General features: G+C 40.7%; 35 protein-coding genes and 2 non-coding genes across 69 annotated transcripts; 25 read left to right on the top strand and 12 right to left on the bottom strand.

Moving 5' to 3' along the window:
* The first annotated feature begins 31,216 nt into the window (after positions 1 to 31,216).
* LOC113146235 (protein SSUH2 homolog) lies at positions 31,217 to 36,711 on the top strand. Its single transcript, XM_026333602.1, has 13 exons — positions 31,217 to 31,310; positions 31,412 to 31,440; positions 31,943 to 32,007; positions 32,190 to 32,265; positions 32,614 to 32,743; positions 33,039 to 33,099; positions 33,188 to 33,309; positions 34,276 to 34,338; positions 34,414 to 34,505; positions 34,598 to 34,690; positions 35,768 to 35,873; positions 35,961 to 36,068; positions 36,145 to 36,711. The coding sequence occupies exons 2-13, from the start codon at positions 31,418 to 31,420 to the stop codon at positions 36,289 to 36,291; spliced, it is 1,086 nt and encodes a 361-aa protein (XP_026189387.1). The 5' UTR covers positions 31,217 to 31,310; positions 31,412 to 31,417; the 3' UTR covers positions 36,292 to 36,711.
* Positions 36,712 to 38,458: 1,747 nt separating this feature from the next.
* On the top strand, positions 38,459 to 45,466 carry gata5 (GATA binding protein 5). Its single transcript, XM_026332690.1, has 7 exons — positions 38,459 to 38,729; positions 39,333 to 39,870; positions 41,793 to 41,962; positions 43,894 to 44,022; positions 44,313 to 44,397; positions 44,602 to 44,732; positions 45,006 to 45,466. The coding sequence occupies exons 2-7, from the start codon at positions 39,351 to 39,353 to the stop codon at positions 45,123 to 45,125; spliced, it is 1,155 nt and encodes a 384-aa protein (XP_026188475.1). The 5' UTR covers positions 38,459 to 38,729; positions 39,333 to 39,350; the 3' UTR covers positions 45,126 to 45,466.
* A 25,205-nt stretch (positions 45,467 to 70,671) lies between these two features.
* On the top strand, positions 70,672 to 81,894 carry rbbp8l (retinoblastoma binding protein 8-like). 7 transcript variants are annotated; one of them, XM_026333332.2, is made up of 14 exons: positions 70,672 to 70,784; positions 72,610 to 72,699; positions 72,851 to 72,893; positions 74,018 to 74,113; positions 74,665 to 74,777; positions 75,025 to 75,100; positions 75,397 to 75,578; positions 75,662 to 75,705; positions 76,185 to 76,261; positions 76,482 to 77,208; positions 77,293 to 77,392; positions 77,472 to 77,536; positions 77,632 to 77,771; positions 81,494 to 81,894. In XM_026333332.2, the coding sequence occupies exons 2-14, from the start codon at positions 72,639 to 72,641 to the stop codon at positions 81,531 to 81,533; spliced, it is 1,764 nt and encodes a 587-aa protein (XP_026189117.1). In that variant the 5' UTR covers positions 70,672 to 70,784; positions 72,610 to 72,638; the 3' UTR covers positions 81,534 to 81,894. The 7 variants fall into 7 exon arrangements, with proteins under 7 accessions (XP_026189117.1, XP_026189118.1, XP_026189115.1 ...); XM_026333333.2 differs by having other exon boundaries at positions 75,394 to 75,578; positions 77,296 to 77,392; positions 77,475 to 77,536; XM_026333330.2 differs by having other exon boundaries at positions 75,394 to 75,578; positions 77,296 to 77,392.
* Positions 81,895 to 82,154: 260 nt separating this feature from the next.
* Positions 82,155 to 97,057, top strand: hck (HCK proto-oncogene, Src family tyrosine kinase). The gene is made up of 13 exons (XM_026333336.2): positions 82,155 to 82,381; positions 87,912 to 88,048; positions 89,470 to 89,503; positions 90,210 to 90,303; positions 90,450 to 90,545; positions 90,848 to 90,951; positions 91,742 to 91,891; positions 92,280 to 92,432; positions 92,536 to 92,718; positions 93,082 to 93,158; positions 93,730 to 93,883; positions 94,160 to 94,291; positions 94,860 to 97,057. Exons 2-13 carry the CDS (start codon positions 87,920 to 87,922, stop codon positions 95,060 to 95,062), a joined length of 1,509 nt encoding a protein of 502 aa, XP_026189121.1. The 5' UTR covers positions 82,155 to 82,381; positions 87,912 to 87,919; the 3' UTR covers positions 95,063 to 97,057.
* Positions 97,058 to 97,308: 251 nt separating this feature from the next.
* Positions 97,309 to 109,281, top strand: tm9sf4 (transmembrane 9 superfamily protein member 4). Its single transcript, XM_026332907.1, has 18 exons — positions 97,309 to 97,349; positions 99,125 to 99,235; positions 99,833 to 99,932; positions 100,043 to 100,199; positions 100,389 to 100,533; positions 101,332 to 101,455; positions 101,579 to 101,700; positions 101,881 to 101,992; positions 102,136 to 102,206; positions 102,381 to 102,513; positions 103,113 to 103,194; positions 103,327 to 103,402; positions 103,563 to 103,646; positions 104,467 to 104,642; positions 104,764 to 104,827; positions 105,024 to 105,143; positions 105,793 to 105,882; positions 106,319 to 109,281. Exons 1-18 carry the CDS (start codon positions 97,332 to 97,334, stop codon positions 106,466 to 106,468), a joined length of 1,935 nt encoding a protein of 644 aa, XP_026188692.1. The 5' UTR covers positions 97,309 to 97,331; the 3' UTR covers positions 106,469 to 109,281.
* A 612-nt stretch (positions 109,282 to 109,893) lies between these two features.
* Positions 109,894 to 152,778, bottom strand: plagl2 (pleiomorphic adenoma gene-like 2). 8 transcript variants are annotated; one of them, XM_033325290.1, is made up of 6 exons: positions 146,323 to 146,562; positions 144,443 to 144,587; positions 131,967 to 132,077; positions 117,844 to 117,979; positions 117,264 to 117,757; positions 109,894 to 116,858 (listed from the first exon to the last, which is right to left on the bottom strand). In XM_033325290.1, the coding sequence occupies exons 5-6, from the start codon at positions 117,596 to 117,598 to the stop codon at positions 115,373 to 115,375; spliced, it is 1,821 nt and encodes a 606-aa protein (XP_033181181.1). In that variant the 5' UTR covers positions 117,599 to 117,757; positions 117,844 to 117,979; positions 131,967 to 132,077; positions 144,443 to 144,587; positions 146,323 to 146,562; the 3' UTR covers positions 109,894 to 115,372. The 8 variants fall into 8 exon arrangements, with proteins under 8 accessions (XP_033181181.1, XP_026187353.1, XP_026187351.1 ...); XM_026331568.1 differs by lacking the exons at positions 131,967 to 132,077; positions 144,443 to 144,587; positions 146,323 to 146,562 and adding exons at positions 150,418 to 150,524; positions 152,628 to 152,778; XM_026331566.2 differs by lacking the exon at positions 131,967 to 132,077.
* Positions 152,779 to 154,766: 1,988 nt separating this feature from the next.
* On the top strand, positions 154,767 to 159,874 carry pofut1 (protein O-fucosyltransferase 1). The gene is made up of 7 exons (XM_026331407.2): positions 154,767 to 154,941; positions 155,346 to 155,467; positions 156,839 to 157,021; positions 157,364 to 157,476; positions 157,674 to 157,866; positions 158,391 to 158,633; positions 158,809 to 159,874. The coding sequence occupies exons 1-7, from the start codon at positions 154,803 to 154,805 to the stop codon at positions 159,001 to 159,003; spliced, it is 1,188 nt and encodes a 395-aa protein (XP_026187192.1). The 5' UTR covers positions 154,767 to 154,802; the 3' UTR covers positions 159,004 to 159,874.
* Positions 159,875 to 160,169: 295 nt separating this feature from the next.
* On the top strand, positions 160,170 to 168,287 carry kif3b (kinesin family member 3B). Of its 2 annotated transcripts, none has more exons than XM_026332803.1 (9): positions 160,170 to 160,253; positions 161,046 to 162,511; positions 162,797 to 162,898; positions 164,111 to 164,233; positions 164,480 to 164,598; positions 164,803 to 164,919; positions 165,251 to 165,353; positions 165,664 to 165,875; positions 165,967 to 168,287. In XM_026332803.1, exons 2-9 carry the CDS (start codon positions 161,114 to 161,116, stop codon positions 166,070 to 166,072), a joined length of 2,280 nt encoding a protein of 759 aa, XP_026188588.1. In that variant the 5' UTR covers positions 160,170 to 160,253; positions 161,046 to 161,113; the 3' UTR covers positions 166,073 to 168,287. The 2 variants fall into 2 exon arrangements, with proteins under 2 accessions (XP_026188588.1, XP_026188589.1); XM_026332804.1 differs by having other exon boundaries at positions 160,172 to 160,253; positions 161,049 to 162,511.
* Positions 168,288 to 171,571: 3,284 nt separating this feature from the next.
* pcmtd2b (protein-L-isoaspartate (D-aspartate) O-methyltransferase domain containing 2b) lies at positions 171,572 to 177,988 on the bottom strand. 2 transcript variants are annotated; one of them, XM_026333409.1, is made up of 7 exons: positions 177,879 to 177,988; positions 176,493 to 176,708; positions 176,154 to 176,304; positions 174,875 to 174,977; positions 174,613 to 174,784; positions 174,276 to 174,399; positions 171,572 to 174,113 (listed from the first exon to the last, which is right to left on the bottom strand). In XM_026333409.1, the coding sequence occupies exons 2-7, from the start codon at positions 176,646 to 176,648 to the stop codon at positions 173,557 to 173,559; spliced, it is 1,263 nt and encodes a 420-aa protein (XP_026189194.1). In that variant the 5' UTR covers positions 176,649 to 176,708; positions 177,879 to 177,988; the 3' UTR covers positions 171,572 to 173,556. The 2 variants fall into 2 exon arrangements, with proteins under 2 accessions (XP_026189194.1, XP_026189195.1); XM_026333410.1 differs by having other exon boundaries at positions 177,839 to 177,959.
* Positions 177,989 to 187,069: 9,081 nt separating this feature from the next.
* Positions 187,070 to 267,354, bottom strand: myt1b (myelin transcription factor 1b). Its single transcript, XM_026333367.1, has 22 exons — positions 267,260 to 267,354; positions 211,803 to 211,909; positions 207,280 to 207,334; positions 206,015 to 206,045; positions 204,817 to 204,879; positions 202,591 to 202,928; positions 200,490 to 201,629; positions 198,306 to 198,440; positions 197,263 to 197,353; positions 196,922 to 197,038; positions 195,136 to 195,350; positions 194,580 to 194,767; positions 192,088 to 192,345; positions 191,281 to 191,435; positions 191,120 to 191,182; positions 190,136 to 190,198; positions 189,740 to 189,820; positions 188,890 to 189,111; positions 188,375 to 188,466; positions 188,002 to 188,105; positions 187,371 to 187,514; positions 187,070 to 187,239 (listed from the first exon to the last, which is right to left on the bottom strand). The coding sequence occupies exons 1-22, from the start codon at positions 267,285 to 267,287 to the stop codon at positions 187,096 to 187,098; spliced, it is 3,834 nt and encodes a 1,277-aa protein (XP_026189152.1). The 5' UTR covers positions 267,288 to 267,354; the 3' UTR covers positions 187,070 to 187,095.
* A 2,322-nt stretch (positions 267,355 to 269,676) lies between these two features.
* tbc1d22b (TBC1 domain family, member 22B) lies at positions 269,677 to 279,951 on the top strand. 2 transcript variants are annotated; one of them, XM_026333054.2, is made up of 14 exons: positions 269,677 to 269,968; positions 272,974 to 273,030; positions 273,430 to 273,619; positions 273,716 to 273,884; positions 274,482 to 274,649; positions 274,841 to 274,911; positions 275,237 to 275,365; positions 275,512 to 275,577; positions 276,454 to 276,568; positions 276,805 to 276,911; positions 276,989 to 277,064; positions 277,233 to 277,360; positions 277,539 to 277,634; positions 277,761 to 279,951. In XM_026333054.2, exons 1-14 carry the CDS (start codon positions 269,913 to 269,915, stop codon positions 277,887 to 277,889), a joined length of 1,557 nt encoding a protein of 518 aa, XP_026188839.1. In that variant the 5' UTR covers positions 269,677 to 269,912; the 3' UTR covers positions 277,890 to 279,951. The 2 variants fall into 2 exon arrangements, with proteins under 2 accessions (XP_026188839.1, XP_026188840.1); XM_026333055.2 differs by lacking the exon at positions 272,974 to 273,030 and having other exon boundaries at positions 269,678 to 269,968.
* A 650-nt stretch (positions 279,952 to 280,601) lies between these two features.
* Positions 280,602 to 284,276, top strand: LOC113146014 (zinc finger protein 226). 2 transcript variants are annotated; one of them, XM_026333205.1, is made up of 2 exons: positions 280,602 to 280,897; positions 281,228 to 284,276. In XM_026333205.1, the coding sequence occupies exons 1-2, from the start codon at positions 280,826 to 280,828 to the stop codon at positions 282,836 to 282,838; spliced, it is 1,683 nt and encodes a 560-aa protein (XP_026188990.1). In that variant the 5' UTR covers positions 280,602 to 280,825; the 3' UTR covers positions 282,839 to 284,276. The 2 variants fall into 2 exon arrangements, with proteins under 2 accessions (XP_026188990.1, XP_026188991.1); XM_026333206.1 differs by having other exon boundaries at positions 280,602 to 281,119.
* An 822-nt stretch (positions 284,277 to 285,098) lies between these two features.
* Positions 285,099 to 286,792, top strand: snrpg (small nuclear ribonucleoprotein polypeptide G). Its single transcript, XM_026333204.1, has 4 exons — positions 285,099 to 285,236; positions 285,417 to 285,439; positions 286,024 to 286,148; positions 286,564 to 286,792. Exons 1-4 carry the CDS (start codon positions 285,205 to 285,207, stop codon positions 286,612 to 286,614), a joined length of 231 nt encoding a protein of 76 aa, XP_026188989.1. The 5' UTR covers positions 285,099 to 285,204; the 3' UTR covers positions 286,615 to 286,792.
* Positions 286,793 to 287,596: 804 nt separating this feature from the next.
* plpbp (pyridoxal phosphate binding protein) lies at positions 287,597 to 291,622 on the top strand. 3 transcript variants are annotated; one of them, XM_026333046.2, is made up of 8 exons: positions 287,597 to 287,753; positions 288,393 to 288,500; positions 288,622 to 288,657; positions 288,744 to 288,819; positions 288,902 to 289,042; positions 289,121 to 289,263; positions 289,826 to 289,924; positions 290,530 to 291,622. In XM_026333046.2, the coding sequence occupies exons 1-8, from the start codon at positions 287,643 to 287,645 to the stop codon at positions 290,731 to 290,733; spliced, it is 918 nt and encodes a 305-aa protein (XP_026188831.1). In that variant the 5' UTR covers positions 287,597 to 287,642; the 3' UTR covers positions 290,734 to 291,622. The 3 variants fall into 3 exon arrangements, with proteins under 3 accessions (XP_026188831.1, XP_026188832.1, XP_026188833.1); XM_026333047.2 differs by having other exon boundaries at positions 287,628 to 287,843; XM_026333048.2 differs by lacking the exon at positions 287,597 to 287,753 and adding an exon at positions 287,855 to 288,035.
* Positions 291,623 to 291,733: 111 nt separating this feature from the next.
* On the bottom strand, positions 291,734 to 295,660 carry tmed4 (transmembrane p24 trafficking protein 4). The gene is made up of 5 exons (XM_026333050.1): positions 295,479 to 295,660; positions 293,919 to 294,019; positions 293,717 to 293,842; positions 293,201 to 293,347; positions 291,734 to 293,113 (listed from the first exon to the last, which is right to left on the bottom strand). The coding sequence occupies exons 1-5, from the start codon at positions 295,627 to 295,629 to the stop codon at positions 292,964 to 292,966; spliced, it is 675 nt and encodes a 224-aa protein (XP_026188835.1). The 5' UTR covers positions 295,630 to 295,660; the 3' UTR covers positions 291,734 to 292,963.
* An 884-nt stretch (positions 295,661 to 296,544) lies between these two features.
* ikbkg (inhibitor of nuclear factor kappa B kinase regulatory subunit gamma) lies at positions 296,545 to 304,801 on the top strand. 2 transcript variants are annotated; one of them, XM_026332220.1, is made up of 15 exons: positions 296,545 to 296,877; positions 297,371 to 297,511; positions 297,697 to 297,986; positions 298,139 to 298,213; positions 298,296 to 298,394; positions 299,742 to 299,927; positions 300,647 to 300,708; positions 301,374 to 301,476; positions 301,594 to 301,709; positions 301,800 to 301,952; positions 302,213 to 302,285; positions 302,385 to 302,519; positions 302,775 to 302,911; positions 303,329 to 303,405; positions 303,680 to 304,801. In XM_026332220.1, exons 2-15 carry the CDS (start codon positions 297,373 to 297,375, stop codon positions 303,868 to 303,870), a joined length of 1,836 nt encoding a protein of 611 aa, XP_026188005.1. In that variant the 5' UTR covers positions 296,545 to 296,877; positions 297,371 to 297,372; the 3' UTR covers positions 303,871 to 304,801. The 2 variants fall into 2 exon arrangements, with proteins under 2 accessions (XP_026188005.1, XP_026188006.1); XM_026332221.1 differs by lacking the exon at positions 298,296 to 298,394.
* A 426-nt stretch (positions 304,802 to 305,227) lies between these two features.
* sephs3 (selenophosphate synthetase 3) lies at positions 305,228 to 310,595 on the top strand. Its single transcript, XM_026332222.2, has 8 exons — positions 305,228 to 305,629; positions 306,505 to 306,608; positions 307,186 to 307,293; positions 307,628 to 307,782; positions 307,910 to 308,000; positions 308,098 to 308,197; positions 308,424 to 308,636; positions 309,613 to 310,595. The coding sequence occupies exons 1-8, from the start codon at positions 305,353 to 305,355 to the stop codon at positions 309,861 to 309,863; spliced, it is 1,299 nt and encodes a 432-aa protein (XP_026188007.1). The 5' UTR covers positions 305,228 to 305,352; the 3' UTR covers positions 309,864 to 310,595.
* Positions 310,596 to 311,568: 973 nt separating this feature from the next.
* On the top strand, positions 311,569 to 324,036 carry ap4b1 (adaptor related protein complex 4 subunit beta 1). Of its 2 annotated transcripts, none has more exons than XM_026333425.1 (14): positions 311,569 to 311,612; positions 311,799 to 311,986; positions 313,175 to 313,399; positions 313,487 to 313,617; positions 314,009 to 314,156; positions 314,869 to 315,154; positions 315,557 to 315,655; positions 316,189 to 316,300; positions 318,422 to 318,505; positions 318,626 to 318,729; positions 319,707 to 319,914; positions 319,996 to 320,310; positions 321,954 to 322,073; positions 322,252 to 324,036. In XM_026333425.1, exons 2-14 carry the CDS (start codon positions 311,874 to 311,876, stop codon positions 322,746 to 322,748), a joined length of 2,442 nt encoding a protein of 813 aa, XP_026189210.1. In that variant the 5' UTR covers positions 311,569 to 311,612; positions 311,799 to 311,873; the 3' UTR covers positions 322,749 to 324,036. The 2 variants fall into 2 exon arrangements, with proteins under 2 accessions (XP_026189210.1, XP_026189211.1); XM_026333426.1 differs by having other exon boundaries at positions 311,577 to 311,653.
* A 408-nt stretch (positions 324,037 to 324,444) lies between these two features.
* LOC113146071 (alpha-1,3-mannosyl-glycoprotein 4-beta-N-acetylglucosaminyltransferase C-like) lies at positions 324,445 to 330,516 on the top strand. 2 transcript variants are annotated; one of them, XM_026333309.2, is made up of 6 exons: positions 324,445 to 324,595; positions 326,680 to 326,778; positions 327,053 to 327,206; positions 327,827 to 328,081; positions 328,190 to 329,837; positions 330,086 to 330,516. In XM_026333309.2, the coding sequence occupies exons 2-5, from the start codon at positions 326,683 to 326,685 to the stop codon at positions 329,092 to 329,094; spliced, it is 1,410 nt and encodes a 469-aa protein (XP_026189094.1). In that variant the 5' UTR covers positions 324,445 to 324,595; positions 326,680 to 326,682; the 3' UTR covers positions 329,095 to 329,837; positions 330,086 to 330,516. The 2 variants fall into 2 exon arrangements, with proteins under 2 accessions (XP_026189094.1, XP_033181206.1); XM_033325315.1 differs by lacking the exons at positions 324,445 to 324,595; positions 330,086 to 330,516 and having other exon boundaries at positions 326,722 to 326,778; positions 327,053 to 327,115; positions 328,190 to 329,346.
* cfap126 (cilia and flagella associated protein 126) lies at positions 329,706 to 333,528 on the bottom strand. Of its 4 annotated transcripts, none has more exons than XM_026333311.1 (6): positions 333,502 to 333,528; positions 333,026 to 333,171; positions 332,861 to 332,923; positions 332,587 to 332,664; positions 332,307 to 332,504; positions 329,706 to 330,416 (listed from the first exon to the last, which is right to left on the bottom strand). In XM_026333311.1, exons 2-6 carry the CDS (start codon positions 333,050 to 333,052, stop codon positions 330,090 to 330,092), a joined length of 693 nt encoding a protein of 230 aa, XP_026189096.1. In that variant the 5' UTR covers positions 333,053 to 333,171; positions 333,502 to 333,528; the 3' UTR covers positions 329,706 to 330,089. The 4 variants fall into 4 exon arrangements, with proteins under 4 accessions (XP_026189096.1, XP_026189095.1, XP_026189098.1 ...); XM_026333310.1 differs by having other exon boundaries at positions 333,026 to 333,143; positions 333,502 to 333,523; XM_026333313.1 differs by having other exon boundaries at positions 332,587 to 332,661; positions 333,026 to 333,143; positions 333,502 to 333,523.
* A 48-nt stretch (positions 333,529 to 333,576) lies between these two features.
* ccnq (cyclin Q) lies at positions 333,577 to 338,721 on the top strand. Its single transcript, XM_026333625.1, has 6 exons — positions 333,577 to 333,644; positions 333,849 to 334,026; positions 335,486 to 335,669; positions 336,461 to 336,593; positions 336,992 to 337,210; positions 337,928 to 338,721. Exons 2-6 carry the CDS (start codon positions 333,888 to 333,890, stop codon positions 338,015 to 338,017), a joined length of 765 nt encoding a protein of 254 aa, XP_026189410.1. The 5' UTR covers positions 333,577 to 333,644; positions 333,849 to 333,887; the 3' UTR covers positions 338,018 to 338,721.
* A 3,876-nt stretch (positions 338,722 to 342,597) lies between these two features.
* atp2b3b (ATPase plasma membrane Ca2+ transporting 3b) lies at positions 342,598 to 385,488 on the top strand. Its single transcript, XM_033325300.1, has 26 exons — positions 342,598 to 342,725; positions 348,877 to 349,723; positions 353,286 to 353,483; positions 355,385 to 355,642; positions 355,902 to 356,027; positions 356,315 to 356,440; positions 359,550 to 359,591; positions 359,673 to 359,837; positions 360,237 to 360,308; positions 360,473 to 360,615; positions 362,266 to 362,398; positions 362,798 to 362,907; positions 362,991 to 363,125; positions 364,541 to 364,647; positions 364,755 to 364,830; positions 367,512 to 367,670; positions 367,776 to 367,955; positions 368,755 to 368,842; positions 369,018 to 369,124; positions 369,579 to 369,770; positions 371,544 to 371,757; positions 371,913 to 372,124; positions 374,948 to 375,055; positions 375,306 to 375,488; positions 376,808 to 376,921; positions 384,238 to 385,488. Exons 2-26 carry the CDS (start codon positions 349,474 to 349,476, stop codon positions 384,739 to 384,741), a joined length of 4,002 nt encoding a protein of 1,333 aa, XP_033181191.1. The 5' UTR covers positions 342,598 to 342,725; positions 348,877 to 349,473; the 3' UTR covers positions 384,742 to 385,488.
* Positions 385,489 to 393,542: 8,054 nt separating this feature from the next.
* On the bottom strand, positions 393,543 to 396,567 carry crebzf (CREB/ATF bZIP transcription factor). The gene is made up of 4 exons (XM_026331977.1): positions 396,411 to 396,567; positions 394,620 to 395,447; positions 394,357 to 394,432; positions 393,543 to 393,963 (listed from the first exon to the last, which is right to left on the bottom strand). Exons 2-3 carry the CDS (start codon positions 395,393 to 395,395, stop codon positions 394,423 to 394,425), a joined length of 786 nt encoding a protein of 261 aa, XP_026187762.1. The 5' UTR covers positions 395,396 to 395,447; positions 396,411 to 396,567; the 3' UTR covers positions 393,543 to 393,963; positions 394,357 to 394,422.
* An 853-nt stretch (positions 396,568 to 397,420) lies between these two features.
* On the bottom strand, positions 397,421 to 399,712 carry las1l (LAS1 like ribosome biogenesis factor). Its single transcript, XM_026333695.1, has one exon. The coding sequence runs from the start codon at positions 399,545 to 399,547 to the stop codon at positions 397,817 to 397,819; it is 1,731 nt and encodes a 576-aa protein (XP_026189480.1). The 5' UTR covers positions 399,548 to 399,712; the 3' UTR covers positions 397,421 to 397,816.
* Positions 399,713 to 400,963: 1,251 nt separating this feature from the next.
* Positions 400,964 to 404,491, top strand: haus7 (HAUS augmin-like complex, subunit 7). Its single transcript, XM_026332899.1, has 9 exons — positions 400,964 to 401,050; positions 402,210 to 402,325; positions 402,428 to 402,498; positions 402,652 to 402,713; positions 402,834 to 403,024; positions 403,213 to 403,324; positions 403,513 to 403,725; positions 403,876 to 403,987; positions 404,065 to 404,491. The coding sequence occupies exons 1-9, from the start codon at positions 400,994 to 400,996 to the stop codon at positions 404,124 to 404,126; spliced, it is 996 nt and encodes a 331-aa protein (XP_026188684.1). The 5' UTR covers positions 400,964 to 400,993; the 3' UTR covers positions 404,127 to 404,491.
* Positions 404,492 to 404,777: 286 nt separating this feature from the next.
* mrpl49 (mitochondrial ribosomal protein L49) lies at positions 404,778 to 406,054 on the bottom strand. Its single transcript, XM_026332904.1, has 2 exons — positions 406,013 to 406,054; positions 404,778 to 405,489 (listed from the first exon to the last, which is right to left on the bottom strand). The coding sequence occupies exon 2, from the start codon at positions 405,469 to 405,471 to the stop codon at positions 404,971 to 404,973; it is 501 nt and encodes a 166-aa protein (XP_026188689.1). The 5' UTR covers positions 405,472 to 405,489; positions 406,013 to 406,054; the 3' UTR covers positions 404,778 to 404,970.
* LOC113145812 (ninjurin-2) lies at positions 406,054 to 409,618 on the top strand. Of its 4 annotated transcripts, none has more exons than XM_026332903.2 (5): positions 406,054 to 406,173; positions 406,967 to 407,259; positions 408,111 to 408,351; positions 408,675 to 408,813; positions 408,884 to 409,618. In XM_026332903.2, exons 2-5 carry the CDS (start codon positions 407,191 to 407,193, stop codon positions 408,972 to 408,974), a joined length of 540 nt encoding a protein of 179 aa, XP_026188688.1. In that variant the 5' UTR covers positions 406,054 to 406,173; positions 406,967 to 407,190; the 3' UTR covers positions 408,975 to 409,618. The 4 variants fall into 4 exon arrangements, with proteins under 4 accessions (XP_026188688.1, XP_026188687.1, XP_026188686.1 ...); XM_026332902.2 differs by having other exon boundaries at positions 408,069 to 408,351; XM_026332901.2 differs by having other exon boundaries at positions 406,967 to 407,803; positions 408,069 to 408,351; positions 408,678 to 408,813.
* A 140-nt stretch (positions 409,619 to 409,758) lies between these two features.
* On the bottom strand, positions 409,759 to 413,224 carry emd (emerin). The gene is made up of 7 exons (XM_026332906.1): positions 413,109 to 413,224; positions 412,608 to 412,686; positions 412,034 to 412,129; positions 411,426 to 411,460; positions 411,304 to 411,329; positions 410,798 to 410,857; positions 409,759 to 410,712 (listed from the first exon to the last, which is right to left on the bottom strand). Exons 2-7 carry the CDS (start codon positions 412,684 to 412,686, stop codon positions 410,514 to 410,516), a joined length of 495 nt encoding a protein of 164 aa, XP_026188691.1. The 5' UTR covers positions 413,109 to 413,224; the 3' UTR covers positions 409,759 to 410,513.
* Positions 413,225 to 414,285: 1,061 nt separating this feature from the next.
* flna (filamin A, alpha (actin binding protein 280)) lies at positions 414,286 to 454,485 on the bottom strand. Of its 5 annotated transcripts, none has more exons than XM_026333193.2 (48): positions 454,175 to 454,485; positions 447,259 to 447,733; positions 436,826 to 437,080; positions 435,504 to 435,601; positions 433,767 to 433,914; positions 433,386 to 433,504; positions 433,230 to 433,307; positions 432,905 to 433,067; positions 432,604 to 432,804; positions 430,742 to 430,879; positions 430,043 to 430,169; positions 429,825 to 429,961; positions 429,505 to 429,701; positions 429,259 to 429,372; positions 428,998 to 429,141; positions 428,761 to 428,884; positions 428,504 to 428,664; positions 428,291 to 428,381; positions 428,005 to 428,174; positions 427,789 to 427,906; positions 427,558 to 427,670; positions 427,308 to 427,457; positions 426,876 to 427,194; positions 426,376 to 426,549; positions 426,105 to 426,267; positions 425,843 to 426,003; positions 425,582 to 425,749; positions 425,341 to 425,464; positions 424,804 to 425,240; positions 423,754 to 423,777; positions 422,992 to 423,239; positions 422,192 to 422,266; positions 421,363 to 421,462; positions 421,115 to 421,255; positions 420,861 to 420,989; positions 420,584 to 420,757; positions 420,197 to 420,358; positions 419,903 to 420,106; positions 419,653 to 419,805; positions 419,441 to 419,563; positions 418,821 to 419,087; positions 418,600 to 418,737; positions 418,265 to 418,380; positions 417,019 to 417,151; positions 416,712 to 416,888; positions 416,397 to 416,615; positions 416,103 to 416,300; positions 414,286 to 415,918 (listed from the first exon to the last, which is right to left on the bottom strand). In XM_026333193.2, exons 2-48 carry the CDS (start codon positions 447,626 to 447,628, stop codon positions 415,734 to 415,736), a joined length of 7,728 nt encoding a protein of 2,575 aa, XP_026188978.1. In that variant the 5' UTR covers positions 447,629 to 447,733; positions 454,175 to 454,485; the 3' UTR covers positions 414,286 to 415,733. The 5 variants fall into 5 exon arrangements, with proteins under 5 accessions (XP_026188978.1, XP_026188982.1, XP_026188981.1 ...); XM_026333197.2 differs by lacking the exon at positions 422,192 to 422,266 and having other exon boundaries at positions 424,804 to 424,993; positions 425,084 to 425,240; positions 454,175 to 454,484; XM_026333196.2 differs by lacking the exon at positions 423,754 to 423,777 and having other exon boundaries at positions 424,804 to 424,993; positions 425,084 to 425,240; positions 454,175 to 454,484.
* A 16,249-nt stretch (positions 454,486 to 470,734) lies between these two features.
* On the top strand, positions 470,735 to 473,953 carry rpl10 (ribosomal protein L10). Its single transcript, XM_026333615.1, has 7 exons — positions 470,735 to 470,787; positions 470,870 to 470,901; positions 471,904 to 471,962; positions 472,430 to 472,537; positions 472,805 to 472,943; positions 473,213 to 473,375; positions 473,750 to 473,953. Exons 2-7 carry the CDS (start codon positions 470,879 to 470,881, stop codon positions 473,903 to 473,905), a joined length of 648 nt encoding a protein of 215 aa, XP_026189400.1. The 5' UTR covers positions 470,735 to 470,787; positions 470,870 to 470,878; the 3' UTR covers positions 473,906 to 473,953.
* LOC113146335 (small nucleolar RNA SNORA70) lies at positions 472,148 to 472,280 on the top strand. The gene has a single exon (XR_003297340.1). It is a non-coding gene; the product is annotated as a small nucleolar RNA SNORA70 (small nucleolar RNA).
* LOC113146334 (small nucleolar RNA SNORA70) lies at positions 473,518 to 473,650 on the top strand. Its single transcript, XR_003297339.1, has one exon. It is a non-coding gene; the product is annotated as a small nucleolar RNA SNORA70 (small nucleolar RNA).
* A 1,687-nt stretch (positions 473,954 to 475,640) lies between the features above and the next one.
* Positions 475,641 to 480,080, top strand: dnase1l1 (deoxyribonuclease I-like 1). The gene is made up of 9 exons (XM_026333567.1): positions 475,641 to 475,765; positions 477,474 to 477,650; positions 477,847 to 477,935; positions 478,046 to 478,135; positions 478,247 to 478,359; positions 478,480 to 478,592; positions 478,718 to 478,875; positions 479,476 to 479,572; positions 479,653 to 480,080. Exons 2-9 carry the CDS (start codon positions 477,501 to 477,503, stop codon positions 479,809 to 479,811), a joined length of 969 nt encoding a protein of 322 aa, XP_026189352.1. The 5' UTR covers positions 475,641 to 475,765; positions 477,474 to 477,500; the 3' UTR covers positions 479,812 to 480,080.
* Positions 480,081 to 481,159: 1,079 nt separating this feature from the next.
* Positions 481,160 to 482,385, bottom strand: LOC113146217 (trace amine-associated receptor 13c-like). Its single transcript, XM_026333568.1, has 2 exons — positions 482,219 to 482,385; positions 481,160 to 481,970 (listed from the first exon to the last, which is right to left on the bottom strand). Exons 1-2 carry the CDS (start codon positions 482,383 to 482,385, stop codon positions 481,160 to 481,162), a joined length of 978 nt encoding a protein of 325 aa, XP_026189353.1.
* Positions 482,386 to 490,049: 7,664 nt separating this feature from the next.
* LOC113145211 (trace amine-associated receptor 13c-like) lies at positions 490,050 to 491,272 on the top strand. The gene is made up of 2 exons (XM_026331650.1): positions 490,050 to 490,213; positions 490,462 to 491,272. The coding sequence occupies exons 1-2, from the start codon at positions 490,050 to 490,052 to the stop codon at positions 491,270 to 491,272; spliced, it is 975 nt and encodes a 324-aa protein (XP_026187435.1).
* A 9,521-nt stretch (positions 491,273 to 500,793) lies between these two features.
* Positions 500,794 to 502,034, bottom strand: LOC113145210 (trace amine-associated receptor 13c-like). The gene is made up of 2 exons (XM_026331649.1): positions 501,871 to 502,034; positions 500,794 to 501,622 (listed from the first exon to the last, which is right to left on the bottom strand). Exons 1-2 carry the CDS (start codon positions 502,032 to 502,034, stop codon positions 500,794 to 500,796), a joined length of 993 nt encoding a protein of 330 aa, XP_026187434.1.
* A 4,036-nt stretch (positions 502,035 to 506,070) lies between these two features.
* Positions 506,071 to 507,293, top strand: LOC117152676 (trace amine-associated receptor 13c-like). The gene is made up of 2 exons (XM_033325318.1): positions 506,071 to 506,234; positions 506,483 to 507,293. The coding sequence occupies exons 1-2, from the start codon at positions 506,071 to 506,073 to the stop codon at positions 507,291 to 507,293; spliced, it is 975 nt and encodes a 324-aa protein (XP_033181209.1).
* Positions 507,294 to 508,528: the final 1,235 nt, after the last annotated feature.

The raw sequence follows: 508,528 nt of genomic DNA, 5'->3' as shown, positions 1-508,528 counted from the left end.
ATTTGCAAACATTATGAGACACATTCTAAGCAGTGTCTTGACACAAATAGAACATCCTGTCAACTAACTAAAGTCCAAATGGCCAAAGATGCTTTAGGAGCTGACTTGTGTGTGATCTTAGATCAGAGCTGACTTGTGTCTGATTTAAATCATTCTGATTAGTGATGCTAACTTTCCAGTTTACATGGACACTAATCTGCCTATCAGGGTGTTCAACAATGTGCAGCAAAGGTCAGCAGGATGACTCCCCCCCCCGGGGCAGAGATGTTGAAAAAATCTATTTACTACAATAAGACAGAAATGATTAGATCAGTCATTTACATGGCAAACCTTTTCCTATTGAATGGATTATTAACATTTTATACCACTGCTCTGAGGTCACATTTGTTATATGATTGGCTGTAAATGCAGCTAATAATGGACAACATGGGTCAGGCTCATTTTACAAATACTGCTGTCTCATAAAATTTATTTTTGATTGTTTATAAATTAGCCATCAAGATTTTGAATATGGGGTTGATCAAAATAAAGCCAACTTGAAAATGTGCCCATATTTTATTGTAGATGTAGGGACACACTCTTATGTTGGCAAGTCTTTTGGTAATTTACTGATGGCATCAATGTCTCATTAGTGTTTAAACATTTGATGTGATTTATTTTGAAATATTGTGTGTATTTTGCCTTTGTCTGAATATAGTGGTATAAGAAGGACAAAAAGGTTTCTATATGGAATCATTCCTCCTTTCAAATGGCCTTTAAAAGTTCTAACTGAATGCACATTCAGTGGAACTTAATGGAACTGATGGGGAACAAAATGCTGATTATGAGAAAAAGTTAATGGTACAGCTGTCTGAGTGAATCAAACCATGTATGGGTAAGGGTATCTTCTAATTTTTTAGAAGATAGTACAAAATTCCCTCCTTGCGGTTTTCCCTGCATGACATAAAATAATGATTACAAACTGCATGATGGGAAAACAGACAATTATTGACAGGCTTCTTGTTTGGCTGCATAGTACTCAAACACCAGCTGCTCCTCTGTGTTTCTGAGAGATTAGGTGCAGAATGAGTGTTTTGCTGCACCCAGAATTCTGGGACTTGTAGTATAAATCATGCAGTTAACCACCAGTAAGGACAGCTGGTGCCAAATTCACCAACTTCTCCCAAGGGTTATTTTCAGTAATAACAGCTTTAAGATGGAACATTAATTAATTATGATTGATAACAGGTTTGTGTGTGGGTCAGATAAAAGGTGGACATTAAGGTGAGATTAGTTTGTCACACAACAGGTACAGGTCTGGTGGAGCTGGTTTTGTCAGCAAAACGCTGCTGTCCCAGTAACAAATTAAGTAATTTGGAATCTGAGCTGAACTTTAACTGCAAGTTTAAACTTCCAGCAATAGATTAGATTAGATTAGATTTGATTAATTTGAAAGGGGACAGTGTAATTTCATAAAACATATGATCACATATGTTAAAAAAGCAGGAATTAGCTATTTTTCATCTGTAGTCCCCTGGACTTGATGTTAAAAAGCAGAAATACAAACAAGGCATACAGCCACAAACACAAAACATGACAATTAGTTCTGACATGAGACATGACAAAGAAAACAATGACTCCACAAATATGTAAGAGCGACAGAAATGCAAGCAGTTAGGAACAATAAAAAACATCAGTAAAATATGCAAATCTACAGATAAGTTTGCATAAAAAGATGCATAGTATACAATAACATATAACACATGTAAATGTTTAGTGCTGACATATGTATGTGTTGATAATCCATTATTTTTTAGTTGTTTAGTAAAAGCCTTGTAAGTTGCTAATTGTTTGATATCATCTGGAATTGAGTTCCACTCTCTGGAGCCTCTCACAGGCCAGGCCAATTGACTGAAAGTAGATTTGTGCAGTAGTATCACACAGTCTTCTCTCACAGATCTCAGACCTCTGGTGACACACTCAGAGGTGTTCCTTTGACTAATATAGTTTACAATTGGTGCTGAAGCTAATATGTGTGTTACCTTGTACATCAAGCATAAATTGGCAAAAAATCTTTGAATGTCTGTCCAACTTAAGAATTCATATTTTTTTTTAAGACTGAACAATGATGGTAATGCTTTGGTTTTTTATCCATGACCTTTAAAAGCCTGTTTTAACAGTTTTTTGAGAGGTATCATTGTGCTGGGACTTGCCTGGGACCAGCTAGTTAAATCATTTAGATGATTAAAAATGATAGTGTAGAAAGATTTTTGCCACCTAAGTAGACATCTGATTTCTGATGAAGTGAAAATTTGCCAGGCTAAGCTTGATTATTTTACAGGTTTTATGTGTGCTTTAAAACAAAGGTTACAGTCAATCAATAATCCAAGATATTTATATTCCTTAACAATTTGTAATTTTTCACCATCTACAATTATTTCAGGATCCAGGGACCCTGTATCAGTTTTACTAAAAACATGCCAGCTGTTTTGGCATGTTTGACATTTGATGTTTATCTGCAGGCAGGACTCTTGAGACTTGACCCATTGATTTAGTAAGTTTGGCTGCCACGATGTCTTTGGAATGGCCATGTACGAGTAAAACTGATCATCTGCATATATTATACATCAGGACAAACACAAGATAGGTCATTATTGTAAAGAATACATAAAAGGGGACCTAAAATTGACCCTTGAGGAACACCTGTAGACAACTGTAGAAACTCAGATCTGTAATTGTTTATGGAAACTACTTGAGAACAGTTATTTAAATAATTACACAGAAAAATTTAATTAGCACAGAAAAAATTAAATTTGAGAGCTTAGTAAGAAGAAGTTTATGATTAACTGTATCAAAAGCTTTCCTGAGGTTCTAGAAATACCGCACCTTCAACACCACCCCACATCTTTTGCTTCCTGCATCTTCCTCTACAGCTCTCTTCCAAACATTTTCATATTCCCATGCTTCCTCCAACCCTCATCTTGTTATCTCCTCTCCCTTCTAACTAATCCCTTCCTGCAGTCCCTTTAACCCTCCCACAACACCCTCCTCCACTGGGTTTTTCCTCATAAATTTCCGTGGGACCAAAGCTTCCTCCTCTCTCCTTCCTCCCTTGTTTGAAATGTGCGTGTGAGAGAAGCAGTTCTCCTGCAGTCTTTCCTGAGCTTTCCAGGTCACTCTCTCCCAGCAGACAAATCAACCTCTGGCTCCTCTCTCCCGCCTTACCTTTCTTACCCTTCATTCAACAAAATTTTGGTTTATTTCAGCTTGAATGCTTAACTTGAAAATATAGTCATGCAGACATGCCAATATCGCTGTACTGGTTTTACTTCCAGTACTTTAGGAAACCTGGAATTTTACAGTCCTAAGTTATAGCTGAAGAAAAAATATTTTTGTACCTAGGTACTGTATGTACTGTATGTACCTAGGTGCAGTATTTTCACTCAGAATTTGTGGCAGTCACTTGCTGCTAAAATTTGAATTCCCTGCACATTTTGTTTAGGGAACCACAAGTTACAGTAGTGCTGTAGCTGTTGCGTGTAATTTAGCATTTTTAGAAAGAGAATAAAATAATGTTAGACAACTTTCCCATTCATTTTTGGCTGGCAGGGTATTTGTGACAGCAGTGAAAAACAGCATTACCAGGAAATGTACTGGAAACATCCATGGTTCATGACTGACAGGATAACCGCATACCATCCTACAAACCTACATACACTAGAAAACATCTTTCCACTTTTTCAATAAGTCAACATAGAGCTGGTTATCTACTGTTATTTAAGCCACTTGTCCCTTTACAACATTCTGTATTTTGGGAGGATCCATAGCTGTAAAGCTTCTATAGAATTCCAGTCAGGAAGTACCAGCTAGTTGGCCTTGTTAGGTACAGTAATATCAGCACCGACTCTAACTAAACATGATGTTTCCTTCAAATCTGTGGAGTGTGGACGTTCAGCTTCTGCATTTTGGGTTAAATTGATATTATAACTTCTTAAGTTATTTCTTAAGTTACTTGAGTCATCAAACCTTTACAAACAGTCAGGGCCACAGAGTTAAAATTAAAAAAGCACCACAGAAATTAGACAATCTTGTCACTGATGGAAATGTTTGGTTTTTATTGACTAAACATATTTGTTGTATAAACATACTGTGCAGATGTGACCCCGTTTGAATATCGTAGGAATACTTTGAATGTTATCACCCCACCCAGTGGCTCTTATCAGCTGTCAATGGGACAATAGATTAGAAACATTATGAACACAGAGAACAGTCTCATGGTTACGGTTAGGGAAAGCTCATGTTGTCAGTTAAAATAGAGACTTGCTAAAGTAACAACACTGACAATCAGTATCCATTTCCTCCTGTTTTAAAGGTCTGTGTTTTGTGGCTTCCTCTGTGATTTTGTCATTCTTTAAACTACTCTTGCTCCTGTCATAATTACTATGACTGCTCCAGGAATTGTCTTTCACTTTACTGCAGTGGCCACATTTCTTGCTCAGCAGGGAAATATTTAGTCTGTGATTAAAATGTATCTGCTTACACATCTGTGAAGTGATCTACACCCTAAAGATGTTTCTTACCAAATAACACCCTTTTGACCTCCATTCATATGCATTATTGTAGATGTTTACATCCACTCTCAGTACAAATGATTTCACTTTCATTTTAATAACCTGCTAGAAGATGTTTAGCTTGTTATTTACTAAAGAAAAATACAGTTGTTTTGCAGGCCCCCTACAAAGAAAACGCCAGCAACGCAACCACAAGCCCAAATCAGTCTTTTCCTTGTACTTCTCTGTGTATTTTCAGACCACCTAAAAAAACACTTAACTTTTGATTTTTATGTTCTGTTTGTCCCTGTTGTGCTCACTAACGTCAGTTCTTTTTATACCACTGGTCAAAATGTCATTATACATCATTAAAATGAGATGCAGAAAATGGCACAGAATGTCTTTGCACTCCTCTGTGACTGTGAGTGAGTGGATGACTGCAGCAGCACAGGGAAGAGCATACCCAGACCAAAGGGTTGATCAAGGGCCATCTCAAATTTATGCCCTCTCTCTCTCTCTCTCTCTTTCTCTCGCTCTCACTCTCATTATTTGTCCACATTTCTCTCACCCACAAACATTCCTACACACACTAGTTAGAGGTTAAACTCAAGCATAGCAGCTGAGGGGAAACCCAAATGTCAAGAGACAAACGATTTTATGCTGAAGTCCACCTTGACATGAATGCACCCCTGCAGAAATCATTGATTTTCATTTCGGTGAACTGCTGGGTGCATTGCATTAGTGTGTTTGTTGCTATCTACGTATCAGGCCACGCATCAGTGCTGACCTAACTCAGTACAAAATGTAACTGTGCAGAAGGTAACTCAGAGACAACTTTGAGAGTTTGCCAGGGACTCTAATTTATACCCCTTTACTTTGGATCAGGCTGTCCCAGAGCAGCACACCCCCTATCTCCCATGTCTTAGTGTTGGCAAAACAACGGGTCGAAATTGAAAGCAGATATGAATTACTGTATATTTAAATAGCAGGTTGTTTATACAACACTCTCAAAAGGTGAGCTTGTTCAGAAAAAAAGTTCAGAATATCAAACTCCAAGGATTGCCAAAATTGTGGCTGGGAAAAGTTTGTGTATATATTGCCTCAAGAGCTCTAGTCATATGTGCAGCTTGATCAATAATAAACATTAATAAAAGCTATTATGTATCTTGTGTAAACAGCGTCCAAGTGTCCTGTTCATAAAATCTACAACCTGCCTGATTCCACAAATACAGTCAGATCAGAAGCTTCATGGTGCAGTTTATTTATATATTACACATATATTACCCACTCTATACTGTATGTATATGTAAAGGCTGATCTGTGTTGAAAGGTTATGTGTTTTGAGTCTGTCTTGCTTTGGTATGCAGGTACAGCCAGTCTTGAGGTTTAACTGTTTCCTCCTGATGAAAATTCTGGTTTCATCATCAGACAGTCATCAAACCTTTACAAAATTATAAGAGTTATCTTCAGTAGAATAAATGTGTTTCTACTTTGTCTGTTTTAAACACACACATAAGCACACATTAATCTGTGGGTTTGCATGATGACACCACCGCATCTTACTGACAGACCTTGATGTGTAACAATCAATGGCTCAAGCCAAGAGCTGGGAAGGAGAGGCTGCCTTAGCTAGAGTCAGCACTCTCTGTCTGTTACTTGCTTCCTCTGTGTTTCCTCACTCTCACAGTATGTCTGTCTCGCTCTCTCTCTCTCTCTCTCTCTCTCTCTCACACACACACACACACACACACATGCATGCATGCATGCATGCGCCCGCACACACACACACACACACACACACACCTCATTTTAAAATCAGAAGTACTTGGACATGGTCCGGTGATCAGGGGAAAAACCTGCTCTGTGCTGTCTTACTTCGTTCAAGGTGATTAGTTTAAGTCTCCCTCTACTGGCATAGGCACCTTACTGCAGCTAGCATGCACTTACCAACCACTAGTTCGGTGTAGTGATACTGGAGAAGAAATAGACAAAATGGATGTCATAATCACGTTTTAACTGTCCCCACACCTCCATCTCCACCGTCATGCTTAACAGTGGACAAAGGTGGGCACCCTCATAGGTGAAAGTAAGGCAAATTGCAGGTAAGAGACAGAGTGGGACATACAAAACAAGGATTAGATGTGGACTCTATAAAAGAATGATACACAAAAGAATTAAAATGGTAGCATGAATCACAGCTGAAAAGCAAGAAATGTTTAATTAAAACAGCAAAAGGAGGACACGTGTAAGTAAAAACTAAAATAAAACGCATACAAATCTGTCAAATCTGCTAAAGTAGCTCCCGCTCAGCCCATTTGTAATTTTGACCTAGCTGGATGAATCTTGCCTTGTCAGGATCCCATGTTTATGATATATGTCTTGTCTCCCTCTGGCTCCAGGCATTCACAGGTCCTTTTTTGACAACATACAGCATCCATTTTCCTTCTACACCTTTCAGTCCCACCATACCTGTCTTTGCACTGCTCCATCCATCCCCATTATCCCTCCTAATGTGGCAGATACCTGCTCCTGTCTCTCCAAGGAGGGAGAGCAGGGAAAAGATGTGTCAGAGTGAAGCTGGGATCTCAGAAGGCCCGAGGAGGAAATTTCTCTGAGTGAATGAAAATGGACGATGGAGCATATGCCAAATTAAATGTGATTGTTTGTGTACAGCTTTTGCAAACAACCACTGCCATTGTTAACACATTCTCACATGCAACTGTAGCAGATAAATGTTGCTCTTGTGTCACCTAAACTGGTGGAAACACACACCCTGCCTTCTGCCCTAGAGTGATTTAAAGAATTTCTGCTCAAGAGTACATAATATAAAGGGTTGTTCAGTCCAAAATTTGTGTTAGTCTGCATACCAACTTATACAACCTACACTTCTACATGGTTTGATTTGTCTAGTTTACCACTAGACAAACCACAAAAAATCACATAGCAAAACGAGGACACGTGTAAGTGAAAACTAAAATAAACGTGTGACTTTAGCATGAACACAGAAGCTAAACTACAATTCAATTCATATGTCAATCATGAACTCTCAAGAAATAAGTGATCTATATGAGCCAAGACAAGTCAACTGGTTTTTATTGTCATTTCAACCATGTACAGTAAATACTGTGCGGTGAGGCAAAGCAATGTCCTTTCAGGAACTATGTTTTGTATTAAAACAATACAAAACTACACAAGACTACACATATCTAATAAAATAGTGCTAAGCTACATAAAATGGACCAGTGCATGCATGCAAGCAGTACGTAGGCGATGTACTTTGACAAAATCAAAATGACAGACAATAATATAACTTTTATTTTTTGTTTGCATTGGACCGAATGAACCAAGCTAAGTAGAGATCATATGTAACATATAATGGATCTGTAAAAAAAAGACAACCAGTCTCCAACATTACAACTAAAGCAGTTGCTAAATGTCTTTTTCTTGTCATTGTGTTAAAAAAAATCACTGTAGATTTCTCTACATAATTGTTTCATAATGGCTTAACTTAATGCGACTCAGTATGGTTTAATACATTTCACATTAGATAACTCGTTTCAAAAACCCAGGCAGAGGAGAAATCTTAAACAATGTACACATATAAATACAGTGTGGTTTATAATTGTTTAGTAACAAAGCACCAATCTCATAAGTGATTTGATGTTCAATACTGTCATATCTTTTAACCCAGACACCAGCATCAGCAATACCAGGAGGAATTTATGATAAAGACAAGATAGAGGCATCACAGAGAAGTGGGCGTTGGTCTGAGGGAGGAGCTGATGGCAGGATGAGTGGTAACACCATGAAGGGTGAGGTGTGGCTCAGAGGGAGAGGGAAGAAGGGGAGGAAGGAGGAGTAGAAAAACACTTAGAGAGATTAAACACTGTGGGATGAGTGAGGACTCATATGTGCATGTGTTTGCAAATGTGCTGGTATGTGTGTATTTGTGTATGTGAGGTAGAGGCAAGGTTTTGGATGAGTTTCAGGCCGTGCCTGGCAATCCATTATGGATTAGTAGTGGGTCGACCCTGTTTTTATTACGTATGGAATCTATCATTAATGGACATCTAGAGGACTTCATAGGTATTCAATGAGAAAGACATCAGTCTACTGTCAGTGCTAACAGTGTTTGCTTCAGTGGTACTCAGTGTTGTGGAACTAGGAAATAGTGTTAAACTACTATTATTGTGACAAAGAGTAATACTGTGTCTGAATTATTTCATCTATCACATGGTGACATTAGTAGGTACCCATGAGAGACAGGCTGAATACTGTAGGCACAGGAATGATGATGAATAATTTCTCTAACATGCAGACAGAATGCACAAAACAGCTTCATTTCATGTGTAATAAGTGACACTTTATTAAGCCTCATCAAAAATTTCCAGTGATAATGACACCAGATATACCATCAAAAACTGTTTTTGAATATGGGTCCTTTGAAAAAGCAGCGTCACGGTTCATGTCTCAGAGCCAGGCAGTTTTGGTTTTTCTCCACTCCTGAGTTTTCCGCCTGCTGACAGTCACGTGACTGCCTTGTCCACCAGCACACCTGTGTCTCATTCCCTAATTTGTCCTCTAGTGTATATACTGTATGCCAAGCCCATTTCTTTTTGTTGTCTGCTAGATTGTATATTGTGCACCCACCTGTTGCCATAACCTTGCCCTTTGCCCATTTTGGGTCTTTTTTTTTTTTTTTTGGACTTCATCTTATGATGGACTATTTTACCTCTGCCTGGATTTGTTGCCTGTTTTCTACCTCCTTTCCCTACCTGGTGTTGTTCACCTGGACTTTCCACAGGGGCAGTACATCAGCCTATTTTCCTTGCAGCTTCACATTTCTAACCCAGACTAACAACTGAAATGACAACTTAGAGTGAAATTTTATTAGCTTGAAATCACTGTGTCTGGCTAATGATCAGTATAGCAAGAAAAATGTATGATAAATCAGGCTGTTTCATACAAATATAACCATGTGTCTTGCTGTTTTGCTTACATTTCTGTTTGTATTGTAAAACAGTTTGTTTTACTTTTTGTGTTACATGGGAAAGGCTTTTAGAATAAGGATCCACCAATATGTTCAACAAATGGAACACCACATAACATGTGTGAGAGGACTGGAAAACCCCTAGAAAATAATTTAGTTGGTATAGCCCTGTGATGGACTGGTGACCTGTCCAGGATGCACCCCTGCTTTTCACCCAAAGAGAACTGGGATAGGCTTCAGCAGATCCCTGTGACCCTGGTTAGGAATAAGTGGATATAGATAATGGATGGATTGATGAAATTACTGTATAAACTGAATGCTAAGTACAGCTTTATTTACATCATACGTACATCAACTACTCATGTATGTATGAGATCAGATCAGATCAATGACCTCAAAGACTGTGCCAGTCTAGTGCTGCCTGAAGAAATTTCAATCCTGATATGAAGAAAGGAGCCGGGTGTGTAATTATTTTCATATCTATCAATGAAAGAACTGAAAAGGGGGAGAATGACAACTACAAGAGCAGATTTATACGTGTAGAAATGCATGTGTGGGACCTCCAGAAAAAGGCCTTTACTATTCATTGGTGAGAAGAAAAAACAAGATGAGTAGGTTTGGGTAAACGTATTGATTGCCAGTCGGCTGTGGGAGAGTGGGGCTAAAAACTATTAGAAAATACCATCAGGCACTTTAAAAGCATGGGCTTGACTAAAGTTTATCAAACCACATTGTTACCTTTGAGGCTATTGCACTTTCTGACAACTTATATAGCAAGGACCTTGAGGTTTTTCAATTATTCCAACCAATTTGGAATAATGTAACTGTGACCCAAAGCCGTTTACAATGAAGGCATTATTACAGGAGAAAGAAAAGACTGAGTGCAGACGGAGGCAAAATGCAGAGCAGGGTGTTTTTTTACCCTTGGATTGCCCTAATTATACAGAGCATTGATTTTACAATGCATCCATGGATTGATTAGAAGAGCCCTGCACCTCCCTTAAGGAAGGAGGGCTTCGCTTTCTGGTCTCCTGCTCACTGCTCTGTTCTCCTTTTGCCCTCTGCTCCCTTCTCCTTTAATTGCACCTGTTTCTGTACCTCCTCCTTCATTCCTGTACTTACATAATTATTGTCTTTCATTGTATCCTTTTTTCCTTCTTTTCCTCTCCATTCCTTTCATGCATATCGCTTCATTTCCAGTGATCCTTTCACAGATCTCTGTTCTGATACTTCTTGATTGTACAATTGCTGCCAAAGTAAAACCACTGAAATGTGCACCTCCTGTTTGACTTTTAAAGCTTGATTTATAGTTGACACAAGGTTAACAGCAGCCCGCCACAGCTTACATTTCAGTGGATTTCCTCAAGTGACAGAACAACTGCAACAATATACAGATGTATAGTGCACAATTAAGCTGTATTGTGCTTCAATTGTGTCCCCCACAGTAATGATGTTTATATTCTTTCACCTTGTGATACACCTGTCAATAAAAATCTAGACTTGGCTTGGTTCCTGACTTTGAGATTATTCTGTCCAGTGACTGTGCTTTTGTTCCTTTAACTATGAGAGTAAGGATTGCAGTGAGTAGGTTTACATTGGAGTGATTTGTCACATGTGTATTACTGAAAATTAGCTGATTTCTGAGCCCTTTTTCAATTTGCTTCATGTTGTCATCATTCTGGCCAATCTCGGACAGCATCAGAGACTTGGGAAAAACATGTTGGGAAAAACATGCCAAATGGTATGACTAAGCTTTCCACGTGCTGAAGCTCCACGATGTGTAACTACATTTATCAGGAGGTCCACTAGATGTTGTGTAGCTACATGTGCATTCTCCAGATATATCTTAACCTGGCACACCCATAAATTAGCCAGTATGCTTCAGGTTTTCAGATGGTTGATAGTTTTCAGAGGGCTAATGTCTGTAAAGGACGGCACGTTCCTGGTGGCAAGCACATGCATGTGTTTGGGCAGCTGAGTCTGAAAAATGTTCTAATTTTCTGAATCTAATACAGTGATGTGCCGGGTCTGTGGAACACAGAAAGTAAGCAGGATTTGATGTGGTTTCACAATTTCTCTTTATTTAGCTATTTCCCTACTTTTGTTTAGAGACAAATTCCAAATGCCTGTGTCATTATTTGAACTATTACCATGTCATAACGCTTTCAGTGACAGCAACTGTTTCCCCTGTTGTTCTCTCTAGAAAAATAACATTATCAGTCATTTTAGCAACTGCCCCAAAACAACAGACAAAACCTTCTGAACTATAGTTCACTAGGACAAAAGCAGAAAGTAATGATGCATACAGTCACAAAGTCCAAGGTTGGGGTGGATGGATGGGTCAATAAAATTGGTCAAAAAAATACTTGAACATGAGAACTCGCTCTTCATCTCTAGTGTCTTATTGACAGATAATGTTTTTTTTTTTAAAAACTTGGCCAAAACATTAACCAAACAGTTATTGTTTAGCCAAAGGTCTCATATCATGGTCAAAGTTTTTATTTTAACTCATACAATCTTTCTGTAAACCTAACCAAGCTATAATTGTAGCATCACAACAGGTTATCCTGCTAATAGGAGTGTCCGATCAGAAAAAGATGTCTACAGTATGGGTGATTGGTGCTTCATTTGGAAAAAACGTATTTTTCACTTTGCCGTCTTAACAAAACACACTCAAATGCTTTGAGACAAGATGTCATGGAAACTAGTTTGTTTCAAGCGTACTCTGGCATTCAAGCCTCTTTTATCACCCACCTCTATCTGTCCCCTTTCGTCTACCTTTCATGAAAAGCCACACTTCTCTCTCTTGTCCCTTCTACACTTCCATCTTTCTCCTCCCCCACCCTCCCTGTCTGCAATAAGGTGTTCCTGTCAGATAATGGGGACAAGCCAAAGAGAAACCAATACAGTATATAATGAAAGACAGAAATGCCGAGATGATGATGTTTATCTTATAATGAAGAGATGAATATAGTGGTAGACAGTCAGATTGGAAGGATCAATTGCTCTGGGCAACCGGGGGAAATTGGAAAAAATAGTAGTGCAGGAATGGAGAGAGACGAGTGTGTTTAAAAATCAATTACACAGTAAATATGACACGAGTCAGCAACGACGCCCTCGGGGGAACCGAGGAAATACGTTCCTGCCCGCACGTCGGTAAATCTGCTCTCTCTACAAATGAATAACTAATTTTATGTACAGGAGTGGGGAAAAACACCAACTGTGTGTGTGTGTGTGTGTGTGTGTTGCTTATGTACACAAGCTTTAACTCCCATGAGAGTGCGTTATTAATTTATGGAGAGGAATGAAGGAAGAGCTTTTGTTTAGTTTTTTCTGCTGAGGAGGGTCGAGCAGAGCACAGACCCAGTGTTACCTCTGATCTCTGGGTGTGTCAGCACGTCAGTGAGCCAAAGGAAAACACTGCAGCATCCGGTGCTGACCCGAGGAGCCAGGGAGAACTGTATGAGAGCACAGGATGGAAACAGACGGGGGGGAGAGAAACGAGTGGAAAGGATAAGTAGAATAAGAAGAAACAGAGAGAGTAATGGGAGATGAAATTAAAAACTGAGCCAGAGGGCTGAGAGGACAGAGATGCCAGGGCCAAAACTTAAGGATGACCACTTTTCTTATTATAAACAAAATTCTTGAATCTTTGCAACATCCCAACATTAGGACTAGGGTTAGCGCACTGGTTCCTCCTGAAGGCATACATAAGTAAAATCAAGTTTCATTATTTCAAAGGTTAAAATAAATCCTCAAAGCAATAGTTACCCATTTAGAAAATTCTATTGCTTTCTTTTCATTATACAATGGGTTGCACAGACTCCACAATGAAAGCAGGACATCAGTTGAACAGCAGCTTCAGTCCTCCATCAGTATGTACGCAACCTATGTATTATGTCGAGTATGTACACTTTGGGTGCGATAATGTGTGTAAAGAGCCTGTACATGAAACAGCTGCATTGATTAAAATAGAAATTTTATGTTCCATCAGACACACATTAGAAAGACGCCTGAAAAATGTGGCCAAAGCAACTCCTGTGTTCACAAGCTGTTCTCAGAAGATTGATACCACTCTTCTGACTGTACTTTGAATATGAAGCCAGAGCTAAATATAAAAAGTAAAGGCAAACAGCCAGATTGGCTTTGTCCAAAAGTTCTGCCTACCTCCAACATGTAAAGCTCACTGATTAACATATTATTATTTATTTCATCTGTATGTAGCAGGAGGGCAGCAAGACCCATGCAGGGGGTGATGGCAATAGAAGCAAAAGAGAAGCAGCAACTGATTATCAGGCCAAGAAGAGCAGGTGTGTCAGGCTCTATCCTCTGGACTGACTGCTGCTCGGTGAGCTGGTTTGAAGCTGTTTGTCTTATCGTTTCAATTGTGTGATGCATTCAAGTCATGGCTGCCTATCTCCCAGAATCTAATTCACCAATAAGATAAGCATGAGCAAAAATCATTTATAGAGATAGTAATAGCAAAAGAATAAAGCTAGTCAGTGGACTGAAAGCTGCACTATATGGTCAATTTAAAAGTATATATCCAGCTCATCATTAGTACCATCACTGCATGTCCTCACATTATTATATAAGGACCATTTCCTCCCTTAGAAACTATAAAACACAAAATGACACACCACAGAAACACACAAACACTGTCACTTCTTTCTTTCTCCTCTTCTCATTTTGCATTTTCACCAGCTCTGCATTTTCCCTATAGCCTTCACTTGGGTGGCTGGGTTGGCTTGGCAGGGCATCAGTATTGGGTCCGGCCCTAATGAAGAGCATTGATCCTTGTTGGGTTATGAGCAGGCTTTAGTGGCCGTGTTGAGATGTTAATAAGCCTGGCCTTATTCCGGTGGAGCTTTAATTAGCCTGTTGGAAATGTGCTTACAGAGCGCACTGTCACTCTGTTGTGGCACACATTGCTGAGCACGTACACACACATTCAGGCACATACACATAGAGAAGAGATCACAGTCAAATGTGTGCAAGGGCAGCTGCTCAGATTTACGCAGGCACACACACATATAGTGTACAGTCAGTCATTTCATGGACCACTGATATGGCGATCATAACAACATTCTCCATTTATTCAATTAATAGTTTCATTAGCGAGTTGAGTGGTGTGAATTTAGCTACTTATGCCACCCACACACACACTTCTCTTCATCTCCAGTGCTGTGTGTAGTGTCTGTTCTTTAATTCTTGATCGTCATCATCACCATCATCTTTTTTGGCACCAGCATGAAAATCCTAAATACAAGCTGTCTGAGGCCTGTTTTTATAGAGCAAAAGTTAACATTGACTTTACAGCTGAATTCAATCATTTAAAAATATGGTACACATTCAGAATCTGCAGCACTTTTAATGACCAGATTACATTTTGACTGAAATACTTTAGCTCTATTGGTTTGTTTTGCTCACACGGAAACAACACTGAGCTATTATACAAAGAACTGAATGAAAATCTTTTTAAATATAAGCTACAGTGTGAGTCCATTATGTGTACCACATCTATAAGCAGCATTTCCAGGGATGGCAAGGTTGGCTCCTCACTTTGGTTCAGACTGAGATGTCTCTTTCAGTCACAAGTCTGACAGTCATGAGTCGCAGTAGATCTGTCTTGATTTTTGCTTGACTTATTGTAGTTCCAACTGACATTTGTGGTTTTTAGTGAAATATCCCAGCCAGTATTACCATTGTATTACTGTGAAATTTGGTGCACACATTTATGTCCCCATCAGGATGAATTATAATAGATTTGGTGATTTTTCATGTATTTTTATCATCAGGTTAAAATTGTAGTGTGTCCTCTACACTGGTTTAAAATCAACTACTGTAACAATTAATTTTTCCCATTGTGTTAAGTGCAAATTAGCAAGTATTAGCATACTAACACACTAACACATCAATGTCAGCATCTTGGCATGCTGAAGTTACAAGTGAAGTTACAAAGTACAGCCTCACATTGCTGCAAGCATGGCTGTAGCATTTATTTGTTTATTTGGTAGGGACAGAACAATAATCATTATAACAGCAATATCTGGTGTAAGAGGATGACAAGTTCACAGGCCATGTAGTGCAAGGCTAATTTGCAGACCTAGTCCCTATAGAGATACAGACAAACAATAGCAATACACACAACAGCGAATAAAACAAACATTGAATGACAGTAAAAAATGAAAAAAAACAACAAAAAACATCAAAATACACAAACAAAACACAGGGTATTTTCATTTGACACTGATGGCTGATGTTCACAGGTCTGATTTGATTTAAGCCATTGATTTATTTTATAGTTAAAGAGTTTCAGATCTCTGATTTGTTTTAGTTTGGCAGGTAAATAGTTTCAGATCTGTGGCCCTTTCACTGCGAAATGAACTATGACCAAATATTGTTTTTCACTTTACTAGCCTGCAATCTCCAGCTGTTTGTGGATTTGCGTCGTAATAAAAAAAAACACATCAAGACTACTTTTCAGCAGTTTAAGGAAAAACCATTACCCTGAAGCCACTGAGACACACTGACCAGTTGCCTGTTCAACAGCTCTGCAGCTTGTTCTTTAGTTTTTGCTGAGACATAGATGAGTGCATTATCAGCATACAGCTGGCACTCAGCATCTGTACAGATGTTTGGAAGTTCATTAATGTAAATACAAAGGAGCAGTGGACCCAAGATTGATCCTTGTGGTATGCCCGTTTTGTATTAACAAGGAGCTGATATAGTGCCATTGATTTTTGCACACTGTACCCGAGACTCCAGATATGATGTAAACCAACTGAGAGCTTGTTGAGAGAAGTGTAGTTTTTTTAAGTTTATGAAAAAGTATCTCATGTTTGATAGTATCAAAGGCTTTTCATAGGTCCAAAAAAACTGCTCCATCCAAAAAATTTCGGTTGAAAATTACATTAAAAATTGGGCTTATAAAACCTTAGCATTTGAGGAAATACACCACTATTTATGGACCTTGAAAATCGGTGTCTAATCCAAATATGACCTTGACCTTGGAATGTTTCAAGTTAGTAATGATTTTTTTTTATTACTTTCATTAGTTTGAGCAACAGAGAATCTGTCGTCTGTCTCACTTAGTTTAATGTCAGGGAGATCAGTTGGTTTAAAACATGCTGTTATTTGTTCTAAAGAATCTACAATGTAGGCCTTGAGTGAAGTTGCAATTTCCATAGGGCCAGTGCATAAGTCGCCATTTATGTTTAGTTATTTTAGGCTTCTAGGATCCTGTTTTGAGTCCTGTCTTGTTCGTCTATGTATGTGTGTACCCCTTACGCTTCCATCAAATGCATGAAATATGCTGTTTTTGCATTTCTTATTTCACTGATCACTTTATTTCAAAGACCTTAAAATCAGAGTGTATAGTTATAGTTATATATATAGTTGTGTTGAGATTGATTTTTTAAATGCAAGATCCCTTATTTTCATTGATTTACATACAGTATACTATAGCTGCGTCAGGTTAAAAACTGGCATATGTGCACTATTATGGTTCAACAATTCATCAAAGTTATAGTTGTTATGAATGTGAAAGCCTTTCCTTGAAATGTCTTCACTGACATCATCTTCATATCCTCATATATCAGTCAGTCCACTAGCCCTCAGAATATTAGCAGTTGTTACTCTGAACTGTTGGTGGGAACATGGCAGTCTTACAGCAAAGTAATAACTGATGATTACACTTATTCCATCAAAATAATGAGATCTGCTTAAATAGATCTATGTAGGGAGCATCTGTCTTATGTTTTTTTAAAGTGTAAATCATGTGGCCTGCCTGTGCTTGCTCTTTATTTTTATTAACTTTAATCTGGAGTGCCTTATCACTTGATTTACTTATTTATCAAGAGATTGGTTCAGATAGGTCAGCTCAAGATTCTGTTTCATATTCACACATGAGAGCTTCCCACTATAACCACAGTGTCCGAGTGTTGTTTAATTACATCTGAAGACTGTCTTCATGCTAATTGAGCTATGCACATTCAAATCCCTCAACAACAGGATTGGGACCAAGCATGGGAAACCTTGAGTAGAAGTTGTAGTGTTTCCTGCTCAAAATAATTTTGGCTTTTTTAGTCAATCAGATCACCAACAGGCACAAATCAGCACTAATACCACATCAATTACAATATGCACATATTGCAAAATGATGGCAATATGCAAACAAGTGACCAGACTTAAAAGCCAGTGACTTCAGCCAGAAGCAGCTGGTCGAATTCATAAAAAATGATCATCAATCACAGGTGACAACAATTAGAAAACAAAACAATATGAAAATATTATACGTTCACAAACCATTGATGCTTTTAAACAAACATACTAAGATTTGTTTCATTTCACACCCCAGTACCACCTATTTCAGCTGATCATCTTTTGGTCCAAATCTACTCAATAAACTCTGTAGTACAATTATTTCATATTTAGGTTTTGTTTTTTATTTTGCATAGCAACAATTAAAAGTCTATTTAGCCGTAATACCACAGAGTGAAACAGTTAAACTGTTTTAGTACAGCTCTTACAGGATTAAAGAGGTTTTTAGTGAACAGCAGCAGCCCACAGCAGTGCAGCCATGGTCTCATCAGATAAAAGCCAGCACAACTCCCAGCAGAGATCAATGAGTTGAGGCTTTTTTTACAGAAAACAACAGACTAGCTGAGCGACTGCAGGTCTGGTTAGAAAACAGAGCAGGCAGCCAGTTTGGATGAAGAAATGTGTGGTCTTTTACTTGCTGGATTGTGTGCATAAATGCATGTAAGTGTTCAAGTTCTATATCTCTGTGCGTCTTGGTGGATCTGTGTATGCAAGTGTGCACGTTTAGGCCTCTAGGCCAGCCCCGTTAACAGGAGACAGAAGGATGTTCTTCACTGCTCACTGGAGACACACTGTAAAACACAGGGCAGCAGTTTGTTCATCAGTGTCATAGACTGAGGCAATCACCAGCCTGAGTCCTGCTCACCATGATCATGGGCTGTAGACTCTCCTCTGCATCAAGACTAGTCCAGGACAGAGGGGTTGGTTGGAAGCCAGGCAGTGTTGCTGTCCCATGTCACTACCAGAAGCTTGGAGTCTATTTTATTAGATAGATATTAATCCTAAAATACATATCTGTGGGTTCCTAAACCTGTTTATTCTAAAGCAAATCAACAAACGAATTTCTTTTTTTGTTTTTACCTTTGCCTTCTGTTAACCATTTGTTGTTGAACAAATCTGTAGGTACCCGGAGGTATGGGTATGTCTAAGCAATGGACATAATGTTTTGCCTTAATTTAAAGCTGCGCTAATAAATATTTAAATAAACACTGAAAAAATTACAATGTGTAATGAGAAAGAGGTTGATTGGATTGAATAAATAAAATCCACTGAGAATTATAACAAAGTCTATAAATCCCTTTAGCTCTTCACGATGCAGAGGGGAGCTACTGTAAGCAAAAAAAGAAACAAATAAACAAAGAACATCTGATATACCTACTGAATACTACCTGTTCAGCAGCAAACACATAAAGTTGGAGACAAGCTGGTCAACAAAGGTAAACATTTTGTAAAGAGCCAGAGATTTCCCTCAAGAATTGGTGGAGACCAAAAACAGAGCTAAAAGAGAGTGAAGATTCAATTACGATTCATCAGAGGATCAAAAACACAACACCAAATGAATGCTGATGTACTGTGCCTGCTGGATGTGTGAATAGGGAACTGTTTGCTAACACATTAGCCATTTTATAAGGTAATAAAATTTCAACAATGCTGTGTTTACAGCCTGATGTGTTGTCCCAAAGTAGCATTATCAACTAATGCAGGGTTTTTTAAAAAACCCTGTGCAGTGAATATATAACAAAACATGTTTGCAAAAATAATCACCAATAAGCCATTTAATTATTAAAACACTTATTAAACACTACCAGTTAACCAGCACCAATTCTCATGCTGCTGTGCTGCAGTGATAAAAGTCAGGAATGTTTTATTCATTGTCCGACTTGATCACCAGAATTTCAGGTTAATGTCAAAAGCTGTGCAGTTTTTGGCCATACTGATTTTTAAGATGGCCAATCAGAGAGAAAGACAAATACAGGTTGACTTCTTAACTTGGCTGGTGCAGCCCTGGGCCCTGAACTCACTGGGCTGGATTAGGCAAAAGCTCAGTTTTCCCAGTACACACTGTACACACACATATAAGATTTACATTCTCTGGAGGCCGTTTTAGAAAAGTCCCACTTTGAGATGAGAAAAATATAAAATGTCTGAAAGGTAGACTAACTTACAGAAATAAGGCACATTTACATATTTAACATAGTAGCAGTAGGACAGAAGCTACTTTCATCATTGTGTGTGTGGAGGGGGGTGAAGTTGAAAGGGAAAGGTTTATTGCGTTGGCTAATGTGTGATCATGAAATGTTTCACTTTAACATCTACCAACCTGTCCCCAAAAAACACCAGATCAGGCTGCTTTTGAAGAGATACAAACTGTCAGTAACAGCTTACTCTTTTTCCAAATGCTTCTTTAACAGTTCTTGCATAATCACAGTCTTTTTAACATGGGCATCAGTTATTACATTATTACACACTTTCAAGTGGTTTGTGTGTTTTTTAAAGTGGTTTTAGAATAAGACTGCTGGCAGCAGCATCCTGACTATTGTACACAAAGAGACACAGGCAGGTGAGCTCTGATGTCTTAGAGAAATAATGAATTCATGACTTGAAAAAATAAACACAAGTGGAAGTATTTGGGTGGTTTATAGCATAATTTGGAATTTGTTCCTCAACTTTAGGTCATGGGTTCTCGTTGAGGCAAATCCCCGCACCTCTACTGGGATCCTGCTCTGTTTAGGTTGTGTTGTTGTTGATACGCTGACCTCAGTTCTGTCCAAGAATAACTACCTGGGCAGGACCCCTAGAGCCACATTCTAATAAGCAGCATGCGGATCTGTAGAACATCATGCATGCAAACCTCCTGTATGTCTCCTTCTCTCTGTCTCTCTTTCACACACACACACACACACACACACACACACACACACACACACACACACTTTCTCTCTGGTTATAACAAGCTCAAATTTCCCTCATGCAGAAACTCCCTGTAGTGAAAAACAGCTTTGGACAGCAAACCTGAACGGCCCAGGGCTGCAAGGACACGCTGCTCAAAATTCGATGAGGCACTTATTAATAGACAGTAAGTTTGTCTGTGTTTGCACTCTATACCATGCCTGTACATAAATTGGTTATAATTCTTGGAGGACTGTAGCTATAACACAAAGATATGATTATAAGAAAAATACATTTTCAAACTCTGTCTCCCCAACATGCATAAACATGCACTCACACACACACACACCTGAGTGGGGTACCGTAGTGTCTCAGAGGCCCACTTAGTGGCTATGTTGATTTGATGAGAAGGGCCTTTTGCTTTATTTAGTGAAGTGCTGTGTAATATGATTATAGTCAGCAGGCCTCCTGTTCTTTCACACACTGGAGAATACACTGGCAGCTATTACCCAAGTCCCTGATGAACAAGCCCTTCCTGGAGAGTGACGGGAAGAGACAATACGGGAGGTTAACTCAAATATCCTGAATCTAAAATGTGGAATTTGCAGACAATGTCTCTAAGAAGATACAAAAGCACTTAACCACCTCAAGCATAACAAATAACGAAGTCTTCATTCAGGCATGACTTATCATCTGTCATTGTCCCACAGAGGTCACATTTAATAGGATACTGACAGTCAGCTACCTGATGGCCACAACCAATGAGCAGAGAGCCTTATATAAAAACACTACAAAGCTCAGTGGTATGGTGTGTACCCATTCACACTAGTGTTCATATTTTACAGTAACAGACATCACACAGGCTGGTTTTACAAGAGTAAGCCTTATCAACGCATTCTCAGGTCTGGTATAATGTTGACCACAGACATGACATAAACATGGGACTGTTGTAATTTACCAGGGCGAACTCTGTGACAGCGGGAGGAAACACAATTTATTATGAGTGATACCAGCTAGCAAGGGTTCCTCTGCTAAAACACCAGTTATTTTAATCACTTAGATAAGAATGTAATGCCATGTCTGAAGAACAGTGACTAAAACATTAGAGGCCATTTTTCAAGTGGAGAATGAACTAAGCATATAATATGAAATGTAACCATTTAGTATGATAATCTAAAATATGTTCCATGCTTTCATGTTTTATTCTGCAGCTTGTACATTAAGTGTGGATTTTTCATGAAGAACAGAAAAAACATCACAGCTTGTTCATTGATCCCCTTATTGCAAGTTGGCACACCCTTTAACCTGTAAGTTTAAAAGAATTTGGTAATGTCTTCACATTTAATACCAGCTTTACTTTTGCAAGATTTTATAAAACAGATTCTTTTACAATGATTTTATTGCCCAGATGTGTCGCTTCAACAAAGCAATGGAATATTTTGTAGGGGAAAACTGTGAAACGGCAAAAGTTTAGCAGACACTGTTTAACTGTGAACAAAATAGACAATAAACAGCCTACTGTGTGAGTAGTGTACAGTACTGTGGGATCAGGACACTGAGTCCAGAGGAGTAACTATGATTTGACTGCAGTCTCTCAGTCTACAGACGCAGTGCAGGGACCCGTCACAGCTTCCAATCTGAATGTCCATACTGCCCCCTTCTGATGGTTGTCTGTACAGCACCTCCTGTAATCTGCAAAAAAAAAAAAAAAAAAATCTGCTGTGGTGTGAGTAAAAAAATCTATTCATAAAAAGGAGAAACACCCTAAATAAATTTTTTCAGCAAACATTTCCTGGACTAACTGCACCCTTACGAAAAACTATTGCACTTGTAACTGTACAACATCGGCGTACAATGATCTTCTTTGCAGCTGTTTTTATCCATTGTTTATTGAATTTTAATAATTTATAGATTGGGAATTAATAGATCATTTATAACAATTGTAACACAGAAAAAGTGTGCACACATACACAAACAGCTGATACAGGTTCACAGAAAAATCTTAAAGCAAATAAAACTGAGTGTTTTTAGCAAATGAGTGGGATCATGGTGCCATAAAGGCAGTGCCCATCAATATTCCAAGCCATGAAAGATGTTTCACTAGCACATGCTAAACAAACCATGGCTTTCCCCATCACGTAATGTGAGCCTGGGAAAGTTGCACTGACAATGTTCATCTGATATTTGTTTTTCGTTGATGTTGTTGTTCTTGTTTGTTTGTCTGTTTTTAACATTAAGTGTGTCCATGGAAGCTGCACGTTTTGAAGCCAAAAGTTGCCTTTCAATTGAATTGACTCTGTCAGTATTTGTGTTTGTGTGTGCAGGTGATAAGAGAAGCCAACGGTCAGAGTAATTGCCCAGGTAGAGCTGATCCAGGTGATAGCTCTTGCATAACCTCAGCTAATGATTAGAGGGTCTCTCTACAAACACAGCACAATCCTAAACACTCAGTATTTAACCACTGGTGAACCACTGGTGTCTGTTTTAGTTCTCATTTGCTTTTGTGTTCCTTCTACATGGCACTTTTCTCCATGAAAAAAGAATAATTAAATTTCACGAGTATGTTGGTTTCACTATTTAGATCAGTGCAAATACGCACAGTTTTACTGACTCTCTTCAGTGCTTTAACTCAAAGTAAAACTCTGTGTGAAAATATAACCTTAGTATAACTGTGTGAGAGTATAACCTGAGTATAATTTTGTGAAAATATAACCTTAGTACAGGGGTACCCAATACATTGATCGCGATCAACCGGTCGAACGCAAAGGTAGTGTGGGTAGATCACATGACATTAAAAAAACAGACGTCGGCCATTTGTCACTTGATTGACATAAAGGGCAGCCATTCTGACATCTGATCTTTTCTGACACACAGGTCACCACGCGTGCACGTTCCGCACCAGCTGCTGCAAATCTTTAGCAAGCTACCGAGTTGACTAGTAGGCTTCCAGTTTATTTCTACTAAACTTAAAAAAGGGTTTAAAATGAGTGTTGGAGCTGGGCCAAGAAAGAAGCCAAAAACCTACCACTTCCATACAGAATGGGAGGAGGACTTTTTTCTCACAATGTCATATTAGAAGTGCATTAATATGCAATATGGGTTCATGCAGTTATGCCAGGTACATCAACATATATTGTACTTATAAAGAATACTCAATATATTTATAAATAAAAATATGTTTTGGATTTTTGTAGTAGGTAGGTTATTTTGACTTGGTCAGTTTATAAGTAGCTTGCAAGCTGAAAAAGTGTGGGCACCCCTGCCCTAGTATAACTCTGTGTGAGAGTATAACCTGAGTATAACGCGGTGTGAAAATATAACCTTAGTATAACTATATCTATTACCAATTTTTATTAAAAGTGAGTTTATAAATTTCATCTCTCTTGGCATCACCTTGCCTCAGTTCCCACCTGGACTAACACGTAATATTGTGTGAAAATATAACCTGAGTATAACTTATGTGAAAATATAAACCTGTGGAACTAAAGTTGTTCTGTTTAAATGAAGGTCAAATGGTTTATACTGTGTTTTGCATGCATGTGGGTGTGCTGAGTGAGCTTATTCTATCTGAAGGTCGGTCAGGCTATTGTAGGTATTTCCCAGTTCATTATCAGCTTTGTATTTGTTTTGACACATTTTAGAAAGCCATCCTTTCTAAGGACATTTTGACTTACATTTAGGGTTAGGGTTATGGTTAGGTTTAGGGTTAGGTTTGGGGGGGTTGGGATTAGAGGTGGGATCAGGACTAAGGGTTAGGGTTAGGGGGTTAGGTATGGGGTAGAAATTCAGGTTTAGAGTTAGGAGGGGCAAGGGAGGGTGAAATTAGGATTTGGGATAAAGTTGGGGTTAGGATTGGGAAAGAATTGACATTGGGGATGGGGGTCGAGGGTGGAGATGATGGTTGATGGAAATAGGGGAGGTTGAAGAGAAAGGAATAGAGAGAGGGAAGTGGAACAAAAGTAGCAGCAATCCTGCAGTCCATGAGCTACTTAATGGGAAAAGCCCTTGCCCTGAGGGGATAGAGGATTAAGTGCTAAAAACCATGCGATAAAACAATATATACATTTTTGAATGTTAATAAATAGTAATAGTTTAGTAAAACATGTACTACCAATAGAAGTAAATTCATTCTTTCCTAGAGGACCATCCCCAGAAGAAGTGCTTGTGGCTACTCAGGATATTGGTCGTCTGGGTTAGGGTTAGGAGTTAGGGTTAGGCTTGGGTTTGGATTAGGGTTAGGGTGAGTGGTTATGTTTAAGGTTAGGCTTGGGTTGGAATTAGTGTTGGAGTTAGAATTAGGTTAGGTGATTAATATAAAAATTTTAATGCGTTAATATTTTTTAACGCAAATGAATGGTTTGATAAGGTTTGATCCCAACTTCTTGCTGTCATCGCAGCGAGGATGGATAGAGTATCTAATATTGTGTGATAAGGATAAGTTACAGCAAACCCTATGCTACTTAATACAATGGCAGAAGACATGATGCCTGGTCTGCTGAAGGGCATGTTTCATTATAAAAAGCTTCCAAATGGAAGGATCTGGTTCCTTATACTAGTTTGTTATACATTTCTTTATTTCAGATCAAGAATGTAGAGACTGTTCATTTTGTCTCTTTGCAGACATTTCATTTCTAAAATAGGATTATAATGGAAATGTTAATTGTTGAGATAATAAAATAGGATCTGTTTCCTTAAACTAGTTTTTCATACATTTCTTTATTTCAACACATTCATAGGTAAATCCTAGTATTTTAAATTTACGATTAATCACCGTCCAATTTTTTTAATCGATAGACAGCATTAATTGTTTTCTATTTTCTTCCGCACTTACTACTGCAACCTAGAAAGAGACGTGCAGAGACGTAGATGTGCCGGACTACACATGTATTCCAACAAAAAAAGCAGAGCTGATTGGCACGGTGTGTGGAAATTCAGGGTTTAAACACTGTTTTCACCCAAGGAAATCATTTTATGTAGAACTGTAACAAAACCAGACTTCTCTGGATCACAGAAAAAAAGAAGCAGCAATTCAGAGGAACCAGGAACCAAGTTAACAATTCAAACTACTTTGCAGTGGTGGAACAGTGGTTAACAGAGAGTGTAACAGTAGGGATAGGTGGGACTGCAAGATTAAACAGAGCCAGGTAAAGTGCTTACCTGGGCATTCCAACAGCTCTCCAGCAGGCAGGGAGACAGACAAATGTGTGCAGTGGCATTTACTCAAGATAAGAGCAGGTCTGATACCAACACCCCAGACATGAGGCCCTGCCTTGCTGTGTGTCTGCAAAGCACTTCAACCCATGCAGGTGTAGACCATTCTTCTATGCTGGTAGCTCTCCTGAATTGCATGTTGTTTTGGCTCTAGTGACATTGCTGGAGATACAGTATTTAGGGCTCTATCAGTCCCAGTCTGTTATTTCCTAACTGAGAATGGTGCAACAGTATCTTCCCAAGTCTGATGAGGAGACATTAGCGGCTACACTGCCTTTGGAAGAATTTGTTTACAACATGTTGTTACCCACATATAGGGCCATATGTGTTTCTGTAGGTTTAATATTATATTGAATTTAAAATAATCACTATAAACAAGAGATTATTAGAATGGCAGTATTAGAATCAGCAACATCCTATTTGTGATTCAAAACAACTGGTTCTAGGGGAAATGTGGTCTGCAATTTTACTTCATTTCAATTCTGCCTAACATTTATTTTGACATTTAAAGTGTTAGATCAGATACTTAAAACTTGTAGACTGTCCCTTTCTTTCTGGTGAAGCAGTATCTGTTTTAGTTTACTCCAACAGACAGAGGGTAGGTCCTGTCTTGTTGCTGATGAAGTCAGTGTCTAAACACTGTAAATACTGGACTAGTGGACTCTGATGTGAAGTCCATCCCATACAGCTCTGCTGCTTTCTATAGGTAATGCTGTCCATTCACTCAGACATTATATGCTGTTAACTACATCACTCTGAAGTTGTACAGCTGTGTTTGTAAAATTTGTGATCAGAGGTCAAACTTCTTTTTTAATTCTCGCAAAATTCTGCATTACTTTGTATCAGTACGAATAAAATTACAGAACAAAGATCATTTGTATTCATCCAGCCTTTATCTAAAATCGAGGGAATAAACTTTGTTAAAAACTGTGGCCACAGTACAATTATAGGTTGAAGGTTGTAACTGTGGCGGAACAGTCAGAGCCTGACAACAATATTTAAACTTAAAATAAGTAGTAAGTGGACCTTGAGTTGAAATAATTTTTTCAAACTACCATTCTGAATGAAGAATGAAGAATGAGCTTTTCACACTCAGATCTGTGCCAGTGATCTCAGTTGCACCATTTCTCTACAGTCTGCTAAGATTAGGTAACACTAGCTATACAAGCTTATAACCATTTCAAACCAAGAAATATAGCAGAAACTCTCCACAATGTAATTGAGCAAGCCTATGTTTTATTGGTTCTGAATTCAACTTCAGATTTATAAGAGAAAAAAATATTACACTCTGATCTTTACCCACAAAAAAAAAATGCTCTCCTTAACATGTCATTTTTTAAAAATGTCATCAAAACATGTTTGATTTGTGGTGTCATTACTAAGACAATACATGTTATGACATCACAGGCATGTGAATGGTCACATGCTCATCTGTACATAAACAAAAATCAATCATGTTTCCCTGGAGTACACACACTCCCTGGGTCTTTAGCTCATCTTCTGTGCACACTCTGTATGGATCATGGATAAACCAACACACACACACACACACACAGGTAGCAACATTAGCAATAAACACATAAGCACACAAGCTCTGTCTCACAGTCAGGCACATACAGGGCATCTTCTTGCACTTCTCACTGCCAGTGTTGCATGTTTGCCAGCAGCCTGTGTGACAGCTGGTTGCGAGGCTCCTTGTTGTGCGATTGAACTGTGGGTAAATGATCTGTGTAAATGAGCCTTTTATGGGACTGTGGGGGAAGATGTTTCACACCCTATTTAACTGTTCATCATTGTTTGGTCAAAAATGACTCAATCAGCAAGAGATTAAGTAAAGTAATGATTAGTAACAGTGATTCAACATTACAAGGTATAGGACTCAACACTGAGCACACAAACCATTGTGGAATTATACAATGTTGATGCACATGGGAAATTTCAGCAACATTTAACTATAAGGATGTAAAGACATGTTGCATTTGAGGCTACAGAGTACATTTTACTGCAATCCTGTACTTGCCCTGAAAAGCCAAAAGTCAAGTGTGTCTGTACAGCCCAATATCAAACATTTTGTCTGAGTGGAGTTAAAATAACTTTATATATCAATTTATAGATTAATCAAACATATGTTTAAAGCAGTGTGTTCCCTTTATGTGCATTACTGACTTTTCACACATGGGAAACAGGAACTCATTGTAGACTTTATTAATTTGCTGAAACAATATGATGGTCAGTCCAATAGCATTCCACTAAAGGATGATAATGTTGTATATTAATCATGTGTGAGTATATATTCTTTGGCCCGGCTGTCCCAGGGACTGAACCTAGTAGTAGCAGCAGCACCAGCAACCCAGATAGGGCCTGACAGGCTGAAATGAAACACACAGATAGGGAAGTGGCAGCCAGGCAGACAGGAGCCAGTCTCTCATGGGTGCTGGAGATTAGGCTGACTCCTACTTCACATTCCCCAGCAAGCAGAGCACCAGGGGTGTGTTCAAACCCTCTGAATCCTGCCTTCCCCTCTATCTGCTCCCTGTGTACGCTGGCCTGTTTCTGGTAGAGGTCTGGTTAGCCCAAGTTGTAAGAGAAGGGGAGAGAGTTCACATTTTTGAGATGATCTGACCACACCACAGCAGAGACCAGAGACGGGACGTAAAGGGAAGAGGTGAGGCCCCTGCCCACCCTGCACGGCTCCAAGAGGCCGCAGCAGTCTGTCAGAGGTCTGGGAAAGGCTTGTGGCAGAAAACGATGATTAATTTGAAAAAACAAAAAGACCTCCATCCATCATGAGAAAACACAATTACAGAGCAATTTTGCTCCCATATGCGTTATCAGCAATCTGACATGAACATGTTGAAAAGGGACATTCAGATTTATAAGAGAAAGAAATATTGCACTCTGGTCTTACACTCTGACAGAAAGCACATTTTCTAAGACTGCCTGTAAAATATTGTTTTTGATCACAGGAGAGTGCCAATTTAAAAATAATATTTCACTACCAGCTGCAACAACTTCCAAAGCAACAGAGACACTGCTGCCATACCCACAGCTGATTACACCTGGATCAGGTGTGTTCAGCCAATCAGAAGCAGGAAATGCAGGGATAGTTGGCAAACAAGCAGGGCTTGTTTGGTTGGGAACCAATGGACTAGATAGAAATTATTAAGATATAATTGAAAAAAAATATAATTTTGGTCATTTTCTATTATGCTTGAATGGTGTTTTATGCACACAATCATTTCAGCTAATAGATTTTCTACTTACAGTAAATACGTTATACCCATAAGCACATATAGTATTTCTGCCTCTGGTTTCTTCGGTTGACAACCCCAATCATCCGGAAATATGTTAATCCCAAAATACAAATAATTCATGCAGTGCAACTTTAAAATAGCATCTTTAAGACAAAGTTGACATGAATAGTCACAAGGTGTCAATGAAGAAATGGTCTTGTGGTCCCTGCAGTCAGACTGCACATCTTGTCTCCAGGTTCACACACACACACACACACACACACACACACACTCAGACTGGTCTAAGACATATATCACAGTCTGCCATCTCTCCAGCCCAGAGAGATAACCTCCACACTTCACTCACATGCAGCCCCAGAAGACAAACTAGACTTGAATGTACTGGTATAAAACTAAGAAGAGAAATGTAGCTCAGACCTGCATCTTGCAGAGCTGAAATCTGTCGTGGCGATTGCTGGTGTCTGAGCGTCACCCCTGTCAAAGTGTTGGCTCCTCTGTTAACCTTCTTCTACACCATCACCAGTCCCATCAGAGCTTTTTCAGCATGTCTTTGCTAACTGCTCATTATGTTTTGGGATTGGTTTGAGTTGATAACACTCTCTCAGTGATGAATGAAGACTGGGATGATCTTATCTGGAGTGATCATAGCATCAATTTGCAACACTGACAAGAAATTAGAAAAAAAGCCTCTAAGACAAGACAGCACAGCACTGACACACACGAACACACAGCTTAGCATTTTTGTTCCCTCATAGACAATAAATACCTTTGGAAAATTCCTAACTTATCTTGTAGCAGGCATGTGTATGTAAAATGAAATTCCACTCTGGTCCAAAGTATGCAGCTGTAAAGGACAGTGGCGTCACATTAGAGGGTGATCAAAGTTAAAAGGCATTTCTCTCCACAGACGATGCCTCCCTGGTGGATAGGCCTATCAGTCAGTGCACAGAAACATTACCAAAAACTGACATAAACAGCAGATATGCAGCCTGCAAAGGGAAAGCACTGCATCTGCATATCCCAGTTTTTATTGACATAACCACAGACTGACCGAGGGGGAGCTGTAATGATGCCACGGCCCCCCACCCCCAGCACACAGCCATGATGGACTGTGTAAATGAGGCTGCGGTGGAGCAGGCCCTCACCAATCACCTCATTCATAAGGTCGCTATCTGACTCCAGTACTGAGAGATGAGAATTACTGCATGTGCTAAACCATCTCGTTGGCTTTTTCTCAGAGGTGAAAGATACGGGATGTGGCTCATAGAGAGTTTTTGTTTGGGGAAAATATGTAAAATGCACAAAAATCTATTCAAATTCCTTAAACCATTCACAATAATATGAGGAAAATTACATTTCCATAGCAAAACACAAATTTTCTAATGTTATATGTGGGACAGTATGCTGTTGTGATACTATCTGTATTTATGTTAACAATATAAAAGCACTTTAACAAATACCTACACCACAGACTGACACCAGAAATATCTCGCTATGGGTACTTTGTGTCATGTGCTATAGCCTACAGACTACATAAAGCCTTTTGAGGCTAATTTGTGATTGTCATATGGGGCTGTATAACTAAAATTTGGCATGATTTTTTTTTTTTAAATAACTTATATTCAAACAATATTAATTCTTATATTATTATCAAAAGAAGTGCATTGTATAATAAAATTCTGAGCACACGTTGTTAAAGGTGTAATTTCAGATTTGGAGATATATGAAGTAGTTACTCACCATCAGGCCTTTTTTATATGTTTCTTTGATACACCGAATGGCATGTTTATGGTTTGTGGGTGTTTTCATACTTTTCATACTTTTATGTTGCTACCAACTAAATTCCTCACTTAAGATTAAATTTAAATTTTGATTATTTAATTGTTCACCTGATTGTTCTGATTGTTCACTCTTCCAGAACTTAAGCAACACATGGAGCTTGCATTTTTTAATAATTAAAATTATATTGATAATACGTTAATAAACATTTATAATTTCAATTGTCCCTTCTTATAAATTTTAAAGCATTTAAGAATTTATTCAGTAATTATAAATTAACATGTAAATAATAGACATTGTAACATAGCAATTTACTAACAGTAGCTCATTGGCACGTGTTCTTATTTCTTATGTCACTTGGGTAATTCAGGAATTTCAGCATTTCCTCTGCCACACCTCCCTGCTCAGCTTGGTTACTAAAGATTATTCCATTCTGTCAAGCACAAACCAGTGTACCTGACAATACTTCGACATTTCTTCAAATCACTGTTTGTCACTGCAGCTACAGTATGCAACCAGAGAAAGCAGAAGAGGGGGAAGTTCAAAAAGAGAAGAGTGGGTTTATGTAATTTCCCTTTCTTTTTTTTTTTTGCATCTTTAAAGAAACTGTCACCGTTGTACCTGATACACAATTTGTATTTCTTGGAGTTTTGCAGGTGAAAATGGATCCTCAGGAACAAGATGGGTGAGTGTGTTACCTGTAGCTGTTGGAAGAGAACTGTAAACTGTCAGACAGTTAATGAACTGGTTATTGACCTGTTTAGATTGCCAGATAGAGGGAACAGATATTATACAGGTGATACTCGAGGACGACTTTATGCTTATGATATTATTGATGTTTGTAGAGCAGCAAGGTTTATGTCACTGGTTCTTTTGCCATAAACATATGAACATGTAATCTGCCTTTTGTTTGTTTGTTGATTTATTGTTTAATATGTCAAATCATTAATATATTTGAGAAATATTACTTTTAAATTTGTCATACTTTTACATAGGCCAGCATACAGCAGCAAAGTTTTTAGTATTATTAAATGAAAGTAATTTATTGATGCTAGTTGAGATCTAAACATCCACATCTAAATAAACTGATGATTTTCAATAGCTTAAGCATTTAATTTATTAATGAACTGATGAACTAATGAACCCCACAACACACAGTGAATGTTTTATTTTCATGAATTTTCCAGCATGTCTCCAGACTCATTATACAACAATATACCTGGCTATGAAGCGATGCTCTCAGTGAGTACAGGTACAGAAAACAGTTTGATTCTTAAGGCAAGGCTGAAATTACATCTGCTAAATTGAATTTCCCCTTGGGGATTAATAAAGTAATTCTTCTAAAATGTACTTGTTTATTATGATTCCACTGCACAGCCATGAGTGATGCCTTGTTATATGACATTCAATAAAGCATCACTTCACATCTTGCAGGTGAACTCTGTCACCCTCCTGTGTTGTCGGAGCAATATGCCCGGCCTGAAATTCAATCATCATGTCCAACCTGGGAGTAAGGATCCAAAGATGTTTTGTATACTTTTGATAACCACTTTAAATAGATTCAAAATAATAATAACAGCCGAAACATATCTTCATTACATTATTAGAAATCATAACTGTCACTGTTATGTTTTCAACAAAATGTGTTTGTTATTGCAGTTTAATGTAATTTATAGGAAAGCTGAACTGTAATGAAAGAAAATGTTGCATTTGTTAACATTTGCAAAGGCGTGTTGCTGTTAACATTGTTTTAGACACAATTGAACATATGGTTGAAGATAACAGGACTAATGAGGCTAACTGGATTCTGTGTATAGTTGTTCTCATTTATGAGAAATGCTAACCACTGTTTTTACAGGATCCCATCTCTGAGCAAGGAGGATGCTCTAAAAGCCCTTCTGATGTATGCATCAGAAAAAACCTGCTACAGCACCAAGCCAGCAAAGGAGGGAGTGATCACCAACATGGAGGTGTTCGATACATACAGGGTAATGCAGGGACTGACATACTCTGTGCTCTGAGGACATCACATAGTCATGATGTGCAGCTGAGCATTGTTGCTTTCACATGTATAGGCTGAAGTCATCAATTTGTGTATTTTTAGCATGGCATACTGTACTCTATGAGGAGGAAGATATTTCTAATGTTCCAATAAAACCCAGGATAGAAAATATAGTTTTTTTTATTTTGCATTATTTTGAGACAGCATGTTAGAGATAAGTTAATCAACTCAATCAGACCTTCTTGCCTCACCCAGCTTGGTTTGCCTTCTTCCTTCCTCAGTATCGCCTGGAGACATTTACTGAGACACGGACCACAGAGTGGTGTCATATGCCATACTATGGTAAAGCTACTCTCAACCTCAAATGCTCAGACTTTAACCACATTTTTACTACAATGCATCTGCTGCAACAGATGTGTTTGTTCATCAGGTCAGACAATAGACACCAGCGGACAAATCCCACCAGGGCCCTGGGAGATGGAAGTTAAAACTCCCCCTTTTTTTTTTGATAGCAGTGAAACCATTGAGGTGCCACACACGGCATTTGTGAAGGTACTGGACCCACTTAGCACTGAAGGCAAAAAACTCACTAATGAACATGATGTATTACGTCTGATTAAGCTTCACAATAAACAACAAGCTTCAGTTTTACAGGCAGTTTTTTGCTCTTTGCAAAGAAACATAATGGTGCAGAGTTTCAGTGTTTTTGTATCCGTTTCGGTATTTGTTGTGCTTCTGGAGCATGTGCTCAGGTCAACATTTTACATGCCTACATTCAGCTCAGCTTTTAACAATTTGGGGTAATTTGTACTTCCTCTTATTTACATGTGGGTGTTGATGATTATCTATGCAGCAAAGGGGTTTATGAGTTAACGTAAGTCACTGAGGGTCACAGACGGGCCAGTACTCATCCAACCACTGTTTACCACTCATCTGTCATCTTATTCTATCAAGGTGTGCTGGGGGCTGGACTTCTAGACATTCAGAAAAACACTCACATTCACATCCACACATTCTTTTTAGAGTCACCGTTCAACCAAAACACTACATATCATGCAGAACTGAATGCCGATTGGTTAATGTGACGTCCTTCTGGGATACAGAAAGCGAGTTCAAGCGATGTCAATTTCAACACTCCCACAAGTATAAATGCAAAAGGTCCAACTTACAGATGAGCACCCATGCAGTGACTCAGGAGTATAAATCCTGCAGTAGAAGTACTTGTAGGCAGTCTTTTTTTTTTACCTTGATTTAGACAGAGACAGGCTGGCTGCTGTCCTGCTTCTAGTCCATGTTAAGCTCAGATAACTCCAGCTACTTATTTACCCAGCTGAGGTAAAAGCAGTATTGATCTTCTCTAATACTCACTGAGAAAGTAAAGAAGTATCTCCAAACTATTCCTTAAATAATTAGGTAAATACAAACTGATATAATTTGTCATGATGGGAATTAATTTCACTCAGCACATTCACTTGTTTTGTTTGAATTGTCTTTAACAGAGTCTCATTTGATTAACAGATGTGCCACTTCTGCAACGCTGTAGGAACAACACTCTGTTTCACTTGTTCAGGAGCTTGTTTCGTGAGTAATCACCACACACTATGAGAGATGATGTTCACGCACAGACTGTGAAGCTCATGGTTCTCTGTTTTTCAGAACCGGTGCTCTGCGTGTCATGGGTCTGGTTATTTCAGTTACTATCCAAACATGCAGATCTGCTGGACCTGTGGTGGAGCAGGGAGATTAACGCAAGTCCTTTTTGTGTGTTTTGTTTTTGTTTCAGTACACCGTGCTAAAAATCCTTCCATACAATGACCTTTTCATCTCTTTTCCCTAACAGTTGTTGGGATTGCTCTGGTGAAGGAAGACTTACTTGTTCTGTCTGCTCAGGCAAACGAAAGATCAAGGTCTCTATCAACCTGGTTGTGAACTGGTCAGTGTTTGACTGTGTGTTTAAAAGCTTCCTTTGTCTGTTCCGTACTGGCAGAAAAATGCATCCATTTATTAAAATGTGGATCCAAAAGATGTCCATGTGTCGGTGGTGCAGGGACCAGCACAGGCTCACACATGAGATGAGACATCCATTACAGTACATACGATTGTCTGTGTACATTTATTTCCTTTTATCTAGAGTACGTATTGTTTTAATGCCCTTATCTTGTCTTCAGGGATTAGTTTGACATATTTGCTTATTTGCTTTCATGCTGAGATCAGAATATAAACACCCCACTCATATCTGTGACTGTCTCATGACAGTTTCATTACCATAACTGGAGGCAAGGGAAATATTGAACAGATGGAGTTCAGGTCTCACACCACATTCAGACATCTAGAACACTGGTGCATCCTCAAAAAAAAATTCATACCTCTAGATTCCAGCCATGAAAATTAGCCAGAGGTTCCATGCACTGGTGTGTTTTGGGGTCTATGGAGCATGTGAACAAGCATGAGGCCAGCTCACTGAGCATGTGAATAGGACAAAATGTAAATATCCTACATCTTTTCTTGCTTTGTAACGATATCGGTCCCACTGGATCAAATTGTGGTAGTAAAAAGAGTGTTTTGGCCAGGTTTGTGGTGCTCAGAAAAATCATTTCATCCTGTTTACAGCTGCTCTTTATGGGTGAAATGCTTTTTTTTTGGCCAGTGGGGCAGATGCACAAGATGTAGTGACTCAGTTTGACCAATATGCCAGATTGGCTTAATAGTTCAGCTTTCTCTGGGGCGTCACAGAAGTCAGGGTCCAGAGGTAACAATATTTCCTCCTAGTATGTCTAAATCTGACTGAGTGACATGTTATGTCTCATACGTTTGTTTAATCCACACACAAAACAATTTATGCCAACATCAGCTTAGGGTGGGTGTGAGGGTGGATAGCTTTTACCTTTAGATGCTAAGCTATTTCCTCAGTCTATAGCTTCTCATCTAATGTGTGACACTAACTGTGCTATACAAATAATTTCACTTTCTATTACATTCATCCTTCATATTCTTTTTCATATTCCTGCAGGCTTAACAGCATAGATGAAGACTGTGTTGAACTATCCAGTGGTTTACAGATGTTCAAACTGCGCTCAGCGCCTGGAATATCAGTGTTTACAGACTCTAACTACATGGTAAAGCCAGGGGTAAAAAGAATAAATATTTATATAGCAAAAACATATATAACAAGCTACTAAAATGCTGTTTTGTGTGTGATGCAGGTTTACCCAGTTACATACTTCCCAAACCCTACTATTGCCCAGATCTCAGAAAGGCTTCTGAAGGAGCACCGAGAGAGGTTTTCACCAACCTCACGCACTTTACAGCAGGTACAGGCAGAGTCTGTGTTTCCATATCAAACCTGCCCGCTCAACAACTTAACTGGTCTTTTCTCTGACTATTCAGCGTCAAACCATCGAGGTGATTCCTGTCACCAAAGTGACCTACGAGTGGAAGGAGGAGTCCCACGTGTTCTTTGTGTACGGAACCGACGGCAGAGTCAGTGCTGATGATTATCCTGCCACCTGCTGCGGCTGCTGTCCACTGATGTGACGCAGCGTGGCCCAGCTCAGGATTCAGAGCACCTGTCATGGTTTCAGGAGCAGATTGAAGTAACTTTTACGCTTGACACATGTTTCTGGTTGTAAACTGCTTGGACTGTGCAAATATCAAATCGATGAATGTGTTATAATTAACATAAATGTTCCTAAATCATTTTTGTTGGATTTCCCAATGATATAAAAAAAAAAACTCCAGGTGGAATAAATCTGCTATATGGCGCTACTGCACTTTAATTACTGAAACATTCGCATGTGTCAGCGACTATAAATGTATTTGCTCTGTGGGCCCATAAATATCTCAACACGTTCACGTTTCATCACTGGAAAAGAACGAGGTGGTTTTTGTCCTACACATGGTCTGTTTTACAAAAGAAATACAAGTCAATATTAGAAAATAGTAATTACATAGAAACACGTGTCCAATATTTTTTTTAACAAATTAAAATAAATGTTTTAAAATTGATTCCACGCGTTTCTCTATCGAAATGGGCCTGTAGTAAAACCAACAGGAACAAGGGACATTATTAGGTGTAAGAGTGAAAACACAAACACTAAGCAAATATCTGCACACAGCACTGAATGCGTTGTGCACAACATCAAGTGTCGGCCTTCAGAGGAATAAGGGAAGCAGACAGAGGGACTCCACTGATCCCTGATCCCTGACGGAGGGGGACGGATGTGGGGAAACTGAAGGAAGGATTAATTCACGGACTCAGACAGGAGACATTTGCCGTGTCAGGCCTTATTATTATTAGTCAATTAAAGAGTTTACTCGGGATCTAAAACCCTTTTCTGAATAAATAACAGACACATGAACGTGGGGCTGTCCGGGGACAAATGTACAGTAAAAGGTCTCGGGTCTTTAAAAGACGTATTTACTAAACCGAGAGATTAGTTTTATGCATTTTTACGTGTTTTAGTTTATTTTTAATCGAAAATAAGCTTCGTTAGATTTTTTACGCTGCTGTAAAACAGGATTCAGAATTAAACGCCCGCGATTCTCTTGATTTTGACCAATAGCTGGTCCAGTATTTCAACAAATACGAAACAAACTACACTGAATTTAGCATTTAAAGATATCTTTAAAATGTTCTTACTTTGCTTTTTCATATTTTATTTATTTCATTACTTAGTTAATAACCCCCTTATATTTATAAGAACAGGGGCGAATTTAAATAATTCTACAAACGTAAATACCAAATCCTGCATTTACTATTTTCACTGATCAAATTTAAAAATCCAAAATCCTGGAATCAGCTAAAACAAATGCACAGTAGCTCGTTAATACGGAGTTTATGGCATTATCTCTTCCTGGCATTAGAATATTGTTTGTGCTGCGGGTTTTTTCTATGAACTGAGACATTTGCTGTGGCAACACGTTATTTTAGCCTCAGTGTGCACAGGCTGTAACCACGTCATATCTCGCGTGTTTAATTATTTTCTGACACATGAAGTTATTGTTGTGTGAGTTAGTTATTGGTCGTAAATTTCTTATCGGGCTGCAGCTTTTCCATTGAACTCAGCCACATTTAGTTCCCCATAAAAAAAAAAACAACAATCTGTTTTCTTTCCAGCACATTTTACTGCGCTGTCAAGTCAATATCGACGGGACGCGAAGCCTTTTCTTTTATAGTCATTTTAGCTCAACACTGTTGGGCCACATTTCGATTTTCCGATACATGAAATGTTCAAATATCAGACAAAGCAGCTGTGCTGTGTACAACACCCAAAGCTGTTCAATGGTAATATGACTCGTCATAAGGCAAAATCCCCATAAGATAAAAAGTAATACTGGGCACTAATTCTTTCATTTCAGACATAAGAGATGTTAAAACTGTGATATAAAAATAATCCTCCTGTAGTTTGGTGGGTGGACCCCTCACACAGAGTCTCAGCTTTTCTAATAAAACACAGATTTTCAACCTAGAAATTTCTCAATACAGGTACGATTCTATCTGCTTCTTTTGCACCCTCAGCTCTGGCCCCTCTCCGTCACCCAGGGGTCCTCCTATACCCTCCCTCCCTACCGCCCTCTCTCCCTCCCTCATTCCCGTTCTCCCCACCTAGGCCTACCTCGGAGCAGTGGGTTGAGTCACGTGTTTCTCTCCCGTACAAATTTTCCAGTAGGAGAGCGAATAGGAGCACACCCATATCAGCAATTATCAGCGACAGTAACTATCTCCAGATATACCGGCAGGAAGGGAAACGCCGCAGGCTCCTGAACCAAAAAACAACAACTTTGGTTTCATTTATCCCCGATCAGTGCGCGCAACTTTTACGCATTAAACGTAGGAGATATTTGGAGAGGCTCCGTGGTGCTCCTTGGTCCGTCTGTCTGTGAGGAGTGACAAGTTTTGCCGGCTGCGCTCCTGTGTTGAGGTTTGGACGACTAAAGGACTGGGCTGCTTTATCACCGACCGTCCTTATCTGGTGAGATAATACGCTGAGAGCCCTGAGAACGAAACGGTGTTCCTCCAGTGCTGCATTATCAACGTTTTATGTGATTTGACTTACTATTGATAGAAAATATATGCATGGTAGATATGGAACGGGGCTCGCTATCTGTTGTGTTATTTGATTTGGTTTCCGTTATGGTTATGATTTAATGAGGCGGTGCAGAGGAGCAGGATATCTGGGGTCGCTGATAGTCGCCTCTGGATATCAGCGATCGTTAATGTCATTTTAATCCATTTCGCGTCAGTCTGAATTAGATGTGAAATATGACTCATAAAGCTGTGAAAAGTGGGTCACATAAAATTACACAAGCGATTATTTGGTTTGTAAAGTAAAACTTACGAACATGAAAATGTCATTACAAATTAAAGCTACATTTAAGGACTTAGGTGATTTCTTCTTCTTTCGTGATTATTAAAAATTGGCTACTCTTTTCTCAGAACAGAATTTTTTTTATATCATTTTAAGATTTTTATTAGGTTGTTTGTTTAAAAAGGCACAAAAACAGCCTTAGCATAGTGACAGTAGCCCCTCCACAGGGCTGAGAACAGTCTGACAAAATATCCTTGTTCCCAACAGGACATAAAAGTTGGAAACATGTATCAGAGTCTGGCCTTGTCCTCCAACCAGTCCCCTTATGCACATGACACCGGGAATTACATCCATCCCTCGGCCAGCTCACCGGTCTACGTCCCCACCACCAGAGTCCCAGCCATGCTGCCCACCCTGTCCTACCTGCAGACCTGCGACTCCCCCCATCAGTCCCACGGTCTCGGTGGGCACCACGGCTGGCCCCAGACCGGCACAGACGGCTCCTCCTTCACGCCGAGCAGCCCTCACCCTCCACACGGCTTCTCCTATCCGCACAGCCCGCCCGTCAGCAGCAACACGGGCCGAGACGCTACCTACCAGAGCCCGCTGGTTCTCGGAAATGGAGCTCGGGCTGATCAGTACGGAGGTGCTCTGGTGCGCTCCGTAGGAGGCTCCTATTCCAGCCCCTACGCGTACATGAGTCCAGAGATGGCGACTTCTTCCTGGACTCCAGGACCCTTCGAGAGTGGGGTGATCAGTCTGCAGGGACGTCAAGGAGGCCTGTCAGGGAGAAGGTCCAGCCTGGGTAAGCACAGGCCCCAGTACCTAATGCTTCTACTTCCACCGACCAAAAAGTGAACTTGAAATTATTAAAAAAGCACAGATCAAACTTCACGGATCATTTTTATTTGCTGAAATTTAATTTTCGCCATGAGGATAGAGCTACATACACAACCATCAGTCCATTTGGTCTCAAATACTCATTTATACGTATTTAAATCTGTCTTACAATAAAATGTTGTTATTGTTATTTGATCTGGGCACTGATTTTAAAGAATACTGGTAAGTTAACAAATCCCAAATCACATTTGGAATCGGTGTAGTTGCACCAGTTCCCTAACCTGTAGGCCTTTTCCTCCTTTGTCCATAGGTTACCATCATGGCTGTTTTTATTTTAAGCCTCAAATACCAGCGGATATGAATGTGAATGAAACATTAAACGTCTAAATATGACCATAGAGTTTATAGTGTTAGAGCATAACTGAAACCAATTTTTAGAAAATCGTGCCATTGTTCTGTATTTGTCCAGCTCAGGTCACGATACTGTGTTTGTTATTTATTGTAGGAGGTGGTAGAGGCCACACGGCTGTGTCATAGGTCGGGAGATCGTGATTCAATCAAAGTCTCTTAAACAATCCCACATTAGATTTAGACAATACACATTCTTCAGAAGCGAAGGTCGCTAGAAGCAATCAATTAAAGTTAATTTAATCCCCCTGCAACAGTCCCGTGTTTTCAATACACACGGAGACAAAAAAAACATGGGCAGTTATCACCTTGATCAGACACTCAGGGCCTGACACGACTCGACCCGCGGCCTCCAGCGTTTATTTAAAAAAAAGTGCTGAGGAAAGACGCGTTTCAGTCACACAGGGAGCCCAGAGTCTAGTTCAGCAGCCTGTGTTTGGTGAGTTGGCCTCTGGACTAACGCACCTCCCAGTCTCTATAAATTAAGTTCATTTGATTTTGTCCTTTAGTCTCTTGTTAATGCAAATAGCAAGGAAGTCAGCATCACCATAGGCATTGGCCTTTAACAGAGATCTCGCTTTATTCTATCTCACTGGGCAGCAGCAGTGTTTTACTTACTCAGTAACACTTCTCTCTATCATTATATTACTTCTGTACGATTTTACAGGCTCATATAAAGTGGTGTTTGTGCACAGGACAGTCTTTGGTTTCTGATGCGTTTTTTTTTTTCCCTCTGGACTAATAAAAACCACAATCAGAAGTTCAAAGAGAGCCTGGCAGCTTCAGGACAGACTTATGACCGACAGTCTCTCTCTCTCTCTCTCTCCTGTAAATTGAGGGATTAGGAATTTTGGGCAATTAAAGCCAGGAGTCCGTCGTGTGTCAGAGCTGTGATGGATGGAGGGGACCCCTGGATCCTTCGGCTGATAACACCCCGCCCCGCCCCTTTCCAAACAGATTCCTCCACAAGTCTGTCTCCCTGCTCATTCATTCAGGAGGGGGTTTACAAATTCCTCAGCTGACTATTTATCAATGCATTGGCTCGTAACCAGACCTTTAAAAGTTCAGAAGAAAATCTGGTCAACGGGAATGTTGTTTACTTCAGATTAAGATTTTACATCCAACTGTTGTCACAGGGGAAAAAAACAAATTCTATAAAGAGGTGTCCGTGGTAAAATGAGTCTGAACATTGTCCCGCAAATTTAGACGTTTAGAAATTATAAATAGGCGACTGCATTAAAGGATGATCGTTGACAGATTGGGCAGGCTGTGACTCCACAACACTGCAGCTGAACATTTATCAGAAATATACACCCGAGAAAACGTCCGTAGAATATTGTTGGTGAGAAATAAAATCTGTTCCCGTGGCAAATCCAGCTCTTTATGGTCATGTCGATACTATAGACTGAATTTGTAATGCTCCCTATGCAACAGGGATTAAATGCAGTGTGTGTGTGTGTTTTTTTCTCCGGTGTTTAGATCTGCTGGACGACATGCCCACCGAGGGTAGAGAGTGCGTCAACTGTGGCTCCGTGTCCACGCCGCTGTGGCGCAGGGACGGAACCGGACACTACCTGTGCAACGCCTGCGGCCTCTACCACAAGATGAACGGCATCAACAGGCCGCTCATCAAACCACAGAAACGACTGGTAAGAAACAGAAACAGGCAGAGTCAAAGGCAGAGGGAGGTTGTAACTGTTGAACTATATCTCGTTTAAAAGAAGGGAAATGATGCATGGAGCTGTAAGTACATTTATCCAATAACAAACTACTTTAAATGACAAGTAGACGAAATGAAATAAAATACTCTGTTATACTTTAAAATGTCCAACAACATTACACTTATAGTTTTATTCTAACAGCTCTAACATCAAAATAGTTCTTGCATCATAATGAAAAAACCCCATGAGCACTATACCAGTTTGCATAAGGGGTACTTTGACTTAAGAATGACTTTATTTATAATAAAGTATTTTACACTTTGATTTAGGGAAAGCATCCGAATACTTCCACTATTGCAAAGTGAAGGCACAGTCAAAGAATTTTACATTGATAGTTATTAGAACTGATTACAGTTTTATGGGCAACATAAATATAAAAAGCAACAGTGCAGTTAGCAAACAAATGGTTAAAGGACAAACATCTGCTTTTATTGGGAGCTGAAGGTTAAATTATAGATTGACAGTGGGGGAAAGTAACACAGAGCAGTTTAGTACTGTAAGTTCATGGTGCTTTACTACAGTTTCACCAGGAAACAGTAACATTATTTGTAGCTACTCAACATATTGAAGATTACCATGAAATGATTTATTGTACCTCTTTTCAGACTAATCTCAACTTGTTTTACAAAACCCCCAAATAATCCATGTAAAAGAAAACAATACAGAAAAGCTGGAACCGGTGGATGTTTGATCACAGTTTTCACAGCAACATTTTGACCTGCCACAGTAGGAAAAGCACAGGTGTTACTATTAACAGCATGACGGCGAGCCAACACACCAGGACCCTGTGGCTGCAGCAGCTCCATGAAATTCAGACGTCATTCATTTTGCAATTTACATCTGTGTTTTTTCCCTCTGTCTCGTCAAAGTGTCCTCTGTGGAAAAGGCCTTTTGTAGTTAATTAATTTTCTGTTAATTCATTTATCAATTAATTGGTTTAGTATGTTACAGATAAAACTACTCAGCATAATGTAGGTAAAATTAGCTCCATTTTAATCACCTACTGTATTAAACTGATGAGTGCCAATGGTTACATATATTTTTTACTAGAATGCTTTTTAAAAAAAAAAAAAAAGCTTAAATGAAAATATAAATGCAAGACTTTTACCAGTAAAGTGAATCATGTGAATTCTTCCACTATATTGATATGTTGATATGTCATAACTCAGAGCAAAACAAATATGATTGTGTGATTCATTAGTAATGTAAAATCCTCTGCATCTATTATTTTTTATACTGCAGAGGTAAAACAAAAACTATGCTACCACTCAGGTCTAGGCAGGTAATAACCTCTTTGTGGTTTGAGAACATTCAGAAAATGGAAAAAAAAAAAAAAAAGCTGTGTGCTGGAGTTGTGCACAGCCGTGTCAAGGCTTCACGGCTGTGTGTTTCCCAGAAACGGGCCTCTCCAGAGCAGCTGGGACTGTGAATTACACAACAATCTCCCTCCACAACTGGCCTGTTGTCTCTGTTTTTATTTGTCCTGTGGTGACCTTGCCCTTGGACGGGCCATTTTTAAATGAGCCTCTCCAGAACAACGTGACTCTGCTGCTATGTGATGTTTTAGCTCCACAGTTGTGCGATACCACACCGATAGTCACACTATGGTGTTAAAATGAAAGAATTATGTGCGTTGTTTTTAGAGGTTGTTTGACTAATGAGTTATTAGAACATTTGCGTGGGGCATTCATCATTGTTGTACCAAACATCCTGCAATTCATTCTAAAAGCTGAAGGAACAGGTCAACCCAAGTTTCCCAGACGACTATAGCTTAAGGATATAAAGCTGTGCTGTAAGGCTATTTCTGATGTTGTCATTTTGATTTCAATGAATAAACAGTTGTCCTGTTCACCTTGCAGCAGACCACGTCCCGCCGGGCCGGCCTGTGCTGCACAAACTGCCACACCAGCACCACCACACTGTGGAGGCGCAATGCAGAGGGAGAACCGGTCTGTAACGCCTGTGGCCTCTACATGAAGCTGCATGGGGTAGGTCACACCACTCTCAATCTTTTTAAATCTGTTCTGCATCACCTTCTTCGGTCCTCTCCTGTTGTTTCTTGCTTATTGTGTGTAAATCAGCTCCTCCAGCAAACTCCCGCTGCACTAAGGAGCAGTTCATTATTTGCACAGTGTAAAATCTCTCCAAGGGCATTGTGGTTATCAGAGGAGCAGAGTGGGGAGGGGAGCTTGTGTGGGTTGTCATGACTCCGTGGCCTTTGCTGTATCAGGGACTGGGAGGTACAGTTAACTAATGTGTGCCGCTCTACTCCCCACAGGTGCCCAGGCCTCTGGCCATGAAGAAAGAGAGCATTCAGACGAGGAAGCGCAAACCCAAGATGCCAAAGAATAAAACATCCACAGGTAGGGCCAGAGAAAAATCAGTCTTCACTATTTGATTTATCACACATCTGATGACATAAATTAATAGTTTTTACGATTAGAGGTAAAGGTGTTTATAAATCAGAGTCAGTACAAATCATTCTGACAATTATCTAAGTGTACTATCATAACATGCAGGTTATTTTAAGTCTCATACCTCATTTGACTTCCCTGTTGATTCTTCAGGAGGATCCACCACCTCTGACACCAGCTCCCCAACCTCCCTCTCTGTCTCAGAACATGCCTCCACCATTAAGAGTGAACCCAACATGGCCCCTTCACCCTATGCTGGGCAGACAGTCACATCCGCCACTGAGGTAAGCCTCCTTTCCACATGACTGCAGTACAAATATGCACTGCAACATACAGTACAGTAAATGTATGTCTCAAGTATTTTATTTTGCTGTTTGTAGTCAGTTGTGTTTCGATTAGCTCATTTTAAAAGCATCGCTATTATTAAGAGATGAATAGTTAAGCACATACAGTATAATACACAATACATGTGTGAAAACACAAAATAAATGAAGCCTTCATAACAATGATTTTAATGGTCTTGCATTTATTCTTCTATGTCTCTTTCCTCCCTGCAGACATCTTCTCAGTTAGACAGTGCAGTATCAGGACATGTGGACATTAAATATGAGGATTTTCCCTTTAACCCAACCTCCATGGCCACACAGAACTCCTGGTGCGCTCTGTCTCAAGCATGAGCAGCCTTGACCAACACTGCCTTACAGACACCACACGGCTCACTTTGGCTTCATCACAGAGGCAGAATCTCTGGCCTGCGACTGTCTCTCATCACTCTGGAGCTGTGGATTTTTTTTACAAGAACACAGGGTACCCAGACTGCAGTTACCCAGTTTTCCAGGAGGATGAGTGTGTATTATACACACTTTGACTCATTATGACAGCTCAGTGAGAGCGAAGCAACCTAGGACTGACTCCAGCTCTCCTGAACTCACGTCCAATCAGCCACATTCCTCAGCGGGATAACAACAACTACCTATTAAAAAAGAAACATCTGTTTTTGGAGAAAAAAAAAAAAAAACTAAAGCAAATACACCAATGCAAAGACAATCGAGTGGAATGTAAAAAAACTGTAACTCCATTTTGTAGCTAATAACTGATCTTTTTGAAATTTTCATTGCTGCCATCACTTTCTGCTGTGTTTTCATGAACGTATTGAGGGACATTTCAACGTGTTATTGTGATCACGAAAAGAAAACCAGAAAATGGACAGAAAATACCTTTTTTATGGCTGTTGAGCATGTCTCATTACCAACGTGTAGATGATTAACTTTTACAGGCACATTATTTATGTTGAGATAACAACAGTTAAAAGTCATTGTGGACACTAAAACTAGCCAGTTATAACTCACCGCTCACTGGTTTAGAATAGCTGCTGCGTTGTATGGCCTCCGAGCTATGACACTTAAATTATATGACTGATTTGTTTTTACAACATCCAGCAGATATAAACTACGGAGTGTAAGATTCATTTGAAAAATCAGGACCAGTCGCTTTGATTCTGACATTGTGACCACATATCAGAAATGTACTATTTTATTGCTTTACATTCAATATTAATGAAAGTGCAATGACTCAATTTTTCTATTGAACAATTAAAGGCAAACCAAAGAGTGTGAAATTATTATAAACATAATCTAATTTTATTGTTTGCTTTTTGTCAGTCTATAAGGGAATGTTAATGTTTGTGAGAATGATTCCTCTATTTTTAATGCTCTTTGCAATTTGTTCAGGTTAATAAACTGATTCACGTTTCATTTATTTGATATGTGAATATTTGTTTAGTTTTCATAAATATTTGCATTGTGACCTAAGTGACAACCTCACTTCTTGTATTCGGGTGTGAATTTTCATGTTATAAATCAGCAGTTCTATAATATCTTTCTATGAATGGATTATAAAGCGGAAGTTTTTTATTAATACTGTTGATTTGACAAAATTGGACAGTATTTATTCATACATCCTTGTTTTATTCATACATGTTTAGGTTGGTTTGCATTTGTACTAAAACCACTTGGAGTGGCTGATGTTTCAAACAATTATCCACTTTAGTTTTCCTATTTACCCATAATCCATTGCTTTTACTGTCTATTGCAACCAATCATCTATTACATACAGTGACCTATTTGAACTCTGCTTATATGCCAACTGAATGAAATGAAACGTGAACAAAACTCACTCACAGTCATAATGAAATTTCATTATACACATCCACTATTTTTAGGAAAAGCCCTTTAGCTGATACATGTTTTTTGTTCCCTGCAACACATTTCCTTCTGGGCGTTTTTGTGCATTTGCATTTAGCAGCGATATATTTGTCCATGCTGATTTAGGCTGAAACACACACTCATGTACTTGTGTGTGTGGATTTAATGTGTGTGTACAAAAGGGTGTGTGCTCATGCCGGTTGTTAAAGCTGACAGTATCGACCAAAGGTTGTATTCCAACTCTACTTTATGGTGGTCAGGTCTGAATTTGCCGCACTGTCGAGGAAAATATAGGCCTGTCAGCAACAAGGCTGCTGCTTTACTGCCACCATGGCGACTTCCAGGCACCGCTGCACCAACAACACTGCCCTGCTTTATGACTACTGGCCAAAATGTTGCTGTCTTATCTGTTGCTGGGAGAGTCTTGCTGCAGTGAAGATGCAGACACATGGATTTTTAGTCTGGCATGGAGACAAATAGAGTGGGTGCAGGAAATGAACAGCAGGACATTTGGAGGAGTGCAACTTCAGTATAGTCTCTTATAAACTGTGTTTTGAATGATGTAATGCAGTCTGTCTGTTATAAATGTGTACTTTCTAAGCCCAAAAGAAAAGGGCACATTACTGGGGTTATATAAACATTACAACTGTTTTTAAAAGCTGAGCAGTACTACACAGTACGAGTTCATCTTTAAGATGACACAGATGTTAAAACTAGCCAGCATAAAATAATTCTCAACACCTGTAACCTCAAAGTGAGTTAGTTATTGCACCCCCGACCCATTCCCCTAAACAAACACACACACACACACAGAACTACCATCCCCAACTCTTTGCTTTCAGTGAAGGATAAGCGCTAAAGAGATAGCTCCTCCACTCAGAAACAATTCTTACGACTGCATTTACACCCAATTGTCTAGGAACTGACTTCATTACAGCTGTGTCAGAGTGGAACTTCTGGGGTGTGACTGGAGGGTGAGGGGTCCAGATGTTTGAGGACCCTCTGGGTTATCTCACCATCAACCTGCCCTTGTCTTCACTGTGGGTTTTCATAGTACAAAAATACTCTGTACAAATATAGTACAAATTCTAGGTACTGTGAACAGGCTTTTTTAAGTACACTTTGCTGCAATCATTCAGGTTCCTTGTGTATTTAGCATATAGAGGAAAAAGTGGCTGTAAATACCTCTAAACCAGAGATGCAAACCAGGTTAACTTACCAACTTATGCAACTCAGATTCATGTAATTGGTATTATTATAATGGATAGTCAGATATCTAATGTCATGTTAGATGACAATCATATCTATCTAAATTCTTACAAAAACTAACTGTACTTTGTGTTTACTGCTAATTAGCAGATGTGGTATGTTAGCATGCTAACATGCTAAGGTAAGCTGGTGAACATGGTAAACATAATATAATGGAGTTGCAACAGATCATTAAATATCTGATCCTCTCAAATCTTGCTGAGAATGACATAAAGAAGTTGAGAAACTTCCTCTGAATTTCCTCTGATAAAGGCAGAAACAACCTTGAGACAACAGCTGTTAGCTCCCATTCAATTATGTAAAAGCACATAAAGAAATTAATATAGTTAAATATTAGAGACGAGGGTGTTTTGCTTTCCGAGGTCATAGAAAGGAATAAAGAGAATATTAAAAATGTGGGTCAGGAATAGGAGTCGTCGTCCCCCCCCCCCCCCCCCCCCCCCCCAACCTCACCCCTGCTTCAACAATTTTTGTACAGCCCCTAAATACTCTAAGAAAATCATAAAATAAAGAGTAAATATGCAGCTATGCATTTTACACCCTTTCCCTGGGCAGTATATTTTCTCTCGCCATCTTTGCTTTTCTGCCATACACAAATAATTTACTATTGTTAGGTTAAGTAGACTAATACATTAAATTCACCCGACAGTCAGGACAGCCTTGGATTTGATTTAGACCTGAAAGTATCAAGGCTGGGGTCAGTGTCAGTGTTGGTGTTTCAAAGCTCTCCATACTGTTACCCATCTGTCAAAAGAGAGGTTTCCCTTTCACTGTGTGTGTGTGTGTGTGTAATCGAAATAAAGCCATTCAGTTCCTGAGGGCCTTACATTTCCCCTTCCTTCATGTTCTGTGCAGCATTTTGTCTTCCTGTACAGCTACATCACAAATAACCATGTGTGCATTATGTGCCTATGCAGCATTACAGCTCAATAGTAGGACAGACAGACAGACATGGGGAAAAGGGCCACAGTCCAGCAATAATATGACCCAGTGATAGTGAGAAATGGCTTTTTTCTTCTTTGTCTACAGCTGCAGACAGTCTTTCCCAGAGCTCTGTTCTTTGACTGTTCCATTCAATTAGTGTCTGCAACCAAACAGGATATTCTCTTCGGTACTGTGGTCCTTTGCAGTTACTACCTTTGTGTGTGTGTGTATGTGAGTATGGGATGCTGGAGCTGTGCACAAACATTTATTCAACTAATTTTCAGCCTTTAAATCAAAACTTCCGCCAGCTCTCTGCTCAGTGATTCACCCTGAGGTCCTATTCTTCACTGTGTGACAGGAACAAAACTGTGTGTGTGTGTATGTATTTGGGTGTGTGTGTGTGTTTACTGTATATTTCAGTGTTTCGCTTTGCCAAAGCCTGACGTCCTCCTTGTGGGATGTGTTGTTTCATGCAGCTCCAATCACTGACTGTGTGTTATGGCATCAGTCCACTGGGCTTCAGTCCACTGTTTCCTCAGGACAACACAGATAAAACTCTCTTAGGAGGCCTGAGTTTGAAAAAATCTAAAGTAAACTGGTAATCCAGTAGAAATGTTTGAAAAATCTTGAGTACATTACATAATATAGATGAATAGATTGATCAAGATGTTGCACAGTAACATAAATCTAGTATCAGAGCTTGTTGTATATTGACAGCTTTACCATCAGTGAAATATTATAATAAACACTGATTCCAGATATTGTTTTTGCTGCACAACTTTCAGATTACACCCTAATTTATGTAGTGTGTATGTCAAGGTGAGGTAAGTGTCATAAAAACTGGAAATGATTCTTACATTTGCAAAACCCTGAATTATGCTCAGTGATAAGAAAACAGGGAAGATTGGGGTTCTGATTAAAATGAAGACATTGATTACAGATCAGTAGAACGATGCTAAACCTGCTGCATAGAACTGCTGTAGAGACCGACATGGGAACATTTTACCTGGGTTTTTATTTACTGTCTTGTATTTGTTGAGATTAAGCAGAGGCTATCATAAACTGTGGCTCTGCCTGACCTCTTCGTTAAGGTCACAGAGGTGTCTGATGTGTTACCATTGTGCTCTGAGGTGAGATGAGCATTGTTTTACAGCATGCTCCTCATTCCTCACCCCTCTGTCTCTCCCTCCCACTCGTCAACCGTCAGTTCACTAACTTAAGTAAGTGGTTTAGCTGAGTTTCTAAACATTATGTATCCCTGCTGTTCACCTTGCAGTCAACAGATGAAAGATAAAACGATTGCTGTGGTATAAAATTTTGCCAGGCTGCTTGTTTTTGATCTGTCACATGAGCCACTGAAGGCAAATACTAACCACACAGTCTGGGTCAACCTATGCTATTAGCCCAACCCTGACAAAATAATAGTAAAGCAACAGGTTATTTAAGGGGCACAGTGAACCCAGCTATACATGTTTCATTCATACTTTTATCTAGAGTCAACAGTAATTCTGCATGGACCCAAGAGCAGAGAGCTAACATACTGGTATCTGGTGTCTGATGACCTTGTTCCTTGAATATTTGTGTGGAGAGAGAAAGAAAGATTCTTACTGCGCAGGCCGTCATGAACAGGTATTTATTTTCCCTGAGCAAAGACCATGAATCATACAAGCTGCTGATATTATTAGCTCTTCACTCAGACTGGGTCTATTTGCAGAGTTATTCTTCCATTTTTAGGGAGAAAAACACAGAATGCAACAACAGGAGAGGTTGAGCTGGGCCTAAAATAAGACAGAAAACAACGGGGTGATGGATTACTCGGAGACACCCGAGAACGATGACTTCCGTGACCGTGAGTTGGATTGTTTCCTTGGGAAAAAAAAAAGTTACAGGAAGTGAGGGGAGGGGGCACAACATCTATCCTTGAAGGGGAAATCAATATAGAAACCTTCCTCCATTTGTACAGTTACGTATAGCACACACATGCTTTCTTACTCTGCATGAATGATCATGTCGTTACTCCAGTCTACACTCAGTCCCACACAGCTGATTTATCATCTCTCAGAAACATGTGAACATCAAACCCAGCCTCATAGTTCTGTAGCACCCCATAGCACTTCACAGCACCGCACAGCAAAATCAGCCCCTAACAGCAATAATAAAAGCATTTGGACATCCATCGCCAGCTTAAGACTGTGTATATACTACATACACCAAAGTAATATTTATTGTCAGCCAGCGCAATCTGCACCGAGGGCTTCAGAGTGAAAGTGCCTGTGAGCAAGATTCATTTTCACCGCTTTCACTCCTCATCCCGATTTCAGAGGTGAATGGCGATTTTTTCTGTATAAAAATAACATGAGCGATGTTCTCTTTGTGTTGGCCCCTCTATTCTTTCTGTGTCTTTATTAACACAGGGGTTTTTAAGTTGGTGAAAGCTGTCAGGCTGAGCTGTAGCTCATCTCATTGCTTTAAACCAGGGGTGATAGCTGGCATGTACCAGGCATTAATCAGAGACCAAGCAAAGAAAAAGAAAAGGCACTTTTAAACATGTAGGTGGACAGACTTTTTTTATTTCACTTCACTTCTTTAGTTAACCTTTGATTGACAGCAAGATTTTTAAGTTTTTTAACTATTTATAATTGCATGTGCCATGCTTTAGTGTTTATTTGTATCACTTTGGATCATGTGTGATTTTTCATAATTTGAAATCTTATCTCATCTTATCTCATCTTATATTGAATAGTGAGTGCCATCATTGAGATGAGAGTCATGTCCATTCATATATCATGCAAATTCACCCATGTTTCCAGACATCTGGCAAAAAACATTGTGAATGAATGTATTTCAAAGTACTTACGCTTGATAGAGTAGCTCTTTTCAGAGACAGAGCTGTAAAAAACAAAACTACCTGCTCAGCACAAAACACCAGACAGACACAGTCAGAGACCAGTTGCTGAATGCAGCGGAGCATTTAGCAGCAAAAGAGCCAGATGTTAACAGAACCTCCTCATTTTGCATTAGATCATATCTTAAGATTTTGAAATGAAGTTACACATCTATGTCCTCACAACTTTTAATCCTTATTCATGATGTAGGATTTTAGTGGTGTTTTATGTGCATAACTTTGTAAACCAGGGTACAGTAAATGTTGTACTGTAAAGACAGATGGATTTGTTAGGTGCCCAAGCAGACATCCATTACATGATTTCATGCCTCCACGTCTTCAAGGACTGAAATTTTGTGTGCATTTGTGTGTGTGTGTGTGTGTGTATGTGTGTGTGTGAGGGTGTGTGTGTGTGTGTGTGTGTGTGTGTGTGTGTGTGTGTTTGTTTTTGTACTTCTATCTTTGTAAGTACCATTTTGAGCATATTTATTTCAAATTTTTAGAATTAAGTTTAGGTTGGGGTTAAGGTAAGGGTCTAGGAAATATGTGTGTGTGTGTGTGTGTGTGTGTGTGTGCGTGCGTGCGTGCGTGCGTGTGTGTGTGCACGCCTAGCTGTCTCTCCATCTGTCATTAGTCGAGGGTGGAGAGGAGACTACTCGGAGCCCAGAAAGCAGGGGTCAAGTCCAGGCCCTCCCCCTCTCCTCTCTGTCCTGCAGCCATCCCGCTCAGATTAGTGACAAAGGGGTGGGCGGAGGGGGTGAAATCAAATGGGTGAAAACAAAAGAGTCAATGAGAGGGGGAGGAGACCTATGAACAGAGGGATCAATACAAAAGGAGCGAGCAGGAAGGTCTGAGCAGGGAGCAGGACTGTGGAAAGAGGCAGACAAGTTGAGATGAGAGAGTTGAAAATTTATATTAAAAATTTAACAAAAGTAACATTATATAGAGGAAAGGATAAATTAATAGCAAAGGCTGGAGCAAAGAGAAGAACTAATTATTCTGTTTATACTAACTGATTTATACCACAGCTACTGAAGACTCAGATTAGCTCCAATGTGTGGAAAATCTTTTAGTAGCTAGATAATTTAACTGAACACCCCTGACAGAAGAAAGGTGGAAACTTGTTGTCATACTATAGAACGTAGTCTGTTTTCATCTTAGTGCCAGTCAGAGCTGCTCAGCCAAACCCCTCAGGTCTCACTGAAATGAAAAACTTCACTGTAATGAGGATCAGGACTAGCCAGTAGCTACTCTTGGGAATGTATAAGTTTGTGTGTGGTCAGTTAGTTTAGTTAGTCTCAGTAAGTAAGTAAGTAGAACATGTTTGCTGACACACGTCCACACAGAGAGCAACACTGCCTGCTAATGCATCAACATTACAGAAAACCATGAGATCGCCTTCTGCCATGTTCTCAATGGGAATCATCAGACTCACAGGGCTGACTCATAGAGACAAACACCCACATTTAGAACTGGAGAAGCCCAGTAACTGGAGAAACCCACACAGACGACGGGAGAAAATGCAAACTTCACACAAGGGGGTCAAACGGGGTTCGAATCCAGAACTTTGTTGCTGGGAAGCAGCAGTGTTAACCTGAACCAACCTTCCTGAACTATGATGTGTAATGCAGGAAGCTATTTTTTCTTCATATTTTCTCTGACTGCTATATCATTCATCATCCACATTAGATTCAACAATAAAATTACATACATTACATTACAAACCATACAGAACATTAAAAAAGAGTCGTTTCATTGAGGTAACAGATAAAACAAAATAGCAGCAATAATTCCAGCTCATTTATCAACTAGTCTTTTCCCAAACCTCCCACCCCACCTGCCATTTTCAAGTGTATTAAATTTATACTGCTTATATACAGTAAACAAGGCTGGTTCTTGTGTGTGCATGTTTGTGTGTGTGTGAGTGTGTGTGTGTGTGTGTGTGTGTGTGAAAGAGAGAGAGAGGTGCAGAGTGATGTGTGCCAGGTACAGCCCTCCAGAGTGGGTATCACTGCTGTTCTCAGAGAACCACCTCGGAGTCGATGTCAGGGTGGTGTCAGCGACATTCAGCACTGAGGCTCCAAGGATCTGCTGGTATTTTTAACCAATATACACACTTGCACTGATGGACACACACACACACACACACACACACAATCACGTTCTGTTTGGCCTGTGGGTCACTGATTTGTCAGAGAACAGACCAATACACAGACTCGCTTTCTTTAACTGAAAGCAGGGCTCAGTATTAAAAAATGTACGTTACAAAACATGTTTTCATTCCAAAAAATGTCAACATTACAAAAGTATTTTAACAGTTTCATTTCAAAACAAAGTGTCAAACTGAAAAAGACTATTGCCTTATTTTTCAATATTTTGAGATATTCTCATGTTCTCAATTTAAACGAAACTGGCATGTCATTTTCATCAAAGTAGCTGTTCTAAGCATTGCACACTGTCTAGCTTTGAAACAAAACTTTCCACCTACCATATATGTGAAAGGGCAGTGAGCCCAGGTGAAAAAAAAAACTGGTGCTTGTGTGAGCCTCATAATAACAGGAAAGAGGCATGAAGATATCTTGGCAACTCACGGCTTCTCCATTTTGACAGACGTGAACCTCCCCATCTTGGCTTGTTTTACCAACCCACAACAAAACTAGAATTATATTCTTATGTCTGGTATTAGTTCTCAGTTGGGGAGGATGTTTGCACTAAAGGTTCATCAAGAAAATGTTTCAGTCCTGTGAAAACTTTGAATTTAAACATGACATAGTCCTGGCTGTGTGCCTGACAACATATTCCTAAGTTCACTATAGTTCCTAAACTATGACTGTTGCATCACCGAATGTCACCTTCACCAAAAAGTGGCTCTTAAACACAACACACAGCATGAAGCCAATGGCTAACTAGCTCTAATCATTAACATGCCTGATATAAAAGCTGCAAATGGCACTGGTGCTGTCAGACCTTGGTTTCTTTTGATTGCGGAGGAGGTGAAGGGAAAAAACTGAGAAACTGCATTAAAAGTGTGAAATTATTGCTAAGCTGAACAGACAATGACAGTGGTCTCTCTCATCAGAGACATACATCACAGATTCAACATGCTGAATGGGCTGATTGGGTCTAATGACATAAATGGAAAAAGGATCAAATTACTTAATTGGCAGGTCACAATTTTTTTGATACTGAACATATCAATAATATGTGATCATGCTAGCACGCTAAATTAAAGTGGTGAGTATTGCCCCTTCTAAAATCAGCATGTTAGCAGTTGTGTTTGTGAGCATGGTAGCAATTGTTCAAAGCACCACTTTGCAGAAGTACAACACTATAAAGCTGCTGAGCTGCACACTCTGTCTGCTCCAGACTACACAAGACTATGGTATTATCTTGTGTATATTCTTGGTTCCACTTTGAAGTCAGATCCGAGCAGTTAAGCTATATGCAGTGTGTTGCCAGAGGCCTCGACGAGAACCATGTTTGATCTTCTGATGAAACTCCACTTGGTGAAGTCATCCCTGCTGCCGCCCCTGCACCTAAGCGCTGCACTAAATAATGATCATCATGGCCATCGTAAAGTGAGACCAGTCCCATCCTTCTCCATTATCTCTCCAGTTTCTCTTCTATTCTCTTTCCACACCCCTCCTTGCTCTATCTGCATAGTTTGTGCTGGCAGAGTAGGCTTGTATTCAGATTGAGCATGTCAATCTCTGTAGGAAACATATGTCATTGTAATAGTTTCATTCTTTCATGTGCTTACTATGCATTTCCCTCTACACGCATCTCTCTGTGTCTGTCTTCTTCCAGTATTTGCTGATTTACTCTTCCCAGTTCTCCAGAGCAAACTTTGCAAAAAGTATGCCCTCCCACTTGTCGTTTTAAGTCCATCCCCTGGCCTCTTATACTTCACTTCTTTTACCTTCATCTATTTCTCTCCCCCCGCCTGTTGTCAGCTGCCTTGTTTCCTCAATTTCTCCCTCTCACTCTAACTTCTCAGTCCCTACCTTCATCTGTCTTTCTGGCTCATCTGTTTCTGTCTGAGCTTCTGAACGTGCACTCTGGATAACCCACAGAGAAGCCTCCCCTCTGTTTCCTGCACTGGGATGCACCCTATTTATTTCATTGATTTTCATGAGGAAAGAATGCACAGACCAAAGACTGACTGGCTGCGGAGGGTTTAGCCAAGTTGAGCTGTCGGGTTACTCAGGGAGAGAGAGACAGTTTAAATTTGGACTGAAGCCATGCACTCACTGCTCAGAGCTGTTATAAAGTGCATGGTGTAAATGTTTTTTGCAGTAGTTAGAGAACATATAGAACATGTGAATGAACACAGCAGTAGTCTCCTATTCCGGGCAGTTATATTAGTATGTACCATCTTAAATAAATGAATAAATGTAAACCCACTTACTACTAGAATTACAGCATGTATATCATATAATTCCCTTGAATACCAGAGGTCAGCCAGTGAATACCAAGCACGCACACACACACACACACGCGCGCGCGCGCGCACACACACACACACACACACACACACACACACACACACACATATGCACACAGTCAGGGACACCAGGGATGAAATGACCTGCTCAGTGATGTGGTCACTGAGGTGAAGGGCCATAAAACAAACACAAAAGAAGCAACATAAGTTTGACCTAGTTTTGCGTCATCCTCACCTTTGCTCCTTCTTCTACACAACATAAATACATGCACCACCAGATTACATACATGTAAAATCTCTGGTATATCTCCTTTATTCTGATGAACACATGTAGACACACACAGGAACTTACACCTGGCACCTTACCTCCTGTCAGCTGACCCAGAAACAAAGGCTGATTGTTGCATTCTTCTCATACATCAGCTAAACGTACAGATAACTGTCTTTACAGCATCCAACAAACGCAAAGAAGGAATAAAAAGTGTAGTTCCAGCCAGTTCAACCAGAACAAGAGCTGGGCAATCAAACAAATGGCTCAGTTATTCCAAAGAGTGCCTTATAGTCATTCAGATAGTTGTATGCCTGAATTAGCATAAATGCCTCAGTCTGGTTTCTAACTTTAATGCTGAAAACTCACTTCTAACTTGAGGTGAGTGGAGTTTTTAATGATTCTCCTCAGGGAAGAAAAAAACTGGATGAATGATGTGGGCAAGAACATATGGAAGCATCGATAGATTAAGGAATGTCCACTGTAAGGTTCAATTTGCACAAATATGACAGTGGCCCACAGACATCATCATTATTGGATGTGCAGATGACATTTATCTCTTCCCTCTCATATACAATCAGTTTTGATGAAGGGAAGTGACTTTCAAAGGCTAGAAAACAACAATACCATCTTGTTTTCAGAGATGATTTCTGTAATAACCTTGCTCTGGAAACATCAGTCTTCATGGTAATATAACCTTTGGCCAACATTAGACCTGATGAACATTTGATACCATTAAGCAGTCTTTGTTCACCACTGGAGGAATAAGCATCATTCTTTCAAAAGCCAAAATTTCCTCATTTATTGGTTTTTATTTTTTTTTGGCTTGAGCCTTTGATTCACATGATTTTCATGCTCATTTGTCAGCTATTTGTTTGTGAGAAGGAAGAAAAATGACCACAACTGATCTGTACAATTTTTAAGTGCAACCCAACTGTTAGTCTCTCAAATACTGTAAACTGTTATCATACACTACTGTTATAAGTGAAGCATCTTTTTTTACAGTGAAGAGTGCATGTGAAAACTTTTTTTGCAGTGACAGTACTTCATTATATACTGTATGTAATAGGTATGACGTGCATATACTGTAAGATAGAATATGTGTTGGTTGGTATACAGTAAATGCTGTGTAAAGCATGAAGGAATAATCAGGGTGGTTGGTTATCAAAAACCAAGCAGCATAGACTGTGTGTGTGTGTGTGTGTGTGTGTGTGTGTGTGTCTGTGTGTGCGTGTGCACGCATGCTGGGATTCCTCACGCCTGTGTCATTGTCCTGGGCCCTGTAAGACAAAGGGTTAAGTAAATGTTTGGGAAAGATAAGGCCACTCACTCTGACAGGCAGCAGGCCCCCACTGCCCAGGGAGGCCCAGACCCAAATACATCATTCAACAACATTCACATATTCACTATTACAATCATCCACCCTTCCTTTTTTCTCTCTTTAATACATACACATTTATATTTTAGTCCAGGAATTAGCCATTTTCTCTGCACCCAGTTAATCACCTAGGGAGTGCCTGACATGCAGCACTGTGAGAGACAGGAGCTCCAAGCCTCTACTTGGTGAAAGTGTTGGGTTGGTACAGTAGAAGCCAGTTAGTTTGTGTGTCCAACAGCAGAACTGGCACACACACTCACTCACACTGCTTTTCATGTTCCACTGAGAGGGTTTTAGTGCTCAGAGCTCAGCTTTACATCACAGCTCTCTGATAAGGTCGACAAGGCAGCTGTGGGCTTACAGTGTAGAGCAGCATCATGAATTCTTGAACTTTACATGTCTGGCTCAGGACTGTCCCAAGCAAACAGAAGAAACCACCTAAAATGACAAAGTTCTTGTATCTCTTCTATATTTAGGTGGTCACTTGGTTAAATTAAAGGAAAGGTCATGGTTTGGTTTTACACAGAAAAAGTTCAGAGTGACATTTTATTTTTATTTTAATGAAATCACAATCTTTCACTCTAACCAAGGAACTGTGGATACAAACTATGGTTGTGTGCTTTAATTATGAAATTGTTGCCTGCACGTATGAGCCACAAGGTCTGAGAATGATAAACTGTACATTTCTAATCATCACACTTTGCTTTTAGCGGCTGTCACAATAATGTACCGGCCTTCTGTAATGAAGGAGGGCATTTGGGTGTATGGAGATAGTTTGCTTTTGTAACAAATCACCCAGTCGGATAAACAGTTAATTTAAGCCCTGCTGCAGAAATGTAGAGCCGTCAAACAGTTTACAAATCCCCATTCTTTTACTGTGCCCATAGAAGTGAGAGCACAGGAGCTAACAGAGAAAATCCTCATTGGGACAAAGAGCACTGAAAAAGAAGCTGTTTGTCAGTCTGCTGACCTGAAAACATCTGAATCCCTACCTGCAAATAAAAGGAGTCAAACTTGTTGCAGTTATATTTTAGTCAGAGTTAAATAAGTGCCTCATCACAAATTAAATAGTATACAAAGCTCATGCTGTATTAAAAGTAGTAAAAGAGTAGTAGTATACATAGTTTAATGTTTTCTGATACCATTAACTTAAACAGCAAAATGAATTAATTCCAGTGTACCTGCTGTGATCAGTGTATTTGTTTGTGACTCTAGTGGCTGTAGTAATTATGAACAAAGGAGGGATTTACATGAAAATACTGCATTTACTTCCGAAGTTGGAAGTCACAGCCTGTAATGATGTGACTCCCAAGTTGGCCCCACTCCAGTACACAAGTCAGAAAACCGTGATGTAGCCTGGTTAGCACTGTTAGCAATACAGGTTTACAACATCACATGGTACTTTGCAACTACAAACACGTTAGCACAGGTAGAGGTTGGGCAGTAATGTGTGTATGACTGTTTTGATGAGACACATGCTAATAAACTGTGTTTAATAATTTCACTCTGTTTAATGATTTTAACCATTTTTATGCCTGCAGCTTTCTAACAGTTTTGGAAACGACTGATCATTATAGATCAGAAAACAGGGGAAAAAAACAAATGAATGGCACAAACATGTCTTTAGAATAAGCAGTGTGTCATGTAAACATATTAGCAGTTTTCCAGCCCAGTTACAGAAAGCTGCATCAATCAACACCCATTTTCCCAGGACCATTTAATCACTTCATAGATAATCTTTTCTTCCCAGAATATGAGCTCATGAAGTTTCCTCTCCAACACAATAACACAACCAGTCCCCTTGTTACAGTGGAGGGTGGCAGAAACAGACAGGTAGACACTCACTGTTTGTGGAACCTCTGTGGGCTCACTCATTAGCAGCCGCTGGTCGCTGGAAGGTTTTAGGGGCAATAATAACCTGAGAGGGTCTCTGCTCCTCCTCTTCTCTTTTTTACTTTTCTCTCTCCCTGTCTGTCTTTAGCGCTCTCTCCCTCCCTGCTGGGCTTTATCAGTGGTCCTGGTGAATGTCCCACTGTCATGTCTTGATGTGATTTATGTCGTGGGTTGTGAAGTCGACTTATCTCCCTCCTCTCCCAGTTTCCTCCCCCTCCTCATCCACCTTCTCCACCTTCTCTGCTGCCCCATGGAGGTTAGGCTCCCTCCGTCTTAATCGTCCTGGCTCCCACAACGGGGACAGGGAGGAGAGGTGTGGTTAGGGGGGAGGTGTGATCAGTGGAGGCGTGAGAGGAGAATTACTTTCTGTGCAGCCACCTGTCCATGTGCACAGACTCAAATCAGGATCAATAAAATTCTGAGCTACAGAAATTATGTTTAATCATTTGTAAAACTTTGAGGTTTTTATAATTATATAATAATTCCTCCACTTTCTACACAATAATTAAAATCTCTAAAGGGTAATATATGATCACAGACAAAAAATTTGTTTTCAAACTTCATTTTACATACACAAAAACTTAATGACCCTTATTTTAAGCTCAAATGTGTGTATGTGTGTGTGTATGTGTGTGGGTGTGTGTTTATGTCCTCATCTGTCCACGTTTTCCATCCTCATGCCTTCCCTTCCTCTGGCCTTTGATGTGCTTTTAATGTGGCCCATGCTCTCTCTGCTTTTCCTCTCACTTGACAATTGTTTATTAGTTTTGAAATGGTCTTAGAGGATCTTATGTGTCTCTCACTTAAAGAGAGAATAACTGGCTTTGAAACAAAGAGTCAAATGATAGGAAGTGGAGGATGAAATGGCTAAAAAAGAGGCTTATGGGAATAAAGAGGAAGCAGTGTGAAAGAGAGGAGCGATAATCACCTGAGGTGGAAAAGAACAACTTACAAAGCGAGAATGAGTGAGAAGCCTGCAGACCACCCAACTGTCCTGGTCCTCACTGATGTTAGATGGATGGTTTCTGGTTGGTCCAGCATCACGTTTGATCCTGTGACTCAGCATCTAGACCAGGACTTGGCATGTCTGACCTGGATCAGAGCTTTAGCATGTGCATTGTGTCCTTGTGATGGCGGAGTCAATTGCCTGCATCTATAAGCATGATGCATCATTTACTCTTAAGTATGGTCTTGCAAACCAACAAGCAATGAAAACATGTTTAGGATGTTTGTTTGCATTAATCTCCATCTTAAGTTCCAATAATCAAGAAAAGAAAGGAGGATGGAAGTTCCTGATTTGGAGAAACTGTCTGGGTGGCCAATGAAACTTTGCTGCTTTATCTTTGCTTTCCTCCCTCTGCTGCTTGGGTAAACATGAAGTACAAAAGACCGACTTTAATTTAATTGTCTCGCTTCTCGCCTGATAAGTTTGTTTTGCACTTGTTCACTGAAATACACACCCAAGTGAAACAAGTTTGCCTTTTTCACCTTATTGATGTAGGGTATGGGAACAAATAAAATGCTCAGCAGCGGTACAGTATATCCATTTTAGTGTATGCAAGAAATTCAAACAGAAAAAGAGCCCTTAAGGTCTGTAATTCTCAGGTTGGTTGTGTGGAACACTAAGAGTGTTTGAGCTAAATTTAATCAAATTGTTCTGTTTTCCTTAAACCTAACCAGGTCTTTTTAATGCCTTAGTTTAACCAGGTAGCTTTTGTTGCTAAATTAACCACCTACAGTTTTAGAGGTAAACACTAACTAATTAAATCACTTTGGTGATGAAACCTAACCATTTTGTTTCTTTTGTGCACCCTTTTGTGCTTAACACTAAAGGTTACCTCAAATAGTGAGACCAAGTGAAATTAAAAAAAAAAAAAATCCTCTCTATGTGACATCATCGATCCCACTGGTGGAACTGAAAAAAAGCTCTAAAGGTTTGTGGTTCTCAGAGGAGCCTCCAAAAGTGGGTCAATAGAACTGTTTAGTTTAAAAAATGCCTACATCATTAAACTCCATGTAACAACAGGAATGAATGTCCAGTGTCTAAGTTGTCTTGTCTTTTAAGGTGGAACATAACTAAGTAGGAGAGGGACTGCAATCAAGAGCAGCGTGTGCACAGTCACAAGCTGTCATCAAATCAGGCAAAGTGGAAACACCTGTGTGGATGTGCAGAACCTTAAAGGGAATGTGTAGAGTAATTCAGGTTACAGTTAGTTTGGTCATATTTCTCTTACAATCTGATCAATCTTGCACCATGAATGGCTTTCTAGCTTGGTATAATTTGTATTAGAGGAGCAAGTTTCATTTCGCCAGTCAAAGTTCAAAGTTAAATGTAGTTCATTGGATGCTAATTGCTCAGAGGAAACAATTCTCCATCAGGTCTTTTTTACTCATACTTCTTTCCTGACCATCCTTCTTCTTTGACTTTCTCCTGTCAACCTTCCTCTGAACTCTGTCCCTCACTTTCCTTTCTTCTATTGCCATTGCTTTTCATTTGCCTACTGTCCTTCTCATCTACGTGTTCTCCTTCTTCATCCACTCCACCATCCAGCCTTTCCCCATCCCTCTTTGTTTCCCATTCCTCTCCATCCTCCACTGATCATTTTTCAGCTCTGCCTCTGCTGTGGCGGTGGCTGTCCCTTATCGGTCCACAAAGAGGCTAAGAAAACAGCGTCATGTGGGATCCTTATAGAACTAGATGGTGTAATTGCATAATTGCTTTTTTTCTCCCATCAAGGGGTTCTGCTTTCTATCAGGCAGGCAGGAGCCCATAAACATCCCAGCATCTCTCTCACTGTCATCGTTTTGTGCAATTTGATTGGCTTAATTCTGAGCCAGGGTCTATCGCTCATTGGCTCCTCCCAGGATGAATGACCCTGATGACAGCCAATGGGGCCCCAGCAGGGTGAGAAGGGTGAGCGAGAGTGTAAACAGCATTTTTCTGGAGTCAGGAACATGCAGGGGTCTCTTTGTTGGGAATTCCAAGTAATGTTTTCAATTTTGGTTCCAAGGTGACCTAAAGGTGTTTATAATTGTAACCCAATGGTTAACCATTAATGGTAACAACAGCAAGATCTGAGCCATTTGTATGTATACAAGTAAAGAGTCTGAAGCTGCTTTACTCGTTCACAATAGCACTATGTTTCAGTGCATTTTAAGGTAACCGTTACTCCTTACACAGAAGACAGGAAGATTGGAAGTTGTAGGGTGTTACTTGAAGGCTGAGTCCTAGAAACAGTGTATAAATCAGGGGCAAAGTCTCTGTTTCTCTCTAACTCCCTCCTCCCCTCTCGCTCCCTCCACTCGAGCACACTCACTCCATCCAAGGCCAAGCAATCTGTCTGCCGAGGCACAGAGGGCTGAGAGAGAGGAGCTTGCTGTACCAAGAGGAAGAAAAATCTGAGAGAAGAATGCCTGATATTGGTCATCTCAAAGACATCCTTTACCTGTCTCTGTCAGCCTGTCCTCAGTCCATACATCTGCCTGGAAAGCCCTGTGTGCCTCTCTCCAACCTCCTGGTCCTCTGCCCATCTCTATTAGTCTGAATGAAGATAGATGTGGACATTGTGTATGTTCGCATAGCCATCAATATTACACCATTCCACTGGTGGTGGTGTGCAGGACAAAACATGGAGCCAGGTAGTGACGACGAAGAGGGAATATAAACCAGAAATAGACTGAGAGAGAGAGAAAACACTACTATCAGGAGAGCCACACACTAATCCAGAGGAGGAAGCCTGTAGGCGTCCTGTCATGGAGGCATCAGGAAACAGGCTGGTACAGACAGGAAACTAGCAGCAACACAACAACATGGCACACAGAGTCCTGCAACAACGCCTGGTTATTGTACACCACTGATACACAAACAAACAAATCAGCTGAATGACAGACACGTGTCTGTGTATCTGCGTTTCTGTCTGTGTGTAAATACGGATGCAGACATGTAAAGTATGGAGGCTGCAGGGCACCACAGTATGTTAACACTAGAGAAGTGGAATAGGATCTGAGAGTGGGATTGGGACACTTAACCGGATCTATTAGGTCATAAATCATGTTGATATATTTTTTTTTATATTTTGAAAATCAATAATTCAGCTCCCTGAAAAAATAGTTGCAGAGATCCAGACAACACCTTAAAGAAAGTCTATAACTTTCAGCAGTCAATGAGGCCAGAAAGTGCAGAAAGTAGTTTACTAGTAGTCTGAGCAGAGGAGAGTCAATAAAGATCTTTAGTAAGAGAGCAGAAAACCTGAAATGTACTTAATTGAGAAATAGATTTTATTGCTGATGATCTGCACTATTTAATCAAGCATATATTGAGATAATGGTGTATTTGAAACATTTATTCATTCAGAGTTTGATCACATTAACTTACTTTATATTACTGGTTCTAGTTCTAGTTCTGGTTTTCCAGTTGTATTTCTACTTTCACAAGGTTTATAGTCTGCTGTGTTTTTAAAGCATTTACTGAAGAGCATCAGATAATAACATCTGTGGTAAAACTTCATACATTTGTCCGGACCAATCAAAGGTATGTTTTCATAGCAAAACTGGCAAAAATCCACTTCATCCATCCACCATTCCAGTACTTCACTCATGTTTCTTGGGTACTGTCTTGTGAAAAAATTACATGTTAAATAAATAAAGATAACATTAAAAATCTTTCTGGAAAAAAAGGGTATATGATCCAGATACCTTTTTACATATTCTGTCCAATTTAACTAAAGAGAATATTATGTACTAAACAGTAATTATCATGCAGCCCCTCATCAGGGTTGTCACTGAGTCAGATTCCTTGAGTCCACTTGAGTATTAGACATCTGGCAAACAAACCAAAGACACTAAAACAAGTTTAACTCAACTTGTTAAAGTGAGGAAGATTCGGATTTGGTTTGACCCGGGTCCTGAGTCAGGTCTCAGAAAGTCATGATGACATTTAGGTGGTTGGGATCGAAGTAGAACACAAAAATTTGTTGTCTATAGTGATATAGATATGTGTGTGTGTGTGTGTGTCTGTGTGTTCAGTAGAGGGCAAACAGGACGAGACCTTGAGACATCCTCAGATTTTTAGGTTCTTTCCAGTATTGTTGCTGTATACACGGACTGCTGCATATGATAAAAGTAAAAATAACCCTCACACACACAACCACGTGCACACATGTGCACCTTCCTACGGAATGACCAGCCAAGGTTTGTGAAATTTCACCATAAAGGCCTGGAGACAGACTCACCCTGTAAAGCACACAGACTCACACACACCTATACACAAAGGTACACATTCACCACACACCGACACTTTCTTCCTCTTTTTTCACTTTATTCTTCCTTCTTATTATCACACCCTGTCCCTCTCGCAACAGTCTGTTCAGTCTCTTTTCTCTTCTGTCCTGCTGGGGTTTGAAATATTTATCCTACCTCTGAGCTTGTTTAACATCCCAGGTTTATTCATCGCTCTGGGTGGCCCAGATCATGCTGCCAGCTCCTGATGTTCTCTGGCTCAGCTATAGAGAGGACAGTACATTATTCTTAGTCACACTAAAACGTACACCTACACCAGTGCTTTTTGCAGTTCAGCGAGCAATACAAAGGGATTGAAATTGCTTGTGGCGTTTGTATTTTGCCACAACCTAAGTGTTCTGAGGGTGGAAGTTCTCCTCAGATCACACCGGATCCAGAGTGGGTTTGGTTTCAAATCTTAAATGACTTAGCTCACAAGCAGCTTAAAAGCTCTTACACCTCATCAAATAGGAGGTCTTAAGATTTTCTATATGGTCTATATGAGTTTAAATATGACTTAAATATCACAAATTATTTTTCTCCAACTAAGTCATTAAACATTTTAAGTCTTTCAAGTTTGTCATTGGACATAACAATAACATAAAGTTCTTGTCTGCAGAATGGGGTTGATCTGCAAAAATTATTTGGGATCATAGAAAACACATCAGCAATAAATACTTTATCACGGTATAGTTAATTGCTTTTTTCCACTGCCCCCAAGTGGCCATTATAACAGGTGCACTGTTTATGTTTATTTTATGTTAAAATGCTTTTCATGTGACCCATTTTTAAGTAAAAGTTCAGAAATGATCAAATAAAACAAGAGGGAGAAAGCCCTACCATTGCTTTATTACTGCACCTCTGTACAGTTTTGCACTACGGCAGTAGTTTCCTAGTGTTCAAAGGAGAAGAATTGTACCTTTTTTATCCTACAGTATATATGCAACTGTGTCTGTGTGTGTCTGTGTGTGTGTGTGTGTGTGTGTGTCTCCTGGGCTACCCTACAGTGTGTATTTAAACATGGGCATGGATTCAGCAGAACTGCAGTAGCCACACATGCGTCCATGCTCCACCCCCCCATTAAAGCTCTGTGTGAGTCTGCCACGCCCATGGCATCTCTGAGTCCACTGACACGAGGTTTAGTGACACGTGCACACAAACAACCACTTAGAAACACGCAGCAGATACACATGGGCACACACTGGGTGGGAAGTATGAGAGTGATCTTCTAGTACTCTAAGAATTTCCATGTGCACATGCACACAGGTAGCCTTATCAGGAAATCAGTGAGAGGACTGCCTGACTGGATGGCAGTTACTCATCGCACCCTTGTTTGATGAAGTCATTCACCACAGGTAGAGATGGAGCTCTCACATGTTGGTGCTGGGGTAGTCAGTCATATATATTCAAGGATAATGATGATTTGTGGGCTGTGGTGTTAACTGTACTAATGCGTTAACAGGCTGAATGCACAGGTGTTGGTGTATGTGTAAAGACAGAACATTTATTACAGGACAGCAGAAACAAAGCCTCTAAGAGCCACAGTATAATCATATAAACTATTTGATGGACACTCCAGCAAAAGCCATGTGCATTCCCTCTGAGGTGTGTGTCTGCTATGAGCGGTGCATATGGTTTATAGAGTATGGCTCACACAAGCACTGTGCTCCACACTTGCCCACTCATTGCCTCTATATTCACAGCCAGAGACTTTGATAGTGCACCTTTTAAAGCCGCTGGGGCTCACTAAGCAGGGCAGATTTACACCATCAACCATTTATAGCTATTACAATGCCTCCCTTACAGAAATGCAAGCGCTTCATCAGGTTCACAGGCAACCATTCATTTTCAGTGTCTGGTCTTGCACTGCTTGGCCATGCTGTCCTCCCCCTAGTGCCTGACATGGAGAAAGCTGCATAAACATTTATGCAGCAGTATTTTTTAAAAGCCCTCTGCAGTGTCTTGTAAATCTGCCCACTGCTTTGATCTCTTATCTGCTGGGTGTGCATGTGTGCCTAACTATTGTTTAAGTATATGTATGCATGCACACTTTCCATGTATGTCTGACTGCTTATCATCAATCTATTCACTTTAGAATATAGAATGAAATTCCTTTGTCCAACAGTAGAAATTCAAGCTATTGAAAAGGAAAATAAATAGTTTGATATTAATAAAAAATATATTTTTAAAAAAATACGAGACATAAAAAGACTAGTAACATAATTTCTCTTCTAATGTTATTGTTGTGTGATAGTTGTGATTGTGTTTTCAAGATTAGTCAGTGCATTAGTAAATAATATAAATAATGCTTTTCCTCTGCTTCTGCCCTTGTTATTTTAACTTGAGCTAAGAAAATTCTTTTATTTCTAAAGCTAAAGAATTTAAAACACAGTGCATCTAAGACTACATTGTCCCTTTGCTCACAACAAGGCAACATTTTGAAGACATGATTAAAATAGGGAAACAATAAAATTACAATCAGGTGGTTCATTCACAGTAATGAATCCTGTTGGAGTGACTTCAGTATTAAGTCTGAGTATGTCTCTCTGGACAAGCCTAACTGTGATTTAAACTTTAGCCTACAGAGTAAAATAAAAACAAACAAAAAAAAAACAATTGTGCTGAAACCCACAGTCAATACATTAACAGAAGATTTTACTGAGACACATTCTCCCTCTGGGAATGTTTCCTCTGAAAACCACAGATAATTCAAGCATTGCTCTTATAGTCCATTTACTCTCGGATGCGAAATAGATGAATTGATTCAATAAACTGAAGTAGTGAAATCAAACAAAATATCACAAACATTTTCTTAATATTCCCAGAGAGACAGTAACTGTGTGTTTCTGATTTGTGCCCCTCAGGCCTATTGCCTCCTCAATAGATCTGTTGAATACTGTTTATGTAACACAGACATCGAGAGACTTCAGTAATTTACAAGCCTACGGGTGTTTTAGTGATGGCTGGTGCAGGTCAAGGTAATGATCATAAATAAAAAGTGTAGAAAAAGAGGGAGGGGGGGACATGTGAGTGAGTATGCATGAACATCATAACAAGTCTATGAACAGGTTCAAATTCCTGCAGCTCCCGGGTGTTAACTGTCATATGTCACATAAATAGGTAGATATAGGCACTCTATATCTCAAACTATAAAACAACATACCAATTGATTACTACTGTAAGTTCATTTATATTTACATTATTATATTTACATACTGAAAAGTCTTCTTTAGCAAATCCACTTTTGAATCTGCACTTTTAGGTAAATTATCTAACCGAGCTAATAGTTACTGAGAACTTGAACTCCTGTTCAATGTCACAGTAAAAACCAAATTACTCAGTTTTAATTAAATTCATCTACCCAGACAGACAAACACACTTGTACACACTCACACCCACATTCATAAACTCATAGACTTAGCTGAGGTCTGCGTTATTGTACCCAAAAGCCCTTGAGACAGGCTCACCCTGTAAAACACACACATATTCTGATAGGATTGTGTAGTTGTAGCTCTCTGTTTGCTCATGTTTCTCTTGGATTGGCTGTGTTGAACAGAGGACCAGTATTACTGGACTACTTTGCACTTCTCGCCTATCAGTTTATGAGTGCACGGCCTAAAACTCGTTGGAAAATAAATATTGCACTTTCCATTTATTTGGAAGCTGAACTGTGCACAAGCAGTTACACAATCAAATGTCAAAAGGATTGTCCATGACAATCTCGGGGGAATGACCCTTCCTGAAATTTCCTAAATGTTGGGCATGCTTATGTAATGTTTGTCAGACTGACCACTGAGATGCACTTTAAGCCATGGAGTGATGACTGTGCAGAAGAGGGAACTGGACGGAGATGAACTGCAGGTTTGACCCTTTGCCCCTGGGTCACTCTTCTCAGAGTTGACTGCTCAACTTTGCAAACCACTCAGACTGCTTCACCTTTCTACATGTGATTTCCCCCAGTGAAGAGGGCCCTCTTGTGGATGGAAAGAAATGATACACTATAATGTAAGGGTACTTAATTCAAGTCTTTATTTATTGGCATCAGTGGACGAAATCTAGTGCCTTTGAACACATTACATCAAACATGCCTCAGCTTCCCTTTCTTGACTTCCTGTCCAGGGTGAAGTTAATGACTTGACACTAAATACTCACACCCTTTTGTAGTGAGTCTGTCTGAGCTTCAATATCATGTCCCATCCTGTCCTCACTGCTCTCAGAGTACAGAATTCTTGTCTCTGGTGTTTAGAAGTCAGCAGCCTGCAGAGTCTCCTCCTGTCTTTTATCCATTCACCTTAACCTTCTACTGATTTCTTTTGCACTAGTTACCATTAGTCCTTCTGGTGGGAATAGTTGCCTTGTGACTCCCTGTAGTTGTTTTTTCTCTGCGTCTCTTTGTGTTAATTTCTAATTGTTTGTAGTTTATTTGCATGTCTTTGTCATCACTTAGTATTTTTCTCTGGTCATTTTGTTATTTTGTTGCCCTTTTGTGTCTCTTTGTAGTCGTTTTTTTGCCTTTGTATCTGTTTTGCTTCTCTTCCTTGTTGTTGTTAGTCCTCCTAGTGTTTCTGCATCTCTATTGTTTGTGTCTGGACAGTTTGCATCTCTTCATGGTCGTTGTTTGTCTTTCTAATTGTTTTTTCTTTCTTTTGCATTATTATGGTATTTTGTCCTATCCAAATGATAGAAGGGGTTGTGTCCTCTCACCCTGATGAAGCAATGCTGCCATCTGCAGACAACCCGCTCGCACTGCTCAGCAGTTTACAGCTTGATTACAGTATAAGTGTAACTGATATTTTGGCCTTCCATTGGTTGGATGAACCCAGTGATAAGGTCATCTGGTTTTGTGGGACTTTTAAAACCAGTTTAGATTTCCTCATGTTCACTTTGAAGAAAAATGCTCTAGTGAGACTGTGAGAGCCTCTGCTGTAACGTGCAAGCAAATGCTGACAATAAAACATGCAATCATAGCGTAGGTGAAAATATTTATGGTACCTGTGGCATCAGTGAGGGGAGGTTTGAAGGAGGAGAAAGAGAATGACAATGAAGATGCTGTCCTGGTCTGGCCGGTCATGAGGAATCTGCTTCAGGAATCAGGAAATGGCATTTTTCACATCAAGCGTGCATCATGTCTGGTTTCAGAGACACCACGAGTGTCATTTCTCTTGTCTGTTGTCGACCATTGAATTTAAATACCAGAACCAGAGTCATTGAGTCACCCATCCTGTCAGTGCTTTATGGCTAGTTTCACACACATGCCTGCCTAAATTATGTATTGTTTGTACAAAGACAGTATTAAAGATATGATTATACACTATAATTATTAGCACACTCCACCAGAGCATCATTATTTAGGCCTTATTATTTCAGTTCAGAGTTGTTATTCATGTGAATTAAATTTAATCAGGTTAAAATGATACTGCTTACTCTTATGTACCTTTGAAAACTTCTGCATTTCTGTTTCCCAAGCATTTTGTCCCTCTATCCCTGCAGGGCATTATGGGGCCGGTTTAGCAGGTTATGTGGGATTTCAGCAGAACAGGAATATCAAGGGAGAACTTGCCCAGGCTTTAGTGTTTGTGTTCCTCAAGGGTACGACCGCTCCGACCGGTTTTCTGGGGTGGAGAGATGAGAGAGGGGAGGGTGTGGGGCGTTCTCCCTCACCTCATTCTCCTCTTTCTCTTTATTATTGCGCTTTCTGTCCTTCTGCCTCCGTATCACTCAGTCCATCTCTGAAGCCTGAGCAACAAACGCAGTGTCCAGCACCGAACAACTGGAGCAGACAGAGGCTGTATGAGGTGAGTTTTCATTGATTAAGCTCTGAGTTGCTGCCTGAGGGCCAGAATAGATTGTCAAGCAGGTGGGTAGCATAGGTGCAGGTACGTGCAATGAGGGCAAGGACTGAGCAGTCATACAGGAAACAAACATGGCCTTCCCATGTGTGTGTGTGTGTGTGTGTGTGTGTGTGTGTGTGTGTGTGTGTGTGTGTGTGTGTGTGTGTGTGTGTGTGTGTGTGTGCGTGTGTGCGTGTGTGCGCGCGCATAGGAGTTTCAGGGTTATAACCTGTATTTAAACATACATTAAGAATACACATGCACTATATATAAACATATATATAGTGTATATAAAAACCTGAAACCTCTAACACAATACACAATAGAACAACTGACAAAAGCCACACAACCTTGTGCGTGTTTGTGTGTGTGTAGGGTGTAGCTAATGTGTAAGAGATGGAAGGTTTTACTATTAAAACTTCTAGATCAGTAGATCATCCAGTTACTCCCCATTTATCATATTTCCACAAAAGCTATATTTTCTCAATAAGCATTTTTCCCGTGGTTGTCACATTAAATATGTGATAACTCTCCACTGACGATTATTCCAGTCACATTGTTAGTTAGAAAAACTGACAAAAACAATTCGGGGGAATTTTGGAAGCAAAGTAACTCTGACAGTAGCTTCCAACTGTATTTTTAGGCCCTGACTGAGCCATTTACTCGGAACAGAATCAGTTAATATTGTGTGACATTAGCAAATAACACCGGGACCCATACACTTAAATGTGGTTTCAGTCAAACAACCAAACCCCCCCAGAGGTGTTTGAGAAATGCTTACATTAAACTTCAGGAGTGAGATATGCTGGCAGTTTATTATCAGTATCTCCTTTTAGGTGGCATCCAGGATTACCAGATTATGTGCAAACATAATGTGATAATGCTTCTGTCAATACCGGGAGAAGTGTGATACAGTAATGTCAGGAGTGATAGAGTGTGTGTGTGTGTGTGTGTGTGTGTATGTGTGTGTGTGAGTGAGAGAGAGAGAGAGAGAGAGAGAGAATAATGATCTAGAGATAGCAGAGCGGGCACATAAAGGCAGACAGGTCCTTTCTTGCTCTGCTGAGGTGATCTGAACAGCCACTTTCCAAACATATCCTGACATGTTGAGAGTGTCTAATCCACACTGATCAAAATGCAAAACTGCATTAAATGCATCTATTTGTGCTTGTAACTGACCATGTGTGTATAGTGACAGTGTATAGTGATAGTGACACAGACAGCAATAATGACACACTTTAAACACATGAGTTTGCAGGGAAGTAGAGTCACCTGTTTGCACTGACACTGTTAATTAACACTAAACTGATTGGATTGATTTGCAATATCTGATACACTGTTGTAAACTGACACCATGCAGTGCACATATAGAAATACAAATACACATATGTGCATAGTGTAAAAGCTGTGTTTCACATACTTGAAACTGCAGACTAAAGTCCCACACCTGGCAGGACCAGTTTAGCTGGTTTTAATCATCCCTAATATAACAACGAAATTTGCTCCTACATTTGAGTAACAGGCTTATGAAAGTGAAGCAGCAAAGTACTGCTGTGCTGTACTGTATGTTCTCAGATGCATAAGAGTCCTCAGGCTATAGCACCTAATACCTGATTTACTATGTTTTGACTCCATTAGTTTGAAGTTGTATTATTTAGCAAAAGTGTCTGATTTAGGGTGTGGAAAGGGTTGTCACATCAAGTCCGGTCAAGTCTAACACATCTGAAAGGAAATGAAATGATGGAAAAACATTTTCTGTTTTTCTGTGTTTCTCTCTTTTACTTTACAGTTATATTCAAAGTCAAGGTGAACGCAGCAATGGAGTGCTTTAATGACTTACTCCTTAAACTGCGAGAGGTACATGACCGAGAGGTGGAGGGTAAGTGGAAACTACTACAACAGCAGCTACTGGAAGATACACATATAAAGAAAAGATGTAATACTGCCGCAGTATAAGGAGAATATAACCTACATGTATGTTTTCCAGCACATGTCCTCCTGACCAGGTGTGTTGTGTTCTTGACTTATAGGGTGGCAGGTCAAAGTCCAGGAGCTGTCCAACAAGAAGGGCTGGTGAGTGGATTCTCACCTTGCAGAGATGTCTATGTTAAACGACATTGACAAGCCATTTAAATATAGCAATACACTGTGGCAGCCATTCCTGAAGCCTGTGAGGACCAGGCAGGCGTGCTGGTCCTGCACCTGGCCCTGTGTTTGTTCACGCCATCTTTAGCTTGTAATGATGCACATGTTGTAACAAGTCATTCAGTCTAATACTGAGTCATAAAATCTTTGCGTGCGTGTCTTTTTAGAAGTAGTGGGATAAAACAACAGGCACAAAACAAAGCACTGCTCCATTTAATCTGGCTTAATATCTGTTTCATTCATTTATTAACAAGGGTGATCTATGGGCACATGTGCAAAAAATGGGTCTTCTCATTAATAATATACTTCATGTCATACCTGTCTGTCAAAATCCAGAATCCAAATCCAGACTCCAGAATCCAAAATCCTAAAATTTCCCAAATTATAACAGCTGTAACTCCTGAACCATATGGACTGTACTGTGAATGAATAGGGCCTTACCAGAAAGGAAACCCCATAGTCAAAGTGTCAGAAACAATGTAGATGGAACAGAAACAGAGCAACTCTGTGTAATAACTGCTTGAAACTCGGGCAGCACAGTGCCTTGGTTGTTAGCAATGTTGCCTCACAGCAAGAACGCTCCTGGTTTGAAACCCAGCAGGGGACTTTCTGTGTGGAGTTTGAATGTTCTCCCTGTGCTTGCATGGGTTCTCTCCAAGTACTCTGGTTTCCTCCCACAGTCCAAAAACATGTATGTCAGGTTGATTGGTGAGTGCGTGTGGTTGTGTGTCTCTATGTGGCCCTGTGGTGGACTGGTGACCTGTCCAGGGTGTGCCCCTGTCTTTCACCCAAAGAGAGCTGGGATAGGCTCCAGCAGACCCATGTGACTAAATAGGACTAAGGGGATGTTTCAATGTTTCAAACTTGATGATGTATTAAAACTCATTTGTGTCCGATTCTGCAGCTGCACCATCTGTTCTGTAGACAAGGAACTTTCAGGGATGTTGCGTTATTCTGTATCTCATTTTAGCCAAAGACTGACATACTTTGGTTTCAAGACTAACTCAACTTATTCTTGTTTTGTGTGTGTGTGTGTGTGTGTGTGTAAACAGTGACACAAAGCGAATGGAGGAACTGTTCACCAGAAACCAGCAAATGAAAGAACAGCAGAGATTACTCACAGAGAACATAAAGACACTGGAAAACAGGTACTGATGTTACACATTAGGCTTTTGTTTAGTATTATAAACAATATAAGTGTGTGTGTGTGTGTGTGTGTGTGTGTGTGTGTGTGTGTGTGCATGTGTGCGTGTGTGTGTGTGTGTGTGTGTGTGTGTGCGAGAGAGAGAGAGAGAGAGGAAGAATCACTATGGCCGCATGAGACAATTAAAGGAAGTTGGTAAATGCCAAATAAACAGTCTAATAGAGCCAAAGTTGTGAAACACAATCAGATACCATTAGCCACCATTCTGAACCAGAAAAGCCTGTAGCAGTAAAACCCCTGACTGAACTCAGTTATGGTGTGTTGTGTGTAAGTAAGAGGAAAAGTGATATTTCTTTTTCAAAGCTTCAACAGTCCTTCCTTAGTGGTTTGGTAAATGTGTTTTTAACTTCAACATCTGATCAAGTCATCCTTTCTACACATAGCACATTTCATACAATTAATGCAGTTCAAAGTGCTTTTCAGTGGACATCACAAACAATTTGGGTTGTGTTAGTTGTGTTTCTGTTGTTGCATATTTCCCTGCTGCCTGTGTAGGCTGAGGGCGGGGCTGTGTGACAGATGTACAGTAACTCAGGAGGTGGCCAAGAAGAGACAGAAAGAATTCGAAGCTTCACAGATACAGACTCTCCAGCACATCTCTATAATGGGTACTCTATTCTGTTATGTGTGTCTTCGTAATCAGAGATCCAAACATCCATCAGTTGTACACGTTTTTCATATTGCTTATCAGTCCTGCTTCCCAGCTCAAAAGTTTACTTTTAAATTCGTTCTTGATCTCTTTATTCCCTCCTATCAGTCAGTGTTTGCTTCCCACAGATTTTTTACAACTCCCTGTTCATGTTTGTCCATTTTGTTCTGTTTGTTTCTGAGAATGTTTTGTGGTCTGTTTTGTAGCAGGCGAGATGAACAACCTCAAAAAGGAAAATAAGAGACTTAGAGATGAGATCAGGAACCTGAAAGCAGCACTCGAGTGAGTATATGTTGTTTGATTTTAACATTTGCAGATGAGTGAACTTCCATCTTCTGTCACGAAGAAATTTTAAAGAACATTTTCTCATTTTTGGTATTAAGATAAGTATTAGAAATAGTCAATGCAGCAGATGTGATCAGTGTTTTTGTTGTTTCTGTAGCAAATTTTTAGCATTAATACCATTTTTGCATATTAAAATATACACTGCAAGTCTGCATGCACATGCCCACATGTTGACGCTGATTGTGGCCTATCTAAAACATGTGTGTGTGTGTGTGTGTGTGTGTGTGTAGCAGAGGTCACAGCGACCAGTCCTCCAACAGCAGCATTACCACAGAGATCAAAGCAAACAGCTCCCCTGACCTTTCACCCTCCTCTGTATCTGTGGGCCTAAACAACACTGCAACCAGCAGGGCCAGCCACCAGCCATCAGATGGCGATGTTGCAGTGAAAGCTGAGGCTGACCAAAGAGCTGAAGGTGAGGATGAAGAAGAGTTTGTTTGCTGGTTGTTATGGTCTTGCTGCTAAAGAGGCTCATGTTTTCTGCTTTTTATCAAACAGAAACTGAACCCAGATATGTGAGAGCGATGAACAAAAGCCAATTTGTAAGTTAAAGACTTTCATGTACACAAATATTTACATGCATTATTTAACATTTGCTCTGGTGCATGTGCATGGCAAAGAAAGATTCATATTCAGGAGTTAGATAAGAAGAGCAACACCATGCTCATATCTGCCCTGTGGTTCAGTAGATGGTTAGCTTAGCATTAATAGTGAACCCTGGGGAAAACAGGATGAATGGCTCTGTGCAAAAGTAAGAATGCAGCTGCCTACCAACAACGCTAACACTTTATATCACTTTATATTGTTGTTTGTCTTAATCTTTAGGTTTAAAGTTGATTGGAGTTCTTTCGGACAGATACCTGTTTCCCTTGTTTCCAGTCTTTGTCTTAAATGAAGCTAATGTCTCCTGGCTGTAGATTCACAGATGAGATGTGGTATCAATCTTATCTAGCTTTGAATAGAACTATTACTGTAGTTTATTTAATAATAGCAACACACATGGTCGGTTTCCCTCTCACAGGAGTCTTTCAAGCCTCTTTTGCTGTCATCTCTCGTATCACCATCCTGGAAGACAGAACACAGCATAAGAGACAGGAGGTAAGACACAGGGATGGGTTGAGGCTTCATGCTGATCTAAAAGATCGAGGGCAGTCTTCTCATTTGACTCATATTATATATTCCCTTACATTAGTCAGTACAAAAAAGTTATCACCTTACTGTTGCTAAGAAATGCAATATTGCCTAACACTGCGGTTTAATATCCTGCACACTGTAACTTCTGCCTCCCTGTGTGGCCTCCATTTTTCAAAACTTAAAGACTTCGAAGTGTTGAAGCACTGGACCAGCGAACCTCTGTCCCTCCTCACCCTCTCCTCCTTAAGAATGTTTCTTCGGCAGCTGGTGGAGAAGTGAACCACAGTAGACATGTGCTCCATGCTCCTGTCCCCTGTCGTCCTCAACCAATCAAGAGCAGCCCTGTTGCTGTCCCATGGCCTTTATCTGAGTCCTGTGACTGGGTTAGTGCAGCTGCCGCGAGCACCGGCCTGCTAGTGCAGTCCTCTTCCAAAAAAACCCCATCACAGTTTCCAAGCATAATCCCAACTAACCAACACACTAGCCCTAGTAGGCAGGTTTTTGGATCTCCTTGGCACAATCAAAGCACCCCTCATCCCATTGTTAAAGAACCAACTGTGGTGTTCAGGGTGAGGAATGTGCATGAGCATGTGGAGAGTCAACCTAAGCCCCAGGAAAAAAAAGAAATCCTGTCATCCAAGAGTGAGAAGATCTCGGAAGGGCTTAGAGAAACATACGAAGGGCCTCTGGACCTATCAGATCGAGGAAAGTCCAAATCAGACCAAGCACCAAGTGATTCAGCTTTGGCCTTACAAGAGGGAGAGAGAGCACAAAAGAGTCCTGAGAGAGATGTGAAGGCAAATCCTTCTGCACATGTACCAGTATCATCACCGTCACCTGTCGCCCCATCCTCATGCTCCTCTCCACCACCAGTCAAAGAGGAAGAACCTATCAGTGATCTTAACCACAAGGTAATTTTAGGCCTTTTGTCAAGGCAGTACATGGCATTTAGGCTAAAGATGGGACAGACAGGAATTATGATATGATGTTTTCAGCAGGTGATTAAAGAGCAGGAGGAGAAAGAGGAACTGAATGGAATGACAAGCCAAAGCAATGACAAGAAGGTTCCTGTCCTCACTATATCATTACGTCCAGGTAAAAGACTCCGATTCATATGTTTGTGGCTCCATGTGTTTACTATGTACAGCTGAATAATACAGTGTTTTTGTAACAGTAGTGGTGTTGGAAACTCTGAATTCTGCTCGGCAAAAGCAAGACTCATTATCATCAAATGGCAAGGTGAGGTAACAAAGCTGAGTTCTAGTTTATTTTCACTTGGAATATAAGATTCTTTATAATGTAAAACCCTTGGTCTTCCCTCTGCTCCATCACAGGCATCATCGCCAGCAGTTGAGCTGAGAAGCAGCTCGGATGAGCAGGAGAAGGAGAGTATGTCAAGACAAGAAAGCACTCAGAGCTGCAAGAGGAAGAGGGCGTCTGATGAGACAGAGCCCGACCGAGACTCAGACACTCAGTAAGCATCAGTTCACATTTCAAGTCCTTAAGTGACTTTAGACCTCTCTTTCTTTTTTCCTCTCCCTCTTGGGTATGGTCTTCAAATCAAATCACATTTCCAAAGCTTTGTTGATAGACTTGTTTTTACCGCAGTGGTCCACATTAATTTCTCTTCCAGTTGTATTGAGCCATATAATATTCAGTAGATGTCAACTTAATGGGATATGTGAGTTTTGCATTGTGATGAGAAGATACTGTGGATACTTCTATCTTACTTGATAAATACCACCAGTAGCCTGTTAGCATAGCTTTGAACCAAGACCAAGGCAACAAACAGCATTAGTTCTATATAAGTCATTTGGATGTACGTTTAACCAACTCGTGTCTGTGGACCAGTTCTTAGAAATTCCTCTTTGTAGAACTCTCAATTACTGTCCCTCTACCCACCTACTTCATTCTCCCCATTACATATTTTTGTATATGTACAAAACTAACCCTCATAAAAATCCCATTTTGTGGGCACTGTTGCTTCCCCACCTGGAGGACCTGTTTGGAGGAATTTGCTTTTTTTCCTCACAGACATCCAGCATGAAAAGAAAATCAAGATCTTTGTAAGAACTGATGAAAAGAACCCCAGCTAAAGAGGATCATGTCACAGGGTTGACAGACTCTGCCTTTTTTGTCCTCTTGGGGACAGTGCAACAAGCTGAAAAACAGAAGAGAGAAAAAACACTGACATATCATCACTTTATAAAGTTGAACAACTATAGAAAATGGTGGAATATTTACAGTAAGACGCAGGGTTTGTGTATTTCTGGCCACCATATAAATGTATAGCTTAATATTCATTCTCCTTTTTGTTTCCAAACTTAACTTCTAAATGCCACACTGTGTTCACTGTCAGTAACTTTGATCATCTGCTGTTTGGTGCTGGGCAGGTACTGGACAGTGGTTTTTAGAGCAGAGAACCAAAACAGAGAAGCTGTGGGTTGTAAAGTCAAAATGTGACTTAGAGAACGCTAAAAGTCACCACAAAGCAGAAGGGGACATCAGAGTTGATGACAATTCTCTGTGGGTTCATCACAAATATGAATTTGATCCACTGCTAATTGACAGTTTTGTGTAGAGCATGTTAAGTATACAATTATTCTGTAAGCATAGCACCAGTTCCTCTAGTGAATGAAGATAAAAGATGAAGGATGGGAAAATAGATTACAATTGTAAAAAAAAAAAAAACTTAAAAAGTCAGTGAGGCAATGAGTACTTTCAGACAGTTTTTCCATGACTTAGCGGTACTTCCTTTATTTGCTACTAGATGCAAATCCTTCAAAGCATTTTTAAACCACAAAACAATGTACCGTGCTGCTTCATTATTGTTGTCATAATTTAGTAGTTATTGTGTTTTCAAAAACTGTTAAATTTCTAGCTACAGCTAAAGAAATCAGAACATGCTTACTGGGACATTCCAGTATTACATTTTTCTCCCCCATTCATCCATTGGCTCTCATTGCGTAACCTGCGGAGGGACAGGTTGCTTTATGTTATGTAAACATCAAATTCTGTTGATTCTTTTGGTTGGTTAATAATGCAAGTTTCCATATATATTTCCTCAGTCCAAAATAAGAATTTAAATAAAACTCTCTGACATTAGACTCTTTGGTTTGAATAAAGCATTTCCAAATGCCATTAATCAGCCAAAGCCTCGACCTTGGCTGAGGCTTAATGGTGGATGTTTTGTGCTTGGAAACGTATTTTATCATTCTGTTAGCCACATTCAGCTGTTTGGTATAGCACCAAGCCACATGCAGTTTGAAAAGTCACACATTTTACAATACTCTCCACCCTGAAAATGGCCAACTGAAGACAAGTGCAACAACAGTTTTTTTTTGTAGAAACTTATGAAATAAAGGCTTCATAACTAACTTCTGAGTTTTAAGTAGACATTGGTGATTCACATTAAAAGTAACTATCCCAAGAAATAAAAATGTAAGGAGTTTTTACTTGTCTTAGAGCTAATTAAAGCAAACCAGAGTTAAGATGTTATCCTGTCAATACCTAAAACTAGTCTTCCTCTGACACACTATTCCTGTTTGATGTAACATTTATAGATATTTCACTTTCCTGGCATTGCCATCAACACCCGCCTATTTTTACCATAGACCCCACCATCTCACCTCAGTCTGTCTTGAGTGACCACAAAGAAAAAACAGAAGAGAAAACACGTTTCTCTTCCTCTTTTTCATTTTCAGACTGCACATATTTTGCAAGTATTAAGTTTCCACTTACAGCTGTGACAGTTCATGTGAAGACAGATGGAGAGAGGAGATAAAAACCAAGTGATGGAGGCAGTTAAATGACCTACACTTGTTGTGACACAGCGCTGTACAGGCAGAATAACATTATATTTATGTAAAATATAAGGCTTATTGTTCCTTCGTTTTCAAAAGTGTGCACTTTTATTCGCTTTAATGATCACTGCATCGTCTGCATTCCTAATGCTGTTATATCGATCTGTACTGTCTCTGTCATGTCTCTCTCATGCCATTAGAGTCCATTAAGTACAGTACTTGGTCAATGGTCAGTGGACAAAATGGCATGTCCCTGCCATTTACATCTGTTAATTAAAATGTATGGCATGTCCCTGCCATTTACATCTGTTAATTAGTAGATCACTGTGAGACTGTAAATGTAATGTTCGGTGTACAGGTGTATTTTTATAGAATTGTATACCACACACTTAGAAACTGTTTTATGAATGCATAACTTCTGAGGCTGAAATAAACGCCTGTTCATGAACGTTGCTCCTGCGGCTTCTGCTTCATCTCATTCATCACATTATTAGTATTGTCATATTAATGCAAACTACAACACTTTGTACCTATATAGACTAAAAGTTAATATACTGCTCAAAAAAACTGCAGCAAACAAACTGCACAGTGGATCTTCATCGAGTTAAGTCAAATTAGTCAAATCTTTACTAATGTACATTAAATTATTTGTTCCGAACTAAATGAGAGTTAATGGAAACCAAAATCATCAACTAATGGAAGCTATATTTAAAAGCGCTCTGAAAATCAAAGTGAACATTTTAAATTCATTAGAGTTCACTTTAATTATTTCTTTGTTGTATTTGACCAGCATGAAAAAGCGAAAGAAATGATGAATTGGCCTCTTGTGAGCGCACAGCCCTGCTACCAGCTACCCACATCCTCCATCATGTTCCACTCTCCACACAAACCTGAAAGCTTAAATAAAAACTTGTATCTTTTCAAACCAACCATTTAGTTTGTATATGGGGTAACATTCTTTGCTTAGCTTACACTCTAAAAATACTTCATGCAAAGAGGAATTATTGCCAGATCAACTGGGAAGTGTGTAACGCTTAAAATTTAAAATAGGCACAATATCCAGGAAATGAAGAAAGAACAGAAAAAACACACCTGTCAGTATATTTGTATCTCAGCTGTTTCGATGCTGTAATTCTCAGTGTAATAATTGACTTGAGCTCGACCTGCTTTATTTTCCACCCAAAAGTTCGCATAATGACTGAAAACACACACACCAGGCAACGTCAGGTCATCTGCAGCTGGTAACAGCTGTTAAACACGGTCTTTCTCTTTATCCCCCATGCTGGGATTTTTATCTTGTGTTATCCTTCACTATTCTACCTTTCTCTCTTTTCTCATCTCATTATAACATCCTCATCTGTCTGCCCCTCCCTCCCTTTCTCTATCAACACAGCCCAGGTTTCAGAGGGAACTTGGTCTCTAATCCTGGCTGATGATTAAGGATTAGAGTTGAAGAGCTTGGAGCTTTCTCTGCTGCGTTATTGCCGAGCTGCTGTTGTGGCCTGGGGCTGAACTGCCCACACCTTCCCCCTCTGCTGCCTCCACCCAGAGGACGCGCTGAGCTGTCAAACCATTTGAATAAATGTTAGAGCTGTCCTGCACACTATGCAAATCTGTCCAACACATCTCTGTCCCCATCAATGTATCAATCCTTCCCTCTATCATGATACCAGCAGGGACATAAAGGAGTCTTCACCACTACATATCATGGTTTATCTGTTTGAGATTAGGGGAGAACTGTCCCACTCATTTTTAAAGCATGCACTTTAATACACCATCCATCCATTCACCGGGTGAGAGGCGGGGCTAACGCATAGAGACAGACAAACATTGGTTCACATTCACACCTGTAGAGGTCACCTGTCATCGCTAAATAGATAAGCAGTATGCGTAAAACCCACTTTTTTTTAACGCTTAGTTGTAATTTTGGCACAGAAAACTTTCCTTTTAATGAAAATGAAACAAAGAAAACAGCTGATTTAAAAAAAAAAAAAAAACGACAGCGGCTGCGTCAGCCGGTGAAACTAAGATTGTGACTGGTGTGAGCTTGTTCCCCTTTTCATCCGCTCGATCAGACTCGCACAGCTCAAACTTCCTCCTGTGAGTCCAGTGCGCTGCGCTCTGACGCTCGTTCACATCTTCATCCTCACCCAAAGCAAGAAGGCGCTGCGAAGGCATGGAAAGAAAAAAGAAATGAGGAATACTGGGTCTTCTGTCATCTCAATCTAAAAGCTCATTTACAACCGTCATAAACCAAGAGTCGAAGTGAGTGGGTGACGCGGTAAGTGCCCTCTTCATCTGTTTGCATGTGTGGAAAGGAAGGAGCCTGAAAGATGCAAGAAGAACGGTGATTGGTAATAATTAATGTAATAATTCATGTCTTAGACCAATTTAGAAAAGAATAAGAAAGTTCTACGTTGATATTCAACAACTAAATGCAAGTACAGTAGTTTTACAACAAGGATGTTCAGGAAAGAGGAACTCTAAGGGGTCTGAGCTGAAACAACCACCGCCTAGACAAACCAAATGACATGGGGACCCGAGCAAGAGTGAAAACAGTCGACAGTGAGATTGTTTGTCAGTAGTCACATGCTTTGGGCTCTTTCAAGAGATGTTATAATTTAATGTTACATCTGTGTTCAGCTCTGTGTTTGTGTGTGTTGGGGGTGAGGGTGCAGTTTGTATTTTTAGACTGCCCAACCACATAACCCAGGAACTAGTTTCTCTTGAGAAGGCTATAGTTTCTGTTCTGTTCTTTGTTCTTCCAGTAAGGTTAACAGCCTGGACCGTTTCCCATATTATATACTTAAACACCTTTTTGCAGACAATATTAGTGTGTGCATTGCAGAAATGCCCATGTCACATTATACTGGCAGCTTTTGTAAAAGTCGGACTTCAACAACCGCTTTGGCCTGCTTCTCACTAAATGCTGTAAAGAGAACAGGAAAGGGTTTCTGCAACCCTAAATATTCAAATTACACAACTTCCATGGTTGATTGCTGGAGTGTTTCTTGCATTCACAGAGCAGCAGAATTTGAATTTTGAGGTTAAAATCCCTTTTACTGTAAAAGATGGTCAGAATAATAAACCGACTTACCAGCGCTTTAATATGTATAAATGTAAAGCCTTGTATCAGATCCTCCTTTAGGTTAATGAAGCCTACAGCTTAACCAGCATGACTATTTTCATTTCATCAGTTCCTCCGCTGAATTTTTTTTCTTCTTTCAGTCAATAAAATGTGAGTAAACAAGCTGATGCTTAAACTTCTTGAGGCCCTGGAGTCAAATGTAAACAATCCAAACTTTACAATGATATAAAACAGAGAAAAGCAGAAATCCCCATATTTTTAGGTTCTGGACCAAGAACTGTTTTGACGTTTTTGTTTAATAAGAAATGAGTAATAGGTTATAAAAATAGCTGCTGATTTGTTTTCTATTGAGTAACAAAAAACTGTTAATCACTGAAAATTGTTGCAGCACTAGTCACAGCTGCATTACTGCCATTGAGTCATAAAACCTACATTAGTAGAAAACAATGTAAATTTGCAGAGAATATCTGTAGTTATAATTAGATGTATGTATTCTTAAGAAACATATATTTGTATGTGTCATAATTTACTTTCATGGTAAAAAAAAAAAAGACATCAAATTTAGTTTTATATGGTTAAGTAGTAAGACTACGCTGAGATTGATGCACCGTGTAGTCCAGAGGCTTCTGGTTTGTTAAGTAACTTATAAAAAAGTTGAACAAAAAACCCTGAGGCTGTGAAACAAATTTGTTCCTTACTTTATATCTGTCTGGTGTCCTGTTAGTTGCATGCCATGCTGGCAGGTGATGTTGTTATGGCCTGAAGCAGTCCCAAACAGATACACAGACAGCTTGGCAGGCTTTTCACAACCTACAAAATGAATATCTGAACAAAAAAACATCCCTTACAGCGGATCACTCATGAATTATTTGTGCCTTCTGTCTGTTGAATGCTGCTTTTGGCTGTGACATGTTGTATGTGCAGAATATGGGAAGCTGGAAAAAAAAAACAGGTCACATGTGGCATTCAGCTGCACAGCCTGGTACCTGCTCACTGCATGGACATATTGCCCAGATACAGGTCTGTTGACCTGCAATATGTGAGTTATGGATTTATTATAACTAGGATAAAGGTGTGACATGCCAGTTTGTAATGCTGAAATGCCTGTTTGAAGAGTTTGAGCCTTCTTGTTGTGTTGTGTCAACCAAACATAAATGTCCATTTGTTATCCACATACTGAAACCTTGTGCTGAATGTACCTGAATACACTGCCTGGTGTTCCCAGTCACTCATTTGCATGTTATGATAAATTTTGATCCTTCTGAAATGGGCCTTTATAAGATGGTAACAGATTACACAACGATAGATGGGACCTCAACTTTTTATTTTGATTATTTTTTATTGTTTTTGCACATTTAGGATAAATTCTTCAACCGTGATAATTTTTTATACATTTTTGTTCTTGAGCTGCACATTGTTATGTTATGGTCGGTCCGTTTGAGGTTGTGATCACTACACTACAGTTCGGAATCATGCTTCCTTCTGTTTTGTCTTCTCCACCATCCATCTTAATAAAATTACTAAACCTATTACTTATTTATGTCTGGTCTATCAGTTTGATCAGGAATAGAGACCAAGGCTGAGACTTAATGCTGCTCTTTTTAAATTTTTTCTACTGTGACTGAGTGTTAGATCTGGTCAAACATTAGCAGCGCTGTACAGAAGTACAATGCTTCATTTAAAGTTTTGACATATTAAATAGCCCATGCTTCCTCTTTCACGTAAAAAGGTTGAAGCAAACTCTTGCTCAACCCACAGGACGTTTGCTGCTTCATCTGTACTTTATCTAATTTGAAATAGATAAACTTAACTAAGATGAGCAAACCGCACCAGTAGTACCAGCAGGGATGGATTACCGAACGAGGCCAGGGGCCCAGTGGGTCAGGTGGCCCTTCGACTATACTGTACAATGATGTAGGGATGGTTAACATTTCATTGGAAAGTCAAATCAAATGACGATTAAATGGCACAAAATTGAAAAAAAAAATAGATGCTATAAGATGAGTCTTATTCCTACAGAGAAGGGGGCCCATTGTCCTATAACCATTCATGATTATGCGCATGACATTTCTTATTAATCCAGTCATTTAACTCTGTACAAGAAACCAAATAAGGGTATTCCCTAACATTCAGAACTGTTCTTTTAAGAGTCAGAAATTCACATTTAGGTTCTTTGACCAAATCTTGTGTGACCTCCCAGGTCACACATCTGATTTCACAAAAAACCAATTCTGTCCCACAGTGAGGATTTCAGAGCTTTACACTTTATTGCTATTGAACAACTGAGTTGGTGATGATGTAGACTTGGGATTTCCACCATGTGATGGGATATTTCTTTTGAAATCATTTAAAATACTTGAGAAATTAACACACACGATTTCAGTGACAGATTGTATGGAGCCAGAGTCAATATGTTGAAAATAGTTGAACATAATTTATGTTATTTAACACGCATGAATTGTGTAGCGTGACAGGTCTATTTTTAGAGATATGTGGTTTGGACACTGCCATGACAAGAAGATGAGAACAAACATGAGAGAAGAGAAACACAAGCAAAGAACTGAAACTGTCAGAGTGGTCAGAACATAAGCAATTTCTCATAGATTTATCTTTCATATCCCTGATGACTGAGAAAAAGCTGAGACTGGCATAAAACATTCTTTACCATGGCGTCCGTCTTTTTATGGAAAACTACTTATGTACTTTTGATATGCAGAACACTTGGTAGTTAATGAAACCAGATTTTTTGTATTACACGCTGGCTTTTCATTCACTCGTGTTGTGATTTATGGGGGTTGCCTCAGTAAAAAATGAGTTCTAAATTTATTTATTTCTGGGAGCGATGATTTGCTGAGTGTTGTAAAAAGGAGAAATGTTGATCAGTGAGTTTTTGGAATGCTGGAATATTTTTAATGTTTGAACAGACCCAGGTCAGCTGTTTCCCCCAGATTATCCTTATTATGCTAAGATACCTGTCTGAAAACAAGCTGTATTTTGTGATAAATTATCTCAGCATCTTCATTACTGCTGCTACCAGCATCCCACTGTGCAGCATTATGAAGCTTTCATCCACATCCACCTTTTTAACTGGATTGGTCCCACTAGATTTGCGACAATGGAAGTTTGATAAGATATGTTTTTTGTCCTGCTGCCACTTGAATAGATTCTGATCTTTACTTAGGTTCTATGAAAGTAATGATGAGACTGCTGGCCTGAAGTAACGTGCTATCAGCAGTCTCATGCTGATCTCTATTTTGCATCAGTGTAAATATGTCATGGAGCTGTGTCTGTCTGTGACTTGTAAGGGGAGTATAGATTTAAATAGAATAAAAGCTTTCATTGATTTAAAGAGGAAGAATGTTTGGAACAGAGAGGAAAAGGAAGCAAACACATTAACACAACAAATTCTGACCTCAAGAGCACCAGAATGTCCTTTCTCTAAATATTCAAATGAAACTTTTTTCCGGTGTTGACTGACTGGCTCCAGGGCAATACACCAATGATTATGGCAATGACTTAACTCACTAAAAGAATTAAGGTCAGTGCTGTTGTTGCTGTCACATCTGACTCAAAATTGATATCTATTACCTATCAGATGTAGGTTTGGTTATTTCACAGTGTCATGTAACCTCTGAAACCATAGTTGTAACAGAGCTCTCCTATTTATTGCTTACTTTGTGTGCAATAGTTTCCTCCTCTGAGCCGAAGAGAAGTAGGTAACACAAAAACTCTCACTTCTGACCTTGTGGAGCCACGTATGCAAATACACTATGATACAAAGAGAAAACACTGGTGTTAAAGATGGACAAAGGGGCCTTGTGTTCGAATATTTATTGGCTGCAATAGTTAAAAAAGACCTTGCAGGGTTTGTTCCTGGAAGATCTTAATAGTGCTGTTGCTACATAAGAACTGAAATACTTTTTCAGCTACTGGGCTGTTGAATTTTTTAAAAACATTAAGTCTAAACCAGCATCAATAATAAAAAAAAAAGACTGCAGAAACATGCAGCAACTCAAGAACCACATAGTCCTGATCACTCTGTGAGCTGCCTCAGGCATATTTTTCTTCTCGATCTTCCCCTTGTCGCAGTGGTTGTACCATTTGCACACCATTCTCTGTCAAATGTAACAGATATTCTAACGTGCATTTACAGTTTCTGTCACCTAAAACTGGGTTTGGGTTAGGGTTATCTCATCTCTGTGCCACAGAGTTCCATGTGTCAGCTCGCAAACAGATGCACAGATGACTAGAAGTTTTGAACACCTCATATTCTCTGTGTAAAGATGGGATTAATTAAACAGTATTGCTGATACAAGGAAAGGCCTAGTTTTATATTCACTCCTGGTAATGTATTAAAGCACAGTGTGTTTTGTAACATTCAAAGGTCATTTAATATTTTAATGGTTAGCAGATTAAGCGTCTATTCATCATTTGTTGACAACCTTGAACCTGTGGGTTTGGAAAGTGTGCTATGAACACAGGAAGTTTTTGTGTTACCAACAGATTGTAAATAATTTACAGGAATCTATTTCATAAATGCTATTCTTTAAATCAAAATCTCTTATTATACTACATATGTAGTCTATTTTCAGTAGTTACTCAGTGTGATCCTCTATTATCTGCAGTCTTGTCTTATTAATGAAGTTGCTTGATGGCTTTAGGTCATGTTCATGCTGGTCGCCATAGCCCTTATGCCTCGTTGTTTCTTGCTGTCTTCTTGCAGAAGGCATCATGGGCTGTGTGGGCTCAAAGAAGGAGCAGGAGCCTCTCAGCAAAGGGATGGGTAACGACGAGCTGCAGAACCGTGCACAGACTGCCCACTATGTCAAAGACCCCACCGCAGGAAACTCAAGCAAAGCTGTAAGCAGTAATGTTGTGACAGATTCAAGTATTTTTGCTTTGGGAGGTTATTTTCTCTGTGGAAATTTGGATTTCATAAGTGACTAATTCATGTAGTTAATGTAGTGGAATTACATACTTCCTCCACTGCAGTATAGTAGACATTTCATTTAATGCTTAAATAATATGATATTGAAAAACTGACTAGGTACAACACGTGAGTAAGGCGTCTTTCACCGTGTTACTGTATGTGGCCAAAAAGCAATGAACTTTTACAAATAAAAATGGACGCACGCTATTGCAGAAATGCCCTGACTTGAAATAAAGACGGAGAAAGATTAAACGTGTCAAATGCAGCTGGGTGAGCTACAGTATAAATCAGAAAACAACAAATTGTTTAACTGGCTTGTAACACAAATAACATTTCCTTATGAACATATTTCTGTGACTTGTTAAGCATTTGAATACTGACCAGACTGTGATCTGTGGTATGAGAAAAGTAGCAGTGCATGCTAAGTGTGGTTCCTCTGGCTATTGTTTCCTGTGTGCTTTCACCAGTGAAGAAAGCGGAAGTGACAGAAACAGAGCTCAGAGCAAAGGCCAACACCAAACAACTCACATGTACGATAATGTATAATCCCCAGTGTGGCTATCTGTCTGCATAGCACGCTGATTATACCTTTGTATTGATATGGCACTGTGAGCTGACAGTGGGAAACACACCACAAAAACCCAAACCTAAAGCAAAAATAGACAGCAACATTCTGAATAAAGATGATATAACAAAGTCCTTCATTCCTCCCTTCATTACAGTTTTTCTAGATGAATCTAAGTGTTGAATATACTGTATAAAATCAGAAAAATATAAGGCATTATTTGTTGAAATAAAAATTTCATTCATTTAAATGTTGTACATAACAATCCTGCATATTTCACACTACATGGACAGAGTAGAATTCAGGATTGTGTTGTCAGTCTCTTTAAAGTTTTCACCATTGCACAGGGCTCATAACAAATATTAAATCAGATCCACGTAAGATTGTTTAAAGATGCATTGTTCAATATTTTATACACACAATAGATCAGGTTATATATGTGTAATGTGACAGGAATTGCTTACAATCATGAGCCAACAGCCGTGAGTCAGTGTGCAGCTTTGATTGTAAGAGCTCATTTCCGGCAGCAGACTGGAAAAAGCTCCAAACATCCATGGTGCATTGCCTCTTCAGCACCAAACAGCAGATAGGCCAACTTAGCAACCAGCTAGTTGAACATTCAGCAGGAGCGGGTTGAGACCAGAGCAAATATCTGAGTGTTGTGTTTATATGGTTTTCCACATTCTACCTATAACTAAAAGTATCAATGCAGCTTTAATCAAAATAACAGATCAGAAATAAACACATGACTTATGAGCCCATGTATCTTTGATCTTCTCTCTACAGGGCAAAATGCCTTCCAATGCAAACACTTCGGATGGTGAGTGACAATGTTTGACATATTACTGTACCCCCATTCACTCCTCAGCCATTCAGTCATTCAGCCATTAGTACCTGTCAGCTAATAATGAACCACTATTGTCAGTGAATTGCAGTTGTATTTCTCACCTCCCACGTTGCACTTTCAACACCACAGAGTACATCAGTAAGACCAGGATTTTAAATAGTTGTCTAGTTAGAAGCAGACAATCGCTGTCTGAAGCTCAAGGCAACATATGAGAGTGAAAGAGGAAAGTCAGTGTGGGTCTGGAGTTATAGCCCGTCTCACTCCTTCATCACACAGACCTTCAGTTCACAGACCAGCTCTGCTGCTATTATCATCAAGCATTTAGGGCCTCGGTTACAAAGTCTAAGTAACATAATCTAATGTTAGTTACAAATACAGACACAGTTTAGACTTGTGCCCACTAAAAACAACAACATGCATACAAACCTCGCTCTCAATGGCATGTGCACAGTGTGACGTAGCAGTTCATTCAAATAAAAAACAATTGATGAGCCAAGAAAAGCAGGACTAGTTTCAGTGTCATCATTTTTGAATATTTTTTGCAAGCACAGAGATGTTTCCTCAGGTCATTATTTCTCAACGTTTCACCCTTTTGATAGAGTTACCTTCACAAAACATCAAAACTGGACATGTGACATTTTACATTGTTTCAGGACTTCTCTTGCTTCTCTTGCTATAGGAGAGAATATTGTCATGGCACTGTTTGACTATGAAGCCATTCATGAAGGAGACCTTGGCTTCAAGAAGGGAGATAAGCTGAAGATCTTAGAGGAGTGAGTAGACTATCTTTGTTGCTGTACCTTTTAGACAAAAAAAAAAAAAAAAAGGTTCACTGTGCTTCTGTAAAACATGTGGTTATCACTTCTAGCATGCTGAGAAATATTCACACTTGTGCATGTTTTCTTCGCTTTCTCTGTAGATCGGGCGAGTGGTGGAGAGCCATGCTGATCAGTACAGGTCAAGAAGGGTATATCCCCAGTAATTATGTAGCCAAAGATACCCTGGAAGCAGAGGAGTGAGTGTCCTCACATTTAAAACACACATTATATTTCAATGACAAAAAGTGAATATGAAATGATTTATGCATCTTGATCTAGAGAGGCTGTCAAATGAAATCACATTACATGAGCTACATAATATTACTACAAGTAGACTACTTGTAACTAGGTATAAGTATTTAATTTAGAAGGCTTTTTTTTACCCACAGTGCTAATGAACATGGGAACAAAGCACAGAATATAAATGGAAAATGAAATCTTGTATAAAAAGAGCCGTTGAGACGTTTCTGTACTAACTGATCAGCTTCCTGTTTTTGAGGTGGTTCTTTAAGGGCGTGAGCAGGAAAGATGCTGAGAGGCAGCTGTTGGCCCCTGGGAATAAAATGGGATCCTTCATGATCCGAGACAGTGAGACCACCAGGGGTGAGTAAAGCTCATCCACAAATAGAGTCCTATTCTTTTACTGTGGGAGTTTGAAAAATCCTGTCAGGTTTGACATTCCAAGCTCAGGAGTCATTGCTGTAACAAAAAGTATGACAATACTAGCACAAATTAATTTATGTCTTATAATTTGCACATTTTATATAACTGAAATTGCAGCAGGTGTCTTTGTTGCAATGAGTACTATAGGTTTTTTTCAGCAAACGAATTGTAATAAATCAAATGATTTATTACAATCATAGTGATCATAGTGGGGGATGATCGTAGTGGGGGATTGAAGCTGAAGAGTTGGAGTTGTTTCTATCAGGAGCTGTATGAGACTAAACCAGAGCCAAAAGGAGATGTCATCCCCTCTGCTGCCCCCAAGTGGTTAAAATATCTATTTTTGTTCATGAATTCTTAGGATTCATTTGGGCTGAATTCTTCAAAAGGATATAATGGGTAGATTAAAATGTTGCTCCACCAATTTAGACACAAATCAGTTGTATAATCTCTTCTGTGGCACTGGAAGGAGATTTCTAAAGATTAATAAATGAGTCCTTAAAGTTAAATCAGAGTCACCAATCAACATTTTAAAAGAAAACCAACATTGCATCATTGAAAATGTATATAAATAGCGTTTCCTGTGTTTGACCCATGTTCAAGACTAAAACTCAGGGCAGTAATTTTGATCCTCTATCTCTTGTAGGTTATTATTTATAGATTTAGGTGCAATACCAGTGCCCTCATGGGGCAAATGGTCACTGGCCACTTCTGTTCTCTTTTACCACAGGCAGCTACTCTCTATCTGTCAGGGACTATGATCCTCATGCTGGGGACACAGTTAAGCATTATAAGATCCGAACGCTGGACAATGGAGGATTCTACATCTCTCCCCGCATCACCTTCAACACACTGCAGGACCTGGTCAGCCATTACAAGAGTGAGTTCCCACTGTGTGTTTTAGTACTCTGCCTCCATTATGACAAGTGTGGATGGAGCAAATGAAAAATACCAAGTCATTAGGGACTAGTCATTAGTTAAGTTTATCACAGTTAATGGTCTCAGATAAGAGTAAGTTAAGTTGCGTTTGAGTGAAATTACTCTATGACACATTTTCAGGTCATGACTAAATTGGTAAATTGTGTTGCTCTTTGAATGGTCATAGCATTTTTATTTTTGCCCAATTTATTTTGAATTAATATATGGAAATATATTTACTCACAAATAACAACATAATTCCAATATACACTGTGTAAAAACACTGGATAAAAAAAAAACAAACTACTATGATGTCGTAACATCAGGATTTTTTTTTCTTCTTATTCTAGAGCAGGGAGATGGCCTCTGCCAATCCCTGACCAACCCATGCATCAGTCCCAAACCTGAGAAGCCATGGGAGAAAGATGCCTGGGAAATCCCAAGATCATCGCTCAAACTGGACAAGAGGCTCGGTGCCGGCCAGTTTGGAGAAGTCTGGATGGGTGAGAGAGACCAGAATCATTTTCGATTTCTGATAAGATGGAGATTTGACGGAGACAGAAATCTAAGTTTGTTTTCTAATTGTGTTTATTCTTTTGTTTAAAGCTACATACAATAAGCACACCAAGGTAGCAGTGAAAACCATGAAGCCTGGCAGCATGTCAGTCGAAGCCTTCTTGGCAGAGGCCAATCTGATGAAGACTCTTCAGCACGACAAACTGGTGCGACTCAATGCTGTGGTCACTAAGGAGGAGCCCATCTATATCATCACTGAGTACATGGAGAAAGGTACAGTGTGTGTGTTGCTAGTGTTAACACCTAATTTAGAAAAACAAATCAAATGAACACAGTTTTGAACTTGCCAGTGAAAAGAGCACTTGAGTTCATCTGCCTGTGCTGTTAAATTGCTTGATTTTAGTTTTTTTCATATTGTATATTCTGTACATGGCCCGGACTCATTTAGAGATCTTCTAATATCACCAGTCAAGCATACTGGATCAACCTTTGTCGAGACATGTTTTTAAAGGATATCTGCAGGACATCACCGATATTTTGTTTATAGTGAGCATGTGTCTGTTTATAACAAGGATGTGACTGTTGCTCTGAGCTTTACCTGTGTTTGTTGATGTGTGTGTGTCTGTGTGTTTACAGGTAGCTTACTAGATTTCCTAAAGAGTGATGAGGGAAACCGTGTCCCACTCCCTAAGCTCATTGACTTCTCTGCCCAGGTGAAACTCATTTTACCATTCCACACATTACAACCTGCAAGACCAGATCCTCTGGTTGTTTGACTTTCAAGCTTTATATCAGTGTCTGCAATTCAGTGAAAGTGACTTGTGTTGCCAAGTATAATGACCCATACTCACACTTTGTGCTCTGTATTTAACCCATCCCAAAGTGCACACACACAGCAGTGAACACACACCGTGAACACACAGTCCCCTGGGGGTCCGGTACCTTGCTCAGGGGACACACCTCAGTTGTGTTATTGAAGGGCGCTGGCTATTCACTCCACCCCACCAACAATTCCTGCCGGTCCTGTGCCATTTATCTTAGTCAGTTTGTCCTTTGGTATTTGTTTAATTCCTAAACTCCTTGTTTTTTTTGTTGATGATACATGTCTATGTTGCTAATGTCTATTTCATTAACATGGTGGCTCAGAGAAATAGACAAAGACAATATTGACTAGAAGAAAAACACATTTGGTTGCTTTGGTTGTTTGATTCTGCTACTTTTTTACAAATTCACTTACTACAGAGAACTACCTTCTGATACTTTACCATTCACCTATGTCTGTAGATTGCAGAGGGTATGGCCTACATTGAGGAGAAGAACTACATCCACAGAGACCTGAGAGCCGCCAACATTCTGGTCAATAAGGCCTTAGTGTGCAAAATCGCTGACTTTGGCCTTGCTCGTATCATTGAAGACAATGAGTACACAGCCAGAGAAGGTACGAATGGCATTCATCGTCACATGTTGTTCAGCCAGGTGTCAACAGCAGGAGGGATTCAGAAAATGAGGAACTTATGAAATGGGAAAAGTCACCATTTCATCCAGTTCATAGGAAATTGGTTTGTGTCAGAAAAAATAGCTGAGAGTGAAAATATGAGTGACTTTCTGTATGAATGACCAACGGGAAGCTTGTAGGCACTGACATTAGGAGCCAAGTAATGTCAATAACAATGTCAACATTAGTTTAAAATTTTCAATTTTTTCCAATTACCAGGGGCCAAATTCCCCATCAAATGGACAGCCCCTGAGGCCATCAACTATGGCTCTTTCACTATCAAGTCTGATGTCTGGTCCTTTGGTATCTTGCTGACTGAGATTATCAGCTATGGCCGCACACCATACCCAGGTAAGAGGACTATTAAAAACAACAAGGATGTTGCACTTGCAGTACAGAAACTTTGTCCATTAATTCTCCTGCACCTGGTTTAAAATGCTCTTCATGAACAAGGTGTAGTAGTAATATAACAGCACATATCAGTGGATACTACTTAAATCCTGAAAGTCAACTTGGCTTTTCTAAATTTTATATATTTGCATGAATTTGATTATTCACAAATAAGTTATACATGGAAATGTGTTTCAAAATGTGAAGTAAAAAATGATTCCCACAGTGAAACTACATTACTGAAGGCATGGACAGGACAAACCAGGGGGACCTGGACCTGATAAACAAAGTGAAAGAGATTTGTTGTCTGAGTATCATGACTGTCTGTACAAAGTTTCATGGTAGTTTCATGGTAGTTTAGATATTTCAGTCCGTCAAAGTTATTACGTAACACTGCCATCCACAGCCAGTCATATAAAACCAGTACAATATCTTTCTCATTTATGTATTTATAGTTGTATTATTTTATTTCATTTATTTTTATTTTCTATGCAGTCTTTTTTAACCATTTATGTGGTCTTGTTGTCAGGAATGACCAACCCAGAAGTGATCCGTTCCCTGGAGAAGGGCTACCGAATGCAGCGCTTGGAAAGCTGTCCCTCTGAACTCTATGAAATCATGCTGGAGTGCTGGAAGAACAAGCCTGAGGACCGTCCCACCTTTGATTACCTGCAGAGCGTCCTAGAGGACTTTTACACAGCCACGGAGAGCCAGTACCAGCAGCAGCCATGAGACTTAACATGCACGATTTGCTGTTACAGTACTGCTACATTCAGACTTAATAGAGTCCACTTTTTACAAACATATTTTATCTTTAGCATTCTCTTTTTCTTTGTTTCTCATTCACACACACACAATGTATAGTAACAAGGGACTGTACAAAAATTATTGGGGAAGGCAAAAATTCTGCATCTTTTTATAGCTCGGCCCTATTTAACATTTGGGCCTTTCTCATTTTGAATTACAACATTTTAAAGTAATATATCAACAGTAGAGTAAATGAGGGATGTGAAATAGAAATACAAATACAATATAAACAGAACTGTTTATTATTACTGTTATCAATATTATGACAACACAATCCTACCTCGTATTTAGGTCAGTGGCACAGCACAGTAATTACTGTCTAATCATGATCTGTAGGTTTGGTTTATAAGCGCATCTGTATCAGCTGAACTGCATATTTATCACAAAAACTGTCCCATAAACCATTTTGCAGTTTTGTAACTCAGTATTGATTAGTGCATGATGTGTACAGTGATGTGAGGTTCTAATTTTTAAAATGACCCACAAAAAAGAGGTGGGGGTCCAGGGGGTCCAGGGTGGGATCCACCCTCTCAGATCACCAGTCCCTCCCAGGGCTGAGGGGATTGGCCACAGGGGTAGATACATTCATGTCTTCATATTCATACAGGCAATTCTAGAGTCACCAATCAACCTAACCTGCATGTATTTGGACTGTGGGAGGAATTCAGAGAAACCCTGCATAGACATGGGGAGAACATGCAAACCCCACACATAAAGATCCCAGGGTCAAAAGGGATTCAAACCTGGCACCTTCCTGCTGTGAGATGACAGGGCTAACCACTGCACAAAAAAATGCTTCACATAATTTATTTTTACTGTTAATGTACTCATTTGGCTTTACTACAGATGTACATGTAATGTGGATCACTGTATTGTGACAAAGCTGTAAATCTGAAACCGTGAACTGATGTTTAATACTGTCTAGACTTAATTTCAATATATGGGCCTTTTTTGTCCCTCCTACCTTATAATTTTTGTATAGTCCCTAAAATCCAATCACCTTTGAAGGTTTTCTCCATAAAATTTTAAATATGCAAGAGAAGTATTGTAAAAGCCTAACTGTAACACACACACACACACACACACACACACACACACAAGTGCTATTTTATTACAGAGATGCATGTTCTTACTAGAAAACAAATGTTATCCACCTGAAAGCAGCCACATGTAAATGACTTTAGCTGTTATGCTCCAGCACCACATTGTGCATCTATCAAAGGAAGGTAGAACTACAACACAGATGTTCACAATGAAATGTGTGTTCATTTCTGATAATACTGTGTTGTTATTGACCATTCAGAAAGTAAAGCTGTAAAATGTAGTGTTTTACATTATGAAAGAAATGTGGATACTGTGGACTTTGTAAAGTGCAAGAAAAATTATTATGCTAAAAATTTCTATTTATATCTCATATAATAGATATCTTCCATTATTATTGCTTGTTACAGCGTTACTCCTTTGCCGTGCCTTTTGCATTGATTGTTTCGTTAAAAATAAAAAACAATATATTTGACATGATCTGCATATAAACTGAAATGAGACACAAGTCTTTAGGGATAGTCTAATGTTTGCAAATGATGCTAGCTGATTCTTTTCATAGGCCCTCAGGCCTTGCGCAATTGCACAATATTTAAAAGATATGAAAATAACTATTTCATCTTTCCTACTTTGACCCAGATGGTTTTAGTATGTGTTTGTGGACCAAAATCCTTCGCTGTGATAAATTTGGTATTCATTCAGAATATCTGAGATAATTTTGCTTAGTTATATCTGAGAATATGCCCAGCACTGTAATTTATTCATAAGGTTAAGAACATCTTAGTGCTTTTCTTTATCAATACACCATTTGCATATTTTATTTGATGCTTGTTTCAATACAAGATTTTTTTTTTCGAATAAATTGTTTAATAAACAATATATAACAGAAAGCCATATTTATTCAGTTATTTTTACATCTTATTTTGTATGCTTGGGTGCATAAATTGTATTAATGAAAATAAGGGAAATCCTAATAGGCTAATTTGAAATCACGCATAAAGACGTGACGTGAGTGTGGATGTAATAAATCTATCAGCTGTGTAAAGGCACACCTGCAGAATTTCTGGGCATGCCAAAAAAAATAAGTAACTCATTTAAAAAAAAAAAAAAAAAAACACACCTTCCGTGACGTAACTAATGACACGTATTCAAAATGGCGGCCGCGGATATGGTGAGTGGAAAGCCGAACTCTTTTTCTTTAAACTACACATCCTTAATACGATCTTTCCAAATTACCGCAGACACAGAGTCGTACTCGTGGTAGAGTAGAGGCCTATGTTGGTTGATAACCAGCATTTAGCGTAACTATACGCGAATTTAAAGGAGTTCGCTGCTGTTGTAATGTTGATGATCTCGCTAACTGCCTAGTGGAGTTAGCCAGCTAAGCTAACGACACCTAGCTTGACTTTCAGTGAGCTGTGGCTCAGAAAACAGATTTATATCGTACGCCTGGTGTAATAAACTGTGCTGACGATGTATAAATACCCATGTACTTGTTCTTCACACTGTCATTTGCTGTACAGCCAGAAGCAATCAGCTGGCCGAACTTTGGGTTGAGCTAATGTTAGTTAGTTAGCTGTTAGCAGACGATATCGTCGGTTCGAGGTTAAAGTGCGGAGGTGTAGGGATGGCAGCTGGAGAAAGTCCTCGGAATATAAAATATAAAAACAAAACGAGCCAAGACTGCCTGTGTTAGTTAACTCTGCTGGTGCACTATGGGAATAGACGTGTCAGTCAGTAGCCATGTCAGCTAGCTAACTTCCTTAGCTGCCATATCATAAGTCATCGTAAATGCATGTGGTAAATTAAAAAATGTGTATTGGGTTAATAGTGGGGTATTTCGGACACCATCAGCCCGTTTGGAATAGTATTTAGGCAGTAACATTTAATGAGTAAGCCATGGCTGTCTGGATCTCATTTGAGGAACTGCATGGGACTAACTGCTATTCCTGTTCTGCCACTGGTTTCCTGGCTTCTCCAAACCAGAACTTCAAGTAGAATAGTGCATTCCATGATACCTCGTTGAACTTGAGATAAAGTGAAAAGTACTTTGGCTCAAAGCACTGCCCTCTTTTTACCAGTTCATTGAAGTTTTGTAAGTACACACTGACTCTGCCACTTGGAGAGATTTTATTGTTTCTATGGCTTCATGTTCTGCGCCGTTGTCTTACCAGAGAATAAATCTTCTGAGTATCATGCGGACTCCAGGCGACAAGGGCTCTGTTTCCTCACATGCCCACTGGCAAGCACCAGGAAAGGTGTAATATGAGGCCGTTCAAGGGCAATGAAGCTCTGACCAAACACCTGGCAACCGTTGTATGCACAATGTGCTTTAATTTTTCCATTAACAAAACACCATACAGAGCTCTGCGAAATGTTATTTGGTGCCTTTGAAATACTCATGTCAGCACTTCACAAGTCGTGAGTTTGTTTGATTTAATGATGTTTTGTACTTGTACTAAGTATTAAGATCTATTCATCTTTCCTGGCCCAGTACGTCACAGCATATAAAAGCAGTAATTATGTTTTTAGATGCACTTGGAGAGCCACTCAAATGTTATTCTTGGTACAGTGTCAAAAAAGTGCTTGAGTGACATCCTAACATTGTCAAACATTGCTATTGTCTTCAAAAATATGATATTGTTTTCCATGATGTATAAACCTGTTACAGATAAGCTATGAGGAAGTAGTTGCAGGTTTTCTCTGTATAAATTTTGCTCTTTCATATACACAACTGTCCTTCAAGCTCTACGTGACCTTTACCTCTTTAACAAATGCACAGAATATTAGTGGGTTTTTTTGTGTGGCATGACTCAATTGGTTTGTGTTTAGAATCTATTTGTCTTCGCTCCACATAGTACTGTTTCATCTCATGGTGTACACATTAAATGGTGTGCATTTGTCTGTATCTGTGTCATAAAATATTTGGTGGTGTCTGTGTTGCAGGAGACGTGGTGGGCCTTGCTGCTGTTGTCCTTGTTGCCTGTGGTCCGACCCTTCTATGTTCCCGGAGTTGCTCCCCGGGACTTCCATGATGGTGAGACAGTAGATATTAAGGTCAGTCTAAGAATTTTGTTAATCAGCATTTTACAGAAACATTGCGATATAGCTTATCATCAGTAGTCGGCAGCACTGCCTTATATCACCAGCAACTGGGCTCTATCTTTGGAATGGAGTTTGTCTTATCTTTCCACTGTTATCCAGCTGTCCAACTCCACAGTAAAAACATGGACATTAGGTCAATTTCTCCTCTCTGCCTGTATTTCTGGTTGTGTCATGTACTCACTGACTTTCTACAGATGAACTTAGTATGTAAGCATGTAAGTCTTTTGTCTAAAAGGTAGCATGTTTGTTTCAGTGAATGTTGTCTTGCACATCACCCCTCTTTTTTTTAACCCATTTGAGCAGATCATTGCACTTATATGGTGACCCATGTAGATATTAGCATGATCACCAAATAATCTTGCATTCATTTCAAAATCTCTTGTATCGATCACCTTAGACTACATATTTTGCTGTTGTCAGCAAAGTGGCTACATAATAATGGGCAACCATGGGTTAAATTCACTAAGAAGGATCTTTTTTTTTTTTTTTATTGTATTTTTGCACATTAAATGCTATAATATGAAGCAAATAGGATCATTTGTTTTTCAGGCAGTGAAGCTGACCAGTTCCCGCACCCAGCTTCCTTATGAATATTACTCTCTACCTTTTTGTAAGCCCGAGTCTGTTTTCTACAAGGGAGAGAACCTGGGTAAGTGGACTGCTGCTGGCATGTACAAATTCTGGTCTGAGAAGGTAAATGTCTGACTTCATTATGCCTGATACATTTAGTGAAAGTAATGAATTTTTTTTTTTTTCTAGGTGAGGTGTTGCGTGGGGACCGTATTGTGAATACCCTCTACAATGTTGAAATGAACAAAGAAAAGAAATGTGAGATAGTGTGCAACAAGAAAAAGCTCAGCATAGAAGAGAGCAAGCTGGTTGCAGAACGAGTCCAGGAGGAATACTACGTTCACCTGTGAGCAACCCTTCCCTACTGTTGTTAGCAGGGGAATCCCTCCCATTGCCAATCTTGACTTCCTGCTATGTAGAATATTGTTTTTTCTGTGGCTCCAGACTCTTTACTATAACCTTGTTCTCTAGCATTTAGGAATTTTTACGTTGTATCTATAAATCAAAACATACTGAACCTTTCTGTACTTTTCAGTATTGCAGATAACCTGCCTGTGGCCACCAGGTTAGAGTTTTACCCAAACAGAGATGCAGGAGGCGAGGAGGAGCAGAAGAGGGATGTGGTGAAAGATATCCAATTTGAACATGGCTACAGATTGGGATTTGTTGATAGCAACAAGGTAGCTATGATTCCGCATCGGCCTGTTTTGAATACATTATTCTGAGATGCGAGAAGGTGGAGAGTACAGGGAGAAGATATTAGGAGATTTCAGTTATAGATCTCTGTTTTGCATTTTCTGCCTCAGCTTCTTACTATGAGCACTGGCATCCATTGATGTTTGGAGTTTGTTTACTCTGTGCTCTTTGTGGTTTGAGAAGTGAGTTAGTCTCACTTGATAGAGGAGGATTTCAGGATGTGGCAGTATATGAATCACAATCAACTGAGAGTTGGTTGTTTTCTTAGCGGAACAGACCACACCCACGTAAAACATTTGAGAGTAACTGAATAAATAATACAGAATTTTTCTCCTCCACTTTTAACTTGGATTGTTTGATCTGATTAATTTGACAACAATTAAAGTAATACAAGACTTCAGTCATTCAGTCCTGTTTTCCTGATGAAAACACAACAAAGAGCTAAAAGCTTTTCCTCTTTGTGGTCCTAAATAATGTTTTAATATATCAGAATATTTGCTTGAGAAGCACTTAACATTTGGAGCTTTGTTTTTAGGGGCTAGTAAGTTACCACGTCTTAAAATACATGATGGTTTCACACTAATGATGAAATTATGGAAAGGATGTAAAGTATGCGCTCTCAGGGATGTTTTGTTCCTGGAAACTAAATACCACATTCTTATGTTCAGGGTCAAACTAAAAGTTGCTGTTCATTTTACAGGTGTGTGTCTGTGTGCAGCTCATCAGTTATTGGTCATAATATGCTAATTTTGGTCTTTCTTCTTCTGTTTTCTCCCTCACAGTTTTATCTGCACAACCACCTGTCCTTCATCCTGTACTTCCACAGGGAGAAGCTGGAGGAGGGGGACACTCATGACTACAGGGTGGTGCGATTTGAGGTCATACCCCAAAGTGTAAAAGTGGATGGTAGGTGTGAAAATACCAAATAGATTGAATGTAGGTAATGTTTCAGATCTATACTGATGTAAAAACTAGTTGTATAGAGTGGCCAGTAAAGTATAAGTTATCACTGCACATCTTAATTCTCAGATCTGAAAGGAGTGGAAAAGGATAAGACCTGCACTTTGCCTGAAGCTAGTGGCTCTGTGCCACAGGAGATTGACCCGACCAAGGAGAACGAGGTCCTCTTCACTTACTCTGTCCACTGGGAGGTCAGTGCCTGCTGAATGGGTTCTCGGTGAATCAGTGCTGTCTCTCTTTGATTACCTTTACACATTTCAAATCAAGAGTTCCACAAACTGAAAACAATACGAACTATATGACTGAAAAATACTTACAGACTTGAGTTAGAAAATGTGTGGACTCTGCTAAGCCTCTTGTCTGCTCTGCAGGAGAGCGAGGTGAAGTGGGCGTCTCGATGGGACACATACCTGACCATGAGCGATGTCCAGATCCACTGGTTTTCCATTGTCAATTCTGTGGTGGTTGTCTTCTTCCTGTCTGGTATGTCTAGTCCAAATCTTATGAATGCAATGTAAAGCTTTTCAGTCTAAATCTGTAGTTTGATAAATAGCATATGAAATCTTGCGTGTTCCATCTTTCTATCTGACCGACTTCCTGCTCATCCCCTGCCTTTTTTCTCCCAGGCATTCTCAGTATGATCATAATCAGGACCTTGAGGAAAGACATTGCTAACTACAACAGAGAGGATGATATAGTAAGAAAACACACACACTGTCTGCATGGTTTCAGCATGTTTTTAGGGAAGGAACGCTTGTCTTTGAAAAACTGTATAAATCAGAATAAATGTTAGTGAAAACTTCTTTAGATTCTTAATCATTAAGTTAGAATATTCTAGTCACTTGAATATGTTTTTCTGCTCCCTAAACAGGAGGACACGATGGAGGAGTCAGGATGGAAGAATGTCCATGGTGATGTCTTCAGGCCCCCTCAGTATCCCATGATCCTCAGCTCTTTGCTGGGCTCAGGGATCCAGCTCTTTTGCATGATTCTCATTGTCATCTGTGAGTTTTTCTCTTTCATCATTTTCTATATATCTTATATTCATTTACTCACATGCTTACAACGTTAGTTGACTTTAAGTTAGCATATTGTTCTCATTATATCAGGACTCTTATTCCTGTAAAGCAGTGAAGGTAACTCTGTGAAAAGCAAAAAATGCAGAAACAACCTATGAAATGTTTCTGTAGCCCAGCTAGGTGTCTTTAGTCTGAGGGTGTGTAAAGGCCTGAATTCTGAACATGAGAACATCTCTAGTTCAGCGCTTCAACACCAAAATCAACTTCATGTGAATTTGTGGTGGTCTGAAATCCAGTAATAAGTTCAAATACAATGTGGATGTTAGATAACTTGTCATTTTTGCATCTCTATTTTCATACTAACTAAACAAGATGTAATATGTTAATGAGAAAGCTGCTTTGTATTTACATGGTGTGTCTAAACTTAGGCCACTGGAGAAAACTGTATTAAGATTACTCAAATGCTTGACTGTCATTGTAATCTATGGAACCTTCTACCTCCCACATGTTCCTGTGTGTGTGTGTGTGTGTGTGTGTGTGTGTGTGTGCGTGTGCGTGTGTGTGCGCGCGCATGTGCGCCATAGTTGTTGCCATGCTGGGCATGTTATCTCCATCCAGTAGAGGGGCACTGATGACCACTTCTTGCTTCCTCTTCATGTTCATGGGGTAAGAGCAGTGTTTGCCTCTGATCCTTAGTAGGAAAATCTCAAAGATGTCAGAAAGTAAGAGGAGGCATATTTTCTGTAGAGCATTTCTTTGACTGTTTTCTGCTTGTTCCTGTGGATGTTTCTCTTCCAGCGTATTTGGTGGCTACTTTGCTGGCAGACTGTACCGAACACTGAAGGGCCACCGGTGGAAGAAAGGAGCTTTTTGTGTGAGTCATTAAGTTAGATCCTCAGTGTGAAACAGTTTTGTTACCCCCAAGACACAGCTTATGCACTGTTTGTTCAGATTTCCCACTGTTTACATGTAAATATAAATTGATGTTGCCATGGACAGAGAGGCTTAGGTTATTTGTGCTGTCACCTCTACAGACAGCAACTCTGTATCCTGCCGTGGTTTTTGGAATCTGCTTCATCCTCAACTGTTTTATCTGGGGAGAACACTCCTCTGGAGCTGTGAGTACCACGACTCAGGAACACACAATCTAAATGTGTGCATTTTCTGTTCAATCATGTGAATTAGGAAACAGTGAAGTACAAAGCTAATTACTTTAAGAGCTACAGCTTCACTCAGTAGTGTCTTCAAAGGAAAGATTCACTGCAGCCTGTGGTGTGTTCATGTGACAAGTTCAAGTCAGGTCTGTGATGTTCAATGACGGCAGTCAGAGTTTGTTGCTGCTAATTCTTAGCAGTCAGCTGATGTAATGCTGTATCTCTTAAGAGAAGAAATATTTTAAAAGTCTCCTAATAAAAGCAAATAATATATTGAAGCAATAACATCGTGTTCCTTGCTCATTTCAGTGAACTCAGAGGTTTTGCTACTTGAGCCCCACTTAGCCTAGTATGACCAATAGTTTTAGATGATTCTATGTAACTGATATTACTGGGCCAGTTTTTTGACTTTATAATCTTTCTATACTTCTGCCATGCTGTATTCTGGTATGTCACTAATTTTAACACGAAAGTAAAACAGTAGCAGAAGCAATGAAACATAGTTCAATCATCAAAATAGTTCAGTAATGTCCGTTGCTAACATTAGCTGAACAGATGACACCACACCAGACTGGGCATATACTCGATTTCAATAGCAAAAAAAAATCTTCAGGAATTTCTGGTAGACAAAAAAAGTGAAGAGACGCTGTGCAGCATGGTATGCCACAGCACTAAACACCGTCTGAACCTCTCTATTGTGTAATTATTACAGATTAAGAACATATACTTTCAGTGGAATGACCTAGATTCTTCCTGTGTTGCTGCACTTTTCTTACCACCTCAGGTTCCCTTCACCACAATGCTGGCCCTGCTGTGTATGTGGTTCGGCATCTCTATGCCCTTGGTCTACCTCGGCTACTACTTTGGTTTCCGGAAACAGCCGTATGATAATCCGGTACGCACCAACCAGATCCCTCGACAGGTCCCAGAGCAGCGCTGGTACATGAACAAGTTTGTTGGGTGAGTGTTCAGTCTGATCTTAATCTCTGGTCACTCATCAGGATGGCTGCTATCATGCAGGCTTTGAAGGTTTCTGTTGAGTCTTGCATTCTTATATAATGGTTTATATTCTCTCCACTAGAATCCTGATGGCAGGGATCTTGCCTTTTGGTGCCATGTTCATCGAGCTCTTCTTCATTTTCAGTGTGGGTACAACTGCTCTGCTCTATAGTCTAGTTAGTGATTTTCAGCTGTTTATGTGCCTTTTCTTGTCTATGTCAAGAATATTGTGCAAATAGAAATGCTATTAGTTTGACTGAGCAGATATGTAACTGCTGTAAAGTCAGTGGCTCAGTCCTCACACTCACAGTAATGTTAGTGTCCATGTGCTGCCACCTACAGGCCATCTGGGAGAATCAGTTCTATTACCTCTTTGGCTTCCTGTTTCTGGTCTTCATCATCTTGGTGGTGTCCTGCTCTCAGATCAGCATCGTCATGGTTTATTTCCAGCTCTGTGCAGAGGTAAGTTCATTTAGGCTAGATGTAAAAGACTGTTAATTAAGTTTCTCTTTTGGTGTGAGAGGTGTTTGATTAAAAAAATTTACATGGAAACCTTACTGTGCAGCTGTTTTTTTTTTTTTAAGGGTAGGTGGGGTGATATTAAATATCTCTGAATTAAGATGTCTCCTGTCTCTAATATTTCATTTCTGATACATATTTCTGATAATGTCCATAAACTCCAGAAAATCATAGAAATTCAGCGATATTTGTCTCCTTTGATTGTTCCAGTGCTAAGTGTTTTGTAGTTTGTAGTTTGAAAACCCAGCTTTTCATGTGTAGATTTTCCAAGATGGTTCTAACATCTCACGTTCTCCTGCTGATTCATATACTGCTAGTTCCTGTGTATTTAAAACATTGACATAATTGACATGGAAAATAGTGTCTCTCCTGAAAATGTAAATAAGAGAGGGTCTAACAGCTGAAAGACGGAGCATGTCAGATGATACACACCTGCCAGATAGATTTTTATTAAAACCAAAATGTGGCAGAGATTTGTTTTTATGAATAGTTATTAATAATAGCTTATCTCTACTTTATAAAGTATTAGTAAACAAGTTGGTGCTGTTGTCTGTTCCTACCTGATGTGCTGTGCCGTCTCTCTCGTAACCAGGACTACCGGTGGTGGTGGAGAACCTTCCTGGTTTCAGGAGGCTCTGCATTCTACGTCCTCGTTTATGCCGTTTTCTACTTTGTCAACAAGGTAAAATCCTCAAATGTGTAGATGTTTCAGATTCAGAGTCTTTTTTATTTAAAAAAGTTATGCAGCTGCTCACTATGTTCAAGACTATGTTAAAGATCAACATATGTTCTATGTTAATATGGTAATAGTTTTCCCACAGAAAGTTCAGTTCAATCCTTTCTGGGATAAATCCAGAATATATAAATGTGCAAATATTCTGCTTTAATATCAGATGCTTATTACTAAAAAGTCTGTTCTTAATGAATGTGACCTGGAGGCTTCACATTTCCCCGTCACACTTCTGTCTTCATTTCTTTGTGACTAACTGTCCAGCAGTGAATGGTGAAGTTCCATGCCTGAAAAAGGCTCCACTTTTAGTCAAAATATAATTCTGACCTTTTTCCCACCAGATTTATAGAACAGAATGCTAATTCCTGCTCTGTTTATTCCTCCCCAGCTGGACATTGTGGAGTTCATCCCCTCGCTCTTGTACTTTGGCTACACAGCGCTCATGGTGCTGTCGTTCTGGCTGCTAACTGGCACAATCGGTTTCTACGCGGCCTACATGTTCATCAGGAAAATCTATGCTGCAGTCAAGATCGACTGAGTCATCACCATTGCTGCTGTTCTCATTTTTTTTTTTTGTCACTTTTTTTTTAGTATATATATTTTTATTCGTCATGTCCAGCAAGCACTGACTTGTGTGTAGAGGGAGCGAGATGGGTTTTTACGGTGCAACAGCCCCACCCACTGGCTTCATGGGGAAGAACAGCAAGACGACAGAGCTAAACTGGCTGTTTCTCCCTCCCCTGTCGCTCTTTCCCCCCTCCTCTCTCCCGGACAGAGTCTCAGAGGGGATTCTCCTCTGAGGGGACAGTTCATGTCTCCTACTGTTTCACCTTGCACATAACACAGCGGGCCAAAGCTTGTCCAATGACAGTTTCTGTGTGTTTTTGTTTTGTTTTGTCATTGTGTATTTTCAGTTTATCTTATCCAGGTTTTTATTTTATCATCACAGGATTTATCTATGACTTCATGTTGTTCATGTCCTGAGAAGCTGTTTTCACCAGATTTCTTTATATTAACTCTTTTCCAAGCTTCATTTCAGACACTCTGTAGATCAGGGAAGGATTGGGTATCTAACTATGGTTATGGTGTTAACGTTTTTTTTTTCCTGTTGAACTGATATGGATGGAGCTTTTGCTGGGGAGTTCTACATTGTAACACAAGAAAGGTTAAATTAAATGTTCTATTAGTTTTTACTTCAATTTCCATGTCCTGGTGTGACCATGTTACCACAGCTGCAATCAAAATATTAGCTTCTTCTTTCCAAACAATGGATCTCTTATTAATGTCAAAATATTGGTCCATTTGTTCTAAATGATACAGAACTGCTCTGAATTGGACTGTGAACCCAATGCCCTGGAGCAGTGGACTGTTGGGTGAAGCTGCTGGAGTTGGAGAAAAGGAAAACGCTGCAGTCAGCACAGAAATGAAAAGGAGGAGTAACCTTTTGTATTTCAAAAGTTGCAACACAAATATGTGTTTGAAGCTTTTCCAGTAGTAACTTAAGAAAAAGGTTTTTCCGCTCATTAACCATGGCATCAGTGTAGCCTTAGCAGTGCTGGGTGCCTGCTGAACTATGCAGTAATGGAAAGAAGTTGCTGTTTGAAGGTTATTTTTAAATGCCTCCTTTCTTTCAGGTTGAGTCTATGATAATACAGTTTATGTAATATGTAAAATGATTTTTTTTTTTTTTGAAAGCCAACTGAGTCTCTTCTCTGTTTCTAGCAGCAGCGATAGATATCGTTTCGAAATGGGATGCAGAGTATTGAAATGTTATCCACAGTGTTCCTATATCTGTACAGGCAATGTTTTTGTGTAGACAAGAGGCCCATATTCTTACATTACAACTTCTTTTTTTACTCTAAAATGACATCTGTGCATATAGAAATTTGGTTGCACTTTTAAGATATCTGTCAGCTAAAAATTCAGAGAATATGGTAGAACCTGATAAAATGTGAGGACAGATATTACTGTAGCTGTTACATAAAATATATTCATCTAATTATATTGTGACAGTGACGGCAGTGGAACAGTTCATTTTGTGAAATTTTTTTTTTTTTTTTTGCCAAGAGATGAGAAGATTGATAACCACTTTTGCAGATTTTCATTAGATAAGAAGCTACTAGCAGCTAAATAGATTAGCTACTAGCCTGGCTCAGTCCAGAGGTAACACGGTCCAACTAGCAGCACCTCTAAAGCTCACAAATTTAACATGCTGCAGCTTGAGGCCTAGATGAGCTGTTTCCCCATCTCCAGCCTTTAAGCTAAGCTAACCAACTGCAGCTGCTTTAATCATACACCCTTAAGTCGTATCAGTCTTTTAATTATTTCTTGGCAAGAAAACAATACTGTAAATTTCCAAAATGTCAAACTATTATTGTATATTCAACACAGGTGGACTGACATCAGTCTAATCCTACTAGTACAGGACTGTTGAGCAGTCTTTGCTGACAGATAAGTCAAACAGAACAAGAGCAAACAGTCTTTTACAGAATATTCTGAATGAATGAAGCAAGCAGCACAGCCTCAAAGATACTTTTTCACCAAGTGTGACAAGCTTCTTGTAAATAAGCATTTCCAGTTCTTCACTTTACTGGAGCTAAACTTGCCATACTCACTCTGTCTGATTTCAGTAGAGAATTCATCTGGTTTTTGCACAGGGTGGCGCGTTACAGAGTAGGGACAGGTGCCTCGATTGACCCCAGTTCTCGAGGGGCAAAAAAGTTGAACGAATGAGTGAATGACGCTTCTTGTGCTCTCTCCTACCTCCATCATAAAGAAGCCCACCCAACACTAGCTGAGCTGCTTGAAGAAAGATAAGCTGAAATGTTTAGTTACCCCTGCCCCTTGCTACCCAGCCTGACTGCTTAGTGAAATCCCAGAGGTCGCCCCAGTTCAAATGAGTCTAATCATGTACTGACCATTACTCTTATCCTTTGTTTCCATGTCATCAGACCTCCTGTTCACTGTATCACCCTCTGCGCTCTTTATTATGTCTGAGTTACAGAGCTCTGACACGTGACTGATGACATCCATAAAGGCAGACGCTCCTCTCCTGCTGTTGACATGCACACGCCAGGGGAGATTTTATATGACGGCCCGAGTCATGCGTGCATATGTATGCTCAAAGGGTTTACAATGTAAATAAAAGAAAATAGCTTTGTATTTGTTTGCGTTTCGCTGTTTGTGGCACTCTATACTGATTCCTGTCATCGTTTTAGCCAGAAGCATGACGCTCATGATGACTTTCAAAGGAACTTGTTTCTCTTACTTTCCTTGTTTCTTTTACAGAATGTCCAATTACAAAATGTATAATGACAAAACAATAAAGTGATGACAAGTTGAATATGAAAATCAGCCTCTGTCTTTTCAAATATTTTCAGAGGGGTAGTCAAAGTGTAGTACCTCTGCTACTTCTACATAGAAGTAAAGGATCTGAATACATTTTCCACCCCCGCCTGTGGAAACAGGCTGGACTGTGTGACTCTAGCAGAGCTTTCCAAAGTCTGAGACAATAACGCAGATGATGTTATCTCAGTTTGGCTCAAGGGCAAATTCTTGGCCACTGTGGCAGCATGAGTCTGAATCTTATTGATGCTGCGGACCCTGACTTTTCATTTGTCTGTTTTAAATAACATTTCCTTTACATCTGTCCAGTTCTTTGGTTTGTGAACAAATAGAAACCTGAACAAAGTTAAACACAGCACATTATCGATTATTTTATCAGAGATCTGACGTATATAGTTTTTAGGAACATCCTTCAGAGAAATACAAATGTTCTGTAGTTCTGCTTTTGTAGCTCTATCTCATATTAAGATAACTATTTAAGATCTTCGTCTCTACAGTTTTGTTGCTGCCTGGAATATAACTTTAGGCTCCGCCCCCCAACAGTTTGCATGATACTGAATAATGACATCTACATTTTGCAAAACAAAGCAAGATACAAGCAAAAGAAAACAAAGAGGGTATGAAACCACTGGTTTGTCTTTTAATCATTTCAACATAACACATGACAACTCAAAGATACACTGTACTGTACAATAAGTTCTGTTGTTGTGTTCATTATCTCTTTGGATCAACCAATATACAAATCTGTCACTTCTACATTGCAGCAACTGATTGCATGTGAGATATGTAACAAAAAAGCAAGACTTCTCATCTTCTTTCTTTCTCCAAAGCACATTGTTTATATATTTCTCCCTGTAGTTGATAAACTCCATGCTATATAAAATAGTGTAAGTGAATGCAAATATTCTATTTTCGTTCACCTTTTTTCACCTTTTTTATTCCAGAGGTGGCTGTAATAGCAAGTGATAAAAAATAAAATGGGCTATGTCACTAAACGAGATACACAAAGAGGTTGGAATGCAAGATTTAAGCTAAAAATATATAAAACTACATGTGGATGTTGCCTGCATCAGACAGTACCCAGTTTCTTACTAAAAGCAAAAAAAAAAAAAAGAGAGGGAGAGACAGCTTTATTCAAATTAAATCAGTTTTTTCAGGCTTAATATGATGAACAAATTCCCTTAAAATGTTTGTGTTCTGCACCTACTAGTAAAGAGGAAAAGGTGAGGATAAGTGCATCCCTAGTAGGTGCAGGTCGAGGTAATGGAGCAACAGCCAAGCCAGGAACAGAACAACATCACTGTCAGAGGTCAGATGAGGATGCATTTTACATCAAGTGTTGAGCTGTGCTGATTTTTGAGTCATTTAGAGCATAGAAGCTAATTTCTGCCACAAAGAAGAAGAAAAAATGATTAAAAACCTAAAACACATATGGTAAGTCAAAATCAGGAGATTCTATAGTAAGATACTATTATCAATGCAAATAAAACTTAATGCTTACTCAAATAAAAGTAGGCTACATTTAAGAGACATTATTTCAAGTTTTGGCTCAGAGTCACACATTTTGTATTATGTTGGAATAATACATACTCTGTTTATTTCTACTATGTCAAATTGACTTAAAATGAATTAAAATGTTGAAATTCTAAGTCAAAATTTTGAATTAGAATTATATGAAAATTTTTCACTGGGTAATTTAAACATTTAAGTCACGATTTTGACTGTAAGTGAGAATTGTTAGAAAATAAGTCAAATGTTATTATAATTGTACCACATAATTTTAATATGCTAACTAAAGTAATCATGACATGGTGTTTCATAATAATGATTTAGTTTCACTTAGTATTTCAAAATTTTAGCTTAGTAATTTACTATTTTGATTAAAGTCTTCATTTTTACCTAATATCTGTTAATAACAACATTTAATATTAATAATAAATCATACTGTTGTAACTTTGACTTCGTATTTTATTATTTTATAATTTAGTAAGTCAAACCTTTGATTTACCATTAGTTTTAAGTTTTTAGTTTAGCCTGCCTAATGTTTTTTCTCCTTTTCTTATTTGGAAAAGGCCATACGGTCACAGATTGGAGTCTGAGTACAGAAACAGGGCCCAGTTTCCCAGAAACATCCCACCATGAAGACTGACCAACCCAGTCCAGGGTGAATCAGGGCTAAATCATATGTTTCACAACTGTAACTTCTTTTCTCTGCTAAAATATATACATATTTGGTTCTTTTTCAACTACTGAGGATATTTTTAGGAACATTAATTTTAAAGCCACATTTGATAGTCAGTTTAACACCTTGCAATTTTTGCACTGCTCACATTTATGACTCATTATAGCCTGACGTTGCCCCTTTTCAACCAGTTCAGTGACCATGATTTATGTGTGATATTACAGGGTCACTCCTGACTTTTTGTTCAGTTACATGGTCTAAAAATGGCCTGCAGATGGGTCTCTGTTGCAACAGGCTGTGGTCAGGTTGTGGCTTTGACACTTCACCGTCAACGGTCTTGTTTCTCACTGCCTCAGAATAACAGATATGCTGTTGCTGTTCTCTGTTCAAGCTCTTGGCTGTGGAGGTTTATTAGATAAATTTATGAGAAAGAAGGCAAAGCTTGTTACCCAAAAAAATAAAAATAAAAATAAAAAGTTTCCATAGAGAGGGGAAGGGATTCTTATGTCGAAGGATATTAGTGAGAAGTCTATCAAAAATACTGTTATTCTTTTGGAGAAGAGATATACACAAAGGTTGATAAAGTCTACACATCAAACTAATGGCACATACATATACAGGATCAATACAACATAAAAACATATGAACATATAAGCTGAAAATTTAAAAAGAAAAAAATACTCTTCTTTAAAGGTTGAAAGTGCTAGAATTCAGATTAGCTCACAGAAACCCAGGGAGGACAAACTTAATACATGCCAAAAGCTTTTCCTTAACTTTTTTTTTTTTTTTAGAACTAAAGGAATATTTGTTACAAAAATATAAATGCTCAATTTGATTGCTACAAATTTGGCTTAAGCCAAGATCTAATTTTTTTAGGATCAATAAAAAAGGTTGATCATTTTACAAGAGCCATCATTAAAATAATGACCTTCCGGGGGTGATACAAGTGTAAAAGAAGTTTTCGAATGAGTTCAGAACTTGGGTGATAAAATCTTCGATTTTAGCAAAGTAGTTGTGATTAAACAGTTAGACTGTGGGGAAGCTTTTTCTACATCAGTGCTTGGTGATTGAGATTTTTCAGCTGCTCCAACCTTCCATGGGAAATGTTCACCTGTGTAACACACACATGCGCCATCAGCTGCTTGTCTTGAGGTTTCATATCCTACAGTATAAAAACTGAATAACACTTGTAGCACTTTGTAACAAGCAATTGTGCAAAAATGTAGTTTCTTCTCCCCAGGTTTTGGTAAGAAAAATAAAACAAATAAAAATGAGGTGATGTGTTGTGTTGTTTTTTGAGGTCCTGTTTTATACAAACAGAAAATAATATATCATATGACAACAAACAAAACAAATATATGACTATAAGCGATACCTGAAGCTGTGCAGTCAGCTATGTGTGCCCCTGTGCTTTGAATGTCAAAGCCGGGGAATTTAGTGACTGCAGTCTTTCAGATATCGTCGAATTTTCAGACCCTTTTCTTTTGACTCTACAAAGCAGCTGAGAGGTGAGGGGGAGGAGGAGGTGGAGAACAGAGGGGACGGGGCCGGGGCTGATGAACACTTTGTCGGTTCGGTTTGTGCATGTTTTCAACTTGCTGTCCATCTTGCAAAAAAAAAAAAAAAAAAAAAAAAAAAAAGAAAAGAAATGTTCTAGTGGTCTACAGTTGTCGTCCATCAGCAACCGTAGCTAAAAGCAGCAATATGTATTTTGTCATTTTTATGTGCTATGCTTTTCCTGTTTTTGTTAGTTTTTAAATCAACATTTTATAGTGAGTGGGGCTCGCCTGTGACATGACGGCAGCTAAAGGGAGCGAAGTGAACGGGTCTTCCATGACCGAATCAACATTTCCGCATTAAATGAACTTAACACAGGTGATGCAGGACCTCAGCCCTGTGTGGTGGATGTGCCAGTTGTCTTGGTCATGCCACAGGTAGAACGTTAGATAAAGAGCACCTATTTCACTTTGAGGTTTAGGTTAACTTTGGGCTCAGGTTTTTATAGGCTGGTGGTGAATGGTTAGAAAGGCTCTAAGCTCCAAGACATCCAAAAGCACTGGCTGGGATTTTATCACAGCACTTGGGTGACAATTTCCACTGGATCAAGACCTACAGTTACAGATTCATAGGCCATCCACATCAGCATCCATATGACACAATCTATCTAGTTCAAATCCGACTTGATTATTAAGCCACTAACAGCCTTCTAATGATCATTTCCATCCACAGCTGTGAATCTGCTATACTAACTCAAGTACATGTAAAGGTAAAGATTGGATATGACAGAGAAAGCTTAAGGGAAAAAGCTAATACTTCATCCATTTGTTTCATCAAAAATGCAAGATACACACAAATGTAAACCTGCCAGACATCAAAAACATCATCACTTAGTTTTAATACATCTACCTAAAATACACCTTACTGAGATAAAAGCAATTATAATATTCAGTTTCTGAGATATTTCGTACACTGCAATAACATTCGCTAATGCATTTTCCTCATCTGTCACTGTAATTCTTGTCTTTTGCCATTCACATATGTCAGGGTTCATCATTACCATGATGACGCATCTTTTTAAAAGACTGTCTAAAGATGTGTCTGTATTATATTCCAAAAATATATATTTTAGATTTGTTGGGCAGCCAAAAACCAGCTGCAATGCATCATTATAATGGGAACTTTAACTGTTAGAAGGAAGACAGGTGAAGGAAGGAGAGCCCTCAAAAGAAACCAGGTGGATTCTGGGTCTTGTGAGGAGAAAGTCTCTATCTCAGGCAGTAAAAACGTCTAGAAGGTCACAGGAAGGAGACAATAAGTTTCCAAAGGAGATTCTAGAGGTGAAGTGCCTTCTGCTAAAAAAAGTGCTTCTCTTGAGGAAAAGTTAAAAAAAAAAAAAAAAAAAAAAAAAAGCCAGCATGAAATTAGAGCATTTTCAACCACCTCACATATGTTCACATTTCTTTCTTTTTTGTTTTCTTAAAAACATGTGGCCATGTCTGTGGCTGATCTGAAGACAGAGTTCACTTTATGAATCGCCACATTGGACTCTGTTCTTCATTTAGTGAGCAATTCTCAACAAAACTGATCTGGTTCTACAAGCACAACATTTACACTTATAATCGGGACATCCATCTAATCTTAATTTTAGTTTCGAAGAGCACTTTTTTAAGCACTTTTTTAAAGGCAGTGGTACAGTCGGGGCTCTGTGCTAGACATCAACTTAGAGTTAAGGGTCAGTTGTTCACTCGGTCTCTTCGTTCCTTCACTGATCTCTCCTCTCCACGCTAATCATCACAGTTTGCGTTACAAGAGTGGGTGGTTCAAAACTCAAGATGAGACACATTCTACCATGTTCTTACATGTGGAAAAGAAAAAAAAGTAAAACAAAATATCCACTTCAAACTATAGTTTTTTTTTTTTCTGGGTCACAACAAGACAGATAATCTTCTCTAAAATTATCTTTGCTTTTTTTTTTTTAATATTATTACATTAGAAAGTATGCAGTACCACGCCTTTTGGCCTACTGATCCTGCCCTCTATACTACAAAATAAGGGGTGGGAGTGGGATAAAAGGGGAAATAAATGGAAAGAAAAAAAGAAGCGTTAATACATCGTTATAACTATAGGAAAGGGGAAAAAGCCCAAATAAAAGCTGCTTCAACTTCTTTTCTCACCTTTTCCTTTTTATGCTCAAAGTGATCCAACTTCCTTTTAAGGCTCAATCAAAAGCTTTTGTGCACTTTCATTTAAGGCTTCTAATTGTTCATTTCTGTATTTATTTATTCTAATTCTTTAACCTTTCGATCAGGTCCTGTAAAGAACCGCAGCTTAAAACGTCCATGCTGAGCTGAGCCGAGCTGAGGCTGGGGCGGAGGCCATCTTGGCTGGGCAGGGCTGGGCCAAGGGCTGGCTCTCTCACTGGAAGGCCTGGTGAAAGCGAGGCAGTGTGGTGGTACTAAGGCTGGAGCTGAACACTGGTGGGAGGGGATGCAGGGGTCCGAGGCCCAGGCCCCCACTGGAGCTCTGCTGCTCCTGAGGTTGCGGTTGCAAAGAGGTAAGAGGTGTCGTGGCGACGGCAGCTGCTGCCGCGGCGACTGCTGCAGCATGGGGCTCGGCAGCATGCAGAGATGAGGAAGAGGAGGAGGAAGAAGAGGAGGAGGTCATAGATGAGGTGTAGCCCATTACTAGCCCTCCTGTGCTCATAGGGGCACTGTAGGGAGGCAGGTTTAGGGGCAAGAACCCCAGCAGGTGGGAGAAATCCATGTTAGCAGCACACAGAGACTCAGCGATCACCGCAGGGCTCTTGGACAGGAGGGGATCCCCACAAAGGTCATCCGTCAGGCCCGTAGTGGGCTCCAGTCCGTCCTTAGGGGGGGAGGCAGCAGCGTGGGGCTCTGCAGAGGGAATTGGGCCTGGCAAACCACTCTGCAGATCCATGAGGAAGCTCTCCATCTCCACTTTCAAGGGCTTATCCAGCAGGTATGAGGTAGATCCCAGCTGGTATTTGGGGGCTGGCTGGGGCTGGTGCTGCTGCTGGGGAGCCGGAGCCTGGTGGTGGGGGGGCAGTGGAGGGGAATGATGATGATGGTGATGGTGGTGATGATGGTGATGATGATGGGAGTGTGGGTGAAGAGATCCAGGGGATTCCATGTGACAACCCATGCCCATAGCTGCAGACAAAGAACTGGGCATCAGGGACGGGTGTGGGTGAGCCACCCCAGTGTTAGACATGGACTGGAGATGGTGGGGGTTGTACATGCCTACTGGAAAAGGGGCCCCACTAGGGAACGGTTTGCCCATCATGGGGTCTTTGTTGGGACCCATGCCACACATCATGGGGCTGAGCTCCTCCTTCACAGAGCAAGGTGGTGACCCCGACGCTAATAGACCTAACATATCAGGAGGCTCAGTCTTGATCTTCAGCAGCTCCTGGGAGTGGCTCTTCTTCACATGGCGTGTCAGGTGGTCCTTCCTGCCAAAGCGCTGGGCACAGTACTGGCACAGGAAGTCCTTTCGTCCCGTGTGTACCACCATGTGCCGTCTTACATCCTTCCGTGTATAAAAACGACGGTCACAGTGGTCGCATGGGTGTTTTTTCTCCTTGGTGCCACCCGAAGACTTACCAGAGTGGCTCTTTAGGTGCTCCAGGAGAACAGGCGTACTCTCATAGCTCTGCATGCACACTTTACAGGTGAGATCCCCTGCTGTGGCAGAGTGCATGGCCACATGGCGCTTATATCCCAGCTTGGTGTTGTAGTGCTTCCCACATTCCTCACACTTAAAGGCCTCCTTGTTGGGGTCATGGGTCTGCAGGTGGTTCTTCAGGTGGTCCTTGCGATGGAACATTTTCTCACAGAATGAGCACTGATGTGTTTTCTGTGGAGAATGTGTGGCCATATGCCTGCAAAGACCATGGGAGAGAGAGAGAGAGAGAGAGAGAGAGAGAGAGAGAGAGACTGTGAATAGATTTTTTTAAGGAGAAGAAATTCACTCCTTGTCTTAATGTCATGTTTGTCATGTAGTCTGCCAATACTGTGCATCCTAAAGTGAGGCATGAATTCCTTTCTTGTGTCCAAAGATGCATACATGAGTCACAGTGGTTTGCAGTCAGGACACAAAACAGATTTTGGAACCACTTCCTGTGATTTACCAGAAACCAAACATGCTTGTATGTTGATGTCAGTTGCATTAATTATTTTTTTGTTTTGTTTTTTAAATAAAGCTAATTTCAAACAGTCACACAGGGATTCTGTGAAAAGCTAAAGAAGCTGTATATAAAAGGATGTGAACTGAGTGATGTGAGTACCTGAAGAGTTTGTATTTGGAGCTGAAGGCCTTGGGACAGTGTGGCTGTGAGCAGTGGAAAGGTTTTTCTCCTGTGTGACTCAAGGTGTGGAGCCGGAGCTTCTCCTGTGAGGCGAACAGCACCCCGCACACCAAACACTCGTTCCTGTTTGCTCTCCCTACCTCTTCTCCTTCTTCGTCCCTCACCCCCTCTCTCTCTTTGCCCCTCTCTTGCTCTCTCTCTGTCCGTGGCAGCGGGGCGTCGCTCCCCAGCAGCTTGGCCGCAGTCCGTCGTCCCTCTTCCTCCGGCGTCAGTGCGGTAATGTGGTGTGAGGCATCAGCGGCAGCAGCTGCCATGGCAGCCCTAGAGTGCCGTGGCCATGAAAATTCACGTGTGGCTTCCCCGCCTTCCAGGCTCCACGTGGGACGTTGCAGGGAAGTTGTCAAAAAAGAAGGTGACCAGCTGTTTACAGGAAGGGCCGATGATGCAGCAGTAACATGAAGATAATCCAAACTCTGTGGTGAGATAGAATTAAAAAACGTTGTCACTAAATCTTTGCACATTGTGACAGAAGTGAACATATTTTTCTTATGACTGTTACCCGGTAAAATCCTGTGTCTTTTTCTTGTCTCTTTTTCAGTGACTCCTTTCCTTCACTCAAGTTCTCACCTCCTCACCCAGTCCCAACAGCTATGGTTGGCAGCGAGTGGGAAATACTGCTTTGCATCTTTACTGTCCTGTGAAAAGAGAAAAAAACATGACAAACATCAGGGCAAGTCAACAAAAAGATAAATGATATAGAGGTAAATATATAAAGATTCAGTGCTAAATAAAATAAAATAAAAAAATAAAGAAACCAGCCCATAATTCAACAGGTTTAACTTGAATTATGTCATACACAAAATGAAGTGTCCGCTGGACACACTAGGGGGAGCTGATCGACAAGTCTGATGTGCAGGAACCACAGAGGAATTAGGAAAAAACTGTTTCAAAATGATGATTCTCAATCACACAAACCTTTATTTCTATAATCATATGTGAAAACATGTGTTCACATAGCCTAATCCTTCATCATGTGTGTCTTCAGATGACAGCATGGTGCACAAAGCCACCTTTGTGTGTGTGTGTGTGTGTGTGTGTGTGTGTGTGTGTGTGTGTACATGTATGTACTTGTTATGCAACTGGATAAGGCTCCTGTAATCCCTGGAAAAACACAGAAACACACACAACCCCCAGGGTAGAGAGAAGGTTTTGGCGGGTGGGGGATGACGGGGGAGTGTTTATGCTACAAACTCAGGCGTCCTAGAACCAGCAATACCTGTCCCCTTGAATTTCATATCTGATAACTGCACCAATAAAGTATCTGGTTGTTCACTGAAAGAAAACAAATTAACTTGTGTTGGAAAGAAGAGAAGGACTGAACTCTCTTGCTGTCATCTCTGCATTCCCTCCTTTACCCTCGGTGACCTCTGTGATCTTTGCTCACTAACACACCAGCTACGTCCAAGGTTGAGTGGGCACAGTGCTGATCGTCAGCATGCGCCAAGCCTCAAAATGAAACCAGTACCATAAACATATGTGGGCATATCTTAGAGAATCCACACACATAAGCACAACATCCTCACACACACACACACACACACACACACACACACACTTCTCAGAATGTAATGCCATCCTTTCTGGGTGAGAGTTCAATAAGTTAAGGAAGAGAGTGAACATCCTGGAATCTGCGGTTGACGATTCTTAATTTTTTTTTTTTTTTTTTTTGGTTAGCAGACTGTTTTAAAACATAAATGTGAGAGTAGTGTGCATATGTGTGCAATTATGTAATTTATCCTACACTTTAGCACATGCGCACCTGTGTGCTCATGTCTTAGTCTGTACATGCACGTACACTGTCCTCCTAATGCATGAGTGTTTACAGTGGTGGTTAAGAGGACCTGACATCTGTAGCATTGCATGGTGGTCATCACCCAGCAGGGAGGGTGCATAGGGGTGACACCCATCCTATTGACCACCATCAGGGAGTCCGGCCCTATTGTACAGCCTACTTACATCACACACAAGCTGGCATGCTCAAACACACTCACAAATGCACACAAACAGGCAGATAGGTTATATCTGCAGAGAATGAACACCATAAACATACAGAGCTGAAGATCTTCTACAGGACAAACCATCACAGAGCATGTGAAGCCCTCAGATGAATCACACTGACCTATATAATATTACTATGTCTGCATTAGGTATACGCTACTTTAAAAGGCTCTGCTTAGTCTTATTTTTATGTTGTTTGTTCGAGATTCCACACAAGAACAAAGCAGGTTTTGTACTGGGACAATAACATATATTGTCTTTTATTTGACATGTAAATGTCATAACATATACATAGAATTCTATTTAATATGATAAATTATCTTCAAATCTATCAAACAGAGATTAAAATCAGGTATCACAGTTAGAACATTTGTAAAATCAACAGGAAATTATACATCTACAAAAAGATTTTATATCAGATTATATTTCACTTCACTTCAATATTTATTTTTTTCTATATATATATATATATATATCATCCATACCTGCTTATTTTGTGACCAAAATATTGTGATATTGCAATAACTGTCCAAGCTTCAGTAACTACTGCACAAAATTTAGTCAAAGCAGAGTTTAGAGTAAATACTGCCCTCGTTGCCACACAGTCGCAGCCAAACAGATAAAAACAGGAAGCCATATCAAGTGAACACTTGCTACTTAGACACGGCTAGTCAGAGGTAAACCAAAATGATTCTACTTCCATTCTCCCTGACCTTGGCTGTAATTGAAGAATATCAGTCTTGGCGTCTGGGTAATTCAGTTTGTTCGGCCAAATATCTAAACAGAGCAAATCCAGTACTGCTGAAGAAAAACACAGTTAAACTAGACCTGATAACTGTTCATCAGAGTTACAGTGATTAGTTTTAAATTCTGATTCATTACATTGTGACAGATTAGATCAGATACACATCCGAACTGATTACAATCATATGCTCCAAATGCATAAAATCAGGTCACCACAAACTTTCCACCTGTTAAAGTCTTTAAAGCCTGAAAACCCCTGTTGGTTTTTCAGGTCCAGCATTTCTGTAGGTGCTGCTCTCTGTGCTACATTAAAATGATTAGCAAGAAGAAACAACAGCTACACTTCTCTAACTATTATACATCACCAAGTAGAGTCTTTATCTTTTCGCACTCATCCACAGTGGCTCATGATTGTCTGCCAGCCAACAAATTAACATCTGTTTCTAAAACTCAATATGCTCATCGTGTCAACAGAGCATGCAGCCTGTGGACGTGCATCTTTCTGTCTTTCATTTCTTTTGTTCTGCGCCGAGCTTCACGTCACTGTGTGCTCCACGTTATATATAAAACATCCAATGAGCTTTTTCTCCACGTGTATAAAACAACCTGCCACATGTTCTGTTTTACAGTGCTGCTTTACAAGGGCACCATGTATCAACAATACCTCTTACTCAACATTAACATACTTCAGAGAGAGTTGCATGCTTGTTACAATACATGCAACTGGGTCATGCAGCAACATGAATATTTGCATCTGCTGATCATTTTGATTATAAAAATAAAGAAACTTCATATTTCCATGAAAATAAAAAGTCTCTTCTGCTTTTAGAGAAGCTGCTACATGAGTGTGAAATGAACTTCTGTGTAACTGAATCGAAGAAAGCCACAGTGACTTGATCATTTGTTACTGGTGAGTAACAGGAATTCATGATACATCCTGCAAGTAATTCCTGCATTAAATCATCATGAGTCGTGCCTTAAACATCACTCACACATATGATTTTTATTATTACTATATAAAGAGTCACCTGCTTTACAAAAATGATTCATACTCTTGTCCGTTTTTGTTTCAAAGGCCAGCAATGTGTTATGTGTAAATCCCACATAACCTTGAAATTCTACATTATTAGATTTTAGAATGGAAGTTAGTCTTGGTACCTCTGAGTGACTCTGTTTTCTCAGCTTTTCATCTATTCATCCAGATCTAATAAGTGTCCCGTGCACTCACATTTAAGCACTTGTAAGGTGAAAACTGCGCCCTGCTTCTGCTATGATGGGTTTCCTAATGCTCTGCATAACAAGTAACAGTAGGCAAGTTCCTTTCTTTGCCACTGTGACGAGAGGACGACTAGAAGTTGAATGGTAACAACGCACACTGGTAGTTTGTGTCTTAATAAGGAGATACAGGACAAGAAGTGCTTGCTGTCTTTTTAAATTATGTTTCGATCAACTTTTTAGATGATCACCGACTCCCCCAGTGATGTTCCTGTAATGCTTCTCTGGCAAAACCCACTGAATGCAGAACATGAAAAGACAGCAGTGGATTCCATCACTTATACATGAATGTTCTCTAAATATTTCCCATCACAAAACCATCAGCATAATAGTTGCACATTCTACTGGATTGGAGGCCTGTGAGTTTTACTGCCCATCCCCAGAAAATACTGACTCTGTTTTGTTACAGAACACACAGTGAGTTAGATTCTGATTGGCTTTAAAAATGTAGTAATGATGCCGCTCTAATTCCACAGCTCTATAGTGGTTTATCAAATACAAGAATTTAAAATAAAAGGAATGTTTTCATTTCTTGTTAAAATGTGATCTGACTGACTGATTATATTCTGAACAGGAGAAATGATTTGTTGATTATTCGATTAGTTAGACCAGTAATTAGAAACAATTTTGATTTTAACAACTTGACGTATTTTCCAAGCAAATATTTCAATTGGACTGCTGGCTCAAGCTTTGAATGTGAAATTATGGCACTTTTCTTTCTCTGTTTTGTCAGTAAACTGTTCACTTTTGAGTTTGGGACAATTTATCTGGGAAAAACAAGCAATTTTAAGACACTGGAAACTTATGAGCCATGTTTTACACTTATTTCTTGCATTTTACAGGCTCAACAATTATTAGTTTCATCTAGACAAAACTATTTATTTATTAAATCAATTACAAATAAACTAATGGGTAGTTGCAGCCTATTTTGTTTGTTACATAACTTCCAACACTTTATGCAGGTAGTAGGTCACAGTTCAAAGAACACAGTGCTTCAGGTCCAGGGTTTTCCACTGGCACAAACAGCCCAGCTACAGCCATTTCCAAACACACTTGTCTTACTGCAGTGATCACAAAGTCACAACAAACACACTTCTGCACGATGGAACTTCTTTCCAAAATGGCAGATGCCGCTAAGACAAACACTCCACAGCACATTCACATGGAACTTCTGCTTACTTCCCCTAATCAAAAACGCTGAAAGCAGAATAGAACCGCCACTTTCCAACCGCCCGGGTGTCTTTGGTTTCTGTCCTGGATGAAAGAGCTTCCACATTCCTTTCCTGAGGGGTCAGAGGTCAGCCTCTGCACTGCCTGACTGCCCGCCCGCCACGGCTCCCGCATGCTGAGTGACTGGTATTAACCCCTTCGCTGCCTGCCGCAGCTGTACACAGAAACATGTGAGATGGATTTCAGGGTTTGTCGGATCCTTTGTGTTTCCGATGGCCCGATGCAGGGCCAAACCAGGCCAGAGCAGAGCAACCTGTCAGCCTCTCCAGAACCGTGCTCCACACACTACAGAAGCTTCTTGACTTCACTATATGAACAAACTAAATATAGAACGTGTGTTCATCGTCCGGAGCTTAGGTGACAACAGCCGCGCTCAGGGAGCGATGGGGGTGGGGTGGGATGAAGTGCTCTGGGGAGGTGAACATGCTGCACAAATGTTTGAACTGAAACATTCGTAATGATTATTGATGAGGCAAGAAACATCGTGCCCTATATGAGAAACACAAAGCTGACTCCTCTAAACTTTAACTAGCAAAATTAAACTGGGACTTTAACTTGTTGCTTTATTTGCAGTTTGCACATGGAACGAAACATGTCACTACAAAGCACACTGACTGGCACTGCTATCTACGTCTGGTGATTATTTATTACTTTTAAAACATTAATATCTGCATACCGTAACCAGAGGCAGAGTATTGTTATTTTAATAGCTTTTCACAGCTTATGGGTTGGTTTAAGGTTCCAGTGAAGTTGTTTTGGGAATTAAATATTTTAATAAAAATGATTTTATTGTCGCATTTTATTTATGTCTGATTTTGTGAGAGATTTTGTGTAATATACAGTATACAGTGATGTTTATGTGTATCTTGGTCTGAACACACAGAGGATTCAATTATTGAGGTTAAATTCAAAACTTAAATGAAGTTTAAATAAATTTTTAGCATAGAAATGAAATCAATTTCTCCTGTTTGGCAAAATGTGAAAAACAACACCATCATGACTTTAAGAAAGTTACCTAAATAGCATCACAAAGTCCCCATTAGAACCTGCTAAACATAAACAACATGTGCAAATAGACCTGGAGAGGGACGGTGTCGAATGAGGGAGTTTGGAAAAGGAAACAGACGGTGGGTGCAGGGAGCAGCTCAGACTGAGGAGTGTGGGAGACAGTTTCAGGAAACCAGGGAGTCAGAGACGGAGAACCAGCCCAGAGGCAGCAGAGGCAGCAGAGACACACTGAGAGAGACGGAGAGTGGGAGAAAAAAGGGAGTGGTGTAGTGGGAGGTTCTTTGCACCAGGCAAGTGACTCCAAAGAGAACTTGTGTGTGTGTGTGTGTGTGTGTGTGTTTGGGGGGGGGTCATGCTTTACTGTGGATGAAGGTGGCATGACCCACAGCAGAGCAAATAACACAACTGTGTGCATTTAAACGTTGTAGCTACTACTGTTATTGTCACTTCATCTGCCGATTATTTTCCTTATTAATCAATTTACTGTTTAGTCTAAAAAACACCAGCTGCCAATAAACAACGCTGATCACATATACTATATACCATATATTAATCACAACCATGTTTACTTCGCCGTTGGGTGCGTACTATTTTGAGATCAGCTAAGACAGTCGACTGATCAACTTCAATCAATAAGATATATATTTATATTATATTTATAATTATATTTATAATTTATATTTGAGGTGAGGTGTCAAACATGTCAAATATTTTCTACATCTTAGTTTTAAAGATTTATCAATTAGCCATTTCCCATAAAAAAATAAAAATATTTGAAAAATAAATGAATGAAATGGTTTGATACCTAAAGTTTAAATTATGGGATTTTCTGTGAGTGGATATGATTATTTACTGTGCAAGAGTAAAAAAACTAATCAGCAACCATTTTTACAATAAATCACTATAAAATTCTACTGTAGTGAGAAAACAGATTAAATAAATGACGGTGATATATGATAATCAGTGTCCCAGAATCTGACAGAATATCTTATAATTTTGTTTTTGATATTTTCAAACCCGCAAGAAGGTCGTGGGTTCGCATCCCGGCCTTTCTGTGTGGAGTTTGCATGTTCTCCCTGTGCTTGCGTGGGTTTACTCCGGGTACTCCGGTTTCCTCCCACAGTCCAAAAACATGCATGTCAGGTTGATTGGTGACTCTAAAATTGCCCGTAGGAGTGAGTGTGAGTGTGTGAGGTTGTCTGTCTTTGTGTGTCTATATGTGGCCCTGCGACAGACTGGTGACCTGTCTAGGGTGTACCCCTGCCTTCCACCCGAGAGAGAGCTGGGATAGGCTCCAGCGGATCCCCGTGACCCTGAACAGGAAAAGCGGGTATAGAAGATGGATGGATGGATGGATATTTTCAAACCCTAAAATCCAATTTTACATATATGTAAAGATTCCAAACTCTGGTTTCATGCATAGAATTTATTTTAACAGAGAGATTTGTTTATTTAAAGCAGATCTTCTACTGAATATAATGCAAAACAAATATTCATGCGCAACAAAACTAATTTGTTTCAGAAATATACAGAGTAACTGTCATCATGGTAAGATACTGCAAACAAGAATGATGAAAAATGAAGTTGGTGGTGATTTACTCATTATGTTGATTTCGTGATCATTAACCTTTGAGAGGCGAGCTCCGAACTGTAGCAGTTCTGTTGTGTTCTGACGCTGCAGTACCAACATGATTCAAACCCATCGTCTGTTTCAACAGCACTTCTGTCCTCCCACCTCCCCTCCTCCTCCGCCAGGTTTCACTTCCTCTCCTGCTCGTGTTTTCTGATCCAGATTGAAGCTCTAACAGGCTGAGGCGGGTGGAGGGTGAGAGGAAGAGTCCCCAACCCAGACCAGCATCTAGGTCTGCTGTGCCAAACCCTCACCCATCAGGTCGGGATGTGGCCATAAAACCATCACCAATGCCCTGCTGTCCAGGCTAAACATAGCCCATGCTGCGGTCTGGCTGGGGTGGAGGTGGGGGGAGGCAGGGCTCATCTAACTGTCATCCAGGAACACCTTCACTGCTGCACCACCCACTTCTCCTGACTTCACCCGGTTGCTGCCACCAACTGAAAACATTCCCCTAAGAACTTTTTTTTAGTTTCCTTGAATGATCTGATGTCTGAATGTACATTGTCCTGCTGATTAAAGAGTGACTGAACTTTTACCCAGCAAACAGATACATCCAACATTAATGTCAATACAATCAATTCAGCCTGTTTCATACAAGCTTTGCACTTGGTAACAAACTGCTACAAATACATAACACAAGGAGCAAATTCAGGATTAGCACCAGGTCTAACCGCAAACGCAGTCTCACTATGTCTGAATGCATTTCCTGTCCTGTCGTGTTTTTCTTCATTCATAAACAGGCTCCTACACACTCACGGTGTTCATTAAACATCCTCATATATCATTCTGAGGAACATGTTGGTGCTTGAGTGACCAACAACAATTTAGCCCCCTGCTGGTTAACTGCCTGTGTGGCTGCTGCAATTAAACAGATACCGCACCGAATTATCAGTGATGACAGCCAGAGCATTCACACCAACTCCTGCATGGCTGATAAGAAACAAAGGTCCAGCTGACCACAATACTGCAAGTATTTAACATGTATACGATGGCAGTAAAGTGTCAGGAGGAACGTTCATTTATGCACAAATTTGCTCTAATAAAGTCTGTTGTACATTGGGTCACGATGGTTGTTTTATTCTAAAAAGTGGGCTTGAGAAAAAAGTTTGTATGTGTGTAGGTGTGTGTGTGTGTGTGTGTGTGTTTACATGTTTTAAAATATGTATACTATAGCTGGATTGAGATCCCGAGGCCTGTGCGTTCGTGTGGAAAGTATAGGCAACGACTGGTCTCTGAGTCTGTGTGTGGCCTGCAGTCTCACTAACAGACACATTCCCTGTGTCAAACAGGCAGCACGGACTCAGTATCACCCCCCCCCCCCCCAACAACCTGACTGACCCCTGGATCCTCCTCACCAGCTCAACACAGCACACATGCAGCTACACATACTGGACGCTTTTTAACAAGTAATGCTAGTCAGTGTGTATGCACCTCTAGTGTTACTATTTCTGTTACCATCACATCCTCCTCTGTGTGTGTCTTTGTGCTTTACAGTACAAATATTTGTGCGTCCAGAGAGTTTTACAAGTTTAACCATTGACAGCAGGGCTCATGCCTTTGGCTACACCACCAGTGTGTTCCTGCAGAAGATGATCGGTTCACTGTGGCTGTACAATCTCAGTAGATCATCTTGTTTTGGAGCTATGAAGAGGTGTTTGCAGCTCACAGGTGTTTCAGTCTGTTTCAGTCATAGACCATAGACTTCTTAGACTCCAAATTCTTTTTAGATGCTAATTTAGATGCTGTTTTCCATAAACTGTCTGTCTGCTTCTATTCTCATGATTATCATTTTACACATAATATTTACACATAAAGTAATGACATTTCTGGTCAGACTAATTAGATATTTTACTTTAAGGAAGAATGAACTGACAAAATGCCCCAAGCCTCATTAATTCCTGCTGTTGACCAATGGCCCAAAATGCAAAACATGAGTAATAAAGAGGGACAACTACCCAAAAGTACAAACGCCAACATCCTTTTGCTTCATTGTGTTATTGTCCTCCTCCTTTGACCTCCTCCTCCTCCCTACCAGTGCCCCCACTCCTCCTACATTTGTACACTCTTCATCCCTCACTCCTCCTTTTTCTGTAACACCTAGAAATCAGCCTGTGCCTTTAGGAGGGTCATCTTTCCCTCTTTTCTCCAGTCGCTTGCCTTCCTTCCTCTCCTGATGTGGTCCACACAGATGGAACACGTTTGGGAAGCACCTATTAAAACCAGCAGTGTCGTTCCTCCTGTGTGTATACGCGCGTGTAAGAGCTGGCACACACCTCCTACAAATATAAACCTCATCAAAGTGTTATGTACTATTAACAGCAATAGTATCATCATCATCATCATCAACATCATCAACATCATCAACATCATCGTCACAGCCAGGATTGTCTATTTTATCGTCAGTATCATCCTCATCGCTCTGCAAGCCCAGACTGCTAAGAGCAACATCTGGGTAACACACATTCTTCTTTTTAACCATGGTTGGGGTTAATTAGAGACTAATTAGAAAATTAACCGGCTCCGCAAACACAGATAAACAGGGCATCTCTCGTCCCCTCTGGCTCTCTCTCCCAATGCTAATTTGCCAATAAAACAGTTGTGGGGAGGAGAATCTTTAAAAAACACATTTTGTTAAACACCAGTTTAGCTTTGTTACAGTTTCTGTGGGGACTTCAAATTTATTATGTGTCAACCCCCTCCCGAAAGAAAAAAACTTTAAAACATGATGACATGTCCTGCAGTTCTTTCTATGACTTCTCAGTAGATTTGTCTTTGATAATTCACCAGGGCTTCACAGATAATGATCTCCTCCACACTGAAGCAAACTGCACCAATTGCCAACAACTTACAACGTGAGTCTGGTGTTGGTAAAAGAGAAACGTTTCTCACTGAGATGTTGACTATAAATATAAAGGAGCATTAGAAACACTAGTAAATTACAAGTATTTATAATTTGTCATTAAATAAATGCACTTCATTAAGCCAACAGGCCTTTAACATTTTTATGTACACAACATTAAGAGATGATGTTTATGATGTCTACATTAACCAGTTAATACACGTTATTAATAAGCTGCAAAAAAAAAAAAAACTGCCAAGTCAGACCATTAGCACAGGATGTACAGTTTGCTTGGCAAGGCTTTATCAAAATGTTGACACTAAACACATGGGCAGCGTGTGTGTGTGTGTGCGTGTGTGTGAGTGTGTGTGTGAGTGTGTGCATGCGTGCGTGCGTGCATGCGTGCGTGCGTGCATGCGTGTGTGTGTGTGTGTGTGTGTAGATGTGGTTCTGGGGAAAGCCCTTCTGGCAGGGAGTCCTGGCCATGACACGGAGCTCCACAGCAGGCGGAGATGTGGGCACAGTGCCAGTGGGCGTCACGCCAGCCGCCCTCGCTCCAACCCTCTCTCTCTCCATCAGGTTTACAGAGCAGAGCTTTTGCACACACCACAATCATCCACACCTTTGCAGCCTCATCACATATAATCGTACATAAGCATACAATATTTACTTTACTATAATAGTCCAAAAACACTGGGTTCAAAATTAGACTCATCTATTTAATCTGTTCACTAGACAACGGATAACAACAAAATTAGATTTGAGACTGAAATAATATGGAAAAAAATATTAGATTTTTATTATTACATTAATATTAATTCAGTATTGATGATATTATCACTTCACTGCTTGATAAAACTTGTTTGTGGCATATTTTTCATATGATGTAAGCATCATAAACATTAGTACAAATATAATAATGTATAAATCTCTCATATAAAACTTACTGGAAAGCCAATAAGGACTAGAGACACAATAAAAGGTTCTCATGAAAAGAAACTTTTTGGATACATATACATTAAAAGCTATTCAGTACGTTGGTTGGGTAAGTGCAGTTTCTCTATAGGTGTCTCAGATTTGCTCATCTCGACATATTGTCCATTATGTGCACACACTTTCTTTTCTGCTGTTTTCAAACTGATTTCAGGCATGAATTCTGCTGCACTGTTTGCAGATCTTCCCAGTGCTTTCAAAAATACTGATGATCACAACATTTTGTTAAATAAGCTGCTTTTTTGATGCTCTTTGTGGTAGAATTTGAACTGTTGTTGCCAGTAGTTTCAAATCAAGGTTTCATAAATGAAGCAGCATTAATGCTAATTGTTTGTCTACCTAACTGGTCTGAGTGCTGAACACGTTGCCACCAGGGCCACCGTTACTTCTGTTCTGGCTTGCTAAATCCTGCTTTGCTAAAACAATCAGCTGCAGCCACTTTTCAGATGCGCTGGCTGAGAGAGACACCATCATATGTGTCACCCAAAGCAACAAGGTGTGAACAAAAGGAAAAGACACCAGTGGCGCCCTCCACAGCAGCTAGTTGTGGTAGTGAGTCACTTCACTGTGTCAACCACCATAAAATTGCAGAAGAACAAAAAGAAAGTGACCACAACAAACATGTCGGGAGCAATGGAAGAGCCACCACCAGATGGAGCGTTTAGCGTTGAACAGAGAAAAGCATGATGTTCAGAGTCAGCAGGTGAAGCAGGACAACAACAACACAAGAGAGAGATGCAAAGCAGCAGCTGGGTTTCTGAACAGACTCGCAGATGGCATCTACTGTACTCCACTGATAATAAAACATCCAAGACTGGCTTGTGTGGTGTTCGTGGCCATGCTGCAGTTTCCTCATATCAGGAGGGTGAATTCTACAAAGTAAATACATCTTAGTTTTATTCACCAGAAGCACAAACAACCTCATAATCTAGCATGGCCACGCTTATCTTTGTTATTTTTAATGTTATATCAACTGTCTTTATGGTCAGACACATCCCATTTACGTTCTTTCACTTAACTTCTAGTTACATCTTTGCTACTTTCCTCTGTATGACCTGTGTGCAGAGCTCTTAGGAAAATCTTCCAAACACAATGGAAAAAAGCAGAAATTCCAACTCCAACCTGGACACTACAATGACTAAAACTTTCCTAAAGATCAGCAGAGTCTAGAAAAAAAGAAAATTCAGTGCTCATCCATTACAGCTGGTCTCTCATCAAGCACAAGTCGACATTAAATGGAACTACAATGGACATGACATTTGGATTTCACTGGGCGCAGTGCATCCTGGGTGTTGTAGGATTTTTTACCTTGGAAGATTTTGAAAATTTTGACACTTTTCTCTATTTTTTTCTGTTTAACAAATAAAAGTCCAAGTTGCATTAAAAGATCATAAGTGTAACAGTGAATTATTTCTTTGAGTAACATTTTAAATGCAGGACTTTTATACTGGAGTATTTCTGCAGTGTGGTTGTGCTCCTATTAATTGGATTAAAACATATACATATATATATATATATATATATACATAAATAATATATATATTTATAAATATAAATTAAATATTTTCTCCAACACTGACTTTACAATTCATACTATGTAACAGTATTAATAAAACCTGTGGATGTTTTGCACAAATTAGTGTGTCTCTGTGGGGGATATTAGGTCTACAATCTTTTTTATTTGTTCCCATGTCCTTGTAAAATAGATCTTAGATCAGTGAGATTTCCTCACAGTTTACCATTTCCTAAATTTATCATCAGCATTTAACCTTAAGGGGAATATTTCTTTCATTTCATTTTAACATAAGATTTTTGTTCCTTCGCTTAATAGCTGCTGAGCATTTCAATTTAATTTTTAGTTTCATTAAAACTCTATGTGATATATGTCTATATGTAAGATCTTGAGCATTTGCATGTATACTAAAAGTGATTTCACTAAAATGACATTCAGGTATTGTCATGTTTAACTGCATACTGCTCAAACACCAACTACTCCTACAGTGTATCTGTGAGAAGACCGATGCACACAGTGATAATGTAGCTGCTCTGACTGAAACACATGCCGCCTGCGGTCTGAGCCGCTGGGACTCTGACACCTTTGTTTCCCCACACAGCCACTGGCTCTCTCTGATTCAGATGGGGTCAGCAACAAACAATCTCTAAGTTTGGCAACGTCAGCTCAGCTTAAAACAACAGGCATTGTTCAGCGTGCTTTGTTTACAGAAATCTACAGATTTCAATAGTGCCCACTCTCTTTCCACTTTTTTTTTTCCTTCCTTATCCCTGTCACTCTACTGCTGATTTCCCTCTGTTGTCTTTCTTGTTTGCTGAATGCCCCACTCCTTCTCGGTCCATTCTTCTATGTATTTTTAAAGGATGTTCAGAGTAATGGAAGGGAAAAGGAGGAAAGCAGTATGCACATGTGGGTTGGGGGGGGGTGAAAGGTAGAGACTTGTAAAAATAACATTCTTGCATAAACAGGGCCTTGAAACATGGGCAGTGGGCAGCTTGCATTCCTTCCATTTCTTTGAAACTTGATCACTTTCTGAGACTTGGAGGTTGCAGGCACCTTTAAGCAGATGACAGCCGTGTGACAAGCGAGCAGGGGAGAGGTACATAACAAACATACATGAATGAGATGAAGAAAGAAAAGAAAGCAACCAGCTCACAGGAACAGGACGAAAAGACTGTGAAGGGCAGATAACACAGATGTTCAAAGCAGCAGCCATGTGATGTCCATGTGAGGCTATTTCAGTTCAAAACAACAGTGTGATGGAGAAAAACCAACTCATTTAGCCTGTTTGGTTACTTCCGAAAAAATGCGATACACTCAAGAAAAATACTTTGTATGCCGAGGCCCCAGGTTTGCAGGCTTCACAGAAACTTATTAAAAGAAGCGCACCTCCACCTGTATCACGTTAACTCATTCTTGCTCTGCAGAGACATGGAAGAAGTCTCGTCCCTCCAGTGTCTGAGCTCACAGACGAGTCTTTGTGTAGAAGCAGAACAGCGCCTATTGGGTAACAGATCAGAGGTGAGCCGCTTTGTCTGGGACACAAGGGAAGGGGAAGACACAAAACTATGACCTACAGTATCCCAACAATACAAATTGGTGAAGCAACTACACAGTTTCAGTACATTAGGACTGCAATATATTCTTATATTAATTATCACTTAATATCTTATGTAATATTCATTTTGTTTTATAAAATATCAACAAACAGTGAAAATGCCCATTAGACTGTCATTCACCAGAGCCTGACCAATTATTCAAAATGCAAAGATTTCAGTTTAAGCCACAACATATGTGACAAAGAAAAGCTGTAAATCCAAACATTAGTGTCCAGGTGACTTTAACTGTTTCAGCTTGGGTTGCATCTCTCCGAAGCACCTGACTGATACTGACTTTATTAGACGCATTTATTATCAGCCATGACATGACGGATAGACATTTCTATTTTACTGTATGTGTTTCTGCATTCTGTTATAGTCATTAAGTCTCCGCAGGCTGACAAGTCAGTTTTTTGCACCACAGCAGCTGCCCCCGGCCTCATCTTACGGTATTGAAAAAAAAAAAAAAAAAAAGATCCCCAAGAGTCCCACACAGTGTGGTCCTCATAGCTGAGGTAGAGGTAGCGTCCAGCTTCATCTCAAATATCTATTATTGAGGTGTAGATATTTATAAATCAACTACCACCATTTAAAACCACCAAAGCTGAAGTAAAAGAAAATGTTTAGCAGATATCTGATCTGGTGTTATAATTTGTATGTAATTAGACTCAGTCTATGAGAATATTCATTTATTCATTTATTTTGCTATTATTAGGTTTTATGCAAATCAATCTCATGAAAAATACTAAACCAACAATGTTCACATCTCAGTATCTCCTGACCTCTCTATGCTGTTTTATAGGTCTTCATTTATTCCGACTGAAGATGTGTGGCGTAATTAAAAAAAGATCACTGTTTATGTAAAAAAAAAAAAAAGAAGCTGGCTACTACAGAATTAAATTTGTTATTCCAAAAAAAAAAAAAAAGAATAGGAGGAAACCATGTATTTGTCTGGGATTATTTTGAGCAGGGGGTGAATCCACATTTCATGCTCTAATGAGTATTTCAAGCAGCAGGATGGTGTTTGTGGAACTGAGTCTCAATAACCTACAGTGCGTGCGTTCATAGTAATGACACAATGCTTCATAGGAATAGATTAGATCAGGTTTTGGATGTACACATAGTACTTCTTAGTAGGATACATGGTTTTGTTGGTTTTGATCGAATTTGTTGACAGCAAGAAAACTTGTTGAAACACTTGTTCTTTTACAGTTAGTTGCTTACACCCCTAATTTCACAGAACCTGGGGGTTTTCATTGACAGCATGAATAAGCATAATAATATATATAACATAATAGCATACATCTACAGGATGAAAAACCTCTGAAATAGCAGGCTCAGTGTGGACATGTACCTGTAGATTTCTTGTGTTAGATGTCAGAGGAGATAAGGATCAACAGTCAGCACAATGACAGAAAGATGAAAGTGCAGAGGAAAATAAAGGGACAGCACAGCAGCTGTCAAACATGACGCTCAGGCTTGTGTGTGTATGACTGCCAATGACAAATCATGTCACTACTGATGGTCTCCAAAAGCACAAGGCCTAATTCAATGCATCTGCACACTGCACTACACAAAGCAGGTTTTAAAAAAGAAGATGACTACAGACCAGACCTGGGAGACCACAGAGTGTCTCCTGATGACTGAGGTTTGTTAGAAATAAATGAAAAAAATAATGATTATTTAAACATACTTCACATGATGCGGGTGGAAATGTCCACAAAAGTCAAATTTTTGAGCCAGTTCTATTCCCTGATATCATAAAAAAAAAAAAATCACTGAATTACACATTTAACATAATAAAAACATCTTTCATGATAAAAATTGTCAGCGGCCTAAAAGACTGGTACTGCATGGAAGGTTTCTCACAGTGTTTTATAGCACCAGTCAGCCACCTCACATGTAACAAACACCCCTCATCAAACTGTCCTCAGTTACCTTTTATCCATGTTAAACTAGTTTGGTCTGGACTAACATATCCCAGCAGCTACTGGACAAACAGCCATGACATTCAAAGCATTCATAGCAGCATCACACTCATTATCAGAATTATCAGGAAAACCCTGCACGTAACATACTTTGTATTCTTTAATACCACCAATCTGACCCACACTGTCCCGCCATTGAATCTAAATGTAAAATGTGAGCTAAGAGAATCTTGACAGGTGTAACACATCTACTAAAGAAAGAAAGAAAAGTTTTGTTGGGAGGCGTTGAGGAAGAACTGAGAGGGGAGTCCTGCAAAGGAGTTTTGAGCTCAGGAGTTATTCATTAACACATCTGAACACAGCACTTTCCTTCTCCTTTTCTTCCAGCCCCCCAGAGATAAAAACACACACTCATTTGAATGACTGGGATGCCAGAGGGTGGTCTTCCACCTCGCTACCTCTCCAACACTTTAAATGTGCGTCTGTGTGTAGGGGGTGGGGGGAATGTAAGGATCTCTGTCTTTCTCTCAGAAGGGTTTAGGTTTCAGATGGAGGGTAAAATAGCTAACAGATTGCCCAGCATCCGTACCACAGCACCCACCCTCTGTGCCTACTAACCCCACACTCACTGTGATGGGAAAACCCACCTACTCAACTACTGCACATGCAGCGAGCGTTCCCCTGCAAGCCGCAGTAGATCTAAATATCTGAAGAACTATTTATAAGCCAGTGAAGGTGTTGATTGGGTTCTTGGTGGCCATGCTGCCATCTGGCTGAGAGTGAAGGGAAATCAGCCGGCCATCTTCACATCGTCACTACAACAACCACACAGCAGGTGAACAACTTCAAACCAGGTTAAAACAACTGGGAGACACAAAGACAATAATCAACCATATGTGCTGCTCTGTGCAGTGGTGTTGCTTAATGTGGCCGGTTAATTTTACATTAACTTTAAGGACTTATGTTTAAATAAACATTGTGAGGAAAGACAACATGATTACAGTCAAATATGTTGTTGACAACTGAGCATATTGAACCCACCTGGCATTATATGGCAAGATAATAACATATTTCTAAAACAGCCTAAGGTTTGAGAACAGTCAAAGGGTCCCAAGACAAGACCAAGGGGTTAAACACTGAATTAAGGAAGGAACAAAGATTATTAGTATTGCCTGTGGTAAATTATAGTCAAGGACCAATATTTTTCATCAGTGTTTTTATCATTATTTATTAAGAGCCAGCTGATTTTCATAAAGAGCCGTTACATAAGCCCTATTGCCACAAAACTTCCTGTAGTAAAAAAGGACAAACATATTTTGACTTTTTCGCGCCTGTAAAAGGGCCACAAATAACCCTCAAGGTTTTTTAGTAAAAATGTGTCCCTATTTATTTTTTTGTTGTTTAAACTAATTGAGAAGGAAAAAAAAACTTTTCTTCTCCCAACTCATGTTTGCACCAAAAACTGTAACTAAGGCTTATAAGAACATATTGCTTTGTTTTGAAGCCAAAAAGGTAACTAGAAAATGTGAAATTTGTCAGAATCTTATTGTTTGAATATCATAAATAATTTTTTTCTGTATTTCCACATCACCCTGGTGTCCTGGGAGCAGTGGAAGGACAATGCTGAGGGTACGATACATGCAGACAGACACAGATAGCTGTTACTGAAAGTCACTGGCTGGCAAAATGAGACCATCCAACCAAACCAGTGCAGTGAAGAGGAGGCCAATGATGTGACCGGATTGGCCAGGCCACACTGGGGCAGGGGGGACGAACAGGGGAGGAGAGAAGGCGGTGAGTAGCAGGGAGCGAGGCAGCATCACGTGACCGAGTCCAGCAGAGAGTGTTATAATAGGCCCCCTCTCGGAGCAGAGAGGCAGAGGCTGGATGTGAACCAAAATCCCTCTACCACACACAGGCTGGCCATTGTTGGCTATTCACTGAACTCCATCTCAGGGCACTTTATCATTCAATTAGGACAGCTTTCACACCGCACACCACAGAAAAGAGGCCTTCAATCAAACTGAAAACTTCACACTGGCCCTGGAGGGGATGCAGAAAGGAGACTCGCAGTTGTCACCCCACTTTCATTTTTCCAACTTGTTGTTGTTGTTCACTGAGACTTTGAGCGAAGAGACAGAGAGAGATGGAAAGAGGGAGGTGAGAGAATAGATGGAGGGATGTGAGAAAAGAGAAGGAAGTCCCTCTGAGTACACCATTACATGTTTGATACCACACGTGTGTTTAGGAAGCTGCTGGAATGCATTTTGAGTGGGTGAGGGGTTAAATTTGGTAAGTGGTTGTGGAGGGAAGGTGGGGGGAGAAAGAGAGTAAGAGAAAGAAAGAAAGAAAAGAGAGGGAGCATGAGGAAAGGGGGAAAATTCAAAGCTGTGAGAAGAGAATGGCACAGAGGAGTATACTTGAAAGAAATAATGAGAAAGAGAAGGATGCTTGAGAAAAGACAAGAGAGAAATGTGCTGATCGGTGCTCAGCTGCTGACTACAGGCAGATATAAGGACACTTTTAACCCAGTGGTTCACAACTACAGCTCCTGTGTCTACAAATCAGAAGTGACTGACAATATACAGTAATAAAACACAGTTCATATAAAGCAAATCCTAAAATTTTATATGAATATAAAACATGAATAGTCCCATCTGTTCCACCTATTATGTTAATAAACAGACTGAGCTAAAACTGAACCAGTCTTCTGCATTAGTTCTTGACTAAATCCTGTCTTGCATTACACACAGAGGTGTTTGTGTTATTTAAACTGGCCTCATCGGTATAACTCGGGTAGACATAATAATAAAAACACGTGTCAACAGCAGCACAAACTATCAATCAATCGCACAAGTAAATCAACACCATGAAGGAGGTTTTACTCCCAACTGAGTGTCTTTATCATTAAAACATATTTTTAAAGTATTTATCATTATAGGAATTATAATTATTTTTTTATTCATGTATAAATGTTTCTTTACCATTATGAAAACTAAACTAACTGCATCTTGTTACTATTTAGATAAAAGCTTCAGTATATAGCTGAGGCTCTGAAAAAGAAGCCAAGTAAGAGCAAAACTAGAGTTAAGATTTTATTTTATTTTATTTATTGTCAAACTACAATTTCAGAGGTTAAAATGTGAATAAATGTCTTTAGGAGTTTTTTTGTTTTAGTGTTTTGTCTTTATTTTTTTCACTGTGTAAAGAGACTAAAACCTACAGAGGCCTGAGCTACAACAAAACAATTTATAAGCATTTGTTTGAGTTTGTTATCAGCAAACTGACATTGACAAAAACATTAAATGTGATGTTCTTAAATCAGTTTAGAACTATAACTACTGTAAAAATCCATTATACCAGATTGTAATACTTTCTATTCTTATAGTTTTATAATATTTAAATTATTGATAATACCTTGGGGGTACCTTTTTAATTTTACTGCTGCTATTTTTTTCTTGCATCATGAGAATTTCCCCATGGTGGAACATATAAAGGTTCATCTTATTTTATTATAGTTTGCATTTGAAATCAGTTGTTAAATATTCCGAAATTACTTACAAATGCTTAAAATGAAGAGTTAAAACTGAGTGTTACAGTTTTAACATTAACATTTCTTCACAACATGAATGTAACAGTATGTGAGGATGAAACCTGTAACGTAAAATAATTTGGGGTCACTATCCGCAGTTACAATTAACATGCATGTAATTTTAGGAGAGCTTAGGCCCAAGAGCATTTGTAATACTGTCCACACGTACTAAATAATAATTAGAAACACTATATCTGCTGTTTTTAAGTATTGGGTATTTTCAAGCATCTGAAATAAAATAATAAGAAAGCCCATCTAACCTTTATGGGATGACTTTATACAATCATTATAAACAGAGATAAAGGTCTCAACAATAACCTGATACCCCACGAAATGATCCAATATCTGACATTTTTTAAATCTACAACTGCTTTTTATTTGTCAATATAATAATTTAACATTAATGACAGTAATGACATTAAAAATAGTCACAGAGGTAAATGATCATGAAGTCATGATTGGTAATGGTGACTCTGAGCAATGGAGATTTTGCACTTTTATTGTGGTATATTCAAGTATCTGGAATATCGCACATCAATTTTAAAACTTTTAAATGTTCCATACTCACACTTCTCCAAACATTAATTATTAAGGGTGAACTAAACCAAACAATGATATCACCACTTTTGCTCCCTGCAGTTTGGGAAAGGACTTTTACACCAATGCTGTCTATAAATACAGTTTTGAGATATTTGTGCTTTGCTTTAAAAATCACATTTTGTGCTATGTTACACTTTAATTCCACCACATTTCAGACAAAATACTGTAAACTTCATTATCTGAAATCTATAGTTATTAATTACTTTGCACATTAAGATTTTACAAGAGGAATTATTATTGATTGGCATTAAAATAAGGCTTTTAAGAAAATAAACTGAATATGACCATTTAAACACCGAAAAAAGTTGTTTTTTTTTTTATTTTTATAAGTGCATTTGAAGGTAATGCTACATGTCAGACAGCATCCCAACACTTCCACTGCATCCATTATAAATACAGTCAAACCAATGATGGGTATTTGCATGTAGAGACGAAGTGCTTGTCATTTCTCATTTCTAAATTCTCATATTATTTAAGGTATTTAAGACAACTCTCAGGTGGCAAGAAGTTAATCAATCACTATTGTCGATTAACTATTCACGCTCAAATAATCAAGAGTAACTCCTAATTCTCACTCTTTGTCTCTGAGCTGCATTTCAATCAGGGATCATTCTCATGAGCTGTGGAGAACCTTCTTTTGTCTACCAGGGGAGTTGGAGGTTTTGCTTGGCATTATTGAGTGAGTAGGGGATTGTTGAGCAGGGCGGGGTGGCAGAGGCGTTATTAAAAATCACTTCAGAGGAAGGAAGAGGGGATGTGTCATCAGACACTGTGGCTACATTCTGCTTTCTCCCGCTTTTTCTTTTGCCCCCTGCTCCCTCCTTACTCGCTCCCGAGTATGAATCAGGAGTGGCACAGTCATCTGTCACTGCTGTTGTATTTGTATTTGTATTTGTGTGTGTGTGTGTGTGTGTGTGTATGTGTGTGTGTGTGTGTGTGTGTGAGTGTGTGAGTCAGGAGTTAACTCTCTCCACATGGATCAGGTTTCGGTCCATTCGCTGACTCACAAATAATCATCTCTAGACTAAGCTGGACAGACCAGGTCCATATTCCAGATATGACTGGGCCGGTAAAACACACACACATAACTCTGCACTGAGTCACGTGTTAAATCTCAAGAACACTTTGACATGCATCAGTCCCTTCTCTGCATGTACACACTAGACTGTCTGGTACTGGCGCATTCCTCGGCTACAGCGAATGATACCAGTGCACCACAACACTTCCACTCTGGCTCCAATCGCAGCTTAGCATGTGAACAGATAATAACAGGAATGCTGATGATTGTGAAGACATTTTTACTTTGCAAATTGGTTCTGGGTTTAGCTCTTATCCAGCCCTGTTTTTGTCAGGTTTCTTCCAAACAGGAAGACATGGATTAAAATAACTGGTCAAGTTGTTGGTTGAGGTTCTCTGTTTACTGTGAGCAGCTTTACAGAAAAAGTTGTTCTTAATGATGACTCTTCAACTGACCGTTCAGGAGAAACAGCCAAAGCTGTCACCAGTTAAGTTTCATAATATTTTGGACTGTTAGACAAAACTAGCATTGGGCAGTTTTCTACATCTCTGTCTGGTGATAGACTAGACAGATTAGTTGTAGTACTGAAACACATGAGACACAAATGCTAAAATACCCCAAAATATTATCTTCTCTTTTTACATAAAACACAAAAATCATGGTGTAAAAACATGGTTTAACAGATTCCTAACTTTAGCTGCTGCATTTTGACAAGTTTCTCATCATTCTGAAACTGAAAATCCAAACTTCTGCTTATCCAGTTGTTACAGAGAGATAAACAAATTAATGATGTTAATTTTCAACAGACTGCAGCATCAGTTTCTACAAACATGAGAATTTTGATGCTGCATCTCTGAACAGATCCGTCACGCCCACAGTAGTAAGATCACTCTTAAACACTACACCTGTAATACACAAAGAGGATGTCCTGGCTTTCTATGACAAGTCAGCAGAGCAGAAGTTCATGTTTCATTTTTTTGGTGACTCTGCAGATAAGTGGCCATCTGGTCCAGTATCACTTCAGCACTGCTTTAAATGCTCCGGCAAATTCAAAACTCCAAACTGCTCAGTTCATGCAGAGGTTCCACTTCAACATGTCTACATTTTCGCCAGCTTGGATCTGATGGTAACTGATAGTATATATCCCAGTATAATAGAAAACAGAGGGTTTACAGCTGCATGTAGTCATAAAAGGACTGAGTAATGATATTTTTCTTTTACTGTGGATTTTAGCAAATTTACTTTCCAGACTACTACTGCAAGCCTGCAAACTGATCCTCCTTGACCTGCATTAACTTCTGTTATTGAGGTAGAAAATGACTTAGCAGTGAGAGTATTGTAGATTATTTCATTAAATCTGTCAAATATCCTTTGTGACATTCCATCTGCCACTCTCACCTCACTGAACTCAACCTGACAAATGTTGCTCACAGGCAAGTCACTTCTGTTTGCTACTTGTGTTTACTTTCCACCACTATGACCTTAATCTGTGGATCATATTTAACACCGACTGATTTCCCTCTGTTCCCAAGTCGTTCAGTACCTGCGGTACAAGTCTATCAGTGTCTGAGAGACGACCCCCTAAACCAACGCTGTGTTTACTTCAGACAGAGAAAAGCCTATTAATAAATCTGTTGCAGACAGCCTGGCGGAAGTGGCCTGGGGGCTGTAAACTCAGTCTGAGAGAGAAGGATGGATGAAGTGCAAAACAGAGAGGGATGGATGAAGAGCATATAAAAGAGAAGAAGAAAAAGAAAAGACAGAAAGAAATGAAGACATAGAAATGGAGAAAGGAGGGAGGAGGGGAGGGAAAACAGGGAGAGGAAAAAGGGTGTGTGTGTGTTATGTGGTGTAAACCATGGGTGCTGCTTGATGGATGGATCTAGGTTCTGAAAAGCCACAGCTGCCCCGCTCTTCCTAGAAAAAGATCCACTAGGAAAAGTGGCAGTATGTGGTTCAAGCATCTAGCATCCTCTTACTATTTCTGACCGGCATACTGCAGGACCCGTCAGAATGTGCACTGGTCCAAAAAGCCTCTGCCAAAGCCTAAGTAAATGTGAACATGTGCGGCTGTATTATTAACTCTGTGCCTAGGCATAATAAAAATGAAAATGTTCATTTCTTTTTACTTTAATTAGCCTTGTAAATATCTGTGTGTACGTTAGTGTGAGCGTATACGCCGTGCTGTGTGTGTATGGCTGTTTTCAATCAGTACTACGCAGCCAAGCATCATTCCTCATCACGACTTCCAACTGAATGTAGTAAAAGTACATTTTTTAGAAATAAGTTAAGGGTGACGTTTTGTGCACCTAACACGTCTCATCCAAATAAAAACATTTTATTTTGATGTAAAAGAAATGCTTAAGTGTATTTTCTGAATCAGAACAGTGATCAACTTTCACGTTGAACATGGAAACAAAAAAGGTTTGCCCTGCAATTTCCTCTAAGATATCCTATGTACCCTTTTATAAAAGCTGTGACTGTTACTGGCATTTACAGTTAATTTCTAACCACCAACACAAATGCAGAGACATCACGAGTTGACAAAAAAAAAAGTCTTGATTCACCACCGACTTATATGGCCTCCTCGTAAGCCTTTCACAACAAGTAACATCTGAGTCAAATCCATCTAAATCATATCCGCTGATATCTGCTCATTCTACCATAACCAGGCACATGAAGGAAATTTCACACTGAAGAAGATTATAATCACCAACTGGTCCAAGTAATGTCAGTTACACAGCAGGAAGGTTTGCTAAGGGTAACTAACATTACCCACCACAAGAGGAACAAAGAAGTCAGGAAACAGTCACTAATGTCAGTGACACACTAATAGCTATTAAAAGTGTGATAATGTCAGCCACCATTAGCCATTATGAGCTAGTGACCGTATCAAGTAAGAAAAAACCCCGACCTGAAATAAAGTCTGCAAATCGACCCAATAGGTCACACAAAAATATCAGTCTGAAGTTTACTAATGTTAGCACAAGTACATGTGTAGCAGTAAAGCCAAGAGTGAACTGTGTGACCTGCATTTTATCGCTAATAAAATCAGCTTCTCATCTGATCATTCTATCAGGTCATACAGTCTTGTTTTCACGCTATGTGCTGACGCTGACAAACGTTCTGGCAGCACAATGGAAAACAGAAAATGCACATTAAATCAATTAAATCAATTACAAATCCCCTGTTCTGTTTTTATATATACCCTCGAACTTTTAAACCACTGCATATAACTACAAATAAAAGTCAAAAGGGATGTGAAACACTCAAAAACCACAATTTAATCCATCTAATCATAAGTGACTAGGGCTGAATGCAATAATACCTAACTTTACATATTTATACCAAAACATATTGATGCTATCTTTTGAAAAATATAAAGATTTTCATTAATTTAAGAAAATACGCTCTGAAATATTAAACAAGCAGCTGTAGAGCAACTAAACTAAATTAAGGACGAAAAGTGGCAAAACTGTGATCAAAGTAGGGAAATATCTCATTAATGAGTACACAAGACTATGACTCTGACTGAGCATTGAACTTCAGCTTTTACAGACATATTTGGAAGTGTTTCCATACCTGGCCCTGCAGTCAAGATAAATCACTCATTTTTTGGTCTGAGACTTCATACATGAAACATTTTTGCTTCTTGCTGTTTCTTATTCTTTTCTTCTTCCTGTCTGCCTTATGATTCCTGACCCTCGCTCCTTTCAGACCCCGACACACAGCATCTCTGTCCTTCTCTATCAAAGTGACCTGAATGACCAATGTGTGAAACATATTACATATCACAAATCAATACACTTTGCTCTGCTCCTCCTGTCACACTGCTCACAAATGTATGTAAACGCTCCAGTGTGAGTGTGAGTGCAAATACACAAACTGCACCGCTTGCATATGCAAACACACATACACTACTAGTGCAAAGCTGCGTATTCTGCTCCAGTTCTCAGGCTCCCAGCTCGCCCGTTTTTTCTCCCGCTGTCTTGAGAAAATAACAAATAGTACAATCTTCTTGCAGCCTTTCAGCGAACAACATCCATTCTAGCATGAACCCAATGTCCCTTGTTCCCTCGCCCATCTCTGCAGCACCCCCACCCACCCCATCCCATCCCTGCCTCTAGAAGGTGAAGAAGTACAAAGAAAGGGATCAGAGCTTTTCCGATTCTTCCCTGGTTATTAACTACCATTTGTCCCCGCAGAGGGCTGTCCCTCCCATTAACCCAACTGATGCTCTTTTCTCATGGAAATCAGCCTGCTGTTGCTGCCGCCGCCACCGTTTCTGCTGCCACTACCACCACTGCCGCTGCCCGGAGAGGTGCAAGGAATTGTGGGGGATTTTCAGGGGATAAGACCTCCCTCCAGCTCAAAAACAGCTCTCTCTCTCTCTCTCTCTCTCGCAAACACACACGAGCTCACACCATGAGTCAGGCACACATACACACACGCATGCACACATCTCCCATCTCACAGACAGGCATGTGCACGAGCTCTCACAGGCACATACATTCACTCAGTCACAAACATGAAACATGCTTCCTCCAACCACAAGGGCATGGAAGCAATGTAAGGCAATGCATGGAAGTTAATGAGAAGAATCTGGCTCAACGGACCCCCACACAAAATCTTCTGCAGAGCAGAGCAGCTAAGAATGCTTGGGCACAGAGCAACACGAGTCATCAGGCGTTAATGACTGTAAAAAAATATTTAGAAAAAGAAGTGACTCTCTTTAAATTCTGTACACAATCACTAACAGATAAAGTTAGTACAGTATAAAGCTAATAAAAGATATTTAATGAAAAAGTTTAAAAAATCATCTATTCATTGTTGATTTGTTTAATGTTTTTACACGTCTGAGTTTATTTCCTGACTGCTCACCGATTCACCTCTCGCCTATTGAAGAAAGTAACACAAGCTGTGCTGATTTGTCACTGCATCTAGAAACAGGTGCACCACGATAATAACAACCTTGCTTAGTCTTTTAAATGTCAGAAATCTGCTAAAGTCTGTGGAGCAGATCCATCGCTGACAGGGTTGGTACAGAGAGAGCAGCAAACATCAACACATGGGTCTCGACTTGCACTGCAACTGGCAGCAACAAAGGCATTGTCTCGTGACAAACTCACTTCCATTTCCTTATTATGTAGCTGGAGGCCTTGATGGAACATGCTTGTCACAGAAATGCTGCAGCAGAAAATGTGTGGTGGTCGCCTGCAGGGATGAAGTGGAGGGGAAAACCCACCTAAACTCACTTCAGCACCCTGATCTGATCTGCAACACAGACACAAATCTTTCTGAGGCACTTAAGGCCTTTCATAGTTTTTACTACTGTAATTATGCATATTATTAGTGTTGCAGCCATATTAACCTAGAGCTGTCCCGTTTTTCTACACAGATCATCCAGGTAATTACAGTTACATGCTAGTCAGATTTTTATTGTTGGGGTCCAATTGCAGAGGAGTATATGAGCCACGAGATGCCGAGCAGGAATCTAAGACTGAAACAATTAAAAATAAATGAATTAATAATTACTGTAACTTGAAACTGTAAGTAAAAATACCAAACTCTCCCAAATCAATTTTGAGGACTCAACCACATTGGTGTTTTTAGATGGTTGATGGAAGAAAACAAGATATGTGAAGATGGAACTTATGGGAACTGAAGGAAGAATTTTCACTTTTTTGACATTTTCCAGATGGAAGAATAACTGGCAGATTAATCAATGATGAAAACTGTTGTTGCCTGCAGCCTATAGTCAAACATCACAGCCAAGTCCTGTTCGACCACAGGAAGTCCACTTATGGCTTATAGGCAATGTACATTTCATGAGGTGAGAGTGTTCAACGCCAACACAAACTGCAGCTCTAAGAGATTAAAGGCTCATAACAGAAACAAAAACACTAGAATATCACATAAATAGCACAGTGAAGGCATAAAACAGCACAGAAAAAAAAACAGCACAGTGCAATAGGTTCGCAGTAAACTGAGTATTAGTCTGTGTTTTTCAGTTCCTCTGCTGCGGAATATTAGTTTTTGTTACTCCAAAGCCTTTGTTTTGCTTATTTCCACACTCCCCTGATTGAGAACAAATGTGTGAAGCCAGCTATCAATAACAAGTGCATAAACTGACACCCCCCCCCCCCCCCATACACACACACACACACACATTTTGACCTCACACCCCCCCTCCTCCCCCTCCTGTAGGCTCTTGCTTGTTATTTACCCGCTTCCAAGAAAAATCAAACACACTCTCTCCTACAGGCAACAGACACAAAACATCCGAACTGTGACAAACATGACAGAAGCCATGTAGATGACCCGGTGCAGAGGCCACATATACATACACGCACCCAGCAACAATGGCTTCAAGGATTTATAGGACACACGAAACCCCCCTATTAGAAAACGTTACAGTATGATGCACACACAGAAAACTGCTTCAGCATTACAGCAACTTTTATCAGAGTTGTCTGCTCTTGCACAGTAAAACACACACACACACACGCACACACACACACACACACACACACACCACGGGACGTTCCCTCTGAATGCCTCTCCTCTGCAGTGGCCACACTTGATAAATACTCGGAAACTCACTTAAAACTCACCAGATCGCCGAAAACTTGCAAAGAACATCAAACGCCAGCGGCGAAGGGCTGCTGGACAAAGTGCACCGTGTTTTACCACTTCGCGGATTCGCATTTGCAACATAGTGATCGAGCAAAAAAAAAAAAAAAAGCGTCGAGAGGCACAAGAGGCGATCGCGTAATTAAAAATTAAATACCCAGATCCATCCACGCTGCCGCAAAAAAATAAGCAAAATCATGCAAAGTCCGATTGCGCGATAGTAACAGCACATTCACAACAATTCAAGTGTCGCACACAGCGATGTGTCCGTCAGCAGGAGTTGATATAAAGCTGCTTGTAAGGCACACATGCACACACCAGGACGTGCAGCCACATTATGAAGTCTTACAGAAAAAAAAACGAGCAGTTTACCCACCAAAAACTTTCCAGCACCGCATTAGTCAATTTCACATGGATCCCCGGTAACCTTCCATCCCGGAGCAGAAACCCACCGTGGGAGAGCCCACGCCACCGCTCCCCGCTCTTTTCTCCCCTCGATCTGTTGTTTTATTATTTTTTCCGATTTTTTTTCAATAATTTTCTATATTCGGGGCCTGAGAGTGTGTCTGGCTCTCCTCAGGCTGCAGCGGAGTTATGGGGCGGTAAGCATTGTGGGAGTGTGACGTCAGGCCACTTTCACAAACTTTTTTTTTTTTTTTTTTTCCAACCAGGGACAGTTTACTGGTTTTTTAGCTCCCAGTCACCAGCAACTGGTTCACTGTAACACACCGTATATTGACCTTATTCAAATAAACCCATTACATTTTTAATACGCTTCTAAAAAGCGTAATTACAGCTACTGCCTGTAGCTGTGCCAAAACTTCACATATGACATAACAACATCTAATATTTGCTTTCTATTATCTCTAACGCTCAGCTTTTTCATTACAACTTTTTTTTGTTGGTTTATCAGATGTATCTTATTTATTAGGTTTCTGTTGTCGTCTTTTACAACAAGAATGACAACATTTTTTATCGTTTTTACATCCATGATGTCATATAAAGTTAGAATATTTGTAAGATTTGTTTGTTTAATTGCCTCTGACAGAAGATTCTGTATTAAACTAGAATAATAATTAAAAAAAACGTGGACTAGCTGCAGGAATCTGTGCCTTGAAATGAACGAGCTAAACTTTGCAGGGTTCTTAAGGACGGAAAAGTGGGACTGACAAACTCATATCTAGAAATGATTTAACTTTTATCGCTAGGACTGAATTGTAAATTTATCTGGGTCTTTCTTGGGGATTAGAAAATGTTTTAAATTGGAGAAATCAATAAAATATCAATTGTAATTATTTTTAGAAATTGCATTGATCACACGACATGTCACATTTACTTGAATCATGTGTTTTTGCAATTTCATCGCATTATTTTTTGACGTTAGGGAGAGAAAGTGATTTTCAGCCCATCGGTGTGCAGGGTGGCCCCGGGTCTCCACGTGTTGCTGGTGCTGCTGGTGGTGGTCCCGTTTCTCCCACCTTGTGTTATTTTCTCTCTGAGGGAAGGGGGTGGGTGGGTGATAGAATTACTTCCAGGGCACATCAACTCGTTTCCTCATCAGCCTAACCCCCACCACCTTAATACTTCTGCCCACCCTTCCACGGGCTCCCAACTGCCCCACCGAGCCCGCAGGGTGAATGTGTTTGTGCAGGGACTGGGAGCATGGGGGGTGGGGGAGTAAGAGTCTTCCATAATGCTGCCTTCAAGTGCTGCTCGTCTGCTCATATCTTATATATATGCTAAGAAGCTCAGAGAAAAGATGCGTTTGCAGGCCAATTTAAAATACCTGTGGAGAAAGAGCTTAATATTTTAATGCGCACAAAAGATGCATATTTTTATAAAGGTTATATTTATTTACTATTTAATCTTGAAACATGTTATAGCTCAGTCTATAGGCCTGGGCTACGTGCCATCTGGGAGTGCTTACGTTTTTATTCAGTTATTACTTAACACTGTATTAAATGCAGTTTAATGTTTTGAATCGTTAAAACCACAGCGCCGAACAGAACTACAGGGAGATTTATTTATATTTTGATGGTAATCAGTCGCTCGCACATTATTGCGACAATTCCGATCGAACATGAAAGCACCAGACGCCTTTTTGGCTTGTTCAATACAGAGGAGAGGGCTGCGAAATGCTGCCAGTTGTTGAGGGGGAAATGCCTCCAAAACCACAGCAGCCTTACCTGTCACTGCAGTGCGGCCAAAAGAGTTGAAGACGATGTCGTTTAACTTTCTTTTCCTCTTTCTGATAGTTGGGCAAGAAAATACAGAGAAGTGTCATAATTTTGGACCTAAAATATGTAGGTGCCTATTATTTAGATCCTCCAATGGTCGGACTTTGTTTTTATGTGCAGCTGCAGTCCTGTTCAAAGCAAATGAACTGCACACAAACTGATCCAAAATATTCAAGCTACATAAAATCAAAATATAGTCATGTTTAGCTCAAATATCAGCAAAGTTTTTAGCAGCAAAACATTTGAGAATTTGAGAATTTCCTATTTAACTATAAGACTCAAATATTTAACCAAAGTGATGCGATTACTTCATGACACTTTGTTACAGAATTAGGTTTACAATTATATAAAAGTATTAAATACAGTCTCTTTTTTATTGGATAATCTCTGAAAACTAACTATGTAACTATGTGAAGTGTTACAGCAGACAAAACTAAAAACAGGTTATTTAGCCAAAAATACTTTCAGAAATTATGTCAAACGAAAGATATGAAGGCAGCTGTCTGACACACTTTGGTTACATGTCAGGTTTTTTCAAACGTATGTCTCAGGAAGTAACAACAGATAGAAGTTTCATGTGAAATTTTATAACAGCCCAATAATAAAATAATATCTAGCTCAATGCAACTTCAGTCCAGTCAGTCTACAGGGGTTTGGTCTGTAGACTTGTACAGCTTGTCACTGAGAGAGTTATATGACTGTCATACTAATGCTCTAGTGATCCCTGGCTGACTGTATGGTTTTAATTGCTATGTTAAGAATGTCAAAATAAATGTTACTCACTCTTGTGATGTTTTCTGTTGGTGATGCTTTTTTTTCCTGCACCTTTTCACGTAAGGATGCTCTAAAACAAGCACACACTGGACAGGAATCAGTAGCAGAGAATCAGAAAGTTGAAAATGGATGAGGTGATTTCTAGCATGATGAAGACTTATTTCATGATGTAATTGGACTACAGCATTTATTTGTAGTTGCATGTTCATCTGTTATTTAGTATCCTATAAAACACCACATAGTGCCTCTGATTCCTCTCTGATCTGTCTTGCTCTTCTCTGCGTACCGATTGCAGGGAAGGCTGTCACGTGCAGAAAGCGCCCTGCAAGCACACCAGTAGGAGCGGCCACTGCCCTGCATGTCTCTGGCTACCACACACCTAATCAGTTCTGATTAGCTGCACTGTAAGGGACGAGGAAGTCAGCCTTTGAGAAGTTCTGATGACAGAGGAAAGCGACGGTCTCCCTAAAATCCAGCCTTCATCAGGCATTGAGCAGAAACATCTGTGTCTGCTTATGGCGGCTCAGTATAACAGTAGTCAGATCTCCAACTTCTCCAGTGTCATCGCAGTTTGCTTCTTTCCTCCTTTATTTAACATCTGTTCTTTTAGCACCTTCATCTACACTTAAATATCAATCAAATACGCAGACAAGCTCTTATCAAATTCTGACAAGAACTCGCAGCCCCAGCTACAGAAGCCTAAGAGCTCCACAATCAGCATCACTGAACACGATAGCAATTGGTAAGAGGGACAATTTGCTCACATCTGGAGTGTATTTGCCACCAGAATACCCAGCAATCCTTTCATTCAGAATCTGGCGTGGTGGGAAGTGACTGTGTGTGTTTCTATGTGTTTTGTTTAAAACAGATCGGCGGTTTACATCAGCAGGGATGGAGGATAAACAGCTCAAAAAGGATGAGGGGGAAACTGCTGGGACTAAAGAGAGAGACACCGTCTCTTCCAATTGCACAGACGCTGACGCCTGTCGTGGACATATATTTTTTTCTCTCTCAGTCTGGGACAGAATTTCCTTAATTATACTGTAGTTATATATAAAAATAGGTTGTTGCCCTATATTATGTTTTAATGAGCCTGCGTCTCAGTGTGAGACTACATTTATTTGGTTTGGTTCATGGGCAGAAAAGGGCTTAAGAATCTTTGCTTTAGCCAAGATTTGTATTGAGGTTTTTTGAGATATTTGGGTGTAATTCAACTATAAACATCAGGTGGCCCAGTGTGGCAAGCGATGAAATTACTTCTCAAAATGTTACTCAGCATGCTAATATCTGTTACAGTAATGCCAAAGTGGTGTTGCACCAAAAGATAACTAATGATCAGATCCTTTGCATATTATGAAACTACTGAACAGCTGGTGTGTGATGATTCAGGGTGAAAGCTGTGGAGGTCTATCTGAACTGGCACTTACTTTTCTGTAATGAGGTGGTGTATCAGCCCTTACCAGCAGTCTGCAGCAGGTTGATAAGGTGCATGGGTGGAACACGGAGTGTCCTGTCCAACTTCAGATCCATATGATGTAGGCACACTGCTGCCAAAGGGAGGTCCTAGCTGAGGAGAAAACCAAAAATAAAATCAAAAGTTTTGTTGGCGTTGATACATTTTCTTAACAACTCTAAAGCTAAATAAATATTTCAGTGAAAGGATTCACAACTAAAAACATACTTTTATGTGTCTCTTCAGTTTTTTATCTGCAGCACTAAAGCATGGCTGTGCCAATGGGGGATTCTGACAGAGCAAATAAAAATAGACATTTTGTCCACAGTTTTTGTTTTTTCATTTTCTTAACAATTGCACATATTCACAGCAGAATTAAGGTTCTTCTCTGTTTGTCACTGGTTATATTTAGTTTTTAACCACATCACTAAAGGATGTCACTGCGAAATAGATCAAGAACACTAAAATAACGCATTTGTCAACAGAGATTTGTCGGTTTTGGCTCACAGGCTCATTAGTGTATCTATAAATAAATCATAAGAATATAAATGTGTTTTGTTTCTTTAGTGTTAGGTTAAATGAAAAATAGAAAAAAATAAAAAGTCCATGTAAATAGAAAAAAATAAAAAGTCCATGTAAATAAAAAAAAAATAAAAAGTCCATGTCAAAATGGATTTTTTAAAGTTTTTGTTACTTTTATTAAATGTTTAATTCAGGTTAATAACCTGAAAACAAACTAAAAGTAAGGGAAAGATTTTTGTTCTGTCTAGTTTTTCAACACCTTAAAATCTAAATAAATCCTCACTGCTGAGTGTTGTTACCAGTTATTTTTATGTTAAATTTTGTTTTTATCCTCATCATCGAAGTGCACTATTGCCAAATAGGAGGGAGACGACAGAAAAAACAGTATAAAATTAAAATAAAATTTGTAAACTACTTAATCTAAATGAAACTAAAGAGCCACAATATTTAAGAAAAACCTTTGTTACTTTTGTGAATTCAATTTTTATGAAAGTACATATCAACACTGGAGGGCCTTAGTTGAGAGGAATTGTTGAAGTAAAAATAATGATTTTGTCAGCAGAGTTCTGTGAGCTTTGGCTGTTTTCTTAACACGTCCAATTGAAAATACATTTTTACAGCTAAGAAGTGCTATGTTAGTTTTATGTCAAACTGACTTTTTCTCCACAACACTGAGGCACATCGCTGCCAGAGAGAAGGTGGGGAGAAAACTAATAAGAAAACCAGCATTTGACAAAAGAGGGGCTTGTTTTCTTTAACGTCTCTGAGTCTAAATAAATCATATAAACAAAATGTGTTCATTACTTTTTGTTGTCTTTTATGGTTGAATTAGTATGCACGTCACTTTAAGGCATTTTTCTCTCATGAAAGTGAAACTAAAAAGACATTTTGGTTCGTTTTTTTAAACATCTTCAACTCTAAATAAATATTCAGAAGCAAAAGTACTTTTGTTACTTTTTTATGGGAAACAAAAAACTACATGAATTCAGATCAGCTAGTTTAGGCCATCTGGCTTTGAGCAACTATATCTGCTATACCAAAACGGTTTTATTAATGTCACTTTTATGCTAGATTTGCTTTCATTCAGAATGGTAAAAATAAAAAAAAGTTGGGGGTTTTTTTTGTCAACAGAGTTTTGGCAAGTTTTAACTCCTCTAAATCCAAATAAACGTTCAGAGCAAAATTAGTTTTTTACTTTGATATTAAATTTAACCTTTACCCATGTGACCAAGAAATCTTCTGCTCAAAAAGAAAGAAAGATAACAAAAACAGTTTGATAACAAAAACAGCTGATTTTCGTAACAATTCTAAATTTAAAAAGATTAAATCTTCACAATCGGAACAAGTTTTGATGCTTTTTTAAGCTTTACAAACCTCAGATCTTTGCTGAGAAAAATGAAATCATTTGCATTTTGTCAATAGAGGTTTGTTGGCAGGCTAACACCTCTATAATTTAATGAACAGTTTCAGCACAATTCTTTAAAGCTCAAATCACTTTAAGTTGGTTTTATGTTTGTTTCTAATTTGGCGGAAAATGTGAACTTAGTTGTATCTATAGGGTTTTAGTACTCTGCAGGCTGAAAGTAGGATATTACACCACACATACAAGTCAGTGCCTTCAGCTGAATTGAAAGCCAGATTGTCAGTAACAAGACAGAAAGGTCAACAGGAGGCAGGTTGTTTGAGGTTGACTACCTTATTTCCCTCTTCACAAAGGCCACAGGAGGGTTTTCTGCCCCGTTCTTCAGCATCAGCAGCTACAAGTCGAGATTAAAACAGAGAGAGAGAGAATGGAGGAAACATATATGCATCTATAGATATTATAATGAACTGCACGTCACCTTCTTCCTCTGCTGTCTGTGGTGTGTCTGAGGAACTTATAGATTCAAAAAGGAAATGAAATTGTTAGAACACAGGACAATGAGTCAGAGAACAAAATGTACACTCATATTATATATTTAGTATCTGTTGATTATTATGATCATTTATCACCATTAATAGTTCACATATACCAAAAACTGTAGAAATGGAGAAATTTTGTAATATAGGTGTAAATATTTGTTTCATTTGTGATCCATGTCATGTGTTCACCTGAAGGAAGTGTCTCTCTCTCTCTCTCTCTCTCTCTCTCTCTCTCTCTCTCTCAGACTCCAGCAGTGAGTTGTGGTTCTTTGCATTGTTATCATTGCTGTCATCTCTAACAATGAGAAACAGTGTGTGTTCAAGGGATGGGGGAGGAGCAGACACAGATAACGACACAGGAAAAGAGGGAAAGCACAGGCAGCTGTCGAGCATCAGAGAAAAGAAAAATGAGAGTGATTAAGCACAAAGAGAGAATACGTTAGACTGTGTCGGCTCAAAGCAGAGAAAACAGCTCAAAGTTTTAAATGTGAAAAACTATCAAAAAAGTATTAAGCGTCCTGTTCCTGCTATTGTAACCATGTGTTATTTGTTAGCTCATAATAACCTATTATCGCTGCTGAATTAAACAGGTTCAGTTGGAGAAATAATGAACAACAAATTGTACGCAGATCATATCATATCTGTGTCACTCAGCAGTAGATAATGGTCTCTTTAATGTGACATATTTAAACAATTATCCGTTGATTCAGCCAAATGAGACAGGCTGGCAGAGTCCACACATTTAAATGAAAGTAACAATGGTTCAAGACCGTAGCCAGGCCACATGTTGCCATGCCTACCCTGCACACTGCGTTTGGGCATGTTGAGCGCACATGTGAAGATCTAATGAAGAACCAGTGATGACAGAGCTCTGGGAACACTGCTGCTTGTTTCATCTGCATCTTTATCATTGGCCATGGAGCTGATTGGCTCCATCTGATTTCCACCAGAGATTCCCGAAACAAAGCAGGAAGGTCTAATGCCGTTTTTTTTTTTTTTTTTTTGGGAACTTCACATGAATGCTTTGTCAGTCTGCAGGAACAATCAGAAGAGAATAAGCAAAAGACAAGTTATTTTGGTGAATCACTGTTTGTTTTACTCACAGCTGAGCTGTGATTTTCTTCCCAATTTTAAATATGTTGGCATATGTTCTTACAGCCACTCTTATTTCATTTTAAAGACTACGAGTTAGTTAAACATTTCAAGTAAATATTTTTCCTGTAATATTAGAACCAACTATAGATTTAAAACACTGTCAGCTGTCGGCTCCACTGAATGAGGACAAAGGTATACTAAATGCTTTCAGATGTCTCCACTGTCATGAACTAATACATGCAAAGGTAAAATGTAGTTTTTCACTTATTGGCCAACTCTAGAAAATACCACTCAGGGAGAGAAACTGATGCATGTTCTCACATCCTCATTTTGCAAAAGCGTGTCAAGTTTTCAACTCTTTGTCTCAACTTTACACGGCTTATCCACCCTCATGAAAAATGACAAAACTACTCACATCATGCTGCTGGATTGTGTAAGATCATCTGTAGTGGTGTTTTTCTAGTGACCTCAGTATTCAGTGCTTGTATTTCCTATGTTGAGAGAACTAAAGTACCTGGAAAGAAGGGTGGGGTACTTTTGTTTATAAAGTACCTGACAGAAAGGTGGGGTACTTTTGTTTATAAAGTACCTGGACAGAAAGGTGGAGTACTTTTGTTTATAAAGTACCTGACAGAATGGTGGGGTACTTTTGTTTATAAATTACCTGGACAGAAAGGTGGGGTACCTTTGTTTATGTATTCAAAGAGTGGTTTGCCAACACAGTGTGGTCACAGCTGTAGTTATTGCAGCCTAACCCCCGGTCCAGCAGATGGCAGCAGACCTTTTTATCGTTTAACTGTGTCAATAAAAATCAAAGAAGAAGCAGGCGAGCGGCCGGTGCATGCCGGGATAAAAAAGAAAAAAAGAACAACAATGGCTGTTGAACAAGTAGCACTTCACGTTTTTATTCTGACATGTTTTCTTTCCTTGCTTCTGTTTCAAACTTGTCGGACTTTTGCCGAAGAACTGAAGTGGGATGAGAAAGGCTACGTGCTGTACTGCCCGTGCATGGGTAATTTATTCTTTGTAGCTGAGAGTTGAGTTTTATCGAAGAAATTTATAAGTTGAGAGCAGCATTTTAGCTTAAACGTCGAATAAATAAGAGGTCAGTCACTCCACTTCGACCCAGTATACACAGCTATTAAAGTAAATTTCAATTGTGAAAAGATTTGAATACTTTAGAACGATAGTTATAATAATTAGCAGCTAATTAACTTCAGCTAATTCACATTGGGGTTTAGTGCAGACTGGAGGTTGGAGTAATGTATTAACTACAAACCACTCATTGAATACAGTGCAAAATAAACAAAGGTACCTCACCTTTCTATCCGGGTACTTTAGTTTCCATCTTCATGTCGTGAGGAGACAAAGTGCATTGTTGAAGCTGAATGTAAAGAGCCCAGTGTTGTTATTCAGGTCGCTTTGGGAACCAGGCAGACCACTTTCTGGGATCTCTGGCCTTTGCAAAGATGTTAAACCGAACCCTGGCAGTCCCCCCTTGGATAGTGTACCGCCACCACACACCCCCTTACACCAATGTAAGTACAGTCAGAGAGGTATGAGCAATGTCCCACAAATGTGATTATTTATAATGTAGATCAATAGGGAGAGAAAATGCAAGAGTTACCTCAACCACATCCCCCAAAACACAAAAAGTGTTTACGTTAGAAATAAAAAATAATAATTACCAATGAATAAAATTGAATAAAACAGCAAACTGAAAATAAACCCTAAAGATTGGACCACTAATATCTAAGTATACACTGTACTGTAATATCCAGTACTGTAATCCACACGACCACACATTCATTTGTTTATTTTATTTGTTTAGTGCCAAATCACAATAGTTATCTCAAAGCACTTTACAAAAAACAAAAACAGAACCAAAAAAATCCCTTATGAGCAGCACTTGGCAACAGTGGAGAGGAAAAACTTCCTTTAATGGAAGAAACCTCCAGCAGAACCAGGCTCAGTTTGGGTGGCCACTTGCCTCGACCAGTTGGGGTGAGTGGATAGAGAAGAGAAAAAAAGAAGATAAGCAAATGAAGTAGATATTACTATTTTCTTTCTGATTGTGCTGCAATAATATGTGAAGTTTTATAAGCTTCAATTAAAGCAAAGCATTGACATCTGGTGGCTTGTAAAATCAGGCCAAAGCATCTAAACACCTCGCAGATTTTCAGTTTTTTCACAGTGTCTACAGTGAAAGTCCAAGAGTTCTGTGTCTTATTATTAAGTCTGCAATACTTTTGTTCTGAACTGCTTTATTAAAAGTAGATGTTCTCAGTATTAAAAAGTAGTTCCTTAGTGGAGTGAAAACAAGCTTCACCTTCATTATTATTGGTGCTTGCATTAGATTTTATATTTCTCCACGTCAAAGAATCTCATGTCCAGACCCAACAATGGATTTATCCTTCTAACAAGTATATTTTATGTACCCAAAGCCTTATCTCATTACTCTGTGCCATAGAGCTCCACTGTTTTCCAAAAACTGTTGAAAACATATTATGATGCACATCTTTACAATGGGTAATGCACATGCAACACTATAATTCCACATACACGTTCCTGCTTTAGGAAATACCAGAACACCAAGCAGGAAATAGTTTCTAAGGAATACCCTGTAGTCCTGCATAGGTAACCTTTGCTAAAATGTTTTTTGAAATTACTGAGCTTTTTTTAAAATATCAATACATATTTATGACCATTTCTTAAAACGTTACATCTTCAGTAGGAATAATTTAATAGACTTGGAAATAAGGGCTACAGATAGGGTAGGTAAAATTTTACAGTATTTGGTTTAGCACATTTTTGGTTCTTTTTTTTTTTTTTTTTTTTTTTTTGCATGGGATTTGTTAAACTGGAATTGGACATTGCTGTTTCATTCCATTCTTTTCTATTCTTGTCAGGTCCATGTTCCCTACAGTGAGTTCTTCCAGCTGGAGGCTTTGTCTGCCTACCATCGTGTGGTCAGTTTGGAGGACTTCATGGAGAAACTAGCTCCCAAATACTGGCCGGCAGGAAAGAGGAATGCCTACTGCTTTGAGACTGCTGCCCAGCGGAGTGCAGACAAGAAATCGTGCCCTATGAAGGTCAGAGTCCAGTGGAGCAGACTATTTGGTTGACATGTGTAAGCGAGTTATTCTCTGATGTCTCTGGTTGCTACTTTCAGATAGCCTGCAAATGTCTAGTTTCTCTTTCCTGGAAGAATTAAAATATTAAGTAATGGTGAAAGTAAGCAGGATAAAATGAGCTTAATTTGAAAGTAGTTGCAGTAGGGGTGCACATTCAATGCTCTGCCTTTTTATCAATAAATGGTGGCAGCAATTTACTCTTGTATGTGGCTGCTGTATAGGACTTACATGCAGTAGAAATTAAACTAGAGCTACTGTTCACTGCTGTGAGTTGTACAGATGGTGTGGATTCATTTTCAGGATGGGAACCCATTTGGCCCGTTCTGGGACTACGTTGGTGTGGAGTTTGACAAGTCTGTCTTGTTTGGTGGAATTTCTTTCAGTGCCTACCACCAGCCTCAGTGGATGAAGAAGTGAGTACAGCACCACTGGACTGTAAATAAATATTGAATTATTGAAACTAACATAAAACATACAGGGAACGCTGCAGGTCTTAAACATAATGATTGACTGACTGATGAAGTTTCTGTTTTCCATGAATGACAAAGCAAATGCTTTTTCCGAAGTAGTTAGCAGGCTGATTGTCCTCATGCTTCCCCTGTTGGAATAGGTTTCCTCCCTTTGAGCACCCTGTCCTGGCGCTGCCTGGGGCTCCTGCCCAGTTCCCAGTAATAGAAGAGCATGTGGGCCTGCAGCGCTATGTGGTGTGGGCAGACAAGATGGTGAAGGAGGGAGACGAGCACATTGCCTCCCTGCTGATCAGGCCATATGTTGGCATCCACCTGAGGATTGGCATTGACTGGGTGAGATGATCTAGAATGTAGACACCTATTGTTTGTTTTCTCTCCTTTTTCCTACTTGTTTTTCTTATTTACTGAAGTTTACAGTATCTTATAACTTGGTACCAACTCTAACATTTATAAAGTTGAACTTTGCTTGTGTCAGCTGATGGTTGAAAATGTCAAACAGGAGGAAATAATGCATTTATTGGGGATTATTTTCAGTGGCATATTAATCCATATTTGTCATACTAGTGAATATTGGCACAGAAGGATGGTTTATGTGGGAGTCATTATAATTCTAATAAAGGAAAATGTCATCAGTGCAACATGAGTACAATTATGCATGTTTAATAGTTTTTGGAAGACATTGGACCTCGACACTAAGAAAACAGATGTTTTTGAAACTCAGGTTTGTCCTTGTAGTCACAGCTTAGAACCACTGTCCGTCTGTCTGCAGCAATGTACAGTGTAGTTTTTGGTGTGTTCTCACCCCTTTCATCGACTATATAATTATCTAAATCTTTCCTTTTCGTCCACATTTACAGCAAAATGCATGCAAATTGCTGAAGAGTGGTGATGCAGGGCCTCACTTCATGGCCTCTCCTCAGTGTGTCGGCTACAACCACCAGACAGCCTGGCCTCTCACTATGACCATGTGTCTTCCAGACCTGGCAGAGATTCAAAGGGCTGTCAAGCTGTGGGTGAAGAAGACCTCTGCCCGCTCTGTCTACATCGCCACTGACTCAGAATCCCACAGTAAGGATATCGAAAAGCTGTTCAAGGGCAAGGTGGGTGTGCAATGGTAACCATCTCCTAACCCATATGTCCCGAAGTTCATACTGTGCATGTAATACCTCTGATACGGAGCATTTTGCATGTTTTCTGAGAATAATTTTCACTTGATCACTTTTACAATGCCATATCTCCCTAACTTATTAGTACATTTCACTGTGGCTTCTGCAGGTGAAAGTGGTGAGTATGCAGCCAGACTTCGCCCAAACAGACTTGTACATCTTGGGTCAAGCTGATCACTTCATCGGCAACTGTGTCTCATCCTTTTCCGCCTTTGTGAAGAGAGAGCGGGACGTCCATGGCCTTCCATCCTCGTTTTTTGGCATGGACAGCCCTAGGAAATTAAACCACAAACAAGAACTCTGAGTACATGTCATGTTTTCATCCTATGGACACTAATGTTGGATGACTGTCATGTGGTGCGAGAGCATGTGGAAAGCAAAAAATATTTACATGGTGCAATGGTTAATAATGTGTGAAGAAGGATTAGGGGTTAATGCACAGACATGTCCAGTATTGAAGTGAGTTTTAGTCTGTGATAAGACATGATGAAGCAGGTCTTTAGTATAATGTTTGTCAGATGTTATGACAGACAATGCTGCTACCATACAAATCCAGTATTTGTATGTTCCCTCCCAAGATTTGGCTTCTACCTGCTTTGGTGCACAATACGAAAGCTAGATTTCCTTTCAATCAGGGAAACGCACAACTTCCCTCACACTTCCTTTAGCTACAGCCATATTCTGTTGCTGCAACCATGTTTTGCAATCCAAACATGTTTAGCAGGACCTCTGGTGACCTCTCTCTCCAAGTCTCTTTTGCCCTCTTCCTCAACTCTTTCTCTCCCCATCCATCCCTCCATCTTTTTACAGCTTGCTCCCTCCTTTCCTCTCTGCCCTCCATTCCAAGGAGAGCACAGTAACTGATCCTCCTGTGCATACTAATTATAGGAACGAAAAAGGAGACAGTCTTTCCATCGATTCACCCGGACCAAAAACTGATGAAACGTGTGGAACCCTGGTCAGAGTGTTTTGTTGACAGTATCGTTATTCACTGAATATAAACAAGTGTTTTATCACACCAAAAGTGTTGATGTACACTGGTTGCCTCAATCAAGCAGAAGTGGGAATGTGTTAAAAGTTCTCTGAGTGAAAGCAGTAAATGCAGTGATTTTGAGGAAGATTGTTTTCTATGACATTTTGTACCAATAAAGAGATGCACACTCATTTTTAAACAGCTTGTGTGTTTATGCGTGTCACTGAAAGCTTAGCTGTGAGTACATTTGAATCAGCTGATATATACTAAGCTATGTTAGGCTTATCGAGAGCTGGTTGCCAGGTACGTGTAGAGAGTTGGAGTTTATAGCCTTCTTAACACCTAATTGTAGATGAACAAGCCGGTCAAATAAATATATGTACTTTTATTGCGAATGTATGGCTCACTCTTACTCACATGCTCCCTCTGAGTCATAAAATTTGTACGAATTATTTTGATTCTCCACTTGTGCCTGTTTTGGGGGATATGGCTCGGTCCTGGCAACCGTGCCCTGAACATTGCGGGGGATGAGGCGGCTAATGGCTGACTGGGAGTTTCGGATTAGTTAACGTTAACCATCGGTAAATATTACACGACGTTTTAGCGTGGCATGTGAAAAGTTGTGTATGGACAGCGTTTGTTTTATGAGGCCATTGTGCTTTTGATTTTTCTCTGGCAATGTGTGTTATTCGTGTACGCCCTTGTTGCTAGCGTTAGCCAGGTAATGCTATCAGGCTTGTAGCTAAGGTTACCAGTGTGTTTGCCGTTGCTAGGCTAACGCTGGTTAGCTTTGACAGTCTTTATTAGCATCAGTGGAGCTGATACCAGAAATAAAAAAACATCGTGCTATAACCGAGTGAGTTTTCATAGCGAGTGAGTTGTCTCTTTATAACCTGAGATTTCAACGTCGACTAGTTAACGGGCTGAGTTAGCTTCATTAGTTAGTGGCACCGGTGTGTTAGCAGATGCTGCTTATTTATCGTTATTTAAATTACTCCATCGACACATTTGAACCCACAGGAGGTTTTATGTTTGTTGTGTGTTTAGTGTGTTAGAGATGTCTGGACGTCTTATGTCTGCTTCAGGTTTACACTCACTGAAATGTGCTCCGAAATTAAAGCATAACAGAAACAAACGTGCATTTAATTTAGCTAAATGTTTGACTCAGACTATTTCTACAACTGGAATTAAATCTTGTTGGGATCAGTGGTGGAAAATTGCTAATTAATTTTGTAACGTTACTGAAATACTAATTTAAGGTATCAGTACTTTATTTGAGTTTGGAAGCAGATTTTGACTTGCGTGTTGTTCATTATCAAGTCTGTGTGTCAGTGTGACAGGTTGGCACTAATCAGTGAATTTGTCTTCTCCAGCAGGTTCTGATGTGGGCATTTCTATCGCTAAACTGTACCTGAAACTGGGTTGGCCGCTGCTCCTCACCATGTCCAAGAGCAAGAGTTCTGAGTCGGTCAAGGTGGTGGTTCGTTGCCGCCCTATGAATGAAAAGGAGCGGACTGCCAAGTTTGAAAGGGTGGTCTCCGTTGATGTAAAACTGGGCCAAATTATTGTAAGGAACCCCAAGGAAGCTTCAGCTAATGAACTCCGCAAAGTCTTTACATTTGATTCAGTCTATGACTGGAACTCCAAACAAATAGATCTGTATGATGAAACATTCAGGCCCCTGGTGGAATCGGTTCTTCTTGGGTTCAATGGGACCATCTTTGCCTATGGGCAGACGGGTACAGGGAAAACATACACTATGGAGGGGGTAAGAAATGACCCAGAGAGGAGAGGGGTGATCCCTAATTCCTTTGAGCACATCTTCACACACATTTCACGGTCCCAGAATCAGCAGTACCTGATCAGAGCATCATATCTAGAAATTTACCAGGAGGAGATCAGAGATTTGCTGTCAAAGGACCAATCACGTCGTCTCGAGCTCAGGGAGAGGCCCGACACTGGTGTGTATGTTAAAGACCTTTCATCATTCGTCACCAAGAGTGTGCGGGAGATTGAGCATGTTATGAACGTGGGCAACCAGAATCGTTCAGTAGGTGCCACTAACATGAATGAACACAGCTCCCGATCTCATGCCATATTTGTCATCACTGTTGAGTGCAGTGAATTGGGTGTGGATGGAGAGAACCATATCAGGGTTGGCAAACTCAACCTGGTGGATTTAGCTGGCAGTGAAAGGCAGACTAAGACCGGAGCTCAGGGGGAGAGGCTTAAAGAAGCCACAAAGATCAACCTGTCTCTCTCTGCTCTGGGCAATGTCATATCAGCTCTGGTGGATGGCCGGAGCAGCCACATCCCATACCGAGATTCAAAACTTACGCGTCTTCTTCAGGACTCCCTTGGGGGCAACGCCCGCACTGTTATGGTTGCCAACATTGGCCCAGCATCCTACAATGTGGAGGAGACTTTAACAACACTGCGCTATGCCAACAGGGCTAAGAACATCAAGAATAAACCACGTATCAATGAAGACCCCAAGGACGCCCTGCTGAGGGAGTTTCAGGAGGAGATTGCGAGGCTGAAGGAACAGCTGCAGAAGCGCTCTGGAAAGAAGAAAAAAAGGAGCCAGAGGAGGAGGGCTGGGGAAGGGAATGATGGTGAGGACTTGGAAGGAGAGACAGAGGATGATGAAGATGGAGATGACAAAGGGGACTACTGGCTGGAGCAGCACGAGAAGCTGGAGAGAGAGAGAAAGGCTATCATGGAGGATCACAGTCTGGTGGCTGAAGAGAAAGTTCGGTTACTTAAGGAGAAGGAGAAAAAAATGGAAGACTTGAAGAGGGAGAAGGAGGCTGGAGAAATGCTTGCAGCCAAAGTTAAGGTGAGCAGACTTTGCTAGACTGGGTGTGTTCCTTTAAAGCCTGACTCACTAAATGCTGCGCAAACATGACAAATTGGGTTTTCATGAGACTGAACCATATACACAACCAAGCCATGAGATTTTCTCATAAGTCAATAGGCAATGTTGTTGTGCTCATATTACTTTATTTTAATACAGCCCAGCTAGCGACATGTATTGGAATCAGATGCTTTTCTGTCCCATGTGATTTGAAGTGTCCTCATCATTTTTTCTTCTTTTCTTCCTCTTCCTTCTTTTTCCACCCAGGCAATGGAGAGCAAACTTCTAGTTGGGGGGAAAAACATTGTGGATCACACTAATGAGCAGCAGAGAATGCTGGAACAGAAGAGGCAGGAAATTGCTGAACAGGTATACTACACATCTGGAACCTTTGTCTTAAGTCAAGTTACTGGATAATTCAGTTTTCAGTAATGTTTGATAACATTATAATAAAAAACAGGGGCAGATTAAAATAGCGCAAGTTATATTATCAGTGCCATGGTGCAATGAAATGACTTGATGGGGAAAAAAGAAGGATGGACAAATGAGACAAAACATGCAGTTACTGTAACCCATGGAGAACAAAGAGATGATAATAAGCCAGGGGTGGAGATGGTGGTGATACAGCTGACGTTTCAGTGAAATAACGAGGTAAATGCAGTAAAAAAAATGTAAAAATACTGTAGTTGTTAAGATCAGGTTTAAAATTACAAACTACATTCTTGGTTTTCTAGTTTTCTGCTCTAAAATTATCTTACTGAGACTCCTGCAGATTAGATAATGCATCTTTCTTTTCTCCACCTAAATCCTTCTTTGGGTTGTGTAAATCCCATCTTTGCTGTTTCGACACCTGCTATTTTCTGATATAACATTTGTGTCAGGGGGAAAATCTTTTCACAGTGGCAAAAATAATTACTTTGCTGCTGGCACCAAAGTTCTTGTAGTTTACACTTGACCTGAGTAAAATTATAATCCATGGTTGATTATTTAATATTTGACAGTAACCCTAAAACTGTCATTCATCATTTACTACAGTAGTCAGAAAAGTAGCTTAAACAATCCAAGTATTTGTATGTTCTTTCCATTTCCATCTGTCTTGTATCCAGATTTATTCCATTACTTTTTAGCCACTGTCACATATCTCCCAACCTCTTTCCTTTCACATTGATCCTTGTTGACTTTCTATAGGACATTATTTTTTGCTGTGTACCCCTCATTTAAAATAAATCAAAGTTTATTCATATAGCAGATTTAAAACAACACAAGTTGACCAAAGTGTTTCACAATATAAAAAATGGTAAAAGAAAAAGAGAGTACAGAGTAAAAAAGGAGAAACAGAACTGAATGCCTTACTTAAAAAATATGTTTTAATAGACACTTAAAAGATTAGTAGCTTATCTAATTTGAAGAGGTAGTGTGTTCCACAGTCTGCGAAAGCTCGGTCTCGCCATCTTGATCAAATTTTCCAAAGAGAAATGAGACTTGACTGACCTTTGTAGTCAGGACTTTCTGTGTAGCCTCATGACACACAGAGAGCACTGATGTTTAAAGTTTTAAATGTGTGTGTGTGTGTGTTACCAGAAACGGCGAGAGCGAGAGATGCAACAGCAAATGGAGAATCAGGATGAGGAGACGCTGGAGCTGAAGGAGACCTACAGTTCTCTGCAGCAGGAGGTCGACATCAAGACCAAGAAGCTGAAAAAGGTAGCAGCTCCAACCAGGGCTGGTCTTGTTAATGATTGTATCTCTTGTTTGTTCTGTTTCTTTTCTGGGATTTATGTGTCTATTAATAAAATCCTTGAAAGTAAGTAGGTTAGGTTACTATTTAAAATCAGGTAAAAATACATTACTGGATTTGTTTGTGTATTTGGATTGTCCATTATTCCTCTTGATGTCAGGTGTCTTATGCCAAACTCTAAGGCAGAATATTTCTCCATCTTTGTTCTCAAGCTGTTTGCCAAGATGCAAGCAGTGAAGTCAGAAATCGAAGACCTCCAGGCGGAACACATCTGTAACCGGCAGGACTTGGAACAGACCCAGAATGAGCTCACTAGGGACCTCAAACTCAAGTATGGGACCTGTACATAATACTGGTAGCCTGGCAGGAAGACATTATATCAAAAAAATTATATTAGTTATTAAACAATCTGCTTGTCACTGCAATGATCTCCAAATTTTATTTGACTCTATGCAGTTTCTTATCTGACTTAAACCATTGCACTGACAATGTTTGTCAGTTATTGCCTCTATATAATCACTTATTTGTCTTTCAGGCATCTGATCATTGAGAACTTCATTCCCTTAGAGGAGAAAAACAAAATAGTCAATAGGGCTTATTTCGATGAGGAGAATGAGCACTGGAAAACAAAGCCCATCACACGCATAGAGGAGTAAGTCAGAATACCCACAGCATGCTTTTTTTGTACACACTTCATCTGATTGACTGTGTGCACAGTTTAATAGCAAACTAGAAGTTTTGACATTAACACACATGGTTAAGTGACATGACTAAAGATGACTCCATCTAGAAAACAAAAAGACAGCTGTTGATGTATCACATCCTGAAGCAGGAATTAGTTTCAAATCACATCGAACTTCAAACATTTTGGAATAGTCAATGCAGTGTTACATAGTGTTGTTTCTATCAGCCATACAGTTCGTTGCTTTGTTGTATGATCCATTATGCTGCATACTCTCTCACTCTGTGTGCATCTGCTTCAGTGACCATCAGATGATGAGCAGGCCTTTGTCAGCAGTCGGATACCAGAGGCCTCTCGCTCACCACGCTCACATGGCTATGATGACGAAGCCTTGGCGATACAAAGTAAGCTGCACTTTCTGCTCAGCTCATTCCCACATAAACCCGAGAGTGAACATAACACACATAGCACAGACACACATAGCAGTGGTACTGCATTCGTCCTCTTGTTTCACTCATCACACCAGAATAGTTGAGTGTACAAAACACAGTGGGCAATATAGGTAAATCTGAGTGGCAACAAGAATTACAAAATGCACAGGAATCCAGAACGTTAAGCATTTTGATAAATATGCTAACCCTCCATTCGTCAAATGTACCTTGACCCGATTGATTGACTGGTCTCAGAGGAGTGTGTGTCTGTCTTGTCTCCCAGGCTGAAAACATCCTGATGCTTAACATGGACATGCCAACTCGGACCACTAAAGAGTATCAGGAGCCAGTTATCGCCCCAAAGGTGGCGGCAGCTCTGGAGGATGCTCTTAGGGATGAGGATGACATCCAGGTAGATGCCTCAGGCTTTTACAGCAGCTTGGGACCAACCCCACCAGCCAGTGCCAGTGGCAGCCTCAAGAAACCAAAGACTGGGTAAGGCAAACCTTCAAAATGTCCTTTAATTCTCATAAGGCTCATTAAGCATCTGTCTCACCTTCTGTCCTTCTCACCATCTATCGCTTAGTCGACCAAGAACAGGCAAGAAGTCAAGCACCCCGACTTCTCCTTTCAGCCCCTCCAGTCCAGGATCTCCTCTTTACCCACAATCCCGTGGCCTGGTCCCCAAGTGACCGTTTCTACCACTACTATCACTACCACCTCTAATGTGCACCTTTCCACTTTGCGACTGAACTTGAAAGCATGGGTTTTGTTTCGTCAAAGTTGTTTTGTTTGTCCAGAATACAGAATCCAAGATTCTGCAACTGATAGAGAAAACTTTAATACTAATGCTGCTTTGTAGGTTTTAACTGTAACAGCAGCACTATTAACTGTTGTCTTGAGTTTACATTTGGAGATTTGGCAATATAACACTAGGACAGCAGCAATGCATGAAGCCTCACACTTCTACATATTTCACATACATCACAGTGTTCTTAATGTACAGAGAAAATCGAAGGTGAGCTTAGACTGCCTGTGGTGGTCTACAGTATCTTCAAGGCACTCCTCTATGTTCTCTCAGATGTTTGTTACAGTCCTCTCTCTTTCTGTCAGTGTAAACATTGTGGTGGTATGGTGTGGTCTAGGTTACTGTGTGAATATTGTACTCCGGTCCCAACAGTTTACATCACACTGTGCTGTGTTTTTCTTTCATGGTTGGAGATGTGATTATATTAGAGTGGAGTTTTGAGCCTGTATGTGTGTGCGTGTGTGTATGTGACAGAGAAGAAATAGCTCAACATTTTAGGAAATGCATTTAGTCCCAACACTTACGTCTGAAATGACACTCCCTCCCGAAACATTGAACATGTCAATGAGCTACACTGAGATGTTGATTATTAATGAGTAGTCACATGGGCAAAGCCAGGCTAGTGGTGTCTTTATGCCAAGCTATAACATGCTGGCTTCATGTTTAGCATACAGACAAGACAGTAAACAATACATGTAGTTTAGAAAATGCGGGGCTATTCCTTTATCTCTGTACGATTGTAAATGTAAAGCACACTACAGACTAAGCCTCAAGTTGCTGTAATCAGTAGATGCTGTTCTTGCTGGTGCACACGAGGCAGAGGTGGGGAACGATGGGGGACAGCTCAACCCATTTTTCAGATATTCTGGCAGGGGATTAATGTTAACGTCCTGGGCCATTTTAAGCTTACTGTCCTGGAACGTGCCTCAGATTCATCAGGGTTCTAAGGTGCCTTAACCTGTGTCCCTAATCTCTGCTTTTTTATATAACGTGTGCACCTGTATTCATCTCTGCCAGTTTTTTATCACTTCCCTCAACTAATTTCTTCCAGCATCAGGCTCAGTCCTGACATTCCTGTCAGTGTGATGCACTCATTAGATGGAGAGGCAGAGCATTTGGACACAGCATTCAACTGCCCCTAGGTTTCTGTGTAAAGGGTACAGCAAGGAAGGCTAAGGGTGACATGTTTGGCCTCCTGGGAAAGAAGTGATAGGTCTAACAGAACTTTTAAGCCCCAGAGGAGCGATATCATCTTCTCAGTACTGTGTTGATACCACAACTCTGGTCAAAAAACATTATGGACTTAAAGGATCTGAATACACAAACCACTCCATTTGTTTTGCCTACAGATGTCTAATATGCAGTTTTAACCTCCATGGTTCAGCCTGCCTATCTGCTGCTCTCTGTTCCCCATATTCCAACTGTGAGGGGTGTGTTGTCCGCTTGCTGCTACTGCGTAGGGTTTTAAAACCTTCTGTGACTTTCCAACAGGCCAGGGTCAAATGGCAAACAAAATCTTCTCAAATGCTAGTGATGTGCAGTTGATTGTTTTAAGAGGCATCGGATCCATCTCAGTCGTAAAAAGTCGAAAGTACTTAAAACCAATGGATCTTTGCTGTTTGACCCATGCCTTTCTACTTTATGTATTTAACAATGGATATCAACTTGTTGATAGGCAATCCTCAGTCACTTTTTCAGATGTAAAAAGCAAACATGGATTCCCATATTGAAAAAAAAATCTAACTTATAATCTTTCATTTTTATATACAGATGTAGATATAATTTTCTATTCATTTTTTTCTTTAAAATAGTTTTATTTTTTGAGCTTTTTAATTTAATGTTGAAAGTTTATTTTATTTTTTGCATCACACATGTACTGTCTTTTGTATTCAGCTAGGTACAGGCATGTTTTTGTGTGTACACACTTTAAGCTTCAGCTGATGGGTTCTCAATGGAGGAAAATGTAAGTCAACTGTTGCACATAGTTGATTTGGGGAAGTGGAGACTGCGTACAGAAAGAAATATGAGATTAATTCATGTCACGGTTGACTATTTACATGTCTGTACATTTCACCTAATAAACACAAATCTAATCTTTAGGAATAAGGCCTGATTGTTGTAACTAACACTGCAGTGCTTGTATACATGCTGCATGGTTTTAGCATGCTTGAGTAATACATTTGGTTGTTTGAGTATTCGTCATAGAAACTTGGTAAGCAAAATGTGAATGTCTTAATTTAACTGAAAACTTTTTGCATCTGTATCCCATAGCTTCATCACTGGATCCAAACTCTGTATCTAAGACTTCTGTGACCAACTTTTATGTGCTGGTATTATTTTTATAGCCAAATGACAAATATGCTGGTGCACTGCTGTCTGTGTCTGCCTATGTCTTTTACTTTTTTAGTTTTTGTTTTTTTTATTAAAGACAATTCAGTGATAGCAAAATTGTGTTATGTTTTGGCTTTTTTTGTTCAGTGCTTAATTCCTATTTTCTATTTGATAAGCGTATTTTTAGTTTATTATTTTTTAGCCATTGTCCTGGGGAAGAAATCCTAGACTAAGTTGATAGTTACACTCCCTATGATCTCTTTGGACTTCAGGAAGAAAGGCATGCAATTTTACAAAATGCAGATTTTGTACTATACTAAAAAGTGTAAAGATATCAAACTTCTCTGTGACCAACTGATAGTTTGCTGGCATAAAATACTGTACATTTACTCAAGTACTGTATTTAAGTAGTAGTAGTATTTTAAGGTAACTGTACATAAATATTTCCTTTTAATTTGACTTCACTGTAGTACACATATTGTACTTTCTCTCCACCACATTAGATTGCTAACTCTAATTTTCAAAATCAGATTAATGAAAAAATACAGTATAAACATATTAACGCTGTATTGGGCCATAGGTGGGGAAATCACACACTATATTGCAGTACTTTAAGTAAAACAATTCAGTTATTAAATAATTTCAAATTATGGACATTTAAGGTATTTAAAATAAACTCTTACCTGTACACAATAATGCATCAATAATATTGGTCAAATGTGAAATCCTGCATACTTTTAGTGATTTAAGTATATTTAGATAAATGCAGGACTTTTATATGGACACAGAATTTTTACATTACAGTATTTCTACTTAAGTTAAGGATGTTGGTGCTTCCAGCACTGATAAAATAAACTAAACCGTTAAATGTGCAAAAAGTCAGATGAACATTTCAATGGAATTGCCGTATTTGTGTTAAATGAGATTTTGACTCATTGCTGGGCACCTCAATGGGTATCCGGTTATTCACCTGCCTGACCCACAGGCCAAACTTTTTTCTGTCCTCAAACTACAATAACTTTAAACTCAACTAACATACTTTAAGGTAGCTTTCAACAACATCTACCTTATCCTAGGCAATAACTAAAACAGCTGATCAGACCCACTCAGTTCTCAAACCAACCAGCATCACTGGTTCTTCCACCAGTGTCACCAATGTCTGACTCAACTTTTGTATGAGAATGTAGATTAATCCTCAGGTGGCCACCAGCATCACAGAGCCTCACCCTCAACACAACCATCCATAATAGAATCCATTCAGTCTCACCTGCCATCAGCCACTTCACTGTAATGAAACAACCAATCCTATCTAGCTGAGTAGTATAGTTACCATGTGCTAATATAACCAGTATACAGGCATGCAAGCATGATCTGATATCAAATTCAGTCAGTAAAGAACAGGAGACTTGCTTGTGCTGTTCTTTGATTTAGCAAATTTGTTCCACACAGTCTAATGAAAGAACTATTAGAGTATCTGAGGATACGATTGATCCACTGACCGAAAGAACGGTGACAGTAGAATATGGGCTTCAGTCTGAGTGGCACCTACTAACCATAGGGTTGTACATTGATGGTATGACAACCATGACTACCACAGCACCACGGTATTGGATGAACTAAATACGAACTTTAAGTGTGCCAGGATGAAGGATTTTAGGTCTGCTCTTTCAAGAGAAGAGTTTTACATACATGAGCTAACTCCAACAACGTTAAAGAGGTCTGACAGTTTGAGCAGGTAGTGCTGCAGGTTTCAGTGATAAAGAGCAAACCCAGGGCCCAATACAGCAGGTGGACAATGGCACTGAGAACCCAGACAACAAGGACCTCCAGCCTAACTCCCACTACAATGCCTGCTGCCCAGTACTATGTACTTATTTGACAGCTGGCAACGCTACAGAGAATGTAGTCAGAAGAGGGTTAAAGTGCAAAAGCAAGGCTGGCGATAACACAGAGTCTGGGGACACAGCACTGACAGGAACTCAAGGGACGCTGAACTTGGGGACAGTATGGACTGGGTTGGTCTAGTCTAAGCATGTCACAGCCTAGGCTTTAGCACAACAACAGCAGCTGATGGCAGCTAGGAAGAGACAGCTAGGTGTGCAAAAGCAGTCTCAGGTGGTGCAGGGTCAGTGGAGGAGGTGTGTATAATGTGTTTTCACCTCCCAGAATCTTATTAAGTGGACAGGTGAGTCCAGGTGTAGCTTTACCTTTTACTCACTTTTACTTACTGAACAAGCAAACAACTACAAAAAGACACAATGCAGGGCAGCTAAAGACAGGGAGAGGGGCTAACCACAAGCTAGCAGCATGCCATGCTAACCAGCAAACCAGCCATTTAAACCAAAGGTCACTCATCAGTCTTGGAAATGCAGAAAACAAACTATCTAATCTCAGCAGGCAACACGTTACACACTCCTGTTCAAAGCACCATGAGTTCACACTGCAGCTTCTACACTTACCTGAGTTTGTCTCAACCATTCACCTGTCTTCTCATCCACAGTCATTCCCTGGAGCTGGCTGCACTGTCGGCCATCTTGTCCACTGGCTGCTTTAGGCCCCTCCCCCTCATTTCCAACTCAGATAACAGGGAAACTGATTTGACCTTAAACTCTATCATAGGCTGTTTCTAACCCATCCTTCATGGCATGTCATTGCAGTGAATTCACTTCTGCCAGAATCTACTTGGAATCTGACACTACCACTCATTTCCTGCAGTGTGCCTGTTCACTGTTTGCGTCTGACTTGTTCACCTTCATAAACAGCAAATTTACATCCAGGGAAAATCCATCTTTAATTGTTTCATTATAATGTATACAGGTATCAAACACTACTATTACCAACCAAAACAGATAGGGGTCCCAGTGGGAGTAATTTACCCGATCAAATGGTGTTTTCATCAAAGCTGTTGTTCAGCTGAAAAGAAGGATTTAGCACAAAAGCTGAAATCTTCAGGGGATTAAAGGTTGAGTATTTTCCTATTTACAAGCCAAGATGAAACAGTGTGTGTGAAGTATCAATCACTAAGAACTGCAGCTGCTGTCTTCACAAATTGAATTACTTTCCTTTTAAACTGGGCTTTCTTTATTTATTAACAGCACTCAATAATACAGCTCAGTTTTACAACAAGCAAGTCAGTCTCACCAACATGTCATGTTAAGTGCCAAAAAAGACATGTACATTCAGCAAAGAATCACAACTGCACAACAACCAAACATGAATGGTGCTCTCGTTCATTCAGCAGCAGCAGAAACAGAAGAGATGCCAAACAGCGAAGCATGATGTTACACCAATCCTCCCATTCAGTGTGGATATATCACCACTATGAGCTGCACGTATTTAAATCCTCCTATTATTGTGATCACATCCGTAATTTACATTCTTCAGATACAAACTTTCAAATGGGAGAACTCTAAGGCTTTGCATAATAAAAAGGAATACATGATGTCATTGCGATGGGAGTAGAGCAGATTTCGAAATAATAAAGCATCTTTTAATGAGCTTTTTTATTTCAGATGAGTGACTTGCTGTTTATCTGCTGTTTCCATTCAAGAATTTAGTCCATGCAGTTGAAGTTTGGCACAGAAGGGAGCAGAAAGTCTGGTACAAAAGCAAAAAGTCCAAAGGAATAATGCCCCATCAAACTAGAAAACTACAACTGAAGATTGTGTTCAAAGATACAACACTTTCATATGTGCACATCACTTCAAGTCTCAAAAATCAAAATACAAGAAAAAACATGAGAGCACACAGTCAGTAAACACAGTTATGTGTTTTTAACATGCTGGGTTTTTTATGTAAATTGGAATATTAGTAAGTATGTGATCTCTTATGGTCATTCTCTTTTGGTTAAGAGAGTATAATGTGATGTACAGACAATGAGACTGGCCTCTGATTAAACATGTAAAGGAACTAGGTCAGTTTCATCTCCATATGACAAACATCAGGAGACAAAAATAGATGCACACAATGGAACATATGCATAGACAGGAAAAACTCAAACTCAACCTTCAACCTTTTGTTTGGAAATCAATGGAAATATACACAACTGCCACACCATCTTGGTCACAAGCTGTAGCTACTGTATCATTAAACATCCATCCATTATCTATACCCACTTGTTTCTATGTAGGGTCATGGTGAGCTGCTGGAGCCTATCCCAGCTCTTTTCAGGAGAAAGGCAGGGGGTACACCCTGGACAGGTCGTATCATTAAACATGATCTGGTAAAGAGAAAAAAATATACTTCTCACATCAGGTTATTTCCACACACAACAAAGTTGGTCCCGAACCAACTGTCTTTGTTTTGAAAACACCACCCTCTAGGTAATATGATACTCACCACCTTATGTGGGCGAAGGAGCTTCTACGTGGTTGTACAAAGTACATATGCTCTCTAAACAGGGACACAACTATAACTAGTGGGGAGCAAAGAGCTGGTAAACCCTGTGCCCTCTGCTCTCTGGGTCACCCGCTCTCTCTGTTTGATGCTACAGTGTTGAACTCTGATGCAATGTCTAGACTGCTACTGTAGCCTAAACAATGAGGGTGCTCTTTCTCTGCACCACTGCGCTGCCTTTTATAAGCTGTACATACTCAGGCAACTGTAGGCTGTTAGTCAATGCTCAATTAGTATATTATTTATATGAAGCTGGAGAGCAAATTTATTATTAATTGCACCTCAAAGGAGACACAATCAGTGACTGTCTGCAACCAGTTGGTGTAAATATTTCTATTCCCAGAGTGGCAAACCTCTCCCTCCCCCTACACTGGACGAACTGAACTATCAGGAAGCAAATCAACTAAAGAACAGTGGGAGGCAGAGCAAAATGAAGTGTAAAAAAGATGATACATGATGGAGAGGATGAGGACAGGTGAGAGAGAGAAAGAGAGCCATGGTGGATCAGGGGGGTCAGTAAGGTAGGTGTTGTCCTGTGGTGTCCAGGTGGTGGTGGGGTCGTAGCAGAGGCTTCAGTCCCTGCTGGTTGGTTGCATTCAGCTCTGGGCTCTGATTCAGGACCTGGTTGTGGTTCCAGCGGGCTCATTTCTCTCTGTAGAACAGCAGGTACATCTTCAGAGGCTCAGGCAGCGGCAGGCCCAGTATCCTCTCTCTCAGGATGTTCACAGCTGGCTGGGGTCGGAGCAGCTCCCCTGTCTCCTTCTCCTCCTCCTCCTCCTGCTCCTCCTCTTCATCCTCTTCCTCCACCGTCTCCTCCTCTTCCAGCACCCCTCCTCCTCCTCTCACTGACCTCCTGTTCCCTCTCATCTGCCGCCTCACCTCCCGCTCTCTGGCCTCCTCCTCATCCTCTGCTCTTCCTCCCTGGTTGTTGTTGCCGTCCAGAGAAGTGGAGCTGACACCGCTGCTGGCCACCACCTGACGGGTGGCCAGGACAAGAGCGTTGCAGTGGCGTCGATGGACACGCCGGCGTTTGAAGCGAGGGCCATACTTATGGAGCCCGGCCACTGCCAGACCCCTGCCCACGCTGAAAGAGGAGCCACGGCCACGTGACTGATTGTCTCCTCCATCTGTGGTCACTCTGAGGGTGTGGCGGATGCAGATTCGAGCCAGCTCCTGTAATGTCCGTACCTCATACTTGGCTGGAGAAGTGAGAACCACAAGAAAATATGACAGAAAGGAAAAGAAAAAAACAGAAAAAAAAAAATCAGACAAAAGTGAATAAACTTTATAGATTTTATATGCATCGATGTTTATATTTATTTGTGTTTTTTAATTTAATTAAATCATGAGGTGACACTCACGTAGTGGGACAGTCCTGGGTTTGCCATTTGTGCTGTGTTTGGGCAGCACCAGTGGAGCGAAGGATACAGAGATGATCTTTTTGGTCTCCCAGCTGTTCAACCCTGTACGGGTGATCTTGGTCAACTGCAGAAAATACAGCATGACGGAATCAAAGCTGTTTTCCTCTCACTTTTTGTACAATGAAAGACATATCAACAATTATATCTATTTAAAACTATATAATAGTCTGTTATAAACAGTTGGGTTAGTATGCCATATGTACATGCTGAAGATGGGGACTTGTTGCAGAAGGTGCAGATTTTAACTTGTCTGAGTTACTTAGGAAAACACACGAACCTTTTCCTCAAGAGGCATCACCAGGATGCCCCCCACTTTGAGCAGGTTCTTCATGTAATCTTCATGCTCCTTCTGAACCCCTGCCCCACAGTACACCCTGTCATACTGACGGCTCTCTGGAGGAATCTCCAGGCAGTTCCCCACAACAAAGGATGGCTCACAGAACTCAAACCTGAAGAATGATACGGGAGCAGTAAGAAAAAAAAACCCTGTACACATGAGTAAAAAATACAAAACATCACAGATGCATTTGGAGGCCTACTTGTCAAAGCTGTCGCTGGTTTTGATGAAGGAGTCAAGCTTTTGATAGGCGTACTCAATCACATCTGCATGTAACTCGATGCCGTGGTTCACGCCAAATGGTCCTGGAAGTCAGCACATTCCAGTTACAGCTTCACATGGGTGACAACATGTGGTTGTAAACCTGTGATGATGTTTTGCGTGATTCTGCTAAAACTGTGAAGCACTGAGACTTAACCTTTATTAACACTGGCTGGGATGAACATCATTACACCTTTATCACTTTTCTTTAAACATGTAGCTATTGTTAATGCTCTGGATTATTTACAGTAAATGTGCCTGTTTTTTCCAATGAAGAACTGACTATGTTTAAAACATATTTTATCATTTGAAAGTGTTTTTGTCTTTACAACCAGAACATTATAATTATGAGCATTTTCAGTTTTGCATTAACTAGAGAGCTGTAGCTCATCTACATTTTACACATTCAAAATGCTGCAATGTTCTAACACAGACAAAGCATTAGCCGCTCTATCAGTGCAGTTCAGAACATATTATTAAATGTTATTACCTCAGAAACCCCCAAGTGCATTTCAGATTATTGTGTCCATATAGCTGCAAAAGACTTTCAGGTCTCCTAATGAGTGTCTGCTGGATGCTCCCAGCTCATCTTGTGATAATGATAATTGCTGGGTATGATGCATATTATTCATTTAATAAGAGCCAACTGATGTGGAATAGATTTTTATGTTAATTTACATTATGTAAAGCACTGACATTTAGTGTCTAGGTCCTGACCTCGTCACTGTTCATAATGAAACAGCACAGCAGGGAGCGTGGAGCAATGATACTGCAGGTTGCTACAGGTGGAGGTGAGGTACAACAAATATTTCCTGAACAGCAGCAAAACACAGGCAAACACCTGGGCTATGCTAAACGTGACTCCTATTCTTAAACATAGCTCTGTCACATTTGAACACACAGACATGATGTGCATATTTTAGTATTATCACAGAAAAACAACACGTCTTATAACTGCAGATCTTCCCTATGAATCATCACTTTCCTTCAGTATCAAAGTAATTGAATAATAATATTGTTTGAATTGGAGCATACACTGCAAACAGCTAATAGCTAAGTCAAGTTCGCCGCAGTGAAAGTAAAACATGATTAAAAAAAAAAAAAAAAAAACAGGGCTCACACTGCAGCCAGTAGCAGTTTGATTTGATATCAGCAGTGTACATCCCCCAGATTTCCATTCATCTGCAATCTCCTGAAAATAAGTAAGGTTAACCACATACCCAATATGAGGCCGACCATGGTGCTGAGGTAGCCGGTCCCACTGCCGAGGTTGAGGAAGGAGAGGCCCGGGTGCAGATCCAAAGCCTCCATCACCTCAGAGTATATACATGGTGCAGACAGGTGGATGTTTCCATGGCGCCATGCCAAATCCTAACAACAATAACAACATAAGCTTCTCACATAGCCACAAATCAGCCAATCAAACTTTACAACTGTGTGCTGAAAAACATTAGAAATAACCAATGAGCAATAACAGAAGAATCTCATCCACCAGTTTCATACCAAAACACTCCCACATGAACGCAGTAAACTGCTTCACACACTTTCATTTTACTCACCTTGTAAGCATTATCCCGGAATTCATCCAGGTAATAGTCAGCCCGGTCGATAGCTCGAAAAGCCCGCTCCACCAGGTCTGAGCGGATGTAGTAAGCCTCCTTCAGGTTGTCAATCAAGTCATCATTGTCCTCACCAGCACTTACAGCTCCACCCATTCTGACTGACAGCAAAGTCGAGACAGGAGGTTTACTCTCCACTGGCACCAGAGTGGAAATCTACAAAAACATGAAGTCCACATTTTGAGCTACAGTTTGTTTATGCTTGTCTTGGTTTTTATTTCAATTTGTCTTTTTTTCCATCTGATGGCAGATTTCAGGGTTGAGAAACTTCAAACCTGCTAACTGCAAAAGAAAACACAGCATGTTCTTTTAAATGAAAGAAAGTGTGAACTTGAACCTTTCTATCTTAGTGGTACAACTCACATTCAAATTAAACTAGATGTGAAACAATCAATTCATCAATTAGAAAAAAATCGAAACATTCTTTAATCCAGGTTCCTCAAATTAGACGCTAAACCATTTCTTGTAAATTAAATGTCTTTGGGCTTTGTATAAAATAAGACATATGAAGAAGTCTGAACTCTGAGAAGCTGTAATAAATTCCAAGACACTAATTGTCAGACTATTGAGAATTACTCTTGATTGCGGTGTTAAATTCCCACACAGCTGTAGGTGTGAATGCAGCTGTGCTTTAGGGTGGTGTTAAAAAGAACAAAGCACAGAGATCACAGGGAACACATGCGGGTCCCAGGCAGGATAAAAAAAGAACATTTACTAGTCCTCCCGATTCTGATGTGCACAGGATGTTGTCATGCATCAAATGAATTCCCATTGTCAAGTAACAGACTCCAGGATGAAATGTTATCATCGAGCTTATTTGGGCCGTTAGCACAAATGACCACGAGTGGGCGCTCTGGCTACATTCTGCATCAAAGTGGTTTAGTAGGCTAGTAGGGTACACACTTCCTGCTAAACACTGCCATTTCACGTTGACGCTTCGTTTGCTGATTCAGGTAAACAGCTACCGCCTGTGGTCTTTGGTTTCCGTGAATGTTCGGGCCACACCAGGACCCGTCCATTTCAGCGCACACATGCACAGCCTGCACGCTGCTGCCGCTGCTGTTTGCGCCACTCAGGTGAACCAGTTTCCAACAGGCACAAAAAAAATAAAAGTCTCCCTGTCTAACAGCAGCCTGCTACCAAGAACCAAAACAAAACGCTGCAGGAGGAAGCGACGGTCCTGCAGTGCCAACGTTAACGCACACACAAACAACCGCATTTCGGGTTTATCGTTGGAAGAGAAGAAACATGGAGCTGGTGGTGCGGAAACAAAGAGCGGCTCTCACTGTGCCTCCAGCCCGGGCCCTGCTCACTGCAGCCTCGTACCTTACAGCCCGTCTTCGCCCTTTTCCTTCTGCTCAGCCTTTTGTTGTTGAGGGATCCAGTCAGAAACACAACTGCTGGATGTAAACATTCGGCCAGCTGACGCTCTGACGTCAGACGTACTGTACGTAAATAAGGGCAAGGAGGAGGATGGCCTACATTCAGCGGCTGCAGCAGTCACGGTGCAGTTACAGTTGCGTTAATGCAGACACTTAGACCTGCAGAACTTAATGAATGGACGAGGAACTGAGTTTACTGCTGCACTGTCCAGTTTGAAGCCTGATCTGTCTCTACAGCTGCAGAGAGGAAAGTGAGGGATGGACATAGGTTACCAGCTGTAAAGAAAAGCTCACTGTACTTAATAATGTTCATTCTCTGTGTCCCTGACTGAAGCTGTTGGACTGTCATATTTAAATGTGGAAATGACATTTAGACAAAAACATAAAACTACAGAAATAAAATGAATAAGCAGGTGTTTCTCTTCCACGTATTCCTTTATAGTGGTTATTTTTCCCCACTGAAGGTGCCAACTCCAGAATGAATAAAGATATGATCAATAAAGTCTGCATTAATGGAGTTTTTTTTTTTTTTTTTAACCACGTGACTCAGCCACTCAGGGCAGCCAGTTTGATTTGCCTGTGCTCTAATTAGATCAAGAAACTAACTTAAAGTGCTTTAAACGCCCTTTAATTAATTGCATTAGCTTTAGTAATTGTTGTTCTAATGTGCCTGCACTAGGTCATTAGGCCAGTGAGCTGCACTGATGTGTTATAGCAGAAAAATCACAGGTTCCAATAATGTAAGAATTGAGGGCAGCTGTTTCGGGTCCAGGCTCCAGATGAGACACAGGCACAATAAAAAAACAACAATAAATGATGGAAGTACTGCATACATCAGTTTAAATGCTCAGGTGGGTCCTGCTCTAACTGTTGATCTAGAGGCCCCGTCTTAAAGACATGTCATATTTAAGTTATAGGGCCTTCATTAGCAATAATGTGTTTGAATGAGACCATGTTGCATACAGTCTGATTTGATCTTTTACCGTTTGTGTTTGTGCTGCCTCCCTGGTCCATACTGTGCTGTGGTGCACTGCTAACATTTTACATAGAAATTTGTGAATTAACATTTTATTAATTAAAATTTTTTTTAATTGTCTTTAACCATTTGCATAGGCTGAACAGATGACCAGACACTTTCTGTTCAAAACCATGTGACCTTCATCTCAAACAGTTTGCATGTCAGGATTCACAGCCCTGGATTCCACACACAGTGTTTTAAGAATAGTGATTAACTTCAGAGGATTTTTGCAAAGCAACTGACAGAAACTGTTGACCAGGGTAAATACTGAGCCTTACTGACTCCACACGACATGTTTATTCACTAAATGGTCCAGCAGATGTCAGTGCTGTTTAAAGGAAAAACGTCCCATCAACAGCAAATCCCCCATTTTGTTCAGCCATCATGAAGACTGTTCCTATTTGGCCATGAATTCCGTGGACATATCACAAACCCCATTATAGTAACGTTAGATGAATACCTTTTCTCTTTTACACACAAACACACACATAGTTTTCTATATTTCTGTGGGCCTTAACTGAGATAATGCATTCCCTAGTGTCTTGCTAACCATCACAACTAAATAACCCTAACCTCTAACCTGAATCTAACACAGTTCTAACCTTCTAAAGCTTGACGTGGTTTCATTCTGTTCTGTGGTGTTACATCGGTCTAACATTCTTAACATGTGTTTAAAATCAGTCAGTACCACAACAATAAACTCTGAGTTGTTATAAATCTAAAAAATGAATCTTCTTAGGAAAGACTTGTGTTTCTATGGTAACAACCAGTGACACCTGCTGACAAGAAGGGGAAAAACATGGCTCATAATTATTGTTTGTTGGGAACTGTTAAATTCTTCCAGGAGGTGGTTTGATGTTGTTGTCCAGGCAGCCGTAAAAGAGGTCAGAGCGAATTAGTCTTAGTTCAGAAAGTCAATGAGTATAATAGCTTTGAGCAAAAGTTTCAAATCTGGCTATTTAGCACTAAAACTCAAAGTGGTAAATAAAGATGTATAACAGCACACACATACACATTTAAATGTGCTTTCATCCTAAACCTTCACTTTAATCCTAACCCATCCATCCATTATCTATACCCACTTATTCCTTTAACCAGGGTCACAGGGATCTGCTGGAGCCTATGCCACCTCTCTTTCAGGTGGAAGGCAGGAGTACACCCTGGACAGGTCACCAGTCCATCACAGGGCCACATAGAGACAAACAACCACACTCACACTCACTCCTATGGGCAATTTAGAGTCACCAATCAACCTGACATGCATGTTTTTGGACTGTGGGAGGAAAACCATAGTAAACCCACCCAAGCACAGGGAGAACATGCAAACTCCACACAGAAAGGCCGGGTTGTGAACCCAGGACCTTCTTGCTGTGAGGCAACAGTGCTAGCCACTCATCCACCATGCTGCCCTATAATCCTAACCCTTCACTGTAACTCTAACCCTTTATTGTAATCCTAACCCTTCAATGCAATCCTAACCCTTCACTGTAATCCTAACCCTTTATTGTAATCCTAACCCTTCAATGCAATCCTAACCCTTCACTGTAATCCTAACCCTTTATTGTAATCCTAACCCTTCACTGTAATCCTAACCTTCACTGTAATCCTAACCCTTCATTGTAATCCTAACCCTTCACTGTAATCCTAACATTCACTGTAATCCTAACCCTTCATTGTAATCCTAACCCTTCACTGTAATCCTAACCCTTTATTGTAATCCTAACCCTTCACTGTAATCCTAACCCTTCACTGTAATCCTAACCCTTCACTGTAATCCTAACAGTTCACTGTAATCCTAATCCTTCACTGTAATCCTAACATTCACTGTAATCCTAACCCTTCACTGTAATCCTAACCTTCACTGTAATCCTAACCCTTCATTGTAATCCTAACCTTCACTGTAATCCTAACCCTTCATTGTAATCCTAACCTTCACTGTAATCCTAACCCTTCATTGTAATCCTAACCCTTCACTGTAATCCTAACATTCACTGTAATCCTAACCCTTCACTGTAATCCTAACCCTTCATTGTAATCCTAACCCTTCACTGTAATCCTAACATTCACTGTAATCCTAACCCTTCATTGTAATCCTAACCCTTCACTGTAATCCTAACATTCACTGTAATCCTAACCCTTCACTGTAATCCTAACATTCACTGTAATCCTAACCCTTCACTGTAATCCTAACATTCACTGTAATCCTAACCCTTCATTGTAATCCTAACATTCACTGTAATCCTAATCCTTCATTGTAATCCTAACATTCACTGTAATTCTAACCCTTCATTGTAATCCTAACCTTCACTGTAATCCTAACATTCACTGTAATCCTAACCCTTCATTGTAATCCTAACATTCACTGTAATTCTAACCCTTCATTGTAATCCTAACCTTCACTGTAATCCTAACATTCACTGTAATCCTAACCCTTCATTGTAATCCTAACATTCACTGTAATCCTAACCCTTCATTGTAATCCTAACCTTCACTGTAATCCTAACATTCACTGTAATCCTAACCTTCACTGTAATCCTAACATTCACTGTAATCCTAACCCTTCATTGTAATCCTAACATTCACTGTAATCCTAACCCTTTATTGTAATCCTAACCTTCACTGTAATCCTAACATTCACTGTAATCCTAACCTTCACTGTAATCCTATCATTCACTGTAATTCTAACCCTTCATTGTAATCCTAACCTTCACTGTAATCCTAACATTCACTGTAATCCTAACCCTTCATTGTAATCCTAACATTCACTGTAATCCTAACCCTTCATTGTAATCCTAACCTTCACTGTAATCCTAACATTCACTGTAATCCTAACCTTCACTGTAATCCTATCATTCACTGTAATTCTAACCCTTCATTGTAATCCTAACCTTCGCTGTACCACTGTACCACTTCACTGTCACTAACCCTAGCCTTGGACCAAGTCCTCACTGTGAAATGATTGAGAGATTGAGATTGAGTGAGAAAGGCCAGTCCCCTTAATGTGAGCTTTTAAACAGGTTTTGAGTAACACCAGCAGGTCCACATAAACACACTCATACACACACAGCAATATGACAGAGGCATTCATGTCTATGATTCTTTATTTGTGTTTTTCATAGAGAACAGTAAAATGGTTCGTACCCCCACAATAACTGACATCACTTTTCTGGTTTATAACACTGACACAGGAACAGGGGAACATGTACACAAGTACACAAACACACAGTCACAAATTCAGCCCATCTACAGTGTTTTACTTCCCAAACAAACAAACAAACAAATAAAAATCCCTAAAAAAAACAAACAAAATAGAAGACCCCGAGGACACACAGCCAAGGCCTGTCCCACTTTACAAAATGGCGCAGTAGCAAAGAAACAACCACATCTACAAAAGTAACAAAAATTACCATACAATCTATCATTGTGGAAGTGCTTGTAATTTTGGAAGTTTTGTACTTTCTTAAAAGGATATCAATATCAATGCCTAGAAAATCACCAGTAAAAATAGCTCATCTCTGTAAAAATGTCTGAGCAGGACAACCCTTGGCTGTGGATTTTTTTTTCTGTCACAAACTCTTCTTTTTTTTTTGTGTTTTCAATAGAACAACAATAACACTGTTTCTTCTTAATACAAATATGTACAGAGACTTTCACTTGTTTCAAAATAATGCCCTGCACACTGATGCATTATCTAGGGATGATGATGATGATGATGATGATCTTCAGATTCCTTCACAGAAACTGTCCATGCAGTTTGGTACCTGGATTGACAGAATGACAGCACAGTTTCTTTAGTCTAACAAAAGCCTGTTGGTTTTCTTTTTTTTTTTTTTTTTTTTGTCTGTTAGATTCTACCGGTGCATGAAAGACACCTTTATTTTGTTTCTCTATACAGAGTGACCCCCCCCCCCTCCACAACTCCAGACCCCACAGCACACACCCAACTTCCCCCAGAAAGTATTGGCTAAGAGATCTGGATCTAGATGTAGACGAAGTGGTTTCAGCAGTATCAGAACTGGGTTTGACAAATGTAAACATCCCATATATTGAAATGAGTGGAGTGAGAAAGGCACACATGATAAGACCACACAGCTTCTAACTACAGCAGGAAGGGGGGGGGGGGCGCTTTTGGTTTTGCTCAGCTTGATAAAAAGTGCCACTCAACTTCACATCTTCTTTCTTATGAGACCTTTTGTACATGGCGTGTGTCAACTTGGCTGCTGACGCACACGTCTGAAGCGAACATGAAGGCCAGAAACAAAGGGATGGTTTACGTGAAAAGCGTCTTCATGTTAAATTCATTTTCATTTCAGGTGCTTCAGGGAAAACTGGGCCCTGACCAGCTAGGTTTTATAATTTCCTCTGCTATTTAGAATAATAAAACTCCTCACTCTGTCACTCAGCACTCTTATGGAAATAAGAAAACATACAGCGCGGGCGTGCAGAACCAATCACAGGCTGCATTTGTTTTCTCCACTGACATTTTTTGAAAATGCTATGCTTTCATTGCCTCAGTGTTATTCATTTACATACCTCAGTAGACAATTTCATCAAGCAGTTTAAAAGGGGTCATGCATTATCAAATAAGTTAGGAGAATATTCACAGTCTTAACACTCTCGGGTAGTATTCTCGTGCATTTCAAGAGAAGAAAAAATGCTACTTTGTTAACCAAATGCATCAAAACTATCTTTCCTGAGGAAAGGTTACACTAGATATGAAGAAGGGGGGATGAGGGCGGAGGGTTTAAAAGTCATAAAAAGCTTTGACATTCTTTTTGAGTGAAAGACACATATTTATGCAACAAACGCCCCCTCCTAAAACAAGGGGAAGAGCGCTGTAGCCTGGCAAATCAATTTCCCACTCCCACGCACTCATCTCATTTCACACGGGGCCTCGATCCAGCCGCTGCTATCGCCTCTAGCCTCAGCTGACTGGCTGACCTATGGCATTGCTCTGTTCTGCTTTAGCAGCTCTCCCCAGTCACCTGAGAACCAAACTCTGCTTCCTGTCAATCTCTTTTGGTTTTTGTTTTGAAAAGAAAGCACCACTTCCTTTTTGTACATCACCCCCTGAATCAAAGAGACGTCTCGGACATAAGACACAGGTTGTTCTCTATATGAACAGCAACGAACAAGTGTGACAATGCTTTGTAATGCGCCCTCCAGTGGAGGTGAATACTTGCTATTGCCTGCTATTGGGGTTCTCCCAAGCTGAGACTCAAATGCTGGCATTTTCAATGGTTAGAAAGTGCACAAAGGAGTTTCATTCTACATCGGCTAAAAGCACATTTACAACATGCCTTTGACATCAGCGTTACACAAGGGTATCATACTATACACCACAGTAGCTGCAACAGATCACTCAAAGGCAGGGTACACTAGTGTCCCCATTTGCTTGGTTCAACATTAGAAAGAATGGGCTCATAGCGAGCTGGCCTTACCATTAACAATACAATAACTGCACAATGCTGCCAAACACTATGTGCAGAACATTATTCAGAGGCATCATCTTTTTTTACTGTACATGAACTCACAACACTTAGCAACAAAGAGCCAACCATCTAGTTTCAAATTGACAGTCATATCTCAGAATCAGTAGTACAACACACAGTAGATGTTTTTGACATGTCTGGATCAAGGACAGATAAACAAAGGTAAGGAAAAAAGGAAACCTGTGAAAACATTTCCAAAGTATAGTACTGTGTCATCAACAAAGCCTACTTTTCCTTCAGCATGGCTGAATGGTATGTTTAAAGCCACAGTTGAGCAGGTCTTAGTGATATTAAATAAGGTGTAATGGCCTCCCATTTACAACGCCACTCACACCTCTGCTAGACAGCTAGTGACCCTTAGTTAAGATAAGAGAAGAAGAGCAAGTCAACAATTACACTGGAAAAATATATGTATGTTTATATTCATATATATATATATATATATATATAGCATCTTTAAAATCTATTTATACAGAATGTATATATAGTGTACTTATGGCCATCTTGGCAGAGAAATAAAGGCATCTGAAACAATCACCACTCTCTTGATGCCATGGTCTTTCCGGGACCAGACACTGTTACATTGCAGAAATGCGAAGAATCAGGAAAGAAAGTGAGTTCTCTTTTTTTCTCAGTGGCACTTTGTGCATCAAAAATTAAAATCTAGAGTAAGGCTACAAGGGTGTGTATGTTTATCTGATAAAAGTTTGTCAAAGGAGGCCATCCTAAAGTATCCTCAGGGCTTGGATATGTTGCTGTGTGTGTTTTCGACCCATATGTCCAGCTTAAAACACCGCTGGAACAGAGCTCTATACATGTACCATGAAACTGATGAAAACAATACAGAAAAATAACAAAAAGCATCACCGAAGCATCTCTGGTACATTACAGAGGTTTTGGGTGAGCCAGAGCTGGCCGCTACAACGTGCTTGGGAGAGGTAACATTTTTTTAACTCTAATTTTTTTTTTTTTTTATATTATTTTCTTGGTTTTCTTTCACCTGACAAAAGCAAACACCCAGGGACCAGATAGCAACAGAACAGTGATTGCTTTTGTTCGGTTATTTTTTGTCTTTACAATCAGCTGCTGGTATGTTTAGGTCTATACCTAAGTAATCAAACAGTATTGTATTGATTTTGTCTCTTTATTTAAATATTAGCAGTGGATCTTTAAGACTACTCAGACTCAACCGTCACATCACGCACATAAATAACAAAATAAATATACAGCCATATCAGTCCATTCCTTTGATATTAAATAAATAATAAATACATACTTTCTTTTATTCTCAGCAGTGGATTTCTGAATGTAGCAGGAACAGAAAGAACGTAAACAAAAGGGAGAAAAAACAAGAACAATCCCAAAAAAATATGATTTTGTTTTTTTTTTTGTAAAATTATCAAAAATTGTTTAAGTTATAAAACATTTGCACTTAAAAATGTTTTTAAAAAGTACTCAAAACAAAACATGCCTCGTCAGGTACCTATATAGATTCTTAAAATATCGACTAAGACATTTGCAAATCGCTTTGACCATGATAATCAGTAAAGATGCATTTTTGTGTAATACAAAACAATGTTAATAAATAGATTGCTTCAAATAAATAAACCTCAATAACATAAACAGCAATAAGTTACAATTTAAAAGGTCACAGGTTTAAATAAGTCATATATAACAATAATTATTGTACCACAAAACTATTCGTTGAAATGAAGTGCAACTCCTATGTTGATAAATACTATTGATATGACTAACTGAATTGAAATGTGTGCACACTATTACTATTATTTCAGTTGAAATAAAGAAAACAATGGGATTTATCTGCTGCTTTTTTAAACCAAGATTTTTGCTGTCCCATGAAAAATAAGCCTCCACTCATCCTGGTTCTGTCTCATGACCTTGTTTGAAGAATTTTTCCTGCTAAACCAAGTCAACATTGTGCTGTTGACGTCTTTGCCACAGTAATACCACAAAGCAAACACAAATTCTGTTTAGTGCATGCTTCATATTGCTGGGGTGTTTGCGGTCATGAATCGGACAGCCAACGAACACACACTTGCCACACCGAATGCTGCAATACAGTGCTGAAAGTCTCCATGTTGTTACTCTTTAGGTCGCCTAGGTCCTTTGAGCAATGCCGTGTTTGCTTTCCACTGTGTTTTAGTCGATGTGACACACAGAAACCGATTAGCCACAGAAGAGTGAAACTTTCTCCAAAAATGGTTAAGGACACAAAAGAGACAACTGGTAAACATACAGCATATTAAATCCCCCAGATGCAGTCTGTAATAAGGTAATTCTTCTTTTCCATCCATTCTGACTGAAGGATCTGTGTCCTCCTCCTAATCCCAGCAGCAGCATGGTGTGAATTTTGGTCCGCGTCACTTCTCGTTCAACAGAGCGTTCCCTGGGTTGTTTTTTTAAGTTGCCATTTATTTAAATAACCTGAATTCCCTTTTTGTTTTGAATCATATTTCAATATATTGTGATTATGTCAACATATTTCCTTCATCTCTACATCCCTCCATCTCCACATCCATCATGCTTCTGGGTTTTGGGACAGTTTGCACTCTCTTCGTGTGTGTGTGTTTGTGTATATGTGTGTGTGTGTGTGTGTGTGCGTGCGTGTGTGTGTGTGTGTGTGGTAAGCCTCAGACTTTGATGCCCTTCACAGCCTTGTTGATGCTCTCCAGCAGAGCCTTGTTCTCGGGGCTCTGGAAGCAGTCCTTGTTGGTGTACATGTCGGTCAGGGTGCTCACATAGCTGTCAAAGTTCTGCTCAGTGATTGGCTCCTGCTGTGGTGCAAACAACAACCAACATCATGAGAAGGAAACAAATGTCTCTGTGCTTTTCAACACCCACACATGATCAAAAAGGTGTGTGTGATTAGGTCCAGCTGCGTGTGTATGTGGGGGTATCATCTCACCATGTGTGGCAGGCGTATGTTGGCCAGGCTGCGGATCAGGGCATGGCTGAGACCAGAAAGCTCCATGAACAGAGCCTCATTCTGCTCCTCGATCATCTTGTTCTCATGCTCAATGCTTTTCAGGTTCTTCTCCATGGAGGAGATCTGCAACACACAGCAGCAGGGTTTCTACCAGCGGTAACACAGCATGAGACTTTATCTGCAAATGTTAAAAGTAGGTCTGTTCGGTTTGTTCTAATGTCCTTTAGAGCAGGACTGAGTGAGTTTTGATGAAAACTGTCATCACAAATTGTTTTATATACACAACACCTAAGGTTTGCTGATATGTGCCACTATAAGCTACTGGTAACTTCAGACCCTGATTGTATTTAAATGAGCAAGGGTGAGTTTAATTGCTTGTAAATTCAGTTTTTCCTTTCAAAGACTGTGGTATTTCTTCTTTAAAAGAGACATAGTCTCACTTCCCCAGGAAGAAATGTTGCTACCTGTCTATGTCTATGTCAACAGTATATAAATGGACAGTGCTTTAAATTTACAGACAACATATACTCTACATCTGATAAGACACATCAGCACATTTGTCCTGTAAGAACCCATCACATTTGACGGTCAGAGTAAACCAGAAACACACCTGAGTCTGCAGGTTCACCATGTCAGCTTCCATTTCATTGTTGGATTCGTTGAGGTCATTGATCTCTTTGTTGAGCTGCTTGATGTCCTCATCGTTGTCCAAAACTAAAGGAGAAGCCAGACACTTTAGAGCAGAGAAAGACTTGTCTGATTTGTAGCTTTTAGCTGCTCCATGCATTTGTCTTTACATTCTGGATAAAAATACATTGGTTTTCTTAAATTGATGTATTGACTTGGAGCCATATTCCGAATCCTAGTCCTCCATATACCTGGACTCAGCTATAACAAAACGATAACAACAGGTATAACTTCTGCAGATGTTAAAATAACATCTTTAATAACACACAGATTTACACCTTTTCACCACATCTCACCATCACTGGCTCTGAACTTGGTGCTCAGGTATTCTTCTGTGGGGAACTTGGCCTTCTTCTTGGCATACAAGGCCCTGGGGCATCCTGAAAGGCTGGAGACACACACAGCAGTCACTCACACACACATTACACTGTGGCCTGAGCCATCACATTTGACAAAAACAGACTTACCAACATTTCTAAAACTTAATCAACACTATGCCATGATTTTTTTTTTTCAGGGAGATATAAGCTGTGATTGCTTCTTAGACAAAGAACATTTTTTTTCTTCTATCAAATTAAAAATAAGCAAGAAAGGGAATAGTAATTCCTAAAATGCTGAACTATTCAATCGTGTATAATAGAGAAACACAAACATAGAAGTCCCACGATCTTTCTCGCACAGGACTTTATTTCCGTAGTTGTTTCTTGTCAAACCAAGTCTAAATTCATGCTATTTTCTCCTAATTTACAGAAGCAGAAACAGGCCCACAACCATCATCTTTAGTTAAAGAAACTGCCTGTACGCAGCGTACCTGCGGTGTGTGAGGAAGCTTCCGTTAGCATGCCCAGAGCCGTCGCAGCCAGGGGTGGGACAAGTTGGCCCCTCCGTCTTAAAGGCCTTCCAGTTGAAGGGTGTGCCATTCAGGAGACCCTCCTTCTGTCTGCGGGCTGCCAGCGGACACCCATACGCGCTACGGTGCGTGGCGTACTTCCCGCTGATATGGCCCAGACTGTCGCAGCCCGGCACCGGGCATCTGCAGGGAGCAGAGGAAAGTAGGAAAACAGGAAAAAGACGAGAGCAGAAGTGTGCAGCAGGAAAGGGAGAAGTGTTGAAGCCAGGCAGTGAGAAAAGGAATAAAAAGAGTGAGAAGGCACAAAGGTTAGTCAAGAAGAATTCAAAATCATTACCTGTAGAGAAAGCTAAGAATATTATATTATAATAAAGATTTAAATTATATACTTTCTCTACTGGGCCAAATTCATTTGCTTAGATTGTGTTTGATATCATTTATTCATTGAATAACATTAGTGACACTGGAGTCATTATGGTTTAATACATGCTGTTATAGACATGTTGTTAAATTAAATTGTGTGCAAATTCAACATGAAGCCCATGTATTTCTTATGTACTGACAATCTGCTCTATGATACTCTGCCATAAACTACATTCAGAATCAGTATCTGCAGTAAGTGTATTTTCCCATCAGTAAGGGCCTGATTTTTGGATTCAATTACGGGTGCAGGCAACTGCCTGTGCGTGAGTAACTTTCAGTGACTTTCCTCTCTCTCCTTCGCTCTATCTCTTTTTTTTTTTTATTGCATTTTACTTTTACCGTCAGTCTTGCTAAAAGCAGACATTATGGCTTTCTGAGCGGTACGAACTTTAAAAGCTCGGAGTCCTCCTGGTTGTCCTTGGTAGGAGTTTTAATTCCACTTTTCTTGGCACGCGGGCACCCAGAGAGACTGAAAACAGAAAGTATGGAGTTGATAACATAGGGTTGAAAAAAAGGTTCGGTGAAGTGATTGCTGCTAAAGAGAGAGAACATTATATGGAAGAATAGTTTTACAGAACTTGTTCAACCAAATTACAACCCAAATCAACTCAAAAACTCTAATATGGCCAAAAACAGGACAATGGAAAGGTGTGGAAACGTGTGAGTATGTGGTCCCTGTCTAATTCTGCCATGAACTGTCACTAGGCCTCTCTGACTCACTGTGTGTCTGTGTCTTTGTGTCTGTGTGTGTGTGTGTGCGCGTTCTTGTGTTTTTTGTTTGTACCTTCGGTGGGAGGCGTAGTTTCCTGTGATGTGACCTGAGCCATCACATCCTGGAGTGGGACATCTAGGAGAGAGCACAGGAGTGTTGACCATTCGATACAAAGTTAGCAGAAAAGTAACAATAAGCAGATACGTCATAGTTGGGTTTCTTCTCAAAGGAAATGAAAATGGTCTGCAATTTTTTATTCATCTTTATGCATGTTTGACTTAAAGTCTTCCCATACTCTTTGCCATCATACGCCTCTTGTATGTCTATAGTGAGCTGTGAAAGCTTTAGTTTCTAATAAAGAGCCATATATACTACAGAATTAAAGTTTTACTTCACGTTCACATGAACAGCCTGAAGTGAAAGCAAGCACAGTCTAAGCCAGATGCAGAAAAAAAGTACCCTGACAGATGCAGCAGCAGCAAGAAACAAAAAATACTGTCAGCAGAATAAAGCTCTGTGGCACTGGACGGTGTCAGTAGCAGTACACTGAAGTGGCAGTGAAAAGGCAGTGAAGGTGTAGAGCAGACATACTTGAGTTCAGGGGTGTGGGCCGCCATGAGGGACCGAAGGCTCTTATCAGCGAGAGGACACCCAGACAGACTGAGAGAAAAACAGAAAGCAGAAAGAGCGAATGACAGTGGAAGAGAAGGACGGGAAAGGGAGGGAGGAAAGGCAGTGTGAACGGAGTGAAAGGAGAGAGAAGAAAGACATGAGTGAAGGGAAATCAAGAATGCAAGGCATACCAAGGTCATTTAGGAAGAAGAGGACAGACGGCAAGAGGTAAATTACTGATGCATATCAAAGTCAATGACCGTCTTTGCTTCCTGGGCTCACGCTACATTACTGCCTCTGGCATGTCAGGATCAAATAAAATATTTGAATTAGACGTGGTGTGCTTGCTTTAGGTGGAGAATGGGCAGTAGAGGGGTCTCAGTAGGGCTAATATTTCATGGTATATATTCTGCTATACTGCATTAAGTCTGCAGCTGTGCATACCTGCGATGGGACGCATAGTTTCCAGTGATGTGCCCGCTGCCGTCACAACCAGGTGTAGGGCACCTGGACAGGGTGAGGAAGAGAGATACAAAGTTAGAATGCACAGAGTCTTTTTCTTTAGCACCAACATGATGTTGACATTGTGTTGTGCTGTTACTTACGACAGCAGCTCTTTCTTGGTGTCCTTGGGCTGGAACTTGACCTTGAAGCTTGGGGTTGTGACCTCTCCTGGGTACTTCCTCTCCTCCAGACTGTCCTGCATCATGTCACAGTCCTCTGCATCAGACGAGACGAAAGACTGGCCAGTGTGCTCCATCTGAAAAAGGCAGAAAACTGAAGATGAGCACGCTGTGTCCAGTGCATGTGTCGTATGCACTGGTAGGTCTACTGCAGTCCTTTTGTTATTCACATTGTATGAATGTTGTTAGCTGGGTTGACTTTTTTAGACCATTTTGAGTGATGACTTTATCAAAACAGTTTGCATATTTGTACACATGCAAAGAAACTTTGCCAAGCCACCATGTGTACACAAGTCTCTGCTCTCACCCCCTTTATTCTTGTGTAGACAAGTGATGTTTCCAAATGCAGAATATCCTCATAAAAAATGTATCATCAAGACCCTTTATATTTCTTTTGAAAAAGTTCAAAGGAGTAAAAAATTAGCATATGCCAAAGCCAGGATGGTGCAATGCACCTGACACACCACCTCTGTTGCGCGGTGCAATGTTTTAACAATACAGTAACTCTCACATTTCAGTGAAATAAATGAATAATAGAAAGAGGAAAAGGGAACAGGAAATAAGGCAAGGGGATTAGACAAAGACAAAATTAAAAGTTTTTTATTCAAAGAGCTTAGGGGGGATTTTGTCTGTTGTTATTTATGTTGCAACACTCCCTCTGTGACTGATATCACAGGAAATATTGCAGGTTTTGGAGCTTGTAGTTTTGCTCAGTATAATTGTACTGACCTCATCCATTTCCTCCTCCCTTTGGCGGTTGGGCTTGGTGTAATCCAGTGGACCCTCCCAGTCCTCCTGCTTGTAGGATTGTAGGTTCGGTGATGTCATCCCACTGCTGCCACTGTGATGGAGCGAGGATGAGGAGGAGGAAGAAGGGTCTGGGGACCGAACCCCTGGGCTGGTGCCAGACAGACTGCCCTCTCGTTTAATAGGCTTCTTCATACTCAGGTCCAGGGTGCCGTTCTCATCCACCTCAATGTCCATTTCCTGGAGAGAAAACAGGGTTTTCATGAAGCCACCGAATAATATTTCTGAATGCCTTATTCTATTAGTTATGGAGTCTCAAAGTGTTTAAGCGCAAATAACTAAAGACATTCTGAAATAATCATGAATGCATGAATAAATTATGTAAACTATATAAATTGGGGTGGGCAACTCTGGTCCTCAAGGGTCACTGAGGGCGGAGTGGGGGAAGACAAAGTGAATTGGTATCTTCCAGCTTCTGATTGGCTGAACACACCTGGTCCAGGTAATCAGCAGTGAATAGGGCAGGGATAATTGGAAAACATACAGGACAGTGTCCCTCAGAGTACATGGACTACCCATGCCTGATAGGAATAAACCATTAAATCATAAAATAATATAAAATCATATAAATATAAAATATGAAAACTCAACACATTAGTGTGAAATGTTGATGTAATGCAAAGCTAAAAGCTAAGCTAACAGGAGCTGGGTGGCTAAGCGACTGTTGAGCCTAATAAAAGAAGCAGGGGCAGAGGGAGACTGGTGAACACCACATCATTCTTATGAAAATAAATGCAAATAATTATTTTCAAACATTTCAATCTGAAGAGTCTGGGACTTCATACGGTAGTTGAAGTAAAATTAATACATCATCATATTCTCATAGACAAATTAGTAATGCGGTCTCCTCTGGTGCACTTCAGTGTTTATGAGAGAACATCTCATAAACACTGTATGTCATCACTGTATGATGATGATTGTGATTAATTTAATTACCCTGTTGAGTCGATTCACATAGCTACATTTTTCTGAAGCATAACCTCACATAGGTCTGAATTCACACTCAGATTCCACTCAGCTTTCATGTGGTGAAATGACAGATTTTTTTCCTACTTCCACCTTTCCACCTTCATCAACTTGTTACAGAGCCCTCAAGCTTTCACCAAACAGGCATTTGAACAGTCATGCAGCATCAGGAGCCACTTTTCCAAGGAGTGCTACATGCACAGGTTCAAAAACAGCACCTTCATCATTTAGGCAAGTTACTAATCATATCTAATGTACTCCAGTAAAATACTTTGCCAACAGCACCAATACCACAGTTCATCTCTCCGTGCTACATTATGGTGCTGGCAGGTGAACAGAGACAGAGGAGCGGGAAGAGCCATGCTTTCAGTGTTCATCTAACATGGCGCTCATATTGGCTGGTCAAGGGCCAGAAAAATCAAAGGGTTAGGAGTGGAGGAGAGAAAACGGGAACAGTTCCCAGAAACGTCCCTGGTTGATGGGCTCAGTGTTCCAATGTTTCAATATTGGATTTCAGCTGGCTCTGATTCTGACTCCAGATCAGTCCCTGGTTGATCTGTGCCGTAATACTGCACAGCTAAGGCTTACTTTTGGATCGGTGCCTCGCTCTACAACACCTTTCTCTGCTGTGCTGCCCGAGATATTAATCTTCACTTTTTATCTTCCTAAAACCATGTCAGGAAATCGAAAAATGATGAAGCAGTCACTCTCTCTCCTCTGAGAGGCAAAAAGGCTTTTAAAAATCACAATATGGGGGGAAAGTGGTGCTCCAATTACACCTCCTGTGCACAGAGAGGGGAAAGAGGGAGTTAGTGAGAGATAGATGGTATAGATAGAGTAAGAGAGAAACGGCAACTGCACAGGGAGGGAGAGAGGGAGATAAAACAGTAAAAAGGGATGTGAAAAGAAAATAAAAGAAAGGGTGGGGAAAGAGAGTGGGCGATCCGTCCGGCAGATAATGAAAAAAGGCTACCTGGTGGAAAAGTAATCCGGGGAACTGGCAGTCAGCCAAATTCAATAACAACATGAAAAGTGTGGGATGGATGGATGAAAGTATGAAAGAGGATGGGTGAGGTGATGCAACTGCATCTCAACACTATCCTGTTGCTGTAAGCCAATGCCTCCTGATGATATATTCATGCAGAGTTGATGGCAAGAGAAAAAAAAAATGAGTGAGGAGAGGAGAGAGAGGCACACCCATCACTTTCCCCTCTCATCGCACCAGCTGTGGCCTGCAATGTTTCAATCTGCACTACAATCAGCTAATAATCTCTTCCTCTGAGTGCTATGGAGAGAAGAACACTTTATAATAATGAAAGCACCCACAACTGAGCCTTTTAATATCTGAGTGTTGATGGGTGGTTCTGGATTTATTTCCTCTAGTCTTTAATAAATACTAATTCTTGCAGAAAAACATGTATATATATGGATAAATGCGATCTGCTCACCTTGTTTTGGGGCTTGGTGCTGAGGTTCTCAGGCTTTTCCCAGCAGCGTGTGGACAGGTTGAGGATGGCAGTGGCTGCCATGTGAGCGGCCTCGGCTTCATGGGAGTAGTCGTAGGTCAAAGTGGAGCTCTTCCCATAACCGTGGAGACTGAGGCTGGGCGATGAGGACTTGGGGAATGACGGCTTAGCTGCAGCAGGACAGAAAATTTTATTTTCGAGCAGATGATCATAAAAGCAGGACACAACACAGGAGGGTAGTAAACAAACAAAATGTACACATATATACAGACATATACATGCATATAAGTCCACCTGATTGCTGGTAATACAACCAAATAATTAAGATAAAGGGTGAAAAAACTGAGGCAAAGTGTGAGGGTAGCAGAAAAAAGCTAATGTTTGTTGTAAAAACTGTAACATGTTAGTGGGTTTTGTTACCTTTCAATAGAGACAGGCTAACCACTTCCTTCTGTTTCCAGTCTTTATGCTAAGTTAAGCTAACTGGCTATAAATTGGATGAAGTCTGCAGAACACGTCCCAACAACCCATCTCTTACTTTTGAAGGCTTTGGGTGAGGTTTCGCTGGTGGGCATCTTTGGAGCTAGCATGCGCTTCCCAAACACTTGAGCGTCAAAGCTTGCATAATCGAAGGACACCTTGGAGTACTTCTCCAGCTCCTTGGCCAGGTTGGCACGAGGCGTGGCGGGTGCCATGTTGGGCCTATAGCTGCCGTACTGGGGCACCTCCAGCTGCTTCACAAAGCACATGGGCCTGTGTGGGGGAATACAGAGCATGAGAGAACATCATGGTAGAGCTCGTGGGCAGGGATGGTGATGAGGAATTGAGAGAGTTTCGAGACAAAGCAAAAAGTTGAACAGAATAGAAGAAAACAGAATAAATGAGGAGAGATGGGAAATAAAGGAGGACAGATGCAATAAAGAGTCACACAATCAAAAAAACAAATAGAGGGGAAAAAGAATAGGAGAATGAGAGAGGGAGGTAGAGTGACAGTGAGAGAGTAAGGATGGGGGCAACGGTGTACTTAGCAGGAGTGCAGCAGGATTAAAAGCTCTCTTATCAGCAGAGGGCACATTTGCATGTTGTACAGCATGGAATTTATGAGCTTTAAGCCCTCTCGTTTTCCTGGAGAGCCTGGGCTTTTGTCAGACCTGTTGGCGTAAATCCACTGATAGACCAGGGAGAGGCAGAAGGGTGGGGGAAGAGAAAGAGAGAGGAGAGAAAGAAGGGCGAGTGGAGTCTTAATCTCAGAGTCCACCACCCAGCCCTTTTTTCACCGAGGTTCATATCAAAGCCTCTGCTCTCCAACCACAGCCTCATCAATAAGCTACACGACCTGGCCTGTAGTCACACTGTGGTCACACTGGCACAACAACAATATATGTGCACAACAAGAGCCAGACTAAGGGAGGATTTTTAAAACTTTCTGCACCTGATCACAGTGAATTGTTTTTTTCCTTTTTATTAATTCAACATGGATACCATTAGACTGCATGAGGAATTCTTCAGCCCTAAACGTAGCAGACAATTAAGTTCACTTTAATAACAATCTGAGAAGCAGATACAAAGCAAACCTTATTATGTTTTAATCCTCAATGCTTTGTCCGACCACTGATGAGGTTTTCCTCAAGGAAAGCAATTATTTTTCCTATCCTCTGCAATGCCCCTATAACTTGCATAATTAGCTTATCAGCTGCATTATTAATTAAAATACCAATGAGGAGGAGCGTGGACTTAGCATAATAATAATAATCTTGAAAAGGATTTAGTTGTGTGGAACTTGGACTGGAGGAGACAGTATTTCTGTAGGTGAAAGGGTCACTATGCCCAATCTGTGTCTTCTAGCTCTTGTTATTCACCATTCAATCTATGGAGCCCTGAAACTGCTAAGAAGCATTAAAGGGATATCCCAAGCTAAAACTATAAGTGGACAGATTAATTATTACTTCATTCATTAAAATAGAGTGTAAAATCAAATGTAAAAACTTTAATTTTTTCTTATAATCTTTACTTCTTTCCCTTTTTGGTCTTGGCACATTTTATTTATTCCCTATTTTCACATTTTCTTCATGTTTGTGTTACGATGAGTTAGGGCGTCCAGGCCAGGGTGGCAGTGTGTGACCTGATTCAAGCTTTGACTAAATGTGACTGGAGGTGAGGTTATTATTCATTAATTCATTTTGTATTGTATGTATTCAGTTTTATTTTTTAATTTGTCTAAGAACCACTTAGTGAGTTCTGCCTAAATCAGGATTCACAGTATCTAATGAAAAAGAAGAATTTAAATTGCCTAGAGTAGACTGGAGTCTTTTTTGATCACCCACCTTAACACTCTGTCATTGGGGCTTCCTTTGAGGTGTTCACTGCTTGGCTGAGCGAGATGCTGCTTGTCATGGCTCTTGGACAGCTTCTCTGCAGCAGCAATGGGGCATCCAGAAAGACTGGAGGAATGGAGGAGAAAAAAGATGAATATTAACAGCAGAGCATGTTGCTGACCATGTAAATCTGCATCACGCTGATGTGGACTGACAAGACTGCTGTCCAGCATACATAAAAATATGAGCTTGCCAAGGCAAACACACATAATGGGCTCAACACTCTCATCTGCAGAAATGCACACATACAGATCTGCACAGACAGTATACTGTGATGCATGTGTGAATACCTGCGGTGTGTGTTGCGGTTGCTGTTAACGTGGCCCTGACCGGTGCAGCCAGGTGTTGGACACTTCAGGACATTCTCATGCATAGCCAGAACTGAAGAGAAGACAGAATACACAGGCAGATAAACCCCACAAAGTAATTTAAAGAATTTAAAACATTTTCCATGTTAAGGACTGCTTGAATATTTTAAGTGTGGGGGATGTGTTGAATCTGCCCTTTTGTAACAGTTCAAATTTAAATATTACAACACTTATTAATCACCATCAATAACTGACTTAAGCCCACACAGAGGGGAGGAAGAAAGTGTGGAAAGTGTGGCACGTGCTCCATTACGCTATTTTTTTATTATCTAAATTTTTCAACATAGTTAAAGTAAAATAACAATCTGTAAGAAAAACCATAAAAATAATTACCTGACCCTGCTGTTCAGAAAAAATTCAATATTTTCTGACCTCCCCTGAACATCCTAATAATTTTTGTACAGTCCCTAAGTACAAATGCCTGCAGGAATTTGAAGTGACTCTTAATCAGAGAGTAGCAGGGAACTGACTAGATATGATGGAACTGTAGTCATGGCTACAGAAATATGTCTGATATGCCTGATAAGATGCATCTTTACAATAAAAACAGAGGGCTATGCAGGACGAACATTCTACAGATATTTGTACACAACCAAATTAAAACATCTGCAGTATTTTAATTTTTGCTGGTAAGTCAGCCTTTCAGACCTGACAGTTTTCACATATCTAACTGGACCTCCTTTCAGCAAAATAACACCAGTAGCCTCAACATTAGAGATTTAGCAGGTACTGGACTGGTTTTGTCCTGCAAATACATGAATGGTCTGAGCATATGATGAGAGGCTAAAGTGAAATGTTAACTAATCAAGATTAGACTGGTATTTGAGTATTTCTGTGATGTCTAACCCTAACGTAAGGAGAAGCAGTGGGCTTATATCAATGTCAGACTACCCTCTGTTGTCAGTTTTTTTCTCTCTCTGAGCTTATTTTCATCTTCTAAGCAACAGAAAAAAAAAAAAACTCACTCTCCGGGGGGATCCTGTCCTTGTGCGGACAGCCTGACAGGCTGCGGTGGTGGGGGTATAGACCAGTCACGTGACCCGTCCCATCACAGCCCGGGGTGGGACACTTGATCTCCCTCTTCTCTGGCCTACTACTCTCTGAAGGAGGGCAGGAGAAAAGGGAATAGGAGAGGAGGAACAGAGTGATAAGAGGGACAAAGAGCGGGAGGAGAGATGTGAAGATAAGAAGAGGCGATAGAATGGATAAGGAGGACAAAAGCAAGTGGTTAATGCCATCAGACAATCTGCTTGGCTGAGCATGAAATCTAGACATATTTCAGACAACCGTACAAAAGCAACACCGTCTGTTTTGGCACTTCATGTCTTACGTGTTGGTAAATGCTGACGGTGTTTAATGCATTAACCTACTGTGACTTGGGTGTTTCTGCAAAGGATGAAATACTGTCCACTCATTACAAGAAATGTTACAGCTTTTTTTTTTTTTTTGGTTAATCTGAAGTCCACTGACTTATCCAGTGCGATTTGATCATTTGTCTTACAATTTCAATCAATCTTGTTTGGTTCTTAGGCAAAGTGATACCTGAAAATACACCAGGAGGAAATCACACCACAGTTAAAGCTACCTACTCCTCCCTGCTGCTGTTGGAGGAAGGCCAGTTACTGTCTGTTGCACTGAAGAAAGGAAAAAGGAACAAGACGATGGTGTGACGCTCTATTGGCCTTCAAATTGAATGTTAACGAGACATGCATCTACTAATTAGTGTGGAGCTGAACAGGAACATCACCACAGGAGGGAGTTAAGGCCAAGGAGAGGGCAGCACCAGCCATGTAATCACACTACTGCTATACTGTGAGGAGCATGACAAGTGGGCAGCATGCCAACTGTGAAATACAAGGCTCGAAAACATGCAGCATGTAAACAAATACTCCACTACAGACTGTGGAGCAACCTGCACTCTTCCTTCCTCCCTTTCTCCTTCGCTCTAACATCTCTCATGTCCTCGCTCTCTGTACAAGCACATCCTCTTCGTGGTCTTCATGGAGGTCTGTTCAGCTGTAAACCCTTCACCTCAAACAGAGCTCTGTGACTCATCTCTGTTTATTTGGTACATTGTGTTTATTTGTAGACTCTGTTTCCATCATTAAGGTAACCACATGACACCTTGTTCCTGTTTAATACATACTTTTTTGTACACCCACCAACGTGTGGCCAAATCATTTTCTGTTTAAACTACAAGTGATCTTCTATGTGTAGGCCAATTACATATAGAGTTTGTTACCATTTTCCAAACCTTACAGTACATTGTGGAGACAGCCATTGTTTTCCATTTATAATCATAAAGAATAATGTGCTGGTGGTGCTGCCAGTGTTTAACTTAACATCCGTGGTAAATTTGCTTTAGTCTCTTTGTGAAGGTTACACTGAACTTTTTACCCCAGCAGTCTGATTTATCTAACTGTAACTTGTATATATTGACAGAAGTTGGAACATACAGAAATTTTTTTTTTTTTTCTCAATTTGAAACTTTGGACATTTATGGACAGAACAAAGTCATTTTTTTCTATGCATGTTTGGACTTTTCATAGAGATGTTATGAGTAAGTCTTCAAGTACTTTGAGTACTTTGCTTTTTTTGAAAGGTGGACTATTGTTGTTGCATCATGAAAAAGTTTACATCACCGAAAAGACGAGCTTTCCAGTGATATATTGTTTGTGCATCAGCTGTACATGGTTTTGAATTTAAAAAAATTTTTTAAAAGTTGTGACATCTGGCGGGACATATGAATGTGAAGCTAAACTTTTTCTAGCTCATGCTTCATATTTAGTGCGCAGGCATCCAACAGATATTAATCTAATCTTCTCTAACTCCTGGCAAAAATGTAAATAGGCATAATTCCCAAAATGTTGAACTGCCCCTTTAATGAAGCACACATTAGCCATTAACAGAAATAATAATAAAGTCTGTAGGCAAATATCATGCCTGGGATGTTGGAGTGTCCTTGAATTCACCACCAAGGTGACCACTCTGCTTATAGCAGCACTACACCAAAGTGCTAACGCAGCTTTTAAAAACGAAAGTAGACTCAGTGTTCATGATGTATTGCCTACCTCCAGCAACTTTCATGTTTCAGTACATATTGTTGCTCTGCCCCCCACCCCAATTTTAGTTTCGTCAACCTGCCCTACCTTTGCTGAAGTAGCTCTTGCGGATGGCGTCCAGGTGTTTGGGCCTGTCATCCATGGTGAAGTATCGCTGGTGGTGGGTATCTGGGGTGTGGAGCAGGTCTCTGGGCCCAGCTGGTTTCACCTGCTCTGCCTTCAGGGCAATTGCTTGCTCCAGCAGGCCCAGGTTCCCCCGGGTCATGTCAAACATCTCCGACTCATCGGTCACGGTTGAACGCTGTGACAGGCTGTCTTCATCATCACGCTCATCGTCCCCATCAATGTCGTCAAAGTCCTTCTCCTCTGACTTATCTGATCGTACCTCAATAATATCAGGAGAGGCCGAGGATGAAGCTTTGTGGAATTTGTAGTTCTTGACTTGTTCTCTGTCAGGGAAATAGTCCTCCAGTGGGCTGGCCCTGTGGGAGCTATAGCTTAAAGGAGGGCTGGCCTTGTAGTTTTGAAGTGGGCTTGTTTTATGAGAGTCACATTTGTCAAGGGGGCTTGACCTGTGTGAACTGTAGTCCTCTAGAGGACTGGCCTTGTGGTCTTCAGTCTTGATGTGTATTCCCTGAGCTGCTGTGGTGCTGGTGATGGTGCGAATGGCAGTTGGCACATCAGAAATGGGAAGATCATGGTCCCTGTGGTCATCTTCATCTTTCTCCTCATCCTCCCCCTCTGGGCTCCTCTGCTGTGCTGGCACTGCCATGTCTTCCTCCTCTTCATCTCTGCTCTGTTCAGGATGGATGTCTTCGATCAGACACCGGTGGTTCCCTGGGCTCATGGGGCTGTTCTTGTCTTCACACTCTCCTTGGTCATCCTCCACCTCCTCCCTCTCAACTTCAGCTGCCTCCTTCTGCAAAACAGATGACTCCTCAAATACTTGAACTCTTTGAGCCACCTCATCCCCATCAATCATGTCCTCCTCCTGCTCATCCTTTACTTCTTCAGCCCCTTCAGTTGCCACGCTGACATCCTCCTCAGTCTCCATAGCAACAGGCTGCTGAATGGCCACAGGTGGAGCATTGTTGCTGGAGACCCGACTAAGGTGGAGGAGAGAGTTGGCTACCTCTTCAGTGCTCTGAAAAGGAGACTGACACTCCTCGGGTGCAGGTGGTGCTGCTCTGAGCTCGGGCTCGGGCTCGATGATCACACACTCCTCCTCTGTGGAACAAAGATGGACAATCAGAGCGGTGACATAGTGAGTCATGCAGTGTTAGCAATGTCTTTATCATTAGCAACATCGCTGCCCTGCCTGCCAAGTCATTCACTGTGAACTCACAATGAAATAGAAGCACCTGTTGTGACAACATCTGCAGATGCTGGAAGAAACTCACTCACAAGGTCCTGCAGCCAGTAGTGGTCATTAGGACGCACAGTATGTCCCCTCCCTTGATATTACTGACCTGCTCAGGGACTTCTATAACTTTAAGGGATTTTTTGTTTTGCTTCCAGATGGAAGTCATACACTGCTTCCCATGATCCCATTCACTTGCTTTGTCACAAAACGTTTGCTGTATTGGCAGTGATGTAGCTGAGGGGCTTTCTTACTTGCCCTGGAAAAGCTTATGTAAGATCACACATGATAAAGACTAATATTAAACATTATATTCTATTTAAAAAAAACTACAAATAATGTGCCTTTCTGTTACTGGTTAAAGGGGGAGTTGCCAGTTTTATACATGAAGTCTGGTTTAGTCGTCTCCACAGATTTGTCTTCAATCTGTCTGAATTCCCCGTCTTTATTAAGCGCAATGAAGGACTGAAGAGCCCCTTTAATCTCCAGGTTCTTTTTTCGATCGATTGATGAATCATTTGATCTCTTAAATTGTCTACTTACATCCCACAGGTGATGTCTTTAAAAGTCTTTTACTGGGTGATTAACAGCCCACAACCTAAAAAAGTCCAGTTTTTAATGATAGAAAACTGAAATAAGCAACAAATATTCAAATGTCAGAAGGGAAACCAGTCAATGTTTGACATCTGTGCTTGATAAATTAAATTTGTCATTGATTGGTTGATTATGTGCTTATGCACTTAATATTTGGAAAGTTGTAGTTTAGCTGTAGTAGAGTTTCTTTCACCACTGAAGAATTGGCAAAGTTCTAAAGGATGAAAAATCTACCTTCATCAGCTGTAAATATGTTCTCCTCTTTCTGATATGTGTCTTCCTCCTTCTGTTCACTGTGTGTCTCCACTTCTTGTCCATTTGTCTGTTCATCCTGCAAGTCTGTCATCTCCTTCTCTACAGCTGTCTCTTCCTCCTCCTTGATTTCTCCTGTTTTTTCTGCATCCTTCTCTCCCTCGCCGTCAGCCTCACTGCTGGCATCACTTTCTGTGCTGAAGCCCTCGTCCAGGGCCAGTTTCAGGGGGTGGGACTTCCTCTTTGAGGCAGGTCGCTCTGCTCCCTCTGCCTCTGCTTCTTCCAGGCGACGCTTTCTGGCTATGGGGCAACCCAAAACACTGGCGGTGGAAAAAACGGGAGATATGAAGAGAGGGAAGAGAGAACAGAGAGAATCATGAATACAAAGCAAGGCTGAGACTGGAAATCACAGACACAACAACGTGTCACATTAAACTTCATGCACCTCATCCCGTCCATGAGTGAGTTTAAGCATGACATGAGGAGGGATGGAGCAGTTCATTCAGCAGAGACTATGAGTCAACACATGTGGCCTGAGGGGGGCGCCATGCTCGCTCACACAGACATCACAACCAATCTCAGCCAATTGACTGGAACGTTTAATGAACAACTTGTATGGAGAGGAGGGCGAGCCAGGCAACGGAGGGTGAAATCCAATAAACTCCCTCTTACTCTCACCTGGGAGACACCGAGGGAGATTGAGGGACGATCTATAAACAAAGTGCATCTGAAATTGCCTGCTGAACGAATACACATGTAAACAGATAGCTAATATCTACCCCTCAATAAAAAGGAGTCACAAGCCAGTGAGCTGCCCCGAGTCCCGCAGGGTCTCTGAGGATGAGCAACACAAACGACAGATGGAGGGAGGGGGAATGAGCCTCAAATAAAACCTGCACAGATCCCATTTCACTGCTGTCCACTGAAAACTTTATTACTTAAGATTAGATTCAGAACCTGTGGGCGTTTTTGTGTAATCTCAAAAATAGCTATTCTGACTGGCATGTGATTATACAAAATTATACCATTAATGTGGTTTTTAAATCTGACTTTGGTCCTTAGGGTTATCCAGCATCTTTAAAACGTATTCATATGATGACCACCTACAATCTACATATTAAAAAGGATAAAGTCTGTACCAGAGTCTGATCTCAAGCCCTAAAAATTTACATGTTAACATTATTTATGTGAGGAAGTTTTCTCTGCCCTTTGGAGGCTCCAGGCTCTTTGAAACAAACTTCATCTGGGTGAAAAAAGGAAAAACACTCAGCATCCAATAATCCTGAACTGGTCACAACTGGTGACTTGAGTCCCACACATCAGTAGATGGGTTTTCAAGGGCCACAAGCCAAAAAGGTCCCACCACTTTAAAATGCATTGTTTAGTTGGATGCACGGTGAAGGGTGTGGGTGATTTAAACCCTTATATCTGTTTACATATTTTGACATTTAGAGGTTATTTAAATTGTAATAATAATCTCTGCAACATTCTGACTTTTATAAGCTTTTGACAAGATATTTTATGAGGTTTGATGTGATATTCAATTAAAGTAAAAAATTTGCATGCACAGAGAAAAAAGACCATGCTTATGTTTGAATGGTAAACCAGAAGCTACAGCTAGCAGTCAGTTAGCTTAGCTTAGCACAGAGACAACCAGCTTGGTTCTATCAAAAGGACAAATAAAGCCAAACCTGCACCTTTGAAACTCATAAATTAACATGTTGTACCTCATTTATTTAATGTGTAATGACTGTAAAGACACCATGATGTAATTTTAGTTTGGATTATGCGTGGGACTATTTCTTGGCTGGTAACAGTGACAAGGTTCTGGAGTCTTGTTGTCACTGTGAGGATCGAGAAGATGCCTCTCTGCTCCGACAAGAAACCGCCTGGTATAAAACCCCCCATAAAAAGCACCATCATTTCCATCTTGGTTTTGGTGTGGATTAAACAAATGAGACATCAGACAAGGTGGATTTTGTTAAAACAGATTTGCTGTCCCCCCCCCCGATTTGAATCTTTGTGCTAAGCTACACTAACCAACTGCAGGCTGTAGCTTGATAATTATTATACAAATATAAAAAGAGTGGCATAGAACTTCTCAGCAAACTCTTTAAAGTGGAATGTGGTATTCTCCACAGAGCAGAGAGAGCGTGGAGGGACAGACAGGGAAGGACAGACAGAGGGTGGGTTTTTAATCTGCCCTACCTTCTGTGTCGTGAGTATCTCCCACTGATATGGCCAGAGCCATTGCATCCAGGGGTGGGGCAGCTGGATGAGATGGATGGAGGTTAGAGATACTGTATGTTTAAGACCCACTGCATTTTAGTCCTTGTGCAGAAGCATGATAAATATGGGCAATAAAAAAAAGTAAATTAAGATAAACAAAACAGAGACATGCAAACTGAGCACACATGCCACACAAATGTACATGCACAAAGATATGCAACCACCCCCCATGTCCTTCCAGCAGACACACATAATGCATGAATGCAGGTGGCATCAAGCTGGAGAGAACATAATATTGTCTGTCATACATCAACCCTGGCCTATATCCTGTTACTATGAGCGATAAGGATCAGCCGAGACCTGCTGTAATTTCCCCTGCTCCACTCTCCTCACCAGTCATCATCATCATCTGGTCTCACTCCCTCCCTCTCTCTCTTTTCTCTTTCCTCTCATTCAGGTTGCTATGACCCCTCAGGACAGCTCATTTCAATTCTCATTAACTTCCCCCAGCAATTGCCCTTTATTACTCCAATTATCCTTATTATTAATTTTTCTTATTAAAAAATGCAGCATTTGCATTTTAAATGAGGAGCTCTCTGGCCTTCTTACAGTTTTTTTTTTTTTTTCTTAATCCAGAAATCGAAAGGTTTTGGAGTGCTGAGCACAGATGAATGGTTAGAGGTGAAGTGTTATAAAATGAAATAGGATGAAAAAATAATTTAGAAGGAGGGAGGACAGGGAGTACAGTGGGCTCCTTGACCACAGAGACCCTGAAAACCATCCTCTGGGGAAAGGTGGGGAGGAGGTAGAAGGAGACCTGAGAAGGTGGGGCATAACAAAACTAAACAACTGCTTTCACCATCCTCTCTTCTCAAGCTGTATCCTTCGATCGGACTGTAAAAAAAAAAATCATACACCCCTTTCATTGCAACTTCTGTATGTGGTCATAGCAGGAAATAGCAAAAGGTTGTGAGAAATCAATACCAGTCTGTTGGAGGCTCTGACCATAACCTGACAAGTGCTGATGATAAGAAATAAAAAATAATATTGTACAACACTGTCCAGCTCCCATAGTGAGTCTACGAGTGCCGCGGGATTGGGTGGGGGTTGGGCTTTGTGGTGCATATAAAAGAACTTTATGAAAGAGGTTTGCACAAAGATGAAGGTGTTTCCTTACCTCAGCTCTTGTCCTACAAGCTCAATAGGAACTGAGAGGAAGGGGAAAAAAGGAGGGGAGAAAAAGACACATGGAGGGAGAACAAAGGTGAATGTCTGCTGTAAAAGCTGTAGTGCTCAAAGAAACTCAGATCAATACATCACAAATGTATACGAATCCCATGAGGTTTCTTCATAGCGGCTTACATCCTGCTGACTGCATGATCAGGAGAAAAAACACCTACACACTCCACATACAAACACACACATTTGAATGCAAAGACACACACACAAACAGATTCAGAAAAGCAAACAAAAAATAAACAGGACTATCAGTGCAAAAAGCACTGTATGTAATAACACACAAAGGCCACCCTAAAAGCATGCACACGGAAGGAAAAAACCTAAATCAGCCAAACTGCATAATGCTGTTCAAAAAAAGTGACAATAATATGCAAACCTCCGCAATAAAATATGATTAATTGTTGCACTTTAGTTACTATAATTGGGTAAATGAAAATAAAAGGAAAACTGCCTTCATCAGTAGAAAACAGCACTTCTTTCAGGGACAACTTATAGTAATTGCCTTGAAGAATAAATCAAGCTCCGCTCACAAACACACACAGACACATCGCTCTGGGCAGGCTTTGGGCATTGATTGGGAGCTGAGCAATAGAATGACTTTGGAAAAATATCCTATATTCATTTGGACTAAAGAGGAAAACAATGAAATTCTGGAGAATTCTGTTTGGGACCAATATCACATGCATTAATCACATGTGAAAACATCCCCAAGTATCAAGATCCACTAAAAGCACAAAGAATACACACTAAGACACGCTAACACACACAGACTGTTGATGTGTGCGTGTATGTACAGCATTTTGGTTTCTCAGTCTTTCATCATGCAGCTGAAATGACTGGACGCTCTATGAACTGCTGTCTCGCTTCTAAACATCAAACACACACACACACACACACACACACACACACACACACATACATACACACACACATCAACACATAAAGACACTTATGTTTTAATATGTCCTATTCTGGACATACACAAAAATTCACATATAAACACACGCTAAAAGGCACTTTATTTACTTTATAAACACATACATGTCCATATGTAGATATATATATATATATATATATATATATATGTATTCAGCTGAAAGGCAGAACTGATGTTTGCATGTGAAGGAATGTGAGTGAACATGGATTAACCCTAAAGTCAGTGTTTAACAGACTGGGCCTGACATGATGCAGAGAAAAACTCACCTCTGATTCCCTTGGACCGAGTGCGAGTCCGCTTGTCATCACCCTCTACACTCATCTGGGATGGAGAAGAGAGGAGGAGAGAGTGAGGCAGTGAAGGAGGAAACAGAAAAGACAGCATGGAGGAGGAAAGAAAAGAGTTCATCAGTGGTTATTTCTCAATGCTCTCACTATATTCCACCACACATCCTCAGCTAATCATCCTCGTCTTCCTTCGCTTCAAAAGAGCTGCTGTAATAACCATCACTCAGAATGTTCCTATTGAAACCCACCAAAGGTAATGCCGACACACAGAGACAATCATATCTTTCATTCTCACAAAACACTGCTCATTCATTCCTCACCCCTAATCACAGAAAACTGAAGCTGCCCCGCTCACGTCATCAAAACAGAGGAGCAAACAGGCTGTGTGGCACAGAAGGGGGAGAAAATCCTGTTGTTCAAGCTACTTTTCAAATCTGCTCACCACTGTCACCCTACACACACCTCCCATCACTCTCCCTGTAATTTCCTGCACCCAAGTGGTACGCATGATTGTATGTTGTGCTGTGGCACAAGGCAACGCCCACACGGAGGCCACAGCCCCTGTAAGCAGACGCACTGACAATCATAACTGTGCTGAAAATAATAATAAAGCAAAAAGAGAGAGGCCACTAAAAAGCCACTGTAACATCCCTTTTAAGAAGACGAGTGCATTTGTGTGTATCGTGCTCAATGCTTGCTCCTGGTCCGGCTTTTAAGGCACAAAGGAGCAGGTGTTAATCCTGCTGCCTCGAACACACACACACTGACCCTCAGCCACACCTCCTCAGCACTACCTCTCTACTCTCAGTGCTGCTCTCACAGCACTCTAAAGCTATCAGATGCTTTTTAGACACAATGGAGCCATTAGCTTTGATTACTGGACTCCGGGTTTTTATCTATATATAAATATCTATACCTCAGGTCTCCCATTTTTCCTTTCTCCCTGCCTCTCTCTAGTACACCATCCCCAAACTCCCCCTTTACCCCCTTATTTTCCTACACCTCCCCCTAGCCATACCCAGCCACTTAGTGGCTTTGTTGCTTATCTATAGTCAAGTTGGCAGCGCCATAGTGGGTTTCAAACACGGGGTCCCTGTTTCTCTTCTTCTCTTTTTTTCCTCTCCCTCTCTCTATTTGGCAATGCCCCTTTCCTGCTAATAGACTACTTATGAAAAGACGGAGGGATAGGGGGATGAGAGGAAGATGAAGCACGCTGTTGTTGTTGTTAAGGGCTTTTCTTTTTTCCCACAAGGAGGGTACGCTTCATTCATTAGCCTCTAGTGTTTTGCCGGAGGTACAGGTGCAGGCACAGGCCCCTCCCTTCCTGTTTGCATCTCCACCATCTTTGCCTCCTCCGCCTTCTCCTCCTCACTTTTCTCTCACCACTCTGCTCTCAACTCTTTTGATAAAGCGCTGTTAATGTAGAAGTCGTGCAACAAGCAGCAGCTTTGTGCCCTGCCTGAAGGGAGCAGTTGACTCTTCTTTGCACACTCGGAGCGCTGTGTGGGTAGATGAGTGAATGAGCGTGCAGCGAGTGTACTCCCCTCTACACCAGGGCGTACGGTTCAAAGTCCATTTCCTTGCACTTGATGATCTGCGCTTGTTTGTGAAACGCTGTATGTGTACTGTACCTGACTACCATTTCCATTTCATGCTACACAGTACTTCTACTGCACTAATTTTCCAGATGGAAATATTGTACTATTTACTATACTTTGCAGGTACATTACAGAGTTTTACACATGAAGGTCATGATCGGCTTAGAAAATATGCATTACCTTCATCATCATTGAAATGCTAAACAGGAAACATAATAATACAAAAATAATGTACTAAATTATAATAAAGAAAAGGGACGGTTTTCCTGTATAACAAGTACTCAGGCAGTACTTTAGTACCTTAGAGTTGTCTGGGGCTATGTGGAAATACTGAGATGTAATTTCCATAATTTACACTCAGAAAGCAGAAATTTTCTTTTAATAGCAAAGAATATCCCATTATTGACTCAACTGTGACATGTGGTAAAACTAGTCAGGAACCAACGAAGATGAAACACCAGTGGTGGATACGTTATTTGAATATATAGCTAAAGCTAAAGTGCAAGCTGTGTAAATAGTTCTAAACAGGCCATGAGGTTGAAATAAGAATTTAAATGAATATATATAAGTAGAGGGAAGAAAAAAAGAGGGGACTTTATGAATATGTGTGTGTGAAGGAGACTAAAGCACACCGTTATTCATTCATTAAAAAGATCACATACTATTCTGTTACTTGATGTACTTTTTCATGTTCTTTCCTTTGCCTCTTCCTTACATTGATAGTCATCAGATGAATCAAAACCTGGACTGAAAAGGGCCCCTATTGCTTTCATGTTTGGGTAACCATAGTTACGCACATTTAAATAGGTAAGCACATCTGAGTTCTCTTCTTCTTGTCCTTTTTCTCAATTCCAGCTCATTAAATTTGTATGAACACAAAGTCACAGCCAGTGCATCCAGATGCAGCAAGGCAGGCATTCACCTGATTTTCATGATCTGTCAAACTGCCTTTTTTTCAGTGTATTTTAAAAACTTGTCCTTTACCTTGTTGTCTTTTTAATTAAGACTCCTTGAATCATGTATGTAGGTAGCTCCACCAGAAATGTTCTTTATGCAAAATGTTCTTTATGCAAAACAGAGAAAGGAAGAGAAGGAAGAAGAGAGAAAACTGAAAATGAGAGAAGAAGGTAGCATGTTTAGGTGTGTGTGTGTGTGTGTGTGTGTGTGTGTGTGTGTGTGTGTGTCTTGGGGTTTAACTAGTGTGAAATGTGGTGTGGAGCAGCAGCAGATGAAAAAGAAAAAGATGGAGGAGGAGGAAGAGGAGGAGGAAGACGCAGCTCATCCCTACAGGCCGTGTTGTACATTATCAATTATGTCCTTCTTTGTGTGCAGCGGTCGGTGCAGGAGGGCCTCGCTCTGCTCTGCATTCTGACAGCTCTATGTAAATGGCTGGCTGGGGGCGATGACTTCAGAGAGAAGGTCACCCTCCGTCCCCTGGTGCACATAAATGACTCTTTTATTCATTTTCACTTTTACAGGAGAAGATGAAGAAAGGAGGGGGTTAAGGTGGAGACTCAGGGAGAGGAGAGAGGAGTTGCAGAGGAGTGTTGTCAGTGTGACTGACATCTCCAAATATTACCTGCAGACAGCAGCTGCCAATTAGAGACGCACAGTTCCCTCGACAGGCAGACCATGCTGCACGGCCTCCATGTTGGATGACCGCACGGCGAGCCCCTCTGAAGTTTCACTTTAATAATTCACACAAGGCAGAGCAGAGTAGTGGAGGGAGGGGAGGCAGCATGTTCCCTGCATCATACATGAAAAGACTGAGCATGTGTGACTGTATAATGGGTCAGATGTGAATCTGTGTGACGTTTGCCATTTACACTATGAGTCATCTCGCATGACTTCAGTGTTCATCACTAAACATCTTCTCAGCTCTAGTCCCGAGTCTGCTGCATTCATCTCTGTCCGCGACAACTCTAAAAAGATAATGAGACTGTTGTGTGACAGGTATCATAAGTGTCAGGCCAAACAGACGGGGGCCACAGCACATGATGTAGTGTTTGAAACAAACGCTGCTCCCTCAGCAGCAGAAATCAAACCAAATCAATAAAAGTCATCTCTCCAGATGAACCCGAGCCATCGGGGGGAAGCAAAACTACTTTTACTGGGCCCAGGGGAAAACAAGCTGCCCCTCACATCACCACCCCCCACCCTGCTCTCTTTCAATCTCCCCTCAATCCCTCCATCTCTTTGTTGAGTGTCACACTCTCAGTTGTGATGCACAACAGAAAAGGAACAGATCTTTTCAGAATATAGAAGTGATTTGGTGATTTGGTGATTTGGCTCAGAAGTTTCAGGTTTAGGCGTAAGAATGAGAAGGGACAGTTTTGAAATGGCAGCGATGGTTAAAAGAGAGGGGAGAGTATTTTTCTATTCTGCTGATAAGTAGGAATATCATGGACTAAAAAGTATGAGCAGCTCAAGGACATCCTTTTGAGTTTCTTTTTTATTGTGTTTGAATAGAAAAAAAAAACTCCTGTGAAGTGAAGTGAATTCAGCAGCAGGAAACGCTGAGCTGTGCCATGCTGAGCTTAACTAAACTGAACTGAGCTGAGTGAGGCTGAGGCGAAGGATGGGCAGGGCCAAAGGGGAGATTTGATGTGCTGCTTGATTCATGTTTTTCTGTCCAGCGTGCAGCCATCACCCCCCAAAACCACACACACACACACACCACCACCACCAACCCCCCCCCCCCCCCCCCCCCGTCCCAAATACACTACATACACACACAGTTTGCCTCTTTCTCTTTGCCTCCGCCCTCGTCTACTTTCCCCGCTGAGTTAGGGATTGGGGAAATGCCCAGGAAGCAGAATCAGGTTGGAAAGGGTGTGGGGGAGTGGTGAATGGTGAAGAGGGATGGGGGAAGGGGTGGTGGGGCTGCAGGACCTTGTCACTCACCATGATTGGTCGACGGCTCTGCAGTCTCTGGGAGGCCTGACAGCGGCTGCTGGTCCTCTCACCTCGTGTCCACCGCTGGTTCACCAGCTCGCCCCGAAACTCATTTTCTAGAACCAGATAGGAAAAAAAAAAAAAAAAAAAACAGGGAGGTGAGACAAGACGCGGGTGGGGGGAAATTGAAAGATTTTGGCAAAAGGAAAGATAAAAAAGAGAGAGCTGTCTTAGCAAATCAACTGCATCAGCAACATGGAGAGGGCAGTGGTTTGGATAAAGAATGGAAGGGGAGGGTGGGGGTGCTACTCTGAAGGAAGGTCAGGGCATTTGAACAAACTGCAGACACTCCTTTATTAACTAAGAGCACGGGCGCTTTCCGCACACATACACAGGCATGGTTAAGTGCCCCAGCTGGAGTCCCTGTCAGTCTGCTATTAGAATCAATCAAATTTGCACATTTTTATCGAGCTTTTCAGGGTGCATATATATACGCATGTGGGGGATGGTTGATGCAAAGGGAACTGGGTGGAAGAATGGTTAGTAAATAATGAATCATGCATAAATCAAACGTCTTTTCCCCCTCTCTTCCCCTTTTTTTTGATCAAGGTAATAGCTCCTCGCTTCATCTTCCTTACTACTCAGAACAGACACACTAAATCTTTTACAAATCCCTTTTCCAGTCTTCCTACTTTCAGAAATGCTGGTGATGGTGTATATGGTGTACATGCAAAACAAAGACACATCCTAAGAGTCGAGGTGGTTGGATTTTTTTTTTTTTTTTTTTTCTTGTCAGTTTCAAGTTCAGGGAGAGTGCAGGGTATTTTTCTATAAACGCCAAAGGTTGAACTTTTCAACTGGTGTAACTTTAAGACACTTCATCTGCGAGTCTCCTAAGCAAGTCAATGTTCCTTCCTCTCTCCACTGTTTTTATGCACCACTGAGCTGCTGCGGTGAAATCTGATTCTTTTTCAGATATGTATACACATCTATACCCTTTAGCTTTCACCTTTATATAGATGTACATCTTTGCAGCGGAGCGTTGTGAAAGAGGAAGTGCCCTTGAATTTACTCCTCTTCTGTATGGTTTACCTACCTATTTATCCTCAAGACACAAGCACACTCCATGCTATTAAAAAAAGGTAAATTGAAACAGCAATAATGTGGAATATGAATCATTCACAAGTCACGTTTCATACAGTGGACATTCAAGGCAAAACATTCTAACCATTTGAATTTTGACACAAAACTGAATTATGTTTTAAATTTGAAATGAATGCAGTGATAATGCCTTCAAATATGCAAGGTAACAAAACATAAAGCTCTTTTCATGTTAACATAATGTGTTAATAAATCCAGGCCTGTGTGGAGCTTAAGCCGCATCTGTCTGTCTTATTACCTCCGATCTGTTATCTGCACCTTTCACCTCTTTTCTGCTGTTTTCGAAGACACAATGAGAGTTATTTTCCCTGCGCATACTGTCCACAGTGCAGCCAAAGTGCAAACTAAAAGCAGAGCCAATCTGAAAGCAAACAGTCAGTGAGACAACAAAAGGCTGTGCATCCGTATCCGAGGGGTCCCGAAGCAGACCGGCCCTACCCTCCACCCCCACCGCTCCCTGCCCTCCTCCATCACCCGCCCCACATCCCTCACACCTCCCCTCTATGCCCAGCCCTGCTTTGCCCATTACATGCAAACCTCACCAAAGCCCAGCCAGCACTCTTTGCAAAATGCTTGTTTGTCAACTTTCACTCCCCCCCCTCAGCGAAAAAGTGATTACAGCAGCAATACTGTTCGTCTGCATCTCTATCTTTGTCGCACTGTCTCAGCTATATCTGTCTCCATGTGCACAAACTCACTTATTTTTCATTTATTTCTTCTCTCTCTCTCTCGCTCTATCTCTCTCTGCCTCTCTTTCTCTCTCTCTCTCCGTCTTCGTTTACTTCTTTTAAAGTGAAGTGAAGTGAGCATCTGTCCTGCATTGTTAGTTTGAGGGCCAAGCAGCTCAGAGCCCTTCCTAAATGCCAAATATATAACAGCGCTCTATTAGGACACATTGCCTCAGGCCATGTGTCAGTGTCCTTGCTCACTTTGTTCAGTCCTGAGCCACTGTCACCGCAACAGAGACACATCCAGACATCCTGAACCTGTCTGAGATATCAGATTTCTGGGCTTTATAAAACTCAGGTAATTATCACAGAAATTATGACTAAATTGATATTTCAATACTTTCAACTAAAATCTAACTCCTCCACTGATAAAAACACATAAAACTAATTTGAGCCCTGCCTGCTCAGGATATCTACTCTCTTATTCTTTGATCAGATGCTGCTCGTTCCCACCTAACAGATTCACAGCTCGTTATTTTCCTGTGAAAATTGGAGGAGTACGAGACAATTAGCCGTTCACCGGGGAGGTTTGGTTAATCAGAAGGGAGGGGGATCCGGGGGGAGAAAGAGGAATACAAAATGAATGGATTAAAGAATCGTATTTTACTGCCAGGCTTCTGTGTTTTTATCAAAGCGGCAATTTCTGAGAGACAAAGTTCAGAAAATATTTTCTGTTGTCTGCAAATAAAAAAATCCACAATACAGCACAACATTAAAACCATCACATTTAGTCCAGAACACAAAGTTTAGGCCTGAGTAATACCATTACAGGACTGCAGCCTACTGGACTTGGACAATGGAACAAAGAGGCCTAAGTCCATAGTTAGATTAAATACCAGGGTGAACTGTCTGTAACAGTATTGGTCTACACACAGGGCTGAGGTCAGCTGCACACTCCTGCTCCTGTTAAAGAGGATTTAGAGACAACTTATAGTGATTACAACAAGCTGGGCTGAAGAGAGGACTGGGATAGTCTCATATCACTCGCTGGTTTCTTTGTGTGACAGGACAAAAATAAATACCGTGACCAGATTATCTGTCAGATGTAAAAACTGGATTTATGGTGCACCATTTAGATAAGCAATTCTGTCAAAACTTTCATTTGGAGGTTTAAAACCCACATCCGGGAGGGTGAAGGTCAATTCAAACGTAGCAGAGCCACAAGAAATGAAACTAAAACAGGCCTTAGGACTCAGCGCCTGCGAGGCAGATATATGGTCTTATCAGTCATAGGATGGGACTTTATGGGAAGGTGCTACCACCTAAAAGAGTAACCAGTTTTTGGTGCAGCTCTCTTGAGGGCACCCTGACCTCAACATCTGAGAAACAACACAAACACATCACTGCTGCTTCTAAAACATACCACTGACTGTAGAGATCTGTCCACCTGGTGGCAGTTTGAAAAGCATTTCTGCAGTTTTGATATGTCACATTCTGTTTTTTGAATTTATACACATTCGACTTGCTTTTTCATTTTCATTTTTTAATTTATTTCCCTTTTAAAGCACAGCATGAAATTCATTATTTCCAGGCTTTCATTTTAAATGCCTGCTCTCCATTGAAAATCTGGACAACCCTGACCTTTGCTTGTATTGCTTAGATTTCTGATAGGCTTTGAATGAGGAGGGTGCAATTTGGCCCCAGCTGCTGCTCCAACATGTTTATTGCACCCCCTCCTCCGGCACCTGCTGGCCTCTCCATGGGCTATTCAACCCTTCATAAATAGAGAGGTTTCCTCCTATCATGGTTTAAAAAAAAAAAAAAACAGAAAACTTCACATCAGGGCCTGTGCTTCATGCAGCTGTTACAGCCTCTACTGACAGCATAAGGCACCAATAACCTAATTCTGTAATCCCCTGAAACTAGGCTACATTTCACAGGAAAAGTAAACAGAAGAAAAACAATAGGTGTTTTATCATCTCTGCCTATGATGCCTTACATCCTGAGCTCGCTATTCATTCTACATTACACCTAACAAAAGACTTACTCTGAGTAAAGGCTCCTTCTGTGTATTTTCATGGATAAGCCTTAAACACAACTACAACCGCACAGGCTTTTAATGCTGCACAGCCAAACACATCCGCTGCTACATTTTAAGGGCAGCCAAACATTTTCTTATATTGTCCCATTCACAGAACCAAACACTGGTTATCAACTTTTTCTAACAGTGGCTGTTTTAAAGAGAAACGCACAAAAAAACTAAAGTGCGTTGAGATACAGCCTCATCCCAATTATCTATCGGCTCAACTAACAGCTGAAGTTTGTGATAGGAGCGCGGCTCGGTGATGAGGCGAGATGTAGAGGTCTTATGGATGGAGAGCAACTTAGCGAGCCAGTGACATAACACTCCGTGTATCATCATCCCTCATCTCTTTCCTCCATCTTAGGACGCAGGTGCTTTGACAGACCGGGAGGCGCACACACAGCACATTACGTGGCCATCTAAGCAAAGCGAGAAAGGGGGCAGAGTAAAGAAAAAGACAACGCACAGGCTCACATTCTGCACGGCAGCGCCGTCTCCGCGTCAATCCGACAAGATGAGCGAAATGTGCAGCTCGACTCTACGTCCACGACGCGCGCTTCTGACGACTTTTTCATCTGCGCACCAGTACAGGCGGCTGACATTTGAAGAGAGCATCTCTGTTTTTTGCTGCAGAGGATCAAATGGCCAACCCCTCCCTCTGCTCCTCTTTCTCAAACACACACTCCATCCATCCATCCATCTGTCCCCACTTCCACGCACACACACAGACACACACTTGGAGCTCAACGCCCACTGTAACATCGTGATAACACAATTTGGTTCTGAACTCGGGGTAGATTTCACACTTCAGAACCGGAGAAACGGCAGCGATGTGCCGTCCCTCTGCCGAGTGACAGTAAAATGGGCTCATTTATTCCTGGACAGACAGAAGGTGAGACTAGAGGACAGAGTGAAAAATACACCTCAGCTCTGCCTCAGTTCGGAAAAGCAGAATTCAGAGGATTATAATATAGTCCGTCCGTAGACCGGGGGTGTTGTTCTCCACCACACTCATCAACTATCCAGCAGAGGCAGAGTGAGAGACAAGTGGGTAAACACGCATCACCGAGGTTCTGAGAAAGCGCCATAGTTGGTTTATTCCCACTTATAATAAGACACCAGTGTGAACATGAAGATGTGAAAACAGCATCTTCTCCAAACCTTCGCCGAAATGGAATTACATCCAGTAAACAAAGCTACACTTTTTAGACCAAAAACCAGGTCAAACTGTTCAAAGCTCGCAGGTGTGAGTAAGTTTTAATTCATTTTCCAGGAATCAGGATATAGGCTATGAAAATGTGAACACCGTAATCTCAGTAAATTCATGCTGTCTGACGATGTAAAGATGCGGACCCATCATCAAAGTTATGCAACAAAGGCCTCAGGATTTCGAGATTAAAAATATAAAATCTATGTTCACAGTTAAAACATAACCAGCGTGTTGATTTCTGTTTACCTGTTTAACAATATCTCCTTTGAGCTATGGCGCTGCGTCCTTGCTGTCTTTGGAGAGTTGCAGTTCGCAGTCAAGTACTTTGCTAAAAAAAAAAGATATCCCGAGTAAATGTTTAAAAAGCGACCATCTATCCCGTTACAAACGTCCAGATGTGAGAAACAGTGAGAGCGAGCGAAGGGCTTCCGGCCAGCTTCTCCTACGCGGCGCACCGGCGCACGGCTCCGTATCCAGACGTTAAGATCTTACTTGTTTGTAAGCAAAAACATGGCTTCATTTGCCTTTGTCAGCGAGAAAAAAACGTAATATTGACTTACCTTTCCCTCATGAGCCATTGTACCCCCCCCCCCCCCCCCCTCCAAGCCCCTTCCTCACCCCCCTCCCTCCATCTCTTCCCTCCGCCCTTTGCCATGACATCACGGAAGCTGTAGTAAAACCTCCAGCATCAGATGGGCAGGGCTTGAGGTCCCCCCTTACTCCACACTAACTCAATGGACATATGTATACAAACACACACACACGCACGCTCACGCACGCACTCGCCCTCCACTGACTTTCCCCCTCCCTCTCTCTGTCTCTCGCTCTCTCTCTAACACATGCATCATCTGAGCCAGCAAAACTGGCAGCTTCAAACTACAAACTGGATTTCAGCGTCGTCTCTACGCGCAGCGCACACGTTGATCTAGATATGAACATACAGCTCCCCACGCTGCTTCGCTCTCCATACATTTCTAACACTACGAACAGTCAGCAGGAAAACGTCTCTGCGCCTCTAGTCTCCACAGCCAGCACAATATTACACCCAGGAATGAGCTCATATTTTAGACACTTCAGCCGCTGACAAGTTCTTGATGTTCGGCAAATGCGTTATGGGGGTTATAGCTGCTGTAATCCTTCACCCCCCCACCCTCCACCCTCTCTCTCTCTCTCACACACACACACACACACACACACACACACACCCGCACACACACACACACACACATCCTGCAAAGTGGCACAGTCCAATAATTCATTGAGGGGACATTTTTTCGTTGGACCTGGGAATTGATGTAGTTGTATGCAGAGTTTGCTTACGCCCTGTGCACTGACACCATCTGATAATGCCCCCCCCCCCCATGGAAACAGTGGTTTTAAAGACATACAGGCAGAGATGCAAGTCTCCAGGGAGGCCTTACTGAAAAATTATTTACGTTCTGGGGAGGTGAGGGGATGGATATCAATTTGATTTATCACTGTGAAAAACATGCTAGAGAGAAACTGTTTAGGAAAAAATATCCAGCTGAAATCGTGTGATTTGATTTGACGCCTGCATGAGTTTTATGAAGAGTGATGACTGTCAGCTACAGATGTGTTGATAGTTTTTTTGGGCTATTTGAGAGAATAATGCCGACTGTCAGTGCCGCTCCAACAACAAACAGCCTTAGTCTTAATGGAGCAACTTGGAGTCACTCCCAAATGTTGCTCACACCGTGGTTTTGCTTTGCTGTTTTGAAACCATTAGTGGAAATGACAACCATTCATTACAAGCCATTTGAGAATAGTCCCCACAAATGCCATCCTTTATCTGCTGTCTCCACGCCGCGTACGCAGGGAATATTCAAAAAGCCCAACCTTCAGCTTTCAGAAATTCTATTAAATTCTTATCTCTTTGCAGCAGGCTCTTTTTGTGCAATCCCATTGTTATGCATTGGAGCTGAAATCAATCACCGGCCGTGCACGCCGCATCAGTATGATTTTAGACTGTGGGTGCGCAGAGAGAGAGAGAGAGAGAGAGGCTTCAGACAACAGCATCGACAATCGAATAAACAAAAGAGGGAGAATATGAAAAATCCCAGGCCCTGATCCAGCAGAGAGGGCCGTGAGGAAAGTTGGGCCTAGAGGTCAGGTGAGGCCCGCAGCGGGGCCACGGCGACCTGGGTGAAGCCTATTTCAGAGGATTACAGAGAATCTGTAAAATACACCCAAGTTGCTTTTATTCGTGCTGTGGGGAGATTTCAGGACTATGAACAGCTCCACTTTGCTGAGAGTGTGTGTTCAGAACCATGGACAGCTCCGGCCCCTGAGGCTCAGGCCTGAACAACAAAGGCTTTTGTCTGCAGCTGTTCTGACCAACTACAGGCTCCATTAAGTGTAACAGCAAACTAAGTGTAATCACATTAGACAAAATTACCTTTTAACTGCATAAGATATTGACTTTGTCAGTATTTTTAATTTTGAACTATTTGGGGACCTAATAAGTATAAAAAAAAACTAAACATTGTCTTTGAGCAGGAAACACTTGAGCATATTTTCAAATTATTATCATTATTTGTTTACATAACACAACAAAATCACCAGTGTGTGACTAAATATAAAAGTGTTTACTGCAGTGCTTGAATGTGGCTGTGCAGAAACGAAACTGCAAACAAAGCAATGCACCTAGAAGGATGCAGGAGGTTCAAGTTATTTCATTTCATCTGTTTATTTATATTCCATGTTTATCCACATACACTTCACTTATTTTACTTTCTAACCTGTCATTTAAATGAAATCCTCATTATAAGCTTGAAAGATTAAGTTAAAATGAAAGGAAATAAAACTCACTTTTAAAACTGTAACAAAACAAAACAAAACTTTTATTAATTCAAATCATTTCAATGTTTAGCTTTAAGTTTCAGGGAGACACTAAACTCCTTAAATCAACTCTGCTCCCTAACTTTCAAAAACCAGACTAAAATAATCTCAACTAAATCCAATTATAGGCTTGAATGAATGTCTGTTACTAAACTCTCTCAACTCACTTTTATCAGGCTGATTCGTTACCACTTACAACTTAACCAAACTACCTGAATGCAATTTTTTTTTAAATTTTATTTTGAAGGCCAGGTCTCGGTAAACCAGCATATGGGACAACTTTCCCTCTGTTGTAACAAAGTCTGCACTGCAGATGCAGATGGCGCAGAGGCCTGCAGCTCTTTGATACTCACGTCACTCCAGACTATAGAAGTTGTATGGTGGCTATATTGTGCAGAGCCGGGCCGTGCAGGCAGCCAGTATAAATATTACATGGGGCAGCAGCTGACTGAGCGCTAAGGTTGGGACCGGGGGAGGCCCCTATAGTCCCTCGACAGATGGAACAAGCCGACAGACTAACACAACAAAAAGTTTTTAATAAGCCCGCAGCTTGGCATTGTCCCCACGGTACCGGGGCCACACGGTCCCCTAGGGAACCAACTGTCCTTTGTCTGGGCACTTTTTACCAAGGGGGTAGAAGTTCAGTTTCAGGCACAGGCTGGAGATAAGTTTATGTTGAAGTGTTTGGAGTCTGATAAATTCGGCCTGCAGCACAGGAGTATTACAGACAGCTGGTGTGATCAGACTGAACTAAATGCATCTTTTAATCCTGCACAGCGACGTCTACTACTTTAAAGGCTTTTATTTTGAATAGAACTACAGCAGCTGACGCTTGTGAACACATTTTCGTATTTACTTCTGCGTAACATTTCTCTGCTTAATGTCTAATTAGTGGCGTCAGTGCAAAGGCAAAGGCAGGACAAGACAAATACGCGCTTGGAGCAGCTGCATCACTACAGAGTGTGTCTAAAAGACGCATATGCCGAGACACAAAGTTCATCTTGAACATCGTTGCTGTAAAGTCAAAACTAAAGTCAATGATACGAACCTAGAAAAGTGCGGCACAGCTTCATGTTTGCGGTCCTGCTCTGTCTCTCTTCAGTCCCGCAGCGACCGCCAAGTTCTGCTGCGAAGTTTACTTCTGCACAACAAAGTTGCTCAAACTTTGGTTCAACTTGCCCAGCCTGGACAGGGAGGGCTGCTGGGCGGGCCGAGCATCTGAAAGACGTGCATGCGCAGCCAATAGGAAAGGGTTCTGCCCTCCTGCTGACGGGAGCCACAACCAATCACAGGCTTCCCGTTTCAGTTTTCAACAACAATAGACAACAGCAACAAAGAGCATCTGCTGCGCCCTGCAACTTCTCACCCTCATTAAGCTCCCCCAGCATTCTGGTTTAAACAATATGAACTCTCAACTCTGCCTGACACCTCTTATTACAGCACATCCAGGAACTAGATTTAAATCTGCACTCATTTACTTCGACCTCCACATTCCAGAATAAGGCAAGATCCAAAGAATAGTTGCAACACACAGAAACACATACAGCTGCAAATGAAAGAAAACACAGGAATATAAGTCCACAGCCGAATATTATGATGCTGATGGACAAGGCTGTAATGCTGTTTGAATAGTTTCAATTCTAAGGCATTTTTCAGTCTGCCCTAATCCATCCATAATCCCACATTAATTTAGACATTTTTCCAAAACTCTGCTTGTGTTAACAGCAGTTTCCCACAGAACTGCAGGTTTCAACCACCATGTGACCAAATATACCAGATGTACAGCTAATTTAGGTAAGTTAGAGGAACATTTTCACCCCAACTCCAGGCCTATTCACAGTGTCTGTGTCTGGGACAGACAGACAGGTCCTCCCTCCCAATAGCAGATGGTGTGCCAGATAATGAGCTCTCCCATTGCTTGCTCCTATTACCCCCCAACCCCGTCTCTCCAAGACGTAATGGGGGGTAAAAGCAATCTCAACACATTCTGCTGCTTTTCTTCCTCATGTCACTTTATTTCACACACATTTAATTATATGCTTGTTTTTTTTTTTCTACTGTTGGGCCAGTAGAGTTACATATGTGTTTAGAAATGTGTGGAAAACTAAGACCTTAAAATAAAGTCCCTTCAATCTATGGCAGTTAGTTAAAAAAACTGAGCAAACTAACCGTGTGCTATTAGACTAATCTAAATAAAACTACCAAAAACTAGATTAACTGAAATAAAACTAACCTAAACTGGTAGCTCTTTACCTCATTACAAACATGAAAAAACCATTAAAAAAAACACAATATTTACTACTAAACTAAACCAAACTGAAATCAGTTGATCCCAGTGGATTTAATGTGAACCTAAACTAAACTAAACTAAACTAAACTAAACTAAACTAAACTAAACTAAACTAAACTAAACTAAACTAAACTGAATCTTTTAAGTCTATTTCAAAAAATACTTTTCCAACTTCTCAAACCAAATATTTTCACCTATTCATTCTTACGCATTAAAACCAAACCCACATCTGAATATTCTCAAATTTACAGTACAAATTGCCGCTCTGCTTTCATGGCACAAAGAAAGTGAAAGAGAAACACATGTACATAATGAATTCACTGCTTGTTAAATGGGCTTTTTGGTGTGCATGGACAAAGAAGGTGTGGATTTTAAGGCGGACTGCGGGGTCTCCACTAATGCCACGGTAAGTTTTTTATCTGAAGATGCCAGACAGCCTCTTGAATTCTGCACGAGCACGGTGCTCTCATTAGCCTATTAACCTCACTGCTCACCCCCACTCTTCTGTTCCACACATGCACATGTACATATATATGTCCACCATATCCACAGGCATATGCAAACCAACAGAAATGAATGCACACACACACACACACACACACACACACACACACACACACACACACACACACACACACACACACGCACCCCCCGCCCCTTTCCTCTGATTCTCTGCTCTGTATAACAAGCAGCTGAACTCTGACATAGCCTCCAGCTGTCTGGGAGACAGTGGTGACAATAAAGTTTAGACAACTATACACACACACATGCACACACACTGAAGAGCAGGAAACAAGACCTTGTTGAGAAAATGACCCGCATGAGGTAATTAATGGAAATTTTACTCCATCTTCATCATCATCATTATTCAGAAGTCCTCTTAAATGTTCACTCCTACGCTTTCATTATCATTATTCAGCATCTTGAATGGGAACTTTAGAGGGAGCTGGTGAAGAGACAAAAAGGGTCACCGCTCTGCTGGAAGGGAAAAGTTTCTCCCTTTATTAAATGTGCAGATTTGTGTTTGAGCTAAAAAAGAAAGTCTGTTTTTTATTTGGGTAGACACAGATCCAGGGATATGTGTGAAGTGTAATGGACACACTCACAGGTCCTGGGCCCATGCACATATGGACTATTGACATCAGACATGGAAACATTCTGGTTCATAATTCGAAGGCTTTATCTGTCTCTGTCTCGTGTTCACACCCTCAACTCTGGCTTTCCCTTTAACATCCGTGCAGTGTGATCATTCCCATATCTGTCAACTCCCATTAGACACAGCGAAGTGCTTCACCCACTAAATCGAACATTTAAACATTCTCCGTTTTTAACATGCAGACATGCTGTCCACATTTTCTGCAAAAATACTAATTCAAATATAGAAAATGACTGATTAGAAGACTATCCCAATTTTCCAACATCTTTTTTTGAGAAAAACTTCATTAGGAACTGGAAGCACATTTATACACGTCTCTCTGTGATCCCATTAATCCTATAACAAGAGAGTTTTCATAATTGAAGCCTAAAGTAAAACATGGAATTATTGTAATATGAAAAAACACAGTCGTGCATGTTGTCTGTCAAAAATTCACTCTTACCTGTCAAGCTACCTGAATCACTCAGAATCGTTCTCTCTGACAGTGAGCATGTTTCAGGCTGTCTTTTAGAGCTCATCACCTGTGACAGCTGTAAGTCACGACTCTTCGACAGATTTTTTGTTTCATTTCTGCAGAAAGCACACTATATGAGATGAAGCTCATATAGTGCTCATATAGCAGAAGCTCCTGCAAATGAAACTTAACCTGCACAACTAACTGTAAAAGACTCATTGAAAACTCACTGTTAGCAGCATTAAGGCTACCAACAACCCATAATGCAACACTCCCTGTAAAAAAATGTTTCCATTAAAAATTAACGTCATGGTTTGTGAATGTAATATCTAATTCTTTGTTCTAAAAAATCATTATGTATTTATATTGTATATTTGAGCCAAACAATGTTCCAAAGTTTATCTACAGTTAGTATCAGGTTTCAGGGTACTTTAAATGGGGCTGAAACTAATCATTGTTTTTTCAACATTTCAACATTTTTCAGTGAAATCTGGCCTGTTAGTCTATGAAAGAGTCCACAAATATATCTTGTTTGTCTAAAACCCAAAGATTACAATGATTTTATGAAAAAAAAAAACTACTTTTGGCATTTTTACAATTTTCTTGTGAAGAGCAACTGAAACAATCAAAACAGCTGCTGCTCATTCGGAACGGATCCTTTCAGTTCTGCTTCCATAGTCCTGTTTCTACAAAATCCCCCTTTGGTATTTCCCCAGACAGTGTTTATTATTTTGAAAATACTATAGAGCTAAAAAAAACTGGGAAATTGAAACTAGCTTCAGCTAAATGTAAGAACCAGGAATCTGGATTTTGTTCCTCTTCCATTCAGATGGAGTTTCTGGTGAGTATGAGCAGGAGGAATAGTTCCAAGCAAAACTGCTTTAACCTCCTACGACCTGGCGTCCACATACCTGGACATCACGTTTGTGGTTGTCTGCACCATAATACTTAATTCTGTGTAACTGAAACCTGTTGTACACAAATGTGGACACTTACAGATAATATCTGGTTATTATATTTATTGGTTCCACCTAACCCCATATAGCTCGAAGAAGTCTAAAGCCAAACCAAAGGTCTTAAGAGGTTAACGTATAAACTCCATGAGCACTGGGCTATTGTTTTATGACAGACTTGAACCTGTGCTTTATGATTCATTTTAATGGTTTATGAAAATCTACAGCTGCCTTTTACCAGAATAAAGACACAAACTGCCACTGGCTTATCAGTAATTTATTGCACTTCTCTTTCCGCTCTTTTGTAGAAGTTATGAATTTTTAACAGGCGCGCACTCACACACACACTCAAAGTGAAAGGAAAAGGCCAAGAGACAGACAAAGTTTGGTCTGGGTGCCACTTTGGATGACCATCATCTCTGGAGATCCCCCTACTCACCCAATCCACGGCCTGGACCTCCCCACAAGGGGGTGGGGTGACACGTGGAATGGGGTCAGCTGTGCCAAAAGGCATAACATTGCTCCACTACTCTGCGTCGTCTGCTCCTCTGTCTGTCCGCTGTACCTCACTGTCACTTAGTCTGTCAGTTCCACAAATCTAGACTTACTGTGGTAGCTTTTTTTTTTTTCTTCCTCTAACTTTTTGTCAATTGTGAATCTCTTAATGTGCATGGCAATGCCTGAAGCCATGCGGCATCAGAGGGAGTTGTACATAAGCCCCGTCACCCCCCTCCTCTTTTGCCCTGCGGTCCAGCATCATAGGCTCACACACTCCTCCCGTGTCCCACACTCTGTCCCCCTGCTGAGGTCAACTGCCTGACCCCCGTCACCCCCTTGAGTCACTGAGTCAAATTCTTTAAGGTCTCCCCTCTGCTCAGTTCTTTACTTCCCTCTCTTCTCCCCACACTTGACCCTCCCATCCTTCCATCCCCTTTCTGCTCTCCACCCTCAACCTGATTCCCATCTTTTAGTCTTCTCCCCTCTCTCTCAGTCTTTCTCCCTCCTGTGCTCACCCAGCAGCAGCAGGCTGGGCAAATATGCACCCTGAGCAGTGGTAAATACAGGCAGCACTTCACAAACAAGGCCTGATTACAATGACAAAGGCTGCCACACTTTAGGGAGGAGCTTAGAGCAATTTGGAGGCTGTGGGGGCCATTGAGCAAGTGGCATACTTAATGGGCTTTGTGTGCCAGAAGAAAAGGGTCTGAGCTTCTGGGCCCAGCTGTCACTATGGAAAATATCAGACTGACACAGCACCCGACGCTCTTTGGCTTGCTCTCTTTTCTTTTTTCACCCCCCTACCTCACCCCCCTCCTCTGCTCTCCTCTCTTCTCTCTCCACTCTTTTTTCTCAGTTAGTGAGCACAAAAAAGTGAAAGCTGCTGGAAAGAAAGAGAGAAACTAAATGAGAACTGCCTCTCTTGATCTCGGCCTCTCTCGTACACACACACACACACACACACACACACACACGCAGAAAAAAAAAGCAAGCATGCATCTGTGGTCGCACAAACACACACAGACTCAGAAATATTGCACCGTAGGCTGACTCCGCAGCAATTATTCAAACCTTAAACCCACAGGGATAACTGACATTATTACATTTCACTACTTAATTACATATGTGGATAGTTACTAAGTGTTAGCCACCATGCATGCATAATGCAGTAAGATATAGTCACCTCGCTTCATAAAGAACCCTTTCATTACCAAATGTATGGCAGGAGAAAATCTAATTAGCACACGTGCTGTATGGAGGAAAATGCAAATAGAGTAAGTGTGAGAAATACATAGAATAAATAGACACTACATGCAAATGATTGTTAGGCCTCAAATGGTAAAAATAACTCTAACATTTAGTGGATTTCCAGTGGTGCCAAACGATGTTTATTTTCTGGAAATGATTTTTCTCCAGTGATAATGGGCTTGGCTCAAAAACAAATACTGAGAGATTCTCTGAAGCAACTCTCTGGTTACGCTTTCTCAATCCTTATACGCAAAAAAAAAAGCACTCACACTCCAGATCCAACTGTATTACACCAGCTCTGTGACTTATGGCACTGTAACACCAAGCATAATACATACGCCCACGCACATACACAGCGAGCTTGTGCACGCGAAGGCACGCACTTGAGGCGAACAGGCACAAACACATCGCACAGTGCTGCATTATTGAAACACAGCACAAAGCAGGGAGTTGGATGTTGTTTCACCTAATCTCTTTGATACCACTGTGGTGCTGCTAAGCTCCAGAAAATCAGCTTAGCAGATGTCCTAAAGTGTAGGTGGCTTGTTTCATGAGGAAAGAGAAGAAAACACTACAAGAAGAAGAAGAAGAAGAAGCAGTGAGTGAGAGAGGGTGGGGGCAGGGCCACAGATCAACTCTGCCCTTTTTTTTTACTTTTTTCACAGTTTGCCAGGCATAGTTGTTCCAGAAAACTAGAACTTTTTTCCTCACTTTACCCATCATTCTTTCCATTCTTCCTCCCACGACCTCTCACTTTTCAGAGTGCTTACAGTGTGTGTGTGTGTGTGTGCGCATGTGTGTGTGTGATTTATTTTTCCAGGCCAAAGGAGTTGTTCTACTCGTGATAATGATGGTGATAATGATCGTAATGAGGATTTTTTTGTCTTTTTTGCACATGCTGCTTTGCCTTCAAGCCCTAACCTGCACTCAGATGTCAGCTGATTGCAAACTCTCTCTCTTACACACACACATACACACACACACACACATATCGGTCGCATGTATTATCAGCACAAGTGAGACATCTGTATGCAAATGTCATTATGTTGTGGGGGAGGAGGCTCAGAGCAGGCTGGGTGTGAGTGATGTTATGACAGCGAAGGAGGGACTGAAGAAGGTCAGGCTCAAGACGAGTGTGTGTGTCAAGAGCTGCTGAATAAATGTATATTGTCCATAGTAACCAACTAACCCAACTCAAGATGGGTCCTCATGCCAATGTGTATCCATCCATCCATCCATCCATCCATCCATTTTCTATACCCGCTTATTCCTTAACCAGGGTCACAGGGATCTGCTGGAGCCTATCCCAGCTCTCTTTGGGTGGAAGGCAGGGGTACACCCTGGACAGGTCACCAGTCCATCACAGGGCCACATATAGACACACAGAGACAAACAACCACACACACTCACACTCACACCTATGGGCAATTTAGAGTCACCAATCAACCTGACACGCATGTTTTTGGAGTAAAGCACAGGGAGAACATGCAAACTCCACACAGAAAGGCCAGGTTGAGAACCCAGGACCTCCTTGCTGTGAGGCAACAGTGCTAACCACTCATCCACCATGCTGTTGCCAGTGTGTATGTCCTTCTCTAATCTCAAGCAGTTTTTCTTGCGCTCATTTTCTGACATATAAAACAGATAATACAGTACAGAAATATACAGTTTAATAAAACATTAAATCCTTCATTGGATACTTCAATTTGACAGTGAGAAAAAAAAAATGTCAGTAATCTCGGGTGTTGCTGCATCTGTTGCCTCGGAATTATCTGTTAAAAGCAGGTCATCTCACTCTACTCAGCGCCTGCATGTGTCGCAGTTTTCTTGGTGTCTTCTAAGTGACTGGTATGTAGCAGGTACTTTAGTGTCAAACCAGGTGTCCATGGTGACGGAAGGAAAAGAGGACAAATGCTCTGAAGTTCTCAAGCTATATTGTGGACATACCAAATAATACACTATGTTTGTTTTCAGTGTGTACTTCAACCTGAGGTTATTAACACCGTGCCAGCTTCCACTACTCTCCCGCTTGTGTTTTTCCTGTGGATAAAAATGACAAATTTATAAAACATTGTGATTCCTATAGCTCCAGAATTGATTTAACTTAAACACTGTTAGCAGGCCACTGTGGTAATAACATGTCTGTTTGACTGAGAGACATTGTGGTGATGAATAAGAAACCTGTCTATTCACTGCAGAACTGAGTACTGGGAATCTGTCCAGCCTCTGTTGAAGTTTGACTGTACACATCTTTTTTTCCCTTTTTGTCTATTCACTCATAGGAGACTGACAGGCTAACTGCCTAGTTCTTCTGCAGCTTGATCCAAATAAGGTTTTGTCACAGCAGCTGGGAACATATCATTCAGCACCTCGTGTGATAAATCTGGGAGTGTTTGACAACAGGTAGGTCAGTCCTGAGTTTGGGGCAGAGAAAGCTCTAATGAATCCTTGTAGTGCTGAACCAGTGTGATAAAAAAAAAACAAACGTTAAGAAGAAGAAAATTAGAGATACAAGTTTTATGGAGGATACGGCGATATGTAGCTTTGGATTTAAGTGCCTGTGAAATGGCAGATGAGAAGACAAGTGCACACTCCAAAAAATGAGCGGAGATTTGGGAAACATTGGTTTTCAGGAGATAAAAGACAGAAATAAGGAATCATCCATCCCTGCCTACAGCTACTCTCGCTTTCTCTCTCTGTCAGGCTGATGGGTAATTGAGGCAGTCACAACACAGATCGGGACGCAGTGTCATGCTGTGCCCTGGGTCTGGCTCACTGCCCCAGCCCTCTGGCAGCGTGCTGCGACATGCCAGGCAGTGCACACGTGCACACACACACACACACATAGAGAAAAAACAACAATGTTCACTTCATCGAGACACACACACACACACACACACACACATAAAACACATGCTCACTACGCTTGTGTACATATATCCACACTTCACAGACACAAACTAGCACTCCACTAGTGCTCATTATGAACATACACAAATGCTAACAGACTGTCTTTACACAAATGTGTGCACTTCCACAGATGGACACAGACAGCACAGGGAAGTGTAAGGACACACACACGCACGCACGCACACACACACGCACATGCACACACATACACACACACACACACAGAAATCACTTGAAGTCACACTTTATCCATTTTTCAATGCATGCTCCAACAAGTCACTCCTCCTCTGCTTCTCTTTTCTTTCATTTTCTCTCCTCATCTAGTTTTCTCGCAGCTTCTCTTCTTTCCTGGCCTTCCTTTCCTCACTTCTCTTCTTCTATTATCAGCTCGGCTCCTCTCTTCTTACCTCCTTTCCTTATTTCATCTCTCTTCCACCTATTTTCTCTCCTCACTTTCTTGTCTCTCCTCTCCTCTCCTCTACCTCCTGTTCGTCAGACCTAAGGCAAACAGGCTTGGTCCTAGGCAACACTGAGGCCTTTTTGCCCCTCTTCACTCTGCTCCCTCCCTCACACCATCCCTCTTTCCTGGCGATCCTCCAGTTTAAACAGAAGGCTGTGCTGGGGAGAGTGTGGGATACAGAGGGAGAGTTAGAGAGAAGCCAGTTGCTTGTGTGAGTGCTGCATGATTCATGTTGCCCTGTAATGAAGCTGGTCCAGTCTTTTAAGTGTTTGGCGTGTAATGGAGTTTCAGGGACAGGCCTATCATTTTCTCCTAATAGCGCTTTCTCCACAGCATGCCATGACCCCTCTCTCCACGCCCCCGCCCCACACACCCCTACTGCGGTAACTGCACATTACCACGGCACGCACACACATACACTCACGTAGCGATTACCGACAGCTGCGGGAGTTTCTGAACGGCAAAAGTGGCCAATTTTCTCTCCCTTCCATTTAAACAACAAACAGGGCATCGTGTTAAAATGGGCGAGGGAAGAGAGAGGGGAAATTGGGCTGATAAGGGTTATTGTGAATCAGGAAGAGAGTGGGTTAGCTGCTGGGAAGTAGCAGTGCGTGGCAAGCAGTGGTTTTAATATTCTTGAGGAATACTTTGAAAGAGGCAGCACTCACAATGAAGAAATAATGTTCAGTGGATTTTAGCTTTTTCTGGAAAGGCTATACAGATGCAGGGAATGAAAAGATGTTCTTATTTTATAAGAGCATCTGGCATTTAGAGTACCTATACACACATACATATATATGTGTATATATACACACACACACACACACACACACACACACACACACACACATACATATAAACCATATATGTTGCTCTGCATTTGTGTGCGCGTGTGTGTGTGTGTGTGTAGCGCCAGTTTTACCAGAGCAGATTGTGGAGTGTGTGTACAGACCAGACCTGAGATTACTGAACAGATTGCACAGCTGGCAAGCAGCCCTCTGTCCACACACAAACAGGCGTGCACACACACACACACACAAATGCCGAGCCAAAATACAAATATTGACAAAGTATTGATCCTGGGTCTATATTGACCAGGCGCTAATGCCAGTAATATCATTCTAGTCCACGTGTTAAATCACGAGTGTGTTAAATTCCTGAATTAGTGAAGGTGTATTAGTAACAGAGCAAATTCCACAGTTCAAACAAGATCAGAGAACTATTGGTTAAACTCAGATTTACACACACACACACACACACACACACATATGTATATATATATATATATATATATATATATATATATATAGTCTGAATAAGAATTTGTGTTAGGTTTTTTTCATATAAAAAGTTAATTTACTGCAATAAAAGGTTTTAAAACATTATCTACTGCTACTGCCTTAATGTATTCAGAATCTATGACTGCTAATATTTTCCATTTCAGACATTTTGCAACTGGACGTGTCTTATTTAACTGTAAAGTACATTCTCCAGAGGTTTTAAGTTTGTTGCATATTAGACTTCAACACTACAGTAGATGCACTGTCACAAAACAGCAGATGAACATGGAAACAGTTTACATAACATCCGTTTGCAGAAACATCGTCAAACAAGCAAAGTGAAAATGAGCAAAACACATTTTCGAGTGAGATGGGGATTATAAATAATAACAGTAAATTGGATGAAATGGAAACTAAATGGAAAATAAACTGGAGCAGAAAAGAAATTCTGCAGAGAAATCAGAAAAAAAGAATGTATTACCACAAAGATGAGTGCACATGATGTTCACACATTCAAATTAAATGTTAATAAGCTAAAACAACCTTATTCTGAATTATACACTTGTCTTCAGATAATTTGCTATTCATAAAGACCAATATCTTCCAGAAGGTGTCTGGACTGCAGTCATTTAGTATCAGTATTTTTAACTTCTTCTTATCAATCTTATCCATAACAGTTTGGTAAATATGGCTCTAGGTTACAAAACACTTGACACTGGCAGATGCCAAAAAAAAAAAAAAAAAAAAGTGACATCTGTACATGCTTGCACATTTTTCTTCTTATCTACCAGTACTAGTTAATGGTTACACCTTTGCACTGACCATCTCTGTCTGTCTTAAAGAGAAGAAAAACAAAGGGAGAGAAAAGTTGGCTTCCAGTTTTCCTATCCATGGAACACCTGCCATTCCATGCCATGTCATTCCTGACATGCAGCTTTTTTGCTGCCAGGATGCAGGGCCAGTCCTGTCTTTGTGCGTCTGCTCTTTGTTTTCCCCGGTGGCTAAAAGAGAGGGGACTTCTCCATGAGTTGAACAAAGAGCAAACAAACAGCAGCGAGCACAAGAGACAAAGACAGGGAGGGAGCACCTGCCGGGGGCTTTGTGCCTCTTAATAAGACACACTACTGTCTGTGAGCGCACAACAACCCCCCCGACCCACCCCCACCCTCTCTTAACACACCCTGAGTGGACCTGCAGACATGTAAACACACACACAAATATAAATAAAGGTATCTACTCCACGCACACCAGCACAAAGTGAAGTTTTAGATCACAGCCACTGTTTATGTTTGGTACATATGTGTTCCTAATGGAATACTTACTGAAACTCCCAGAATAGAATAGAAATGTAATGAATATGAGTTAAGAAGAATCAATTGCACTTAAAACACAAAAGTGCTTTTTTAATGACCCTGTACAAGGTACATGAAGGACACTAACAGCTTTCACAATATCTGTATCATGAAAAGCTTTTAGCTTTTTGCTTAGTTTAAAAAAAAAAAAACAATCTTACTGTAAACTTGGTTGATTGGTGTCTGTAAATGATTGTTTACAGATTTAATCTATTACATTGTCTTTTTACTGACTAAACTGAGAAGTTAGTATTTTTAAGGTAGTATTTATCTTATTTTCTGTTCTAGCCACACTAGAGTATTTTTTGCAGTGTGTATTAGCTGTGCTGCAAATACAGTTTTTATATTGTTGTTCCCTGTTTTAAAAATAAGACTTTTCTTTGTGTGAATCCATCAAAAAACAACTGTAAAGTGTAAAGTGTTCAAAACACGCAGTAAAAAAAGAAAAATGAAAAACGATGCCTCCCTTTTCCTCCTTTTCCATCCTCATGGCGCTATGAGCTTTATTACGCTGTTCTCCAGATGAAGTCACTTCACATGTTCGTCCTTCTACATGGATGTAGGTTTTAGTGTGTTTGAGTATGTGTGTGTTTCAACACATATGAAGGCAGTATAGTTTTATGGTTGAATAGGACCGTCAGCCGTAAAAGTGTGGCAGCACTCACGTGAGACATATAAATGGAGATGGTCTCTTTCTCTGACATGTTCTTTATAGTGTCCCCTAAGGGCCAAAAGCTCATGTAGACGTGTGATGTACCTGGGGTGGACTAAGATGAGAAAAGCCTTCATCTCCTCATTCAGAGGGAAACAAAAGATGGGAATTAAAAGGGCTGTTGGGGAGAAAGAAAGAAAGCAAGGAAGGAACTGAAGAAAGCGGGATGGTGCATTTGTGATCTCCATCAATGTGTTCTTTTAATTCACACACATATCTTTACTTAAACTATCATTCTTCACACCACAGCTGCAATTTTTCACACACCGCCTACAATCCTCCTGTCATATGCAGATAAAATTCACATCACAAAGTCACAAAACTTCATTTGTGTCCATGAACTGCTTCAATAATTTAATGTACAGCAATATATATATATATCTATATATATATAGATATATATATATATATACACATATATATATCTATATATATATAGATATATATATATACCCTCAAACTCCCAGGCCTCTGGTAGAGGACCCGAGATTGAGGAAGACACACACACCACCCATAGGGGTGAGAAGGGAATTTTTTTTTTTTTTTTATATATATGTATGTATCTGCACGTCCAGAGGACTAAAGATGCTGGACTACAGACCCGTGCAACCATCTCCAACATAGCTGAAAACAAATCTATACAGGATGATTGTTTGTAGCCAAATGACTCAAGTGAGAAATGACTTTACATAAAAATCTATCAACAAAAATGACTGAATTTACACTTTGAGTCCTTCATGCACACCTCGGCAGCTGAAACACAGCAAACCTTTGGTTAAAAAAATCTAATCTGCAAGATTTTGCCTACATTTTAAAAACATACAGTTTTGTGTGTTTATGCTTATATTGCATATATTGGATTTTCAACAAAAACAGTGTTGACATGTCAAAATAACTCAATGTGAGTACAAAATCTAGTTCATGAGAGAGGTAAAATAAAGGTCAATGAGAGAAAAAGTAAGGTTAAGTGACAATATGAGTTAGTGTGGTGTAAGTGTGATTTTGTGTTTATTTTGGACAAACCGATATCAATGTTTTCTTTAAAAACGCAACTTTAACAAGCATTTTGGAAAAATCTGGTTAAATTTAGTTAATAAAGGACCAGGGTGCTCTAGGTCCATGCCATATAACCACAATGTCTTTGGTATAATTCCAGTGATGGAAATTTGTGTCCTTGTCCTGGGCCGATTTTCTCCCCGCACTGCCAGCCCGCAGCCATACTGTCAACTATCCATAAAAAACAAAATAATTGTGACCAAGATACATACTGAGTGGGGCTTTTCAATGTCATATGTCAGTTGATTACTTTGACTTACAGATTGTGACGTGTTCACAGTCGGCCACAGTCTACTTTTAGTTTAACCCAATAACCAATCATCTTATTTTAAAGCAAGATGTTTGTAGTTGAGATCCAAACCCAGCCATTGTAACCCACCTCTGGCTCCCAGCCCCAGCATTGAAACCCACTGCATCATAACTCGTTGGTCCTGTAAGGCTTCCATTTCTGCGAGGCTGCAAACACATAACACTGTATGAATTCTTTACATGAAAAGCCAAGCCAGAAGCCACAGATTAATAATGCAATTTTCTATCTAAATTCTTATTTATGTGAAGCAAAAAGTTCCCCTGAGATTCTTGTATTATTCATAAGCATCAAAGAGGAGGAGGAAACAAATCATTTAGCACAATGTGGGTCTCTGTTTGTGTGCATGTCAGTACAGTAACACTCAGCAGCATTGTGTGTGTTCCCTATCACAGGGATGGGTTTAAATGTGTGCACTTCTGTGTATATTTAAGAAAGCTTTTGCCTCCTGTTTGAAGAGTTTATGTTTGTGATATCTGCTGATATCAACTTTGTGTGATTTAAGGAAAATTTGCATCTGTTCATGAGTGAATGTATGTTTGTACATTCTAGTGATTATCCAAGTACGTGTGAGCATGAATGTTAATATGTGTGTTTGTGACTGACAAGCATTTGGATGATGGAATCAGGACGAATTTGTGTGCGAGTGTGTGACTGCGCTGTGTGACTGTTGTGTGCTTGTGAATGATTTCCAAGTGCATGTGTGCCCTTATGTGTGTGGCTGCATATATGCAGCTATATGTTGTGTGTTAATTTGAACATGCAAAGCCACTTGGTATTCCACACAGTGCGCCTCATCTGTCAACACAGGGATCAGAAGATTGAAAGTTTGAGGAGCTGGAAGTCCTGCATGCAAATGAGACAAATATACATGTTTTCACTCCATAATCAATTCAACCATCTTCTTTTTCATTCTTCTGCCTTCTTCTTTCATTCTCTTCAAGCATATTTTCCTCCTGGGTTGGTTTTAAACTGAAATCTCGCTAAACACTGAACATGTGTAGTGAAGAAAAAGTGAAAATAGGAACACTGGAAAGAAAGAAGCAGCAGATTTTCTATGCCATCAATAAAACTAGTTGTTCTGCTGCTCGTCTCTCACTGGGAGTTGAATAAAAACGCTCATCAAAATCTAAAAGCATCTGCGTGGTGAGGGGATGATTTCCATCTGTGATCTAGTATTAATGGAAGTGTTAATAGAGGTGGCGGCTGCATGAAGCAAGACTGACAGAGAAACAGCCAGCAGCACTGGATCCTCCTCTGTACTGGCTAAGATAAACAACCAGGCAGAATACAGATATGGATCTTTGCACTCAGAAATGCACCCATGGCTGCCAACATGTGTGCATGAAAAGTGTGGTGCATATATAAACACACAAACATACAGAGGTCCTACACATTCATGTAAACACACATCACTGCTCTCACAAACAAGAGCACACACAGAGGGTGCAAATCAAAAAACGTGTTCATAACATACACACAAAATATACTCGAAAGCATATACTCACACATGAACATATGCATATACACACCCCAGGGAGTGACAAATAAACAATATTACACTCAGAGCACTTGCTAACGGAAACAGCTTTTACACATAACACAGATGTACACACAGTCTTGACATGGACAAATACAGAAATGTGTTAGAATTATTGCGAAACTCGATAATGACATACTAAGAGCACATTAAATTGACAGGTTTTCACAATCTTGTGTGTGCACACATCCAAAGCGAACATATAAAAAGCAAAAAAACATATGAGGCCTGTCAGCAGTTAAACAACCACAGCAGAGCAAGTATGAAACAAAGTACATGGGTTTGGGAAAGAAATCAGTTTTAAAAGATTACACACATTACTCAGTCACAGTTGTCAACTAACCTTCAGGTTCCTTTAGATCGTTGACCCCACTACATTACGGGACAACATGGCCCATATTTGCCAATATTCTATATTTTTGTCCTACTTAACAATCCAATGAAAAGACCAAAACAATGAATGCTTTTTTCACTTGCTTACTTACTTTCTAACTTGCCCTCCTTGTGACACCACTAATACCTACACGTTTTCATTTTTAAAAGCCGTAGTAATTTTCTACAAGAGTCACTGTAATTTCTCCATCAAGAGCAAATGCATTTGTTACAGAATACTTTTAGCAGCACACTGGTGTTTTAGTCAATATTTCATCTAGCAGGACAGTGTAGTGGGTCAAAATGAACCCCAATAAACCACAAACATAAGGCACAGCTTAATAATTACGTGAGGCTACATTAGAAAAAGGTCTGCCTCAGGAATAACACAGTAACACTGTGCTGATCAAGTGCTTGCACACAAAGCTACGGCTAATAAACTCCTCCATCAGCTAAAAGCTAAAAACGTCTGTGTTTAAAATCCAGCACCAATTAATTTAAAAATGATCTGTGAATCCCAGCTTAAAGTTTGTAAACTGCATATGTGCTGTGTTGGATAGCATACAGTTGTCTACCGTGTGATGATTGAACACTTCGGGTGGTGTACTATTGTTTGTAGAAACAGCCAAAGGAAGCTGAAATTTTAGTCAAAGTGAAGTCTGACAGGTGTGATCTGGGGGAGATGTAGGCTTTTTTTTTTTCATTGAGTGGGAAGAACTCCTCTTCATATATAATTCATGCATTCAAAAACATCAGGCTTTGAGCAGTTGAGTAATGCTCAACACCAACCAGCACACTGCAGGGTAACCTGTTCAGTAGCTGCAGGCTGATTGACATTTATTCACAGCCTTCTCTCTATGTTTTGCATCAGCTGCTCCAGAGATCACAAGAATATCATCACCAGTTTTCATGTTGCAAAATGTCAGCCATGCTGACACTTTTATAACTCATCACTCTGAAGTCAGAAATGAATGAAGAATTGACAGAATTAACTTACAGAATGAAAAATAACTGCCTATGTACAACCCAGGGACTGTGGTAGAGCTCTGCTCAGCCTTGAGCTACACAGACAATGTATGAAGAGTCAGTCAGGTGCTCAAAGAGTGTGAAGGAAAAGTCATCATTCTTCTTCATCTGTTATTTTTAAGTCAGACTTTGGTTAACTTTATTGGTAGTGACAACCTCCTCTTTCAAATTACTACAGTTACCACTGTAAAATATCCACAGTGGTCAAAATAAGGTGGAAACTATGACACATCTGAGACGTGGGATTTTACCCGACAACAGTGATGTGTAAATGTACTATTCCCCTCATTACTGGTGGTGATGAGCTGTTAATTCAGGCCTGACTTGGCGAGGCGCTCCTTACTTAAACCAAGATCAACAGCAGATGTACCATCACGGCGGCAGAACTTGGCACTGTGATATGACATCACACCCCTGCTACGAGTGTGGCACAAACACAGGCAGTCTGCTGCCAAACGGAGGGTGAAACATGGCACCGGCATAAGCACAAACTAATGAGTAATGAGTGTTCGCGGTGATACAAGCGGGGCCGAGAACAGGAAGGATTCAGGATCTCTCTGTCGAGACAAGTCACTGGCTCAAGAAATATTTAATTTCCTGATATTTAAATGTGTGCAAAACTGTGAGATTATGTTGAATGACAAAGGAACTAGCAGGCCGCCCACCAGAGCTCTGAAACATAAAGTCCAAAAATCGATTTGTTTACCATGTCAGGCAATTCATATTTTGGCATAGCAAACTTGAATCTCCAATCAGAATGCATTGCATTGTGGGTACTGTAGGCACAAGGTGTTGACAGGAAGGAAAAAACATGGAATCAAACAGATGGTATTTCTGGTTCTGTTGCATCTAGAGAGGTCATGATACACATAAAGAACATGTTCAAATGGAAATTAACGTTGACAACTGACAACTGACCTATTGGCTTATCTCAGCATAAAAACTAGAGGAACACAGACAGGGTCATTCCAGAGTAAAAAAAAAAAACATTTACCAGAAAACCTCACTAATTAGTAGCATTAGTAGTATTGGTATGTCATTTCTATCTTATTTATTTATGCAAATGCCTTGAACTTTGCAGTGAGCCAGATGAACCTTTTCCCCTGCTTCCAGTCTACATGCTAGGCTAACCGAATTGTCTCCTGGCTCAAGCTTCATACCTAATGGACAAGAATGGTATCCATCTTCTTATCTTTTCATATATACATATCCACATAAACCTGAATTTCCCTTTGGGGATGAATAAAGTTCATCTTATCTTGGAAAAAATCTAGTCTCTATGTTGTTGATACAGAAAAATAATTGGAGCTCAGTGTGCTGTCTTCTTTTCAAATTTAAAACCACTTTGACTTAAATGTTTGTCTGGTGTACAATAAATTCAAGTAACTCTGGGGCCCTATTGGTGGCATACTGGTAAATGTCTGCATTTCCAAATTTTGATTCCATCCAGGAACCCTTGTTGGATGCCATTTGCCGCTCTCTCTCTCTCCACTTTCAACTATCAAAGAAAGGCAAAAAAATAAACATAAATAAGCAACCAATAAAACACTGTAAGTGAGGCATACAAGCATTTTGTAAGACACAGAAGAAAAGGTGCAGTTAGTTTGAGCAGTGATACTGAACGATGAGAGAGACAAAAAAAGGGTGCAAGATCCAAGGACAGTGACATCACGTGATTATGAGACTGCCTGGTGAATGATTTTTGAAGAGATCTGCTATATTAAATGCTTTGTAGAAAAATGTCAGCAAAATAAACTATATATACAGTATGTAGATAAAACCAATGACCACATCAAGGCAAAGTGGTTCTTTCACTGGCACATAACCATCAACCTGCCGAGAGCCTGATGGTACACATGTGGATCAGCAGTGTTTTCCTCTACTTTAAAGGAAATGTGAAACATGTATGATCTTCAAAGTAATGTTACATACTGTTGGATATAGTCTGGTGTGTAGTTTGACGTGTCCCACTTCCTTAAAGGCTCTTTGTCCCCCTGCCTCCTCCACTCACGCCCCCACTCCCCCATGTCCAGGCCCATTATCCTGGGCAGCTGGTTTTGGGGCCGGCTGGCTGGAGAGGAAGCTGAAAGTGGAGTCTAATTCACTTATTGATTCCTGTCCTGTGTCGCTGGATACTTCACAGCTTTAATCAGTGGTTGTTTTGGGCTGAAGACTGGGGTGAAAATAAGGGTACGGGCCCACCAGATGCAATGCTTGCAGGTGGGTCAAAATGAGTTTGCATTGTATTCTCTGAGCTCCCATGCTATAATTACTCACATTCTGTGTGCAATGCTGCAGTGAACACTTCAAAGAAATTACACTGCATCAGCTGGTTGAGTAGTTTAGAGGTCAAGAAGTAACACTAGTGATTACTGATGGATGAAGAAGAGGAAAAATACTGGTAAGGTTAAAAGATTGTAGTTGTTGTGATTTATGACTGAATCTGATCCCTTGACTCACACAGAAGCAATGGACAGGAGTCTTAAATAGACGGTGTAAATGTCTGTCCTGTCCTAAAGTTTCTAAAACCAAATATTTTGCAAGGACATGATGATATAGAGTAAGTTTATGTGACATTTTTTGGCATGAGCAGTCCTTTAATCCATTTCTCAGTTCTTTCTCACATCCCACCACTGTCACACTCAACCCCATGCTCACAAATCATACATATATTATTTCATTTTAAAAATAGACACAGTAATTAAAAAAAAAAAAATCTAGGCACCCTGGTTTCTAGCAAACAGAAGGAAGGAGTGCAATAGCTAGGGGCTATTTTCAACTGCAGATTAATACAAGCTACTGATGTACAACAGCAGGACAGTGTGAGGGATTGAGTCAAAATAAACTACAGTGTGTGTGTGTGTGTGTGTGTGTGTGTGTGTGTGTGTGTGTGTGTGTGTGTGTGTGTTCATGTAGACACCCAATGCAACAGTGTGGTTTATTGATGTGTTTCTGGACAGTTAAGCTCTATAAGATAAATCCTTAAAGGTTTGTGCATTCACCTCAGCTCCAGGTTACAGTCCACTGGGACAGACAGTAGAAATGTGTTAAGTGTTAATTATCAAAGCTGTTTACTATTCACTTGATGCAGGGCTCATGGCTCTATTAGCCTTCAATTACAATGCTGAAAAAACACAAAAGCAGAAAACAGAAAAGAACGTGCTGTGCAGCTACTGGATGAGAGACACAGCTGGGAAAATCACCTGGGAACATCGGCACAACGTCGCCTTCTGATTTTGTGCGATGTTGCGCTCCACATTCAAAGGCTATTTGATGTGCTCTCTAATCTCTGTACAGAGATCAGAAAGGAGCCAAAACCTATTCTGTGCTATTTGTTCACATTTGATCCAACAAGTAGATTTCTGAATGTAAGATCTGCTGCTGCTTTTCCTTGGAATTAACACATTAGTTTATTAACACCCATAAAAATAAACACACAAATCCTCAATCAAAGAAAAACACACTTGCTCACTGCTCACACACCTTCTCCAGCCTTCTCCCATCTCTGCACTCACTTCAGTCTCATGCCCATCTGACATGAGGTGTTTGGAAGAAGGAATATTTACCCTTCATGTCACTTTTCTTTGAAAGTGAAAATCTAAAATTCAATGCACTTTATTCAGTGTAAATATTAAATACTGAGTCTTTCGTACACTGGAAGATGTGCATTTTATGTTTCAGTGTTTCAGTGTCAATATGTTGTTATGGTTGTAATTCACTGCAAAACAAAAGTTCCTCAAGGGGTAAATAAAGTTTTGTACTAAGGCAAAAAGTGATTGAACTGAACAACTCCAGGAACTGAGATGAAAAAATGAGATACCATCAGAGAAGGTATCATCACCGACAGTTTATGTTTATGTTGGGAACAAATGTATGAAATTAGTTAACACGATACACTGTTTTCCAATTAATGATGATTGCACCATGCAAGTGGAAGTTTTAGTGCAACCAGATCTGGACACTCAGCTATCTCATACACCCCATGACCTCTGAACCCTGTGACCCCATCACCCAAGAGTCCAACCCTTCATCAGTCATCAGCATATTGATCAAGCTTGTGCCAAAAAGACAGATTGACAGGAAAAGTAGAGAATAGAATTGATTAGAATAAAAGAGACATTAGAAAGAATTGTATTTGTTGTTGCTGCTTTCAAAATAATAATCCTATTGTATTCCTCTTGACAGCAAATGTCTGTAGGAGGAAAAAACAAAGCGACAGTCGGGTTCAAAAGGAAATCAACAAATCAACCACAAACAAAACAAAGGAGAAGAGGGGAAGAAGAGATGTGAGAAGAGAAAAGAAAATGAGGAAAAAAAGTGAAAAAAAAAAAACACAAGCAGAAGAGGCAGGAAATTGGAACAGAAGTCAGTTAAATAATAATCTGCACACACAGACAAAAGTACCACAGTATATTCACATACTGTAAATGAAATCACGATGCAAATCCTTCACAGCAACACAACAATTTCCCGTCCCCCTTGCCCCTTCCGCTCATTTTAGCTTTCTGCATGTAAAGTATTTTGACCGCCACTCAATCTTCACACCACTCCGACAGGCTTGCATTGATTTCCATGGTGTTAGATGGAGTGGCAGGGCCTGTGTGGGCCAATGCAAAGAAGGCACACATATGTGAAACCCTTGTTATGGCCATGATTATCTCCCTGCGACACGCGCACAGGCCATCCAACCCAGCAGGAGAGGAGCTCCGGCTGTAATGCATCCATACGGCGATATGCATGCATTTATACACAAAATACAACACACACACACAAGTAAGCAATCAGAGAAATGCAAATCTGATTGTGTGAAAGCTAACAGCTAAGCGCAGGTGCACAAATACCATGGTACACTTGACAAACAGTGACACGTGGAAACACATTTACAACAAACAACAGCTACTGAACTAACAGGTAATAGCTTGTCCCGTGCATTTCAGTAAGTGTGTTATTTTATCGCCTCTTTTCATCCTCTCCCCTCCCATTCTGCTCGGTGACAGGGGGATATGTGCACCCTACTTTGTTGCCATGGATACCACAAACACCCCACATAGAAAAATCTACACAGAATAATAAGTGGCCAATTGCGTCTTTTTTGCTCTCCAACAAACCTCAGGATTAGAGGCATTTTCTTGTCAGAGGCATAAACTATTTTTATGTTTGCAGGGAAAGAGAAGGAGGGGGAGAGCAAAGGAGAGGAAGAACATGAAGGAAAAAAGCGGCACAGATATGAAAAGAGCATACTAATGCTGTGTGGTGACAGGTTTCTCCCTGCTCGGTGAGATGAGAGAGCTTCAGAACAGAGCAGGGAGAAAAAAGGAAGGGTAAAGAGATGCTCTTAAAAAGAAACTCAGGTGCTCAGGGCACCCTTAACAAATGAAGGAGAACACAGCAGAGAGGGAGAGAAAGAGGCGGTGGGAGGGGGGCAGATCATTTCAAGTCCAGTTAACTGCGAGCACTGACATTTGTAACAGCTGAGCAGGAGAGGTGAAAAGCAGGGTGGTGTTTATTAGGGCACACTAAAGCTAAATGTTTTGAAAAGCTCTCTGGGTTTTTCTTTTTTTGCGTCTCTTATAGATTAATTGACAAACACTCATCTGATGCCTCCTCCTAATTTCTTCCTCCTGCTCCGAGCCTCGGAGAACATAACCCCAGTGTGCATGATGTCATTATGGTACCATCTGTTTGCTGCAATGGCAGAAGCAACGCACACACTCATTTACACACACATATGCACAAGATAGCCGTGGATCAGATAACATGTAGAGGGTAGGAACCTGTGACATTTGCACAGTGGGCTGTGTATCAGCCACACACACACACACACATCTGATTCCCACTGCATGCTAAAGCAGGCTTATTGTAAAGAGTAAAGGTGATTGTTGACACACTACATGAAGTGTTGTAGCTTAGATCCAAGTGGAGAATCGGTCCAGATTCCTACTCCCTGCGTCTGTGCAGTCAGAGGACAAAACTGTTCCCTCTGCTGTCCACACAGTCCACGCTGTGGATACGGTACGACACCACCACCACGCCTGTCAAGGTCATGATTGTCTGTCATTCACATCACTCATTTAGAAAAAGACAGTGCCCCCAAACTGAGAAGGTTTTACACTTTTATCATAGTAATGTGATCCAGCATGCAGAATGACACATACACACAAAGAGCTTGACTATGCAAATTGGTTGCTAGTGAAAGAAACATTCAGATCTTCTCCTTAAGTGTAAAGAATTATTGCAGTTTTAAGAATGTGTGAGCAGTATTTTAGTGGTGTACTTAATGGAGGTTAATCTAATTTTAACTCATTTATATGCTGTTTTCTATACAGTTTTGGGTGGCTGCATCATATTTTCTATACAGATCATGTAAACACAATATAATTAAGTCAAAACTGTACTTGTGTAGTACAGTAAAAGTAGCAAGTTTCGGTAAGTTCTCCAAAGCAAGAGTGGCATAATGTTAATTTTTAAAGACAAATTTTAAAGTAATTTCAATTTGTTTGCTCCTTTTAAAAACTGAGTATTTATTTCTTGACACCACTCTCATATTTGTATGATTAACATGAAGCTGCTACGAGCCACCTGCTAAATTAGTTAACTGTGTCCAAACATGACAAAATCCACCTACTAGCACCACTAATGTTCCTTTTTTATAACCCAATATCTTATTTTTAAAAATCCATACAAAAAGGTTTCTGTACTGGACCATTTCTCTTCATCAGGACAAGTAACTTCATTGAGTTTCCACTCACTAAAATCACAAAATATTCTGATACATAACATGAGTCTTCATAGAAATATCTGACTTTTTACTGGGAAACACACAGACCTGGACGTGGTTTTAATATTGGTATATCCAATACCCAGAGCTATGTCTATGGTATCACAAAAATAATCTATGTGTAAATAATATACATGATCTGTACATACTGGTCAAAGCGAAATTAATCTTCTGCCTGCGCATTATACACGCCATGTGTGATTTAACATGTGTTTTTCTGTTCCTAGCCATGTCACACTAACTATTTCAGCTTATGTATTAGATGTAGAGTAACAGCAGGCACAAGTAAGGCCACATGGGCAGAGTGGCGTGCGGTGCATGCATGAGCAGGCAGAACCGACGTAGCAAATGAATTTGGAGGGGCGTAATGAGAGACGGCGCTGCTCTCCGGCCCGATTTCACAGCCACATCATTAGGGTGAAGCGGCCCTGGCCCCAGAATGAACACACACACACAAACACACACTAGGCCTTAGGAAAGTCGAGCAAGGTCAGTCGCCATGCCACAGCCTAATGAGAGGTGACAGGTGAGAAGAGATGCTGCACACTTTACCCATTAAACTTACATTTTTAGGGAGTGTGTGTGTGTGTGTGTGCAGGTATGTGTCTCTAAATCACAACTAAACCCTTACATGACAGGAACTGTATGCACACACGTACACATACACAATACCCTCTCTGTGACCTTCATGTACTTCCTGGCAGGCAGGTGTTAAGGCTGTAGGGGCTGAGTTGAGTGGCCAACAGGAGATGGTGCTGTGTTATTTATCAGCATGTCCAGGCGTCTTAAATGACTGTTCGCTGCAGGTAACTCAGCATACACACACTGTTGCAGCTTTGGTTGTGTTTCTATGGTAGAAAGTGGTAGTATGTGCCATGTGTTTTGCTCAGTGATTGACTGGAACCTTACATTAAGTGTTGTTATCTCCTTGAAAAATGAAAGGAACTATGTGAAATGTTCACTTTCCGCTTTCTACCCCTGAAGGTGTGTGCTATTGTCAATGAATGAACCCAGTTCACTTTTTTGATTGCTCCTTGTGACCAACTCTATGTTACCACAACTTCTGTTTATCACATGATGCAGATTGATCCAAAAGACAAACAGCAAAATCCTGCTGCTGAACAAGGAATCACTCAAGTTTATATTAACACACATTGGAAGTTTAGATCACAACTAGATGTGCATCCAGTAATTTGAAAGCTTGAAGAACCTTTTCAGTACATGCACTCAGCGATCAACTATCACTGAAATACATGAAGCTGGAGTTTGGAAAACAACGTTTGAAGGTGGTGCTTTGTTCTACAGTTCATCCACTTCTCTAAAAGCATAAATGGTTTTAAGGGACAATGCCCAGTCATAAAAAGAAGACTCAGATGCTGGAATGATCCCATTGCAAAAGGAAAGAGATGATATTTTCTTTGGCCTCCGAGCTGAAAATGGTGAAGAATCCCCGGGGTAGATAATGTGAACAGAATATTGTAGCTCGGCTGGTCTCATATGGTTATGATGGTAAGTTGTCTCCCACACTTAAATGCACGAGCAGGCAGAGTAACTTGGTCTCAGTCCAGATGGCTAACCTTAAACACAGCACTCCACAGCTGCTGTAACTTCCTCGATGACTAGCAACACGGGACGCATCACGTATCTCTGTTGACAGCCTTGAGCTTGACGAAGTGAGGATGCTAGATAATCGCCACAGTGAGGCCACGTTTAGGGACCTCTCTCAGACATATATCTGAAAATGAAAGGGATGAGTGAAAACCTACATCATCGCTTCATCTCAGCAGCTGACTGTCATCCTAAAGCTGCTTCCATCGCGGAAAGTGACTATGTGCTGGTACAGCAGCATCACTGTCTTTCCAGACAAGACACTGACTAACACTTAACAACTGTCAGTGTGCTATCTGTTTCTCAGCAAAACATCCTTGAGTGATTTCATCCTCTCCTTTGCTCATATCTTACTCACATCTGATGTTTCTCTTCAACCTCAAAGCATCATCCCAAAAAGGCTTATTCTCCTCTTATTGTGCATTCGCTCTTCATATGCCTCTCAAGTGCTTTTGTTATGTGACATTCTCAACTTCAAAAAACTAAATAAAAAATATATCTTGGAATAATAATACAATAGGTGAGTGTCCTTGAGGCTCAGTAAGCTATGTGAGCTAAAATCCTGCACAAAAATCTCTTTTTTTTTTCTTTTTTCATTATTCCTGCCTGCCTTCCTCTTTTATAGGCAGTGTGGTAAAGCCAAAATGCCATAAAAATCATCTCTAAAAAAATAATGAGAAATCATATGGAGGCCTTTTAAAAGGAAAGCGCGAGGCAATAATATAACTCACTTTTTTACCAGAGGTGCCTTCAGTGACTTTCTTACCCTGTTAGTCACTGTTGTAACATCATGTTCCCTTAGTAAATTAAATTAAATCAATCACAACATGATCATCAGTTGCCTTAGTGTTTTCAGCCATCCACTTTTCTATTTCCAACTGAGTCCCAAACTATATTAATAACTTATTAAATTGGATAATTACATTATGGACTTGCGTGCATTTATATATATGAGCACATCTTCTCTCCAATGGATTTGCCCCACAAATCAAGTTAATCACAGCACTGAAAGCAATAATGAGTGTGGCATGCTACTCAACAAACTAACAAACCCATTAGCTAGTCTGCCTGTCTCCAAATCCAAAACCTTACATTCATTAGACAGTAATTCAGAGCAGAAAATGAGATTGAGATCCTTGATGCTACAGAAAAACACATCCCAACCCCCCCCCCAAAAAACAACAACAAAACTGCGATGACCGAGACAAGATTGAAAAACAAATTTCTAATTTTGCCCATGAAGGGAAATAGGAGTTGATAATTAATCTGGGATAAGAGGGAGATGTTACAGACACACAAAGCAGAATCGGTTTTCAATCCTGTCCTCGGGCCGTCTAATTTAACGCAGCTGCCGGGGCCTATAGTGTTCTGCTGTACTGTATGTGCTTATGTAACTCCAGGAACCATAGGTGTGAAAAATGGTGTCATGAATCCATTTTGCAGGTTTCTCTATACTTGCTTTGGGGATTTAGGGCATTGCTCCAGTGTAGTATGTCATGATGACCCAATTCATATGGGCTCCTCCAGGTATGTGTGACAGTCTTAAAGTGCTTATAAATCAGTCTTTCTACAAATGTTGTACATGTTTGGAAGGACGCCTGTATTCACATGTGACACGTAGCCTTTCCCCTCACAAATGTCAACAACAAATGGCATCAAATATCTCATACAATATCGCTCTCATCTCCTATTTTATCATTTTAACTGTCAGTCCTGTTGTCACTTAACTCTCCATATACTCCATGTCTTTATAGCACATCTTTGCACCCTTTGTTCAGCTAAGCCTTACTGGACAGCCCTGCTGTAGCTGAGGCTGGAGGAGGAGATGGGGGTTCATGTCGAGAGCTGAAAGATGAGGCAGGGTGGTGTGATGGTGGGTTAGGAGAGGTCTTAATCCCCCAACATCTCTGAGGGCCACTTCAGACCCCAGGATATGGTAATTTTTCAATTAATTCAAATGAAATGTAGTTAATGTTAAAAGAGCTGTGTAGACTTGTATGGCAAGGAGCTCACTGGACGTATAAAGGAAATTGAATCAAAGATGTAAATAACAGTAACGGCAATAATCATCAGCATTAATGTCAGTGTAATGAGTATCACACACCATCCAATTATCTCCAGTTATCAGGTACTTTAATGGAAAGCAGGACTGTAATTCTTACATATTTAACAACCATTGTAGGAGCCGCTTGCTTCTGATTTCGTTTTTTTTTTTCTTTTCTTTTTCTGTATGTGAATAAACAAAGCAGCAGCAACATCTGCAGTTTGTGTGGCCATAATATTTTGAATTTTGAAACCACTGAACAGCTAGTTTTGAAACATAACCTCTAATGAGTGCTTAATATGGAAATTGAAAAACCACTGAATTTAAAGCATTACAATATACTCAATTGCCACTTTATTAGGTAGACCTGTACAGTCTTAGGCGTTAATACAACAAAAATCTGTCTCAATAAGTTAATTATGTTCAGTTTTTGTTGACATTGTTGGAATGGATTGAATTTAGTTACACAGTAGGTTTTAACAGATGCCATGGATGAAAATGGTATGTTATTAATCTGCACAATATTTAGAGGTGTTTCTAATATTTTGCCCTATAATTCGATCCCCTATAATTTAATTAATGCCTTGGTGACAGTGTCAAGAAAAACTCAACTTTATAGAAATTTGTGCTTTAAAATTCATCTACCTGGCTTTACGCAGTTTGGATGTCAAACTTCTATTAGGTTTAATTTATTTTTCCAATATAAAAAAAAGCTTTAGGTACATATGACTACACACTGAATGTGCAACAGCATCGAACAAGAGTTACAGATAACTGTTTCATGCACTTAACTGATTAATGAAGGCTAAAAACTTAATTGATTGATTTAAGTTGATAAAAGGCTAATTTAAAAAAACTGAGGTCGGGTAATAAAAAGGTTGCTTTAAACAATGTTAGTTATATACAGATGCTAAAGTTATAGATGAAAACGTACAGGTTATATAATGTCACATGAGCCAATAGAGAAAAGGTCAGATGAGTAGCCTCAATGTTTGTTTGTTTGTTTGTTTTTTTTGCATAATGATCGCATAGTGGTAATTATTTCTTAATATTCAGTGATAGTTAGATTTAGCAATTCATCATAGATACGCTTGTAAAAATTCTAATTATTATGTATTATCATACATATGCATGTATACACTTTCTTGTTTCTCTGGCAGGGCCTTCAGTCAGAAGAAAATGCTTCTTTATTGTACACTCGCAGTCCGCCATCACTTTGACATTCTGCTTGACATTCAGGTAGCATAGCAACATGACAACACGCCCCTACAGCCTGGTGTGAGAATATAGATGCTTTTTGAAAAGGTTGACAAGAGAGAGAGAGAGTGAGAAAAAGAGAGAGAGGGAGGAGATGGAGGAGGAGGAGGAGGAGGAGGAGGTGGGCTGAAGAGTGAAGCCCTCCACAGATTTGCTTCTTCTCCTTTTTCACCCCACTCCAGAATCCCATTTGAAATTTAAAGCGCATTTTTTATGTCTGAAAATACCTTTACACACGCTGACATAAATACTGCCCAAAGGGAGAAGGCTTCAGTTCCTCCTGCCAACTTGCATGATTCAACAGGGATGAGCAACTGATGAACACACATGTGCACACAGTGTATATGTACACACACAGTGGCAACACACATAAATTATATAGAGATAATGTTGTTTACAGTACAGATCTACTGTGTAAAATTATAAATCCATGCAAGCTTTTACATTTAGTGCACCATATATAGGACTATTATTTACTGTATGAATAATGTTTCTATATAAAACTCAATATCCACACTTGTAAACACTGTATTGATTCTGAATGGATAAGGAGAGAAATGTAAATTAATTTTATGAAAATGATTTCTGCTGTAAAATATGGTGAAGAGAGGGATTAAAAAACCCAGCAAACATAAAACATGAAACACCGATCGGAGGGGTTATGTAAATGCATCTTTTTTGACCACAGGATTCAATTCATAATTCATAAAGATTAAAGATGAATTTCATATGAGGCTACACCCTGTTCGATTGGCTCTTCGCTCCACACCAGAAATGCTATAGCCCAAAAAGCTTCTCCTTTCTCAGTGATTAGAAGGAGACCAGATCCTGTCCCTCCTGACCAAATCAATACGTCTCCTGATTTGATCCTGCCTGAGGAAAATCAGCCCATGGACACCACCTCAACACTACACCACCTCAATATTCACTTTAAAAGTGGTTAGTGAGATGCTCTCCCCCCTCCAACTACAATACTCTATAATTAGTCTTCTATTTTTTTAGCAGATGACTGGGTATCATCATCTTGTATATACCTGCCACCATGTTAACAGCTCAAAAAACATGCATCCTAACTAAACCCAGGCTACAGTGGATTCAGAAAATGTGTGTTCCAAATCTACATGTACATGTTGAAAAGTTATCAACTGCAATAAATTTCAGTATCAAATTAATAAATTCTCCCTTATTCAAAATCCAATCTATGAAACTATTCTGAGCTATAATTGAATAAATGTTGTAGGCTCAAATTTGGGGTTTACATTTATTTCCTCAATTCACTTAATACTTTACAGTTTAAGAATTTTCCATACAAAACATGTGATGAGATTACACAGCACCATCATTGCATTGTTATGGATTACCAACAATATATATGTAGGTACATTTAGTCCCATGTAAACCAGTTTCAACTGTAAAACGCTGGTTACACTTTATTGCATCAGGGTGAGGTTAAACATATTCATAGCCCTTCACGGTGCTGCGTTGCAGATGTCATTTTAAATTAATAAGAGTCCCTTTCAGTTTTGTTTTGTGTTTTTAGAAATTTTTGCTAATTTGCCAAAACAAAAACACCTGAATTCTGTGTGTGTACAGACCGCTGCCTGCAAACATGTTGGTCTGAGTATATCTGCTTAAGCGGTATAATTACACTTGCCTTACTGGTTTTTACAGTTTTCCTCAGCTTCTGTGGAACAATTTTGAAATGAAATTTCTCTTGCATGAAATAAAATTCATTTTTCTGACTCATCATGGTCTTTAATTTTTGCTTTGTCTGGTGAAATAAAAGTTACTTTCACTTCTTCAAACACCTAAAAGCCTTGAGATGAATCTGAGGAGGAAAAATGACTCTCTGGGAGACCTGCTCACAGCTCATTTCCACATTAAGACCATAACATCTGACCAGGGGTCGCAAGTACACATTTGTTGTCTAAAGGAGAAAATGGCTTAAGCAATTGAAAATAACTGTAATAAACTTGCAGGAGCACAAAGTCTATTTCTAAATTACAACTGAACAGTTTGTAACACATTTGTTTGTAAGACAATGTCAATTGTATATTCTTCAGTGATCTATTTATTGTCAGAATGTTAAATGTTAAAAGACAGGCATCGCCAACAAATGTCGTGCTTTGTCAACAACATTAGTCCAAAACCCGAAGATAATCAGTTTACTATCATGGATTTCAACTGTCAAAACCTTACATTTGAGAAGCTGCAACCAACCAATGGTTTTCATTTTTGCTGAAAAATACTTAAACCCTTATTCCGCTGTCCAAATACTTGCAAAATATTTTTCTACTTCTACTAATCTACTGACTAATCACCGCAGCTCTACATTTGACAATCCCCAACCCAAAAATGCACCATCCCTTCCTTTTAAGAAGTCTGCTCTAGACTTGCATATTGACTGTAAATCCATTACTGGATTTCCTGTTAAACTTAAAAGATAAAAAAGAGAAAGGCCACAAAAAGTGCCTCATCTTCCCAGAAAGGAACAGCAGGCCACTCCAGACTTTATCACTGACTCCATGATGCAATTAGCCTCTGTGGTGGTGCAGCTGTGGTTCTGCTGATTGTATTAGAGAATCAGTGATGTCTTTCTGGACAAAACCCCAGAGATTGAGAGGGGGACGCTCGCACAGCCCTAAAACACAATAAAGACAAGTGGCAAAGCCCACAACTCTCCATGGGTCTGCTCTTGTTAGGACCAGCCCAGAAAGTTTTTTTTTTTGTTGTTGTGGACAGTTTTTTTTTCCTTCTGTGGTTTTATGGCCCAGGGGGTGTTATATCTCAAACACAAGGATAAAGCAACTTCAAACAATGCACATACGCATGCACCGCTGCACATGCCAAACTTCCAGAAGGACGCAGGTGATTGCTGTGAGAAGCCCCTCTGGGGGTGAAGTGACTTTTGTCATGGGCAGTAGCATATCATACCCCCGAAAACACACGCAGATCGAGCTTCACCCTCTTCACCCACCCCTGGGGGACAGAGAAAAAGAGTCAGGCAGGGGAGATAAGCACTGACACCCCTGCCTTTACCCCCTCCCCAGCACCACCTTTTTCCTCTTCATTCAACTCAACACCCACCCACCCCTCCACTTCCACTTCTTCCCTGCACCACATAAAGAGCCTCTGCCAAGTAGTATGTGTGTATGCTATCTGATCAATCTGTGGCAGGGACACACACGCAGAGGTAAAAGCCATTATGGCCTCTGAACACTACTCCATCTATTGACAGCACACACACCCACCCCAAAGAGGCCATGGCTTAAGTTAACAACAAGGTTAACAGTAGGGTTAGAGTAATTTGAAAGGCACTTCCTTTTTGGAAGAAATACTGGGAAGAAAAGAAGGTAGTGGGGGAGCAAGTAAATGTAGAAATAGCAACAAAGAGAGAGTGAGCGGAGCTGAGCTGCATGATAGTTGGAGAGAATCAATCTGAAGCAGAGAAAAAGAAATAAACAAACAAAAATAAAGAAAATGCCCCTGGGGTCCAGCTCTAACCTTCAATTCACTGTAGAAGCTGTAAAGATGTAGGAACAATCAAGGTGGCGATACAATGAAACGATGACTGTTGGGCAGGGTGAGATCACGCTGTGGTCATGACGTCAGAGAGGAAAGGTTTGCTGCCATGGAGCAGTTGGGTATTAGAATAATAGGCGTGAATGAGAACTGTTGAGGCTTAACAAAGGGCCTCATCTCTCAGTGATCACTTACAAGAGAAGCTTTACTAGACAGAGCTGAAACAAAGGGACCAATTTGAAAGTGTCTTTAAATTTCACTCACGACTGCATTTGTTTTTTGCATTTTGTTTTTATCCGTTTTTTTTTTGTTTTTTTTTTTACTAAAATGTGTTTTAAATGCAACTATAGGACAATTTGTTTTCTCTTGGTGTAACTAGTAGCCCAAGATCAGATCTAATTACAGCAGTCAATCTCAGTGCTGTCAGCAGGATGAGGCTCAGATTAGGACCGGACCATATGGCTTGTTGGGGGAACTGTGGCTTACACATAGCACTGTGGGGTGAACTTAAACGCACACACATACACACACACACACACGCACACGCACACTGCAACTTTGGCTCACTCATACCCCATGAAGAGACCTGAGTTAACCCATGCCGTCAGTCCAATATGTCCACACGATGATGCCATCAGGATGGATTTTAAATTCACATACTTTTAAATTACAGTTTGTTCTAAAGAAGAGGTCAAAGATGGAAAATATAAATAATCCTAAATTGTTAAAGGTATGCTTAAGTCCTTTTCAAGTTAATTTGATGGAAATAAGCACCTCAGTTACTTTTACCCAAAAGTTGAAGTCAGGAAAAGCTCATTTAGGAAAATACCAAACTGTCAGAGTTCTGCTGGTGTTGCCACAAAAACAGGGCCCTATGTTTGCTTGCTAACTGCACTGCATCACCTGTGTGCAAGTGCATCCTTGCACATGCACACAGAGACAGACTTGCAAAAACTTTTCCCTGTAGCTATTGGAGAACAGAAACTCCACAGTGCACCTTTACCAATATTGGACAAATATGGACATACATCAGCACTTCCTGTCCATCCATCCATCCATCCATCCATCCATCTTCTATACCCGCTTTTCCTGTTCAGGGTCACGGGGATCCGCTGGAGCCTATCCCAGCTCTCTCTCGGGTGCACTTCCTGTCACTAAGCAAAATTGTAGGGAATGTAGATAATAACTTTAAAACATTAGATAATAACTTTGAGGTTATTCATGGAATCCAACATAAAATAGTTCTTGATAAAATAGTTCATTAATGATGTAGCCTCTACAGAAAACACTTGAAGCATTTCTTCCTTCATATCATCACTTTTCATTGTATAGCTTCCTCTTGTGCACTCAAGAATTATGCCTTGCCTCTTAGATGTCCAGCTAGGTCTTTTCTTCCATAACAGCTAAATGCCTGAAAAGACAGAGAATCCAAACATTCTTTTAGCATCTACCTGTGTGTGTGTGCAAAGTCAACAACCAGCTACTACATCAAGATTTATTTCTACAACTCAGTAAGTTCTTTAAAAGAATTCTAGACAGCCTTGAACGTGGCTTGGCTGATATTTTTGTCCCTGCAGCTTCCAGTTGATGCTGATTGTGTACCTGCACCTGCACTAGTACATAACAAGTTTGCCCATCTGAAACCACAGTCCAACTTATAAATAATCTCCTTTGGCAAAAGAAGATATGGCAAGACAGAAATATTGTTTTTCAGGAAAACTTAGTCACATAAATAATGAGTAAACTCTGGCTATGCCTGCTCGGCCCTGCAGTTGCAACGGGGCTAATTAGTCCTTAAGGGAGAAAAACACATTTTGAGAAAAGAAATGAATGATCCGATACTAATACAATGCAGTGATAACAGAGGGGGAAAAAAACCTAGAGTGAAATGATCAAAACAACAAAAGACTGATGCAACAGTAGCTAATGCACTTCATAGAGGAAAAAAAACAAACAAAATTCTCCAGTTATTTATGGTAAAAAGCAATGTCCTCTTCATTTGCTCAGTGTGTGTTACTGATGAGAAGCGTTTAAGTCAAAGAGAAAACAGATGCCATTAGAAACTGATGCAAAGAGACAAGATAGGGAATCCAGATCAATAATGTGACAAGGGTCACTGAGTCCAACACACACACACACACACACACACACACACACGCACACGCACACGCACACGCACACACACACACACACACACACACACAGAGAGTCACATTAATAATGTCATTAAGGCTGGGAAGAGAAATACTAAATCATGGTGTTGACAACTAGTGGCAGCAAAGAATCAAACACAGGCACAACATCAGGGAAAACTGTCACACAAACAAATGCTAACAGATTTTACTTCTGCTTACATTAGATGTGTACATTTCTTTGCTGATTCAAATTTAATTTCAAAGCGTCATAGTTACTGACTACAGCAGGTAGTTCAGTAGGCAAGGCACCTTGCATGTAAGTATGAAATCATCACCATTCAAAAGCACTTCAGTTTGCACAACAGTAAGTGAATGCATCAGCTTTCACATCTTCAGTTTGTGCACTTTGGTTTAAAGAAATGCAGTTTGTTCATTTTGTAAGCCTTTTACTTTGCCATAACTCATTTTAAATGTCAGTGCTGCCAATGTCACTGCACATCTGCTGTCATTAACCTGTGTTTTTGTTCATTTTGTTACTGACTGTAAAATAGGATTTTATCTGCTGGGTGGTAATGACTGCTGGGTGGCAGTATTTATGAGCGGTGATCATATTTCACAATAAGGTCTGAGAACAGAACCAGAATCATATATAATGAGAAAAACTACATTATGAATTCAGCTCCATTCAAACACAGAATGTGTAGGATTGGATGGGAAGTCCTGCAAGAACAGACGCCACACTTAAAGACGAGACTGAGAAAAAGAGCCAGAGTTGCACATGTGGGGAACACACATGTCTCATGGATCTAATGGACACAAAGACAGGCTGGAATCACATCAGGTCACAGTTGTGGAGTGCAGAGCACTTTGGTTAGTAGATGCGTGGAGAACAGAGACGCAGGGATTTGGTAGACTGCTCAGCACATTTGTAAAGCCAAATGGAAAAGACTAGAAACCGGCTGCCATAAATTAATAATCAGACTCATTTTGTTGATTAACAGTGATTAACATCACCAATCCCTAATATCATCAAAGAAATAACAAACAGTGATAATCTATTCGATCACAAATGAGCACAGGTGTACAACAAAGACAAAATACTGTAAGGTTTATAGCTCAGCAGCTGACTATTCACAACACATTATTATCATATCACTGTTTCTGTATTTTTTGCTGCCTTCTAAGGAGCGTTTAACAAAATCATAAATGAACTATGAATCACAAATGAGCTGCCAAGGAGGAAATTCACTGTTGGAAGTTAATTCATTCAGTGGCAGTGTTGTTTCAGTAGAGCCAGGTCACTTTGTAGAATCAGTTCACATGTGTATGCAACACCTCATGAGTATGTCAATGCATTTGTGTGCAACAAGGTTCTTAAGGATAGGGATCAGTTTGAAGGGGAAGCTTAACTACGGTATCACTGTCATGATCAGAGACATTATCTCACACACACACACTTAAATGGGTAAATCCAGTACAACAAATCTAGTTTAACATATCAACACAACACAAAAATATGAAAAACAAACTTTTTAAAAGCTTATTTGAGTTATTGAGGCCTTGGTGCATGAAGCCTGGTCTCTAAGCCTTTCTGATATATGTGATAATGGGATTCATTGCTTTGCCTTCCCCTTTCCAATTTTTCTCCTCCTGTCCTGCACGCCATCCATTTGAAAAGAAAGGCACTGCATTCAAATTACGCAGGCAGTTTACTGTAAGAGTCCACCAGGGAAATCGAAGAAGAGACAGAGAGAGAAAAGGGGCGGGGGTGCGTGGTGTTAAACAGAATTATGGGAAATAGCAAAGGATGGAAGGTAAAGTATGTGGAAAGATGGAGAAGATAGAGACTGGGATGGCGGGAAGACATAGTAATTGAGGGAGAGAGCGAATGATTGAGCGAGCAAGTGAAAGAGGGAAGTGGTGAATGAATGTAGATGCAAGTGGGGGCAGGGAGGGGGCGGTAAAGTGAGTGAGTGAGTGACAGAGTATCAGCAGAAGAAGGGTAAAAGGTCAAGGAGAGAATTAAAATTTGAATTAAAAGGTGAGAGAGAAGAAGAGACAGTGGTGGTGGTCAGGGGTGGGGCTATAAACTATTCTCTGTCCTTGATCTGTGTTTCATTGTCTTTCCCTCTCTCATGTTTTCTTTTGCTGACCGCCACCCTTTCCGCTGAAAGATGACAAACAAGCCCAGGCAATCCCAGAATGCTCCTTGTCATCCCCGCAGCGGAGGACTGGTGCGTTTAGCTATTTAAATGTAAATAGAGGCTCACCCCCACACACACACTTGCAAACACCTTCTATCACCCCCAATCTCTACTCTCATTCATTTTGTTCTGTACTGTGTTCACTTCATTTCAAAGGTGTACTTATATATATATATATATATATATATATATATATATATGTGTGTGTGTGTGTGTGTGTGTGTGTGTGTGTGTGTGTGTACGTGTGTGTATATATATATATATATATATATATATATATAAATGTATGTGTGTGGGGGGAGGGTATTCAGGAGTTCCCCCTGACTGCAGCCACACATTATACTGTGATAAATGATGAGACAACCCTCAGTCACTACACTGTAACATGTTTATTATTATACTTACACCTTATTGCACTGCCTGCACATTTTATTGCAGTATAAATTTACTTATAAATGAATGAAATTAATTTCTTTGAAATATGATTTTATCAAGAAGTTAGAGCTTTGATTCTGGACATTGTTGAAGATGTCTTCATGGACCCAACCTAAAGCAGCACCTGCAAGCAGCATGATGTGCTATCAATAAAAGAAGGCAACTGTCAATATGGGGATATATTGTAATAATAAAGTAAAGATGAATATAAAGTCATAAAATTCCAGAAACACTGAGAAACTTCAACTTAAAGTTCCATTTTCACCCCCAGCTCCAACAAATGAAACATTCTGTAACGGGGTGATAAATTGTGAAAAAATAACCATTTTTTAAACTAATTAAATATCCATGAATCAAATTCCAAAAAAGTATTTAGTGGTGTCATTTAATAACATGAATTAACATAAACAGAGGCTATAACTGATTTCCAAAAACATTCTCTTCACTGGTTATTATAATACAGCACCTGAATGGAGCCGCGCTGACCCAGTCTGAAGAGAGTCAAACGGGAGTCAGTTCAAAATGAAAGCTGCATTAAAAAACATGCGGAGCTGTACTGTACTGAGACATGAAACCCTATACAGGAAGCCCAATTTGATCGATGAGTCTGAAAGCTTATCGCACACCAAAATAATGCACAGCAGTCTATAATATTGTATTACAAGATTTTACATTATTTTTCATTTTGCCCATAATCCTTGGAAATACACTGTTCATTTAACAAAGTAATCTATCAGGAATGTGCACTTCCATCTCTGTGAGATGCTAGAATGACTATGGCTATGATATCATTGTGATATTGATTTTGATTTAATTAAACAAATTAGACACAGGCCTGAATTAGTCATTACACATTATATTTGGTTTCTTAGTTAGTCTTTTTACAAAGTCCTAATGACTAACGACTAACGACTTAGCATTTGAAGGCAGCATCTGAACACTTAAAGCTACATTAAGTGAGATTTTACACATTGTCTGACAAATCGAGTGAAAATAGGACAGGGCGTGGTGTCTCTCAGCCATAATATCCTCCTCCATTACTCTCTCCTACCTACAGCCCTTCTGTTGTTATTCCAGCTTCTCTACTGTGGTGGCAAAGTCCGCTCTGTAAATGAGCCCTGCTTGCCACCTAGCCAAGGATAGAAGAAGCGCTTTTTCCAACGGCCAGTAGTCATTTCTAACAGCCAGCCATGGACTAGCTCTGCAGCTAAAAGTGGGAAACAGTGGCTGCCAGAGCCAAGAGGCGGTGTTCTTTAGCACAGAGAGAGGGGGACAAAGAAAGAGCAAAAACCAGGGTTAACATGGCTTTGGCTTTTTCACATGGAGAGCATTCAAAGCAGCTGTAATATGTAAACTCTAAACTGAGACATTCAAGCTTAGCAAACATAAGCATAAGCAATTACACATGACAGAAAGGTACAATGACTTTGCAGCAAACAGTTGCAGCTGATCTGAATAGTTGAAATAAAACACAGTGATTATCCAGGAACATCTGGGGCTAAGGCATTAATTGGCAGAATAGCCAGCCCTAATAATAACTTCACCCACAGGTGCATCCTCAGGATTCACAGCCACTAGTATCAACAGAGCTTGTTTAATGTCTTACTGCTAAACTAAGCTAACCAGCCGCTGGCTTCAGTGGACAGACATAAAAGTTGGATCACTCTAAAACATTAACACATGCAGATATAAAAACAAGTTGGCAAGTGGCTTTTCTTCACTTCACACTCCTCTGTCCTTGCCTTCGTCTTCCTGCTTCCTTTAAACCAGTACTGGGACACAAACAGGCCATTATACCTAACAGGCAGACATGATTTCTCTCGATCTGCCCCCCCTCCAAAATCCCAACACACACGCACACACACCCCTATGAATGAAAGAGGAAGTGCAGAGGAGACTGAAGTGTAAAGAGTCCTCTGTCTCCTCCGTCTCTCTCAGACAGGAGTGACACCACAGCCGACAACAACAACAACAACAACGACAGTGACAAGCAGCGCTGCCGAATTATTCATGAGGGCTGAAGAACGCAACCGCAAAGAGCTCAGTGTCTACAAAACTCTCTCACTCAGCAGCCTGTGTGTTTTCAAAGACGTCCCCAAACAACCCCAAACTTACACCCTCCACGAAGAGATTTCCCTCTCAATGGCGCCCACCTGGTCCAAGAAAGGAAGGCGCCAAACTAAAGATTAGAGTATCAAAGTGCCTATTCTCTAACTTGGTTGAAAAGTTTGCAGCTTGTCACAAGTGCTGCTCTGTTGCAAAACAAGACAACTTTGTGTGACACTTGAGCTTGAACAAAGTGGCTGTTAAAACACTGTGTGCCGGTAGGAGATATATCTTGCATCCATAATGAGCAGATAAACTAAAGTCACTTTTGACATAGCGAGACTTGACGAAAGTTTTGAAAACTAAATAGCAAGTCTAAGCTTCTACCAAAAAACATCTACTCTATCTTATCTTTAAAAGACAACAGTGAATCCCTTATCATAAAACTGCATTTAAATGACTGGTTATTGCTCTCATTATGCTTCAGTGGTTTGTTTGTTAAAGACAGGTCTCTGTGCTTTGCTGACTGGGCATTAAAAAGCTACAGGCCTCGGTGGAGTCAGCAGGGCAGGCAAGCTCTTTATTGTTGGCATGAACATAAGTTTGTTTTCTTCTTTTTATTTCACAGCAAGTTAATTTTAAAAATCATATCCCCAAGCTCGCTTCACTGATAACTGTCTAATGAAGGTGAAAATCATGTCAAAGTAATAATCTAATTATAAATGCTTTTTTTTCTGGTGGAAATAAAAAAAAAAAAAATAGAGCAGTTAAATAATCAGTGAAAACAATGGTGAAACTATCTCCCTCACAAATTCATTCATTCAGTCATTTATATGACCACCGGTGCTATAGGCACACGAATGTGTAGGAACTGCTGAACATCATAAAAGTTTTTAAGCCCCCCTAAGATGAGGTTTATATCTCTGTGGCAGGTAAAGTATTTTCAATAACTGTGCAAGTCAATGATTTTAACTCTGTCCAAATAGTCTGTGGTTATTCCCCATCACTCCAGCAATAAGTGCAACCCCAACTACCTACTGGTCTTCTGTGGGCAGGTCCTTTTATAAGTTAAATACAGGGAGAGACGCTTTGCATTATAAAACTGTATGTCTGTGTTTGTGAAATAACGGTGTTGGTTTTGATATAATTATAAGATGTATTCTCCTGGTATGTGCCAAGAGGATAAATCCCAATAACTTGATAATTTTCTACCTTTTCCTCTTTTGCCATTGGAAGGTCAAAATGTTGACTTATCGTGAATATATCATGTGCATACCAACATCTCCGAGATGGATTTGCACCAGATTTTGTAAAACCATTCAGGGTTCACAGAGAGTGTCTCCCACTGACCTGGCTGATCTCCTGACTTTTCCTCCTGCTGCAACATGAGGCTGACATTTATGGTTTAGGCTAAAATGAACTTGAGAACTATTGAATAGGTTGTCACTAACTTTTGTACACACTTTAATGCAATTTTCACATGTACTAGCATGCCAACATGTTAACAAACTGGTGCTAAACATTATCATGGCAGCAGTGCCACTGTGAGCATGCTAGCATGCTGACATTATTATTGAGCTCACAGCACAGAGCTGCTGGTGTGGATGTTGACTTTGAGTCTTGCTATATACAGGGTTGCATTGACTGTTACAGAGTTTCATCAGCTGAGCACAGTCTGAAACTCTCATAAAGATAAACTTTACGACACCAGCACCCTGTGTGATATTTCATTAAATAATCTTGTACTAAAAAGTTTTTTTCCCCAATTCACTCACAATCTTGAAGCCATGTTAACTTTGACTAAACCAGGAATTTTGGTCACATATTAGGATGAAATGTGACTAAAAACTTCCATGTACATTTGGGCACAGGTGTGTTGTATTGCAGGGTATGCTTGAGCCATTACAGAGGTTAAAATCTGTTAAAATTATGGAATTATCTGGAAATGATCAGAAATGTATTTAGATGGATCACTGTAGAATCTGTGAACTAATTCAATGTGAATACAAAACAAAAACAAAATGAAATGCTTTCAAAAGTCTGTATGTAGATTGATTTTTTTGTTTTTCGGTGGAGTTATGGCACTGGAAAGAGGCAGCATTGATAACTGCAGTTCCCCTGGAGAGGAAGGAAGCACGGGGGTTCCTTCACAGGGCCCTGCCATGGTGCATCATGCTGGGGGCATAACTCCACTGAATCTCCCTGCAGGCCCCACGGGGTTACATCTGATGAATGTAGGTCAGAGGGAGCGCCCTTTCTCTGTGTGTGCATGTGTATGTGTGTGCTTGACACAGTCCACACTCAGCCTTTGAGGATAATAATGAGGAATGGACCTATTTCTTAAAGCAGGCAGTGGAGCGTAAAGAGGACACATACAAACACACGTGCATGAAACAGGCAGTGTGTCTGCATGTGTGTGTGTGTGTGTGTGTGTGTGATAGTGTATAAAGGCACATTCAGACAAAAAAATCTCAAATATCAAACTGATTTACACTTTGGGAAAAGGAGCTGTTCCACTTCACAGATCACAAAGCAAACACAAAAACACACAGCAGATCTACGTTGCATATTGTGTAACACTAACAGTGCCCTGCTGTGCTGCTTGCAGCACACATTCACTGTGTTTGCTGTTTCTACCATCCTGCCTCGCAGATCCCTGTGACTGAGCCATGAATACTGCATGGCTTTCCTGAAAGCACTGGGCCCTGTGGAACTAGCAGGCAAAGTGTGTGGGTTCCTCTGCAGGTCACTGTGCCACAGTGCTCTAATTCTATATTTACTCTACATAAACCAGACTGATGGTGTGTGTGTTTGTGTGTTTATGTGTGTATGTATGTGTGTGTACGCGTGTATGTGTGTATGTGTGGTTGTGTGTATGTGTGTATGTGTGTGTGTGTGTGTGCGGGTGGGGGGGGGTAGAGTGGTGAACTGGGATGAAAGAGAGAGGTGCGTTTATGTTTGTATGCATGAAAGGTGTGCGTCTGAGTGTGTATATGCGCATATTTATGTGTTCTTCTGAGAATGTGAATGTATGTGTTTATTTGAGTATTGGGGTGGACCTACACATGCATAGAAAGTGTTTGTGTGTAGATGAAGATGAACATGCTAAGCATGCATGTACTCATACACCTATAAGTTTATGGCAGCTCTATGAACCTGGAGATTTGTGTGTATGTGTGTGTGTGTGTGTGCCTGTGGTAGAGGTGAAATAATACTCTTTTTCTTTTTCTGGTAATGTCACATGTTTCCTTGCATGGACCAATGCTCACTGCATGGAGAATGTATTCAGTGTACCAGAAGAATCATGATGTCTCACACTGGGCAGGGGTGGGGGAAGGGTGTGTGTGTGTGTATTTGAGAGAGACAAAGATGACCAAACACTAGCTACAGACAATATGTGCACCACATTTCTCATTTCCTTGCTGTTAAGGGGGGGCTGCAGCTCTTTCAGTGCTAATAGCAGGGAATGCAGACAATGGAGAAGGTGATTCAATAAACAACCAGATGCTTCATTTTAAAACTGAAAACACACACATGTATTCATGTACACACACTCACACAATATAGGTGCACAATGAAAACCTCCTTTGCAGAACTTGACATATGGCGCACACAATTTCCCTCTCAATTTCAGATCCAACTCCCACAGACGTCCTCGCACGCCGGCAAATTGCCACACCTCCCCTCCCTCCCTCTGCTCCTCTTTCCTCATCTCCCCATCTCTTCATCCCTCCCTCCCAATTCACTCTTCTTTCTGAAAGTCATCTGCTCGCTAAGCAGTAAGCAACATCACGGGCCGCTTGCAGAAATGAGAGTATACAAATGATTTGTGGCACAGGCGTCCCACTGGCGCCAGCCTAGATGGCTATGAGGAGGAGGAGGGGGGTCTAGGGTGGGGGGATAATGTCACTTTCACCTTGTGTTTCTCTAGCAGGGCCATGATGATCATTTTTCCCCATTTTCATCACAAATTTGTGTCGGGCTAGGGCTAGCAAGGGAAAGGAGAGAGCAGGAGAGCATAAGGGAGAGATGGTGAGTGAGAACAAGTCCTCCATGCTTTGCAGAGTGGAAGCAGAGACAGAGAGAAAGAAATAGAGAGACAGAGAGGGGGAGAGAGACAAGGGGGTAAACAAGAGAGAAAGGTGGGGGGAATAATGTGGGGGACAAAGCAAAAAGGAGAGAGGTGGGGGGCGCATCTGCACAGTGACCTTTTTCTGATCCAATCTCACTGATGAATCCTAATGAAGGATTTAATAAAATCACAGTTTACAATCTGTCTCTGCATCAAAGCGTGCAATCCAATTCAAAACACAGGCCCATCTACATTTCCAATATTGTTGCAAACCCATCAACCCCACCAAGCCCTTCCCTGAAAATAAGTGAGCACATGGGTGTGTATGTGTGTGCGAACCGAAGAGAGAAAAATTGGCCAGGATGGAGAGTGAGCGGCTGGTGCATTTGTTCCAGCTGTAGCCTAATGTCACAACTCGTCATATTCATTTGGCCTTCTAATGAGGCTAAAGTCAACAAGGTGCAGCATACATGAGTGGAATTGCTGCTGCGGCCCAGCGCTAAATGAACAGAGAGATGTAGACAAGAGAGTAAAAGAAAGACAGGACATCATACTGACAGACAGCAGAACACAGGGAATCAATTCAAACTTGTAAATGTACAGGCCTGCCATAAGTTCACACACACGCTCTACATGCACTAGATTGCACTGACATTTCCTAGAAATCAAAAGGGCACACCTGTTACAGAGTCAGCAAACTCAGACCCTACAGAGTAAACAAGACCCATGTACAGATCAATTCAACTGTTTGACTGTCTCTGAGTTGATGCAGGGAAGCGGAGAGGGCCTGCTGAACCTCAGGACTCCACAGTTCAGACTCAGCAAATACTTTGTACCAGTGACATCTACTGGCCAGAAATTCTAATAACAAAATTCATCACAGCTTTAAAGGACGCAATGTAGGACCAAACTAACAATTCTATCAAACATATACAAATAGTTTAGCTTATGTAAAATAGGTGTGAACCTTGACCCATTAAATCAAAATAAGGTTCTCAACAAAATAAAAGCACACAGAGTTTAGTTTAGCTCCCTGGAGGAGTGCCTTTTTAAGATAATAGTATTATATCTACTTTATATCTACTGTAGCTCTGGAGGAAATCTCTAAAAATGATGATAATGATACTAATGAAAGTAAAAGGTCATAAAAAAGGTCAATGAAATAAACTGCTAAAAGTACCATGTTGTCTGGAACAACAAAATCACTTATAGGAACTGGAAGGTTTGATTGTGAGTTATTTGAAGCCAACACAATGTTAGTTAGCTGAGTCAATCAATCAGACAGAAGAAAAGCTCCTCATTATCCAGTTAGTATAAAAACCAAAAAACCCTGCGTGACCGCTGCGCTGGATGTTAACTTTCACTAAAAGCTGGTTAAATGTTCTGCTACAGTGCTTCCTATTTGAGAATAAAATGAAAAGATGGAAGAATAATGGTTAAAATTCCCCATGTGTAACTTTTAATCTGCCTTTCAGCAGTTAAATATTCTTTTTTTAAAAAAAGTTTTTCATAAACCAGACAGCCTTGGTCTTAATATGAGAAACTAAACCGGCACCAGAGCGTTTACACAGGCAATGATAAAACTATCGAGCTTGCAGTGTTTCACTGCTGTGATAATGCTTTTGGTTCCCGTAGTCAAATTGTTTTTCCAACAGGAAGAGTGAGCTCTCAGCTATAGAACAAAACAGAAGGATGCCATAGCAGGGTGGATGCTTGGAAATACAGAGGTTGGTTCCTTGGTTGAAGAACAACTGCACCACCCTGCTGCCCCAACCAGAGCCTCACTGCTGCATCTGCACACTGTGTTAATGAATAACATAACTCCATCTGCACTGTATCCTATAAAATGGGATCAAAGCCACAATACCAATAGCATGTAATAGATTGGTGGTATCTCTAAGGAATAGGTGCATTGATTGGATATGAGACCTAATGTCTGACTGCTGACTGCATCTGAACAGCTGTAATTTCTCTCTGATTAGACTTTAGATTGCAGTTACTTTCTGTATCGACAGCACAAGGTAATGAAACTGTTTGTGCCAGAATTCCAATCTACATGAAAAGCGCTGTGAGCATGTATGGTGTAATACGGATGTTTAGGTGTGGGTATGTGCTGAATATTCGCTAATTCTGCATGCATGTGTGTGTGTCTCCAGAAGGCCTGACTTGATCAGAGTGTGGAGCGACAGCTGTGCTACAAATCAGAGCCCATTTACTGGTGACAGAGTCATTAAAGCCTGCTCATCTCATAAAACACAATGCACATGGTCAAATACCATTCACTCCATTCACGCCCATAACTCAGTCTACTGGGCACACACAAACACGGTCACACACGTTAACACACACAGAGGCACATGCACACACACACTCACAGATGCACATACACACGCAAAATATCTCGCAAAGCTAAACCGGATGTGCCAATTGGAATGAGGGCCACTTTCCTATATGTGCATGTGTGGGTCTGTTTGTGAATCCATATTATGTAGGGAGATAATGACACAGAGGTAAAGATTGGTTATTTGCTAAAAGCACTGGAGCAGTAAACACTGTCACACTTTGTCTAAGTGTTGTTTTACGATAAGTGCACAACACCACACACATACTATATCCTCTCTTCTTCTTCAGTCTCTCAATTTAGCAAAAAACATAGAAAATAGAAGTAGATCCATGCAAATGAACTGCATGGATAAAAGACATAAACATAAATACTTTCTTCTTCTTCACAGCTATATAGGGTTAAATGGAGGCATATGATTCGCTGTGGCGACCCCTGAAGAGAGTAGCCGAAAGGAAAAGACAGAAAAACTTTCTTCACAGCTATACTATGGTTTCACCTGGCAGTGCAACATGGTCTTAGTCAGACTTCATCAAAAAATACATCACAGTGTTGCAGAGATTTTGAAATGAATAGAAAGTGAATGAATAGAAATAATATAATGTACTTTGACACAAGTGTCTATAATTAAAGAAGTAAAAGTAGAATCCATATTAACTCATATCTCCTCAGAGCTCCAATGTAATGCAATAAACATGCAAATAATACATTTTTACTTTCGCTAGTACAAAATAAATAAATTATTAAATGTATGATAGCTTCTAAAAAGACATTTATAGAACCTTCTTGAACACCAAGCACAAGAAGTTTTTTTCATTACTAACACTGACAGTAACACCTGGTGTTGAAGGAGAGCGTGGGTCAACCTTCCCCTTCGCAGATTTATATGCCATGTTACAAAGTGCTATCTGAGGATTAATGTGCCATAAGAAGGCACTGGGGTGTTAAATGTCGCTAACCTCAATCTGATCTGGGGTCAGCTGCTAGACAACCAGAAGGTCATCAGCCATGTGTGAGCTTGCAGCATAACCTGGGCCAAGTCAGTGCAGCAGTAAGGTACAGAGAGGAAGTAGTGTTGTGACACATGCAGGATATACATAAAGAAAAAGAGTTAAGAAAAAAAATCCACCCTAAATTTAAATAATGTATAAATATACATATGCATTGTATTCATTTGCACATTGTCAAATCAGTCATCACCTGACAAAAGTGGATGGGATTACATTTGTGCATGGACTTTCACTCTTTTTCATCTCATTTTCCAGGTGCCTGATGATGCATGTGCGAATTATAGATATAGACTGTACATCATTTGGCTCTACATATTGTATTGAGGTGACAATCACATCAAATTCACATATGGGAAAAGAACAAACACTCAAAGCATCAAACACACACAGACTTCCTCACAGTAGCATATCTGTGTTACCTTTCTCAGAGAACTCACAATCCTTCATGGCCTGGTCACAGTCAGAGTGTGTGAGCACGGCTAATAATGACACATTGACCTTGAGATGAAGATGTTGGTTATACATCACCATGTGCCTGGAGAGGAAACACAGAAAATCATGCCCACATTTTCATGATGTAAATGACATTTTGCAATGAACTGCACCAACATACAAAGTCCTGAGCAGGGTAAAAAAAATGTTGTTTGATGTTTTTGTTTTCTTTTATTCAGATTGTACCAACACAACAATGCTATTACGTCCCTGAAGCAGTTGGAAAAAGAGTAAAAGTGTTCATGACTTATTTATCTATTGTAAGATTTATACACATGGCATGAAGAAAAAAAAAACTTACCTCTTCTGGCAACAGCTTTGAATACACCCCCACTCGAAAGTTAAAGTCTCACTTTAAAAATTTCTACCAATAAAAAAAATAAAGTTCTTCCTCAAAAACTTTCAGCTATAATTCCTCCTCTTTACACTGTGTAGCGGTATACAATGGAGCTGGACGCCCACCACAATGACAGGACAAAAGGAAAAAAGTTCCTCTTTTTTTTTTAAAGAATGCTGTCGGGGTGGTTTTGTTGCCACTCGTGTATTCAGGAAGAGAAAAAGTCACAATGCCATCTTTTGAGGGGTGAGCAGGAGAGTAAAACAAGGGGTTCACACAAACCCAAAACTTAGCTGGGGGCTCTAAACTCCAGTGAGCATGTGCCATGGAAAAACTAGAAGTATACATTTATTTTGAAAAAACTGCTTTCAGTAGCGTATTCCACAGGAACAGACATGGTAATAAATAATCTTTTCAGCTATCAAACTTTAGATACACATCTATATTTACAGAAGAGACTTAGATTACACTTAGAGGAGGAAGTGAAAAAGCAGTCATCATGGTCTGGCAGAAAAAACAATTTCAGAGTAACTGTAGAGTGTTGTTTAGCAAACTGTTGTGCCGCAGGCAGCTCCAGTATTCCCAGACACAGTTCCCCATTGTCCAGCCTTGTGACTCTATTAGTGTAGCTCTTCCCAGCCTACTGCTTTTACACCCGTTTTCCTCTGAGTCTGCCTCACCAAAGCAATCCAGCCGCAAAAAGTCACAAGACGTGCTTGAAGCAAGATTAAAGTTCCTTCCCAAAGAAATAAAAAAGTGTAAATGAGCTATTCCCCAGTTAAAATGACATGAGATCAACAACATACATTTGTTTCCTGTCTGTAAAAATACTACACTACTACAGCAACTAACCCAAGTATAAACTCTCACCTGGATTTTGTCAGTTGGAGTTCGTTGGACGCTGGTAGAGGTGAACACAGGTGGGGAAATGCAGTGATTTCCCTAAACAAACAGACACAGGAGAGCACCTGCAATTCAAATGCAGACCAGCAGCATGTAAAACAAGGCCATGTCATCAAAACCTCTATTTGCCTATATTTGAATAGGACATAAGGATTTCACAATGTTCTGGGTAAGCCACCAGGGTCCAGAAATCAAATAAATTAGTATTTAATGCATTTAATGTAACATCAACAAAAAGCTGATTTCATTTCACTAACTACACATCATTCAGGTAAAACATGACTGCATGCCTTCTGTGCCATCACCTGGATGCTGATATGTAGGCCTAACGAGTAGCATAGATGGAAAACTAATGTTTCAAACATGTACAGTGGATAGGAGTGTGGTTCAGCTGGTTTCGTTTTGAAGATGGCTCACTGGAGCAGAAAAAGTCTGCCCTCATGTGGACAGAGACTTGACATGCAGCAACATGAAAAAGGGAAACATTACTTTGCAGTAAATCAGATGAAATTGTCAAAATTCAGAGGAAGTGTTTGGATTTGTGTGACGGTTTGTGGTTTGTAATTAAAAGTATTAACTGTAGTAAGAGCACATGCAGCTAATACACTTAATCTCGCCTGGTTCCAGAATACACAAAATGTGGTCTCTGGTTTTGGTTGGTCCTGTGAAAAAACTGCTCAAACAACTATTCTGCTGATTCACCTTTTATCTCTGAAATATATAAACACAGAATATAATAAAAAAAACTGATAAAACATTAGCACTGTCACCACAGGTAAAAATGTCTAACGAGGTCATGTGACTTGAATGTCAAGGGGTCACAACATTTGCTGTAACACCTGTCTCTGTAACATCTGCTAACGGGAGTTTGAACCTCTGTTAAAAGAAGCCCCCTCCGGACATTTCCCCGCAGAAACCAAAAACAAAACAAAACACAGAAACAACAAGCTTGCATTAATGTGGCTGAACCCCAAACAACACCTTTATCTTTGAACCTTATTTCAACAACAAACTATCCCGCATCCCTCACGTCCGTGTTCGTTAACGAGCATCTGTGACGTCGCTGGACCGGCTCATCCTATTGGCTTCTTACGGCGCACCTGTTCGCCAATCACACGCTGCGTTCGGGGTGCTCCAAGATGGCGGTTCCAAACCCGCCGCTCCTGGTCACGCATCGTCGCAGCTGGGGAACCGCGAACACCGTCTCCCGACTCATGAGGAGCCAGGCCAAGAGGAGCCGAGAGGAGCAGAGGTGTCACCGATGAGACTGTTCGGGTTCCTCATGGTCTGTTCATTCGAGGAACCGGTCTCGGTGTCGGTCTGAAGGGGGATCTCCGAGCATGGCCGCCGATAACAGGATCAATTTTTGGAGGAGAAACCCTAAGGTTCCCGGAAGGTGCGTTAACGTTACTCCTACCTCTCCCTTTTTGTGCGGTGTCACATTGCTTAAAACGCTTCAGACAAATACTCGTAAAATAATCCTGAAAATATCATCAACCACCTCCAAAGAAATATAAGAGCTTATCGTATGCGAATACTAGCTTAAAACTTAGCGGACTTTAGCACTAAACGTTACGGTAGTAGCTTGAGTATACTGAGTATAGTGAGGTTTATTACTTTCATTTAATAATGCGGTGTAAACCGATTTGTTTGAGTGTGTGAGCCGAGACAGATAGGCCATCTCGGTTTGATGTTAGCTGTCACAGCCATATGTTTCAGCACAGAAGAGAGGAAGACTGCTGTGACGATGAAGATCATTAGAGTAATCTCTTATTCTGTGCACTAGGTTTGTTGGATCAGTATCAGAAGTGAAATTAATCCTCCTTTTATAGTAGATCATATTTGGGTTATAAGGGAAAAGGCTCATGCTAAGTACAGGCTAGTTACAGAAATTAGTGTCATGCTCCTGAACTAGGATGTTGACAATTCATTATAATTCAGACCTGAGCATTTGTTTCTCTGAAAAAGAAGTACAAGGTGAAACCCATAAGGTTCTTTTAAAAACTATTACTGCAGCTCTAAAGTTTTGTTTCCAAAACTCATGGACTCTTCTGAACATCTGGATGCAAACATGTTTTCCTCTTCAGCATGTTCAACTCATGTCTCTGTTTCCTAATGACAAATATCTTTTCCTATGGGAAAATATGAGTATTAAAACAACACAGACAAATATAATACACTCATTTTTTTATATTTTGATTCCATTCGTGTGTGATGTGTGGCTACTAACTGTGTTTGGATTAAACTACAGAGTCACAAGTAGGTAAACAAGTTAAATCTCCTACAAGTGTTGTTTGATTATCTGTCAGCATGTTTATCACTGTAATATAGCAAAGGACACAAACAGCCTAGTCCTGGCCTGCAGAGCTATATCAATAGGCATCCGAATAATGGGTTAAAATGGGCAGTGAGCTTGCCCTGCACATTTGTTGAAAATTAATGTTACTGATAAGACACAACCTATTTCTGCTTGTGTTTGTGTTTTTATCTTTATTGGCATGTGTGTTTTTATTACTGTGATGTCTGTAAAAGAGAGAGGGTGGAGCAGAAGGTGAGTAGGGTGGCATGCATCTTGCTTGGGAAATCCGAGAAGAGAAGATCTCCAAGGGGAGGGTGTTGTTCCCTCTGTCACAAACTGATCTTTCTCAAACTGTGGTGGGTGGAAGGTTGGAAAACCAAAGACAAACATATGTTTGAACAGGGAAGTGAGAAGCCAGTCCGCCTGTCTGTCCTTGAACCACTCCTGATAAAACAAGTCTGAGGCTGGTAAACAAGAGACTCTGGCACTGGCAGATAATCAGAAGGCCCGGTTCTCAGCCACCAGGCTTACTGTCAGTTTATTCATGCAAATGATATAGGCTGATGTGTTTTAGCCTGAGGCAGAAGATAAATGGCAGTTTAACAAATTCTAGTAGTAGTAGTAGAAAAAAAAATTATATATATATATATATATATGCTTTGTGATATTCACACAAAGCCTCTGAGCTACTTTGAATAAAAGTCTTATCAAACAGATTTAGTGTCAGTCTATCACTGTGTTGGGAAAATAGAAATCATCAGAAAATTCCATTTTCTCCAATCTGAAAACAGAATCCTTATCCCTCTAGTAACAGGCAGTCAGGAAAGATAACTTGTAGCTAAATTATTGCACTGTAACTAATATTTGTTCTGTTAGACAGAGATGTGTATACTCCAGACTCTGTAACCAGCATTAAAACCAGTTTATGATAGTAAAATAGACTAATAGTTTGGATGTGATAGAGAAAGCGGCTTCCCTTGGCTTTCTATGAAGGAATAGAGATAAGAAAGGAAGCTGGAGGAGATGTTGGTAATTGTGCTTCTGGCCCAGAGCCCATCGTTCCACTCTTCCCTGTGTCTGCTTTGAGTCACCAGAGAGTTGGAAAGAAGCTGAGTATTAAGATTCTCACATCCGCTGAACATAATGCCCACCACAGGGTGGTGAAGAACATGGGGCTGTGCAAGCTGTCCCCTTGTTCTGTTCAATACACGCTAAAAACAGCACAATCTAAATAGGACAGGGTTAGGGTTATTTAATAGGAGGGTGGAACTGAGCTGTCTTGTTGTTAATGGAAGGCAGAATGTGAAGTTGTATTTGCTGGCTTTGTGAACAAAATGCTCCCTACTATGCGTTTAAGCACTGAAAAATCTTTTTAATCACTGAAAGGTGTACTGGTACAGAGAAAATTAAAAGGTCAAACGGGCGGTGATCTGAAGAAGAAACTCAAGTGCAAAGCATTTTGAAAATACACACAATTTGGATATCTATATTTACATGGAGCTTGACATGAAACCTGTGTAAACAATTAATACAGAATGTCATTTATTTTCCCCCCTTCCTTGATTATATGCCTAGCACTCATGTCAAACCAAGACTAGTTACAGATTTGTTCCTTCTCATGCAGAATCTGTACATTGTACAGATCTCTATATACTGGGAGATGTGCAGTTGCAGACACCGTCTTTTCTTTCGTATACTAATTTTATGGTAACGTGTGTGAAGCAGAGGTTGAATATGTACACCGTTCACCTCCTTTCCTTCTAATAACATTGGACAGTGTTTACATGACACCAGCATATTCAGTTCAGGTTATGGGCCAAACTGTTTTTTCTAGGTGTGGTGCTTTCACTTCTGTGATTCCTCATTGTTCACTGTGTAATAAATAAGTAAAGGGGTTGTGCAATTTTTGCAACTAGGAAACAAGGGAAAATATGCACCAAAAGAAATAGACCTACAAGGACAGAATGTGTCTCTGCTTCTTTGGACAATAATTGATGAGTAGAAGTCAATCTTTGACTGTTAGCTCCAGCTAGGTCACAGTTTGGGAACCTGCTTGTGTGTTTCTACACTGCGGTGACCGAATTTCACATCATCTTCTACAGTGTACAACCAGTTTATGGAGCACAGCATCCACCTCTCGACCCACGATTTCGACGCACGTAAGTGCTCAACAGAGCTGGACTGTATGGCTTCATGTCATCCACATGGTGAAATTCTTTTTGTGTCAGTCCTAATTTCAACCTTGTTTTACAGCTGATCACTTCTTGAGTGTCACTCAAGACAGTGAGCTGATCACTTGAGTATGTGAATATGTCTTGCATTGCATGCGAAGTATGGCATGTGTGTGACCCAATGTTGTTATTTACATGGCTCAACCTGTTCACGCGTCTTTCAGTGTTTTGTTGTTTTTGTTGGATTTTCAGTCTTTTTTTGTTTTTTTTGTTTTTTTTTTGCACCTTGTACTGAAGTTTGTTGTGTATTAACTCCCGAGTGCCGTCATAAATGCATGCTTTACATTCTTTATTTTCTTCCTGACCTCTTAGCCTGTCTGTCTGCAGGTATCCAAAGGACACAAAGCCCAAGTTCAACAATCTTAAGTCAAAAAAGGCCTCTACCTTCCACGAGTTTGCCCGAAGCACCAATGATGCTTGGGACATCGATGATGAAGAGGACGAAGATTTCTTTCTGACCCCTGGCCCAGCTCCATCTCTGTCATCAGGCCTACACTCTGCATCCACGCACAACCAGGTGACTACTGGACATAGTTTTAATAACTGAGCTGTTGGCCTTGAGTATGCCTGAAGTAAGAGGAAATATTTGGGTGTGTGTCCTTTGACCTCTCAGAAGCAGCATCAGGCTGGTGACACAGAAAGCAGGATGCCACACAGTTTGCCACCTCCACCGACAGAAGTACACAACCTCCAGGATGTTCAGGAGGAGGAGAGAGACTGTGAGCATGTCAACGGCAAGGTTGTCAAGTCCAGTAGTGAGACCCTTCTCAACTCATCCTCAGGTATGGGGCTAATGTGCTGCAGCAGAATTACTGTTAAACTTATCAGTTGATTCGCAGTGAAGCTAATTACAGGAGGGACCTCTCACTGCTGTCAAGACTACTGGGACTAATCCAGGCCTTCACCATGTGCAATTTTTCTCTAAACACTTTTATCCACATTTGCACTAATGTGTTTTCAGATGACTGACTGGTCAAACTGTGAGAACATGAACAGCAGTACTGTTTATGGATAGTGTGTCTTATCACTGTTAAGGTGGTGTTTGTGAGAGTAATACACGAATCACAAATAATATTTTGTCATAAACTTACAGCCTCTTTGCTGGTGGTCAGCAGTAAAGACTGTGCAAAGCAGTTTCCATTTGCAGTTTACATTTTGAAAATGTGTAAATATGAAGCAGGGTGCTCGCAATTATCTCCAGATAATAATAAGATTAAGAAAAATAAAAAAATAAAAATAAAAAAAAAATTGAATGATTGTGTCTCATTTTGAGGGACTTTGGAAGTTTTACTGTTATTTTATTGTTGTTTGTTTTCTGCTCAGTGTTTTTATTGTTGTATTATTAGATTTTCTCATCTTCTTTGTGTGGCCCTCCACAGTTCGCTCAACACTGAAGAAGCAGCAGTCTCTACCGGTTCGTCCCATCATCCCACTGGTGGCTCGCATCTCAGACCAGAACGCGTCAGGGGCTCCACCCATGACGGTACGAGAGAAGAGTCGGCTGGACAAATTCAAGCAGCTGCTGGCCAGTGCCAACACTGACCTAGGTACTATCAACACAGCCACACAGACCTTCATAGTGTAGAAAAGGAGCAGGTTTCAGTTACAGACCCCTCTCTGAGTTACAGCCAGCTCAACATGCTCTCTGTGTCTTTGTGTTGGTCTCCGCTGTGGTTTTCTGTTGAGTGATGGACGGTGTTGATAGTGTGTGTTTATTTGTTGCTCTTTAATGTTACAGAGGAACTCCGGAAACATAGCTGGTCGGGCATACCAAGAGAAGTCCGGCCAATTACATGGAGACTTCTCTCTGTAAGTCCCAAAGACTTTCAATTTGGCAGTATCACATGTTGCGTTCTGTGTTTTGGCATGCAGCATTTGGTCTCAGAGCCTGTTAGTCAGAGTTACATTTTTAGCTTTTGCAGTCACTTGCATTCCTGTAAAAAAAAAAAAAAAAAAAAAGTTTATATAATGTCCAAAGCCTTGTCCTTACAGGCAGCCTTATCTCTACTCTTTCCCTTATCTCAGTGTGCTGCCCTGTTCTGTTCCTCTAACTACGAACTGTTCACACAAAAATTTCTTTTCAGTGTCTCTTTCTGTTTTTTCTGTAATTTCTCTCCTTCGTGGTCTGTGACAGGGCTACCTGCCAGCCAACAAGGAGCGCAGAGAGCTGGTGCTAAAAAGGAAGCGAGAAGAATACTTTGGTTTCATAGAACAATATTACCACTCCAGAACAGACGAACACTATAAAGACACATACAGACAGGTGATAATACAGTTAAAGTTAATAAATGGAGATAATCCTTTAGACTGCTGTTACTTATTGGTCAAATACTCAGTAAACAAAGGAAATATGCGCAAACATGCTTTAATTGTCCTGAGTAACATCTCAATAATCTTTGTTCCTGTTAGATCCACATTGACATTCCAAGAACCAACCCTCTTATTCCCTTGTTCCAGCAGCCTGTAGTACAGGAGGTAAGAGCTGAACTACTGGAGAGGCGGTTTTCTTGTTGTTATGGTTTGCACATTTGACAGTGAGGATGCTCTGTGTTGTGAGCAGCTCTGGTCACCTCAGAATGGTGCTGGATGGAGCGAGCATGTGCCCTTTGGTGAATCCAGTTTCTCTGTCCTCACATCTCTTCTCTGGTATTCCCGCTGAGATGAGTTAAGATACAAGAAAGAGATGTAAGTGAGAGGAGGCAGGAGGCACATTAGCCAAACGGAAAGTGCACATGCTTTACCATAGCAGCTGCCTAATGCCGGGGTTGTGGTTGTAGGTGCATTAACGGGCGTTTGAACAATGTAAATTAACTTTAGTGTTCTTATATTATCTCTGCAGTCCAGGATAACATGATTTTGTATTATTAAATCTGTTTGACTCAGTCAGGTGATGAGTGGAAATAAAATGATCAACAAGATTTCTTTTTGCCTTTACCTGTTATCAAAGTCTCCTGGTCTGAATTGCTTATTGACTAAACTCTAAAGTGTGAATATTACACTGAATGACTGGAGAGATTGAATGATGTTGTGTTGCTGAGTGTTTTACATCTATGGAGGAAGAAGCTGCAAGAAATTACTAGAACACAGAGGAACTTTTCTGTTTAAAAGAGGAACTCCACTGTAGAAGGCTTGTTCCTCAAATGCTGTGATTTTATGTGGCTTTTCAATATTAATATTGAGCATTATTGACTTTCTGCGGGTTCATAAAATACTTATAGCAACATTCCTAAAGCACCTAAAATACTGGAACTGCAAATTAGAACCATAATTACATTTATCCCACTGGTAATTCATTGCCATGTAAATCAGGTATACACAGTAATCACAGATTATGTGGTTGTCTTTCCCCAGGTGTTTGAGAGAATCCTTTTTATCTGGGCCATCCGTCACCCCGCCAGTGGTTATGTCCAGGGAATCAATGATCTGGTCACACCCTTCTTTGTTGTCTTCCTGTCTGAGTTTGTCAGTAAGTTACTGCACAGTGCCCTGTTATACTCCCACTCTGCCAAACTGACAAATGTCAGATTTTGTCTCTGGCTTCTTTTTGCCTGCTGCTTTATTTTATGTACCTATATTGTTTTTACCACATCCAGGGTCATAAATATTTCTTCAACCAACCTCATAGAGAACAGCATTTAGAAATCTCCTGCAGGAGCCTTCAGGACATTTGTGTTTGATGCAGTGTTTTTTTTCTTGTTTCAGCGGAGGATGTGGAAAACTTTGATGTGGCAGCACTGCCTCTGGACACCCAGAGAAACATTGAAGCTGACAGCTTCTGGTGCATGAGCAAGCTGCTGGATGGAATACAGGTCTGCTCATTCACACACATCACAGTGAACATGAAACAGAAGAATGTGACAGCTTACTGACATTGATTATCTTTCAGGACAACTATACGTTTGCTCAGCCTGGAATCCAGAACAAAGTGAAGGCGTTAGAGGAGCTGGTCAGCAGGATAGACGGTAAGTGGGCTCCAGGGTTTTAGGACGCGGGTACTTTGCACCATCATGTTTACTCTGATCTTGCACATGTGGACAGTGATCGAAGGCAGCTAAGAGCCATGTACAGGAAGCACAATTTCAACATGTACGTTTCTGTGTGTCTCTGTGTGAATGTGTGTTTGTCTCCAGAGGACATTCACAACCACTTCAAGAAATATGAAGTGGAGTACCTGCAGTTTGCTTTTCGGTGGATGAACAATCTGCTGATGAGGGAGCTGCCTCTTCGTTGCACGATCCGTCTCTGGGACACCTACCAGGTACGTCACCATCAGATCTGCGCCATAGAAAGTAATGCAGTGCAACAGCCTGAAACGCTACTACGGCACTCACACTCCTCCACATCTGGTCCATCTCACAGTGTTTATTAGGTTGGCAGCATCCTTCTTGTTTGTCACTTTTGAATAACTGACTATAGTTCTGCTCTGTTCTCCACAGGCTGAAGCTGAGGGGTTCTCCCACTTCCACCTGTATGTCTGTGCTGCTTTTCTCACTGAGTGGCGCAAAGAAATTCTCTCCATGGTTGACTTTCAGGTACCAGAACATAACCAGTGAATATCAATTGCAGTACACACTGAAATCCTATGCATACTCTGTTATTAATCACCATCTTCCAAAAATACTGCTGATGTCTTAAAGCATATTTCTGTTGATCTTCAGGGCCTTCTCATGCTACTGCAGAACCTTCCTACAATTCACTGGGGTAACGAGGAAGTGGGTCTCCTCCTGGCTGAAGCTTATAGACTGAAGTACATGTTTGCGGATGCACCCAGTCACTACAAGAGATAGGCCTGGGACATCCATATATCACACAAACACAGTCCTTTGTACTGTCAAATTAAACTAGGCTGTGACTGGATTGGACCCACAGTATCTGACATACTCCAGACATAAAGTGATACTGAGGTAACCTGAAAACATACTGATGGAAGTGCAGAGACCTGCAGGATCTCAGAACCACTTAACTTATCCTGTGAAAATGAAGTTCATTGAAATAGCACACTGGATTTATTTTATGATGCAACCATTCAGCATGGTAAATATGAGACTATATGCAGTCAGTATACTGCACTGGATCAGTGGACTGTTACAGTATAAATAACCATAGCAACAAAACCATGATGTCATGGTTTAGATGGTCATGCAACATTGATTGTCTCAAGTGAAATGTACATTCTGGACATACTGTAAGTTAAAGGAATGATTAATGTTAGAGATCATCCTTTTAACAAGAAACAGTATTTACAGATTATATTTTTTGCGGATTTGTTTTAGTAGTAGTTTTACAAGGGAAAGTTTTTAGTGTGAACCAAGCAACTACAATAATTTGTCTTTTGCTCTTGTTACTTATTCAGTCTGACACTGTTGAGCTGTTGCAAATCAGATGTACCTTAAGTTCCCCCCCCCCCAATTTTTCAGATAACTTGTGAGTAGATGCATTTTGGTTTAGTCTAAGTCTGCACTATACAATCAACTCATAGAAATCCTCAGTTTGGACCCCCATAAAAGTCCCTTTGATTGGTTGCTAGTATTGATATATATGTTTGTATATTTAGGAATAACACCTAACTACAGTAATTATAACACCAGTAGCTAATAATAGGTAGAAACACTTGTGGTGTTAGTTTGCCTTCCTGGTTGCTGTGAATTAGCTGCACAATCATATTCATCAGTTGACTTAGATAAATCAAAATTTTATTATATTTTAGACAATTGAAATACAGTTTTAGATTGTGGCACAAATTAACATTCTTATAACTGGCCCAAAAAGAGTTCAGTAATACCTTCTTTGTTTGGCCTTGAAATAGTCTTATAAATGCTCTTACAATAATCTGTGAATTATTTTATTAAAACCTGTGATAGTATAATCACCCTACTTGAGACAGTCCTGTGGACGGCGCACAGTTGAGTATAACAGTGTGTTCTTGTTATGTTCTCCTGTCTTTTACCATGTAACAGAGAAATGTTTTGTTGACATTAATGCTGGGATTTTATATTTGCTTCAGTTTTTGTTGCTTGTATTTGTGACTTTCCCCTGATGGTGACATGATCCAGGAAAGTATTTTTTGAAGGTGAATATTTGTGTTTTGTTTACTCACCTACTTTCATTACCAGTGATAATTATAACAGCCTGTATATTTGGAAGATATGACAATCATGAATTAGCCTTTGGTACTCCCCACTTTTAATTGTGTATTTGAGGTTTTTGCTTTGATCGTTTCAGGTGTAAAAATTGAACCATTTTTAAGTGAGTCCTGTGTTTGTAGCAAAGTTAAAATCAAAGTCAATGCCTGGCTGTTACCCTGCTCATTGATGACTACAGCAAAACAAATTTACATCTGAGCTGCTTTATGACATTTATATTCAGCAAAGAACTGCTGAAAATACCGAGGTACTTAAATCGAGTGAAGTAGATTTTTATTTTTGTAAAGATCTAGTGATTTACAGTTCATTCACTGAGTTTTTGTTTTGTTGCATAAAATCTTGTGTTCATCAGCCTTGTTTTACCTACCTGAAACATTCTGAATGTTGCGTGTTACAGTATGCATTTAGCCTTAAAGTAGGTTTTCTTCCTTCAGGTATGCAAACTGAATGTGTCTCTACCACAATGGTATCATTCACTTCATGCTGTTTTTATTTAAAAGTCATATGTCCTTAAAATATGATGCTGATAACTAAAGGCAGACAAAAACTTTGTTTCAGATATGTTTATGCTGTTGCTACAATCATGCCAATTTTTTTCATTTGTTTTAGTCACTAATCAGTGCTGGCTTCAGCCTTAAACCAAGAACTACAGTACTTGCTGTATATAAGATTCAAATTTTGTTTATATTAAACAGTTGTTATTGTCCGTCTTTGCATTTCTATGTGTGTGTTTGGCTGGAGACTGTCATTTTTCCTCATCAAATATTATGGGTAATTTAAAAAATAAATGGACAAAAATGGGATCTTTTATATTAATCAAAATCAGTGACGTCGGATCAAATTTATGCATTTAAGACCAAAAAAGATATATAAAAATGACTTATGAAAAAATGTGCTCAAGGGTTTAGCTTATAATATGAAAGACCATTTTTTTTGTGGTCTTGTTATTCTAAATGATGATGTACAAGTTAATGTTGGTCAGTATCCTCTCATGCATTTATATTTATGTCACTAGACAAAAACATTATCCACAGGTGGATCACTAATAAGATGTTGGCACAGTGTTGCAGGGCACCAGGCTGAATGTATGACTCACCATATGACACTAATAACTTTGGAAAACACCTGCAAAACCAAAACCCAGTTACTTTAGGAAGGTTTGGGACTTTCAAACAAAGATTAATCAGTTTTAGACTCCGCAGCATCAAGAGCATTTGTGTGAAGACGTTAGTATAATTTGAGAAGTTTGAAAAAGTGAATAAATTCATCTTATTATGAATTCAGTTTATTTCTTTTTCTTTTTTTTTTCTTCTAACATGGTCACGTTGGTCACGTCCATTTTCGCTATGAATTGTGGGTAATTTGGCGATAGTGAAGGCTGTATCTGAATCTTCTGCACCCCGTGTGAACTCTTTGGGGGGGATCCTTGTACTCTGCCCGAGGCCCCTTGTGGACTTGGACAAGTCCCCCCGAACCCTCATCACTGCCGGACCCGCCAGGGGACGCGCCCATTAGCTCTGGAAGCGGGGACGAATACGGACCTTGGGATTCAGCCGAACTTCGGTTTCACTTTTGCAGCTATGCCAGTCCGGTCGGTGGGTCTAGACACAGACTCGACAGACCGCGTTGAATCGTGCAGGAGGCGGCTCAGTGTGAGTTTGTGTGTCCGGGCGAAGTGAAGCCGCTTCGAGTGAACATTTCCAACGTGTTAGCGCTGCTAGCCCCCAGCTAACGTTAGCAAACATGCAGCCAGCTCAGTAACATTCCCGCCGCTGCCCCTCCGTTGTTCACCAGTTTGTGGAACATGAACCCAGCGATCAATAATCGATAACATTAACAAGAACAGGCAGAAAGCCGCACGGCACTGTGAAGCGGTAACGTGGTTTATTTCGGTTTAAACACCCTTCATGCTGCTGCATGTGTCTTATTTTGGCTTTGGTCTTTGTGCGGTTTCTAAGCTCAAACGTCTGTCTCTGAAGCAGGAGAGAGGTGAAGGTTCGAGGATGGATGGCGTCAGCTGGAGCACCACAAGGGCCCATGAGACGTTTGGCCGCTGCAGGTCTGCAGGAGACACCCTATCCAGACTGGCCAGCTTCATAGCACGGGCTGAGACCAAACAGCACACACGAAACCTGAGGCATCAGCAGTCCCACCTGCCCGTATATGTTTGTCACGAATGTGGTAAGGGCTTTCCTTATGCAACAGATCTGTTGCACCACCAAGAGCTAAAAAACGCGTTACCTAAGCCCCACCGCTGTTCCTCTTGTGGGCAGGAGTTCTCCCTGAGGTCGTCCCTGCACCTGCATAAGTGTGAATATGATTCCTCTAGGTGTGAGCTTTGTCACGGAGAGTCCCAGCTGGGTTCTCCGTGCCCTGCATGTACAACTCACACCTCAGATCCCAGCAGGCCACAGGACAAATCACTTCACCGTCAGTCTCACCTCCTGGACAATAGCCCTTATGCATGTGCCCCATGTGGCAGAGGTTTCAGCCAGAAGCAGGCTCTGCTGCACCATCAGCAGGCTGGTTGTAGTGAACCGCCATCCCCATCAGACGTTGTTGATGCAAGTCTTCCTGATGAGTCTCCTACAGTTTCCGAAGGCGACTCCACTCGTTCAGACTCTTCAGACACCCCAGGGCCCAGGAGCAGAGCTGTCAATATGTGCCAGTTCTGTTTGAGAACCTTCCGCACAGAGGCTGGACTGCAACGCCATAAACAGAGCAACCACACAGAGGAGCAGCTGTGGTCTCTGCAGGGACAGAAGACGAAAAGAGAATGTACTGTTGGAGAAACAAAGAAAGGGGGGAATCAGAAGGTGAGTGGCTGTCCAAATACAAAACCACAATCTAAAAAGAAGCTTTTGAGCTGTCGCTCCTGTGACATGGTTTTCAGGACCACTTCTAAGCTATATGTGCACAGAAAAGAGAAACACACCAGAGAAAAAAATATTCGCAGAGAACCAAGGCCGGTCATTAGCAAACGCAGGAGAGGAGGCTCATACCCATGTCAGATCTGCGGCAAAGTCTTTGTCCATCATTTGTCCCTTAGGGCACATTGCAGACACCACACAACCTCAAGTTTCACCACCACCAAAAACAAAACCCTTTCTTTAGGATATACCACCAAAGACTCCAAGTTATCAGAGTGCAGACCAAATAAAGCAAAAACCAGCCTAGCAGGTAATAAGACTGTTAGGGGTGGACTGCGGAGGCCCAGGAAAGTGTCTAAATTACAGACCAAGGCCCCTGATCCAGGGAAATGCAGAGAAGTGCCTGAAGTGAAAGAGATGGAAGAAGATGAAGAGGAGGAGAGAGAGTTTCCATGCCCATCCTGTGCAGAGGTTTTCTCTGTACAGGAACAGCTGAGGGAGCACATGGAGCTCCACCAGTCCTCCATGAAGAGGAGACAGTGCAGTGTGTGCACCAATGAAATGGACACCTGCAAATGGCCGGGCTCAAAGAGGCAGAGGCTGTACCACTGTGTGCCCTGCCAGCAGGGTTTCTCGGCACTGGACTCATTTCTAGAACACTGTCAGAAGCACCTGCGAATCAAGGTAGAAGAGGACAGCATTACAGAGACCAGCAAAACCTGAGATGCACAAGAATGTTAAAAGTAATTTGCCTTTTTCTCTCAAAAGGTAATTGAGTGGAGGGTGATGAAATTATTAACCAATGACCATTTGGAAACATTTTTTTTTTCTCTCTATTCTGTGGCTTTAATGTCATCCACACCAACATATCATGTTGTTAAAGGACCATACAAGGACTTTTGCATGTTTTTTTTTTACTGCCAAACAGTCCCATAGTTCTCTTCAGATTTTTCAAATGTTTTCTACATTCTGGAGGGACACTTCTTGTTTCATACAGTATTACATACTGTATTGTTACATGGCAGTGACCATTTTGTTATTTTTATATTATGATTATGATTTTAGATTAATGATGAATGTGGAAATGGAGCATTTTAGTACTCCATTTTAGTACTTTCAGGCTATGTTGTTGTGAAAACAGTAGCAAATGTGGCATTGCCAATAGGATTATATATGTATCCCACAAGCACTTGTGTGCTCCAATAGTTTTTTTTGTTTTGTGTTGTTTTTTTTGTTTTTTGTTTTTTTTTTTTCAAATTAAAAATGAAAGTCCTCTTTGTTACAACATTAAGATTAGCACATATTTCCCTAATCATTTATCCATCTTGTTAGATTACTAACCATTCTGTATGTTAAATTTTCATATTTAACACAGTGAAATATGCTGAAATCAGTTGCAGCCTTTTGATTAAAAACATGCAAAAATACCAGTATGCTTCTTTGGAAGAGTTTGCCAAACCTGTTCTTATTTTCCATTCACTGACTGGCCACTACTTTATACAGGTTAAGACTCATTTCCTAAAACAACATGATATGGTACATTCAAAGCACTGACTGATATCTGGTTTGGTAGTTTACAGTAGGCATCTGGAGTGCTTTAGCAAAGTCAGATTATGTTTGTCTTCTGCTGTATTTTAATCATTTCTCTTATAGTTCTGGCAGCAGTAGGTCCCCGGCTGGTCAGGACTCTGGGCGTTCACTTGCTGGTGAACATTTTGTGTGTTGGATCTGGGTGTTTGAATTTATAGCACTGCTTAGAGCATTGGTGGAGGTTTAGTGCTTTGGTCAAGACTGCAATATATCACCAAGGTTAGAATGTGTTTTTTGTCATAATCCATAGAATGAACATTGGTAGTTACACCTAATGCGATGCCTTTTATTACAGCCGATTTTTAATAGGCTTTACTCTGGTGATATCACCTCGCTATGCAAACAGACTGGTGGCAGCCCCTCGGTGAGTCTGTGATGCTTGATAACTGCTGTGGTGACTGAACAGGAATCAGTGTGATCTTTTTTTTTCTGCTACTGTTTTCAGAGTCCTACTGTGAAAATGTAGAAAATGACACAATAGGTTTTGTCTCTTCAACTTTTTTGAGTTTTTTTTTTGTAAACTACCTTATGGCTCTTTCTAGATGACACAATTAAAACTAATTAGTTCTCAGAGGATGTGTTTGTGTCCTTTCTACTGATTTTGTGAATACAGTCAAGTTTTCAATATCAGCAAACTTCATAAACATTAAATTCCAGGGCACTTTTACCTTCTGTACGAAACATTACCTTTTCTACAAAGTATACAGTCTTCACAGTCGAATACACTCCACATTTGTTAAGTGGACATACTTTCCAAAAAACAATGACAGACTCATGACAGAAGTGATAATACAACATCACACACTGTATTTAAAGTGTTTTGGTTCCATCTATCCATACCCCCTTATTCCTATTTAGGATCACAGGGATCTGCTGGAGCCTATCCCAGCTCTCTTTGGGTGCAAAGCAAGGGGACACCCTGGACAGGTCACCAGTCCATCACAGGGTCACATAGAGACAAACAACCTCACACACTCACACTCACTCCTATGGACAATTTAGAGTCACCAATCAACGTGACATACATGTTTTTGGACTGTGGGAGGAAACCGGAGAACACAAAGAAAACGCAAGCACAGGGAGAACACATACAAAAGTGATGTTGCAAATATAATCTGTTCAGAATTTTGGGTCATGATATTTTAAATTTAGAAGTATTCGCATGTGGAAGCTCCCTGTCCTCCTAAAATATCAATAAAAATAAGAAATCAAGACAGATAACTGTTTTATAAGAGATGTCTGGTCAGTTGATTTTTCGAAATTGGCTATGAAGATGACAGTGTCACTATTTCATCCAGCTTTATTTTATACTCCTCTTTTTTCTCCCTTTTTTGTGATTAGAAAACGTTTACCTCCTCCTGTCCTCAGAGCGGCGCTGTTCAAGTCCGTGCCGGAAGTCAGCCGGTGAACTTCCGGTCCCTCGGTGCACGTTTTCCTTCCGCGGTTTTGTGAACGAAAGTTATACGACAAACTGTGGGCTCGTAGAAAATAAAGACAAAATGAGCAAAGCACATCCACCCGAGCTGAAAAAGTAAGTTATTGAACTTGTTTGAATAAGCATGAGTATATTTTGGGTTTTAAATGAAGTCGTGTCTGCCTGGCGCCGTTGTTTGCAAGGGAAACAAGCTATCATTAGCTATCGTTAGCTGACCTGGCTGCTTTATGTGTCCTTTGTGTCTGTGAAACTGATTCACGTTATTTTTCTTCTCAGGTTCATGGACAAGAAGCTTTCGTGTAAGTCTAAATAAAAGCAGATATTCAAATTTTTAATTTGATTATTGTGTGGCTAGTCAACCTCGAAACATTAGCTTTATCTGCTTTGTTGAGCCAACTCCTTATCCACCAGTCTATCAGTTATTCTCTTATAAAATGAATCGTGAGACAATAGTAAAAAATCTAGAGGTTTTTATTTTGGTCCTAAACCCAATTAGGATTCATCTTAAAATCATAGGTGATAAAGCCAAATCCTCTCATCTGGGCAGATGGTATCAGAGCCAGGTGTTTGGTGTCTCAGCTTCATAAACACCAAATCAGAATAAAGATTGGCTGTAGCAGAACAAGTTGCACTATGAAGAATCAGCAGGTCTACCTAAAGCCCTCATTGGCCAACAGAGAGCATAGGCAGTGCACTCACACTGACATTGAAAGAATAAAACAACCCTGCTCTAAATATGAAAATCCCAAATATTAATCCCAGTTATCTCTGTCATTACTAATGACAACTCATAACTCAACATCATTTGAACCCCAGGTGGACCCTGCACTGAAACAGTGATCATAGCAAACAAGGCTCATTGGTTGTTCCTTTTGTCCTGTAGTGAAGTTAAATGGAGGCAGACACGTGCAGGGCATCCTGCGAGGGTTTGACCCTTTCATGAACCTGGTGGTGGATGACTGTCTGGAGATGGGCCCAGGAGGACAACAGAACACCATCGGCATGGTGGTCAGTACCTGTTTATCTTGGTGTCAGTTCTGACAACAAGCTCAGTAAAATACACAGGTTAATCTCCAATGATCAGTGTATAGACCATTCAGTTATTAAATACACACGTTAATTGACAGTAGGCTCAGTCAAGACAAATCTAGAATATTCCCAATTGTTTAATTGCAGGTTTTATTGTTTGATTTCTGGGAATGTGTCTTTTTGTAGGCCTTTTTCACACAAGGCATTTTAATTTGTGATAGGTGATATGAAAGTCAGCATTCATAACTTGCTGTGAGGATTGAAAGTACTGACACAAAGAAATCAGAGAGCTCATTTCTGACTATATTGAAATTTTTGTCCAATTTTACTCTACAATCTTTAGCAGGTTTGGTATGAATGCATTGAGTTAATTGCATGATCTCATTTCTCACAGGTCATCAGAGGAAACAGCATCATCATGTTGGAGGCATTGGAGAGAGTATGAGAGAGGAGGGAGTGGCAGCAGGAGAACAACATGATCCACCTTCTGTTTTTCACTTTAGTTATTGATTTTAAGAGGCAAAGTATAGCAGTATGTAAGAAGTCTGATTTGCATTGACAGTGGTGTTTTTGAATGTGTTTTCATTTGTTTCCATTTGTGAATAAATCTGTTTTTCTTTGTATTCTGCATTTTTGAATTTGCTGTATTGCCACCATATCACAGGGAAGTGTTGACAGCCTTATGGCTTTGTTTGGTAACAAGCAGATTAATGAACTAAATATGAGAATTCAGTCAAACGTTTCAGTGTAGGTCCTGTAATGATCTCATAGCAGGCATGCAGGACAGGTATGTATAAATGTAAAGCTTTCATTTTACTATTTTTTTTATATTTATACATATATAAGGTTTTATGCTGATACATGGTTTAGGCATTTAGCATGAAAAAGAGTAGAAGAAAATTCAATGGAGCTAATGTCTTTTGCTAATAGCCATTTTTAACAGAGCACTGGGTAAAATTATGTGCTCAGATTTAATAAGCACATAGTCGGTTATAAAGGGCAAGATAAAGTGTTTTTATAATACATTTGAATAAATACTGACAATTATATAGCCATGTAAAATAATCAAGTGTTTTTTAAACTTCACTTTTAGTTATGAAGTATTTCATCCTGCTTGTTTTCACACTTAAGAAAATAAGTTAATTGCAAATCACCTTTATAGAATTCCAGCAGCATTTGAATTTATTTGAAATTTTAATTTTTACATGTATTTTTTCAATATCTGCTTTTGTTTCATAATGCCACTTTTCAGCATATTTACTACCAATCAATACAAATGTGTTTGATTATTTTAGTTTCATGGTCATGTCTTTGTATATATTCAAATAATTCATTGCAGTGAGGATTAGTGGGAAAAGACTGTGAAGCTGGGGAACAGTAGGGGGCGCTATCGCGACGGTGCGCGTCATCTTCAAGTGAACTTTTATTTTGAAAGTCAATTGTCGTCACGGCGGACACGTTTCTTTACGTCCTATGTCGTCGCCGTTTGACGATATGTGGAAAGTAGCAATGTCGGAGGAGGTTGGGAAGGCGCTACAGTCGGTAGTGGAGCGGATGAATCAGGCGGCGGCACGGCGGCCCAAGGTAACTGCAGCCCGGGAGGCTCCGCTCAGGAGCACCGCTGCCGTCGCTCCGCACTCCGGCTCCTAAAAAGTGGTGCTGCGGACTCGTTATGTAAGGCTGCCAAACACCTCAACCTTTGGATGGGAGACAGTCGGGCTTGTGGCAGCACTTTCATAACACCATGCATGGTTTGATAGTGGTACCATAACGTGGGGGAGCAGGCTGACATGCTTCTGTACTGCATGGATCCGCATGTACGTTGCAGCGTAGAAATAACGCCTGGGACCTGCTTATGGCATTGGGGTTTGTAGGCTACTCATTTACACGACCACGCTTTCCAGCAGCCTCTCTGCACAACACATCTCTGTGGAGATGTGAGCAGGTCACTATCATGAAGTGTGTCCTAATAGAAGTAGCATCAAGGCTGATCAGTAGGTTGCAGTAATGCACATCACCCTCCTTTAGATCCAGCCTCAGGGGGCTTTTTAAGATAAATCTGAATCATTCGTAGACTGCATGATGTGTAGCAGCAGTTTCATGTTGTTTTACAGGAACCTGACTCACTGTTGTGCTTCTGCTTCACGCTGCGAGCTCCTCTGCTGATGCAGATGAAAAATGAGCCTGCTTTTTTTAAATTTTTTGTTGTCTGTCCTTGCTCAGACCCTGCCAGCTGTGCCGCCCCGCCTGGTCGCCGTCAGCAAGACAAAACCCCCAGAGATGGTTGTGGAGGCATACAAACAAGGGCAGCGTAACTTTGGAGAAAATTACGTGAGTGTGAAACTACTCTGTACTTTCCAGAATTATACAGCTGACAGATTGTTTCATAATCTTTTTATCTTTTACAAAAAGGGAAATAATATAAACATAATTTTTTTAAATCTCCCAACAGGTTAATGAACTTGTTGACAAAGCTTCGGATCCTGTGGTGGGTGTACATATTTAACATTTAGATACTTCCCCACTCCATCACAGATTTGTACAGTATTTCTGTCTCTGTCTGTCTCCTTGCAGATTTTAGAATCATGTCCTGAAATAAAGTGGCACTTCATTGGTCATCTGCAGAAAAACAATGTCAACAAACTTTTGGGTGAGTGAGTCTCCCTATGAGTCTGCATGTTAAAACACACACACATACACACACACACACCTTGCACTCTTTCTGTTCCCAGCTGTGCCAAACCTGTTCTTCGTGGAGACGGTCGACTCGGTGAAACTGGCTGACAGGGTGAACAGCTCGTGGCAGCGACTCAGAGGGGCGAGCATGCAGAGGTTAAAGGTCATGGTGCAGATCAACACGAGCGGAGAACACAGTTAGTGTCGACTTTTTGCTCTGATTTTTTGTGAGCGAATTACAAACATAGAGTCAGTGTGATAAGTGTTTGTTGTAGGTAAACACGGCCTGCCACCAGAGGAGACGGTGAACACAGTGAAACACATCGTCACCCAGTGCTCTGCCCTGCACTTCTCAGGACTCATGACCATCGGCCACTATGGCTATGACCTCACGCTGGGCCCCAACCCGGACTTTCAGGTACAACTGAACACAAAGACATTCTGATGACACACAGTTATACATGTCACCATCCCCCAGAGACCTCAGCTCTGTTCGACCACTGGTCAAACCTTTGGATGTCCCATAAAAATGAATGACAGGATGGAACTCTAGAAGCTCCTGGAGCAGGAAGACTGCACTGACCAGCACTGAACAGGTTAAAAATACTTGATTCAGACCATGCTACCAAAATTACTAAAACTTCTTCTTTTTATCATTTAAAGGTCTAGTTTATGAGGTAGATGCAAAAAAACTTCCACATACATTCATTTCTTGACTATTGTAATGCCATCCTCACAGGTCAGACTGGCCAGGCTACATCTAATTAAAAATGCTGCTGCCAAAAAGTGAATGAGAAAAAAATGATTTTAACATATTACACAGTATCGCAGATGTTTGCATAGACTGCCAGCTACTTTCAGAGCCAATTACATTTTACTGCTCATCTATAAACCTAAACGTACCCTGTCAGAACTCTTAGCCATTCAGTTTCAATGAATCCTTCTGTTTGGACTATAATCTCAGTGTGTCTGTTGTGCAGATGTTGCTGAGTCGGAGGCAGGAGGTGTGCAACATTCTGAATCTCCCCCTGGAGGAGGTCGAGCTCAGCATGGGGATGTCCACAGACTTTGAGCATGCGGTGAGTATCAATCAATATCAGTCTATACAAAAGCTTTCTATACGTTTCAAATGTTACTGCAGTAAAAGTCCAAAAGTATCATCATCCAAATGTACTTGAAGTATCCAAAGTAAAGTGGTCATTGTGCAGAATGGCCCATTTCACATGAATGTATCTGATATTATTGGATTCTAATTATTGATGCATTATTGTGTTCATCACTTTAATGTTGCAGCTAGTAAAGGTGAAGCTAATGTTAACTACCTTATATACTTCTAATTTGAAGTACTTTCCATACTGCTGGGTAGTTTGGGAATTTCAATAAGGTTTGATGATTAAACTGTATTTTGTTTGATTCATCTGATTCTAAAAAGGAACTAAAGTTATCAGATAAATGTAGAGCAGGAAAAAGTACAAGGTTTGACTGTGACATGTAGTGAAGTCTGAGGATGAAGTAGCACAACATTGAAATACTCGAGTAAAGTACTAATACCGCAAAGTAGTACTTTAGTGCAGTACTTGATTATTTTTAATTATACAGTACACAGGCTGCCTAATAAATGTTAAATGCTAATGTTAAATAAGTTTTTTCTGTGCGTGCGTGTGCGACCTCCCATTTCCCGAAGATCGAGGTGGGTGCCACCAATGTGCGAGTGGGTAGCATCATATTCGGCAACAGGGAGTACCCCAACAGTGCAGCAAACACTCCAATCCCCAGCCCAGCTCCTAGTCCGGCTCCCAGTCCAGCTCCCAGCCCAGAGAAAACATCCAAGATAGTGTCAGAGGAGGCAGCCAAGAAGATGCAGCACCTCACTGTGTCTGAGCACTGAGAGCGTTTCCTCCTGTCAAGTAACAACTCTTCACGTGCAAAATGAACAGAGCAGTGAAGTGAGTCAGTTCCTGCCTAATTTAGTCATTTTTTTAGTGCGTCTGTGCCCTTCTTGCTCTTATAAGCATCCAAAGTGGCAATCAGCACGGCACTATTATTTTTTTTTTTAATAGTGTGTTACTAACCTTTAGTGCTCTGACTTCCTCCTCATGGAAACTTCTAGGAGATTTACTGGATACGCAACAAAAGTACAACTAATAGAAAATGATTTCAATGAAGTTGTGAGGATTTCTTTGAATTTGTTGTGCTGTTGGGATTTTTTCTACCTTTCCAACACAAGACAGTGCTGAAATGTGCTTGACTGTCCCAGAGATCAGGAATTCCACACTGTACATTGGACTATCTTTTTGTTGCTGTACAGATGAAACAAAAGACTTGATTTAATAAATGATTTAACCCTTTATAATGACACATCGTATTGTGTTTGATATCGTTTCGTACAGTGTGCAAAACATGTCAGATCTCTATTCTTGATATTAACAAATCTAAATCGGAGGAAAGTGTTTTGTTTCGTGTAACGGTGTTGTGTCTGTGCTATCGTGCTGCGATGCTGAGACGAGAGCGAGCTAACCTATGCAAAGTGATGATTTTGTTTCGTCGTGTTTTAGACATTAATACTACGGCTGTGATGGGTTTCTCCAAATATGTTACAAGGTCAGTGTGTTTTTCTGTCTCCGTAAAAAAAAAATGCATTAATTGTAAGCAATTTTAAAAAAACAAACAAAAAAAACAACTTGTGGTTGGACGTGTGGTTGCTGTCCGAATGAGGCATTTCAGTATTGTTTGGTTTGGAAGCCAAAGCCAAGCAATAAATTGTGCTGTTGAAATGATTCACTATTTGCTGTGTTTTTTTCTTATAGTCTGGGCAGAGTTGCAAGAGCAGAGACGGACAGTAGTTTGACCAAAGGTTATTTATTAAGGACCCAGACCGGACCACAGTAAAAACTGGAAAACCTTTGAGTTTATTTAACAACTAAGAAACAAACTTAGTACCCCAACATGTTACATATTAGGAATTGGACTCAAACCTAAAATTAACCTTGTTAAAACTGGAACCCTCTACCTCACTAAATTCACTTACAATCATAAGCTCTTCCCCATTAGGAATCTGAATTAACACATTTTGCAAAAACTATTAAACTGTCCCAAAATAAGAGGAACCCAAAATATCTCTCAGAAATGACAGTAACTGTTCCTAAAACACAGGCTCAATAAATAAGTTCTGATGAAAAAAAAGCAAAAACAAAACAAGGACACAAAATATAAAGACATGAAGATCAATCAATCCATGTAAAAGACATAAGAAAATAAAGAGCACAATCAACAAGCTACCCCTGCAACACAAAGATGAGTATCACAAACTATCTACAGACTGAGCCCTGGTAAAATGTACAGGGAACTGATCTATGCACAGTCAGTAGAAGGATGGACTGTGATGCTGTTTTTTGACCTTCTAATGTCACATTTCTAAGCAGCATATGAACATTTAATAACTGGTTTATGTCATCCTCTAGTGTGGTTGTAATTGATATAAAGACATTTTAAGTGCTAATGTGTCTGTAAAGCTTTTGTGGAAATGACATGATGTATTTATAAGTGTTTATTATATTAGGTGATATGTGTGCATGTGTGGGATCATAGATCAGTAACATCCTCCATCCTGCTTACAACCATAATTTAGGATGTTATAAACCATTTAACAGTTTATGTACTGCTTATAAATGCTGAGATTAATTAAAGTGTTACAACATTGACACATGAGACATCAAGGCCAGCCTAATATTTGCATAAGTGTGACCATGTGTTGAATGGCTGAAAGCTTCTGTCTGAAAATAAAACTGCAATAACAACAGCAAATAATGGTCTACAAAAATAAGTGTTGGCTCTTGCTCGTAATGGTGTTAACATTTTCATAGTTACATGTCTGCTGCAGCAGTCATTCCCTCCTGTATGACCATTAAAAACAAACTCATTGTCTTTCTGCTTCATGATCTTTGTTGTCTAGTGTGGTCGAGAAAACACAACAAACACTATAAAACATTTAGAAAAAAGACGTTTCTCAGGATTGAAAATTGTTTGTCTGTGTGTTTACCATTTATGGCTGATATTAAGACGCGTTGCTCCGCTCAGTCTGCTTATCTTCCTATTGTTTCTTGATATCGCCATTGACATTACACCAGTTTCTTGGCTTCAAAGAAGCTTTTGAGGTGCTTCATCTGCCAAATTCCGGTGACGATGAGGATGAGCGTTTGCGCGATGGACCACCACAGCACACGTTGGTTGGTGCTCTCACTCGTCATGCGAAAACGCTCCTCACGATACTGTAAAAGAAAACACGGTAAGGTTACTCAAGCAGTGTCTTGACCTCACTGTGGCTTTGTGTGCTTGTATGTTTTTGTTTCACTGACCCTCTGGTAGTTTTGCTCCTTCTGGATTTGTTCGACCTGATCTAGAAGCTGTCGAACTCGCAGCTGCAGCTCAGTCAGTTTGTCCTTAGCTGCGATTTCAGGATAGTTGTTGGTATGTTCCCCAACCTGAATATCCAGGTGCACTCTCTGCAACGTTTGGAAACAAACAGTGTGAAATGTAAATGCTTGTTTAATATGGGCACTGAAAGTAATTATAATGGCCTGATTATTGTTGAAAACCTGATTTGAATTAGTCCACTGATTTTAGCAGTGCTGCACACCAAGGTGGAGCTAAAGTAAGCCCGGAAATGAACCTGATCAGGTTAGTTCACTGTGACGTCAGATGGCTGACTAATTAAACAAGGTTTCCTCAAAATAGCAGCAATGAAACATTTTTTACAATTAAAAAAAAAAGTTATTTTCTAAAGTCCTTAGTGATCAACATTTGTGTGCAACTTTTAAAAGAAAAATAACTAGTCTACTAATTAAAAATCAAACCAGTGACTACATTCATACCAGTTTTCCTCCTGCAAACAGAGCCATCTTGGTGGAGTTGGAGTGCAGACAGATCTGATGTTCTCCAGGTGTGTGGGAGGTGAAGGTGAACCGCCCATCTGACCCATACTGACGAGAAAGGATAATCTGGGAGAGAAAAGTCTTTTGGTTTGATTTCCATGTATGTGAGCATGTTGTACATTACCATCTTCTCTGTCCTTACCTTTGTATCTGGATCCTTGATCTCAACATGCATCCCAAGCCCAGGGGTGGATGGTAGGAAGGAACTGGTCTGTTTGTCCCACAGCTGAGTCCTGTACTTTCCTGCCGGACACAAGCCATCAAATCATGTAGTAATCATTTAAAGACCAGCACTGTTGTAACACCAGTACTACAGCAAAAGAAGCAAGTATTTAATCAGTATAAATACCAAGGGCATTCAAAATTATGTAACCTACACTGACAGAAATAAAAGAAAAAGACACAAAATGCCAAAAACATGAGTAAATGCTAAAGCTAAAACCAAAACAAACGAGCTGAAAGATGCTAAAAGGCTGACTAGACCTGAGAGGACCTGTTCATCACAAGTCATCATTTTCAAAATTTTTCATTAAGTTATGTATTTACATCAGCCCTCAAAGTATCGCTGCACACAGGAATCATATTTCTGAAAGCAGGGAAATACAAATGACTTAAATAAATCATTTCATTGGGTATCAGGATCTTTTCCCCCAAAACTGAATCCTCTTCTTCTTTTCCTTTCGGCTGCTCCCTTCAGGGGTGGGCCACAGCGAATCATCTGCCTCCATTTAACCCTATCCTCTGTATCCTTCATAGCCACACCAACTATCCTCATGTCCTCCTTCACTACATCTTCCCCCAAAACTAAATAGTTTGCCAAAAAAAAAAAAAAAAACATCATATGCTGAGTGCAGCGCCATCATTCCATGTTATCCATCCATGGAAGCACAATCATTCCAGGAGTTCTGTGTATTACTTGTATTTACATGATCACAATAGTGCTACACCATAAATATGGAGGATATCAACATATAAACATATGATTTATGTTTAACTTTATGGTGCAGTTCACAGAACAAACAGATTTGCAATAAATTTTGTTGCTCATCAAGTTATAAATATGATGCAGGAATACTATCAGGTGGGAAAATACTTATCTACTGTGAGTTTTAACACTATTTTTTATTACTTTAGCAACAAGTCAACAACTGTTAACAACAAAACTGATGTTTTCATTGATCACAGTCTCACACAATGGGATAAAAAATTATTAATTTTCAGTCTCCTAAATGTAAAAAAAAAAAAAAAAAAAAAAAAAAAAACTGTAATGCTGAGAATCTATGCATACTACAAATCCAGAATCCTCTTTATTGGCCAAGATTGTGCACACGAACAAGGAATTTGACTCAGGTTTACAAAGCTCTCTCCATGTAAGAATTAAATCAAGTTAAACTTTCTAATAGAGGAAGATGGGTGGTTTAAAATAAATAATTAAAAAAGGCTAGGAAAAGTGATACATGTACAATGTGTGAGGTATTGCATTAGGAGTGCAAGGATATAACTATGAAGGTAAAGATGCAGCAGCTAGTAAAGATGTGGAAAACCTCAGTGTTTGGTATCTTAGGGCTCATATTCAGTCCAGTCTGAACATTTTCCACATGGTCCTTCAAACTGCACAGTGCCTACACTGCAGCATCTTTGTTAGGGCCAGCTGTTAGCATGCGGCGCTAGGTGATGTCAAGCTAACGCCAACAACACGTACCGATGACCATCGTCTCGTCTGGAATCTCCTCGATGAAGCATTTTTTCTCCGTCTCTCCTATGTGGAAGTAGAGGCCGTCACCTGGATGGAGCCAAGCCAGAATGAAGAGCAGTGCAGCAGCAGCAGCAGGAGCAGGAGCAGGGAGCATCATGGAGCCTGCTTTACTTTGCGCACATCAGCGGAGGAAGCGCAGCCACTGACGTCAGGCTTTACTGCGGAAGAAGAGAGGGGGGTTTCCGGGATAAATGGGGATTTTGGCGCCCCGAGGTTGGCCTTTCAGGCAATTTCACCTCACTAAGGTTTTCTAAGTGTTTTCTTTGGTGAGAGATTGGGCAGCATTTCTAGAATATAAAAATGGCAGGGACGACCTTCTCTCCTAAGAAAGATACTGTACATGTTTTACCAAACTATAGTAGTAAGTGTGCTGTTTTATGCTGCAGTCTCCTGGGGAGGCAGCATAAAGCAGAAGGAGGCTTGGCAAACGTGCAAAAAGCTGGTTCAGTGACTGGAATGAGGCTGGACTCACTCGAGACTGTGGCGGAGAGATGCCCACAGAAAAAGGTAGAGGCCATCCTGGAATACACTGACCATCCCCTTCACAACATCCTGATGGAGCAGAGAAGTAAGTAAATAAAACATAAACTACAAAACGTATATTGTCAGCTGTACAACATATTTTTGTTTCATTGGCTCATTTATGAATATCAACAAACCAAATAAACCTGTAGAAAGTCCAAAATGTGGGCTTTTTGTGGCCCTTTTACATACATACTAAAAATATGTAATATATTTATTTATTTGTTAGACAAAAGAGAAAAAATAAAAAATAAATATCACCAGGTAAGTTGTTCTTCCTTCTTCCATTTTAAGGGGTGATTAAAAAAATCACTTACATAAAAAAAAGCAGATTAAATCACTTATGGCCTAAAACACTTACTTATTATCCTAAAACAATAGGAAATTTCAAAGACTGATTCTCTTCAGTGAAAGTTATTCAATTTAAAATTTTTATGGTTTGTATTTGTAACCTGAGAGGAAGTGTTGCCTGAGAGTGTGAGCTCAGGGTGAAACTTACCCTTGTATTTCCTGAGCTAACAACATCGGTTCTGATACTGATTTTCTGCCAGTCTCAAACACTCCAAGGTCCTAGGATACATGTTCTCAAAATGCCTTTGGGAGGATATACATCTAGTTAATATATAGATCCGCCTTTGTGAACCAGCGGCTGCCTCACATTAACAGTTAAGCTGTTAAGCTATCTTAGCTAGCTCACACGCTAAGTCGCTAGCTATCTAGCATTAGCCCGCTTGCTAACGTTAGCCACGTTCAGCTATTTTAAGTCTGTTCTTAAATCTTTTAGATATTTTTATGAACAGCACAACCTGAAGCGAGAAAAGAGGTAAGAGGAGTTACTTTTAATGTCCAGACATCAGCTGTCATACTGGTTTGTAATGAATATTGAGGACAGATCGTTGTAACGTTAGCTTAGCTGCCTTAAATATGATAGCGTGTTTTGGTCACAAACCGACGACCAGTGGTTTCACTTTGGCTGATAGTTCATTTTATATATTTAATTTATTGTATAGATAATATATCTGTCGAGCTCTTTGCCTCGTGGTACTGGAATGACGTAATGTTTTCCTCCCGGTCACGGGTACTTGGGTGCAGATAGTTTATCGGCACAGAGTAACGTTAACGTCACCGACACCTCACCGGTGAGTTATTAACTCCCACAAATCCTCAAAAAACGAGATTCAAGAGTTCCTGGTTTGATGAGGGTTTAAACTGAAAGCGAAAGTTCCCCCCTGCCCCACCTCCCCCGTGCGATGATGATGCCATTTGTTCGGTGACGTATCGTGTTGATAACAGCTAATGTGCATGTGTTTCCATAGAGATGGTGCAGCCCAACCCAGACTTTGCAATGCACTGGGACATGTCAGGAGAGGAGAGCGGAGGGGCCCTCAGGGTCCCGCCGGAGCTGGCCGCCAATGAAGTGGTGACCAGGTTGCTGGGTGACAACCAGCAGCTCAGAGGTGGGACGTATTCCCATAGCGTGATCAATAATGGAACAGTGGTGAAGTCATATGTAGGCAATACGAAATTGGAGACATCTATTTTTTAGCACTTTTATTCACATAGCTGACTTTATATCGTTTCTTTGTGTCTCTCATCATCCATCTCTGGCCCCTCCTTTTGCCTTTAACCATTCGTCCTCCAGAGGCCTTGCGGCGGAGCAACCTAGCCTTGCGTCAGCGCTGTGAGGAGATGGAGGGATGGCAGCGAAGGACGAGAGAGGAAAGAGAATTTCTCAGTTGTCGTTTCCAGGAGGCCAGAACCCTGGTGGAGAGGCTGGCCCAGGAGAACCAATCCTTACAGAGCCTTGTGAATGGACCAGCCACCTCCTCCTCCTCCTCCTCCTCTGCCTCCTCCAACCGCTGCTGCAACTCCAGCCAGACTGAAGACCTGCAGGGATGCCCAGCGAGGAACGGTCCTCTGGATGGACCACAGGTTAGCTTCATATTCACACATCTGCATTTTGACATATTAGTTACAGCATTTTAAAGCTTCCATTCTAATGCATGTGTATGCTGCAAAACAGATGTGCATCTAAAATGTTTTCAGTGGACACGGGAACAAATTCTTCCCGGTGTGTCTTTCAGACTCTAGATCTGCGGGAGAGGAAGAGAGTTGAAGAGACGGATCAGCACACTCAGACCATGCCACCTCGCAGCCTGGTAAGACAAACAATGCTGTTTGCACTGGCTGCTTTGATGTATCTGTTTCTTGTTCACCTAACAGGTATGTCTGTGTGTCTAGGGTGATGCGAGTGTGCATAGCTCCTTGAGTACCCTCCCCTCTCCCCCTACCTCATTTTCAGAGGTACTGGGGGAAGTAATGGGCAGGGAGAATGGCCAGGTGAGCCAGCTCACTGCATCCAATTTCACCAGTCAGATCCTTTAGACATAATTTCTGTCCCTCTCACCTCTAGTTTAAAGGTGCAGTCAGGTCAAAGTCAAACTGGTGATCATTGTCAATGTGGTGTGACAAAAGCAGGAGGAGACATGAAATATTGGAGGTGTGGGTGTAAGCACAGCCAACAGGAGCTAACATGGCTAGCAGATGAACAACAGCAGACCACATAGTTTTAGATCCCACAGCTTATATATCAAATGTGTCACGGTCATGAACCTGTGTCACTGTGCTCAGACTTACTGCAGTCAGAGAATCGCTCCCTCTCTGCTTTTGATTAAAGATGAGTTAAGATAAACTTTATTCATTTCTGAAAGGAAATTGAGGTAGTTTTGTTGTTTTGTTTGTTTTGTGAATGTAATAAATAGTAAGAGTAGTCAGTACCTGTCCAGTTCATGGTGGTCAGTCATCTGCCATTGGCTAAGGTGTTGTAGAGCCTGATGGCAGTGGGGATGAAGGATCTCCACTGCAGCTGTTTTTCTGCTCCATCAGGATGTTGTGAAGGGGATGGTCGATGGAATACACTTAATTCAGTGCAATAACACAAGAATACAAACCAACATTGTTTCCAGACTCCGAGGTCGGTCACATCTACTCTCTCAAACTGGCTGCACATCGGAGAATATTGCGATTTTGCTGGTGTGAATCAAATCAACCACGTCAGTTCATATTCACACATCTGCTCGTGGCATCATCTACTCACCCTGTTTCACTAAGACATGAATGTTACATGAATTTTCATCTGACTGCACCTTTAGTCTTCCCCCCTCCGTCTTATGTGGTAAGCAGCCTCCTTAGGCCTGATATCCTGACTTCCTACTCGGAACAGGTGCTGGATAGCACATAATCTGAAACTCTATACACAAAACCTGGCACGAATCACTGTGCAGCATTAAAAAATGTTGTGATAAACATGACTAATGTGGTGTTTTACATTTGATGGTGTAAATCCTGAGATTGCCTGTGTTTTTTTTTGTTTTTTCTTGGACTTCCGAGCAGGAACTCTGGATTGAATGGATGTTGGACACCAAAAGTTTCTTTGCTTGTCTTCTTACTAATGGAGCACTAGTATTAATTTGCACATGTTAGCACTGTTAATACCCACCAGTTTATCCCTGTTTACAATCACTCTCTTATCTACGCCTTTGTTTGGATCAGTGTATTTCCTTTTTTGCTTGGTGTCAGTCCTCCAGCTCAGGGTGAATGTGATCCGTCTGTGTTCACTTCCCTTCTGTCATCACTTTTTCCTGCATCTGTTCATCCACAGTCTTATTTTTACATATCTGTCTGCAGCCTGTGGAAGGTGCAAACGAGTTCCTGCAGCTGCTGAAGAGCCACAAAGAAAAACTGGAGGAAGGGATGAGAGAGTTGAGGAGGAAGAATGAAGAGTTGGAGAGGGAGAAGGATGAGGGAGAGAAAGAGAGAGACCAGATGCGTCACTGTATTGACCAACTACAAGCTAAACTGGCACAGGCACAGGTGATCCAGACATTTACAGATTCTGTCCTGGAACCAGTCCAGTTAGTTTCAACAGACCCTTTCAAAATAAAAATTAATCTATTTTTAAGCCCGGGTTTAAGTCTCAGGGTTGTGTGTTGTGAGAGGAACATTTCAAGCCTCCTAAGAGTTTCCTGATAAACGCATGGATCAAGCTCCGAAACCCGGGTTCCTATGTCTCCCATAATGCAATAGCATCTTTTATAATTAATGATTGATTCATTCATATTAGATCCTCTCTGCCTGATAAGTGTCCATGTTGTCAAACTGGCATTGTAGTTGATTGATGTTGCACATTCAAATTCCCATCTTATTAATAATAAGGCATTAGAATTGCAAATATAGAAAAATGCATAAAATATGAAATGGAAGGTTATATGCTGCTGTACAGAGGTGGGCAGTAAACTGTGATTATATTTGTACAATATGTTGGTTTGTACATTGTACTTCATGTTAAGTAGTGCACACAATCCAGCTCACAATTGAGTGTGAGTGTTTTAAACTAGATTTTACTTCAAAATTCTAATCACAGAATATTGAATGAAACTAATCGCCTCATTCCTGTTGTGTTTTTTTTTTGTCTCTGAAGATATTCAGCTGCTGGTGAACAACCTTTCTATAGAGATGTTATGGATATAGACAGTGATGAGCATCAGCTGCTTTGTCTGTGATGTTAAAGACGTTTTTGAATGTTTTGACAGGCAAACAATGTCACTGGGGAGGTTCTTCAACATCGGTCTGAGTCACAGCACTCTTCTGACTGGTATTATGCTTTTTCCTTCTAAACTGACACTGTGTTTAACTGTCTTTTGCACATTTTTGGACTGAGTGCTCTTTAATTAATCTCAACTGTACTCATACCTTCCCACAGTTCTCTCTAACATAAGAAGTCTTTGCATGTGTTTTTATTTCTGCTCTCGTCTGCCTAATAAGAGCCTCACTTTTTCCTCGGCCTCCCTCTCTTTCTGTTCCCTTTTCCAGCTCTAGCCTGGCTAAACTCACAGAGCAGCTCCAGGCCACACAGGGCAGGTGAGCCCTCAGCTCTGTGTGGCTTTCTCTCTCTTACTGTGTGCATGGCTGCTTTCTACACTGCTGTCTCTTCACTACTGTGTATCTGACAGCAGTGCCACTGGACCTACCTGTTTCTTTATTTTAGGTCTTATTTTGTGTCTTGTATTTGTGTCTTTTCTGTATTTATTTGTGTATTATATATTGATAGTCAATAATAGGATAGGATAGTAGATTTTAACACTTCATTCTTGCAGTTTCAATCTGCTTGGAAACCCAAATACACTGAAAATTTTAGGGATGTGTAACTATATCATTGTTTTTTCCTGAACATTATTGTTATATGAGTTTTCATTTTAGGACACTGTTAATTATGTAAGTAGCATTTATGTCGTAGTTATAAGTCTGGTGTCTCTGCAGGTATCGGGAGCTGGAGGAGAAGCTTGACTACCTGCAGAAGAGTTCAGCACAGCGGGACAGAACTGAAGCTCTGCTCAAACAAAAGGACAAGGACTGTGCTCAGGTCTGAATGAGGGAAATCTCAAATCTTTCAACTATTAAAAATACAAAGCTATAATGATGGTGCTGGAGCATGCAGTTAGTCTGCTACCTCTAAGCTTTATTTATTTATTTTTTTCAGCTGGCAAAGGACTGTGAGGCTCTAAAAGCTCAAGCAACTTCCCTGTTAGGAGAATTGAATGAACGACAGAGCTGCCTGGAGAAAAGCGAGCATGAACGCAAAGTACTGGAAGAAAAGTGAGTTGTCACGTCAGCATAAATATAGGATGTACAGTACATAGAAGGCTCACCTATGGTTGCGTATGTGTGATCATGTGTTGTGTGTAGGTTGTGCAGTAAGGTTAAGTCCCTGCAAGTGGCAGAGCGGGAACTAGAGCAGCAGAGGAAGCAGCATAACGTGGCCATGGACAAGCTGCTGCTGCAGACCCAGAGCCTGGAGCAGGCCCTGAAGACAGAACGACACATCGTCACAGAGGAGAAGTGGGTTCGACACAGACGTAGAAATGTCACGACTTGTCATTACATTTTACGGTTTAGGTGTTTGTCAGCAGATGTTTTTTTTTAAACAAGAAAAATAAGAAGCAGTGTTGGCAAACCAAGTAAGAACACCAGTATTCAGTCATGTAAACACTCAGACTTTGTGTTGGATAAACAAGGATTTTACCAGGAAAATAGAAATTCCTGATTAGTGTTTATGTTGTACTGAATGGTAAAACTCAGTTTCCCTGTTTTTCCCACAGGAAAAAACTGACACAACTGCAGCATGCCTACACGTGTCTCTTTAGAGACTATGATTCTAAACTGAAGAATGAGGTAAAAACACCCCATATGTTACATTAGTTTTGCTATTTAAGTTATTGATTCACAACTTAACGTTCATTTATTATGTACCGTGTGTACTACGTGTTACAGGGAGGAGATCTGGGCAGCCGACTCGAAGAGGCAGAGCGGGCACTGGCCCTGAAGCAGGATCTGATCGATAAACTGAAGGAGGAGGTGGAGCAACAGAAAGGCTCACTGGAGACTGTCCCTGTCCTCACTGCACAGGTACAGTCCCCCAGCTCTTCACACATCTGCACACTGGCTCAGATCAGAGGTCAGATATAGGCAGAAGAATTTAAAATTGCTTAATACTCAATACTCAGCAGTATTTGTGTTATTTATTTGTTTAGTCTTATTATTTAAAAGGGGCAATGTATGTTCAAACACAAATATCACAATTTGATGCACAAATATTGTTTTTAGCAGAGACCTTTGTCCTCATGAGAAAATGTATTTATGTACTCCTGCTATTGTGCATAGGCTGAGATCTACAAGTCAGATTTCCTAGCGGAGCGGGAGGCAAGAGAGAAGCTCAACCAGAAGAAGGAAGAGCTGCAGGAACAGCTTACTCAGGCCCTGACTGAGATTGATAGGCTCAAACAAGAAGCCACATCACGGTAAACATTTATCTCTGAAACTGCAAAAATGCTTAATAAATCACCATTTAAACGCTGATAATGATTTGTCCCCTGGATGTGTGTATATGATTTGCAGACTGGTGATAGACTATCTGGCTCTTGGCTCCAGTTTGCTTTCTTGATGAAAGTTCAAATCTCTGAACCAGAGTTACATAATCCTTGTGTGCAGACTTTCTTTCCCTAGTCTCATTGTCAATTGCTAATCACACATTGCATCAGCATCTTGAGGGGACTTTACCTTCACTGCAGCCCAGCTGCAGTGGCACAGGGCTTTTTGGCACATTGTCAAGACTGACATGTCATATCTGAAATCAGAAAGTTGCCTACATTTTTCCTTTGTGTGATTTAGTAAAAGATGTGATTAAAAATGAATAGTTTCTGTGCTCACCTCTGTAGTGCACGTATGGAGCAAATGAAGCGGAGACATCTGGAAGACTTTCCAGGACGGGCCCCACTCATTCCCCCTCCACAAGGTACATTACATCCCCCACACACACACACGCACAATGGCATACATGTAGATTTTGTGTAATACTACTTTTTAAGCCTTTTATGTGTCATTTAATGTATTAATAGACTCACAAGCAACAGTAACAACTTTGTAAGTGAAATCCATGCAAAGACAAGAACATGGCCTTCTAGTTACAGGCCTCCATAGTGGCCATTGCACAGACCTTTTCTGGTATATTTCCCCTGTTTTTTCTGAGGAAACTGTTGTGCCAATGTTTCCTCTCTGTTTTGCTTTAGGTGTGTACCCTGGTCCAGCCTTTAACACAGTGCCCCCAGCCCCCTCGTTTCGCAGTCAGGGTTTGCTACCAGTCGGTGATCAAGGGGCAGTTCGAGCTGAGGAACTGCCAGATTTATGTTGTCCTAAGTGCCAGTACCAGGCTCCAGATATGGACACGCTGCAAATACATGTCATGGACTGTATACAGTAACATCAGCATAGTTCAACACACCATGATACCAACACATACATGCAGACATATATACAGTATATTTACATTTTTGCCATTCAGTGTGTTTGCTGCCAGCTCTGGGCACAGTCTATATTAAATATAGTAATTGGACCTGACACCTTCTCTGCATACACACATGCTGTGGGTCTTTAGAAAATCAATCAAGAAGTGGTAATCAAATCGCAGTATGAATAAATAAATAAAAAAACTGACAGTATGGTATTTTTGTAGAACTATGCTATGGATTCAATTTCTGCTGTAGCTTTTTCTTATCATGCTTTTGATCTCCCAGCACCTGCTCTTTTATTTCCCCTCTACCCCCTTCCCCTACACCATCAGTATTTCTACACGATCCACAATCTCTTGCCTCAATTTCTTTTCTAGTTTTTCTTCACTCCAGTGGCATAGGGATATTTCCACACTGTGAAGTCTGACTGCATCCCCATCTTATACATATCAGTAACCATTGGGAAAAACATGTAGACAAAAGAAGAGACCGTTCAGAGGGGCACTAATCCCAAAAAAGAAAAAAGAAAACAATGTGAAGAACCTAGTGAGCTTTAAATAATAGAATATTTAATATGTTTGGATTATAACTGTTGCTTGTCTGCATTACCTCAAAACATGTATTATATATTAGAGATGGATTTACTATTAATGAAAAAGTAGCCATTCTCTGTGTTCTTTATCTGTGTACTCCTTTGGCTGCACCACTGCTTTTTCTCTCTATTAGACCCAACCCTAAACCCAACTGTTTCATCTTTACACCACCTATTTATCCTTCTGAATGTATGCACACTGAAGTCCTTTCACAGTTTGTGTGAATATTGTCTGTAATTATAGATCAATCCGTGCAAAGATTATTGTTTCAGAATGTTGAATATTTACAAAATAAATCAATTATTCATTAGTCCTTTTGTGTTTTGTCCTAAGTGCCTTGGGTGTAGTGTATTGGGAAATAATGCATGTGGACTATGTTGAATGGTTTTTATTTCCCCATATCTATATTTGATATTTATTATTGTAATATATTTTGCTTAATAAATGAATAATCCCAGAACATATAAACTGGCTACGACATTGTGCAATAACCTTAACTTTTCTTTTATATTTTAGGTAGCTTTACACTAGTTTCCGCTTGACAGAAGTTGTCGATAATGCCTTCAAAATAAGGCGTGTGCACTTTCCACATTGGTTAAAATAACCTTTTTCTATTAAATCACTATTCCAGGTCCAATATTCAGGTCATTTAATATATACTGTATGTGTAATTTCGGCTCTGTGTACCTACTACACTGTGGCTTTCTGTGGTGAAGACTTCCGCGGGAAGTCGCGGTGGTTTTATTTTGGTTAGCTTTACAGTGGTTTCCCGCAGCATCTCCGGGCACGCTCCACGTAGCCTAGTCTCTATGTCCCAGTGTGCGGGACTGGCGTTGCGTGTTTGGTGGTCTTGAAGCAGGCATGTCAGGCTCAACTTCCCCGCCTCCGTCGGCGGAGGTTGTGGGAATCGAGGCGTGTTTCCCCCCCGGATACAAGCCTTTCAAACCCGAGGAGCATGGCCTGGAGCGCGGGTTCCGGCTCACATCATTCTCCGACATGAAGGGATGAGGCTGCAAGGTCCCGCAGGAGGCTCTGCTCAAACTCCTGACGGGACTGGAGCCGGACCGGGCCGATGTGACAGGAAAGGCCGGAGACCAGATATCGGAGTTCGGCCAGCAGTTGTCCGGTCCCCGACTTGGTAAGGAACGAGTTGGGAGTTAGCACTGTTGCTAACCATGTTAGCCTTGTGTTAACTCATATGGGAGCTCGTTTGACAGATAAACAACAATGTGCAAATGAATTAAAATTAGATTTATCTTTAATACTTATCGACTATAGAAACATAAACAGCTAAAAAATATAACCTTAAATTATCGCTAAGCTACAAGCTAACAATGCTAAAGATCAGAGCTAGTTAAATCAGGAAGTTACGTGCGTTGTCAGTGACGTAAAGCAGGTAAACCTGACGCAGGTGTGAATCAGCAGGAACACTGAGTGCAAAGGTCAAGCTCTGAGTGAATCATTGTCAGCCTGTTGTATTGAGTTTACAGCATTTAGACACGCAGCAATGTGACGTTCCAAACACTGTGTTGCATCAATACATCATATTTAAAATACTCATAATTCATTTCAGTTTATTGTACTGGACCAATTTACAATTCAGCCATCTCTAGGCACTTTACGTAGAAACCCGACAAATCCCTTGTGAGCACCACGCAGAGTGCTTTATTGGGATAATATGGTACTATGAGGTCTTTAAGTTATGAAGGAGCTTGATCATGAGGGATTTGTATGTGAGGTGAAGGATTTTAAATTCTATTCTGGATTATAAAGGGAGTTACTGTGACACCCTGTGGATGTTAGGATGTTCCTAATTTTGGCAATAATATATAATTTATGTGTGAAATAAAGGACATATCTTGGTCAAAAATAACTCCAGGGTGTTATGTATCACAGATTACTAAAGTAGTCTCAACATAAAGGAAGACTGTAAATAAGCTCATATTCATTACAGGGCTGTTGTTCCGTGCTGTCAGGCACTGCACATTCATTTCCTCCTCACTGTGTTTCCAGGTATAGGAATGGACAGTTGTGTGATTCCCCTGAGACATGGAGGACTGTCTCTGGTCCAGACCACAGACTTCTTCTACCCTTTAGTGGAGGATCCTTACATGATGGTGAGTCACTGGCCAACGTGTCGCTCCATGAAGCACTTGGACACTAAGTTGATGTTAAATTGCTGTCTTACATTCATAAGACAGGCTGCAGTCTGTCAGCACTGATTAACCTGACAATGAATGCCAGTGTCTGTCATCAACATGTACAAGTAAAGAAAGTCAAAAATCCACAAATTATCCACCTCATGACGACACGTAAATATCCTGCTTGTCTGGGACCTTTCTGTATGCAAGTTGTATGTTCTCCCTCTGTCTGTGTGGGATTTCTCCACATATTCCAACTTGCTCCCACAGTCTACACAAGGCTGGTATGGTGTCGGCCCTGTGATAGACTGGTGATCTGTCCGGGGTGTGTCTGCCTCAGTGACTGGATGAATGATACCCTGACTTGCACCTGTGTTTGTGTTTTGTGGTTTGTTCTTTTGTTAATCAATTAAATAGTTAATTTTATTCAAGAGGTTAAGTTTCTAGCCTTAATCTCCAATGTTGAAAATGATAATTTTTTAAGACATGGCAGCAGCGTCCAAACTAACTAAAATGATCTTGAGGAGACTCATGTTCTTCTCTCTGTTCTCAGGGAAGGATAGCGTGCGCCAACGTCCTCAGTGATCTCTATGCCATGGGCATCACAGAGTGCGACAACATGCTAATGCTGCTGAGTGTCAGCCAGAAGATGAATGACAAGGTAGCATTAAGTGTGTTTGTGGGTGTTGTCAAGGTGTTAGCTTTGTTTTTATCTATTTGCTCAACCTTTGTATACCCTCTTGTAACCTAATTGATGCAGTACATCTATTCAGTGTGTGAGCGAGTGTGATTGTGTGCACGATGGCGTAAATGGGAAATAGTGTAAGGCACTTTGAGCACACGAGTGTAAAAAAGTGCTGTTATAAGTATTAGACCATTTACCATTTTTAACTGAGCTGTGACTGGTGATTTTACATTGTATATGTTGACTTTGCCATGATGAAAAAAGGTCCCTCATCATGATTCAATACTGTGCATGTGCACATATGATGCAGGACCGTGAGCGGGTGATGCCTCTGATGATTCAAGGGTTTCGAGATGCAGCAGAAGAGGGAGGGACTTCTGTGACAGGCGGCCAGACGGTGATCAACCCCTGGATCATCATAGGAGGAGTAGCATCAGTTGTCTGTCAGCCCAATGAGTTCATCATGTGAGTCAATTCAAACTGTTGTCTTTAATAATTTAACTTTTAGAGCTTTAGTGCATATGTCATCTGTGACTAGTCACTCATTAAATAAGCATTAAAACAGTAGTAAGTGTGTGTTTTGTTTTCACAGGCCGGATGGTGCTGTGCCAGGCGATGTCTTGGTTCTCACTAAACCTCTGGGGACGCAGGTGGCTGTGAACGCTCACCTGTGGCTCGACCAGGTCAGCCACTCAGCTCCGCTTACATGAACATTTTGTTGCTGACATGATCCCCTCCTGTTATGTTCACCGCCTTGTTGTCATGCCTCTGTGTCACCAGCCTGAAAAGTGGAACAAGATCAAGCTAGTCGTCACCAAAGAGGAAGTTAAAGAGGCCTATCAGGAAGCCATGTTCTCCATGTCAACTCTAAATCGCACAGGTACGCTATTTTACACATTTGAACTTCTGCACTCTCTGTTAGGGAAGTTTATTTACCGTTTTTATTAAGCTTCCTGAATTTCCACAGTGTAGTTATGGAAAAAAAATGACAAACTGACTGAGCATTTACTGACCCCAGTCGGCTGTTTACATGGTATTGTCTAATGCAGGTGTTACTGTGACGTCTTGTAGTTACAACTCAGATGCCATCCTGTTTGTGTTTCCAGCGGCCAGCCTAATGCACAAGTTCCAGGCCCATGCTGCAACAGACGTGACGGGTTTCGGCTTGTTAGGTCACGCCAACAACCTGGCTGCACAGCAACGTAACGAGGTGGCCTTCGTCATCCACAATCTACCAATCATAGCCAAGATGGCTGCCATTAGTAAAGCCTGTGGAAACGCTTACAGTCTGCTTCAGGGCAGGTCGTCAGAGACTTCAGGTGAGAAAATGTTTATATATTTCTGAAGGCTCTAACCAAACGGGTTGATTTGGTGTTTGATAGAAATGGCTTTGATAGTTTTAGTGTTAAAATGATCTGTTAAAGGAATAATTCACTGTTCCTAAAATGATCATTTAATCCAACAGGTCTTTTATGTGGTCAAACAGTAATAATGTTCTTAATGCCCTGTGACTGGAGAAAACACTGAAAAAGGACAGCACCCAGGATGCATTGTGCCCGGTGCATCCCAATGTCCCTTCCATTGTAGTTCAGTTTAACACCAATACAGTGGAAAGCTGACCCCTATTTCACATATAAGTGTCTGGTTAAAAATCAGCAAAATCTCCATTTAAAGATGAACCTGTGACTAATGTAATCCAACAGCCACACACAACAGCCAACAGAATCTTTTGATTCTGGTCAAGTACCAGAGAACAGTGTCCACTGCTTCAGTCCAGGGCTGTGGCTGCCGGTTGAAACATAGTGGTTGTGCTCACATGTGGCTGTGGAGTAGATGACATTTACCATGGTCTTGTCTCCTTTGGAGTGAGATGAAGGTAAAACCGTGAAAGCCCTATAGCAAACAGCATCTGAAAAAATATGCGCGAAGAATAACGGAACATTGCTCCACAGATTTTTGCAAGACAGCTGTCTGAGGCAGCTCAAATCTGTCATCGAAAACAAAGGCTGATATACAAATTAATGAATATAGAAGAAGGTTCACTCATGAAGGTTGCACTGACTTGTGGTTGTTAAATGTGAAAATTCCCTTTTGGTTTTATTAGTAAAGAAAAATCTGTTTGTAGGGCTTTGGGTAAATGCAAATGCATGTTAAATGAACAAGATTTGTAATCACTATATATTGTAGTGACACTGACCAGGCATTTACTCACTTTGTTGTTGTTTGTTATGTACTCTGTAGATATTGCTCAGCGTGAGTGTTGAACTAAAAGCCCTCTGCCCTCCTTCCCTGCAGGCGGACTCCTGGTGTGTTTGCCCAGAGAGCAGGCGGCCAAGTTTTGCTCAGAGATGAAGAGCCAGAGCTGCGGAGCTGGAGGTCAGGGGTCGACAGGTGGAGCGTGGATAATCGGAATCGTAGAAAAAGGGGACCGCCACGCACGCATCATTGAAAAGCCCCGCATCATCGAGGTTCCACCGCGAGGAAGCCAGGCAGCAAATCAGGACAACAGCTCCACCAACCCAGCTCCCAGCCCCAATCTGTTATAGGCACTGTGCATGTGTGTGCGTGTGTGTGTGTGTGTGTGTGTGTGCGCGCGCGCGTGTGTGTGTGTACACTCTCGTTTATCCATCATTGTCTTTAGGAGGAGATGCTGAAACAAGGCGACCCTTTCGTACATTCAGTGTTTTGGAGTTAAGCCTACCAGGCTGGTTTGCTGTACTACCTGTCTGTTTTTATTTAGATCTTCTCTAACTCATATACACAGCTTGACTTTATAAAATGCAAAAGGTTTTCTGGGGAAAAGGTTTTCAGGTGAAACATTCTGCCCAAATTCATCAAATAATGAAATATGAGTGTAAGTGTGTCTGCTTGGGTATTTTATCATTACATTGAGGTGGTTTGCATTGGAAGTAGAACAGATGTTATTTTTTTGATTGAAAGATGTTCGTATATTAATGTTGGTGAATGTATCATGGGAAACAGTACTTCTGTCGTGGCACCTGGCTCTGCCCACACGGTCCTCAGGAAGGCTTGAGCAGCTTCCTCTGGACCAGCTGGGTGGTGTTCATGCATCCATTTGTGGCTGCTGATTGGCTGTCCAGCACCGAGTCCGTCCCATCTTTCCTCTTCATGAAGCTCTGCCTTGTAAACCCCAGCCAGCGGGGACAGGTGGAGTGGATGTTTGCCTTTGGATCGGGGTCGGGCTTTGGCTGCTGGAGGTCTGAAGCTCTGTTTGTAGATTTCCTTTTCACAATGAATAAAACCATAATTGGCTCAGACTGAAATCTATTTTCTTTTGTGAGTACAGTGTGAACAAATCTCCTTTTTGAGTTGATTTAAAATGCATAACATTTTTTTCTGCCCCAGTTTCACATTATTTTGTGTAGCTACCACAGTGAGAAAATCATGGACTGTACCTGCTTTTCTTCTTATGGCATATTAATACGTTTGTCATGAAAAGTCTCTACAGGGAAATTTTATCCTCCTACATGAAGCTTTAGTAAATCGTTTAGCAGCTTGCTAGAACTTGCACAACTGATGCTTCCAGGTTCAGTGCTTTGGACACAGAGTACACTGGTCTACAAACTTTGGGAAATTATTGACCTCTGAGATAAAATGTGCTAATTATTAGAGATTGTCATTAGATGAACTGGAAAATTGGTGAGAAAGGTACTGATTGGCTAAAGTTTTCAAGATATTTTACGATAAAGACGTGTTACCAATTTCACACATGAAAATCATGAGGGGTCTGTCTGTAGAAATACTTGTATAATATTTCTTGGCTTCTCTGACCTCTCCATTCCTCACACTTCATAATTAAAATTAAATATAAGAGATTGTTGAAGGTAAAAAATCCCAATGTCCTTGGGTGTCGGTGTGTGATTTGATCAGATCTGATCCACACAGAACCTGGCAACAATCAACCCCACTGCTGTCTTCAGATCTGACTGAAAGGTTATTAAATCCAGAGACAAGCTGAGCAGCACAAACACTAACAATTGCTCCACCTTAAGCAGAAGTGCTTTACTGTTAAAAGTATTGTGTAAAGTACCCAAAACTGATGACACATTGATATTTTGCGAGACTTGATTTTGCATATTGAAAGCGTTTACTTCTACTTCAGTATCATTTTGAATGAGAGTGTTTTTCTTATTATTTTTAGATGATAAATTTGGAGAAATGCCTGTTGTTCCCAAATAACCAGCAGAGGGCAGCATGTAATTAAACACAGACGCTAGAGGGGGAAGAAGAAGAAAAGCGGAAGCGGGTGCTTTGTAAACATTTCAGTCGTCCGGGTAAAGATGCGAATAAAATCTCTTGTTTAAAGACTTTGTCGGTGATTATTTTACTTTACTGTCGCTTATTGTGTTAAGCAACCGGTGTAGTAAATGGTATTTTAGATAGCAAGAGAGCAAGGGTGACTGGTTTCAGCTTTGATTCAGAATTGTACGATAAAAGCCCCAATTATTCTTACCTGCTAGGTTCATGTGCTGTGCTACCTGGCTGCTGAGGCCCCCGGGGACTCTGCTCTTAGTGTAAGGCTTGTTGGGGCCACCATGCCTTACCTGGGCAGCGAGGACACCGTGAGGGAGCTGAGGAGAGCTCTGTCCAACCCCAACGTTCAGTCCGACCAGCTGCGCTACAGAAACACTGTCCTCAGGGTTCTCAGGTAGGTCCCCCCACTCCTTTTATTTTTTTCCTTATGTGTACATACTGGGCAACACGGTGGATTAATGGTTAGCACTGTTGACTCACAGCAGTGAGATTAGTGGTTAGTGCTGTTGACTCAGCAAGAAGGTTGTTGGTTTGAAACCCAATAGGGACCTTCCTGTGTGGAGTTTGCATGTTCTCCCTGTGCTTGTGTGGGTTTTCTCCAGGTACTCTGGTTTCCTCTGACAGTCCAAAAACATGTATGTCAGGTTGATTGGTGACGCTAAATTGTCCATAGGAGTGAGTGTGAGTGTGTGAGGTTGTTTGTCTCTATGTGGCCCTGTGATGGACTGGTGACCTGTCCAGGGTGGACCCCTGCCTTCCACCCAAAGAGAGCTGGGATAGGCTCCAGTAGATCCCTGTGACCCTAAAGAGGAATAAGCGGGTATAGATAATGGATGTGTAGATACTGTTATGATGAAGCCCAGTGAGAACCACTGTGCCATAGTCAGGTTATTTGTATGTGTAAACGTGCTTGGCAATAAAGACAATTCTGACTCCAAAGGCTCAACACAGGAAAGCTCAAGAGAAAAACAGCAAATACAAAATACAAAAAACCTCACATTTCAATAAAAACTCAAATTAGTTTGAGTGTCTTGGCTCTAGGAGTGCTAGTGCCTCTCTATCACTCAGCCCCATCACAGTCTGGACCGAAATATCTCAGCAACATTTACAGTTCCCAAAGGATGAATCCTAATTTCCTCTGTCACTCCCAGCAAGTCAGAGTTTTTACATGTCCAGAAATTTCCCCCCTAAAGCCTGGTCTACCCTGGTTATATTCCAGGTGAACCATTTCTGTGTGGAGGCCAGTGCTGTTCTTTTTCACACAAGTATCTAAAGAGATCTTGACTTCCAGGCTATTTTTCATCTTTAGGTGTTTTTCTAATAAAAGTGAAGTCTGGTTTCCTTCATCCTGGCAACCACACTCAGGCCCTGTCTGGGCTTCTTCATGGTCATAAAATGGAATACTTACATAGCAGTCTGTACTGTCTGTCTTTTCACATCACATTTTCTGTGTCTCTTTCCCTCTTTTCCCATGTTTTCTCACTGACCCCTTACTCTCTCCTTCTCTCTTTTTGTCTCCTTTCTTTTCCCTCTTCTTCCTTTTTCTATGCTCCATTCTGTTTCTCCTCCACTTCTGTCTCAGGGCAATGTCACAAGGTGTAGATGTATCAGGCCTGTTCAGTGAGATGGTAAAAGCCTGTGCCACAGTGGACATAGTCCAGAAGAAACTTGTGTATGTCTTCTTGTGTTCCTACGCTACTTTGAACCCAGAGTTATCTCTGCTGGTCATCAACACACTGAGGAAGGACTGTCAGGATCCAAACCCCATGGTCCGCAGCCTGGCCCTGAGGAACATGACCAACCTCAGGTGAGCTCCTGGACACATCAAGCTAAGTACAAGCTGTCACATCCGCCTGGGATTGCTGGAATAATTCAGTTTCTGACTGTGTCCCAGGTTGCCCAGTCTGGTGGAATATGTAGAGCAGCCTCTGACAGCAGGACTCAGGGACAGGGCAGCTTGCGTGCGACGAGTGGCTGTGCTCGGCTGGGCCAAACTGCACAATGTCCAGCCCGACTCTGAGATAGGTAGCGTGGGTGGATGGCTTTCTGCTTTTTATTCATTGTGATTACCTGTTGTGGAGTGATTTTGGGTTCTGACCTCACCTGGTTCTAAGGTTCATGGTTTCTACTTACTAGACAATAAAGCTATGTTTTATAGAATTAATTTGTTTTTATTGCAATATCGCAGTAGTTTGTATGAATAGAAACTGTTGCCTGCATCCAGTTAATCTACATGCCAGTCTGTATAAGGATGAATGTTTTGTTGAGCTTTTGTATGGACTAAAGCAATTTATGTTACAGCATTAGAGGGGATCTCTGCTGATTTTACACATTTGTAGAAACAGCTCAGTTATTCTTGATCCCTGTTTGTGTTCATGCTCTGAATTTGCATCCACAAGCTTTTTGTTTCTTCCAGATGGTGCAGTGGTGAATGAGCTGTACAGCCTGCTGAGGGACCCAGACCCCGTGGTGATGGTGAACTGCCTTCGAGCTCTGGAGGAGATCCTGAAGGAGGAGGGGGGAGTTGCTATTAACAAACCTATCAGCCATCACCTCCTCAACAGGTTGTTGAATAACTGGCAAATAAGGGAAGTTTATCTAGGTGTCAGTGTGCTTTTTTGCATGAGCCAAAACTTTAGCCATAGTAAGTTTTGCATATTATCTTTTATTCCTCCATCTGAACTGAGGAGAATAAAAATTTTCCTATTTTTAAATATTGTGGTAAAAATTACATTATGTCAACTGTGATCGGTGCCATGCGAGGGTCACAGAAAGTGTGCGTTTTGACATACATACATCCTGTTGTTCTTCCTCCTAATTTTGTGTCCAGTCAGTGTATAATCAGAGCCTTATTCTGCACTAGTGCACCTGGCTCTCCCTGTGTAATCAAATCAGCAGAGCCATATTGCTCCCCAGTGCTTCTTAATAGATTTCTTTCTAAGTCACTGTAACCAGGAAAGCTTCATGAGGGGTTATATTTCTTGGCTGACAGTGACCTTCCTACTTAAGGCTTATGCTCGGATGTGAGAGTGTAAGCAAAGAATTGTGTATTTCCCAAACAGTCAAATGATTCTTTTAAAGCAAATTGCCGGTGATATTTTTTTGTTTCCTATTCTACACAAATTTCATGGGAAAAAAAAAAAAAAAAAAAAAAAAGAGTAACACTTTTCAACTTCTTGGCCTGTGGAAGCCATTTTCCTGTGGGTTTGCTTCTTATACACAGAGCAACAGACTGAGTACATTCTGGTGGTTCCTCACATGTGTCTGTACTCCCAGGATGAAGGAGTGTGACGTTTGGGGACAATGCGACATACTGAGGATTCTACAGCGCTACCGGCCTCAGTCAGAGGACGAGCTCTTTGACATCCTGTCTCTGCTAGACACCTCCCTGGTCAGCCCCCACCCTCCAGTCATGGCTGCCACTCTCAGCCTCTTCCTCAGCCTCTGCTCTGTCCTGCCGGCTGTCAGCCTGGCGGCCCTGGAGCGTGTGCATGGGCCCCTGCTGGCTGCTTGTGGGAGCACGTCCAGAGAGATGAGGTTCACCGCCCTCTGCCACATTCAGGTCAGACTGCAAGGCTCCGAGCTTTTATGCCAACCTGCCAACTCACTGCATCCACTGTAAAACAATGGCATTCTCATTCTCATTCATTCTCAAAAACAGTGAAATGTTATTTTTGTATAGTGTTATACAGTAAAGTATATCTTTCTTAGTCCTGTGTGAATGTAAATGAAGTGTGCGTGTGTGAGTAGAGACGATACTTTGAATAAGGCAGAATTCAAATTCATTTCAAATCATTTTGGTCTGGAAAGGATAAGTTTGCATGAGCAAAGTTAATCATTTGTATGTCTGTGTGACATTGAGCTGTGGTAAAAGAAGCCCCGTATCATTGCCTGAACTGCTGCTTTCGTCAGAGTCGTGTGGACACATTTTTAGAGATAAAATGGATGTTTTTCCTCCTTGTAGTTGCTGTTGCGTTCCCTCCCTGGCCTGATGGGTGCGCACTACAAGCGCTTCTTCTGTGGCTATGCTGAGCCAGCTTACATCAAGCAAAGGAAGATGCAGGTGAAACTTGTTGGGCTCAAAGCTGCATTTTTTCAGAGAAACAGATCTTTACTGTGACCTCTTTCATTTTTTTCTTCTATGATATTCTATCCAGCTGCATATTTAGTGCACAGAGAAGATGCACAGGTCTCATTTGACACTCAATAACAAAATGAAGTTCACAAAATGTTGAACTATTCCTTTAATTTGTATTTTTAGCTATTTTTTACTGTTTTTTTAAGTTTAGGAGCCAGCCACTCCTCTGGTGTAACCAGACTTCAAGTTCTTATAGAAACGCTTGTAACAAGTCTGGGTAGTAAAGTGCAACCACAGCAAGCCTTACACTAAGTGCAAACAAATTGGCAGCAGCTTATACACTGACTGACACAATGAGACTAGAGACTTTAGAGACTTTAAAAATGTTCTGAAAGTGTGTGACAGATGAGCTTTAACCATACCAGTTGCTACAGTTCATACAGATCCATAACTGTTGCCCAGCATTGGCAGTAGAACTTCAGTGCTTTAACAATAGTAAAGGAAACTCTGTTGTGCAGGTGCTGGTGGAGCTGGTGAATGACGAGAATGTCGCCATGTTACTGGACGAGCTCAAAGGATACTGCACTGATGTCAACACTGACACTGCCCAGGCTGCAATCTCAGCTATAGGTAAACACACATTCACATTATTATAATTATTGTATGGCAATGTAATGCATGAACGTATGATTATTATCATATTCTTTTTATTTGATTTTATGTCCTTGTCATGATTTTACACTTTATTGCAAAAAATGTAGCTGTGAGTCAGACTGATAATCTGCAACTATGATAATACTCCCCGACTCTCGTCTCTCTGAATGGTGCATGCTTTTCTTTGACTCCACTTCCCTGTGATGCAAAGGTCAGCATTATCTCTGTCACACTGGTTGAACAGTAACTAGAGGATGTTACAGTGGGTACGGAAAGTATTCAGACCCCTTTGAATTTTTCACTCTTTGTGTCATTGCAGCCATTTGCCAAAATCAAAAAAGTTCATTTTATTTCTCATTAATGTACACTCAGCACCCCATCTTGACAGAAAAAAACAGAAATGTAGAAATTTTTGCAAATTTATTAAAAAAGAAAAACTGAAATATCACATGGTCATAAGTATTCAGACCCTGTGCTCAGTATTGAGTAGAAGCACCCTTTGGAGCTAGTACAGCCATGAGTCTTCTTGGGAATGATGCAACAAGTTTTTCACACCTGGATTTTGGGATCCTCTGCCATTCTTCCTTGCAGATCCTCTCCAGTTCTATCAGGTTCTGTCAGGTGAACGTTGGTGGACAGCCATTTTCAGGTCTCTCCAGAGATACTCAATTGGGTTTAGGTCAGGGCTCTGGCTGGGCCAGTCAAGAACGGTCACAGAGTTGTTCCGAAGCCACTCCTTTGTTATTTTAGCTGTGTGCTTAGGGTCATTGTCCTGTTGAAAGGTGAACCTTCGGCCCAGTCTGAGGTCCTGAGCACTCTGGAAGAGATTTTCTTCCAGGATATCTCTGTACTTGGCCGCATTCATCTTTCCTTCAATTGCAACCAGTCGTCCTGTCCCTGCAGCTGAAAAACACCCCCACAACATGATGCTCCCACCACCATGTTTCACTGTAGGGATTGTATTGGGCAGGTGATGAGCAGTGCCTGGTTTTCTCCACACATACCGCTTAGAATTAACGTCAAAAAGTTCAATCTTGGTCTCATCAGACCAGAGAATCTTATTTCTCATAGTCTGGGAGTCCTTCATGTGTTTTTTGGCAAACTCTATGCAGGCTTTCATGTGTCTTGCACTGAGGAGAGGCTTCCGTCGGGCCACTCTGCCATAAAGCCCCGACTGGTGGAGGGCTGCAGTGATAGTTGACTTTGTGGAACTTTCTCCCATCTCCCTACTGCATCTCTGGAGCTCAGCCACAGTGATCTTTGGGTTCTTCTTTACCTCTCTCACCAAGGCTCTTCTCCCACGATTGCTCAGTTTGGCTGGAAGGCCAGGTCTAGGAAGAGTTCTGGTCGTCCCAAACTTTTTCCATTTGAGGATCATGGAGGCCACTGTGCTCTTAGGAACCTTGAGTGCTGCAGAAATTCTTTTGTAACCTTGGCCAGATCTGTGCCTTGCCACAATTCTGTCTCTGAGCTCCTTGGGCAGTTCCTTCGACCTCATGATTCTCATTTGCTCTGACATGCACTGTGAGCTGTAAGGTCTTATATAGACAGGCGTGTGTCTTTTCTAATCAAGTCCAATCAGTTTAATTAAACACAGCTGGACTCCAATGAAGGAGCAGAACCATCTCAAGGAGGATCAGAAGAAATAGACAGCATGTGAGTTAAATAGGAGTGTCACTGCAAAGGGTCTGAATACTTATGACCATGTGATATTTCAGTTTTTCTTTTTTAATAAATTTGCAAAAATTTCTACATTTCTGTTTTTTTCTGTCAAGATGGGGTGCTGAGTGTACATTAATGAGAAATAAAAGGAATTTTTTTGATTTTGGCAAATGGCTGCAATGACACAAAGTGAAAAATTTAAAGGGGTCTGAATACTTTCCGTACTCACTGTAATGTGACATACTGAGGATCCTATCCTAGAGGCAGGATATGGAAATGTGTTGCATTTGGGATGCTTGAGAAATTTAGTAAAGTCCCATCACATGATGTTGTGAGTGTTCATTTTGCTCTGGTTAAAGCTGTGCTTCCTAATTTGGCTTTCTGTATTTGATCAGCATGATGTTTCTCATGTTATCCTGTGTGGATTGGGTGCAGGGCGAATTGGGCGGAGCTACAGCGACAAATGCCTGGAGATCCTTACTGGACTGCTCGGGCTCAAACAGGAGCACATCACCTCTGGTAAAACCTCTTTCCCCCTCTTTAAGCTGTCACTGTGCAGCTGTAATGTCAGATAATAGACTTATCTTATCACCCACCCCTCTCTCTCTCTCCTCACCTCCCTCCACTGCCACTGCTCAGCGGTGGTGCAGACAATGCGTGACCTGGTCTGGGTGTGTCCTCAGTGTAACGACACTGTGTGTTTGGCTCTCGAAGGCTGTGAGGAGACACTGCAGGATAGTCAGGTCAGACCCACATCCACACAGAGCCGGGATGTGAAAATGTCACAGATCAAAGTCGTAAAATATTCACATCCTTGACGTACATGAAAGTAGTACCAACATCATGTGAAATATTCTATAACACGTAAAAGCAAACAAAGATTAACTTGGTGAAAATACACAAGTATCAACAAAATATCTACAAATCAGCAAAATGGTTATTTCTACAGTGATATTATATTCTATATATTAAAGTTTAAAGCCCCTGAAAATTTATTCTCTTAATCAGTTTCTGTAATGAATTATGGACTCTATACATCCAGTTTTTTGGGTTATTTCAGTCTGTGGTGCTTTGCTTGTGTCCCTTTGTTTCTGCCTTGAAGTGAATGGGGCTCAGCTTGCAGACTGTAGAGGTTTTACTATTCTCTGATGTTCTTCTAAGGGTAGATTAGAAAACAAACAGCAAAACTGACTCATTTATGCTATAGTTCATTCTTATGTGCCTAATCGTCTTCAATTCATCAACTTCATCAATTTCTCCACAGTAACCTTTTATAAAAAGCTTTGTTTTGCATTCTGGGATGTATGAAATGCAGTGCAGCAAAGAAAATAAAGCCGAATTAAATGGAAATACTTGGGTACAAATACAGGAAAGGTGTAGCAGCTGTACAGAGGGCTATCTTTTAACAGCACAGCCCAGGCCTCCACCCTGCTGTGCTGAATTCCTGTCAGTGCCAAAACTCCTGCTCTGCTGCTGTTTCCCTGTAAATGGAAAATCTTCTCCACGTCTTTGTTGATGTATGAATGCACTACTTTGCATTTGGTTTAACTTTACGAACATCCCTATACATTTTAATAAACAAAACACAGAGAAACCAGGCAAGGGTCTGCTGAACAGCTGTCATTTGTGCTGCTGCTTAACTGTACTGAACCACACAGATTCACTGTTATTGAGTATAGCCTCACTATTATACATGCACATTGTCCTTGTCCTCAATTAGGGCAGACAGGCCTTGCTGTGGTTGCTGGGCGTGTATGGGGAGCGCGTCTCCAGTGCCCCCTACACTCTGGAGGGGTTCATTGACCGAGTGAGGAGCGAGGCCTCGCTGGGAGTCAAGATGGAGCTGTTGACGGCCACCATGAGACTGTTTTTGTGTCGGCCTGCTGAAACACAAGACATGCTTGGAAGACTGCTGCACTACTGCATAGGTCTGTGTGTGCATGTGTGTGTTAAAAAACAAAGAGGGAGAGAGAAGGAGAAGTCATTGTTTACATGCTTGTGTTTTCCAGAGGAGGAGTCAAACATGTGCATACGTGACCAAGCACTGCTCTACTACCGCCTGTTGCATTGTGGGATAGATGAGACACGAAAAGTCCTCCAGGGTCGAAGGTCAGACCCTTCCCTCGGTGTTCTGATTGGCCGCTCTGCAGAGCCCATTAGCCAGTGGGCACACAGCTTTAACACTCTGGAGCCTTTGAGGGAGGGCGCCATAGAGACAGAGTCTGCAAGCAGAGGAAGCCCTGAACATGTGACCTTTAACCCCAAGCCTAACACTAATCTCACAGATACACTGAGCTGTAGCCCCACTGAGAAGCTTTCTTCAGGTGAGTGACAGCGTTACTAGAGTATACAGTGGCCAGGCTGTAAAACCTTCACTAAATGTGTTTCTCAGAGGAAGAAAATGAAAATAAACAGATCAGATATTTTCTTCAGAGCCCTTTAAATGAGGTTGAATGGGATGTCCAGTTTTTCTAGTGTCATCATAGGTGACACATTCTCCACTTTTTCTTGCTAACTGGTCTATTAGTGAGTAAATATGTCAGACAGTTATTGGCCACACAGTTGTTTTCAAGACAACTGGAGGGGAAGGGCAGGAAGGTTCACTGCCAGGACTCATGTGGTTTGGTTAAAGACAACGTGACTTTCTGGTTGAGTGACTATCATCTGGTTGAGTGGTTGAGTGGTTGAGTGACTATCAACACAGAAAGTTACGTTGTTACTATCCTGTCCTGTCCTGTCCTGCCCTGTCCTGAAAGTCCTGTTACTATCTGGTAAAAACAGGAACTTCAGAACTCATGATGAAGAAAAGCTGTCATAGTAAAAGTGATTAACTTCTATGCCAAAGTATGCCAAAGATTAAATAACCACTGGGTTCACCAACAACCAACCAACTTTTTCTATTTCTGTTAACATTGTTATGGACACATCTCACCTGAATAAATTTTACTGGAAAAAAAACCAACAGGGTAGCGTGGTATGCTCATTGTGAGCATCACTTTGGGTCTCTACATCTCCATCGCTATAGTGTGAGCAGTGAGGTCAATCATTCATGACAATATTCTCTGGTGAGGGACAAATTCAAAGAGCATGAGAAGCCTGTGTTTTTCTTCCTTATGAGCCCACAGCTGCACTTTCATCTACAAATCTGAGGAAAGCTGAGCGCTCACACTGAGGAGTGTTTCTAATATTTTGGCCCCATCATGTGTAAATGGGTAGGACAAAAACGACTATATAATATAGTTTACAGCTTCAACTCCACAATTAACTGACCTCAGAACAGTAATAAACATAGAAAGGAAACATTATAAACTTGGTAAAGGTAGAATTTACATCAGACCTGTTGCATTAAACACCAGTAGATTGTGTAGGTATACCTAATAAAGTAGCCACTGTATGCACAATGTGCAGTGCTGTAATTCTTATGTTGTTGTAGGATTTTCAGTCTTTTAGACAGATGCTCGCTGACTGTCCAGACTTGAAACACAATTTGATTGTCTGTCTGCTCTGTCAAAGCTGTTTAACACAGAGTTGCACTGATTCTTTGACATTTAAACAAGTTGTTGGTATTTCTGGTATTTCTCTGCCAAATCTCTGGAATTTCTTTGTGCTCATGGGTACAGAACCAGCATCAAAAGAATTATAGCTACAGACCCATTAAAGCTTCCAGACAACAATTATTCTAGTATAATGAAATCATAACCGTAGTACCTGGTACATCATCTCATCAGACAGAAAAGCTTGTAGGGACTCATCCAGTCCTGAACTGCTTGTATAATTGCTTGCAAATATGCTTTTACTCTATGCAGGATAAAGTCTGTGAATGGCTATGACAGATTTGCGAAAAGAAAGAAAAAATATAAACATGATTTTTCACACAGTTGCTCTGTCTGCCTTTACTGTGATCTTATCCTCCGTCTGTCCACCATTTCCTACACTGTCACTGCATCTTTCCCCTGTTGGCCTACAGGCTCCAGTGCTGATGCTTCCACTGTCATGGCCCCCCTCAGTTTGTCTGTCTCACCGACTCTCAGCCCAGAGGAGTTTGAGTGTCTGTGGCTGCAGATAAGGACTTTGCATGCTGAGCAAAGTAAGTAAATGGAAGGATGTTATAACAGTAATAAATAATGAGTTTGTGTGTAGTGCACAACTGCTGATTTCTGTGGGGCCTCTGTGTCATGAATCTGTGCCTCAGTGGACATTCTCAGCATTTTCTGACATTTAAAAGGCTCTTGTGTTGACAATGCTCCTTGTCTCATTGTGGCCAGGTGCTGAGACGGTGACGGAGGGGGATTATGTGTGCATGGTCCACTGTCCGGCGATACCGCACTGTTCCCCACAAAGCCTTCAGGCGGCCATGCAGCTGGTCAATATCCAGACAGTGGCCTTCACACCACCACACACACTCCCTTGGAGGGTCTACCTGTACACACACACCCAGTGCATACGCTCTGTTGACACACCCCACAGTACGCTCATACTGGGGGAGCTACTGTACACTGGGGAGGCACATCAGAAAGTCAGAGTAAAGAAAGGCATGGGTGATGGAGAAGTGGTGGAGGAAGGCAGGGAGGGTGAGGAGGTGAAAGAGGGAGCGGAAGCCACAGCTGAGGTGCTGAGCAGGACGGAAAGGGTGAGAGGAGACGGAGAAGAGGAGGGAGTTCGAGTGACTCTGAAACAGCAACCAAGAGATGACAATGCTTTAAAGGGGTTTCTCGCTATCCTCACCACTGTTCTGCACACATTGTCCTCAGACACAGCTTAAATAGGCTTTCCACACACACACACACAAACACACATCACTGCATGTACTCTAAGTCCTTCCAATGATGTTCACAGGCCACACTCACCATTACTGCAAACAGCCCCTTGGAGGTGGGAGCAAAGGCAAGTCCCCTTACTTTGCAAAATCCTCTGTTTGTGTTGTCAGACTGACTGTTTGGATGAGTGGGTTTGGCAGACTACACTTCACTTTCCATGAAGTGACATCTGAAATGAACTGAAGTGTGTGTGAACTGAAGAAGAGTGCAGTCTTCAAATAATTAAAATGTGTGTTAACAAGGAAGCATTCAGTAATGAAATAAGCTTCAGCTTCAGGCTGTTAATCTCCTCAATTTGCTGTTTTGTCAGTCTTGCTGTAATAAGATTAAAAAGTTCAGGTTATGTCCTTTTTTGCCTGATGGGGGGCACTATGGAGCTCTAGTCCCACTGCACCAAAACCAACAATCTTTTTATAATGGGCACTGAAGAACACATGATTTAATGGAGAAGAAAAGTGGGGGTGGGGGTCTCCTTCCTTTATGGCATGCAGTGCAAGGCAGGAACCTGAAACTAAAAGGCAGTGGGGGCTCCACCTCTAAATTTAACCATGGTCTTTGTGTACATTGCAGGCTATCATGACAACAGCTGGCTCAAAAAGGAAACACAAACACACAACCTGACTGAAAATAGGCTTTCCACACACACACACACACACACACATACATACAAACACACATCACTCAATGATGCCTCTTGTACATCGTCTTATTATCTTTTGGGCGAAGCCTGTCATTTTCGGTTAAAAAAAAACTTGCTGGTTCAATAAAAGTAACTTTAAGTCAGAATTTGCCAGGGGTATGAATAATTTCGGGCTTGACTGTACATATATATAAGTAACACTTTGGTGCAGCATTTTAACTTGTAATTCTGAACTATTCAGAGCCTTAGATAGAAGTAGCAATACTACACTGTGAAAATACTGCATGACAAGTAGAAGTCCTGTAATCAAATCCTACTTAAGTAAAAGTATCATCAGCAAAATGTATCAAAAGTAATCAGTATGCAGGAAAACAATGTTTTGGGATGAATGCTTCAACATGCACTGTATATATTGAACTTTACTGTTGTAGCTTTTAAAGACTGGACCAGTTTTCACCAGACAGGAACTGGCTAAAATTGTTATTTAAAAAGTAACTCCAGCTGTCAGACAGATGTAGTATAACACTAAATATTTGCATCTTGAATGTAGTGTAGAAGTATGAAGTGTCATAAAATAAAAATACTTATTTGCATTTGTCAGAGTCAAACCTTGTACTTTTTCTTGCTCTACATTTATCTGCTAACTTTAGTTCCTTTTCAGAATCAGATGAATCAAACAAAATACAGTCTAATCATCAAACTTTATTGATCCCTGGTGGGAAATTCCCAAACTACCCAGCAGTACTTCAAATTAGAAGTATATAAGGTAGTTAACATTAGCTCCACCTTTACCAGCTGCATCATTAAAGTGATGAACACAATAATGCATCAATAATTAGAATCCAATAATATCAGATACATTCATGAGAGATGGGCCATTCTGCACAATGACTACTTTCACTTTGGATACTCTACGTGTAGTAAAACACACTGGTTGCTATTGTTCTAACGTCCTGTTGGGTTGGTCTTCGGTGTGACGACACAGCTGGTTCACCGGTAGTTTTGCTGTCACTGCCGAGCATCTTGCAGTCAGTGTGGATCCTAGCACAGGATGCGGTTGCGTATTCTCTGTGTTACCTCTCGGTGGATGTCTCGGTTTATGTTCCGGGCCTTGTAATCGCTGAACTCTGGAGTGTGCTGATTGTAACGGGGGTAAGTGAGTGCATTATCATTTTCGACACACGTTTTACCGTAACGATGTCCTGCAGCTTTTCTGTGTGTGGTGACTTTACTGGCCAATATATAATATTTTTATCTAACTTCGTTTTTGTTTTTTTTAAATATAATTTCTAACCCTTCAACAGTTATGACTCAGTTTTTATACTTTGGTGCCAGCAGCGCTATTTTTCTGTAACTGTATGTTATCATAATTATACTTTAACGTTAAGTAACGTCAGGCTACTTAAAATAAATCACGTCGACATTAATATCTCACACTGTATTTCTTTCTATGTTTCAGCAGCACGTGTGTTAATATTATGACAGTGTTTCACGGTGTTAGCTAACTTTAACACACAACGAGTGAATAAGTTTGTGTGACGATACCTTTTAGGAGCGTAACGTTAGCTAAACGTTATGGTAACGTTAGATCCCGAAGCCCCAGGGGTAGGCAGAGATAACTGGTCACGGTGAGGTTTTGGTCTGATTGAAAACCGTGACACACGACTGGTTAGGGTTAGGGTGAAGCTTGGACCCAGATGAGGTATAGAAGAAACCCATATCTGTAGCGAAAACAGACTTTACAGTACGTATCAGAGTCTACTCCCGAGTCTTGGGATGTAACGCTACCCTTAGGTTAAGTTATCTCCAGAACGCTAACCATGAGGCTGGCTGCGGTGTTGTTGTGATAGCTTTGGGATTATATATTGAGTCGTTTAAAACCCTCTCAGGTTCTCACAACTACACACACACTGTCTGGACCTTTGAATGTGGAGTAAAAGAGGACGCGGGTCATGCTGAGCTAATTATAGATGGTCTATATTTAGTGGACGGTCTGGACACTTGTTGACAAAATAAAGAAAAAGTCATGAGGAGGAGTTGGAGGGGACATTAACCAATCGTTTTAACACAATAACTGCAATGTAGCTCGTTCCCAGACACGAGGAAGTTTTTACACAGTCCTTCCCCTTAGACTTGCTCTGCACGCTATTCAGATTATGTTAGGCATGAGCTGCACAATAGCAAAGGATCTGGCAAAAATAAAAAAATAAAACAGGCAGCTAGCATAGTCTGTGCACTTTAAATTGTGCTTTATTTGATTACACTAGTTTCTAGTCAGGTTTTCTACTCAAGTCTGTGTTAAATTGCTCATTATGTGCAGTTACCACAAAATAGACTTAACAGGGAATGAAATGGTATAAATAAGAGGCTGAAGAGTCTGGAACTGGGTGTGGCCAGTTCAATCAGTCATTTTTAATTTAAAAAATAATTACAGCAGATTTGTGAACAAGCTCATTGCAACAACAGGCATCTAAATCTGCTGTTAGTAATCAGTTCACAGGTCATAATATGCTACACACCATTGTTGGCTCTGATGCTTCAGCACAGGTTTTTATTGTGACTGTGCAGATGTAGTTCTCATCTTTTACATTTATTGTAGTCCATCTCATCTTAATTTGAAGTTAACTTCATAAAGTTGCTTTGCTTTACCATGTTTCATTTAGGTTAATTTATTTCTCAAAATCATTCTCAGCTAATTACATCAAGATTATCTGATAATCCTAAAACATTGTGCGGGTTGAGGGGTAAATTTGGATGACTAATGATTCAGGGTTTGACTACTGATTTGATCAAATGGTAACATCCAGCAGATGGAGAAAAGAACAGCATCTCTGGCTGTGGTCTGTGCTGCATTAGACAGGGTTTTTTTTTCTTGTTTTAGCCTAGCCTTGGTGATATCAATGGAGTGGATACAATACTAGATACACATCAGTACAATGCAGCCAGTTCAGCGGCACCAGAAATTGTTTTACATTTTCTCACTGAGTGTAAATGTTTACATTAGTCTCTAAGCAGCACAAAGAACTACCTGTTTGGACCAAAGTAGGTCCCAATCTAACCTGTTGCTGTGTCTTCTGAAACATTAATTCATTATTAGCTGAATTATTTACTAAATTAGGATTTATTTATTTATTGTGCTGAGTTATATATCACTGTGATTGATGGGGTTTCCACTTTGTGTGTGTGTGTGTGTGTGTGTGTGCATGTGTGTATGGGTGGGGATCGGAATATGATAGGAAATGCGGCGTCATGCAAAGAAGAAGAATATTGCTGTGGCAGTTCTGCTTGTCGTCGGGGGGTTATACCTCATTAGCCATTCAGACTTCCTCACTGATGTGAGTATACACCCACATGAACAAAGAGCACCTAGGATTAGATTTCAGCTCATGAGCTGCAACGCTTTTGATGTTTACCTGAAACAAAGCATGCATCCACTTCTAACCAACTTGAACAGATGCATTTTAAAAAGGAATCATTCATACTGTATATTTACACTGGACTTGCTTTAGAAATCCAAACATCCAAGGTTACAGATTGGTGGCAAAGTCAACTGCATAACAAAATATTGTTATATAAGCATATTCCATTATAACTGTATATGCTTTGCAGGGTGGCCCGACAAGGTCACAAGAGCCGATTCCAAATGAGTTGTCCTGGCAAGCAGACAGACTGGTTAGTAAGGAGTTCTGGATTGAAGAGGGAGAGTTCCTGCCTCTCAATGTGTCCTATCAGCTGCTTGCTGGAGCTCCATCTATTCAACAGAGCAAGTGATCCACTTTATTGGTCCTTTTTCTGTCATTGATTACATGGAAAAATATAGATGATATTTTTTTTATAGTTGGCCTTAGAACTGTAACACAGGTACTGAAAACACCACCAACACAGTAGGTCAGCATAGACTTTAATTCTTACAATATATTGCGTGTAATTCTTCTTCTTCACCCATTACTTGTTTTCTGTAAAAACTTGCTTAGAGGAAATGAAAACAAGTTCCTTGCTGCTCCAGTTTGGTCTGATCTGTTCCTGACAGTGATCCTCTGACCTTGCTGTGGTTTGAGACCAAAACAAGAGAAGTTTAGGTTCTTATCTACAACAAATCCTAATCTTGCAGTGTGTGCAACTTTGTGATAAACCATATCAGGGGATGTATTGTATTGTAGATTACATTTTGTTCTTGTTACCAGAATTCATCAGTCTTCCCTGTCAGATTCTTTCTGTGTTAGTAAAGTGTCATGATTCATGCATCAGTGCATAAGTACTGTCTGTTAGAATAAGTACTGTCTGTTAGAATAGTGGAACAGAAAAAGCAGCTGATTTATAATGATGATATTGACTGATCCAAAAGCCCCTCACTCTTCATGTTTCTGTCCTGACACATTTCAGGGTATTTATCTGTTGGAATGTCATCTGTAAAGAGGCGGAAAGGCAGCTATCTAATCCCCACCTTGCAGTCCCTCTTCTCACAGTCGTCTCCTGAAGAACGCTCCTCCATGGTGTTCATAGTGCTCTTGGCAGATTTTGACGTCAGCTGGAGAGTTGCCACAGTGATAGAAATCAAAACAAAATTTGCCTTGGAGCTGGAGCAAGGCCAGCTGGTGGTCCTCCATGTTCCTCAGGATCAGTACCCTCCTCTTACAGGTGCAGTCCATTTAGGATCCTACTACCGCACACATTCTTTCACATTCATGTCTCAAGTGTTTTATTGAGCATGTGATACTGATACAAGTCTCACTGGTTCTCGTGCAGGTCTAAAGAGGAACTACAATGATGCTCCAGAAAGGGTTTCATTCCGCTCTAAGCAGAACCTGGATTACTCCTTCCTGATCCACTACAGTGCCCATCTTGGCCAGTACTACCTCCAGCTAGAGGACGACGTCTCTTCTGCAAAAAACTTCTTCACCACCATCAAGAGGCACATTGAGGAGCAAGAGGCAAAGAAGAGCACCTGGGCCATGCTGGAATTCTCATCCCTGGGCTACATTGGGAAACTGTACAAATCCACCAATCTTCCTCTCTTGGCCCGCTTCCTTTTCCTCTTCTACCAGGAGATGCCCTGTGACTGGTTGATGAATCACTTCAGGGAACTGCTGACTCAGAAAGAGCAAATCATCCTTAAACCTTCGCTGTTCCAACACATGGGCACATTCTCTTCATTCCAAGGGACATACAACAAGCTGAAGGACTGGGACTTTGAGGAGAGCTTCTACACTAATCCTTCAGCAGATGTTTACTCTGACATGTCCACCTACCAGAAACACTACCCCAAATTGGCATGGGATGCTGGGGAAGGATTTTTCTGGGGACGCTACCCAGAAAAAGGAAATTACCTGACTGTGGTGTTCACAGACCCAACACTGGTGACAGGGATAGTCGTAGAAACAGGGTCAGGGGCCAAAGATGTCCTACAATCAGCTGTGGTGCAACTAGGCCAGGACGTGCTTACCACTGATAAAGAGGAGAAGAGTTGTAAAGAGTTCCAGTCAGTAGGGACATTAGAGAATGGCAGGTTTCAGGTTCATGAGTTGGACAGAAAGTATAGCTCTGCCTCTTCCTGCCTGAGGATTCAGGTCACAGCTGGGCAGAAGGACTGGGTGATCATCAGGAAAATCAGGATCACAACAAAGCTAAGTACAAATACACATCAAGCGTAGGTGTAAATTAGATTTTCTGCTAAATTAATAATTTATTTTTCTTTGTTGAACATGTCACTTTGTGCCTTGTTAAAGTTTAATTGTTGAGACAAGAATCTAGTGCTTAAGGAAACTATATATGAAGAAAGTATTTACCACGCTGATATGGTGCCTTTTCAACATAATGATGTGATTTGCAATGAAACCTCCAACGTGCCAGCAACCACATTATATATTTTTATGCATTTAAATAAATGTGTTTTGAGACCGGAAGTGGGTATTTTGTTTCTAGTGTTAATGTCTGGTGGAGGGAATAACTCACTGATCATGTTGATTTAGCGTGCAAATGTGCTGTTTTTTTTGAGGGGGGGGGGTTTGCAATATGGAAAATTAGAATATACACATTAGTTTGTGTACTCTAAATACATAGAATTTTATTATTGGTGTTCTGGAGGCAGAGAGCATCTTATTTTCCACATTTTCCTGATCAGTGTGTCAAAGTGAATAAAGATTGTGATTCTCTACTTTATGTACAGCCCATCATGCTGCAAAAAATTGCTAAAACTATCCCAGTATTTTAGAGGAGTCTAAATGGGACTAGTGACAATCACACATCACATAAAGCTGTTTCCACAGAGGAGAAAAAAATGTTTATTTTTCTGCTATGTTTAATGACACTGGCGTGCTTATCATTACTCCCGTCAGCTGACACAACAATACAACATTCTGGAGGAATAACTGGTGAAATGGTAGAAGCCACAGAGGTAGGTAGCATAAACTCTTCTGTTTTAAGTTTTAAAAAAAAAACCCAAAAAACTACTTCAGTCAACTATTGAGAGAGACAAATAACCATTAAACAACATTGTAAGAAAAGCTCTATTTTTACCACTTTACCATCTATGGACTTTTAAGGATTGAACAGTTGAAAAGTATTTCAGTACAGTCAGCTATGTTCAAGTAAATAGTTGTATAAAAGGTATTTATTTTTAATCAACATTTTTCATCCATTAAGAGAATTAAATGTCCACTGCACTTCCTGTGTGTCTCTTGGAGGATGGCCGTGATGCTTGGCTGCCTGCTTTCTCTGAAAGTTTGCTCACTGGTCTCACTATGCCAGTCTCAGAGGCAGTCCCCTGTTCAGCAGCAGAGCCCTGGCTCAGCAGCCTGTCTTTCCCAGGAGCCTCAGTAGCTTGTTTGTCTTCTATGGCCTGAGCGACAAGTCCAGCCACACCTTCCTGCGAGTCTTGGTTTTGGCTGGCGGTTCTTTCATCTTCAGTGACACTGTGGCACTCAGATGATGCTCGGGCTTCAGCTGCAGAGGACTGGACAACACCATCCTGCATCTGATATGAAATGAATAATAAAGGGTGCCTCCTTTAATTGACCCATAATAATAAAGGGTGGAGTCTAAAAAATAGTTTGTTTAAAAAAAAAAAAAAAAAAGTAAGTTAGGGTGGCTGAAGGGCGTTTCCTATAACGCCTCAGCAACAGTAAGGGGTGTTTTTAAAAAAGATAAATTTATTTTGCTGGTATGTCAAGTTAAGAATATGGTTTGTTTTGTGACGTGTGTGTGTAACGTACAGATCAAAAGGGGAGGGCCCTTGTCTCTGAAATGATAATGTTGTAATTGTGGATTAAAGTGTGGGTTTTTGGAGCGTGGGGGATTCTTCATTTTCTCATTGAAATTATCTCTGCTTCTCTGTTGGTGCTGCTGTATAAAGAATCACATTGTAAATTTTACAAGAGTAAACCACAGCAGTAATACCAAATATGAAACATTGCATCGGTGCTTTACATTACTATAAACTAAAAGTCTGTTTGTGATCAGTGTGACCACACTACCTGCTGTTCAGCAAAACCTAATGACCTCATTGTAAAGGCCCTGGACATTTGGGGCATTATTCCCATTGTAACCTTTGCTGAAGAGCAGTGAACTGTGGTCATAAGAGAAAAATACATTTTAACAGTGAAGACCACAGTGCATTGTTAAACTAGCACTAAAAAGAGCCATAAAGTCAACACAGTCAATGATGCATTTTACCTATACAGCAATCTTATCACAAGCTGTTACCATAAGCCACACTCCTCATACTAGACCAAATAAAGCTGTAGCAGCAACATTCCTGAGTGGTTTTAATTGTGAAATTATCCGTTTGTTTCAAACATTACATTGTCCTACTTCAACCTGCAAGATTAACTGGTTTCATCTATGGTCTTACAGTCAAATGAAGCTTAGCTCCACATTGTGGTGGACTGGGTTTCTAGCTGAAAGCGCCACTACATGAGGACACCACAGGCCCCAAGCTCTCCTTTGGTCAGAAAACAATTTAGATTCTACTGAAAGATACAATGCAAATAAAGTATTGTTTTAAAATTTGTTGCTGATGTTTCATTTCTGCTTACAGTAGTACATCAGTAGTATTTATGGGAAATAGTAAATTGGAGTCTTTGCTTGCTCAAAACTCTTTCAGGTTGTGACTAAGTCTCAGCTCAAAGATCACATTTATCAAGTCTTACCTAGAAATTGGAAAATCTTGGTTGTATAGGTAACTACACTGACTGTCACTAATGCATGAAAACAGTAGCCTATGCGTTTTTTAAACAGATAAAAAGATTAAACGGAAGAAACAAAACAGGTTGGAGGAGTTCAAGGAAATGTTTTTGCCATAAACGCAGCGCATCAATGGTACAGGTGTGTTTTCCTCATAATGGTTTTAACCTGTTTGCCAGTGTCTTCCTGTTCTAAGCTTCTGTTACTTCTGAGTGGCTGAGATGTGCCAGTGTGCTGTGGGTCAAAACCCCAGGTTCTTTTTCTGGTACTAATTTGGAAATAGAATTGTGTGTGTTTTTTTTTTTTTTGCAGGAAAAGACATTATTTGTTGCTGATGTTTCATTTCTGCTTACAGTAGCACATCAGTAATATTTATGGGAAATAGTAAATTGGAGTCTTTGTTTGCTCAAATCTCTTTCAGGTTGTGAGTAAGTCTCAGCTCAAAGATCAGATTTATCAAGTCTTACCTAGAAATTGGAAAGTCTTGGTTGTACAGGTAACTACAGTGACTGTCACTAATGCATGAAAACAGTAGCCTATGCGTATGTATGTAAAACAGTATGTGTTTTTTAAACAGATAAAATGGAAGAAGCAAAACAGGTTGGAGGAGTTCAAGGAAGCAATTTTCTATAAATGCAGTGCATCAATGGTGCAGGTGTGGTTTCTTCATACTAATTTTAACCTGTTTGCCAGTGTCTTCCTGTCCTGTGCTTCTGCTACTTCTGAGTGGCTGAGATGTGCCAGTGTGCTGTGGGTCAAAACCCCAGGACCTCAGCCTGCTGAGACCCTCCACAGAGCGGCCTGTAGGGTTGATGTGATAAGCTGGGATACGAGCAGGTAGATCCCAGGTCCCCTTAAAGTCCGACCATGCACTGCCCCTCTGTAGCAAACAAACACACAAAAGGTCCTGGGGTCATAGATTCACAGTGACAAAAAGGCTGGTTTTAATGAGATGCCCTCACCTTAACTACCCCTGGGAGTAGATGCCCTCTGTCATTGGCAATGAAGGTGGTGTGACCAACCTGTGCACTGGGTCTCTGCTTACACACACACACACACACACACACACACACACACACACACACACACACACACACACACACACAATGAACTCATGCCACTCATCACATTTTCAGATGACAGTGCTATTCTTGAAACTAGCGGACAATGTGAAATGCAACAAATACAGCTGGTTTAATACAACAGGACAGGATTGCTGATCTAACAGTAGCCTACCTCTTTGAAGGGCTTAGCCTCACACCAGTTCTGCAGCCTCTGCGACTTGAAGGCACTGTCGTACTGAGGATGGAAAGTGTAGAGTAGGTTATATCAGAGCCTATGAGTAAAACACGACAGCAGAATCTTATGTTAGCCACTATTTTCAGTCAGACTGCAAGTTACCTGATTTGCTGAGTAGCGGGTCGACATTTCTGCCTCTCTACACCCTCCGTCTGTTTTTGTTGACTTGTTGCCTAGCAACAAGATCAGACTGCATAATTTCCTCTCCTGGACTGCACACCTGTTGCATAAGCGTCCTTTTAATACACCTGAAAATCATTATGGATAAACAACTTTGTGGACTGTTTGTATATACATCCTTTCTAAATGACTACTCAAATCTTTTATTTTTTATGGTAATAATGTTTATATCCTCGTGTTTATATTATATAAACTAGCTTCAGTGATATAAATAAGGAGGACAAAATAATAGACGCGAATGCAATACAGCACCATATAAAACATAATTATATAACTGAACCTTTCAAAAAAAATTCAAACATTAATAGCTTTAATGCTAAATTACATAGAACATTTTTAGTTTCGTGAAGGCTTTCTCTTTCTCACCCGTAACTTAGACTGAATTAGCACACACCAACCTAATCAGCCTCTTCGTCAAAGTAGCAGATTCCCAAATGACATTTATTTTGAAATTGTTGACCGGAAAACCAGTTATTTTTCTTCCGGTACCTAACGTCCCCTTGCGATCATGGCTGTATTCTAGCACCAAAACAGACTGGGGGTGAGTAAAACCTTTAGTACTCCTCCACCTTTGTGTTTGCTTTGCCTGCTAAGTTACGGGCAAACTTCAAACTTATCGTTGCATAACTTTAAAACACGCGTCGGTGTTTTTACCACCCACAATTTACTTAAACGCTCGTGCAGCTAACGCTGTAGCTGTTAGCTAACGTTGACTCACTGACCGCGTGTCTTCTTGTTTTACCAGATAGCGTTTGGTCCTGGTCCTGCTGCTGGTCTATGAACCATGGAAGGTCCGTCCTCGGCCCCCGGACCTGAACCACAATGGCTTGCGGGTAGGAGAGACTCCGGCGGGGATCAAGAGTCTGAGCCTGCCCGAGACATGAAAACTCACTTTCGGGTCTGTCGCTTCATTATGGAGACAGGTAACCACAGAGGGTCGTGTGTGTGTTTATCAGGATAAAAAAGTCTGATGTGGGAAAACAGTTTCTCTCAGGAGAAGTTCAACAAGATAAGAGTCAATCACGGTGAAATTATACAGCTGAGTTTGAATAATGGTTTGTTGTAGCACAATGTTGATGTTGATTTACTAAGATGAAATTTAGACTTAATGAATCAATATTTGGTCTTTTCCTTTCCTTTCGGCTGCTCCCTTCAGGGGTCACCACAGCGAACCAATAGATGTCCTGAAATGTTCCTCTCTGTGTTCTATTGACGCTCTGTTGTTTAATTTAGGCCAAACGTAATTCACCAAACAGCACTACTTAATTTTTAGCTTTGGCCTGTACATTATCACTCCTGTGTATTTTGATGGAAGAGGGTAGTAGTATTCAACACAGGCACAGACGTTTAGACACATTTATGGTTGTGCAGAGCTGTGATACACTGCCCAATTTTTGCCCTAATGACAATATCACTGTCATTAGAGTTCTTCCATGAGTTGCCACTTTATCGTGGTGCAGGGGTTTGAGTGCCTAAATGTTCAAATGATCAGGGGCTATACCCCCCTAGTAGGGTCACCCAAGGCAAATTGGTCTCAGGTGATGGACAAGGCAAAGTGCAGCTTAAAAGACCCCATGTGGAAGTAAATACAGCAAGGCATGTGACCCTGCCCAGTATGGGGATACCAGGGTCTATCCCTGTAGCCAGGCCTGGGGCAGTGGCTCAAAGGCGAGTGCCTGGTGGCCGGGCCTCCACCAATGGAGCCCGTTTGGGCACAGCCTGAAGAGACAACATAGTCCGTGGGCCCACCACCCGCAGCAGGGAACATATGGAGCCGGTACTGTGCTTTAGGCAGCGGTAGAAGGCAGGCACTTCGAGAGACCTATATCTCAAATGGTTAAATTCGCTTTTGGTACTGGGGCTGGCTTTTGGAAGGAGCTCGGGGTAGAGCCGCTGCTCCTCCACATTGAGAGGAGCCAGTTTGGTTTGGTTTGGGCATCTGTCTTCCTGTCTTGGATGCCTCCTGGGCGTCTCCCTGGGGAGATGTTCCAGGCATGTCCCACTGGGAGGAGACCCCTGGGAAGACCCAGGAGGGATTTAATTTCCTTGCTGGCCTAGGAACATCCCAGCGTCCCTCCAGGAGAGCTAGTAGAGGTGTCTGGGGAGAGGGAGGGTTGGGCATCTTTGCTTAGACTGCTCCCCCTGCGACCCGGTCCCGGTCCCAGATAAGCAAAAGGAAATGAAATGAAAAAGTGTTATTAGAAGACCTTATTTAATCTTTCTAAATAAAGAGATCTGCAATTAATGACACTACTTGTGTATGTATGAATCTGTCAATCTTAATTTGACAGATTCATATATGTTTGTTGAAACCCAGATCTGATTTTGAGCTTTTGAGTTATTGTTAAAGAGTTCACTACTGCCCCCTCCTTCCCTGCTCAGGAGTGAAGCTGGGTATGCGCTCAGTGCCCGTAGCCACAGCGTGCGTGTTGTACCACCGTTTCTTTGAACATGTCAGCTTGCATGCGTATGAACCCTACTTGGTGGCCATGAGCTGTGTGTACCTGGCTGGAAAAGTGGAGGAGCAGCACATCAGGACCCGTGACATCATCAACGTAAGCCACAGGTAATATTCCTGGTTAAAAATGTGTTACATCTGCTGTATGGCCACACTGAAATCACATCGCTGAGAGCAATGTTCCCATGAACTGTAATTATTGAATTTGGTTGTCACAATGACAAGAAACTCAATGATTTTCATCAGTTTTAATTTTCTGAGCAGAGTTGTTGAAATGATGCAGACTTATTCAGTCGTGATGTGTATACATTGTATTGCTTAAGTATGTTTATTTAAATAGGCTTGTCCAGAGAAGTCAAATGTTCATAAATATGTTAGCTACTATATATGAATCTTATGTTTTAAGATTTGTGTAATGGTTTTTATGGTGTGTTTACAGATTTAGCATGTAAGATGTGATAGCACTGTAGATGGAAACAATTATTTAAATGTGTGGTTCTGCTCGACCAACAGTCCTCAATATGCTCCTTTTGCTATCATAGAATAAGTAAAGCAACAAATATAAATGTTTGTGAATCTGAAACCAGTGTTTTTCTTGGTAAACTGATCAATAAATGACATCAACCAACCACAGTTTTCTGCTTTTCTGTTTTGTCACTGTAAATTATTAAAATTATTTTGGGCTGTAGGGTAGATAAAACAAGACTTATAAAGATGTGACTTGTGATAATTTTCCAAAGAATTTCATAAATGGGTTTACTGATAGTCGAATGAAAAATTAGATCTGCTTTTCTCCAAAATAGCAAAACTTTGTGATGTCTGTTGAAGTGGTCACCTTGAATGCTCCCTGTCTCTGCCTCTATCCACCTTCCCTCTCTCTTCCTGTTCCTCCCTTGCAGGTATTTCAACAGTGGCAGTGCTCCTCTAGAATGTGACAAGGAGTTCTGGGACCTGAGGGACAGTGTGGTGCAGTGTGAGCTCCTCATCCTCCGACAGCTCAACTTCCATGTCTCCTTTGAACACCCTCACAAGGTGGGTGAGTCTGTATCTGTGTCTGTGCATGTGTGGCATGTGTGTGTACTCCTGTCCCCCCTATTTAATGTTGAGCCTGCTTGTCTCTCTCTGTTATTGTCTGCTGATGTCATGGTTGTCCCTGTGTGTTTGTTTGTATGGTTTGAGTTAAAGATGTGTTTTCAAATATCACTTTCTCCTGCTGATCTCGGCTCTTCCTATCTTTACCGATGAACAAAAACCAAAGTCAAGTTATCTGATTCAAGAGCCAGAAAAGTTAATCAAAATGACTTTAATGATCGCCCTTGCACATGTTATGTATTATGTATCCATGTATGTATTTAAGTTAAAACAAATTGTTGGTGTTTGGATCTAATAAAGCAGAATGTGCAGAGTGATCTTGTGTTCTCTGTCTTCAGTATTTACTCCACTACCTGTTGTCTGTGAAGTCGCTGGTGAACCGCCATGCTTGGTCTCGAACCCCCATCGCTGAGACTTCCTGGGCGTTGCTCAGAGACTGTTACCATGGAGCCATATGCATCCGCCACACACCGCAGCACATCGCCATAGCAACACTGTACCTGGCTCTAAACAGCTATGGAGTGGAGCTGCCTGCTGGGGACAAAGAGTGGTGGCAGGTGTGTGACTGCAGACAGTGTACTAAAAAGACTCACTGAATGCTGACATGTAGTGTTTCTTTAATGTTACTTGATTTTCATACCTGGCCTGTTAGCTTGGTTTAGCTAACATTTACAGGAATGCTCCACCAGCTAGCCTGTTAATTAGATCATGCGTTCTATCTCTGGAGCGCGCACACACAACTTTGTGTATTAACATTTAGCAGCTTGGATGCAGCAGTGGAATTTAAAGCATGTCCAGATATTCAGATTACTCCATAAGTTACTTTTACATTATGGCTGATACAAACAGGATTTGTAGTCTTGCAGGGGTGTCCTCTGCTTTTAGGGTCATGCCAGCAGAAACCCTGCAGCTTTGTACCTTTGTGCCCTTTAACCAAAGTGACATTCCCACCTCACCATGCTGCTCCAGCCATGCTTTAAAGCAGTTATGGTTCTTTATAAAAGTTAAGTATTAATTGAACAGTGGTGACAATTACAGTTTCCCACTGCAAAACTGTTATTCAAATGAAGTCTCTTTTGCTATCTATTTGATTTTTGTAAGTCCCTCTATACAAATGCAAATGGAAAAAAAAAATCAGGATTTGTTATGTTTTTCTGTTTCAGTCCTTAAGGCAATAAAATCTAGGTCATTTGAAATGGCGTGGGGACCTTTGATGTCCACTGTTTATTGGGGCCAGGTGTGGAGCTGAAGTCTGTGTTGTGTTGTGTGTGTAGGTGCTGTGTGAGTACGTGACCAAAGCAGACATCGACGCTGTGATCTCTGACCTTCTTCAGCTCTACGACATGGAAGCCAAGTGTATCTAAAGGACACACCTCCAAGATGTCTTCACAGGAGACACAGGAGAGTCTTGTGTGTGTGTGTGTGTGTGTGTGTATTTGTATTGTTTTTGTGAATGTGTGTGCTTGTGTTACTCTCAGCATGTGAGTGTTGGGGTTCAGGTGTGTTTGTGTACATGTGTCCCTGTTTGTGTCTGTGTGAGGGAGAGAGAGAGAAGACCTCATATTGCCCCAGTTAGTCTATGAGCTGTGACAAAAAACACACCTGTACTACCTATTCCTGCCACCGTGGGGAGACATTTCTTGCTTTCTGATGTTTGATCTCTCAGCCCTGCAGAATACCAATGTGCTCTGTAACATAAAACATCAGCACCAAGTTTTTTTTTTTTCTAAAACCTCTCACCCCTCAGCACCAGTAACGTCATCACACTCCACACATAAAAGGTTTTAACCACAGAGCCCACTGTATGGATTTGATAGGGAAAATCTAAAGTTCACCACCCAGTTGTTATAAATAATTCAATCAATAATTCCAAGAAAATCAATAAAAATACATGAGAATGGTGACATCAGTGAGATATGTATTATTCAGTGATATAACTACTACCTGTATGCAGTTGAAGTCATGTCTTGAACACTTGATTGGGAGTGAAACCTTTCATGGACAGATCTACATGTTAACAAGGAAGGTTTGATATTCTGTACAATAATAAAACAACCCCTGTCCTTCATTTTTAAGATACAATAACTCATCTTCATGGTGCTTCTTATTATTATATAAAAGCTCTACCCAAATGTGAATGCAGCCTTTGACATAAAGACCTTTTCATTATAAATGATAATATCCTTCACTGTGACTACAGTGGGATTTTTTGCAGCTCATAATCCTCTTGGTTCATGAAGTCTGTCCTTGTGTGTTTTTGCACTGTTGCTGTTTCCAGAGCTGTGCTTTTCCTCTATCCCGCATACATTATCATGAACCAAGTGTGTATTAATCCACTACTGAAAATAGTCTTGTTGGGGACTATTTTCATCAGTGGATTAATATAATACACAGTTACCTCTTGTTTGAGTAACAGCTGTGAAATTGCTGTGGTAGATAGTTTTAAAAATCACAAATAAGAACTTGGGCTGCTCTTTACGATAATCGCTAAATATCATTTAATCTGTGTCATTTTCTCACTCCTAAGGTTTACGGTACAGTATGGTATAACTTGGAATAACAATATTAATAAAGAAAGGGTTGAAAAATGATTTTACAGCCACAGAGTTTAACTGTTAATACCAGCTTTACATGTTTACCGTGTATGTGATTAAACATCTTAGACCAGAAAAGCAAAGGGATACTAGAATAGGTCATGTCCTGATTTTTAGGAAAAGCTTGTCTCTTTCACATTGTTGACCATAGTTCTCCTTCCCAGTTTTCTTGACAATAATTCTTACTGTATATAATTCAAGGCGGGCTATAAAAATGTTTTATTTTTGCTACCTGATGCAAGATGTTGGTTATGTTGTGTTAAGTGTGTTAGCTGACAGAAAAATAGAGGATATCTCCAGACTTAACGTTTACTTGCAGATAAACTCAAAATTAGCAGATCTGTGAACACAACAGGGTAAAACGGTGGCAGCCCAGAGCTAAGAGCCCAGAATGCCCCGAGGTGGCTGCGACTCTGTAATATGTTGGGCCTAAGTGGAGTGTAAAACCAAAATGAATGTTAGGGGGAAATGAGGCCACCTTGTGCTTGTTTTTTTTAATAGTGAGAATGTTTTGGGTGAAGAAACAAAGATGTAACACTGCAAGCTATAAGAGTTATGAAAACTCTGCCGTCACTGCTGTTTATCATCAAAATGTTTCAGTGTTTTGTCTGTCTGCTGTGATTCTGCAAATACTGTTAAACACTGCTTTAACTTCCTTCTTAACTGTACAAAGCTTCACAGACTTGGTATTTTTAGAGGAGTGCTTTGCTTCACTTACCTTTTTGTTTTCATCTTGTAAAATCAGGTCTGCCTGTCTCAGGTGTGTGTTAGTGTGTGTGGGGTCAGGATAAAGGAGTTGCACAGTCACATGATCAGCACTGACACATCTGAGTCTCTTTCTGTCTTCTCCTCGCTCCCTCATGCATTCTGCTTCTCTTCACAGGACAAGAGACATTGCGTGCATCCCAATGGCATCACGTGTCACACAATATTCCTCATCCTGACACATTTTCTCCCTTCTCATCTACCACTTTCCTCCGGCTCCTGAAGCTGCTGGGAGAAAATCTGGCTGCCTTTCTCTTTATCTCTTCCATCTCCATCACTTTTGCTGTGCGTCTCTCCTTTCTCACCTTTTGTCCAGTCCTTTTCCTTGTCTTCTGTCCTCTTCCCTGTGTCTCCCCATCTTCCTTCTCTCCTCTGTGCTGCCTCCCTTCTCTTTTTCTCTCCTCCGCCCTCCCTAATGTTATATTAATAATGGAGAAGGTGCGTGTTCAGCCAGACTCCATGAATTAACCATCAGATGGGAAGAAATACAGAGGGAAGCAGTCGGAGGAATAGGGAAAAAGAGAGTGACATGGATGGATGAGAGGTGGAGGGGGTAAGGAGAGGGGAATGTAAGGGATGGTGAAAAAGAGGGAAGTACAGAAGGAAATGGCAAGTGAGGGAGGGGAGCTTATCGTTGTATCACACTTCAACACTCTGCAGCCTGCTCTGATCGCTCTCCTCTGCGCTGTATGCTTCTGATCTGCTTACACATCACTTCAGCCTTTACTGTGGGCTTAAGGGGAAGTCAGAGGTCACACATGACCAGATGTGTGTGTGTGTACGTCTCCGTGTGCACGTATGTTTATATTGAAATGTCAGTTTGAGATGTTAATGTTACATGGGGCCTGCAGTCTGTGAGCTGAGTGCCCTTGAACTGATAAAAGCTCTGCAGCCTTCAGCCTCACATCTATTAGACATCAACCAAGTGCTCCTAAATGCTCTAAATGTCTAATGCATAGACAATAGATTTAAGAGAGCAAGTGTATGCGTGTGTGTGTGTGTGAGGGACAACACTCTTTATTATTGAAGGGTGGAGCAAAAAGAGCAGCCTGCATGATTCATCATCTATGTAAACAGTGAGAAGAAAAGATGGATGGGTCAGCAGACAGACAACGCCATCAAACCATCAGTCAAAAGTCTATCAAGACATCACAAGGTGACCAGTAACATTAAAGCAAACATTGTGATACAGCTGATGTTGAAAATACAGGAAACTGTAAAGATGGTTCAGAATCTGGTCAGACATTTCTCTTTAAGGACAGATTTGAAAACGAGCAGTGACTACGAGAAATGTTTGGAATGATTAAGAGTCAACAAGACATGGATGGGGCAGCAGTGCTGTTGGAGGCACTGCAGTGCTTTGAGCTAAACATCTGCACGCTGATATACTGGTGTTCAGCAGGTATAACGTTATTGCTAATTAGTAGTAAACACAAAGTACAGGTGAAACTAAAGGGGATGCCATCAGTTATGTTTGATCACTAAAGTAATTAACAGATTAAAGTGTTGAGCTTGTGATGGCACTGGACTGAAGGTAAAGGCATTTCTGTTCATACAGAGGAACATGAACGTCTGCGTCAAAAAGCTGCTGAGGTATTTCACTGAAAACCACGAAAGTCAGCATTGTGGTAGTGCTAGAAGAAAGATCATGGGCGAACTGGAGTCTTCGCTGATTGGCGATCAGGTATGTCTCCAAAATTTCACCCAGAATACTTTCTGAGATTGAGTTTTGCGATCTCTGACAGTAGCTTGATTGTTGGAATGAATGTTGGAACCCATCACTCATAGACAGTTGAGGAAATCTGTGTAGGGCTTTGGAGAGTAGAGGCCAGTGGAAGGAGAATATCTGGGATTGTGATCTTAGTCTGTTTTCTGAAAACAAATATGTCGACAAACCAACTAAAGGCGTTAACACTAAAGCTGCTGTAGAGAACTGTAAACATCTGATATTACTAAGTATTCAGACCCTTCATTTTCTGCATGTTTGTTCAATTTTGCCCTTCAAATGAGTACCCCACAAAGATGTTTTTTTACTTTAACTGATGCTGTTGTCAGTATCACTGTAGACAAACCCCCTGAATGATTTTAAGTGTATGTAAACAGTATTAAATGCTAGTTTTAAGATGTAATCACCCTTCAGCCAACATAGTATTTATAATGTAAGACTTGCCCCCTTATTTCCCTTTAAAATCACATTTATTACCACATGAGGTGTTTGAAAGATTTTTTTTTTTTTTAGAGGAATTACAAAACTGATTAGGGCTCAGCTAAGAATTTTTTTTGTATATGTGAATCTTGAAGATGTTGTGGACGTGGGGGGTGGGTTGGTGAGATAAAGGTATATGTCAGCGTGTGTGTGTGTCTGGATAGACGGACAAGTGTGTGGTCCATCTCCCTGCAGCGTAGAGGATCTATTAATAAGTTCATCTGATTCATCTATAAATACATTTCTCCTCTTTCTCCCCACAGAGGCTAGCAGCATGACAAGCTTTGACAGTAGCCACTTGGGCATTGCCATGTGTGTGGCTGGTGGGCTGTGGGTGGAGGGGGGGCTGCATTGATGTATGTATGACAGGGTGGAAGAGGAAGAGTCTGCTGCTTGTAATTGGTCAGCACTGCATTTATTCCTCCAGTCCCACGAGCTGTGGATCAGCCGGGCACATCCCAGTTTAAGGAACCAGTGATGTTTTAGAGGCGTCCACTGTTCCCCCAGGTACAGGCTTTTCAATTCAGTGTTTCTGCTCTTTGCTTCATAGATGTAATTTTGACGTTTAGTCTTTGTCTCTTGCTGCAGCCATTTCTACCACACATTAACATGTACAAGTACATTTACTCCTGTACTGTATTTAACTGCAATTCTGAGGTACTTACTGGATAACCAGCACCTTTACTTGTGGTCTGTACATTTTGTTGATAATACTTAGTGATATAGTACTATAGTTTTTTTTTCTCTTTGAATGAGGTATATTTACTTGTGATGTGTTCTCCATTTTTGTACCTTTACTCAAATGTCACACCTAAATAGTTTTTTTTTTTTTCAATTTTACTACTTCCATGTAGTGCTGCTTCATCCTCAGACTTCACTACATGTCAGAGCCAAACCTTGTACTTTTTTCTGCTCTACATTTATCTGCTAACTTTAGTTCCTTTTCAGAATCAGATGAATCAAACAAAATACAGTCTAATCATCAAACTTTATTGATCCCTGGTGGGAAATTCCCAAACTACCCAGCAGTATGGAAAGTACTTCAAATTAGAAGTATATAAGGTAGTTAACATTAGCTCCACCTTTACCAGCTGTAACATTAAAGTGATGAACACAATAATGCATCAATAATTAGAATCCAATAATATCAGATACATTCATGTGAAATGGGCCATTCTGCACAATGACTACTTTTTACTTTGGATACTTCAAGTACATTTGGATGCTGGTACTTTTGGACTTTTACTGCAGTAACATTTGGAATGCAGGACCTTTATTAGGAAGAGGATTCTGAGTACTTCATTACTGGTTAGAGGTGTTAAAAACTATGGCTCTTAGCTGACACGGGCCCTACCCTGCTCTAAAACGTACGCTGCAGTCTGTGGTGGTGTCGTCATGACGCAGTCGGGGGGGCTGACGTACCTCTCTCCGTCGCTCGGATCCTCTAGCGGATGCTGCGACCGAACACCCCCCCCCCCCCACACACACACCTCCAAACACCAAACATGTCGCATGAGCGTCTCCTCTCTCCGCTGCGTTTCTCTTCTTTTGCTCCGAGAGCCGGTAACAGTTAACCGAATTCGGTCAAATTAGCAGCTGTCACAGACCGGGTCCCGGCGCACAGATTACCCCCCCCCCCCTCCCCCTTTCTCTCTCTCTCTTTCCCCCACCCTTCTCTTCCTCCCCATAACGGAGGTCTTTAAACCCTAACCCGGCGCATCCTCTCTCTCCCTCCCTCTCTCCTTCTGTCTCCCTCCCTCTCTCTGTCTTTCTCTCTCTCTCTCTCCCCCTCCCTCTCTCTCTCTCCCCCTCTCTCTCTCTCTCTCTCACCCTCTCTCCCTCTCTCTCTCTCTCTCTCTCTCTCTTCCTCTCCTCACCGCCGCAGAACTCCGCCGACCGACCGTCAGGTGACCGCGCGGAGCGGAATATTCATCAGCACCGTCGTCGTCTTTCATCCCTCCACTCCTTCGGACTCCAGGCGACCGGAGCTGCCGCAGCCCCGGTGCCCGCTGTATCCTCTCATCCGGTTTGGGACACTCTCCGCTTCACGGAGATTAACGGGGACTCTGCTTCCCCGCCCGCACGCTGATGCTGATGTCCTTGAGCTCGGCCTGCACGGTGAGTCGGTGAGTCCGTGAGTGCTCGCGTGCGTGACTGTTATTTACCCCGGACGCTCGAGCGCCGTTTTTATTATAGGGGAGATGTGTTCCTCGCGCTGATTGATTGATTAATAGCACGCGGGAGGTTTTTAGCGGACTTTGAGGATGTGATGTGGCCTGATGTGGCTTCTCTCGTCCCAGGCCTCGCACTGCTGTAATAACAGCCTATACAGTAGGGCATACCATAATACTCTGCAAACAGCGTTATGACATTATCAGGGAGTATGTACGCGTGTATGAGTGTGTGTGTGTGTGTGTGTGTGTGTATGTGTGTGAGCGCGCGCGCATCTGAATGTGCGCGCGTGCGTGCATAGAGCAACATATCCCATCCATCCATCCATCCGTGCATCCATCCCTTCATGTCCTGTGTCACTTGACAAGGGGCTGCAGTCCAACATTTTCACCGAGCAGCACGGGCTATTCTTCCACTTGCCTCCCGGTTTTCCCGGGCTACCCTGTGTACCGGGCTGTGGGCTGTTTGGTATCAATTGCGTTGTTTGTCGCACCTGCAGCGCTGAGCTGCGGGGGTGTCTCTGGGATCGGGCACTGATCTCTGGCCGGAGGGACCGGTGCAAGTCGCCCGGCGCAGGGTTGGTGTGAGTTGGGCAGAGCGGGCCGGTAACCTTGCAGAGGGACACAGGGTAGGCAAGTGGCGCACGTTAGAGTCCGCTCTCCTCCTCTCCATGCATTTTTAGTAAGTCCACAGTGTGGTCTCTGAGCTCTAATCAGGACCTCTCCTGTTGCTGTAAATGTGTTGGGGATGAGGCTGAGCCGAGGGATAAAGCCCAGGCACGTCTGAAGGTGACCAGGAAAGGTCGTTTTGTGTGGGAAACACACTGTTGCGTGGGGCCATTCCTGCACAGAGGTGCACACTCTTCCAGGCAACTGGCTGCTGAATTGTGTGTGCGCAGTGGTGGACTGGTAATCTGGCATACCGGGCATTTTCCCAGTGGGCCCACGCACTTTTGGCTGCACATTTATTTCTCAGCTTGGGTGGTATCTGTCTGATTGCGGTGGGACACCTGGGACAAAAAAAAAAGCCAGGGCCAGTTTTTTGTCCCAGTCCAACCCTGTGTGTGTGTGTGTGTGTGTGTGTGAAGCTTTGGATGGATGTTGGCTCATGTGGGATGGACATGAGAGTGTGTCTGGACTGTAAGAGAGAGAGAGGTACTATCAGAATGGACATCAATCAGCCTTAACTGGGACTTTCTTTCACCGGCCCTTCCTGTGTCAAACCTTCACTATCATCATCCTCAGCATCATCCAGCTGCTCTACAGTAATGCAGATATCTCTGTTGGCGGACCATCTTTAATGGCTCCAGCCACTGACTGTGTTGAATTCTAAGTGTGCTATTCCCGCTGGGCATTACAGAAGTGTGTGACTGGCGCCGAGCCAGCGACGGCAGGCAGCAGCAGCCCGGATACAAAGGCCCTGCCAGAGGTGACCCTTCAGAAGCCTGTCACAAAGTAGGACTGCAGCTGCACAGGTAGACTGCAGGCTTTGCTGCTGTAAACTAGTGCAAAAAGACACAGAGCAGAAATGTACACAGGCTCACCCAACATGACAATTATGTGAACAATTAAGGAGTGCAGACAGGAACACATGAGTGCACATGTTTGTTTAGGCACACGTGCTCAGGTTTGTGTGTATGTAGCCTGGGTTACCCCTTCCAGCACACACACAGTCATAAAGCATACATGGCTCCATTGGCCCAGAATCAAATCAAATCCCACCAGGACCTTCTCCCCTGTGTCTTCACCATTCTGTACCTTTCTCAACTTACTCGCTGCTGCGATAGAGAGAAAATACCTGAAGGGAAAGAACGGCCACTTTCTTAACAAAAAAAAAAAAAAACATCAAATTGCTCCGACCTTCTGAGGGATGATTTGCAGAGAAGCAGGGCTAGCATTCAGAATAAATGGGTAGGCCGCTGAGGACTGTGGTGACCTTTTGTCTGACTCTTTTCATGTTCAAACACATTTTCAGGCAGGACAGCCCCCCTCTCACTCCATCTCTTATTCACTCTCATTTTGAAAGCACCATTATGGATGACATATTTGTGTGTTGTGTCATGACAGAGATCATGTAAGTGATGTCTCCAGGCAGGAGTGATAGTGTCTTTGTGTGCTTTTACTGTACATTTGTGCTGCTTGCATCCTGTGGCTACAGTGGATTGTATTGTTAGAAATGCATAAAGCTTTTTAGTTGTGCAATGCAGGTTTGCATGTGCACACATATGTACATGCGTAATGTATATGTCACAACTGTGAAACAAACACAAAGACACTGTCAGAGTTGGTCGCAGTAGTTGTGAGGCTGAACAGAGAAGCTTTTTCTTGTGTAAGTGTTATAAAATCAGACGGAATCGGTGAGTAAGAGACTGGATGGGAAAAAAACGAGACTGGCTGAGTAAATAAATGATTGCAGTAGCAGGAAGCAGATAGAGAGTGAGAATGACAAAATGAGGGAGTTGGGGGGGGGTAGAGAGGAAGGTAAAATAACAAGCAATGAACACCACAAGACAAGATGTGCACAAAAAGACTGCAAACCCATACAGATAGACAGATAGAGATAAATAGATGGAAGAGCAGGTAAATAAGAAGGGATGGAGAGCAAGAGGGAGCTTCAAAGGCAGAGCAGGGTGACTCAGTCTTGAACTAACGCTCTCAGTCAGGATAGAGCGTGGCAGGGCAGAGAGAAAAACGGGAGGGAGAAGACGCAAGAGGCAGAGGGAGTTGAGGGAAGGGAGGAGAAAAGGGATGATGATTTTTTATGCTCATCCTTATGTAAAATACCCTGGTAGGGGAATCAGAATATGTTGTGTCATGTGTGATGCTGAGAATATTTAGTTACAGCTGGCGCTAATTGCTCATGTGAGATGAAGCGTCATCTTAGTCAGTGTGTGGCTGAAGAAAGCAAGTTGCTGTTGTTCCCAGGCTGTGCTGAGCACGAGCCGTGTCAGATTTATTTTAATTAAATCAGCTCCAGAAATGAGCTGAAATGGTAATTCACTGATTAGGATATTGTTGGATTCAACAAGAGCAGCTCATTTCAGGAAACTTGAACAAACTGAGTTAATCGCACCTTAAAGGTATGTGGATGCAAAGTGAGTGCAAAGTTAACGTTAGCATAAACAGGCTGGAATAAATCTTTTTTTTTTATTATCAGCAAATCTCATGAAAACACCAAACCCAACAACGACCATGATATTTTTCATCCCTCTGTGCCATCAAGCTCCATTATTGAGGCACACACTAATGCACATGTGCCTTCATTATCATGAACACACACACACACACACTGTAGTTTCTGTTGACTCAGTCCCACATACAGTACACCATCCTGCTGCCACAGATATTCACTAAAGCACCAACTGAGTCCGCAGCTGAAAATAGGCCCAACAAATGCGTTCTTTCCTCCTGTTTGAGCACAGGTCTTCAAAATACAGTGGACAGATATTACAGAGAGGTTTTAAAAAATGAAGCAATATGTTTTGAGAGTATTGAGAGAGGTAGTGCCACATGGTTGGTTTTGGTGTTTTCATAGGCCTTCCTGACAACAAGAACCAGACAGGGAAAGTTTGTGATGTATTAATGTCCAGTAAAATCAGTATCAGATGAAAATGTTTTAACTTTGTTTTTTTTCCCCTTCAAATAGCATCTTGTACATTAAAGTCTTTGCGGATGAAAGCTAAAGCAACAATCAGATTGTTTTTGTTCTGCGGACCTTATTTCAAACAACTTTGGTGGAATATAAAGATACAAACCTCTATTTAAGACTGTTTCCATTTTTGACAAATAGTTTAAGCTAACAATAGATGAAAAATGTGAAACATGTTTGTCACAGTGTTGAACCCACTCAAAGGGTTTACCAACTTTTAAGTCTTTATTTTGCATTTATGCCCTGCAGCTTTCAAAAGCACTGTTTTCACCTACAAACAGCAAACAGACCAAGTTAGTGACTGGCTGGTGAGCAATTAGCAGCTGAAGAAGCAGATATTTGTCTCATGAGTCGATGGGAATATTAGACATCCCTTTGCCAAAAGCACCGACTTCAAATGAATGCTAATGTTGCTAATGGATGTGTATTTCAGCCATGGTTTGCTAATATCTTAGTTATAACCAGTTTAAAAAGTAAATGTTGCGTTTACAGCTTGTTGTGCTGCCCCCATGTGGCCAAAAATGAATCATAATGAATCAAAAATTAAACAACGTGAAGTGGGATAAAGGTACAAGTGTGAAAAAGTCAAGCTGAGGCCAAAGTGTGGGTCTATATTGAACTTAGATCAAATGTATCATGTTTGTACTAATCTAACTGTATGCAAGTCATACTAAGACTAATGAACTGAAACTAGATTTTTTTTGTCATTGCGTCAAACATGTCACAGCTGTACATGCCTTGTCTCTGCCTCAGAGATGTTTTTTATATAATAATAGTGACTGAGATCAATAGAGTAAAGTGATCATGTTTTATCTCTCTCTCTTTCATACCCTCTTAGGTCCTGGTGGTGCAGCAGTAGCTACCTCTGAACTGGATCCACTTTCTGTCTCTGATTTATCAGCTGCCTTTGCCTCGCTTGCCCCTCTCTCCATCCATCCATCATCCCTCCATTGCCATCTGTGAGTCTGTCAGCACGTCCATCCTTCTGTCCGTCCATGGACTGGCCGTGACCCTGGAGGGAGGGGGACAGAAACGAGGAAAGAGCAGAGTTGCAGAGGAGACAAAGGAGAAGAAGCTGGATTCATTCAGACATTACGCTTCTGAAGTGCCCCTGCTCACTGTCCTTCATCCCCCTCACCCGCCTCCGCCTCCTGCTATGGAGAATTAAAGGAGCAGTGGGAGGCTAGGCCACCATAGCGAGCAGAAAAGACAAATAACCAACTCTCCTTCATTTCCCTTAAATAAAAATTGAAAAGGGTTTAGGTGTATCATCATAATTACACATTTTTAAGTAGAATATTGAGACAGAATTCAGACAGGATTCAGACTGTTGAGCACATGAACACCACTCCGCCAACCAAACAAAGAGTGAACTGAGTTCAGGACAGAGTACAGAGAGAAAGGACGACCCACACAGAAGAAAACCCTTACTGACATGTCAACAACAGCCACAATGGGTGAAATGGCAAACAGTGCGGTGGAATTTTATCCCAAAGGGACTCGAGGAAGGGGTGGAGGAGGAGCAAGGGCAGATGGCAGCCATGCAGGGGGAGACTTTGGGGTCACGGTGAAGGAGCTCAGGGAGCTGATGGAGCTCCGAGGGACTGAAGCCCTGCAGAAGATCCAGGACAGCTACGGAGACACAGAGGGCCTCTGCCAGAGATTACAGTCCAACATCACTGATGGTGAGCAGGCGTCGACAGGCCAGAGGGTGAATGGTTTGAAAGTTGGTACGAAGATGGATGGAATAATGTATGATGGCGGAGTAGATGGCTGTTTGGAGGTCTGGATGAGAACACAGATGCACAAATAGAGGGATTGAGGAATGAATGGGTGCATGAGATTGCTGGCTTGTTGGATAGATGGTTCTATAGAGTGGATGAATGAAAATGGGTTGGAAGGGAGATGAATTGATACGCTGAGATTAGCTGAATGAAGGAGTGCAAGAATGGATGACATTGTACTGTTGTCTGAGGGCAGACACCTCTGCATGAGTGGTGTTGCAACAAACTGTGTGCAAATCATGATTTCCAGTTTGTCATCATCTTTTGACTCAAACAAATAAAACCATGTGTTCACCAGCGATTCTATAACGAAGTCAACGCTAATACTGATAAAAGAATCTTTTTTAATGAATGCAATACTTCTATACAAGTTGACTGAAGTTAAAAACAATGCAGCAACTTAACTGCAGTGCCCCACATCTCATCCAGACAAATGCAAAATGAAATGGAAGTGCGGTCAAAACACTTACTCACAGCATGTAATCCTGGCTGCAGCAGTTTTTGGTTGGACAGACAATGAGTGGATGAATTGATTGATGATTAGATGAAGGGATTACAGTGGATGAATGGACAAAAAAATAATAACTAGAGCTGAAATGATCACTAGATTATTTTGCTGACTATAAATGTATGAGCATTTGTTTAAAAATCAATTCATTATTGTAAATAGATGAAACTACTGTGAAATATGTAGCACAGAAAGTGTGATCAGAGCCCAAAGTATCCTATTTTTACTTAATACATACTATAAATTATTTCTGCACTTAAACTATTAACACACACTTTTGTCTTTACTGACCTAATGCAATCTCTACCCCTCTCATACAAATCTGAAGCATCAAAACTAGATGTGTCAACCCAACAACTGTCATAAATTAAGCCTGCTTCTCCTCTCAACCCTGAAATCAGGTTGGCCTAAATGTCCCCACAAGGTCATGAGTTGAGGTAAACCATGTGCAGACAAACAGGAAAACATGCACGCACAAAAAATAACAAGCGAATACGATTATCCCAATCAATGACTTATATTGATACTAATGATAAAATATGGGTGTCTGTGTGCATGCACACTTGTATGTGCTAGCAGGGGTGTGGTACCACACTACGCCCACCCCTTCAACTAGTTTGTAACCTAGCAACACAACAGCAGAGTGAAGTTGGCTGGGAAAGCCAGTAAGAGAGAGAGAACGATGACTGAGAACTGTGAGATGGAGCTGGTGAGGAACAGAGAGGAGTGAACGGAGACAGAAGAGTGTGTTCAAGTGAAAGGGAAAGTCTATGCTGTGTGTGTGTGTGTGTGTGTGTGTGTGTGTGTGAGAGAGTGTGAATGTGAACGAGCTGCAGAAACATTGAGAGAGTTAGTGGGTGTTGAATTACAGTAAGTGTGTGTTAAGTGTTGCTAATTTGATACTCTAAGCTGGTCAGGACTCAGTGTAGCAGGTCCCGTCAAAGCCAGCACAAACACACACACGTCACACTACCTATAGTTGTAAGAACATTCACTGACATTATGCACTCCCTAGCCCCTTACCCTAACCCTAACTACATCCGTTATCTATGCTGCTTATCCTGTAGAGGGTCATGGGGGTGCCGTAGCCAGACCTAGCTGACCTTTGGTCCACACATCCCCAGTCTGTCACAGAGCTGACACATGGAGACAAACACACTAACACTCACATCCACATCTACAGTATATCTAACTTTAACTGTCACAACTATTCATTAAAAGGCATAAAATCTCCAGCATTTCCAGTGTAAAGTGAAAACCAGCCACATTTTCCTCACAATGTAGAAATGTCCTCACTAAGCTTAACTAAAATAACACAAACACTCATTTGACCTACTCTCTATGTGATGTCAATTATCAAAATAATTAATCCCTAGCCTCTTAAAATAATTTTAACCATTATAACTAAATCTCTAACCCTAACCTGAACCCTAAAGCCAAGTCTTGACGCTTTGAGAATGTGTGTTAGAAAGTGACAACCAGCCACAATGTCCTCACTCAGATGGTATAAGAGTTAAACTGTTCCTCACAATGTATAGCCCCCTCCACACACACCCACACACACACACACACACACACACTCAGAGCCATATATCTGCAGTTGTCCCTACATAGCACAGTTGGCAAACAACACACACAAACACTGCTCACCACACACTTGGACTTGCTTCTTTTGCACTGTGCTGACTTTCACAAATTACATATGGTGTAATCTGGTGTGACAAACCAGCCAAAGTGCAAAGCAGATGAAGAAACATGTTTCCCACCTAGTAGATATCTCATGTCATCACTCAAAACCCGGATGGCTCAACCTTGTGACCGATCAGTCAGAACTTGTGGCCGTTTGACAGCACAACAAAAGCTGCTGTCTCTGCTTATTATGATTACAATCAAACTGATCACAGAGGAGGGACATGAATAGGCAGATCAGATGGGAAAATGTGGGTATGTATACGCACTACACAAATACATAACGATGACACACGCTGGGCTAAATGCACTACAGGCATATGCATCATGATGCAGCGATGCTGAGCATCATCTGTAACATGATCCAAAGAGCAAAGTGCAGGTTAAACCATTGCAGGATGGGATCTCTCTGTGTGTGACACCACAACACTGCAGTATGAGACCAGTACATCCACAGTGATGAGCAAGAGGAGGAGGAGAAAGAGGGAACGAAAGAAAGACTGTTTGTGTATGTGGTGATTGGGGGGCTGCGAGAGGGGTGAGGAGGGAAAGCTAGAACAGCTTGCCGCATTGTCAAGGACACATGAAGGGGAGATTGAGAGAGGGAGAAAAAGAGAGGAGGAAGAGAGTCAATGAGAGAGGCTGTGGAAGAGGATGAGGAAAAAGGTTGAGAATGGAGGGATGGATGAGTGGATGTGAAAAGAAGCGAGGGAGGACTAATGAAGGGATGATACAGTTCACTACGATTACTCAGCATAAGGTCACCTGTTTCCTCCCTCTCCCTGTCTCGCCTTGGCCTGAACCCTGTTGAACGTCATATTTGCTACACAGGTCTTGTGCTCAGTGCTGAGAGCTACGTACGTCTCCCTGCAGCAAGCACACTGGACCAGGATGTACCCAAAAACACACACAGGCAAACAGACGCAAACATAGTCACCAACCTTGGCCAACCACAGCATATAACCACAAATTGCTGTTAACCTGACAGCCAATGAAAAAAAAGGAAAAAAAAACTCTGCTCTGAACCTATCACACTGAAACAATGACATCACCTGTTGCTGGGCAGAAACCTGTTAGAGACAGGAAGCCCTGGACCTGATATCCTGGTCACCATGGAAACTGCATCACTTAGGGGTGAGGCTGAAGCCGGAGATGAGAAGTACATTTGAATGTAGCTGCCATAACTCACTGATTTGATTTGACTGGTTTATGTTTTTTTTAACTATTTTATTGGATCAAAAAAGTTTCTCTCTATCTCAACCTCAGGCCTCAGTGGGGACCCAACAGACCTGGATCGCCGGCACCAAACGTTTGGCCAAAATTTCATCCCCCCGAAGAAGCCCAAGACCTTCCTGGAGCTGGTGTGGGAGGCCTTACAGGACGTCACACTCATCATCTTGGAGGCTGCTGCCATCATCTCCCTCGGCCTGTCTTTCTACCACCCCCCTGGAAAGGAAAGCGAATGTGAGGACAAGGGCAGTGGGGGGAGGGTGGATTATTATTTTTATTTAATTTATTCATTTTTGGGTGAGTGTTTTAGGTGTGAAGGATGAAGTGACAGCATTCAAGATTAGAGCTATAGAGAAATAGAAGAGGAGAGGTGAGGAGGAAGATGAATCATCATCGCCCTGTCACCTGTAGCCTGGATAAAGAGCTGGAGTGAGAGTAGAGGAAGTTAAAGCTGTAGGAGGAAAAGAAATTAAGAAATTTGAGAGGTTGAGAAAGTACAGGAAGAAGAATGAAAAAGAGTTCTAAAATGGACCATTGCAAATTTTGCGGCTATAAATGCAGATCACATAATAATCGTTAATTTCTAAATGCACTGGATTGGTGACACAAGTAGAGAAAAGTCATAAAATTTACAACAAACCACACAAAATGCTCACTTTCTGATCCGTTAATTGCAATTCACAACACAGCCAAATCTGTCCACATCCCAAACACTGATTAAGACCATAAGATGCAGTAAAAACTCACTCAAGAGTCGTAAAATCAGTGAATGGTCTTAGTAAAGTCAGTTACACAGCAGAATCTATTTAAAGTTTGCTCAGATTTGCATCTGTAAATGGCCATAACCCACAGATTAAGGCAGTAGTAGCAAAAGTCCTGTGTGCTTTGCTGAGAAAAGGGTTTTACTGCTAATAAACTTTTAATTTGGTAACAGTGAGTTAGTGGTGAATGATAAAACATAGCATAACAGTTGCACAAGTAAAGAAGAGTTATAAAGTCAATGAAGTCTGTGACAGTTACATCGGTTTGATATTTGCTAACATTACCTGCAAAACTACTAAATGGATTGAATTAAGCAATAGTGAATTTTAGTCATAGTCTTGCTTTAAAATTTGTTTCAGGGTTAAGTAAAATGTGAAAATTACAATGTAAAGAAGATTTTAAGTGAGAATTACCTGTATTTTCCCTTGGACATATTGGAAGTTTTCCAAAGCACTTGATTTATCCAGGCTGACTGTATTTTTCTGCAGGCCTCACATTGAAACACTGCTGCATTGTCTGGCTCAGGCATATTTACATAAAACTCTTATCTTATGCAGTATTCTCTTATCAATAATCAGAATTTCCTTTAGATGGTGTCAGTTAATCAATATATAATCAATCAATATCCTGCTCCTGATCATTGCTATTTGGATGAATTTGTAAGATTGACTATGTAATTCCTATCTTATTACCTTAGTTTGTTTCCCAATTAAAAGACAAAAATTCACAAAATTAAAGGGCAATTATACAATATACAAAAGCTGCAGAGATTAATCATAATATCTTGGGATCACCCAGCTGTGGCTATAAGCTTTCTAGGTCTGTTTATCGCATGACAGGTCATAATAAAGAGGAAGTGGGCTCAGTGCACAGGAGGAGGAAATGTAGGACACTGTGGCTCTGGCCTGACATTTCACAGTGCACCCCAAACAATAGCAGCACATGCAAACTATACCACACATTCATCTTGTTAGGTGCAACATAAGCATTTGTAGTCATCTGCCATCATGAATGGTGTAGTATAAGTTATATGATGATAAACTCTAGTGGAACGCGGCCACTATAAGTAGCAGTTAACCATACTGTTTGTTCTGAGTCATACCTAAAGGTCTTCCTGTGGTTCACGAGTCAGGAGGTTTTGACATTTTTCTTGTTAGGTGGAGGTGGTGGATGACTCATTTATCTACACTAGGCCACAGATTGCCCCTTTACTTTTGCTTTCCTTGTTACATTTAATAAGTTAAGGAAAAGTGAATGAACCCATCCAACTGTGCCTGTGAATAACCATCAGTTGAAATACTGCTTCAGCTTTGTCTCTAGTTGTTTATTTCATGAAATATCTAACCAACAACACTGTGTTCCACTCTGACCAGCATGTGGGAATGTGTCGGGGGGCGCAGAGGATGAAGGCGAGGCTGATGCCGGCTGGATTGAGGGTGCGGCCATCCTTCTGTCTGTCGTGTGTGTCGTCCTGGTGACGGCGTTTAATGACTGGTCCAAAGAGAAGCAGTTCCGGGGTCTGCAGAGTCGGATTGAGCAAGAGCAGAAGTTCACTGTCGTGCGGAAAGGAAATGTCATCCAGATCCCTGTGGCTGACATGGTGGTCGGTGACATAGCGCAGGTCAAATACGGTAAAGAGACCATCACAAATGCTTATTGTATACAACAGGAGCAGACAATTTTAATAATGATTTATCTGTTTATATCTTCTCCAACTCAATAATTAATTGTACATCATGTAGAAGATGCCTGCCATGATGGTACATATTACCTAACATGTCCACAAGATTCATACATTTTCTTGTCAGCAGCCACTCATGTATTGACTTGTCTCTAACAAAAAAGGACACAAGGTGAATCAGACACTGATCTGTGCACATCTGTGTTCAGGGGATCTGCTGCCAGCTGACGGTATCTTGATTCAAGGCAACGACCTGAAGATAGATGAGAGCTCACTTACAGGAGAGTCTGACCATGTACGCAAGTCTGCGGAGAAGGACCCAATGCTGCTCTCAGGTTTGTTTTCACATTTTTTCATTTGATTTCTGCCACCCAACTCGTTCTACTTGGAATATATCAAGTACTTAACATGGCACAGTCTGTCTGTATGTAAGCATATAGTATTTTCTAATACAATAACTCAAAACCAAAATGTTCTTAAGCCACAATATATAAACCGCAATCATGTGGAGATTATCTGATTGCATCCTGGAACAGCAGAAATACCTGGGACTGCATCAAAGATAAAAATGTAAGTGTTTATGCGTCCACTATATCTAAACCCAGTCTGTTTAAATGTTAAGGTACCCATGTGATGGAGGGCTCGGGCAGGATGTTGGTGACAGCTGTAGGCGTCAACTCACAGACGGGCATCATCTTCACACTGCTTGGTGCTGGAGAGGTGGAGGAAGATGGGAAGGAAAAGAAAGGTAGGGAAAAGAGAAGAACCAGTGAAGCGACAAGAAATTTACAGAAATTATGCTTTGAATTGTAATGAGAGACTTGTTTTTGATGAAATACACTGCAGCATTTTAGTAGTTTGAATGTGCTCATATAGCAAGATGACAGCCCTGATATTTAGTTACAGAAACACAAATGGTTATTGTACATTGAAAAGTGGTAGAGGAAGTAAACTGATGCTTACTAAACAAAAGGAGAAATGGTCTGTTTAGCACATCTCCTCCATGGCTTAAAGCTTCAGACTGCTGGAGTCAGTTAATATGCCCGGATAAACATGAATGGATTACAAAACAAGGCACTAAGAGAAGTGCCTTAGTATTTTTTTTGTAAGACAGTTAATCAAATGATTAGAAAGAGATGCAAAAGTACCATAAAGAGACAACAAATAGCTCAGAAGACTGAAATTATCCAGAGAGAGATGCAGGAACAAAACAAAACCAGTGAAAACAACCACAAACAATGCAAACCAATCACAAAGGCATGCAAAGATTCAAAACACAACCACAGAGATATTTAACGTGTACACACAGTCAGCAGAATTTCATCAGTTTCAACAAGATCACAGAGACAAAGAGACACACAATCACTACAAAGAGACAAAAAGTGATTACATAAAGATGCAGAAACACAAACCACCTACAATGAATGACCACAGATGCAAAATGACCACAAACAAATGCAAATTGATCATAATCAGACACATAAAACATCCACAAAAACTTAGGAACAATATCATGTTTGGTTCTTTCTCTTTCAGTCTGGGGGGCTTTTACATTTTTGTGCCCAGGGCCCATAGTCACATAATCTGTCTGTGTGAAATGTGCGTGTGTGTGTGTGTGTGTGTGTGTGTGTGTGTGTGTGTGTGTGTGTGTGTGTGTGTGTGTGTGTGTGTGTGTGTGTGTGTGTGCGTGCGTGCGCGTGTGTGTGTGCGTGCGTGCGTGTGTGTGTGTGCGCGCGTGCGCGTGTGTGTGCGCGTGTGTGTAAAGTTAGTTTGGTGCCTAACTGATTTCAGTTAAGAGCTTCAACAGGAAACACAAGTTTAACCTCATAGATAATTTAGCCAACATCCTCTCCATCCCTCTCTCCACTCTCTGTTTCCCCTCCCACTGTCTCACGTTTTCATGCCCCCCCCGGCCTTTCCATCTCTCACTCCTTCTCTGACTTGTTTACCCCATTCCCGTGCCCCCCTTTCACTTTCCTATCTCTGCCGTTGCTCTCCCCTGTTTCTCCTTCTCCTGCTTAATTTGAGAGAGAGAGGCTGCAGATTGAATCAATTATTGAAAGAGCAGAGGAGAGCAAGGGAGAGATTCAACGAAGAGTGTTGGTTGGTCAATGCATGAAGCATTAGTCTATGCTCAAATTTGTTTTGGAAGGCCTCTGCTGTCAGAGCTGAGCTGCAGGCAACAACATGGACTGCACGCACTTTCAGAAGCACTTAAGGTTAATATCATTACAAGTGCACCCATCTATGCTCTGCCTCTGCTCTTCTCACTTCTGCATGGGAATGTGTGCAGTATTGATGGCATATTAGAAAACAGAAAACATTTGTTGCATACTGGAGTTCAGAAATGTACAGGAATGATTTTAGTTGATGATGCTGCTTATTTCATGAAAACATATTCTTACTGCTTCTTGTCCTCGTTCTGTTTCCGAACGGTTTGTTGAATGCTAGGATGTATTGCACTGAGTGCAGCTGCCTCTGTGGGCTGGATCGTTCAGACAGTCATTTACTGGAGCTAATACATTATTCATAACACTTCCACAAATGCCATAACTTGTTAGTTTTCGTCTTGCAATGCGGGTTTGCTATGGGCCTTACATTTTTCATTTGAAGATTTCATTTGCAAAATCAGATAAAAGCCCTTCTTTAAAAAAAATCTACAGACCTGTGTATATTCTTAATAAAAAGTATATTCAGATAAGATGTACCTTCTGTTTATTTTCTGTTTTCAGATATTGAATGCAATAAAGGTGATTGCACATTTGCACTTCTTTTAAATCTATTTTGCCCCAAAATTAATCAAATAAATCTTTTACGGTCCTCTTCCTCTGAAAATATGTTTAGCGAATCAGCACACAGTTTTCAGGTCATGTGAGGTAAGATGTGCTGTCTGAAAGCAGCTTAATTATAGCTTAAAGTCATCTTTAAATTTTGATTATTTGGACAAAATGATGGGCCAATGCTGTTTTCTCCTTCATGGCATAAAAAGAAAAGGAACACAGGTTGTATGTTCAGAGTATAATTCTGCAATTTTAAGAAAGTCATAGCATTATATAGCACGAGTTCTCTGTTTTTAATAAATGGCAGTTATAATCTTCTTTTGTTAAAAACTAAATCTTAAATGTGAAAATGGATATGTTCATTAATTTTGAATTTTTTTTTTTTTTTTTACCTTACCTGAGCTATTTTTACTTAATCAAAACAACCCAAGTCCAGTCTGACTGATAATCCCTGGATTGCACAGTAAAAAAAAAAAAGAAAAAGATTTGAGTTAATGGAAATGATTTTTTTTTCTTTTATATTATGCAAACGTTGTACTAGTACAGCAATATGTACAACACATCCACCACTTGAGTTTCTTATTCTTCCCCTTTTGCTCTCTTTTGTTTTCCCTTTTTGCCAAATCCTCTCATGTGCCCCCTAAACCTTCCTCCCTCATAAATCCCCCAAGCAGAGGACAGTACTCAGTTGCTCATCTCTACAGATGCCACTTACAGCACAGTCACCAATGGTATGTGAGCATAAAGTTGTCTGCCCTGCTCCTTTCCTCAGCCAATGAATGGACCCCAGTACACGTTACAGTAACGTGCCAGTGACCTATGATGTACATACACAAATGTCTCTCAGTCTCTTGATCCAGTGTATGAAGATGTGCGTACCTTTCTTCCTCTTCCCTTTAGTAGTGTTTCTTTGTGGTTCTCTGTTCCTGGAAGTATGTCTATGGCTGTCCTAAGTTGACAAATATGAACTGTTGATGAATATGGGCACATGTGAGCACTATTTCTTCTAACTTAATGTCTTTCTGTTCCCTCATCTTCACATCTACTCATGTCTGACTCATCTGTATCTTCCCTCAGGAAAACAACCTGATGGAGCTGTGGAGAACAATCAGAACAAAGGTAAACGCTCATAACATGTGTGTGACGCTTACTACATCTTCAGGGGCAATGCTGAGGAAGGGTGTATGTTTTGTGCTTCAGCCAAGAAGCAGGATGGGGGTGTAGCCATGGAGATGCAACCCCTGAAGAGCGCAGAGGGAGGGGAGGTTGAGGACAGAGAGAAGAAAAAGACCAACGTCCCTAAGAAAGAAAAGAGCGTGCTGCAGGGCAAGCTCACCAAACTGGCTGTTCAAATTGGCAAAGCAGGTAAAAAAAAAAAAAAAACTGTCATAAGTAAACTGAGCAGGTTTCACACTCTTTTTGCAGCACTTTCCACACTCAACATATAATAGAGTAAATTCTGTAGCTGTCAGTCCCACTGAGCTTTGGTGATGATGGCGTACAGCGAAGTTCTTTCTGAATACGAGAAATGAATTGTGGGAGCTGTGTGAAACTTTGCACATAAGGTGCAATGAGTCATACTTAGAATTAGGCCTCATTACTGCCAGTCGCAGGTGATATTCTCTAAAGATAAAGGAATGAAGTGAATAATGAAGCACTGTGTGGTTCTTCAATCACTGAGCATGCATTGCTACACAATTAAAAGAAAAACAGAGAAATCAGGCTGACACTGATCATTTTCACCTTCTTTGACTCTCCCCGCAGGTTTGGTGATGTCAGCCATCACCGTCATCATTCTGGTGCTGTACTTTGTCATCAACACGTTTGTCGTTGAAGGTCTGTGTACATACATCTCTCCAACAGACACGCACAATTCTCACTTCCTGGAATATTTTGCTTGTGTCAGCCGAGTTAAATGTTTACCACTCTGCTGCGTATGACTCACTCTGCAAACTGAATTATTGGTTCAGCCTTCATATGTGGTGTGGTGTGTGTTGCAGGTCACGCTTGGTTGACCGAGTGTACTCCGGTCTACATCCAGTATTTTGTCAAGTTCTTCATCATTGGAGTCACTGTGCTGGTGGTGGCTGTCCCAGAGGGCTTACCTCTCGCTGTCACTATTTCTCTGGCTTACTCTGTCAAGGTAGACCCACCCGCTGATCCAGTTTAATCGAGGCTTATTAAATGGAAATGTTAAGAGGCTATTGGTCGTTTTAACCAGCGTTACACTGTGCACAGTCAGGTGAAGGAATTGATACTGTAAAATGAAGTGTGTGTAACCAGACTTGAGTAATTGTGATGTCAGAAGGGTTGTGTGAGGAGAGCACTGCAAGGTGAGGAAATGTGTCCCCTTCACCTTCCAATACCCTAATTCTGCCCCCCCCTCATGTTTACAGTCTCGCTAAAATCTGTCTCCAACGTGCCATCTGACTGTCCACCAGTCAAATTCCAGATGAAAGCAGAGAGGAGCTGATAAAAAATATTGGTCCTGCTCATCTGAGTTGTCTTCAGCTATTACCTCATAGCAGTAAGCTTTAGTAGTGATAGCTCCGTGGGCTTTTTCCCCAGAGCTACATTTCTACAAGGCTCCCCAGTCTTGTTGAAGATTAGTGAGACTGTATGCAGCCTGACAGAAAAAGCTGCAGACATTATTCAGCACATTCAGGCCTTCTTCATGCAAATCACCCCTCACTTGGCCTTTAAGTGGCCATTTGCATCTTTTTTTAGGGAAAAAAACACAGTTAAAGGGATATTTTGACATTTAGGAAATACACTTAAGCACTTCTCTCAGAGAGTTAATTGAGAGTACTGACACCAACCTGTCTGCCCATTAAATGTGAAGCTACAGCCAGCTGGCTAACTTAACTTCTCTGTTCTGTTTTGTTGGACTTTAATATGGAAATGGTTAAATCAGTCTGCATCACAATTATTTTTACTTTTACATCTGCAAAAGCTACTTAACTATAAGACAAGTTTATTTCTACAGCACATTTCACCCACAGAATGCTTTAGTCATGCTTTTAGAATGCTAAGTTTGTTGTAGCTCTAACTTGTATGGTAGGAACATATAGCGGCCTGATCATAGAATGACCTTAGGGGCTGAGGGCTCAGATGATAAAAGACAGTCAGAGATGTATTTTGGTCTGTAGCCTTTGAGAGATTTATACAGCAGCAGCAATACTTCAAACTCTTTTCTCGGACACACTGGAAGCCACTGCAGACATCTGGGAACTGATATGTCTTTTTTTTTTTTTTTTTTTTTTGAGGGTTTTTGTTGGGATTCTGGCAGCAACTTTCTGGATGAGCTGAAGTTGTCAGAGTTTTACTGTGGAGACCTGAGAAAAGACTGTTGTAGAAATCTAATCTGCTGGAAATGGATGGATTTGTTTCTTAAAGTCCTTCTTGGACATGAACCCTCTGACTCTTTATGTTTTTTTTTTCTAAAATTTTTTTGGTTGTTAAAATTTAATTCTTAGTCTAAGGCTAAAATAAGATTTCTGACTTGGTTTGGCTTTTCAGACACTCTCCTCTCCTTATGTATTTAAGACATTTTGACTGCACTTAGCTAAGAATAGTTGAGGTATCAAATCAAACCAGATTAATACCAGTTTTTATACAAATTAAATGCAAAAAAGTATTTCCCTTAAAAATCTGAACCTGATTTTTCCCTGCCCTTCTCTCTTTCTTCCATCAATTTATTTCTCTCTGCCTTTGTCCTTCTGCCCTCCCTCTATCCATCATCGTTCACCCCCACTATCCATCCCTCTGCTTTCCATCACTATCTCATATTTAGAAAATGATGAAGGACAACAACCTTGTACGCCACCTGGATGCGTGCGAGACAATGGGCAACGCCACGGCCATCTGCTCTGACAAGACCGGCACCCTCACCACCAACCGCATGACTGTGGTTCAGACTTACCTAGGTGAGGGCGAAACTACATTTCATAAATAATAATAATTTCATAAAATGAATGTAACATTTATCTACTGATTATTTGTGCTGCCTGATCCAACATAATGTCCCTTTAAAAACTGTGACTAATCTACTTCATGTATCTGCAAAACCTTGTCTGTGGCTAATATATTATTAAAACTCACCAGTAGAAATGAAATTCTGTTTGATTAGCAGGAATACCTCTTTATTGCTGATGTACAGATGTGACAAATAAATATGCAGAAAAGTCTCGAGATGTTCAAAGTTGTGGCCTTTTCATATGATCCAACCCACAATGGTGATAAAAACAGCTAATGGAGATTGCATGTATGCTGAATACACTGAAACCTTTATTGAAATGTTTTAAAACTCGATTGTTATTGCCCAGGTGATGTGCACCACCGCGTGGTCCCAGACCCTGGACAGATCAACCCCCGGACTCTGGACCTGTTAGTTAATGCTATCGCTATCAACAGCGCCTATACCTCCAAGATCTTAGTGAGTCACGCAAAGACAGAGATGTTTCAAAGTCAAAAGGAGCCACTCACTAAACTACTTGCTTTATTTTTACTCTTTCTCAGCCTCCTGATGTGGAGGGTGGTTTGGCTAAGCAGGTGGGCAACAAGACAGAATGTGGACTGCTGGGATTTGTATTAGACCTTCACCAGGACTACACCACTGTCAGAGAGCAAATCCCTGAGGAAAGACTGTACAAGGTAGGGAAGCGTTAAAGAAACACATATTTCTCTTAAATAAGTTGCAGCATCTACTATTGTCTGTCTATATTTAGTTGAACTTTACTTGTTCCTTTTGATTTTTTCATTGTCACACATTATTTTAAATAATATAATAAAAAAATTACATAGGCAAAAATATTAACAAATTTATTTCCAGCCTCTCCAGGGTCTAATGAAACTGAAAACAAACTCCCACCATAAAGCCCTCCTTCCCTGGTCTGTGCTCCTCTCAACCCGCTTCCTGAAGCTATGCCAGTCCAAAGCTAGTGTTAGCTGATTAAGGAGTAAATGTATCAGTCCAGTAGAACGCTCTGGTTACTGCTGATGTAACACAAAACACTAATGTTACACAAAGCTCCAATTCCTCCCAAATTCATATCAGATTCATTCAATCCAAAGGTCCAATCATGAGCATGCTACTGATGACCATGCTTTTGATGCAATTACTAAAGTCAAGTGCTTTCTCTAAGTAGCTTGGCAGACTTGCACCATTACACACTTGCAATCTCTTCTGCTGCCAATGATGCAGCGGGTCCAACTCTACATTGTGTTTGGTGGTGGACAAGGACCACGCTTGCTCGAATGCCGGTCAGGATTTTATTGGAAAGCACCACAGAGGGCAGCAGCATAACTTTTTTGCAACTAATAAACAAGGCATTCGCAGGGTATCTCTCATATATCAAAGGCATTCTGTACTCTCCCAAAGAAAAATCCAGGACAAATGGAGTGAGCCATGCTGCTGCCAACGCTGAAAAACATCTCAGAAAAGTAGCCATGCATAAACCCACATGTCTGTAGGAGTAGAGGAAGAAGGTATTTACAGGGTCTCACTTGACTAAATGTGCTCTGTGCCTGTATAATGCCATGAAAAAGTCACTACATGCTTTATGGAAACCAATATAAGAAAAAAAAAAATTGTACCAAAGATAAAAAAGTGTCTGCTAAACCCACATGGGATTACAAAAATCCTTTGCCACACGACAGCTTTGTGATGTCTTGTGCCCAGTAGAATATGGATCACATTTCTTAAGGTAGTTCAGCTCAATGCTTCAGCACTGGTAAAATAAGAAGCAGATTTTTTTTTTACAAAAAGGTGTTTCAGTCATTATCTAATGTTAGCAAGGTCTAAAAATGGTGTGCGTGTTTTTAAAAACAGGTCTCAACACACTAAGACACAAATCATCACTTATTCACTGCTAGGTGGAGATGTTGGACATAAGCTCACCACTTTGCTTTACAGTGATTCTACATGCTCCATGCCAACATCATCACTTGTTGCACTGATGCAGGTATAACCCCTCAGGTGCAACACCCAGCGCACTCTCAGCTGTGTTTCTGACCTACCTATAAATTTCCTCTTCTGAATCGTACATCTCTCATTCTCTCTGAAACAGGTGTATACGTTCAACTCAGTGCGTAAATCCATGAGTACAGTGATCAAGCTGCCTGACGGGTCCTTCCGCCTTTACAGCAAAGGAGCGTCTGAGATCATGCTGAAGAAGTGAGTGGCGGGGGAGGATGAGGGAGGTGGACAAAGGAATAACTGTTCCTGATGGCATTAAAGAGGTTGAGGGAAACATTTTTCTTCTGTCCTTTATTCCTCTCCAGGTGTTCCTATATCCTAGATGCTAATGGAGAATCGCGTAGTTTCCGCCCACGTGACAGAGATGAGATGGTCAAACAGGTGAGATGCACCGAATACCATCTCTAATATCTTGTTATAAATTCATTTTGATTGGACGGTGGATGCCATGGTGGTACAGTGGTTTAAAAGTAAGAAGGGTCTGGGTTTAAGTCCAGGGCTGGACTGAGTCTTTCTGTGTGGAGTTTGAATGTTCTCTCACTGTCCAAACACATACAGGTTATGCTGATTGGTGACTATAAATTGCCTGTAGGTGTGAATGTAAGCTTGAGTGTTTGTCTCTGTCAGCCCTTTTGATAGACTGCTGATCTGGTCAGGACTGTACCTCTCACCCACTGCATGCTGGGATTGGTTTAATGTCATTGCAATGTCCCCAGAGCCAGTGGTCTATGTTACATGTCTCTCTCCCTCTTTATTTTCTGCTCTCTGCTGCCACCAAAATACTTAAAGGAATAGTTTGACATTTTGGGAAATAAGTTTCTTTCTTGTGTCAGATGAGGGGATTGATACCAATGACATTTCTGTAGGTTCTGTTGGTTAAATATTTACTTATTTTGACATCTCCAGACCAACTCTCTTGGTTACTGGATGACATATCTGACTCTTTAGCTGCTGAGTCCTCCTCTCTGTTCACCAGATCATGTCTAACTGTGCCTGTCTGCTGTTAGCTGCTGAGCAGGTGGACAGCAGGGACTTTTTAGAGCTTTTTCTCACACATGTGCTGCTTGCTGCCCCCAGAAACAATGCTATGGAAGCAGTGAGAATAAACCAAATCAGTAAACATATATAAAGCTCCATCGGGTGTTTAGCCTCTTTCCCTCACTGTTGTAGATGGGCTCTGGAGAGGGAGACCTGAAGTTGGCAGGGGAGCTGCAGATATAGTTAAAATGGTTTATAGGAATCCCGTTTCCCATTGTCAAATTGTTTTCACATTGTCATTTCATTTTGTTTATAAATCATCAGTTTGATAGGTAAACTCTGAACTGAGCCAGGCTGTTTCCCCCGGCAATCAGTCTTTATGTTAAGCTAAGCTATCCATGCTGCAATATTATTTAGAAGTGATGTGCAAGAATGACTGATTATTTGATTAGTCGAATATTGGAAAAAAATTGTGTGTCTGGGGGTGGGGGGGGGGGTGTTTTATTATTTATGCTGTAGAGAAGTAGACAAATGCTTTGCATTGCTTCAGCAGCTCACTTTGCTTTTGTTTTTGGTTCGGTTTTGTTTGAGGGCAGGACCTGGAGGAGATGTTGAAACCAAAATAAAGTTAAGAAGAAGTGGTGTAATTTCATTTAATTTAACAATGAGGTTGAGTGCTCATTATGTGGAATGAAGCTATCTTTTTATGGCTCTGTACGGTGAGGAGTCATTTACAACACCAGCCTGAAAATGTTGAGCATCAGCAGCAAAAACACAAAAGGGAGCGACAACAGAAAATGATGAGATTAGTAAGAGCAATGACATCACCATTAATCACATGATTGACTTAAATTGAATGGATTATTAACCTCAAAAGTAACTATAATGTCCCTCCATAGTGTTTAGTGGACCGACAGAAGACTGGAATTAATCTTCTAATTACTTCTTGGCAAGAAAGCAAATTTGTTTTACAAAATATCAAAGTATTCCTTTAAAAATGTTTTTTTTTTTTTTATAGCATTGGTTTAGTCTATGCTGCTTTCTGTTCTGTGTTAGGGCTGTTTGACCTTCTTTGGATACATCTGTACTCAAACCCAGTTAGTGCCTCATGTCTCATGTAATAATTGTTCATTGGCACTTATACGTTGAGCATATCTGAGATAAGCCATGTCTTATCATAAGGATTAATACAAGGCAAACTTAGAAAAGCTGTCAGGTCATTACAGAACACAGATGGTGCATAGCGAGATGCTGTAAAGTTATTACATCCTTATTAAAGTTATTAAATCCTGAAACTGTCACAAAGACTGTACAGCTAAGCTCTGCTAAATTAGCTGTCTTCTGTAGCGTTATTAAGTTAGGATGTTATTTTCTGAAAGCTGCTGAAACTCTGTAAGACAGCTGCTTTGCTGACTCAGTCTGCTCATACTGCACTTTGAATTCCCACCAGCAAAAACATTTTTCACAAATTATAGATAAGCAGTTGTAGTCACACTAAACACTATAAGCATTACTGAACAGAACAGGAGCGAAAACTGTGGAGTCAGCGTTGGCTGATTTATACATATTCCTCATCTGTTGTACACATAGCTGCTTTGCTACATCAGTCTAGTTGTAACTGAAATCTTTAGCAGCAAAACACACGTATTTGTTCCACATACAATAGATTAGCCTGTGCAGGCTGAACAAGCAGTGTTTAATTGACTGACAGGCTGACTGACCTAAATTTGGCTCCTGGTGAACACAGCTTGTGCTGTGAGAAAAACAACTCTCCTCCTTACACAACATTATTCCAGCTCAGTTGTTCAGTTTGCATTGTGGCAGCTTTATGTCACGTCTTCTTTACATCACACTGTCTTCCCTCTGCTGTCTGCAGTGAGCTGGGGGTCTTTCCCTGCAGCTGTGTCACAGAGTATTCCCACAGAGATACTCAAGAGGTCATCAGACATAAACTTCAAACTGTTTACAGACAATTTCATCCAGTGTTTAGACATTGGATATTGGAATATAAATGAATATTATGTGGTGTGATGCCTGATGATATATGTGAGATTCTTAAAGCTGGGGTAATATTTGATTAACAGGTGATTGAGCCAATGGCATGTGAGGGGTTGAGGACCATCTGCATTGCATACCGTGACTTGCCGTGCAATCCTGAGCCAGACTGGGAAAACGAGGCAGAGATAGTGACGGAGCTGACCTGCATCACCGTGGTTGGGATAGAGGACCCTGTGCGGCCTGAGGTAGAGTACTGCATCTTAATTGTGTTTTCAGCTGGTTTGGTGAGGTTGCGTGATTGAAACTTTCAGTGTGTTTTTGGGTGAACAAATTACCCTGTGTCCTTTAAGGTTCCCGAGGCCATTCGTAAGTGTCAGCGTGCAGGCATCACGGTTCGGATGGTGACTGGTGATAACATTAACACAGCCAGGGCCATTGCTGCTAAATGCGGCATCATCCACCCTGGGGATGACTTTATCTGTCTAGAGGGCAAAGATTTCAACCGACGAATCAGGAACGAGAAAGGAGAGGTGAGTTGGGGTCTTAAATGGATCAAATGGAGGGTAACCTTGCTTTTAAAAAAAATTTTCTATTTCTCTACTAAATTAAATCAACTAAAATTTATGTTAGTGAAATATCTGTGGTTAGAGGAGCTCACTGTTATTCATATACACAGTTAAAGTTATTTAGTTTTTTTGGAGGCTTTTTGGCCTTTATTTGGCAGAGCAGTGGAAACAGGGGAGAATGTGCATCCATTCATGGGTGCCCACCAAAACCACTCTCCACCCAAGTTAGACTATATAAACATGCAGTGATAAATGCTAATAATTCAAATATTATGTATTAAACAGCTTGTTTTCTTGCATTCATTATTCTCTACATTTACTATGACTGATGACAAAGAAAATTCTCATGTTTAACATGTGAGGACCAAGTATGTTTTTTTTTCAGTTGTACTTACATAATGACTGAGTCACTTAATTAATTATCAGAATAGCTTTTTTCATTCTGTTGGTTATCCAGTAGATTGATCAATAAATACTTTCCATGCTGTGGGTCTGCACTGATCTACAGACAGTGAAATGCTGTGTGTAAATTATGATCCTTTTTGTTATTGATAAGTGCAGTGTGGCTGTAAGAGCCAGTTTCAGAGTGCGTCTGTTTTCCTCTATCACGTCTCACTGTACAATTAAATCTGTCGAACGAAAATCTGTCTCTGGCTAAACGGTGACACCTAGTGAAAGAACAGAATGTTTTACAGGTTTCTTATTGTTCACTCGTCATCACACAGTCTTCTTCCTGTTGTGTTCTTCTCCATCTAACCAACAGATTGAACAGGAACGTATTGACAAAATCTGGCCCAAACTCCGTGTGTTGGCTCGATCGTCACCAACCGACAAACACACACTGGTTAAAGGTGAGTCTGAAGCTTATTAGCACATACACACACACACACACGCACGCACGCACACACACACACACACACCCTCACACACACACACACACACACACACACACACACACACACACACACACACACAAACACGCACACTTACATAGAGAGAGCCTTATTCTATCCTGTGTGTGTCCAGGCATCATCGACAGCAGCATCATAGAGCAGAGGCAGGTTGTCGCAGTAACAGGAGATGGAACTAATGATGGACCAGCTTTGAAGAAGGCTGATGTGGGCTTTGCCATGGTAACCTGATATCATATTCACCATTGATGTTTATTTGGTGCTGAAGTCCTTCTCTAGTTACTCATCTGTGTGTTATCGCATAGAAGCATATAAATCCAAATGCTCCCTAATGGACAGCATTATAAACAATAAGCCTCTCTTATCACACTGTGTTTTCAGCAAAATATACTTAATTATTTAAGACACCTGATACATTCAAGTATATTTCAGAAAGAATTTAATAAAAAATGTATGAATATTGAATGTATTGTTTTTTGCTTGGAAGAAAAGTGTATTTTTAATAGCGTGCATCTGATTTAGGTCTCTGCTCTTACTCACACCAAGTGGCAGCCCTTGGAGGCAGGACAACATGATATTGAGAAAGTAGCACTCCAAAATAATTTGGACGCTTGAATGCTTACATGAATCATGTCATGAGTCTCTCTCTTCCTCACTCTGTCTCAATCTCCGTCAGGGGATTGCGGGGACAGACGTGGCTAAGGAGGCGTCTGACATCATCCTGACTGATGACAACTTCACCAGCATTGTCAAGGCGGTGATGTGGGGACGAAACGTCTACGACAGCATCTCCAAGTTCCTGCAGTTCCAGCTGACAGTCAATGTAGTGGCTGTAATAGTGGCCTTCACCGGGGCCTGCATCACTCAGGTAGATTTAATAACAACAACGCACACACATGCATTCCTATACATACACACACACACAAAACAAACACTTTTGTAAAGTCCTCATGTCTGCTGAGACAAAGCAGCTGCTAAAATGATTTTAAATAATATAAGGAAATCCAAACTGATACAAATGGAAAAATATGGTTTGCATGTTTATGTGGGCATTAGATGTCATCTGTAATACATGACAGATTTTGCTTATTAATGAGGCTTAATTTTGTACTGCAAACCTGATGCCATGGTTGCAACCTGCTTCACTGTCTACGAAGATAAAACATCCCACTGCTGTGCCACTTCACAACAATTAGAAGCTGTGTGACACTTGAACATGAATGAGACAAAAACCACTTCAACCAAGCAGCTATAACCTGCAGCCTCACAGCAAACTGACACTGAGCCTGCATTAGAATCTCTCCTTATTTACTATGTAGTGCACTAGATTTACTGTACACAATTTTAATATCATGTCTTAGTGTGAAATTTATTTACAAAAGTGCTTAGCACTGTCACCTCACAGCAAGAAGGTTCCAGGTTTGAATCCCGCTTGACCCTGGGCTTGTTGTTTGCGGGGTCCCCGTGACTATGTGGGTTTTCTCCTCCCACAGTCCAAACATGCAGGTTGGGTTGACTGATTCTAAAGCTGTGAATGTGAGTGTCAGCACTGTGATAGACTGTTGATCTGACCAGGGGCAACTCGCCTCTCACCCACTGCATGCTGGGATTGGCTCCAGCTCCTACGCAAGACTGGATTGGACTAAGCAGTATAGACGATGGGTGGATGAATGGATATTTATTTATTATATAGCTCCCCCACAAATATGCAGAATGAATCGTGGAATCAAAAAGAGGCTTCTGTTGCTGTTCTCATTAATTTATGCCACGATCCACCAAGCCAATTTTGTAGAAGTTATACACTGTATAACTGTATTGGCTTTCACTGCTACAAATACATAACACGACAAAAGAAGCTAATTCAGGCCATGTATCTGTTGTGGCTCCAAGGTTAGCATTAGGGCTAACCAGTCTAAAATAATGCCTGAACACCCCCATATGGGAATAAATACAGAAGTTTCTTTCTGTTCTTCCCATTCTGCAGACACTGTGAATGTGCTCAGTTTACCATGGGGGGAACCAGATCAATACAAACTGAAAAAGAATACACAATAACAAACAAAAGCAATAAAGTAAGACTCGTCTGTTACTGCTGACAATAATAGTCTCTCTGTGGACAGACACAGCCAAGAGTGCAGCAGCTTTTTTAAAGACTTTGACCGAACTCTGTTACAGTACAGTGTCAAATCACCAACTTTTTAGAGAATCTAGTCATGCACATCTGTTTTCACTGACTGAGTAGACAATCTGCACAAAAACAAGAAATACATGCAGTACATCACCAGCTGAGCTGATACTTCTTAACAGGGCATAATCCTGTGGAGTAGAAATTAAACACCACAAACTAAACAAACTTATATTATGTTAAATATTTAATTTAATTGAAATTAATGATGCCACAGTGTAAAAGTCCTCTGCTCCATGTAGAAATCCGGCCTTCAATGTGTTATTGCAGTCAAAGTCCAGAAGTATCATAAATGTAGAGCAGGAAAAGTACAAGGTTTGCTCTGACATATAGTGAAGTCCAAGGATGAAGTAGCACAAAATGGAAAGTACAAATATCTCAATAGTATAAGTATATATACTTAGTTAAACTCCAGCAGATTTGGTCATATGCCTCTGGTTGTAATTGTGTCTGCAGGACTCTCCTCTGAAGGCCGTGCAGATGCTGTGGGTGAATCTGATCATGGACACGTTTGCGTCACTGGCCCTGGCCACTGAGCCTCCAACCGAGTCCCTGCTGCTACGGAAACCCTACGGCCGCAACAACCCGCTCATCTCACTGACCATGATGAAAAACATCCTGGGTCATGGAGTGTACCAGTTGGTCATCATCTTCACTCTGCTGTTCATAGGTGCACACGCTGAAACAGCATGCACACACAGCCATCTTATCAGCTACAGTGTTGAGAAGTAGATTGAACACACTTCCAAAGAGGAATACAGCAGATTGCTTTTCCCATCTTCACACCTGTCATCTCCTCTTCTTGCCCCCGTTTTCATTCTCCAGGTGAACGCATGTTTAACATCGACAGCGGCCGCAACGCTCCGCTCCACTCCCCTCCCTCTGAGCACTACACCATCATCTTCAACACCTTCGTCCTCATGCAGCTTTTCAATGAGATCAATGCTCGGAAAATCCACGGAGAGAGAAACGTCTTTGATGGCATATTTTCCAACCCCATCTTCTGCTCCATCGTTCTCGGGACCTTCGCTGTGCAGGTAAGGTGACTTCTGGAATGACTTAAATAGATCTCTGTCCTGATTGGTGGAGATGTTTTGCATTTTGCCTTTATCCTTTATTGATAGTAGATATGTAGATTCTATTATATATGTCATCATCTTAAGTGAACCTGTTTGCTGTGGTGTTTAACTGTAATACATTATATTCAGTGTCGTTTCTAATATTTTGCCAACTGCATTTAAAAATATCAATGGGGAAGATGTTAGAAAAACATATTTTAATATCATCCAAACATAAACATAGTTGAATTAACACCAGGCTGAAAGTTTGACCAGAAATAGATTGCTTTAGACTGTTTACAATAAATGTACCTAATATAGTGGCAAATATAGTGGGAGCTTATACACGATGAAATAGGTAAATCAATGTGATAATGATGTTTATAACAAAGAAAATTCTAAACACAGTGGCCACACACATCACTGGGAACTGAAGGATAGAGGAAATAATAAAGATTAAACTACATATTATATGATAATTAACTCTTCTTTTATTTATTTAGCAGAAAGGTCTAAGCAGATTGTGAAAGTGCACTTCTACTATAAAGGAACATCTCTGTGATGAACTGAAAAAATATGATTCATAGTTGTAAGTGCACAAATGAACTAAAAAAAAATAATTGCACTGCACAAGTTCTGACCATTAGACCATTAAAGGGTTGAAGATCAGAGGTTGGTTGCAACGCTGCATATATTGAAGGGCAGAGAGAGAAGACAGAAAGTAGGAAACAAATGTGAACAGGTGCTGTGGTTGTTTGGTGGCTGGGCTGTATTTCTATGTCAGTGCTATCTTTAAAGTCTTCTGTAAAGGGCTGCTGTGTTGTGGCATGTGGCTTGGACACTGTCTTAAACTGTAAATGTATAGAAAACAAATATGATTCTGTAACCTGATTGTGCCTGGTTATTACAAGTCCAGCTCTAAGATTCTAAACTTTACCGACCACATGAGGACTGTTTGTTCAATCGACTTAACAAGAATACACTTGACTGCACAGGGAACTGTGAGTGCACAGAAAAAGAGAGAGGCAAACAATCACAAAGTGAGAGACGGAGAGAAGAAGAATCAGATATTTTCCAAAGCTGTTTGGCGCTCAATGCTACTCTTGGGAGAAACGAGAGATGAGAGAGAGCGCGGGGGGGATAGCAATGATTTCGGGTGTGGGAGCAACAAAGCAACAGTTCTGGGGAGTTTGGAAGAGAAAACATGGGAGAGACAGGAAGATAAGAGGCAGTTTGGAGGTGGGGGGTGGGGGGGCAGATAAGTAAGAAAGATGGATCTCTCTTCTCTGCAGAAAGATATTATTACTGTATGTGTAGCCCTGGTGAGATTTATGGCTGTGCAGTTTGGTGTCAAGATGATAGTGCCACTCTGATGAGTCTTGTTCCTGGTGTAAATAATCATGCTGCTATTTAAAAAGCTGTCACTACATCCACTGAGGAGCATGGTGTTATTGCGCCCCAAGTTTACAGACGCAGACTGGCAAGGGCTGGTTTTGTTGTGGTGGAAGCGTTGGATTCAGATCCATGTAAAAGTGGAATGATTTCTGTGATAAATGTCACTGAGGGTGTGTGTTCCCAGCTCAGAATTTTTCTAAATCCACTTTACGGCATCCCAGTAGCACCACAGTGCTGTGTTTCCTCTTAAACAGATTAAATCGATATGACAGTGGTGTTAATGTTTGACTTATGTGTCTAAAAATTCTTTTTTCAAACATAGAACTTATTGGTTTTAGATACAGCTGAAAATAACATTGTCAAACTTTAAAAACTGGATTAAAAAATGCAGCTGAACCACAGAAACCTTTATTATTGCACATATTCCACCTTCTTGTCAAAACCTGGCACCTACATTACCCAGATTGCAACTTGATCACTGACAAATGGGTCTAAAGTTTAGCCACTATTGTTGAGGAGCTGTACAAGAATGGTCTCACTTCTTGACTCCTCATCCCCAAATCTTTTTACTTCTCAAACTTGTCATCATCAGAAAGTACTGACACCACCTCAGCCAAGATCATGAGGACATTTGTCTGACTTCACTCACAAATAATGTTTTCACATATCTGTTTGTACTCCACAACACCTGAAACTGACTGTAGTACTGGAGTTCCCCTTTAATAGCTGACTCCTACATGTATGAAAAATAAGGACAGTTGATGGCACTGACAGGTGATGTATCAGAGCAAACCTGATTCAATATGTTGCATGTAGCTTTTTCTGATTGGTGTGATCAACTGTTCTACTTGTGCCAATGTTGTGCATGATGCTGTAGCTTGTCACAGAAAAGATGAACACATCACCAGGAGACATGTTTGTAGTTTTCTGCTTGACAACCACAACGTGCCATTTTCACACTTAATGAGACTCATGCTAACTAGCGAGCTTTAGAGCTGTGCATAGGTGGATTTAATTACCTCTGGACAAAGCTACTTTTCCTCTGCTTACATGCTAAGCTACGCCAACTGCCTCCTGGCTCCGGCTTCATATTTAATGGACAATGGTATCGATCTTACTCTCAGCAAGAAAGCAAATAAGCATATTTCCTGCCTTTAAATAATTTGCAGGCTGAAACCAAATCTTAACACTTAGGAAAGTTTATACATGGCACTAAATGCAAAATGACCCCAGGCTCAGAATTCTGATTGCTTTAAGAGATTAGGGTTGTATTTCCTACTTGAAATTGTATATTATGTTTTTTACAGTACTGACTGTGGCTGGTGCGGCAGAGCAGATGCTGCAGTAACAACAACACTGTGTTTGCTTGTGACAATAATAATGTCCCTGCCTGTGTTTCTGCTGCAGATCGTGATCGTGCAGTGGGGAGGAAAACCCTTCAGTTGCGCCCCTCTCAATGTAGAGCAGTGGCTCTGGTGTCTGTTCGTGGGAGTTGGAGAGCTGCTCTGGGGGCAGGTAAGCAGCTCTTCAGCCTGCTGAGTCAAACCACACTGAGCACGTGTAGGCTGACAAGCTTTGTTTCATCTGCAGTTTCCCCTAGGGTGAGGCAAAGGAGTCATTTTCACACTCTCTTAGATAACTGTTCTATACATCTCTTCAAATAATCTGGTGTTTTCTATTTTAGAAAAGCTCACAGCTGGTCATGCATGCATGCAATACAAGCATCTTCTTGGCAAATAATAATTTCACAAACGTGGCGTTTCAGGTGATCGCCACTGTGCCGACAGAGCGGCTGCCATGCCTGAAAGAGGCAGGGCTGGGCCTGGAGCCTGGGGAGGAGGAAGGAGAGGAGCTGGCAGAGGATGAGGAGGAGATTGACTGCGCCGAAAGAGAACTGCGCCGTGGGCAGATCCTCTGGTTCAGAGGCCTCAACCGCATTCAGACCCAGGTACTGTGTGACTGGACATTCAAAGCCAGTACTATAACGGAAACTCTTTCACAGGAACACACCCACAACTGCTCAACAGGAGCTTCACGTGGTCACGACACACATGCGGTCTGTTTAAGGTGAATTATAAATAGATGGAGACTGTGTGAAAAGTGTAATGAAAACATGAATCAGGAAACAAAAGGCAATATTACTGTACATTTAACAGACAACATAGGAATTTGAATAGGAATGCCTTCTGTTTTCACTCTTTAACCAAGTGCTTTATGGTAAAATGTATTTTTGGGTGATATTGTGGAGTAATTGTCCCTATCATGGCATTTACAAACTAACGTAAGAGACTTTTGGAAAGAAAGAAAGAATTCTTTAGAGAGATATATTGCGTTACTGATTTCTCTGTAAACAATTTTAGCTAAATATGAAAACTGTACCTGTTGTTCTTACTCTTCAAAAGTCAGTTTTCCTCATCCTGTCTGTGATTCTTCTGACTTGTGCCAAACATAATGTTCTTTCTCTCCAGCACAGCTATTTTTTTCCCTTCTGCTCATACATCATGAAATGGCTTTCTCCAACTTTCAAGTGGTATTTCAGTCTCTCACAAACACCATGAGACAGAGTATAAGCTGTGATTGTGTGTGTGTGTGTGTGTCTCTGTGTGTGTGTGTGTGTGTGTGTGTGTGTCGCTGCAGCGGCACCTGTGTCTCCGGGTGTTTACACTGTGCACAGACTAATGCTATAGACAAGCTGTTGACTTGGTTGACTAAGTGATTGGTTCTTGCACTGTATTGGTGTGAGGATGGACAATGAGGCAACAAAACAGCATCAACATGAAGAACAACCTGCTAACAGCCTCCTAAGCAGTGTTAGAGAGCCAGGCCAGACTCTCTGCTTAAGTGCCTGTCTTTGCCTAAAGTGGTCAGTTTTTCATTAAGAGGGTTTGGTCTGAGTGTGCACACAACAAATACAAATGCAAGCACACACACACACACACACACACACACACACACACACACACACACACACACACACACACACACACGCACGACTCATACACACATACAGCTATTGTTTTATAAATACCCTTAAATGCTGTAATGCACATTACTTATGCACATTTTCCATCAAAGGGAATGAGACGGTGTTTCTGTCATTATGATGTGACAGTTTTAAAAGGGACCACCACACAAACACACACACACACACACACACACACACACACACACACACACACACATATTGATGCACACAAGCGCACGTGCACAATCAGACCAGCCCTTCCTGCCCTCACTGAGTGCTGCTGTTTTGTCTCTGTCCTGCAGATGGAGGTAGTGAGCACGTTCAAGCGAAGCGGTTCGTTTCAGGGAGCGGTCAGACGGCGCTCCTCTGTGCTCAGTCAGCTCCACGACGTAAACACTATCTCTACCCCCTCTCACGTAGCTCTCTCCACCGCAACAGCCAATACCAGCCCAGCCCCCGGGAGTGAGTCCGCCGAACGCATGTACACACATACACACACACACACACACACACACACCTATACCTGCATACACATTTTCACTGGCTCTCTGACACACACTCATTTATAGACAAACACACACTCTGCTGCACGGCACGTGGACTGCAGTAATTTTACTCTCTATGGTTGTGTCCCCTCCGGCTCGCTCGCTGCTCGTGTGTGTGTTTCCTCTATTCTTTTCTCTTATTCTCCCCTTCAAACAGCACCCAGTCCTGACCAGCTGTGTCGTTCTGGACTGACCTGGTCTGGTCTGGTTTAAATCCAGACCTGGTCCCAATCCAGACTTTGTTTTTGTTGTTGAGTGTTGGTTGGTGCAGGAGGAGGCTCACTGTTGTCTCTCTCTCTCTCTCTCTCTGTCTGAGGTGTCCTTAAAGAAAAGGAGCAGCACTGTTTTTACAGCGTTGAAAACAGTTTTCTGTACTCTGACAAGGATGCATCCTAAAGTTCAAATGCAAACGAGCAAATGGCAGCTCCTCCTGCACTGTGTGTTACTTCCTGTTTGTGACTGAGGTCAAGCGTGGTTACTGTGGTTGACCCCTGCTGTAAACATGTCTAACGTCAAGGAGTGCTTTCCTTTCTTTTCTCAAAACAACAAGAGAATAGAGTTCTGCTGTAACATTTCTGTGACTCGCATCGTAGAAAATGCTATGATTAGATTTCACTGCCTTAGAATTCATACTCATTACCAGATGGCTTTCATATGGCTTCTGCAATTCTCTAAACTGTAAACCTTCGAGTATAAAAGCCCCATGACACACTGCTGTTTTCAAGGCTATCAATCATGCTTTCTTTCTCTTTATTCTGCTCCTCTCACTTTTGTTTGGTGCTGAAATTGTTGTCAACTGGTTATTTCTGTAACAATATTTTCAGCTCTGATGTCCCACGTTTGGCCCCCTGATGTCTCCAAAAAGTCCTGATTTTTCTCTGTCCAGTCTGTTTTTCCTCTCTCTGTCTCTCCGTCACAGTTCTCTCCTTTTCTTCTATATTTATGAGAAATTACAGGTTCCCTGTATGCAGAAATATTCTGTGGAACATGTTCTAATTGTTCTTCATAAGTAGAGTTGTTCTTTTATAGAGGTATTTAGATTGTACCAGATCTAAATACAGGCTCTTGTGTAGTATATTGCTAAGATTTCTTTAATAGGTTTCTCTTCATTTGTTTCTAGTTTCTTTTTTCGATCTTACTTTGTCCTTTACCTCATCCCTTTTTGTCATCCTCCCATCTCCGTACTAGAGTAGCCTCCACCTCATATTTTTTTCTTTATTTCTCTGTATGTCAGTTCTGTGTGTGTCTGTTTTGCAAGTGTGTTTATGCGTGTGCATTCGCTGACATTTTTGAGAGCCGTAGTTTGATTTCTGTGCGTTTCTGTCAGCGTGTGTGTGGGCACCTGTGCTGGTATGCTTGTATGTGAGCGTGCGCATGCATGTGTGGGATTTTGCTTGTCTCTTCATTTGACTGTCTCCATCTGTCTTCTCAGTTGCTTCTCCTTACCTTCCTTGCTCCCTTCCGTCCCATCCTTCCCTCCTTTCATTCCATGCTGCCTTCTTCCCCACCTTGCTCCATCACCTGTAGGTGTAGATATAGAGGCCCAGGTTGGTGCTGCTGACACTTCACTGTTGTGGTCATTCTGCACAGACTCTAGGAGATACCTGAGCTTTGTTTTAAGTACTTTGGAAACGCATCCTTCTCTCCCTCACTTTTATATGTAATAAAATATTTCTATGCAGTTATTCAGCACTGGGCGTTGCTGTAACATTGGCTGTCTGATGGTAAAGACAGGTTTTAAGACAAAGGTGAGGAAAGAGGGATGTACAGTACAGTCAAAGTATGGAAGCAGGGTTCAGGTCGCACCATTGCTAGCTCATTGCTTGCTTTTTCCAAGTCTTCCTCAATTTGAAGAGCTTGTTGTGTCCAAATCTATTACTCAGCAGCAGTATGACGCGTAACCTTCAGTGCCTGATAAGAAACCCAATGGATTTGGACAAACAAAGGGGACGTGGAGGGGATGTGAAGGAGCAAGCATTAAGTTTGACTTTAATGTGACCCAGGTCTGTTTCTCCAGATCACTTCATTGTTGTATGGAGGCACCACAGGTCTACAAACTCAACTCTACGAGTTAACATAAAAAGCAGAATTCAGATAGTGTCAGAGTGCCCTTAGTGATATTCCAGTTTATTATCGTCTCCAAATCTCATGAAAAGACCAACATCAACAATGAAGCTTTATGTATCTTATTTGTCTGTATCACAGAGCTCTATTGAAAATATTAACAAGGCTAAAGGTCACAGCAGTGCTTGTAGCATAATGCTAATGTCAGCACGCTAACACGCTCTCAGTGACGATGCTTTCATGCTAATGTTTAACAGGTGTAAGGATTTTTGCTGTTTGTTGGGATGTTTCATTTGATCCTGAGTGTTGGCTGAATGGCTAAAAACATATCAGTGAGTGTGACACCCCTTCATTAACCGAGGACACAAACTGTGTTTATCTCGACTCAGTGCCACACACCGCCCTGCAGCAGTAAATAATTCACATACGCTCGAATGCTCGACTGATTTCTTTCAATAAATGCACATTTTCCTCCTGATTGAGTAAAATGACCAAAAAAGTACAGGGACCAGCTATTTTATGAAACTCTTAACACTTTGTTAAACAGTTACTACTCATTTTTAAAGATTTATGTGTTCAGTGCTTCACGGCAAGTCAGGAAGAACTGACAGACTAACACTGTTGGTTTTGGTCTTTTTATGGGATTTGTTGACAGTATCACAAACACAGAATATCACTATCTATAACCTTTAAATACTTTCCTGTGATTAAAAAATGTTTGGTGACATGGGAATCCTCATCCAACAAACACACACTCCAAGTGATTTCATATGATTGACCGCCACCTGCACGGCTGCTTGTCCACAGTTAGCTTCAGGGTCATTACTCCATTACCCAGAGCTCTTTGCAAAGCAGACCCAACCCTCCAACTTGGCACTGTGCCCCCTTTGCAGTATGATATGTGTATAAGTTCTAATGTGGACACCATCGCTTTTAAAGCCAAATCTGTTCTCACTTGGTAAGAACAGTGTCCACGGAGATCTGAAAGAAAGGTCTTAAATAATATACACAGATATGAAAACGATATAATCAGATGTTTCTGTTTCATGCTTTCATGTGCCTGAGCTCTGCTAGTTGTTAGTACTCCCTCTGGATCTTTAGAACCAATCTATGGATCCAGTTTGTTTTCATTTCAGACCGAATTAGTTTCATCTATTGACGTGTAGTGAAGTTGAGAATTAGAGAGGAATATGAGAGTGTACTTTGGTCAGGAAAGATAAAGGGGAGAAGGATGTTGGGGCCAAATCTGTCATCAGCTCCAGGGTTGGAAGACATTTATTTATTAAGCAGTATAAACCCCTTGAGATAAATCAGCTTGTTTTAGAGGGGGTCTTCCATTTCCACAAATTATTCAGCAGTAATTGACAACAGTACAAAAACAAGGATACAAGACAACACATTCATTTGCATTAGCACACAAAGCTCTCAAGAAACTAATCCCACCACTAGAACAGATACATTATTGCATTGTTACAGACCAAATGCATATTTGTAAGTACACAAAAAATAATCATAGTCATATAGAGGGAATCAAATATTGCTTTAAGTATTCAGGGTAATTAAGGTGAAATTAAGGTGAGAGCCAGTGAAGGTGCCTTCTTGATGATGGTGTGAGGGAGGACAGTTGTTCATACATGAGACAGTGGTGTGTTCTATAGAGTTCTTTGCTAAGGTTGTTTAATATGCAAAATGAAGATTTCGCCCTCAGTTTTTGCTCCTTAACTATGAGTAGGACAAATAAGGTGATTATGCAGCGGATTGAGGAAGGGTTGCTGAGGTGTTGCTATGGATTAGAGCTTAGTCACCACATACCAAAGGCTGGGTGCTGCTCAGAGTTGGGCTTCATGGTGAGAAATAGGAGCCATTAACCAGTCATTTTACCTCACAGCTTCTCCCTGTATTTATGTTGCAGTTTCTTCTCATCAGCTGTTGTTTTGCACACAGCAGCCTCTCTACCTTCCAGCGCCTATTTCCTTCCCGTACTTTTAACCATTAAAGTTTTTCCATCAAGCACTGCTGAAAGAGCCTACAGGGAGAAAGGTAGAGAGAAAGAAAGTGGGTGAGAGGAATAAGTAACACAGCAGTGCCCTGACCTCCTGGCCTCTGTGGTCACACTTTGGGCGTTATATACTCGAAAGTTTACTCTTTCCTTGGAGACAAAATGAAAACAAACTAAGCGCTGACGAAGTGAGAATGTAACCTTCTGAAACCTTCTCAGTCTGCATGAAGTGATTTTCTACTGTCGAACAGGCTCTTTGGAAAAACAGATAAGCACTGAACCTACTGCTTGACCGTCTGTCTGTCTGTCTGTCTGTCTGTCTGTACGTCTGTCAGTCAATCATATATGCCAGAGTCATATATAGAGATTCTTTGTAGTTTGGCCAACTGTATCTCCATTCAGCTGCCTGACCATCCATCATAACCACAGTTTGGACTCCAGTCGGTGTTGCAGTCGACATAAAGCTTCTCCTCTGTTTAACTCATTTGGCCAAACTGTCTCTATGTAGGGCTCTGCCTGCCTGTGCCTGTCAGTATATTTGCACTAAACTGTCTTCGGTTTCTTTTGAGCTCATGCTGCTTCTTTTTCTCTGGGCTCGGGGAAAGGGTGCATGGACCAACTGCCATGGCAAAGGAATGTGTTTATGCACGCATACACCATACACTGCATAATGCACCTTGAAGTACACTCATAAACCTCAGTCTGATATGTGTGTGTGTGTGAGTGAGACAGTGAGGGAGTGTAAGTGACAAAGATCTGATTCAGCATGACCTGGCTGCCTCTCTATGTGTGACAGGCCTGACGCCCGAGCTTTGCTCTGGCCTTTGAACCATTCACCTTCAGTTTCTAGTGATCTAACCAATCACATACTGTTCTGACCTGCTGATTCTCTGTGATGTCACCTTTCTGTTTTGCAAGACTTGTTATTTTATATCCTGCAGCAACTTCATCATCATTTCAGTCACTCTGCTCTTTTCTGTCCCTCACCGCTGCATGGCCGCAGTACTTTTTGCACGTGTGTGTGTGTGTGTGTGTGTGTGTGTGTGTGTGTGTGTGTGTGCGCGTGCGTGTGCGTGTGCAGAGATGCTGACTGACTGACTCACAGTCTGGCTGTTGATGTACTGGCGTGTATGAAGCTTCTCTTTTAACAAACAGCGTCCATGATTGACAACTGTCCAATGCATGCAGATGTCAAGCTCCAAGCTGCACGATGTGGGAACAACTCAGCTGTTGGTTCACTGATTTACAATGCTGCTGCATGCATGTGTGTGTGTTTGTGTGTATGTGTGTGTGGTCAATGCTATAGGTTCTTGCCAATTTCTTATTTTACTGTACATTAAACTAACACACTCGCCATTCCTGCTTCTCCATTTGTGCCTAACAACTGCTCTCATCTGTGTGTGTGCCTGCATGTGATCCAGTGTGCTGAGGTACGAGTGTCTCACAATATCATCCACCTGACACACACGCACACACACATTTATCACGTGTGTATGATGAAGCATCTGCAGCTTCCGTGGTCTCTGTGATGGTGGCTTCTCAATGCTCTTGTGAGGTCTGATTGCTGTGTGAGAACTGACAGAAACATGTCATTAGCAACTCATTTTACAACACTTTTGTTTCTATTTCACTTTTGTCTGTCGGAGACATGCAGGATCAGGTGGACTCTGTTTATACTGAATTAGTCAAAATGTCTGTGTCCCCAAGCTTACAATAAGATCATTCTAAAGTATGAGATACAACTTTGATATCTCCAAATGGAATTGTGCACTGTACCTCCTGAAGGAATAACATGGAGGAGACAAGACGTGAAAATGTATATCTTGATATTGAATTAGTGCAGTAGTGAGGAGAGGGTGTGAATATGTAGTTCTAAACTCCTACAAAGTCAAAAATGTTAGTTGACTCGTCTCTCAAAGTAACAAACAGCAGCTGAAGGGGGTTCTCATGGTTAAAGCAAATACCACATGTTCACACGATCCACAGCACAACACCTGATGTCTACAAAATCCATATAGAAGCCCCTGTAAAGGACAAGTTATGACCAAAAAAAGTAAATTGTGGACTTCTTGTCCAATTACATTAATAGGCAAAATGTTTTACACCTATAAGTGAAAAGCTGAGCCTCACAGGGGGGAGATGGAGCATGGTATTGTTTAAATATATGGATAACAGCTCACATTTTCAGACACTATTTCCAGGAAGTTACTGATTAGTTTTTAATCAGCTATTGAAAAGTATTTAATCATCTGACATGTTATGATTCATTTATATCTCGTGGAGAAATAATGGAATTACTACTCTCAGCTAAGAAATAGTCCAACACATAAACATTTGTAAAATTTAAACTTCTACCCACTGATTTTTGTATAGATTCAACACAATGAAATTTTTAGTCTTTATTCTAACAGGCTTCTAGCTGTAAAATCAGTTTTAGCACATTGAAATGAGTTGTATAAAACTTCTCATCCAACTCTGGGCACCAAATCAAATAAGTGTATTTCCCATCTGTTCATTTTCTCCTTTAACTCTGTCGCTCTGCCCCTTTTGCTTTATTTTCCAGACAACAAGATTATGTTCAGGCTGCAGAGCAACTCTCCATCAAAGAAAACAAAACACACCACATAATCTGAAACACCAATAGAAAGAGAGAGCATTTAGGCCACGCCCCCACCAGCAGGGAAATACTTAATTTTCCATTGACTTTGTACAGTGTGAAGGGGCATCTTGAACCAGTAACAGGACGGTAATGAGAAGGGAAACTCAGATATATAAACAATATTGAGTTTGTCGCTATATTCTTGTCTTTTGGACAAGGGGAGCTAAAATATAATGTTACCACATAAGGGTATGTGGTATGTGTTACTAGTATTATGGCACCAATTGTGTTCCCCCACAGTGGGCATGGTGACAAACTCTATAATTAGAATTTATCTTGTATGAAATGACTGTATCCACCTGGCCCTGAGTGTCTGTCTGTCTGTCTGTCTGTCACTGTTTGTCTGCTGGAGGACACAAGTCTGTCTGTCTCTGGGTTTCAAATGTCCCCTCCCCCCACCCCCATGTCTGATGTTCTCCCCTCTCTTTCTTGTGGTCTCTCTCTCATCTTTTTTCCTTTCGGCAGATGCGAGTGGTGAAAGCATTCCGTAGTTCACTGTATGAGGGCCGGGAGAAACCGGAATCCCGCAACTCCATCCACAACTTCATGGCCCACCCAGAGTTCCTCATCAATGACCTCATCCACAATATCCCGCTGATCGACGACACTGACGTGGACGAAGAATCAGAGCTCAGCAGATACCAGCACCTGCACCCGGCCCTCCGTAAGCCGCCACCCCCTCCCACCCAGCCCCCGGCCCGTGTCCGCCCCACTCGCCCTTACCGCCAGCACAGCCTCCCGGTGACACCGTGCAACCGAAACAACAACAACAACAGCAGCAGCAGCAGCATCAGTTCAACGGTCACCCACCGCAACAAAAACAGCACCAACACAGTTACCCCTAGCAACCGGAGCCACCACCACCATCACCATCACCCGCATCACCGTGACCATCATGGCAGGGACAGGCCAGTGAAACCCCCTGCCCCTCACCTGGCCCATCTCTACTGCGTGGAGACCTCTTTATAACTGAGCTGATCGTGGGTTGGGGGAGAGGGAGAGGGGAGGGGGAATGGAGTCATGAGGAAGGGGAGGAACGGAACGAGGAGCAGAAGAGAGGGCTGAGGACACACACATGACATTTTCATTTCCTTTACAACAAGCTGACAGAAAGGAGCGAAGGACGAGGGAGGTACAGGAGGGAGTGGACAATGGCCGGAGACTTCTGCTCTCAACTCCCCCGAGGACATTGCGACTTTCCCTCCCTTCGCCCTTGCTCCAGCCCTCTCAGTCTGACCCTCTGACACCACCACCCCTTCCTTAACCCTCTCCTCTCTCGAACCCGCCCACCCTCCCTTGCCCGTTACGCACACTCATCGCACACACGCACAGGTCTGCTCTTGCTGCTTTGTCCTGAGCAGCAGCGGTGGTTCGGGGAGGGACGGGGGACGGACAGGCAAACCGACACACCCATCAATGCTTCAGCAGGACAGGGCCATGTGGCTATGGGGGCTGACTCACTCCGTTTCTGTTCGTGTTCATTATTTGTGTAGTTGCTCACCCACCCACCTACCTGCCACAGCCACCACCACCTCCACTGTCATTTACTGACTACAGTCTACAGCCACTTTAAAAAACGACTTTGCTTGCGATATAAGTAAAATGCTTTGTATAAAAAAAAGCTTTAATTAGACTTCAGTCATTTCCATCCTTTTAGTCATTTATGTCTCAACATAATGGTGCTCATTCATTACTTTCTTTCACTTCTTTGTTCTCTTACTGATTGTTTTTTTTCCATTCTTTTGTTAAGAATGTTTTTTTTTCTTTCATTCTTCTTTATTTCAGTGGATTGTCTTGTCTCTTCTGAAAAAAAAAAAAAAGAAAAACATAAAAACCGAAATGGCAAATAAACAAAGATACTGTTCATTTTAACTCGATAGTAAATAGGAAAAAAAAAATAGCTAAAGTGGGGGAAATTAATTAATATATAATTTGAATGTTTGGGAAGCGACAACACAGAACTCTACATGAACTCACTGCTGTTCTTTCTCCAGCCCAACCTGCCCAGTCCACATGACCTGTTATCTATAATGCTGTCCACTCTGCTATGGGACAATACATTGATTTTGATGTATACACCTGTATAGATACCGCAGCTCCATACAGCACCAACTTCATTTACAGCCTCCTGCCATGCTGATGAAATGAGGAGCGTGTCTGGGTATTGTCCAGCCTCTTCATTTCGTTTCATCTTCCATCATCTTCTCTCTTGCTGTTCCTCCGTTCATTTTGTCATTTCCTTTGCTTTGTCTCGTCTAATACCTTCTGGTCTTTTGTCTGTGTGTGTGTGTGTGTGTGTGTGTGTGTGTGTGTGTGAGCATCAGCTTTTCTTGAGAAAAAAAATAAATAAATACTGAATGCTTGCAAAGCATTAACCCTTTAAATGCCATCAAACACACAATGCACAGGCGATGGCCCTTTAAGACTAACATGCACTCCCTTTGAACCTGCTCCTGCTCACATGTCAATGGGTTGTCTCCATCATGTACCAGTGCCCCCTCCATGAGTACTGTGAAACAAGAGATTGTCCAGTCATTTTTACAGAAATAAAACAATCACTGTTTGATGCTGAAAAGCAAGCAATGACTTCAGCAATCAGGCTAATATCTAATGTCAGTGTTCAGTCTTAGCTTTAGGCCCAAAGCCCAGTCAGCTTTATCAGGTATGACCCTAATGTGTCATGTTTTTTGTCAGGAACAGTGTATTCCCCATCATTAAGGTGTACAATTAGTTGATTGGAATACCTCAAAGAACCAGTTCTGCATTTTCGTAAGTATGTTTGTTTGCTTTCTTACTGAGAGTTGAGAACATTGATGGCACTCTCATTTCTGTTTGTTAATTACAAGTCTGCAACCTGCAGCAAGTTAGCTTAGCTTAGAATAAAAACTGGAAGCAGTATTGAGACACACGTTACCTCCTTATCTCCCACTGGCTTCAGCTTCACACTGAATAGACAGATGATGGCAGCAGTGTAAAGTTAAATTTTATTTATATGACCGCACATCACAAAACACATTTTCCTAAACGTGGAAAACATGGAAAAAAAAGCATGATAGAAACCTTAGTAGGTATAAGTGAGAAGATATTCCCTGTTCCAGGGCAGACAGATGTGCATAGTGCTTTTAGAGAAAATATCCACTCGCTGATCAAAATCTGACTTTTCACAAATCGGCAAAACCTGAAGCTAATGAGACCTTCTGTGATTACAAATTCAAATTATGCCAAACAAGGAGACAACCCTTTATGGACATAAGCGTAAACATAAAAATGATGTAAAGAATATGCCCCCTACATGTACAGAATAGTACAACATGGTAGATTAACAGTATTGAGAATTAGGAAACACATAATAAATTATATGAAGGGAGGATGTTGAGCAAGAAACTCAGTATACCCAAAATGTTGGACTATGCTGTAAGACATGTTGAAGCTGTCAAGTATAAATGACGTATAGCATGAGCAAACTCCCAACTCCCAAAAACAGAGAAAACATTACAGAAACCACTTGGACAGCCACCCATGTGACGACAGGCGCAGGGCTAGTGACATCACATTCCTCTGTCACTGAACTCCACCTTGACATTCCATGTTAACATACATTCCAGACAACACCATCACATTCCAGACTGGGTGTGAGAGTGCCCTCCTGTATCCCATGTTGCACTAGGTGTGGGTGAACCGCTGACTTCATGTTGCCTCGGAGCGTGACTGCAATGCAATGCAAACCTGGAAATTGCCCCCCCTTTCTGCTCCCCTCCCTCACTTACCCCCTGTTGCCGTCCCTGCATTTTGAACTGGTCTCACCATCAGAGAAAGTCAAGAGCAGACAATATGCAACAGACTGCCATGTGGACACCTGTGGCCAGCCATAGGAGTAGAAAAGCAGTCTTAACAGGCATGGTAACACATGCAAACACAGCAAGAGAGCATGTCTGTCCTGCTAGTTCTGTTTCAGGATGCGCAGGGCTCTCTGGGAACACCCTTACCTGTACAGAACTCTGTCTTGAATGCTCATCATCATCGTCGTCACCACTCTCACCTGACCGGTCAGAGAAGGGTGGGTGGTGATATTGTATTGATCTGTCTGTTTTGAAGCATGCATTTGGTATCATTAATGTCACTCTTTATGTGTTGGTAAATCATTTAGGCTACTGTCACTACTATGTGCTATGATCTTTCCACATCTGCTCTCTTCCTCTCGTTCTCTGTCTCTTTACACAGACACACACTCATATCCTCTTCGAGTCTAACCTGTTCTATTTCAGCACCTCTTAGCACAGCTCAGTCAATGCTTTCTGCAGTATACAAAACACACACACACACGCACACGCACAGATACATAAACCAAACAACAGGAGGATAATCTACAGTGGTGTAAATTTGACTGTCCAGTTCCAGCCATCTCTGTCCATCCGTCCAACCACGTTACATCATGATGTTGTGAGACAGTTTCACAGAAAGCAAAACACAATGTGAAAAGGAATATATTTATCAAAATTATAAATTATACAACTGCACCATTAATGTACAGATCGCCCAAATGTGCACATGTGCATCTTTGATTTACAGGTACTATGTTCCTGTTACACTTTTTATTTTTATTTTTGATGTTTCTTTCTTTTAATCCTGTTGCTTTTTGTAAAGAGAGGAACAACAAAATGGAAGCGCTTGTATATTATTATTATGATTATTATTGATTTTCTCCATCAGTGCTTCCACTGATGGAAAAAGACAGTTGCACATTCTCCTGAGCATATTCTGAGGGCTGTGTTTTCTGTCCATTGAACAGCCCCTGAAGTGTGCAGAGGTGTTGAGATGCTTATAGTCTCTTAAGACCAGAGACACCACTCTGTAAATAGAGAATGGGAGATACAAATGTACCTCATGATCTAATGGACTGAACAAACTAGGGACCCAGGGAGGATGGAGAACTGGAGCCTGATGCAGAGCTAGAGACTGCAGAAGTGCAGTGCATCCATGCATTGTTTAGGCTGCTCTTTTAGATCTGCTACTAGTATTTACTGCCATGTTGTGATGGGACAAAATTAAGGATTTACATTATTCATTATACATACTGCTGTAAATATTGTGTGTGGAATGGTCCCCCTTCTTGCACAATGCAGTGCTGTTCTGCAGACAGAAAATGCAGCCTAAACTGTGCTGAAATAAAAAAAGACCAAAAAAAAGAAAAAAAAAAAATATAAAGACTATTGAATATATTAAAGAGTTACCTGCCTGTTATTTAAGCGAATAAATATCTATATATGAGAAAGAACACACCTGTATACTGTAGACTAAATCTGTATGGAAATCTAAGAGAATTTAATGGGAATTAAGTCCAACACCTTTTGTCCGTATGAAAGAAAAAAAATCAAAGTATTCTACAATAATAACTTTGACAAAGTCTGTGTGGTCCTGTGTTGTTTGTTCACAATGATGCAAGGCTCTGCTTACATTTTAGACCTTGTTTTGAAAGAGATTCAGTGTTTATTCTCACCAAAATGCCTCTCAGGAAACAGAAGTATAATTTTAATCTGACCATATTGAGTGTGTATGTTTTCCCATGGATATGTCACTCAGTTGTTAGTTTATTAGGTATAACAGGCTAAAATTAAATCAGCCTAATGCAGCAGCCTTGCAATAAATATTCCCTCGTGATTACAATAATGTTCAGTTTGTGTTCAACCTGTTTCAGAGACATATTGATTCAGTTCTATGAGGCTCTTGGATATTTGCGGTTTGTGCTGCTGTTGAACCAGACTGCATTAAACAGAGGTGTTCCTCCGTAGTAACACTAGAAACACCTGTAGGGGACACACACTGAACATTATCACATTCATTAATGTGTTAATGATCGTATACGTCTTGGTTTAGACTGACTTTACCCTGGTGCATCTAATACTGGACAATAAGCTTATTTAAAATCAAATGACACCAGAAAACGTCATTGCCTGTGTGTCGTCACTTCCGGTGGTCAGTAAACTCACGGGGTGCACTGCAGCCTCTAGATTTATAAACATGATTAGACAGTTTGTTTTGTCTTAATTTGACAAAGGCCATAATTTTTTTTGTGACACCTACTTTATTTTTAATTTCAGGTATGTTTTCCGTAAGTGACGCTAACGCTACCTTTGCTGTACGGAGATACGAAGCAGCACGTTAGATGCTAAGGTTAGCGTTCTCTCTGTTAACACATTTTAGCTGCTATAAATATATATATTGTCTTGACTGTGTCAGAGTCTAAAGAGTGTTCCTGTTAATAACGTGAATTCATGTGTTTGTAAGCTTAAAGATCTTTACGATAACTGACAACGATGGTGTTAGCCAACGCTCCGCTCCTAAGGCCCCGGAAATATACGTTAAGTTACATATGTAACCCAAAATAAAGCTAGTCTTTGGTGAGGTGAGCACATGAGCATTAAAACGCTGTATAAATGTGCGAGTACCATGGGATAATGTGGGTTTAGCGTATTCATTGTAGACGCATCCTGTGCCTGACGACGGAACTGATTTAGAAACGTCATTTAACGTCATTGTGACAGGACGTCTTTTATTTTGGAGCTTCATCTGAGCTCTTCGTTTTCCCACAGCAGATGTGGTGTGTCTGAAGTGGCCTTCTCGTGTAGTACCCGGGTAGACGTCACGTGTGAGAGACGGGTATGTCTAGTATGTCCGACTGCTTCGTATGATAAAGTAAATATGCCAGATTTAGATGGAAGCCCGTTTCCGCCCCTGGGATGAAAAATACAACGACCCCCTAAGTGAAAATAATGATACTTTCCCAATATTCTGACTCAGTAACTCAAAATAACGTGATACTTTCTAAATATTCTGACTCAGTAACTCAAAAATAACGTGATACTTTCTAAATATTCTGACTCAGTAACTCAAAATAACGTGATACTTTCCCAATATTCTGACTCAGTAACTCAAAATAACGTGATACTTTCTAAATATTCTGACTCAGTAACTCAAAAATAACGTGATACTTTCTAAATATTTTGACTCAGTAACTCAAAATAACGTGATACTTTCTAAATATTCTGACTCAGTAACTCAAAATAACGTGATACTTTCTAAATATTCTGACTCGGTAACTCAAAATAACGTGATACTTTCCAAATATTCTGACTCAGTAACTCAAAAATAACGTGATACTTTCCCAATATTCTGACTCAGTAACTCAAAAATAACGTGATACTTTCTAAATATTCTGACTCAGTAACTCAAAATAACGTGATACTTTCTAAATATTCTGACTCAGTAACTCAAAATAACGTGATACTTTCCAAATATTCTGACTCAGTAACTCAAAAATAACGTGATACTTTCCCAATATTCTGACTCAGTAACTCAAAAATAACGTGATACTTTCTAAATATTCTGACTCAGTAACTCAAAATAACGTGATACTTTCCAAATATTCTGACTCAGTAACTCAAAAATAACGTGATACTTTCCCAATATTCTGACTCAGTAACTCAAAATAACGTGATACTTTCTAAATATTCTGACTCAGTAACTCAAATAACGTGATACTTTCTAAATATTCTGACTCAGTAACTCAAAAATAATGTGATACTTCTCAATATTCTGACTCAGGATGGAGACACTTTTTAAGCCCCATTTCATGCCAGATTATTTGTCTAAACAATCCTCAAATGTTTGGCGTCAACACGAATATTTTACTGCTTCTGATCGTTTCGGAGCCTCGATCATAAATATCTAACGTGTGATATTTATGATTCCTGGAAGCTCCAACGGAATGCCCTCAATGCCAAGCATCCCGGAAAACGTCACCAACCGGATGTCGTGTACCTTTACGCGTCACAAACATGGTAGCAAAACAAATCAAGCGCCAAAAGGCACATTGAAAACATGTTTGTTGAATAATGCCAACACGAGCGTCTTTAATGTATTGTGCTCTACATGTTACTACAATAGGGCCGACAACGAAAAGGCGTGCGTAACGAAGTCACGTTTGATCCCGTGAGTTTTCGTAATTTAAATTACTAAGTCAGAATACACTAGCTCAGTATTTTGAGTTAGGGGATCATTTTATTTTTCATCCCAGTGGCGAAAATTGGCTTCCAAAGATTTAAGAGTTGTCCTTCAGCTTTTGAGCTGGAGATAACTGCATTGAAAAAAACAAAAAAAACAATCCACAGGCATGGTTCTTTTCTGCTTGAGCAATGACTGAACCAGCCTGTCCTGGCATTTCTGTGGAACATCCAAAAACAGCACAGAAGTCTGGTGTTGACTTCTGCTGGATTAATAACATCCAAGAATCTTAAGTTTTTTTCTGAATGTGACACATATAACTGCAGTCGTATAATACTAACGTATTTCTGTTGCCAGAGAAGTGTTGGCAATGCCTGATAAGTCAAGTATCAGTTACATTATCATAGGAAATATTCCCTAGTGTATGTCCAGTCATCATCTAAGCAGCTCGTGCTGTGCTGAGTAGAATGAATGTAGCTAAAACTCTCATCACGTGGTCATTCAGCAACACATTTTTTGTTAGAAACATTTTTAATAGAACGTGTGAGGGAATACGATGCGCGATAGCCGACAGGTTATGCCGGTGCCCTATGAAGGCGAAGCTTGACGGTTCGAATCCTTCCCAAAACGCACTGATCAACGAAGAACGAACAACGAAGAACAGAATGTCTATGAAACGTTGCTGCTAGAACGTGCCAATCACGAGTTCTCACACAATAAATATGTTCTGCCGTTTTCAAACCGAGTTTGTGTTGCAGGCAACGGAACTAACTTCTCCCATACAAAAGTGTGGCTTAGGTAGCCGAATGGTTACAGTGGAGACACTTGGCTGAACCCTCCATCACGGCAGCGCTGGTTCAAGCCCCGACGTCAAGCAAGAAGGGTCCAACTGACAGCAGAGTGTTGTTACCGTCAAGTTTTATTTAGAGTAAATATCTGGCCCCTTCTGACATTTCACCCTTTAAATGTTTCTCTCCAACGGTTTTAAGCTTGATTACATTCTGCACTCTGCCATTAAAATCAAAGTCAGGACCCAGTTTTTAGTCCATGTACTTCAAATCAAAGGTTTACAAGTGACCAAAACAACGGTCTTTAGGTTTTTAAAGTTTTTCTTTTAAATTATTTATGCACCATCAAATTTTATTTTAAATTAAAACCCTTAAATAGAAAACTAAAGCTAGGGTTAAAGTACAAATTGGTAGTGTTCAAGTGCATCTCCAAGATAAATCAACTGCCTCTGATTAAAAGAATGTCTTTCAAACACTCAATGCTTTGTCTTCATTCCACATGTAAGTTTTTAACCTTTACACTTTCAAAACATTCTTTTACACCTTTTAAACAATGTCTACAAGAAAGATATACATAGCAAGACAACTATAAATGTAAGGTTGCTGTTCAGCTATTAATTTTAAGGCTTTCTTGACAGGTAGGTGAGACGACTAACATTTGCCCCTATTAGCCCAATGGGGAAAAGAACCCTAATTCAATTTTGATCAGTGTGAAAAAAAAAAAGTAAGTAAGTTGAGTATGATTTGAAGTAAATGGGCTAAAACATGGGCAGGATGATTAATCCTTATGAGCCCCCCCCTTGAACTGTATACTTTGTACTTCCATCAAATGAGGTCTCGGTTATTTGTTTTGACAACCTTTACCAGACTTGACCCAAATGTTCAGGAAAAGTAAGACCTTTATCGGCAGAGAGCTTGCTGTTTAGAAAGAGAAAAAGAGATGCATTAATATCAACAGTACAGAATCACACACCGTAGATATTTGTAACTCAAACATAGCGAAAATAGGATTTATTTGTCCAACATCAAAGGTCATTTACCTTGAGCAATACATATTCAACGGTATATATACACATTTACATTGTTACACTTGATCAAAAATGTCAATTTCTCCACTTAAATCAGATGGTTATGGATGTATTTAATTAATACATTCCAATATATAAATATATACAACATACTTATGAGACTTAAGTCTCTTGCTGTATTGCTCTAAGTGACAGAGCTACTGTAGACAGCCCCCCACAAATATCGCGTTAGCTACATACCAGATTTACAGATTCAGATGTTGAGTATTGGTAAAATACGTATACCATTTGTTACCGATACTACCTTTAAAAAAATACCAGGCCACGTTGGCAGCAGCTTGTCCAGCCTCTTCACCTTCCACCAGCAGAATCCACTTTAGCATAAAGAAAAATAGGTGGTGCTAAATAAAGGTATTCTTTTATACAGTGGTGCAGGTTCACAAAGAGATGCATTCTTACCAAAACACAGTATTAATAGACTTCTCTTTTTCCACAAATTATTGCATTTTCAATTTGACAGATGGATCAGGATAACTCTTTGTGGACCTTCACCATTATCTCATCTTTAGAATTCAAGATTCTTTGATTTAACTCTTAGATACATTCAAACTAAAAAACAATTAATTTCCTATAACAAAACATAAGCAAAAGAAAAAAGTACTCAAAATCCACTAACTCAGAAGAACTGTATAAAAATGGAAGTACTGAGGCCGCTGCTGAACGCCTCATGCCTGTGAAAAACAAGTCTTTTCTTGTCTGATCCTTACCATGGAGCCAAGCAGGTTAAAGGTGTTCAGAAAGCCACTCATCCCGCATGGTGGATCAACCATTACCTAGAAGAAACTGTCAACAAGGTTTAGCAGTAACGTGTACTCATGCGATTATCACACAAAACACATGCACATTTTGCAGATCTCAGGTAATTTTAGCTAACTCAATAGTGTTCATCCACCCTCAAGAAGTTCAGTATTCTGAGCCATATCAAGTTCAGTCTCAATATCTGAAAACAGAGATAAGTACTTGACCCTACATTTTGAGAGATGTGCTTGCACTCTCAGCACACTTTGTGCAGAATTCCACTGAGACATGGTTCTTGTCCACATGCAGACACACGCCACCAGATGTTTCCTTCTCCTCCACTTTCACACGCTTCCTGGGTAAGGCATAGTCGTGGTCATTGGAATCACGCCCCTGGAAAAGCGAGGAAGATAATTTCATCCCATTCACACCACTTATCCTGGACAAGAGCTGGGCTAACATGCTCTCATTGGCCAGCACAGCCCTCAGGTACCTGGTCTCATCTTCCAACTCTTCCACTCTCTTAGTTAGCTGAGAATTTTCTTGTTTGAGGACACTGTTTTCTGTTGACAGGATTCCCACTTTCTTCTCCAGGCTGTTGACGTATTCTTTCTTTTTGAGTCGATTCAATCTGGCAGCGATGGCATTTTTGTTTATCATGTGGTTTGAATGGTTTTGTCTATTCCTCATCTTCCTATCAGACGACATTCTCTCTGGCGATGAAGCTGCTGAAGCTTGAATCCTGTAATCTTCCTCCTTGCTCACACCAAGATCAGACAATTCAATATCGAAGAGTGGGGAGCTAGCCTCTCTTTCAAATGTCCATTTCAAGTCTTCAATCCCAAACAGGTCACCCAGCTCTATTCCAGTAGTGTCAATATCATCAGGTGGGACCTCCAGAGATGGACTTGGTAAATCTTCCACAGTTTCCACTGCATCTACCACTTCGACTGCAAGAGCCTGCACCTCTGCGCTGTTGATACCACGGCCTCTTCTTCTGGTGATCATTGTGGTTTGGACTGCAAGGAGGATACTGTGCAGAAGCTTTATTACTCCTCGCCTGTGAACACAAAGAAAATAGTGTTGAACTGATATACTTTGGTTTGAATAATAACTTCCATTAACACATCACAAAAAACGTGTTAATTAAAAATCTGAGACTTGAATGCTTCATTATATTTTGTAAAATAAACAGAAAAAGGAAAAACCTATGCATTTTTACTTTGGACCTAAAACAAAGCTGCAGCACAGGGTGAAGTGAGACAACCTGACGAGTATTTGTCACTCTGGGCACCGAATTATTAAATGAGGGAGGTCTCCTTTATTGCATTGTAATTTTTGCTCCTAGTAACCCATTTAGTTGGGCCCAGTAAATTGTTCAGGTATGTAACTACATGGCAATCAAAAGCTTTGAGTGCATTAAACGCACAGTCCTGTGCGAAATCCTTTTAGAGAAATATCGCTTAGGCCCAGAACCGTTTGCTCCCGACATCCTCCATTTTCTAACATGTACAGAAAAGCTAAACCTATTACCAACGTAACGGCAGCTCTAACAAGCTTGTACACCAGGCCCTACATTATCCAATGCTTTGCAACGAATGCTCTGTAGTACAAACTCATCATTTTTCGTTAATTTATGGATATTTTCAATGTTAACGTTGCAATACATGTTCGTTCGTCAGTCCAAATGATAAAGAATGTCACATTTTTGTCCTAATGTTTATGCCTGCTAGCATTAGCTTGCTAACAAGGCCAGGACTATAGTTAACTAGCTACTAGCTACAACCAGCTACGTTAACATTAAACAATAATTTAAATAATGGATAACGCTACCCTTGTGTGTTGAAAGAACAAGTAAAGATATATTCAATCGGCGGGTGCCGGCTCGATTTCCGTTATTAGCGTTGCAGATAACGTTAGCTAACCCAGCTAGCGTCGGCTAAACACACGAGGCGCTAATGTTAATCAATAAACGTGAATGACGCAGCATCTTTAAACGAAACATCTTCAACCAGCAACTTACCGCACTGTTCGTTAAACTAATACAATACCAAGCTGCTAGAATCAAACCCCTCGATGAAAAAGCTGGTTCGTGGACGTTTTGTCGACTCACTGTTCAACACGAACCGAAAAACAACCGCGCGGTCTGAACCCTGACCAGGTCTAACGACTGTCGACTGGCAAAAACACTTCCGTATATGTTTTTCAAAATAAAATCCATACTGAGCTCATACTATGCTATCAAAATGTCTTGCTAAACTGCACTGTTGGAAAGCAACTAAGTACACTGATATACTGCATTGAAGTACATAGTTAAGGTACTTCTATTTTACTGTAGCATTTGCGGCATTATTTCTCCTCTGCATTTAGTGCACCACACCTGTTTGACAGCTGTGGCTACTTTTCAAATTAGAATTTGCTGCAGGTGAAGTTATCTAGTTTATAAAGTGCTTCTAACGTTAAACAACTTGCTACAGCATAAAGGTTTAACATATACATTAACACAGCAGGAATATTATTCCAAAAACATGAAATATAATAGAATTAACATCCACATACACCATTTTCTCCATAACTAGTACTTTTTGATACATATAAATACATTTTGGTGATAAAACCTTTTACTTAAGTTCAATTTGAATGCAGGACATCTGCTTGTAGTGGAGTATTTCCAGTGTGGCACTATGAATACCACTTCCCCCACTGCTAAAATTTTCTTTTTAAACTTTTACTGTCCTTGGATTATGTTGTCCAAATAGATAGGCAGATTCATTAAGATCCTGCTAAAAACAGACTAATATACTTCACAGGGTAGGGTTTTGTTAACATTGTAAACAACTGGTGTGCATTGTGCAGTTCCTTATTCTGCATGTTAAATATCTGTCAAAATCAATATGCTACAATTCACCTCTGCAAATATTCCAACAGAATGTAATCGTGTTACTCAAGAAGAGAAAAGGTTTTATTGATTAAAAGTGTGCAAAACAAAATATATTACACAAAACAAACCTTGTGTTTATAACAATATCCCCTTCGCCAAGGTTTTCTCTTTGCCACAAGTATCTACTCAGAAAAATAGGCTTACAGATGTCAGAGGCTAAAAAAATTTAAAACACTGTACATTAAGGCTGTACACAACAGTTATTGTTTTCACAGTCAATGAATCTGCTGATTATTTTTATTGATTCATTTTTATTGATAATGTGAGGGCTGTAAGTCACACAATATAAGTAACACAAAGATGTTGCATAGGGTACTGGGAAATTACAATGGACATTTTAATTACTTTTAATTTACTTTGCTGTTTTACTTTATAACAAACACTAGTGTTTAGATATTTTTACTATGTTCGTTTCTCCAAACAACAAATAGCACAGGATCCACAATGTACCAGCAGTTAAAGGCTTATATTTCACAGTTTCACATAACTCAAAAAAGCTGCAGTCCAGATTTCAGCTTGTTTACATCACTGCTGCTCCAAATGAGGCCCTCAGTTGTTCTCACTGCTGAGGAGACACCTGGCATGTTGTGTGATGTGTTGCTGTCCAACTCCACCGGCTGGTCAAACACAGTCATTGTTGAGTAGTTTTCCACCATGAGACACGATGGATCGTCAGACTGTCCAGGGACTTTACCAAGAGGATAGTTCTTCCACAAAACTTTATCAACACACACCTGCCACGGAGAACCTTTGAGCAGCTTTGCCTTTTCAGCATGAAGATCTGCCCAGTTGTTCTCCTGGGAAGACTCGCTCTTCTTCGGGTCAGCTGTGGAGCTCCAAGGATGGCTGTGGTGCTGGTACTGCCTCAGCTTCTCATGTAAACTTTCCAGTGTGTATACGGGCTGTTGTTTCTGTTCTGCAGAAGGATGAAATTCTGAGTGTGTGGTCTGTGTGTAGATGGAGCAGAGCTGGAGCAGCTTCAGTCGGGTTTCCATAGGGAGAGGATGCTCCATGTCATTCAAAATCAACTGGAGCAAGTGAGGCGTGCTGATACAGGGAGCATCCAGGCATGCTGACAACAGCTGCTGCCACCTCATCTGGATGCGGTTTACAAAAATCCTGTCCTTCATTCTGGCCTTCTTCTGTACCTTTGTTTCAAAATGGTGTTCAGATTTGTTGCTGTTACAGAGGATGACTTCTGAGATCCAAGCAGAGAGGTAGAAAGCCCTGTGATAATTCTTCTCTTTAGTGAGCAGCTTCAGTTCAGCAAAGAGCTTCTCCAGAAGGCGGTGAATAAACAGTGTTGTGTTGAGCATCTTTAGGAGGGGCAGCCAAAAACGCAGGAGTGTTTGAGGGAGTTTGGGTTCAGTGGGATCGGCACTGTCAGATGTATCACAGCCTAATGTTTCTAGCTGCTCGACTGTAGGAACCAGAAATCCATCTTCCAGCAGCACATCAATCAGCAGATCACTTGACTCCACAGCAAACTGCTTGATCTCACCCAGTAACCAGCTCATATCAGCAAGAGGAGCTGGCCACAGGTTTTTGTCTTTGTCTTCAAGAAGCCCATCAACAGCTTGGTACTGCTCCTTTTCAAAAGATATCAGAAGTTCCCGTGCATTCTTGTAGGTTTCCATTTCTTTTTGCCTCGCAATGAGCCTATCCTCTTGGCGTTTCAGGTCAGTCTCCTCATCCTCCTCTCCATCCGACTGCGAGTCCCAATCCTCATTAGGCCCCCCTCCCAACTGCTTGGACCAGTACTCCTGCTGCAGCCACTCAAGCACCACGTTACATCCTTTGCGGCACCATTTCAAAGTAGGAAGCTTCCTGTGAGTGAAGTCGTGCCTCAGGTCGACAACCCACTCTGGGATGTTCAGGTTCCCAGCCAGTCGCCTCAGTGGTCGGGCTGTTTTCCCCTGTTGTCGCTCGGTGATTAAATTGACAAACCGGACTAAAGCGGCTCCATAAAGCAGGACCAGATCGTCTCCGTCCAGCTGTTTTGACCGGTCCAACACCTGGCACCTCACCAGGTCCGCTGTGCAGTCCACGGCCACAGGTGTGCTGTTGGCATACCTGCCCTTCCAAGCTGAGATCCTGTGCAGTGCATACCTTTGCAAGGCGGAATCCTTGGAGTAAAGATTTTCCAGAACCTGGTCCCACTCAGCTTTGTTGAGCCACGCTACCACATGACGCCTTCTCTCTGAGCTCTTTTTCTTCATTTTACTCGTAGAAGAGACGCGGCGGGCTTATGTGAATGCTCTATGCGCACAAATACACCCTCAAATTTCTATCTTCTGTCAGCGACTCTTTTAAATCTGCAACAAAACGGGTTTTTTTTATCGTTTTAATTTTCACATCGAGTCTGACACCGATCGTAGCGCAAACCGGAAGTTCTGTGCTTCTTCTTCTTTTATTATTTTTAGTAGGCTTAATTCTTCTTCTTCGATTTAGCTTAAAGAATATGAAAATCTGTATATTAAACAAATTGGTATAAAGTAGGATGTTAATGAAATAATTAGGCCTTAGTAATAAAACACGAAGTTATTTTTTAGATATATTAAATATACAGAGAATAAACACTGCGATTCAAAAGGTGTATGTCGCCACCTAGTGTACGGGAACGCCATGTGGTTTATATTCTGCATGTTAGACCTGTTTCATTAAAATGTACATGAAACATCCGAACAGGCTCTATTCCTTTCCCACACACACCACTCTGTCCTTCAGCCTTTTTACATGCTTTGCTGATACCACTACTACTACTTTGAGCTGCTCTCTTCAGAGGTCACCACAGCAAATCATCTAATTCCATCTGTCCCTGTCGCCTGCCTCTTCTTCTCTCACACCAGCTACCTGCACGTCCTCTTTCACCATAAATCTCCCTTTTGGTCTTCCTCTTTGCCTTCTGTCTGGCAGCTCCATCTTCAACATCCTTCTACCAATATATTCACTGTCTCTCCTCTGCACATGTCCGAGCCATCTCAATCCACCTAGTCCCCTGAAATGCTACATCCCTCTGATGTGCCTGTTCCTGATGCTGCTCATCCTCGTCACTCCCAAAGAGAACCTCAACATTTTCAACTCTGCCACCTCCAGCTCTGCCTTCTGTCTTTTTGTCAGTGTAACTGTCTCTCAGCCATACAACATGGCTGGTTTCACTACCATCTTGTACACCTTTCCTTTGATATTAATTTTTGCTGATCCTCCCACCTTGCCTACACTGTCCTCTTTGCCTCTTTTCCAACCTCCCTATTGCTCTGAATGGTTGACCCTAAATACGTAGTGTGTGTATCTGAAGTTGCCATTGCCATGAGGAATAATCGTACATTATGTCATGTAGGATCAAGTCTTATAAAACAATTTCTAAGACATTGTTTGCATTTAACACCTACAGTACATAAACAAATGTCCTTCAGAAATGAACCTTTACCTCCAGATATTGAAGGTTCAGCTCCACATGGATCCAAAGCTCTTCTCTGATGGAGACTGGATTTTTACACTCACTCTTTAACTCATTACTGAGGTTTTTAGTTGCGCTGTCTCGACCTGTAGATCAGGACAGGGCAGACGGTGGCGCTAATGCTCCGCTTGGTTGGAATTCGCTAATAAACGAAGAAAAAGAAGAAACAGCAGCAGTAGCAGAAGAAGAAGAAATTGTTTAGAAAATGGCGGGTGTTTCGAAAGAAAAACAACTTGTACGACATGTTTATGCTGCATTGCAGGTAAAATAATTTAAAGTAATGGTAAATAATGGTGAACAGTGAGGTTTTGTTTTATATTTGCTTGCTCTTGTTGTATTTGTCTTTCACGTTCTGCTACGTTTCTTTCTGGTTCGCTCACACAGCAGTTTCTAAAAAGTAAATCACATTCCAATAATCGCCTGTTTTCAAGAATCAGGCGATTATTTGAGTGTTTTCAGTGATCCCACAGTTGTCGGCTGACTGTACGTTAAATAACAGGGTTTCTCAAATCTTGAATTCAACTTTTCTACAGACTGCTGCTCCCGTGGCGACCAGGGCTGAGTTTTGGTTTATTTGACAAAAGAATATTCGCTTAAATTTGTAGAAATGCACAGCAAACACTCAGCACACCGTCTAAACCAAAAGCTTAATGTCAGGTAAGCGCTTTATGTGCATTGGCAAAAGCAGAGACATATCCCCGTTAGTTTAATCAGTTCTTAAATAAACAGGACATGACACAGACAATACATTTTCACTAAACGCAGCTGTTTTAAATGGAAAAGTGGAACTTGCGCTATATAAACAGAATAGAGTCTGGACTACACTACTGCAACTTCTGTTTCATCTTATTCACATGGGCACGTATTACTATATTTTGATTCTCTGTGTGCAGGAATTAAAAGTTAAAGTTTAAAAAAGGAGAATAACAGTTAAAAAGAAAGCAAAATAGAAAAGAAATTAAGTTTGATATGTGCAAATAAGCATGATGTGTTATTGCACAGTGGTTATTTCTGCCACTTTAACATCAGATGTTCATGAGAGTCACAGCCTGGGGGAAGAAGTCTCTGTGGCAGGTGGGTTTGATGTACAGTGCTCTATAGCGCCTACCAGAGCGCGGGAGTCTGAACAGTTTGTATCCAGGGTGTGCAGAGATGCTCCTTCTGCATTTTCTTACCCTGGTCTGGTACAGGTCCTGGATGGAGAGAAGATTGCCCCCGATGATCCTCTCAGATTGTCTGTTGCAGTCTGTTTCTGTTTAGTTAGTTGGCGTATCCAAACCATACTGTGATCCAAACACAGGCGACAGACTGTATTATAGCGGTGCAGAAGAATATTATCATTTGCCATATTTATATTGTTACTGTGTATTTTTTAATAAAAACAGAAAAGTGTACATTCTGTCTGTTTTGTCTTTGTTAAGGCTGCATCCTGTCCCTTTGTGGAAGATCTGTACTTACAGGAAGCAGACACCATGCTGCAGCTGCTGTGTGTTCCCTCTCAGCACCGCACTGACATACTGGCGTGGATCTGCAGCAGGTAGAACAGACTACACAGAACATCACCACTGTTAATATATCAAACACAACTTGTTTGAATATAAATAAGTCACTTTGACCATTTCGACCTTTTATTTCACAGTATCAACCCGAACTTTGCCAATTCCAAGGCAATGTCAGTGAGAGCCAAAGATCCAGATATGTTGACTAAAGGTAACATATTTTAACGGCTAACTTTTCTACACAGTTCAGTGTTTTGATAGACGAAAATAATCTTAAGACTGCACATGCACAGTTTATATGTAGTACAGTCATTCATTTTTTTCCCCCTTCAGATTAAAATAATTCTAGTTATGCTGTTTACAGAGATGGCTGTACTTGGGCAGGAGCTGATGCTTTGCAAAGCAAGTGACCTGGGCCTGATCAGGGTGAGAGGGTGCATAATACTAGCATAAATGTTTACAGATGCCACTTTACAGATATGTTCAAAGTAAGAATACGCAACAGATATCCTGTTTTGACACTAAATTGGCAAACGTTTTATCCAGGGCAATGTGAGTCCATACCGACAGCTTCAGTTCCTGGAGCAGCTTTTAACTCTAATCCCAGGCTGCAACAAGCCTGCTGGGCGCAGAATAGATGAGGAGATTCTACTGAACGAGCTCTTCGCTGCTGAAAATGTTCCTCAGCTCACACAAATGCTCAATCCCACCCTCGACCCCTGGCCCGCACACATCAAGTTTGTATATATAAATTATCCTGTCACACACAATGTTTCTTCTTCTATTGTTGTCATTTTCTCTTTTAAATATACTTCGAATATGAGGCTGATTCTTAGACATTATTTGTTCCTTTGTGCACCAGCATCAGTGTCTTTCTATTAGTCTTCTGTCCATCCATCTCTTACTGCTTTTACTTACTTCAAAGGGCTTTACTCAAAGGCACCAAGTCCTCACATAAGCAGAGCAGAGAAGAGGCTGCCGATGTTGCTGCCCTTCTACAGGCGACTCAGTCTGCACTGGAGAAGCTGCAGTCAGAGGTACAGTGTTGATGTGGCTGCAGAACCGTCAGACTGTCATTGCAAAATTACCACCACACGAATTTAAATTTGTCACATACTTAAAGCCACTTTTATACTGTAAATAGAATACAAAAGTAGAGACACTGTAGATTTGGCTGGACATACCTTGAATGTTATGGAAGTAATGAGCACTGTATTTTTCTCAGTGTGAATTCCTGAACAGTGAGGCACAGAGTCCCGGCGTTTGCTCTCCAAGCTCACTGCGTGTGGTGGCAGGTGATCTTCATCAGCTGATGGCTACTTTCAGCCATGTCTATGAAACAGACTTAAGGGCTTACTGCAGCAGAGACCCACCTAGTTTCAGCACAGAGACCGACGTCTTCCAGAGAGTTCGGCTGCTGCTGCTGGCCTGCAACACGGTAGTCACACATACAGTGGCTTCAGAGTTTTCAGACCTTTTGCACACTTTGTGTTGCAGATTTTATATTAAACCTTTAACTTTTATAGAGAAAGTGGGTGCAGACATGCAGTTGCAAAAATCTGACCTTCAGACACTTTGTCATTTTCAGGAGCTGGACATGCTAAATGCACTATCAGACACATCTGCATCCATGAATGAGGACGTAAACCAGCTGCAAACACAACCTCACTACTGGAGCCGAGGAGAGAAGCACACGTTACGTAAGTGAATATTCTTTCACATGCACAGTGACACACATTCTGTAATATGTTTACTGACCTTTTTCTTTTCCTTCCAGCTGACCAATTGGAAGAAGTGTCCAGGCGAAGTAGAAGGCTTCTCTCCATGCTTCACACCTGAACACATTGGCCAAGAACTTCAGACCACCCAGGTGCATGTTGACTGTCTGCTATAATAATAATGCACTAGTAGGAAAGACAAGAGTCTGATCTGTTATAGTGCTAAAACATGATTGACAACTGAAAGCCCCTGCTGCTCAAGAAAATTAACAACTGTTTTTATCTTTGTGTACCTGAGTGTATCTTTGACAAAGTTGTTTTTAGAATGAATGAATTGTTGGACAGTTTTTGTGTAATCACATCATACTGGCAATAATATTCCCTCCAACTACATTAACATTAATAAGGATCAAAACTGTACTGTCGTTTGCAGAACTCATTTTAAATGTGCATATTGTATTGAATAAATTTAATGATTTAAACTTTTTTTTTAATTGTAATTTCATCAGATCACATATTGTCAGGTGTCAATGAGAAAAAAAAACATGTATGAATGATGTTTCTCCATGAGAAAAGCTCAACATGCTCAATCAGGCTTCACTCACATTAACACTTCTTCCCTACTGTTTGATGTCGTTTAAAATGGAGTAATATAGATGGATAAAAAGTGCATGTCAAATATATCACGCCCTGAAATCAGTAAAACTAAACCCCACCATACACAGATGAAAAACTTCAAATTAAACATTTAAACAGATCAGAACCAAAGACGGGCTGTTCTTTTATATTTATTGTGATAATAGTGAGATACAGGTATGTACAGCATAACACCCTATGGTGCCATAAACCTCTTCAGTATGGGCTGAAGCAGGTTTTAAAAGACTAAGTGGTTCAATGTTTTCAGTAGTCCTCTCTCTGTGGCCCCACTTTATGACTGTCTGTTCTGGCAGCTCAGCACCAGCTCATCAGAAGCCTTTCCCGACCAACCAGTCTTTCAGTTCCTTGTCGAAATGACCTTTGACCTTCAGGGTCATGGTGACCTCGTTGACCTGTGTGGGCAGCTCTTGCCCCGTCACCTCCTTCAGAAACTGCTTCACGTCCTTCTCCAGGGCCCAGATGTCTCCCTCTACCTTCCGAACCAGCGTTGTCCTCCGGCTGCCGTGGGTCAGGTCGGTGTAGACCGGGATGTTGTGCATGCGCGAGCGGCGGATCATGTAGGGAAGAGGCGGCGGGGAGTCTGCAGGCGGAGTCCACCCGGACGGGCTGGGACCAACCCGCTTGGGGGGAGCGGGGATTCGCGACGGTGGGATGAGCCGCTCCACGAAACCGTACTCCTCCGTGGACTCTAAAAAACCCGTCCTTGTTTCTTCTGGAGCCGCGTCACAGACAAACCGCTGCCCACGCAAGGAGCCAAGCTCCACGCAGGCTCCACGCAGCGCCCTGCGGAGAGTGAGGGAGGCCGCCATGCTGGGCAAGAGTGTGACCTGACGAGACCGGAAATAAGCAAAGCCTTCCGGGTTAATTTTTTAAAAATAAAAAAAAAACAGCAAAGTACGAACACCACAGGTGGAGTCCACTACAGCAAGATCGGATACAGCGATAAACCTATTTGTTTTTATGGTGAAGTGAACCGGTAAAACAAAATAAGACACAACAAATAAAAAACAAATAGAAAACACAGTTAGTCTGCTCCTACACATGTGCTCCAGATTTAATACAAGACAAGCCTCAAAACGCAGCAGATTAACTAAAAGAAGCTTCTAATCCTATAGTCAAACAATACAAGGACAGCAGATTGCAGTACAAAGACACTGTAAACAAAAATACACAAAATTACCAACACGGAAACATTTTCTAGACACTTTTAACTATCATTTACACTACAAACTTAATTAGCTGAAACTTTATGTTCGGTTCTGGTGCGTCAATAGCCACACTCAAAAAACAAAAGACAAAATTGAAATTCAGCCACATCAGTCAAATATCGATCAAATAAAACGCTCTTACCCTTGACTTTTTCTTTTTTTTTTTTTCAAACAGCACAGACACAACAAACCACCTGGCCACCCACAGGAAACTGGCACTACCTGTAACTTCCTATTTATGGTCCATAGTTCATGGAGTGACAGCGACACCCCGAGGCACCACATGTTACAATCGTACTTAAGGTCAGTTTTGCTATTTCGCATGGCTATATTGTTTATTATATGGTATTATATTATATAAGTATCAGATTAACTATACAAACTACAATATAATACTTCAATTATATTGGCCCCTGGTGAAAAATTCACAAAGAGCAATAATTCAAACTATATAAGGTCGTTTAATTAAAGTTGTAAATTTAAATGATGTAAATTTCATGCATCAAAATGTATAATCCAAAAATGTTTGAAATGACGTCTTCTTTTTCTTATTAGTTAGAAGTAAATGAATCCTGTGCCTACATGTAGTTTATTTTAACACAGTTTTATTATTAGCATCAACAAATTAACTTTGTTAAAAAAAATGCCTATGATCTTAAAAAATATGTTTACACATATGTAGAGTTTATCAATTTCCAGCATTTTAAACACTTGGTAAAAAGATTTTTTAAACCTGCTAATAGCGTAGAATGAGAACCCTATACTGGCTAATGTCAATGATAATAATAAAAACATAGCCATTCTCTATTGCCTCAAGTTTTTATGACGTGTTTAAATACGTCAAGATAATTACCACATGCGGTGTTGTTTACGGCAGAGCTTCAGAAACCAAGCAACACACATTTCAAACATTTCAGGAATGAAACTAATCTATTGCATAACAAAAGACATAAGTAGACATAACTGCTTCTAAATCAAAGTAGGCCTATGATTTCAAAGCAACAGAATTTTCTGATAATGCTTTTGTACAGTATTGCACATGGAGGAGACCTAATACGACCTTTTTACTCATTCTTTTTACTCTGGCATAAAACAGAAACCCTAACATTTGAAACATGAAGAGATGACTGTTTTGGAGTGGAAACAAGAAGTTACTCTAACTGACACACATAGTGGGAGTGGTCCTTTTCAATGCCCTGTAACTGGAGGAGCCACCTGACTTGTTACTCCTGTCAACTCCCTCAGCTATGTGAGCTGTGACGCTACGATCAGCACACAGACAGAGAGAGCTGCTGTGGAGTTAGAGTCAAAGAGAGGAGAATGGACAAGGAGCCCACACTGGATGGAGAGGACACTATTCTGAATACGCTAGAAGAGGAAGACTTAACAGTAAGCAGTCATTTGTCCATTATTACTGTGATCTGCTCATGAGGGTCATGAAAAGATCAATTGCACAGACTGACAATAACAATGCTGTGTTGTACTACATTCAGATGGAAATGCTAAGAATCCTGGCTCCCTAATTTATCAGTTAATTTACTTTACATGTTTAAAGGATTTACTTGTAAATATTACAAAAGTAATGAAAAACTGATTCAAATTTCTATGTTAAATTATAACATATATCAAAAATATATATTCATATATATGTTTTGGCTCGTGAGCCTTTAAAGTGTAGTCATTTGCATTTTTCAGCAAATGGTGATCAGTTCAATCGAAAGGTAATTTGCAAAATTAAACCCCACTGCTCCACAGTTCAATGACCAAAACCTGTGTAACACTGCCTCAAATACATCCTGCTTACATACATAGTCAGTTTTGCTTCTCTCTCCCTGCACGCGCATGTATCGGTTCACGTCACAAATTTGTCAGGATTCTGAGTTTGTATAAAGGAAACGTCCCACAGCTCGTCCTGCTTTCCTTTCCAGACCGGGTGAGTCATCACCTGTCAATCTTTGACACTCCCACTTCTCCTCTTACAGCCACACCTGAGTACACAGAGTAGATACTAACAAAATACATTGCAACTCTTACCTGGGGTTTTTGTAACACATGGACAAATGTACAAAGAGCAATCAGAACAGTGAAAGAGAACACAGAAAATAATTTAGTTTAAAATTTTATCCTGCCTCTTCAGAAGCGGATGTCATGCAACAGCGGCTAATATTTATCACCTGTGGGACTATGTTCTTTAACAGGACCCGAAACTTGAACATGCCCCTGACTTCTCATCTCTACAGCTGCAGACACAGACAGTCTCCCCTGGAAAAGTGTATCAGTCCATGAACATCAATCATTATGCCACTAAGAAGAGTGCGGCTCAGAGCATGCTGGACGTTGCCTTGCTGATGGCCAACTCGTCCCAGCTGAAGACCGTCCTCTATGTGGGGCCTCAGTACCGTTTCTTCATCGTCCTCATTGTCCTGCTGTCTCTGTCCATCATACTGCAGGTTGTAGTGGGGCTACTGCTCGTCTTTATTGGCAAGTGAAAAATTATTTTTGTAAATTTTTATATTTGGAAGGTACAAAGAGTCAGAGCAGACATTTTTATAGCGCAAAACAAAAGTTTTTACTTTTTTAACTAATTACCAAATTTAACTTAATCTTAAATAGTTTGAAAATATTAGTTAGTCTACAGAAGATGAGGTGTTCTGGAATAAAAATCCATATATTTAAATATTTAATCTAAGTGTATCAGCTGTGTTTGGGTTTTGTTTTTCCTCAGTAACACTCCTTATGCCTCTGTATCTCTCTTGCTCGTCGGCTTTTCATGTTCATTTTTTTTTTTTTGTGTTCTGTGGCAGCAGCAAAGTATGACCTGAACGACGTGAGGAAACACAGAAAGCTGAACACGCTGAACAATGTAGCTACACTCTTTGTCTTCTTCACAGTCCTCATCAACATCTTCATCACAGCACTCGGCTTTGACGGGCACCCTGCCATGTAAGACATTATAAAACTCACTTATACCCAGCAGGCTCTCTTACTCTGGTGACCCTCTTTCTCTTCTCAGGACATCAGTCCCACATGTGATGGGAATATCAAAGCTTCAGTCCCACCTCACACATCAGCCCTCTGACCATAACACGACTAGTGGGATTTAGATTGGTCTTTGGACATTTCCTTATTCACCTGTTACGTCCAAGCATTGAACTCCAAAGGGATGTGACCAATCTGCTGCCTGTTGTTACATCTATATGATCTCCCTGGTTGGATTGACATTTAATACCTGAATGGATTTTCTGCATCTACTGTCTCAATGCTGAGAGGCTTTTGTGCATCCAGGCTGCGAATGAGAATCAGAATCTGGTTTAATGGCCAATTATGCTGTTAGCCTAAGGATGACCAAACATCATCCTCAGTGACCATCCTCAAGTCAGAATCATAACCACTGAATTCAGCTGGACCAGGAACTTCTGTCTGAATATTCCCATTGCCTTATCATCCTCTAAGACTGACCATCAACAGACTCCTACAGCCCCCTGAATTTTGCACTGTTTGGGATAATCTGTAAACAAATGCTGAATTTGCAATTTTTGCCAAACTACTTAAAGCATCTATCTTGTAAATATAAGTACATTTTATTGTTTAAATATTACATAGGTGGAATTAAATTTTGTAACTAAAAAAATGCATTAGTTTCAGTACTTACTACTTATTACTTTTGCTACATGACTACCTTAATTTCCCCTTGGAGATTAATAAAGTTCATCTTATTTTAATTACTTATGTCAATAAGGAATCTCACAGTGCCTATGCCTCTTATTCTGTTAATATTTAACTGTTATTGTGGTAATATGTAACCCATATTCACTTTATATTAATTTTTGCATCCTTTAGAAATTCTCTAATCTCCACGGTTACCATAAAGTTTAAAACACTGCAGTCTCTGGGAGACCTGATTTATTCTTTTTAACATATAAAAACATTCTTTGGTTTTCAATGACAATATGAAAGACAGCCTCGGTTCACAAGTGTTCTGTGCTACATGACTCCATCATATACACTTCACAAAAAGAACAAATCACATGTTAGAGAAAAGCTGTATAAAAGAAGTCAATTACACAAATTTGAGCATGGCTGGAAAATATAGTGTAACATGTTATGCAAGAAAGCAAAGAAATTAAAGGAGGATAGCATTAATCATTTTTTTCTTATTGTCAACAAATCAGGCAAAAAAACCTCAGCCAGATTCATTAATCGCATATTAGTCTGTGTCTCCACCCCACTGGTTCCTACTGACAATGGACAGTTTTAATGGCTCAGTAACTAGTTCTTAGCAAATGTTACCTGAACAAGAGGAAGTATTTGTGGCAGCAGGACTGTGTCACGTCACCCAGAGCAGTAATGTGGCTCTTTGTGTTTTCTGGACAACAATGGAGCTCTATGGCTCAAAGGAATAAGTTATATCAGGCTCTTGATACACACCAAGATGAATTTGGTCATTTTGCAGCGCTAAGAGAACTACAACACTACCAGCCTTTAGAAATTTACAGAATATATTATTATTAGTACTTCTAGGGTCCACAGTGGTCACACCGGGTATTAGAATGATGGAAAAACTATAATCTCCATGAAAATGTAAATGGAGAAGAAATGCCAAATGGAACGAAAACAAACTGACACTTTAACAACAAATCCAATCATTGATTTTGATTCCCAAAAGGATTTTCATTTCTGTTCACCATGTGACAGTAAATGTAATAAACGACGGCTGCTAACACAGCTAACAGCAGCAGCAACCGAATCACCTTCCATATGCCTCCTCCAGACTTTCTGACTGGCTCCCTGGATCGAACTGCTCTGTGATTGGCTGCTCTGTTGGTCATCTGGATTGGTGGCCTGGAGTACAGGAGGAAAGGAACAGATTTAGACAAGGTGATGGGCTCATCTGCTTGACATTCACATCAGTTCAGATTAGACTCACTCTGTGTCTTGGTCTGATTCCTCATCTTCATCTGGTTCAACATTGCCTCTTCGTTTCAGCCTGGATGGAGGAAAACTCTGCACATAAATTTCAATCTAGCAACATTTCCAAAGGCAGTTCTGTCTCCAATTATCTCAGAACAAACAGAACTTGGCAATTTAGTGAGCAATAGGAGGTGACAAATCCTCCACAGTAAATCAGTTGTAGCACAATGTCTGGTCTATTTTTTTTTTTTCAAACTCCAGGGGCCAGTTTTTAGAACATCTTTAAGCAGTTGATTTTAACTAAGAACAGGTCAAATAGTCCTCAATTCCCACTAATACACCCTTACTATTTCAATATTTTAATGCAGGACTTTTTCTTGTGATGGAACCTGTCTATACTATGGTATTGCTACTTTCAGTACATTGTGTCTGAAATTGCTCCTCCCGACAGATTCACCAGGGCTTGATCGTGCATTAGAATAGCACATGTATTGTTTGCCTTTTTTGTGTGCGTGTACTCACATGTCTGCATTACCCTCATGCTTAACCTGTTAAAATAAAAGCAGGATCATCGGTGACTTTACTGATACTCAACGAGAAATTTGGCATGAATTCAGAGCTGAAAGCAGAAAATCAGGACTCACTGGGTTGCGGTATGTGATGAAGGTAACTTCCTCCTCTGCAAAGGAGATAAAACACATCAGTGTTTTTTGGGCCTGTTGAAATACTGAGTGATAGACTTATGTGTATTTATTGTTAAGAATATGATATGACAAATCACGACATGAACACCAGATGGCAGGTTCGACACAGAAAGTTCCCAGTGTTGACACTCATGGTTTGTAACTGCTCTGATTTATAGCTGGGTTATGTAAGTTAAGCTCTACTGCTGTTAGTGATATTTGATGCTTCAGAGCAGGATGATAATTCATTGACAAATATGTATGGGAATAAAGACAATGAGTATATTCATTGTTGAGGGAAATACTCTTAAATCAGCAGACAGTACCAACGCAGACATCAAATCACTACATTATGTCTTATTCAGAGGGATGTCTAATCATTGAATCTTCAGTGTTGTTTTTAAGACAAATCCAAAGTCCCAGTCACTAATCACTGTTTCATGGAGGAAGACAGAAAAGTCAACTGCAAAACAGTTTTTTCCATTTGTTCGTTTTATGTCAGTTGGCCAAAACAAGGCTGAAGTTTGACAGTACAGGACATTTATAGACCCACAGATCCAGCCTCATACCTTCCTCCCTGTAGTAGGTCTTATCAGAGGAGGGTTTTACCGGCGATGTCTCCATGGCCTTTTCAAGCTTCTTCTCATACAGCTTTCGAGTAGAGTCTATGGTCACACCAACATATTCAGAGTGTCTCAATATGCAGTAGACAAAACACATTTGTTGCATCATCTAACAAATGTTGAGAAATCTAGTCATTAAATCAATGTTAACATTAAGAAAAGTATGAAAAATAACAAAGTTTCTACATTGATTCTTAATAAAGGATAAACTAGATGATTACGCACAATATGAGCAGAATATTAGAAGTAGAATATTTGAGTAAAACGAAAGAAGCAAAGACACAGACGTATTAAATGTAGAGACATCTGTAATTCAGCAGCACAAGCTACACTTTCCAGTACGACCACACATTAAAATGAACATTATGCCTTTCATGCAGGAGGATTTAGCGCAGGACTGCTGTACCAACTGAGTGTATACATTTCTACTTGTCGTCCTCGATCCCTACTCTATTTTATTTTATTATGAGCCCTACAGTGACAATAAATGGCACAGTGTGTGTGTGTGTGTATTTCTTACCTACAATGGGTCCATGTTTAATGCCATAGTCAGCAAGTAACTTACTGATCTCCTCATTAGTTTTCTGACTCAAAAACATCTGCAGAAACACAAATAGATAGATAGATAGATAGATAGATAGATAGATAGATAGATAGATAGATAGATAGAGAAAGAAAGAAAGAAACAGCATGGAGAAGGAGAAAAGGGAGGAGACTCATGAAGTACAGGCACTAGCCCGCCAAGCTGTGATCCAGCAGGAAAACAAACTGCCTGTTAATAAAGAACATTTTTTTCCAAAGTCAAAGCAAATAATTTGACGCTAAACTTCACATGTAAATGTTACAGCGCCTTTATCGCTTCTGTGCGTAATTCCGTGTTAAAACTTTGCAGAGGAACAAAATAAAACTGACTTTACGTTTTTGTTTTGGTTTTTGTTTAGTTTGTTTGTTTTCGCGCGAAGAAAACAGGCCGGTGGTTAAAAACGGACATATTTGCTTAAACGGAAAAGAGACCACTCACCTTCGGAAAAGACGAGTTGAAAAGCAGGACGAGGCAGAGCGGACCGAGCAGCAGAGTGGGCGTCACTTCTGCTCTGTCTGGAGACGTAACAGGACACACCTACTGTTTATTCTGCTGCTGTTTTACTCCACTTCATTGTGTAAAATGTTCTAAGCGACACTGTGACTTTTGCACAGACACGTGTTGGCAGGTGACTGTGCGTAAAAACATACATTTCAGTGTAAACGATAAAAAAAAAAACAACTTATTGGATACATCAACTTCACAATGGAATACACACTTTGAAAGTATTTATCGAATTTTTATAATAAATATTTTCTCACTATAAATTTTAAAGTTAAACATTGATTCTACACTCACATTATGTTTTCCTTTTTAATTTATGTATGGGGACTGACTGCAACATGTAGTGGAAATCATGCGGGATTAAGGTTAAAAAAAACGTCAGCTATGTCCTATTAGTTTAAATTGATATCAACTGTACTCCTTTCCTTCCCTTATTGCTCTTTAACGTGTACAAATGAATTACAACTGGACAATTACTACTACAGTACTAGTTGTCACCACAATGAAGAATATAAAGAGCCCAAACTTTAATGGCATTTTTCTTAAAGCTGTATTTGATACCTCACAGATTTTCTTCCTGAGGCTGTTTGAACATTTAGTTTGGGCTACATCAAATATGTTGTGAATTTTATAATTAAGGTGAATTCATTTCTAAACAAGAGGCCAGATGTTCAAACCTCTGCTAGTCGATCCAAAGGATTCCTTCTGCTGCAGCGGCCTCTGGAGGTAGAGACTTGGGCCTAATAAGGAGCTGTGGTTTAGCAGGAAGGGCGTTGGCTGCAGACTCTAGTAACATACACATTTTCCACTCTCTGGAAACCTCTGTGGATATACACCAACATTACACCCATGTGCTTTTGTAAGTCACTCATAAACACAAAATCTTTCAGTTCACAGATTAAAACGGACAAAATAAATAAATCAAACCAATCGTATTTTCAATCTTAATATAAACTTAATAAATGCATGACACAAGTGCCTGTTAGAAAGTCACTGAGTTGTCATTAAATTTGTTTCATTTGTATGTTTTTAAACATTAGGTTCTTAATTCACTGTGATCCAGACAAAGTTTAAAAGCATAAAACACAAACCCAATCGACTGACAGAAAAATACTTAGACAACTTTATTGTGTATCAAAATACTGTCTTACAAACACTTTTAAAGCCTTTTTTTTTTATTTAGGAGAAGATTCATTTTATTGTTCTGAAATATAGATTACGCACAAAGCGAGCTAGAAAGATGCAGGGAAGGGGTGGGTGGTGGCTGAAGGGGGTGAGATACAAACACTGTGCAGAAAACAAAACATCTGTTCTCTTTTGGTTTTGGTCATTGTGTTTTCAGGACATGACAAACCACAACATCAGCTTCATCCATCCTGTCCAGCACAGCTCCAGAAACTTCCCTTTTTCAACCTTTAAAATGTATATGAAATAAAGATCCATACTCAAAAGTTGAACCACCAGACACATGTCATGTTGATGTTATTCTGATTCAGAGGCTTTCTGTACCTGTATCCTTTACAGCTAATGAACATACAGAGCACATGTTGGTGTCACACATTAAAAAATAAACACTGTTCCCCAGCAGCGGTGTTGACAGAGCACATGTGAGGCAAACCAAGAGTGAGTTACGGTGAAACGCATCATCATCATCTGCTCACTCTTTTCTTTTCTATTAACTTGCCTACTCTAGTCTGTTTAAGAACAGCAGTGCTGGACCACACTAGCAGCAGGGAAGAACTGGGTTAGTTAAAGAGCCACATGAACACCACAAGCTGAAATGGACTGGACCAGTGCAGAGCATTTACTTGGCACCAACGCTACAAAGACTACCCCTGTGTAAATAGCAGACGGAAAAGAATCATCTGACTCTTATATGGACAATTAAAGTTCTTAAAACCAAGTGTGTCAGTGTGTGAAAAAACAAAACAAAAACAAAAAAAACCGCCTTCACACATTGTTGCGTATAAACCCACAGGTCAGGAAGGCACATTACATATGACATGCTTTGGATCGATTCCTGTGACTGGTCATGTAAAACTGAATCCTTTATTTATGTGTATCAGAGTAGCTCCTCCAGTGTAAACTGTAACCTTCCATCCAATGCAGGCTCAGCTGGGACAAAACCTACTGCTACTATGCTAAGCTAGTTTATCATTCTACACTAGTTCAGACAAACCAGGCTGAAAACAAAAAATACCCTAAGCCACAACTGACTGTAAGCTTACAGTAATGAAAAAGGTGCATCTTTCTCCTTACATTTACCAAACAATGTGGTTAGCAGAACATAACGAGTGGATGATTCAGTGTCTATAGATTTGTGTTTTGGAAATTCTTGATTGGTTTACAGTGAAGTTGTTGGGTGAAAAATGATGTCAAAGTTTTTTTTTTGTTTGTTTTCTTGGTTAAATTAAAGAAGCAAAACAAAAAACAAAAATCAAAGCAGAAATTTTAATTTGTAAGATGGAAGGGACTTGGAGCTGTAAACAACACTTGGTTAGATTCTAGACAGATTTCAGTTGTAATCAGTGGTATAAGTTGGGACTGTGGGGCTGGGTCTTAGACAGTGATGTGGTAGGGGCTGCCAGGGATGTGTTCATCTCCCCATTTCACCACCAGGATGTACTCTCCCTTCTCTTTGAGCTGGTAGCTGACGTTGTACATGCGGTTGCCCAGATGTTTCACTAGGATCTCCTCACAGGGAACCTTAGGACCATCCACACCAACCAGCAGCATGTTACGACCTGTGGAGGGCAGAACAGATGAGTATCTAGGGAGGTTTGTTTCATACTAATACAGACCTTTAGGACTATTCAAGACCTGATACTCAAACATGTGCTGAATTTATACTTATTCATGATTCCTCTGCAAATTCTAAATTATACATACATATTGGAAAAACGCAGTTAACACTGAATTCATACAAACCTGCTTTGCTGCAGTCAACAGTGAAGCTGTTCTTCTGGCCAATGAAGCCCTTGTTCAGGCCCAGGCCCTTGGCCACCACTTTGCTGGCGTCTGACTGGGGGGGAGCACCATGCTGAGAGCAGCTGATGGCACGGGTCACAGGGTCAACCATGACAGAAGAGGTTTCATGCATACTGTGACTGGACACGAGCTTGGAACCTGAAAAAGGAGAAGAGAGTGCGTTAATCTTTATGGAGGTATTCACATCTAGTTTTTCCATCTTTTTTTTTTTTTGCATTTTTATATCTTCCTCACCAGTGATCTTGGCCTTAAATGGACTTCCAACGATGTGGTAAGGACCGCCGTATTTGATGGAGATGAGATAGTTGCCAGGAGCCATTGGGGTGTATGTGACCCTGTAGCCTTCGGGGCACTCCACACAGTCCATCTTCACCTTGGACGGCCCATCGATGGTCACAGCTAAAGCACCAGGGCCTGCATTGCTCGTGTTCACCACAAAATCACAAGCAGTTCCTGGATGCAAATCAGGTGGAAATAAAAAACGTAAGCTGAAATCTACTTCCACTCCTGTTTGTTTCTGTGCTGCTGTGCAGGAAGCAGAGTGTTTACCTGTGGTGCCTCCCTCCAATCCTGGTCCATAGGCAGACACCATCCCAGGGTCTCCAGCCTGTCCTGTCTCTCCAACTCGGATCTTAAATGGACTACCAGGGATGTGACTGCCATTGAATTTCACATCAATCAGATAGAGACCGTTCTCCCTGGGAATGAATCGAACTGCGTACTTATCTAGATAAACAGAGACAGGGGAAGGGGAAACAATGGAAAACATGTTGCCATGTTGAGCGACACTATCAAGGTGTGATGTGTTGGTGTCAGAAGGTGCTTAGACAACTCTTGATGCCACTCCTGTGGTTACCTTGGTCAATCTCAGTGACGCAACACTCCTCCAGAGCTCCTGATGGGCTGTGGACCTTCGCGTCGATTACACCCTTTGCCCCATTAAGGCTGACAGCAAATGACGCTGGCTGGTTCACTTTCAAACCTGACTCCTGCTCAACAACACAAACTCACACACTTAACACTGTGCTGACACAGCAAAAGATAACTATCAACTACTGATCAGCATATTGCTCCTCAACACTGTAATCATTGGTATTAAAATCACTACAGTATCATTATTCAGGTAACCTATGTTACCATTTACCTTACCTGGAGGTCGCTAACAAGGCTAAAGAGGAGGGCTGTGCAGTGAAAAGGCAGAGGACATTTGTGCAAAGAGGACAGAGAAAGTGAAACATGGATGTGAGAAGACGTCAGTGTACAAGTTTCAATATTTATCTGTGAGTACATTTGTGTGGCCATGTGAGCATGTGTGCGTGAGCCTGGGTCTGCATGCAGAAGAAACATACTGTCTGAATGACAGTATTGTATAGAAGCACGGCTCAAAGCAAACGATACTACAGATGAAAAGTTGTGCAGGAGAAAATAAATCTACTGAGAAAATGAAATTGTTTATTATAGTTAACTCATTCTGAGTATTTGTGTTCTTATTATGCATGTTCATCTGTTTTCTGTCACAGTACAATATGCACCTGTGTGAGCATCAGAGATAGAGAAGAAAACAGCCCATGTTAGACCTCTTTAACCCTTTAGCGCCCCACATCACTTTTAGAGGGTGAAGGCTGTTGGGAGCCTTTAGAATGAGGCACGAGAAACACACACAGTCCTCTAGTATCCCAGAAGCCTTTGCACTGCTCAACACTGCAGCAGCAGCAGCTGATCTTGTATTGTTAATCATATGCAAATCTAACCATGTTGGCCTGTTAAAATATTGACTCTTCTGCTACATATATAACTGAGAACAAAGAATTACACCTGAGACCTGATATTTCTAAATATAGGTGTCATCTGCATTTGTTACCAACTGCATACTATCAAGAACCCCATGAGCTGAAAAAATGAAAAAAAACACCAACTGAGCTTAGAAACTACTTATTGTAAATCTCTTTTATTGTATGTATGAATCAATTTCTGTCCACACCTGGACTTTATTCTAATATAACAAAAAAAGTCGAACTACAAGCTGCTGCTGCTGCATTGTGGGCAGTGTACTGTGGCCTGGTGTGCGTGCACACGGATGTGTGTGTGTCTCAGAGCCTCACCTGAAGACTGGCAACAGTGAGGCGACGAGCATCGTCCGATGGTGAGGCCACAGGCACGATGAAGGGGCTGTCAGGGATGTGCTCGTCGTTGAAACGAATAGACACCTCATAGTCTCCTACAGAGGCATGAATTTCAAGTCAGAAAGTCACTAAAACGATTTATTTCTTCATAAAAATATTTAGGATTCATGCCAAAACAGGGATTTCAGTCTAACTATGTGTCATGGAACTGAGCAAAAACATTAAACTGTAGAAATTTACTGGACACATATTTAATCTGCAGCACTTGCTCAGTTCTTATCTAGTCATCAGCCTTTCCCTCTCAGTTCTCTCACCAGGCTCCTGCACAATGTAGGACACTCCACTGGAGCCATCCTTGCGGTCCTCAAAGGCGATTTCAGCCTTACTTGGCCCTTCCACAGCGATGCTGAGACCCCCGGCTCCAGCTTCCCTTGTCCAGATACTGAACTCAGCTATACACAAAATAGGGGCCAAAAAACAGTCAGGCACAATGTGTAAACATCATACACATTGATAATCGTGCCACCACGCTAACCTGGTACTCCAGCTTCTGCTCTCTCCAGGCCTGGTCCTCCAGCACGAACCTTATGAGCGCCACCCTCACCCAGGGGCCCGACAGTGAACTGGAAGGGGCTGCCAGGCACATGCATGCCATTGTATTTCACACACACAGTGTGTACACCCGTCTCAGTGGGGACGAAACGAATGCAGTAGGTGTTGTTCTCTCCCTCCATAATATCAGCTTTGTGAATCTGGCCAGAGGGACTCGTCACCTGAGCTGTCATGTCCGCTATGCTGATCTCTGAGGAGACAGACAAATGGTTGAATCATCGAAAGCACAAGTGAGACTTATTTTTCTTTTATATGGTAATGGGAAACAATATCTATTTCTTAACATTGTCTTTCATTAGTTGTGTTAAAAGAGAATAAAATCCACCATCTAGCATTTCTAAATTTTTCCAAACAAACCATTGTTTTTAAACATCCAAAACAAGTCAATGAACTGACATATTAAGGTCAGTTGCAGTATCTTACCTGCTATAATTAGCTACCAGAAGCTAAACTATTCTGTCAGTGAAAAGCCATTTCACTGTGTCATTATGTCATAATGATTTCCAATGTGTGTGTTGTGATGTCATTTCCTGTTGTGCTCACCTGGGATCTTGAGGCTGAGGTCACACTGGCTGCCAACGTTGGCGACTGACGCAGCTCTCCTTTTCCGGGTGATGCTCTCCTTTATCCTGCCCTCCCCTGTCACCTTTACTGTGAACGCACTCCCTGTGCACACACACAATCAGCGGTTCAGTTTAGTGATTCAGAACAACGTCGCTCTGCTCTATAACCCACATCCGTACTGAGGTAAGCACCTGGCACATGTTGGTCAGCGAACTTGATGTTGATGATGTAATTGCCAGGTTCAGTGGGGCAGTAGGTGACCTTACAGGTGCCGTCCTCCTGATCCTCAGTGTTGATGTCCACTTTACTGGGTCCCTCGATGGACAGGCTCAGGCCACCGTAGCCTGTATGGAAGAGCAGTAATAAACATTAAACCGAGATGCCTGAAGAGTAAATTTAACACGCTACCACATGTAGAAATGTTTTTAATCAAGTGTGTACCTGCATCACGAGTGTCAATGATGAACTCGGCAGGCTCGAAGGTCCTGGCCTCACTCAGTCCCTGGCCACTCACACGCACACGGCTGGCATCACCAATCTCCGATTGGTTGATCATAACAGCGATGGGGCTACTGGGAATATGGCGCCCATTCTTCTTGATGTTCACCAGGTGTTCTCCAATCTCCTTCGGAACAAATGAGATGCCTGTGACAGACACAGAATAGGAGGAGAGGTTGAAACAAAGAAAGAAAAGGCAACGTGCGCTTTCAGCTGATACATCAGACACACACTAACCGACATGGCCGTTACGCAGCATCTTCAGCAGGCAGGGTTCCTCACGGCCTGAGGGGGTGGTGAGGGAGGCGGTCAGTTGACTGAGGTCAAGCTCTCCGATGTCCAGTGGGATATCTGCAGCTGAGCCCACCTTCAAATGGGACATTCTCATGGAATCATCACCTGGACACACAGCAGAGACAGGGCACTCAGAGGGGAGAAGACAGGACAGGCCAAAGACTCTGCAGCTAATTAAAGGATTTAAACTTTGGCCTAACTGCCAGTAGTGTCATGAACAAATTACACAACCCTCTCCTGCAAGAGTAAAGTCACAAGCATTGTCATTTTGCAGGAATCTTGCAGGGCTAGAATTAGAGCATTCCCAGTGTTCCTGAATAATGATATTACCAGTAATCCTAGCAGAGAAGGGGCTGCCAGGGATATGTTTGTCATTGTATTTGACCAGGATGCTGTAGTCTCCAGGCAGGACAGGCAGATAGGACACAGTGCATGTCCCATCCTGGTTGTCCACACAGCTGATATCTGCCTTGGATGGTCCCTCGATGGCCAGAGACAGACCACCTACAAGGACATAAACATATAAATCTTTTGTGTGATTACATGTGTCCCTTTATTTTACTTTATTTTTTCTCTATGTTTATACTGCCATTTGACTGCTCCATACCCTCTCCAGCATCTTTAGTATTTACAGTGAAGACAGCAGGCTTGTTGACGGTGCCATGGATGAGGCCAGGACCATAAGCACTGACATTACCACTGTTCATGTAGTCCACATAGAACTGTAAGGGGCTTCCTATAAATGACAGCAGGAAAAAAAAAAAGAAAGGATGACAGAACTTAGGGCACCATTTTCTCCAACACAATTTTTCACACACCTTAGAGGTTACAAGGTTCTCCTGCATATAGCAAAAACTGTACCAGGGATGTGAATGCCATCATATTTGATGTCCATCTCGTGCAGACCGGCTTCAGTGGGAGCGTATTTCACAGTTACAGTACCATCCTTGTTGTCAGTGATGTCAGGCTTAGCCACTTTTCCCGATGGCATTCGGACCTCACCTTCAGCACAGGACGGAAACATGCCATGAGATATGTGCAGCACAGGAATCATAGCAAAAGAATGAGGTTCAATCTTTGTTTATCACAGTGCCCCATGTTGTTTATACCTGTGATCTCGCCCTTCTGGATGGTGAACGGGATGACGAGGTCAAACGGTCTCAGCCCTGCTACATCCAGACCATTCATACCCATTGGTCTGTCTGTTGCCTGGGAGACAGAGGTCAGAGATGGGTCTCAAAGAGGTTGTGGTGATGGGTGTGACTACAGTAACAGTATACATCAGACAGAGGGATGCAAGCTTCCAAACATCGACAAACAAAATGGGATGAGACAATCATGAGATGAAATGACTGACAATGGAGGCCATGGCGAAGATGATGACGACACCAACACAAACTGCGAGAGAAAATCAGATGAGGAAAAAAAAAAACAAAAAAAACAAACAAAAAAAAAAAAAAACACACTGGTAGGTCAGAGAATAAAGATGCACAGTTTGCCATTTTGTAAAATGTGAAACCCACATTGATGATTCTCAAAATGGCTGCTTTTGTCTCCTGAGCAAAATAACATGGACCACTGCTGAACAGACTGGCTGCACAATGATTTATGGAAAATGTTTAATCTCAAATGTTGCTGCATAAAAACTGTCTTGGAATTTTGATACTGCAACTCTTGTGCATTTTTGATATTCTGCAGCTCTGTTGCACTGTCCATGTGTTTCAGAAATCCCATTGAAGACATGGAAGGAATGAAATGGGAGAAAAAGCCCCTCACAGATGAAACACCTGCAATGAGAGACAGCAGACACTGATGCTGGCTGATGAAGGGAGGTCATGTGTGATGATGTAGAGAGAAGTGAGGGCAGAAAGGGGCAACTGAGGAAGATGAACAAAAATTTAGTTGAGAGGGATGAAAGAGGCTGGAGGTTTTAGGTACCCAGGGCTGTTGAGCGTAGTACTGGGGTATTTGGCTTTGCTGCAATAGCTGGTCTGATGGAGCTCCCTCCAGTGCCTGTGGGAGATGGTGAAGGGGTAGGTAGGGGTGGAGAGGGTAAAAAAAATGGAAGGAATGGGAGGGGAATAAAACAGTAGTCAGAGTAATTTAGAAAACATCTGGTGCCACCAGGACCCCAGCTTCTGTAGGGAGAAAGTGTCAAGGATCTTTGTTCCATGCAGCATCTCTCACTCAAACTTTTACACTAAACACAAAGACTAATTGTTTATTGGTTGTTTGCTAATGTACTATATTTAAGTTGGCAATCCTTTCAATTAATTGCTAACTATTAGCCAATTGAAGGCATTTCTCTGTGATCACAGCAGCATCAGGATCTATAATCTTAGCTGCTGTCCTTGGCCTGTAAGACCTAATGCCTTGCATTTGATCCAAAAAAATAAAGGCTCCTCTGTTCACTGTTAATATAAATGAGGTCTTCTCTTCTGTGTCTGGGTATAAAATACATCTCTATACTGTGCTCTCAACCGAGAAATTACACCTTTCTCTTAATGGACCAAATATGTCGTGGTTAGTTTCAGAATTAAATGTCAGTCACATTGAAAACCTTGTGGGTAAGACGTTCTGAACACCAGAAGTGAATTGCTGAGTATTGCTCCCACTCCCTCAGGTTTGTTAGTTACATAATCTCTCCTTTACCTGTCAACAGAGTGTTGTAGTAAAATAGCATGTATGCTCAGCCAATATATACTGGATAAATAAAGGTTACCATTCACATCACTCACCGTGACTTGGAAGGGACTGTTGGGGATATGCTCCCCTCCAAAACGGACGCAGATGACATACTCGCCAGGCTGCGGTGCCGTGTAAAATATGTCAAATGTGCCATCCTCATTTTCAACAACATCCACATCCAACTCTGCCCCCTCAGGTGTGCACACACTGCATGTCACTTTGCCTTTTCCAGCAGCCTTGGCATCCACTGTGATGACTGTCTGCTCACCAATCTGGATAGTTGGGCCAACACCGGCACCTTAAAAATTGAGAAAATTAAATAGTGAGATGTAATTTATAATGAGGCTTACACTCCATTTCCTTCTCACATATCATTCAACATGCACATTCCACAAACCATGAGACCAGGTTAAAGTTGGATGAGATCTAGTCTTGTTATTTCCATCTAATATACAATATGTTGTTACCATTGACTCATGTTATTATCATACAGGTTCCACCTAGAACCGAAAGCTAGATTAGCCAATGTGCCATTCCATTCCACCATGCCATCCTACCTACTCTGTTAGTCCATTAGTTTGTCAAATAAAAAATGTGAGATGGAAACAGAGACAAATTGTTACGAGAGAGGAAGTTGTACATGAGATGGAGAGAAAAATCTACAGGAGAGACGTCTAAACAAAGTAGGAAAAAGCAGGACAGAGAGATAGGATATACTGCTGAAAGCTGGTGCCACTACTCTCCATGCTGACAGACAAGAAAGAAAAGGTAGAGTATTTCCTCTACATTACAAAGTCGTTCAGTAGTCTTACCTAAACCGTGACCGCCGATTGAGACTGACATAAGGAACAGTGAGAAGCAGGGGAGCGAGAACAAAAAAGTGACAAATAAAGAGAAGTCAGGTGGGGGTGGGGGTGGTGGGAAGCAATAACTGTGCTCCAAACACTTCGATGAAAACGCACAGTGATGGAGTGTAAAGCAGGGAGTGGGGGTGTATGTGTGTGTGTACAGCAGGGATTTGAGTGAGGGGATGTGTAACTGAGGAGCACAGCGTGAGGAACAATGCATAAAAATAACGAGATATGAGCAGCAGGTACGCTCAGAAATTAAATCTCAACTTTCACAACTGATTTGGATCAAAAGGAAAAAAAAAAAAAAAAAAAAAATCAGTGAGTAATTTGATTTATTTCACAAAAATCATAGTTTGACATTATAGGAAAGAGATATATCTCGTTTGATTAATGTGCACATAAATCAAAATGTGAAGACAACAGGTTGTGTTTTGCACATAAATAAATAACATGGCTAGCAGCTTCCCCCCTAGCTTTCAGTCATTATGCCGATATAAGCTAAGGTAACTAGCTCTGGTTCCTAATAAGTCAAACTATTTATTTAAACACGATAAATCAGTGAAAAAGGAAGAAAAACAAATAGTAATAGTAGTTCAACAAAATCCTCTTATGTTAATGAAGTTGATAAAATGAGCAGCTTGTTTGTGTTTTCTGTTGACAAAACAGGCACCATCTTCTGAACTGTCCTTGTTGAAAGAAGGTTTTTGTTTACTGCAAAATAAGGTGGACAGCTACAATATGCAACATCTGGTCTGCCTCTTCAAAATCTGGATCTATTGTGTAAATCTCATTATCATGCAGAGTGACTATAATGCCCAAAGTATATAGACAACAAGAGAAATTGACAATATAACGTGCTTAGAATCTAAGTAATTATATTGACGTATTGCAAACTATTCCAGAAAAGAAACTAACCTAATAAGCTTAACTAAGCTACATAAACTATATGTGTTCTAACATCCATGGCATATGGAAACAAATTCACAGTGATCTGACTGGCCTTGTACATACCTGTGACAGTGCACTTGCTGGCGTCTCCGGTGGGCAGAGCCCTGATACGGTAGGGTGAATATGGGATCTCATCCCCTCCGTACTTAATCAGGATGGTGTATCTGCCAGTCATGTCTGGCACATAGGACACTAGGTAGGTTCCGTCATGGTTGTCACGGATGTTGGCCTTCTTAGGCTTGCCTTCTGGGTCCTGCAAATAAGTGAAGGGGGTTACTACATTTTCAAAACAGCTGCCAAAATCACCAGTTTTCATTTTTATAATCAACACGTGAGTACTCACAGTGATCTGCACTGCCAGCAGTCCCTCGCCTGCATCTTTAGCATCAATGGTGAACTCGACAGGCAGGGAGGCAGGCACCCCGGTGGTGTTAAGTCCAGGTCCGCTGGCACGCACCTTACTGGCATCATGGGTGGGCAGCACCTTCAACTTGTAGGGGCTGTCAAAGGGAGCAAGAGGAGAAGCTGGTTGAACAAAAACAGAAAACCAGAACCATGTCTGAAAATGCTGCTGCTTGATGTTCTTTTTTTTTGCACTACCTGCGTGGGATCTCCTCATCAGCATACAGCACATTAATGGAATAGGGTCCCTCTCGGGTGGGAACATAGGTGACTGTGTGAGTCTGGTCACCGTTATCCACCACTTCCACAGGCTCCACCACACCTTAAAACACACAGTCACACAGAAAAAGAACTTTAACATTTCATATTTAACTTTCTGTTTCTATCACAAAACACAAGGTCTAATCATCAGTGAAAAGGTTAAAACACATACGCTTACCTTTTGGTCCCTGAACACGGACCTGCAAGGGGGCCACTCCAGCTTTGGAGGCGTCCACTGTGAATGCCTGAGGAATGTTGGCTCTGACATTGTTACTCAGGCCTGGACCCTGACACTTCACCTTGGTGCTGTCCACTGTGTCGCTGACAGGCACCGAGAATGGACTACCTGCACACGCAAACATTAGGGGAAGTTTAAATTTTAAGGTGCCCAACTAACTCGTTCAGATTTTATCAAATATCATAAACATCAGTTCAGCACCTTTAATGGGCTGTCCTCCATATGTGATGTTGAGGTTGTATGTGCCAGGCTCATATGGGATGTACTCCACACTGCAGCTGCCATCTTTATTATCCGTGCAGGACATTTTGGCCTCTGATGGACCCTCCATTGCCAGACCAAGACCACCAGTACCTGCTCCTCTGCATATTAAAGTTAACATTAAAAATACAAACAGGAAACTTCTTAGCGACATTTATATTTTCCACCTTGAACTCTTGTGAGTGAATGCTTCTTCTCTTACCGGGTTTCTACTGTGAACTTGTTGGGCTTGTTGGTCGTGCCACCCTTCAGGCCAGGACCATGCACACGAACACGAGCTGGATCACAGCCTTCGGTGACGGCAACACGGAATGGACTCTTGGGCACTGGAGAGCCATCATAGCAAACCTCCACACTGTGCGGGCCTGAAATACACACAACAGAAAGAGTGTAACACTCAGGGACAGGAGTAACCGGTAAAAAAAACAAAAAAACAATCCTACATCTTCTGTACATGTTATGTCTGAACTCACCCTCCTCATATGGCGTATACTCAACGTTGTAGGTTCCATCTCTAAGGTCTGTGATCACAGCTTCCGTACGGCTGCCGGATGGGTTGCTGATGAGGGTCTTGATGTGGTCGCCTCCAGTCTGTGTGAGAGCACGAGCATCCACAGTGAAGTCTGTGGTTGCCTCACGGAAAACACCTAAAAAGACAAGACAGGGAACATACATCAGGCTGGCAGTTTGATTCAGATACCTCTGAAACTAAGTACTAATCCAAAATCAATGCTCCACTTTTTAGATAGACATAGCAAATACAAATAACACAGAAACTTTATATTGACAGAAACTAATATCACAGCATCATACCTGATACCAGTCCATGATATATAAACAATGCATTAATAATTACATTGTACATTTTAAACATTACAGAAAAATAAATAAATAAACTACAGTGACCTAGACAAATAAATGTGTGACCATAAAACTACATTTTAAGTGTTTAAAGTGCAGCAGATTATTTTACCTTTGCCCTCCACTCCAGGTCCAAACACACGGACTCCACTTGCATCGACTGCAGGCTCCACGTTGAGCCGAGCAGGGAAGTTGGGCACATCCTGGCCCCCGTAGCGGATGGTGAGAGTGTATGAGCCGGGGTAGAGAGGGATGTAGGTAATGGTGTAGGTCCCATCTCCATTGTCCTGGATGTGAACTTCTGCCTCAGTGCCGCTGTCTGAGATGATCTCGATGGTCAGCTCAGCTGGGCCGGCATTGGTACAGTCCACAATGAACTCGCCTGTCTCCCCAACCTTGGCACGCTCCAAGCCTGGGCCAGAGCAGCGAACCTGAAAGGAGAAGTGAGGAGGAACAAATGGTTAATGACTGCAAATGTCTCAGCAACAACTGACCTTTAATGGAATTTACATGTTACAGATTTCCTTCAGTGACTGTGTCTAACCTTGGAGGGGTCTGAGACAGGGTAAGCTGTGGAGGTGAAGGGTGATCCAGGGATGAGAACTCCATCATAGGTCAGTTCAACCTGGTATGGCCCCGCCTCGCGGGGGATGAACTTTACCTGACTGGTCTCTGGACTCAGTCCTGGCTCAACCTAGAACAAAAAATATGAGCAGGATTTCATTAATTAAAAAAAAAAAAAAAAAAAAAAAAGGAGGTCCCAGTGTGAGCATTGAAGGTCGATGTCAGCTCACCTTGCTGGCCACTGGTTTTCCTGATGGTCCCGTCACCTTGGCAGCAACTTTGCCCTGGCCACCAGCACCCTTTGATTTTACAGTCACTTCTTGGTCTTTGCCTACAGTCATCTCTACAGTGAAACAGAGCATAGAGAAAGATGTGGATGTGTCCTGTTTGACAAATACTATTCTAATGTATAAATATTGTTTTCATTGTAGTCAAGAGTCATGAGGCAGCAGAGCACGTACTGTCTCCTAGGCCTGTGACATTGATCTTGCTGAGGTCCACTGAGGGTGCCACAGCAACATTGAAGGGACTCTTGGGAATGTGATCACCACCGTAGGTCACAGCAACGCCCAGAGGACCCTGGTGCAGGAAGGTCAACAGTGACAGAATAATGCTTTAACTAATGAGATCCAATTTTGCATTTGCATGTTCAAACATCTGTCATTCTCCCCTCTTACCTGCTGCACAGGTGTGTATTTCACAGTGTGTGTGTTGTCATGGTTGTTGATGATTTCAAAGTCTTTGACAGCTTCTCCTTTGGTTGGGCCACTGAAGTTACAGTCCAGGTTTGCCTTTCCTGCTCCTTTAGTGCTCACAGTGAAATGAGTGGGCTTGTTCAACTCAACACCTGAAAAGGCAAAGAGTTAATGAGTCCTGAACCAAAATCAAATAATTCATCACATTTCTAAACTTATTTCTAAAAAAAAAAACAACTAATATTTCACAATGAACAGGTGCTCTTACCACTGCGATTGAGTCCTGGTCCCTCTGCCTTGACCTTGCTGGCATCATGAGAAGGATCCACTTTGAGTCTGATGGGTGTCATGGGAATAGCCTACACAGAAAATACAAGCAATATGTTTATGTTTACGTGTTTAACTGCTCACCTCAATTCCCAGTCATTTATTTGCACATTCTGCTTATTCATAAGATAAATAATGCATGATTCATCCTTACCTGGTCAGCAAATAGGACCATGATGGTGTAGCTGCCTGCACCAGGAGGAGTGTATTTGACGGTGAATGTGTCGTTATCATTCCTAATTATGTCAAAGTCAATGTCTGCCTCTGCGGGTCCCACCACTCCAGGGGCACACTTGATTCCAATGCTGATGTCACCTGAGGACAGGAGAGAAAAGTCGTCATAACACGCTAATCACTTCACCCCATTCTTCTGTCAGCGCAACAGTGCTGTGGATTATTATGTAGCTGTACCTTGACCAGCCTCTGCACAGTCGACTGTGAAGTATGTTGGCTCGAAGGCCTTGAGGCCAGTCTTGGCCACTCCAGGTCCTGACACCTTCACCTTGTTTGGATGACAGCCTGCTCCAATGTTCATCTGTGGTCAACAACGCAAGAGTTAAAGATATTTTTCTGTGATAAAATCTCCTTTGTGTGAAGAAAAAAAAAAGATCCATGTATTTGTGTGTGCATGTGTGTATGTATACTCACTCTGAATGGGCTATCAGGGATGTTGACTCCACCCCAGGAGACCATGACAGTGTGTTTTACAGGTTTACGTGGGGTATAAGAACAGGTGTATGTGCCATTGCCGTTATCCTTAACCTGGACATCCACAGGAGTGCCTTCACTGTCCTGTGCAGACGTGGGAAACCAGAGTTAAATCAGACGGTGTGTAAAACGAAGACAGAAGTTTGGGTCAGATGATCCAACACGTGCAATTTCCAATAGTATAGAGAAACATAGATTTACTTGAGCCACAATCTTCAAAGGAGCTTTTCCTCCTTGCTTGGCATCAACTGTGAATTCAGTGGGTTTTCCAACAGCCAAACCACTGCTTTGAAGGCCTGGACCATATGCCTTAACCTGAATTAAACACATTTCAGACATTTCTAAATTTAAATAGCTGCAGGAAAAATGACTTAAATGTGAAATGAAATATTTAGCATCAAATTTAAGTGTTAAACCTGTTTTGCAGCACTATGTGTAAGTGCATACCTTGTCAGGGTAGAAGTCTTTGCCCGGTGGGTTGACAATTTCAGCCATGAAGGGAGAGTGCTGGATGTCCTCGTTGTTGCAGAGTACATGCACAGCATACTCTCCAGGCTCTGTGGGCCAGTAACGCACATCACAGGATCCATCGCCTTTGTCGTCACATTCGATCTTGGCCTGAGATGGGCCTTCAACAGAAAAACCTAAACAGTAGAAAAACAAACAGACTCTTAGAAGAGTTGTCAGTGAAGGTAAAACATTTGATACTGACAACAACATATACTTTCAGGATTCTTCTCTGGTGTGTATTTCTCTGTCTTACTTACCCAGTGTACCAACATTGTCTCCAACAGCTTCCACCACAAAGTCTGCAGATTTGCCAACAACGCCGCCCTCCAACCCGGGACCCCAGGCCCTCACCTTCTGCTGGCCAGCCTCAGCACCAATCTTGACCTCAATGGGACTAAAGAGCACAGATTGATCAGAGATCACTCCCAACTCAGCTCTTAAGTTGTAGGGTTTGTTTCCATATGAGTGTGTGTACCTGCGAGGGATGTGCTGTCCTCCCCAGGTGATGGTGATGGTATATGTTCCAGGTGTGGTGGGGTAATAATCAAATTCATACACACCATCTCCAAGATCTTTCCTTTTACATGGCTCCTCAAGACCCTCTGGAAAAACCATAATGGACATTGAAATCAGATTTGTTGTTTTTCTTTTTCTTTAAGCAAATTCTCTTTGAGGGTATAAACAGTTAATAATGTCCAAAACTACAACATTTAAGTCTTTGGCCACTTGGGGGCAACATAACAAGCTTTAAATGCATTAAATATTTATATATATTAGAGTACAATTCAATATTTTTATACATTACAGCTAACGGGTTTATTGAGAGTTTTTTCAGTACTAAGTATTTACAGACCCCTGTCGTATGTAAACAGACTGCAAAACAAAGCTGTCATTTTGGGCTGACTCTAAAATCAATATAAACAGGTTTGCTAGCGTTTAAAAAAACTAAAATAAAAAAAAAAAAAAACAAAGTACAGCTCAGCTAGCAAGAGTTTGTTAAGCTTAGAGTTTTTCACTTTATTTTATAGCCAATTTTTCATCTTTTATGTACGCAGGCGCATGATGGCTGACAAGATCAGCGAAAACTAAGTGTTGTTATAAAACCAGAACAGCGAGCTTGAGACTGCGTTGATAAATTAAGTGATAAGAGTGAAAATGAGACAGTGCAACTCACTGGGGCCCTTAATGGAGACTTTGAGCTCTCCAGTGCCAGCTCCTTTGGTGTAAACCTTGAAGTCTGCAGTCTCCTTCACCCTCAGGCCCTTTGGCTGCAGACCGCGGCCCTTGGCCCTGCAGAGGTTAGGGTTACATGCTGTGGAGAAACATACACAAGTGAGAGATAAACACAGTGCTCTGACCACAGGAGATTTCAGTGGTTTTAGCAGGGAGAGAAGGAATGAGGTATGGGGTCAGTGATATGAAACCAAATCAATTTCCATCTGGAGGGTTACTGGAAAGCTTTTAGTGCTTTTCAGTTGCCCTCACCTGCCTCCCTTCTGCCCTGCACACCCATCTCTGTATCTTAACCATCTATCTTTTCCTGCAGATTGAACGGGACAGCACAGTAAAGGAAGTTAGCCTTTATCTCCACACGGGAAGTGGAGTATCCTTCCTATCTCCTAATTGAAAGTGTATAAAATAGGAGCTGCTGAGTCACAGTTGGTTGCTCTGCAGGAAGCAAAAGAAACCTCACAGGAACACAGACAAGTGAAAGTGGCTTGAGATATTTTCCAGGGAGTGGTCTACTTCGCACTCTTAGGAACGGGTGCATTTATACATCTTACATTAAAATCTATTTCAATATGAGCAGGTCATATGTGCAAGTCAAAGCTCCAAGTCTGAATTTTATAGCATAATATTTATGTGACTCTGCCTGATTCAAACTGCAATTTATACTAATGAGTCTTAATTGAAATTGTCGAATTACAGGAAACTGGAAAATAAATGAATAAAGACAAATTCAACAACAATTTCGATTGATCACAATTAGTAATAAGCTCCTTTACTTTCAAAGCAAAAAGGAGCTATAATTGATTAATGGTTAAATAATTTACCCAACCTGCATTGGGTATAGGCACTTTTTACTATTACAGTGTATTTATAATCTATTGAGCTTCTTGTTTATTAAACATAGATTGATGTCAATACAAGTGGGCTGGACACACCCAGAGATGTAAAGCTACTACAATCCTACCACAAATGTTGTTCTAGTTGCTAGAAAACATGAATCATTGTGCCAAAAGCTATATTTGAAACAACACTGGTCATGCATTACAAATACAATTCTTTGTAAAATGTGTAACAGACGTATGACCACTGGTGAGCTGGAAGAAATGAGGCATCTGTTTCCTGGGCAAATAAACTGCAGTTTAATCGTGGTATTCCTGCAGCTAAATGTGAGCATATGTGAGCATATAAGTTCTTGGTATTAGCACATTATTATGTTTACAAATAAACAGACAAGCTGCAGGGGGTGGAGGATTTGAGTGTGCATGAGGTGACACACACCACACAGAAAGCAAGTCTGCACAGGCCCAAGTAAAGACATGCAAGTCTGTAAACTCACGCACACGCACACGCGCACTCACACACGCGCACGCACACAAAAATAGTGGGTACCCAAGAGAGATTCCAGGAAACAGGAAATGACAGCAGAAGGAAAAGGCTGTTCCAGGGAGAGGACAGACCCCACCAGGCCACTATCAAAGAGAAGAAGAAGAGGACATAGAGTGGCAGGCAGAGACAGCCAAGCATTAGACAAGTGTAAAAAACCAAAACAAAAAAACAAACCAAAACAAAAAAAAAACAAAAAAAACATATTTAAGGTTTTAAAGTAGTTTTCTTGTTCCTTTAAGATTCACAGTGGCAGACGCTGAGATCTTCTACTGTGATTTAAGTGATTTATAGGTGAAAACATTTATCACTAAAACAGAATATTTCAATAAAATCCTATACAGACTGACTTATAAATCACAGATTGCCAGTGATACTGAAATGGGACAAGGGCTGCTGAAGAATCCCTGTGGTAACTCTTACCCTCTCCCACACTGACTGTGAAGGGGCTCTTGTTGATCTGGCCCCCAGCGAAGGTGACGTAGATGGTGTGCTGGCCCTCTTGGGTGGGCTTGTAGGTGCAGCGGTAGCTACTGTTGCCCTTGTCCTCGATGTTACAGGTCACTGTGTTCTTCTTGCCAGCAGGGTCCATGATCACCACCTCCACCTCACCAACACCAGCACCTGAGATAAACAGGAAGGTGATGAGTGTATACAGCACCAGGAAAACAATGAGTATGAGTTAAATGCATCCATTCAGACATTACACTGTCTGCGTTATTACCTGCTGTGTAGACGTCAAAGTAGGTGGATTTGTTGGCAATGTTTCCTGAGGGTTCGATACCTGGACCCTGTGCTGTGGCCTTGCTGGAGTCCCCCTGAGCCATTCCAATCTCCACCTCAAAGGGGCTCTTAGAGATGTGCTGCCCTGCAAACAACACCGTCACCTACAAAACACAAATAAGGGAGTGAAACCTGGTTACAAAAAAAATCTTTGATCAAGGCAAAATAGTGAAGGTTGGTACTGCAAGTTTTTAAAATGCTTCTGTAATTTAGTATTATCACTGTAATAAGTAATAATAAACATTAAAAATAAACCTGAAGCTTACCTTGTGCATGCCAGTAACTTTAGGGATGTAGAAGACAGAGTATGTGCGGTTTTTATCATTGTTGGCTGTCACTTTAGCCTGAAACAAAAATGTTTTTAAAGTTAAAACAATATTCAACTGTAACCAAAAAATAATATTTAGCAATGTCCTCCTTACCTCCTCTCTGTGCCCTGCAGGGTCCTCCACATAAACCAGCACCTCTCCCATTCCTGCACTGATGGTCTCGACAGTGAACTCGGCTTTCTTCATCACGACATTACCAACAGGCTCGATACCTGCGGGAAGGATAGATGGCAGGAGAGTTGGGACGGTACATTAGAGAATGTCCAGTGCATACATCATATATCATATCACTTAACATTGGAACAACAGTGTATGGAACAGCCTACATTTTTTTTTGTGCCAACCTCTTGTACTAGCTCACAGATTTTGGGTTCATGACAGTAAACATGTAAAACCTCTGCACTAAACTATAGCCAACACAACTACATGTGGTTCCTAGTTGAAGTCTTGCTGCACGTGTGCATATGTGTGTACCTGGTCCATAGGCACGGGCCTTCTTAGGGTTGAGTTTGGGTCGTAGAGGGGCGCCAGGCTTCAGTTTAGCCTTGGGGAACTGGGACAGGTATGTCATGACTGAATGTTCATCCACATTGGGGTCCACAATCTCTTCAGGAGTTATCACCTAAAAAAAAAAACAGAAATGTTTTCCAAATGATAGGGCAGTTTTCCCCATCTTACCACGCTTGCTAATGAAAAAGAATGGAGGATACAGCTTTGCAGACTATAGCAGCACGTGATTAGTTGCCATGGAGAATGTTACATAAAATCAACTAAGTTTTGTTGTGATTTAGTGATCTAAACCACATGCCACCCTCTACCTCATCTGAAAAAGTACCTGAGGCAAACTCGCACGCAAACCACTCAGCACTCACTCATATAGACACTCTCATTGTCTAATTTTACAACCCACAAACACAGCAAGGGAAGGGACAAAGACAGTTTCTTTGCAGAAGCAGGACTGAAGGCGGAAACACCAGCGACCACAGAGCCAACTGTCAGCACGCTATGCTGTGCCAGCTGCCAACACTATGCCAATCAGACCAACACAACAGTGTCAGATATTTACCAGACCAACCTGAGCCAAGAACCAGCACAGTAAAACTAAATTTGGTGAACGCTGTTTAAAATCTCCTTATTAAAATCCCCCGAACTCTTTATTCTGGACAAACGTTATAGGGGACAAAATGTTTGCGGTAAGGTTGTTGTTCCCTACACAATGTCAACATGAGCATTTATCAGTTACATTACCCAAATGTTGAGGGTGCAAGTTAAAAGTTGATTTTTAGAAGATAAAATTGTTTAGGTGATATTAATTACAATGATGTGACACATCTCTCTTGCTATAGACACAATATCACATCCTGTTGGATTTCTTCAATTACTACAACAACAAGCATCCACCCAAAATTTGTCCAGTGGTTCTTCCCTCACAAACAGTCCTTGGTTGAGTACAGACACCGGCCTGCAATAAAAACACCAACCTAAAGACAGTGAAGTTTAATTTGGAGTATTAACAAGTTACTCACTGAACTAACAATTACCGACTGCTCACATGATATGACTGGTATCATCCACTGATCTCGTGATAGTTAGCACCACATCTTAGAGAACCGGGTCTGTATTCGTAAACAGTCTTAGTGCATAGAGTAACTTTAAAGTGAAGAAAATTAATAGAATCATCGGCATCTCCCAACATTTTCCCTTAAAATTTAAGCATACATCCTAGTAAAGATAAAAGTTATTCAAGAAGCATCTTTAAAGTGCATCTAGGGAGGAAAACTGTTAGGAGCAGGGAGAAGGACTTTTAAGAGGCTTAGGAGTTTCTTAAGCAGAGAAGGAAATACCAGAAAGACTAAGAAGGAGAAGAAATGTGCTGGAAACTCTGAATGAAAGTGAGTTAATCAGACATTACAGATTAGTTCGTGCAGGAATATATGTTTGCAGTTGATCTTATTACAGATACACATATATCTTTTACTGACTACTTCTACTAATCCATAAAAATATTCTTGGCTTAGCCTTGATATCGACCCTTTTTTCAAGATACATTTGTGATCTATGTTTAAAGATGCACATCTTCCATAGGAACCACTGGGCTTAGGGATAGGGGTCAACTAACATTAGCTGCAAACCTTCAGTTTTCAGTTTGTAAGAAGAATGTGTTATTTCTAAAGAAGCATATAAGCCCCTTGGCAATGGCATTTGTTGTACCTGCGGGATACCCAACCAGTCGTCGGCTTGCTGCATGGCCTCACGGGCGTTGTCCACTGGTTTGGTCTGATCCCACTGGTCCCAGTCAGGACACAGACCTGCAGGAAAGAAAGGAGGTGAGTTGGATTTAAACAGGAAGAAGAAGTAGAGCAAAGCTGCCAAAAACTGTTTACTAACATTACCATAGAATAAATACTTTACATAGGACATATTATGTGACAGTAACAATCACAGTATTATAAGATCTTTACATTATTGTCCAGAATGAGAAAGAACTAAGTTTATTAGACTGTACTTTATTCTGCATGACGGTCCTCTAATAAAACACAGTGTTTCAGAGATGTTTCATTAAACTTCACTCCACCAAAAACTAAGAGCGTCAGTCTGTGTAATTGTTGCAAACATGCTGATTCCAAAGTTTCTTGACAACATCCAGCAGATAGAGGGAAAATGCAAAACATGTCTGTATTTGAAGGTGAATTTCTACCAGTGATTAAGTGTGGGGTCATATATCTGTCTCTGTGGCTCCACAACTTGTCTGCCCTTGAATTTATCCACTGGATATTATCTTCCTTCAGTATCACACAAATACATCCTGGCAACGTGTCTATGTGAGCAGCCTTTTATTTACTTGTTCCTAACAGACTTTTTAGTCTGGGGCTTATTATTTTTGGACACTGTTGAAAACCTTTTGCTGGAGTGAAGCAAAAGCTTTTGTTGAATCCTTATCTCTGGCTTGAGGTTGTTGGTGATCCACAGGTATGCCAAATATTCTGAGCATGTAAATAGAAACCTCCATCATGCCTCACTTTCTCTTCACCTACATCTCTCCTACTCCTGTCTTCTCCTCTCCCAACCTGTGCCTCCTTTCTCCCCATTTTCCTGATTTCACAGAACTGAAAAGGAAAGATGTAGTACTGCTCTTCTCCACTCTCTTCAACATGTTTTTTGTTGTACATATGAGAATTACACATGTATGCTGACCTCAGGTCTGCAGCTGTCCATCACCTTTGCAAGCAGAATGTTAAAATGCTGCAAAACTGAAATTCACCACATATACCTCAGTACTGAAGAATATTTCATTTTTATAAGCAAAGCTAACATATCTCGGAAAAGCTGTGGGCCGGTGTTTCATGTGACCCTGACTGAGCTCCGTTTTATTTAAATATTTCCTGCACTTGGCTGGAGTTAACTTCAGCCCCCTGCTGCACACCAGAAAACCTCATATGTTTTAGTCTTTTACCTCCTCTGAACTGTGAAAAACACATATGTCCAAACCATCCATACAAATTTCTCTCAAAGACCCTGTGTGTTTCCCTCACCTGGAGCACAACTGTCAACCAGGGCACCCAGGGCCCGGCCTGTCTGCCAGTCTCTGTTGAAGTTGGTGATTGGAAGCTCAGGCAATTTGTTCTGGATCCATCCCAGCAGTCTCTGCTTGGGGGTCTTCTGCTTGCCATCATCTGCCGTCTCCTCCTCCTCATCCCACATGGGCATGGAAATGGAGTAGTGCAGAATCAAGGTCCAGATCAGACCCAGGATCAGCTTCAGGTTCCCATCAACGATGGCTTTAGAGTCTAGGAGAAAGATATGAAATCAAGGAATCATCTTTAAAAAGTCATATAAACCTAAAACACAGACAGATCCTTGTGATTCTTAATCTGAAGTGTTTTAACACAATAGAAAGATAGACCTAATTGTAACAAATGTATTTTGAAGGGGACGGTAATTTGAATATATCTAAGGATGATTTTAAGATGCAGCCCTCCTTCAGTGAAATCAAAATGACTAAACAATGTGAAAAGGAGAAACAGCTGACTAGATGAAAGACAGATTCTAGTTTGATCTTTGAGTTTCTACTTAAATCTCAGTGTTTCTTGAATAAGGATCTATATTGATCTGTGCGTTCCCTCAGGGAATTTGAAATGTATGTATCTACCTAATATATGGCTATGTATGAAGAAGAGAAATACATATGTAGAAATCACTGACATTGGTCTACTCTAGAAAGAGATAACTATTATGCTTATCTTGACTTCCATAATGACAGTGATTAAGTTCCATTTGCCTGGTCCTGGTGCTGTCTGATCTTAGTGCAGACTCAGACTTGACAAAGTGGCTGGCTGAGACTTCAGATGGTTTAGATGATTATCTCAAAGGAAGGGGCTATGTGGCTGTTGCCACTGGTGGTCATAAATCTGGGCAGGTCAGAATCATAACTGGAGTAGAGTCCCTCAAGGTTCAATTCTAGGCCCATTGCTGCTCAGCCTATATATGCTCCCTCTGGGCCAAATCAAGCACAAAATAAGAATGTTTATTAGAGCTACACAAACACCCAGATTTTCTTAGTCCTTTAACCAGGTAACTACAGTCACACTGGTTTCCCTGTTACTTTCCACAAAAAAAAAAAAAATTTTTCAAAATCTAAATTAAGCGCACATTTTCATGGAATTTGCACCAACATGATATTGCATTGTAATGTTTTTATTTATCAAATTTTATTCTATATTGATTTTGTATATCCTAATGCATTTTCACAATGTGAACAACACAATTACTGTTTCTGCTGTACCAATGCATATTCTATTAAAGACCTGAAATATGAACACAGTAAAACCTCCTCCATCTGAAACAAAATCTAAATAATCAGAAGAGGGGGACAAATTGTGAAAAGAAGAGTATTTAGATGAGTGTACAGGGAATTTTCCAGATGAATCATGATGCACAAGTTATATATAAAAAAAAAAAAAAAAGTACACATCTGAGCGGGAATATGAATAACTTTATTAGAAAATATAATAAATGCATGAGTCACCTGTTACTTTACTACAGCCACTATTCTCTTTAAATTGTGCATATTTTCAATATGAACAATGCTGCAGGTAAAGGTGTTGAATAATCCATTATAGCTCTAAACTCACTCACTTACACTCCTGCACTTAGTGCAACAGCAGAACATGTTTGGTTGTTCCAAATTATATTTATGGCATCGGTCTGTGTTCAGACAGAACCACATGAACAGCTGCAGGCAGAGGAGAAAGTGATGCAATCAGCAGCTAGCCCAGGCATGAGGAAGATAACTAGAGACTCATGTACACATAGCACCGAACATAAACGCTACGGCATGCGCATGAAGTAGGTGATCAGGAGGGATGATTGCTTAGGTCCAACCCTAAGGAAAGGGTGGAGCAGAGTGCTTGTGTGTCTCTTAATAGATGGCGATTAGAGCAGAGTAAAGGAGGAAATAATGGGAATAAAGTGTTGGTTCTTGCAAAGATTTGAGACTTTGGTATCAGGGATCTGCACGGGGGAACTAAAAGATTTTAGGTTTCTGCAGAATGACAGTTTGTAAACGTTTTGGAACTGTAGAACAGCCTGAGGATGGGGGTTAAATCAAAGGTGAAATAAAGGCTGCCGGGACATTACAAAAAACAAATGTAATGCACAAAAAACACATGCATGGCTTTAAAACAGAGCTCGTCTCTGCCTTACATACAGAACAACATCTGAGACAGTCCATCTCAGTTGGCTGCCTGGCTGAATTTCTGTTCCAACAGACAGATGTGCTCACAAGATGCCAACCCTTTGATACATGACATGTTTGTTCCCAGTGGAAAAATACACTTTTGCAAAGTGGGGTCGGACGAAATGCCTGTTTGGATGACCCATCACCATGGGAACTTTGAATGAGCTGGATCGTTATAGCAACCGAGTGGCAAGGCCATCCTCTCAAGAATGACAGTGAAGGAGAAGAGGAGAAGCAAGATGCAAACACAAAAGGAGTAATTCCTAAGGTAATGCAGGCAGCTGCAGGGAAGGAGGACATCAAAGAAATGCTGCCTGAAGACAGAGATAAAACTGACAGCTATATTTTGTCCATTGCACTGACAGAAAAAATGTGGGAATGATGCGTGCATGTTTACCACAGGTTGATACTCGCAGCAAGAATGCAGATCAGCTAAAGTAGGGGTGTGTCACATAGCGGCCTGTCAGCTACCAAAGCAAAAACAGGACAGACATTTCCAGAACAAGAGCAGAAAACACCAGTGTGTCCCACTAGGGCTGATTTTAAATATGGCCTGACTTTGCCACCACCCACGTAATATATTTTAACTAGAGCACCAAATGAGCACTTTTGCACAGGTGGTTTGAGTGCCATACTGTTCTTAGGCTCTACAAAACTGTCAACAATAATGAAAGCTGCCCAGTAAAGAGCATCTTCTCCTGCTCACAGGTATTGTTCAGACATGAAGACCACATGGTGTTCGATTCCTGGTTTTCATACACAAAGCCACTAAACATGCAAGGAATCTAGCAGCATTCCCGGCAGACCACAGCGCACCAGGCCTGACAGAGCCCATATACGGACACAGACTGCCGCAGACTGTGCCGACCCCCCTCTGCTGACTCATACCCTCCCTTCCCTGGACTAGTAAGTGCATGTTTGTAGTGTGTGTGTGAGAGAGAGAGAGAGAGAGTGTGTGTGTGTGTGTGAGTGTAGAGGCTACTGTACAGAGAGCGTGTATGTCTGTGGCTGATGTTTCTTTTTTCCCCCAAAACTCCCATGACTCATCTGTTGGACTTGCTGCCTCCCACCCCCCTATGACTTCATCACAACCCCTGACCCGACTGACTGACCTGATCCCAGCCTCTCAAGAGAGGAAGAGGGAGCAGGGCAGAAAAGAAAGAACAGCATAGTGCGATAACAAGAGGGAAAGGTTCTGCACAACATTCAGGTTGTGCTGCAACAATCTGGAGCAGATTAACCCGGAGATCTTCTTAGGTGAAGGACAAAACAGTCCTGAGGTTTCGCCCTTACCTGTCATCACTTAGAGTATCTTTATATCTATTCATACATTATTTATAATGGCAAGATATATATATAAAAAAAAAAAAAGTAATCACATGACTGCCAGGGGACAGATCTATTTCCCAAGTCATGACCATGAATCTTTCTGCAAATAAAGCATGTCAGTTTCATTCAGTTGTCAATATGTGTTTAAATGCTTGTGTGACTGGGCTAGTGCTATACGTGTTACATAACTAAAACGATAAGTTTGCCAAGTGGTGTTTTAGCACACTGCAGATGGATTCATTGCAGTTCAGAAACGCAAATATGAATTTGTCAGGTTTATTTAGCAAATATAAACTTATGTTAAGAACTTTTCTTGGTCACAATCTAATATTTAAAGGATTTATATCAAAATTACATTTTCATTTCAGTAACATTAGCATTGGAATAATCTGTATTAGTTATTGCAGCTGTGCTGAGCTAACTCTATTTTAATGGAATCCATTTTAAATGTCTCTTCCCCAGCCATTATCATACACTCCAAACAACATTTTCTTTAAGGCTCTGTATGTATAATGGATAGCAGTGAGTAATTGGGATAATAAGTTGTACATACTGAACAAATTTGCTTTTGGCAGACATCTAAGACATTCATAAAAGCAGCACAATGGTGCCCACGCTCACACACAGAAGTGAGAAAGGAGGCCTGGAAACATGGGGAGTGGTTGCAGTGACCAAAACCCAGTCAGACAACACAGCAAGGAAATGTCACACATTCCACACTGCCCTTATCTCTCTCTCACACACGTTCTAATATAGCAGCCTGTACAACATCTGCTTTACAGTTATGTTCCTTTAATAAGAAGCTAAGATAAACAACTGTACAGGACATGGAATGTGCTTGAAACATCTGCTTTGAAACTGTGCCTGAATGCAACTTTTAGCATCAAACATCCCAAAGCTAAAAATCTTCTGACCTGGAGCACTCATCTTTCCCTCCCACCTCTCCATGCAAACACACCACACTGGAGCTACTACACTTCCTCCTCTTCCCTTCTACTCCTTCCAGTCATCCTCCCTCCCTCCACTCTCCTTCTCTTCACTCCCTCAGCTGAAGAAAAGTTCCTCCTGGTTTTTTAGCCTTAAAAGGGCAGAAGCAAACTGGATCTTGGCAGCCCTCCCATTCCCTGGGCTCTGGTTACAGACAGAGGGAGGAGGGAGGAAAGGACAGGGGAAGGGAAAGGAGGCGGAGGGGGTGTAGGGCCAAGGAAGAAAAGAGGAGAAAAAAAAAAAAAAAAAGGCAGGGAAAATTGCTGTGTGGGACATTTTTAAAGCCTGCACTGACAGCAGCACCCACTGAGGATGGGCTGAGGTATGATGATTTGAGTGAGGAGACCAGATACACAGAGAGAAGAATGAGGATGGAAAGAAACAGGCAATGAAAGAAAAATGAAAAACATAAAGAGAGCAGGGAGAGACGAGGAGGGAGAGGCTCAGATAGAGGCTGGGGAGGTGAGAGGAGGACACGGGCACTGCACAGAATGATGAATGAGAAGCTTTAATAAATACCAGGCAGCTTTAATCAACTGTTTGTTTCGTGGAAACATCTGAGAACTATGATCAACTATAAGAGCAGAGTCTGGGATTCCAAGTAATTGATAGCTCTTGGCCTGGCAATAACAATTCAGGTCTGGAAAAGTAGATCCCCTCCAGACACGGTTCTGGCACACGAATCCAGGCCGTGTCTGTTTGTAGGTAAGAGCTTGTAACATAATAACAGTGAGCATGCAGCATCTTGAAGTTCATATGTAAGGAGGCAATTTATTTAAATATGTCAACCAACTGTGGACTTTGTGAATAAATTGCCAAATATGTTGCTTTGTGTCTGCTGGTTCAATCGGAATATGAGGTACTGGGTGTTCGGGCATGTTTCCAACTCTGCTGTAATCTAATAGCCTGAATATACCACTGTACTGAATGTACACAAACACTCTGCTAATCCTCAGTGTCCACTTGAACAGGCCCCTTTCGCCTGTACAGACAGGAAGTTGTGCTAATGATAATGAGCTGGCAGGAAGGGATCCATTTTGACCAAACAGGGTGTCTGAACTCCTCTTATCTTGCTCTCTGGCCAACATTCCTCTCTGCCACATGCCACACTTCTTTTCTCATTTCTGGAAACGAAAGATTACATAGGATGATGCATGACATCCTTAACACAAGCATGCGCTCAATGAACAAACTACATATTTTCCAGTGGCTCTCTGTTCTCTCTCATTATCTGAGGACACTGCAATCGAGGAGCAGTTCCTCTGGAACATGTAGTTTAAACCTGCACGAACTGATGTTATTCACATGACCCTGATACATAAAGTTAATTTGGTGAACTTGTTTGCAGTGGCTTGAACTTTGAGCATGTTTCTAGTGAATTGATTAATTTAAAGTCCAATATTCATTCTGTTTTGGTTTCCACTGGCCAGAGAAAAATCTCAGGCTCATATCATCATTTGGTGAAATGTCAATATATCCAGTGAGCCAGAAACTAATCAGCTATCAAGGCTTTGATTATGTTTGATGAAGCTCTGTTTCTTCAGTATCGCTGTTTTTATTTGGTCATGGTGAGCAAGACTGTAAATTAATGACCAGAACTGATTTAGCACATCATTTTATTTATATTAGGTTTTTGTGTCAATGTGTTGAACTGACTTGATGTGTCTGTTATTTCAGTGGCTGGAGCCAGAAACTGACACATCAATAACAACTATCTTGATTTTGCTGTGTCACAATATACTTTTACATATCATGATATAAATCAGTCATTTTCATCAACACAGACACCAGCCCCCCCCACAATCAGAAAATTGCAACAACTAAACCACATTAAGCTAGCCTGCAGGCAAACCCTTATTGCAACCATAAATAAAAAATACATTCAAGGAATTGCACAGTAGACCGATTATTCACAGATGCACCACCCATTTCTCGTATCTGACACTCTTGCTGACTATATCATCAGAAACCTGCCTTCACTTAAAAGTACATTCTGTAAGTTTTCAACAAAGACAAATGGATTTAAATAAGATTTTCTGTGCAGCTGATACAAGTGAAGTATTTGCCTGACTCGGTTCCTCTAATTTGCTTGTGCTACTTTAGCATGTTTAGCATTGCATTAGCATGGAGTATTTGCTAATAATGTCCCTGCAGCAAAAATACAGAAACGTGACTAATTTTGGTTTTGCAGCAATACTTTACTAACATTTGTCAAAATGAGTGAAAATGCCTGTACTAGACAAAAAGCGTCACTAAACATCTTGCTTCAAAATATCAAGTTTACTCGAACGTAAGACCAGTACAAAGAGCAAATTCTCACATCTAAGAACCTGGAACCATAAAAAAGTCTTTTATTTTGCATTAAAATTAGTTAAATAACTAACAACTGACAAGTTATTTGCCTTATGAATTCAACTGTTTGTCATTTGTAAGAGGATGATGACGATATTTACCATTAAAAAGCATAAAACACATCTCTTTATTATGTAATAATGAGACAAAGGGAGAGCCTGGTTGTTGCTACACAGGCGTCTGTCTCAACTTGCATGTGTCTGCTTTCGGGCAAAGACAGCAGCCAGGTACAAAGTTGCACCACAGCTCTGTTTATTTCACGTCCTGCCTGTGTGGATGACAAAGTCTGGCACAACCGCTGGCATCTTACTGCTTCAGAAAATCCACACAGGCTCAGTCAAGAGTAGATTTTTTTTTTTTTTTTTTTAAGGGTTTTAAAATCTGGGATGGGCTGCGAACGGACAAAAAGCTGATACAGAACAAATGTCTGCACAGACAACATTATTTAATTACCAAAAACACCCTGAATCTTCCCAACAACTAGTGTTTTTTAAAGCTTCATCACACGCCCACATAAACAGGACGATGCCAAATGACATGATTGAGCTTACTCAAACATGGGTGTGATGAGCACAGTGGAATATGCACATAAACACATGCACATCAAAAGGAACGTCCTCACATTAATCAGGATTTAAAGTTTAAAGTTATTTTTGCTGCAGTCACTGAACGTGATGAGGCGTCACATAAAGAAGCCCCTGAGCTATTTTAGTTAGTCTCTCCACTCATTGACTCCACTGGCTACTAGGTGGCAGCCTTCTCACTTCAGCTGTGACTGAACACAAGTGAGCTCTCCTCTGGCTTCATCACCGATCATGTGTCTGCTACCGGTGCCAGGTCATGTGGGGTTTTATCAAAAGAGAGAGGCAGATTTTGTTTGGTCAAAACCTCCTTAGAGCGAACACTAATCTACAGACTGTGCTCTGAATGGGAGGATATAGTGAAAGGTAGAGTTGAGTCCATTAACCGATGAGGTTCTTTAGCTTCACACCCTGCAGAACGATCCGACATGGTAACAAGAGTCGATCCATGTCACGTGACAGCAACAGTTTGGTTGTGTTAATATTAAACAACAGCCCTGTTACAGTAACGTTGTCCATCTTAGGCTTGAAATAATTAGTTCAGAGAGAATTCGACTCCAACTATTTGGATATTCAATCATGTAAAACAACAGTTTGACATTTTATGAACCTTATTTGCTTTCCTAAGTGATGTGAGAAGATGGATACCACTCTCACATCTGTGCAGCAGAAATGAAGCTACAGCCAGGACATGTAGGCTTGGCTTAGCACAGAGACTGGAAACAAGGGGAACCAGCTAACTTTGTCCAAAGATAACACAATCTTAACTAAATTAACTAATTAATATCTCATTTCAATTTACTCAAAAACCCAAGTGGGGAAAAAGAGAAAATACATGTCTCAATAGACATAGTGAATGCACCTATTTCTCAAAATGTTAAACTTTACATTTAGTTATTTGTCAAGCACAAATGACAAACATGTGCTGGTTCCAGCTTCTCAAATGTGAGGCGTGTTGCTTTATTTAATAGTGTATTGTGTTCCAGACTCTCTGCTGGGGCCGTTATGGCTTTTACAGCAGAGCAAATGACTTGTTTCTCTTGAGTAATTCATGATACAGCTGGTACTGCTGCGTATCAATACTTCTCCAGTTTTAGCAAAGTAAAAGGAGAAATGAAAGAGGTGTGTCCATCAAGAGCCCACACAAAAACTCAAAAGTCATCAATTAGGAAAACGAATGAAACTGAAGAAAACGCAGTGAAATTGAGTCTGAGGTCAAAGTAATTGGGTGGAGGAAAATGGGAGGAGAGCAAGCGGATAAGACGAAAGAAAGAGGGAGAGACCTCATGCGTTGTGCTGGGCAGTGATAGCAGTTTGGTAATTTGTGGCGAAGGTTGCTTGGCTGGGTGTGCCCATTTTCTGCTTTCAAAGGAGGAAGTAAAAGAGAAGAGCGGCCTCCTCTCTCATCTTCAGATTAAATGACTCAGAAGGCGCAGCTAGGATGAGGGTGAGTCAGCTGGACCACAGACAGACAGCGCTGAAGAGGATGGCTCACTGGTGCCTGGTACTGCGCCCTGAATACCAGCAGTGCATTGTTTCATGAAATGCAGAATCAGCTGCATCAAGATCAGAAAACCGCAGGGATGAGTGAGATGTCCATGGCACTAATGAACCTTTCAATATAGAAAACATTTCAGAGGCAGAGTGGAGACAGATCCATTTGCAAATATGCCATCTGATTTTGCCAACCACAGCCACCCTTGACAAACACAGTCTGCTGATGGGGTGATTCTCATCTGTTCACAGCGGCTCCACCTCTTCCTCCCTGCTGAGATGAAGTTTAGGGTACTGTTGTGTTTGACAGTGCCACCTCACCTGGAACGTGTGTGGTAACCATGAAGTGAGCCAGATCCCCCCCCCTCCCCAAGAGATGACAGGGACTCACCCAGGTCTGACTCACACAGACTCGCAAACCTCTTCCTTTGTTTCAAACCACAGACTCTCTGTTGATAAAGGCTCTGTCTGAGACAGGAGCACTGATGTCTGTCTTTACTCCAGGTGTGGGGAGGGTGAACGCACTCAGCTATGAGCAATTCAGGACCAACTCTATTAAGAGCCTTTTATTCACTGCAGTGAGGTGATATAATTTGTATTGGGGGAGATGGTGATAACACAACACAAGAATGAGCAGAAAACAAGTTTCAATGCACCCACAGTTTGTTAAACCACTGCAGAATCACCAGTGTTGAATCACCAGCTGCATGTAGGCAAAGCTCATTAAAGCCAGTTTTATGTCACCAAGTGTGAGCCAAGTCCCATCTAATGCTGTGGAGACCCAGCTCCAGCCCACTGCACGACATGAGCACAGACAATAGCCCAGTGTCTCTGTCTGTATGTGTGTGTGTGTGTGTGTGTGTGTACAGGATCAGCTCTCCTCTCTTACTAGGCCTGAATTACATCCTGGCCCACAGAGTTTGGCTCAGACCGGCCTAGCCCAGCTCAGGCAACAGGGGAGCAGAGGAAGCCTAGGGCCCCCCCCGCTCAGTTAGTTCTCCCCTGAAAGCAACATGCCTCAAATCTGGACAGCCTGGGGGACAAGCTCTACACCCCTGGACACTGGAGAAATGCCTGGTCCCTCACTGAAAACACACTCCTGTTCCCAACCCCAGCAGCTTCCCCTAATCCCAAACCACCCTTCAGACCTCAGAATAAAAAGTGGACACACGTGTTTGTACCGTTTTCCTTTAAAAAAGCGAAATTTTTTTATACTGGGCCGCAACATGCTCAACTTTATTCCCTAAGCGACAGCGCAGGCCTGCACACATGCGCTGCTCTTTAAATTAAACCACTTCAGGACACCGAAGTGCAATTTAGCGGCTGTTTTGCACCACTCAAGTTAGAAAACCGCACATTGACGCACAAACAGCAACAGAGGGGAGAAGAGACGCCACTTGTGTGGAGGTGGAGATGTGTTAGAGGACACTTTCTAAACCACAGCGCACATTCCTGCACTCAGTCATTAGAGATTTATCTGACCCACCTATAGACACCAGCTTGATGTTCTCCTTGTCCAGGAACTCCAGAGCCACCGACACGTTCTCCAGCTGCATCTGGCGGAAGGTGGGCCTCTGGTTGTACTTTCTGAACATCTTCTTCTGGGACAGGACCTCCAGGAGCCCGATGAGCCGTAGCCCATCGCTGAGGTCCGTCTGCAAGTTGCCGATCCTCTTGTTGACGCATTTCAGGTGCTCATTGCACCATCGGGTGAAGGTGTTCTGCTGGATCTTCTTCCACGGCGCATCCTCGGCCAGGTCCTTCTCCGTGGCGGGCATTTCGGCGTCCTTGTCCGTGGAGAGAGCGTTAGGAGCGGGCGCGGCGCTCTGGTGGAGCCGGGGGTGGGAACCACTCATTTTTATGGTCTCGGCTGTCTCTCGGTTCGCTGGCGTTCCTCTGGGTGGAGTCTGCTCAACTGCGCGTGGCCGCTCCCTCTTTCTCTCACTCACTTTTAAGCTCGTCTGTGTTTGAGAGAAGAGAAAAGAAAGGAATGAGTGAACAGGACAGAGTGACTTATAGCCTGGAGACAGCAATTTTGCAAAGAAAGGAGGTGGTTATGGCACCGGAAAGCTGTTTTTTGCATGAAACTGATGGTACAAGCGATATGTTCGCACAAGCAGCCAGATCCAGCACAGAGATAAAGACTCCCAGTTTAAGAATGATCTAACGTACTTTAGCAGAACATGCCTCTGAATATTGGAAACCTGTGGGGTTAGGACAACAGAGGGAGAAGTACACTTCAGCATATTACTCAGCACATTAAAAAAAAACAAAAAAACAAAAAACAAACAAAAAAGTAAGTCCAGGGCTTGGCACTCTTTTGATTAGTCCAACCTCACAGCCATTTGAAACAGAATCCTAGAGTCAATGTGTTTTATCCAATCCGGACTGACAGGAACTGTTAAAGTGTTTTAATTGATTTTCTCTATTTGTCTTGCAGATAAAGAGCTGCAGCCTCCAGAGATTGTAAACAAGGTCAGGGCTTTTACCAGCAGCACAGTGCAAAGATATAATATGTTCCAAAACACAAGACTCCCTGACTCTCAGCCCCGATTCGTCCCTGATCATGTCCCATCCCATCATTTGTGCCGTAATCCTGTAGCTGCTAAGGAAACATGGGTTGTTTTCTGAGCAGGAGAAACACAGTGACACTATGTCCCAGATATCCAGAGAGGAAAGGCCCATGTTCAGGGTCCCTGTGAGAATATGGGCTCCATCTGAGGTTCATGTTTGTAGGTCCCTGGAGGCAGTGAAATAAATCTTAGAGATATCCAGGGGGGTTGTGGGCATCAGAGACTCCTCATAAAGTCTCTGTTTGTTTGTGTCTGTTGAGCTTTCTGTTTCTGTGAGGTTGTGTGCAAACATGTACAGTGTGTTTAAATTTTCTAAGTCTGCAGCCTCGGTTTCTGCATTTATATGCATGCATGTGTGTGTGTGTGTGTGTGTGTGTGCCATGTTGATGACACTGTGCTGTGTGCTGTGCCTGTGCTGCAGCTCAGCCAGACACCTGCTGTAGCCTCCTGTCTGTGCTGCAGCCAGATGAAATCACACATTGAGCCTGCATGTTGTAATGTCCCAGTGACAGGCTGGGCTTTTATTGCTGCAGGCAGTTTCTCAAAATGTAACTAAAATGTAAAGGGGTGGGCTGGTTTGTTTGGTAATTTCCTTTCGTTTCAGTTAAAGTTCTTTGACGGATGCTTCCTCGAATGCGTCAAAAAGACATCTGTCCTCAGGTTTCCTAGAGCATTAGAGACACAGTTTGACGCGAGGGGACAGGCAGTGAACAGATAAACATTATAATAAGGTCATTTCTGCTCTGGTTGTATGTAAAGAGGAAGCCCCTGGGAAACAGACTTTAAATGACCATTTAAAGGCCTGTGAAAACAACAGAATCCAGCCTTGGAAGATTCATATGTTTAGTATTTTTTATATGAACCAATGTTGTTTATTTAATATCTATTTGTGCCCCATAATTCCTTGGTGTCAGTCAGAGAGGATTAAACGGCAGATGTTACAGCTAGAAAACTACAAAAATAACTTTACAGGAGAGTGTTTTGGGTACATGGTTGAAATCAAGTTGTGACTCCACCTGCACTGGTCTGCTTGTAATTTTTCATTTATGGGAGTTGTAGTTTTTTTCTGTGCTTGCTCTGTAATTGTTTATCTGCGCTCCTGAAGGTTTAAATTTATTACAGTAAATGAAATATAAACCTCAGGAAGACATTTGTCTGGACATGACGTTATGACTTTGCATCTCATATGAGTTGCATCATGGGAAATGTAGGATACAGCCATTTTTAAGCTTAACTCACAGGACACAGAAACAAAAAACAAAAAGTCAGGATGATTCAACTTCTGGTGTTTCAATTTTGTGCATTCTTTTCAAATCAATCATATGTAGGATTTACAACTTTATAAAAGTGCAGCACAAAATCTCTGGAATTCTCCTTTAATCTGACTCCTACAACTATTTCACAGATCTATTTCGGAAATCTCACACACGTCATGTCTTCTGATATTTCTTTCTGTGGGCAACAGAACAGCAGTGGCTGTAAAGGCAGAGGCAGAGATGTGACTCTGCAGCTTTTTTTGACTAAATAAGGAGCTCAGTGCCAGAAGCCACAGTGGCCAGCAGCCATCAAGAATGCTCTGCCTTTGTGTTTGTGTCTGGTCAAGGGGGAATTTGAGGAATGCCCCTCACCCCCATAACGGCCCTGGAGCCCCCAGCCTTAATAACACCCCAATAAAAGAGTCCTATTAATCCTGAAAACAATACAACAATAGATTTCGATGGTTTAAACGGGTCCTGGTCCCTCTAGTTGAGTCATTTGCTCCATTTCACAATTATCATTGCATATAAAACTGTGACAACTATTTACACACTTTGGCCACAATTAAAGTGTCAAATTATGACAACAGTGGCAGCATCAAAGCAGAGCAGATTAACAGTGTTTACTGGGAAAAAGTGAGGCATCTAAGACACAGACAGAAGAAGCTGGAAGCGAATGGATCCTCCACTGATTCACCTCATACTGAACTTCACAAAGCACAATAATAATAAGCTGAGAAAACGGATGAAATATTGACTCTGTAGCATCTATTGTTTCAGTGGAATTTACCCAGTAAACCAGAGACAAAACGCAGGGCGGGGACACAGAGAACAGACCAAGTCCAGGACACGTCAAATCAGGATCTGAAAGCACCTTTGATCTCTCTGCTTTGTCATCTGGCTCCCTCTAGTGACTATTTACAGCATTACATTTCTCACTTTTTTTTTTTCTCTGCACTGTTTTGGACATCACACTCTTCTCAAGTTCTCCTGCCATCTTTGCTTTTCAAAATTTAACTGGCTCTTCTTCATCGCTTCCTCTTATTTTCCTTCATATGCTGAATGTCACTGACATGTTTTCATATGTCTTCATCAAACACCGACTGATACCGCACCCACATATCCTGTCTATACTTAATTAACAAAACAGTATCTTTACATACAAAATAACGGCAGCACTATTCTAAAACCAAAGAATTCATAAAATGAGGGGGGTGTAAGTACATTTCATCAAGTACATGTATATTTTGCTCAACTAATTGTTTTACGTTTGTTAAATTATATTAAGAGCTTCAAAATATGATGCAGTGCTTTTCTATTAAACTACTTAGCACGCAACCAAAAACCAGTTGCACATAGGAATAGTACATTAAATAATGCTATCCAGTGATACAATACAATAAAGGGGTGTTTCTAGTTAATCAGTGTTTGTCCTTTAGAGACATTTAAATGGATTTTGCTAATACTAATTTTGGATGCAGGACTTTTACTTGTACAGATTATCTTGTGGCAACACAAAGCTTTTTTCTAAAGCAAAGCAAAGTCAGTAAAGTTACTCCAAAGATCCTAAGATCCTGCCTGCAAAAGTATGATCTGATCAAGTAAAATGAATGAAAAAATCTTTCTGCAATGAAAAGTCTCGGCGTTATTAAGGTTTTGAGAAACTGAACCAAAGCCAAAGGCAAGGTGAGTAATCAAGCTAAATCCTGCACTGTTATTTCATATTTCCCTAACACATGGGGATGTTTGCTAAAGCTTACAATGAACAGCATGAGCTTCACTTCCTGGATCAAGAGAATGACATGAAACCAAAAGGGTGGAGTACAAAGTTAAGTCTTCCTTTGGCATTTCTGTCAAAGCCTGACAGATGAAGGGTTTACTTTAAAGAGCAAATGCAATGATGAGAGTGTATTTGCTGCTTTTAACCATATTACACATCAGAGAAGCAGCTTAACATGACTGCTACAAAATCTGACAGTCTCATGATTCCCTTTCGGACTTCCCGCTGAGGACTCCTATTTTGTTTTCAGTTCCTGTTTTCCCCCTCTTGTGTTCCTCAGCACCTTTATGTTAATTTACCTAATTAGTTTCACCTGTATTTGATTAGTTCTGTTCCCCTGTCTATATGTACCGCCTGTCCTTCTTGGAGCATTAGCTAACCTATGTGACCTGTGACTTTCTTATTTTGTATTTTTCTTTGTGCCCTGGTGATCCCAGGAAGAATCAATAAAGCTCTTTTATTTGGGTCCTACACCTCTCCTTCTCCAGCACACCACCGCCACTTAACAGACAACCTGTTGTGTATATTTTACAGTGAATTAGACACAGTCAGATTGGATTTGATATATATTTGACGAGATAAGTATGGACTTCTGTTATTACAGCACCAGCCTGTGATGCCACCAGCTTCTCAACATCGCTCACCGCAGTGATCAACCACAAGTCGAGCAGTGCAGAACAAGGGACGGGAAGTCAGATGTAGACTGCATGCAACGCCTCAAACCACTTGCCATACACACAAGCTGGTGTGGGGAGACAGCAAGTCAGATACACAGATTACAGCAAACCCATGGCTTTCCCCTTAGTTTCCTGCAGACAGTGCATGTGCGTGTGTGTGTGTGTGTTAGGTGGCACCTGCTGGGTGAAAACAGGCCAAGACGTGTCACATAAGGACACGCTTGGTCTGCATGTTTACATCTACACTGTCTACAGGAGCACATTTCTTTTCTCTTCATCACAGCTTCATTAACAGCATGTACCCAAAAAGCTGCAACAAGGCATTGAAATCTTTCCCACATTGTTGGTCAAACTTACAGTCATTTCACCTCTAACATCCGAACATAAAAAGAAGCTATTTTCTCTGTTGTTTTAACTGACGGGTGTGCAGGAATGTACAGGACTCATTTTGCCTCATTACATTTACCTGATGCAGTGATTGGTCCAGTCACATGAGGACAGATTCTGCAGCAGCCCTTACATTTACTGTCAGACGAGACTCAACATGATGTGCATAAAAACAATCCTATGCTCCCCTGAGTCTTTCTGAAATAACTCAGAAACTTTCCAAATATTTTGCACGTTTGTCTTTTCTTTCAGTGTGTGGGACCCACATTTTCTGCTCTCCGCCCTATAAAAAAATACTGTGTTTGTACGGTTACATGTTATTCTTTCCTATCTCTTATTTTTCCACACTATCGTAACTGGAGGTTCACAAAATACTGCGCCTCTGGCATAAATAGCAAAGAAAGATGATTTTTTTTTTTTTTTTTTTTTGTTCTATAAGGATGAAGAATGTGATGTGTGGTTTGGCTTCAGAGGGGTGAAACCTCCAGAACTGCCTTGTTGGCTCTTTTTTTTTTCTTTTTTTTTTTTTTCTGTCACTTTCACTGCCCACAGGCCTACTGTCATCAACGGGATCATTTTGTCCTAACCTGTGTTATACAGAAAACACTCACTGTGCACTCAAATCACTCAACTGAGACATGCGTTTGATTTGCAAAATAGAAACACGTTTGAATAAAATGGATAGAACATGTTTACTTTTGTTCATTCTTTGTATTTTTCTGCTTTGTGAATCAAACACACACTTTAGGTGAGCTGTTTGAGTGTAAGTATATGTCTTTAAAGAAATATTTTGTTAAGATTGCAGTCAGTTATGTAGTGTAAAGGAGTTAAAACATTACTGGGACTACTTACTCTGCTGCTGTGTCCCCACCCCAAACATGGAACACCATACCCCCCTTCAGCTTGGATTCACCAGACATGTCATTAAAACTTAAATACTTAGAAATGGGACGAGGTGCAGGTTTCTGCAGCGTTTTCCCTTCGGTAACAGTGAAATCAAGTTAAGACCCTGTCATCTATTCCAAGAGAAGAGCCGCAGTTAAATATGTTGCAAACGTCCAGGACCAACCTCCTGTTCTCGCGATGTGAGACCCGCTGCCGGCGGCGGAGGGCGCAAGCGGCCACCACTCGGCCCGCCGGTAAAGAGCTCCAGTGCAGTCAGTGTCCGTTTATTACCTTATTTGGTGTGGATCCCCTAAATGTAACAACCGGGAGATGCTCAGGTCAGATGCTGCTGCCGCTGCCGTGCACGGGGAATGTCGTGCGCAACAGCCCATTAAACGAACTGAAGGAATGAAGTAGGATGGGTGGATGAGCTCCAGCTTGTGGCTACATCCACGTTAAAGTCATCTGATGCTCACCGCGCTGTCAGACGCTACATGACCGAAATATCAGTGACGGCACCAGAGCCATGAACCGAAAAGCTGCCGAGACGTGGGAGAAGTTAGTGGTGCGTGAGGCGTGGCGCACCGCACGCAGCTGCAGGCCACCCGGCGAGAGCAGCGGACCCCAGCTCCAACGGGTCCAAACAGCCTCGCAGAGCTGTCACACATCATCATACATGACAGAAAGCTTCACGACACCCGTTCAAAGCGCGCAGCCTGGACCACAGTCACCCCGACACAACTCATACGAAGAGTTTAGTGAAGACAAGCATCAGAAAGTAAACGTCCCACAACGTCAAGCCACTCACCACACACCGACATGTCCACAGCGGGACGGAACTTACATGTGCGTTGTAGGCTGAGATCTTGAAGTGTGCGTCCGGTGTCTCTCCGGTCCGCTCAGTCAGTGCGCGCAGATGCCTGCCCTTACTTTGGTCACAGAGGGTGTGTTTGCGTGCGCGCTGGTGTGTGCGTGTGTGCTGCACCGAGGTCCCGGACCTCCCTCCCCAGGCGTAGTCCCGGTGGGGGAAATGGGTGTACTGGTTTTACTGGTGTCGTAAAGGAAAGAAAGAGATAGTCCCTCCGCTCTTTTGCTCTTTTCTAGCTCTGCGTGTCCTCGATCTCTCTCTCTCACCCAGTCCTCCACAGTGAGAGCCTTAATTGGTAAACGGCTAAAGCATCAGAGGTGCAGGGGGTGTTTCTCTCTCCCTGATCTGCATGTCGTTTTTTTATGGGTCACGTCATGACCGCGCCTTCGGGATGTTAAAAGTATGATGTCACCAGCCCGTACAGCACACCTATCTCCTCCATCGCCCCCATCTACTTTTTATTTTACCCTGGGGGCGTGTTTGGGTCGATCCACATCTCCAGTCTTTCCCTCTGATTAAGTTAAGTGTGTATTTGAGTAAGAGAGAGACAGAGAGACAAAGAGAGAGGGGGGGGGGGGGGTCCCGCACATCTCTCTACACCCTCTGTCCTTTGCTTCCTGTTATTTGTTATTGTTCAGACAAACCGGTGAACCCCGGGAGCAGCGTTTCTCTCTGTCAAACTCGGTTCTGGACCAGCACAGGGCTGGGATGGATGGATGTGTGTGTGTGTGTGTGTGTGTGTGTGTGTGTGTGTGTGTGTGTGTGTGTGTGTGTGCGTGCGTGCGTGCGTGCGTGCGTGTGCGTGCGTGCGTGTGTGTGTTGTGTGTGAGTGCTCTCCAGCTGAGCATTGGCTCAGGAACCAAGAATGTTTGGCCTCTGCTGTGCCCCCTACTCACAGTTCATCAGTCTGATGGGAGGATGGAGGGAGGACGTGAGGAGAAGTGGGGAGGTGGTGGTGGAGAAAAGGGAGAGAAGACGGTTTCTGTCAGTCATGTTTCTGCAACATCTCTTTATAGTTGCCTTAAAAATGAGGGGAGGAGGAGGAGGCAGGGGAAGAAGTAAAGAGAAAACAGGGATAAATGTTGCAGATGAGTGGAGATGAATGAAAGAGGAGGAAGAAAGGAGAAACAATGATGATCAAACTTAAAAGAAAGAGGAGGAGGAGCAAGACATGAAAAGAAAACAAAACATAGAACTTGTAGTTATCAATTTCTCCCTTTAGCCTCAAAGAGGTGAGCTATGAGGCTCTGACTGTGTGTATGTGTGTGTGTGTGTGTGTGTGTGTGTGTGTGTGTGTGTGACTCAGCGTGTATTAATAAGAGCCAGATGTTTGCTGTTGTGGTGATGAGATCGTCCAGTCGGTCAGTGACATCATCCGTGTGCAACTTGTTAAAGTTACATGAATTAAACACACACACACAGACACACACATTTTTATGTAACTGCTGAAGGCAGATAAAGCAGAACTAAACACTGTGATGTTGTGACAAATTCCAATTAAAACCACTGTTCTGCACCATTCCAATGCAGATGACACTCAGATCTCAGATCTGTTTGTTTCATCCTCTAAAATCCATCTCCACTCTACTGAAGAGTCTTGGCCCAGAACCATGGGTGACCTCTCCTAACGCAGAACATCTCAAAGACTAGGGTCTCCATTCTGTCAAGAGTGTTCTCTAACAGTGTATGAGTATGTACAGGAACATGTAGTTGTGAGTTTTTAATCTTGGCTGCATCTGTATGACTGAAGTTGGTTAACTTATTTTAAATAAATAATTAACATATTTAACTGCCTGTAAGCGCTTTTATTAAATCACAAAGTTTAAGGGTTGTCAACAAATCAAAATATTTTATATTTGCAATCGCTAAGTCGGAAATTTTTGCTTAATGTGCAGTAAAAAGTCTATAGGTTTTAGTTTCCCTTTGGGATTCATGCCACTGGGTGGAAATCAAAGGGAACTTTGATTAATGTTGCTGATGGAGGCAGATGTTACTTTAAAATTCACATTAAACCTAAAATGAAGCAGTGGAGGTTCCTTTAAGTTTCATGCGTATGCACATAAATTACTGTGGATGTCAGCATTTCTTTCACTCACCTATACTGACCTCAAAATTCAACATCAGGATCAATATAAACTGAAATAAAATGTAGTCTGTGTTAATCTGCTTGTAGAGATGCTCTTATCATCATTTGACCCACCCCTCTTATACACCATTAATAGATATTACCATTACTTCCACATATCTGTTAATTACTTCCAAGTATTGGGTCCTCCCAACAACATACCAAAAATGTAGACCTGTTAAAACACGTAAGATTTAGCAGTGACTAAAACTAAAATTTGTCCCTGTGATATTATGATTTGAATGTCAATATTCTGCATTAAACACACAGATGCATCAGATTACAGATTCTGATAATAGAAAGTGCTAAAAGTAGAGCCTGGATTTGATGGAGACTTTAAAATGGGATGATTCCAATTAGCCCAAATTCAGATGCATTGATCCTAACTGTCATGTAACTGGAGATGTGCGCATATGTAATCTGATTAAAGGTAGTGTGGTACAGTGTTTGTTGTTGTAACTATAACAACACAGGTTCCCTATTCATAGGAAAGTCTTAATTTGAACCAAAGAGTGGTTCAGAGACCTAACCAAGTACCTTTTGTGCCTGAACCTAGTCGTAGTTTTTGTGTCTAAACTAAACCAAACCGTGTCATGTTTGTTATTCAGTTGTTTATCCCATGGGTTGTATGTGAAAGTGGGGACAAACAGTGTGTGGGGTCATGTAGGTTGGTCATCTGCATGCTGCAATTTGTTCCTGTTTAAACTATCATTCATCTTCTACTGAAATATGAAAACCTCCAGAATTTTCATCATGCGCAAAATGCGAGTGCAAGATCTCAGAGTGAGACAACATGAATAAGAACAGATTTCACCAAGAATGTGCTAAAGGGACTGTAACGATAAAGGATGATTGTGGTGGAGATTGAAGTCTCATAGTCGAGCTGAACGACTGATAAGAAAGAAAAAGAACTGCAGATAATGAAAGTATGTGATAACATTTGTAGAAAACAAAGCAATAACAGAGATTTGTTTTTTTTCTGTGAAAACCCATAGCAGTGAGGCAGCTTCATGAAACAACAGCAGAATTTGAAGTATCATGCTATGTTATCACACTTCATTGTAATGGCTTATTTAACGGTGTGATTTGTCTGCATTCATTGTTAACTGTAGAAAATTGAACTTATCTGTAGCTGTTAGACTAGATAGTTTACACACGATATTCACACTAATAGTGGTGGAATATAACTAAGTATATTTACTCAAGTTCTGCATTTAATTACATATTTGAGGTACCTGTACTTTACTGGAGTATTTGTATTTTTTTGACACTTCTGTACAGTCTACCTGTGTCTGATGACTGGAGTTACCTTTCACGCAGGTTTTCATTCCCTGTCTGGTGAAGACATATGAGATCCTGCTGCAGATGAAGTTATCCACAGTTTATCAAGTACTTGAAACTGCTCCAATCTTAAACAACTACTTCATTAAGGTTCAACATGTCTATTAATGCAGCAGGAACATTCATCCAAACACATCTGATACAACAGTATTAACACCAAGGCACCATTTTCCTCCACAATTAGAACTTTTACTTTGGATACTTTAAGTACATTTTGCCGATAATAGCTATACATTTTACTTAAGTAGGATTTGAATGCAGGCGGTTTACCTGTAGTGCAGAACTTTCACAGTGTAGTATTCCTGAGGAAAAGTCTTCCACGACTGAAAATGACAACCTGTAATAATGTGATAGATGGGGGAGCTTTGAAGGTTTGTGTTGCAGTTAAGTAGATAATTATTGGTCTCCAGGGAAGACTGCTAAGAGGTAAGAAAGAAAAAGCACACAGGAGGATAAGGTGTATAATGGGTGTAAATGCCTGCTCTTGTTGTGAGGTGTGTATTTGCTACCTCGGGTCTTACTGTACAGATTAAGCAGTTTATTAGAGGACTGTGATCCTCTAATAGCTTCAGGCTGAATAACACTATAACACTACAGGCTGCAAGGGACAGTGTAATTTCTAAGTACATGTAGGTATGAGTAAAATAGAAACTGGGTACATATATGGGGATAAATAAGTAAGTACAACCAGCCAATTTAATTAGCATTTTAGAATTAAGATAAACTTCATGACACTGGATTGTAAAAACTTAAAACATGGAACATCTCTTATTTCTTGTCTACATAGGTTATAGGAAAGAAGGGTTCACTTTTGTAGCTATAGCAAAGAGGTAATTAGTTTTATGTTACCGAATGTTGATGGCACTGGAGGGGAAAACAGTAATGTAGCAACACAGAGTAGAAACAATAAAAAGTCTGAGGTGCTATTACTTGCTCATGATGTGTCAGATTTCTACATGGCTTTATTCTCTATTAAACAAGCTTGATCCCTGAGTTCATCATGAGTTCACACAAGACCTTATAACTATCTGAACTTGAGACATCAATTTTGTCCAGTCAACCCAGAGAAGAGAAAACCCAGACATGATGTCAGTGTATGGGTTTGTTATGTGTAGGCATGGCTGTCTGACTCTAAAATGTCTCCTGTAAAAGTGAGCCTTGTTCCTCTCTTCTCTCTTCCAAAAAGAGTTGCATCTATCACAGAGTGGGTGCAAAAGTGAGATGGCATGATGGGAAAATGTGTATTGTGACAGAGACAGAGCCTGGCCCCGTTTTAATGTGCAAAGATGAATTAAAACAGCGAGTGATAGTTTCAGGGAAAAGAGTTAAAAATCAGGGAGCTGGGACCCAGCTGACAGCCCCATAACAAAGCTAGGTTAAGGAGTCAAAGTGCTAAATTGTTTAACTGGAAAAAATGGACGAAATTATCTAAAAGGGTCCTCGTGCACTCACTTTCTCCCTTTTCACACACACACACAAACACACACACAATTGGGCTAAATTTAAAAATGCATGCTGATACTGACAAACTGTACACATGCACAAACATTAGGTCACTGCTAACATGATTGCACACAGACACGAGGTCTGAGCACTTAGATTAAAGCCATAAACAGCACATTAAATCCCACTTGCAGGTAATTAAACAAATATGTCTTGTATCTATGTGTCCCTACTTGCATCCCCCCCCCCATCTGGCTCAAGGGAGTGCGCACATGCACATAAAAGTCACTTCCATATGACAAAGTGGAGTAAATATGGAAAAATGTTACTCATTAAATGGAATGGAGTCCATATTTAGACATGTGAAAGATGGACTGACTTTTATGACCAGCTGAGGCAGACAAATCAGACACAAATCAGTAAAACAGCACTTAAAGAGAAGAGGGCTGAGTGCCACATGTGACCAGGGTGACGCTGAGGCAGTGATTTATGATGACAAGTACTCCTACCTCTACAGGTGTCTCTTCAGCAGGGTTTAAAGTAAAGTATTGTTTTTAAACTTTGCATGTATATAATGTTTTATTTAATATAGTTCTACTAGTTCTACAGTAGCCCAGACCAAACCAATCAAACTGGCTTTAGTCAGGGAATCACATTCTGTTTGAAAGGTGACGACCACAATACCTTCCCCTCTTGTCTGGAAATGTGGGGTGTGAGGGATGCTCGATGCTTGAAATCTGCAATCTCAGTACTAGATGTCTTCACTTTTCACACAGTGCACCTTTAATTGGACAGTTTGACCAGTTATCTGGACCACTGGACTAAACATCACACAGCCTGGACAGCTCGCCAGTGGTTTTAAAAATTTGAGAGGGAGCCAAACTGATGTCCCTGTAGACTTTCCTGCACTTCCACCCTCAGCTTCACATTGAAACCATTTTCCTTTTAAAACAGGTCAGGAGACATGATTCATGAAAAAGCTTCAGAGACCAGAGGGGATGCTAATTAGCAGCTGTCTGTGGCTGTTTGTTATGCTCTTGCAGACTGATGATGGCTGAACTGAGGGGCAACTGAATTCAGATGAAACTTTGAATACTACTTTAAATGGGTCCTCATCTCAATTGAAATGACTATAACAAACTGAATTAAACAGCATAGAATGGTCTAAAACAATAGAAAATAAACTGCAAAGCTGAAGTGAAGAGAACGATTCAACCTCTCAGCAAACGCAACCTGGACACAAGCTAAATGTAACTACATCTTAAAGCATCACTTAAAACACTTACACCTGCACATGCACTCACGGATACACACTTTACATGTGTTAAGAACAAGCACAGTAAACTGCACTGTGACCATCTGAAAAACAGAGTCAGGGCAGAGCAGAGTAATCACATTGACTCACTAAGCAGCAGGCTCTGATATCTGCCACAGGCTGAGTCACACACACTCGGACGTCAGGGCTTCAAGAATAACGAGATGTTTGCAACCCTACTCCGCGTGTGTGTGTGTGTGTGTGCTGGTGTATGTGCATATGAATACAATATGTGTGCGTGTGGTTTAATGTCCTGCATGCATGTGTGCTGTATGTCATGGAAAATGTGTTAATATCGCTTGAAGGGGGTTCCTTCTGGGAAAGCCCTCTGAATAAATTTTGTGTGTGTTTGTGTGAGCAATTGTGTGTGTGTGTGTGTGTGTACACTGGTGAAAATTGTGTGTCTGTTTTTGTGTTCCCCCACTGTACAGGCAGAGAAGTAAACAGGCTAAATGCTATGTGGTAGTTTGTTAGTTTAACCAAGCTGGTGATGAAATCACTGATACGTTCACATGCTCAACATATGCGTAAGTGTACTGTCTATGTGTGTGTCTATGTGTGTGTATCTGCAATAGTCAGACCTGCTGGTCAGAGCCAAAGGCACAACAAAGTGACAGATAAACAGAAAGCAGCCATGTGACTTCACCTTGTCCAAACAAATGAGTGAATAGTTTCACTTTCTTGGGTATTTCAACTTTTCTTTTTTTAAATTGAAGAGTCCAAGAAGAAGAATTATCCTTTGGATGAACTGTGTGTTGTTCAGCGGCAAAAATACAGCTGATGTGTTTTCATTTTAATGGCTGTATCACAACTACTACTACAAATCAAAGTTTTTAAACGCATGTTCTGGTTGTCCTGGCATTGTAGGTACCTGCATGAGGATGTGATAAGGATGAGGATGAGGTAAACAAGTAGACAGCATTTAAAGCACGCAGGAGTTAAAGGTATTGTTCAGAGTTTCATACCTAAATACTTCATGTGTATTCTCTAGCTCTGCCGAACGTATTGAAAATTAGCAGAGCTTATGTTTCTTGAAAATCTGAAACCTGGCTGCCTGCCTCTTTCCTCTTTGCTTCATTTGTAATGTACATTTCCATTTTCTTTTACTAAACATGTTACTGACACCAACTATTGATCAAGCAGCGGCTACAGTTCCATGGAAGTACTGCCACTGTGAGCTGCTAGATGCCAGTGCCAAAAAATCCTGATTCCAGCTGAAGGTTTTGTTAACTTTAACATAATGTTGTCACAGTACCTGACTTGTTTAGCCTGCAGAGTTTAAATTAGCATTAAATTGGTGTATAAAATGCATTAGCATGTGCAATCCACCAGAGAGCCTATTAATTATATATCTGGTTCAGTCTGTGGTGCACAGCTGGTATTTTAGTGTTCTAACATATACAGTACATTAGCTGAAGTTGACATATTATTTTCAAACATAGTTTTGCCTCAATGTTTCCCAAATAGCTGAAATCACTTGACTGTGTAACATAAGACTGTAATTTGGTAGCTAGCAGGATGGGCCTGTGTGGCCTGGGTTTTGAGTAAGTTATACATTGGCCAGAGGTAGCAGGTTAAAACCCCCAGCCCGAACTGCATATTTGGAAAGTCCTGGCTCAAAATGGAAAAAAATTGCACCTACCATTGGGCTTTATATACTGTCTATGGTGCTGTGTGTCCTTGTGTGATTGTACAATCTTAATAAAGTGGACTAAAACATTGTACCATAGCACTAGTGCTGGTAAAACACAGGTTACCTTTAAAAATGCTTCAAATGTAGAAGGAAGCACATTTAACATTTGTTAATGCTCCAAGTTACAAATGAAGTGTTCTGGGGAGGACAGTCCATGATAATGTAACTTTCTTTGTTTAACAAGGTGACTTACCTTTGATTTGCGGCATAACTCAATGCAGGCAGGTTGTATTGTGTCACGATGTAATAATCAATACCAAAGCTGAGTGAATCACAGAATACTGATTGTCCAGTTACATACCTCTTCAGTATTGATTAAGTAAATATATACATTTCAGACAGCCAAAAAACAAAAAAGACAAAAGGATTGCACAACCTGCATCATGAGACTTTTCCTTCACTACAATAGATAAAGTAGTTTGAGTTGGTTGTCAAAGTCCTAAGTGGCAGATCCCACATGTGTACACTGTGCAGCTTAAACACTTTAAATTACAGCTAGTTTACAGAGGTGAGGAGTGAAGATGGATGAAGTGTGGGACATTTTAGCTGCTTTAGTAACTCTGTTCCAGTGTCCACCTCTGTCTTTTCTCTTTTCACTCCCTCCCTGCCCATATTAAGAAAATAACCCACATTGGATGAGAGCAGAGCTGACAAATGGAGAAAGAGAGAAACCTGGACCCATTCCCAGATCTTCAGTTCCTGTTGGGTAATGAGTACACGGGCTGAGGCAGAATGAGTGTGTCTCTTTGTGTGTGATCATGTAATCAGCAAATGCACATTTTTGCACAAGTTACAGTAAAAGTAGAATAGATGTTGTGTGTGTGTGTGTGAGAGAGAGTATGCATTCCAAATGGATATTGAAATTAGACAGGGGTGTTCTGCATCAAGGCAACACATTTGCAGTCTTTAAAAGGAGACCTGGCTGAGCTGAATGAATCAGACTACAGGAATCTATTGCTAGTAGCTACTGGCCATTTTGGCAAGAGATACACACACACACACACACACACGCACACACACACGCACACGCACTCACACACACACACACACACACCCTACAATCACACATATAACTCCTCCATCATTAAGATACAGACTCTGATGCTGGTCCAGCTCCAAGGAGGGTGGTCTCTTTGACTGAATCCCCTCTGAAGTTTTGTCTATACTCTGCTCTATAAAGCCTCTTAATCCGCTCCACCCATCTGTTAATATAGGTTAGGGACATTTAACAACCTGGGAATGCACAGACACAAATACATTTAAAACCTCCAACGCCCCACTTCATCTACAAACACAGCCTTTTAAGGTAAGCTCTGCCTTCCTTTCTCTCTGCCTGTCTGTCTTTGCCTCCTCTCACTAACTCTGTTCCTGTCTTTTTCAGCCTGCCGGTATACTCCCCTTCCCCAAACCTCCAACACCACCACCACCACCCCCTTGGTGTGTTTATACCCTTCTTATTTTTTCTATTTCTCTGGCTCTTTCCCCAGGCAAGCACTGCTGGATTCCCTCATGAGCAGTATGCCTCTCTTGGGTCTTTTACTCTCTTGAACTCCTCAAAAACAGAAGAGGCCTGAGAACAGCGGTGGACAGGCCAAACAGACCGACGAGAAGGACGACAAAGCAAACAAACAGACTTGCAGCAACGCGGAGAGATTGACTCTGGATATCAGTTGTTTGTCTTGTGTTTTGGGGAAGAGCTTTATTTTTTGAAATTTGTATCCGTGGCTGAAAAATAGTTAGAAAAAAACAATCTTTTTGTACTGTGGTGGCTGCTGTATTTGTGTGTTCAGTGTGTTCAGTACAGAGATAGAGAGATGGACTCCAGTAGTTTTGTCCATATAAGGGGGTAGGAATTTGGAGAAGGAGCAGCCATGAATGACTGATCTCCCTTTCACCCTCCCTAAACATTCTGCCCCCTATTTCCTCCCCAAAACCTAGTTTTCGTGCACTAAATCCTCCACTTTCAGGTATGCACCCAAAATGTGCATCAGTGCAAATGTCTGTTAGGTGCCCATATACACAGACAGACACACAACAATGCACAAGGTCATACTTGACAGGTCAGACGATGTTTCAGAGGTTGCCTGACATCACTGACTTGTCAGTTACATGTGAAAGTATCTGAGTATCTGAGTGTCTGTGGGTCAGTTTCACCCTCACAAACAGTTCATCTGGAATAAGAAAAACATCATTATATTTTGATAATAACTGGCAAATGAGAATGATCACTTGTTACCTAATCATAGTCAATTTTGGTGTACGAACTGCACAATAATATAGCATAATATTTGATGGCAAGACGAAACAGCTTTATTTCTTATTATACAGCATATTTCAATGCTTCACAGAGGCAAACACCAACGATAATCAATAAGAACAGTGTAAAGTGGTAACGGTGGCATTAATATAGAGGACAGAATGTCTAATAACCTGTTTCATTGCAGCACAACAGACACTATTAGAATTGTGGAAAAAAAAAAAGTTTAACACTAGAACATAAGCAATTACTTTTATTTTGATAATGTATTCACATGAACATGTATTTCATATAATGTGTCACACTAATGAGCTGTTATAAGAACAATGACATGGACAGAAAACATAATTTATTTTAAATGTTCATATTTTATAAGGCAACCGAATTCACGCAGAAAACCACAAAGCTATCAGGACTGATCTTTACATCTTTAATTCAAAATGTATGTATTTGATTGTCTGTGTGTGTGTGTGTGTGTGTGTGTGTGTGTGTGCGTAAGAGAGAGAGAGAAAGAGAGGATCATGTTTCCCATCCAGGTGACACTGTGTGAATTATGCGTGTTACATCACAGCTGCAGAACAATCTAGGTATAGTACAACCCTTCATGACCACATCACACCTGTGCAACTCCTCTGCTGTGTGTGTGTGTGTGTGTGTCTCTGGAATCCCTTTGTCTCTGTGTCAGTCACCCTATCATCCAGTTTGGCTCACCGCATGAGCACATGATGAAATATAGGGTGACAGCCGCCCTCCTCACCTGGGTCTGGTCTGGATTTATTGGAAACAGATGTTAAGAGAAACAGCTGATGATGTCACTGCAGATGAATGGCGACTGCAAGTATTTGTAAATGGTGAATTCCTTGTGCGCGCGAGTGTGTGACTGAGTTTTGAGATGCGTAGATAAAAATGTTTGTTTGTGTTGCGATGGGCTGAAACTAGAAATTTATTCTGGAAAAGAAAAACTGAGGGGAATTTGGGAAGAGGTCTACAAATGTATTTTTTTTTTGCCCCTTTTGTGGTTGCTTTCTTTTACTTAACACCTCACCCTTGTCCTTCCTCACTCATTCTAGCAGAGATGAAAGTGGTGCTCTCTCACGATGGATCCACAGCCTCGCCCACACTAAAATTTCTCAATAACATCTGGATGGATTTCACTGAAATTCAAGGTCCTCAGAATTGGTTTGCATAGTCTTTTTTAAACATAATACTAAGTTTGAGTGCAAGCACAAGTCCAACACTGTCCAATTGAAAACAACTATATTACCAGATTGTTAGTGTAATTTAGCATTTTCGGCTATAATAAAACAATAAACAATAATATTTGAAGCTTGCCAAAATGATAAAATAATATCAAACATATCTTCCAATGTTTAATTATACAATAATTTAAAAATTTGGGTGAAGAGTGAGGGGAAATATTTAACTTAGTCAGTTTAAGAGACAGTGTTCAATCATTCAGCATGAGTACTGTAATTTAAACTGTGTTCTCTCAGTTGACGTTGTTACTTGATCAAGAGTCAAAACTGACATGTTAACAAAAAAACCTTCTTTTACTGTTCAGTCTAAAGGGGTCAGCATACTAATGTTAGGTGCCTGCCTGGCACTTAGTGGTTTTTGGACTGTGGGAGGAAACCGGAGTACCCGTAGAAAACCCACGCAAGCAAAGGGAGAACATGCAAACTCTAGCAGAAAAGGTCCCCGCCGTGTTTTGAACCGGGTACCGTCATGCTGTGAGACAAGAAATTTAATTTGTTTGAAATTTAAAGCTCAGAATGTAGCAAAAGTAATGTGATTTCTCCTAAAACAACAATGAGGATAGGAGGAATGTCCTTGTGGATATCTGAAATGTTCTTTTTCATGAGGGAGAATTGAATTGCAGCTATCAGGAATATATAGGCTATCCAGTGTAGTTATTAAAGAGTTTGATATTCTGAGTTGACTAGTAAAATCGAAGTTGTAGATACCTTCAAATACAATTTCTACTAGTAAGAAAGTTATTGTCGATATTTTGATTTAAGAGAGTTCAAATTTGACTGGCAGAAATGCATTATGGATATTTAAAATGCCATTACAGATAGAAGTGTGGTTTGCCATAGAGACTGAGAGGATGGATCAGACAGAACACAGGGGATTTTCCCTGAGACTGCTGTTTGATTCACTATGAAACGTTATGATTTTCATCCATGATTGTTCCACAACATGAATCGCCTGTTTATTATTGTAACCATGACAACAAAGGCTCTGTAACCTTAAGGAAGTGGTTATTTTAACCAAAACCTTTTTCCTAAATCTAACCAAGTTGTTTTTGTACCTTGTCCTAACCAAACACATTTATGTTTCTATTGTTGTGAGGACACTTACTATCATAATGTGATCTGTAGCTCTTTCCCTGACATTAACCATTATAGCTACATGTCTAACCCAAACGCCGACATAAACCTAGACCCAATTCTAACCTTAACTTAGAAACCACATTTTAACCCTCATAAAGCCCATTGCAGTGAAGACTTACCAACATATTCTCATAATGCCAAAATGTTCTCATGATGATGATGGTAATGGGCTGGAATTTGAACACAGCCATAGAAAGACATACACACACACACACGCGCATACACCCACACGCAGAAATGCACTTCAAGACTGAGGCAGGCGGAGCTGAAGGCTGCTCCCGGTGAACTGCATGACATCATATGATCTCATTACTGAAGCAGTTGAGCCTGACACACAGACCTGCATAGACCTGACCTGCAGAGACATACAAATCGAAGTACTGCAGTAATAATGTTTTATTTTTTGTGCAGTCACAGCGTTTGATTTGGCAGCACATGAATGAACTTGTCATGCCAATGAAATTAAACTGAAATTGATGGGAGACACGTCTTGACACAATTCAGGAGACACAGTTAAGTACAAGGGCAGGCTTCCTTTCTACAATTTACTTTGAACATTGCAAAATTTATCAGACAGCACACTGAATTTTTTTTTTACTTAGATGTCTTTGTTTTAGGTTTTTCATGTTTATGGTAATTGAACTTAACCTGGTGGGCCTCCATGATGGCGACTACCATGTGACATGCAGAGATCTCACCAGACAGAAAGAAAGAGCAGAACAAATGACAAGGAAAGTGACAAGACGCATTTGTTTATGTTTACTTGGCGTCTGTCGCCACAGCAACGCTATGTTTTCACTTCCAGTTCCAAAATCTATCACCAAATGCCTACTCAGCGAAAATTTCCCCCATGTTACACAATGTGAAAGATGCTGTGCACCAACCTTCATCCTCCAGAGTCTGTGTTGTAATTTACTGATGTGCTGGAAGAAATTTGCTATGAAAACATCCAAATCAATGGGAGACATACAGAAACACACACACAACATCCACAACCTCACACATGTACACACATGCTGCCTCTTTGTTCAGGCCTGGACTTGTTGTGGACTTAAACAATACAACTTAGTTTATATAGTATTAGTCTATATTTTATAATTGTCAGCAAATCACATGAAAAGATCAAAATTAATATTGCCATAGTTTTCCTCACTGGTTCCTTCAAATTACAAGAAGATTAATTGTGAAAGGTGGATCAATAGTGAAACAGCTGGACACTTTGAAAAAATGTTACTCAAACAGGAAGAAATTGTGCATTTTTTTGGGGGGCTATTTGCATGGTGGATTAATCCACACTTGGTGAGTGTTTGGGGCAGCAGGATTTATGTGGGATTAAGTAAAGTTAAATTAGTGTGTGTTCATAATCATTCACATAATCAGATAATTAAGTCTGTACTTCCCTATTGTCCTACAAAGTGATTCCCTAATAGGGCTATATTCTAAAACTTTATATTCTCATTCGACAGTTAACCCTCCATCCTGGGCGTGCTCTGTTATACTTGTCCCTTCCTCACACCTAGTGTCCTAAGGAACCTTTCTCCCAGATACTCCTCACTAACATCCTTGAGAACACTGTGTCCCTTAGTGTCAGACTATACTAGATCAGGAAGAACATAAACATCAGATATGATTATGAAAAACACATGAGCCTTGGTGAACTCTATGAATCAATCTGTAAATAAAAACCTGTGAATCATGAAAAACCAAGAATACAGTGAGAAACAATAAAAATCATAATCAGTAAGAATAATCAATCATTGAAACTCATTTTTCCATTACACACCTGCAGTCTGGAAAACATAGTACAATATAAATATCACATACAGGTGTTAATTTGAAGAACTCCATTTTAAAGTTATCCTGGGCCTAACAGCTCAGAGCAGTGTATAGGTACAGTTGATCATGTAGTCTAATATGACAATAGCTGGACTAGTTAGAAATGAATTTACTTTGTGGCTGACAGTTTATTTCACACTATCTGAAAAGTGTGACTATAATACTTCTTAACCCCACCCATCTCTCCATGGACTCTCTTTGTCGCCGAGCTCTGAACACTTCTGTTTTCAGAGGTGTTAAGGCACCACACCCTCATACACCAGTCACATTGGTCAGTGTGTAGTTTGGTGTATGAGTGTGGGCGTGAGAAGTTCAACACTGAACACGTATTTCTCTATTTTCATTTTCAAGAAATCAGCATGTGAAAGAGAAAATGACACATGAGTAATTGGGTGCATGAGCCTACAGGTTTGGTGTCTCAAGTTTACTTTTCAGCAGGACATATATTTCCTGCTAGATAGATAAAAACATTGACAACACTATCATGTAAAAGTTCATTAAGCAGCACATTTAAAGCTGATTAGCACATTATATTATGTTCTCTAGAGTAATGCCAGAAAAAGCTAAACACATAGCTACAGTCCTTCCATAATACCAACAATCTAACACTTTTCCACACTTTATGTGCAGATTATGCAAAACAAGCTATAAGATCTCTCTCCTCTCCTGTTTCTGCGTGCTAATAAAACAAAACAACCAAAAACACTTTGCTACACTGACATGTAGTGTTTTGTAGGGGATGTAAAAGGAGGTTTTGTCCTGCTTGGATTAAAAGCAGTAGGCTATTTCTGTTATGATGTGTGAGTATTTGTCATTGGTCACCAGATACAGGCACATACTGTCAGACCATTTTTGGTCCTTGCTCCCTCTCCATTGTCGTCACACCGTCATCACTGCCCTTCACTGAGGTTTAGCTCAGACACAGGAAAGGTCTGGAGGAGATTCAGACAAAACAGTTGGACCAGACAAGATAGAGCTGACAGATGACCTTCACATTAGGCTGTACAGGGATCCTAGTCAGTGGGAGTTCAGTGGCTTTCCTGACAGAGATATCCTTTTAGTTTGAGTCAACAAAAACAGCAAGGAGTGGCAGTGTATTGTCGCTTTCTAAGAATTGGGTGAATAAGGTTTGTTTGCAAAAGGATATCATTTCCTAATTTGCAGATTTCTCAGCAGGTCCATTTCCAGCAGTTTCTACCTGATGTTAAAGGTGAATTCACAATTGACAATGCAAGCGTGGAAACTCAAAGCAGCAGCTTTTTACACAAATCAAATCTAAGGACAGCAGACATAATGTCTGGAATGAATAACATATCCTCCCTCAAATACAATGCTGGCTATGATGAGTGATGTTGGAGTTGGAGCAGCATCAGAATGAGGTTATAATTCCTTACATTTCCCTGATACAGAACATTTGCTCTGCATTAAAAAGGGTTTAGATATGATCTCACTGGTGCTTTTTAATAATTGGTAAAGTAGGACTCAAGATAGTTTGCTACAGACATGTGGTACAATAGTGCCCCCTAATGGGAATTGTGAAGAATGCATTAGGGTTTTAAAGGATTTCTGCCAGTAGGATGGGGATGAAGGACAGTTCACGTAGTCCTTAGTCAGAATAGACATATTCATAATTGCAGGAAAAGCACCAAATGTGTTTTATCAAGGTATTGCAAGTATCTCGTGACCTAATTAATATAAAAGATATTTATTTCCAAGTCATATATAAAATTCTATTGGTGCGGGTATTTTATTGAGCAAATAGAACAAAAAAAATATTTCAAATTTCAATTTCAATAACTACCAAATGTGGATGAATCTTTAATGTTTTAGAAATTGCTATTTGTGTTTTAATCTATGAAGTGTTTAGAAATGGCTCATGCAACATTTAAGTGTTTATATGAACGGGCATGAACTAGTTTCGTCGTAAAACTACATTTCCCAGAGTTCCCTTAACCTTTTTAAGTCGACATCAACTGAATTTTCACAACTGTTTACTTAAAATAAAATATGTATATTAACGGTTTAAAATCACAGTGAATTCACATCGAAGCAATAATAAAGCATAATAAATATAAAATTATATTTCTTCAGACTGCTCTTGTCTTATGACGAAGCGGAAGTCGTTGTCACTTCCTTTCCTCCATTAGGTGAGTGCGTGGTGGCAGCGCGTTTCTTTGGCTCCTAAAGTAAAATGCACTTTTAAGCGAAATTATCCCACATCGTAGCTTCTGCTTAGCACTTTAACTTATTGTATTTGTTAATTTACAGATCGCAACCATGGGCCGCCGACCAGCCCGCTGGTAAGTCCAGTCCCTCATCGTTTCAGAACAGGCCGGGTTAGTCCGAGGAAAATGGCAGCGTCTCCGGGTCGCACCATGTGCCCCGGCTGACAGGCCGGCAGGGCTGTAGAGACACCTCTCACTCCCTTAGCATTAAAATAATAATGATAATCTTTTCGTTAGCTGCAGGGAATATCTGTCTTTATCGAGAATGGCACGTCAATTGGCGGTAGCTAGCAGAGCTAGCTAAGAGCTAACGTTAGCACACATTCCCGTATGTATTCTGTGTAAAACCCATACACTCATGTGGCAGTTTGCAAAGTTGTCTTTTTGTTGGTGTTTGAATGAGTTCGTCTTTCTTTTACAATAAAGGGTGGATGATGATCCCTTTAAGAATCGGTCCTTAAAAAAAAATCCATGTAGCTTCTGTCCTGTTATTGGTTTTGATGTAAAGTTGGCCCTGAATCCCGTTACCAGCCTGAAATAGTTGAGAGCTTTGTTGGTAAATCATAAGGCTGATGATATCCTGAAGTGTCTTACTATCATTAAGGCCCAAACTAGCAGTGAATTGATAGCATGTACTGTGTATGTGAGTTAAATATTTTCTATACTATGTGATTTGTAGTTGTGAAAAACTATTAAAACGTATCAGATAGCTGCACATTGTTATTGCTATGAACACAGTGTAGTTTATTCTGACCCACTCCCATGTAGATCATCCTGCTGCTCCAAACATTTAAAAGAGTGTTGTTTGGTTAGCTATATGACTGGAAAATACAAGCATGGTTTCCTTCATGTCCAGTCTGCTCTGGGGTCTGGGGAAATTACCAACCCCCTTAAAAACCTTCATTTGGACACTTTGGGCCACAGACAAGGGAAACTCGGACTAACAGTTTGTCGGCTTTAGTCTTTTTAATGGTATTTATTCGCAATAAGAACAATGAGCTTGTCTCTCAAAAAGTATTGCATAAGTGATTCAATGACATCTGTAGGTAAATTGTGATATTTAACTCTGTCCCACAGCTACCGTTACTGCAAGAACAAGCCCTACCCCAAGTCCCGCTTCTGCAGGGGTGTGCCTGGTAAGCTATTTCCACTCTTTATCCAGTAGCAGCCAGTTTAGCAGTAGAGTGAGTGAATTTAGTAGTATAGTTTACAGGTCTTTTTTTAAATTTATTTTTAATTTAGTTGCCTGTTGAAATGTGATTTAGTGTGCAGATCCATTTGACTGCAGGGTAACTCGTTCACAGCAATCAGGAATTATGTCCTGCAGCTTATTAAGCCGACCAGTTCTGCTTCAGTTTGTTTCTGGTGTGCAAAGGCTGCAGACAGTGACTCTTTGGTTGTGTATGTCCTCAGCTGGGAGGTGCTGAGTGCTTTAAGGGACCACTGAGACAGTGTTATTGTCCATCTCATCCACCAGAGGCTGCTGTGGAAAGCGAAGGGTTAATGTTTATGTAAAGTGTTACTCAGATAGTTCTGTCTGTATTATAAAATCTGTTTATTTCCATTTGTGGTTAATGTTCCCTGATCTGTTCTCACTGTGCAGATCCCAAGATCAGGATCTTTGACCTGGGCAGGAAGAAGGCCAAGGTAGATGAGTTCCCTCTGTGCGGCCACATGGTCTCTGATGAGTATGAGCAGCTTTCTTCAGAAGGTGAGGTGTCATGCAGCCGTATTCAATGTGACCTGAAACCAGATGTTTCTTTCTTCTGAGAAATTGTGCATCTTAATGCCTTCATGAAGGTTTTAGCTATATGACTGGAAAAAAATTCTGCAGTTTTAGTTGAAGCATTATGTGACTCAGTAATTTCAAATGTACTATTATGAATCCATCATTCATTAATACTGACATTGTCCTTTAAAATGCTGAACTTCAGGCTCTAACATTAGTTTCGTTGTGATTTGTCCACCCCCTCTGTAGCTCTGGAGGCTGCCCGTATCTGCGCTAACAAGTACATGGTGAAGACCTGCGGTAAGGATGGTTTCCACATCCGCATGCGTCTGCATCCCTTCCATGTCATCCGTATCAACAAGATGTTGTCCTGTGCTGGAGCTGATCGGTGAGAATGTGTTGATGGTTGTGTAGAATGTGGTAGACAGTCAGTGTAAATCATCATCATCACAGAGATGGCAATAAGAATTTGGAATTTAAATAAGTTGGTGTCTTTATACCTTTTTGCCAAGAGGGATTTTACAAAACTGGGCTTTTAAATGTTTAAAGTAACTTTGGTGTTTATATCGTTGAAGATTTCTGATCCCAGTCCACATTATTTGGATAATATTGTTTATATTCTCAACTTATGTTGATGTCCCATCTGCTGGTTCTCAGGCTCCAGACTGGAATGCGTGGTGCTTTTGGTAAACCCCAGGGTACCGTGGCTCGTGTGCACATCGGTCAGGTGATCATGTCTGTGCGTACCAAGGCCCAGAACAAAGAGCATGTGGTTGAGGCACTGCGCAGAGCCAAGTTCAAGTTCCCTGGACGCCAGAAGGTAAATTAATCACCTGCAACAGCGCCTGCATCTCAGGGGTTAAATGTTTGATTTGTTGTTGAACAACCATCTCATACCATCACAGACTTGCAAGGGGGAAGTCCCAGCTGAACAGTGTTTTGCTAACTCTGATGGTAGAGCTCTGCAGCTTATTAAGCCGACTGGTCTCGCTGTGGTGCGGCTCTGGTGTGCAAAGGCTGCAGACAGTGACTCTTTGGTTGTGTATGTCCTCAGCTGGGTGGTGCTGAGTGCTTTAAGGGACCACTGAGACAAACAGCTTACACAGGCTAAATGTACTTGTTTATTGTGTGTTTGGCCTGTAGTTGTGCCGACTGTATGTCTGAGTTCACTTCTGTCATTGTTCTCACCTTCAGATTCATATCTCCAAGAAGTATGGTTTCACCAAGTTCAACGCCTGCGACTTTGACGACATGTTGGCTGAGAAGCGTCTGATCCCTGACGGCTGTGGGGTGAAGTACATCCCCAGCAGAGGCCCTCTGTCCCGCTGGAAGGCCCTTCATGCTGTGTAGACTTTGTGACCACAGACAGACAATAAAAGTGGGTTTGATTATGAAAATGATGGTGTTGGTGGCTTTGATTTCAATTTGATTTTCAATTTTTATCCATGCTAATGGATTACTTCTATTAGCATGTTTTATTCAGACCTCTGATATTTCAGTTTATGCATCCAAATAAATAGATGTTAAGTGACAAAAGAACCACATTGCACAACACAGCAGCAACAACCAACAGTGTTTTAAATGCGCAACATATTGAAACATCTGAACCTGTAAATGTGGCTGGAGTTGTGAAAACACATCAATCATGGAGACTGGCTAATTTCATATCAGGTGTTTCCAATGTTAAATACAGATTTTAAATGAATAAGGAAAGGTGCCAGTTGAACTGCAGACAGAGTTGAAGCAGATAAACTGAGGACTATAAATTTGCTTTTTGTTGTGGTTTGACAAAACGGTGTACCAAATTAGTTTCAGCATAAACCAACCTACTACGGGCCAGTCTTCAGAAATGTTGGAACCCATGTTTCCCATAATGGAAGTTTAAAGAAGGAGCCACTTTAGTAACTACTCGTCCTAAACTGCATTCTTTTGAAATGATCAAAACTCTTTAAACTCAACAGAAAATGTTTAGGTAAAACTGCACATTTCCATTCATAGCTCAGCTGTTTTATACAATTCAGTTGCCTTTCTACTGAACAGCAAATAAACATATTAGCCATATCTGTGGTTGGCTTGATTCAATTATAACCTAAACGGGAAATAATATATTGTTGATGGCCTCCCCTGGTTGAATGCAAAAGATGTTTTTCATGTCTCTATCTGTGATTTGTGTTGATCCCAAAGAAAGTACAAATATACTAATGTCCTTAACCCCATATGCTTACATACTATTCACAATATAGGATTGAAATGCTGTCTGATTCAGTTCTGTCTGCAATAAAGGGAGGTACTCCATAGTTTCTCTTCTAATGATCCCAACCACAAACCCACCTCCTTTCACTGTTTCTTCATCCACACTTTTTAAAACTACACAGTGGGAGCAGATAGGTGCAAAGCCTGAGTGGCACAGGATGGGTTTTAACATCAGACAGTTTTCTATCAGATGTCACAAATGCATTTTTCTTCTGCACTAAAGTGAGAGTTTGGGTTGAGGGAACTAAAAAAAAAGGGTGTTATTCTGAATATTCTGATCTGTTATTCCATCCATCCATCCATCCATTTTCTATACCCGCTTATTCCTTAACCAGGGTCATGGGGATCTGCTGGAGCCTATCCCAGCTCTGTTTCTGGTGGAAGGCAGGGGTACACCCTGGACAGGTCACCAGTCCATCACAGGGCCACATAGAGACACACAGCCAAACAACCACACACACTCACACTCACTCCTATGGGCAATTTAGAGTCACCAATCAACCTAACATGCATGTTTTTGGACTGTGGGAATAAACCAGAGTACCCGGAGTAAACCCACGTAAGCACGGGGAGAACATGTAAACTCCACACAGAAAGGCTGGGTTGCAAACCCAGGACCTTCTTGCTGTGAGGCAACAGTGCTAACCACTCAACAACCATGCTGCCATCTGTTATTCCATAAAATACTATTAAAATCTCATTGTATACTATAATTTCTGAAGTATAACGAATATTGTTTAATTTACTCTCAGTGATCATTGAGTTTTTTGTTGTTTTGACTACAATTTGCTTTTAAGAAACTCTTCTGACTTATTAAGTAGAGCAACTGCTCCCAGTGCAGACTCTGCTGAAGTCCCTCCCACCGGAAACACGATAGCCAGGGAAACTTCTGCTTCACAAGAGGGGAGGCGGCAAGAGACAAACAAACCCTAGAAGTCCTAAGATCTAACAAGGCGGGTAAGTTGCTGTTCCTTTAGTTTGACTTGCACTTATTCCTTTAAAGAGTGACCCCAGGAAAAATAATCTCACTGGGGAGAATGACTTGTAACCTGAAATGTCTTTGTGTTAGTGTGTGTATTTGTGAAGCCAAGTGTTTAATATGGTGTCAGAACTCAGACTTCTATAAGTTTGTAGTAGTTATGTACAATCAACTTCACAGGAACAAGTTGATAATAGTGTTAATGCTGTAAATAGATACATATTATGCAGTTAAGTTAATTGTGTCATATGTTTGCTGGTGGAACAGAGAAGTGTAACTAGCAGCTGTTCACACAGAGCTGACCACAATGAATTTCCTAAGTTTGCCAGACGACTCTGGTGTCATGTTAATATGTGTATGAGGTATAGAGCTTTATGCGTGGCTGTGCATGCTCTAATACAAGTTCAGACAGGTCACAGCAGTGAGCGGGCTTGTTAATGAAGGACATATCCATTAAAAACATCTAAAACAATTTGATCAGTGGATGGAGCGCTCTGTCAGACTGAAAAATCATCCAACATTTGAGGACCACAGCTGAAAAATGATGAAATTGGTCACATGACTATGCTATTTTCAGGAAACGTGAACAGCTGCACCATTATCAACTGCAGGTTGTCAATAAAAGTTATGTTTATTTGGATTTTCAAAATGCTCTGACACTGTAACTTTATTGGCTTTATGGGAATTGTTTGACATGTTTATATAGCATATGTACATGTGTTGATATATATACTCACTTCTTGTAGATTTTTTTAATGCAAAAGTTTGTCTGTATTCCAAATATAGAGCTAAAACTTATTAGCTCTGAGCTATTATGTAATCCTGCATAAAACAATATTAGACATCTTTACATTTATTTGAAAGTATGAGTGAAACAGATAAGAAACACTCTTTTGTGTCTAATGCTAATATTAGGACAGACCCAGGCTAGTGGTTTCCTTCTGCTTCTAGTCTAAAATGTCCAATTATCTGAACCCTGCCCCAAACTTCCTGACTGAGCTCCACCCTGGGAGTTAGAGGGAAATCCTAACTCTGAAGCTGTGCTGAAGCATAAAACAGAAACCAGGCAGATCCGACTGAGACCAGACAATACAACAGCACTGGTTTTATCTGCAGTTAATGTTTCTACTTCAACACATACAACACAAAGCCAAAGGTTATTTTATTGATCTATTTGTTTTTCTTGTCTTGCACCAAACTACAGGTAGCCTTTGGTTTATTGTGTCCATACATGCATTACAGCCTGGACACATCACCAGTCTGTCACAGGGCGCAGACAACCATTCACATTCACACCTACGGGTAATTTAGAATCACCAGTTAACCTAACCTGCTACTCGTTTAGACACTGGGAGAACATGCTAAGTCCACACAGAAAAGTCAAACAAGGTTAAAACCCAGAATTTTGTTGTTGTGAGCTGATAGTGTTAAACACTGCTCCACTGTGGGAAGGTTTCATATTTGTCTTTTTTTTTTTTAGACAAGTGATGCTAATTTAGAAATCTTTATTTAAATGCTCAATTTAAAAAAAAAAACTCCTGTATTATTATTTCCATGAGCCTGTGGTCCTTCATACATCTTCAGTTTTTTTTTTAGAGTACGTGCAATCCCTACTGTGATTACTACTGCTACACAAACTGTAACCATTTAATCAAATCTGGTGTTTGTTTTTGTCCTCACACTCAGGATTACTGTCTCCTGCAGCTCTGTGCCATGAAATCATCTTCCCTCCTCCTTCTCTCCTTCCTCATGGGGGTTTGTGAGGTTCAGGGGGCATCAGATTTTAGAGTCTGTGCCTTCAACCTTCAGCACTTTGGGGATTCCAAGGTCAAGAAGAGCAATGTCATGCAGACACTTGTCAAAGTAAGACAAAGACAGATTGCTTGATATTTCATTTAAAGGTACTGATGTCACACAGAGAGGCTGAGAGGCAGCGATTTAGTGCAGTGACGTACAGTAGCTTGCATCCTCAGACCCAAAATGCAGCATTCGTTAAGTCTGTCATATGGAAAATAATTTGCCTTGGATTCTTTTAAAGAGGGTGATGGTTTTGTTCCAGATCATTGCTCGCTGTGACGTGTGTTTGCTTCAGGAAGTCAGGGACAATAAAGGGAGAGCTTTACCACAGCTGCTTGAAAGCATTGACAGGTGATTAACTACTTGCTTTCACACATCAGTAAAATATCACTGACTACTTCTCAAATCTGGCTCAAACAGAGGTAAAAAAAATTGTGTCCACTTCTCTGTCTGTGTCTCAGGTACGATACTCAACATCAGTATAAAGCTGTGGCCAGTGAGCGACTGGGCAGGTCTGACTCATATCAGGAGCAGTATGTGTTTGTGTACAGGTGAGCTGAACTGTGTGTGGCCCTTGGCAGCTCGATGCACCAAAATGAGAAGGCAGCATCAGTGCAGGCAGTAATGTTTAGGCTGTGTGGCATCTGTCTGTTTGTGTGCAGGGCTGACACAGTGACCCTCATTGATAAATATCAGTACCCAGATGATCGACCAGGAGATGTCGATGCTTTCTCTAGAGAGCCTTTTGTCGTCCACTTCAAAGCCCCCAGGACAGGTCGGTTCTCTCAGCACACTCAGGATTTCCATCCTAGAAAATGAAAAGCACAGTGATGTTTGTACTTATCAAAACTTTTCCCTCCATCCTCCCTCTTTCTCTCCCTATCTATATATTCAGCTATAAAAGACTTTGTCCTCATACCTCAGCACACCACTCCAACAAACACCACTAAGGAGCTTGATGCACTGTATGATGTTTTGCAACATATGAGAAAGATGTGGAAAACTGAGGTAACAGTTCATTTTGTTTTAAAATAACATGACTTTAAAGTGGAGTTAGGTAAAACTAACCGTCAGTGTTGTTGTGTATGTGTGTAACTCTCAGTGCTGTTGTGTACATGTGTGTATATGAGCAGAACGTGATGCTTCTTGGGGACTTCAACGCTGACTGCGGTTACCTGGCTAAGAAGAACAAGAAGAACGTGCGCCTGTATACAGACAAGGACCTCTTCTGGCTCATTCAGGAGAACACTGACACCACGGTGCGATCAACCACCTCCTGCACCTACGACAGGTGACCGTACACTCCTTAATTAACTGAAGGGTGTTGTGTGTTGTTGCTGTGGCTGTTAATTTTTGGGGTCTGAACATAGTTAACCAACTCTCTGTGATGCTAAACTGAGCTGAATGACCCAGGAGCAATCAGGCCTCCTGGTGTTTTCTTCACACCCACTTAGGTTGAAAATCATTAGCCTTGGTTTCTTTGTAAGCAGGTGATGGTTTTAAGGAACAACAGCTGAGTCTCTTGAGTGTGTGGCTGTATTTATTTATTTTTTTCTGGTTTAGTTGTGCAGTGAAACAGTTTGGTGCTCTGATCAATAAATATCAGGTCTCAGAGGTCATCATCACATTTGATTTTCTTCCCTGAGAGAAGTTTTCCAGTTACCTGGTGATGTTTCTGAGCGGTGCAGTGATGTTTATCCAAGCTTTGTTTCTAAAGTGACCCCACTAATGTATAAAACGCAGCCACCGATCCAGTGAAGGACTCTATGCGTGTGAAATGAGTTTGCTTTAAATGCTGATGTGTCTAGGCCTTCATTTCTTAACATGGCTTCATATTTTAAATGAGAAACCATAAGTCAACGTGTTTTGCTCTGTCATTCTGCTCCAACAGGATCGTTGTGCATGGAGAAAGGTTTGCCAGTGCAGTGGTTCCTTCTTCAGCCAAACCATTTAACTTCCAGCTGGAATACGAACTTACAGAGGAGCAGGTAACGCGTCTGTGTGTGTAAATGTGTAAACAGGTGTGTACTGAGGTTGGTAAACATTTTTTCATGTGGTTTCTGTTCAGGCGCTGGAGGTCAGTGACCATTACCCAGTGGAGGTCCTGCTGAAGGCCGACATGTCCAGATCCTCCTTAAACGGTGGCAGCTGGAATCAAAAACCTTCTCTTTTCAAGTTCTTTGTGTGGTTTATCCTCAGCCATCATTTCTTCAGAATGTTAAGTTAAAACTTAGTCAAAACGTGTAGTTTACCTCATGGGCTATTGTTAGAAAAACTACACAGCTGTTTACCTTTATGTAAATAAACATATTTCACACTGATTTTTCTGGATATCTGGAGACTTGAGTATGATTTAAGTTGTTGTAATTGAACTTTACAAAACTGATGCACGGAAAGAAATATACAGAGCCAATGCATTATTAATGTGATGGATCAACATGTACAATTTATACTTAAATATCCTTATAATTTTCAAAATAAATTATGCTGAGCTGATTTTGTAGCATGAGTGTGTACATTAATTCAATTTTGTTGTTCAATTGTTTTTAGACTTCCTTACAGGGCAGTGAATCCTGTGATTCTGCTAAAACTATGAACCTAAATTATTGTTATCATGACTGTGATTTCTAACTGTCAGAATGACCCACACTACTAATTTACCAAAACTTCATCCAGGTGGTGTCTGAGGTCGGTTCTGATGTCCTTATACATAGTCCATTAATGTGGACTGTCTTATGGTTTGTGCTGTGCCCTCTGTGAGCTAAATGTTCTTTGCCTTCTCTGACTTCAACTGATCTCTGATCAGATTTTAATTTCTGTTTTTTTAAAATTTAGTACATAATTTATCTTACCTAGTTATGTAAGTCAAAATTTGCTTTTACAATTATTTTGTGCCAAACCTCTATAGCCTGTTTAATTATCACAGTTTTTAAAGTTATTTTACGACCTATCTCAAACTGCTGCATATGCACAATTACTCCATTTTCCGTATTTTTAAAACATTTTTTTAAATTAAATTTTTTTATTTAATGTTACATCTGATAAATTTGTTAGATGGGCTTAACTGAGCTTTTATTTCATTCCAAATAGGGAGGTATACCAATTTCATTTTTAGTATATCAAATGACACAATCTGAATATCTAAGTTGGTTATAAATAGCAAGACAATTTGAAGAAATATGTCACATAAGGAGAGTAAATTATCTAAATGAGAATTGATTTACATCTGAATTTTGGAAATGTATTTAAAGTAAATAAAATTAAAGTGTTTAGTTTCACCATTGTGCTTATGACATATTATGGCAAGAAAGAAAGAGATAGAGATACAGGATATATAACTGAAGTACAGCTTATGTTTGATTTTCTACATGTTACAACAGAGTAAATATTGTGACTATATGTTCTATGTGATCACATCAAGAGAAAAGAAAGGAAGAATTTAATGCCTGACTAAGATCATTATTTCTCAGTTTGCCCAGATTCATGTCTATGATTCAGAAACAGCAAATAAAAACTAATTTGTTCCTTCACAGAAAAGCTCATGTGTCTCTTTTCAGTCACTCCACAGTTTCTCTCTACAGCACGTTGATCATACAGGAGTTAGGCTGCAGGATTTCAAGGGTAACAATGAGTTTAACTGATTTTCTAAACCAGGGATACAAAAAGGCGTAAATTATAGGGTTTAGACAGGAGTTAAAGTATAATAGAAACATCATAAAGACCTCAGTTGAAGAACCGATTGTAATGTCATAGCTAGAGAGCGACACACAATAAAATGGAATGTAACACATGAGAAACACAGCAACAACAACACCAAGATTCCTGGCTGCTTTCATCTCTGATTTCTTAACTTTTACAGTCACTGACCACTGCAGTGTGACAGCTGCAATGTGGGAGCGCATGGCACGAGCCTGAGACACAGCCACCACAAACACTCTCACATACAGAATGATGATGGCATTAACTGGGATAATAAAGCCTAAAACAAGATCAACAGCTCCAATTACATAGATCACACATTCTCCATAACAGGAGTTATACCTGCCTGGTTGTTTCAGGTTATCATATAAAAACAGAAAACTGTAGAAAACAGAGTAAATCCAACACAGGACAACACAGATCTGAACTCTGTTTGGAGTGATTCTGGTGGGGTAGTGCAGAGGGTCACAGATAGCCACATAACGGTCGACTGATATGAGCACCATGTTTACTACTGAGGCACAGAGAGTGATAAAAGGTAAGAAATGATACAGAACACAGACCAGGTCCCCCAGGAACCAACAGGGTTCTGTTAAGAGGATTTGAAATGGCATCACAAAGAGACCTACGAGGAAGTCAGAGACAGCCAGAGAGAGGAGGAGGAGGTTGGTGGGGGTGTGGAGCTGCCTGGAGTGAGAGAAAATCATCACAGTGAATATTACAAACAGCCACAGCATTATTACCAATAGAAGCAGTTGTTTTCTAAAAGCAGTAATGACACTTCAAACTACAGAGTATCTAAACAGTAAATGTTATAAGCACTGATTATGAACCAAAGTCTCATCAAACCATCAGGATGTCATGCTCAGAGGTCACTGATTTCAATCAATCTCACTACAACAACATATTATCAATGCTAAGACATTTATCTGTGCCTGAAGTGGGAGATGGAGATGATGACCAGCACATTCAGAACCACAGTCAACAAAGAGATGAAGGACAGCACAATGTAAATGAACATTGTCTCAGAGTGAGGACGTTTGTACTTTTTACAAGACACATTGAGGAGTTGTGGAAAACAGAGTTCAGCTTCCTCCATCATCAGAGAGAGAGGAGGAGAGGGGAAGCTGCTGAGCACTCACAGCTTTCTGAGCAAAGTTCTGTCATACAGTTGGTTTATCTCTCTCATCCTCCTCCCTCCCCTCCTGTCTCTTGGATACTGATCTTCCTCCTCCCTCAAACAATGCATCATACTCCAACAACTGCAACACCTATTTTTCTCTGTTGTGACAGGTTAATTTCGACTGATGCTGGGACTCTAGGGACTACAGCATCACTTATGGGCTTGAAGAGATTCAGTCAAAAACAAACAAAGAAATAGTTTTAGTTAAAATCAGAATAGATGGTAAATTCCAAAATTTTAATTTATTTTATTCAATTGAGCATTAAATTTAAATTAGTCAGTAGTTTTTGGACTGTAATTTGAAAGGCAGCACGGTGGATGAGTGTTTAGCACTGCTGCCTCACAGTGCTCCTGGGTTCGCAACCCGGCCTTTCTGTGTGGGGGTTTGCATGTTCTGCCTGTGCTTGTGTGGGTTTATTCTGGTTTCCTCCCACACATGGGTGACTCTATATGTGGCTCTGTGATGGTGACCTGTCCAGGATGTACCCCTGCCTTTCACCCAAAGAGAGCTGGGATAGGCTCCAGCAGATCCCTGTGACCCTGGTAATTATGCAGGTTTACATCAAACATTGGCAACCTGCAATTTGCAGGACTGCAGTCCTCCTTTGGTATCTCCTCCTCTTGCCTGACCCATGCACCTGCATCCTGAGTTGGATCAGAACAAGGTTTAGTCCTCAGACCTACTGTGTACAATATATTGATAGTACTTCATTGCAATACCCTGCCATTAAAAATGGTGCTATACCTTGTTTTATAAGTGTTTTGGTAAAAGAAACACATCCCAATGAGATAAATAATCATGGGGAAAAGAACTACAGCTACCATCTTAGACTACAACCACAACAAAGAAGGTGTGGACAGCTGCATATCACGTTTGTGATATAAAACCCCAGCTGGGCGCAGTGATAAGAGCAGCAGGAGGAAAGTGTTCCTGGAGCAGCTCAGAGATGCACTTGTAACCCCACACGCTGAAAGAAGGGAGTGCCTCGTCCACAGAGCAGCCTGTGCAGCACTTGTGACATCTGCTCAGGGTAGTGACATGATACCAAAATATCGCTAGAAAAAAAACTAAATCATTAAGAAATGTAATTAAATTATATATGAAAAACATAGAAATTATCCAGATTACTAAATTTGGGACTGAGTAACAAGTAGCCTATCTGAATATTGAGTTTTCAGTGTCCTTTCCTCTACGCTCAGTTCCACCTAAGAAACACAACACAGAGCATCAGGTGACGTAGTAATGCTTTAGAGTGGACACACAGATGGTGTGTTACACAAGATGTATGGGATGATTTTTTCAATGACTGGTGTGATGAACATGTAGAATGTTGATGTCCTGGGCATGAACATCTTCATGTCCTGTGGCCCTGGTGACATTTTGTGTTGCCACCCTGCCCTGGTTGTCATGTACAGTGGGTATGGAAAGTATTCAGACCCCTTTAAATTTTTCACTCTTTGTGTCATTGCAGCCATTTGCCAAAATCAAAAAAGTTCATTTTATTTCTCATTAATGTACACTCAGCACCCCATCTTGACAGAAAAAAACAGAAATGTAGAAATTTTTGCAAATTTATTAAAAAAGAAAATATCACATGGTCATAAGTATTCAGACCCTTTGCAGTGACACTCATATTTAACTCACATGCTGTCCATTTCTTCTGATCCTCCTTGAGATGGTTCTGCTCCTTCGTTGGAGTCCAGCTGTGTTTAATTAAACTGATTGGACTTGATTAGGAAAGGCACACACCTGTCTATATAAGACCTTACAGCTCACAGTGCATGTCAGAGCAAATGAGAATCATGAGGTCGAAGGAACTGCCCAAGGAGCTCAGAGACAGAATTGTGGCAAGGCACAGATCTGGCCAAGGTTACAAAAGAATTTCTGTGGCATTCAAGGTTCCTAAGAGCACAGTGGCCTCCATAATCCTCAAATGGAAAAAGTTTGGGACGACCAGAACTCTTCCTAGACCTGGCCGTCCAGCCAAACTGAGCGATCGTGGGAGAAGAGCCTTGGTGAGAGAGGTAAAGAAGAACCCAAAGATCACTGTGGCTGAGCTCCAGAGATGCAGTAGGGAGATGGGAGAAAGTTCCACAAAGTCAACTATCACTGCAGCCCTCCACCAGTCGGGGCTTTATGGCAGAGTGGCCGACGGAAGCATCTCCTCAGTGCAAGACACATGAAAGCCCGCATAGAGTTTGCCAAAAAACACATTAAGGACTCCCAGACTATGAGAAATAAGATTCTCTGGTCTGATGAGACCAAGATTGAACTTTTTGGCGTTAATTCTAAGCGGTATGTGTGGAGAAAACCAGGCACTGCTCATCACCTGCCCAATACAATCCCTACAGTGAAACATGGTGGTGGGAGCATCATGTTGTGGGGGTGTTTTTCAGCTGCAGGGACAGGACGACTGGTTGCAATTGAAGAAAAGATGAATGCGGCCAAGTACAGAGATATCCTGGAAGAAAACCTCTTCCAGAGTTCTCAGGACCTCAGACTGGGCCGAAGGTTCACCTTTCAACAGGACAATGACCCTAAGCACACAGCTAAAATAACAAAGGAGTGGCTTCGGAACAACTCTGTGACCGTTCCTGACTGGCCCAGCCAGAGCCCTGACCTAAACCCAATTGAGCATCTCTGGAGAGACCTGAAAATGGCTGTCCACCAACATTCATCATCCAACCTGACAGAACTGGAGAGGATCTGCAAGGAAGAATGGCAGAGGATCCCCAAATCCAGGTGTAAAAAACTTGTTGCCTCATTCCCAAGAAGACTCATGGCTGTACTAGCTCTCAAGGAGGATCAGAAGAAATGGACAGCATGTGAGTTAAATATGAGTGTCACTGCAAAGGGTCTGAATACTTATGACCATGTGATATTTCAGTTTTTCTTTTTTAATAAATTTGCAAAAATTTCTACATTTCAGTTTTTTTCTGTCAAGATGGGGTGCTGAGTGTACATTAATGAGAAATAAAATGAACTTTTTTGATTTTGGCAAATGGCAGCAATGACACAAAGAGTGAAAAATTTAAAGGGGTCTGAATACTTTCCGTACCCACTGTAGAGACATGTTATTTTCCTATTTTGTAAAAAAATGTCTCTTCTTCATTTCATTCATATTTCTTGTCCATCTGAAGAGGATGTATCATGCTCTAGGTTGTATTCTTCCCCATCTTCTCCTTCAGATGCCTCCTCCTCTGCTCAATTATTATTCTCATGTTACTCCTGGACTTCTGATAAAATCTGATCTAGGACCTGCTGGACACAGAAATGTGAACTCATGGCTTCAGCAAGGACAGAGCCGGGCCTACTGTCAACTGCAGCACTTTTAGCCTCAACAGCATTTCCATCAGGAAACAATGTTTTCAAGAAAGATTTATTGTTTGAAATGGTTTTTATTTTGTCTGTGAACTTGAGTCACATGTGAGGTAGTGGAGCATAAAACAGTATAAGACCTTCCAAAACTAAAGTTTAAGCATTTTCTTAGTTTTAAATAAACAGTTTTACACACACACACACACACACACACACTTTTTCACACCAGCTTGCGTTAGTGTCAGGTGATGTCTCCAGTGAACTGCTCCAATCAGAGGTGTTAATAAACCAACTCACACATGATGCAGCCTCCTCACATCAACACATGATGCAATCATTGCCAAGAGACTCAAAGTTCACCCAAGTTAACCACAGTTTCATTTAAGTTCAACTTTACTGTGTGTTGACTGCATTCAACATTATGAAGACACTGACATTGCAAAGTTAAACCACATTAAATAATAATAAAAAATTCCACATGAAAAAAATTGGTAAAAGATCAAATGAACAAACAGGGTTGTAACTGAACTTTATCAGTACTTTTTATTTATTTTAGATAACATGTTTTGTTTGAAAAACTAGATCAAATTCTAGAACATGTGTGTATATAATCCATCCATCCATCCATCCATCCATCCATTTTCTATACCCGCTTATTCCTTAACCAGGGAGCCTGGTTAAGAGCCTATCCCAGCTCTCTTTTGGGTAAAAGGCAGGGGTACACCCTGGACAGGTCACAAGTCCATCACAGGGCCACATAGAGACACACAAAAACAAACAACCTCACACACTCACACTCACTCCTATGGGCAATTTTAGATTCACCAACCAACCTGACATATATGTTTTTGGACTGTGGGAGGAAACCAGAGTACCCAGAGTAAACCCATACAAGCACCAGGAGAACATGCAAACTCCACACAGAAAGGCTGGGTTGCGAACCCAGGACCTTCTTGCTGTGAGGCAACAGTGCTAACCACTCAGCCTGTGTATATAATATAAAAATGAAAACACAGCCCAAACAACCAAAATATAAAAAAGTTTTAGATTTAAAAATCCAAATGGACAAATGGCTTTGTACTTGGTACAGATATATACAGTTTTCTGACTGGGTTTTATATAAAAACAGTTGCGTTTGTGGCCCAGACTGCTAAGTTATGGAACAATTAAAACAATGTGGATACTTTCTTTAATGTTTATTGTTTGGTAATGGGGTTTATAGGTCGGATAAATAAAGGACTGTTTATTTGCAACTATGAGGAGACTCACTGTGTGTGTATATAGGATAAGAGACTGTCTGTCTCTATGTGGCCCTGTGATGGACTGATGACCTGTCCAGGGTGTAGCCCTGTCTTTCACCCAAAGAGAGCTGGGATAGGCTCCAGCAGATCCCCATGAATCTAAATTGTAATAAGAAGGTATAGATAATGGATGGATGTACTAAAGGCTGTAGATGAATGAATGTGTAAATCCTTTATTCATACAACTGGACTGTATATACAGACTGAGGCTGCAGCGTTCAGAGGTTCACTCAGATGGAGTCCACCAGGTGTCACCATTTGAACAATAACCAAGTGTCTGAGCCTCCGTCCTGAAAATGAAATGATTGTGCTGCCAGTCTGTGTAAATGTGGTCAGTGAACTTTGAACTTGTAGCAGGATGTGAAAGTGAAACTTCAGTGAAAACTAATTACATATCTATTGAAGGAGACCCCAGTTCCTCTGGACAAACTCATCTTGTGCTGCTGATTGTGTTTCTTGTTCTTAACCTGCTGATTATTCTTTAGTCCCTTCTGTTCATTGCTGCCCTCTTCTGGTCATTAGATCTTGATTCTTCTCACTCCTGCTTTATATTCTGTAATATAGTCCAGCACTGTGCAGATATTCCAGCAGCTTCTCAAAATTTCCCCAAATGTTCAGATTAAGTAAATTATGGAAATTGTATTGGAGGGTTTCACTTGGTGCCAGTTACTGAATGATTGCAGTGAGTGGATTGATCACAGGTGTGTGTAGGTGCAGTCTCCACTCTATAGGCTGTTGAGGATCACATGTGACAGACACTGTCAGTATCTGTTTTCCTGTGTCTCCTCTGTGCAGGCCCAGGTCTGTGTCAGACACCACTGCCTTAAATTGACTTTACAATGAGCTGAAGTGAGTGTTCCAGCTGGATGAGGGTGGTCACATGATGAGTCTGAGCGCTGTGCTCTGAGGGGACTGAGAAGCAGGCAATAGATGGTGTGACAGACCTGTGGTTCACTGACTTTATTCTTGGACTCAGTGTGAGTGTTGGACCTTTCCTGCTCCTGTTTTAATCTGACATTTCCCTTTAGCTCAGATATTTGTAGGCAGTCAGACATATAACTTGATGTTGTGGTGGGTCTTACATCAAGAGACTGGTCTGTCTTTAAACTACATTATTTTGATGTATATTTTCTCTGCTCTGTAACAGGCCTGGTTGGTTGGTTTGAGAGGGTCAGCTGGTGTTTGTCTAACGGGGCTGTGGAATCAAGATGGTGACCCAGCTACAGGAGAGATAACCCAGGATGGACCTGTGCTTCTGTGACACCTGCCTTCAGTCAACGGACACATCAACTCACTTGGATCATGGTAGGAATAATTCATTATTTTTTCAGTATGTCTGCACATGTAGCTGGTTGTTAAAGGCTGTTAAAAGACAAACAAACACAATCTGATCTGGGAAAGTTCACAGAAATTTCTAGTTTTGTTTCTGTGGATATACTGATATACTTACTGAAATATATGTGTGGGGTTACATGGCTGTCAAAACAGATGTGTTTGTACTAAGAAACAAATGTATATTTGCATATTTACCTATGAGCGTGCATAAATGAATATCTTTTATACAACGGTGTTTAACTCTGAAATGGGCTGGAATGTGATTAGCTCTGTTCTCTATCTAATCCATGTTTCTGACTATGGATGTCCACAAACAATAATTCTCTTGTTTGTGGGAGTCTAGTAATTTTTTAGGGACAGATATCATTTATGTTTTATTAGCAGTTCTGTAACATTTCACCTGTTTCAAGTTCTTCATTTAGTGTATCAACAGCCTCATTGCACCTCAGTCTAGACATGACTTCCATTAAAAGAGAAATGGTGTGGTTATTTCAGGAGCTTTTTTTTAAAAGAGAAATGGATCTGGATTTGGTAACAGGTGAAACTGACATATAAAAGAAATGGCCAGAAAGGCCTGTGTCTGTTAATAGTGATTGAACTATCGATACCCTCACTAATATTTAAATATTTTGTGTGTCTGTGATTGTGTGTGGGCTCTTTCGCATGTTGAGTTCCATGTGAGCATGTGAGTTCCCACTTTTCGTAGTTCAGGGTTTCTGACTGTGGTGTTGTGCCTCATTGGGGTTTTGGTTCCCCTTGTCTCTTGTCCTTGGCATTTCCTGATGCTGACCCTGATTGGTCAGCATATGGCCTTTGCCAAGTTAAATGGCCAAAATATTTAAGACATTCAGATGAAACTAGAATGTGCATTTACTTAGAAAACGCATGTGATTGCTGAAAGCACTCTGGTATTGCCACTTTTGGTTCTAAGGCACCCTTATGTGTTTGGTTATATTCTCAACACAGAACCTGATGTGGTCCAGTATTGTGGAGGTGTATTGCTCTGTGTCTCCCTGATCAATGAGTCCCCATCTTGTGTCCTGAAAACAGTCCTGCAGTACTGCCTCAGTCTCCTCAGACCAGATCTGAACTGACCTGACATAGCACTTTGTCCTGCTTATTAGGGGTTGGTAAGTAGGTGTTAAAAATGGACCCAAGTGGTCAGACTTGTTCAACGACAAATACTGATTATGTACTATACACTATAATTCAGTGTTAGATTGAATGACATAGGATGTTCAAAGTTAACTTATCTTTAATAAACTTGACCATTTAGTCTGAAATATATTGTTGTGGGATGTTTAGAACAATCTTGGAATTAGTTTGTTTACTGTCTCCAAGACTTTAATTGATGTTTTACTCACTTGAGTCCAACCATCAGCCAAAACAAAAGCAACCTGTTACACCAGGGACAAAAAAAAAAAAGGTTTCAGAGAGTGATGAAGCTGTGAGAGTATGATGCATTGTTTGAGGTAGGAGGAAGATCAGTATCCAAGAGAGAGACTGAGAGACAGGAGGGGAGGGAGGAGGAGGAGGATGAGAGAGATAAACCAACTGTATGACACAGAACTTTGCTCAGAAAGCTGTGAGTGCTCAGCAGCTTCCCCTCTCCTCCTCTCTCTCTGATGATGGAGGAAGCTGAACTCTGTTTTCCACATCTCCTCAATGTGTCTTGCAAAAAGTACAAACGTCCTCACTCTGAGACAATGGTGGTTTACATTGTGCTGTGCTCCTTCTCTTCGCTGACTGTGGTTCTGAATGTGCTGGTCATCATCTCCATCTCCCACTTCAGGCACAGATAAATGTCTTAGCATTGATAATATGTTGTTATAGTGAGATTGATTGAAATCAGTGACCTCTGAGCATGACATCCTGATGGTTTGATGAGACTTTGGTTCATAATCAGTGCTTATAACATTTACTGTTTAGATACTCTGTAGTTTGAAGTGTCATTACTGCTTTTAGAAAACAACTGCTTCTATTGGTAATAATGCTGTGGCTGTTTGGAATATTCACTGTGATGATTTTCTCTCACTCCAGGCAGCTCCACACCCCCACCAACCTCCTCCTCCTCTCTCTGGCTGTCTCTGACTTCCTCGTAGGTCTCCTCGTGATGCCATTTCAAATCCTCTTAACAGAACCCTGTTGGTTCCTGGGTGACCTGGTCTGTGTTCTGTTTTATTTGTTACCTTTTATCACTCTCTGTGCCTCAGTAGTAAACATGGTGCTTATATCAGTCGACCGTTATGTGGCTATCTGTGACCCTCTGCACTACCCCACCAGAATCACTCCAAACAGAGTTCAGATCTGTGTTGTCCTGTGTTGGATTTACTGTGTTTTCTACAGTTTTCTGATTTTATATGATAACCTGAAACAACCAGGCAGGTATAACTCCTGTTATGGAGAATGTGTGATTAATATAATTGGAGCTGTTGACATTGTTTTAGTCTTTATCATCCCAGTTAGTGCCATCATCATTCTGTATATGAGAGTGTTTGTGGTGGCTGTGTCTCAGGCTCGTGCCATGCACTCCCACATTGCAGCTGTCACACTGCAGCGTTCAGTGACTGTAACTGTTAAGAAATCAGAGATGAAAGCAGCCAGGAATCTTGGTGTTGTTGTTGCTGTGTTTCTCATGTGTTACTGTCCGTCTTATTGTGTCTCTCTCTCTGGCTCTGAACTCACAATCGGTTCTTCAACTAATGTCATTATGTTTTTCCTGGTATTATTTAACTCCTGTCTAAACCCTATAATTTACACCTTTTTGTATCCCTGGTTTAGAAAATCAGTTAAACTCATTGTTACCCTTGAAATCCTGCAGCCTAACTCCTGTATGATCAACGTGCTGTAGAGAGAAACTGTGGAGTGACTGAAAAGAGACACATGAGCTTTTCTGTGAAGGAACAAATGAGTTCCTTAGATAAAAATTACTCAATATGGACAAATAAGCAAAAGTTAGCTTTCTGTTGATGTTGTGCTCATATGCAATAACAGTTATTGGAACTTTTTTCACTGCCAGCTATATGTCCTGGATTTGTTGTAGAAGAGTAACTGTGGTTTTTGAGTATAAGAAGTTTAGTTTGTCATTTCTAATCTATTCGCAAAAGCATTTTATTGTTGTTTACATATGTCCCAAAAATGATTCGAGAACCCCAGTTTTTGTTGTGTGACAGTTTGCCAATTGTTTTTAATCCATCAAATTTAACATTATTTTATTTCTTTTTCCAAAATGAAAAAGCAGAAGTGCAATGCAGCAATTTTAGCTACTAAATAGACAAAATTTGTTCAAACTGTTTAATATATTTTGCACAAAATGATGACAAAACTGCATTTTCAGCCCATTGGTACCACTAGAAGATAAGTTGTGTACAACATTAGTTGCATGTCATTCCTGAGTATTTTCAGTTCATTACTAAAATGAGTGAAACTTTAACTTTTGAAATCAATTTAAATTTAGTTTTAATCAATAATGAGCAAAAGAGTTTGTCATGTCATTAGTCCTTCTCCAGTGCTTAATAGGTAACTACAAAACTTTACATTTGGTTTAGTAAAAGCTGCTCCACAGCGCAGACACAAACTCCTCCAGGGCTCAGACCAACTTGCATTAGTGTCTGATGGTGTCATCTAAGCCTGCGATGAATCACAATTGAACAAACTCAGGTATAGTTCAAACTCAAAGTTTGTCAGGGTAAACAGCTGTTTCTGTCCCGATTATATAGAATGCAGCCATTTCACATCATGAATCGTTAGTGCAAGGGTTAATTCACCCAAATCACAAACAACATTTTAGTTTCACCCAATTGTTTCATGTCAGATGTTTTAACTGAGTGAGAACAAGAAGAATAAAAACCACAAGTTTTGAAAAAAAAAGAGTAAAATTTCACATTATTCATCAAAATAGGCTACTGTTCACACCAAGCAAATTAGGCTGTAGGGGCAAAATCAGTAAAGGACAACAACTGGCAACAGCAAAAGGCATCATGAAACTCTACAACTCTACAAGACATACGACACTGTAATGGAGACTTCAGGGGCTTTATCCAAAATTCTTGTTGTCCTGCAGGCAGTTTCAGTTTCAAACTCAGTCCTCAAGAACAGCTGCCGTGTTGAACAACTACTATGGCGACTGGCTGAAACCTACAAACATTGGACAAGTCAGAAAGTTGTTTCCATCAGGTTGTGCAGATTTTAGATTGATGTCTTGGAAGTAACACACACTTTAGAGCTGAGGAAACACTTTAGGCAACACAATTAATGACTGTACAGTAACAACTGTAAGTTCTGGCAGTAGATAAACTGCTCATGAGATGTCCCCAATTCTGGCCTTTAAAACCAGCTAGACTGGGACTGAATGACCAAAGTAACCAACTTTAGCACTGGAGGAGTGGCAGCATAGGGTGTCGTCTATAGCATAACAAAGTATGTAGGACAAATGAAAAAGCAGCACTTGAACCTGTCTCATTAACACCACTATGGTGCCCTTGAGCAAGGCCCCTAACCCCCACTGCTCCGATGGAGGTGCTCAGTGACCAGCAGATAAGACTATGGTTTTGCTGGACAGTTTGCAGGTTCTCTGAGTGTGTAACTTTGATAATGATCAGGGTGTTCCTGCAAAAGAGAAGTACCCTCTCAACCAATGTACACAGACTAAATGAAGGTTAAAAATTACTGTTGCTCATTGCTCTTTACTCTTTCTGTAGCATAAAGGCTATACTCTATGGTTATTTTCAGTTACACTGGGAGAATGACAGCAACTGTTAGTGCACATTGCTATAATTTCATTTTTAATTATTTATTTTGCACATTTATCACATGGAAATGAGTCAGATTGTGATTCACCATCAGAGGTGGGATCTTTAGTTCACCAAAGATTTAATATAAAATCATATCATCACGTGCCACATTGAACCCGAGTTGTCTCAACCACAACTAACAAAGAACTCCAGGGGTGTTTTATACCTGTTCAGAGTTTGGGCAGTGGGAGACTATTCACTCTGATACCAGTGTCTTCTTTCAAATGAGGCGATGTCTCTCAGTTCCAACACCACCAGATGAACGATATTTATCAAATTACTCTCCAGTGTTTCATCCACTCCTCCTTTTAGCAACAATGGCAATAATTATTTTAATGTTTATTTTAGTCTCATGGCCCAAGAATGAATTACTGTCCAGTTCTCCAGGGACTGCTGTCTGCATATCTCCCTTCCACCTCCCAGTGCTGAACAGAATCACAGGCCTATTTGTAGAAAGTTCAGCCTAACCTCACTACCAGGGAGCTCTAAAATAACTCAGACCCACAATACACAGAGTTTTTGCTACAGAATTTTTCCAGCTACACAACTTTGAGAATAGTTACACAATGAATTAAAGCAATAAGCAAATGCAAAGTAGTTAGCTTTTAGGCTAGCTTCATTTAGCATTGCATCGAATAACCCGATAAACAACAAAAATGCTACTTGGGCTAACAGAACATTGCCTTACCAATACATAACCATGTTAGTATAGTACGCTTGCGCACATTGCTCACCTGTAGACATAAATTAATGCAGCATTGATGAGTGATGGCTTTCACTGAACTGCTTCCTGCTTATGACTGAACTGATTTACTTTGCCGTAAGAGCCTTGTTGTCAGTCCTCTCAGCGCCATTACTGCCATCTAGTGGCGTAACATATATATTACACCATGATTTGCCCAGGTGACTTATTTCCTGTAAAAGTGGCACAATGCATAACACAATAACAACCATAAATTCAACAAAATAGCAGTAGAAAAGTGCATGTGCGTCATTAAGAACGCAGGGCAAAATGACTTGAAAAACAGAATAATCATTTTTTCTCGATTAGATAGTTTTTGTGATCGTTGAGACCCGAAATCAAAATCGAAATTCAATTAATTACACAGCCCTACTCTGAAGACAAATTAATACACCCCACTTAACAACAAACCTACACATCATTATTACAATACATCCATCTTTCCCAGTTCAAAAAGGAACTACTATGATGGGAAATGCAAAAAGAGTCAAATGTCCCTTAAAATGTTCTAAGTTGGAAAGATACCAACTCAGACTATAGTTTGGTGACCACAGAAGTTGAGCTGACAGGTTAAAACATCTTCTATATAACTGTTAGTGAATTAGTGAAAAGCACTTTGAATTGCGTAGTGTATGAATGGTGCTATACAAATAAATTTGCCTTGCCTTTGCCTTCAAACATTATTTTATATTCTGTACAAAATGTTAAATAAACATAGGCCCTAATTGCATATAATTTAACCATAACTCTAATTAAATAGAACAATTTTTGTACTATAAAGTAGTTCAATCTAATATGTTTGCAGTGCAGTCTGAAAACACCTTCTTCCTTTCATCTTTGTTTTTGTACTTTATATAGGAAAATGTAAAATACAAAACACATTAGTGTTAGATGGGACAATTTTGCGATTTTATCTAAATTTACTGTTGTCTCACTGCAGCCAGTGGGATTACCCAAGATCATTTTCAGAGTAAAATCTGGCTGAGTTTAAATAAGTGAAATTTGCTCATTTAAATATTTACAGGATAAAGAGCAGAAAGTTTAACTGAAGGACAGAAATTACATGAGCACTATGCTATGAAAGAAAATCAGAAAAAAAGGATCCCTGCATATTGTACATACAGAGTAATAATAAATCTGAATATGTCTAGACTGTGTGCTTTTTACTTCAGTGACTTCAATAACAACTAAAAAATCCATTTGTTTCCTCACAGAAAAGCTCATGTCTCTTTTCAGTCTACAGTTTCTCTCTATAGCACGTTGATCATACAGGAGTTAGGCTGCAGGATTTCAAGGGTAACAATGAGTTTAACTGATTTTCTAAACCAGGGATACAAAAAGGTGTAAATCACAGGGTTTAGAGAGGAGTTAAAATATATTAGAAAGGCCATTAAGTCCATTAAGGTGTTAGTCGAAGTACCAAACATGAGGTCATAACCTGAGAGTGAGATACAATAATATGGACAGTAACACATGAGAAACACAGCAACAACACCACCAAGATTCCTGGCTGCTTTCATCTCTGATTTCTTAACAGTTACAGTCACTGAACGCTGCAGTGTGACAGCTGCAATGTGGGAGCGCATGGCACGAGCCTGAGACACAGCCACCACAAACACTCTCATATACAGAATGATGATGGTACTAACTGGGATGATAAAACTCAGCACAAGGTCAACAGCTCCAATTACGTTAACCACACATTCTCCATAACAGGAGTTATACCTGCCTGGTTGTATCAGGTTATCATATAAAAACAGAAAACTGTACAAAACACAGTAAATCCAACACAGGACAACACAGATCTGAACTCTGTTTGGAGTGATTCTGGTGGGGTAGTGCAGAGGGTCACAGATAGCCACATAACGGTCGACTGATATGAGCACCATGTTTACTACTGAGGAACAGAGAGTGATAAAAGGTATAAAATTATACAGAACACAGACCAGGTCACCCAGGAACCAACAGGGTTCTTTTAAGAGGATTTGAAACGGCATCACAAATAGACCTACGAGGAAGTCAGAGACAGCCAGAGAGAGGAGGAGGAGGTTGGTGGGGGTGTGGAGCTGCCTGGAGTGAGAGAAAATCATCACAGTGAATATTACAAACAGCCACAGCATTATTACCAATAGAAGCAGTTGTTTTCTAAAAGCAGTAATGACACTTCAAACTACAGAGTATCTAAACAGTAAATGTTTTAAGCACTGATTATGAACCAAAGTCTCATCAAACCATCAGGATGTCATGCTCAGAGGTCACTGATTTCAATCAATCTCACTACAATAACATATTATCAATGCTAAGACATTTATCTGTGCCTGAAGTGGGAGATGGAGATGATGACCAGCACATTCAGAACCACAGTCAGCGAAGAGATGAAGCACAGCACAATGTAAACCACCATTGTCTCAGAGTGAGGACGTTTGTGCTTTTTGCAAGACACATTGAGGAGTTGTGGAAAACAGAGTTCAGCTTCCTCCATCATCAGAGAGAGGAGGAGAGGGGAAGCTGCTGAGCACTCACAGCTTTCTGAGCAAAGTTCTGTGTCATACAGTTGGTTTATCTCTCTCATCATCCTCCTCCTCCCTCCCCTCCTGTCTCTCAGTCTCTCTCTTGGATACTGATCTTCCTCCTCCCTCAAACAATGCATCATACTCTCTCAGCTGCATCTCCTATCACTCTGAAACCTTTTTTGTGTTACAGGTTAATTTTGACGGATGCAGCAACTCTATAGTGACTACAATATCACTTCACCTTGTAGAAATAACTTCAAGAACAAAGTTTGTTTGAGAAAAAACACATCATGCAGAATAAACGGTAAATTTCACATTAAACTTTACTTTGTGCATCCTAAATATTTTAAAATCTTCAACTCTAATCATTTGCAGTGTTGTCATTAATTTTATTTCCAGCGGCAGCTGTTTTCAGTACAATAAACTGACTAATAGTATTCATGGTGATCATATTGGAACTGTTTTGTAGGTTTTGCTGTGGTCACCTTTTGACACAATGGAGTACCTAACAACTTCTCCATGGATCCTCTTAGCAGGGATATGTGTGAATGGATTTTGCAGGTGTACATTCCACATAGTGTTGTATTCCTCAGACCTAGTGTTGCACAATATGCTGATACTAGAACTTCATCGCAATACCCTGCCATTAAAAATGGTGCTATACCTTGTTTTATAAGTGTCGGCACTTGAATGACAGTTTAAATAAAAGACATACATAACAATCAGACGGTTGAGATCAGTAATCATTGGCCCCTGGTCATCTTCCATATCATCCCTGATGTGCCCTCTTACGTCCGTGATATACAACCCTAGCTAGGGTTAATCTACTAATTTAGTAATTTACATAATGGTGTATTTACCAAGTGGCCTGAGATGTAGTCAAATTTCTAGCCTGAATCATTTCAGTCCATCCCTGCCTGTGATCAATAATCCAGCTAGACTTGGAAGAGGCAAGTCTTCACAGGGAAACCAATCACTGGATACATGTGACAATTTCTACACATTGTATAAACTCTGAGCTCCACTCTTTGCAACAAGGGGGAGATGAGACTTCTCAGAATTTGCCTTCACCCCCACTGGCACTCTAGTTTCTTACCTCCTGAAGAGAAACAAGAACGTGGTCCTCCTGAGTGCACTGCATGGATGGCTGAGATCAGTAATCATGGGGTAAAGAAGTCAGCTACCACCTTTAGACTACAACAACAACAAAACAGGTGTGGACAGCTGCAGAGAGATGACTGCACTGGCCCCTGATCATCTTCCATAACATCACTGATGTGCCCTCTTACCCTAGTGATATAAAACTCTAACTGGGTGCAGTGATAAGAGCAACAAGAGCAGGGATGTTCTGAGCATGAACAGCTTCATGTCCTGTGGCCCTGGGGTTGTTCTGATGACAGTTTGTGCTGCCACTCTGCCCTGGTTGTCATATAGAGACATGGACCATGTTATTCTTACTATTTTTTGGCAAAAATGTCTCTTGTTCATTTCATTCATATTTCTTGTCCATCTGAAGATATCATTCTCTGGGTTGTATTCTTCCTCATTTACTTCTTCAGATACCTCCTCCTCTGCGCAATCATTATTCTCATGTTCCTCCTGGACTTCTGACAAAAATCTGATCTAGGACCTGCTGGGCACGGAAATGTAAACTCATGGCTTCAGCAAAGACAGAGCTGGGGCTACTGTCAACTGCAGCACCTTTAGCCTCAACAGCATTTCCATCAGGAAACAATGTTTTCAAGAAAATTTTTTGTTTGAAATGATTTTTATTTTGTCTGTGAACTTGAGTCACATGTGAGGTAGTGGAGCATAAACACTCCACATCACAAGAAAGTTTTAGGTTTGTTAAAAGTTTTCTTACTTTTTAATAAACAGTTCCACAACATATACACATACACACACACACACACACACACACACAGACCCACTACTCCTGTGTGCTCCTCAGGTGGAGACATTTTTCACACCAGCTTGCATTAGTGTCAGGTGATGTCTCCAGTGAACTGCTCCAATCAGAGGTGTTAATAAACCAACTCACACATGATGCAGCCTGCTCACATCAACACATGATGCAATTATTGCCAAGAGACTCAAAGTTCACCCAAGTTAACCACAGTTTCATTTAAGTTCAACTTTACTGTTTGTTGACTGCATTCATCATTATGAAGACACTGACATTGCAAAGTTAAACCAACTTAATAAGAAGAGTACTACTACCAATAATATTAATAATAAATTCCACATGAAAAATATGGATAAAATATCAACTGAACTGACATGGTTATGATGTGTGAAGTGAAGTTGTGCTCGATCAAATTTAACCCCCCAAAAACAAACTGTCCTCCCTGTCTATAGGTTTTGTACAATGGGCCAGTTTGTCTGCAGTCACACACTGTCCACACAGTTTCTGCTGGTTCAGAGTTTACAGAGCAAACTGAAAGATTGTCCACAGGAATGTTTATGGGCTCTTGTGTTTAGGGCTTTTTAGACAAAATATCATACAAAACATTTCTTCGGTCATTGCACATTATTCTTCATTCCCTTCTGTAGTAAAGTACAGATACCTGAAAAATCTACTTAAGTACAGTAACGAAGTATTTGTGCTTCGTTACCTCCCACGTCTGATGGCAGGTAGTGTTTTTTTTATTTATTTTACTGAAAACAGTCACATGCGGCTGCTGGAACAGGATTTTATGAGACTTTGAAAAATGACTGAAACTAGAACAAGGAGCCAAAAGTAGTTCCACACAGCTGAAGGGAACCGCTAAATTGAAGAACTCTCTCACTAGAAGAGACCTCTTTCATGTTACTGTAGTTTGCTGGCTAACTGCTGAATAACAAATACTGGTTATGTACTGTATGCTACAATTCAGTGTTACAATAGATGGTCAAATATCACTTTTTAAATGAACTTGAACATGTAGTCTAATATTTGTTTTTCAAAGTCTGCTTTATGGTCAATTTCCACATGTAGAGCACATACAGAGAATTGAAAGTTTGAGTTACTCTCAGAACCTTGGTGCATAAAGATCAACTCTAAACACAAAACACTGAATAATGCAAATTAAGAGAGATTCATGAGACCAAATGGCAGCAACTGGATATAAAGACACAAGACTTCCTGTCCATTGTGTGCAGTCATATCAGTGTGTCTTGATGTTTTGTGTAAAGACACAGACTCAGCTGAGCCAAACCCAGTAGCTGAAATGGATGAGATGGATGTTAGGTACAGCAATGATTTCAGTCCAGAATATAAGATACTATAAAGTGGCTTAATTTCATGTCATGGAGACTGTGTTGTAATTTTTACACTGTCTACATAGTTCATAGTGATATACAGTCTGCTACTGATGTCACTCATCTGGATGGTGAAAGTAGCCAAAGATATGTGGACAAGGTCACACTGTTAGAGACAGATGAGAAATATCTTCTGTGTCCTGGAACAATTACAGATAATCTGAAATGTGATCTGACACATTTATGGATCAAAGTCTACACTGGCTTAACTCTTCAAAAAAATTGACTTGTGCATGTTAAGAGTATTAAAATATTAATAGTGGGGTTGAGTGTGGTGTCTTAGGTCGGTTCTGACATCCTTATTGTGGACTCTTATTTGTTCTGTGTCTCTGTGAGCTACATGTTCTTTGCTTACTGATATTCATTTAGTTGACATTTAGTTTATTTTATCTTCTTATATTCATGCAGTGACAATTTGCCTTTATATCACATTTACAGTCTGTTTAATTATGTTTTGTGTTATATGACATAACTCAAACCACTGCATTTGCACAATTAGTCCTTTTTCTGTATTTTTTTCATTTCTCAGTTTGAACTTAATGTTACATTTTCACATCTGATAATTTTGTTAGCTGTATTTAACTTAAGGCTCACTCCAGGAGGAAGGTTACCTAAAGCATTTTCAGTATTTATAGAAACCATTACAAGACAAAGTATGAATTTGAAGCCAAGTGACTGATCATCAATGCTGGTTACACAATGAAATATTGAGGAAATATGTCACAAAAGGAGAATTTTTCTAGATCAGAATTTGACATTGGGAAATTGGAAATTCATTTAAAGTAATAAAAATATATTTAATGTCATTGTGATCATGACAGATGTTAAGCAATGTCTATGAATATTACAGAATATATAACTCAAGTACTATGTTTGATTTACTATATGTGATATAAGCAGTGACAACAGGAAATATTGTGACTATATTTTAAAGCTTTAAAAGAAAACAAACAGTCTGATTCTGCAACAGTAAAATAAAAACTAATTTGTTCCTTCACATAAAAGCTCATGTGTCTCTTTTCAGTCACTCCACAGTTTCTCTGTACAGCACATTGATCATACAGGAGTTAGGCTGCAGGATTTCAAGGGTAACAATGAGTTTAACTGATTTTCTAAACCAGGGATACAAAAAGGCATAAATCACAGGGTTTAGGTAGGAATTAAAGTATACTAAATAAACCAGAAAGATATTAGTTGAAGAACTGATTGTGAGTTCATAGCCAGACAGTGTTACACAATAATATGGGCAGTAACACATGAGAAACACGGTAACAACAACACCAAGATTCCTGGCTGCTTTCATCTCTGATTTCTTAACTTTTACAGTTACTGAACGCTGCAGTGTGACAGCTGCAATGTGGGAGCGCATGGCACGAGCCTGAGACACAGCCACCACAAACACTCTCATATACAGAATGATGATGGTACTAACGGGAATAATAAAACTCAGCACAAGGTCAACAGCTCCAATTACATAGATCACACATTCTCCATAACAGGAGTTATACCTGCCTGGTTGTATCAGGTTATCATATAAAAGCAGAAAACTGCAGAAAACACAGTAAATCCAACACAGGACAACACAGATCTGAACTCTGTTTGGAGTGATTCTGGTGGGGTAGTGCAGAGGGTCACAGATAGCCACATAACGGTCGACTGATATGAGCACCATGTTTACTATTGAGGCATAGACAGTGATAAAAGGTAACAAATACCACAGAACACAGACCAGGTCACCCAGGAACCAACAGGGTTCTGTTAAGAGGATATGAAACGGCATCGCAAGGAGACCAACGAGGAAGTCAGAGACAGCCAGAGAGAGGAGGAGGAGGTTGGTGGGGGTGTGGAGCTGCCTGGAGTGAGAGAAAATCATCACAGTGAATATTACAAACAGCCACAGCATTATTACCAATAGAAGCAGTTGTTTTCTAAAAGCAGTAATGACCCTTCAAACTACAGAGTATCTAAACAGTAAATGTTATAAGCACTGATTATGAACCAAAGTCTCATCAAACCATCAGGATGTCATGCTCAGAGGTCACTGATTTCAATCAATCTCACTACAACAACATATTATCAATGCTAAGACATTTATCTGTGCCTGAAGTGGGAGATGGAGATGATGACCAGCACATTCAGAACCACAGTCAGAGAAGAGATGAAGGACAGCACAATGTAAACCACCATTTTCTCAGAGTGAGGATGTTTGTACTTTTTGCAAGACACATTGAGGAGTTGTGGAAAACAGAGTTCAGCTTCCTCCATCATCAGAGAGAGAGGAGGAGAGAGGAAGCTGCTGCGCACTCACAGCTTTCTGAGCAAAGTTCTGTGTCATACAGTTGGTTTATCTCTCTCATCCTCCTCCTCCTCCCTCCCCTCCTGTCTCTCAGTCTCTCTCTTGGATACTGATCTTCCTCCTCCCTCAAACAATGCATCATACTCTCACAGCTGCATCTTCATCACTCTCTGAAACCTTTTCTTCTCTCTGGTGTAACAGGTTAATGTTGACTGATGCAGGACTCTAGTGACAACAGCATCATTTAGGGCTTGAAGAGATTCAATTAAAAATAAACAAAAAATAAAACTGTTTTAGTGTATATCAGAATAAATGATGAATTCCACATTAAAGTTTTTATTTATTTTATTCAATTGAGCATTAAATTTAAATCATTTTGGACTAAAAATGCAGTCCTCCTTTGGAGGGGCAGAATTGATATCTCCTCCTCTTGTCTGACCCCTCTGCATCCTGAGTTGGATCTGGACAAGTTTTAGTCATCAGACCTGGTGTTGCACAATATACTGATACTAGAACTTTATCGCAATGCCCTGCCATTAAAAATGGTGCTATACCTTGTTTTACAAGTGTCATGGCAGTTTTAATAAAAGACACACATCCCAGTGAGATCAATAATCATGGCCAGCTAGCATCTTAGACTACAACCACAACAAAGACGGTGTGGACAGCTGCATATCACGTTTCTATTGGGTGATGTGATAAGAGCAGCAGGAGGAAAGTGTTCCTGGAGCAGCTCAGAGATGCACTTGTAACCCCACACGCTGAAAGAAGGGAGTGCCTCGTCCACAGAGCAGCCTGTGCAGCACTTGTGACATCTGCTCAGGGTAGTGACATGATACCAAAATATCGCTAGAAAAAAAACTAAATCATTAAGAAATGTAATTAAATTATATATGAAAAACATAGAAATTATCCGGATTACTAAATTTGGTCTGAGTAACAAGTAGCCTATCTGAATACTGAGTTTTCAGTGTCCTTTCCTCTACGCTCAGTTCCACCTAAGAAACACAACACAGAGCATCAGGTGATATAGTAATGCTTTAGAGTGGACGCACATATGGTGTGTTACACAAGATGTATAGGATGATTTTTTTCAGTGGCTGGTGTGATGAACATGTAGAATGTTGATGTCCTGGGCATGAACATCTTGTGGCCCTGGTGTTGTTCTGATGACATTTTGTGCTGGCACCCGGCCCTAGTTGTCATATAATATTAAAATGAAATTGCAGCCCAAACCACCAAAAAAATGAAAACGTTTTAGATTTAAATATACAAATGGCTTGGCAGTCATACAGATACATACAGATTTCTGACTGGATTTTGTATAACAGTTGCATTTGTCGCCCAGACTCCCAAGTTATGGAACTATTAAAACAATGTGGATATTTTCTTTTGTTGTTAGGCAATTAAGTTTACAGGTTGGATAAATAAGGGACTGGTTCCATTTGCACCTAGGAGGAGACTGACGGTGTGTGTATATAGGATAAAAGACTGTCCTTCTCCATGTGGCCCTGTGATGGACTGGTGACCTGTCCAGGGTGTAGCCCTGCCTTTCACCTAAAGAGAGACAGCTGGGATAGGCTCCAGCAGAGCCGCATGAACCTAAATAGTAATAAGTGGGTATAGGTGATAAATGGATGTCCTAAAGGCTGTAGATGAATGAATGTGTAAATCCTTCATTCATACAATTGGACTGTATATACAGACTGAGGCTGCAGAGTTCAGAGGTTCACTATCCCTCGAAGGAGACCCCAGTTCCTCTGGACAAACTCATATTGTGCTGCTCATTGTGTTTTTTGTTCTTAACCTGCTGATTAATCTTTAGTCCCTTCTGTTCATTGCTGCCCTCTTCTGGTCATTACTTCTTGATTCTTCTCACTCATGCTTTATATTCTGTAATATAGTCCAGCACTGTGCAGATATTCCAGCAGCTTCTCAAAATTTCCCCAAATGTTCAGATTAAGTAAATTATGGAAATTGTATTGGAGGGTTTCACTTGGTGCCAGTTACTGAATGATTGCAGTGAGTGGATTGATCACAGGTGTGTGTAGGTGCAGTCTCCATTCTATAGGCTGTTGAGGATCACATGTGACAGACACTGTCAGCATCTGTTTTCCTGTGTCTCCTCTGTGCAGGCCCAGGTCTGTGTCAGACACCGCTCCAAAATTATTGGAACATTGAGGTCAATTCCTTTGTTTTTGCTGTAGACTAAAAATATTTGGGTTTGACATCAAAAAAAAAAAAAAAAAGACGAGATCAATATTTCCATTTCCAAATCTAGATCTGATACACACTAAGAATATTGATTTTTTTTGTAAATGAACACGAAATTTTAGGTGAGCAAAAGTATTGGAACAGATAAGGAGAATGTATGCTCTACAGGGTTTAAGTCTGGAAATAGACTTGGTCAGTCTAAAAGCTTCCAAGTCTTGTCCATGATGATCTCCTGTTTTGCTTTGACTGTGTGTTTTGGGTCATTATCTTGCTGCATGATGAAGGATCTACCAATCAGTTTGGTTGCATATTTCTTTGACAGACAAAATGTTTCTATAAACTTCTGAGTTCATTTTGCAGCTGCCATCATCTTACATCATCAATGAAATGAATGAAGCCATCACAGAAGAAACCATGAAAGCCCAAGCCATGACATTACCTCCACTGTGTCTCACAGATCAGCTTGTATGTTTGGGATCATGGGCAGATCCTGTATTTCTCCGAACTTTAGCCTTTCCATCACTTTGGTGAAGGTAAATCTTTGTCTCATCAGTCCATAAAACTTTCTCAGAATTTTTGAGGCTCGTCTCTACGTTATGGCAAATTCTGGCCTGGCTTTCTTCTTCTTCTTGCTAATAAGTGGTTTGCATCTTCTGGTGTAGCCTCTGTACACGTGTTCATGAAGTCTTCTGTGAACAGTAGATTGTGACTCACTCCTGCCCTCTGGAGGTTGTTGCTGATGCCACTAACAGTTGTATGAGGAGCTTTCTTTACACTCTCACGATGTTTCTGTCATTAATTGCTGTTTTCCTTGTTCTACCTGTTTGAAGTCCGTTATAGTGTAAGTCTGTGCACCAGTGGTTTCTTTCTTCTTCAGGACATTCCAAAAGCTTATACTGGCTATGTCCAATGTTTGTGCAATGGCTCTGATCGATTTTCCATCTTCTCTCAACTTCACAATTGCTTGTTTTTCACTAATAAACAGCTTTGTGGTTTTCATGTTGGATACACCTCTAACTATAAATACAGTCTGCACAGGCAGAACCCAAATCTGAAACTGAGGGGAGACATTCAGCACTATTTCTTGTTTAGTCAATGTAACAGGACACATCTGGGCAGGAAAACACACCTGTTAGTCTTTTGCTGACATGGAAAATGGGTGGGTTCAAGCAAAATGTGCAACCTTCTAAGTTGCGTATCAGATCCAGATGTAAACACTCGGAAATGAAAGCAAAAACATTGATCTCTTGCCTCATATTCATCTTTTGGTGTCAAACCCCAAATGTTTTTGGTATAGAAAAAATAATGGAATTGGCCTCAGTGTTCCAATACTTTTGGAGGGGAGTGTAGTTAATTGTTGAATGACAAATACTGATAATGTATGAATAACTATCATTTATTGAATGACATGATTTTCGAAGTACACTTCTTAAAATAAAATTCACCATTTAGTCTGAAATTCATTATTGTGAGATTTGTAGAACAGTCTTGGAATTTGTTTGTTTTACATCTTCAAGACAAGCATGTCCAAGCATGAGACAGAATAAAGCAAACACATCCTGTTACACAACGGAAGAGTGTCAGAGAGTGCTGAATGAAAATGTAGTTGATGAAGGGTGTGATGTTTTTTGTGAGGGAGGAGGAAGATCAGTATCCAAAAGAGAGAGACTGAGAGACAGGAGGGGAGGGAGGAGGAGGATGATGAGAGAGATAAACCAACTGTATGACACAGAACTTTGCTCAGAAAGCTGTGAGTGCTCAGCAGCTTCCCCTCTCCTCCTCTCTCTGATGATGGAGGAAGCTGAACTCTGTTTTCCACAACTCCTCAATGTGTCTTGCAAAAAGTACAAACGTTCTCATTCTGAGACAATGTTGGTTTACATTGTGCTGTCCTTCATCTCTTTGCTGACTGTGGTTCTGAATGTGCTGGTCATCATCTCCATCTCCCACTTCAGGCACAGATAAATGTCTTAGCATTGATAATATGTTGTTGTAGTGAGATTGATTGAAATCAGTGACCTCTGAGCATGACATCCTGATGGTTTGATGAGACTTTGGTTCATAATCGGTGCTTATAACATTTACTGTTTAGATACTCTGTAGTTTGAAGTGTCATTACTGCTTTTAGAAAACAACTGCTTCTATTGGTAATAATGCTGTGGCTGTTTGTAATATTCACTGTGATGATTTTCTCTCACTCCAGGCAGCTCCACACCCCCACCAACCTCCTCCTCCTCTCTCTGGCTGTCTCTGACTTCCTCGTAGGTCTCCTTGGCATGCCGTTTCAAATCCTCTTAACAGAACCCTGTTGGTTCCTGGGTGACCTGGTCTGTGTTCTGTATCATTTCTTACCTTTTATCACTCTCTGTGCCTCAGTAGTAAACATGGTGCTCATATCAGTCGACCGTTATGTGGCTATCTGTGACCCTCTGCACTACCCCACCAGAATCACTCCAAACAGAGTTCAGATCTGTGTTGTCCTGTGTTGGATTTACTGTGTTTTGTATAGTTTTTTGTTTTTATATGATAACCTGGTACAACCAGGCAGGTATAACTCCTGTTATGGAGAATGTGTGATTAATATAATCGGAGCTGTTGACCTTGTGCTGAGCTTTATCATCCCAGTCAGTGCCATCATCATTCTGTATATGAGAGTGTTTGTGGTGGCTGTGTCTCAGGCTCGTGCCATGCGCTCCCACATTGCAGCTGTCACACTGCAGCGTTCAGTGACTGTAACTGTTAAGAAATCAGAGATGAAAGCAGCCAGGAATCTTGGTGTTGTTGTTGCTGTGTTTCTCATGTGTTACAGTCCGTCGTATTGTTTCTCTCTCTCTGGATATGAACTCACAATCGGTTCTTCAACTAACATCTTCATAATTGTTATGGTATATTTTAACTCCTCTCTAAACCCTATAATTTACGCCTTTTTGTATCCCTGGTTTAGAAAATCAGTTAAACTCATTGTTACCCTTGAAATCCTGCAGCCTAACTCTTGTATGATCAACGTGCTGTAGAGACAAACTGTGGAGTGACTGAAAAGAGACATATGAGCTTTTCTGTGACAAATGAGGTTTTATGTGCAGCTGTTAAATGACAGATGTGATAAAGACAGTGTGGACAAATTAAGAAATGCTGTTTAGAGTTTGGCATTACATTTTTTTCTTGGTGTTGTGATCATTGTAACTTTTCGTGTTCAGACTTTCTTCCTCACTTGCAGCAAATCAAGCACAATCTTTACTTCAGTTACTGATCCTTTAAAATTTGTCAATGAGTCTCTGTGTTTGCAACAGAAGGTTTAGACTGATTTCAACCAAAGTCATATCTTTCTGCTGTTAGTCTGTCCTGCACTGACAGCAGAGATGATCAGCCCAATTCCAACAAATTTTGATGTTTTATATAACTGAGAAAATAATCAACATAACCCCATGTGCTATTATGAATTGTAATTATAAGTGTAGTGCAGAAAAAGAAACGATCTGTTTGCATCTTGTCTGAATACAGCTTCTTGACCTTGATACCTGTTGTATCACAAAACAATATAATGATAAAAGAGACTGCAACTAGACTGCACAGAATCATTTCAGAATAATTCTAAAATCAAACCTTTGTTGCACTGCTAAAAGATAAACTGTGTAATAAATGGACATCAGAAATGATTGTCTGGTCAGACATCAGTAGATCTCATAGGAAACAAGGATGACACAGAAACACCTGGGCATATCAAATATGTTAAGCAGAGTCAGCAGTGATTGACTGTGTATATGAAACAACCTCAGACACCACCTGGACGAAGTTAAATCATCATTTTATGATAAGAATTTCTGTCCTGTAACCAAGCTGAAAGGAGGTTTGGGGTTTTCATATTTTGACACTCATAAGAGCCTTTACTCCATGTAAGGATTGTGTGGAAATTACTGTTTCCTACAAAAGGTGTTTGACCAAGGCAATTTACTGTATACAGTAGGGCTACTTGTAGTGGCAATTTTCCTTTTAAGTGAGATGAAAATGACAGTAGACAATTGTTTTTTTTAAAGTTTTACTGTTCAGCTGTTGCAAAGTCACTGATTAGAGTGTCATCTGGTCTACCTGCTCTAAACAGGATAAAGTAGACAGATAATTGCTTGTTTTAATTGATTTGCTATAAATAAGCAGTCATGTAACTCTATGCCATAATCTTAAATAGGATCTGCACAGTCCTCTGTGCTGTGGCTTGTGATTGGTTAACAGGATCTAATAAACTGACCACACT

Source organism: Mastacembelus armatus, chromosome 7 (genome assembly GCF_900324485.2).
Source record: "Mastacembelus armatus chromosome 7, fMasArm1.2, whole genome shotgun sequence".
Classification (NCBI taxonomy): domain Eukaryota; kingdom Metazoa; phylum Chordata; class Actinopteri; order Synbranchiformes; family Mastacembelidae; genus Mastacembelus; species Mastacembelus armatus.
Note: the sequence above shows the minus strand (reverse complement) of the source record. Positions and strands in the feature narration are given on the sequence as shown.

Bases quoted from the DNA above. Each gene is read 5' to 3' on its own strand.
- LOC113146235 (XM_026333602.1), top strand. From the start codon at position 31,418: ATGGATCCTCAGGAACAAGATGG. The intron at 34,506-34,597 runs GCAAGTCCTTTT...TTTCCCTAACAG, and splicing joins GGTGGAGCAGGGAGATTAAC to TTGTTGGGATTGCTCTGGTG. The intron at 34,691-35,767 runs GTCAGTGTTTGA...ATATTCCTGCAG, and splicing joins ATCAACCTGGTTGTGAACTG to GCTTAACAGCATAGATGAAG.
- gata5 (XM_026332690.1), top strand. From the start codon at position 39,351: ATGTATCAGAGTCTGGCCTTGTCCTCCAACCAGTCCCCTTATGCACAT. The intron at 41,963-43,893 runs GTAAGAAACAGA...TTCACCTTGCAG, and splicing joins TCAAACCACAGAAACGACTG to CAGACCACGTCCCGCCGGGC. The intron at 44,023-44,312 runs GTAGGTCACACC...TACTCCCCACAG, and splicing joins TCTACATGAAGCTGCATGGG to GTGCCCAGGCCTCTGGCCAT.
- rbbp8l (XM_026333329.2), top strand. From the start codon at position 72,639: ATGGAGTGCTTTAATGACTTACTCCTTAAACTGCGAGAGGTACATGAC. The intron at 75,101-75,393 runs GTGAGTATATGT...GTGTGTGTGTAG, and splicing joins AACCTGAAAGCAGCACTCGA to CAGAGGTCACAGCGACCAGT. The intron at 77,537-77,631 runs GTGAGGTAACAA...GCTCCATCACAG, and splicing joins CATTATCATCAAATGGCAAG to GCATCATCGCCAGCAGTTGA.
- hck (XM_026333336.2), top strand. From the start codon at position 87,920: ATGGGCTGTGTGGGCTCAAAGAAGGAGCAGGAGCCTCTCAGCAAAGGG. The intron at 91,892-92,279 runs GTGAGTTCCCAC...TTCTTATTCTAG, and splicing joins CCTGGTCAGCCATTACAAGA to AGCAGGGAGATGGCCTCTGC. The intron at 93,159-93,729 runs GTGAAACTCATT...CTATGTCTGTAG, and splicing joins TCATTGACTTCTCTGCCCAG to ATTGCAGAGGGTATGGCCTA.
- tm9sf4 (XM_026332907.1), top strand. The intron at 104,643-104,763 runs GTGAGTGTTCAG...TCTCTCCACTAG, and splicing joins TACATGAACAAGTTTGTTGG to AATCCTGATGGCAGGGATCT. The intron at 104,828-105,023 runs GTGGGTACAACT...TGCCACCTACAG, and splicing joins AGCTCTTCTTCATTTTCAGT to GCCATCTGGGAGAATCAGTT.
- plagl2 (XM_026331568.1), bottom strand. From the start codon at position 117,598: ATGGCAGCTGCTGCCGCTGATGCCTCACACCACATTACCGCACTGACG. The intron at 116,859-117,263 runs GTACTCACATCA...TGGTCTTTGCAG, and splicing joins TCCAAATACAAACTCTTCAG to GCATATGGCCACACATTCTC.
- pofut1 (XM_026331407.2), top strand. From the start codon at position 154,803: ATGGCTGTTGAACAAGTAGCACTTCACGTTTTTATTCTGACATGTTTT. The intron at 155,468-156,838 runs GTAAGTACAGTC...TATTCTTGTCAG, and splicing joins ACACACCCCCTTACACCAAT to GTCCATGTTCCCTACAGTGA. The intron at 157,477-157,673 runs GTGAGTACAGCA...CTGTTGGAATAG, and splicing joins CAGCCTCAGTGGATGAAGAA to GTTTCCTCCCTTTGAGCACC.
- kif3b (XM_026332803.1), top strand. From the start codon at position 161,114: ATGTCCAAGAGCAAGAGTTCTGAGTCGGTCAAGGTGGTGGTTCGTTGC. The intron at 164,234-164,479 runs GTAGCAGCTCCA...TTTGTTCTCAAG, and splicing joins AGACCAAGAAGCTGAAAAAG to CTGTTTGCCAAGATGCAAGC. The intron at 164,920-165,250 runs GTAAGTCAGAAT...CATCTGCTTCAG, and splicing joins CCCATCACACGCATAGAGGA to TGACCATCAGATGATGAGCA.
- pcmtd2b (XM_026333409.1), bottom strand. From the start codon at position 176,648: ATGGGTGGAGCTGTAAGTGCTGGTGAGGACAATGATGACTTGATTGAC. The intron at 174,785-174,874 runs GTAGGCCTCCAA...ATCATTCTTCAG, and splicing joins ACCAGCGACAGCTTTGACAA to GTTTGAGTTCTGTGAGCCAT. The intron at 174,400-174,612 runs GTTCGTGTGTTT...TATTTTCTGCAG, and splicing joins TGATGCCTCTTGAGGAAAAG to TTGACCAAGATCACCCGTAC.
- myt1b (XM_026333367.1), bottom strand. From the start codon at position 267,287: ATGAAGGATTGTGAGTTCTCTGAGAAAG. The intron at 198,441-200,489 runs GTAGGGCAGGTT...GCCCTCCTTCAG, and splicing joins CAAGAGCTACTTCAGCAAAG to AGAGTAGTAGGCCAGAGAAG. The intron at 189,112-189,739 runs GTTCGTACCGCT...TGCTCCCTGCAG, and splicing joins GAGGACTCCGAGCTTTTAAA to ATGCCCGGTGCCGGGCTGCG.
- tbc1d22b (XM_026333054.2), top strand. From the start codon at position 269,913: ATGGCCGCCGATAACAGGATCAATTTTTGGAGGAGAAACCCTAAGGTT. The intron at 274,912-275,236 runs GTAAGTCCCAAA...GGTCTGTGACAG, and splicing joins TTACATGGAGACTTCTCTCT to GGCTACCTGCCAGCCAACAA. The intron at 277,065-277,232 runs GTAAGTGGGCTC...GTTTGTCTCCAG, and splicing joins GCTGGTCAGCAGGATAGACG to AGGACATTCACAACCACTTC.
- LOC113146014 (XM_026333205.1), top strand. From the start codon at position 280,826: ATGCCAGTCCGGTCGGTGGGTCTAGACACAGACTCGACAGACCGCGTT. The intron at 280,898-281,227 runs GTGAGTTTGTGT...TCTCTGAAGCAG, and splicing joins CGTGCAGGAGGCGGCTCAGT to GAGAGAGGTGAAGGTTCGAG.
- snrpg (XM_026333204.1), top strand. From the start codon at position 285,205: ATGAGCAAAGCACATCCACCCGAGCTGAAAAA. The intron at 285,237-285,416 runs GTAAGTTATTGA...TTTTCTTCTCAG, and splicing joins CATCCACCCGAGCTGAAAAA to GTTCATGGACAAGAAGCTTT. The intron at 286,149-286,563 runs GTCAGTACCTGT...CATTTCTCACAG, and splicing joins AGAACACCATCGGCATGGTG to GTCATCAGAGGAAACAGCAT.
- plpbp (XM_026333046.2), top strand. From the start codon at position 287,643: ATGTCGTCGCCGTTTGACGATATGTGGAAAGTAGCAATGTCGGAGGAG. The intron at 287,754-288,392 runs GTAACTGCAGCC...GTCCTTGCTCAG, and splicing joins CGGCGGCACGGCGGCCCAAG to ACCCTGCCAGCTGTGCCGCC. The intron at 288,501-288,621 runs GTGAGTGTGAAA...ATCTCCCAACAG, and splicing joins GTAACTTTGGAGAAAATTAC to GTTAATGAACTTGTTGACAA.
- tmed4 (XM_026333050.1), bottom strand. From the start codon at position 295,629: ATGATGCTCCCTGCTCCTGCTCCTGCTGCTGCTGCTGCACTGCTCTTC. The intron at 293,843-293,918 runs GTAAGGACAGAG...TTTCTCTCCCAG, and splicing joins TCAAGGATCCAGATACAAAG to ATTATCCTTTCTCGTCAGTA. The intron at 293,348-293,716 runs GTATGAATGTAG...CAAACGTTGCAG, and splicing joins TGTTTGCAGGAGGAAAACTG to AGAGTGCACCTGGATATTCA.
- ikbkg (XM_026332220.1), top strand. From the start codon at position 297,373: ATGGTGCAGCCCAACCCAGACTTTGCAATGCACTGGGACATGTCAGGA. The intron at 300,709-301,373 runs GTATTATGCTTT...GTGTCTCTGCAG, and splicing joins TCACAGCACTCTTCTGACTG to GTATCGGGAGCTGGAGGAGA. The intron at 302,520-302,774 runs GTACAGTCCCCC...TATTGTGCATAG, and splicing joins TCCCTGTCCTCACTGCACAG to GCTGAGATCTACAAGTCAGA.
- ap4b1 (XM_026333425.1), top strand. From the start codon at position 311,874: ATGCCTTACCTGGGCAGCGAGGACACCGTGAGGGAGCTGAGGAGAGCT. The intron at 318,730-319,706 runs GTCAGACCCACA...GTCCTCAATTAG, and splicing joins AGACACTGCAGGATAGTCAG to GGCAGACAGGCCTTGCTGTG. The intron at 319,915-319,995 runs GTCTGTGTGTGC...TGTGTTTTCCAG, and splicing joins ACTGCTGCACTACTGCATAG to AGGAGGAGTCAAACATGTGC.
- LOC113146071 (XM_026333309.2), top strand. From the start codon at position 326,683: ATGCGGCGTCATGCAAAGAAGAAGAATATTGCTGTGGCAGTTCTGCTT. The intron at 327,207-327,826 runs GCAAGTGATCCA...GACACATTTCAG, and splicing joins AGCTCCATCTATTCAACAGA to GGTATTTATCTGTTGGAATG. The intron at 328,082-328,189 runs GTGCAGTCCATT...GTTCTCGTGCAG, and splicing joins TCAGTACCCTCCTCTTACAG to GTCTAAAGAGGAACTACAAT.
- cfap126 (XM_026333311.1), bottom strand. From the start codon at position 333,052: ATGTCGACCCGCTACTCAGCAAATCAG. The intron at 332,924-333,025 runs GTAACTTGCAGT...TTCCATCCTCAG, and splicing joins CCCGCTACTCAGCAAATCAG to TACGACAGTGCCTTCAAGTC. The intron at 332,505-332,586 runs GTGAGGGCATCT...TGTTTGCTACAG, and splicing joins TACTCCCAGGGGTAGTTAAG to AGGGGCAGTGCATGGTCGGA.
- ccnq (XM_026333625.1), top strand. From the start codon at position 333,888: ATGGAAGGTCCGTCCTCGGCCCCCGGACCTGAACCACAATGGCTTGCG. The intron at 334,027-335,485 runs GTAACCACAGAG...TTCCCTGCTCAG, and splicing joins TCGCTTCATTATGGAGACAG to GAGTGAAGCTGGGTATGCGC. The intron at 336,594-336,991 runs GTGGGTGAGTCT...CTCTGTCTTCAG, and splicing joins CCTTTGAACACCCTCACAAG to TATTTACTCCACTACCTGTT.
- atp2b3b (XM_033325300.1), top strand. From the start codon at position 349,474: ATGTCAACAACAGCCACAATGGGTGAAATGGCAAACAGTGCGGTGGAA. The intron at 360,309-360,472 runs GTCTGTGTACAT...TGTGTGTTGCAG, and splicing joins CAACACGTTTGTCGTTGAAG to GTCACGCTTGGTTGACCGAG. The intron at 363,126-364,540 runs GTAGGGAAGCGT...TCTCTGAAACAG, and splicing joins CTGAGGAAAGACTGTACAAG to GTGTATACGTTCAACTCAGT.
- crebzf (XM_026331977.1), bottom strand. From the start codon at position 395,395: ATGATCACCAGAAGAAGAGGCCGTGGTATCAACAGCGCAGAGGTGCAG.
- las1l (XM_026333695.1), bottom strand. From the start codon at position 399,547: ATGAAGAAAAAGAGCTCAGAGAGAAGGCGTCATGTGGTAGCGTGGCTC.
- haus7 (XM_026332899.1), top strand. From the start codon at position 400,994: ATGGCGGGTGTTTCGAAAGAAAAACAACTTGTACGACATGTTTATGCT. The intron at 402,499-402,651 runs GTAACATATTTT...TGCTGTTTACAG, and splicing joins TCCAGATATGTTGACTAAAG to AGATGGCTGTACTTGGGCAG. The intron at 402,714-402,833 runs GTGAGAGGGTGC...CGTTTTATCCAG, and splicing joins GTGACCTGGGCCTGATCAGG to GGCAATGTGAGTCCATACCG.
- mrpl49 (XM_026332904.1), bottom strand. From the start codon at position 405,471: ATGGCGGCCTCCCTCACTCTCCGCAGGGCGCTGCGTGGAGCCTGCGTG.
- LOC113145812 (XM_026332900.2), top strand. From the start codon at position 407,630: ATGACCAAAACCTGTGTAACACTGCCTCAAATACATCCTGCTTACATA. The intron at 407,804-408,068 runs GTGAGTCATCAC...GTTCTTTAACAG, and splicing joins TGCTTTCCTTTCCAGACCGG to GACCCGAAACTTGAACATGC. The intron at 408,814-408,883 runs GTAAGACATTAT...TTCTCTTCTCAG, and splicing joins TTTGACGGGCACCCTGCCAT to GACATCAGTCCCACATGTGA.
- emd (XM_026332906.1), bottom strand. From the start codon at position 412,686: ATGTTTTTGAGTCAGAAAACTAATGAGGAGATCAGTAAGTTACTTGCT. The intron at 412,130-412,607 runs GTAAGAAATACA...GTGTGACCATAG, and splicing joins TAAACATGGACCCATTGTAG to ACTCTACTCGAAAGCTGTAT. The intron at 410,713-410,797 runs GTGAGTCTAATC...CCTGTACTCCAG, and splicing joins GAATCAGACCAAGACACAGA to GCCACCAATCCAGATGACCA.
- flna (XM_026333193.2), bottom strand. From the start codon at position 447,628: ATGAGTGGTTCCCACCCCCGGCTCCACCAGAGCGCCGCGCCCGCTCCT. The intron at 425,750-425,842 runs GTGCTGAACTGA...TTGCGTGTGCAG, and splicing joins TGGAGGACAGCCCATTAAAG to GTAGTCCATTCTCGGTGCCT. The intron at 421,463-422,191 runs GTACCTAAAACC...TCTGTCTCCCAG, and splicing joins ACTACGCTCAACAGCCCTGG to GCAACAGACAGACCAATGGG.
- rpl10 (XM_026333615.1), top strand. From the start codon at position 470,879: ATGGGCCGCCGACCAGCCCGCTG. The intron at 472,538-472,804 runs GTGAGGTGTCAT...CCCCCTCTGTAG, and splicing joins TGAGCAGCTTTCTTCAGAAG to CTCTGGAGGCTGCCCGTATC. The intron at 473,376-473,749 runs GTAAATTAATCA...TCTCACCTTCAG, and splicing joins AGTTCCCTGGACGCCAGAAG to ATTCATATCTCCAAGAAGTA.
- dnase1l1 (XM_026333567.1), top strand. From the start codon at position 477,501: ATGAAATCATCTTCCCTCCTCCTTCTCTCCTTCCTCATGGGGGTTTGT. The intron at 478,593-478,717 runs GTAACAGTTCAT...GTATATGAGCAG, and splicing joins GAAAGATGTGGAAAACTGAG to AACGTGATGCTTCTTGGGGA. The intron at 478,876-479,475 runs GTGACCGTACAC...CTGCTCCAACAG, and splicing joins ACCTCCTGCACCTACGACAG to GATCGTTGTGCATGGAGAAA.
- LOC113146217 (XM_026333568.1), bottom strand. From the start codon at position 482,385: ATGATGGAGGAAGCTGAACTCTGTTTTCCACAACTCCTCAATGTGTCT. The intron at 481,971-482,218 runs GCACAGATAAAT...CTCTCACTCCAG, and splicing joins ATCTCCATCTCCCACTTCAG to GCAGCTCCACACCCCCACCA.
- LOC113145211 (XM_026331650.1), top strand. From the start codon at position 490,050: ATGGAGGAAGCTGAACTCTGTTTTCCACATCTCCTCAATGTGTCTTGC. The intron at 490,214-490,461 runs GCACAGATAAAT...CTCTCACTCCAG, and splicing joins ATCTCCATCTCCCACTTCAG to GCAGCTCCACACCCCCACCA.
- LOC113145210 (XM_026331649.1), bottom strand. From the start codon at position 502,034: ATGGAGGAAGCTGAACTCTGTTTTCCACAACTCCTCAATGTGTCTTGC. The intron at 501,623-501,870 runs GCACAGATAAAT...CTCTCACTCCAG, and splicing joins ATCTCCATCTCCCACTTCAG to GCAGCTCCACACCCCCACCA.
- LOC117152676 (XM_033325318.1), top strand. From the start codon at position 506,071: ATGGAGGAAGCTGAACTCTGTTTTCCACAACTCCTCAATGTGTCTTGC. The intron at 506,235-506,482 runs GCACAGATAAAT...CTCTCACTCCAG, and splicing joins ATCTCCATCTCCCACTTCAG to GCAGCTCCACACCCCCACCA.